At 45.5% G+C, this 576,716-nt stretch overlaps 1 protein-coding gene across 2 annotated transcripts; it reads right to left on the bottom strand.

Annotated features, from left to right (window-relative positions):
• Positions 1-78,517: 78,517 nt before the first annotated feature.
• On the bottom strand, positions 78,518-323,270 carry APLP1 (amyloid beta precursor like protein 1). Of its 2 annotated transcripts, XM_086929991.1 has the most exons (17): positions 322,826-323,226; positions 215,586-215,759; positions 190,693-190,822; positions 179,228-179,340; positions 174,309-174,508; positions 148,136-148,416; positions 144,374-144,504; positions 126,690-126,764; positions 125,632-125,790; positions 118,825-118,953; positions 108,145-108,244; positions 107,135-107,299; positions 101,403-101,429; positions 99,295-99,362; positions 92,066-92,131; positions 84,822-84,965; positions 79,891-83,688 (listed from the first exon to the last, which is right to left on the bottom strand). In XM_086929991.1, exons 1-17 carry the CDS (start codon positions 322,901-322,903, stop codon positions 83,590-83,592), a joined length of 2,139 nt encoding a protein of 712 aa, XP_086786117.1. In that variant the 5' UTR covers positions 322,904-323,226; the 3' UTR covers positions 79,891-83,589. The 2 variants fall into 2 exon arrangements, with proteins under 2 accessions (XP_086786116.1, XP_086786117.1); XM_086929990.1 differs by lacking the exon at positions 101,403-101,429 and having other exon boundaries at positions 78,518-83,688; positions 322,826-323,270.
• Positions 323,271-576,716: the final 253,446 nt, after the last annotated feature.

Below are 576,716 nucleotides of genomic sequence, written 5' to 3' on the forward strand. Positions count from 1 at the left end.
GCTCCTCTGCTCGCACTCCCCCCACCCTTCTCACCCTCCCTCTTCGGATATTCTGTCTGAACTCATTCTTCGCCCATACTAGATTTTATGAAGTTACTGATTCCCACTCATTTATTTAATTGTTTTTTTCAGAATTTTTGAGGTTCTCGCTTTTGGAAGTGGTTTAGAAATGGAGCTTCTTGAAATTATGTTCCTGGGTGAACTGTCACAACGTTAGGGCGCTAGAAGACACCGTAAAAGACCGCAAGAACTCTATCTCGTCCATTTGCTCTGACGTAGCCTGTCTGCAGCTGGGTAGCTTATGACGCTCTTTCGTAGCACACCCACTGTAAGGCTCTTAACAGGGAGGTTTATACTTGGTGCTATTTTGAAATTTTTTGCTAAATTGCTCTGTGTTCTGCTTAGAGTTGCCCCCTGGTTTTGTCCTCTCCTATTTTACTAGCAAGCTTGAATTTGAGTTTGTGAGCTGCTTCACCAAAAGTTTGCATGAAACTAAACAGACCTGATCTGCCAAAGCTGCCCTGACAAGAAGGTGTAAATATTCATGATGGAAATGCTCTTCAAAGGACTGTTTAGTTTTGGGTGTCTCGCATGGGTACCATGGCACAGCTCTTTGCTTGGGTACGGTATTCAGTGGAAGGCCATAGCTTCATTTATGGAGCATGGCCAGCTATATGCATGCTACCCTGTAGGAGAAACCTGGAGTTAATCCGTAGCTGCCAGTGTGAGATCGCCACACATCTAAGGCACTCGTTTGTATTCTCGTTGACTTCAGTTACGGGAATTCTGCATCAGAAAAGAATGACACTGGAGCAAGGTGGCATTCTAGGAATTAAACATTAACACACTATTCAGTTCCACTTTTCCGTACTGACTTCGGCGGTTTTCCTCTCACATTTCGCGCTGTTTCCTGCTAACATATTCAATTATGATTTACATGGTGAAATGTGTCCGCAGAAAACCTTGGAATCCTGATTTGGGAAGAAACTTCTATTTCTACCCATCTTTCACCAGAGGGCCCCTTTAATTCAGATTAAGGGTAGACCACATCGTCCCTTGCACAAAGATAAGACTATTTTGGATTTAGGACGGTCACATTTATATGTGATACTTGCTGTTATATAGTGTTATACACCTGGAGCTTTGCTACGGTGGAAGTTATGTTGTTTGTAGCTTTATGTTAGATATACCAGTAGTAGGTTCAAGTCTCGACGTTGGCTAAACAACCTGTGATTCTAGGCAAATCACATAATCTCACTGCAACTACCAACAAGCATTGGCATAGCCAATAGGTCTCGCCTTTTGGACCTTATAAGTGTTTAGCCATGCAACACTTGATGTTGTTGCACCAAGGATATTGTGCTGAATAACTAAACACTTATAAGGTCCAAAGGCGAGACCTATTGGCTATGCCAATGCTTGTTCAAAATGCTCTCGTGGCCCTTTGAGGTGGTCAGTCTTGCATGTTTTGCTTCCTGCAGGTATTCGACCCCACCACATCACTGGACCTTTAACCTAAACATAGGAGCACAGGAACTTCACTTTACCTGTGAGCCAGTCAGGATGCAGGAAAAGTATGTGTGGACTTTGCGGTGGTAAAGCTGAAGAGGTCAGATAGAAAGATGGCAGAGGGTGAGAACTGCCGGCCTCTATCAGGTTATAAATACTTATTGTTTACTCAGTTTTCTGTCTGTGTATTACTGTCAGACCTTACATAGTTTCAAGCCTCAGCTGTCAACATTTACCTGGTCCTTTAGAAGAAATGAGGCGGGAGTGGAACAAGGCAGGGAAGAAAGAAGATGGCATAGAAAGAGGAAGACAGACACCTATGCGGTAGGGTGAGAAAGGGGGAATATGGAGGAAGGATGAAGAAGAGAGGAATGGAGGAAGGAAGAAAGCAGAGCGAAATTGGAAGCAAGGAAGGCGTAGAGAGGGTTATTTAGGAAATAAAGCGAGGGTGACAAGGAGATGGAGAGAAACATGAGGTGAAGGAACGAGACAGAAATAAAACGAAGGGCGAGGACAAAGTGAGAAATGGTAAGAAGGAGCAGAGACTGAAGTTTTGAGGGGAAATTATTGGGTAAAAAGATAGTAAATGGTGGAAAATGCACAATTTTATCCCATTTAAAAAAAGAAAAATGGGTTTGGGGGGAGACCCTTCCCAAACATCCCTTGCAGGAGTCGAGCTCGCTACATGAAGATTGATGGCTGCTCTGATCAAATTTGCCATTTGATTAGCAGCCGAGCTTAGGGGCCAGAAGGTAAATGCAATGACTGGTTACTCCATGACATATCTGTTCTACCAAAAAGGACAACTGAAGAGAGAGTCTCTGTGTTCAGATAGAATACATCATTGTCCTACTGTCCACGCCGATTAAGAGTACTTTATTATATAATAGCTTCCCGGCCCACCTTGCCTGAATTCTCAAATCTGTGCCCCCACATTGTCGTGGAAGCATCTGCTGTAGTGATCACCTGTCACAGTGGGACTACAAAAAATAGCAATTGTATTTATACTGTGCTTTCTACACCTGACAAGGTTCTAAAGCACTTTCCGATGCATAGCACACTACTCCAGAACCCAAGGTTAGTTTTTTGTTTTTTTAAAGAGTTTTATATATCGTGAACTTGACCCATATCGGGTATCAAAGCGTTTTACATAGCACCAGTTGTATTACATATTCATTAGGTCTCGTCTAGGCAGCGCTCATGCGTTGCTCTAGGAAATAACCTCTTGGAATTGGTCTGCCCTTTTCAAGCACTCATGCTTGTCCAGGCATTCACAGTGCGGGAGCGAGCAGTGGCGCGCCTCACATCTGCTTCTCATTAGCATGGCTGCGCTTGTTAAAAGGCAGGCTCGGTTCCTCCTCTTTCTTTGAACCAGCAGTCACCCAAAGTACTTGAACATCATCTCAGACCCCCCCCCCCCCCCCCCCCGCTTCTTGGCTATGCTAGAAACTACTGAACGGGAGAACTGGAAAGTGCATGCCTTATTTACGTAGTGATAAGGGCAGGAAAAAAACGATATCTTCATCGGCAAGTAGCGCAAAAACACACAGTTCGCAAAAAGAAGACCTGCCGACGTAGGGCTTGAAATGCAGCCACAAGCGCATCCATACACATACAAGCCTAGACCTTTCAGCTTTCTCTCAGAGGCCTTTATACATTGATATTAAATCTCAGACCACCCGTGCCCAGGTTTACTCAAATTTAGTGTGGACAAAGGGGTGCTATGGGACATAAGTCAGCGGAAGCAAAAGCGTCAATCAACTTTAGTGTACAAAAGCTCCAAAATGTCATGCATTAGCAATACTGAAGCAGCACTGTGCAGCCCCTGATAATTTCTGCAAAGTGGGTATAACATAAGCACAGCACAAACATCCCTAGGATTCCATCCAAAACTAGTTCAACATACTTTGCACAAATAAAAGAAACCTAGCTTAGCACAGACTGCCAAGTGAAAAAAGCAGCAAATAATGGACAAAAGATAAATTGAGTGATATTTTCACGCATGATCTGAGTCACTTCTGCAAAATTACTCCTGTTACGTGATTTTCAATTGGAAGGCTGTCTGTGCATTGAAATTTGCACTAGCGGCCTCTCGTGAACAAAAACAGAGTAACACCACTTGCTCGAAATTGCACCATGGCACAAAGCTAAACAAGGCATCTTTAGTGTAAGTGGAGCAATGAGTAGTAAATACGAGACTGCACAAGTTTTTTTTACAATACGAGTAATGGAATCCCGCAGATTCCCTTGCATCACTTGCGTTGCACTAATGTTTGTAAATCTTTTCTAAAGCAAGTCACTTTTAAAATAGCAAACATTCTTTCATTGGCCTTTGGAGAATGTGTCTTATTTTAAACCCAGAAGAACAGTGATGCTAGCACAGTACGGAATATGTATAGGCTCAATTCTATCCCGACATTTTTTGAAAGTTTTAGAGAGTTTAGGCATTTATATAATTAGAAACGTGGGCCTTGCAATGCTGTAATACAAGAACAGATAAACCACCACTGGGTCTGGGCTCCCAACGGCACAGCTTGCCACAAGCTATAATGAACAAAAGAGGTGCACGTACCGCTATTTACTTAACCTAAGCAATTTTTTCAAAACATCCGAACTTAAACATCATGTTTCGTGTTTCTATTATCACTTCTTTTATTTATTTTGTATTTTATTTAGATATTCGTCAATTTGGTATATCAATTTGCCAAATTTACATTTGTTAAGAACTTATGTACACAAAGAAAACAACATTCGTATTTACAATAACAGAAGATACATTTCAAATGCACTTCAAAAATGCCATCATTCAAACAATCATTCATTCATCTCACATACCATAACAAACAACAAAAGCAATATTCTTTTTTAAAAAAAATGAGTACTGGAATAGAAATATTCACAGTTAAGCCATCAGCAATTATTGTTCTCAAAAGGGACCTATTTTTTACAATTCTGGAAAACCTTTTTCTATTTTTTGGCTTTTTAGAAAGGTCTACGCGTTTCAAACTCGCGTTATTTAGGAGTTCTCATCAGGACCATAGTCTGTAAAGAAAGAAAGAAAACTTTCTTTAGGTCATGCAATGCTGCTAGGAAGGGCTACCTTATCCATCACTGCAACCGCCTTATCTTACCTCTTTCATATTAGCATATGGAGGGAGTTGAGTTGTCCCCGACGTGTACAAATTATCTGGGAAAAGAATCATAACGTCACATCTCCTAATACACTTCATCTTAAAACCAACTCTCAAAAGACACACATACTCAACTTACTTCGTCTTTTGGGTCAGTGTTGTGTTGACTTATAGTGCTGCCTGCCTCTCAACCAACTGTAAGAAGGGTGAGAGATCTTTAAATGCCAATTCTGTTGGACTATGTGTGGAACTGTGGTTAGCAAGGCACGGGAAAATCTTACCTAGAGGGAGAGCACAGGCGTGTGTATCCGAGTTTCGTGTGCCTCCGCCTAAAAAACAACAAATTCGGGTGTAAATGGTTTTTTCTCCACTTCCTTTGTGTTCAAAAAGCCGGCAGGTGAGGGGCATGGGCATTTACAGTTGCGATTAATGAGCAGTTCATACCTTCGCAAAGCGGGGCACGGAGCTTCAAACTAGTCTCCTTCCGAGTTGAAGACGCCGCGTTTCTGTCGCGCTCACTTCCGGGTCCGCAAAGGATCAAGGGAGTTGAAGTTTGTTGTTCTTACTGGTTTATAAACGCTGTATGCGGACACGTTTTGGGTTATCCAGTGAGTGTGGAATATGTGCCACCATAGTGACATGAGTTAGATTTAGAAACAAACGGGCCCAAGGGTGATCACGGACTACTAGTATACTTTAATTGCAACTGTTGTCCTTCCGTGTATGATCAAATCTGTCCTGATCCTTCTGGGACATGTAGTTTTCTCGTGCCTTTTGAACAGAAGAAAGGTCGATAATTGTGAATTCGAGTCCACTTTTGTTGGAATTGCATGAAGGATTTCAAAGAGACCGTTTGCGTTGGTGCCGAACTTACATGTGCTCATGATTCAGCAATCTATGAAATGACTTATTTTATGTTATAGCAATTGAGTTTTTTTTACCCCTTAGAATGTCTACACTTCGTAACTAATATTGCCTATATGGAAACTTCTGATACTGTATATATCTGGCTTGGGATGAAAGATCCAGATGATAGATGGTGGCAGATTGAATGACATGTTTATATGGAAGTCAATACATATTTTATTAATCCATATATAGTGGTTACGAAATATTCTTATTCATGAAGACAATATTGTGTCATACATCCAATGAGATGGTATCACAGTTTGAACATTTCTGAGAGTTCATTCAATCCATCTAAGGCTGTGTTGAATTTCACTATTAACATGGCTTCCCTTTTAGTAAGTTTTGCTTCCCAGTCTCCACCTCTATCATCATTTTCCACTTTCGAGATTACTGTCCATATCAGGTCTGTGTCTTTATGATGTTTTTCTCGCCAATTGTTCACGAGAGGGGCTGTTGCTATGTTGTTTTTTATCCTGGATCTATGTTGTTGTATCCGTACACGCACTTCTTGGCTCGTTTTTCCAATGTACAAAAGACTACATGGACATGTAATTCCATATATGACGTACCGAGATTTACAGTTTGAGAAGGTCTCATGTTTCCAACTTATCTCTTTGTATGTGAATAATGCTCCTTCTTTTGTCGTGTCACAACATGAACATATACCACATCTGTGGTGACCTTGAATTGGTGGTAGTCCTAGCATGGTACGCAGGTTCAAGTTTTTTTCTTTTGGCAGAGCAGCCCTCACTAATTGATTGGCAATGCTGCTGTTTTTCTTGAATGCGAACAGTGGTTCATTCATAAAAATTTCAATAGGTGCCAGTTTTGTTTTACCACCTTTTTTAATGTATTTGAATTGGGGCAAAATGTGGAGACCAGGACCATCCTGTTTGTGTCTTTTTTTGTTCTTTCTCACAAGCTTTCACGTGGTGTCCACCAAGCTCTCTTTTGGAAAGGGGCGACCACTCGGTCCCCCCGAACGTATGGTTGGGTGCCCCGATCCTCCCGGGAAACCATTTTGGGCGGGGGGCATGTCTCGGCTGGTATGCCCGAAGCGGCATAGCCGGGGCGCGCCTTTTCCCGCCCAAGAGGGGTTGTCCTAGACACCTACACCGATGGCCACGCCCAGTAGGCATACCGGAGGAGGGTACACGCCCTCCCGAAGAAGAATAAGTAGAGCGGGATCCGAAGAAGCGTCCTCTTGTTCCTGTGCTCTGAAGGCTGCACCCACTCGTTGCTCGTGAGCCCTCGACAGAACAAGCAGCAATTTTGAGAACTTGTAATTCTTGTGCTTCTCTTTCAGCGGCTTTAAGGCGAAGAATCCAGGACCGTGTTGATCAACTCGGAGCAGATAATCGAGACCATGTCTGGCAAGAAGGCAGGAAAGGGTTCCGAGACAGACAAGGTGCTACGCATGTTGGTGAACCGTATAGCGGGCATGGAACGAAAAGTCGGACAAGTCCCAGCGCTTGGTCGAGATTTGGCGGTCGTCAAAAAGCAACTGGCTGCAATGAACAAGCCTGGTAACCTTAAGAAGGTAATAGGCCCGGCCTTGCCGGGAATCATCCCCAAGGGTAGAGGGAAACGGGTCAAGAGGAGGGCGGTTGCAGGGGAGGTTCCGGTCCCTGAGGTGCCACCGGTCACACCAGCTAATGACCCGGTACCAATCCCAGGCGCGGGTCAACCGATCCCGGTTGTGATTACGCCCGCTAACGATGAGGATATGCCTCCTGAATTGGCCACCCAGTTGGCCGCATGGCTCAATAAGAAGGCAGGGGGTGCTACGGCGCCCGGAGACACGGCCCAAGAGGCCAAGTTACTAATCCAGCAGTTGCGGCAGTCGCGAGAGGCCGCAAAGGCGAATCTTCCTCTTGTTTCCCTGCAGGTGATACCGGAAGGACCGGCGGCTGGTCGCGAGAAAACGGCGGGAACAACAACCGAACCGGGTAAGCTCGCTTTGCCGCTGGCAGGGGAGGGTTCATTACCCTCAAGGCGGGAGAGGGTTGTACAACACATCCCGATTGCCACAAAAGATTTGATATGGGCAGACAAGATTGTCAATATGTTTTCGTTATTAACTGACCATCGCGAGATGGAATATGCTAAATCACAGAAAGATTTGTGGCACCCGAGCGTCTGGAGGAGACGATAACAAATTGGGCGAAGGCCGTTGCAATGTTTACTGCGATTATTGGCGAACGTAAGCCCGAGGTATTGACTGAACTGTCTTGTTATCAAACTCGTATAATGGATTTTTATGAAATGTATGAGGGGGACGAATGGAAAGGGTACGACATGAAATTCTGTAAAGCGAAAGAGTATGATTCCTCTCTGACATGGGACTGCCTCGACTCAATCTCTTGGCATAAGCAGCTCCTACCTGGGACGGCAGGGACATCCTCGCCAGGCGGGAGTGGGTCGGGGGTTTCCCGTCAAAAGCCCGCGGTGCCCTTTCGAGCAGGCGCCGGTGGTGATCACCAGCCGAAAATCGGCGGGAATGGTGGAAAGCGGGGGGTCTGTTGGGGCTTCAATCGAGGCAACTGTAACAGACCACAAGGAACATGTAGGTTCAAGCATGTGTGTGCGGGCTGTGGGAATTCCTCACACCCGGAGAGTTCATGTAGATCCAAAAATAACGGGGGGGAGGAAAGGGAGGCTCCAAGCAGGAGTGAGGCTGATCGTTGTGACCAATTGCCTACACCCGTTGATCTCATGGCTATTACTCCTTGGTTAAACAAATACCCTGATCATGTCTCCGCTGGGGTGTTGAGGATGGGATTCTTATACGGCTTCCACAGCCCGGCGGGGGATTTTCGAGGGGAACCTTTTTGTAAAAACCAGCTATCAGCGCATCATAATCCAAGTGTGGTAGAGAGAAAAATTGCAAAAGAAGTGAGTCTTGGGCGAGTGGCAGGGCCTTTTCAGCGCCCGCCAGTGGCGGATTTCATCTGTTCCCCATTAGGGGTGGTCCCGAAGAAGGACCCGGGGGAGTTTAGGCTGATCCATAACTTGTCTGCCCCAAGGGGTTTCTCGGTGAACTACGCTATTGACCCAGAAGTTTGTTCGGTACGGTACGCATCATTCGATGATGCCGTCACCATGTTAAATCGCCTGGGCCCCGGGGCGCTGATGGCGAAATCAGATATCGAATCAGCGTTCCGGTTGCTCCCGGTACACCCACAGGATCAGCGTTTCCTAGGTTTTGCATTCCAAGGGAGTTATTACATGGATAAATGCATGCCGATGGGTTGCTCTATATCTTGTGCCTATTCTGAGAAATTCAGCTGTTTTTTAGAGTGGGCATTCACCGAGGCCACAGGGCATAGGCATGTTATGCATTATCTAGATGACTTTCTGTTCTTGGGAGCAGCCGGCGACACGAAATGTGCGCAGGCGCTACAGGACTTTTGCATCCTCATGAGGGAGTTTGGAGTCCCATTGGCACCAGGTAAGACGGTTGGACCATCTACTTCACTGGAGTTTCTGGAAATTGAGCTCGATTCTGTGGAGGGTTGTTTCCGTTTGCCGGTGGGAAAGGTAGCTAAATTTAGGGCTTCCCTGGAACTTTGCCTTAGTAAGGAGAAAGTGACCCTGCACCAGTTACAGCAAACAGTGGGTCAGCTTAACTTTGCCTTGAGAGTTATACCAATGGCCCGCCCCTTTTCACGCTCTATTGCACAAGCTATGGTTGGTCTCAAAGAAGGACACCACCGCACGAGACTGTCTGCAGAGGTTCGCCAGGATATGCGCATTTGGTTGGCATTTCTGGCGGACTTCAACGGTCGAGTAGTGTGGAACAAGCCGCCAGCGTCTTCGGGCGAGCTGGGTTTGTGGACCGACTCGGCGGGGAGCGTGGGATTTGGCGCCATCTTTGGTAACAGATGGTCGGCACAAACATGGCCGGCGTGGTGGCACTCCTGCGGTCTCACAAGTAACATTGGGTTCCTGGAGCTATTCCCTATTTTTGTTGCTCTGATGGCATGGCCGGACGATTTTAGAGACCGCTCTGTGGTATTTTGGTCTGATAATATGACTGTTGTCGAATGCATTACCAATCAGGCAGCACGCTGCAAATGGATCTTGAGATTGTTGAAGGAAGTTGTGCTGCTTTGCATGAGACTGAATGTACAGTTCAGGGCGAAACATGTGCCGGGCGTACTGAATCATGCAGCTGATGCACTCTCTCGTTCACATATGCAGGCGTTCAGGGGTTATGTACCTACAGCGGACCTAGTGGCGGCACCATTCCCCGATGCGCTTTGGCTAATCGGTGCCCCGGATTAGAAGACCTCGTGGCAGCCAGCTTAGCCCCCAGGACAAGGAAAGCATACGAAGGAGCATTTCGTTCCTATTGCACATTTTTGGGTCCGACAGGGAGTCAGAACTGGGGTCAGGAGGAGTCCTTTCTGGGGTTCTTGGTGGCTCTACACCGAGAAGGCCGTTCAGCGGCAACGGCCAGTAGGCACAGGGCAGCCATTTCATTTATGGCGCAGGTGCATGGCATAAAAGACCCAACGAGTTCCTTTTTGGCGAGAAAAGCCCTTCACGGCTGGCAGCGCCTTGAGGGTCGCAAGCACGATGAGAGGCGCCCGATTGGCTCAGAAAGGTTGTCCCTACTCATGGCGAAACTAGTCGAGACATGCTCCTCCCAATTCGAGGCAGTTTTGTTCCGGGCAGCTTTCGCGTTAGCATTCCATGGGGCTATGCGGGTGAGTGAACTGGTTGCTAGGAATAAAAAAAGACGTTGAGGGAGGCCTGTGCAGGAATCACGTCCTAATTAGGGGTGATTCAATGATAGTGACGATAGCCAAGTCCAAGACAGACCAGGGGGCTACGGGAAACAGTGTTATTGTGCAGCGCATGCGAGGGTCCCCCACGTGCCCGATACTGTGTATAGAGGAATACTTGGCACTGAGGGCTGCTACGTGGGGGGGGGAGTTTGCTGAGGCACAGGGATGGCACCCCACTGACGAGGTTTCAGTTTCAGAGGGTGCTGGCACTGACAATCGCTGCCGCAGGCATGGACCCGAGCGATTTCGGGACCCACTCCTTTAGGATAGGGGCGGCTACTGAGGCTACAGCCAGGGGTCAAAGTGCGGATGAAGTGAAACAGTTGGGACAATGGTCCTCGAATTGCTTCAAAAGGTATGTGCGATTGCACGTGTTGTAAGTCAATTGACATGCACTCACGCTTCTTGTCTTTTGTTTGGATTACAGTTTCGCGAGCATGTCATGCGGGGCGGAATTTGCAGTCGACCCAGTACCAGGAGACCAGCGGTCATGGATCACCGTCTGAGGAGAGAGTGGTATGGGTCGTGGGCCACTCATACGTGAGGCGTGCCGGGGACGTATTCAAAGCAGGTGACGCGACTCGCGCAGCTGGGGAATACGGGTACAGAGTGGCCTTCCACGGAAGGGGCGGGCTCTGTATTGACCAATTCGAATCTTTTGTCGAGGGTCTCTTAGGGCGGCAAAGGTCACCGCCATCTGTAGTCATAGTACACCTGGGGGGCAATGACTTGGTGACACTTGGGAGGCGAGTATTGTTCGAGCAAGTTTTGTCTGCCGTTAGCTGGTTGGCAAAAAGAATCCCGGGGTGCACGATTGCCTGGTCCCACATGATTCCCAGGAAAGTATGGCGGGGGGCCTATCGGTGTCAGCACTGAACCATTCGGTGAAGAAGGTTAACAATAAAATTGGTAGATTTTTTCGCTCTGCGCAGTTGCATAGTATTCCTCATGGGTGTATTCGGGGTGATCATATGTATCTGAATGATGGGGTTCACCTGTCCCGGGAGGGGAATGTTTTACTCATAGGAGACTTCATAGCATGGCTAAGGGGATTGAGGAAGCATGACCTTTAGGAGGAGTTTGGGGGGGCCGGATAGCCGGTCAACTATCCGGCCTGTGGCGGTAAGGTCATGATCGGTGAGCAGTAATTTCAAGGTCCCTAGAGGGGGGCGCCACCCACTATGGATGGGAGCGCCCGGGGGGAGGCGGCCATTGGCCCCTCCCACTGGGAGGCGGCACCCACTAAGGATGGGTCGCCTAAGGGGAGACGGCCATAGGCCCCTTCCAAGGGAGGATGCGGCTATATGCCCCTCCTACTAATTTCCCGGGGCCCGGATATCCGCGACGGCGGATAGAGAGTGTGGGGATGGGGGGGGAGTCCACGCTGTCCTTCCCACAGATACCTCACACGGGAGCTCGGACGACCTTTAAGATGGCGTCGAGCGGAAAGGGGGGCCCCCAACAAGACAAGGGAAATTACAGTTGGCAATGAGGGTACAGTCCTCTGCGCATGCGCCACCACTCACACCGTGAGGGCGAGAGTTTTGGTAGTAGGGATCTGACACCGGTTAAGACCTTGCCGTTGGCCCTTAATGCTAGGATGTACAATTTTAATTTAGAATGTATGCATTTGCAGGATGTTAGACTCGGCTAGGAAACCTTTGCATTAGAGATTTGTTAAGGTTAGCCAAAGAACATGTCTTCATCGAAATGTAATAAATGTAAAATTGTACATGATTATGAAACTTTTATTTAATGTTTTAAATTTTGTTTCATATTTTAATAAATACGGCCGGGAGGGTGACTCCCTCCCGCCTTCCAAAAGTTCAGAACTGCGTCCGACTTCCCATCCTTGGGGATTGTGTTGGGAGGGGGTGACGGGCATCCCGGCCATATGGAAAGGGGCGAACGTATGGTTGGGTGCCCCGATCCTCCCGGGAAACCATTTTGGGCGGGGGGCGTGTCTCGGCTGGTATGCCCGAAGCGGCATAGCCGAGGCGCGCCTTTTCCCGCCCAAGAGGGGTTGTCCTAGACACCTACACCGATGGCCACGCCCAGTAGGCGTACCGGAGGAGGGTACACGCCCTCCCAAAGAAGAATAAGTAGAGCGGGATCCGAAGAAGCGTCCTCTTGTTCCTGTGCTCTGAAGGCTGCACCCACTCGTTGCTCGTGAGCCCTCGACAGAACAAGCAGCAATTTTGACCCACCCACCAGCCCCTTATGGCAATGTTTGTTTTGCAATAAAGTTTTGCTGTGATAGGCCTCTTTTTCCTCTGTTTAAAAGTAAACGAATGTCTTGGTTGAGGATGTGCCTTCTGTCTGTAGGATTCTATCTTTTTCTTTAGGAGTCAACAGGTTGATACAATTAGACATGCTGATATTTGCTTCCTTAGTAGGTGAACAACTGTCGTATTTATTTTTTGGTCGGGCGGTAAGGTCATGATCGGTGAGTAGTAATTTCAAGGTCCCTAGAGGGGGGCGCCACCCACTATGGATGGGAGCGCTTGGGGGGAGGCGGCCATTGGCCCCTCCCACTGGGAGCCGGCCATTGGCCCCTCCCACTGGGAGCCGGCACCCACTAAGGATGGGTCGCCTAAGGGGAGACGGCCATAGGCCCCTTCCAAGGGAGGAGGCGGCTATATGCCCCTCCTACGAATTTCCCGGGGCCCGGATATCCGCGACGGCTGATAGTGTGTGGGGATGGGGGGGGGGGAGGGGGGGGAGTCCACGCTGTCCTTCCTACAGATACCTCACACGGGAGCTCGGACGACCTTTAAGATGGCGTCGAGCGGAAAGGGGGGCCCCCAACAAGACAAGGGAAATTACAGTTGGCAATGAGGGTACAGTCCTCTGCGCATGCGCCGCCACTCACACCGTGAGGGCGAGAGTTTTGGTAGTAGGGATCTGACACCGGTTAAGACCTTGCCGTTGGCACTTAATGCTAGGATGTACAATTTTAATTTAGAATGTATGCATTTGCAGGATGTTAGACTCGGCTAGGAAACCTTTGTATTAGAGATTTGTTAAGGTTAGCCAAAGAACATGTCTTCATCGAAATGTAATAAATGTAAAATTGTACATGATTATTTTCTATTTCTATTTAGGGGGTTTTGTAAAGCGCTTGGTGACGCACAACGGCGTGTCCCCGCGCTGAGGAGCAACTCTTACTGGAACCTATAGAAGCGGCATACCTTACTGAGCGAATAGTGCAGTTTTAAGTTTGGCTCTAAAAATTGATTCTGATCGCTCTAATCTCAATGCCATGGGTAGTTTGTTCCATCTTGAGGCTGCAAGGTACCTGAAAGATCTTCCGCCCATCCGAGCTCTAGACACCTTGGGAACAGCCTGGAGTCCAGAGCCGGAGGATCTCAACGAGCGGGACGGCTCGTAAGACGTCAGAAGTCCTTGCAGAGGAAGAGGAGATCTCCCATTGATGATCCGATGGCACGTGCATAGAGCTCTGAATTCTACCCTGCTCCTGACCGGGAGCCAATGCAGAGACCGGATGGCCGCGGCAGATGCGGCTCTTCTGGGTAGTTTAAGCACTAATCGGGCAGCGGCATTCTGTAGGACCTGTAGGCGGTTGAGATTCTTCTCCAAGGTCCCTAAATAGAGAAGATTGCCATAGTCCATCTTTGATGTGACTAGTGCATGCACCAAGGTTTGTCGGGCTCTCACAGGTAAAAACCTCAGAGTCTTCCTGAGACTTTTAAGGGTCCCAAAACATGATCCGACCACCTGATTGATCTGGGGGCCAAAGGTAAGGTCAGTATCAAACCAGATGCCCAAGTTCTTTGCTTTCTGGCACGGAGTGGGTGTTGGACCTAGACAGGATGACCACCATGCCGACGTCCACGCTGATTGGCAGCCCCCCACGACCAGCACCTCGGTCTTGCCTCCGTCGAGCTTGAGGCAGTTGGCGGACATCCAGGCAGCTAGATCTTGCATGCAAGCTCTGAAGATGTCCGCCGAGAGACTGGGTGCACGCGACAGGGAGATCACCAACTGCGTGTCATCGGCATACGACACCAAACGGAGGCCGTGACTCTCTACTAAGGTGGCAATAGGAGCGACATAAAGGTTGAAAAGTGTTGGCCTCAGGGACAAGCCCTGTTTTAAATTTTGTTTCATATTTTAATAAATACGGCCGGGAGGGTGACTCCCTCCCGCCTTCCAAAAGTTCAGAACTGCGTCCGACTTCCCATCCTTGGGGATTGTGTTGGGAGGGGGTGACTGGCATCCCGGCCATAAAAGATTTTTTAGGAGTTTTTTAGGGTATCCACGTTGTAATAGGTTGGTTGTTAGATTTTCTGCATGTCTGAGATATTCATCTTTATATTGACAGTTGCGTCTAATTCTTAAATATTGCCCGTAAGGGAGATTGTCTTTTAGGCTCCGAGGGTGGTTGCTTTTAAAATGAAGCGCCTTATTCCGTCAGTCCGTTGGTTTCTTATAGAGTGTTGTTACTAATCCTCCTTCTGAGGGATACACCTCAATGTCCAAAAATTGCATTTTTTCTTTTGAATGGTCTAAGCTAAATTTGATTGTTGGCACTCTGTTGTTAATCCAATCATGAAATTTCTTCAGGTCTTCCTCTGTGCCTGTCCAAACAAAGTAAATATAGTCTATATAACGATAACAGTGTTTGATCCACTGTGTAAAAGGATTGTTCTGATAGACAAAAGCCTCCTCATATTTTGCCATGAACAACACTGCCAACTCCCTGGCGAATGGGCATCCCATTGCCACACCACCTATTTGGTAAAAAAATTCTCCATTGAAATTGAAATAGTTCCTTTTTAATGCAAACTCTGCAAGTTTTAAAATAAAGACTGTTGGTATTTTGTGCGGTCTCTCTCTTTCTTCCAAAAATGCTTCCAATACATAAATGGTTGTTTATGTAATGATTGTTTGAATGATGGAATTTTTGAACTGCATTTGAAATGTATCTTCTGTTATTGTAAATACAAATGTTGTTTTCTTTGTGTACATAAGGTCTAAACAAATGTAAATTTGGCAAATTGATATACCAAATTGACGAATATCTAAATAAAATACAAAATAAATAAAAGAAGTGATAATAGAAACATGAAACATGATGTTTAATTTCGGATGTTTTGAAAAAAATAGTTTGGGTTAAGTAAATAGCGGTACGTGCACCTCTTTTGGTCAGTAATACAAGAACAACATTCAATGGTACCTGATGTAATGAAGTCCAGTCACTTTTGTGGTTTCAAAACCTTTATTTATACTTATTTTTCAATAGCACATACAGCTCAGCCAACGTGTTTTTTTCCCAAACAGTAGGAACTTTATCAGGGCTTAAGATTAAGTATCGCTGAGATCCTGTTCGAGCGCAGAATCAATGTTTTCATTCCAGCTTAGTATACTGGATGGTTCGGGAATTCCCAGGACATCATCATGCCCGCTTTCAAAATACCTTGTTAAGTATCCTTCCAGTTCCATCACCGCACGTTCGTCACTTGGCGTAATACTGCCCACAATCTCTGGCGACTTTTTCACGTACAGGACAATGTACTGGATAGTTAACACAGTTGACTGGACTTTCCCCTTCTCTGCGCTCACAAGCATGGGCATAGGTGACCAACTATTGGCCTATACCAAATTATCATGTCAGAACCCAACTTTCCAGGGTAGGATGAGTCCCCTCATTTCTGAGGCCTTTCTGGTTTTCTTCGCAGACAAAACAGACATTGCTTCCCTTTGTGACTAAGATAATCTTTTGTATATCCACGACATTAGACTACACTCCGCCTCCATTCAAACTACACAATAGCAGTTTTCCGAAGTCTCAGGACTGAGAGTAAACTGGGGGAAGTCTTCCATTTACCCACTACACGGTAACTTACTCCCAGTTGCCGTCAAAATAGATGGGGTCTCTCTGACCTGTCTATATCATACCGCAGAAGATATATTTGACGGCGACCTGTGTCCCGTTCTGCTGTCCATTAAGTCACTGGTGGCTTTCTAGACCAAATTTTCGGAAGCCACCGCGGAACGGAGAGCACTATCGAAAATGGTAATTTTACCCCGCCTTCTCTATTACTTCGCTAATACCCCTCTGATTCCACCATGCACATTTTTTCGGGCTCTTGATTCCTGGTTTATGGAGATCATCTGGGGAAACGGCCGGCGCTGAGTGGTGCTCCGGAATCTACAATTGCCCATGGGAGAGGGAGGATTGGGTGCTCGCTTTTTTGAGCTTTACTTCCTCGCAGCTCCAATAGTGCAATTCACCTCCTCTCTTTGTGCCCTCCACCACCTCCTCTCTCTGTGCCCTGTGACTGACTCTCTCACTGACTGACTGGCTGACTCTCTCAATCGTTCTCTCACTGACTGACTGACTCTCTCACTGACTGACTCACTCTCTCTCCGATTGACTGCCTCTCTCAATCTCTCTCTCTCACTGACTGACTAACTCTCTCACTCTCACTGACTCTCCCACTCTCTCTCACTGACTGATTGACTCTCTCACTGAGTGACTGACTGATTGACTCAGCTGACTCTCACTCTCTCGCGCTCTCTCTCTCTCTCACCGACTGACTACCTCTCTCTCTCACTCACCCACTCACTGAATGCCTGACTCTCTCAACCTCACTCTCACTGACTGACTCCCTCACTCTCTCACTGACCGACTGAGTCTCTCACTCTCTCTCTCACTGACTGACTCTCAGACTGACTAACTCACTGACTCTCTCACTGACTCTCTCACTGACTGACTCACTGACTGACACACTCTCTCACTGACTGTGACTCTCTCTCTCTCTCTCTCTCTCTCTCTCACTGACTGACTGACAAACTCACTCTCTCTCTCACTGACTGACTGACAAACTCACTCTCTCAATCTCTCTCTGACTGACTCTCTCACTGACTGACTAACTCTCTCTCTCACTCACTGAATGCCTGACTCTCTCAATCTCTCTCTCACTGACTGACTGACTCATTGACCAACTGAGTCTCTCACTCTCTCTCTCACTGACTGACTGACTCTCTGACTGACTCTCTCACTGACTGACTAACTCTCTCTCACTGAAAGCCTGACTCTCTCAATCTCTCTCTCACTCACTGACCGGCTGAGTCTCTCACTCACTCTCTCACTGACTGACGGACTCTCTGACTGACTCTCAGACTGACTAACTCACTGACTCTCTCACTGACTGACTGACTGACTGACTCACTGACTGACTGACTCACACTCTCTCACTGACTGTCTGACTCTCTCTCTCACTGACTGACTGACAAACTCACTCTCTCAATCTCTCTCTCCCACTGACTGACTGACTCTCTCACTGACTGGCTGACTCTCACTGACTCTCTGACTGACCAACTCTCTCACTCTCTCTCTGACTGACTCTCTCACTGACTAACTCTCTCACTGACTGACTCTCTCACTGACTGACTGACTCTCTCACTGACTGGCTGACTCTCACTGGCTCTCTGACTGGCCGACTCTCTCTCTGACTGACTGACTCTCTCACTGACTGACTCACTGTCTGACTGACTCACACTCTCTCTCTCACTGACTGACTGAAAGACTGACTATCTCACTCTCTCTCTTTCTCACTGACTGACTGACTCTCTCTCTCTCTCTCTCTCACTGACTGACTGACTGCCTCTCACTCACTCTCTCTCTCTGACTGACTCTCTCACTACGTATCACTGACTGACTAACTGACTCTCTCACTGACTGACTGACTGACTCACTCACTGGCTGACTCTCTCACTGACTGACTGACTCTCTCTCTCTCTCTCTCACTGACTGACTGACTGCCTCTCACTTACTATCTCTCTCTGACTGACTCTCTCACTCCGTATCACTGACTAACTGACTCTCTCACTGACTGACTGACTGACTCGCTCACTGACTGACTGCCTCTCACTCACTCTCTCTCACTGACTGACTCTCTCACTCCGTCTCACTAACTGACCAACTGACTCTCTCACTGACTGACTGACTCTCTGACTGACTCTCTCACTCTCTCTCTGACTGACTGACTGACTCTCTCATTGACTGACTCTCTTACTGACTGACTCACTCTCTCTCACTGACTGACTGACTATCTCACTCTCTTTCTCACTCTCTCTCTCACTGACTGACTGCCTGACTCTCTCACTCTCTCACTAACTGACTGACTCTCACTGACTCTCTGACTGACTAACTCTCTCACTCTCTCTCTCTCTCACTGACTGACTAACTCTCTCACTGACAGACTGAGTGACTCTCTCACTGACTGATTGACTGACTGACTCTCACTCTCTCTCACTGATTGACTCTCTCTCTCACTGACTGAGTGACTTTCTCACTGACTGATTGACTCTCTCGCTGACTGACCGACGGATTGACTCACTGACTCTCACTCTCTCACTCTCTCAATCTCTCTCTGACTGACTGACTCTCTCACTAACTGACTGACTCTCTGACTGACTCTCTCACTCTCTCTGTGACTGACTGACTCTCTCACTGACTGACTCACTGACTGACTGACTCTCTCTCTCTCACTGACTGACTAAATGACTGACTATCTCACTCTCTCTCTTTCTCACTGGCTGACTAACTCTCTCACTGACAGACTGAGTGACTCCCTCACTGACTGACTCACTGACTGACTCTCACTCGCTCTCACTGACTGACTCACTCTCTCACTGACTGAGTGACTTTCTCACTGACTGATTGACTCTCTCACTGAGTGACTGACTGATTGTCTCACTCTCTCGCTCTCTCTCTCTTTCTCACTGACTGACTCTCTCACTAACTGACTGACTCTGACTCTCTCTCCCTCTCACAGACTGACTCTCACTCTCTCACGGACTGACTCTCTCAATCTCTCTCTCTCACTGACTCTCTCACTCTCTCTCACCGACTCTCACTGACTCTCTGACTGACTGACTCTCTCACTCTCACTGACTGACTCGCTCGCTGACTGACTGACTCGCTCACTGACTGACTGCCTCTCACTCACTCTCTCTCACTGACTGACTCTCTCACTCCGTCTCACTAACTGACCAACTGACTCTCTCACTGACTGACTGACTGACTCTCTGACTGACTCTCTCACTCTCTCTCTGACTGACTGACTCTCTCATTGACTGACTCTCTTACTGACTGACTCACTCTCTCTTACTGACTGACTGACTATCTCACTCTCTTTCTCACTCTCTCTCTCACTGACTGACTGCCTGACTCTCTCACTCTCTCACTAACTGACTGACTCTCACTGACTCTCTGACTGACTAACTCTCTCTCTCTCTCTCTCTCTCTCTCACTGACTGACTAACTCTCTCACTGACAGACTGAGTGACTCTCTCACTGACTGATTGACTGACTGACTCTCACTCTCTCTCACTGATGGACTCTCTCTCTCACTGACTGAGTGACTTTCTCACTGACTGATTGACTCTCTCACTGACTGACCGACGGATTGACTCACTGACTCTCACTCTCTCTCTCTCTCTCTTTCTCACTGACTGACTCTCTCACTAACTGACTGACTGACTTCAACTCTCTCTCTCTCTCTCTCTCCTGGACTGACTCTCACTCTCTCACTGACTGACTCTTTCTCTCACTGACTCACTGACTCACTCTCTCAATCTCTCTCTCACTGACTGACTGACTCTCACTGACTCTCACTCTCTCTCTCAGACTGACTGACTCTCTCACTGAATGACTGACTGACTCTCTCACTAAATGACTGATTCTCACTAACTGACTGACTCTCTCACTGACTGACTGACTGACTGTAACGGGCGCGGGAGAAATGGGCAGAAGGCGTGTTCTTGTTAAAGTGGGGTTTAATGATGCAAACAGGTAATCAGTACAAGTCTTTCTAGCAGGGACTGTTCGACGGGGATACCGATTTCAACTCCTCCTCCTACTTCGGGGCTTTGTATTCTCGCTTTTCCGATGCCCGTCTGGGCTCCGTCGGGTCGGGGCTCCGTCTACGCCCGTCGTGCCTCTCGACAAAACAAACACAGCAAGTCGTGAGGAAAGTGCTCAGAATATGTACAGGTGTTACGGGAAAAAGGAGTGAGGGTGCAAAAACCTGTGACACACTCTCTAGATGTTCTGTATGTGGAGGGGGTCAGTGCTCAGGGATAGGGAAACCGGGACAGGGGTATACCAAGGACTACTCAGTAGAACAGCCCTTACGTCCAACCCAGCCCCTGATCTTGCTCCATACCTGGTGGCTCGTGGGGACGTTGGCCTCCTGGCTTAACCTCAGTCTCAGGCGCCGTTTCACTGCTGCTCCCTTCGTCCTCTGATCCTCTCCTCCTCTCCTCCGCCCTCCAGTAACTACTCCGCTCCTCTTCCTTCTTCCTCCCTACTCCTTCGCTCCGGGTGAACAAGCACACCGGCCTGTCGGCGTCTTCCGCATTTGACTTCTGGGCGTCCATGTCTAGCTCCGCCCATTCCACCTCCGGCTGAAGATTAAAGGGCCAGTGCACATCGTTGTCCAGGGAGCCCTTTTCGTATATGACATTGGAAATGTCATTCTGTGAAGGGCAAGAAAGAAGGGGGGAAGGTGATGTGAGCCTCTGGAGGGTACCCATGTCCCGCTCAGGAGGGGTTTGTCTGTACACCCAGTTACACTGACTCACTGACTGTGACTGACTCTCTCACTCTCTCTCACTGACTGACTCTCAATCTCACTGACACTCTCACACTCTCTCACTGACTGACTCTCACTGACTGACTGGCTCTCACTCTCTTACTAACAACTCTCACTGACTGACTCTCTCGCTCACTGACTGATTCTAACTCTCACTCACTGACTGCCTCTGACTCTCTCTCTCTCACTGATTAACTCTCTCTCTCTTACTAATTGACTCTCCTACTCTTTCTCACTGATTGACTCTTTTTCTCACTGACTCTCTCACTCTCTCTCACTGACTGACTGACTGGCTGACTCTCTCTATGACTGACTGACTATCACTGACTGACTCACGTACTGACTGACTCTGTCACTAACTGACTGACTGGCTTTCTCACTGACTAACTGACGAGAGAGCTATCAGTCAGTGAGAGAGCACTCCCTCTCAGGTGGAGAAGTGTGGCTCAATGGTTAGAGCGGCAGACCCTGATGCAGAGGTCTAGCCCGGGACCAGGGTTCAATTCCCCGCCTCAGCGGGTCTTGGGCTCAAAATTCCACAGACCTGATAATTATCGCCTCGGTGCCTATTCCAATCATGTAGTCCCACTCTGCAACTCTGGGCAATAGCTTGCTTAATCTCCACAACGGCCCCCACAACGCTAAGGATGCCTGGCCTCCACCTTGGGGGTGCCCAGGAGTGGACGCCTCACAGAGAAAGCCAAGATGGGTTCCACAGCGGTATTCGTACAAGCGCCTTGAGACCCTTGTGGGTGAGTAGTGCGTTATACAAGTATCAATTTACATTCTCTCACTGACTAAATGACTGACTCTTTCTCACTGATGGACTCTCTCACTGACTGACTAACTCTTTCACTGACTGACTCTCAACGACTCTCTAGCTGACTGACTTTCTCTCTCTCTCTCTCTCACTGACTGACTTACTCTATCACTGACTCACTGCCTGACTGACCCTCTCTCTTTCACTGACTGACTGACTCTCTCACTGACGGACTCATTCTCAATCTCTCTCACTGACAGACTGACTCTCTCTCACTGACTCTCTCACTGACTGTCTCTCTCACTAACTAACTGACTGAATCTCTCACTGAATGACTGACTCTCTCACTGACTGACGCTGACTCACTCTTTCACTAACTCTCTCTCTCTGACTGACTCTCTCTCTCTCTCACTCACTGGCTGACTATCTCACTAACTGCCTGACTGACTGAATCTCTGACTGACTCTCTCACTCTCTCTCTCTCACTCACTCTCCTCTCTCTCTCATTGACTGACTCACTCTCTCTCTCACACTGACTGACTCACTAACTGCCTGACTGAATCTCTGACACTCTCACTCTCTCTCACTGTCTGACTAACTAACAGACTCTCTCACTGACTGTTATACAGGTACTAGTTCCCAAACTTCACCCTCCTGTTATTTATGCCACCGCTACTAAAAAAAAACATAACAAGCAACCATTGGGACAGGAAGATATAAGTTGCCAGCATTGAAAGGACAAAAAAAAACCCAAGACATTATTTATTGTTAATACTTTTTTAATATGGTCGTTCAGTTGTACGGTTGTACATTTTCTTGGTCATTTCCGGTAACAAAAATGCTTCAGACACTTCTTTATTATACCTTTTCAGCATGCTGCAGACTTCTGTACAGCACAGATTGAAGACATAGGCAGAGTCAATATCTCTGGCCAAACACTTATAAGGTCTCATAGGCGAGACCTATTGGCTATACCAATGCTTGTTTTTGTTAGTCACGGGGAGATAAGTGACTTGCCCAGAAACACAGGATGTTTAGCGTCATTGCCGAGACTCGGACCCAGTTCCCCAGATGCGAGGTCAACCGCCCTAGCCCTTAGGCCAACTCCTCTCTCCCTCTGGTTAATCTTGTAGTTATTGTTGGCTCTTGTGATTAATCATGTGCTCTCAAGAAAAAAAATCAAGAATTTATTCCAAAAATGTCTGCCCATTAATAGATTATCCAATGATGCCTGAATTGTACTCTTGGCAGCAACCACCCTAAGATCCTCAGTTGGCGCCAACCATTGGCCGATGGCGCACTTTCGCAGGGGGTGTATTTGAAAACTTGCATTCGGATACAAAGATAAGAATGAACTTGTTACTCCCAACAGATTCAGCACTTTCCTCGTGGTCAGAAATGGTGCTGTCCAGTTAAGATGAATCAGTTTTAAAATTTCCAGACCTTTTGCAGGTGGACCCCAAGAAGTTTGAATATGTAGTGGCTACAAATGTGACATCTTCACAATGATTCTGAACCCAAATGCAGCCAAGAAATGTCCTTTTATGTGTGTGTTTAGCATTTCTGAATTGTCTTTTCTTTCACCATCCAATCGCCGAGTAGACAAATGCATGGAGGACATAGGCGTGCCGACACTTCTGCCGGACATCCTGCAAACACCTTTGGTGCTGACTTTATATCGAAAGGAAGCATTTTGTACCCGTAATGTTTGTAACTTACCACAAAAATTGAGACTTGGTGATGCATTGGAGACACAGCGGCGTCACAGTTTTTATTCTTTAGTCTGACATTGTCTCCCATCTTGTAGAAGTCCGATGATCATCTGTAATGTTGCTTGCTTGTATTGTTTGGTGGCACCTCTGGAGTGGCTTGAGATCTAGAGCACAAGGGGATTGCGCCACCCGAACATCACTGTTTTCAATGTTCTGGTAGTGCAGTGCACTGCACCATATTTACAAAGCGGCGTTAAGCCACTTTGCATGGCTTAACGCCGCTTTGTAAGTATGGTAACATTTTACTTAGGTCAGGGGTGTGCAATGGGTGTTGCTCTGGTCACTCCACTGCAACACACACTGCTTTTTGACACTGTCCCAGAATTACAAGGACCTGCAAATCTGAAGCAGCACCAAAAACTGATGCCATGCAAAAGCAGGTGTTAGATTGGCGCAACGAGGAGAAATACTTACATTTCTTCTCATTTTTCCTTTTTCTATGTGTGAAGCATACTGCAGCATTATTGATGGTTTCTGTGCAGGAAGGAACACCTTCCTGCACATAAACAATCATCCCTGCAATGCAGGCACCCTTGCACTACGGCGCAAGGGTGTCTGTGTTGGCACTAGGCAGCTATTGTTAGCGCCAGGGCTAGGGAAAACACAGGGTTGTGCTGTATTCTTGTTATTGCCGTGAATCCCTGCATTTTAGAAATGACAAAGTGCGGCGCTGCAAAATTTGCCCCCCACACTGAGGTTCCGTGAATTCTGAACCTGGGTCATAAAGGTCGTGGTTCTTGTTACGAATTTGGTAACAGCGAACCGTAAACAGTGAGTTCAGCAAGTATGAGTGTTTTCGTTATGTTACACCGATGGATTCCCTGTGTATTTGAAGATTTTGTTCTGTACCCTCGGGTTCCATTTTGTGCATGGCAGCCATTTTGTGGTTGCCCTCACATAGGCTGATGACTGTGGCCAAACAAGTCTTTTGGACACATACACCTTAGCTTGAGTTTGTGCTGACTTCTGTTTGACCTGAGCGAACTGACCCTGTTGCCTGAAGCTGACCTTGCCATACCAGTTCTTGCCCTTTAGCTGATCAAGATTAAGGATCAGAGCACAGGACATCGTAAAGTTTTACCACACACAGACATGCCTTATCCTACTTCTAACTGTTTCTGTTTCCTTCTGTTACATTCTGCTTGGTGCTTTTATATACTGTATATATTATTTATTTATTTCCTGGAACTGGAACTAGAACTTTGCTCCTGCGTGAGCTTCCCGAAGATTTCCTCGTAAAATGAAATAACGCCTCTGCTGTTGCCATAGTTACTGGATTACTTGTTGCAGCAACGTCATCACGTGTGTTTCGACGGCTGGTTTGCCTTGTTTTTACAACGTGCTGGACGACTTAATAGAGCACCTGATTCTGAAGACGCCGGCTTTTTTTCTCTGAAAGGTAACGCGCTGTGCACCGAGAAGCCGGTTTGATTCAACTGTAACCGGGAAGGGTGTGCTGGCACAGAGAACCTTCAGAGAACCTAGAGGTATCATTAAAACTTCGGAGAGTCAACGGATCACAGTTAAAGGTTTTAAAAGTTTCGTGGCTTATTTACTTTCACTTAAGAGCCTTGGAAGCCTTTAACGTTTTGATTGCTCGTTTTCATTTTACTTAAAGTGCGCTGAGCACTGTATGTCAAGGAACTCATTGGGGTCAAGAAAGCTGCGCTTATTTCTAAAGTGATTATTCACTGCAACCTCCATCATTTTATTGTTTTTCTCTTAGCATACAACATAAGTTTTACGCAGCTTGACAACTTATGTTCTACTTTAATGACTGTTTATGCCAGGATCTCTTTTGATGCAACTTTTTATTTCAACTCAAAACCATCATTATTTTGAAAGTTTTTTTTTTAGCATTCATATAATATTCTATACTGTCTAGCATGAGTGCTTTGTTTAGTCATTTTGAGATTTGAAGTGGTACATACCTTATGTTTTTCTTTCCTAGCTTAAGTATTTATATTATTAATGACAATACAATTTGATCCTCCCTGCAAATTTTTGCAGAGTAAGGGTGAACCGGCTATTCCATGGTCACGATGGAAAGAAGAATTCATTACCTATTTGAAAGCTATTGATGGCGAGCGAATGTCTGCTGAAAGGAAAAAAATATCTTTCTCCATTGTTTAGGTTCAGAGGGCCAGAATGTGTTCAGAACAATTCCACCCATACGTTCAGGGGGTGATCACAATGTGTATGATGAGGCATTATTGCGCATTGAAAACAGGTTTAAGCCCAATACCAGTGTTGCATTGAATAGATACAAATTTTACACTAGAGCTCAGGAGGAGAATGAAAGTTTTGATGACTTTCTTACTGCTCTTCGTGATTTGTCTTTACACTGCAACTTTGGTTTGATGACTGATGAGATACTCAGGGACCAAATCATTGTTCATGTTAGGAGTAAGAAGGTTCAAGAGCAACTTTGGATTTTGGGTGACCCCAGTCTAGAAGTAACTATTAGTACCTCCAAAGCACTTGAACAGTCTGAACGTTGGATGAAGACGCTTGAAAGTAAGACCTCCTCTGGTTTTGTTATTAAAATAACGTCTGGCACAGTTGAACAGAGTAATGTGAACATTATCACGTCTGCTAGTTCTTCGTCCAATGGTAAGCCTAGTATGGGTACGAAGAGTCAAGTCAGTTCTAAAGGTTATTATTGTTTAAGATGTGGTCATCCCAGCCACATTGCTTCGTATCCAGGTTGTCCTGCCATTGGAAAAGAATGTACTAAATGTGGACGTGTTGGTCATTTTGCGAAAATGTGCAAAGATTTTAATGTGAGAAGGGATTCATCTTTTAGTCATTCTTCTAAAGGTAAAATTTCTACTGTGTCGCAAGGAGTATCGTCTCATGATGATGCTCAATCCAATCTGGAATGTGGGATTGTTGTATCTATTCGCAATACTTTTGATGTCAAGTCTGCTGACAGTTTGAATTCTCCTGACTGTGTAGTAAATATTTTAGGTAAACATCTCAAACTAATGGCTGATTCAGGGTCACCATGGACCATCATTACCAAAATGTATTGCCATGAAATTTTTGGGAATCTGATAGATCAAACGGATTTATGTGAACCTGACATTGTGGCACAAAACTTTGATGAGTCCTATATAAATTTTGTTGGCTATAAGGAAGTCTCAATTGAGTTTAGGGGGAATAATGCATGGATCAAACTGTACATTGCCGTCAAAGGTGTGAATGTTTTGGGCTGGAGGGATCAAGCCAAACTGGGTATTAAGTTGAATCCTAGGGATAAAGATCCTGTGTCTGTTGTTGCTATTACTTGTGATGTTACACATTCAGACAAAGGTGATTCCAGTAGCAATGATGTCCTTTTGTCTGAGTGTAGTAAGGATGTTGTTGAGAGTTCAAGGGACATGAATGTTCAAGAGAGAGATCTTTCTTTATTGTTTCCTCATGTTTTTTCTGAAAATCTGGGTAGACTTAAGGGTTTTTCCCATAGGATTAAGATCAAGAAGGATGCTATCCCTGTTAAACAGAGGTTGAGGGGTGCACCCATTAGTATCAGAGCTGAACTCAAGGCCTTATTAGATGATATGGTCCAAGGTGGAGTCATAGAAGAAGTAGAGTCTTCTGAGTGGGTTTCGCCCATTGTTTTGGCACAGAAACCTGATAAAAGTATCAGGTTGTGTGTGGATTTGAGGGCACTTAATGCCAATTTGATCACTGATTGTCACCCTTTGCCCAACATTAATGAGATGGTGTGTTTATTGGATGGTGCATGTATTTTTTCCACCCTTGATTTGCGTTCCGCATATCATCAAATTGAGTTGACTGAGGATGCTAAACATTTTACTTCGTTTATTACCCCTTTTGGCCTTTTTCAATTTAAGAGGATGCCTTTTGGCTTAGCCTCCGCTGCCTCAGTTTTTCAAAGGGCTATGCATCACATTTTTAAGGATGTTTGTGCTTTTGTTAAGTGCTTCCAAGATGACATCCTTATTTTTTCTAAGAATATGGATGATCATCATGTTCATCTCAAGGATGTTTGCAACAAGTTAGGTAACGCTGGTCTAACTCTTAAATTCAACAAGTGCAAGTTTTTTTGTAAAAGTGTGGAGTATTTGGGTCACACGCTGTCAGCTGATGGAGTTGTTCCCAAGCGTTCACTGGTTGATGCTATTGTGAAGGCACCTTCTCCTGATAACAAAGAGAAACTACTTTCTTTTGCTGGATTATGCGAGTATTACAGCAAGTTTATTCAGAATTTCGCTACTAAGATGGAACCTCTCAGGGAGTTAACTAGGAAATCCTCAGAATTTGTATGGTCTGATAGGCAAGAAACTGCTTTTAATTCTATTAAACAGGATATTGTAAATGCCCCCACCTTGAAATCTTTTTCTCTCAATAAGAAATGTGTTATTACTGTGGATGCTAGCTGTTATGGACTTGGAGCGGTTTTGAGTCAGGTTTCAGGTAAAGAGGAATGGTGTGTTTCTTTTGCATCCAGGACTTTATCCATCACTGAGAGAAGGTACGCTGTCATTGAGAGGGAGTTATTGGCCTGTACGTGGGCTGTAGAGCATTTTCGTAATTATGTCTGGGGCAACAGGTTCATTCTTAAAACTGATCACAAGCCTTTGGTAGGAATTTTATCTCCTGGGGGTGGTTGGAATTCAACTGCTCGCATCGCACGTTTGTCTTCTAGATTGCAGGAGTATGATTTTGAGGTGATGTATGTTCCTGGGAGAAGTAATGTCACGGCCGATTTTCTCTCCAGGTTACCTTGCTCTGACCAGGGTGCTAATTCTGATGATCATGAAGTTGAGATTGTTTCCGTTGTTAATGATTATGTCTCCAATGAATTCAAGGGTGTGTCTGAGGCTGAGTGGATGTCCGAGGTTGAGAAGGATCCTGTTCCTTTGTTTATTTTTGATTGTTTGGAGAATGGTTGGCCCAAGGATAAGTCTGTTGTGGCTGAGTTTGCTCCTTTTTGTCAAGTTGCTTCTGAGATTGAGGCTGTTGGTAAGATTCTGTTTAAGGCTGGCAAAATGATTCCTCCTTCCTCGTTACATAAGAAAATCCTCACTTTGGCCCACCAAGCTCATATTGGCATGTCGTCCATGAAACGTCTCATTAGGACCAATTTTTGGTGGCCTGGTCTTGACAAGATGGTTGAAAGAACTGTTCGTGAGTGTTTGGATTGTGTGAATAGTGACAAGATGCTTAGAGTGTCTTCGGCTCCTCTTAGTCCTGTTCCTTGGCCTGATCATCCCTGGCAAAAACTTGCTTTTGACATCTCAGACCCTTTCCATCGTCTTCCTGTTAATGCTCGCTTTGCCTTGGTCTTAATTGACTATCACTCCAAATGGCCGGAGGTGAAGTTTGTCTCGTGTGCTACAACCTTAGTCATCATTTATTTCCTTAGAGAGGTTTTTGCCAGAGAAGGGTCTCCAGAGACTTTGGTTACTGATAATGGTGTTCAACTCATCTCACGTGAGATGGAAGATTTTCTTGTATCTTGTGGAATCAAGCATCATACTACTTCTCTCTATGAGCCTAGGGAGACTGGCCAAGTTGAAAGGTTCAACCGTGTTCTTAAAAATGCTGTGGAGCTTGCGTGTTGTTCGGGTGAACCTTGGAGGGATGTGGTAAGGGAAAGACTTTGGATGTACCGCATCACCCCACATGCTGTCACTGAGGTTAGTCCCTTCCAGCGTCTGAGAGGGAGAAGTCCGAGTTCTGATATCTGTCCTTGGTGGGTTAAGAAGTTTGATGCGAATGTTGACCAGCTTGATGTTATGCATGTTGCTAAACGTGTTGAAACCAAACAGAACACTATGAAGACGTTGTTTGACCGTAAGATGAATGTGAAAACTCCTAATTTTGTGGTTGGTGAATGGGTAAGGATCAAGAAACCTGGTTTTACTCTCAAAGGTCTGTCCAAGTTTAGTAATCCTATTAAGATTGTTAAAGTTTTTAGGAATTCTGTCATCACCCAAGATGGAAGGCTTTGGAACATAAGGAAGGTCGCTAAGTGTAAGTTTGTGCCTTCAGATGCTGATCAGATTTCTGGTCAGAACAAGTGTGACTCTTCTCTTCCTTCCCAGTCCATTGCTCATAGGGTTAAGAGTAATGCCAGACCTGTAGTTCTTCCTTCCAGGTTTCTGTCTTAGTCTGTTTTCCCTCCTTTTTGTTTTGTTTGTTTTGAAGGGAGGAGATGTGTTACATTCTGCTTGGTGCTTTTATATACTGTATATATTATTTATTTATTTTCTGGAACTGGAACTAGAACTTTGCTCCTGCGTGAGCTTCCCTGGTTCTATGTTCCAGATTCCTGGTTTGACAGTTGTATCCTGCTCTCCTGTCTGTTGGATGCGCTGTGCCCTTCTTTCTTGAATAAACTACATCTTGGATATATTACTGTACCTGCGTTTCTTTACACCTTCTTTATGGTCTATTTATGATGTGGGTTGTGGTCCTTTTTATTATGGGTTTGTCCGGCTTGTCTAAAGAAGAATGTTTATCTTGGGTTTGTTTAATGATTAATTATGGGCTGGACAAACTGAAAAATGGGTTTGTCATCATGCAATGCTTTTTGTCGTGGAAACATGTGAGTGGTCAAACTGTAAATAAGGAATGTGTGCCTGAAGCACAATTTTTTGTATAAAAAGGAATGGCTTGCTTTGTAAAGTTGAGCAGTCTCCTGAGAACATACACCGTGTTGTACTTCTAGGACCTCTGTTACTGGCTGCAGCCAATAAATTTGATCTTTGACGCCACCAAGAAGTATCCCGTGTCTCAGTACTCTAAGACAGGTGAACCCGAAGACTTTGGGCGTGCCCCTGGCGCCGCTGGGTTTAAATCCCGGTTCTTCAACACTGCGCCATTTCCTTACACATATGCACCTAAGTTTCCCTTTAGTGTGCTACCCTTATGGGAGTGTATTTCTCTGTCCAGTGTGAGTGTGAAACCTCCATTGCATCTATGTTGCAAGTACAGACTTCGCCTCTTCAGCTGTTGAAAGGCATATTTAAAACTACTTTTGAATTGGCTAGACATTTTGAGGCATATATCTCTAGGAACAGAATTCTGTATCTAAAGCGTAGCGAGTTCTGCATTTGAAATTGTGTCTCCTTCCTGGACAAGTTTCTGTGCCCTCTTTCTGTCAAGTTCAGAAAAGTGCAGAAGACAAGCCTAGATTTCTTCTCATTGATATCTGCCATTCCGACACACCGATGCATGAGTATTGGCAATTGGACCATTGATGGCAGTGCCTACTGCTACTTTCTTGCCTGCTGCACCAACTGCATACTCCCTTCTCTGGAAGAGGGGCATCCTTTAACCCTCTAAGAAAAAGCTTGTCCCTAGCTCAGTGGGTCAGGGAGGACATGGCCCTTATAATAAACTAACAGCCCGTCCCGATGTTGTCCAGGAGCAATCAGGCTTCAGGGACCCCGCCCTCCCCGACGTTGTCCGTGGGAGCAATCAGGCTTCAGGGCCCCCGCCCGCCCCGACGTTGTCCGTGAGTCCCCCGGAGCGCACCCACGGCTGCTTCACCTACCTCAGCCGCCGCTCCTCCCCGCGTTCCTGAGTTCCCCGCGTTCCTGAGTTCACAGTTGCCTCTGTTTTTGGTCCAACTCTGAGTCACTTTGTCATCTGGTAATTTGCCGGAGGTAGCGCCTAGATGCTCCATTGGAGCGATTGCTGCGCGATATAAATAACATTTTACAATACATTACATTACATTACATTACCGTTCCTCCCCACCTGTCCGCCGCTCCTCACCGCTCCTCCCTGCCTGTCCGCCGCTCATCCTCGCGCTCCTGTACGGCGCTCCTCCCCGCGCTCCTGATGTCAGCCCGCACGTCGCGGCCGACGCTACTTGCAAGGGACTACTTTTTTTTATCGTAAATTTTTTAAAGAACGTATATTTTTTTATTTTATATAGCCTATGTCCATCTGCAGACCCTGACAATTACAATGATGTATCGGGTGTTTGGATTGGCGCTGTGGTTCCCGAGTTTACCCGCCTCAAAGGTTCCCAGTTCTCTCTTTATAATAGTAGTATATATATATATATAAATGCACATATATACAAACATATATTTGATGTTTTAATAATGTACTTTTACAACGTATATGACTTTACCACACGTGCATTTGCGTTATAATGGCATGCGTGATAAAGTCATATGCGTTGTAAAAGTTTTAGAAATGATGTCTTTGCGGAGTAATAGTCCTGCGTTATAAAAATTGCGGAGTGATGGTATGCAGGATGTTGGTTTGCGGAATATCTTCACATATTCCCAGGGGAGGGATAGTCCCTTTCTTGCTATTTCCGTGGAGGCGGGCCTTGTGTCCGGATGTGCAGGCCGCGAGGCCTGTGCGCAACAGAAGTGGAAAATCTCCAGTGTGCGCTTCAGGCGTCACCGGAAGTTAAGGCGAGATTACATTTCCTGCACAATGGCCCCTGTTTGCGCTCCTTCCAGCCCTTGGGAATAGCGCCATGCCTGACCTCCATACAGTAAAGCAGGTGCACGCCACTGGGAGTGCGGGGCAAGCCCACCCGGAGCTGGAATGTATAGACCCTGGTAAGAAAAAACAATGAAATATTGGGCACAACGCTTGCTTTTTTTTCCGTAATCCCACGCCCCGCACACGCCCCCAGCACACGCCCACAGCACACGATGAGAGAAATGGCATGAAGGGCAGAACGTACCACACGCCCCCAGCATTTGTCATGCCCCCAGCACAACGCAGACACGCCCACAAGGGACTACTTTGCTGGCACGGTTCTTTTACCTTTTAAATGTATATGGTGGGCGTCTGCATAACCTATGTCCTTCTGCTGCAAATGCCCTTTCCAACGCTGTATTGGGTGTTGTGATTGGTGCTGTGATTCCTGAAGTTACCCGCCTCAAAGGTTTGGGCTCTCTCTTTATTATATTAGTATAGATAGCGTCTGATGGAGCAGGATTTTATGATCTTTTCATTCATGGAGTAGTACATCTGGTCTTGAAAATGTTTTTATTTCACAGATTTACATATTTTATCAATATTTTATTCTTTTAAATAACTCAAATCTTTCCACCTTTGACTGTCCACATATGCAACAATTTCCACTTTCAACAATACGTATCTTGACTTTTAAAGTTTCCAGTAGTCTATTTCTGTAGTTGATGTTTAGTCTCCTTTTCTAACCTAGACAGCTGTGCATGAATAAACACTCATCCTCCTTATCAAAGTCCATAGTAGCCCTATAAAGGAAAAGTATCCTCTAAATAAGTTTCATAGGATGATGCCACATCTGGAGGAATAAAGGTGGAATCCATCCAAGACTTTTACCATTCATTGTTGTGTTCTTCAGTTGTTCCTCCTGCTCCACGTCAGCCTAAGTCTATGCTCAAGGAAGAGCTTATGTTGAATAATGGGTGGAAATTATTGGAGCTTTGCCTCTGACTACCTTTTTAGCCTTCATCTGGTTTGGGTGAGTTTTAAGTACAACTTTAATGGCTTCTTTAAAATTCACTTTGCACTCATTTGGAGCCTGATCCTGAGGAGTGTGTGTTCCTAGTCGAATCTCTGGTGATCAGGATAATATATGGCCTTTATCTGAGTCTGTGTGAATTCTCTGTATGAAACCTGCCCTCTGTGGCGTTTCAAGAATTGACTGCGGGTGGAAGCTCCCCGATGATGAAGCATACCACCTACTAGGTAGGTGGGTGAGGGGTTTCATACGACAACGACCTGTTGTCAGCGTTCCTCTATTAGGTTACAGGTGAACAACCCTGAACTTAACCTTCTAATAGACTTGTGTATGTTGTGTTCTATACATTATTGGGGAAAGGGACAAGTACCAAGGTAAGTTCCTCGCTCTCTAGTTGTTAGATTGGAAGCTCCTGTATTGTAGTTCCTATTTTCCCAATAGGTTCTGCGCATTGGAATAACAAACAGCAGTGTAGACGTAGGACTGAGGTCATCTAGGTCTCTACTGACTATGTTAAACTTAATTTAGGTTTGCGCCAGCTAGCTCAGAGGTCACTGGAAACTTTCTTGAATGAATAGGGAGGGGCAAGCTCCCCTGGCTCAGACAAGAAGGGATTCAGTTTCCGACAACCGCATAAACATGACAACTTTGCTCCCTCAGAATAAGAGTATATCTCTAGAGTCGTGTGAAAAGAATAGACAGCTATTTCACTCAGTCAGCAGTGCATACTGTTTCACCAGAATGCAGAGAAATAGAGAGACAGGCATTTTCAATAAAAGGGTCTTATTTATTGAGCAGTCTTCCTTCTCTTGCAAGAGAAATGAATTGCCACAATTGCAATACTTAAAGTTAAGTAAAGTGCGTACAGTAAAAGTAGTATTACGAAATAACACTGTAAAAGCATTGATATGGTTTCTTAGCCATATGATACTTTAAAATGGATAAAATATATACATACATAAATACATTGACTAAAAAGGCTCAACTGGTGCTTCTAACTAAACCTACCTCGGTGTACCTGACCTAAGCCTAATACATGGGAAGGGACAAGTAAGTAGCAGCGTTAAGTTGGTTAAGATAATTTTGCCAAGAATCTGCATCAAGAATTCTCTTAAGGGTTTAGTCAGCTCCGTACCTTGGTAATAGAATGTGGGAAGTCTGGTTTCTCTTTCCTCAGGACTCGAAATCCCAGCAACCCGCAAGGGTAGGCTGGAAACACCGGAGCTGGATTTTCTCGGCTGGAGAAAAAGACAGCGTCTCTCTCAGTGCGTCAAACAGGAGGGGCGGCTTCCGTGGGCACTCGCATCAGCTGGGCTCTCGGGCAAGTAGATGGCCGCTCTGCTCCAAACCACCGTGTGTTTGCTTAAGGCAACTGTTGGTATTTTATACCTGAAAGGTGCCGGGTTTGACGTAAGGTTGGACATAAGACGTCACCAAGAACTAACAGTTCTTGCAGGACTTCAGGAGTTTTTGTTCAAATCAAAACAAAAGCAGGGGGGTTTTGCCGGGCTGCTGGAGGCTTGGTTTGTTTAAAGAACGCATTGTGCTTTCTAGGAGTCGATGTGCTTTGGATTGCATGGGCTATTACTGAATATGAATCTGATTCTTATGCCTTTGTCAGGACATTATTGATTATAACCTCACAAGGGCATAAATCGGGAATATCGAATTAGGGTCCTAGATATGAACACGACACTCCGAACCCCATGTTTTCTCTTTCAGATCCAATCTACCAATAGACCTCAAGCGCTCTTTCAATCTTTTTCCACTGCTGCAGCTGGAGACCTTTTTAGGTCTCGCCTGAGCCAATGGGCTTGCTCATTGTTCCGGCGAGATTATAGTAAGTGGAAGAGAAAAGTCTACCAAAACGGCGGATTAGACACAGTTCATGTGATCTATGCGCGTGCACACCACCGCCAGCCACGTCACACACCACCATTTGTCTGTGCCTCGCATCAGATTTCAAAGGCTGCCGCTCCCCCCAATAAGACTTCAAAGGCTGCCGCTCCCCCACTATCCGCATCAGACTTCAAAGGAATGCGCTCCTGCTCCCCCGCCCCCGCCACAGCAATGCAAAGAGCTTGTCTCTGCCTGCTCTCCCATCTGCTTGCATCTTCCTTCCTTGGCCCTGGGTGTTTTCCGTATTCTCCCATTCAGTGCCTTCTCGACCCCGTACTTGATTGCTGTCCAAGCCCCAGCCCTCGCTGTCTCTATCATTATACACTCTACCTATGTTTTCCTGTTTCCCCTTGCTTTATCCCGGCACCATCATTCTGTGCTTTGATAAACTGAACGCACTTTGTAGCACTCCACCCTGCGTGTTCTTAGCTTCAGTCTTTGTACTGCTGCACCACATCACTCCGGGACACCACCACATCACTCAGGGGCACCACCACATCACTCAGGGGCACCACCACATCACTCAGGGGCACCACCACATCACTCAGGGGCACCACCACATCACTCAGGGGCACCACCACATCACTCAGGGGCACCACCACATTACTCAGGGGCACCACCACATGACTCGGGAACACCACCACATCTCTCAAGAACACCACCACATCTCTCAAGAACACCACCACATCACTCAGGCACACCACCACATCACTCAGGCGCACCACCACATCACTCAGGGACACCACCACATCACTCAGGGGCACCACCACATTACTCAGGGGCACCACCACATGACTCAGGGGCACCACCACATGACTCAAGGACACCACCACATGACTCGGGAACACCACCACATCTCTCAAGAACACCACCACATCTCTCAAGAACACCACCACATCACTCAGGCACACCACCACATCACTCAGGCACACCACCACATCACTCAGGCACACCACCACATCACTCAGGCACACCACCACATCAATCACGGACACCACCACATCACTCAGGGGCACCACCACATTTATTTATTTATTTATTTTAAAAGTTTTATATAGCGCGGACAAGATCTTTGCAGATATCAGAGCGCTTTACATAGAGGGGTACATGAGGGGGCATAGTCATACAAATAAATCAATAGATCAAACAGTACAAATAGGTTACATAGAGGGGTACATGAGGGAGCATAGTCAGACAGATAAATCAATAAATCAAACAGTACAAATAGGTGACTGCAACGCCAATCATGTGAGTAATGAGACAACTCATACAAGTAGGCAAAGGGGTCAAGCATGTAGTACAGATCGGTGCCGAGTATTAACAGAGTTCTAGATACTGGTTCAAGTGTATTCAGCCATGAGGATAGCTTTTACTTCTTTTTTAAAGAGTGTAGTGGAAGAGATAAGCCTGGTTTCTGGAGGGACTGAGTTCCAGATCCTAGGTGCCATTCCCGAGAAGGAGCGCTTATATGTTTTTTCCTTCCGGAATCTTCGCGGTTTCAGCAGAAGATTGTTTGTGCCTCTAGTGTTTCTGGTTCCGCCAGAGATTGTCAGTTTCTGAGCGAGGTAGCCGGGTGAGTTTAGGTGAACCGCCTTGTGTGTCATGCAGGCGATTTTCAGGTGTATTCTGGCTTCAAAAGGCAGCCAGTTCAGGGTTTTCAAGTCAGGGGTAATATGGGAGTGCTTTTTTGACCCAGTGATGAGTCTCGCTGCAGTGTTTAGGGAAGCTCTTAGTGGTGCGGTTGTGGTTAGGGGGAGTCCGCAGAGGGCGGTGCTACCGTATTCAATTCGAGGGATGACTATTGCTTGTACTGCGGTTTGGAAGTCTTTGGCTGGGAGGAAGGGTTTTAGTTTCCTCAGAGTATTGATCTGGAAGTTCGCTCCCTTAGTTGCCTTGCTGATATGTTGCTGCATGTTGAGATTGGTGTCGAGTGTTATGCCTAAAGATTTTGCTGAGTCCACGATGGTGGGTTGGACATTGAGTGCGGTTAGGTGTTTAAGCCAAATTTGAGTGGTGGAGATCTTCGCTGGAAGTGAGATCAGAAGGAACTCTGTTTTCAGGGCATTGAGTTTGAGGTGATTATCGGCAAGCCAGGATTGGGTGCATCTGATTGTTGAGTTCAGGAGCAGGATGTCATTGGGGGATTGTAATTTGAGATAAAGTTGGGTGTCATCGGCGTACATGTGAAAGTGTACATTGGATGCTTGTAGCAGGTGGTGAGTGGTTCCATGACTAGGTTGAACAGAGTTGGGGATAGAGATGAGCCTTGGGGGACGCCTAGCGTTACAGGTATTGGCGAGGACATCTGGTTGTTGCTCTTGAATTTCTGCGACCTGTTGTGAAGAAAGGAAGTGAACCACTTGAGAACAGTTCCAGATAAACCCATTCTTGTATTTAGTAGTTCTAGCAAATTCTCATGTTTAACGGTGTCGAATGCTGAAGAGAGATCAAGAAGGATGAGGAGGCAAGTGTCGTTTTGGTCTAGTATTTGAAGTGCGTCGTCAATTATGTGCGTCATGGCAGTTTCTGTACTGTGTCCTGCTCGGAAGCCTGACTGGTGAGGGTTGAGGAGATCAAATTGTTCAATGTGTTTAGTCAGTTGTAGTTGTGCGCATTTTTCCAGCAGTTTGGCGAGAGTGGGAATATTGGTAATGGGACGGTAGTTGTTGAGATCAGAGGGGTCGGCTGTGGGTTTCTTTAATAGAGGTGTGACTTGACCAACTTTGAGGGAGTCAGGTATGCTTCCTTGTTGGAGAGAGCTGTTGATAATTTTTGTCCAGAGAGGGAGAAGCAATGGGGTATAGTCTTTTACTGCGGAAGCAGGAAGGGGGTCCGTGAGGTGATTGGATGGTTTCAGGGTGCTGAGCAGTTTGCCAATTTCTTCTTCCGAGTATGTGCCAAAGGATGACAATGTAGCATTGTTTTTTGGTTCAGCGGGTGCTAGGCACTGGGGTTTGGGCACCTACTCAGGGGCACCACCACATGACTCAAGGACACCACCACATGACTCAGGAACACCACCACATCACTCACGGACACTACCACATCACTCAGGGGAACCACCACATCACTCACGGACACTACCACATCACTCAGGGGAACCACCACATTACTCAGGGGCACCACTCACGGGCACCACCACATGACTCAAGGACACCACCACATGACTCAGGAACACCACCACATCTCTCAAGAACACCACCACATCACTCAGGCACACCACCACATCACTCTGGGACACCACCACATCACTCTGGGACACCACCACATCACTCTGGGACACCACCACATCACTCGGGGACACCACCACATCACTCGGGGACACCACCACATCACTCGGGGACACCACTACATTACTCGGGGAACACCACCACATCACTCGGGGACACCACCACATCACTCGGGGACACCACCACATCACTCGGGGACACCACCACATCACTCGGGGACACCACCACATCACTCGGGGACACCACCACATCACTCGGGGACACCACCACATCCCTCAGGGGCACCACCACATCACTCAGGGACACCACCACATCACTCAGGGACACCACCACATCACTCAGGGACACCACCACATCACTCAGGGACACCACCACATCACTCTGGACCACAACAGCACTGTCCTTGCTCGCTCCCAATAAGCATTGCCATAGCCAATAGGACTCACATTGGGAAAGTGTAAGCCATTGGCTTTGTGAATAACAACGTTATTAATTTATATATTTTCAAAGCCAACACATATTACAAAAATGTGTCATTTACAATATCAATAGCTCACACTTTCCTAATGCGAGACCTATTGCATAGCAAATGCTTATTGAGTTTGAGTCTCCTCTAAACCTCTTTTGAGGATCTAAATGTAAAGATGAGTCCAGGCAAATAAATAAGATTAAAATCTTTATTGAAGAGTTGGCACAGGAACCTCCAGCTCATCCACAGCTTGCTTCACAGCTCAATTCAATCTACTCTAAACATAACATTCCAAGCTGCTAAGCAACACATTTACATTCCATATGAGTCATCTCTACACACCTCCCCCCTTACATATCCCACAACTAAAAATTGAAATAAACCATAATACAGAAAAACATACAGTGGAGATCAATCTAGATATGAGGAGAAAAACATTTAGTAACATTTCCTAAGAGATCAATCTAGATACGAGGAGAAAAACATTTAGTAACATTTCCTAAACTCCAAGTAGACCCATCACACAAAATCACGACACTCCTTTTTACTTCTTTCACTTGAATTGGTTTAGAAAATTTGTGATCACCTTTAACAATACCTCCACGTTTTACTACCACCCAATCTCCTGATTTAATGTTAGGAAACTAAACCCCTTTTAAATGATCATAGTGTTTGGCAGCAATGGTTTGTTTGTTGACAACTTGTTTTCCAATCACATCACGATTCACCCATACACACTCCCTGTTTTTCAACCACCCTGGTATCTCCTTCAAACACGGTTCCCTTCCTTTAAGAGAAATAAAAGATGATACTCCAGTCATGGAGTGCAGTGTTATTCTATAAGACCACATTAGCTTTTTCAACTCTTCAGACCAGGACAAACCATTGCACAAAGAAAGTTGTATATTGTCCAAGATCAAACAATTCATTCTTTCAACTAAGCCATTGGCTTGTGGTCTGAATAAGGCAACTCTTTCATGCTTAATACCCTTTCCACAAAGGAACTCCTCCATTTTTTTTAGAAATTAGCTGAGGACGATTATCTAACACCAAAACTTTGGGAATACCTTCATTCAAAAAAACTTTCTCAAGAAATTTAATTACTTTCTCAGTTGTGATACTCTCAGATGTCTCAACCACAAACCACTTGGAGTGATAATCTACCAAAACCATTAAAAATTTGCAACTTGACCCTAATCTGGAAATAGGACCAACGAAATCTATTGCTAACCTTTCCCAAGGTCGCTCTGGAAACTTCACAGGAGCAAGAGGAGGTTGACGTAAAACTTTGGTCTTATCACTAGCAGCACAAGCATAACAGTCTTTGACAACTGCTTCGACATCATTATCTAAACCAGGCCACCAGAATGACTGACGTACACGTCGCTTAGTCATGTTTCTTCCCAAATGACCTTCGTGTGCCATAATGACAATCTTAGATTTAAGAGTCTCTGGTGGTACTAACTTATCTCTCCTCCACAATTTTCCTTCTCTTACACTTAACTCCTCAGCAACATTGATGAAACCTTTGAGCTGCACGTCAGTGCTTAATTGCGTATCTCAACCATTAGAAATAAAATGCATGACCTTTTTCAACACACCATCTTCCAACATTGCAGCGTTCCATTGCTCCAACCCAAAAGCTTGTTCTTCAGTATATCTTACTTCCTCAACATCAGCCTCCGACTCCACTTCCCTCACCAAAACAGGTATTCTTGACAAACAATCCGCTATTATATTCTTCAATCCTTTAATGTACTCCACCTCAAAATTATATTCTAACACAGATAAAATCAACCTTGATTTCCTCGAAGTAACACTAGCTTCCAATCCTTTACCACCCGTAAACAAATTAACTAAGGGTTTGTGATCAGTGCGGAGGCTAAATAGTAAACCCCACACAAAGTATTTGAAGTGTTTAATACCCCAACAACACGCCAAGGCTTCTTTTTCTATTACAGAATACGATCTCTCAGCACCCTGTAACCTTCTAGACGCAAACCCTATGATTCTTTCTTCTCCACTACACACTTGAGTTAAAACAGCCCCAATACCAATAGCGCTCGCATCAGTGGTAATAAAAGTTTTTGCTCTTACATCAAAATGTCCAAGGCTAGGTGCTGACAATATTCCATCTTTAACCTCTTGGAATGCCTTTTCACAAGCATTGCACCATACGAACTCTATTCCATTTTTCATCAACATCCGCAATGGTTCCACAATATTAGTAACATTTCTCACAAACTTGGAGCAAAGAAAGTTGTATATTGTCCAAGATCAAACGATTAATTCTTTCAACTAAGCCATTGGCTTGTGGTCTGAATAAGGCAACTCTTTCATGCTTATCCCACCCTCGTCGCCAATGTAAAGATGAGTCCAGGCAAATAAATAAGATTAAAATCTTTATTGAAGAGTTGGCACAGGAACCTCCAGCTCATCCACAGCTTGCTTCACAGCTCAATTCAATCTACTCTAAACATAACATTCCAAGCTGCTAAGCAACACATTTACATTCCATACGAGTCATCCCTACACAAATATCTCACTGTACTTGATCCTCCTCTTTAGGCCAACCTACCATGCTGAGGTGATGCTCTTGTTCAGTCCAGAGCACGCTAAGGATCACAATTAGTTTCAAGACCAGTCTTTCTGAGGAGCCAATGAGTGTTATTCATTTCAAAGCCGGTTGTGGTCCCCTCATAAGGATACAGGTTTCTGTAGAATTTGTTTGACTTTCATAAGTTACAGAACTGGAACCGCATTCTTCAAAAGGTGACTAGCTCTGATCCTTATCTTTCACATCAGTTACTGTAGATGGCTCAGAATCCCAACCCTTAATTTATCATGAAGATATGTAGAACGCACTATTAGCCGGGAGCAGGTGAGTCTAGCCACTGCGAGGGCCTAGTGGGTAAGCCTGGGCGTAGTTTGAGGAAGTAGCACTACACGTAGCTACGCAAAGTGCACTTTGCACTACGCGAGCAACGGGAACTGCGTAGTGCACTGTGCAAAATGCTGTGCACACTGATTGCACAGTGCCAAATGCTTGTCCGCAGTGTGCAATCAGTGCAAACTGCATCTTGCACAGTGCAAGCGGTCGTTTCCTGCCACTCGAGTAGATTTCTTCTCAAGCAGCAGCTTTCTCAACGCGAACTGGTAGTTTCTCGTCGCGAGCATAAGCGACCACTCCCAATGAGAAACCTGACCTCCCCGTGTTGGGAATCTCGCCGGGAGGTTTATTTTCCACGCTCGCGATTGGCAATTTGATGTTGCTGATCGCAAACATGGAAAAAGTCTTGTTGGGATGTCATTTTGCTTGCTTCCGGTCATCAACTTGACGTTGAAGACTGCGAGCAAGCAAAAAATGACCACTGCACTACGCTACGAGTGTTTGAACTGTGCTATGTGCAATTCGTGTATTGCGAAGTAGCACAAACTTCGCAAACTACGCGACCGTAGCGTCGTGCTTTGCCCTGGGTTACTAGTGGGACTACTAAAAAAAAAAACAGGTCTTCAGCAAATTGCAGAATTCAAGAAATGAGGAAGAGGCTCTTATGTGTAGTAGCATGTCCTTCCTTGGACCTGGTTTTCTATTTGCATCAGATGTAAGAAAGGAGGAGTGTAGAGATGTCTGGAAGTTTTGTTAAAACAGATATGATGGAGGTATCGTGGGCCAGTGCTATGTGGTACCTTGAATGTCTGGGTGAGAAGTTTGAATTGTCCTCGTTTGTGCTTGGAGAGCTAGTGGAGCTCCTACAGGTGTGGTGTGATAGGAGTGTGGTGCATTAGGTTGAGAGTGATTCTGTCTGCCAAGTTCTGAATGGTCTTCAGCCTACGGGTGATTTTGTTGTTGATCCCGGCATAGAGGCTGCTACCATAGTCCAGCTTGCTTGTGACAAGTGCGTGTGTGATGGTTTTACAAGTGCTGACTAGGAGCTATTTGAAAATCTTCCTGAGCATGTTCATAGTATGGAAACATGAAGCATTAATGGCACTGACTTGGGCAGTCCTGTTGAGTTTGCTGTAGAGGATGATCGGGAGGTTCGTCACATGGGTGTGGGTCTTAGCTCTTGTGGCTACTTGGTGGTGTTCCACTCTTCGCAAAGTTCACAAGTTTTTTCTAGTTGGTGTTCAGCTTCAAGCAGTTGGCATTCATCCAGTTGGAGATTTCAGTCATGCAGGCATTGAACTTTATATGGACGCTGGGCGTCTTGTCGGTGAGGGAGAGAATGAGCTGGGTTTCGTTGGCATAGGAGAGGACGTTGATTCTGTGAGAACGAATGATGTTGGCTAGAGGGATTGTTAAAGAGGGTCGGCCTCAGGGACCATCCTTGGGAAACTCCACAGATCAGGTGGCAGGCGTTAGACGTATATGGTACCAGGCTAAGTGACTGGGTCCTTCCAGTCGGGAAGAAGCAGATCAATTAGAGTTCATGTCCTTGGATTCCAACATTGTGTAGGTATTGGATGTGTTGGGACGCCATATTAAATGCTGCATAGAGGTCCAGAAGGATGAGGCTACCGTGTCCCCTCCATCTAGAGTCATGTGGATGTCATCCATAGCAGTGATGAGGGCCGTTTCCATGTTGTGGCTGGATCTGAGACCAGATTGAATAGTGTCAAGGAGTTGGTGGTCATTGAGGTGTTTGATGAGCCTTCGATTGATAAATTTCTTTGAGACTGGTCAACAACGGTAGCAAGGATATCACTCTGTAGTTAGCAAGTGTCTGCTGAGGGTTTCTTCAGCAGTGGGAGGACAGCTGTGTGTGTGAATACTTCTTCAAAGGGGATTTGCAGTGACTCGGTAAAGACACTGAGTCATATGTCATAATGTACCCATCACCTTCCCATTGTGTGTTAAATTGTCTTTTTTGTACGCCTTAAAGGCTTTACACACCAAAAACCTAAATGTTTTCTTGAACATTTTCACGTTAATGTCAGATTCTTAGTATTTCCAGTATTTCATCAGCAGGTGAGGCCATACACCATATTTCAAATGTTTGATACATACCTGTCAGAGGAGAGCTTCACTATTTGCTTCTTACACATCATGGTAAGATCACCAACTTCTCTGAGTTTCAGAGGCTGCTTTATAAGTAGATCACTAAGCAAATATAGGCTTCAAACTGACTGACTGCAGAGGCCACAAAACAAATCAAATACCACACATCACACACGTCTTACCAACACACCAATGGTCTCACCAAAACTCTGAAGGTCCCATCCAAAGCACCGTATGGCTTAAACAACAGGAGTCAGGCCTCACACAGACCGACAAATCACAGCACTAGTATGATGCACCTGAGGCTCTGCATAATCTCACTCATTACACAGCATGTGTCAGCACCAGTGTGCACCACACCTCATTTAATACAGTATAGGTCTCCTTTACATCATTTCATTTTGTCCTCTTCCAGCACACCAAAACCCTAAAAATAAATCTCTTCATAGCCATGACTCTACAGACTGCAAACAACACACTGGAGCATACAAACAAAACAATGACAGGCTCAACAGTCCATGAACTTCACCAAGCAAATACCAAACCTCGCCCATTGCAACACCAACTTCAAACAGATTTAAGATCTCATGCATCATGCACTCAATGTATAAAAACTGAAGATATTTTACCGAATGCACAACAAACCTTACAACATTTAACACAGATGTCACCTAAATCAAATACTTTTACAGCACATTTCAGGTCTCAATTCACACCACAATACTTGCTCAACCAATATAAAACTTAGCAAACACACTTGCAGGACTTTACCATTGTACTGAGTACCTTTGCTCAAGGTAGAAATGGAAATATTTTAAGCATCATTACTTATCTTACATACACCATTACTGAGTCATAATATCAATCTCCTATCACTTTCACCCTATCCATAACCCTACCCCTATTGCTAATCATCAACACAACTTTAAGTTAAATATAAGAAACTTAAGTCACATTCTCTAAATATTAATACTATCCATTGAGTAAATCAAATACTAACTCTTACCTTAAATCTAAAGCCAGACAAGATACATTTTTTTTAACTATGTTGTGTGAGAAAGGACTGATTGATTTGTCCATGGGACTAAAGACTGCAGCCCTCATTCGGGGTTTGGTTGGCGGATGACCATCAGCTATATTTAGACATCTCTGCAGCCTGGAAGACATCTTTTGGCACTGATAAGAGCCTCCACCATCACAGCTCCTCTGAAGGCGTTGAATACTTGCTGAGCGGCTGCCATGATTCAAAAGTGGAGGGATTTATTTGTGGTCCTGAATCAAAATAAAAGTGCACCAGATTGTCCACTCTAAATAGGGTGGGTAGCGTGATGTATACACAGACGACCTTCAGCACAGCAGGTCTTCTGTGTAAGGTTTCCGATGGTGGAGACAGCATGGTACAAGAAACCTGACGGTCCACCCTACTCTAAATATAGCCGGTGAAGCTTCAGTTTAGCAGGGGTCTTGCTAGAATATGGCCTGCTTCAAAGTCAAAATAAATGCAATTTTGTTTTAAATTCCGACCATCTTCTGTGTCATCTTGTGAAGGTGTCGGGGAATCTGAAGACAGCGGACTTTGGGATACTGGCTTTGTAGGACGATACTCCTCGTGTTTCGAGGCAGGTATTCAGTACCCTCAGGTGACCCGGGTTGAAAGTTGGTGTGAGTTTGCTCAGACTCTTCAGAAAGTGCTGTGAGTTCTGAATGAACCTGTGCAGCTTTGCCTTGAAGTTGTTACAAATTCCTTTAGTCAAGTCAAGTCATAGGATTTGTATAGCGCACTACATACCCAGAGGGTTTCAAGGCGCTTAGGAAGGGGAGGAAGATTACTTGTCAAATATCCACGTTTTAAGTTGCTTTCTGAACGCTAGGTGGTTTTGGGTAAGGCGAAGGTAAGCGGGGAGTGAGTTCCATGTTTTAGCAGCCAGGTATGAAAAGGATCTGCCTCCCATGGTGGTCTTGTTGATGCGAGGTACAGTGGCGAGGGCTTGGTTGGAAGAACGTAGTTGGCGGGAGGGGGTGTAGAAGGACAGTCGTGAGTTGAGGCAATCTGGTCCGATGTCGTAGAGTGATTTGTGTGCGTGGGTAAGCAGTCGGAAAGTGATCCTCTTATTGACGGGTAGCCAGTGGAGGTCTTTAAGGTGACCAGAGATGTGTTCGTTGCGTGGGAGGTCTAATATGAGCCTGGCTGAGGCGTTTTGGATTCGTTGGAGTTTCTTCTGGAGTTTTGCGGTGGTACCTGCGTAGAGGGTGTTTCCGTGGTCCAGTCGGCTCGTGACCAGAGCGTGGGTGACTGTTTTCCTTGTATCGGAGGGGATCCAGCGAAATGTTTTTCTGAGCATGCGAAGAATGTTGAAGCAGGAAGAGGATACGGCGCTGACTTGTCTGTTCATTGAGAGTGAAGAATCCAGGATGATGCCTAGGTTCCGTGCGTGGTCTGTCGGGATGGGTGCTTTTCCGAGGGCTTCCGGCCACCAGGAGTCGTCCCATGCAGAGGGGGATGTACCTAAGATGAGGACTTCTGTTTTGTCTGAGTTCAGTTTCAGACGGCTTTGTTTCATCCATTCGGCAACTTCTTTCATTCCTTCGTGTAGGTTAGTTTTGGCGGTGCTGGGGTCATTGGTGAGAGAAAGGATCAGTTGAGTGTCGTCCGCGTAAGAGATGATGTTGAGGTTGTGTTGGCGTGCGATGGTCGCGAGGGGGCTCATGTATACGTTGAAGAGGGTGGGACTGAGTGAGGATTACAGACACTTAGGGGTTTATTCACAAGCCCCTTGCACCACCAGTGCATCACGTTGTATCACATGAGAAGTGTTGCACCAGAGGCGCATGGGGCTTGTAAATAAGCCCCCTCATTCTCTGAAAAATGTGTTTCTTCCTCCAGACAAATTACACCTGAAAGACTAAATAGCATCCTTTGACATCACTGCCCCATATGCCCCTGAATCTGCTTCATCTTGGTCTTTCGACTCCGCAGTGGCGAAGTTAGCCCACCTATCACCTCAACGTCACAGGTCGTTCACACCTGGAGTGAGGATACACCCAACAGTCTTTTTCGTCACGATCTAGAGGATGGCACAGATTCCATACACAATGCTGACTGAATTGAGACAACTTCATAACACATCAAGAACAAAATGGACATGGTGTATTTTCCGGCTTTCACCATTGAAGGAAGCCTTCTCACATGACCTGGAAGGGGAGCATGACGTCCTCTGGGTTTAAGGGTGAATCACACATGAAGCCCCTCTCTCTTCTAACTGTAGCTGAGTCCTCACGTTTTGCATAAACCATCAATATTCTTCCACACCGGATGGAATATTCAGAGTTGGGTCACTTGCTTCTTGGGCTTGTGACGGTTGGATCAGATTTTCAGGTAACTGCTTGAAGCTCATTGTCTGGAGGGTGAATATTCATCCTGTTTGTGTCCGTAAAACCAGATTCTGTGGCTGCAGGGGAGTAGTACCTCCCCCCCAAGGGAGTTCTTTGGTAATTTTTAGAAGGCTGGAGGAGCTCCTGGGTTCTTGGAGGCCTCACAGTTGCAGGATGAGCCAGCACACCACGGTTGTTGAGTTCTTAAGGCAGCAGGCAGGGTTTGGCAACAATATTCTGCAGCAGGGCTTCAGTCCTCCGGTCAGCAGCTCTTCATTGTCCTTTTCTTCTCTGTTCCCACCTAATCTAAGTTCAGGGATGCCACCTACATACTAAATTTAGGGGTGCTAAAGGGGTTGGCTGGCTATAGCCAATGGGCCACCTACCTTTAGGTTGTCTAGCTCTTCTAAGTGACAACTTCCTGTGGGAAGGTGCACTACCCTGACCTTAGTTAGCTAATTCCCTCACAAACCAAGGTGGAGGAAAATGAAAAGCGAGGTTCACATTGACTGCCCCGCCTTAGGAGTTGTGCTGGGTGCATTGGGACCCACCTCCTAATTTACCTAATTTTCCCACCTGTACTCCAGCCAAACTTGGAGCAGGAAAAGGGGGTTGGCATCCTCCACTAGCTGGAGCTGCCTGTGTCACATTTCAAAGGCAGCATCACCTTTGAAGCTTGCCACCTTGGAATGCCATCCTGACCTTGGGGAGGTGTAAAGCACCTCCATCCACAGCAGGCTTTGATCCTGCCTCTGAGAGCATTGGCCCTCACCCCATGAGGTCAGAAACATGTCTGGTGGTGGCAGGATGGTTAAGGCTAGTCAGAGACCAACCCGGAACTTCACCAAGCGAATACCAAACCTCGCCCATTGCAACACCAACTTCAAACAGATTTAAGATCTCACGCATCATGCACTCAATGCATAAAAACTGAAGATATTTTACCGAATGCACAACAAACCTTACAACATATAACACAGATGTCACCTAAATCAAAGGACTGACTGATTTGGCCATGGGACCAAAGACTGCAGCCCTCATTCGGGGTTTGTTGGTGGCAGCTGTCTGCAGAGGGGATATCCTCCACTGCCCCGGCGGATGACCATCAGCTATATTTAGACATCTCTGCAGCCTGGAAGACATCTTTTTGCACTCAGAAGAGCCTCCACCATCACAGCTCCCCTGAAGGCGTTGAATGCTTGCAGAGAGGCTGCCATGAATCAAACGTGGTGGAATGTATTGGTGGTCCTGAATCAAAATAAAAGTGCACCAGATTGATTGCCCACTCTAAATAGGATGGGTTGTCTGAGGTATACACAGATGACCTTCAGCACAGCAGGTCTTCTGTGTAAGGTTTCTGATGGTGGAGACAGCAGGGTACAAGAAACATGACGGTCCACCCTACTATAAATATAGGCGGTGAAGCTTCAGTTTAGCAGGGGTCTTGCTAAAATATGGCCTGTTTCAAAGTCAATATAAATGCAATTTTGTTTTAAATTCCGACCATCTTCTGTGTCATCGTGTGAAGGTGTCGGGGAATCTGAAGACAGCTGCCTTTGGGGTACTGGCTTTGTAGGACGATATTCCTCATGTTTCGATGCAGGTTTTCAGTACCCTCAGGTGACCCGGGTTGAAAGTTGGTGTGAGTTTGCTCAGACTCTTCAGAGAGTGCTGTGAGTTCTAAATGAACCTCGTGTACAGACTTATCAATTCCAGGTGGAGATTTGGTACCTGTGCAGCTTTGCCTTGAAGTTGTTACAAATTCCTTTACAGACACTTGGGGGCTTATTCACAAGCCCCTTGCTCAGCCAGTGCACCACTTTGTATCACTTGAGAAGTGTTGCACCAGAGACGCATGGGGCTTGTGAATACGCCCCCTCATTCTCTGAAAAATGTGTTTCTTCCTCCAGGCAAATTACATCTGAAAGACTAATAGCATCCTTTGGCATCACTGCCCCATGTGCCCCTGAACCTGCTTTATCCTGGTCTTTCGACTCCACAGTGGCGAAGTTAGCCCACCTATCACCTCAACGTCATGGGTCGTTCACACTTGGAGTAAGGATACACCCAACAGTCTTCTTCGTCATGATCTAGAGGATGGCACAGATTCCATACACAATGCTGACTGAATTGAGACAACTTCATAACACATCAAGAACACAATGGACATGGTGTATTTTCCAGCTTTCACCATTGAAGGAAGCCTTCTCACATGACCTGGAAGGTGAGCATGACGTCCTCTGGGTTTAAGAATGAATCACGCATGAAGCCCCTCTCTCTTATAACTGTAGCTGAGTCCTCATGGTTTGCATAAACCATAAATATTCTTCCATATGGACTTGTTTTTGAAGCGGTCAGGCGCTTATCCTCAACATGGGGTGTGGGGGCTGAAGGGTGGTTTGGGCACAGGATGGAATATTCAGTTTGGGCCACTTGCTTCTTGGGCATGTGCCAGTTGGATCAGGTTTTCAGGTAACTGCTTGAAGCTCATTGTCTGGAGGGTGAATATTCATCCTGTCTGTCAGTAAAACCAGATTCTGCGGCTGCAGGGAAGTAGTAACTCCCCCCCAAGAGAGTTCTTTGGTAATTTGTAAAAGGCTGGAGGAGCTCCTGGGTTCTTGGAGGCCTCACAGTTGCAGGATGAGCCAGCACACCACGGTTGTTACGTTCTTAAGGCAGCAGGCAGGGTTTGGCAACAATATTCTGCTCCCATCTAATCTAGGATCAGGGATGCCACCTACAAACTAAATTTAGGGGTTTTAAAGGGGGTGGCTGGGTATAGCCAATGGGCCACATACCTTTAGGTTGTCTAGCTCTTCTAAGTGATAACTTTCTGTGGGAAGGCGCACTACCCTGACCTTAATTAGCTAATTCCCTCACAAACCAAGGTGGAGGGAAATGAAAAGCAAGGTCCACATTGACTGCCCCACCTTAGGAGTCGTGCTGGGTGCATTGGGACCCACCTCCTAATTTACCTAATTTTCCCACCTGTACTCCAGCCAAACTTGGAGCAGGAAAAGGGGGTTGGCATCCTCCACTAGCTGGAGCTGCCTGTGTCACATTTCAAAGGCAGCATCACCTTTGAAGCTTGCCACCTTGGAATGCCATCCTGACCTTGGGGAGGCGTAAAGCACCTCTATCCAGAGCAGGCTTTGTTCCTGGCCTCCGAGAGCATTGGCCCTCACCCCATGAGGTCAGAAACGTGTCTGGTGGTGGCAGGATAGTTAAGACTAGTCAGAGCCCACCCCAGCACTTGGTAGTGTTATTAGGGGACCTTCTAAAGGGTCTCCTGTGTGCATTTATCAATAAAGCCAACACTGGCATCAGTGAGGATTTATTAAGACAAGATGTTTGGTAACAAACATCTTCGGGTACAGTGAAGCCATCATGGAGCTAAGAAACTTGTAATGACAAGTATCCAGCCCACGTACTCTCTATGGATTCCCTGTGCACTTACAATATCCGAGAATTGACTTGATATTATAGGGCCATATCTGCTCTGGCAGATATGTCCACACAAAGGATATAGTGCAGCCTGCCTTAGAGCTGTAAGGCCCCCAGCAGGGTTGACTTATCTATACCTCATGCTGTGTATGTGGGATTGGTCCAAAGGGCAGCAAGCCATGCCGACTCGGAGGTTTTCACCACACCAAGACACGTAGCCTGCAATGACAGTTTGCATGGTCTTGGTGAGGGGCCTCTGGGGTGGCAAAATTGGTGCTGCAACTCCAATGGACCCTCTTCAGTACCAATTCCCTAAGTACCAGGAGCATCATTTACTAGGGACTTACAGGGGTTGCTAAAGTAGTGACAATCATAGTACAATTTTAGGAAAGATATCTGGCACGGAGAACCTTGTTGACAGGGACCCAGTGCACTTCCAATTTGAAATCACATCATACACCAGGCAAAAAGTGGGGGCTAACCACATCAAAAGAGGCACTTTCCTACTTGACCCCCCCAGATGAGAGGGGATGAGACTAACCTATCTCCAGAGAGTCTTTATTTTCTTAGTGGAAGAACCTGGAAATGTCATCTGCAATGGCATGGTGGCTTGAGTATACAACTGTGCCCTGCCATATTTTGCACTTGAAAGTGAGGCCTGAACTCTGCAGAGCCTTCAGGACCTCTCGAAAGTGGATCAGGTGATCTGCCAGGTGGAGCTAAAGACAGCAATATCATTAAAATATGCTGCACTACAGGATACCAGCCCAGCAAGGACTTTGTTCATGGTGACAGTAACATTCTTTAGTTCAAAGGGCAAAACATTAAACTGATAGTGTTCATCTGGGGTTGAAAATACTGATTTTTCTTTGACTCTGGGGGTCAGACCTATCTGCCAGTACCCTGATGTGAGATCAAAAGGACTGCGATATTTGGCTGCCCCAAACTTGTCAATTAATTCATCAGCCCAAGGAAGTGGATGTGCATCAGTTTTTGTCACAGCATAGAGGCCCCTGTAGTCCACACAAAACCTCATTTCTTTATTTCCACCCTGGGAGTAAGGTTTGGGGGACTAACACAACTGGGCTGGCCCAGGGAAGTGGATGTGCATCAGTTTTTGTCACAGCATAGAGGCCCCTGTAGGCCACACAAAACCTCATTTCTTTCTTTCCACCCTGGGAGTGAGGTTCGGCCCAGGGACTCTAGGAGGGTCTATGACATCCAGTTCCAACATCTTGCTTACTTCAGCCTTGATGCTCTCTTTGACTTGATCAGACTGCCAGTAGATTTTATGTTTTGACAGGTAGGCTGTCACCAGTGTCCACATCATGTGTACACCAGTTAGCCTGACCAGGGGTCGAAGAGATGAGCCCAGCAAACTGATTTAGGACTTACCTGCAATCAGTCTGCTGCTAGGCAGGGATGGTGTCTGACAAGAGTACTTCACTGACCCATCTTTAGGGCTGTTAGAGAGGAGGTCAGGGAGAGGTTCACTCTCTGCTTCCTGATCCTCGTCTGTACCCAAGAGCATGGTCACATCTGCCCTGTCATGGTAGGGTTTAAGGCCGTCTTCAAGGATGGTCGTTTTGGGGTTCCTGCAAGAGCCTAGATTCACTAAGTAAGTGAACTCCCCTTTTCTCCATTTGTCCTGGAGGGCCCTAGAAGCCACAGGCTCAAAAATCCACACCTTGTGCCCTGATTGGCAGTCTTCTGGTCATACCGGAGCTTTGGGTGCTCTTGGCTGGCCTCTTGGTTTTTATTTGCTCTTTTTCATGAACTCTGTCATCCTGAAACTAAGGCCAAGAACATAATACACAATATCCTGCTAAGGTTCTTTGAGAGGTCTCTCCGATCCTTCCTTCACAAGAAACAATGGTCCCCTTACAGGCTCTCCAAACAAAAGTCCAAAGGGGAGAAACTCTACTCCCTTGTGTGGCACCTCTCTGTAAGCAAAAAGCAGGCATGGTAGTAAGACATTTTTTTTTTAAGGAGGGGAACCTTAGGTGGACAATTTTTAACGGGGTCCAGTGGGGAACCTTAGGTGGACAATTTTTAACGGGGTCCAGTGTGCGTGTCCGAATCACTAGCAACAAAAGAGAATCACAAAGTTCCCCGGTAGGACTGGGTGGACAAGGAGCGCTCCTTGTCCATCTTCTCTCGAGTTGGCTCGAGTTGGCTCCTTTGAGCCTTTTTAATAACTTCTCTTAGTGTGTGTCTTTGTTATGTGTAGAAATATGCACCTAGATTCTAAAGGAGGGCTATACTGACAATCCTCCGTATGTGTTCTCCTTCTCCCTAGGTTGCATTACTCAAGGCAGGACCAGTTGGCCTGTCCCGTTACAGACATTAAGATTCAAGGTTGTATAATTAAGTTTTTAATTCACTGTGTAGTACTGAGCACCGAGGTCCTGAGGAATTGCTAGATTAGCAAGAAACATGTCGACCTAAACAGAGGGTTGCAGATATTTTCGCCACATATATTCGTGGCGTCTATCTCCCCTCCCACAATTTTAACCAAGGGAGTTAGCCACACCATTAAAGTTCCTTGTGAACTAACCCACCTTTTTTAATTCACCACCACTTATCGACGACTACACATTCACCTGCCCTCTCACACGCATGTACCATATGGCTGGAACAAAAGATCTCCGCTAAAGAGCCCCTTCGCGGGTGCCCGTCAGACATTGCAGCGCCAGTCTGACGAGGAGCAGGACCCATATGATGAAGCATGACACCTAGCTTGCTGGGTGTGTGAGGGTTCTAGTTCCCAAGAGGGAATTCCCCCTTCCTCCTTCCCTCTTGGTTAATTCTTTCTACACCACACACACACACATCCTTTTCCACCCAGTCCTACCGGGGAACTTTGTGATTCTCTTTTGTTGCTAATGGTAGTAAGACATCCCATCTCCTTCTGAGCTATGCAAAGCCCACAAATCATACCTTTTAGAGTCTTGTTAAATCTGACAAAAAACTAATTTGTCTGTGGATGGTATAGGGTAGTGAACTTATAAGTCACTCCACACTCAGTCCACAGATGTTTTAAGTATACATAAAACATTTGTATCTCTGTCTGATACCACCTCCTTTGGAAGACCAACCCTAGTAAAAATACCATGAAGTGCCGTAGCCACTGCAGGAGCAGTGGTAGTCCTCAGGAGACTTTCTGCAGGATACCTAGTGGCATAATCCACTACCTCTAGTATAAATCAGCTTCTAGATTATATTTTAGGGTCAAGGGGACCAACAATGTCAAACCCAACCCTCTCAAAGGGCACCCCAACCAATAGAAGTGGCATTAAGTTAGCCTTTCGGTGACTACCTGTCTTGCCACTGGCTTGACAGGTGGCATAGGAGATACAAAACTCCTTCACCTTCTGAAACATTCCTGGCCAGTAGAATTGTTCAACAACCTACTCAATGTTTTGGTCTGGCCAAGATGCCCAGCTAGGGGAATGTCATGAGCCAATGTTAGGAGAAACTCTCTAAACTGATGATGCACTACTACTCACCTGGCGGCCCCAGGTTTGGGGTCTCTGGCCTCAGTGTACTGGAGTTCCTCCTCCCAATAGGTCCTGTGGGAACTACAGACATTTATCTTTATCTGATCAGCAGCTTGCTGCCTCAGGCTTTCAAGAGTGGGATACGTTCTCTGTCCCTTGCAAGATCTTCCTTTGAGGGTCCCCCGGGACCAAAAGCTGCGCCGTGTAAGGCCCAAGCTCCTGGGGTTCATTTCCATCTTGGGTTGACAAGTCTTCTCCCTGAGGAGAGGGGACTTGATCCGGTGTCTGAATAGAAATTGGTTTCCCTTACTTCTTGTCCTTTCTCTTGGAAGGCTGGTCCATAATTTAAAGGCTCCAACAATTAATTTTCACTCTGGGTTCTACACTGTGCACTTATTTTCACACACACCCATTAAGGTATTCCCAGCATTGCTGCATGGGATTTCTTTTCCACCTCAGCCCATGCTGATTACTCCAAATCATTGCCAAGCAGACACCGTACATGGCTAGCAGAAGACACCATTACCCTTTTGAGGCCAGTAACCCCATCCCTAACTAAGGACACCAACGCCATTGGATGAGCCTTAGTCAGCTTGTGAGCATTGAGGACTACATAGGTCTCACCAAGCAAATATTGGTCTGAGGACACCAGTTGCTCAGTCACCATGGTGATACTGGCACCAGTGTCTCTCAGGGCTTCCACTCTAATCCCATTGATATTTGGTTCTTGTTTGTATCTCTCTAGATTATTGAACCAGACAGCCACGGTAGATACATGCACCCCTCCCTCTAGGACTAGAGGTGCCTCCGTGAGCAGCTTGACATGATCAGGACTCGCCTGTGGGCCCATCTGTATTTTCACTACTGCTTTTACTGCAGGTGTGCTAGAGGCATTTTTTTGTTTTTACAGCTAGGGTCTCCAGTTCAGTATCCAAGGGCCTTACAGTCATGACACCAAGCCTTTTTGGGAAACCTGTTCATACCCCGGTACCCACTCTTGGGCTGTGAAGAGTTTCTGGGCCCACCCTCTATCCAGTGTTTTGGGGGCCTGTAGCAGGCTCATTTTCATTTTTATTTTTTGGTCACCATCGTTCCCTTGGAGGGGTCTTTTAGGCCTCTTCCTTTTGGTCACGCCCACCAGTGGCGGTTTTAGTTACCCTTGTTTTGATCCAGTGGTCAACCTTCTTCCCCAACTATTTTGGAAAACGTGGTCCTAGGTCTACCAGATACTGATGTAACTTCTCATTTTAATAATTACTCAAATTTGATTTTTCATGATTAAATAGTATAGCCCAACATAGTCATGCACATCGTTACCTGTTAACCAACTACCTAGAGTTTTCACTGAAAAGTCTACGAATGCAACTCAAGACTGACTCTGGGGTTTTCAAGTCTCCCTGAAGTTAATTCTGGATTTTTCAGTGGTGAGTCCAAATCCCTCAATCAGAGCACCCTTCATGAGGTCATCTTCCTTCTTCAAAATCAGACCCTGTGCTTTTTGGCTACCCTTCTGCTAATGCAGGCCCTCTCAAATGCAGTAAAGCAATTTGGTGATGTCAACACACACAGCAAATTTAGGGACATCTCCTTTGGGTAGTTTAGGGTCAAAAGATTCCTCTCTCTCCCTAGGTATTATGATATTGCTGCCACCAGAAGTAGGTCCTAGGCCCATCTCTTTTCTTTACTTTTTTAGTTCCAGGATTAGAGCTTTTATGTTCAACCGCATGGCCAATCTTTCTAAGGCAAGCTCTTCCTCTGGGGGAGCTTCCACATCTGTGGCAGGGGTCTTCACCACCTCCTCAGCATGTTCTGTTGTATGATGGTCTTGGGAATCATGTTCACTCATTGGATAATCTCTCTCATGTTCTGCCAAAGGCATCATAAGCTTTTCTTTGGTAGCATGAGCTCCAGGGTTAACACAATAACCCACACAGAAGGCTCATAGCTAGGAGGTTGACAACTCCATGTATGGTGTCAGGTTTAACTCATGAGCTTGCTCCTGTGGGGCAGTCATATTTTCACTAAAGTTGGGACCTTTTTATAAAGTAAAACATTGTAACACTTTTCTTGTGTCCTAACTAAAGTAAGATTTTTAAATTCTAAAAACTGAGTATAAGGACTTAAACAAGGCCCTAACAGTTCATTTTAAAATTTAGTATAGACCCTCTAAAGGGTCTACTGTGTGCATTTATTAATAAATCCAACACTGGCATCAGTGAGGATTTATTAAGACAAGATGTTTAGTAGCAAACGTCTTAGGGTACAGTGAAGCCATCATCGAGCTAGGAAACTTGTAATGACAAGTATCCAGCCCATATACTCTCTATGGTTTTCCTATGCACTTACAATATCCAGGAATAGACTTGATATTGTAGGGTCATATCTGCTCATGCAGATATGTCAACACATGGGATATAGTGTACCCTGCCTTGGGGCTATAAGGCCTGCAGTAGGGATGATTTGCCTATACCTCATGCAGTGTATGTGGGCATTTGTCGTATCTTCAGTTTTCTCTGCATCAAGACAGCAGACTGCAATTGCAGTTTGATTGGTCTTGAGGGTGCGGGGTGGGGGGGGCACAATTGGTGCTGCAGCCTCAGTGGACCCTCTTCACTACCAATTCCCCAGGTACCAGGGGTACCATTTATTAGGGACTTACAGGAGTTGCTGAAGTTGTGCAATTCATGGTACACTTTTCGAAATTAGATCTGGCACTGGGAAGCTGGTTGGCAGGGATGCAGTACACTTCTAATTTGAAATCACATCATACACCAGGAAAAAAGTGGTGACCAAGTCAAAAGAGGCACTTTCCCACACATCCTTTTATCCATCCATCCATCCACCCATCCATCCTCCCTACATCTATCCATTCACGCTCCTACCCTTTTACTATAATTATGAGTCTTTGTCTGTTAAGTTGCAGACTAAAGAGTCCCATCAAGAGCCCCACTTCGCTGTAGTTGCTAAAGCGAGGAATTGATGGCACCCCTGACTAAAGACTATGACTAAAATAACATGTGGAATACTGGGGACTGCTGGTGAATAGGCACGTGTGTATCCGCAGAGCAGTGTGCTTCTGTGTGTCAGGAGGGAGAGAGAAGGGGTTACTGCACTTAGCGACTGAGTGTCCCCTCTCTGGACCAGAGAGAAAAGGAGCACTGCACGTCTGGCCTAACTTGCACTAGAAGAGATATGTGTTGTTTCACTGAATAGCAGGAGTGGGGCATGTCAGCTGTGTGTCAGTCAAGAAAAAAAGTGTGTGACAAATGGAGAATGTGAGTATTTGAGAAAGCACCAGCGAAGGCTTCTGCATGTTAGTAATACGGCGCGTTGGCAGCATTGTGTGTCACTCCAATGGTACAAAGGGTTCTGCATGTGAGGTGTCTCGGCAGCATTGTGTGCCACTGCAATGGTACAGGGGGTTCTGCAGGTAAGGTGCATCTGCAGCGCTGTGTGTCTCTCCAATGGTACAAAGGGTTCTGCAGGTAAGGTGCACCTGCAGCGTTGTGTGTCACTCCAATGGTACAAAGGGTTCTACATGTGAGGTGCATTAGAAGCATTGTGTCACTCCCATGGTACAGGGGGTTCTGCAGGTAGGGTGCAACAGAAGCATTGTGTCACTCCAATGGTACAGAGGGTTCTGCAGGTAAGGTGCATCTGCAGCGGTGTGTGTCACTCCAATGGTGGTACAGGGGGTTCTGCAAGTAGGGTGCATCTGCAGCGGTGTGCGTCACTCCAATGGTGGTACAGGGGGTTCTGCAAGTAGGGTGCATCTGCAGCGGTGTGCATCACTCCAATGGTGGTACAGGGTGTTCTGCAAGTAGGGTGCATCTGCAGCGGTGTGCGTCACTCCAATGGTGGTACAGGGGGTTCTGCAAGTAGGGTGCATCTGCAGCGGTGTGCGTCACTCCAATGGTACAGGGGGTTCTGCATGTGAGGTGCATCAGCAGCGTTTGCATCACTGAAATGGATGCCGGGGTTCAGCAAGCAAGGTGCATTGGCAAAACTGGGAATGAAATGAGGGTTAGGACTGGAGTTCATTTGCAGGGATATGTATTTACCCACTAAATAGGAAGGGGTGTTGAAAGTCCAGATGGACGTTTATTGTGTGTGGAGTTGGGGTGGTTCCCAACCTGAGAACACAGTTCTCAATGTTAGAAAGGAAGTGTACTTGTGCTGTAATTCTCTTCATTTGATGTATCTCTTGTTATCATAGTCCCCAAGTGTTATCTGCAGGTTGTAACAGATCTAATATCGGAGTCGTTGCAGCACCTTTTTACGTTTGCATCAGTGCACATCTGAATCCGATAAATGCACCGTACAATTGTTTTGCACATGGGGTTGGGCTTTTACAACTGGAAATTACTTTAAGACATCCTTTAAAATGTACAATTCAGAGACCAAAGCAAGTGCAAAACAGTTTTGAAATAACCAGTGCTTTGCCCCATCCACATACACCCCAGTGCATATCATGTGAACATGGCATTGCAAGGTGCAACTCTGTAAGGAATATGCTACTTACCAGTATGCATCTGTTCTTGGCATAGAGGGCTGCAGAGTGGTACATTATGAATAGATCGCCATCTGGTGTTGGGCTCGGATGATTGCACTTTGTTTTTCTCTTGGAGAGTCTTTTGTCTCTTGGTGACTCCTCCCTTGGTTGGTAGTGCGCATGGGCATCGGCTCCATCCTTAGATTGTTTTGCCATAGTAGGGTTAGATGGAGTAGTATAGTAGAATACAGATAAGAGTGCCCATGTAAGTGTATCTAAATAAGATAATGTTGGAACAGACACAGGTTTCCGGGGAGGCTGGGAGGGCATGTACCACTCTGCAGCCCTCTATGCCAAGAACAGATGCATACTGGTAAGTAGCATATTCCGTTCGAGGCATATGGGCTGCAGATGGTACATTATGAATAGACTATATAGCAGTTCTCTCCCTAGCGGTGGTCGCCCGTGTCTGTTGCAACTGTCTGAAACAATGTTTTTAATACTGCTTGTCCCACTCTAGCTTGTTGTGTTGTGTGCACATCTACACAATAGTGTTTTGTGAAGGTGTGCGGTGTAACCCAGGTAGCCGCTTTGCATATGTCATCTAGTGGAATGTTTCCCAGAAATGCCATAGATGCTCCTAGTTTACGTGTAGAGTGAGCTCTAGGAGGAACAGTTAATGTTCTCTTTGCCTTTAAGTAGCATATTTGAATGCATTTTACAATCCATCTGGCAATGCCCGCTTTGGAGATGGGATTGCCTTTATGTGTGGGAGAAAACGCAACAAATAGCTGTTTTGTCTTTCTGAAAGTTTGTGTTCTTTCTATGTAGTACAATATGGCCCTTCTAACATCCAGTGTATGTAGGGCTCTTTCAGCTACTGTTTGTGGTTTTGGAAAGAAAACCGGTAATTCCACTGACTGGTTGATGTGGAATGCTGAAATAACCTTCGGTAAGAATGTTGGGTTTGTTCTAAGAACCACTTTATTTTGGTGTAGCTGCATAAATGGTTCTTGAATCGTAAAAGCCTGCAGTTCACTTACTCTTCTAAGTGACGTGATAGCTATGAGGAAGGCTACCTTCCATGTGAGGAATTGTATTTCACACCTATGCATAGGTTCAAATGGTGGCCCCATTAGTCTGGTAAGCACTATGTTGAGATTCCAGACTGGGGAAGGTGGTCTTCTTGGTGGAATGACTCTTTTGAGTCCTTCCATGAATGCTTTAATTGCTGGTACTTTGAACAATGACAGATGTTGTCTGTTTTGTAGGTATGCTGCTATGGCTGCTAGATGAACTCTGATAGAGGTATATGCTAGGTTACATTGCTGTAAGTGTAGCAAATAGCAAATGATTTGTTTAGTAGATGCGTCCAGAGGGTTGATGTGCTTACTGTTACAGTGTATAGCAAACCTCTTCCATTTTGCTGCATAGCATGCTCTGGTGGTAGGACGTCTTGCTTGTTTAATGATTTCCATGCATTCTGGTGGTAAATCTAAATACCCAAACTCTATGACTTCAGGAGCCAGATCGCTAGGTCCAGTTGTTTGGGAACTGGGTGCATTATTTCTCCATGGTTCTGTGTAAGATGCATGGGTAATAACCTTAGCTTTTGATGTGGTACTTGTGAGAGTTGTAGCAGCGTGGTGAACCACGGCTGTCTTGCCCACGTGGGTGCCACTAGTATCATTGTCATTGAATGTTGCTGCAGTTTCCGAACCAGTAATGGAATTAGTGGTAGAGGAGGGAACGCGTACGCAAATCTGTTGGACCAATTTATCCATAGTGCATTGCCCTGGGACCTTTGGTGTGGGTACCTGGATGCGAATTCTTTGCATTTTGCGTTCTGATGATTGGCAAACAGATCTATCTCTGGTTGCCCCCATTTTTGGAAGAGTGGCTGTAGTATTTGGTCGTGCAGCTCCCATTCGTGCACTTGTTCTGACTGTCTGCTTAGGATGTCTGCTATTTGGTTTTGAACTCCTGGTAGGTGTTCCGCTAACAGGTAGATCTTTTGAGGCATGGCCCATCTCCATATGTCCTGTGCTAGTCTGGACAGTTGGAGAGAGTGTGTCCCCCCCTGTTTTTGAATATAATACATTGCAGTCATGTTGTCTGTTCTGATCAGGACTGCTTTGCCTGTTATTTGCATTTGGAAGGCTTTTAGTGCTAGAAATATTGCTAATAGCTCTAGGTAGTTGATGTGCAGTTTCTTTTGCTGCACACTCCACTTCCCCTGTACTGTGTATCTGTCCATATGCGCTCCCCATCCGGAGAGCGATGCGTCCGCTGTTATTATTACTTGTGGAATTGGCTCTAGGAACGACCGTCCCCTGGAAATGTTTTCTGTGTTCCACCACTTCAGAGAGCGATACGTCCGGTCGTCTACCAACACCAGATCTGTAATCTGCCCTTGAGCCTGATTCCACTGTGTCGCTAGACACTCTTGTAGTGGGCGCATTTGTAGTCTGGCATGTGGTATTAGCAGTATGCAGGAGGACATCATGCCTAATAGTTGCATAAACACTCGTGCTGGTAGTGAGTGTTGTGGTTGAAATCTTTGTATTAACCCGACCATTGTCTGTACTCTGATTGGGTTGGGGTATGCTATTGCCTTTTCTGTGTCTACTGTAGCCCCCAGGTATTGCTGAATCTGGTTTGGTTGCAGGTGTGATTTTTTGTAGTTCACCGTGAACCCTAGGTGGTGCAGCAATTGAATTGTCTTCTGTGTGTTGTGAAGACATTCTTCCTTTGACCTGGCCTTTATTAGCCAATCGTCCAAGTATGGGAAGACATGTATTTGTTGTCTTCTTAGGTGTGCTGCCACCACAGCTAGGCATTTTGTGAAAACTCTCGGTGCTGTTGTGACACCGAATGGAAGGACTTTGAACTGATAGTGTTGTCCTTCTAACACAAACCTTAGGTATTTTCTGTGGGCTTTGTGAATTGGGATATGAAAGTAAGCGTCTTTTAGATCCAGTGTAGAAAGAAAGTCCCCTTTCTTCAGTAAAGGGAGTACTTGTTGGAGCGTGACCATGTGGAAGTGCTCCGAATTTATGTAAGCATTGAGAGGTCTGAGGTCTAATATTGGTCTTAGGGACCCGTCCTTTTTGGGGATCAGGAAGTATAGAGAGTATACTCCTGTGCCCTGTTGATCTTTTGGGACCTTCTCTATTGCATGCTTTTGTAGAAGTGCTAGCACTTCTTCTCTTAACAATGTCAGATGATCCTGACTCATTGGACGCTGTTTGGGGGGGAATCTGTGAGTTCTAGGCAATAACCATGTTGGATAATTTGTCTCACCCACTTGTCTGACGTGATGTTTTCCCAGACAGGTAGGAACTGTGATAGACGTCCCCCGACCGGTGTTATGTGGTCTGGGGGAGTTCTATGAAGTCACTGTTTTGGTGTTGAGGCGTTGCGGTTATTATTATTTCCGCGGCCTCTTCCCTTATTGTTGTTACCTCTGTAACTGCCTCTTGAATTACCTCTGGGTGATGTAGGTGTGAAAGATGTGGATTGCTGATTTGTTCCTGTATTCTTTGAGCCCCCTCTATAGGTGGATCTACGAAAGGAACCTCTGTGTGTTGGCTGTTGCAATGCTCCCATTGACTTAGCCGTTTCCGTATCTTTCTTCATTTTCTCTAATGTCTCGTCTGTGCTTGAACCAAACAATGTCTTCTGATCAAATGGTTTGTTCAGTAGGGCTGTTTGTACCTCTTGTTTGAATCCTGAGATTCTAAGCCATGCGTGCCTTCTTAGCATGACACTAGTGTTAATAGACCTTGCTGCAGTGTCTGCTGCGTCTAATGCACACTTAATGGAAGTATTTGTTATTATTTTACCTTCCTGTATTAATTGGTCTGCCTTCTTCTGATGTTCCTTTGGGAGATGTGTAAGAAGTTTTTCTAGCTCATCGTAATGTGCCCTGTCATAACGTGCGAGTAGTGCTTGTGTATTGGCTATACGCCAGCTATTCGCTGCCTGTGATGCTACTCTTTTACCTGATGCATCTATTAACTTTGACTCTTTATCTGGTGGAGGAGCCTCTCCTGTAGATAACGAGTTTGCTCTCTTACGAGCGTTTGAGACCACCAGCGAGTCTAGCGGTACATGCCCTCTAATAAATATTGGGTCCTTTGGAGCCGCTTTGTATTTTTTATCAATTCTTGGGTTTAACACCCTGGCTCTCACTGGGTTTTAGAATATCTCATCTGTGTGAGTAAGAAGACCCTTCAACATAGGGAGAGTACCTGATGTTCTCTGTGCATTAGGTAGAGTCTCTAACAAGAAATCCTCTATTTGAGGTTCTGTATGTATATCTACCTTATGGTATTTCGCTGCCCTATTAATGAGCTGCACAAAACCTGTGTTATCATCAGGTGGTGAAGGCTTTGAGGGATATAGCTCTGGGTCGTTGTCTTCATCTGACCCTACATCATAATTTTCCCATGGATCCTCCTCATCTGGGATAGTTTCGTCATCCCCTTGAGGTTCTCCCTCCCCCAGATCACTGTCTACATCTGACTGAGGTGTAGCTGGTCTTGGTGTGGAAGGTGTAGGAATATTTGGCCTATTGTGAGGAATAGGAGAAGAGGGTGTTAGTCTAGGACGAGGAGAAGCAGGAGGAGTTATATTCGTCCCCATTGTTCTCTTTTTTGAAGGAAGAGGTTTATCTTCTGACTGTTCACTCTTTCTCTTCTTCGTGACCACTTTCCCAGTTTGTGGATCAATAAACAAGATCTTTTGTTTGGGATCTGTCTGTTGCTCCTGAATCGGTACCGAGGGTCCTGGTTCCGAGAGGTGCTTTTGTTTTCGATCGTCCGATCTTGTTGTTTTCGAAACCGAATGTTTGCTCGATTCCGACTTTCTTGGTATCGAGTGTCTCTTGGGCGATAAGTCATATTTATGTTTCGACATGGAATGTTTCGATCCCGAGCTGTCCTTTGTATGTAGCCTCGGTGCCGAAGTCGATGTCGCCCTTTTCTCTCGGATCCGACATGGTGGGAGTCCGAGTGTTTCGGTTTCAGTTTCGGTTTCGTTGCCGGGCCCGAAGGCGGGGCGTCGGAAACTTTTTTCAGCGGTTTGACCGGGCCCGAGGGCGGGGTCGTTACCGCACGGGGTCGGTTTTTCGGTAAGGGGACGTCGTCACTCACGGTTTGTTGCTCGATGAGTTCTTCAGCCTCCGACTGGTCCCCTTCCGACCCCGACTGGTCCTCTTCTTCCTCGATTTGTTCGTCTCCGAACAGCTCCGGGATCGCTTCCGCCTGCATTCTGGAAACCTCGTGTCTTCGAGCTCGACGATTTCTAATCGTTAGCTTGGAGGAGAATGCTGCGCAGGCTTCGCAGTCCCTGGATTCGTGTTCAGGCGATAGACAGAGGTTGCACACCTCGTGTAGGTCCTTGTGTGGGAACTTAGCACCACACGTTGGACATTTTTTGAATGGAGTCCTTTCCATGGACTCCGGGCTTGACTGCGTCGAGAAAGGCCTCCTGTTCTTCGACGTAGTTCCAAGTTTTTCTCTTCTATTTTGAATTTGTAACGCGTCGGAATGGAAATGAACGCGTTCGAATAACAATACCGTCGAATTGGAAAGGGAATACGCGCCGAAAATCTTTCTTGCGAAGTTGATCTGGAGCGTCTCGATCTTCATCCGAACCCGATGGCGGAAAAAAACAATCTAAGGATGGAGCCGATGCCCATGCGCACTACCAACCAAGGGAGGAGTCACCAAGAGACAAAAGACTCTCCAAGAGAAAAACAAAGTGCAATCATCCGAGCCCAACACCAGATGGCGATCTATTCATAATGTACCATCTGCAGCCCATATGCCTCGAACACATGGCACTGTCCGGCTCTTAGCTTATATCATTGTCTAGAAACCTCTGGTACTTATTTAATCTTCAACTGGTCTGTGAAGCATGCCCATGGGTACAGCAGTGCAACATCTTATGGCTCTGGGTATATATTAATTCTATCAAGAATGTTCCTTCCTTGTCAAATAACTTCAAATGAATACTTTTAACCTTGCCCTTTCCAACACAGCCTGTTTCTCTTCCCAACAGCTGTCCCTATGCTATAAACCTGGATACACTCTATTGCTTGTTGGGAAACCATAAGCTCCCCCCCCCCTCCCCCCCAAAATACATTATTAGCTATGGTATGTATCAAGGTCCATTTTTTGGTCACAACACACCTTCGAAAACAGAGCACCAATGTTAAGCCCCAAACCAGATGGAAGAAAAAAGTAATGCAAGATGGAGTCTGTGTGCTGATGCATTGTAGGTTTCCAGCTACATGATCACGAGTCATTCTTAAATCAAACTCTTGAAGTAAACAAATTGTAATATTCAAACTCAACAGTAGATGGTAGAATAGCACAGAGAACGTGAACTTCACAGTTAGCAAATGGCAGTGTCGTGTTATACACCACATTAGTCTCGCCTGAGCCAGCGCATCTGCTACACTGCGAGACATTTAGTAAGTGGATTTTGAAAATGCTACCACAGGCTTTTGGTGGCCTCAAGCTTGCGGTTACGCGCGCGGCCGCCATCTGTCTTTCCTCCGTCACGGGTCATTAAGTGCATCGCGATCACTTTCACTTTTGCAGCCGCGGGGCGGTGTCACTTTCACCTCCCCCACCACAGAGCGCGTCTCGCGGCTGTGCGTCTTGTTTTAAACCGGTTAGTGCATGCCAAAATTCAGTTTGGATTGTGCACTCTCTGTATTACCGTTAATTATACATAAACATCTACATACTGCGGATACATTTTATTTAACGTGCATTGAATGGGCACAGTGCTGCTTTCTTGTAAATATTAAGGAAGTGAGCAACCCGGAATACCCTTGAGGGCTTGGGTAAGTAAATATAGAAAGGTAAAGATGCCTTCAAGGGACTTTGTTCAATCTAAGTTTTGTTATTTAAAATTAGTATGAGAAGAACCAATTTATCGTCCTTACAATGAGTGAATCAAAACTGATCAAATCGTGTTGTCAACATGAAACATATAAACAAAGACACAGGGTGTATACGAAAAAAGTGTTTTTATCAAATAATTCATTAAGAAAAATCAGCTTCATATACAGACAAATAAGCGAATAAGATTTTAGGACTGTGGGTACACATAAAAATAAATTGCTAAGTGACTCAACAGAACCTAAAAGACACCTATCCCAAAACACATTGAGTAAAACAAAGCAAGGGATGAAGTGCAAAGTCGACGTTTCGGTTTCTTAGCAGTTATTTGATGAAACCATCCTCAGGACTGTAATCAGTTCAGATCTGTATAGAAATATTGTAGTCTGCAAGTTAAAAGATATTTACAGTTACAATATTACATTGGCTATATTCGACACACCCTGGTGACAAAACAATTACACTAAACTGTAGCGACAAAAGACATAATATTTACAACATATACGTGAACATAAAGTTCATGCTTCTAAAGACAATATCACTTTGTGGTTCATTAATTTAAAAGACAACAAGCATTGCATTGGTTTATTCTGTCCACAATAAACATTTACTTCTCATGTTCTATTTATAGTAAAATCAAAAACATTCTAGAACCATTTTATGTTCAAACAAACCATTTAACTCTTGGGTTGACAGACCTATATTGCATCAGGGTCATTGTATCCATATCAAACAAATGGGCGCATACATTAAATCATTGCTATGAAGACTTCATAGTTGCAAATCTATATGTTCAGCATTAATGCGAAATCATTCAGTTAAAGAAATTATATATAGGATGTTATATGAAACCCTTTTTGAATCAGTAGTGGTGTCCATCTATTAGTCTAGGGTTGTATGCTTTGTAAATACCTGTTTGCGGATTATCGTCATCCGCAAGAAGATCTTGGAGGGATCACAGTATCCTAGGGACCTGACTGGAAATTAAGAACTTATATTTTAGATTTATATATTAGTGGTCACAAGAAAAAAACCTATTTAGATGTTAAAGGACATACCTATCGAATGCGGAGACCGCTCATCCAAGTTGGATTTAGCGTCTGAACTTCACTCACATAGGGTTCACGTATTCATACACAGTAGAATTCATCTAGAAAAAGTAATGGTAGATATTTTCACGATGTGTTCAGTTTTTATAGAAAGAGCCCATTACTACTTAGAGGTAGATCTTACCCAGTGTATGTTAGGTGAATTATTATCAATTTTCTGAGAAAAATCAGGGGTCGATGCACATAATTTGCGCTTAAACGAGCCTGTGAGCAGTCAAAGATCCTGCAGTGCCTGTCAGAGGGTACAAGAAAGGGTGCACATTAGATGCTCAAGTTTCTTAAATCTATTGGCATTATAATACTTGTAATAGCCTGTGGAGCATCCCACGATATACAATAGTCTTAGGTTTAAGCTTTAGGTGGGTCACTATCATTTGTGCTGCACAGACAGTATTTTAAGCGGGAGCAGCCTAGTTGTAGGTGCATATAGATACGAAATTATGTACACGCTGCTCACGTTGTGTTCATTAATCACAGCAAAACGCTATCAAAAATGCAAGCACGCGCTACTAACGTTGCGTGCGTTTGTGGCAATTGGACGCTGTTAAAGTTATGGGCAACTTATTGCACAGAAGTTAAAATAAAAATGAAACTGGGAAGCCTGACCACAAGCGAATTTCAATTACAAAAGGCGACAAATTTCGTCTGCTACCTTACTCTATAAAGAGCGCAGCATAGTTTTAAGCGCATTTAGTTTCAGCTAGGCGGTCGTACGATTCTTACCTTAAGATGCAGCGAGGTGAAGTCAATAACGCGTGTCATCAAAGTGAAGCCACGGTTTGTTATCGGTCTCGCTGACATTTAAAGTCAGTGTTTGGAAATCGAAATGGGACTAAGTGTTTGGAAATCGAAATGGGACTAAGTTTGTCAGCCATTTTGAACTAGTCAAATGAATGCTGAGGACATATATGTGTCACGTTGGAATAAAACAAGGGAATTATTCTGGAATTACTCATAGAACATCCGTATTTTCATTTTATGGAAGCAGTACACTTATTTTACAGAAAATAGATTACAATTATGGCATACGAAATTTTTTTTTAACTGCATAAACATATTGATATGTACAGCTGTTATTTCAGTGTTGGATATGTATTGTACAGAGGCATAGTGGGAAACTCAGTCTAAATCGAGGATTATCCTAATTAGTAACTAAAGAACATACATCATAGATTGTTGAATGGTTCACGTAAGGCATGCAAGAGAATGCCATTCTGTGGCTGAGTTCAATCCTCGTTTTACAGTGTCAGTCAGGCAAATCAGTTTGCCTTCTCGCAATGTCAGCACTTTGTTGACATTGTTTTGCCTTTTGTTAGGTTTTATAACTTCTAGCACCCACCATGTCATGTCAGTTTCTTTGTGTCCGAGTCGCAGGAAATGCTCCACTAGGGGAGCGGTTTCCTTCTTGCAGCGAATGCGCGACTGGTGTTGTAAGATGCGCTTCTTTATAGGTTGAATTGTTTTTCCCAGGTAATGTAGCAGACAGGGGCACTGAATGCAATAAACCACATTGGTGGTATTGCAATTCGAGAAACTTTTGTTTGTAAACTGGATGTTATTGATTGTGCAGTTCTTGACTGTCATAGTAGTAGCACAAGCAGCACAGTTATTACATTTAAAGTGGCCAACTACAGGGCTGAGTTGCCTCATGTTATCTACAATGTTGTCTGTCAAAGGATGGTCATATGCATGGATCAGCCTGTCTTGTAAATTAGTGCCTCTTTTAAAGGCAAATAGTGGTTTCTGTGTAAATTCTGGGAAGGAATGGAGTAGATTCCATTGTTTTGACACGATTTTCTTAATCGCATTGGAATGCGTGCCAAAGGTGGTAACACAAACTATATTGGGTTCATTTGTCCGGTTCTTCACTGTCAGTAAGGCCTCACGGTCTTGGTACCAGGCCCTTTTCATTGATCTCCTTAGTAGTTTTCCTGGGTAACCACGGGTAAATAGTTTGTCTTTTAGCTTTTTGGCTTCCTGAAAATAATCATCTTTATATGTACAGTTTCGCCTAAGGCGAAGAAACTGTCCAAAGGGTAGACCGTCTTTCAACGCCTGCGGATGATGGCTGGTATACTTAAGTAGCGTGTTTCTGGCAGTTTTTTTAGTGAATAAGGTGGTGAAAAGTTGATTATTCATATCCACCTTAATTGTAATGTCCAGAAATGGCATCTCAGTATTGTTGTATTCCAGGGTGAATTGGAGATTAGTATTTCTGGTGTTAAGCCAGGTGTGAAATTCTTTCGATTGGTCAACAGTACCTTCCCAAATTAAAAACACGTCATCAATATAACGTAGCCATTTAAGAATTCTTGATGAGAAAGGGTTGGAGGGATGCCAGATGTAATCATCCTCAAATTGGGCAACATAGATATTCGCAATATCTGGGGCAAAAACTGCGCCCATGGCTACCCCTTTCTGCTGTTGGTAAAACGTGTTTTGATAAAGAAAAAAGTTCTCACACAGAGGTAATCTTGTGCATTCTATGATGAATTCAGTTGGAACAGAGTGGGGTCTGGGTCTGGATTCCAAAAGTTTGTGAAGTAAATCTAGGGCTTCAATCTGTGGAATATTAGTATACAGACTTTCTATGTCCATAGAAGCAAGTATACTGGTTGTTGAGTCAAAGTGGAATTTCTCAATTTGATTTATTACTGCTGTTGTGTCCCTGATGTACAAACTTTCTGAACAAGAAATTGCAGTTCTTTCAAACGGCCTCAGTTTCGTGCCAACCTACAAGAACGATCTTTTCCAAACAAAATTGGAACTTTACCGCTTCTTTCGAACAGTCAGGTTAAAAAACTTTTTCGCAAGTAACACATCCGATCCAAAACTAGGCTACACAGGACTCAGGAATCCCTCTACCTTTTATCCACCCAATGCCATGGTCAATAAAGACATCATCACCTTTGAGAACGCAACATTACTGGAGATAGAAAATCTTTTTAAAACTCCACGAAAATACACCTCCAACTTACCCAAAGAACAACAAATAGCCCTTCAAAATCTCCAGAGGCTACCGGATGCACTACTCAAACCGGCTGACAAGGGGGGTGGCATAGTCTTATGGCAGAAATCAAAATATGACGATGAAATGCTCAAACAACTTTCCGTCCCTGCTCATTACAAAAAACTTACTTGTGACCCGACCAAAAGACTAACTACAGAAATTACAAATCTAAGTCAAAAAGGTTTGAAGGGAGGATGGCTTAATGAGAAGGAGGCTTCATTCCTAGTCAATAAAACACCCACTACACCAGTGATTTATATGCTCCCGAAGGTACATAAGGACCAAAACAACCCTCCGGGACGTCCAATTGTCTCGGGGTGCAATTCAGTCCTTAAACCATTGGCGCAATACGCAGATTTTTTTATTAGGCCATTTGCTGTGGAACGCTCTACATACATCAGGGACACAACAGCAGTAATAAATCAAATTGAGAAATTCCACTTTGACTCAACAACCAGTATACTTGCTTCTATGGACATAGAAAGTCTGTATACTAATATTCCACAGATTGAAGCCCTAGATTTACTTCACAAACTTTTGGAATCCAGACCCAGACCCCACTCTGTTCCAACTGAATTCATCATAGAATGCACAAGATTACCTCTGCGTGAGAACTTTTTTCTTTATCAAAACACGTTTTACAAACAGCAGAAAGGGGTAGCCATGGGCGCAGTTTTTGCCCCAGATATTGCGAATATCTATGTTGCCCAATTTGAGGATGATTACATCTGGCATCCCTCCAACCCTTTCTCATCAAGAATTCTTAAATGGCTACGTTATATTGATGACGTGTTTTTAATTTGGGAAGGTACTGTTGACCAATTGAAAGAATTTCACACCTGGCTTAACACCAGAAATACTAATCTCCAATTCACCCTGGAATACAACAATACTGAGATGCCATTTCTGGACATTACAATTAAGGTGGATATGAATAATCAACTTTTCACCACCTTATTCACTAAAAAAACTGCCAGAAACACGCTACTTAAGTATACCAGCCATCATCCGCAGGCGTTGAAAGACGGTCTACCCTTTGGACAGTTTCTTCGCCTTAGGCGAAACTGTACATATAAAGATGATTATTTTCAGGAAGCCAAAAAGCTAAAAGACAAACTATTTACCCGTGGTTACCCAGGAAAACTACTAAGGAGATCAATGAAAAGGGCCTGGTACCAAGACCGTGAGGCCTTACTGACAGTGAAGAACCGGACAAATGAACCCAATATAGTTTGTGTTACCACCTTTGGCACGCATCCCAATGCGATTAAGAAAATCGTGTCAAAACAATGGAATCTACTCCATTCCTTCCCAGAATTTACACAGAAACCACTATTTGCCTTTAAAAGAGGCACTAATTTACAAGACAGGCTGATCCATGCATATGACCATCCTTTGACAGACAACATTGTAGATAACATGAGGCAACTCAGCCCTGTAGTTGGCCACTTTAAATGTAATAACTGTGCTGCTTGTGCTACTACTATGACAGTCAAGAACTGCACAATCAATAACATCCAGTTTACAAACAAAAGTTTCTCGAATTGCAATACCACCAATGTGGTTTATTGCATTCAGTGCCCCTGTCTGCTACATTACCTGGGAAAAACAATTCAACCTATAAAGAAGCGCATCTTACAACACCAGTCGCGCATTCGCTGCAAGAAGGAAACCGCTCCCCTAGTGGAGCATTTCCTGCGACTCGGACACAAAGAAACTGACATGACATGGTGGGTGCTAGAAGTTATAAAACCTAACAAAAGGCAAAACAATGTCAACAAAGTGCTGACATTGCGAGAAGGCAAACTGATTTGCCTGACTGACACTGTAAAACGAGGATTGAACTCAGCCACAGAATGGCATTCTCTTGCATGCCTTACGTGAACCATTCAACAATCTATGATGTATGTTCTTTAGTTACTAATTAGGATAATCCTCGATTTAGACTGAGTTTCCCACTATGCCTCTGTACAATACATATCCAACACTGAAATAACAGCTGTACATATCGATATGTTTATGCAGTTAAAATTTATTTTCGTATGCCATAATTGTAATCTATTTTCTGTAAAATAAGTGTACTGCTTCCATAAAATGAAAATACGGATGTTCTATGAGTAATTCCAGAATAATTCCCTTGTTTTATTCCAACGTGACACATATATGTCCTCAGCATTCATTTGACTAGTTCAAAATGGCTGACAAACTTAGTCCCATTTCGATTTCCAAACACTTAGTCCCATTTCGATTTCCAAACACTGACTTTAAATGTCAGCGAGACCGATAACAAACCGTGGCTTCACTTTGATGACACGCGTTATTGACTTCACCTCGCTGCATCTTAAGGTAAGAATCGTACGACCGCCTAGCTGAAACTAAATGCGCTTAAAACTATGCTGCGCTCTTTATAGAGTAAGGTAGCAGACGAAATTTGTCGCCTTTTGTAATTGAAATTCGCTTGTGGTCAGGCTTCCCAGTTTCATTTTTATTTTAACTTCTGTGCAATAAGTTGCCCATAACTTTAACAGCGTCCAATTGCCACAAACGCACGCAACGTTAGTAACGCGTGCTTGCATTTTTTATAGCGTTTTGCTGTGATTAATGAACACAACGTGAGCAGCGTGTACATAATTTCGTACCTATATGCACCTACAACTAGGCTGCTCCCGCTTAAAATACTGTCTGCGCAGCACAAATGATAGTGACCCACCTAAAGCTTAAACCTAAGACTATTGTATATCGTGGGATGCTCCACAGGCTATTACAAGTATTATAATGCCAATAGATTTAAGAAACTTGAGCATCTAATGTGCACCCTTTCTTGTACCCTCTGACAGGCACTGCAGGATCTTTGACTGCTCACAGGCTCGTTTAAGCGCAAATTATGTGCATCGACCCCTGATTTTTCTCAGAAAATTGATAATAATTCACCTAACATACACTGGGTAAGATCTACCTCTAAGTAGTAATGGGCTCTTTCTATAAAAACTGAACACATCGTGAAAATATCTACCATTACTTTTTCTAGATGAATTCTACTGTGTATGAATACGTGAACCCTATGTGAGTGAAGTTCAGACGCTAAATCCAACTTGGATGAGCGGTCTCCGCATTCGATAGGTATGTCCTTTAACATCTAAATAGGTTTTTTTCTTGTGACCACTAATATATAGATCTAAAATATAAGTTCTTAATTTCCAGTCAGGTCCCTAGGATACTGTGATCCCTCCAAGATCTTCTTGCGGATGACGATAATCCGCAAACAGGTATTTACAAAGCATACAACCCTAGACTAATAGATGGACACCACTACTGATTCAAAAAGGGTTTCATATAACATCCTATATATAATTTCTTTAACTGAATGATTTCGCATTAATGCTGAACATATAGATTTGCAACTATGAAGTCTTCATAGCAATGATTTAATGTATGCGCCCATTTGTTTGATATGGATACAATGACCCTGATGCAATATAGGTCTGTCAACCCAAGAGTTAAATGGTTTGTTTGAACATAAAATGGTTCTAGAATGTTTTTGATTTTACTATAAATAGAACATGAGAAGTAAATGTTTATTGTGGACAGAATAAACCAATGCAATGCTTGTTGTCTTTTAAATTAATGAACCACAAAGTGATATTGTCTTTAGAAGCATGAACTTTATGTTCACGTATATGTTGTAAATATTATGTCTTTTGTCGCTACAGTTTAGTGTAATTGTTTTGTCACCAGGGTGTGTCGAATATAGCCAATGTAATATTGTAACTGTAAATATCTTTTAACTTGCAGACTACAATATTTCTATACAGATCTGAACTGATTACAGTCCTGAGGATGGTTTCATCAAATAACTGCTAAGAAACCGAAACGTCGACTTTGCACTTCATCCCTTGCTTTGTTTTACTCAAGGTGTTTTGGGATAGGCGTCTTTTAGGTTCTGTTGAGTCACTTAGCAATTTATTTTTATGTGTACCCACAGTCCTAAAATCTTATTCGCTTATTTGTCTGTATACGAAGCTGATTTTTCTTAATGAATTATTTGATAAAAACACTTTTTTCGTATACACCCTGTGTCTTTGTTTATATGTTTCATGTTGACAACACGATTTGATCAGTTTTGATTCACTCATTGTAAGGACGATAAATTGGTTCTTCTCATACTAATTTTAAATAACAAAACTTAGATTGAACAAAATCCCTTGAAGGCATCTTTACCTTTCTATGCTTTCTTGTAAAGCCAGGATACACAATATAAATGTAAGGTGTAAGGTGTTTTGTAGCGCGCTCAATTACTACCGGAGTATCCTGGCGCGAATGACCGCTGGGGAACCCGTCCTGGCTTTCCCTGTGAGATGGTCCCATGCTGGGTATCTCCAAGGTGAAGCCAGGCATCCCCGGCGTCTGTGGGGGGCCGTTGTAGCGATGAGGCAAGCTTAATGCCCAGAGTTACCGAGTGTGATCACTGCCCAAAGTGGGCACCGAGGCGAGAATTATCAGTCTGCTGACCCTGGTCCTCGACCCTGCCGCGTCGGGAATCGAACCCTGGTCCCGGGCCGTTCTCAGCCTCCGGGTCTGCCGCCTCTAACCAGTGAGCCACACCTCGCTACTTATGCACCCTTTGTTCTTCTTGAATCGTGTAGCCATTTTCATCATAGGGTTGAGCGGGCCAGATGGGGAGGTAGGACACTTTCCAACGGGGCAGCGCATCTGGGAATAGACTACATTTGGCCATGAAATTTCAAGCTGATAGGAAGTTGTTTAGGAAGAATCTTAAGACGTTTCTTTTTGTCAAATTAAACTGCTGAATTTTTGTAGTTCTGGTTTCTGCTTACACACATTAGCGCCAAGACGCCATGGCAATCGAGCGCTTTATAAACTCTTATCTTGTCCTATCATAAATCCTTTGGGTTTATATAGTGCCGTAAGGCTAGGATGCTTTCATACCAAGTAGTGAGTACTGCGCTACAGCGTCTGGGCACATCGCAAGATTCCAAAATGCACCCCACCAACAATTCTTGGCAAAGGGCATTACTGGGTGGCGGTCGAGTGATGCAATTGGAGAGTGGCTGCGGTGCCCCTTTCAGCACTCACCGCTTTGTCTTGCAACAAAGTGCTTGTTGGAAGTCCCAATGAACTGCCTAAAACAAAGACAATCGACCTGAAATGTGATGTGGGCAACCGAATTCAGCGTTGCGCCCAACTAGCGTCCCTCGTTTATATACTGGAAAGTAGGATGGATCAGTCCCCATAGCAGTGAGTGAATGCAGGACCCCTGGTGCCCCCTCCCTGCAGTTGAGAACACAATAGCGACCACCAGGTCCAGCAGAGAAACCCAAACGAAGGCTTTGTTTACAGACTGCAGAGACTGGTCGCCGTGCACTCCCATGTATACCGGCGCAGCTGCTTGGCTCACTCAAGTTATGTGCCAGGCTTGGTTGATGGTTAAGAGGATGGGGGCGGCTCGAATTCACTACTGCAGTGCAAACTGGCCACGCGAGAGGAACATACCTCGGAAACCCGTTTACCTGCTGCACATCTTGCCATCCATCCATCTAAGGATCCCTAGCTCGTTACCCTGGTGACTCAGCCAGTCAGGTACCGTCAAGGTCTGATTCAGCTTTGTTGGATTTTGTGTTTATGTAACCATCATTTGTAGTCTCCTGTTTTTCTTTGTAATGTTTTGTTTTGTTCCACTTATCTTTTATAACTTAACTGGTTCTATTGTACAGCGCTCTGACACCTTCGGGTAATGTCTGTGCTTTATAAAAATGCACTAAATAAATAAAAAATAAAAAGCCCTTGTGATCGGCAACGGCGTTGGTTGAAAGACTTCCGCCTCGAGCCACCCGAGCTGTGCATTACGTCATAGACGCGTCGCTTCCTGTGACCGCTTTCAACTGAAAGCGCCTTTCTGTGGCGTGTGACTTTTTATTCTGTGTTCGTGTAGCCGTTCAGCAAACTTATTTAGGGCCCACTGTGGCTGCCCCTTCTTAAAGACAACCTTCACTGGTGATGGTGAGTGTGACGTGCTATCCATGCCACACCTACTGCTGTATAACTATAGGCGTGAAGGGTAGGATGCAGTTACGCTCACCTTTCGGCCATAGAACATCCATCGGAGGTCCTAAAATTTGAATTTGTAGACCTATCATTTATTTTTTTAGTTGTTTGTGCGAACTCCTACTTTGCCAAACTCAAGTGTATCCTTGGTTAAGTTATTATTTATGCCGTTTTACAAATACATATTTATTATATTTACGGTATTTGTTTGTGCCAACTATGAATCGGATGCCTAGTCACCCAGCAATGGTGCTCCCTAGACCCTATCGCTCTATCTCGCCCTAATATTTTTCGCCACCTCCTGGCTTGCTTCCATTTTCCCCTTTCCCTCTGTCTTTGCTCTTGCTCACGTTCTTCCACTTTCTGCTTCCGACTTCTAACCGCACAGTCCTCACCGTAGATGATTCCCGAGGTTTCAGACTGGATCCAGAAAATCAGTACTATTTCTGCGCAATGGTAGGTAACGTTGAGTGGCACCTTATCATTAGGCGACTCTGCATCAATATTGTCTGCGAGGAAAGGGACGTGTGGGGTTTGTATAGGACCTATCCATTTGTTCCTTTCTTCCTTAACAGTGGGGATTCGGAGAGCTACTTCGAGCACTTTTTTTCTTAACGTTGTAGTCTATTGTTTTTTTTAATTTTACAGATATACTTACCAGACTAATGTAAACATTACACTATGGGCATCATGCTTGGTGTAGACCAACCCACACAATTTGGGAACAATTCCAAAAGTTTGAAAGGCAGACTCGAAAGATTGCACTATCTGCCATATGCCATCAATGCATCCCGACACATGGACTATAAATATTGTACTATTTGTATAATAAAGTTAATGCAACTAGACCCAAACCGGCACTTTTGGTATCATATGCTTCCACAATAATAACAACTGCGTAAATGTTTCCTAAGGCAAGCATGCATCACGCTGCATGACCGAGTGTGTAGTAACTGTATAGCTCTTGAATCCCTGAATAATGTGCTGCATGGCTAAACACTTATAAGGTCCCAAAGGTGAGACCTATTGGATTTGCCAATGTTTGTTTTTGAGTTTCCAAACTGTATATCAGGCCAGCTAACCAAGCTCTACTGTGATTGGTGAGAACAGGCAGGTATTGAGATGGAGCGTTTTCAGTTGCTGGCAGCAGCTAAACTATGGGACTCCTTACACCTTCCTCAAAGCAGTAAACAGAACTGTCAACAACATTGCTTTGCAACAGATGCCCTAACAGTTGATTCATGCTTTATTGTTTGTTTTTAGTTCATGAGGCTTGTCAGACTCTACAGCACCAGGAAGATTTCCAATCGAGCACACAATTAATTAATGGAACTCATTTAAACTGAACTGTAAGCCTAACCATGATCCTAAATTAATTTACATTTTGTTTGTAAATTATGTATTAACCTTCCTTCTAACCACAAGCCTACCCTAATTCAAGCGTAATATTAAATTATATGAGAAACAAACCCTAAGTGGAAGATTAACGAAAACCAAAACAGTGTCCATGATGAAAAGCAAAAATAAAGTGTGGGTGTTTGCAGATGACCTCCTGACCAGTGTTGTTATTGTTATTGTTATTTTTGATTTGTAACGCGCTCAATCACCTGCAGGCCTCTAAGCGCTCGGGAATCGATGGTAAACAACAACTTTAACAGTACAGAAATGCGTCCACTAGTCTGAATGGCTCACAAGGACCTCCTAAACAGCAGCGTTTTCAAACCTTTTCAAACCAGTGGTACTCTCTTCAATACAATGAGTATCTGTGCAGGTCACTTTTCGTTCCTGTCGACCCTGGAAGAATGCACAACAGCAGTTTCTGCTTTGAGACGTTTGCTGTCTCCTTACATTGCTCACCATATATCACTGTGCAAGGCTGAACTGCAAGCACTTTACTTACTATTGGGTTTTGGCAAAGTGGAACACTTTCGAATTGCAGGAAGCCTTGCTTAAATTATGTTGCAGACCTGTTAAGCTGTAAAGCATTTTGTTTGAACAGGCCTCCTCTTTGGGGGAACCATATGACCTCTGACCCTGGAGATCTGCATGTATAGTGCCTGTATTTTCAGTCTCGGGAGGAGTCTGGTCATTGGTGTTCGCCATCAGTCTTCCTCGACGCGTCTAAATAAATGCGCATTTTAGTATTATCGGAGTAAAGTCTTGTTTTTCTTCTACACCTTAAATTAAACAAAAATGACCAATTTTAAAAGGCAAACTTATTTAACCAGAATGCTAAATTAAACTAACTTTAATGATAATTTTTACTAAGCACGCTAATGCCAGAGGGAATCTTGGTTCTAGGGTATGCAAGACTCACAGCAGAGTGAGACGAATGAGGGAGAGTGAAAAGCCAGGGTTTAAGTTATTTCTTGAAGGAGGAAAGATTTTTTCAGATGCAAAGGCATTTTGTTACAAAGTTTGCGCGTAGAGCAAATGAAGCTCCTGCCACCCCATGAGACTATTACATTTGACAGATTTAAATGTGGGTATTCCCTTATGCAGACGACCAGCTGCATTCTAAAAGTCGTTGTCCAGACGCTTTGGCCGAATTGAGGGTATGATTCAATAGCAAAGCAATGGTGTCGTTGAAATAACGACAGTAATGTAAGGTCCAGATGAAGTAATGGGATTGATATTGGTGTATTAGTAGGACACCTTGCCAATGCTCACACCACTCAGCCAAAAAGCCTGCAAGCATCCACACATCCCAGGCTTAACACGTTCGAAAACTTGCCTTTCCATTGGCACTCTGTCTCACACAATGCAACACAGGAGGTACAAAACCATCTCCGTAGACAATAGGCACTACAGGCTCCGACACACCACATCCACCAGCAGTCTCACCCAACGCATAGCGCGTGTCACAAAACACACTCCAGGAGTCGCCAGGCTCTGCCAGCACACTGAAGCGAGCACATGCAGGTATCCAACAATAAAGGGAACATTTCACCTAGTGCAATGGAGGCTTCACTCAGCACACTGCCATCAGTGTGCAACAGCTTGTTCCCATCCCTCCCCACCTCCTCCAATCCAGACAGTAAAGACACCAAGTTTAAAAAAAAACATTTATATGACAAAAGGAAAGACAGTAGTGATGGGCTAACGTCAGACAGATGTGTGTTACAGCTGGACAGAGCATACACAGTTTATCCTGGGACCTGGGCTGGGGACATGCTGCTTGGGGAGAACAGACTGGGAGCTCTTTTCTAGGTGTGGCAGTAGGCGGAGACAAAACTAAACAAGGCCCACAATAGGCTTTGTGTAAAGAGAAGGGAGGGAGTGGTCAAACTGGGTTGCTCCTTTCAAAACATTCATGTTTCCCTCTTAGTGTACTTCATTTCAAAATTAATGTGTCTTGTAGAGTGCAACAAAAGTAACATCAAGTGATGCACAGACTTTTATCTGCACAAAAAAAGGCGCAAAAAACCCACAGAACAAAATGTGTTTCGCTATTCATTGCCAGCAAACCCGGTGCCAAATGCAAGAGGAAGGGCACAACAGCATAACATCACAAGAATACCAGGGTGAAAGTCTAAAGGGTTTCACCCATCTACTGATCGGCCCAAAATTGTATAAGAAAAAACATTTCCCATGTCGATGACATATGTCTACAGTTTATGAAGAGAATGTTATGTTTTTTTAAAGTTTGGAAGTTAGTCTTTGAAGAATAGCAGACAGAGTTGGACAAGATAGAGAAATCAACTGACATGGTGGTGGCCCTGAAAAGCCATAATGGCAGGGACATTGACAATCAAATGCCACAGACGAGAGGCCTTTCAGAAAAACACTAGCCAAGATCAATTGATTACCCACTGTTCTTTGGTTGACAAACAGGTCTATTCACAAGCATCTTGCTGAAGAAAAGACATATGCATGAATAGACATCCTGGTTTAAACAATACTTCTACCGTCTGTGACAGAAAAGTCTGACACTTCAGTTAGACACAGGAGCAGAATGCAGGCTCCTGTGGCACAGGAGGGACCCCCAAACCTCTTGTGGCCCTAAAAAAATCGTTAGGTGGCTCCATTCAGTCCAAGGTCACTATAGATCTGTGAGGAATGGTAGACTCAAGGGTCTCTCATCATATTCTGCAGTTGCACCACTTGCCATGCACATTCCATTTCTGCATGCCTGTGAGGTTGTCACCCACCAGACATCTTTACTAAACCCCATTGGATAGCTTCTCCCTTTTATTGCTACATGTTTGCAATAATTGGCCCTGTCATGTACACCGAGCGCACCTTTGGATTAGAAATTACCACCTTTGTGTGTCTAGTGGCAGCCATGTTGAGGTCTGTGGTACAGCTGGAGCCTCACCCTTCCCTCTTTGCTTCTTTTAGGTTGGGGATGACTTGCACAGAGGCGACTTTAATGTAAATCCACAGAGAAGTAGCTGAGGGCTAGAAATGGAAAGGGAACAGTGTTTTGCCAGCGAGGCGCCTTTTATTGTAGGCTTCTTGCTAATTAAATTACATTTTGGAGATGCAGCTAATAAAATAATAGACCTTAGAAAAGGTACTGGAAATACCAACAAGGTTCCAGTGTATTCTTTCCAACATTTTTACATTTGTTTTGGATAGACCTATGAGAAGAATCTACGTTTTTAGTGAAAAATTACTTTTCTTTTGATGGACTAGGATTACAAGAAATCTCATATCTAGCAAAGTATTAGATTTTTTTAGTTACCATTACAGGAGGCAACTTTTTTGCAGAGAATAGGAGGTGATTGGTTCCAATGACAGCTCTTTAGAAAATACCAACAGAAATCTAATTTAACTTCATCTCCACAGAACATTCACCCAAAGTACTTTATTAAATTTGCATTTGCTAACCGGCTAAATATGGTGCTGTCTTTTCATAACTGTATTCCTTACTATTTTTTCCCCTTTACAGATTATCTTTTGCTTTCCAGATTCTGTCTTTCCACACACTGACCCAAACCCTTTTCCAGTAGGCGTCCCTCTTATTTTAGTAAGCATCAGTTTTCTGCCACTATGCCGGAAAAATCCTGGTAGACACAAATAATTCAACAAAACCTGACTGAGCGCCAGGTCTGTCCTGTATAAAAAATAATACCAAAAAATACAATAAAAAGTTCCAAGTTTAAAAGGGGAGGATTTCCACCATCCGTGGTGACACAGAAAATTGCTGCTTCCAGGATCGGTTAGTTGTAGAAAGAATGCTGCAAGCTAGCAAAGTACCGAATCTCGCACAAAAAACAAATTATAAAGGCATGTATTTTGTTTCACTTTGGACTGAAAAAAACTTCAGGCACATCTGAAGGGAAAGCATGACACGTCCCTAAAAATGTTTGCTGCAATGCAGAATCGAGGAGTCTGAAAATGTTACCTGTGCAAGAACCCACAAAATCAGGAACCTTGTGTGCCCTTCACCTACGCTCTAGTGTATGTTCTTATCCGTACAGCCCAGGTCCTTCGCATAGGGTGGGTGCAATTTATTAATGTAATCGAACAGAGTCATGGCATAAGAGCTCCCAGTCAGTATCTCCCCTCTACGGAAAACAAAGCATTGGGGCAGAGAGACATGTTGTAGGGAAGCTGAAGGACTATGTGTCAAACCAGAAACCAGGTGGTGACGAAAAGACGATTGGGGTAGAGAACACGGAGGCTGTGGAATGACTGCAAGTGGTGTAGTTAGAATGTACACAAAGTGGAGTTAATGATGGGGTTTTGTGAGAGAAATGTGTAGGGTTTTCAGATCTGCAGAAAACCGGATGGACGCCTGGAAGAAGCAGAGCGCTTGGTCTACTCACACCAGTCTCTGCACTGCTTCCATTTTGGGCTTAGGCAAGCGCTTTGCACCTTTTCCCTTGGGAAGTCGCTGCTTGTGAACTTACAAGCTGCCCATGGTTGGGACATAGGAACACCTGGAATATTACACAAGAACTACTGGAACCACTGGAAGAGCTGGTACCGCTTATGCCTATCGAACGCAAACAAACCTGGCATTCTCTTGGGGAAATGGTGCTTCAGGGAAAGAGGAGAGAATATGCGAGTGGGAGAGAGTTGGATTGTAAGAGGAACAGGAAGACGCAGCACCTGCGTGTTTGAGGCCGGGAAGTGAAGAGATAGCGGGAGCCTGAGGGAAAGAATGCTGAGAAAAGGGGCAGGTCAACTGTCGGGAAAGAAAGGGGAGAGAAGACAGGAGTGAGCGGGTGGGCGTGCAGTGAGGGAAATAGGAATTAGCTCCACAGGTTTATGCAGGAAGGAAGAAACAGAGAGGATGAAAGATAAGGTGTTGTATAGAGTAAACTAAAGAGTGCCCGTCAGACCAAGAAAATGGACTGGGGACGGTCAGTAGGACTTTGTGAAAACAATGCCACCAAATGTATTGGTCCTTGTTCACTGGCTAAAGGGTCACTGGCAAGTCTAAAATGCCATGCCTGTGGTGCAAACCTGGAACCTTTTCTACGACAGTGGCCACCATGCCTTGTGCGATGTTGGAGCAGTCAACAAGAGTTGCCAGCACTCACTAGGAGTAACTCCCAAGGTGCAATGCTTCAAAAGTCTCAGGTACTTATCCAACATTTCACCCCGGGATGGTAATTGCTCCTATCACCGCCACCAAGGTGGTGAAACAGTGGAGCAGACACAAACCCCCACTGCAGGTGTAAGTGATGGAGCATTCAATTCTACTACTGCGGTGAAATGGTGGAGACGTTGCCACCACCAATGGGGTAAAATGCTGCAGCAGCCGTCAGCACAGTCACCTCCCATGTGTAATGGTGACGCTGTTGTTGGAGATGTCGTTACCTGTCAGGTTCAATGCTAGGGCAATCGCTACCCCTGAAGTGCAACACCAGAGCGGCCACTTGGTCCAGGTAAGGGAGCAGAACAGGGAGAAGTCACCACAACAAATGGTACTCCCTCCACTCTTACGCCTCCACCCCACGGCCCAGTGCATTGGTCTCATGACATCTTTTCAGGCTGATACTGATCAGCAGAGTCTACCGTGGGAGCCTGTCTGAAATCCCCAGCTTCATTCACAGAGGTCTTCCCAAAGAAATCTTCCTCCATTTGGATTAAGCCAGAAGCGGTTCTAAACTAGGGTTAGGAAAAGGAATTTGCAGCCGCTGCAGAGATTTTAAATCATTGCAGAAGCCTACTTGCAGACACGCTAATACAAGCCCTGCAGCATCACACCCTCCCCCAAGCACGGACCTTCCCCATACAAAGTAACAATTTAATTAGGAAGCAGGTGAGAAGCCCTGGGCTCGCGAGCTTGTCCTGCCAGTGACAAGCCTATCTCCATCTGCTGCAGAGGGGCCTTCAGGAGGATCGGCAGACACCCCTGTTTATGAAAGTCCGGAGAAGCACTGGGGCAGGGTCATTCCCAAGTCAGGTAGAGCCTGAAATGTAACTAATCGTCCCACACACCATCCCCCTTTTAGCGGCAAAGGCCTTGCCACCAAGTGCGCCTTGCAGATAATTCAGAGATACCTGCATGTAAGAGAATCTCGTGTTATTTTTACAAGCTAGTGCATCTTTGCACTAGAGCGCCGGCTGATAGATGGGTTAACAGAACAGGGCACAGAGAAAGTTGCTAGGTATGGAACTAAAGTAACTGTTTTCAAGGTTTCAATTAAATTAGCATTCCTGGAGAAAGCCTAGTGGCAGTGTCTGTGTAACTCTTTGCTTGTGTGTCTCTGAATGTGTGCGTGCAGGCATGCATGTGTTCATGTGTGTTCCAGTGCAGAAGGAAGGGATCAGATGTTTTCTGGAGGTTTGTGGCAAAGGGCGGTGAGGCCTCATATGGTGGCAAATTCTCCCAGAGGCCACTTTGGGAGTTTCACTAGCCGGAGCAATGCATCGGGAGGGCCGGCGGAATGTTAAAACAATCAAAAATAAATAGTTAAACCATTAACAAAAAAAACCCTAGGAACAAAACCCTCTGAATGAGGTGAAAGTGCGAGATGGCCCAAGCGGGGAGGAAGGGAGAGGCGGTGTCATTTTGTGGGTGAGAGTTGGGCCATGTGTTGGTTCTCACCCTGCCGTCCCAGTGGGGCAGGGAGGAGGTGGTGATTTTTTTATCCACCTACTCCTGGTCAAATTACTCTCCGTCTTGTGATGCCTCTCCTCCCTCCTCCCCCCTTTTGGATTATTCAGTTCATCTCTTCAAAGAATTTGTAGGTGGGATTTTCATAACCATGGTTCTGCATCTTGCTCAGTTGGCGGTCCTTTGGGCTAACCATGGGGTCCACCTGCACGAGCCGAAAAGAGAAAGAAAGCAGAGAAGAAATGGTGAGACCAACCTATTTGGAAATTCAAAATACAATGCATTGACAGTACTTTTGCTCTCGCCCTTTTTACACAAGAATCTATCCACTGTAGTTTTCTGTAAGTTTTTCTGCATTCATGATTATCTTATCATTCTCTACTCTTTATTAACCTAGGCAGCATCACATCCAGGTGTTATCTGGTAAATATTATGCTCCCTTGTAGTTATTGGTCCTTATCCTCCTTTCTAAGTGTATCTTATCAGTATCAAACTCCCTGATAAATCTCGGTCTCTCTTCTGTTCTCTGGTCCTTAGCCTGTTTTTTTATGCAATCCTCTGGTCTTATCTCGTTGGTGTCTTGCATTTCTTGCTCTATCGTCTAGTCAGAAACATGTCGACTTAATCTGTATAGAGATATAGAGGGCCCAGTAACACGATCCACATATATACCCATTATAATTTTATAATAACACTCCTCGTCCACACCGCAATTAAAGTTTTTTTATTTTGGATGAGTGTGTTTTTTATCCACCTCATACCCGTGTGTGATTTAACATCTATCTCTGGACACTACTGCGCTTTCCAGTGGTTGCCTCAGGCTTGAGGCTCGCATACAACTCAATAAAACCCAATGGTGATGCAATAAAGCATCAGTGTAGGCGGAGAACCAAGATATACCGCCATTGTTCCTATAATGCGTGTAAGAGTGTTTTTTAAGAAGGATAGAGAACCTAGGTAACGCAGTTACAAGTTGTCCAGTATCTGATCCCTCTGATAATCTGGTCAGGATTCTGCTCTCACTGGTTGATCTGTTCTATGTAGCACTCTGAGGTCTATTCAGACATTATCTTGCTCTCTTGTGTTATAAGATCAAGGCCCTTTTCCCTGAGGTTTATCTGGTCATTATAATACACCCTCTTTAATTGTCAAGTCAAGATTCTGCTCTTTCAGGTTTATCTGCTAGGTTCCTCCTTACTTTGCTCTATTTTGACAGCTGGTAAATATACTGCAGCTGTTTTTTTTAACTATCATTCCTTTTCTCTGGGCTTTATCTTGAGCACGTGGGAAAGGTCTGATTACATTAAAACAGCTTACAGTGCCACCTGAAGTACATACCTCTACAATACCATGGCTGATGGTCCCATATGGCTTACGGCGGACAAGCAGAAGGCTCATAATAATCACCATTGCCACAGCGACCGCCACCACTAACAGGCCAATAAGTGCTCCTTTATTAAACGTGACCAAGGTATCTGGCTCCTGTGAAAAGGGTATAAAAAAAGACATAGACAAGGTGGATAAAAGTAGAAAATAGACTGCAGTAAAGAACGGGAGGGAGACGGCAGAGAAAGCAAATAGGCCCAAGTGGCAAGATACTAGAAGTAAGGGTAAATGGCACAGAGTGACAAATAGTTTTAAGAGAGGACAGACACAAAATGGGGAGGGTGTAAAGAGTTTAGAAGAGAGAAAAACAAACGATTGATTGCGGTAAAACTTAAGGGCAATGGAGAGGTAAGCGGTAGATGATATATAGGGACAGGATTGGAAATAGAGCAAGATGATGCAGAGGTAAAAAATAAAAAAAACAGAGAAAAGAATTTAGAAAGTAAAAGGGTGATGAAAACAGGAGAGAGAGAGGAAGTATTAGATAAAAATGGAAACTACTGCAACATAAGCCCTCCCAATGCCTAGCTGAGGAAGTTAACCCTGCCATGTGGCAAAACTAATACCATAAGCCCCTGATTTTCTGAGATTCTGTTCCTGCATCATATACACAAAAACAGACTCAATCAACAAGCAAATGTGCTAACAGCACATGCAGCTGTAAATTTGTGGTTTTTAAGGGAAAAAATATATGTTTGGGAAGAAACCTAATGAAGAAGAGCACAGAATAACATCTAATTCAAATATTTATCATATAGAATTTGTTTATTCCAAGGTTTAGGTTTGATCACATTAAAAACAGAAGAACATATTTTGTTTTAGGTACTCTGGATTATCAACGTGTGAAGCCAGTTACTAAATTCTACCCAAAGATTAGAAGTTCCATAATAATTTGGAAACAGCATTCTGATTAGCTATCAAATGTGCGGTGTGTTCTTTAATAGTGGATTTGGAAACTACTTCAAGATAAAATTACTTAAAAACACAAATCTAGTAGGGAGCAAGATGGGCCTCAGAGCCCAGCTGGACAGAACCATATCAAAGACATCTATGGGCATATTTAATTTCAAGTATTCCTGCAATTTCTCCTGCAGTGGCGCCGATTTGGCTGCCTAGTGCCAACACAGGCACTCTTGCATCATGTTACAAGGATGCCTGCGTTGTAAGGTGGATTGTTTTTGTGTATGAATGAGCACTTTCCTGTACAAAAACAATACCCTGAGACATTTTTCTCTGTCTGCGTGCTGCATAGAAAGAGGAAAAAACAAGGAGAAATAAACAGATTTCTCCTCGATACGCCTCACTAGTAGAGGTGTAGGTTTCTGCCGCATTCCCACGGCTACCATTTCTGGTAAATCTGGGAATGCTTCAAAATGTATGGATGTTGCGTATGACCACCCACTCAACACCCATGGAACGCCTCCCTGGCGCACAGTAAGGCAACTCGAGGATTTGCGTTGCATTGCTTTTTTCAAGATTTATGAAGCTACTCAAAGCCACTCAAGGTGGCCTTGTGGGACTTCATAAATCGAATTATTGAGCTGTGTTGCTCTTGCACCACGTTGCGTGGTGCAATAGCGAAGCAACTGAGCTTGTACATATGCCCCCTACTTTGCAAGAGGGTCCAGGAAATGAGTGTGATGAACACCTGACCTGCCACACACACCATTCTTACAATGCATTTGAACTAATGAATATAGAATGCATATGGAATAATACACCAAGTACCGTAATGGACTGGTTTGTTTATTTGGCCCAAAACCATCATCAAAGGCTCAAAAAACATAGGGCGTTCAAAGGCACAATCACCGATTTTGATCTGTTTCAACACACAGTAGGGGACCTCTGTGTAAAACCTTTGTGTAAAACTGTGTAAAACAAGTCTCCTCTTCTGCCTTTGGTGAATACCACTTGCTCACTGATGTCTAATGTGAGAGGGAATGTGGGGGGAGTGATTAGCATTGAGAAACATTGTGACATTGAGGGTACCACCTAAGACCACGACCATGTTTTAAATAGGTTTTCAAGCTCATACCATTTTAGAGAAGTGTGGCTCACTGGTTAAAGGAGGCAGAACTGGAAGCAGAGATCAGCCCGGACCAGGGTTCAATTCCCGGCTCAGCGGGGTCTAGAGTCCTAAAATGTCCATGGACTCGACAATTCTCGCTCCGGTGCCTACTCGACTCATGGGTTCACACTCCGCGCAATAGCTTGCTTAATCTCCACAACGGCCCCTCGCGGCGGGATGCCTGGCTTTCACCTTGTGAATACCCTGCCGGGGTTATCTCACAGGGGAATACCAGGACGGGTTCCCTAAGCAAGCGCTTAGAAACTAGTGGTGATTTGCGCTATATAAATTCCTTTACATTTAGTAACTCATCAAGAAACGCCTATGGCCCCTACCCCATCTGATACACTTTGAGCAGGAACAGAAACAGTGAGCTTTTGAAATGCAAACACTTGTGTCAATGTTGACGTAGACTTTGGAGGTCGGTCATTGTATGGAGTGCGGTTCTCAAGAACACATGCATTTTTGGGGCAAGATATCAGATTGTTTGGAACTGAAGGTGAATTTCAATGTGTGGAGGAATAAGATTCTGAGAGCATTGCCCTCTAGTGCGGCTCTAAACCAGCCACCTGTCTTGTTATGGAAAGACGTGATTGCAGTTGAGCTAAAGATGCACTGCTGCTACTGCCAACTACGTAGTAAAGACTTGAGGGGCTATTGTGACCCTACACAGTAATTCTTTGAATTGATAATTAACTCCTACCATGATTCTGAGGTACTGGGGGGGGGGGGGAGATGGGTGGATGGGGATGCAGAAATAGGCATCTCTGTGAGCGAGTGTCACCATGAAGTAACCAATACAAAGCAGTAGAATAACTTATCAGAGAGTTGTAATCTTCAAGTGCTCTGATGTGATAACCTGTTGAGTGGTCAGAAGTTGAGCACTGATTGCAACATCTTTGTGAGGATCAGGAAGTAGTGGGAATAGACCCTAATTCTAGGCATTAGCTATGGCCTATGATGGAAAACATCTACTTGTCTGATGTCATATCCTCCCATTTGAGAAAGTATAACCTGATAGGGGTTGAATGTTCAGGGATGATATGTGGATCATCATAGTTTTGAGGCAGAGGTGCCCTTATTTTAGGCACCTCTTGCCTACTGTAGCTCTTGCAATGCAAGCCGCCTTCAGTGTATTGCTTGGGTAGCTATCTTTTTTTGACAGGGCTAATGCATCTCATAGTGCAGTCATTGTGGGATGCCCACTGTTTTTGCTGCTGGTCGTGACTACTAGAGGTGAAACTTTGACTTCTGTTGCTGGTGTTGCAGCACTCCCATTGGTTTTACAATGTCAGTGTCCTTTTAATTTTTTCTAGCGCGGAGCCGGCTTGTGGCTCAAAGAGGTATTATTCATTGAAAGGCCAACCAATGAGGACACCTCCGGTGGAAGACGGATATTTTAAGACAAGCGTGGTGGTGGATAAGGATACTTGTGTTGATGTCACGAGAGGCATTATCACTAGCATCAAGGTCACACCAGATGTTTGCACTAACAATTGTTTTGCACTCTTGAACAATTTCTTTCCTGTGCTTTTTGTAAGCATGGGGAAAGTGCTTACTATGCCCCCCTTTACTCCAACTGATGCTTGTTGTCCTGAAACAGCAGATGGCGTTTGCCACTGAGTAGCACCCACTACAGCCATCCACTTATCCGCAGCATCAATCTTTAAGCTCTCTTTATCAGTTGGAGGGGTGTCCCACATGCCTGTCATGAATGCCTTATTACATATCGAGAAGACAACAAGGAAATCTGATGAAACATGTCCGAGATGAAAATTGCGTCTTGCAGTGGAGGCTTATATTTTTTCTCCTCCCAGGGTATGTTTTGACCTGGTCTTTTACATTTTTGAGTGGAGCACTCGAGTATGCTTTTAATCATTGGCCGATATTGTACAGACTGCTCTTTTTTTAGAGTGTCTTGTTAAGGAAGTCATCATCCTCTTCTTGAACTTAGAGTTTAACTTTGTAGTGGGCAGCATGATAGGAGGCTGTGTCTGATGGGGAGGGTTTGACAGAACTTGGCTCCAGAGAGGGGTCAATTGCAGGGTGCACATTGTAATTGTACCAAGAATTGCCTCCGTCATCCGTGGGCAGAGCATCATGGTATGGGTTTAGTTAGTCTGCAGCAAGGTCCTGGCCCTAGTTGGTGTGAATGGCGAACGTGAAGGTCCGGGTGGTGTTGAGTTTTTGCATGTCCTCTTTAGTGGTGTGGGATAAGCACAAAACTCTTCAGAAATTGCCTCAGGGGTAAGGTGGCATTTCTTGGTGTGGGGTTGACCAGGAGGAAAAGGCTGTGCAAGGATATGACCAGATCCTGGGCCAATGTAAATGCTCCTCAGGCATAAATCGGACTGGCTACCTTTGTCATTGGCAGGCTGTGGGTCACGGATAGTCAAGACAGAGTCGGTCTTCGAAGTCGACTTCAGAGTCTATCTTGGTTCAGAGATGGTCGCAAAGGGTTCTTGGTATCTTCACATTGAGGCTCCACATCTGGAGATCAAGCAATCTCTGGTCCCAAAGCAGTTTTGGCTTCATGAAACTGGGTGTTGCAGGCTGTCAAGCCATTTTTAGAGGCAGTTCAAGGGTTAAGGCATAGACTTTCGGTTGTTTTCCTTACACTGGAGCCGAGGCTTCATTTAAGGCCGAACCACAAAGAGAGGGTCCTCGATGTGAGGTGTGATCTTTGGACTGAGTGTGGGTTCAATTGAGGGCCCTGGAGAAGGATGGTCTTAGAAGGCAGAGTTGTTGGAGGACACACATTCAGGACTTCACTCCTTGTGGGTCTCCAGAATACCAGAGTGTACACGCCTTTCGAAGTCGGAGTGAGCCCCTTGAAAGTCTTTGGCTATCTGATCAGGAGCAGCAAAGCTCTGCATCCTACAATGCCCTCACTGTCTATTCTGCATTGTTACAGAATACTCTTTTTGCACTCAAAGGCTTTACAAGCCAAACAAGTAGACTTGTCCCTATCTTTTGGCAGGCAGGTGTTACAAACTCAGTACTGGTCTGACCACATGATCTTACTATTACAGTTAAGGCAGAATTTAAAGAGTGTTTGCTCTCCATACTGCCTCCCGCCATGAGTCATACTCGTACAACTGTGCCACGCTTCTCTGTACGATTTGGCTCTGAAGTTCTCAATGGTTAATCAAGATCTTTGCATGTTTGAAGTCTGTATTCTGGCACTAACGTTTACAGCTTTTGTAGCGCAATGGTAGTGGACCATTTGAAAATATGTCCAACCCAATGGCAAAAAAAACAGTCTAATGTGGAGTTGCTGTTCTGGTTCATCGCGGACCCCTGGGGATTTATTAAGTCAACTAGAAACTGAAACCTCTTATTCAAAGGAGGAAATCTTTCAACGTCCATGCCGAACAGTAGATGACCGGTGTCGGCAAAATACAGGATCTACCCCAACACAAGATGCAAACAAAAAGAAATTCATTACCAGATGTGGTGTTTGTCTCCCTCCACACAAGAGTCTTCTAAGCTTGTGAATATAAATTCAGATGTGAGTATAATACTCTAAATCACACTAAAACAACTTGGCAACAAAATCCCCCTAAAATCTCACTGAAGGTGGTGAGTGTAGTGATTACAACATGTTTATGCACCACAAACCCATAGTCTTGCTTCTTTGCTGTGTTCAATACTTTTCTTTATGCAGATAATATTAAACAGAATGCTTGAACAAAATTTCTGCTGATTAGATTGATCAATTTGGAAGGTGTCAATGGGCCATAGGCATTTGGTGCCATATAATTTGTCACTGCATATGCATCATATTTTTTGGGATAAGGCTTTTAGTATCCTTTGGGGGCCTTTTGTCTGGAGAACCATGTGTAGCCATTATTTGGGAGGGGACAAATAGAGGACAATGGTCCTTCTGACAAGAGCAGGAAGCTTTGATTCTCTCGTGGCTCATATATAAATTGCACAGAAATGGAGAGATGAAACTGACCATTTAAAGTATGAATGGGTGTGCAAAATAAAGGAAATCATGGGCTTGGAAAATATTGTGTAAGATTAAGCAGGTTTTCATAGGCTCAGTAGAATTGGGAGACTTTTCAAGAGTGGAGAACTTATGAGCTAAACATGTTTGTTCTTGCTAGGACCCAAAAGGAGTGCATATTGGGATTGGTCCCCAAGCATAAAGGGGATAAGATAACACACAAATTGACAATTCTGATCTCGCTCCTAGTGAAGAGGTATATATTTCCATTAAATGGCTGAGTAGAGACCCTCCCACAACTGAAGAGCGGCTAGCGCACTTTGAGGCATTGTAGGAAGCCCCTATGAATGAGCAGGAGGACGGCGGATGAAAAATTGAGAGATAACTTAATTGATTGGAGGCTGCTCTTCATTTCCCTCTGATACGAGGCCTCGTTGGTTGGCCTGTGGTATGTAGTTGGTGTCAATAATAATATTTGCAGTGGGAATTCCATAACTACTGATCTATTTTAATGAAGGCTAAATGCACTGACCGTGTGCCACCGGGCTCTGGGGTCCCAGAACATGCTGGTGGATGCTGTGTCATGACCCTGGTGCCGAAATATTGTTGTTTACTATACTTTAAATAGAGTTGGAGATAATTGGAAGAGAATAAAGAAATGTTGGATGAAAAGGATTTTACTTTTTAAAGCAGAGGTATTTGTTGGGTTTCTAATGTGTAACTAGGAACCTTTCGTGAAGGTTCTGTTGTGAATGTCCATCTAATATGCAGGGATTCTGCCTGCTGGTAGAAGGATGCACAGGTAGGTATCTCTATGAACAATTCAATGCTGGAGGCGTCTACTGCTTATCAGCTGACTGAGCATGGAGGAAACCTGGATTTGTTGTTGTACTTTGTAACATTGCCATTCCAGCAGAAGGACCCAAAAAACAGAACAGGCTGACTTACTTAGGCAGCAGGAGATATTGTACTGTTGTTGAACCTTTGAAAGGCTACAAAACTGCAGCAAAACTAGTATCATAGCATGTAAGCCTTCAATGGCATTGCAAGTCTTCAGCCTATCAGACATGTTTCTGGATTAGGGAGGTATCCCTTTCCCAATGTTTTGCAATCCTTTAGTTTTAAGTCAACAGCGCTAGATAAATCTACAGCGAGTCACCTTTCCGATCTACTTACCAGTTCATCTCTCTGGATGTCCGGAGACTTGTAAATCACCCCCTTGACATCTTGGGATGTGTTCACCTGCGATTCGAGAAGATTGAAAGATGCTGAATGCTTCCGAGTACAAACTGGGCTCTATCCATCCTCTAACATCGACTCTCAAACAATTCATTCACCCATCAGGCTGAATCCCACTACTTACAAAGACTTGATTGTCACCTCACAAAGCAAAGCCTGTCCAATTTGTGGATGGAGGGATCAATTTCATGCAAACGCAACAATAACCTAACAATGATGTTTAGCTTTCCATTGCAATACTTCTGTAGTCTGTTGGTGTTTCACGGTTTTGTTTGTTGTAGTCTCTTTGCAAAAGTTGAATTTATTTTACACATTAAATAATAAAAAGCATTACAAAACTTAAATTTGTATGATGAAATATACCTTAATGCAATTTCTACTAATAATGATAGACATAAAAACAGGACCATCGTCCGCAACCTTATAAAACAAACCTACCCAAACGCAGTCATCATTATGAAACAGTATTGCATGTTTCCACAAGACTATCTAAAGTACTAGCCAAGTTAGTACATCTAGAATCTACACAATTCATCTCATCCAAGCTATGATGTGATAGCAATCATTCTGAGGTATGGTCTATCTTTAGCATTTTCCAGTGCTTTTAATGTAAGTTTCAGAGATTTGACTAGTCTGTGCGTCAACTGTATACCATTGCCCAGTGGACATGCGTCACTTGCATCGCTAACCCCTTCCATGCGGCCGCGATTCTGCGCCTGTGTGGCAGAATCGCAAGTGGCTGGGTTTATGACGCCCCCCAGCCGTCATCAGCACACGAGCACCGTAGTGCATGACGGCTGGGGGCCGTCATCAGCATGGAAGGGGTTAATCTTGTAGAGCAAGAGTCTAATAAACAAGGCCTCACAGTTTTTGATGGAGCTCCAAAAGAATTGGGAATAAGCAAGTTATATGTGCCCGTGACTCAGAACAATATCCACAGCCTCTATGGCTGTGGATATTGAGTTTTAATTTTATAATCAGTTTGTGATTCTACCAATGGTAGAAGCTGAAACCTAAATCTCTAGGTCTCCGATTGTCCCATTTAGTTAAGGCTGGGGTACACAAGAGGTAAGTGATGGTGATAATTCTTTACCTCCTTCTGCTGATGCACTAACTCCTCAAGATTATCACCAAAATACTTGGCTATTGTTGGATCTTTTGCCTTAAATCTGAAGGATCTATAGTACAAGTTCCTTTCCCATTCCTTGGTCAGACCCAATTTATGGAGGACTATATTAAGATATAGAATGCCATTACAGTATGCATTGTAGGCAGAGAACAAAGTACCTTCCAAATCAGAGTTTGTTTTAGGGCTTGCACAGTATTTTAAGAATTGGAAGTCTACTAGCCCGGAGAGGTAAATCAAACCAAATTTTAGTCTTAATTGATTTACGGGGGTGCTATTTGAAAGACTAAAAATGGGTCTTTGAGAAATAGACCATATATTTTCAAGATATTTGTGCAATTTAGCCCCGTAAGGAGAACTGTACTTGATGGCCAGGAGGAATTTTGCGCTGAATAATTCCATTATGGATGTTCCTGTTGAACTATTTAATTTGGTATACAAAGTTCAAATTGCAGGTACCAAGGCCTATTGCTCATGGCCTGAAGTTGAATGCTTGGTCTCATGTTATTGTTTTGCCAAACATCCAGATATCAATGGGAGACTATTAGGTTGATCTTTTCTCCTCCGATCTTCCTAATGTTGGTATGTTTACTCTGCATTAATATCAGAAATGTAGTTCTTTCACATATCATTTTTGATCATTGTTGTGAAGAGTTGTGAGTAAGCACTGCAGATTAATGGGAGTATAAACGAAGAGCACTGTATTGTTGGTATGTTGTAATGCCGGTATATGTATGGTGCATAGTTTGGGGAAGAAAGCTCTGGCTGTCAAAACAGTAGCTATTAGATCTGCTGATTATAGCTTAAATAACTGTGGGGCATTCACACATCCCTGTTTTAGACCACGGTTGGTATATATTTTCTGACTACCTGATGTTCCTCTCCCTACTTTCATTCCGATCCAAGTATTCATGTAGAAAAGGCGTATCGCTGTTAATAGGGTGGCTGGATACCCCAAGCCCTTATTTTCCCCCAGATTATTGATCTATTTACTCTATCAAATGCAGCCTTGAAGTCTAAATACAAGACATATAAAGAGGTTCTGATGGCAATTGCTTTTTGAGCCATTACATAATGACCATGAGGTTATTTCCTGTTTCACATAATAATTATAATAATTCCGCAATTGTAAAGTGCAAACTTCTCACCACTGAGGGTATCCAGGCACTAGGGGGGCTGTCTGGGAGATTAAGTGAGCTATTGCCCAGAGTCACATGATGCTGAGCTGAACTGCTGTCGATGATCAAACAGTAAGCCCCATGCACTGGAGTCAGCCGCTCTGGCCGCTGAGCCACACCTCTTTCATACCATTCTAAAACCAGCTTGATGTAACGGTAACATTTGTCACTGGTTCAACCAGTCCTCCGGTATGGTGAGAAGGATGCAGCAAAGTGTTTTTTCATTGCTATCCAGTTGCACATTTGTCATTTTGGGGGTCCTTTGGACATCTCTTTTTATAAATCAGATGCAAGACTGAAGCCCTCCAGGAGTCTGAAATGGTGTCTGCCGCCAGTACTAAATTGTACACTATACATAATGTTTGATTCCAGAACATAGGATTATTTTTGATGACTGTGATAGGTGTGCCATCTGGCCCCATGGCACTATTTCTTCTGGAGAAATCAAGAGCACATGTGATCATTTTTTCCTGCGATTACAAGGGAGGCCGTATCTATGCTCAATTTTCAAGACTTTTTTTTCCTGATCATAGTACTTAAGCTCCAACAAGTAATAGGTTCATGTTTCTGCATCAATGTTATTTTGTTCTAGTTTCACAGTTCTAATTGAATTTATCACCAAAATGTCTTAGTCAAACCTAGCAAATAATTTCTTGATAATATGCCACCTTTAATTTAAAAGTTACCTTTTCCTTCAAATATTTAGTTTAGACGTCCAATTGTAATAAGTTAATTCCATTCTTTTTTTGGCACCTGGTAAGACCATTAATGTTTCTTTTCATATGCCTCAACTCTTCGATATACAAGTTACTTTTTAATGTGTTTCCTCATCTGTGATTGGCAAGAAAGTTATTAACAGCTTTTAAAACAAAATCTAGCAATGATGGGAGAACTTTTTCCCAGCGTCTAATAGCCTCAGCATCTGTCAAAAAAGTATTAATAATCTCAGTTAGTAGGCCTCCATATTGATGTATCCATTCATCACAAAGCACAGCCAAATGATACAGTCTTTTGAGTTTTTTAATTGAATTTACTTCTGGTTCGGCTATGGTCATCAGATATTTAGTTTAGTTAATGCCCTAGCCGATTTCGGTCACCTGTGGGCTGTGGTTTCTTTCTCTCCTAACTACAATGTATTTTTACTACATGCAACCAAAATAGCAACTCTTACCAACGCCATGTTTATCTTTTACTACTGATGTCTAACCTCAAAGACCATAACAGCAGCTGGGCAAGGAACAGAAGTATTCTGGTTCTTGGAGAAATAGCCATTCAGTTCCCTGGGAAGGATATCTCGATTCAGCAAAAGTCATTTTAAAAGAATTTGGCGCAAGATCATTGAGGGGGCTAAGCTTCAAAGGTGCCAAACCCACAATGCAATGCGCTCTCCTCTATCTTGAAATTGCAGCTGAAGTCCTTGGTACAGAGTGCAATCAATAAGGAGTAACTAGGGGGAGGTCATTACAATGGCGGAGGGCCCGCCACCGCCAGCTGTGTAGTGGCAGGCCCTCTGCCATCCGACAGCAATTTTCCCCCGCCATATTACGATGGCGGGGGGGATCTTTCTGGTACTGTGGCGGTCGTAAAGACCGCCAAGCCACGGTTCCGCACAGGTAATCATTCTGATTGCCTGGCGGAGTGGTCAGCATGTGTAAAATGGTGGCAGTGCCGAGCAGGCACCGTTCGCCAAATTACAATGCTGGATGAAGCCAGCCTTTACATGGAGGTAAAACTGCCATGGAAAGGCTGGTGGGGATTGGTTTTGGGGGCCCGTTGCGGGCCCCCCTTGTGTTGGCGGGTGGTGGTAGTGCACTCATGCACCCATGGTACCCCCCCTACATTTCCCTGCACTGAGTGGCAGGCACCGCGTGCAGCCAGCAGCATCAGCTGCAATGTAAAACGGGCTGGATGCGACCGCCATGGTGGCAGTCGCATCGTAAATCTTGGTGAGGGACTGCCACCTTACAGGCGGGAGGTCCCAATCTCCGGTACAATGGCGAGATGACTTGAGTCCGCCCACCATAGTAATCGTCCCCCAGGTTTGCCCTGAAACAGATATTTTAGATTCAAAGGCATGTAAGTGTGCCGGCTCCTTACAAATAATGGCTGGATGTGGAAAGGGTTTATTAACAAATTATGTCATTACTCTGTCAGTGCTAGTTTCTTCAGCTGAGAACCTGTTGGGAGCAAAGGGAGTAATCCTAAACATCTCAACTTTAAGACATTAGATAATAAGGGTGTGTAGGAGAGTAGGGTCTGCAATCCTATGATCACCCAGATTTTTTGCTTTTGTTTCACTGGTTTACGACTTTCTCTGGCTGTGGGCCTGCTAATCAGACCCACAGCCTGGCTGTTCTCTTTCTAAATTACGATATGTACCCTAGGTGCATTTACCAATTGGTACTGGGCCACCTTATCAGACCCCGTAACGCAGGGCATAGGTGTACCCAGGGCCGCCAGGGGCTGAAGCATGTATTATGCCACCCCTGGCTGGCCTCCTAAATTTGACACAACTGGCTGCACGACAGCTGGGGCGAAGGCGTGTAACCACCCTTCGCTTTAGGTATAGTAGCTCTATATCTAACCATACAATGGACACCCGAGTTCCTCTCAGTCACTCCTATGGCAGGCCTTAACGATCCTGAAGGCAGAGTGCGTGGGCTCGTGTGAGCTAGGTTCAGGCCCGAGCCGAGCCCGGTTGCAGCTTGCGGAATCAAGACCCAATGGCTGTTCCATGATAACGCGTACCATAACGGTAACTCCGGTGTCGCGTTATCCAGGCATGTCGAGTAAGGTGTCATACGAATCGGGGTGCTGCCCTCTCACCAATTCTGGCGATGAGGTTAGCATCCCACCCTTCTAGAGGGACACGACATGTACGTAACTGTGAACCCCGGTTAAAGTTAACTGAAGCCTCAGCTCCACAAAATGGATGCTGCCACCACAGACACGAGTCTGACCTCCTGCTGCTGGGAGTCCTTCCAGCGAGGAGCACTTGGACAAAGGGTTTCCTGTCGAGGGCGGTGTTCGCACCGTCCCAGACAGGGTTTGTGTATTCTGGGTAGGTAGGGCTTTGGCGAGAAGGTGACTGCGGAGTGGCACCCCGGTGCTCACTACGCATCTGCCGGTTAGAACCAGTTCCAGGGGCGACGGCCCTGGCCTGGGGAAAGTCCGGCAGGGGAGAGGGGCGTAACTACCCCCCTTCCTGGTCCCACCCTTAGGGCAGGACCTAGTCATGTACCCACCCCTTTCTTTAGAATAAAGACCGGAGCGGGGACCCTTCCAAATTAGATCATCTTTGATTCAAGAACTACTTTCTACGAAAGGACATTCAAGACTCTTCTCAAGATTTCTCCCTTGTGACTAAGGAGTAGTCACCCTGCATCAGCGGGCACCAACTAAGAACTCTGCGGTTTGCTGTAAGTCCTTCCTCAAGGAATCCGACGGCCCAGCTCGACGAGAACCGGCTTCCCTGGCACCTCTGACCTCTACCCACGTCATCAGCTCAGCTGTGATCTGTGGGTGCGACGAGACCTCGAGGGACCGGCCATCATCAGAACCTGCACGCTCTTAACGCCAGCACGACCATCGAGGTAACTCTCTGGTGAGTGCTCTGGGGTCCGAGAAGCCCCAACCCTGAGCCGCTCCAGCACCGAAGTGCAGTCTCCCAGCATCTCCACGATCTGCGTGGGGCCCTTCTGCTCGCTGCTCAGCACGTTGTCTGGTCACTAGCCGCTGGCTTGTGCCCTTCTGTGACGACATCCGAGAATCATCACTGCTGGTCTGGTTGCTCCAGACTGGCCCTTGCTTCCATCTTTGCGAGAAGCACCCCGGACCCTCCTGGTCCACTCAAGACGCCATCTTAGGCCCACCACGTGGCCCTGAGATCTGCCAAGGCTTGTTGCCCCATCCTGGGCCCAGCGACGCCGACAGCATCATCCTTCGTGGGACAGCTCGCACCTCCGCCGTGGTCGCCGACAACGCCTCCTGGTCCGTGAGACTGCAGAGCCTAGCGTCGCCCACTCACCTGGTCGAGGTGACGGCCAACCGGTGCCTTCCTGGTACCCTCTGACTACTGGCTAGTAGTACGAACTTGGTCCCCTCTGCTTTCAGGTTTCATCAATCTCCGATCCAGGCTTGGATCTCTACGAACTATTCAGCACTGGTCGCCGGCCAGCAACTCCTTTTCTTCCGGCTCCTGGCTCGTCAGCGAAGACCCCGACGCCTGTAAGACTTGTGCAGCCGCAGCCCTCGTGGCTAGGTAACTCGGCATTTCGGTGCCTGCATAGCCTCCTTACTCTAGGGTCCTGAGTCCCTCGCTTCCGACTTGCCTTATCGGGTCCGCCCGAGACCTTAATCTTTCCGTGTCCTCGGACACTTGTTTTAATTGTGCACTTGAAGTATTTGCTAAAGAGATTTGGTTTGTGCTTAGTACCCTGTCCTCATAAAGAGTACAGGGCTGTTGTGATTCTTAATAAATATACTGTTTATTTTCATAACACTTGTGTGGTGTCCTTTCACTGGGTGTTCAAGGGGTACATGTGTGGTAAACAGCTGGCTTAACGCGCCCTCTCGAGTCTTTAGCCTTAGACTGCTCGTATCCACGCTACTAGGATAGCTGGTCTATAGGTTGACTTACAACCAAACACCATAAGGGTCGTTGGAACGATACATAGCGGTCGCTAGAATAGCGAACGTTGCATATCGGGCCAACTTCTCACAGGGTGAAGAGTCATTTCATTCTAATGTAATAACACAAGACTATCAGGAAGGGCGTTCCAGAGGCTCATGGTCTAAAAGTGTGCATAAAAGAGATTTTAAACAAAAAAAGGATCAGCTATGGTGACTGTGCATGAATGTACCTTTTGATTTGGCTCGTAGACAAGGGTTTTGTCACTCGTGGGGTAGTCGTATTCGGTCATTCCAGAAGCTGCATGAGAGAGAACCATAAACCAATGAGTGGTAATGCAATTATTTCCATAAAAATAAACAGAAAGACGCCAATTATTATTTACAATCAACACCCACCACCTGATGAGATAATCTCAAATCTCGAAAAAAGGTGTTCAAAATCGCAGGTGCCTGCAGAGCTCAGATGAGCTTTTGAATTACATTCCCATAGTATGTGATGCATTTGTCTGTGTTCTTTAGATGTTTTCAAGATAGACTATTAGATTACTGTTCTCACTGGGGGTCTACGGGCGAGATCGTCAGGTTTTTTTATTTTCTATGGTAGACATCAAAGGGCCCTGCTTCCTTAATAGATGTCAAGGAATGACCCATTAGTACTAGTTCTTTGGGAGATTCACATAGATACCATATCCCATTCTTAGAGAGGGAGGGAGTGAGTACACACAGTGGTCATTTATAAAGTAAGGTGGAGTGGAATCTGCCAAGTTCTGCGTGGGGAAGAGGACCTAGCATAAAAGATGGATTGATGTTTGCAGAGGTATGCATTCAACTCTTTTGAGAACTGAAGTCGTGCCAGGTGGTCCTAATGATTGCACCTATGTTATTCCAGATCCTGGGTGCACAGATGGAGATGGCCTACTTGCATGATTTTGTTTGCATTTTGTCATTTCCAGTCTGGCAGTATCTTGGCTGTGTATCTATTGGGTCCAAGGGGTGGTGGTGCACTTGTAAGCCAAATGAGCAGGCATGCCTTTCATGGTGGCACTGTAGAAGCTGGCCTTAAAACTAATGCAAAAAAGGTAAAAGGAGTGAGCTCCATCATAGTAGGCATACGGTGATCATGTATTTCAAGCATTTTGTAAGATGTGCTGCAGCGTTTAGGATGCATTTAAAGGGGGGGGCACTGGGGATCACAAGAAGGCAGTGCAGAGGGCGTAACCATTATACAGGTCTGAGAGTAGAAGGGCTTGGACAGTTCTGCAGCCGCTTTGTTAGAGGAACCATTTTGCTTTATTGTAAGGGGCACTGGTGCCATATTGTCTTGGTCTTGCTGGAGATGTGTTGCTTGAGGGCAAGGTATCAAGGGTGAATCCCATTGCCTTGGCATTGGGTGATAGTAAGGGGTTAAATCTTTAAAGGTTCATGCTGCTAAGGTACAACTGGACTTGTTTTTATTTCCTTTTTGTTGGAAATTGGAGGAATGTGGTCATGGTACGGGGCTTGTTCAGGTAGGTATTGGACATCCTGGTCTTGATGTGACAGCAGTGCTTGAGTCACTAAATGCCAAGCGCAGAGGCGACTTGCAAGTTAAGTGACCCTTCAGCAGAGACTATCACCGCATGATAAACCAATGACTCCAGCATAGACACACTCCAGCCATTCTTTGAGAAACAGTCAAAGGGTAACATATTGGTACCTGCTTCCTGTGGTGCTCAGAGAAGAGACTAAGTGGTTAGATCTCCTCCTATGCTGTGCACATGCCATTAAAAGTGAAATAGCTTATATTTCTTCTTCAGCAATGTTTACATGCAAGAGATTTTGCATGGCAAGACCCCTTTGAGGATATGAGATTATTCGGTGATTTTTGCTATTCAATCAAAATCAACACGTTGGAGGCACTAAATTTTCTACACATTTATGCTAGGCTAAAGTCAACATTAAGAGCATGCAAAACATTTTCAATACCCAGATTTGCATTAGCTTGCTCATGTGTTCATTCCACTTTTTGTCTCACTCTTTCATCATGAAATTTGCCCTTCTCTACTGCCCCACCTTCTGCCCTCTGATCCCTAACTGTAGCCCAAAATCTCTGACTCATACTGTTTCTCACTCTATATCGTCTATTCCCCTCAATCCTTCCTCCTGTTCCGCCACCTCTTCCTATTTTACCACTCCCAAAGTTTATGTCTGACCTACTCACTGACTCTCTAGCTGACCATCGCTTTTTCTCCCATCGCCCCTTTCACTATGGTCCCATCCTTGCACCCTAATCCGACGTCTCTTGACCCATTGTTCCACTTCTGCACTGTTTCTCTTCGGCCGGTCCAACCCCACTCACCTCTTTTGTCACTCTGCTGAGAGTCGGCTGGAGTTGAGAGAAGGAAGTAGGAGAGAAGACGCAGATAAAGACAGTAAGAGAAAGAGATGAGGCAACCAGTCAACAAAAGTTTTGTCAGAAGAGCAAAAGGGGAGAGAGAATGCAATGCAACAGGAACATGCATCATCAACTACTGCTGTATTCACACTCACACACACACACACACACACAAATCTTTTTAAAATGTAATTTCATATATGGGTTCTCACTCATCCACTATGTACTTATTAACCACACTCCCATTACTGTTTGAATTCCGCGCAGCCTCACTACAAGTCTGATCGTTTGTTTAGTGCCCACGAGCCATCAACAACTCTTGATGTTAGGTTAAATGCTGTTAAGAGAAAGGTGAGCAGAAAGACAGCTTGACAGATGCAGGAAGATGACCTGATTTCCAGTCAGCAGCAAAATAACCTCCTGTAAATGAATGAGATCTGCAAACTAAGGATATGAAACAACAAACCCATGCCAAAGAGATGAAGCTGAATACCATTGGTATTTCACCAACATAAAACATCCCTGTACCCCCAAAAAGGCTTGCATTTCAAAGGACTAGTCTGTTTTGCTTTCAAACAGACTTTCACAAAACGTTGTTCACTTTTTGTAGTACCTTCTACACTTTTAGTGCTAACTATCAACACAAGGTACAGTGTAATTTATATCATATACAAATGGGATCTGGAAGCCCCGGCGGTTGCCGGGTATATTATAGTAATGGGCTGCGGCCAATAGAAAGGTATTGAAGCTGGATTGGTCCTGCTGGAATGAACCTCTGGGTGCTACATTAATAGTAAAATACACAAGATGATGGACGGAATGTTGCACAATGGCAAAACATTCCCCCCCAGTCACAGATCTGGGTTTAATCCATCGTTATTTTGCTCAGCAAGCCACCCCAGTTCAGAAATGGCCAGGGTCTTGACCCTGTGCCTCATGGAAACAGTCCAGACCGAACTGCCAAGCCATGTCTTTCCTCGACCGGCTCTCCACGCTACTGGAGTCAAGCTATCCTGGCTGATGAAGACTGATAGCCAGAAACCGGTCCTAGGATGCTTGATTCCAGTCCAGGGAAGACATGGCTTGGCAGTTCGGGCTGAACTGTTCCCATGAGGCACAGGATCAAGGCTGATTTGCATAGGGCCATGTCTGAACTGGGGTGGCTTGGTGAGCAAAAAAACGATGGATTTAGGCCCAGTTCTCTGTACTGGGGTGAATGTATGACATTGTTCTGCATTCTGTCCATCAACTGTTGTTTTTGCATTTGTCACCCCGAGTGGGACGGGTATGCTCAGACGTGAGTCCTGTGCTCTCCACGCCACTGGAGTCAAGCTATCCTGGCTGATGAAGGCTGATAGCCAGAAACCAGTCCTAGGATGCTTGATTCCGGTCCAGGGAAGACATGGCTTGGCAGTTCTGGCTGGACTGTTCCCATGAGGCACAGGGTCAAGGCTGATTTGCATATGGCCATGTCTGAACTGGGGTGGCTTGGTGAGCAAAAAAACGATGGATTAGGCCCAGATCTCTGTACTGGGGTGAATGTATGACATGGTTCTGCGTTCTGTCCATCAACTGTTGTTTTTGCTAAATTAATAGGAAATGTAAGAGACTCCAACAGCAACGTACGCTATGGAAGCATGACTGCTAAGGCAATCCATTACACATTACTTCACTGCACTTTGTCCCACCCAAAGACAAATCAAAGCCAATATCTAAAATATAAAACAAATATATATCCAAAAATGTCCGGTGACGAGGAAAGAAGATCAAGAGACATTTCTGGTTAACATAGAAGCTTGAGAGTTCTTTAGGAATGGGTTTAAATTTGACTCAGTCCCTATTTGAATACACAACATGGTGTAAATGCTAAGCGCAGTTGCAAATCATTAAGGTGAGGCAATGTCAACAAAAAAGTCTATTCAGTGCATATTAATTTTAATTTACAGAGTGCTAAAGGTCCAGAGTGGTTTGGAAACATGGCTAAAACAATGTGCTAATCCTTGATGCACATCAAGTTCACTCAGAGAGAAATTGAGGTGCCACAGACTATGGTCAGCAATTGAGGGGGATAAGAAGTGGACAACCAGTCATTGCTTCTGGGGTAGGATGCTCCCCATCTGGGAGGAAAATATAGGACATTGTGGATGTAAAAAAAAGTAAGAACTAACTGTGTCTGGCCCTTATGAAGTGCAGAGCTGTGTCCTCTATCTTTCTTTTTTTGACATTGTGTCTTCAAACGAGAGGGGCTAAAAGGTAAAGGAATGCTTCACCGAGTGCAGAAGTAAAAGGGCCTCTCTGAAGCAATCTCTGGCTTTCAAAAATGCATAAAGAGGGGTCTTTGGAACGGTGCTCATTAGCAAAGAGTTGAGCCTGCGGGAGCTCTCAAACACAACCTAAAAGCCTGGATTTGAGTTTCCATTTGAGTTAGACGATTGGCCAGCCTACATCCACATTCACATTCACAAACCTCCTCAGCTGAACATGAACAATGGGTCAACACATCGGATTGATGACTTCTATGTCCCATGCTCGTTCAGCACCAATATTACAGTCGAGTGGTTAATGTACATCAGAAGCCCATTTTTGTAGGGAATTTGGCAATTTTGCTTTGGTGGCAGAATAATTCCCCTGTGCCCAAGAAAGTTATTGAGAACACAACAATGGGGCCGATTAGGATGGCAGACGGACTTGCGTCCATCCGCCACCCCGAGGTGGAGGGACCGTCCGCAGGGGCTGCGGCGTTCCCTCCATCCCAATTAGGATGTGACTGCCACCCTGTCGGTCACATCCCCTACCTTTAACATTGCGGCTGATGCTGCTTCTAGCAGCACCGGCCGCAAGGTTAAAAGTGCATGTTTTCCTTTGCATGCACGAAGCAGCAGGCATTGCGTGGTGCCTGCCGCTTCGTGAACGCAAAGGCAGGGGGGTACCATAGGTAATCCCCATGTGCATCCCCCCACTTCCTTCACCCCCTGGGGGCCCGCAACGGGCCCCCAAAGAAAAGTCAGTATGCCTTTCCACGGCGGAAATGCTGCCGTGGAATGGCATAGGACCGCTGACATCCTAATATGGCTGGCGGTGTCTGACAGACACCGCCAGCCATGTTAGAGCTTTTCCGCTGGAAGGCGGCCACAACGGAAAAAAGATCCCTCAGCCATCCTAATCTGGCGGACTGAAAAAAGACCCCTGCAGCGGTTAATCAGCATCCTCCGGGCCGGCGGTGGCTTCCGCCGGCCCGGAGGATGCGGATTATCCGGAATCCTAATGAGCCCCTATATTTTGTAAATGTTGGACTGGCTTTTTTCAATAAGCCCACTTTGCCCACCACCTAATCTGAGATTTTGAAGGAACCCGTTGTGGTCATCATTCAAACCACTCAGTGATGAGTCAGTGCTGGGACAATTCTTATTTATTTTCCATGATTTGTTAGTTACTAATGTTCTTGTCGAAATTCTTTTTTTGTGCCTTTTTATACATACCTAGTTCTGACTGCTCAACACATGCATGTATTTGTTGACCCATCATATCTTGAGTGAACAATCAAGCTACAACCCTGGTACAATTCTAGAGTTGCTGGGGAAACATCCACACATTTACTTAGCTAATATCTGCTAAGTTAGACATATTTTGTGGATTTTCATATTGCTGGTTCATGGAGAGTTGACCTTTATTCACAACTTTCTCATGAGATGACATTTGTAGAAAATGACGAAGTACTACCCCCTACTACATATTTGTATTCTATGAACAGTGAATGCTATCCAGTGATTAATTAGGCTGGTATTACTGGTTAGAAACTGTGAAAGTTCTTTATGGAGCCAGTATCAAATTAGTCTGTGCAAAGCATTTGAAAGGAACAAACATTGCCCCAAGCTATGTTCAGACCAAGTTTCATTGAACATAATTGTAATTGCATTTATATAACACTTACTAACCCTGACGAGGTGTTGAAGTGCTTTTCAGCGAGTAGCAGCCTACTTTGGAATCCCAAAATTATTAGTGGTGAATTAGTCTTGGGAGATATGAAATTAATTTGAGTTTTAGACTTCTGAGTTTGTTATTTGGATTCAAAAAGGATAGTGGAGGGATAGAAGAGGGAAGGGTATGCATTCACACAGCACTTGCTACCACTGACGAGGTGTTGAAGCGCTTTTCAGCAGTTATCACGTTACTCCAGAACCTAAACAGGTTTAGTAGGTAATTAGTATAGTCTTTGGGATCCAACAGAATTCAATTTTGCACAAGATTGTTTCTGCAATACTTTCACGAGGGAGTTGTTTATATACAATGCTGCAGCAAGTAATACGGATGTTAGTGAGAAGGGAGTTAACTCTGAGATTAACAAGTAGTAGTATGTAACTACCTTCAGCAGACCGTATATCACCACTAACATGGTGGACCCTGGCCGTCTTTCCAGTCTCACTATAAGAGCCAACCTTAACACTGGAGCAATTTTATTTACACCTGTATGCCTGTGTTCAGAAAATACTTGCTAAATCATTCGTCTACAGTTTATGTATAAAAAGACCTGCTAATTCCCCCCCCCCCCCCCCCCCCCCCACCCCCAATTGTTTTATAGCTAGACATCGAGGAAAAACCATTCTGTTTTATTCTATTACAGCAGGGGCATCTTAAGGATTTTGGGGGCCCTGGGCCAAACGAATTTTGGGGTCCCCTTTTCAGAACAGCATTCAATATATGATCTCGTTTCAGCTCTTTGGTGCACTCTTTGGCCAGGTCACTGACAGTTCACAGGCACACTGGTCCAAATTCTAAATGTGTTCACATGTAATATTTAGAGACCATGTGTGTTTTCAATATTGTAGCACTGCAGCAGCTCACTATTATTACTGTAAATAATCTCTGTGAAACCCTCCCATTTCTCATATGTGAGGTCTTGTTTTGATCTAAAATAACTGTTTTTATGGATGTTGTATTAATCAAAAACAAAACCTTTATCTGGAAAATGTCTGTAATGGACTCTCACACTTCATCCACAGTAAAAATGAATTGAGGGAAACAGGTATTTAAACCAATAAGTTTAAGAAGTATTCATGATAATCATGGCAAGACTCTCTGCAGAACAGAACTGGCTCGATCAGGGGGCCCCTGAAATAATGGGGTCCTGGGCCAGAGCCCACTTTGCCCATGCCTTAAACGTCTCTGTATTGCAGCACAGAATATAGTTCCACTCAGGAGTTTCGACTAGAGATAATACATTAACATGGTCATGTTTAGCAATTAAAATAATGAACGCAGATTAAAAAGCATGAGTCATGTAGGATTTCAATTCAGAATCTTTACAGAAGTAGAATACTTGGGGAAGGGTTAAGAGGAACAACAAGCGGATATCAAATTATAGCATAAGGATCGCAAATAGCCTGACGCAAGGCTATGTTTTAACCCCCCAGATTTTGTACCTTTAATGGTACTGGATATTACCACAGCATTTGCACACCACGTTAGTTGAGATCAGATGAAAACCTCCAATATGGTGATTGCTCATCTCATGTACACCAAGAAGCAATTTCTAATATCCTGCAAATCCTGTCGTAATTTCAGCCACAACTTCCATTGCGACGCATGTTAAAGGTTTTAAAAAACAATGCTTAATTGAGATCACTTTAAATAAATTAAATAAATAAAGTCCAACTCTGTCACAAATCCTCTCTGTCCTTATACATCTTGTGCCTCACCTTCCTGGTCGAAGAGGTCTGAAGTGACAGGTCCCTCTGGCCGGTCGTCAAGCATGAGATCCTCATTACTGTCCACGTGGAGGAACTCCTCGGTGGTGCGGGTTTCGGAGATGGAGGTGGTGAGCAGAGCACTAGAGCTGGCCCTCTCCGACTGCAGAAGTTCCTCTGTGGGGGGAGGGAAAAATGCAGAGTGAGAGACAGAAGACTGAGTGGAGGGCAATGAGATTGAAGTGTAGGTTAGGTGTCATGGGCCCTCATGCAAGCAAGACAAATGGGCCCAAATTCTATGGTTTGGTAGTGAAAAACGGATAACATTAGGGCGCAGAGAGCCCACATACCCCGGACCTGCTGCATTTTTGCCCCCTTTGCTTGGGGCAAGCCAGAAGAGTGAGTGGAAAGTGCAAGATACAGATTCTGTCAAATCTAAGAATGGAGAAGGGTGGCGGGAGAACCAGAAGGAGGAGAAAGAGACAAGCCATAGAAGGAAAGGATAGGGGAAGTCAGGCTGATGATTCAGGGTTAGAAGAGAACATAATCTAGGATGGGCAGAAAAGTGTCAAAGGAAAAAGTGCTTTATACACATTTCATACTTGAATTCCTTTGGGTATGAACACAGAAGATGGTGGGGTATAAATGCACCCCTTCAGTACCAATTGGATATAAATCCATGCTCCAACTTTATTTCCGTCAGTGAGTTTCTCCAAATCTCTGACTCACCAAAAATTTGAAGACAGAGATATGCAATTTGAGTTTAGAGGTGGGAGAACAAATAGATCTAGGGAGAGAATTTAGTAAGAGTCCATATAAAGCCATTTCCATTAGCTCATGTGGAAGTGAAGAGTTTAAGGGGAAAAGTGCAGCAGGTGAGAACATGGTTATTCTCTCTACAGATCCTATTAAATAAAAGTCTTCAGGGATATCATTTTGCAGGCAATTACAAACAAGCTACCCTTGCAGCCTAAATGGCAACGAAGAACTTAAGAAATAGAATTAATCATGTGACTACATACGGATCTCTCCCTTCAGCTCCTCCGAGAGACGAGGGTTCTTGTAGAGCAGGGCCAGACTCTGGTTCATCCGCTCCTCAATCACATGCAGATGGGTGTAAACCTGCGGACCAGGAAAAACAGGAGGGAATAGTGTGATGGACAGAAAAGAGGGTATGAAAGATGAGAAAGCAGAAGAACAGAGAAAGATGTTGAAGATTCAGTTGAGAAGCAGGGAAAGTAGAGAAGAAAATGGAGGTAAGAAGGTGATTGAGATGTATGTGTGGTAGAACAGGAGTGTGATTAGGAAAGAGTTTGTGAAGACATGTTCGAAATTAAATCGAAATGAAGTCAGAGAGTTTCACAAAAGGGTTATGAAATGAAGAGGATGAAGATGAGACCAAAGATGTAGGATTTAAGTAGAGAGTAATGGGGAGTGACAAGCGGAGGGGGGGGGGGGGGGGGGGGAAGAGAGAGATTAGGTTTGTTTAATGCTTAAACATACAGTTTTAAATGTATGGCAATGAAGCGTCACACGATTAACTGGCCCACTATGAATGAGACTCCAAAAAGTCTAGGTAAAGAAAAACATTTTCTTGCTGAGTTTTTCCCTCTTCTCTATAGGGTACCAAATAAAAAAAAACAAATATATATACGACATAATAAATCAAGACACCTGAGTCAGGTTAAAGATCAGCAGCAGCAGCAGTGGTGACCTACATCCGTGAAGCACAACCTTTGAAAAAGTTCTGAGAGAGAACGAAACATGTCGGATTGCTAACGGAATAAAAGTGAAATGGATGCAAGCCTCGTTGTGGTGTGCGACTCATTTCTTCTCTGCAGGGGGAAGGTTGGTGAAATATATATATATATATATATATATATATATATGCAAAAATCCTCCATAATAAAATAAGCATATTCGGCACTCAGTAAGTTTGTAATCTGCCTTGTTTATACAGAGTAAAACATCTACGCTTTTCAGCCATCCTCACTGCCTTGTTCACAATGTCGAGCCACAAATAAAGTTCTGTTTAAATACACGAAAACTGCATACACAAACACCAAAATAGGACAATCATTCTTCACAGTTGTAAATGGTATGAACACTTAATGAAAACATGGCCCAGTCAAGATACTTTATAGAACTTTATATAAAATTGCCTGTAATAATTTTTAACATTACTTTTCTGCCTTTGTTTACTTCAATTATCAGTTAGGAAGAGTTAAGGCAACTCTGGAAGAGTTAAGGCAGCCCTAGAATCCATTTTAACGTGCTTTCTTATATTTACTGTTTAAAATATGTACTGACAAGGGGGTAAAGAACCTGCTGTAGGTGATTGTCCTATTGTTTGTACCGGCATGGACATTAAATTACTGATCATGGCAGTAACAATAACAAGCAATGGCATAGCCAATAGGTCTCGCCTTTGGGACCTTATAAATGTTTAGCCATGCAACAGTTGATGTTGTTGCACCAAGGATATTGTGCTGCATAACTAAATACTTATAAGGTCCGAAAGGCGAGACCTATTGGCTGTGCCAATGCTTGTTTTTATTTGGCTTTACCTAGGTCAAAGTTGTGATTTTATATTAGTGTGCTTGGCTATTGGAGATATTTTGGAACAATTGCACAAACCTAGCCAAGGGGCAGTGAAGTGCTGTACATGGTCAAAACCAAGTATAAAGTCAGTAAAAGGAGAGGTAGCTGGTCTGTGGACTGTTAATGTACTAGTGTTCTTTAAAGAGGCGAGTCTTCAACACTTTCTTAAATTGGAGCAGCGTTGGGGTGGCCTTGATGGATGTTTTTCCAGATCCAAGGTGCAAAGATGGAAAAGGCCTGCTGCCTTGCTGCTCAAAATAACTTGAAAAAATGGACTAGCACGTCTTTTTATTTTTATAGAAACTCGTGTCCTTTCTTGAGCTTAAGTAAGGCTAAGCGTGGCATGTTGAACTTTTCCTTAAGGAAGCTAAATTTCCTAATCTTTTTAATACATATGATGTTCTGCCTATTAGCTATCACCAATACAACAGGTGTGTAACTTGTTCTGTTAACTCGGTTTCTAAAGCACAGCTTTCAGCATTAAAGAGGTATCATGGCGTGTGTGAGTTGGTAGTGCCCTGCACACTTCCCAGTAATTGGAACAGACAGGTTTTAATGGCTTTACAGCATTCTAAATAGCCGGAGAGCCTTAGCAGAAGTTGATTCCATTGGACTTGGTGACAAAATGCTCTGCCTAGCCATAGAGTCTAAGAGGAATCAACTTAGAGATCTTTGTTGAAGCTCACATAGAAAATTACCCGTTTTCAGTTATAATATCATAAGCGAGGGAACTGGGCAGCTTTCTTCTCAGACACAACCAGAAACAGCCTTCCTGTTTGGCTTAGAGATAACTTCCGATTGTGCGCTTTTAGAATATATGTAGGATCCTGTCTGTTTGTTTTTTGGTATTCCAAGTATTCTGCGCAACCCGTGTTAAAGCAAGGGACGAGCACAGCTTTTATCGCAAGGAGTTTTGCTGAGGTGTTCACTCCCTGAGCAGGCTCGATGGGAAAGGATGTAAAACAGGCCAGTAGTTGAGAGCTGAGATTAGAGGAGCCCTGCAGAGCTGCTAACACTCCAGGTCATCTCCAGCTAGACAAGAATGTGATGCAGGCCTGGAAGGAAGGATCCACTTCAAGGTTAGTGCAGGGTCATCGCATCCTAATGGTCGGCTACACAAGGGAGGCGGAGCAATGACTAGGTCTGTGCCGGGTGTAGCACTGAGGCTGTGCTCAGCACTGGTTAAAGTCTTTTCCCATAGGTTTCTGAATAGTGCGTGTTAAAGTGAGGATGAGCTCAGAAATAGCTTGTGTAATGAACGGTGACATGGAATTGTGACAGGTAGAACGAAGACCTTGCATGCCCACGGCGTGGTAAATAACAATGGTGTTTGGCCACACTGCGGACAAATCCCAAGCAAAGCGCAGCAGGTAAACTCAAATTACTACTTCGTAAAGAAAGAGTTCTAAACTTCTATAAATGAGGTTTCAATAAAAAAAAAATATTTTAGGGAGTGTGAAGCAAAAAACACACAGTACAGGGCCTTCTGTTCACACAAGGGAGGCAGAGCAATGAATAGGTCTGTGCTGAGTGTTGCACTGAGGCCATGCTCCGCACTGGTTATTGAATGTCTTTTCCCATATGTTTCTGCATGGAGCGGGTTATGGCAGGGATGAGCTCAGAAATAGCTTGTGTAATGAACGGTGACATGGAATTGTGATGGGCAGAACGAAGACCTTGCATGTCCAGGGCGTGGTAAATAACACTGGTGTTCGGCAAAACTGCTGACAAATTCCAAGCAAGGCGCAGCAGGTAAACTCAAATTACTGCTTCGTAAAGAAAGCGTTCTAAATTACGATAAATTGGGTTTCAATCAAAAATATCTTTTGTTCAGGGAGTGGAAAGCAAACCACATACAGTACAGGGCCTTCTGTTCAGCACTTCAAATGATGGGGCCCTTTTTTAATTCTATATTTAAAATTATCCACAGTCGATACGAGTAATCGCTTTTCGGACCAGCACTGTAATCGAAGTGTAAATGTGGAACAAATTTAGTCAGCACTTTGTAAGGTCGCTGCCACAGGACTTTGGACAATGAAGGAATTTAACTATTGCCTCAGAGGAGCTTCATTAACGGCATCTAATTTAGCTTCTATAATGTTCTAAATAAAATTATTTTACTTTAATTAGGAATTTCTTGCTACATTTTCAACTCAGCTCCTTTTCTTTAAAAACTAAGTGCGTGCAAAAATAAATTGTGGCTGATATTTAAGACAGACCATAGAATATGTAAATTAACTTCTAATTCTACTTTATGTAAATAAATAGAGATACATTTTGGTGACTGATTTCTTTTAGTTATTAGGAACTACCGATACAATCACGATGCTCCATTCTCACGTAAAACGCTCCCTTAAAGCTGTGTCACACAGGAACAGTTTTTATTTGCCTAATCTCAATTTTCCATATTTAATCTTACAAGGTTACATGTTGAAATAAAACACGTTGAAATGGGAAAGCAACGGCAAGACAAGCAGTGAAAAAAAAAAGCAGGCAAATGCAAACAGCTCTTTTCAAGCACTCGTGCTTGTGCTGGCATCCTCCTTGCGGGAGCGAGCAGCGGCGCACAGAGGGCCCGTGCGCCACTGCTCGCTCCCGCAAGGTGGATTCCAGCACCAGCACGAGTGCTTGAAAAGAGCTGGCCAATTTCTAAAGGTCATCTCCTAGAGCAGGGCATGCCCGCTGCCTAGGCGAGACCTAACAAACAGTCATGTGGCAACCCTACCTGCAACTAATACTTGTACTGACGTCCCTCACATCCAAACCCCGGGAATGTGGGTGGGGTGCAGTACTGTATGTAGAAAGTCAAACTTCCTCTAACCAGATATACTCGGAATGTCACCCGCTGATATCCTTGAGTAGCGCCTACAAGCATAGTTAATATGGCTGGCCCTTCGGTCTCTGCTAGGGGTGCAACTCTCGGTTCTAATGGATGGAATCTACTAAGATCGACATACACAGCCCAGTCTGGGGAGTTAAAAATATGTTATATATTTATACAGTACAAGTCACAAGCTACCTGAATTAATCTACCATAGTTGGTCAATCAGTTTCATTGCCATGTCTGACGGATGATTCTCCCCTCCTCCCCCAATCTCTGGTGGTTTAAATAGTCCCACAGCCATGGCTGCATCCATCTAGTGCACACCGTGGACTCCCACTCCTTAGTATATCCAGTGAGACCTGTATAGCCAGTCGTAGTCAGATACGACCAGACAGAACCACAACACATGTGTAAGACGAATCCGCTCATTGTCACACCCCTTCCTCCCATCAAAAGCTTAGGACCTGCCTGCACTTGTAAATGACAAGAGTCCTTATTTCGTTCCTTTGATAATGACCCAGGTTATGGGCAGTAAATGGATTGATTTCAGTTGAGTCGCGTGGAGCATATCACTAGAAGGATTCCAGGCAAGTAGGCGGTCTCAGAGTAACATCACAAAGTTTCACATAGTACATTAATCTGGTGTTTTTCGCCAGAAACCAAGGATATCTCAGTCATGCTTCAGAAGTTTCCCTGCACAGGCTTTCAGAATACAGACAATGAAGAGATTTTGTTAGGTAAGAAGTGAACATTTAAGCAATTCTTTGTGGTTTACTCCAGTCCATTTCTGAGCTACTCTTCCCCAACGGCTGCCTTTGGGTTATATTGTTAACTTCAGAAGCAGGCCTAGATACAGAGAGAGCTGTGATGGAACATCGCGCTGCTCCTGCGAAGGCTGGCAGACCAGACGCGACAAAAGGATAAAGGCAGGTCTGCGCGCAAGGCAGACTGGAGTTCACAGTAACAAGGGATACAAAAGTAGAGGGACATGAGTCTTTGAGGAGCTCTAGAAAGAGAAATAATGGCTTCACTTGAGATGAAAGGCAGGTCTTTCATCTTTAATATTTACTGCAGACAGTGTGATCCCAAGAGGCCTTGTGGGAAGGAGCCGTGCTAGGATTATTTGAGGATGCGAGACAATGCTCAAGGGCCTATGTGGGCAGAAGGGGCTCTGATCTTTAAGAGGATAGGATAGACAGATAGCAGAGAAGACCTGTGATAAAAGGTCTGACATGAGGGGTGAGAGGCAATTTGAATGTACTTTTTCTGACAACACTCAAACCTTATAGCAGGAGCGGCTCCTCCATTAGGATGGAGGAGCCTCGCCCCACTGCCGAAAATGCCCCCCAGGAAAGCCCAAGTGATGAAAAATAAAATGGAATATATTAACATTTTATTTTTTATCCACCCAGTCTTGAACATAGTATCAGGATTGGGTAGAAGTGAGCTATGCACTTCAGTTTAAAGTGCGCATGTCTCACAACGGCCAGCCAGAAAGGCACATTTTAAACTCCTGTAACTTAGGTGTCTTAGACAGCTAGAGTAGAGAAAGGACAAGTCTCCAGTGCTCTTGAAAGTATTGAGAAGTGCCGCCCCCTCCAATCCTGGCACTACTATCATGCTGGCTACCAGCATGAGAGAAGAGCCAGGATTGGCTAGGGGAATTTGTTGGAGCCCGAGGAGACAGAGCAAAATACGTACTGGAGCGAGTAGGACGTCGGACGTCATGCAGCAAGCAAGATAAGTTATTTCTTTTTATTTACACTCAGCACTTCACCTTGCACGGATGCACTCACGCACCGACCACACATTTGCCCCCCCCTCACTTAGCCTACTTGCCAGCTGCCACTGTCATATAAGTATCTTAGTGTTGCTGACTGTTATAGATGTTAGAAGTACTCATTGAAATGAATCAGAGTAGGCAGATTCTTACAAAACCTAAAGTACTTTCTCTAAATAGCAGAATGTGTCAAATTTCTGGCTCAAAAAAAATCAGTGATTTTAATGCATGGAATACAAATGGCCTTTCTCCTGCTCTCTTAAGCTTCAATCTGCAAGTTTGCATATATATATTTCTTTATCAGTTTATTTAGACAGATGATTGATTGACAAGCTATTTGCTGTGCAAGCTAAAATACATCAAAAGCTATACAAATATAAATATAACAATATGCTATATTTTATATCCGTATTTAAATCCTATGTTTTTTATAAAATGACATACACAAATCTACTCATATTGTGACAATAGCCATACGCATGAGCCTTTGCCTGTCAAACCCATGCCCCAGGTGTGGCGTTAAAATACAATTATTGGCTGGAACAGGTGAAATTATCTAATTAGAGGTTTTTTCTTCAACTCTGGGAAAGGACTGCAAGAGAAGAAGAAGTCATCTCACAGGCGCTGTAGAAATATTTAGCGCCAGGACACCTTTCAAGGTATTTGATGCTTTTTACAAATTTGGTAACATAACAGATATGTCACGAAGATTCTGTGGTGAGAAGATATGTAATAATACGGAACCTATGGCAACATATGACATCCACCTCAAATTCAAGACTACCAGAAGCAACTGTAGTGAGCCACTTGTCTTTTCCTCTGGCTGGACAGACTGCTGGCTGGGTGGGACAAACTGACACAGCCACTTAGTGACCAAGGTGGAGCACGGCAGGGAAAAGAGGAGAGCGGAGAGAGCGGTATCAAAGCCCCCTGGTGCCTGTAGGACGCACAGTGCATCCTATTGGCCTGGAGAGTGGTCTAGCAGCCCATTCCATGATATCTGTTAGCCAGCATCCCAAGAACCTGAGCGTGAGCCAGGGGTTAGTGTGCAGCAGTCATTGTGTGTACAACTCCACTACAGCACAGTGGGTTCCTGAATTCATCCTAAGATCAGACATTTATGAAAAACCACATTCAACATTCTGCACTTAGGGTGTAATAGAAAGAAAAGAAAGACTGCCACTGCTCTACAAGATAGAACACAGGAGTGACACTGAGGTCAGGGAAATCAAACCTGCACCCTTTTAATACACGTATTCAGGTTCAGACTGGGAAACAAAGACGGCGCTGCCGGATTTTGTCACACAGCCCCCATGCTGCTCATAGGGAGTGAAACAAGTAAGTTTAGCAAACAATCACCTCCATTGCAAGGGGGGCTTGGGAAGGACCCCCAGCTTAAGAAAGCTTTGAAATCATTAGAGAACGTGCTAGAATATACAACACATTTTCAACATACACAGAGTGTAGAGTCATGACTTTCAGTTTTACAGCACGGTACTGTGTGCTCATTCCCTCTCTGCCAGAGTCAAGGACAGGGGCTCCCTCAGTCTGTTGTGGTACAAAGTAGGAGGTCTTAATCTTCTGGCGAAGGCGAAAGAGGTCTCGGAGAAGGGATCCTTCACCTTGTGCTGACATATAGGGAGAAGATCTCATCCAGTCTGCTGGTCCCAGGCTGAGACGAATTCCTGTATTGAAGACGGGCAGGCACAGGAGATGCCTCAGTCCGGAGTTACCATGCACTCTCCATATCTGCAGATACTTGGAGGTGGGAACAGAGGGTGACCCTGGGCTATGACTGGCCACTTTGATTTTTGCATGGAAGTGTAGCTGCTAGCTTAAACAAGGAAAAGCTACTTATTCTGGTACAAAACATGTAAAGTGCCATGCATGATGCACCTGTCCCCATGCTGTGAGATCCACCCTGCTCCATCATGTTTTGGTCCCACTCCCTCTATAATAAAAAACTCAATTGTGGAGGCCACTCCATTCTGATAGCACATCTCCATCTCTAAATCAAGCTGTGCATGCCAAGAGGCTATCTTGCCCACTGTCCTCGGACTCTGTGTCAAGAGGCACAGCAACTATTAGCATCCCACCATGGCGTAAGCATGTCAGCTCCATATCGGTTATTTATATTTAAACTTTAACATTAAATTTTAAAAACAAGAAAAAGGAACCGCATTGGTATATCCACATATTAAGCAATTACTTAATGCTAATAGTTTTCAGAACCAAATTGTTCTGGCGCATAATGTAACATATGTCTTTTAGGAATGTCTTTTAGTAATGTATTTCATTGCCATCATTGGGGTGCCATCATTGGGGTGCTATGTTTTGCCTAAAATACAGTTGCTAGCAAAGTCAGTTGAGGCCAATGATTTTTACATATGAAGCACTTTACCTTTCTTACACTTTGTACTACAGAGAGCCCAGATGCAATAGTTAATCCATGCAATTAGCAGAATTATTTTGTATGCTCCAAATATAAAAATAAAAAAATGTATAGTGACCGCAGCAATTAAAATAAATATAGGTTAGGAAGATAAAAAAATATAAGGCTACCATGTTTTTAAATTCAGCAATAGAAAAAACAAAGTTTACCCTTTACAATGGTGACACATTTTTCTAAAACGTGGTAAAAACCAAATCCAGTAATTAAGATAATTGCAAGAATTTTTTTAAAACAGCTTGAAAAAAAATTCACAGCCCGGCAAAGTTGAGAAATGTTTTTTTTTAGGCCGTTTTTTTTAATGCATCTTTACATTGTGTGATTTTGTTCGCAAGAACAATCTTTTTAATAAAAATATGCCTCTCAAGCTTGGCCCGAGACACTTGCACTAAAGATGAAGGGCCCGATTCACAGAACTAAGCTGAGAGGAAAGTCTAACTTTACGACTTTTGGTATTCACATAGCGCATTTACGAGTAGTAAAATAAGACTTTTGGTCTAAGTTTAGACCAAAAGTTTAAATTTAGTAGCAGTAAAGTTAGACTTTTGGTCCAAGTTAGACTTTAGGTCTAAAGTTAGATCAAAAGTCTAACTTTACTACTTGTAAATGGCCTTTGTGAATATCAAAAGTCGTAAAGTTAGACTTTCATCTCAGATTACTTCTGTGAATCGGACCCCATGTATTTATACGTATTTGCAATCAAAGATTCTGCATCTTGTATTTGACACTGGTTGATTGGACTGGGACGATCTGGAATCTTTTATAGTTAAGAGATTAAAGGACATTCTGAGTATTTTTTATGTCGGACTGAGACATTTACTGTCTCCATTGGGTAGCAATGAGCGTGCGTGGAGATATAAGATTACATGATAACATTTGCATATCTAAATCAATAGTATCCGCTGTGTGCTTTAACAGTATGGTTTGTGATTTAATTGTCATATTGACGGCTAATCTTGTAGGTTTGATTCTCTTGCTGGCGTCTAGTTCAAGATCTGAGATTGCATAATACCTGTAACTTGGATTGTTGGTGTGATTGCGGACCCTATATTTGAACCGATAATGGATAAACGAGTCTCATTTTCCTGAACTGAGCCAAGACCAACATCTTGATCATGGTAGGACAGGAATCCACTCCCAGGTTCCTAAGTCAGTGCTCAAGGGGACCAATCTGCAGCTCTCCTTTCTCCAAATAGTCCTTCCTTCCAAAACCGACCACAGCGTAGTGTGGATCAGACCCCTTCTGATGGCCTGACTAGACTATAGTAATAACATTGCTTCCATTGGAATGCATTTATCAGGAGGCTTCAGAAAGCAGTGATTAGAATATGTCGGAATCTGTGACGTTGTAACCACCTGCAACCTTCAAGGACTCAACTGGCTTCCATGAAGGGATAATGCTAAGCATTCTATGCACAATGCAAAAGTCTCATTAGACAGAGGATGAGGATGTCTTGGGAAGCTGACCAACTATTATGGCCCCAACAGAAAAAAACAGAGACCAACCTTCTATCATGATGAGCCTTCAGACAGTGTAAAGGACAGATCTATGGGAGTCAAATGACCCAAGAGGTGAAACTTATTTAATCCAAACATCACAGCAAAACCAAACTACAAATGTTTCAGGAAAAGCTGTAAAATGGAACTACGGCTGTGTATTTTTAACTCAATACCACATCTATGTGGTCAGTGATTCAAGAATATCAGCATTAGACATTACCAATGGGTCTCTAACTAATATTTGTTTTCTATTTGTCTTAGCACTCTCCTGCAACAAGAAGGAGACATGTAGAACTATTAAACACCCTCAAAATAAACAGAGAAAATAAATGTCAGCTGAAATGGGAGGACAATAAGTTACATCACATTTAAAAAATCACGAGAATGAGATATAATGGAAACAGGGAACAAGACACTATGCAACAGCAAAATAACATCTAAGGAGTATTTGAGAAACAGTTGATGGATTGATGTTGCATCAAAGATGACATTAGATTTTTCTCACTAAACTCAATGGAAGGGGGAAGTGATGCAGTGATCTCACTCACTTGGAACTTCATTTGCTCGCCTTTCTCAGGATCAACAGCCAGCACGTGTTGGTAATGGCGTAGAGTGTGACGCTGGTCCTTCTGCTCGGCACGTAGGTATCTCTTCAATGCCATCAGTACACGCTCGGGCTGAACAGTGAAAGAGTAAAACAAGAGTTCACTGAGCAGGAAGGGACTGAAAAAGATGAAAGTTGGACTAGGTAAAGCATGGGAGAGGAAATAAGTACCTCCTTGACTGCACAAGGACTATGTAATGTGGACCAAGATCAACCCTGTGAAAGGGGGCCAGTCACTCTTAGGACTGAAAAACACCTGCAGTCATTGGCTGTATTCAGAGGAGGAAACCAAGTAAACCTTTCAAGTAGAAGAATAGCAGGACTCAGAATAGTAGGCCATTTATTGGTTTCCTGTTTTCAGTTTATATTTGTTGTAGATTGTGGTGTTTTTTCATTTTTTCCAATGTTTCCAAAACCTATAACATTCAGTGGTTACCATGGTTTACTCAACAAAAATGTATGGAGAAGGTTTGTTTCCACAGCTTTCAAAGAATTGTATTTTCATTCCTTCCTTCCTTTTCCTATTTATTCCTATTGTAAACTATACCCTCTGTTTCCTGCTTCTAACTCCCTTCTTTGTACCCTTGCTTTTAAATTGCTCTTTCAAGTAACTTTTCTCCTCATCTCTATGCTGGTCTCATTTCCAAACACTCAAACTCCTCTTCCCGCAGTACAGTCCTATCCCATCTCAAGAATGTGCCTTAATGGGGATATTACACTTCTTTAAGATTATATAGGTTTAGATAAAGATCAGATGGTATCATCAACCAACCAATCATAACTGGTTGCTTTAAAAGACAACTCACGCTTACTCTTAGGCAATAACAGTGTGTCTTTTCCTTTGTAGAAGGACAACCGGCTGGCATGCCACACTTAATAATGCAACAATACAAAATATTTTTTTCGTAAAGGAGAAGAATATCTACATTCTTTTTTCCTCACTTTTTAACCCTAACAAAACCTCCAACCAGGAGTTCTACTTTCCTCACTCCATTTCATCCATTACATTTGTTCTATTTCTCCTCTAACATCCTCATGGGACCAATCCACTTTCCTAGTTTTGTTGATTCATCCCATGTCGTCCTTTATTAGTGGCATTGTACCTCACTTCAAGATGAAAGGGCTACGTACTGTAGCTTCACAAGCTGCAATCTTTTATTCCCACAACATTGCTCTTTGCCAATTTTTTATCAATCAAATGAAGAGCTTTAAACACCCATTACCTTCTAATTGGTACACAGATACCGACATATGTTTAATTCCATTCCTATCAACTAGCTATTGAAATACTTCAGCAAGGAATTGACTTTCATTATCACTTACTATAGTTCTAGGTAGGCCCTCTCTGACAAATTTCATCCATACATTTTCAACAGCCTTAGCATCTGCCCTAGTCACTACCTTCACTTCTGGCCATTTGGAAACACGATCAACAACCACAATGACAAATTTTACCATACCCTCATCATCTTGCATTGGTCCCAAAACACCAATCCCAATCATCTCCAAAGGCATGTTTGGCAACTCAATGGGGTGTAAAGATGGTCTGAAAGTAATTTGTGACTTAACAGAATTGATGCACCTTACGCGCTCACATACAACACCTTCTACCTACTTGGTAAATCCCAGCCACCAATAGGATTGTTTGACCTAACTCTTAGTTTTAACTAAGACCAGATGACTCTCAGGGCATAAAGTAACAGTTTTGTTGTGTAAGTAACGAGAGGTACAAGATACCCTCTACTTATCAAAAGACTGTTGTCAACCAAATGTCCGTTCCTTGCTTCACAAAATGGAGTCAAAACTTTATCTAATTTTTTTTTCCCATGGCCATCGGTTACTCACAAAGTCCATCACACTTCTTGTACCTTGTCCTGCCCCAATAGTACATTTGATTCCTCTGCTGTAAAGGCAGTTTTGGATTCCGACCATCGCACAGAACTATAATTCATAATGCTGTGCCTAATTTTTGTAAGGGCTTCATGATTATAGTTGCTTAAGCATTAAGCAGTGTTTAAACTTTTTTAATTTTTTAAGCAACTGACTGAAATTACTTTTTATACTCTTTTACAATATTGGAACACATGCACTTTAAACTGTTTTTGTTTTTATATACGGCCTCATTGAAAATGATTTGAATTCATTGTGCAATAAAAATGGTCTATCTATCCTCTGCAGTCACCCTGCAGATCCATGCCAGACAAAGTTACAAACATACGTTCATTCCACTCTTCCTTGGTTCTGTCCTTTATGGGTGGGTAAAGGTTACCTGCTAAGGAAATCTGCTATCATATTGCATGCAACAGGTACATATTGCACTTCTTAGTTGTAATCAAGCAGTTGCATTGAAAGCCTTGCAATTCTAGGATGAACGTTATTTAACCTTTGGTGGTGAGAACCTTTGTTTATGATCCCAATGTAATAATACCTTGGACCCTCACACAAACTGACAAATATGATTAATTCCCCTCTGACATCCAAGTGTTTCTCTTTGAATGATTCCTTTTCGAGTTTTAATTCCAACAGAGGAGAAGTGTTCAAATGCTAGAACGTCATCACCAACTTAATTAGGTTGGGATAGAACTGCCACTAACCTTTTACCGCTAGCACCCATTGTTACAAAGATTTCACATTTAGGGTCATAACCTTGCAAAAATGGTGCCTTGCATAAACTATTTTAGACGTCCTCAAATGCTAGTTGAAACTCCTTTGACCGTGCAAATTTGCAACCATTCTTCAGTAATTACCTAATGTAAAACATTTAACAGAAAAGTATTGACAAATTTAAAGCAAAATTCTGCCAACCCTAGAAGGGCACTGACTTCATCCTTATTTTGTGGTGCAGACTCAGCTAATATGTGCGAATGGTTGAGATGTTTACTAACATGGTGTAATAGTACTTGATGGTACACTGCAGTGAGATCTATTGTAAAGAATCAATTAATATCCCCAGTCATGGCTGATAATTCAAAAATATGTGGTAAAGGAAACCGGTCTACTAAGATACGCATACTGAAGTCCCTTACATCAACATGCAGTCTCACTCGCTCATTGGCCTTACATGCCACTACAAGGGGTGCAAGCCACTCTGTAGATTCAACTTGCTCTATTATGCCAGCTGTTTCTAATTTACCTAATTCTTCAATTACTCATTCCTTAATACAAAGTAGAATATTCCTAACTATGAGAACACAGGGTTGAACATCTTTAAGAACTAATCTGAGTTCAAAACCATTGAGTTTTCAGATTTTACCAGAAAAGCAGCTGGAAATTCCTTCGTCACAGCTTCCTCTGTTCGAGGCCCACTGCCAACAAGTAATACTATTGGGATCAAGTAATATGCCCAATTCTCATTGAACCAACCAGCCTAGGGCGGAAGGCCATTTTAAACCACCTATAATTTACACTCTGCATGCATGCTTGTCCTTAATTTCTCATTTTAATTTGCAGAACCAGTGTAACTTAATTGGTTCAATTGTAAAACTCTGTGGATTAATGTCTGCCTGTTCGGATTCTGCACCTAAAGCTTCACTAAAAGATTCTTCCCATACTCCCCAATTGATTACAGAATATAGTGAACCAGAGTCTTCCACTAATCTCAATTTTATTGTAATATCACATACCTGTTTTTCCTAGATTTACTACTGATATACAGATATCTAAGATTGCCTCATGAACACCTTCCTGTCATCTTTAACCATATCAGTAAAATCCTGTTCTTGACTGAGGTACTATACTTAACTGAACAATTCTTTTTTTTTCCTGACACACTCAGCCAAATTGACCTCTGTAGCTTAAACATTTATGATTAAATGCAAGACATATTTTGTCATAAGCTAGATGGCCTGTGTTCCGCATCAGTAACATTTCCCTTTTTATACATCCATTCTATGCCTGTCACAGTAACTAACAGAGGCATCCTTTTTTTATTGTCATCCTTACTATCCTTAGTTGTTCTTGTTTCGTCACTACTATTTTCCTTACAGTATATTTTTCAGTGGAATTATTTAACACATCTGAAATTAGTTCTGCCTTAATTATTATTGCAACCACAGCTTTCAGAAATGCACTAACACTAAACCAAAGTCTCTATCTTGTATATTTGTGATACAGCAATCCATTTAATACATATAAATTAGTCGCTGATCAATTTGTCTTTCAGATTCCCAAATCAACATGTCCATGTCAGATTCCTTAGTACTGAAACACGATCTTCCACCTTTTCATTGGCTCCTTGTTTCCTGAGATAGAAATTATATTGATAAACTGCCACACATACAGGTAGATTTGAAATAAATGTCTAAATGTCTAAATCTTCTAAGAGTAAAAAACACATTACCTTCGCCACCAGATGTAGGTTTTTATTCTATCCAATCAGACATTTTAAGACCACCTGGGCCTCAGCAGAGTAACAAAAATTTAATTTTTCCTTTCTGGAAAATAAAACATTTTCTGCACAATTCAGTAAATAATAACATTCCTTCCATTCTTCCCATTTCATTCTTGGGTCACCCTCCGTAATAAAAGGTTTGTGAGTCATACGATTTAATGTCTACAGTGTAGCTCCAATTAAATAAATATTTCTACAAAAAAAATAATGTTCATGTAATATTCATGATATGCTCTCTGATCCTTCTGTATGAGGGGGAGTGGTGTCTATAGGCATGCTTTTCTGATCATCACAATATAAAGCTAAGGGCTGATTCTGGAGGTGTAAAAGTGTAACAAAATCCGTTATTTTCTGATTTCTTTTGAGATGCAACTATTCTCATAGGTTTAATTTTATCAGTTATTATTGGTTTTAACTGAAAAGCAGACACCATAATTATTTGGATATGTGAGGAGAGATCAGACGTTCACAAAAGGAGTGAGGTGTTCGACATGGCCATCTGATTCAAGTCCACTCCAGCTGCTGTTTTTTGGCAGATGGAGTGGATGGAGTGCTGAGTTTTGGAGTGCCAATGGTATCAGAGTGTAACTTCAATCTATATAAAAAAATATAATTTAGCGTGGGAAGTTGTGCGGGATTGTCGCATGTTTTTGTTCTAAAATGCCATAAAAACACATTTGAGAAAAAAAATATAATTCAGTTGTTATCCTGTTTCTTTCTCTCCCCTATCGCTCCCTGGAGTAGAATCTAATGTGGTGCAGTAGCCAAGGATGAAATAAGTCAACTAGTTGAGGTTCTGCACTTTTTTCTGGATATTAGTTTTGCTTGTTTGCCTACCTTTTTTCAACCAGGAGTAGGCATAGCACAGAACCAGACCAGATTGTGGCCTCAGGGGACACAAGAGCTAGTCTAAATAGGAGAGGCAGAGCAGCCCTCATTTTACTTGATCGATCAGCGGCATTTGAAAAGGGGAACACTGGAATAAGATGAGCGGTATCAACTTTATTGGGATCCTTCCTTTCAGAAAGGGAACAATTTGTTGCCCTGAATGAGTTTGTCACCAATCCCTTTTCTTTGCCCTGCGGGGTTCCTCAAGGGTCCTCCTTGAGCACAACGCTCTTTAACATATATATCACACCACTGGCCAGTCTGATTAAAGCTTTCGGTTTCTCTTTGGTGTCACATGACGGTGACACACAAATAGTAGTCTTGCTTTCCAGCAACACGAATGATGCTGCCACTAGATTTCACAACTATATCCTGGCAGTAAGCAACTGGATGAATGACAGTTTCCTCTAGTTAAATCCTGGGAAGACTGAAGTACTTCCCTTTGGTAACAATGTCTCTTACTGGCCCCCAGCCTGGTGGCCCCAAGCACTTAGAACTCTACTGACTCTGTTAAAGAAAGTAAGAATTTAGGGGTCATGTTTGAGGACAAACTTTCTTTTGGAGGTCAAATAAACCCGATCACCTCATCATCCTTCTATACCCTATGGACAATAAGGAAAATACTTTCACGCCTTTCCTTCGAACTGCCGAAGACTGATGTGATGACCCTTGCCCTACCCACAATAGGCTATTGCAATGCTCTTTATTTGAACATACAACAGCAACTTCTGAACAAACTTTAGACGCTGCAAAATGCAGCAGCTCACATGCTTCTAGGGATTCCCAGGTTTGAGTTGGCCCTAGCTAAATTACACAGGCTACCAATCAGGCAGCACATTGCCTTTAAGGCCCTTTGTATAGCCTTTAACACCCTTCATGATATGGACCCAGAGTATCTTAAGCATCGCTTCAGGTGGTATATTCCCACTAGGTGCTCTGTTGCACTTCAGCCAAAAACTTCAGAGTCCCCAAGATCAAGTGGTCCTCTTGAAGCGGCAAAAGTGTTATAGCCTGCCCCACGAAACTGTGGAACAGCCTACTGCTTGATCTTAAATCCATGACCAGTCTTCTTCCTTTTAGGAAAGCTTAAAAAACCTGGCTATTTGTAAACTAGTAAGGGCCCATCTCAAATGTCCAACTAAATCCTTTAGAACAGCAGCAGCGCCAAGATGCCTCCGGGTATTCGCACACTTAATAAATAGTTATCTTATCATACCTTCATTATTTACTTTAACCCTTTAGGTTGCAGGCACTGTAACAGTAACTGTAAAGTGGGGGAAGAGAAGAATTTGGGAAGAGAGAGATCCAAAAACAGAGGTCTACACGTAAACAAACCTAGAACACTGCACTAACGAATAGTGAGCAGAAGGACCTGGAGTAGGTCACATTACACAGGCGAAGGGACAAGGAGCTTGGGATTCTGAAAGACCCTACTGTGAGGAAGCGATATGGGAATCCTCATGCCACTGGTACCTGAGGGGACTCAGCCTGTACGCTTGATAGGTAGCTCTCCAGGGCCACTCGTCTGTTGTCGTTGAGGTCAGCCACTACCCTCGCCAGATGAGTCTCCACCAGCCGTTGCCTCTCTCCAGCCACCTGATCTTCCAGGGTTTGCAGGATGGTCTGAAAGTGCTGCAGGAAACATACAGAAAAGTAAATGAAAACATGGAAGACGTTATGGAGGCACGCTGCCCTCGATCTCAGTCCTTCACTCTCCTCCATCTCTTCTCAACCCTTCATATCTCGTTCCTACCTGACAATCTTTTCCTGTTCCTGCAGGTCACCTCATGCTAGGCCACCCTATTTTCCTTCTTCCTGTGCACACTGCTCTTTACTTTCATCACCACCCCCTTTTCTGAATCTTTACTTTCTTCAGGCAACTTTCTTTCCCTCCAGCCTTCTGTTCTTGTCTTTCCATATGTTTTCCTTAATGTCAGTCTTTCCTGAGCCCACGTCTACCCTCCTACCAGTCCTTCGTTTGATTTATACATCACCATCTCTCTTCATCCTTTTTTGCCCCTCTTGGATTCTTGACTTTTTTTGTCCCTAAAACATTTATTTACTTCCCTCTCAAGTCTCTTCTTCGTGCCCTCACCCTCTTCTCCCTTTAACCAGCTATTTAGTCACTATAACTCCCCGTTAGTCACGATACCTCTTTTTTTCCTCCCTGACTATATATGTCTTATTTCAGTCCTCATCTCAATTGTCCTTTCAGAAATCGCCTCCTTCACCCTTTTCATCTTTTCCTCCAATGTAACCATTTTTCCACATTACCGTCTCTACTCCTTCCCATCACAATCTTGTTTGTTCTCTGTATCCTCATCTCATTCCCCTTTCCCAGCTTTATCTTTCTTCCCCCTACTCCTTTTTTGTCTTTCTCCTTACTCTCCACCATGTCTTTCGATGTTCCTATACCAGGTCTCTGCACCTAGTCTGTACGATCTTCTTTCCTCCCTTCTTTCCCCTCCACATCTACCTGTCCCCTCCTGACAAACGCAACTCCCTTTGCACCCCTCAGCCACAGCAGGTACCTCGTTAAGCGCCTGACGTTCCACTTTGGGGAGATTCTTGGCTTGGTTGTCAGCTTCAGCCCATTCCTTCATCACCTGCAAAGGAGACGGGATGCGCAGGCATGAGCACATGATGGAAGAAAACACAGAACACCACAGGCACATGCATCATCGACAGATGTGCACTGTCTGCACCATGTGGACAAGAACACCTTGTTCATGAGTGTCTACTGAGGAAGAGGTGTGGCACAGCGGCCAGAGTGCCGGACTCCGAGCATGGGGCTCGCGGTTCGATCCCCGGCAGCAGCTCAGCTCAGACTCATGTGACTTTGGGAAATATTTCACTTAAGCTCCCCGATGGCTCCCAGCATCTTGAAACCTAGGTGATATGTTTGCACTTTACAAATGTGACCCTTCCTGCACAAAAAGCAATCCAGGCTGTTACGCAGGCACCCTTGCACCAAGGCACAAGAACGCCTGTGTAGGTGCTAGGCTGCACTCAGTAGATTTAGCACATTCCTGCTCTCTTACTGTCCCACAACACAGTGCAGCAAGTTGTCAAGCTGTGTTAAGTGACTTTTTAGTAAATTTGCGCCCTAGGGTCTACTGGTAGTGTACTATCTTATTCAAGCTAATGATTCTAAACTGAACACTCTGAATCAAATAATTACAAGAGTCTACACCTTAAGAAAAGGTATGCACTATTCACCTAACTTCTTTAATAGCATTTCTGTAATTCTGGTGAATAAGAGTACACGAATCAATGAAGGATGAGAATATCTCCCATCCTTAAATAAAATCTATTTGCATTGGTTGCTTGAGTCCGCCTTCAGTGATGAAAAGGAAGTCACTCTTTGCAGAACACTGAGCATCTTCCAGGAGTGGACGTCTATTTCCAGGGCTTGACTGAGCACGACTGGATCCGAGAGTTTTCCCATGCGGGTCATATTTTAAGTGTAGCTGTTCAACTCTAATCGCATGCTTAAAATAACACCTGTGCCTAAAATATAATTTGATCTTTATTCCCTCTTCTTGTGTCACGTTCAGTGCCGTTGTAAATATTTGAACGAGCACTGAGCTACCTATCCCCAGGACTCTCTTTGCTTTACTCTGAGGCTGAGTTTGGCTCTCTGTTTATTTATTTGGTAGGGTGAAATCCATTGGGCTTGAAACAAATAAACTGTAATACCTAGATTTAACACTAGATGGCAGAAGAGTGTACAGAATGAGAATCTATAACAAACTTTGCAGTGCTACATACACACTCCGCTGTATCTCACCAATACCAGTACAACAAAATAATCCAAGTAGAGTGACCTCACTCTGCACGTGACAGAACAACAAAAATCTGCGTCCCTGCAACTATTAAACAGCATTTTTCTGCCAAAAAAGACCAAAGATCACGGTCTGTCCCCTCCCCTTTATGGCCCTTGCAATAAATTTAAGTCACATATCAATCAGTTCAGGTTTGTTTTTCTTTTCCAAACCCAAGGTGCTATTTTCGCTTAGTCAGTCTTTCCTCTGCCTAAGAATAACAAAGAGGGTTGAACACCCCCTCCCCACCCCCGCTCTGCCATGGGCTGTCCATAGGACCCAAGCCCCAGGCATGGTCAGTCTCTGGGGTATAGAAATGGCTGTAATCTTAGAAACAACGGTCAGTCGTCCCCTGCTAGGTTGTGTATAGGGCAGAGGTCTTCAAACTTTTTAATGCCGAGACCACACCAGGGCCGGACTGAGAACCAAAAACGGCCCTGCAACAAAAACTGCCCCCAGGGGCCCAAAACCAGCCCCCACCCGTGCGGCCCACCGGGGGATTGCCCGGTGCTCGCTAAGGTCAGTCCGGCCCTGGACCACACTGTCAAAATCTTTTCGGTGTAAGGACCCCCACCTGACAAACATTTCTAGAACTCAGTACTTCACATCATTGCCAAGTATCAACAGCCATAAACGCCCCCAATTCCCACAGCAAATCATATTTATAGTGGGGAAATAAATTCAACCGTGTTTAGCAAAGCAGAGGTCAGTGATCGTGGGAGCGTAGTCAAAGGTGTGGCTGAAAACAAAGGGCCTCGTTTATGAGGAATTGGCGTAGGGCAGTGCCGCAAGTGTTCTGGCTGCACTGCCCTATGCCAATGTGAAAATGCAGGAATGCGGAATATGTTACATTCCTGTCCTTTCCCCCTGCGTTGGGGCACAAATTGTTGTCTAGCGCCAACATAGGCACAATGGTTTTTGTGCAGGAAGGGGCACCTTCCTGCACAAAAATAATCCTGAGTGGGGTATTCCTCTCTCTGTGTGTGCTGTAGAATGCAGAACACCTGGTGACATGGTTTTGGAAATCTTGGGCAGCGTCAAAATCCATGGGCGTTCCATGGGAACACCCGCCGCAATGCCCATGGAATGCATACATGACACAGAGTAAGTCAGCGCAGCCTCTTGCACTGCTTTGCCTCACTCCATCTCTACGAGGCCATGCAAAGCCACCCTGGATGACTTTGTGCCGCCACATAGATATATTTGAGACGCTTGCCCTGTGAGGTTTTGTAATTCTCGAGTCTGACTCCATTCTGTTCTGTGCCACCATTTTGTTTTGCCCTCACGTAGGCCTGTGAAGATAGCCTGGCGAACAAAGTGGCCTGGCCTTCTTAGTTCATGTATACATTAACTAGGTTTCTTTTTGACTCTGAAATGAACAGTAAGAAACTGACCTCTTCACCTGAAACTGACCTCGCAAAGCCAATTTCCCTGATCGATCTTTGTCTGAGATTGCCAATCAATGTTCAGGACAGCATTAACTTTTAGTTTCCTTGCACATGCCTTAACTTGTTCAGCATCTGTTACTGTTTCTTTTTTATGTTTCTTCATTACACGGGTTATGCTTTCAATTATAGGTTTGTCCAGCTTGTGGAGATTGAATTTGGGACATTCCTAATAATTAACTTTTGGGTTGGGATACTGTAAATTGAGTTTTTGTTATGTGATACCTTGTTTGAAAATGTACCTTATTGGCTAGAATTTTGGGTGTACATTTATAATGTGAATATTGGGTATAAAAGGAGACGTCTCGCCTTAGTAAAAGGAGCAGTCTCCTGAGAATATACACCGTGATGTATTTCTAGGATCACTGTTACTAGCTGAAGCTAATAAACGTGGTCTCTGATGCCATCCAGAAGTATTCCGTGTCTCTGTATACTAAGACAGGTGAACTCGAAGATCTTAGGCGTGCCCTTGACGCCGCTGGGTTAAACCCCAGTTCTTCACCTGCCGGAGCTTTAAAAAAAAAACTGACGTGCCAGCGGCACAAGCGTCTCATAAATAAGCCCCAAAATATTTGTTCATTTTGTAGACCTTTCCCAATTAGGTAGCTACATATAAAATAATAGGTAGCTTAAATGAAAAATACATTTTAAAAAGCTGTTACTCACTGGGAAATTCACTGTAGTACATTATGAAACCTCTATTATTTAATGCACTGCAGAGGTCTGTGTCTGTAACCAGAGAGCCACAGGTTTACATTTAGTTGGTGCAGTGGAGAATAGTGACTTTTGTATTTTTTGTGCTACAAGGAACGGCCTGTGACAGAAAGCACTGTGAATGCACAAGTCATTATTTTATAATATTTAGGATGACATGGAGCTTCCAAAATGTAGATTTTAGTAATACCAGTACAAAAGTAATGCAATTTCTTTTTTTTGCATATCTGTCCCTTCATCCCTACTCAGGGGTTCTACGCGATGTGTAAATGCATTTACAATTAAAAGCACGACTTCACAACCCAGGTATTAACTCTTCCTACTACCACTGGGAAAAAAAAATAATCTTTGCAATCACAATGCTTGGAGTGATTACCGCTCCCAAGCACCCTTTACATTTGCAGATTAACTCATAGCTGCATTTGCATTTCATTCAGCCAAGCAGGCCCCCTTGTGTGAAGGATTGTTTTACCTGTCTGCCCGGCCTCTTTCTTTCACAGCACAGGAGACTCAATTAACTTCAGCAGAAGCATTGTACGGATGGTTGTCTTTTTCCAAAAGGAAAACAACATTTGGGATTCCAGGCAGAAGTGAGGTCTGGAAATGTGCGACCCCCTTTCCATGACTCCAGCCCCCACACACTCTCCGACCCCCCAGGGGAGTCGAGCCCACAGATTGAAGACCTCTGGTATAGCGCCTCCGTCCACAGCACTTCCGGGTCAGAGACTGCCGACAGGTGGCGCTGCAGGATCTGCTGCAAGCCACTGCCAGAGGAAAGGTAGTGAGCTCACTGCCCCCTGAGTAGAAGCTTGGGGTTTGGGAGGGGGGGGGGGGGGGGTGAGAAAAGTTAATTACGCACTTGGGCTGAACGCTAATGAGCTGTTCCCGCAAACATGCAGAGCAAGGCGAGTACTACGAGGGTGGACTGAGGCCTAACACCTCTCCGCCACTGTCCAGAAACCGTGAAACAATGGATTACTTGTTTGTTACATTTCTGTTTTTTTATAGCACGAACCAGACCCAAAGACAAATATGATAGCATGCTTGATGTGAAAGTAGCAGTTCATGCCTGGTACACAGGCAAAATACTTTTGATAATTTTCAGACTGTTCCACCAGATCTGTTCAAAGGCCACACCCTCAGTTGAGCACTATGCCAGATTTTGGTAATGTACACTACTTTGTATGATTTGCTTTCTTTGCTCTTTGTGTTCTACTTGCGGGTGTTGAGAGTGTAGTATGGCAAATGTTGTGTTGTTGAGTTGACTAGAGAAAGTGTAAGAAGCTGAGTAAGGGGTTGCCTGCTCAGGTGCTGACACCGCTCCTTGATGTGGCATTAAATGCGCTTCGGCCTGGTTGCAACTGTTGTCTAAACTTCTCTCTGCCATGATGGTCTTCAACTTAACACTGAAAATGAAGATGAGATTTGGACCCACGTGTGCAAAGCAGTGACGGAGGCAGGTTTTTGAGTCACGAGGGGTGAAATGGTCCTGAAGGGGCGCACAGAGAGTCGCAGCTGCTCGACTGTCAACAAAAAGGGGATAACACAGGGGGCAGCTGTGAATAATGGTGGCTGGTTAGCCTCGGAGTGTTTATCATAAATATCCAGTACACACCGCACTCAGCAGTAAAGTGAGTGAGCGGTAATTGTACAGTGGAAATTTGGGGGAGATTTCCACCCCCTCCTCATAAAATATTTTATAAAGTAGCCAAATAGTGCGTTTTAAAAGCATACATTTTTGAACTTTTTGAATTAACAAGCTTTGGAAAGAAAACCAAAAACAGCAGAAAGGGCAACCCTCCCCACCCTAAAAAAAACTATGTTTTTGGTGGACTAAAACACAGCAAAACATACGCTTTATAGAAATTCTTTCAAAATGACCATGCAAAACTTTGAATAATGTGCACAAACTCTGGAACTTGGTGAAGAACAAAGTTCTATATTTCACCCAGTTATTTTTTTGGATACATGTGAATATCTTCATTGACTCCACAACTGCCAGAAATCTAAAATTCATGTTACCAGAAGGCTGACTAGTAAGCCAGAGCAAGGTACACCCAGTTGTATGGGTGCTCTGAATTTTGATGTGGGTGCTCAGTGCCGCCGTGTTAGCTCTCCTAGTAGTGTGGGTGCTCCAAAGCTGAATGTGGACAATGGCGGTTGTTCGCAAATCACATTGGGGCATAAAAAATATACATAAAACATATACACACATATATACATATACACATAATACACAACAAATACTCACTATACACATTAACACGAATATACACATTAAAAAAACAATTGCTAGACACTGCCACTCGATGCTCTGCAGTACATCCATGTTGTTATGCAACACGTCTTCTGAGTGTGAAGCCCACAGCCAACTCTCTCATCCAATCAGACGCTGTTCTAAAGTTGTTCTGGCCTGGCTCCATGCTCCAAAAGGCACTGTGCGCCTGTGCTTGCTCTCCAATCCAGCTGTCCAAGACAGCCAGGTTTGAGAGGTTTGAAGTACGCAGGTCGGTTTAACCGTAGCTAATTAGGCGGCCAAACTAACATGTGCAATGCAAACTTAAGTAGCCACTCCTCACTGGCCCTGTCCTCACACTTCACTGAGATTCCTGAGATGACACTTCAAGATGCTGATCCAAAAATACACAGCAATGCACAACAAAGGACCAGCATACATCAACCACCACCTCAATTTCTACCAACCATCCAGACAACTTCGCTCCGCCTTCCTTCACCTCGCTCACACCCCTTGCATATGTTGAAGCTGTAGTGGATATTTTTCCTTCCCCTACCTTGCGGCCAAGTCCTGGAATGGCCTCCCTCCACCTCCAGACCTCACCCTCACTGCTGGATTTCAAGAAAGGACAGAAGACAAGAGGGCTTCATGTGGAAGGTATTTAGCGTCTGTCTTTGCAATATGTACAGGACCCACTGAGTAACATGAAACATGACCACAGCTTGATATATACTTTTGACGATGATTCATCGGATGAACTGAATAAAACCCTGATGAAGTCCCATTTTGGGGACGAAACACGTTGGCTGGGCGGATTGAGTATTACTTAAATGATTCAATAAAAGAAAACTTTGGATGGAAACACAATTTCATGGCTCTTACTTTATTGGATGTACCACCCAGGAGGCAAAATTGGTGCCTCCTGGGTGGTGGCCCAAGGAAATGGGCACCGCACCTACGCCAAAACTAGTGGCAAAAAACGTGGGTGTCCGTTTGGACCAGAAGTTGACCATGAAAGAGCACACACCATCGACTGTCGGGTCATGCTTTCACGTGCTTGGTCTGCAAAGGGAGGTATTCCCCTTTCTGCCACTACACACGGCGAAAACCCTTATCCAGGGACTAGTGTTAATTCGGCTAGATTATTGCAATTCCCTGATGATTTCATCAAATGAAGCATCTCTGAATAGGCTGCAAGTAGTTCAGATCACTGCTGCCTGTCTGGGAGCTAACCGCCCCCCTCGTACTTCTTCCCTGCCCCTTCAGCAACAGTTACACTGGCTGCCAGTATGAATGAGAATCAAATTTAAGATTTGTTGCATTGTGCACAAATCTCTGAATGACAAAGGCCCCAGCTACTTAGCAAAGAAACTGACCAACTTCCTGTCGACCCGATCTCTCCGATCAGGATCCAAATCTCTCCTGGTAACTCCTCGCTATAATAAAGAGCGCTTGGGAGGAAAAGCTTTCTCCCATGTAGACCCTGCCCTCTGGCTTGCAATCCAGGTACACCTGCGACACTGTTCGGATCACTTACAGTTTAGAAAACACCTTACAACCCTACTGCTCTAACCCACCTCTACATGTGGCTGGTAAGAGCAATCAAACAGTGCGGAGATACCCCTTTGGGGGTAATTCAGGCGCTCTATAAGAAAATAAATCAAATCAAATCTGTTACAGCTGTTATAAGTGAATTATTAGATTGTGGATTTGGGTAGCATGTTACCTATTGATCTATAATCTTCGACTGAGTGTCTACTGCAACTAAATCACAGATAAAGCAGGGTCACAACATCTTCCCTCCTGGATACAGACACATTCCACCTTCTGTGCACCACAATCCACGCACCTATTCCATTTGGTTTGTTTGCGAGCCGTGGTAATTCTCTAAAATGGTAATTTGAAGGGTCTAATTTAAAAATGCATTTTACATGTTCTAAATACTAATTAGAGTATAGGACAGCTTAGTGAGATATGAACAGATTAATTACTTCCTGAGACATCAGGGAATGTGTAAGTTACACAATACTCCAATATTTACTCAAGATAAGGCTTCAGAATATTAAACCCTGTTCAAAGCCTATATTAAATCAAATGTGGTTTTCAAAGAAGCAATTGCTGCAGGTCAGTATTCCAGTCTTTAGTTGCTACTGGTCTTTAAATCCTTCTTGAACCTGGATTTACTGGTTAGTAGTCATCAGGTGCTGCTGGTCAGTAAACCCTCCTGAATGCGTATGTAAATGTAAATGCATGTATACTTGTAAAGCGCACTATCACCTGACAGGCATCTTGGCGCTGTATACCGCTGTGGAACCCGTCCTGGCTTTCCCTGTGAGATGCTCCCTACTGGGCACCCCCAAAGTGAAACCAGGCATCCTCGCGCTTTTAGGGCCGTTGTGGAGATTAAGCAAGCTATTGCCCAGAGTTGCAGAGTGGGACCCATGATTAGAGTAGGCACCGGAGCGAGAATTATCAGGTCCGAGGAAATTGAGCCCAAGACCCACCGAGGCGGGAATTGAACTCTGGTCCCAGGCCAGACCTCTGAATCAGGGTCTGCCGCTCTAACCATTGAGCCACACTTCTCCATTATACATTAAGGACAATTATAAAGTAATAGGAGCATATGAGGGGAGTTATTTAAGCATCACATTTTATTAATTTGATACTAAACTGCTCAAAGGGCAGCATTAATTCAAGAACTGATTCAACTCAGTTAGTGCACCCTACCCTAAGTGCCATATTGCTATTTTTTATATTTGTTTCTTTGTTAAGTTTTTAACACTATCACACTGTATACAATACCAGTGAAAAACAGCCTGTAGGTTCAATCTAACAAGCCACCCTACAAATAGCAAATAAACAAAATTGCCACATGAGTCAAACAAAGTCTCAATCCTCATCGGGCCACAACCAATCGCAATGGCCTAACCCCACCCCCATGTATTACGCCCCCACCCACTGCCTTCCCAATTCCTTCTGTCCAAGGCACCAAAGTGTCGTTGACAAATTATCCCCCTACAATAGGAGCGCACTGTAAAGATGGCCAAGGAGAGTCTCCCACATCTAACAGGAAGCACCCCCACATTGAGCTTGAAAAGAAGGAGGAGAGAATGTACTGACTAGGTCTTGTGCACTGATTGATTCTCAGTCTAATGACCCCCCCTCACCGGCAGCATCCGTGGGATCATCTTGCATGGTACCCCAACCCCCACTTCCCCAACCATATTGGTATTTAGGTAACCGGATTCACTCAGCACTAACAATCATTACATTCCAATTATAACCATGGAGTTAAACTCCTTAATCATGAATTTCTCCTATGTATTAATGTTCTGCATTGTCAGCCACGAAAGGTGAGATTTATATTCCTCATGATTTATTGAACTAAACCTTTGTAACATAGGTGTGTATAAGGTATTTCTATATCAGAAACCTATCCAAAAGGCAGTGGAGCGCTGTTCATGGTCCAAGACAAGCATAACACCAACAAGTAATAGGAGAGTAAGCCGAGTTGTGGACGGTTCATGTTTTGAGATGTAGTGTTCTTTGAGAGGTGGGCCTTTAACTCCATTCTAAAAGCATGAGAGTTGGGAGGTCTTGAAGGAGATAGGGGATGTTGTTACGGGTCCTGCGTGCATAGATGGAATAGGCCTACAGTCTTGATTCTTTTTCTTATCCACACTTCATAGTCTTCAGTCTGGTGGTGGCCTGGCTGGGGGTGTGCCGAGGACCACCAATGGGTGCGCTTGACGGCAACATAAGCGGGTTGATGTTCCTCACGGCTTTGCAAATGATGCATCTGGATTTGAAGATGGTGCAGGGCAGCAAAGGGAGATAATGGACTTTCATCAGGAAGGGAGTGAACCTATTTCTTGCCCCAGATTAGATGTGCTGAAGGTGGTAGGATGTCCTTGACCGATGCCATTGTGGATTCTGGAAGGCCATGAAGCAGGGTCTTACCGCCATGCAGATGTGAGAGTTTGTGGGCACATACAGCAGGTCTGAAGTTCGTTCCTGGAAGAAACTTTCACTCCCTTTAGAAGAAAGAGCTGTTACTGGGCTATCTTGTTTTTTGGACATGTGCTCCTTGAGAGTAAGACTGTTGCACAGAAACTTGCAAACCTAAAAACCTAATCTGATTGTGACTGCGTTTGAAGGACTCATGGTGAATAAACTGTATTGTAAGGATTCTGTTCTCCTGTGCACATGGCCAGGCAAGGAATAATGTTTGGTCGAGGCTTCTCTATACATTTTTTTTTTTTAATTTTTATTTTTGGTGCAAAACAAAGATAGTAAGTACAGTGTCATCCATCGCATTCTCATACATAAGTTGCTAGGTGGATGAAGTGATACAGTATTCACAATGGCAAAACTTATAACATCCACAGTAGTATAGAGCATTGCAGGTCTCATCGACGATGTGATGAATAGGAATATACTTGTGTCGTAAAAATACAGTTTGCGATTTTGTGTTTTGTTGGCTACTATTCGTCTGAGTCTTGCCTTTCTCACCTTGCAATAAACATAAAACAGTAAAAACAGCACACTTAGTCCGGCACGTACTTGAAGTAGTAGCTTTCGGCACTCGTAGCACCGTCCATCTGTAAAGAGAGCAGTGTATTGTTGCATAGCCCCCTAGTTCCCACTCCCTCCCATGCCACCTCCCACGGCTGTACCCATCCACTTCTGTTGCGCTCGCCCTATTTACCTAATTACAACCCAATCAACGCTCCTCGTCACTCTCTGACCCTTCGTCGTCAGCTTCCTCCAGTGGTTCGCAGATATCCCCTCTGTAGGTGTTCCAGGATTGCCACACCCCGTTCCATTTACGTGGGTTACCCCTCAATTTGTACACCGCCCTTTCAGTCAACATGAGCATGTCCATGTTGCGGAGCCATTGGGGCAGCGTGGGGAGGTCAGCCGACCCCCACTTCTGTGCTATGTCCCGTTTCGCTGTTACCATCCCCACTGTGACCCAGGCTCTTGCATAAAAGGTGAGGTCAGTCGGCTCCCAGATGTTTAGCAGACAGAGCCGTGAGTCTAGGGTGAGGGTGGTGTGAAGTGCTTGGGCCATCGTGCGTACTACCCGTTGCCAGTAGCCGACTAACAATGGACATTCCCACACCGTGTGTATGAAGGTCCCTTCTGCCCCGCAGCCTCTAAGGCAATATGGATGATCCGCCCTGTGCAGTTTGTGAAGTAACGTACGGGTGTAATAGATTCTGTGAAGAAATTTTAGCTGCACTAGGCGAAATTTAGACGATATGCCTGCTTCACGAGGGGATGCCATGGCTGTGTTCCAGTCATTTTCATCCAGGTCACCCACTTCCGCCATCCATTTGTCCTTCAGCTTCCCCAGTGGATCAGGCATATTGTTAATCAGCTTACGGTATGTCAGCGATGTCGCCCCTTCTTGCAAGAAGTCGGTAAGTAGACGATCCTCCAGAGGGGAGGATTCGGGCAGGGGTGTGTCTGGTGAGATCGCTGCTTGCAGTGCGTGTCGGACCTGGATGTATCTGTAGAGCTCTGTGTTCCCCAACTCATATTGGTCCTGCAAAGTGGCAAATGAGATCACTCCTTCCCTCGTCCACATGTCCCCCACCGTGGAGATGCCGATGCTGTCCCATTGTGTAAAACCCTTAGAGCGCCGCAAATGGCCCAACGCCTTTGTGTCCCAAAGGGGCGTAAGTTTCGTAATGACGCCATCCCACTTCAATTTTGCCTGTGCCTTGTACCATATGCGGACCGTGTGTTTCGTAGGCCCAGTGAGTTTTGCCGCCACTCCACGGTGGTACAGCGGGGCCAGTAAGGTGTTCGCACCCAGTTGCGCCCTGTCGGCCTTGTACGCTGGGTCTTCCTGCGGGGCATGTATCCATTGGTTAAGGATTTTGAGTTGGGCCGCCCAGTAGTACAACTGTACATTCGGGAGGGCGATGCCCCCGTCGTACCACCCCCTGTTCAGTTTAGTGTGAGAAATGCGGGCTGGCTGGTTGCCCCATAACAGGCCCGAGATCTGCGCCGTTATTTTCTGGAGGTAGCCATCCGGCACCAAATACGGGGCGTTCTCCAGCACATATAGGAAGCGTGGCAGAGCCATCATTTTAAATAGTGCTGCACGGCCAAGGAGCGTTAGGGGGAGATCCTTCCAATGGCGCACGTCCCCTCGGAGACGGGCCAAGGGGGGTTGTAGGTTGAGGCGTGAGAAATCTGCCTCGTTCCGGGTGATATGAATCCCCAGGTATTTAAAGGACGTGTGCGCCAGTTCCAGTGGGCAGGAGTCCGGGAGAGGCGGGAGCGGCCCCCGCAGTTCAAAAATGATGGATTTGGCCCAGTTAATGGTGTAACCCGAGATTCGCCCATGAGCCGTACAGAGAGCCAGGAGGTTAGGGAGACTCTCTTCCAGATCTGTGAGATAGATCAGCATGTCGTCTGCGTAGAGGGACACTCTGTCCTCCCATAACGGGGTCCATTGTATCCCTTTCAGGAGTTGGGTGGTACGTATCGTAACCGCCAGCGGTTCTAAGACTAAGGCGAAGAGCAGGGGTGAAAGCGGGCAGCCCTATCGTGTGCCTCTGCCTAGGGAGAAGGTGCTTGAAATATGGCCGTTGGCCGTCACCTGCGCCACCGGGTCCCTGTACAGCATTCGTATCCAGGAAAGGAAAACCGGGCCAAAACCCATACGTGTGAGCACTGCAAAGAGGTAGCTCCATTCCACCATGTCAAACGCCATCTTGGCGTCCAAGGAGAGGATGGCCGCCGGTTCTTGCAGTAGTGGAACTCGCGCCAGCACACCATGCACCCTGCGGAGATTTAAAGCAGTGCTGCGGTGTGGCATGAATCCAGACTGGTCCGGGTGGATCAGGTGTGACAGAGTCGGCAAGATCCTGTTCGCCAACACTTTGGCAATAATTTTGGCCTCCGGGTTCAAAAGGGAGATCGGTCTATATGAGGAGCATTCGTTGGGGGGCTTACCTGGCTTCGGTATTGCCACAATAGTAGCCATCCGCTGATCTAGCGGCAGCGTACCCTGTGTTCTAGATTCCTCATACATATTGAGTAGGGGTGTGCTGAAGGATTCAGCCATGACTTTCAACCATTCAATGGGAATCCCGCTGGGGCCCATCGCTTTGCCTGGATGAAGGGCGCCTATAGCCAGCTGGATCTCCTCCACCGTGAGAGGCGCGTCTATGTCCTCGGACATCTCCGGGGTCAGCTCTGGCAAGGGAACATGTTCAAGGGCAGTCTGCACCTCCCCCTCCTCCACCACTATCTCTGGGGTGTAGACTGAGGTGAAATAATCGGCGAGGACGTTTACTATCTCATCGGGGCGGGTGTGGTTGTTGCCCTGTGGGTCCGTAAGTTGCAAGATATTCTTCCCCCCCCCTGTCTCTTGTCCAACCATGCCAGCAATTTACTGGCCTTGTCTCCAATATCATATACCCTGTGCTGTGTAGCCGCAATGTCCGACATCGTGACCTTGCGCATGTGATCAGTAAGGCGGTGCTGGTGGATCTGGAGTTCGTGAAGCGTGTCGTCTGAGGGGTTCGCCATATGGGCCGTGTTGGCCCGCTCTAGGCCTAGCTCTATCTCGAGGGCCTCCCGCCTGTGCGTCTTTTTGTGATTCGCGATCACTGCTATGGCTTGACCCCTGAACACTGTCTTATACGCCTCCCACAGTATGGAGGGGGAGGCCACCGAGGATTGGTTTTCTTCGAAGTACTGTCGGGTTGCCCTCTTCAAATCCTTGTTAATCCGGGGCACTTTGAGGTAGCCTGGGAAAATCGGGAATAATCTGCGCCGTGCCATGGTTGAAGTGGTGAGTGTCAATGTGAGTGGCGAGTGATCGGAGACCCCCCGTGGTAGTATCTCGGCTTCGGCTATCGTAAGGTGACCATTAATCAAAGTAAAGAGGTAGTCTATCCTGGACAGGCTATTGTGTGTGGCCGAGTAGTATGTGTATTGTTGCTGAGTAGGGTGCAGAGCGCGCCAAACATCCACCAACCCCTGTGCAGTCAAAAATGTCTGGAGCCTGTTGGGCCCACCTGCGTGTGTACGTGGGGGAAAGCGGTCCTCTGAGTTTGTGAGTGTCATGTTGAAGTCCCCACCTATGAGTAGTTCCCCATCAGGAAGTGTTAGCAGGAATTTGCCCAGATCCGGCAAGGCCTCAGAGTGCAGTGCTGGTGGTATGTAGACAGAGACTACATTAAAGAGCTTCCCCTCCCACTGGCCATGAACTGCCGCGAATCTGCCATGGTCATCCGTTGCAGTAGACTTGACAATGAATTTGGAAGATTTTTTCTGCAGGATGCCGGTGCCACGGGACCCCGAAGTGAACTCCGCATGCACTATCATATGATAGCCTCTCCTATCTAGGGCCTTCGTGGCCGCTCCCGACAAGTGTGTCTCCTGCAGGAGAATGAGAGCCGGGCCCCGTCTCCTTATCCCCTGTAACACTAGCCCTCGCTTAATCTTATCTCCCAGGCCCCTCACGTTCCAGGACATGACAATCAGTGAGTTCTTCGTGGTTGGGCTATCCGTTGCAGCCATTGCTAGACTCCCAATCAGACCTCCCTGCGCCCCGAGTGTGCCAGAAGTTCTTGGTTACATAAGACATGCCTAGATACTTAAGTGTGCATAGAACGTAAACTTGTAGGACCAAGAAGTCCCATAGAAAAAACTTATTCAACTCTTCCCCCCTCCCTGCCCCCCTGCTATACGGACTCAAAACTGCCCGCCCCCCCAACTTAGCAGAGTGCATACCCCATCCCCAAACCAGTGTACTTGCGCGTTGGGGTGAGGGACTCTCCGCAGCCGGCAGTCTCTCATTCACACCCCCGGAGGCCCTTCACCCAGTGTCCAATGGCGGGAAGCGCTTCACAGCTTAACAGTCTCAATACTGAAGTGAAAATGAATTGTCCCCAAGCGTTCATTGTTCCTCAGTCTCGTCCCCGCCGCCTTCAGCTCCCAGAGAGTCACTGTTGTCCGGTCTCCCGCCGGAGGCCTGCGAGTCGCTGCGATGGCCGTCAGCCCGATCTTTTCTGGAGCGATTCGTCCGTCTGTGGTTCTGACCCGGTCTCCATCCTTCGAGCCATTCTTGCACGTTTTCCGGGCTGTCGAAGAACCAGGTTTTGTTCTCCGCTACCACCCGTAGTCTTGCGGGGAATAACATGGAGTACGGCAGTTCCCTGGACCTCAGTTCCTTTTTCACGTCAAAAAATGTGCGTCGCCGACGGGCGACTTCCGCGGTGTAGTCGGGGAAGATGGCAACGGCGGCGTTCTGGATCTTGAGGGGAGGGGAGGACCTGGCCGCCTGTAGGATTGTGTCCCGGTCACGGAAGTTAAACAGACGTGCCACTATGGGTCGCGGGTTAGCCCCTGGCTTCGGTTGGCCACCCGGGACTCGATGGGCCCTCTCCACCGAAAAGAAGTTGGACAGTCCCTTTGGCTTCAGTTCGTTAGTGATCAGGTTCTCTACGAAGAGATCCATCGCCTTCACGCCTTCTGATTCCGGTACCCCTATAATGCGGATATTGTTGCGCCTGGAACGCCCTTCCTGCTCATCCAGCTTTTCCCGAAGCATTCTATTGTCCTGCGCCATCTTCCCCATTTCACGCTGGAGTTCCGCGACGTCTTCCACCAGCGATTTCGTGATCACCTCCATACTCTTGACCTTTTCCGACATTTTGTGGAGGTCTGCTCGAAGTAGGGTGACGTCCGTGGAGATTCCGCCGACAGTTGTTTGCAGTTGTGCCAATGCAGCCATGACGTCGTCCAGCGTGGCCTTTTTTCCCCCAGGGGAGTCGGCCGTCTTACCGGTCTGTTCCTTTCCTGCCGGGGATCCGGTGGGCTTATCGGAGGTAAAGCGATCTATACGAGTCTGTGTGACGCCGCCCTTAGGGCCTTTCCCCGCCATGCCGCCGAGTGTTGTGCTCCTCGTGCCCCTACGCGCCAGGATGTGAGGATCGGTGCAGGCCCCCAGACCAGTCCGATTCAGCAACGAACAGGTCGGGCGTGCTTCTTCGGGGCGCGAGGTGCTCCGTTAGTCGCCAAGTGCGTGGCGACCGTCAGGTCACAAGATGGCGGGTACTCACTCCGTTGTCGATGCCCAGGCTCTCGGCACGTTAGGTGATGACCTTCGAGGCTGTCAGGATTCCAGCGGTCCCTTCCATGGGCACTGCTTCCTTGATTCGCCTGAGCCGCCGTCTCCGACCTCCCGAGGTGCAGTCGATTTGTTGAGGCCACCGCCGCACGGGCACTTCCGGTCCAAGTTCTCCGGTCAGGATGCACTTCCGGCGGGGTGAAAAGCCAGGGAAGGTCCCGGCTCTGGAGGTGTTGGCAGGCCGGCCGGAGGCTTCGACGTATCTTTGGCTACGGACGTCGGATTTTCTCGCTGCTTGTCGCTGCTCACTCCGCCCGGTCCTGGGATCCGGCGCCTACCTTTGGGGCTTGAAGTTGTAACGGATTTTGTGTCGGATCGACGAAGAGGCCGCTTCAGCCGCGGAGCTCGTCTCTTATGCTGCCGCCATGATCGGCTGCTAGCCACGCCCCCCCTTCTCTATACATTTAGTGATTCTTGCATCATAGTGATTTTAGTGAGATATATTACGGCGAATTACCTAGAGGACGGTCATTGCCATCCCAGCGATAAAGTTACAAAAGAGTTGAATTAAATTAATTGTATTAACATCATGGAGGGTCGCTTGCTACTTCAATAAACGATCATAATACAAGTATGGAGAGGTTTTGGCTTAACGGCTAAGGCGGTCTACCTTGAATCTGGGGAACTGGGTTCGAGTCTCGGCAATGACGCGGAACATCCTGTGATTCTGGGCAAATCACTTAATCTCCCCGTGCCTAACAAAAATGAATGTGTCCTCCTGTAATGCAACTGGTGCTATGTAAAGCGCTCTGCTACCCGATTTGGGCCAAGTTTGCGCTATATAAAACTCTGTAAAAAAAAAAAAAAGTGTTATACCATGTTTGATTGAGTGGTGTTATCGAGGACGTAAAGCACTTCTAACAGATGTCATTTAATGCATGTCAGTTGCCGCCTTCCGGGGCAACCCACAATACCAGCCCCATCATGCATGCATCCCAAAAACAGGCTCATTTGCTCTTGATACATATACATGCGTTCGGCAGTAGGAGCGCGGACCCTGAAAAGAGAGGGGCCTAGTGGAAACAGCTCTGACTGCACACCCTTGGGATGGCCACGCCTTTGGGTATGGTGGAGAGGGCTGAAGCCTGCCCTGCGGCAGAGTCATCCTTAATCAACTTGACGTTGACTCTAGGGAGTAAATATGTGCATGTGATGTGATGGTTCCTCCCGAAATACAAATTATGTGTATGTCTACAATATTAAACAGATATTCAAAAATAAGCATTGAGAAGGCACAGATTCCACATGCACCATTAGTTTATGATGAAAAACTCCTTCTGTGTACCGGGCTGCCAGTACGGTACGATAGAACTCACAGCAAGTGTTTTTACAGCAGAAAATAGATAAAAAAAACTCCACAAACCTGGTAATATAAAAAAGACCTCTGTTATCTGGCAAAAGAAGTTATCAAATTATACTTGTTCCAAGTTCAGCAGAATCACCGGTCAGAATATAAAAAATATTGGGTTTAGAGGCCACTATCACACATTTTAATCCGCGAGATTTGTATTTCTTCCATTGTTATCGCTTTAAGGGTCGAGCGTGAATAGATGACTTTTTGAGAATATGCTTTTTTGTGTAGATTTTTTTCTGGTATTGAAGGACGGCTACTGTACTCCAGCGCACTCAGGTGTTTTAATTTTTCCGCATCTATGTTACTCATACTAAGGGCGAGAGCTGCCCACCTCAAGGATTAAAATTATTGTGACAATAATAGTTTGTAAAGATTATGTGCTAATCAGATACGCAGAGACAAGAGAGAGAAAAGCAGATGTGAAAAAAAATCATGTAAGTTTCACATTTGAAGTGGAAAACCAGAAAAAGACAAGGTTCCTACCTCATTAATTTGCTTCATTCTGCGCTCTTCCAAGTCCATCTTTGCTCGCAGGAAGTTGGCGTGTTCTGTACCATCCCCTGGCATCTCGAAGTAAACATCCACCCCATCTGTTGGCCGTGGCGTTGGCGTGACTGTGAGGACACAAATTTACAAGCAGGTCACCAACCACCTTTATAGCAGGACAGACGTCAGAATTCAGGCAGGTGGCAGCTCCATTCCTAATGGCAATGGTTCAAACATTGGTCCCTGGCCTTCTGTGCACCCCACACTATAACCTTTCTTTGATACCTCACCACGCCCTGAGGAGTTCTTTGATTGAACCCATCATCATGTCTGGAGAGATGGAACAAAGGTCTTGGTCTACAGTCACATTTAGAGTCAGAAAATGTGCATAATTCAAGTAAAAGGCCAGTATAAGTGCCACTACGAAACTAAAATACAGTGGAACTGGTGGATGGAGACCTTTCCTTATAAGAAGATCATCCGTGTCTCGTGTCTGCTCACCCCCAGCCGGATACAGCTCACCCAGGCTTCTATTTGTGCCTTTAAGAGTGCAGAATCTCACACTGATCCTGGGACCTCACCATTTTAACTGCAATCTGATGATCATTGTGTGCTCAAGACTGACAAGTTAGGATATTTCATGTAATCAAATCAAATCCTGTAAACGCTTTAAAGGCCTTTTTCAACTTTTCAGACAGGAATAAAGAGAAGCAATCCATCCAGCATCAATTGCAAAGCACCTGCCGCTTACGTGAGATGCCGGACGAATGACTGGAATTATATGGCCAGATGAGGCATAATTAGGAAAGCCCAGAGCTGCTCATCATTTTCTACCAGGAGGATGCCATTGGAGGACGACTGTCTCATCTTCATCACAGACCCATGACGGGGATGAAAACGGTCTTGATTGTGCGTGATGGTTTCGAGAAGTTTTAGGACCTGTACAGTTGAAAACGGGCTATTACCAGAAGCACTAATGGAAAGTGATGCATCAGACATGCAATTCAATGGCTCGGGCTCTTTAAATGGGCTAGTAGGTGTCCAAGTCATTGGCAAGATGTTATCAAAGGTTTCCGCTTCAGCTGATGTACCAGACCTGTTTTTAGGGAGTCATTCATTTAAAGCCACAAGTCAGAGTACATTTCAAATGAAATGGAACACCGTCTCAAAAAGGAGAATCTATTAGGAAAATAAATTTTGCCTGCTACACTGTTGGGCTTGGTTATTATGTATCTAACAGGAACCCGTACAAACCTACCCGCCTCCTGCGCTCATTGGGTGCAGGCTTGCTCTCGATCCCTAGGATCAACAGGGCAAGAATGGGCGGGAGATCTTTCCGCTCCTTGGCGGCACGTAGATGGAACACTCGCCGACTCAGGCTACGTGTGGAGCCCTCGGAGGCGGTGTTCCGGAGGGAGCTAAAAACCTTTTTGTTTCCCAAGCCTTCATTTCTCGACGCAGGGCTTTTCCTGTCCGCCCGGGTGCTGCTCAGTCCACTGATAGCGCGGGGACACACTGGCAAGTATAACCAGGCGCTTTAGAAACTCAGAAATAATAATAATAATAATAATAATAATAATAATAATAATAATAATAATAATAATCTACAGCTTCAAATTTTGTCCAGAGAAGTTTGCGGAGCGAAAGTAAATACGCAACCTGACACGCTCAGAACATAGCCAATCTGAAACACATTTTTAATTAATAACACCACACCAGATACCCATTCATCCGTTCTGTTACACTATCTTGCACCTTGGAAATTGCATGTCCTGTTCAGCACCCTGCAGTCTGCAATATGTAAATGTGTGTCTTCTCTCACCATTTCCACTTCTATGGGCTTTCTTCCGCTATAATTGCAAGCTCTCTCTTTCTACCCTTCTTATTTCACATGTTGCTCCTAGAAACTAAACTTCTCTGGTACAAGTTGCACGTATTAACTAAATAAAGACGAAAATGACAAAGTCCCATATTATCCTGTCTCTCATGAAGAGACCATCAAAAGAATGGACCTGAGACTGGGAAGGAGATTGAGGTCAACCCTAGGATCCTGAGATTATTATGGGATCAGGGAGCTTCATTGCTAGCCTGGAGAGCTGCGGGCTGATCAGGAGGTGGAAGTATCCTCCATTCATAACCCTTCCGACCCCGGCCGACACCTGCAGCAGAAAAGTATTTCAGGGTTAAGGGTAGCCAGGTTCACTCTTTAGTCCTCAGACTTCTGCCTCAGGCTTATGAAGCTGGAGTAACCCACAAAAATCGATCTCTTGCCTCCCTAATATTGGCATAGTGTGTCCACACCAACTATGAATGATCAGCCCCACACCACTCGCAAGGGTGATCGATCAAAGGCTTCCCGCCCTTTTGTCAAACACCTTCCACCGTACAGGTGGGTCAATAAAACTAGAAGAAGGGAAAATGAACATATGGACATAAGAACAGAAGGAATCTGGGACCGGGCCTGAGCAGACTGCGCGATGGTGTGGTGCCCCTATTTAGGCCTATTTTGAGCACAACAGCGGTTTGTCAATTCCACAGTAATTACAACATGTTGTATGTCACCTGCCAGTGCTGGTGTGTGCTTCTTGCTGTACAGAATTGAGATGGAGAATTTTCTGACAGAAAACATTATTTTCATATACCTGGAGTGTTGCTGTAATCTCCCTGTACGACCCCTCTTAGGCCTCAGAATTTTTTCCACAGGCCTAGAGTGACCCACGCCCTAAGCAACCCCGCCCCCGCCCCACAAGCGACATCAGCTACGCCCCTTGTCCCTCCCCCACCTCCAAGTGGTATAATTCAAAGACAAAAAAATGACTCAAGATAGTGGGATGAAGAGATCACCACAAAAAGAATAAATAAAACACTCTGCCAAGAGAAAACAAATACTTTTTAAATGAAAGACGTCAATTTGTCGTGAAAGCAATAGTTCTCAGTGCTCCTAGAATTACACAGTGAAATAAAACGTGCAGTTAAAGTGTGTTTACAAAAAACAAAGGTAAAAAAAGCACAAGATCCCACTATCTTGAGCCCTTTATTCTAATTTTAATTATATCACGTGCAGCATTGTTGTGTTTATAGATTTAAGGCCCACACTTCAATGTAACTGAATGGGCAGCTCTTGTTGTATGTACATCTCCTTAGACCAAAGCAATGCAGAGGCCTCCATTCTTTCCCAGAGTAGCCTCCCACCTCCCCTCAGAAAGCAGCATTGCCCTCCTTCCCACAATAACCTCACATGGATCTCTCTGACTGCTTAGAACCCCCAGCAGTCTCACATCCCTCAGGGTGGATCTCTTTATTCTGCAGAGTTCAGCAGCCCCATCTCTCAGATCCCCCATTCCTCTACAGGGCTCCCTCAGAACCCAACACCCTCAGAATCCCCATCATAGTAACCTCTCTTACTGAGCCTTGCTCCCCTCTGGTCCTAGAACACTCCGAATGATCTCTCATCGCACAGACCAAGCACTGCGTAGAACCCTCCCCACACAGGTGACCCAGAATCACTCCGCCTGGTTACCTAAAGACAGCAGAAAAGCACAGCTAGACTGTTTGGAAAGGCTTTCATGCCCCAGCTTGGCACAACCAGACACCCGGCTACCCTCAAAAGGGGCAATGACTTCACTCATGCCTAGAGTGACTGCCGTCACATCACTCAGCACAGCTTCCGTCAGATCGCTGCACTAACCACTATCACCCACAGTGGCAGACCTCCCCTCAAGCAGAAAGACCCCGCTCCCCTCCCTCTGCCCAGCTCACCTTTGACCTCTTCCTCCGTGGTCTGTGTGGTGGTTGTGATGGTGGTCTGAGTGACTCCGTATTCGTAGGATTCGGGCTCCACAAAGTAGTCATCCACCACACCCAGGAATTCGTCGGTGTCGTCCGCGAAGTCGGCCACGTTGTCCTCCTGCCGCTCCAGCTTGACACCTTCCTCCTCTTCTTCATCATCATCATCGTCATCTTCATCATCGACCTCGTCCTCCTCAATGACCTCCATTGATCCCCCAGTTATGGAAACAGGGTTGTCCACCACCTGCTCCCTAGAGACAATGTAAACAATAGAGACCACATTACAACCTGCTCCAATGCAAACCAGGATTCAAACAAAAGGTCAAGGAATGACTGTAGAAGGTCAGTGGACTCCAGGTGACAAACTCTTAAAGGGAGGCCAAGGGCTGGGTGTGCAGGGAAACTACAGCTCCATCTTAACATGCCAAGAACAGGTCAGTGTGCCAGATGACCCGACCACCTTTCACAGGGGGACAGATACTGCTCAAATCCACCCCCCCTTTTGTATAAAGGTGCTGGTGGTCTCAACCAGCTGACAGAGGAGTCAATGAGTGGGGAATACAGGTTGTTTTTGCCCAAGGTCATAACATGTGTCAAAGTGGCAATGGGATTGAGTACTCAATAGCTTTTCATGATTGCACAAGGAGAGGACAGGGATGCTTTGCACCTGGCAGTTTAATTTTAATGAGGGATATGAAAATTCTTCTGATGGTAAAGTATAGTGCATTGAGTTAAGATACTCCGTAAGTACGAGTTGCATGCATTGCACAGAGAAGGATGCTATAAAGTGCCATGTCTGAGCAGAGCACACTACACCTCCACGCGACAGATGAGTGGGAATACGATTACGTTTTAAAACTACTTCTCCTATAGATCTCTCTTCAGATTGCGATCTTTATGCTTAAGACAGGCCATGGAAAGAGGCAATCAACTATCTTATGTACCCAATTTCTTAATGTACAGTCACAAAATGGAGGAAACAAAGACCAACAGTTGAACGCCATAGCATTTAGGGATTTGTTTATAAAACATAAGGCTGGAGAAACAACTAAAGCCCTCTCGAGGCCAGACCCAAAAAAGAACTAAGGTGACACTTCAACGACACAGCAAAATAAAAAGAATAATTTCCTTTGGAAGTAAAATCTCTGCCAGGACGTTGAGTTTGTTATTTACGGTTGTGTTTTTGGGTTCTTTGTCTAGAACCACCTTCTAGGGTACGCCTTGATGACCCGAGTTCAGTAACCTTGGAGAGTCAAAGTGACCAGCGGGAGTAACTTGGTTATCGAATCAGAGGGCGCTACTATCATACGCAGCTCTGGACTGGCAAATCACAGTACTCACAGAGGATACTGCCCAGAAAACACAAACTACTGGTCCACAGCGCGGTGGCCTGATACTTTGGAACCTCCTCCAACACCCGAGCCCAAAGTGCCATCTGGTTGGATTCCAAAATGTCATTCAAAAACCAAACCAGGAGCCTAGCAGGACAGTGTTTTGGGATCTTAACACTTCAAACAAAAAATCTTGCATACCTGCCATAGGCAGCCAGAAAAAACAGTGGTTAAGTCTCTCATCACGTCTAGACTGAACTATTGCAACATGTTATGACTAGGAGTCTCGGAGGCATGTATAATGCGGCTCTAGCGGGTACAGAACATGGCAGCACGCCTACTTCTGAATTTGCCAAGATGCTCTTCCTCAGCTCCTGCCTTAGCTACACTCCACTGGCTCCCACTGAAAGACAGTCTCCTTTACAGCTGTCTGCTACTGCCACAGAATTCTCAATGGCAAAGGTCCTAGGTACCTGCATCCTATCATCTCAGCCTAGTCCCCTAAGAGAGCAGCCTTATGCCTCGCTAGCTCTTATCACTGGAATAAAGAAAGCGCACATCAGAAGATGCTCGTGCAGCTTTCTAACTGCAGAACTGTGGAATTCACTACCTCCTTCACTCAGGAGAAGTCAGATCTCTTTCTGTAAAAAATTGAAAACACGTCTCTTTAGATACATAGAGCTTGGCACTCCAGTTCTTCAAGCAGGTTTTTCAAATCAATGGGGCGCAAGGAGCATACAACTCTCAGTGTAGCAACTCCGTGCCTTCAGAGCAGTGGCTCCCACAGGCGTACATCACACGGTTCAGGTGTGACACAGGAGATGCTTGGCTGCAGTGCCCCCACCTCAGCATTAGTTACTCTCTTGGAGCATCACAGACGGCCATCCAAATGGTCCTTTGGTGTAGCCGAAGGGACTCCCTTAATTGAAGGGTGCACCGAGCTTCCAGGACAGCTCTATCAGAAGCTCAGGATCGCCTTTACCGTAATGCAGGTGTCAATAAAAGGCATTGGAAGCTTTCGTCTCACTCACCAGAAGCTCAGTGACATAGTTGATGATATTCACCCAGAGGACTAAACACAGGACCTCAATTACGAGGCCCCTAGCGGCATTTTTGCATCACTGGAGCGTCTCTTTTTCGACGCTCCGGTGGCGCAATATGCCGCAGCATATTTACAAGCCCGCACAAAGCCACTTTCCTCATATTTACAAGGTCATGAAAAGCCAGGCAATCATAAACCTGGGAATGAATCCGATTTTAACGCCACCCCAGGGGTGGCTTAAGGCAGGCGCAATGAGGAGTAATATCATTATTTCTCCTCGTTTTTTTCTCCTTCGATGTATGCTGCATTTTGCAGCCCACATCGAAGCAGGAAATCGCCACTATTGATTGATTATGTGCAGAAAGATGTCCCTTCCTGCACAAAATCAATCATCCGCAGCGCAGGTACCTTTGCATCATGGAGCAACGGCGCCTGTGTTGGTGCTAGGCAGCTTTTTAACCCCGGCACATGGGTGAGTGTAAATACTGTACATTCCTGCACTTTTAGAATGATGCAGCGTGGCAATGAGAACATTGATTGCAGCACCGTGGTGCACCCTTCTATTGGAAACGAGGTCCACAGACTGTAGCACTTTGCATGCTGTCCTCATGGCTGATGATCAACCCTCACAGTTTTCTGTCTGCTGGTGATCACTTACATACTCCCAATAATCTGTGTGCACTGCAGCCACTCATGACTGACAGGCCAACAGTTGTGTGCACTGCAGCCACTCACGACTGGCTATCCAACAGCTGTGTGCACTGCAGCCACTCACGACTGGCGGGCCAACAGCTGCGCGCACTGCAGCCACTCACGACTGGCGGGCCAACAGCTGTGTGCACTGCAGCCACTCACGACTGGCGGGCCAACAGTTGTGTGCATTGCAGCCACTCACGACTGGCGGGCCAACAACGGTGTGCACTGCAGACACTCACGACTGGCGGGCCAACAACTGTGTGCACTGCAGCCACTCACGACTGGCAGGCCAACAGCTGTGCGCACTGCAGGCACTCACGACTGGCAGGCCAACAGTTGTGTGCACTGCAGCCACTCATGACTGACTGGCCAACAGTTGTGTGCAATACAGCCAGTCACGACTGCATGCCAATAGTTGTATTCATTGCAGCCACTCACGACTGGCAGGCCAACAGCTGTGCGCACTGCAGGCACTCACGACTGACAGGCCAACAGTTGTGCACACTGCAGCCACTCAGGGTTGACATGCCAATAGTTGTGTGCATTGCAGACACGAAGGACTGACAGGCCAAGAGTTGTGTGCATTGCAGCCACTCACGTGTGACAGCCAACTGTTATGTTTATTGACAGCACAGAGTGTAAATAAAAGGATTCCATTTCTAGTGAACCTTAAAAGAAACTAAGATACGCACAAGTGTTGGCACCACAGAGCTTTTTCCTTCAGGCAGGTGCCTTCTAATGTTGTACATAGTTACTCAGCAGACTAAAATCCTACAGCCATCAGTTACATTCAGCAACCTAAGTGGAAATATACTAGTTACAACTTTATTTTTCACAACTGAAGAAATACGCATAAATACCAGCAAGAGGGGGAAAAAGCTATGCAGATAGACCTAGACGGAAATATATATATTAAACAAATGACAACCAGGAACCTGATTTATAATTAAGGCACTATTTATGTTGATACATAATCAGGCCTTTGCAGAAGCTATAAATTACCAGCCGCTCCTTCGGCGGATGGAAGATCTTGTCCCTTGTGAATCGATGTTCAGAAGTGTTCAGAACTTGGATCTTGGTAACAACCTACCCAAGGGAGGCTTTCCTGGCAGAGCTTCTTAGGTTCTCTTGGGTCCGTATTAAGGACGCTTGCCATGGGATACCAGGTTGATAATGGCTACCGGGTGATTAAACACATCGCCCTAGTCTTGGAGGGCTCCATGGCCTTCCTCTGAAGGGTAAATGTTACAAGGTATGTTGATATTTAATTCTGTTTACGTACCTTGACTATAGAGTGACAGACAACACAAGGCTTTAATAGCAATACTTGATCAGACTTCCTCCAGAAATGCATGTATGCAAGAGCCATCCATGCCCGAACTGCACATTCAAACCGAGCCCTTGATGATGCCCCAACACACACAAAAGAAATGAACGTAAAGATGGTGGTGGTTCTACCAAAAGTAAGACGTGGGAGCCAAAATGGTAGTTTCTCTACAATTCAAAGGCATTGTAGCCAGTCATTTATGCAGAACATTCCACTTATGAATCGAAGAAACAGTCAGGGGGGACAACCGTCAGGTTCTGACAACAGTCGATTTTGTGAAACGAGTTGTGTGATTCGAGGTGCACAGACCATAAGGCCTGCAAACCTAGCTAGAGGATGGATTTGGAGGCGAAGCAGCTGCAAATGACAGCCTAAGGAAGGCAAATGGATTGAGCAGGAAGGCAGGCTGCAGCAGCAATCAAAGCAAGGTACATTAATGAGGTGGGTCCCCTCCGCCAACATTTAGATATTGTCGGTCACTTGCCGCCACACAGAGGGGGTAGGAGACAAGTGTGCCGGGAAACATACATTACAATGCAGGCATTACAACGCAATACCTTTACAATACAGTTTTTACAATGCAACTTCCATTACAACGCATGCCATTACAACGCATAAACCTCACTGACCAACACCTTCCCTTAGATAAGCACCCGGCGGGGTTAGAATAGTAATTTTCCTTCTAATGGCTTGTTGTAATGGCATGCATTGTAATAGAAGTTGCATTGTAAAAACCATGTTGTAAAGGTATGCGTTGTAATAGTTTTACGTTGTAACTTCATACATCCAATTGTACCAGTTTCCTAAACTTCACCCACACAAAACAATTGTGGGGGGGATTGCAGGGTGCTCTCTGACTAAAGATAAGTTAAGTGATTGAAAGGAGTGAGGTACATGGTGACATGGCAAGACCTCTATAGAAAACTGTAACTGGTTACTATGTAAAAAAAAAAAAGTACGTTCCAGGGCTCTTCTCAGTAGGCCACTTCAGACTGCACCACCTATTGACGAGTCAGCACTGGCAATGACGGCACAAACACAACTACTAACCATTGCATTCCTACAAGTGTGATGATTCAGACTATTCAAGGCCACATAAAGCTATAATAATAGTATGAGCGGCAGGTGTTATTCATTTTAATGTACATTAACTTATTAAACACTGTTGTTGTGCTCATCTAAAAAGTTGACAGACAGCTCCACCATGTGGTGGACTGTCACTAGAGCAGGGGCAAACAATTAAGTGCTGGTGCTGAGCACTGAAAACCACAGGCTCAAATTAAGCACTGCTTCTAAGTCACATGGGTATTGGGAAGAAGCAGTCCACTCTGGAAAAAAACGAGGAATCTTGAGCACAGATTAAATCAGTCAACAAAAACGTGGCCAGTTAAGCGATAGGCCCACTTGGTAGCAGTTGTTTATATATGTTATTAGAAGAGTTCAGAGGAAATCACAAATAAGGTGGGGAAGCTAGCGAAGGGCCCCATATTGGTGCATTGGCCCTAAAGTTAAGGGGTGGGACGCAGAACAAAGCAGTGTCAGCCAAAACGTTAAAGGTTCACAAGCCAATGAGATGAACAGTGTGTGCTGACGTAATAGCCTAAAACAAAACAAAAGTGATAGAATCCATGGTAGAACTTAAATGATGATGAACTCACTCAAGGTACAAACTAAAACTATATCTGAACAGATGAATCCAACCAAAAATGTTAGCTGAAATGGGAAGAGCTCAAAAATGTCCACAAGAATTAACATCAATATATTGAGATTTAGAAATATAAAGAAGAGGGGGAGATAACATGCTGCTGGGGGCACCTTTGGTGCAAAGAGCTCTGGAAGTCCTAAGACTTGACACAGTAGTACCTATCTTAGAAGAAGTGGCTGGAGAGAAGAGGTTGAATTTCCACTTTCAGGATGATAGTAAACAGTTATTTGGACATACAGCTTGATGTGGCCCAGCTTCTTGAAGGTGAAATAGTTTAACTTGGAGATTTAAGTTGTGCTTTCCCACTACATATGAGGCCCTAAGTCTTTATTTAGATAAATCCCAAGTGTTGTAAAAAAAAATGGGCATCATTATTATTATTACAGTTTAGTGGTACTCCATTCACTAGCCTCGTAAGGATGATGGGCTGAGTTGACCTTGCTTGGATACAAACTTGTAAACTGCCCATCACTATATATGTCAGCAGTGAACGTTTAACTCAGCACCATTTTGCCTACTATATGGTGGGGCCACATACCAGGCAGACTGGACAAGATAGCAGACAAGCCCTGCATAAACAGTGCCGACAAAGGCAGCCACCAAATATTTCCTGGCCAACCTAAAAGATTTATGAGGTCAGGATTACTTACACGTCTTATATCTAGATGCACTTAGACAAAACCTGCTGCAACTGACAAGATATAAATGGAAGCCACTGGTGCACCCCACTAGACAGCGACAAAGACTACTACAGAGAAAACCAGAGAAAGGGTCAGGACTGTTAAGGAGGCAGTGAGGAAAAAAGAGGGATAAACAACCCTGTGGAATAGCATAAGAAAGGATTACTGGACCCCCGGGGATGGGAAGTCATCTGATCCCCTAGGATCATCCTCAGAGGCCTAGAAACCTGCATGACTAGACAACTAGGCTTTAGAGGTTAGTAGAGGAACATCAAGAGCAGTTATTAATTTGTAAAAAAAAAAAAAAGTGCCGGGGCTCTGGTCAGAAGGCAGCTTGCACCAGCTCATATCTCCTGTTAGCGCTGCCCAAAATAGAACCAACTACTAACCATGAAAGTGGGTAGAGGATGTGGCGTAATGGCCAGAGCCACGACTTTGGTGCTGGGGGACCAGGTTCGAGTCTTAAATCGACTCAGCATACTGTGATTATGAGCAAATCACGTAATATTCCCATGCCTACTATAAATGAATATGTCCTTAACTGGTACTCATGAAAAGTGCTTGTGTTGATGGTGAAGTGCCAGCACTGAGCACCGGAAACCACCGGCTGAAATTAAGCACTGATCAAGTGCTGTTTGTAGCATGAACCTCTCACAAATTATACAGAGGGAGGCAGGGATATCTCCGGGTGGTGGCAGAGCAGTGACGAGTTGGCACACCAGAGATAAAAAACATGCTGACATTCATAAATACAACATGCAGAGGCCAGCTAACCATCATGAGACAGGACCAGCGATTAGAGCCCACAAAGACTCCAGAAGACTAGAAAAAGTAGACTACACAAGAGCATAATATTCATAGTAGGAGAGAGTACAGGAGGGGAAGGGCGTGATGGGCAGAGAAGCTAGGATCCAATAATCAAGAAAGACAGCGCATGAAAAAATAAATGCAAGATGTCCCATAGCCCACAAAAAAACGGACTGTAATAAAACATTAGTTGGGGAGACAAGCACAAAGTGGAAAGTAGGAGCCATGGAAGATTAAGGGGCGTCGTGCAGCTGTGCAATGAGAAGTGAAACAATGATACTGATGGAGCCAAATAATCAGGGCCCAAGACTGGTTTGGGCAATTCATTGATAACACGGAAGTGCAGTTCTGATAGGAAGAAACCAAAAAGAAAGCGGTTCACAATATGAAAGAAGCATTTTCAATGCAATAGGTCTCGCATGTGCAAGAGTTTGAGATATTGGCATTGTAAATAACAATAAATTTTATTTGTGTGTTTTGAAAACCTGAAAGCTGTGCGTAAATAAGACTTTGTACTTGTAGTCCTTACTTACGACAAGCAAGTCTGGGAGTAAACGAGGCGCAGTTACTGCCAGGCTCGTAACGAATGACTATAATTAGAAAAGTGTGTGTTTACGACCGCTTGCAAGTTTTTAAAACACATACATAAAAGGCATTGTCATTTTCAATGTCAATAGCTCAAACTCTCACAAATGGGAGACCTATTACATTGCAAATGCTTGTTCTTCTTTGGATATATTTTGTAATACTGGCGATCTTTCCTGACAGGCTTACATCAGCGACACCTTCCCTGCGACTGCACTTACTGTTGTCCATAACTTTCAGACTCCTGGGTGGCTTACGGGTGGCGGGGGGGGGGGTCTGTGGAGAGAGGCCTTGGCCAGGAAGGTTTGTAAGCCTTGCCCCAAACCCATCGGCTTTCCCCCTCTGGTTGTCCATCTCAACCAGAACTACTGATCCCTGGAAGAGACCAGGGAAGGAGGGGGGACAGTGGGGGGGGGGGGGAGGGGGAGGGGAATGAGTGACATTTCACCCCCAGATCGAACCCAAAAGAGGAGCTCCATGTTCCTGCAAAAAAGACCTGTGCCGCAATGCAGAAGCATTCCGAGAGTCTAACTTAAAAGCGCCCTGAGGTGGACTTCAGATGCACGCAACGCTATAAATATTGAAACATATGAAAGAAAAAGAGGTTGTGCAGTTGAGCAAAAAACTACGAGAACAGGGTCACGGGGCGTTCACATCGGGGCCACAGATGTTTATGGAATAGAATATTCCGGAACCCTCAAAATCCCAGGATGTCTTTGAAGGAGGGAAGCGGACGGGGCGCCCTGGAACCCGGGGCCGCCGGATATGAGCAGGGGCAGACGGAACGGAAGAGGGGACTTTGAGGCGACGGTGGTTTTATAAGGCGCCTGGTGCCGCTTCAAGGGGCCTCGGAATGCTCGGTATAAGAGAAAAGGAGTCATGAGCAGCCCTGGACCCACAGCCAGTCCGACAGGCAGAACGGTACTGTGTCTGGACACCCCTCCCCCAAACCAAGTGAACAACAAAATCCGCACTGCCCCCTTAATTCGGCCCTCATCTGACAGATAAGTGAACCCCGAACCAGTCTGTGCAGCACCCGACTCCAGAACCCGTCGCAAAATTTCTGTTACCTATTATTTTTCAAAACCCTCCTCGTTCTGTTGAAGACGCCGTAGCCGCTATGGGGAATAACAAGCATGTAAAGTCCAGGATAACGTAACACCGTTGTCTAGGCGCAAATTAAATCTGCAATATTTTTCGTACTACTGTAATTGAGCAGTTGGCTGTGAATTTGGTTGGTGTTCCATAGGTGGCGTTCTCACGCTTGTTTTGGCTTGACGGCGCACTTGCCAGCTTCTCGCTCTATTGCTCCTCCCCCTTCTATCGCTTTCTGTGACCGCCTCTTATTCCATTAGCCGTGCGGGAAGGCGAGTTACGAACAACCGCCTAGCATCAATCCCTGAGGTGGAGCCACAGTGGTACGGACCGCATCAAAAAGCAGGTAAGAGAGCCTTGCTGACCATCTTGGGTGCATAGGTCAAGTCAGCTTAAGGCCTACCGGGCGTACAGCCACCAAAGGACAAAGGAGACTGCAGCTCTTGAGCCGCGGAGAAACCCCTGCCTGTACCGGTTTACATTGTTGTTCTGCCGGCCCAGCCGGGGCCCACAGAGACCAGAGGAGCCATAGCACACGCATCTTGGGCATCATTCTACCGGGACCAGCGCTGCAGGGCTGGTAGGAGGGAAGACAGAGAGGGCGGAATGTGGGCTTAAACGCCGGAGGGAGGGTAAGCGAAAGCACGCCATGCGCGCGTTGAGGGAAGACGAGTACGCGTGCACTGGCTGGGGGCGGCTAGTACGTGTTTGTTATTGAGGGAGACGAGTAGGCATGCACTGGCTGGGGGCGGCTGGTTTGTGTGTGTGTTTGTTGGCACAGTGAATGCATGCAGCTGGCTTGCGTGGACGGAAGGGGGACAGGAGATGTGCACACCGCGTGTCTGTACGTGCGTGTTCACGAGCTCCATTCGCCCCTGCGCGTGCCCATCTCCTGTCTCCCTTCCGAAGCAAGTCAGCAACAGTAGATCTCGCTGGCGACAGCGCTTCGTGCTAGGTCGCCAGTTGCGAGATCTAAAAAGGAACAATAAGGAAAATTAACAGCAAAAAAACAAACTGGAAAATCAGGAGGTGAGACAACATGGGAAGGAATTTACAACAGGTGAATCCAAGACAGAAATGGGAAGCCTTAGAAAAATTAGACGAACAAAAAGGTTAAACACAGTAGGTGAGTTTTACAGGGACACAAGCCAGAGTAAAATATGGAAAGCATCCTGGACGTTTATAAGACACAAAAATGGGAGGTTAAACCAGAAATTCTCAATGTAAGAAACAGAACAAACTATGGGTGAAATGAGTTGAAATAAGAATGTGAATTCGTAGAGGAAACTCACAGCTAGATTTTGAGAACTACACATTAGACTGCCTCTAGGGGAGCACAACAATGATGGCTGAGAAAGCAGACCCTGGAACAGTAACAAAATTCACAACAACTTGAAAAGGAATTAAGAGCTATCAAAATGTGTAGAACCTCATCAGAAAAGTGGTCTAAGAGTCGGTAAAATATCCGGTCCAAGCCCTTTACGGTGAATGGGTGCACCTTAACGCCGAGGAAGCTACCTTACATTGACTTAACCCATAATCCTACCTTTCCGACACCAAGATAGGACCATAGTGAAATAAGGGGGAAATCATTAATAAAATACAATGAAAACTAGAAGCAGTATTATTCATAGAGTTTCAGAGACGTAAACAGCAGTATATTTTCGACATAGCAAAGCAAAATGCAGGTATTGGGTAAAGCAGGCAGGGGGGATCCACACGCGTCAGCAAAAGCTGAATATCAAATTATGTGCAGGTTTTTAGAAGAGGAGAGGCAGAATAAAAGGAGAAGAGAGAAGATGTGCACAAAATCAGAAGAGACAGGGTAATTGTAGCACTTCATATACCAGAGTGCTCAGGGGCGATCCGGAGGAGAGGCTAGTGGTGTGCGATCCATCGTAGATTTCTGTTAAAGGGCTCCCATGAGCCCATAAGCCGACGAGCTTTTGGAGACGCACCTGCGAGCTGGAGAGGCATCGAGGCCTGTGACGGTTACTTGGCGGCCTTCTCATCCACCCCAAATCCTGTCTCTACTGATGAGGGAAACTATCCCGAAACCTGGGCCATGCCCCGGGTCTAGAGATCCTGGGAACCACAAGTACTTACTTGCACCAACTTTGGTGAACCACTCATGAACTTTTGTTTCAACTCTTCAAACTACATGCACTTCATATACCAGAGTGCTCAGGGGCGATCCGGAGGAGAGGCTAGCGGTGTGCAATCCATCATAGATTTCTAATTGTAGTTATCAGTCTGCGCTAATTGACATGACATGGGGAAGGGGAACTAAGCACAGGAAATAAAGGATGAATGTTTTAGTGAGGACCTAGAAAAACAAAACAAAGTGATACATCACACTTATGATGCACTGAAATATCCCTGGGTGAGGAAGATGAGGAAACACAATGGAAAGGTAAATAAGAGAAGGAATCACCTACACCATGAGGCAAACAGAAGTGAACTATGCAATAGCTAAATAAGCAATACAAAATGGCTTACAGTGGCGACCCCTACGAGAAATACAATGCTTAGATAAAGGGGACCAATTCCAGAGAGAAGTTGAATTCACACTTGCCCAGAGGCAAACTACAGCAGAAGCCAAAGACCTCCGAGCAGGATTTACAAACGCCTTCATGTGGAAACCGAAGTGATGAGATAAGAGCGACAAGTCCTTGAGAGATTCAGGCAAGGTCTGCTACTCCCCACATAAGGAATGTGCATTTTGGATTCAATGTCAAAGCAGTGGAAGATCTCTGCAATTTATATTCAGCAAAGACAACGATCATAAGACCAGTAGCGATACAATGGAGGCACCAGCAATGAAAGGAGTCAGGGATATTTTAGCCCATGAGAAAAAAACAACATCCTTTCTACTCCTCCACACAGAAGAAAAGGTTAAGCGTAGACATGGTCTTGTCCACACAAACCGGGAGAGACAAACAGCCAGCTAGGGTTTATCAGATGAAGGACATGGACTATAGCCAGTGGGCACTGGGTAAGCGCACATCTTTCCTGATAACAGACAAACACCATGACAAACACACAGCTTAGAAACCAAAAAGATATTCAGGGGAAACTAATGCCGTGCAGTGAGGATCATTCAAGTCTAGTGGGCAACATACAAGGCAGTTTTGAGGAGAAAACGTAATATTTTTCAGGAATATAAGACAAATCAAGGAGAAATAAAAAAAAAAGCCTATAGTAAAAGTACTGAAAAGCAAATACTAGACAGAGAAAAGTTATACATAACTGGAGTTCGAAAAGAACTATACATTTGTTTTGGAACAGGCAGAGTGTGGGAAGGAAACATTGACCACATAACCCCAGTTATTTTGTTTAAGGGGCAATAAAAAGATAAATGTGGGCTAGTTTGGACTCCTTACCAACAACGCATGTGCTTTCATTAGTTATTGTGTTTCCAAATAACCTATTGCATTTTTTGTGTCATGTTTTGACCCATGTAAATGTGTACTTTGTTTGTAAATTGTTTGTACCTAATGGAAAAGATTATTACACAATGGAAAACTGTTAAAATAATAACAAATTGATAAATTAGATAAACTCTCAAGCACTTTTAGATTAACGTGCAAGTTGTGCTTATTTAATTAACCTTCATCGTTGGCCTTGTGGGGTATTTGATATGATTTTATGTTGTGATATTGATCCCTCCCCACCTATCAGGCCTTACTGGGTCAGACCCCTTGCGTCTTTATACTTAACCGGAGGCCACAACCAAGAGGCAATGCACAAGAACTGTAAGCTAGAATCAGCTCAGGCGGTTTGGGTGGTTGAGTCCAAACACAGAATCTATATATGCACAGTAATTAAACAAGCATGACAAACCGAATGCTGGGGGAGGAAGGGGCCAGGGGCATCCAACATGCAAACAACAATATGGCATGATGATAGAAGACCAAAGACAAATATACACCTTCAAGAACTCAACAGGTCTTTACACAACCCAAGGGTTGACCGATGAAGAAGCTACCTGAAGAGAAACTCAACAACAGAGGAAAAGAACAACGGGAGCAACCTATCACACTAACACATATTTGAAAACCACACACAAAAATACCATATTTTAAGGGGACCATTTAGCTTAGCCTTCCCCCCACGTAGAATTCGAAGCAGGAAAGCTCCAACTAAATGTCAACAGATCTACTTAATCAGAACCAAAAAGGCAACACCCACAGAGCTAGCAGAGGGAGCCTATCACAGTCCTGCCAAAGGACAGCACTAAATGGAGCTGATAGGAACCCGTACTCTAACAAAAATAACAACTTTAACTGATTGACCAGAACTGAAAAGACTTGCATGGATAGTTCAGCGGTTGTTACGATCAAATAAGAACTGACCCCGAACCACAGATGTGTACTCTTCCAGTGGACCACAGATTGGTACTCTGCCAGGGGGCCACTGATTGGTACTCTGCCAGGGGGGGCACAGATTGGTACTCTGCCGGGGGGGGCACAGATTGGTACTCTGCCGGGGGGGGGCACAGATTGGTACTCTGCCGGGGGGGGCACAGATTGGTACTCTGCCAGGGGGGCACAGATTGGTACTCTGCCAGGGGGGGGGCACAGATTGGTACTCTGCCAGGGGGGGGCACAGATTGGTACTCTGCCAGGGGGGGGGCACAGATTGGTACTCTGCCAGGAGGGGCACAGATTGCTACTCTGCCAGGGGGGCACAGATTTGCATTCTGCCAGGGGGGCACAGATGGTACTCTGCCAGGGGGGGCACAGATTGCTACTCTGCCAGGGGGCCGCAGATTTGTACTCTGCCAGGGGGGCACAGATTGGTAGTCTGCCAGGGCGCAGAGATTGGTACTCTGCCAGGAGTCCACAGATTGGTACTCTGCCAGGGGGCCACAGTTAGGTACTCTGCCAGGGGTCCACAATATCAGACCATATGCAACAAAATGACAGCAATTTAAATCTTGTGGCTTTTCAATCTTGTACTCCCACTGCGGTGTGGTATGGACAGGCAGTGCCAGGATTGGAATGCAAGCCCGAGTGGCACGGGGTGGAACACCACTTCAGGGGCCCCTCAACCCTTGTGGGGAGAGGGGCAAGGGGGCGGGGGGACTGTTCAGCCCAAAGGCAGTGAATAGGTGTGATGTATGGGAGACTATGGGGCCCCTCTACAAATGCTTTGTGGGCATTATTTTTCGTTACGCCACTGGGCAGTGCACCATGGACATGGGACCAGAGCAGGAACAAGAGCCAGGGGCTGTTTCAGAGAGGGTATAAAGCCAGTTAGTGATCACTGAGTGAGAACGACTCACTGAACTGGTATTATTTAATTAATTGTTTAATATTGGATTATCAAAACCTATATTAAACATACTATAAAAAGACACATCATGTAGTGAATTTAAAAGCTACATGGAAAATGACTATGTAACTGTTAGACCTGGCACCATTAGTGTGAGTCTCCCTTCCAGTTTTCTTGCTGTTGCCTCCTGTGTTTTTTCTATGTGTTTTGCTGGTCTAGATGCTTTGGGCACTTAGCCACTGCTATTCAGTGCCAAAGTGCAAGTGCTCCCTATTGTAAAGTATTGTATTGGATTATTGACTCCATCATTAAGTCGTTTGATTTACTTGTCAGACCCTAGTGCGGTGCACCATGTGTGCCTAGAGCGTGTAAATCAAATGCTGCTGGTGGGCTTACAGCACGGGTTGTGCCACCTACAGAAGCAGCTGGTAAAATGCGACTCAGACCTGCCATTGCTGAGCATGTGTGCAGCCTGGGGCTGCCATGTCGACTTGGCAAGTGCACCCACTTGCCAGTCCCTAAACCTTGCCTTTTCTACATAATAGTCACCCCTAAGGTTGGCCCAAGGGCAGGGTGCATTGTATGTAAAAAGTAGGACATGCCCTGGTGAGTGGCGCATTTCCTGATAAGGAATTACAGCCAATTTCGTTTTTCACTATTGCAAGGCTACCTGTTCCCATAGGCCAGAATAGGCAGTTAGATTACAACATCTTATAATCCTAACTGACTAAGGAAACTAGGTAGAAATTCGAGTTTAGTATGCCTTAACTCAGAATGATAAAATACATCTTTTAGTGAAGTTGGTTTAACATTCTGTGTTTTAAAATACCACTTTTATAAAGTAGGTATTCTCTTGCCTAACCATCCAAGCCCGCCTCTGCTATTTTGTGTATTCCATGTCTGGTTTGTGAGTGACAGGGGCTGGGGGGGCCCAAGGAGACAGGCGGAGTCAGCACAGGGCTGAATAGACCTATCTGCATGTAGAGTGGTGGGAGGAGTTGCTTCTGGGCCTGAATAGAGCTGTGCATGCCTTTCACAATATTGGCTCCACCTCCTGTGGTGTGGTTGATGACCCTGGCCCACACTGTCAAAGGAAAGAAGGAGTCCTGTAAACAAAGTCCTCCAGGGCTGCACAGAACTGGTTTGGACTAGGTACAGACACTCTCTGCCTTCAGCAACAAATGATGTTGGTGTATAAAAGGGGGGACCCAGACCCCAGAACTTTAGATCACTTCTGGGAATCAAGACAACCCTTTGCCAAGGAGAAGAACAAAGAAAGCTGAAGGAGGAGACTGCCCCTGTGCTGTGCTTTTGGGGTTGACCTGCAGTGGTTACCTTATTTGCCAAGAAAAGGAGAAAAGGAACTTTGTGTGTACTTTCGCAATCTTGAAGAAGACTCTCCAAGGGCTTGTACTTAGCCTGCCTTCTGCCTGAAGTTTCAGGAATACAAGACTTCACCACCAGCTCCCCTGAATTCCCTTGCTGTGGAATTCTGCCTGCAGAGAGGTGCCTGCTGTTGTCTGGGCCCTCTGAGAAGTCTGCGAGTCGCTGAGAACTGGAAGCGAGACGCAATGAGGAAAAGCCTGTCGCCGCTGCAGCAGTTGCCGTCGCATCGCCGAAGACGCTGTTCCCTATTGCATCATCGACGAAGCACGTCTCATTTCCGGAGAAGCGTGTCGCCGCCGAAGAGGAACCGACGCATCACCTTCCCTGCTACCCTTTTGCCTGTATTGCGTGATGCATCCAAGGTGCTTTGAGAGTAAAGTGTCGCATTTACCATCTACATTGAACGGAGCTATTTCTACCATTTAAAAGTTTATTTTTGATTACAGTATTGTGGAATTTTGTTGTTTGTACTTGTGTTAAGTTTAGTAAAGATTACTTATTTTTTTTTAACTGGTGTGGTGTATATTTGTAGTGTTTTGACTGTATTGCTGTATGTGTTCACAAATGCTTTACACACTGCCTCTGAGATAAGCATGTCTGCTCATGCCAAGCTACCAACGGGGTGGGCGGGGTTTATTTTTGAAGTGTACCCCTTCCCCTGACTGGAAGCAAGGGTCCCTATTTGGTCAAAGGTACCTACCTCTGCCAACTAGAGACCCCCAGTTCTAACAGTAACTATTTGATTATCCCCAAATTTAAATCCTGTATTAATTACTGCTTATTACTGTATTATTTATTGCATGACCAATTTGGAGATGAAACTCAGCTTGTTTGATCAAGTGGTGATCCCAGGAAGATGAGGTCACCACCTTTGGAATGCCCTGGTGCAGGGAGAGCTGCAGGAGCAACGCAAACTCCCACACCACCAAAGTGGAAAGTCCCCCTCAAAGTCTCTGGAGACTTAAAGGAAATAACCCCTCAAGGGTTCAGCCATGTTATTAAGCCTACTTAATGCTGGAACTTTTGTTCTACAGTTGGGTGATGATGCTTAGGACTGCACTGGTGTGAGGCGGAACACGGATTGTCTTCATGGAGACATCCCCTGGAGGTGTAAAGGTAATTACAAAAGAGGTGCAGTTAAGTATTGTTGTTATTTTTTTGGACTGGAGGTCACATGCAATATGTGAAGAAATAAGTACATTGGAAATATGTTGCCAGGCATCATAGCCAGGGTCCCTGGTTGTAATACCATCTCATGTAATTTTAAATGAGATTGAATTGCATTGCTCATGTGAACAGATATGATAAGTACCAATCATTCTAAGTGTTGCTTAGACATGTATTCTTGCTACTGCATTAGTTGAACAACCAAACTGTCAGCCACTGTGATTTAACTGTGTATACTATATGGACAGTATGATATGGTCTCAGTCAGAGTTATCTGTCACTATGGCAGGTGTTCCCATTATAAATGCTTGTTGAAATAGTGGGGTGGGCCGCCACTGGGCTGGTGCCAGGGGGAAGGGCCCCCGCTCCAGGTTATGGTCAACCCATTGCATTTGGGGGCAAGATGATTGCCATACATATGAGTGGTGGTACTAGACCCCCGGCGGGAAGGGTGGGAATGTTACGGGATGTCAAGAAGTATTTCCATCAGCTATGTAGGTTTGTAAATTGATGCATCGTATTGAGTAGTGTGTGTGTAATAAATGCACTTCCTTTTTATAAAGATTCGTAAAGACTGGACAATCAATTATTGAGTGTTATTCCTGCATACCTGTAAATGCCAATTCCTAGCCCACACAACCTCCCTCGAGTAAGCCTTAGAGTGCTCTGCAAAGCTACCCTCTGAGAGTCAAGTGCTACAATGGGGTGATTGGTTCCAAGTGAAGGACAAATGTAGACCCATTATTTGTGCAGGCCTCACAACTAATGCCTCGCTTTCCAACAACTTCTTTATATGGGGTGGGTTAATTGTACTCGCTGCCCTTGACATGGTCTTCATTTTAGGCCTCGACCCAGGTAGCGGTGTCTGCTGCTCATCGTCTCCAACCTGCATGTCCGACTCTGCTTCCCCACTGAATTCATTGGAAGCGACATAGTGGGGGCTGGCGATGACATATTTGTCTTGTATTTGGTATTTGTCTGGTAGCTGGTATTTCGGCATCGCTCTCTCCCTCACTGTGTGATCCTTCGTATGAGAATAATGCCTCGGCTGTCACTTCCCTGCTATGTGCTATGCGTCAAACTCATCTGCTCACATTTTCTTGTTTCTGAAGAGGTTACACGCTGTGTTGTCCTGTTTTTTGTGCTCAGGTGACAAACACAGGTTACAGACCATGAGAGTGTTTGAGCAAGTATATTTGGCCTCACACCTAGGGCACCATCTGAATAAACTTCCCTTTATCGCCTCTATTACCAGGAGACAAACACTCTCCACTGGTGTGGATGGTGATGATGTGGAAGTCAGGTCCTTTTGCATGATTAGTACACAGTTTCAATGTGTATTGGAGCCGCGTCTCACTCTCCGTTGTCGATCTTCGATCTGCTGGATCCTTTTATCATTTGTAGGCCGTATGATATTAGAAAATTACAGAGCAATGAAGCAGACCACCCGAGCCCAATGGCTGAAAAAAACATTCCAACGAAAGACCTGGAGGCCATGCGCATTGCCTCGAGGAGGAGATAAAACCCACGGTGTAGGACCATAAAAGACTTCCTCGAGAACAACAACTTGCAGAATCCAGGCCAAACACTAGATGGCAGTATTGTGCACAGCATGTGTATCTGCAGCCAACACATGCTAGAATATAGTGGCAGATTTATAAACCCCATGCGCCACAATTACGCCGCCGCTGCGTCACTTCTGTGACGCAGGGGCGGCGTAAACCATGCGCCACGTTGTGCTTTATTTACATCGTGACGCATCCAGAGAGATGCGTCACGTTGTAAAGCCCTGCGCCACATGAAACCTGTATTAGGTTTCATGTGGGCGTTCTGGCGCAGGGTGAGCGTTCCGTCGCAGGAACGCCTTGTAAAAGGGACGCAGTGAAATCTACTAGATTTCACAGAGTCACTTTTACGTCCATGCAGCGTCAAAACTCTGCGCCAGCTTGAAGCAGGTGTAAGAAGTGACGCAGCATGTTAGGCATACGGCGCCCCTGGCATTGCTGGAGCCGTGTCAAGCTTGCAACGCACTCCAGCAATGCGCCGTCCTTACGCCACAGGATGCGGCACGCATCGCCCTATGCCTGCGCCACGGTGTGCTGCATTGTAAATGGAACACATTCGTGGTGGTGCAGAGACGGGATTGCGTGTCGCAACTGTTATGGCGCATCGCTGCTGATTTGCAGAAATGCGCCAGATGCTCCATGGTGGTTGACCACTACAACTGCGCTCTGACGATTTCTGCGGGTAATTATTTTTAGCGTCATGTCTCTGCGGTCAATGATTACTCCTTTGTTTTACTGCCCCAACTTATGCTCGTAATCCTTGACTCCGAAAAGTATTCACATTTTTTTAATGGCATAGAGCGGGGAGGGAGGGATGACCTGCGTGCAGGCCTTACAATTGGTTTCTGTGTTCCGGGATGAGCAGAGGGCTGTCATGGTGGTTCGGAGTTCCCATCTTGACGCTTCAATGCCTTGTCTCATCCACCATCTTCTGTTTGGTACTCACTGGGATTCCTCCCTTCTTTTGTGGTGTCTCTGCTCCCCCCATCCCTTCAGGTGTCTACCCTACCAAACTTTGCACCGTTGGTTCCAATCACCTGAGTTCGATTGTTTGCTTTGTCTCTTTCTATTTCTTGAATGCAGACTTAGTATTATATTCGTTCAGTTTGCCAGTGACTATAAACATACCTTTTTTGCTGTTTTATAGGTTCAAACTTGACCCGAGGTTATTGTAGAACTTTACATTAGCACCAGTTACATTACACGAGGACACACTCATTGTTCATAGGCAAAGGGTGATTATGTGATTTGCCCACAATAACAGGATGTTGAGCCGACGCAGAGTCCTGCAGCTGGCTCCCCAGCTCCATAGTCGCCAGCTCTGGCCATTACACAAAATCCTCTCCCCACATAATTAGGTCATAGCCACCTAATCATATCAATGCCCTGGGGATTCATCTTGCAGACTTCTGCAGTTTGGAACTTATGAAATGGCTCTTTTTGCATACAATCCTCAAGATTCATCCTAATTATGCAGAGATACGCTGGAGTCTGGTCACGCACTCGCTTACGCTGAGTTGAGATTTGGCTCCATTATTTTGAAAAATACAGGTTTTACCCCCGTTTTTCCCCAGAGTGTATGTTTATTTAAATTAAGGGAAAAGAGTATTGACACCATTCTTGCCTTGCACCTTTCTCTCTCTCTCTCTTCTGCTACCTACTTCAGTTCTAATGAGGATATTTGATTGAACTCAGTGTCTGGTGGAGCACAGCAGTATCAGATTGACACTTTATTTAAGGTTCAGCCATGCTGCATAGCAGCTGCCCTGCTGTACAACATGCAAAAGAAAATGTGAATAAAAAAGCCAATAGCTCTCGTAGTCCCCAATTACTGCTGAGACATGGTTTACTCGTGCCTTATTACATCATACTGGGATGTTGCTACGCATGAGTAAATCTCTTTACATGCACACATTCACGTTTGCGAATTTCAAGGGGAACTTGCACTCGTAAGTCAAGTCATTGGCACCTGTAAGTTTCAGCGACATGTATGGCTTTGTGACTCAAGCCTAATGAGTCCATGTTGAATCGTGTGAGGTTAACATGCTTCTGGGATTTGTGGTTATAATTATAAAGTTAGTTTGTTAAACTAACAAATATTTATTTACATCTGTGTAGGAAAACTTTTTTTAAACTCTCCCTGGAAACCATCATCTAAGGGATGAGGAAGTCGCTCGATACCTTTCTAGGAACATACAATCCACCGTGAACCCACCAGCGCCCCCTATGAAGGGGCAGATCATTCAACGCTGACCCCATCCAGGCTAAGGATGAACCCAAACAACACTTCTTGCACACGAACTCTCCTCTTCTTTACTTTCTTTCTACACTTCTCTATCCTCATCATAACCTTGCGAGCTTCTAGAGGGCTCCAGATGGATAGCTTAAAAAAGGGCAACTTGAATATTGAAATGTGCCTCGCTACTTGACAGTACCTTCCTGATTGTGGAAAACTGTAATTATCCCTTGCCTAATCAATCAATAAAACCTGTTGTGAAAAAAAAGGGCAACTTGAACTGTTGTTAACAGCGAATAAGCTACGATGCAACTATTGCTCTTGTGTGGTTTTCTATGTGAAGAAATGTAATGTCCAATTGGGACTCTCAACAGCAATACGAACCTACCTGTGTTTTGTATAAAATATTAATTAAAAAAAAGAAAGAAAAAAAATGTGTGTGCTTCTCGGTACACACCACTAGATGGCAGACTCATGTTGATGCTGCTAAACCTCGGGACTTCAATTGGATTTTGGAAACAGTAGAAACCTTAAAGTACTCTGGAAGAGGTAGCTTCTATTGCCCTTCTCTTTAGCACTGGAAATGCTGTGAAATTCGATTTTCGAAATTCGATAAGCAGTGCTGAATTTGAGGTGGGTGTTTCCGTTGCTCGTCACCAGCACTTAATTCTCAGCACCGACACTAATGACTGTCTTCCACATAGTGGCGCTGCAGGTTTAATTTTGGAATTTTGACAACAGTGTTTCATAAATCAATATGCATTATGAATGAATAATACTTGTTTCCAGCGCCATTCTCATAGATTTGAGTGGCCTGGAATAGTCAGAATAGTCACACTTGTAGGCGTACGATGATTAGTAGTTGTGTTGGTGCTGCCATTGGCAGAGCTGGCCAGGGCAATTTGTGGTGCAACCTGCAATGGCCCCTTGAGAAAGGTCTGGGCACTTTGGGCCAGATGTGTGACCCACCAATTTGCGACTAACTCGCAAATTGGGATGTAGAACAGTGTCTCAGACACTGTTTGCGATTCCAAATGGGGTCGCAAATTGCATGCCTCATGAATATTAATGAGGCTGTGGAATTTTGCGACCATATTATGAATGGCTAGCACTCCCAGGGATGGTAGCCGGCTGGGGTCAGCAGGCCACCATGTCTGGAACCGCTTTTAAATAAAGCAGTCTTTTTTTTAATGCAGCCCGTTTTCCTTAAAGAAAAACAGGATGCATTTAAAAATAAAAATAAAACTTTTCAGTTTCATTTTTTAAGGGCAGGCAGGGGTCCCTGGGACCACTGCCTACCACCCCCAAAAAATATTTTGAGATCCACTCACAAACGGGAAGGGGTCCCCAGGACCCCTTCCCATTTGCGAGTGGTTAACTGCGACTGTTGTGTGACCGCAATTGCAGTTGCAAAACAGTCATACATAGCTTCAGGAGTCGCTATTAGGAAGGGATGCCTTTGAAACGGCCCTTCCTATAGCGAGTCACTAATCCTATTTTGATTGATTTGCGACCTGCAAAATAGGATTAGCACATGGGTCACACACAGGTCTAACAGGTCTAACAGGTCTAACACCCATTTGCGCCCGCAAAAAAGTTAGTACATCTGGCCCCTAATCTTTTATAAATTACGCACTGCATAACAGACCCTTAAGTGATTACTGTAAAAAGAGTGAAACGAAAATGCTGGGTAATTTCAGTCTCTGCAATAATGGTAAATCAGTCACGTAGTTTCCCAATGTTGTTGATGCCGCATATGTGGTTCAGACAACAGGCATGATGGTTGCCTTCCTGACGTCAGGATCACGTAACTACCAGGAATGTGACTGGCCCCGTTCCCATCTTTCCAGCATTTCATAGGTACCGCAACAAGGAAATCTCCCCATGCCTTTTAAGTTTGGTTTTGCATCTGTTAATATATCTTTGCTAACCTCACTCATACCTACAAAGTAAATACCTCCTTTCAGAAGGATCAGGGTTCTCTCCCTGGGAACATTTTGTAACAAATTGGCCAAACGGATCCTTTGAAAGTATATTTTTTAATATAAATTGGCAAAAAGTCTAAAAAGGGCAATGCTGAAATATTATGTGGGTCTAAAGGTGAAGTATGGCCAACTGATATGTGTTTTGGTAACATGCGTGATAGGAGGCTTGCCATAATTGTGTTGTTGCTATCATGTAGGTAAGCCAGGCTCTTTACTTATGCAGGGGAAGAGCAAATTATGCAGCAATGTTGACTAAAATATAAAGTAAGAATAGGAAAATGATGTGGCATAATGCAACACATTTCGTGCGAGTATTACTTAGCTGTTGCCATTTGTACACGTTGACACAATCTGGACAAATGTTTTCGTATCCCAGCAGGTACAGCAATCAGAAATTGAAAGGGGGCGTGCCACGGCACAGCAAAAGGCCAGTAATACCGGTAGTAGAGCTTTTTTAATAACTTCTAATCCATTTGATCAAGAAAAAATGCTTTGTTAAAATCTGTAAATTATGAGAATACTGATTATGTGGCAAGTGTGGCAAATACCTAATTATTTGGATAGCCCCGCAGATACAGAACATCATACTTCCAGTGGCACTGAGCTACGCTTGTATGTGGAGTAGAGTGAATGGGGGAGGAGGAAGTTATGCATGTGGTCATACAACCATCAATGTATGGCAGATTGGCTCTGTTTCTTGTGTGCATATAATCCTGGAGCTAAATCCCATTCTAAGCTTGATATCCCAGAAATCAATGGTAGAGGAGCAGAAGAGGCACAGAATGAAAGTATTACGAGATCTTGGACCAGTGGCATAATCGGGAAGTTGAGAGATATTCTGAGATGCCGAAGCCTGCTAAAGACCAGCAGAAATAGGACAGAGTGAGCTTACCACTGCCCCACCACCCTGACTGGTTACACCACTCCCTGTCCTTCACCAGGGGGGAATCTGGCATCAGCACTGGCTGGAAGCGTTCTTTTCCAAACTGTGGCCTATAAGCTATTACCCGGCTCTACACAGGGGTGGTCGGTGTAATGCCCCCCTTCGTGTCTCCTCTCCCTCCACCTCCAAGCCTAGAAGTCAAAGGACAGCTGTTGGCAGACACTACCAGGGGTACTAGCGCGCATGCTAGTACTCTTAAAGTAATTATACCTCAGTGGTTCCCCAATATGGGGGTATTACTTGAATTTTTCATCTATTTTCACTGATGTTTTATCCAAATTTGTTTTATAATCTGAAAAACTGTTTCTGACATATTATATAAAAAAAGTGAAGACCATTTGTCAGTAAGTGCTTGAAGATTATTAACCCTGGGCATAGTACTACGCTAGTGGAACATGCGTAGTTTGCGCTACTACTAGCTACGCGAATTGCATGTGGCACAGTGCAAAAACACGTAGCATAGCATTTCGGGCATTTTTTTGCTTGCTCGCGGTCTTCAACATCAAGTTGACGACCGCGAGCAGGCAAAATTAACCTCCCGGCGAGATTCTCAACGCGAGGAGGTAAGGTTTCTCATTGCAAGTGGTTGCGTATGCTCGCGACGAGAAACTACCAGTTCCTTTTAAGAAAGTTGCCGCTCGAGTACAAATCTACTTGAGCGGCAGAAAACGACCGCTTGCACTGTGCAAGATGCCGTTTGCAATGATTGCACAGTGCGGACAAGCATCCGGCACTGTGTAATCAGTGTGAACAGCATTTTCCCTACCGCACTACGCGGTTCGCGTAGCTACGTGTAGTGCGAAGTGAGCAACGCGTAACTACGTGTAGCGCTACTACGCAAACTATGCCCAGGGTTAAAGATTATGTGAAATTTGTTGTTCATATGTAAAACTAATACTTGGAGGAGAAACCTCCAAACCACATCTAAAGTCAATAACATGTTTATTCCACTGTTGCTGATCCAAGGAGGTAAAAAAGCTCCACTGACATCAGTTATTTATGGAGAAAGGGGATGGTGCCCCTAAAACACTTTTCACAGGCCTGGGCAGCTGGCACTCAATTAAACTTTGGTTAGAACCACAGATCGAGGCCAGGTTCTAGCAAAGTCGATAGTCGTGAGATTCCGCTTTGTGGATGCAAGGGCTCAACACTACCAAAGTAGGAGTGAGTATCACTTGTGAGTGGCAGGCTTGAGTTAGAGCTCCAGCAGTCTAGGTGTGCGAGATACGTGACAGCTGCCAGGTGTCTGCATGATGTGTGACACCTTTATATAACTCTGGCTAATAAGACAACAAATGCATTCTGGGACTTGTAGTTCTGCAACTAATATTGTAAGTTTAGTCTTAAAAATCCCAGAAAACAAAGCGCTGGTGGCCAGCATAGAGGCTTCCAGTAGTGAAGGCTGTCCCCAGCAGTGCTCAGCCACTCACACAATAAGGTTCTACCAGCGTGAGGTTTTCCCAGCAGTGCCAGGCAGTCAGTAGGACTCCAAGACTTCCTACAGCAGCGCCTCATCAATACACTACTGCAGAAGTGTGAGCTTCCCCCAGCAGTGCCCAGAAAGCCGCACAATACGACCCCAGCAGTGTGAGTGGGTTTTCCCCCAGCAGCATACACTTTCTCCAGCAGTGCGCACTCTCTCCAGCAGTGCAGAGTCAGTTGCACAGCACACCAGAGTGTGAGCTATTCACTAGCAGTGTGAGATTCCTTCATCTGTACCCTGTCAGTACCACGGGACCCCAGCAGTGCCAGCGTCCTAGCAGCAGTACCTAGTCAGTAATACAATAATATCCCAGCAGTGCCCTGTAGATGCTTTGATACTCCAAAGACAGGACTGAGAACACAAAGCAGCCCTGGCAATTTCCAAGGACCAGCCCCTGGGGAACCATGGCCTGGCCCTGGGAGGCTGGAAACGCTTGCTTGCTGCTTTTGCTACTGGGGCCGATATTACAGCAGCACAGTAAAATCAGCCCCAAGTAACAAAACCGGCCACTAGTAACAAAACCAGCCCCCAGTAACAAAACCGGCCCCCAGTAACAAAACCGGCCCCCAGTAACAAAACCGGCCCCCAGTAACAAAACCGGCCCCCAGTCACAAAACCGGCCCCCAGTAACAAAACCGGCCCCCAGTCACAAAACCGGCCCCCAGTCACAAAACCGGCCCCCAGTCACAAAACCGGCCCCCAGTCACAAAACCGGCCCCCAGTCACAAAACCAGCCCAAACCGCTGCAAAACCAGTCCCGACCCTTCCAGCCTCCCGGGGAAACGCCCGATGCCCGATACTGCCAGTCTGGCCCTGAATACACCCAATCTCACCTCTCCTTGGACAGTTCCTTCACACTGGAGGGCCTTTCTGTGGCTGGAGCCACCTCTTCGGCCTTCGCAGAGAGGGGGCGAGAAGGACAGCAGACATATTCCACTCCACGGAACCGGTCGGGCACACCGCTGAACCCGCTGGTGCCACAAGTGAGCAGCATCCCGTAGCTGTGGAGCTCCAGCAGCTCTGAACCACAGGCCTGTGGAGAAAGAGAGAAAGCATCAGGCCTCTGGCAAACCATGACGGTCAGGAGCAAGCAGAAGGCAGAGGCGCTCAGTCAAATACCAGAGAACCTTTCCCAGAGTCCTCTCGGTGCTATTCTACTCCAGAGGTGCCCATTACACATTTGGATAAGCTGGTAAGGTGAAAGTGGTGGTCAAACACTAAGCTGCCTGGGGCCTCCACTTCTGCCTTTCTGCCCACAATCAGAGTTCAAAACACTACATGAAATTTTGGCCAGTGCATTAAAGCTGTTAGATCAGGTTAATACACTTCTAGTCGTCCTACTGCGGACCACACAACTCTTATGTATCGACTGACCATGTGTGCTCCAGCCCTCAATGGTTTCCGTCTTCCTTAGACAAGACCTAAGACCTTGACTGAATCTCTTGCTTATCATTGCCACCCACCACCTAGTCTCACAGAATGCCTCACCTGGGCCTCTATTCAGGCAGTATCCAAGTCTGACTCCACCCTGATTCCCACCCAGACTTCTCCATTGTCATGGACTAATGCCCATCCACTGGTTGCCCTCCTCTCACCCAATGTGCTCAGACACAACTGCTCTGTATGTGAGAAACACAAACCTTCATTCCCACTTGACTTCTTCCTATCCCATAAGGCACCTCAGCAGGGACAGAACAGAGAGTGTGCTATGGTGAGTGTGCCCTCAGATGACTGCACAATATTCAGCACTGAGTGAAATGATAGACACTGCCAACAACTTTACAAGTGGCTCCTTTACGCCCAAAGCTCTATGGAGCTGGTTTAGCTCCCCTTCAAAAGGAACCAATGCCCAGACAGAGTCCTTCACCCATTTGGCCAAACCATTCCCACCTCTTCCAACTTGAACAACTGCAGACTGCGATGATTGTGGACACGACAATATGTAGTTTGTATTGGTGTCGCTGGTCATTCATGGAGTTACACAACAACTCTGCATGATTCAGCGGAGTTCCGTCAATAAGCGGAAATAGGCACGTTGCGCTGCTGTGATTCAAAGCCTGTAGCGAACAGCACCGCGCGGTTCACCAGAGGGGGCCGCTACTTGAGCTGATTTTGCGGCCGCTTGAGTAGAGTTTATACTGGAGTGGCAGCCTTCTGACCACGAACGGTTGTGACTGCCGGCATTAGAAAAATGTTGTCAGATGTCCTCCTAGCAACTGGAAAACTTGCTAGGTGACTCCAAATATCGAGTGTGCTCGCCAAATTACCAATCTAGAGCTGTGTGCGACAAAAAATTCTGCCATACGGTGATTGGTGGAATTTGGCCAGAACTCCACGTTACAAGACTAACGCAGAATTGCCAAATTCTGCCAATTCCGAAGGTGGAATGGAATGTTTCGCACACCCCTAGATTGTACCTTTGAACACACTTTAACTAAGGCTAGGCTTGCATGTGAAAAGTATGGTCAAAGTTAGGGTGAAAACACCCCTTGGTGTAAGTTTCAGTCCAGGGCCTTTTAAGCAACCTCGAGTCACTCTCAGTGAGACAGTAAACATCCCAGTGTGAACTAAGATCAGGAGTCTTGGCTTTCTGTGGAATGCTGATAGGTACATGAATTCTCAAACTGTGACAAAAGTTAAACCATCTCATTTATCAGTATAGAATGACTCTCTCTTCCTGCAAAAAAGGATGCAGAGATTTTTCTAGTCCTATTCGAAGAGTGGATTGCACAAATGCATGGTAAAGTGGGTGCGGATATCTTATTATCTGCTGTGCAACATACCACGAGCAATGCGCTAGATTGCTCTTCGATTGTGCATCGCCATTCTTCCAATTTGAATTTCATGGAGAAAAAAACCTAAAAAAGAATGCCAAATGGCAGTGTCATGTGTGAGCCCTTCAATCGACTCGGGCTATTTAACCAAGAGGATATTGTGTTCCGGGTCTTGTAGTTGTACTTCTAACCTTGCTAGTATGAGCTCAAAAAGCAACAGCATCCAAACTGTCAATTCAAACACAGTCTGAACCAGTCATATAGGTCGCTAGACTCTAGCTTTAGACATCACCTTTACTTAATCCGCAGCTCCTGCCATTTCCCCACCTCCTGCAGCCTCATGTTATATATGGAACTCACCCATATCTACTCTATAACCTCTGCCAGCCTCACCCTTACCTTTTTAAACCCTTTGATGCTGATGGCGAGCTCAGCTCGTCATGCAGCACACTGGTCGTGTGCTGATGACGAGCTGAGCTCGTCATGCAGCATGGGGATCAGTATATTTCAGCACCCAGCGGGAATTGCCTTAGCAGCCAAGGTGTTAAGGATATATTGACTTCAACCTTACTTACTCCCCACCCCTGCAGCCTCACCCTTACCTCCTTCCACATATCCTGACCTCAACGTCATCCTTACCAGTCAGAATGTTACTTGAACACCACCCTTGCCACTATCCCAATCTAGTAGAAACCTTTACCACTGCCTCACCGCCTGCCTGTAGCTCTACACCATGCACTGTGACGCCTTTTCCTAGGGTTCCAGGGCGGTCAAGGAAATAACTGTTGAGACTTTTGTTGATTACCACTGGGCTCCTGGGTCCAGAGCACTGTGGCACTCCGACTCAATGACCTAGAACTCCCCGTTAGCTCTTGAATACCTTAAGATATGGGGTCAAGCACTCAAACCTTAGTCCAAGAGTCGGTGCAAGGTTAAAAAGTCAGACGCAGTCTGATGCTGAAGATACGACTTATAAAGTGAAAAAGTGTATGTTTTTTTATAGGCGCCTCCGGAGACACTTTCTGGTGATGTTCAGTGATGGTGAAGGGGATGGGGGTAATATTCTAGTGTCAGCTACCACAGTCCTATAGAGTTGACTAGAATCCGGAGTCCAATGGTGAATGGCCTTAGGATTGGAGACCGGGTTGTCTGGTAGGCTAGGGTGCCAAATTCTGGTTGCTTTACAGAACCCAGAAACTCATGAATCGCTGGCTAAGATCACAATTTTCTCGTAGTGTGGGACAACCTCGTGTGCAGGTCAGGAACCCTCAACAGGGATTTGAGAGTCCAATGGCTAGTTGACCACTAGCATAGACAAGGGAATCTTTTATTGAGTGAAAATCCTGGAACTGCAACAGCTAAAATAATTCAATTAACACGTCCCGGATGAGGACGGACTACCTCTACTAGAGATTCTGATCACAAGAAGGTGATTTCTAATTTCCACTGACGCAGCAAGCAGGGTGTCTTCAAAGACAGAGGAGACCTATGCCCAGTTGGCATGGAAAGGGCCAGCCCTGCGGCAGTTCCCTCCTGACTCTTCTGTCTCTACTCTCCAACACTGGTGTATAGGACCACTTTGGTAATAAGTGGAATCCATCAAATGACTCAATGAGCAAAGAATTCTAGTACTTAACCTTCCATGGCGGCCAGGTCTGGCCAATCAGAAGGGCTGCTTCTTGTGAATTTCTTGAGGGTCCTGTAATGCTGCAGTGTGGGGCATAACATGTGTATTTGTACAGCGCATATTCACCCGGAGCTATCTTGGCGCTGAATACCAGATGTTTATTGTTACCTAACTCAATGGTACTCATTTTATCGACCTCAGATGGATGAAAAACTGAGAGGACGTGCCAGGATTTGAACCTGTGACCATGACATTGAATACAGACACCTGCGATGGATGCATTAGTCCACTGAGCCACCAGACCTAGCTTCCAGGTTCACTGTCTAATGCCCAGTATCCTAGGCATGCTGCCTGCTGTCCTTGCCAAAGCCAGTGTTACGCTGGCTTAGGTACATATGGAATGGTTCCAGACAGGAAGGCCAGTGCACAAGGGAATGATGTTCAAGCACAGGAAATGGGGTGGATGGCTTTCATTCTGGCCTCTTACTTTAAAAGCAAGGCATTCAAAGCAAAGGGTTGCAAAAGACACGCTGAATAACTCCCCACCCCCACCAGGATTACCTGGTTTATCTAGGGAGGGGTACAGGAGATGTGTACATGCTGGCATCTATGTTCACAAACAGACAGCACCAGCTCAGCAAATTGGAGAACACCATCTTGTACAGCACTTGCATGCGAGGTTCACCAGTTCAAGCGCATAGAGTAAACTCGACACATTGGTGCAAGTACTCTTCATGCATGTCCCAGACAAGACGAAGGCAAAAAGTCCCAGTTTTGGGAGCCGATCCAGATTTTACACATTAACACCTGGTAGGAAGTTAATCACAGTGATACATGCCAAGAGGTCTGTGCCCCTGACTGGAGATTATGCTGCCATCTCGGTCAGTCTCCTTCAGCCTGGGTAGAGAGGGCAGGAACCCCTTTCACAATGAGGTCTGCACTCTCGGTACTCTTTAGACATCAGAGCCCAGATCTGATGCCTCAATCATTCTCACAGGAGGGCCTGCAGTGGGACATGACTCTTGAGCTCCCTGGGGGTTAAAAAACAGAGAGCTTTCATAAACATACAAGGGCAGGGTGCCACAGTTCCATAAAGCCAAGCAAAAGACATCAATGCCAACAGACACACTTTTTGTTCTCCACAAACTGTGCCAGCATTGTTCTCCCTTGGCCAACCCGTTGCTGGCTTTGACCTCACCTCTGCCACCATCTCAGTGCCACCCGCTTCCCTCACTACATACCGCTCGGTCGTACATCTTTCCCCGCTCATCACGAGCCTTGCACTTCCTTCTCCTCAGTTAGTACCAGGATTGTCCTTACTTCTCTGCACCCATAGCCAGCTGGTACTTACTTCTCGTGCGACACTCTGCCAGAACATATGGGTCTCACATACGTCCATCTTCTCCTGGTGGAGGAACTTGCACTTATCGGGAACTAAAAGTGCCTCGCTCACGTACTGGTCAACTGTGAAGAGAAAACAGACCAAATAATTAATGACTGTGGAGTTAAAGCTGAGCATATACTCGCGGACTGCTGGTGAAAACACAGATAAAACCAACCCTGAATGTGGAGAAAACAGACCATATGCTCCCAGACTCAGGAAAATAATACACAGTTTGCTGACAGTGGGGAGAAAATAGACCATGCTCTCACTGCCTGTGATGAGGAAATAGACAATGACTCACCAACTATGGCAAGAAAATAGACAATGCGCTCACTGCCTGCGATGAGGAAATAGACAATTACTCACCGACTACGGCAAGAAAACAGACCATGCGCTCACTGACTGCGATGAGGAAATAGACAATTACTCACTGATTATGGCAAGAAAATAGACCAATGTGTTCACTGACTGCGATGAGGAAATAGACAATTACTCACTGATTATGGCAAGAAAATAGACCAATGTGTTCACTGACTGCGATGAGGAAATAGACAAGTACTCACTGACCATGGTAAGAAAATAGACCAATGACTCAATGACTGCGGCCAGAAAACAGTCAATTACTCACTAACCATGGCCAGGAAATAGACCATGCACTCACTGACTGTGGGGAGAAAACAAATTAACAAGCTAAACTATGGAGAAAATGGCAATTTACTCTGAGCATGGATATATGTCAGACCATACACTCAATAACAGTGGAGAGAAAAGTCAATTCATATTAACTGTGAGTAATGAACAGTCTACACTGCCTATGAGGCGGAGAGTAAGAAGCCACACGCTCACTGACTGTGAGAGAGACAAGAGGACACGCACTCACGTAACCGCCCGCGGGGAGGACACAGAAAACACAATACTCACTCATTTGACTGTAGGAAGAAAACAGAGCACACACTTACTGTGCGCCGAAAATACACCATGCACTCTCTGAGACAAAAATAGACCACAGAGACACTGAGTGGGTCAGGGAAAGAAAACACACACGCTCTTGTGGATTGGACTAAACGACAGCTCGAAGCTTTTGGTTTTCTTCCCAAAGTCTATGAGAGTAACTAACTTATCTTATAACTGGGAAGGGCATCTAAACCCTCCCCCTCAAGGAAGGGGTAGGTGGGTTACAGCAAACAATGGAAATCGCCCGAATATTCATCTGACAGGCTGCAGTGGGGAGGTTAACCGTAGCCCCCATGAGGCACTGAAGACTGCCTCTGAGGGAGTTCTGTAGCGGCTATGCTCATTATCACAAGGAATTTCAATCTAAGCACTGTGCACTCTCTGGGGAAGTGAAAAGGCCATCTTTACTTTGCACCATCTCATCTGTGGGATGTACCCTGATGTGAAATTATAATGGAGACCAGAATAAGCATAGTTAAAGTGAAGGCCCCCTTGAACAAATGCTATTAAAATATGTCTGGAGTGCGTGTGAAATGTTTTTTAGCTCTCACTTGACAGTGATCAACAGAAAAAGAAATTTAGGAAGTACTACTGAGAGACATGCTTTTGGCCCCACCCACATATTTAATTCGCTTAAGCACAGCATTTGATTGGATAGAAGTTGTGAACTTCCACTGAAAAAGAGCGTTTGTATTGCACTCTTTTCCTTATGGGAAAGTTTATGCTCGTTACAGCAGTACTAAGTTGGTAGTGGTGAAAAGCCAAAACTCAAGCGTATAGGACTGGCCTATTTATTATGAAAAGTTACGAAAAAGGAAGTGGGGCGGGCATTTATAATTAACATATTTTGTTAAAGCTAGTCGGCCTTCATGGGTGACTTGTTATCACTCTGTGTTAAAGAATGTAGCAGGCACTGTGTTTCTTGGAATCTTCCAGAGGAAGAAATGGGGAGAGGATGTGGCCTACCAGTTAGAGCGGTCAACCTCAAAGCTGGGGAGCTGGATTCGGGTCTCGGCAGGGACGTTCCCCATCCTGCAATTCTGGCCAAATCACTTAATTTCCCGTGCCTAACAAAAATGAATCTGTCAGTAATGCAACTGGTACTCATGTAAAGCACTCGGATACCATTGGGTCAAGTTTGCGCTATATAAAACTCCTCCCCAAAAAAAGATAGGAGGCAAGATTTGCCGTCATCTCCTTTGCCTTCTTTCTGGGGCCAAAAGATCTGCACTATGATCATTTGTGTAAGGCTCTTTTAAGAGGGGTTGTACCTTGTTTTGTTAACTCTTAGTTTTTAGTTTATGTGTTTGTACTTTTCTGATGGTTTGCCTGAGGGCGGTCTTGTGGCGAGGCATAAGTGCGATACAGTAGGCCTGGGTTGGTTATGGTAATAAGCCAATGATAAAGGACATATGCCAGACAGGTATTTTGGCTACAGTTATGTCAGACTCCATAGTTCTGATCTGTTTATTGTGAACAGTTACAACAAAGGCAGTAGACACATCTTATTTATTGTGAGAAGCATATTTTGAAGCTTATCTGACTTTAAAGGTGGATTAGTATCAGTGTGCTAAATCATGGTCGAAGCCTGTAGACCAGTTCTTCCTAAACGTTTTAGCACCACAACAAGAAACTTTTGAGACCTACCTACCTACCTTTTTGAGACATGAGACAGGTGATTTTTTAATGTAGCTGAAGGTAGTGCACTGTAATTTACAGATAGCACACTTCCCATTGAAATAGTAACTATTTTGAACAAATATGCACTTTTATTGATACAAATATATTACGCATGAATGAAAAAGTGTGGAAATCGGGTTTCTGTGAATATTTGTAATTTGTGCATCACCAAGTAAAGTGTCTTGATTTGATTCTATTAAAATCTCTGTTTCCACCAAACTTCAGAATTACCAAAAAATGTTCTTCATTTTTGCTTTCCTACTTCCTGAATGCATATAGTTCATTTAGAGGTAAGTACATTTTGTTGTATGCTGCAAACAAATGACTTCTACATCCTTTCCTTTCACACTTTCTGTACTCCAGGAAGATTGTCACATAATTCACTTTAAAAGCCCCTCCCACTTTGCAGTCAGAGAAAGAAAAAAATAGCATAAATTACCATGTAAAAAAGAATAAGCGGCAATTTGACATTGACCGCTATCTTTGAAGCACCACAAACGAGAAAACATACACACAGAAATAAAAGGCACCTTTATATAATTCTTGGACATTTCCAAACCACCAAAAATCAGCTTGCGCCCCACCAGTAGGTCACCACCCACAGCTTGGGAAACCCTGCTGCACACAAGTATTTTATTTTACACCTAATCTCGGATTACAGTTATAGGCAAAGCTTTCGCTGTTGGTTACCATCTACGACAAATACTGGCTGGATTTGCTAGACTATTAGGAGGGCGTGCCGGACTTAGATGTCTGTCATACTGTAGTATAAAAAGTCATAGAAATACATGCATATCCATCCACAGAGGAATGTTGGGTCAGCTCTGTTCTGCCATTGGTCTGCTCGAGTGTCATCAACTTTCTGCTTCCACTTTTTATAGTGTACAGCATCCTACAGTGGGTTAGCCCACTTGAGTTGTTGGCTGTATTGCTTGTTATGTGGCATTTTTCCAGATCACATGCACATCCACCAGAAAACAATCTTTATCATTGTTATTGCATAAATCTTGTGCCACACAAGGGGGTGCAAGGCTGACAACACATCAAAGTCAGATTTATCAAGCCGTGCAAGGCCGCCTCGTGTGGCCCTGAATGGCGTGATAAATCTAGAGCAACACAACGGAAATTACGGAGTTGCGTTACTCTGCGTCAAAGAGGTGTTCCGTAAGTGGAGCGTGGGCATTCCCACACATTCACCCATGGATTCTGGTGCATTGCCAGATTTACCATTACTGGTAGGCCTGGGAATGCATCAAAATGCTACGCTTCCCCTGGTGAGGAACAACGATGAGAAATATCTTGATATCTACTAGTTTTAACACTTTCTATGTGTGCCGAATTATGCAGCACACAAAGTAGGAGGAAAATGCCCGATAGGATTGTTATTGTGCAGAAAGGGGCCCCTCCCTTCACAAAAACAATTCTGCTTACAATGCAGGCACCCTTGCATCAAGGAGCAAGGGTGCCTGCGTTGGTGCTAGGCAGGCAAGAGTATGCCAGCGTATGGAAACGATAGGACGGCACTGTAAGATGTTAAATACGTCGCATTCCTGCCCTTTCATGCAGGTCAGCACAGCAAGGTGGCTTGCTGCCTTGTACTGAGTAAAAACTGATAAATGTGTCCCTATGTATGCTTTTTTGATGGTGGGTAAGTCCTTTAATTGACCTTGTTCTCCTTCAATAGGGTCTGTTTCATTTCTTTACTTCTTCATTTTAGAAGAACAACGGAAATACAATGCATAATTGACGGATGGTAGCAGTGCTTTTCTTTGCACCATTGTTTTCATGCAAAATACATTTTTGCATCCGGAGTGCAATAGAGGATGCATTTCATGCTAAAATACAGTGCGGAGTGCTCATTTTGCATATTTACGCATCGTTTTCCCACAGTTGTGTAATTATGCAAAAATAAATTATGCAGAAGGCTCTGCATGTGGCAGGATTGCCTGTAGGCCAGGCCCTACATACAACCCCGTGGGTGGCCATCTGCCCCGCCTTGCATAGCCTTTGGCCATGCGGTGTGCAGTTGACCGCAGACCTGCGTCCAACTGCACAGGGCAGCTCGTACTTCGCACAAAATTGGGGTTGGCCACTGTGTCTGGCCTGCCCCAAGGGACACTCACCCCACTAGATATTTTATTTTATTTGATTGTTTTTAGATCCTGTTGGACACTTGAATCCCCTCCCTCCCACGAAAAAAGGTACAGGGTGTTATGGTCCCCCTACCCTGCCCCATTATTTTCGTATTTTCAGGACACAGGGAATGAGTACCTATGTCCTGTAAGGGCAGCCGCAACATTTCTCTTCATATTTTGGCCAGCCAGAGCTTGAGCTCCCACGGAACTTGTGGGAGTTAGGTGTCTGAAGGGGGGAAAGCTCCCTCGTCCAAACGGATAGCTCTGTTATTTGAAGTTGCTTGCCTCGTCACTCCTGTGAGTCACCTATCTACCCAAAATGCATAGATATATAGATAGATATATAGATAGATAGATAGATAGATAGATAGATAGATAGATAGATAGATAGATAGATAGGGTATATATCCCTAATTTCTCAAGTGTTCCACACCAAATCACAAAAACACACTTTCCGGGTAGAGATATAGATTTTTGGCAAATTTTGTGCAATTCCATTCAGTTGTTTTAGCTGTAGCACTGTTAAAAATCCCCATAGAAATTGTATGGGGAAATTGATTTGGGATTCCTGCCATCCCCACCCCTCATTTTTCTCAGGCTCTGCCTGTCAGATCACCCTAAAACTTTCCAGGATCTTAGGTGCTGAACTTTTGTTAGAAAGTTTTGTGAAGATTTGTCAAATGGTGCCACAGTTATTCCTGATCAAAAAATAAGCGAGCAGCAGCACAGGCCAAGGGTGACGGCCCCCTCTGGATAAGAAAAGCAAGCGGGTTGATGATGTGGTTAAAAAGGCTGCAGTACATGCTGCGCACCTATAGTGCATTGCCAATTCTGTAGGCCTTCGCTTCCCCCACTACGACAGAGCACAGGAAGTGGGGGAAGGGGAGTTATTCCATAAGGGGAAGCTAATCTCTAAAGCTACTATCCACGGCTGTTACTTGCCTCTCAAACTCCCCGAACACACAAAACCTGTCTGGGGGTGCCTTCGAGGCTTTTCCCGTGCTGGGAAGAAATCACCTTCAACCGGTGGGTTCTTACCCACTTTTACTGCAACAAACTCAGCTCAACACCATCAAATATATCACACCACAAACACACCTTTTGACGCACCCATCTGCAAGGTCACCATAGAGCCAGTACCATCACAGCATGACAGAGAGGGGTTCAATCTCTATAATTTTTAGTCCCCAAAAAGGATGGATCCCTAAGACCATTCTAGACCTCTGGCCCCTCAACAAGTACATTCTCTCAGAACACTTCCACCTGACTGAGCTGCAGGAGGTCATCCCGTAACTGCAGCAATGTGACTTTGTGACTGCACTCGATCTGACACTCACCAAGGCCACTATTTCCCTCCATGACAGGCTGGGATTTACCATAAATCTTACCAGATTCCCTCTCAAGCCCTTCAGATTCAGCTCTTCTTTGGGGCCTTTCTCAACTCAGTTACCAGGCAAAGTGTACCCCAGCCAACCCAGAGAGCAGGCATTCAGGGAGTGCTAGCTCTTTCAGCTAGATTGTTATCTCACAGCCAGACGGCACATGCATCCTCTTCTACAGTGCCAATTGGCACAATCGTCATAGATGGAGGGTCAGTAGGAAGACCTAGTGTTGACGCGGACCGTCACCCATCACTCTTCACTGGCCTTTCATGGACCCCATTGCGCAGGTGCCCATCACCACAAATGCTTCACTTTCAGGAAAGGGAGAGCATTTCCAATACTCCGGTTTAGCTTACATTTCCATATGCCGCTGTAATAGCTTATATGCAGATCAGGAACACTCTTCATTGTGTAGAATCCCTGTCATCAAGGCTTTTATGGAAGGACTCAAACAGGGCACCCCACCTAGAGTGCCCCCTTCCCCAGTCCATTACACACTTGTCCACAGTCTTCACGATTGCCTGTTGTGGGTGGATCCGCATGTTTTATCCGTGACCTCTTGTTTCCTTCCCCCTAAAAATTACAAGTAGAGATGCCACTGTGTGCTAATGTGATCATGATCTTATTATTAAACCCAATAACAACATTATTTATGTAGTGCACCCAATATATCCTGCATTGTTGCGTTCAGAGATTGTTTTGCATGGTTTTCCCAGAGACCGTGAAAAAAGTTAATGTTGATTATATTTTTAGACTGAAGGAGTTTGGGAAGAACACAGATGACGTGGTGGCTTGTCTATTATTAAATTGAGCTGATCTTCAGTGATTACTCTGTACTATATCTGGGTCGGAACCCCGACTGAGAAGGATCGAGGCAGTAAGAGGATTCTATAAATTCAGATAAGATCTTATTGGTATGTTTTTCTACCAGTTTACTCTGTAGGGGGAGGAGATAGATGGGCAATAGTTGGTTACATCGTCAGAAGGGGCTTTCAGATTTTTTCTAATGGGGACAATCGGCTTTCCACTCCAGAGGGAGTCTGCCATCCTTCATGGAGCTGTTCAAAATTGAGCAGATGGAGGCGGCAAGCTGCTTGGATAGTAGGGAGGTGGTTTTGGCAGGACTGAGGTCCAGTGGGGACCCCGATTTAACTATTTTTAAGAGAGATTCTACCTTTTCTGGAGTAAGTGTCGGAAAATTCTCTAGAGTTGCAGATTTTGATGTGGATTGGGGATATTCTATTTTCATTTTAATGCCTTTCTGAAGGTCCCTGGATGAGGCGATTGTGCTGTAAATTGTTTCGATTTTCTAGGTGGGATGGGATGCTATATTGTTTTTGGGACTTCTTCGGTGTCGCAGGCCTTAGGATTAGTAAAAGTTTTGAAAATCTGATAGAGCGTTCTAGGGGTGTTACCTGCTTGTTTTAGTTGCGACACGATAAACACTTTACGCACAGATTTCAGGATTTTGTGATATTGGGTCTGAGCTAGTTTAAATCTTTCTTTGTCTTGAAGATCGTGAGTAGAGCGCCAAAGGCGTTCTAGTTTTTTGCAAAGGCTTTTTTCGGTACCATGATGTCTGGCTTCATTTGGCAGATATTGGACACTGTTTTAAGGGATCTAGGCAGTTGACAGTGGTTTCCATATGGTCATTGAAGGCTGTTAAGCGCTTTTCCACACTGTCAGAATCAAGATTCTGTGGTGGTGTAAACATATCTTGAAACTGGTTGGGCATTAGTTTCTGTCTGTACCACCCTTTGGGTTATGGTTTGGGAATAGTAAGTTCCTTTGTGCCCCTGATTTGGAATTCGATCAATGAATGGACGGACCAAGTCAAAGCTCGGGTTGTTCCACAAAAGATGTTGGGGGAATTTGTTAAAATTAGATCTGGCGTGTGCCCTGCTGTGTCAGTGGGCTCGTCGTTGATCTTAACTAGATCAAGTGTTGACAGGTCAGACAGAAGGGAGGATGCCTCCTGATTGGCAAGGTTTTCGCTATGCACGTTGAAGTCTCCTAAGAGTAAGAAGTTTCAAGTCGAGATGGCATGTGGGGAGAAAAATTCCATCAATTGTGTGACAAAGTTAGAGTAAGGTCCTGGGGGTCTGTATACAAGAGCTCCTTTCCAACTGAGTTGAGGGTGTAAGTCAATTCTGAAGACCAAGGTTTCCATGATATCATTGCATAATTGGTCTAAGATGAAACACTGATGGGATCTTTATAAATTATGGCTACTTCCCCTCGCATCCTGTGTCGTCTATCTAATTTTCAAATGTGATACCCGTCTGGGAGAGCCACTGCAATACTTTCACAGCGATTGGGCAAGAGGTCACACATTAGAGCCATTTCTTTGCATGCACATCATGTAATTTACAAATTGGTACTTGTTGATGAAAACAACGGAAAGGGTGTTTGTTTGCATGATGCGATGGCCACAAAAACATTGCTATTGAAGATAGGTAAATTATTTTGATTTTTTTATTTAAACAACATGGGATTTGCAGAAGTGCCATCAAAGTTCCATTGCCCCTTTGGTGATACCCATGGCCTTTGACCCATTTTGTAGCAGGATTTTGCTTTGCACTTTGTAGCAGAAGCTAGAACTTTTCGCAGTCAGGAAAGATGCCTGCAGGATATGTTTGGAGTCTGCACATGAGCAGCACCACTAATGTCACCTCCTGCCCCAGATAGATTCCTGCAGCCGAGCTTCAATAAGTCTTCACTAAGTACTCCAAGACTGAGGTGTGATAATCATTAGTATAATGAAAACATGTGCCCTGAAGAAGGCTTAACAATATTAAGAGGGCTGAAATCCTGGCAATTGCTCAGATCAACTACTTAGGATTTACATTGGCTATTTCTACCTTAGAGCAATTGCTGTTCATGACCTTAACTCAACTACAAAACCTCAAAGTTTAAACCTTAATTTTTACAACATACGTTGCTCATTGGTATACATTTTGTGTCTAACATATATGACGCTTTGCACTCTGCTTTCTCCACTTGATTTTCACACAAGGTTTACATGGAATAAACTCACAACTTATGAAGGTAATGCTCTACAGATAAGAACATATGTATTATTCAAAAGTTGCAAATATCTTCAATCAGATTGAGGAGGTATGTAGATCTATATGAAATGTATCTGCAGACATTTATGGTAGCACATCTTGAAACACCCCCGCTGCAGCAAAGCAATAAATTAAGCCTTGCAGGCAGTAGATTAGTATTTATTGTAATTGTATGCAGAGGTTCAGGAGGAAGGGTTTCAATTAATGATTTAAGACTAAATGCAAGACTTTCACAGAATTTCGGCGTTTGCGAACTCATTTTCGCAAAATGGTATGTATGAAAGAATTTGGGTGCAAAATAAGGAATCGCAAAATTTGCGATTCCTTATTTTGCGATTGCATTTAAGGAATCGCAAATTTTGCGATTCCTTATTTTGCAATGTATTAAGCAAAAAAAAAAATCCAAAATGCCCTTAAGGAATTGCAAATTACCACCAACTTCTAGTTGGTGGTAAGTTGCGATTTCCTTGAAAAATGCACATTTCAGCATTTTTCAAAGTGCCATGTGACGCACATACATGCCCTTAGGGCATGTATGTGCACCACATGTGCACCCATACTTATTTCAGGGGTGCAACAGATTGTCCTTTGTACACCCCTGCACCCTTGAAATTATTTTCAATTTGCGATTAGCAAATTGCGAATCGCAAATTGAGAATAAATTCCCATTCCTGCCTATGGGCCAGGAGGCCCATAGAAATGAATGGGAAAGTATTACTTAATTGCGAATTCGCAATTAAGGAATATCAAGAAATCTCTAAAAAATTGCGATTTTCTTGATACATACCAATTAGCGATTCTGAAATAGCGATTTCTTAAAAATCGCTATTACAGAATCGCTAATTGGTATCTTGATACATATGGCCCTATGACTTTTGCTTTCATAAAACACCTGTTCCTAAGGCAGACCCTAGGACGCATTGATGTTTTGTTTTTTTATAACACATTTGATTAGATTTTAGTTATTTTAGGACGCATTGATGTTAAAACTTCCTGGAATTCCTATCTAGAGGTACAGTGTGCCAATATTATCTAACTGTGCCAAGCTTCGCTGTCTTTAGTAGAAAGTGCCAATTTACTATATATCTTTCAGTCTATCTTAATCTTGCTTGACCTAAATTCTGAAATCAGCATTCATCCATTGTGCCTCCATTTTCGCTCCAGCCTTCAACGATTCTCATCCTTCAAATACCCAGGTAGTTTGGCCAATTCTGTATCGGCCACTAAAGTTGTCCTATTCTCAGATATTTTAGGTTCTCTCACGCTGGATATTGGTGGTTTATCTGGTTCTTATCTTTTTATTGCATTGTGATGCTTATATTTTGTGTTAACTATTACAAACACAGGATTTCAAATTGGACTGGATCAACAACTCCTATCAAACAATTCGAGCTCTTTACATATTAAAAAAATGGTTTCTGACTTGTGCAGACAAATTCTTTAACAGAATAATTCCAAAAATATTTTCTTCGGAATAAAAGATTCGTCGCCAATGGATTCAAACCAGAAGTAAAGGGTTGGAGAGAGTGTTTGCATTAATGGTGAGAAGGAGGCGCTCTGGCAAAAATTTGTAGGGGTTGAGCCTACTTAAAAAAATGACATGGCTTCAAGTTTAAACAAAAATACTGGGAGACTTAATATTGTACCCAAACTATTCCATCTATGTTTGGCAAATCTTTAAAGCTTTACTGATCTATTCATCTTAACTTCATCCATAGACATTCTCACATAGGCAGATAATGCCACAAATGAAAATCTCCCTCTCAGATATAAAATGGCAGCTGCTATCTGTGGCCAAGTACCATTGGAAATATGCAAAAGTGGCGAAGTCCAAAAATGTGAATTTCTAGCATTTGACGGAAAAAGAGCATTTGGTGGTAATGGACTGTAGAAGTATAATTACATGGCAGTGGAGGTCTGACTAATAAAAGCGGTTTAAACTGCAGAGAATCAATCGAAAGTGTATCTCGCACATAACAGTGAACCATGAATTGTCTCGTCCACATTAGTCGCAAGCATGATCAAGATTTGCTTCAAGCACGAAAAGCAAAAACAATGGCTCTTCTTGATTCACAGGTCCTCCCAGTTGACTGAAACAAACTATCCAGGGCATGCTGATGTGTGAGGATTCTGAACCCCCTGAATGATCCCTTACCTTATCCATACTACCCGTTTGGCACCCAGGTACCTTCTATACCAGCAGCATTACTCACCCAAACACTTGTATGGGACCACGATATGCTGGCGAACTCTGCACTTTGACCTCCCATTCTTGCACCAGTTGCTGATGGTGACTGGTTGAGCGGACTCAGCCACGCTGGTAATCTGGAGGTCAGGATAGACCTAGAGAAGGGCAAAGAAAATTTCAATCAGAATCCAAGCAACCAAGTGAGCCAGAGGAGGAGGAGAGGGAGGTGGGGGTCAACATGGGCATCTTCAGACAGTGGGATACAGAAAAGTAACACATTTAGGATATGGTATTAGAAAGTGAGAGTGATGCGTGCTGTATGGATGGACATCACAAATGAAACTTAATATTAAAGCGAAAAACACATTTCCCCTCACCCTTCAATCCCTGGTGAGCAGCAAAGTATGCTTAAAAAACAAGAAAAACTCATCACCTCTCTCCCCACCTGGGTCTCCACCAATCCTCTGAATGGACACCTCATCAATGCTGTAACCAAGGCCCTTCATCATGAAACCTGGGATCATATTGATCCCATGACCTGGGAACCAAGGGACCCTCAAACCTGGGACCCTCATCAATCCTGGACCTAGAATACTGTTGACCTGGGACTTCTGACCAGTCAGCCATAAGTTGGGCTCTGGGACCCGCAGAACCCTCCAATGAAGGATCCCTAAATCTTTGGACCTAGGAACTCCTGGTCTAAATCGCCATGCATCTCCATTAACTATCTCACCAGGAACCTTCAGAACAGAGCTCCAATGGACATTCTGTCTGGACATCCCTTGAGTCTAATAAGGGCCCAATGAACCTGCCGATCAGGGACCTTAAGAGCCCTGCAACCACAAATATACTAGTAATTTAGGAGTAAGAATAGATGTGCAGATGGAAATTATTGTAGATTCAAATACTGTCCTCCATAAAAAGCTTTAACATGTTTGCTGTGGAGCAAATTTCCCTGCTGTGCGGGAGGAATTTACGCATGCGGAAAATCGGACGGCCCCCAGCCGTCCGTCGCACACGCCCACCGTGACGGCAGACGTCTGGGGGCCGTCTAACGCATGGAAGACGTTAATGGATGATACACTGATCAGTAATCCATTTTTCAGGACCCTGGTGTATGCAGATATAACTGATGAAAGCCCTTTAAATGAAGCACAGAGTGCTGTCCTTGACATATTCAGTTATAACTTGCTCATTCTGAGACTGCTAGATACCTATTAATAATAACTAATAGAAACATTTTTCTTGGTGCATTGCTAATAGTTCCTGTTTGGTTGTAAACACACTAATGCTGCAGGTTTTTTAGCTTCCTTTAATCGTGTTGTACTCTTATCTGGCAAATTAAATTGTCCAAACTTTATTACCTCCGGAGCCTGCCTGCTAAGTTGAGACCTTTGGGGTCTTTATGCTGAATTCTCTCCCCCTGCATAGTGAGCAAGTTTGGAAAGGTGGCAATTTCCACATTTTCTTATCCATGTTAGATGAAAGTTCAGCTCACGACGGTGCTATTAGAATCAGCTTCATGTACCATTCCCCGCACTTGTTGATTGTCAAGGACATGTGTGGAATTTGGGAAAAAGCGTAATGTTCTGCAGACGGCCTTTTTGAGGCAGTGCAGTCCCTTTAGATTAGGATGCGTATACGTTGATGTTAAGTTTCAGTAATTTGCAACACAAACAAATCTATGTAGGGTATCTCCTATGCAAGGTGTATCCAAATATTAGAAATATTCTTTTGTCAGGATTTGGCAGATTTAGCACCTCTACCATCGCTTTTTGATGGGTAACCCTTAGTGGCACTTTATTTCCCAAATGTTAGCCTTTTGTGCTAGCATGGAAAGTGGGTACGGACTTGTGCCACATTGCTTGTTGAAGTACAACATGGTCATCGTGTTGTCTGTGTAAATCTGAACCATCATCCTTTGTATCAGGCTTGGACAAGCCTTCAGTGCCAACTGAGCGGTCCTTAACTCTGGGGATTTGATATGCTGGGCGGCCTCTTCAGTGCCCCACTCTGCATGAGAGGGATTTGTTATTGGGACTGGTTGTTCGAAAGGTCTCCCCTTTCTCCGACGGCCTATGTCCGCCACTTTTAAGGGTTTCGCCATGACCACTAGATCTTCCCAGGACCTTAAAGACAGTGCCCATCAGTTTGTAAGAGATTCCAGCATTTGAAGCATGCAGTATTAGATGGTTGAATGCATATTAGAACATTGGAATGTTGGGAGCTCCACTGCAGACAATGGAGTGCTCCCTGCTTCTACGGGCCAGTAAAGCCCGCAGAGCAACATTCAAATGTTTTACAAAGGCTTCTCGAAGTTAGAGGGGATTTATATCCCCTCGAGCTTCAAGAACCCTTTGTTTAATTTGTTAGAACATTCTACCCTCTAGTGGCAGAATGTTCTAATAGCCCTTCGTAGCAGGGCCATACGGCTATTGAAGTCCCGCTGTTTCGTTAAAGTCCCTCGCCTTCGGCTCGGGTCTTTAACGATTCAGCGGGCCTTGAATAGCCGTATAGCCCGCTACGGCGGCTATAAGGCTATATTACCATGAATCCCATACATTCCATTACAGTCCTCATCGATAGAGACTGACGTCTGAAGACGGTAAAGCCGATCCTGCAATGTCTAGATTCTCCGAGTAGGTGATGCGGACAGTGGTTTGCAGTATTGAGGTTTGCCTCAAAATGTGTTTTTCATGGGGTTGGTATTTTGAATTATTTGATAATATTGCCTGGGAAATCTAAGTTGCATCAGCAGTTGGATCCGCTTGTTTGTGCTGTCCTACCATAGTTGAAACATATTCCTCTTCAATAGCCTGTCAATCACATGTGGATATACATATATGGTCTGTCTCCTTGGAGGTGCTACCAACACTACTAGACAAGCTTAAGCCGACTTCCTTCCTAAAGATACAGTCCGATTATTGAGATGCATGGGCAGGTAGTCACAAAGCTGCAAAGAAATCCATTGGCGGAATTCAAGTATTACAATCTACACCATTGCTGCGATTAACATATCTGTCTGGGCGTAACAAGTACATCTTGGAATGACAAAGTGCATTCAAACTGCTAGGCTCCTCGAGTAGAACCTCCTTTGGTACTTCCTTGAGTGGTAGTGACTGGACTCATTCTAGCAAGAGGTGAACATCATCCTCTCACTTTGTGGTAGTCTCTGATGGTATGCGCGATTAGACTGGACGTGAGGGGCCAGCGGTGAGACTGGACGTGAGGGGCCAGCGGTGAGACTGGACATGAGGGGCCAGCGGTGAGACTGGACATGAGGGGCCAGCGGTGAGACTGGACATGAGGGGCCAGCGGTGAGACTGGACGTGAGGGGCCAGCGGTGAGACTGGACGTGAGGGGCCAGCGGTGAGACTGGACGCGAGGGGCCAGGGGTGAGACTGGACGCGAGGGGCCAGGGGTGAGACTGGACGCAAGGGGCCAGGGGTGAGACTGGACGCAAGGGGCCAGGGGTGAGACTGGACACAAGGGGCCAGGGGTGAGACTGGACGCAAGGGGCCAGGGGTGAGACTGGACGCAAGGGGCCAGGGGTGAGACTGGACGCAAGGGGCCAGGGGTGAGACTGGACGCAAGGGACCAGCAGTGAGACTGGACGCAAGGGACCAGCAGTGAGACTGGACGCAAGGGACCAGCGGTGAGACTGGGCGCAAGGGGTCAGCGGTGAGACTGGACGCAAGGGGCCAGCGGTGAGACTGGACGCAAGGGGCCAGCGGTGAGACTGGACGCAAGGGGCCAGCGGTGAGACTAGACATGTGGCAGTGAGACTGGACATGAGAGGCAAGCAGTGCGACTGGACAGAAGAGGCCAGCGGTGAGAATAGACATAAGAGGTAAGCTCTGAGAATGGACATGAGAGGTTAGCTCTGAGAATGGACATGAGAGGTTACTGAGAATGGACACGAGAGGCCAGCGGTAAGACTGGACACAAGAGGCCTGTGGTGGGAATGGACGCAGGAGGCCAGCTGTGAGACTGGACGCAGGAGGCCAGCTGTGAGACTGGACGTAGGAGGCCAGCTGTTAAAATGGACATGGGAGGACAGCTGTGAGACTGGATGGGGAGCCCACTGGCAACATTTGATATTGAATGTGAGAGGCCAGCGGCAAGGCTGAACATGTGAGGCTAGCAGTGAGACTGGTAGGGGAGGTGCAAATGAAGAGAAAAGCAAGGTAAAAGATGGTAAGGAATAAAAGCTATGGATGTATTAGAAATGGGGGTCTCTAGTTGGCAATGGTTTGCAACTATGTCTAAATAGGGACCCTTCCCTCAAGTCAGGATGATGGGGATACACTTCTGAAATAACCCCTGCTCACCCCCTTGGTGGCTTGGCACAAGCAGTCAGGCTGATCTCAGAGGCCTTGTGTAAAGCATTTGCACATAACCAACAGTAATACAGTGAAAACACTATAAAAAGGACACCACACCAGTTTTAGGAAAATAACCAATATTTATCTGTGTAAACAAGACCAAAACTATAAAAAAACAACAGAGTAATCAAAAATATGCCCTTTGTAAGAATGCCTTTAAAATGCAGAACCTTGAAGCTGGTAGCTCCATCCGGGGCTACCGCAGTGCTGAAAACAACATAATTCAACAGTTCTGGCTAACCAGGTCAGTGGGTACCGGTGTTAGTGTCAGCAGACTCAGTGCAGGCTGGTCATGACAAGCATTGCGGTTGCGATGTGAAGCGTAGCGGTACGGCGTGCGGTGCCGTCAAGTCCCAGCGCAGGCAACGGTTCGTGATGGTCGTCCAGCAGCATCGGGAAGACCAGGGCTGGGGTGCGTAGTGCGGCAGTGCTTCTGCTGTGCCTTCAGGACCTGAAGCCAGCAGCGGTATTGGTGATGGTGTTGGCTGCTTTCCCCCTCTGTGGCAACTGCAAGCCACAGTTTCAGAGGCGGCACCCAGAGGTAAGTGAAATCTTTGTTGTCCCTGAGACTTCGTGAACAGGAGGCAAGTTCTATTTCAAGCCCTTGGAGATACTCAGCAACATGTGAATACAGTTCAGTCCAGTCCTTTCACTGCCCAAGGCAGAAGCAGCAACTGCAGGCCAACCCAGCAAAGCAACAACAGAGCAAAGGGGCGGTACTCCTCCTGGCAGCTCTTCCAGCTCTTCTTCTTGGCATGTTCCTTGATCCAAGTGAGTTCTCTGAAGCCCTTTATCACCGTCAGATTTCCAACAGGAGGCAAGTGCTACTTCAAGCCCTTGGAGAAAATGAACAGCAAGATGATGAAAGTACAATCCAGTCCTTTCCCTGCCCAAGACAGAAGCAGCAAGTGTCAGGCCAACACAGCAGAGCATGAAGCAAAGTGGCAGTTCCTCCTGACAACTTTTCCAGCTCTTCTTCCTGACAGATTCCATAGTTCGATTCAGAAAAGGGGGTGGTGATGGACAGAGTATCTGAATTAAATAGAACACTCATACCCAGTCAAGAGATCAGGGCTTGATCCATCACCGTTTTTTAGCTCACTGCACCATCCCAGCTCAGAACCTGGCTATATTCAAATTAGTCTGTCCCTGGCCCAGTGCATCATGGGAACAGGGCAGACCAAACTACCAAGCCAATTCTTATACTGGGAAGGAAACAAGCTTCCGGGGACCGGTTTCTGGCATTACAGCCGTCTTCGGCCAGGCTTGCTTGAATCCTGATGGTGCAATGAGCAAGGGACTCACATCTGAGTATACCCTTCCACGCTTATGGTGGACAAAACGATTCAGAAAAGGGGGTGGTGATGGACAGAGTATCTGAATTAAACAGAACACTCATACCCAGTCAAGAGATCAGGGCTTGATCCATCACCGTTTTTTAGCTCACTGCACCATACTAATTTGCATATAGCCAGGTTCTGAACTGGGGTGATTCAGTGAGCTAAATAACGGTGATGGATCAAGCCCTGATCTCTTGACTGGGTAAGAGTGGTCTGCTTATTTCAGACACTCTGTTCATCACCACCCCCTTTCTGTATCGTTTTTGGCCACTACAGGTGTGGCAGGGTATACTCAGACATGAGTCCCTTGCTCACTGCACCACCAGGATTCAAGCAAGCCGGGCCGACGACGGCTGAAATGCCAGAAACCGGTCCCCGGAAGCTGGTCTCCTTTCCGGTGAAGAATTGGCTTGGTAGTTTGGTCTGCCCTGTTCCCATGAGGCACTGGGTCAGACTAATTTGCATATAGCCAGGTTCTGAACTGGGGTGATGCAGTGAGCTAAATAACGGTGATGGATCAAGCCCTGATCTCTTGACTGGGTAAGAGTGGTCTGCTTAATTCAGACACTCTGTTCATCACCACCCCCTTTCTGTATCGTTTTTGGCCACTACAGGTGTGGCAGGGTATACTCAGACATGAGTCCCTTGCTCACTGCACCACCAGGATTCAAGCAAGCCGGGCCGACGACGGCTGAAATGCCAGAAACCGGTCCCCGGAAGCTGGTCTCCTTTCCGGTGAAGAATTGGCTTGGTAGTTTGGTCTGCCCTGTTCCCATGAGGCACTGGGTCAGACTAATTTGCATATAGCCATGTTCTGAACTGGGGTGATGCAGTGAGCTAAATAACGGTGATGGATCAAGCCCTGATCTCTTGACTGGGTAAGAGTGGTCTTCTTAATTCAGACACTCTGTTCATCACCACCCCCTTTCTGTATTGTTTTTGGCCAATACAGGTGTGGCAGGGTATACTCAGACATGAGTCCCTTGCTCACTGCACCACCAGGATTCAAGCAAGCCGGGCCGACGACGGCTGAAATGCCAGAAACCGGTCCCCGGAAGCTTGTCTCCTTTCCGGTGAAGAATTGGCTTGGTAGTTTGGTCTGCCCTGTTCCCATGAGGCACTGGGTCAGACTAATTTGCATATAGCCAGGTTCTGAACTGGGGTGATGCAGTGAGCTAAATAACGGTAATGGATCAAGCCCTGATCTCTTGACTGGGTAAGAGTGGTCTGCTTAATTCAGACACTCTGTTCATCACCACCCCCTTTCTGTATCGTTTTTGGCCACTACAGGTGTGGCAGGGTATACTCAGACAAGAGTCCCTTGCTCACTGCATCACCAGGATTCAAGCAAGCCGGGCCGACGGCGGCTGAAATGCCAGAAACCGGTCCCCGGAAGCTTGTCTCCTTTAGGGTGAAGAATTGGCTTGGTAGTTTGGTCTGCCCTGTTCCCATGAGGCACTGGGTCAGACTAATTTGCATATTGCCAGGTTCTGAACTGGGGTGATGCAGTGAGCTAAATAACGGTGATGGATCAAGCCCTGATCTTTTGACTGGGTAAGAGTGGTCTGCTTAATTCAGACACTCTGTTCATCACCACCCCCTTTCTGTATCGTTTTTGGCCACTACGGGTGTGGCAGTGTATACGCAGACATGAGTCCCTTGCTCACTGCACCACCAGGATTCAAGCAAGCCGGGCCGACGACGGCTGAAATGCCAGAAACCGGTCCCCGGAAGCTTGTCTCCTTTCCGGTGAAGAATTGGCTTGGTAGTTTGGTCTGCCCTGTTCCCATGAGGCACTGGGTCAGACTAATTTGCATATAGCCAGGTTCTGAACTGGGGTGATGCAGTGAGCTAAATAACGGTGATGGATCAAGCCCTGATCTCTTGACTGGGTAAGAGTGGTCTGCTTAATTCAGACACTCTGTTCATCACCACCCCCTTTCTGTATCGTTTGTGGCCACTACAGGTGTGGCAGGGTATACTCAGACATGAGTCCCTTGCTCACTGCACCACCAGGATTCAAGCAAGCCGGGCCGACGACGGCTGAAATGCCAGAAACCGGTCCCCGGAAGCATGTCTCCTTTCCGGTGAAGAATTGGCTTGGTAGTTTGGTCTGCCCTGTTCCCATGAGGCACTGGGTCAGACTAATTTGCATATAGCCAGGTTCTGAACTGGGGTGATGCAGTGAGCTAAATAACGGTGATGGATCAAGCCCTGATCTCTTGACTGGGTAAGAGTGGTCTGCTTAATTCAGACACTCTGTTCATCACCACCCCCTTTTAGATTCCATAGTTCAGCAGTAGTCTGAAGTTCTGGGGTCTGGGCCCCAATATTTATACTCAGTTTCTCTTTGTTCTTTTGTGCAGAGACTGCCTGTACTCAGCCCAAATCAGTTTTGTCCCCTCTGGGCCAGCTTCTCGGCAGGAGGTGTAACTGCATTGCCCAATGCAGACCAGGCCCATTCAGGTGCAAGGGAAATCTCCTCCCATCACTATAAATGCAGACCAGGCCTATTCAGTTGCTAGTGAAACTCCTCCTACTACTCTGAATGCAGCCCAGGTCTATTCAGCCCAGCCCTGACTTATCCAGGAAATGCAAGACACACCTCAACCTCCCCAGTGGCTGTCTACAGTGAATGCATATCCTCTGCCCCTGTCACTCCAAAGCCAGACAGTCAATCCACAACCCAGAAGAGGCACACAGGATGGCCAAGCAAGAGAATACCCACTTTCTAATAGTGGTACTTTCAAATACACAATATAACAATCGTCTTTACTAAAAGTTGCATTTCTACATTCTGAGTTCAGGCATACTAAACTCCATTTCTCAATCTCGTCCCAATGAGAAGTTATACTTCTAAGATGTTACAAAGTACCTCCTATTCTATCCTATGAGATAGATAGCCTTTCAATAGTGAAAAATTAAATACACTGTATTTCACTATCAGGACATGTCACACACACCAGTACATGTCCTAACTTTCACATATACTGCACTCTGTCCACAGGGGTACCTTGAGCCTACCTTAGGGGCAACTTACATGAAATAAAAAGGGGTGGGTTAGGGCCTGGCAAGTGGGTGCACTTTCCAGGTCAACATGGCAGTAAAAACTGCATGAAGATACTGCAGTGGCAGGTCTGAGAACCCTTTGAAAGGCTGCTCGTGAGGGTGGCACAATCAGTTCTGCAGCCACACTAGCAGCATTTGATTTACAGGCCCTAGCACACACAGTGCACTGTACTAGGGACTTAGTAGTAAATAAGCCAATAATTGAAATACCAATTCATAATAACAGTTTACACAGAGAGCATATGCACTTTAGCACTGAATATCAGTGAGAAAGTGGCCAGAGTTCTAAAACCAACATAAATAGGGTCAAAAACAGAACACCAAAAAGTCTGTGGGTAAACTCGCCAAAAAAGCCAAGTCTAAAAGGATGTTTCAAAGTGATCACAGAAATGAGAGCAGGATGTTGCTATCAAGCAAAGTGGCACCAGGGCCTAGTTGTGAAGGGCTCTTTGTACCTCAATGATGGCTCTTTTGGATCATTGAGTGGGCGAAGGGACTCGAAGCAAGGGAAGGACGCTGGACAGTGGCACCCAATCTTAGAAATGCAGCTGAGCAGACTGTAAATGAATACAAACAGTGTTGTGTAGCATTTTAGAATCCTAGCGTAATTTACCGATTCATACCCTAATATAGCTATAATTCACGTTGCCCTTATATAGGCATAGAAATCATACCCATATTTAGACATAACCCATCCAGTCCAAATACAGGCATGGCTACTTCCACTAGTTCCAAAAAGCCACAACGATTTCTTGGAAAACTCTGCTTCAGCAGTCAGGGACATCCCCTTGCTTGAATATTGATTTTTCCTAGAAATCATGGAGTTTTCAAAGAACTACCATTCCCTTGGGGTTCTTTGATGACGTTATTATGTCCGACTTTACGTCAAACAAGGCACCTTCAAGGTATAAATATGCCTACACTTGCCCTAGCAAACACACGGTGGTTCGGAGCAGCTCGACTATCTACTTGCCCGACGCAGCTCGCTACAGCAAGCGCCGAAGAAAGCCGACCCTCCAGCTGACGCACTGACAGAGAAACTGCCTTTCTCTCGCTGAGAATCCAGCTCCAGTGTTTCCAAGCTCCCCTCGCGGGGTGTTGGGAAATCGAGTCCCGAGACCGAGATACCAGACCTCCTTCATTCTAAAACATAGGTACGGAGCTGATTAGACCCTAAGAGAAATCTGGGAAAAGACAAACTAAACCAATGCTACACCTCACTCACTTCTTCCCTCGTACTAGATTTAGGTTAGGTACATTGGGGTAGGCGTATTTTAGAAGCACCAGTTGAGTACTTTTACCCTTTGTTATTTATGTATGTATTTATCTATGGTCTAGGAACGATACAATGCTTTTACAGTATTATTTTATAATACTCTTCTTACTGTACGCATTATACTTTGCAACCAGTATTACGATTGTAGCAGTTCACTGTAGTTGCATGAGAAAGAAGACTGTTCAATATAACCTTTTTATCGAAAACACCCGTCTTTCTATTTCTCTGCACCTCTGATGAAACGAAGCATTCACGATTGACTAAGCAAAATATCTATCTATTGTTTCCACAACTCCGAAGATCAGTTTTATTCTTGGGGAAACAAAGTTCTCATGTTTATGCGGTTGTCAGAAACTAATCCCTTCTTGTTTATTCGAGAATGTTTCTAGTGACCTCTGAGCTAGCTGGCACTCACAATTAAGTCTAATATATTCGATAGAGAACTAGTCGACCTAAGTCCTACGTCAAATCTATAGGATGTATTATTCCAATGCGCAGAGCCTATTGGGAATATAGGAACTACACTACAGAAGGAGTAAAGAGAACAGCTTTCTCCCATTGTAGGATATGAAGATCTGTTTGATTCTTATTAGTAATTATGGTTTAAATTTCCTCATCTGAGATTCACGACTCTTCAATATTTGGCTTGATGCCTACAGTTTTTTTTTTTTACATGGGAGCCAGTGGGGCCTTCGACTAAACGCAAGTCTTCAGCCACACATGCTGCGTGTGTGGTAGCCGATGCATGCTCATTAGATCATATTCTCCTGTTCTGTCTGCATGGGTTCAGCTTGTGCTGCAGAACTCTATCCAAGCTGGCAGCTTCAAGGCACTTGATTAATCTCATCCCTTGTTAGATGTCAGAGAAGGTCCAGGCGCCAAATGGTTCAGCTTCTCCTGGATCGAGGCCGCGTCAGCATCCTATCCCTGACCTTGCAGAGAATAAATCAGGCATTCTCAGGCAAAGCTCCTATTGGTGCAATGCCTATCCCGTGGAAATCAGCCCTCGGCCTGCTCTGCTGCCCGCGTAGAAGGCTCTCAAACGTAGCTCTGCTGGTGTGGCCTTCTGAGCTGCGAACCACCAACTCCAGAAATCCCCCAGAGTGGTTAGAGCCATCGGAGGGGAGTTACACCACCAGGCCATGGTCGAAATAGCGACAGCAAAAGTACAGCAGCCACAAAGCCACCTACCACTATAAAGTCAAGGACGGTAGATGTGGACCTAGGAATAGTACGTCTACGCAGACATCCCGTGACAACATAGTGGTAGTCCAAACCGCGTCTGCCCTATTTTTGTTGGGTAATATTTCAATTAGTAAATGGTCACGTACAACCATCAGATGAAATACAGATTGTACATTGAATATTTGAATGGCTATTTTTCTGCTGAGCTGTACCCCCTTCATAGATATTTTGTATTTTATGTTGTTCTACCTGGGGGCTTTTGCCCTAATATATAATTTTTACTGCCTTTTTAAAAAAAAATCTTTGCAGTCTGTCACTTTAGGGTAAGGACTGCGACTATGTACACAAGAAAAATAAAGAAATACAATGTCTGCAGTGCCTGTCTAGTTCCGGTGACGTAAGCAGAGCCGATGCATGTCACAAGTTATCCATTCCGCGGCACAGATGACTCCTGAAGGACAAGCTCGGAGGCGCGGGTCTGAACCCTGGGGAGTTACACCACCAGGCCATGGTCGAAATAGCGACAGCAAAAGTACAGCAGCCACAAAGCCACCTACCACTATAAAGTCAAGGACGGTAGATGTGGACCTAGGAATAGTACGTCTACGCATACTTCCTGTGACAACATAGTGGTAGTCCAAACCGCGTCTGCCCTATTTGACATAACGAGAACCAAGATTTATGCAGTGATGGCAAAAAAATAAATGTTGGTTTAAGAAGGTCTTCTGTTATAGATAAGTTTCCAGTTACAATAATTATTCTTATGAGATGCCCATTTGTTAAAGCACAAATAAGCTCACAGGCAGTCTCTTGGCGCTATAGAACCATACATTCCATTTAGAGTTTTTTTTTAAAGGTGCTGCTAAGCAGGAAAGTAACTACTGTGAAAACAATAGTGTTGAAGGGACATTAAAAAAAATATTTGAGATACTTTGTCTACAAGCACATACCAAGAGGAACATAATTTCAAAGCCAGGCTCCAGAGACTGAACAACCATCCGTCCCATGTCTTTCTATTTTAGTTAGGGGCGCGCAGAAGCAGCTGGTTAACTGGTCCCAAAGCCCATCAGGGGGCATCATATGAGAATAGGTGATGGACGCCCCCTGGTGTAGAAGACACAATGCACCTTTGCTGTAGAAAGGCACAGTTTGTCAGTGTTTGCCTTTTTTTGGGACCATTATCTGAGCTGAACAATGAAAGCTGTAATATTTATTATAGAACAGTGGGGTATCATGCATGACCCCATAAGAGTAATCCCTTTCAAGATGCTTTGGAATTTCCCAAGATGCTTTGCCTCCTCACTTGTTATGGCAGGCGTGTTGAAGGCCAACAAAAATATAAACATATCCATCCGCACATATCTGCTAGTCCATGAGAAGTCAGCTGTCTGGTTTGGGCAGGGCTACCCCAAGCTACAATAAGTTTCTCTTGATGCAAAATGATGCTTTGTGTGCAAACGAGATGCAGCAACTTAAAGAGGTGCACGCTAGAATCAAAAGGAATGTTTTGTGTTTAGGCGCATACTGGGATTTTAGAAGACATGGGTGCAACGTGTCCGTCTTCTCCCTGCGATGCAACACGTCTGGGTATTACACCTGTGGATGTTAGTGAGCGCCTGAATGGTGGTTTCCAGTTATTACAATCTTGGCGCTGTATGACAACTAACAGGTGATGGGGCCTCACTCTCTCAGAAGCATCCGAGGCAGCAGGGGTGTTGCTTCAAGGGGGACGTATGGGGTGTTGCACCCTCCAAATAAATGTATTCTGTAGTAAACAGTTGGGCACAGAGGCTCGCAGTCGGATATGGTAATGTCTGTCTGATTTTGTCTGGATTTTTAAGTACACACACAGATGAACACACAAAACAGGGGCTTACTTACAAACACCATTGCGTCGCTGGTACGTCACTTTTTCCCATGTTAAAAGAAAGGCCGGCTCTAGGGCGGTGCGATCGGTGCCACCGCACCGTGTGCTGACTTGGGAGGCGCCATCTTTTCAATTACAATATGGTTTCAAAAGCACCTGCTGCTGTGTTCCTGGCCTCCAGCAATTTTCAGGCAACCATAAAAACGTCAAGATAACGCTGGTGATTACTGGACCTGCTGCAGAGAGATGGGAGTTTTGTCTAGTGGAAGTTTTAACTCACCATAAAGTTGTGCAGGAGATTAAAATGTCTGCTGCAAAGCATGTGTTCCATGCAGAGCACAAAGTGCATACAATGTAAATAGGTCAGGGTATTACCGCTTCTGTCTGAGAGACCCTTTTGTTACTTGCATTTAATAAGTTTAAATCCTAATTTAGAACAGTGAGCTATTAACTATCATCAAAGAGCAGCATGCAAACTGCAAGGTATAAATGAGAGCGTTATGATTTTTTTTCCCCAGTTTTTTTTTTATCCTAATGTTGCAAAAAGGGTTCACTTGGTTAGAAATTAATTCTTATTAGTAAAGCAAACCCCTAATCATGGTGATAAGTTTTAAGTTCTGAGTTTGTGCTTCTCCAGACAGCGCACTCTTACACTATAATGTCTGCCAGTATGGATGACATGACTCCTACACCTTGTAGTCCTCTGTCTAAGTAAACATTTCCTATACACTGATTTACACACTTATGATTCTCTGTCACTGTAATGTGTATGTGTACAACTGGTGCTATAAAACAAAAGAAATGCATGAGAGAGAGAGTGGTTATGGAGACTTGAGGGGCACTGTTAAAGGGTGATAGTGAGGGAATCCGAGGAGGAGGTAATGGGGGTTGGCGCCAACAAACGTTGCACGGGGAGCCACCAGTGCTAGAGTCAGCCCTGGTTAAAAGTGATGCACCAGCAGTGCAAGGGCTTGTAAATAATATACATCTCTCTCCCTCCCTCCCTCCCTCCCTTCTGCCCCATCTATTTTTAAGATCTTCAAGAATGTTGTTTTTTGGCAAAGTATTGTGTTTCCTGTCACTTAGTATCCCTAACAATACACACTCCACTGCCTCGCAACTGCCCCCTAAGCAATGCTTTTCGTATAATGTATTTTAACTGTATATGGCAGCATCATTGTTGAATAATCTGAAGGTCACTCAGCCCCCTGAATTATTTTTACCCAAGATATTCCCCCAAGCCACGTCCATCGGCAACCTCTGATCTTTTTGTCATTTATTTGTGTCTGTCGTGCCAGGCTTCCTTGGGTGCCTATTTACATCATAATGCCTTTACTTTGCCTACTGAAATAAATCTTATTATGTGTCCAATCTATGCAAGATGGGTTTAGACCGTATTGCTGCATACAACTGACTGCAAAACAAACCAAAACAGATGCTGTGGATTGTTGTAAGACCTTATTTTGGGTTCCTTAAACAGTTAACATTCAACTAAAATGCACAGGTCAAAGGTTCTGCTTGGTCTAATTCTACTTGCATTTTTTATGTGCCTACTACTGCTGAACATATAGCGTAAGCTTGTCGAAGAATTATTACCTGCGTATTTAGCGAGTTGTGTGGCTTATCTAAATCTAACACTAGCTTTGAGTAATGGTATTAAAGACGTTGTTGGACTGGACATCCTTCATGTGGTTTCCTACAAATACGTTTACATGTGCTGGAAGTGAAAAACTCTGAAATTTGTTTAAAACTACTGTGAGGCCTACCTCTCCCATAGGATAACATTGTGGTCCGTTGTTACATTTAATAAGTGGTAAAGTTAACTTGGGAGCAGATAGAAATATCGAGTTCGTGTCTAGCAAATTATAATTTAAACCCTTCTTTAATAGTAAAGTCAGGTATTAAGTCCCAATTCTGAAAATGCCATTTATGGACAGTTACAAAAAGAACAATTGATGGACAATGTCAAACATTCACCCCCAGTACAGAGACCTGGGCCTAAATCCTTAGTTGTTTTTGCTCACCATGCCATTCCAATTTGGACCAGTTTGAACCCAGTCAAATGCAAATCAGTCCTGACCCTGCTCTCCATGGGGACAGTCCAGCCCGAACTGCCTGCCAGGCCAGGTCCTCCATGGACCAGAAACAAGCATCCTGGGACCAGTTTTGGGGTAGATGACGGTCACAAATCATTTCATATCATGTAGTTTCAAATCAAACTATGTGCACATTGACCCAAGTGAACAAAGAACCACACAATAAACCAATACAGAAAGGAAAGCACACATGAGTTTCTTTTAACAAACATTGAATTTCAAATATAGCCCTGACAGAGCCAATGGTCTATATGTTGTCTACGTTTATTTGCTTTCTGTGCCAATGACGTCTGGACTCGGAAAGATAGCCAGGTTTCATCACGACAGAAAGGAAGGGTGGGACATTTCAAAAAGAGTGAATAGCTGAAAAATTGCCATAATGTGTGGTGGTCTCCAAAGCAATAAATGTGTCTGGAATCCATAGTGAAAGTTCACCGAGAATACATACCATCACAAGTTCTAGACCCAAGGAACATGCTTGAAATGCTGCAATAATGGGATGGATTTCCAGAGTATACTAAATATTTATAGCTTAATTAAGGAGCATGTTTTGAGCATGTAAGAAGCAGTGTAGCAGATAATACATCATGGTACAACAAGGAATTGATCAGGTGGATATCTATACCCATAGAGTGCTTTAAGGGTAAGTACTATAGCGCTTACCCCTTAAGAACCATATGGACACCATATGCAGTATATGACTTTGGACACCTTACATGAAAGTGCCTCAATTTCACGTTGATATCGCCATGTACAAAGGTCTTAATATTCATGGTGAAGTTTGTGCCCTTTAACCTACATAGGTCAAACCACACGACAAACTAAACATGGATTGGCAAACACAGAAGCAGGATCAGTTGTGGTGTCACTTCGGCACCTTTGGTACCTCATTTCATTAAAGCTGGCCACTCATTTGATGACATCCGACGGCAAGGGCTTGATGTAGCAGACGCACCACAAAGAGGAGGAAACATTGCTTTGATTGGAATGCAGATGGATTTTGCACAGTGAATCCATTGACAAATGGCCTGAATACAAACGAGGAATGGCGTGGACTTGCCTCCTCACTGTATGACTGAAAATCAGAATAAGCACAGCATGTACCCTTTCTATAGACTATAATCCTCCTCCGAGGACTTCTTCCTCTGTTGATTTTAATTATATAATCAACAATGTATATCTTTAACAAGTGCTTACCTTATGTTTGTGTTCAACAGTGTATATATACTGTGTTGTCCAACTCGGACTACAATTGTAACCCATGCAATGACTAAGAGGCAACTCTTTCCTCTACTATTCCCCCCTTACATTATAGGTTTTAGTATATTTTTTTTATTTCATTAATATCATTTTCACTATTATTATTATTTCTACTTTATCATCTGCGCTCTTCCATCTCCATATATATATATATATATATATACACACACACACACACACACACACACACACACACACACACACTATCTTTTGCACATAATTGTATATATTCTCTGTAGTTACCTATTTTATTTTTGTGACCGATCTTTTTGTCACATACTACCTGAGGGCTGGAACGCATCTGCTCCTCCAGCCTCACTCCCAGCTCCTCCAGCGACGTATGCGTTTCTCCATAGTGAAAGCTAGAGAGCATCTGCTGTCTTAGCCTGGCTTTTATCTGGGAAACATCCTTTACAACGCAACTTTCACCACGCAGTGCTTTTACATCGCAACTTTTACAACACAAACCATTACAACGCATTGCGCTGGGGGGCGCTCTAGGATAGGGAATAGATTTAATTTACTATTCAACACCTTCCCTACTATCCACGGGGACTGGAGTTGGAATAGTAAATTAAACTATTCACTATCCAGCACCCCTCAAAACTATGCGTTGTAAAGGCATGCGTTGTAAAAGTTGCGATGTAAAAGCATTCGATGTAAAAGCATGCGTTGTTATGTCATACATCCCTTTTATCCTTTCTGTTCTCAGTGAAGGCCTGCATGATGCACTAGGTTTCCTTGCAGCGAAGATTGGAGCACATCCGCTCTCCAAGCCTCTCTCAATTGCCCTTCACGCACATGCGTGTAACCCTTTGTCAGTGACGACCATCCCGCCTCACCTTTAATTACCTCATTACCTTCGTTGGGCGCCAGAACGCTATTCACGGTGTGATCTAGATTACTGCTACTGTATTCCTTCTTATGGGGTAAGCGCTATAGTACTCGCTCTTAGGGCGCCCTCCGATTTAGATATACCAGCCTGATTAACTCCTTGTTGTCCTATTACGTATTGTCTTCTACATTTCTTGCAGGCTCAAAACACACCCCTTAATTAAGTGATACCTATTTTGTATTCTCTGGAAATCCATTCGACTATCGCAGTCTTCCAAGCATGTACTTTGGGCCTATCACTTGTAATTACGTATATTCTCTGTGAATTTTCACTATGGAGTCCAGTCACAAAGTAGTATTGACTACTACTCCTCATTTATTACTTTGGAGACCACCACATATTATATCAACTTTTCAGATATTCCATTTCTTTTTTTTTTTAGCTGTCCAACCCATTTTTTCTCTCCTGATGAGACCTGGCTATACTTCCAGGTCTTCACAAAGATTGCCGTGCTGTGCCTAGAGACAGAGGTCCAGGTCGAAATATCGTTTGACACAGAGAACAAACAACCGTAAACAACATATAGCCCCGACACAGCCAGTGGGTTATATCTGAAATTCATTGTTGTTTGGTACAAGACATTCTATTACTGGACCAGAGGCTCAGATTATTGTTTCTCTTTCTTTACTGTTAAATTCACAGCAGTCAATAAAAATGTTTCAACATAAAATTACACTAAATTTCCCATGATGCTCTTGCAACCAATCATGTCCCATCAGACCCTATAAGAGCCACCATCTCCTTTTCATGAGCCTTTCTTTGCTGCTCACGGCAGAGATAAATGCAATCACTCTTACTATTGTTTTTTATGGTAAATGATTGCCAGCAACTCCCCATGCATGTTCCCGCTTATGGTAACCAGGGGCCGATATACAAGCTTATATTCATATGTCATATTGCTGCAGGCTTTTGATTGCTTACGATTGTTTGGGCCTGCGGTCCGAGTGCGGCTATCACATGGTTCGTCTTGCACCCGCTTCGGGTGAAGGCCTTTATGACATAATCGGAGCCTCCCCTCTTTAGGTCAGAGATTAAAAAAATGAGCTTGTACGTGACCAGATGTGCGTTGCCCAATTGGGCTACATTTGGGCGGTTTTTGCGCTGCGCACGTCTTGCAAAGTCCCGACAACCACCAGATCTCAGAAAGCCCTAAGGTTTTGGTTGCAAAGGAGTTTATGGCTGCATAGACCAGTTGGCCCTGGGTGCATGCGCCAGGAAAAACTCTACACGGCTCTCGATGTCCTGTTGTTAGGGCTGCAATAATTAGGGACTACAGCACTGCCAAGGAGCTACGTTTACACCTATTAACATCTTGAGTGCATGTGGGTTGGCTCCCCCATGACTCCTCCACTGAATATTCGCTATATATAGAATTTGACTAGATTTACTACATTTTAAAACCAAAAAGGGAGGATTGGGTCAGATTAAGGATGAAGGGGATGAACCCTACTATGAAGAACTGCAGGGTTCTGTATTGGAGGATAACATTGTTGACGCCCTGGACGCCTTGGTCCAGCATTCCATCAACAGGGCCATTGAGAACTGTACCAAATACTGTACAAAAGGCGCTAGCAGCAGCGCTAAAACCCATCAAACAGTTAGAGAGCTTCGCTACACGTCACAAGTTTCAGAACACCCAGGCCATTGAACCCCAAACCGATGCCCAAAATTACAATAAGGAAAAGGCCAAACCAGTGGCGTTACTCCATGCAGGTCCCCAAGCTAATCTACCTGAGGCCCCCTCGGACGAACAAGGTTACTCTACTCCAGCTTCTACAGGTGGGGGTGAAGTGAAGTGTAAACAGAAAGTGTACATTCGACACTGAAACTACTGACACCGACTCCACCGAGTCAGATGATGGTGACACCAATACAATGAAGAAAGTGAGGAAAACCGTCATTCTAGTGCCTGACACAGCGCCCCACAATCCCACTCCATTCACCTTTAATCCTGCAGACATTATAAACCCACGCTCCTCAGGTGGGCCTCGGCACCTTAGGTAGTGGAGTATCTGCATGAGAGCCTCAGGAAAGGCTTTGATAAGGAGGTACGTAACCGACTGTGGTCGGAGTGGCCCATACCAGACATCCCAGATAAAGTGGCAGAAACACCAGATATTGATACCATGTTAACTTTCCTAAAAAAGTCTGCAAAAGATCCAAAAAAAGGTATCGACTGCGCCATGCTAGGTTGTCAGGACAAACTATTAGATGTGGCAGGCCCACTAGCCAAAATCCTGGAAATAGCTCTAGCGGCCAAAGATTTGAATAATCCAGTGGACCCAGATATCCTCTCTGGCAGAACATAAGTAATATGCCTTCTAGGGAATGTCGCAAATCCCTGCTCATGAGAATGGACTCAAATTTAACAGAGTGGTCTTCAGCCAAACCAGGTCTCTTGGCTGTATAATAAATAAAGGTGAAAATAGAGCAGCATTCCACTCCCAAAATTCCACAGATAAGACTTGTCGATATCTCAGAGTTATCATTGGGGGGTCGTACCTAATTCTGCCTACACAACTGGGGGTCCCCGTCTCAGCATGCATGGATATTATAGACAATACAAGGTTTTCATCTGGAGTTTTACCAAACTCCTCAACAGGATTCTTACCCAAGGCAACTCAGTTTTTCCCAACAAGAATGTGTTTTTATAGATTCTGAAATAGAAGAATTGCTGCGGAAACCTCATGGTTTTTGCAGCAACGTCTTCTTGGTTCAGAAGAAGGGTGGTGGACACAGATTGGTGTTAAATCTAAGAGAATTCAATCATTTCATGGTGTAAAAACACTTCAAGATGGAGGGTATCCATCTTCTAGCAGACCTTCTCAAGAAAGGAGATCAGTTGGTTCGTTTAGTCCTAAAAGATGGGTATCTGACGATCCCTATTTTTCCTCCTCATCGAAGTTTCCTGCAGTTCCAATAGAGGAACCACTGGTTGGAATACTTGGCCCTTCCTTTTGGGCTTTCCTCTGCTCCGTGGTGTTTCACCTAAGTGATGAAGCTGGTGATAGTCTGTTTGCGGGAACAAGGCATTTTGATGATAGTGTACCTAGACGACATACTTCTCATGGCCTAGACACAAGCCGTAGTCATTTGTAGATGCAGGTTGGCTATGTCCCTTTTGCAGGAATTGGGATTTGTCATCAACGAAACCAAGTCAGTACTTTGCCCAGCTCAGACGATAGATTTCCTGGGTTTCGTACTAGACTCTCAAACAGCTCAACAAAGTCTTCCCCGATCAAAATTAAGAGATCTGAAAAAGGAACTGACATCAGTGAGAGCCAAACAGAGGGTCTTCCCCAGGACAATTGCCAGGATAGTGGGATTACTGGTGTCTTCCATACAAGCTATCTTTACAGGCCCACTTCATTATTGGGCTCTTCAGAGATTAAAAATGCAACACCTTCAGAAAGCTCTGTTTTACACAGATCTGGTCCCATTGACACAGGAAGTCAGGGAAGAAATTCAATGGTGGTTGGGCCAGGTAGAAGCGTGGAATGGCAGAGTTATCTTCGGCTTCCAACCAGAAGTCATAATAGAGTCAGATGCCAGCCGATGGGGTTGAGGAGCGCATTGAGGAGATGTCACCACCGGAGGAAGGTGGTCACTGCAAGAATTCTCGACACATCGACTGTCTAGAGTTGTTGGCAGGGACATTTGCGATACAGACTTGACTTGACATAGGTCTCTTGTTGCATCCTACTCAGGATGGACAATATCTCAGCAGTGAGATACATCAACAAGTTGGGAGGTACGAGGTCGTCCCTGCTAGTGGAGATAGCGACGTATTTTTGACACTATTGCCTGAGTAACCAGATATCGGTGGTAGCGGAATACATTCCGGGACAGTCGAATACTGTCGCAATTTGAATTCTAGGTATCTAAAGATTTACAGCGATTGGCAACTCCAACTTCGACTATTCCAATGGTTAAATTTAGTGTGGACCTCTGATTTAAGTTGCAGCGCCTCGAGACCTTCCGGTGATTGGCGCTCTATAAATATAATTTAATATAACAGTGTGGGGCCCTTGTAAAACAGACCTTTTTGCATCCAGACTGAACCGGCAACTGCAGATGTTCTTCAGCTGGAGGCCAGACCCATTAGCGAAAGCAACAGATGCCTTCTCCCAGAATTGGTCAATGAATCTAAACTATGCATTTCCTCCATTCATTCTAATTCCCAGAGTGACGACCCAGATAGCCCGACAACAGGCAGAAGGGATTTTGGTAACCCCTCTGTGGAAGTCGCAGCCCTGGTTTCCGATATTATTCGAGATGATTTGCGACTTACCCAGGATGCTCCCTTGGTCTCGGGCGATGATCCAGGGCCCTCACGGAGAACTACATCTGATGGTAACATCGGAGAAGTTGTCCCTGATGGTATGGAGGCTTTCCGGCAACAATGGGAAATGGCAAGCATTTTGGACAAAGCTTCCAAATTCATTAAGCAAGCCTGGGCCCCTTCCACAAGGAAGAGTTACTCATCAGCTTGGAAATGCTGGATACGTTGGTGCCTGGAATGGCACGTGGATCCTGTGGTGGCAGAATTATCCCATGTTGTGAATTTCCTGTCAGATAAAGCTTCAGAAGGGTTTCCATACAGGTCAGTCGATTTCAGATTGGCAATTTCTGCAGGCCATAGCCAGGTGGACGGAAAACCGGTATGTATGCACCCAGTGGTGTGTAAATTACTTAAAGGAATTAGAGAGGCTAATCCTCCTAAACCGAAATAGTCATGCTTGTGGGATGTATCCCTGGTCATATCCCTCTTTGATAAATGGCCGTATAATGCTATGTTATCCAGGAAGCAATTATCAGTTAAATTAGTTATGCTTTTGTATTTATCTGCCTGCAGACGTTCTTCAGACGCGAGAGCTCTGGATCTTACAGTTAGAGTATTCACTCCAGAAGGTGTTTCTTTTAACATTATTGGCAGGACGAAAACATTGTCACATAGTATAGAATATAATGCTTTTCCCAGTAAAGTTAAGTTGTGTGTAGTTCAATGCCAAAAAACCCTATGAAGAATGCACACGGTCCTTGCGACCAGGGGGTTCAACACAACTGTATTGCAAAGACCGTTCAAATCAGTATGAGTGGCTACAATAGCCAGATGGTTAAAATCAGTCATGAAGGAAGCTGGTATTGATACCCACATTTTTTGGGGCACATTCTGTATATGGTGCCATGGCATCCAAAACTTTTATGTTGGGTTCAACTATTCAGGACATTATGAAATCTGCAGATTGGTCATCAGAATCTACATTTAAACTATGTTATTTTAAACCGGTGGGTGATTTAACTACTGTGATATTTGATAAGCATTAAACAAGTAATAATCTGAGCTGCCAGTCCTGTAATCGAATAAAAGATTTGCTAGAATTCGCACCAAGAATTTTCAATTCTATTAAGGACACAGAGGCATGGATTATCCCAGCCGGTTGTATTTCAATGATTCTTGTAATAAAGCATCCATCTGTATGTAGCATGCATTGTGCTCAGAGATAACAGGTTTTTCTATTTTCATTTATTCCAGGTTCAGAAAAGAAAGCAGAGTAAACTTTCTTCTGGTTAAAGAAGTTGGACAACGTCCCAGTTCTTGGTTAAAAAAGTTATTACACGTTGGATGATAACAATATTGGACTTTCAAAATGATGTAAGAACTTGGACTAAAAGACTATTGAGCAAAGAAAGAATCTCATGAAAAGGAGATGGTAGCTCTTATGTCTGATGGGACAGGATTGGTTGCAAGAGCATCATGGGAAATGTAGTTTAATTTTATGTTGCAGTGTTTTTATTGGCTGCTGTGAATTTAACAGTAAAGAAAGAGAAGCAATAATCCTCACCTCCGTGTCCTTAACACCATGGCTGCTAAGGCTTTTCCCCCCCTGTGCTGATTTATTGAGTTTCCCATTGTTCATGACGAGCTAAGCTCGGCATGAGTGTACGAGAGGTGTACCTCATGACGAGCTGAGCTCGTCATGAGCATCGAAGGTGTTAATAGAATTGAAAATTATTGGTGTGAATGCTAGCACATTTTTTACTCACAGGCAACGTCTCCTTTCTATATCTGTTTTCTTGTGGTTCTTTGTTCACATAGGCCACAGCGCACATATTTGAATTTCAAACTATGTGATATAAAAGGATTTTGACAGTCATCTACATGAATTACTATGATACAAAGGAGTAAAAAAATGAGTATGGTGGTCTACAAATTGACTATTGTAGAATCACATTAAATGCCATGTGTTATTTTAGCATTTTCCTCCCTTATCTACATTTGAATTATACCTATAAGTGCCATTGTTGAGTATATGTAATTCTTATACGGTAACATTGGATCCCAACCCAAAAAATGATCATTTTGGATGAGTTAAACAGTTGTACTAGATATAAACAGGGCCTCTTCTCGTAAACATTATAATTATTAGAAAAATCCAGTTTGTTCCTAACCAAGCGAATCTTGGCTGTGGAACGAGAACAGTTGGCTCTCCCTAAAACAATTCATCTGCCCACCATGTACGCTTATTCTTCAGAATAGGGATACAGGCATAAAGGGTCCGCTTTACTTCATTAATGACAGTGTACATTTGAAAGGAGGTCCTGGGTGGAAAGCGGGAGGGAGGGGAAAGCTTAACAGTGTACTCAGTGTAGTCTAATCTTAAAACCTAGGGTCTCTGCATTTGATTTAAATAGACCTATCTGTGCGTTCACAATAGTTTTTAGAATACAGGGTGTAGTTAAAATGGCAGGATGTTCAGAATTTCTCCACCTGTGGTGAAATCATGCAGTCGTAATTTTACTTTTTTAATTATTTTATTTTGTTTCCACATTTTTATTTTTTTGTTGCAAATCGTGGAATTCTCCGGGATTTTTGCCTTAGTGAACTCCAATAGTAATATATACTCGACATTAGATATACTGTATGTATATGATGATAAAATGTGTAATAGATCTGCAGGAAAAGTCTATGTTAGGGTCATATAATAGAGTCATATGGGATGAATATATTGGGATGATTTGCTTGGCAGATACCTACGCTCATGCAGAGGTAGCAGAATCCACTTCCATTTCTGATTTTGCTGCAGAGTCACCAGTACATCTTCTCCACAGCTGAGGGAGCATTCTACTGTTCCCCTTACCTGCTATTCAAGGTGTCCCCAAATCTGTCCGGAATGGGAGAATGCAGGACATTTGCTCATGACCCCTTGCTTCCCCTGAATATGAAAGAGGTGATCCTAACACAATCAATGCTGGCCTTGTGGCAGTCGAGGATACCTGGCGCTCGCTCTTAGCTACCCCTGTGCGTTGGTAGTGATCAAGGTGATCCTAGAGTTGACCTGGTGGCTGTGTGAGGATGCACAATACTGGATCACAAACCCTCCTATCCACTGGCAGTGATCGAAGGGAGCCAATGTTGGCCTTGCGGCAGTGTGAGGATGCCCGGAGGTAGCTCATGGCCCCTTCGGTCTTCTAGTAGTGAAGGTAGTGGCTGTGACCATTTCCCTTACCCACATACCACCCCTGAGCTGAGCATCTCCTTACCTTCTGGCAGTAGCTCAGTATCTCCTCCTGACTCCCAAAGCAGCTCTGAGTCCCGAAGGCGTCTGGCTCCCACTTGCCGCTCTCTAGGTTCATGTGCATGTTGAGTGCACCACAGAACATGGCCACTTGTGGCTCCTGCGCGCCTGCGTCACTTCCTGCAGTAATTGTCTGCGTCTGAAAAGAACAAAAGGGCAAATTAATGCAACATGGAAACCAAGATGATTGATAGGTAGCAGGGTACGGGGAAATGAAAGAACACAGCTTTTACTGTAGCAACTTTGGTTAGGGCTAGGGTTGCCTCCTCGCATCACTGCGCAAGCACGCTACGTCTCCATGTCTGGCCTTACACCAGCACGTCCGCTCAGATTTTTGCAATAGAAGCAACTCATGTTCACAACTCCAATAAGCCATCAGTTTGTCAGGTAAAAGCACACAACTGGAACCATGGCATTCGGGTCCATGAAGTGAAGGAGCAACCGAACCTCCGGTCACAGAATAAATACAAAAGGATGCCCACCCACAACATTTCATTAGGCTCATTCAACACCCCTCACCCCCTTAACCCCTACCCCCTTTGTAAAATCTGCTGGCTGCTTTGCAGTTATTCAAAGAGCTTGGATTAAACAGATAACTCTTGCCCCATCCTGTGAGGCATAGTAAGAGCCAGTGGCACACTCCTGTGAGATTTATTGCTGTGTGGAGAATGGTCAGGGTATAAGGAGAGAAAAAGAACAATTTTTAGAGAGCCAGCTACTATATTATACTAGGGAAAACTAAAAAATTTATATTTACCTTGTAAATAAATATTAAAAATATATTTATATTAAATATTAATGTAAATCAATTATATATTTTTATTTTAAATGTACAACAAAATTATAAAATGCTACAGCACTAGTAACTTAATTTAAAAAATGGAAAGTCTATTAAAATATTTTAATGTTAAACAGTAATGTAAAGCATTGTAATATATGTATTTTAAATGTGGAAATAAAGAAAAAATCCTACAGCACTAATAACTAAATAAAAAAAACTTTAAAAAATTGAAAGATTACATTAAAATTAATTTTCAGAAGTTTAAATTCCCACCTAATGGGAAAAATATTTTAATTAATAATTATGAAAAAAAGGGATGTACATAACTCATTGAAATTCATACAGCTATAAGTTAATAAAAAATATTGTTACCTTCAATTTTCAATTCAGACTAGGGTAACAAAATGTTATATTCAAATAATTATGTATTTCTTTTATATATTTTTTAACAGTAAATAATATTCAATAAATTGGCCACTGTTTAAAAAAAAATCATTTAGCATCATGTCCTATAGGGTTTTATTTAAAGTAGGGGTGGGCGGAAGTCGCGGAAGGGACTTACGCGGAGAGGCACGGAGATTGAACCAATCTCCGTGCCTCTCCGCATAGTTCCATTATGCGATGCCCGCCCGCCACCAGCCTCCCGCCCACACACCTACCGCCAGCAGTATTATACATTACATTGGGCGGGAGGCCAACTTCGTTACGCGCCCGATTGTGCGGAGATTTGCCTAATTTCTCCGCCTTCATTGCGAAAGCGGCAAATCTCTGCATATTCCGTGGGCTGAACGGAGATGTCTGCCCACCCCTAGTATCTACTTCCATTATTTCCACCCCTAGTATCTACTTCCATTATTTTCAACGGAGCTTATTAAGGTGCCGGTCGTTCGACAGCCAGATTATAACTAGGGCTATCAGCCACCCTGGGAACAAAGGAACCGCAAAGAATCAGAGATCCCTGGCAGTGGCGTGGCAGTCTTGACGCTGCAATATGCTTGGTTGGGCCAAAAAAAATGCATTTTCTGTCAAGTTTTTTTGCAAAAGCGCCCCATTCCGTGCTTTCCCTTTAATAGCGCTGCACACCTTTTTTTAAACAAGCCGCATCTAAAGAAAGGAGTATGTCTGCCATTGAAATGAAAGCGCAGAATGGGGAGCTTTAAGACAAAAAAGTTAATAAATTGGACGAAAATAAAAACATACGCATGCGTTCGTTGACGCAAACAAAAACCAAAGGCACGGCTGCTATTGTATCAGCCGAGGTGTGTTGTGCTATAAAAAACAAAAAAAGAAAGCATTGCAAGAGAGAGTGTCCTGTCTGAAACATCAGGCAGGAAATAACAATTTAACCAACTAGTGCTCAGAGGCTGTAATTAAAACCTACCGAGTAATAACATGCGTAACAAAGGGAGTCCTCATGGGAGGTTACAAGATGAGACAAGGCGGTACTGAGGAGGGACTACTAAGCCTATTGACCAATGAAAAGCCACAGTTTACAAAGGAAAGTGACAGGAGCCAATTAAAAAGATGGGCCGAATGTGGGCGGTGCTTCAAGTCCATGCCAGACTACAGGATGTCTCGCTGCCTAGGCGAGACTTAAAAACGTATATTTTAATTTCTCATATCCTATTCTGCAGCACCACACTTTCAAGTCCCTTACATGCCAATAGACCCAATGCAGGACGCAATAGAAGTCAATGGGAGAAATACATTCTCGCACTAATTTTTGGTAATCTCTTCTTCCAAAATATTGGCATCTATTCAGACAGGTTGTAAACATACACACGTTTGCATCATCACAGCATGTAAGCTGGGGCTAGGCCTTTAACTGGGCTGAGTACCAAAAATCCCAAATTAAGCGGGGTATGCGCTGCCACAGGCAGTCAGCGACTCCTGGATATTAGCTCTAAGTCTTAATCTAGCAAGCGTTCAAACCTCACAGTTTTGGGTCAACTGTAACCACTGCTGTGGGACTAGGGGTTGGCAGAGGGTACATTATAGCCCCAGGCCTTACTCTTTTTGAGTGCTTGTTCTGCAACATGCTTATTTATATCATTTTAGGCAAAGTGGCCCTCTTTTTTTGACTCGACAGTTAACAAGGCTAATATCACTAGATGGCCCCTACCTTGAAAGACACCCTTGCCCTATGAAGCGCCCTGCTTCCATTTGGGCATCAAAAGCTTTTTATGTACTTGGTTGTGGGAGTCCACAATCTGAGCATCCAGGTGAAAATTTTAGCTCATGCAGCAAGCAATGGCATGATCTTTCGGAAGAAGATAGGGCAGAACCAACAAATTTTAGAAGGTATAAAGCGGTGCCATCTGTTGCTCCATAATTACGTAAATGCCACCACACTGGCCACATTGTAAATGCGGAGATTTATTTTGTTTAATAAAAACATTTATAAGGCGCACATCCTTGTCTTTCAGTGCTTATAAAAATGCTTTCACAAGGACAGTGCTGCTCTTAGGTCATTAGTCTAGGCAAAATAACTGGTATAATATGGGCATAAGTTGTTATAAAAGTAGTTTTCGCCGTAAAAATTGAAATTAGTCACTGGTGATGAAATGCATAATGAGAGGTCACACACAGAACGACTGACCGCCGACTTGGCTGGCTTCCCTCCCGAGGATCCTTAAAATACTGAATAAAGGACCATTTTGAAGGTCTTAATCCCTTTAATTGGATCCACTGCTTTGTTGCTGAGGCTCCTGTGCAGCCCACGACCCCCGACGTCTCCCTGAGACCTATCTGGCATCCAGGCAGAGTATACACTGACTCCAGTTCAGCCCCCCCTTAGGTAGGAGAGCCTCCTCTAATTAGGTTGCGGGTATGTCCAGATCCTCTCTGGTTGCTCTTTCTTCCACTGTCCTGAAGAGGCTCTAAATCCTAAAGGGCCAAAACGAGTCAACACCACCATCTGGTGGAGGCTCAACTTGTAAATCTTACAAAAGATAATCCTATGGGCACACACGAGGAAACGGAGGACTGATTTGTCCTCTGTTAATGTTCTCTCTTTGTCACACACTTTTTCTGCTCCTCTGTCTGGAGTTCATTCACCACTTTTTGGACAAACTACCTATCCCTCTCTATCTATTCTGTGCAGCTCTCCTACCATCGATTCACCATGCCACATAATTCCAGTACACAAACCCACTCCACACCACACAATACCATCCCACACAATTCCACAACGAACAATTCCAATCCAACCCACATAATTCCAATGCACACCACATACATACACTCAACTTCAAACCAAAACACATGGTTAAGACATTTTCATTTACAACGCCAATAGTGCTAACTCTCGCAAATGCGAGACCTATTGGCATTGCCAATGCTTCTTTAACATTTTACAGATTTCCAGATTTAAAAAAAAAAATCTACTCGTCATTTTTAACATCTATGGTATCATTTCATGTTTAGGCTGTCCTCCCCTTTGTGATTGCCGTTAAGTGCCTAAGACAGGATATGACATCATAAAAGGTGCAGTTTGTCGGTCTATTGGATGCAGTCTGCTTTTCATCTTCATACAAACTTAAAGAAAATTCCACATTTATATATGCCACCTGCCCTGTTATGACGGTTTAAGCCAATTCACACAAAGGAGGCCAGCATAAGTAAAAAAAGGTTTACGAATAAATAAAAAGAAAATGGTAGGAAGAGATTTTTGATGGGCTTCTGCGAGAGTCACTAAACCATTAAAGGCAAACAACTAAATGTATTTAGGAGAAAAGTACATGCCCCTTTTCAAAGAGACATATTAATATAATAGCCCTGATCCATCAGCTCAGAGATTGCACTGCCTTCTGTCATTTTTCAGTGAGGAAGACCATTTTGTTATCCTGTCGCAGGAAAGACGCATGCCAGCAATTAATGTGAGATATTAAGTCCAACAGGCTTCGTCCGCAGACATTGCGTCATCGCCACTGGTGAAGGCGTTCATAGGCGCCATTTTAGAGCGGGGACCGTACCATAATGGGCTTTAACAGCGCGCAGTCAAGCGCCTGTTCTTTGAGCCTGCAGGGCAGAAAGCAAATTCATTCAACCCAATATGTCTTCGAGTTAGTGCTTTTATTTCCAGATAGTAAAGCAAGGCTAGTCTCTTTCAGTTTCTGAAGTGTGCTGTATGAAAATAAAGCACTAATTTAGATAAATATTGGGTAATATGAATTCACTTCATGCCTGGCAGGAGCATAAAACAGGAGCTCAGCTCTGTGCCAGAAAAGTTCATCATGATTAAGGCTCCCCGTTTTCCATTTTTACAGATTTCTGCAGATAAATACAGACAGAAAACATTTATTTTCTTGTCTGTATTTATTTTAAAATGTGGATAAAAACTAAAATTGGGTTGCTTTTTGAGTAATTCTAAATACTGTCTGCCATGACTGCCAGGCTAATTGCTGTGTAGATTGATAGTTAAGGGGGTTAAAAAGGAAGGTATTTTAGTAAAGAGGATTTAACAGAAGTAGATATGCACAAGGTTGATATTGAAATTTGCATATTTTCATATAAGTGCACGGATTTATCTTCTGCGGGTGTTCGCAGCACTGAAACCTGGCAGACATTCAAGCATGAGTGCTTATTTATTGGTTAAATAAATGTGGAAATATCCTAATTTCATCTTGATTTTTCCACAAAACCCACAATAAATATGAATGAATACAGACCAAATTAGTATAAGATAAATATGGATAAATACAGAGGGAAATGTAAACCCTTGATTCTGGGGTGAACCAGAGATTTGCCTGAACATCTATTAGCTAGGGACATAGACTGTTCCTCTTAGGATTGTTACTGTTTATTGGGACTTCAATAATTCTGATTTCTTGATTGCATACTCTACCTTTGAGCCTTCACAGCATGTATTTTGTGTTTCTTTGTACTGCTAAATAGAGATTTTGTAATAAAACCCTTCACACCTGATCTAGACCTGTTATTCAGTGGTCTTAGTTACTTATTTTATTACTCGACTAAACTAATATTGGTTGTGGTTGAAAAGGGTTTTCTTTATTGCAAGATCAAGGTTGATGGAGCTGAACTTCTAAGCCAAATTTGGAGTATTTAAATGTTGGGGTGCATTTATAAACTCGATTGATTTAGGGTTCTGGGCACAAAAAGAGATCTGTTATGGGCTCAGTACATCGAAGATTGTGGGGAAAATGAGGTTGAATGGAAAAAAATAAATCAGGAAGAGTTGTTCAAGAGGGACTAGCGTGGCCCCCAGGGCCGGACTGGAGGTAGCGGGCACTGGGTTTTTCCCTGGTGGGCTGCCAGGGTGGGTGCCGGTTTTGACCCCTGGGGGGCCGTTTTTGTTACCAGGGGCGGTTTTGCTGCAACATCGGCCCCCTGTAATAAAATCGTCCAAAACCGGTCCTGGCTAACAGCTCGGCTGCACCCCTCAACACCCCCTCTCCAGGGGCCGGCCAAGCAGTTTGCAAGGCGCGGTTTCGGGCCTTAGTCCAGCCCTGTTGGCCCCAGCTTCAAAGTCAAGCATTAGGGGCACAGAAAACTTAAGAGCAGTACAGGGTGGATGGGATGAGAGGTCAAAGGTCACCAAACATGGACTAAGGGCACCAGTAGGCCTGAAGGTGGCAGAAATTGAAGTGAGGAACCAAAAACGAATGCTAAAAGAGCAGAGGGAGTGATGCAGCCATCAGAAAATATAGAATGTTTTAAGCCACAGTGAGAGGATGTCTAGGGTATTGGGTCATTACAACTATAAGCGTTTCAAGGCGCGTTGAGGGAGGACTAGAGTACATGCTCAAAGGATTAAGCGATTATGGGAGCTGCATAGGTTAGCGATGAGCAGGAGGTCAGGAGGAATAGAGTTCCAAAAGGTAGGCCTGACGATAGAAAACTTCAGCCAAATGTGCAGAAGCAAAAGGAACCATTAAAGGGTTATTGCAGATCAACAGCGTCCTACAGGAGCGTAGGGCAAAATATGCCTTCATGGTCCGACACCAACATTCTTGAGTAACAATTAGTCAATGATAGTGTGAGAGCATGTCTACAGTTGTATGATATTTTAGGTCTGGCCTGTAAAAAGCTTTAGCCCTCTTGTCACCAACCTCTTGATTTCCAAACAAATCCTAAATACAATGCATACATATATGCACAGACATGGGTCCCATGCTCGCTACCGCACTGGGTATGAAGCTGCACTGGACTGCGGAGGCTCAACTAAACTGAAACCGGTCCTGGGTTGCTTGTGTTTAGGTTCAGTGACCTACCCTGACCTAGCAGTTCAGGCTGGACTGTTCCCATTGGAGTAGGCCTAAGGCTGGTTTGAATACAGCCGAGTCTAGTTTGAGGTGGCATAGGGGGGGGAGGGGAGGGTGTCTGGAGTAATTACCTGTGGCAGAGACTAATTCCTGCATTCCATCATCACTTTTGGTATAATTCATTATAAACCGGGCAGGCTGAATCCCTGCACAGATATATTGCGACGGGAGGCCCACCTTGGCATAGGCATCTTGTGTCATGGCCGTCATTATGCAGAACAGCAGTGAGGGTGTCCCGGTTACCACAGCCCCCACACACCCATCTGGGAGGGCGCTCCTTTCGATTTATGGCTCTCCCCTTGTGGAATACTCTTCTGTAGTAATGAGTAGATTTATTATTATTAATCTGGTACATAAGTATGTTTCTCCTTTAAGGTTTAGTTACTGCTGAACATGTTCTTTGAGTAGCTCCATGGAGAGGGAATACTGAGAGTGGAGACAGAGTCAGTAGCACCTGACTCTCACAACTTGATGGATGAGATGTTTTACCTCTGCAATAAACGTAATCTACTTTAAACTCTTCTGCATCAGAAATTCTGATTTCTTGACTTTTACACTGGCGACGAGGATGGGATGCATTTGTGAAGAGTAAAGAAGCTGGACTTATTTTCCTATTTTGCTTATTTTGAGGAATTGCTTTTTAGAAGATCTCAACATCTAAAATATTCACCTCAAACATTTTTGAGAATATCGATGTGGAATTAAAGTGGTCCTTTAAGCTTTGTTGGGAGCTTTTTCTAATGTATACATGCTCACAAAGTAAGGATTCACAAAGTTTTTTTATGTGACTACTAGAAAAAGGATTTAAAGAGGAAAAATGGAGAGAAGAATGTGAAAAAGAGGAAGAGCTCAAAGAGCTTGCCTCTTTTGTCAATAACGGGTGGTTTAAGAAAGGTCAAGGGGTGTCAGAGAAATATTGGAATGTGAGGGGTGAGTTGTCCATGTCTGATGGTCTGATGTTTCGTGGAACCAGAATAATTCCACCTAAGTGTCTTCGTGAAGAATTAATTAGATTAGCTCATCAAGGAATTTCCAAAACCAAAGAAAGTATTAGGCTTAACTATTGGTGGGCTGGGATGGACTTAGATATTGAGAGACTGGTGCGAGAATGCATTCCTTGCACGTTAAGCGAAAAGTGTTTAAAACCAAGAATCCAACCTATGGTTATTAGGGATAGACCGAATGCACATTGGGAAGAATTGGCCCTTGATATTTTGGGTCCTGTGAAGAGCAAAGATGGTGAAGTTTACATGTTTGTTCTTATCGACTTGTTTTCAAGGTGGCCTGAAATCAAGATCACCAAATGTATTGATACAAAGCATGTCATTTCAATTCTAATAGAAGTTTTTACTAGAGAAGGTCTACCTGGATATCTTCTTACATAATTTGTTTAGAAAGAAATGAGAGAATTTTTTGAAAAATGTTCCATCAGGCATAAGCGTTGCTCTTTCTTTCATCCGGAAACCAAAGGAATGGTGGAAGGGTTTATCCGTGTTCTTAAAGAATCCATTTCATTATCCAAACAAAACAATTAGGATTGGAAACAGGGAGTTAACAAAATAGTTGAGATGTATAGGATTACCCCTCATGCAACTACCGTTGTACTCCTTTTCTTCTTCTTACAAACAGGCATCCTAACACCTTCATTACTCCTTTCTGGGTGAATAAAAGTTTAGGTAAGAAAAATTATGATAAGTCTCTTCATGTGTTATGGAGAAAAAGAGAGTCTGATAAAGTTTTTGAACGTAAATTGAGTTTTTTACAAAAGGAAAGCTGTTAAGAAAACTCTTGTGAAGGTGGGAGATTTAGTAATGATTAGGGCTCCTTTTGGACAGAAGTCCTCAGAGTTATTTAACAAAATTCACAAGGTTAAAAAGGTACTCACAAATGCAATTAAAACTGAAGATTCTAGGATCTGGAATCTTAATACGGTTGTCATCATTAATGATTCTTTGGTGAACAAAGAGTTGGACAAAACTCCTGCCAACCCTGGTGGCAAGTATCCTTCAATTCCTTTGAGAGAAAAAAGCAAAAGGGTTGTAAAAGTTCCAGCCAAATTGGATGATTTTATTAGATAAAATCATTTTTTTTTGTTATTACGAGTTTTATTAAGATGGCAGTGAGGATAAGGAATTCGAGAGGGATGAGTTGATTGCAATGTCCGTTAACCGAGAGATTCTTGACAAATGAAATGCTATGAATTGAATTGTTTTTTAATGTTTTTAATTGGCTTTATGCACTTTTATGGTATCTTTTTAAGTGCCGAATAAAGAAATATTTGATTTGAGATAAAATCAGTTAGGATTGTATGTATATTTCTCATGTGTTTTTGTTTAGCATTCTTTGATTAAGAATGGAAGGTGTGTAGTAATGTGTAGATTTATTATGTATTTATCTTGTACAGAAGTCTGTTTCTCCTTTAAGGTTTATCTACTGCTGAACATGTTGTTCTTGAGTAGCTCCATGGAGATGGAATCCTGAGAGTGGAGACAGAGTCAGTTGCACCTGACGGTCACAACTTGATGGATGAGATCCTTTACCTCTGCAATAAACTTAATCTACTTTAAACTCTTCTGCATCAGAAATCCTGATCTCTTGACTTTTACATCTTCCACCTCAGTTAAGAAAGGTTCAAAATCATTTGCGCTTCGAAAGCAGCTGCAGGCCTGGCTGTGTTCGTCTCTGTCTTCTGGTGTGGTGCTTTGGCCCGTTTTATGATGTAATTGCTGTACTAGTGATTAGCGCTTGGAAGCTCCATTTCGGGGCAGCTATGCGCTTTAGAAATCTTACCAACATAACACAACCACGACCACGCTGCGTGCGCCAATGGGTGGGAATCCCTCTGGGGGCACTTGGCTTATGCAGTCGGGCTGGTGAAGCTTGGACACCTCTGCTTTCGTATCATGTGCAGATTTCGCTGCGGATTGAGAGCACCCCGGTGAGTTTCTCCTGAGCAAGGACCGAGTACCCTCGACTCGTGCACCACCATGAAAAAAAAATAATCTTCCTCCAGGCTCGCTGCTTTTTCTTCAGTTTTTTTCTATAGACCATCATTTCGGTATTTTGGTTTACATCATCGTCATCTGCCCTTCCCCCCTCTCTGTTGCATGTTACTCCTCCCCAGACACCTCTGGCTGGAGTGAGGTAATATCTCTGCGATGTTTCGACGTAAAGATATCATCGCCCGGGTCCCTGGTGGGGTCTCGTGAGGAGCAGAGACCTGCTGCGCAGCTGCCCACGCGCCCCACTCCCGCGCATTTCCAAGACTCCCCTCCACACTCTCACCGCCCAACCCGCCTCTCTCCTTCCATTTTATCCTCCCTCCTGCCTTTTGTCTTTCCTCCAGTTACACTCCTGCCTCTCCCCTCGCCCCCACTCCATCTCCTACCCTTCTTTCTCTTTTGTTTTTCTTCTCTCCCTAGCTTGCTTCCGCTTTCTCCCCCGTTCTTCCGGCTTTTTACTCTCAGACCCTTCCCTCTCTTCCTTTTCCGTCCTTTTTTCCAGGGCTCCCTCGCCTCTTCTCGCTTCCTTTCTCCTCTTCCCGACTTCCTTCCTGCAAACGCTCCTCTTCCCTCTCTGCTGTACCTGGCCCCCCCATCCCTCCCTCCCTCTACAGTCCTCATCCTTGGCAGCCACCAAAGGGTTTCCATGGTGACACACCTCCCGACGGAGTTGCCCCATCTCTTGCGTTGCCATGGGTACCGTTTCCCAGAAGGCCCTGGACGGGTTCCAGTCGGAGCTTTGCATGGCGGTCACCCTCGCGGGACAGCGGTACCCGAGGATGACAGCCCCCACGCGACCGATCGCCCCCCAACAGCCCCCCTCTCCCCGACATCTCACTTTAACCGCGAGGACCCGAGGGGGAGGGGCGACCCAGAGGAAAAACATGACGTGGCCCCACCCTCTGTGCCGGAGATATTTCTGTTGCAGTATCTATATCCACAGCATCCTTCGCTGCTGACCTCCAGATGGGAAGGGTATTTGCTGTAGACCTAAGAAGTAAAAGTGATGTAAAATAAAATAAAACGCGCCTGAGCTGAGCCCAGCCTTTCCCTTCCGGAGGTGAGGGACGGGCGCATGCTTACGGAGCCAGTCACCTTTAGTGGGGGACTAAATACTCACCCCATTTTAGTCTGCGGAACCCCGTGCCAGGCCCCCTGAAATGGGGTGACAAGTTTAAGTTTATTTTTTATTTTGCATTGTTAATTAAAACCATTGCAATAAATATTTAATAATCTTGTAATATGTATTGCAATGGTTTTATTTAACAATGCAAAATAAAAATAAACTTAAACTGGTCACCCCATTTCAGGGGGCCTGGCACGGGGTTCCACAGACGATCACCTCTAGTGCTGGCTTTCGCCTCTAAAGCTAGGTTGGTACCAGCCGGATACCAAGAGAAACACACCGAGAGATCAAAGTCCCGGTGGGACGGGAAAGGTCACGTCCGGGGACCTGCAGCAGGAGGAGGCCTTTTCCCGCTAGGGCGGGACTGGCAGTCCTCGGGCGTTGGCACGGATTAAGCACGATGGCTTGATGCCTGGCTCGGCACAGCCTGGGAGCGCTTTATCTTGATGCCTGGATCCGGGGAGCGATAGGGCGCTTTATCTTGATACATGGTTCTTCTCTTCGCAGGTATAGAGGGCTTTAATATGCATCGGTACAGGCGTCATCTTGGTGCCTGCATCGGTACAGGCGTCATCTTGGTGCCTGCATCGGTACAGGCGGGTGTCTGGATCTGCACAGTGATAGAGTGCTTTAAATTGATGCCTGCATGAATCTGCACAGGGACAGAGCACTTCATCTTGGTGCCTGCATAGTTACAGGTGTATGCCTGCATCTGCACAGGGACAGAGCGCTTCATCTTGGTGCCTGCATAGTTACAGGTGTATGCCTGCATCTGCACAGGGACAGAGCGCTTCATCTTGGTGCCTATATCGGTACAGGCGTATGCCTGGATCTGCACAGGGATAGAGCGCTTTAAATTGATGCCTGCGTTAGAACAGACATACAGTACTTCGATTTTATGCCAGGAGTCACTGCATTGGAATCAAGCTATCATGGCTGAAGACCAGTGGCGGCTGGTGACATTTAAAAGTGGTAGGGCGACACATCTATTGTACTCTTTCATAGCCTGATAGTGTCTGCACATGGATCGCTTTTCCAATGCGTGCTGATGTGCACGAAGTGTGCATAAGCAAGGCACAGACACTTGAGCGGTTGTACATATAACAAACTTTATGCATCAAGAGCAATTACAACAAAGTACAATATTCAGTCAATTCCCAATGTTTCAATTAGTGATCAGCTTCGTGACGAGATCCAGTTTGCCTATATACAAAAGAAATGCTGCTTTGAAGCTACACTTTCTGCTGACACATCACTCACTGCAAATCGTGCACAATGACCGGCATCAAATTCAGAACTGTGAAAATGTGGCCATTCTATGAGAAACCCCACACGCTGCCGTTCGTAGCACAATCCTCGTATTTTACACACATTTTACTGGTCTAAGGGTCTGCAGCAGACACGCATTCATTGCTAGGATGTCAGAGACGATTGATGTATGTTGTTTGTAAACTGTGTAATGGGTCTTGCAATACCCGCTAGAAAAGCCAACCTCTGAGTCCAGGCAGACGCATTACTCAGGCAATCTTTTACAAATATCTCCTCTGCTGAATTCTTTTTAAGCCGACACTTAGCACTACAAGCCTTTGTACTTGACCCCGTGCATGAGGCAGGTGAATCGAGCGCTGAACCACTTCTACAGCCCAGAAAGCGTGACATTCCTTGTTACCAGCGGGAGGAAAGGCTAATTGAGAAGTGTGTATAAAGGCTGTAATGAGAGCCATTTACATGTATTGATTAGAAGCCGGGCCACCAGCTCTCATTTATCACCACCAGCAGCCGTGAAATCTTTCCTCACGCCGATTGGCACTGCTCGTATTCCCGCTTCTCTCGTTATTTATTGCTTCTTTTTTTTCCTCCTGAACCCCAATCAGCTGGAATGGCCCTGTAATTACTCCGACAGTCCGACTCCTCCACCAGCTGCCGCGATTGCCGAACTGTCATTAAGGTGCGCCAGCGCTAGGAGACAACATGCCAGCTTCACTGCACACCCTCACCGCGCAAGCTAAGCAAAACACATGTTTGGCATTGGCAAAAATAAATATAAAAAACTTACCTTGGCTTGGCTTCCCGTCCGACCGAGACTGCAGACTCCCGCCATCCTGCATTTTGAATGCCGCCGCTGCGTCTGACGTGGTTGTGTGGGCTCAGTGTCGTCGTCACTGCAGGCGGGCTCAGTGTCGTCGTCACTGCAGGCAGCCTCCCTCCCCCCCATGGCAGCCGGCTCTGATTGGTTCGGCCGGCTGCCCTAAATACGTCATTCCTTCTTGTCTCCATGCTTTAGAACGGAGAGTGGGAGGAGGCAGGGGGGAGCGGCTTGCCCACTGTTGCTAATACTGTCTGTTTGGACAGCCTCTCAGGCTGTCCATACAGTCCGTATTCACAACAGTGGGCAAGCCACTCCCCCAAGCCACTCCCACCGCCCTGAGGCTCGAGGAACAAGGAAGTTCTTTCTGTTCTGCTGACTGCTTTCTCGCCGTGCGAGAAGGGCAGGCAGAAACAAATGGTAGTTATAAATAAATAACTACCATTTGTTCCTGCCTTCTTCTTGCACGGCGAGAAAACAGGGGGGGCGGCGCCCAAACGCCCCCATGGTAGAACCGCCGCTGCTGAAGACGGCTGATAGCCAGAAACCGGTCCATAGAAGACATGGCTTGGCAGTTCGGGCTGGACTGTTCCCATGAGGCACAGGGGTCAGACTGATTTGCATATGGCCATGTCTGAACTGGGATGGCTTGGTGAGCAAAATAACGATGGATTAAACCCAGATCTGTGACTGGGGGTGAGTGTCTTGCCAATGTGCAACATTCCGTCCATCACCTTGTGTGTTTTGGATAAGGACAGGACACCTCAGCCTGATGCCCACACCAGGCAGACAGAGTGCTTTACCCTGATGCCTGAATGGGCACAGGGATAGGGCAAGGAATCGGCAGAGACACAGAAGGGTTTATCCAAGAAGCCTGATGGAATCTTCTAACAGACATATGTAATCCCTTCTGAAGCTGGGTGGGTTCAGGCGATTGGCACTAGATTGAAGAGCCTTTCACCCTCCACTGCTGGAGGACAAAGGGGTTCGGCACAAGGTGGGAGGACCCCTCGCCCCAAAGCTACAGAACCAAGAGAAACGGCTCTTGCAAGCCAAAGGGATCATGTCTCCTGCAGGACTTTAAATGTTCAGGGCTGGCACCGCCTGGCATGATACAGAACCTTTCACTTCTAGTTCTGCATGAGTTCAGAAGGCTTTCTGTCGCAGAGGCTGCACTGGGGGACTGGCAATATGCAAATTCTGTGGATTGGCACACAGGCATTGCGAGCCTTTCACTTCTCACAACGGGGGCTGAGCACTGGCACCTTACAGATTCTGTGGGTTGGCACAGGGGCAGAGAGCCTTTTACTCGGGTACTGGCAATATGCACATTCTGTGGATTGGCACAAGCATGGCGAGCCTTTCACTTATCACGACGGGGGCACGTATACAGATTCTTTCGATTGGCACAGGGTCAGAGAGCCATTCAGGTTTCACTTCGGGGACTGGTACTGGCACCATTCAGATTCTGTGGATTGGCACAGGGGCAGAGAGACTTTCACAGTGGGGCTGTGGACTGGCATATATACGTGTATGTATAGATTTTTCGATTGGCACAGGGGCAGAGAGCCCTTCAGGTCTCTTCGGTGGCTGGGTACTGGTACGTTACAGCTTCTGTGGATTAGCAGAGAGGCAGAGAACCTTTCACTTTCGGGGGCTGTGCACTGGCACATATACAGAGTCTGTGGATTGGCACAGGGCTAGAGAGCCTTTCACTGCGCGACTGTGCCCTGGCACATATACAGAGTCTGTGGATTGGCTCAGGGGCAGAGAGCCTTTCACTGCGCGGCTGTGCCCTGGCACATATACAGAGTCTGTGGATTGGCTCAGGGGCAGAGAGCCTTTCACTGCGCGGCTGTGCCCTGGCACATATACAGAGTCTGGATTGGCACAGGGGCAGATAGCCTGTGACGGCGCGGCTGTGCACTGGCACAAATACAGAGTCTGTAGATTGGCTCAGGGGCAGAGAGCCTTTCACTGCGCGGCTGTGCACTGGCACATATACAGAGTCTGCAGATTGGCTCAGGGGCAGAGAGCCTTTCCCTGCGCGGCTGTGCACTGGCACATATACAGAGTCTGCAGATTGGCTCAGGGGCAGAGAGCCTTTCACTGCGCGGCTGTGCACTGGCACATATACAGAGTCTGCAGATTGGCTATGGGGCAGAGAGCCTTTCACTGCGTGGCTGTGCCCTGGCACATATACAGAGTCTGTGGATTGGCACAGGGCTAGAGAGCCTGTGACGGCGCGGCTGTGCCCTGGCACATATACAGAGTCTGTGGATTGGCTCAGGGGCAGAGAGCCTTTCACTTCTCACACCGGGAACTAGAAGGGTTCAAGGCCCTCCTTGCCCCCCAAGGGCCTGCATTTGTCTGTGTACAGGCACGTATGCAGATTGTGGGGTTGGCACACGGATGCAGACTGCTGCTGCATTACGATCTAATCCATTTAATGCACAAAGACATGCTTAATCCCCTTTGCTTCCATTTTAGATATTTTCAGGATGCGGGTTAAATGGATTATTGTGCGCCTGGATAGGCGGTGTGCGGTCTGGAGCGGAGAGAGAGGCCGAGCCTGGCACACGCAGACGGGGTGGAAGGGCAGCCAGCGGGTGGCACTGCTAGGGAGGGGCCAGTCCCCCCCTGGCCCCAGAGGCCTCTCCCAGGAAACGGCGCCCTCCCCACGTCCTCACTCCCAGATGCTCCTCCGGGGCCGTCTCTGAGCCGGGGCGTCTGAGGAGACATCTTTAAAGGAGCCCTCACCGGACGAGACAGCCTCCCCACCGAAGCCGTCTGTTGTGGACATCTTTTGCAATAAAAATAATAACTCATTTTACACAACGCACAAACCATTTATGAGCGCAGTGGATATGTTTACTGTCGAAACTGTAAACGGAACCGATAAAGGACGATTTAACAGGGGCGGCTGGTGGATTTTGAAAGGGGCGAGGCCAACATTTTCAACCCAAGAATAAAAGGATAAAGCAGAGCTGGCTCGAACAGAGAAAGAGGGGTGCGGGGTTGGGGGCGGGAGGAGGGGGCACATGGCATGCTCCTAGAGTTTTTCTTACACCAATCACATTACACAAGGTCCCATTTATTTAGTACACAAGGCTGATTTGCATATGGCCATGCCTGAACTGGGGTGGTGTAGAGTGCAAATAAACGATGGATTTAGGCCCCGATCTCTGTACTGGGGTGAATGTAAGACATTGTTCTGCATTCTGTCCATCAATTGTTGTTTTTGCATTTGTCATCCCGAGTGGGACGGGTATGCTCAGACGTGAGTCCCATGCTCTCCACACCACTTGAGTCAAGCTATCCTGGCTGAAGATGGCTGATAGCCAGAAACTGGTCCTAGGATGCTTGATTCCGGTCCAGGGAAGACATGGCTTGGCAGTTCGGGCTGGACTGTTCCCATGAAGCACAGGTCAAGGCTGATTTGCATATGGCCATGTCTGACCTGTTGTGGTGTGGAGTGCAAAAAAACGATGGATTTAGGCCCAGATCTCTGTACTGGGGTGAATGGATGACATTGTTCTGCATTCTGTCCATCAATTGTTGTTTTTGCATTTCCCATTAATTTAGTAGGCACTGCGAGTTTGCCCAGATTCACAGGCTGTTGAGCTGAGGCGGCGACTTGGAACTTGTTTCTCCAGATCCTACAAAAATACTGTATTTCATCAGGCCTCCTCTCGGTTATCGGTTATCGCATAGTTGATGCCAACAGGGCGGGTGTGCAGTCAGTCACATACCAGGCACCCTTTTGACTGACTCTGCCCCCAAAATCGCCAGCCTGAGTACCTGAATGGTATGGATGAAACAGTGGCTCAAAAAGGCCTTAAATGGAACTGTGGCCAAGGGGCACTGCGGAGTCTGGTGGCTTAGTGGACTAATGCATCCACTCTAGAGCCCTGTGTTTGACCTCACGAGCACAGGTTCAAATCCCACTCAGCCTTTTACTCCTTCTGAGCTCAATGAAATGAAAGGCTTTGAATTGGGTAACAATAAACCAGCACTTAATTTGTAAAACAATAAGTGCCAAGGCCCTCGTGAGGGGGTCACTGAAGTTTGCACCACCCATTGGCGCTGCCAATGACAGTAGCTACACGACTACTAACCATCACACTCCTACAAGTGTGACAAATCAGACTATTCCAGGCCCCTAGAGCTGTAAGATTGGTTTGGGCGGCAGATATAGGTTGTTTTAATTTTTTTTTTGCAGAGTTTTATATAGCGCAAACTTGACCCAGATCGGGTATCAGAGCGCTTTACATGAGCACCAGTTATGTTACATGAGGACACACATTCATTTTTGTTAGGTACAGGGAGATGAATTGATTTGCCCTGAGTCACAGGATGTTCAACGTCATTGCCGAGACTTAAACCCAGTTCCCCAGATTCGAGGTCGATCGCCCTAGCCATTGGGCCAACTCCTCTCCCTTTATATTAGATTAATAAGCAATTGTTCTGCTCATCTCTAAATTACACAAACAGCACCTTCAGGTAGCAGCTGTCATAAGTGCCGGTTTTGACAATTATGTGCTGGTGCGGAGCACTGGAAACCACTGGCTCAAATTAAGCACTGCAATAAAAATCTTATTCAGTGCCAATATACCCTTGGGTGAACGTGCGTTTTACGAATACACGTTATGTTATTAAAGGCTGCTGCAGCATAACCAATAATTGTCACTTTGCTTTCGCCCTTCCCCTAACAACTCATCCCAGTGTCCAGGCTCACTACTAAACTCGGAACATAAAATCTATATTAACACCACCACACACAGACCCGCTGACTGTTTAGGCCTGGAAGATTCAACTGATTACAACTTTTTTCTTCATGTGGGTGCGCCTAGGTTTATTTATTTTTGTGCATTTTTACATAGCACAAACTCAACCCAAAGGTTTTGGAGCATTTTACATGAGTACCAGTCACATTAGATAAGGTAACATTCATTTTGTAGGCACAGGAGATTAAATGATTTGCCTAGAATCACAGGCTGTTGCGCCAACGCTGAGACTCACAACTACTTAATTCAGAGATAGAATCTGATGTACGAAGATGACAATAATCTGCATTTTACATAAGTACATATTTGAATTTTCAAGTCATCCTATCTGAAATCAATCCCAGCTTCTCTGTTTGCCCAAATTGTGTGATCCTAGTCAAATACTGTTTGTCACTAGGCCTCCACTTTGCTTGTTATTGCATGGGTGAGGCCAACAGGGCTGGTGTACAGAGCCAGTAAAGTATCTGGCACCCTTAGGACTGACTTTGCCCCAACATCGCCAGTCGACTACCTGTGGATGAACCAGTGGCTCAAAAAGGCATTACATGGTACTGTGGCAGAGGGGCATTAAGGCTGTTGTAACATAAGCAATAACGGCCTCCCCTCAACTCCTCGTCCTAGTGTCTAGACCCACTACTAAACTGAAAGATAACAAACATGTAAACACCACCACACACAGACTCACTGAATGTTCTGTGGCAGGTTCAACAGGTTCCAATCTCCTTCCATGTGAGCGGTGGGCACTGCACGCACTCCTAGATTTTTTTCTTTTTCTTTTGCATTTTCACATAGCGCAAACTCACCTATGACGTATTTAAGCGGTTTACATGAGCACCAGTTACATAACATAAGGTCGCATTCATTTTGTAGGCATGAGAAGTTTACATGATTTTACCAGAATTACAGGATATTGAGCAGACGCATAGGCCTCTCTGCTCACGCCCTTCTCCCAACACCTCCTCGCAGTGTCCGGGCCCACCACAAAACTTGAAAGATAACATCTATGTAAAGACCACTGCACACAGACTGGTTGATATTTGATTTGCCTTTTAGTTGAATAATGTTATGATCATCACAAAGTGACTGGAAAGTTTCTCAGCTCAGGTTAAACCTCCACAAAAGCACAGAGAGGTCACATCCACCCTTACACCAACCTCCACAAGAGCACAGCAGGGTCACAGCTATCCTTACACCAATCTCAACAAGAGCACAGCAGGGTCACACCCATCTTTACACCAACCTCCGCAAGAGCACAGCAGTGTGACTTCCACCCTTTCATCTACCACCACAAGAGCACAGCAGGGTCACCACAAGAGCACAGGAGGGTCACATCCACCAACCTCCACAAGAGCACACCAGGGTCACATCCACCCTTACACCAAACTCTACAAGATCACAGCAAGGTCACATCCACACTTACAGCAACCTCCACAAGAGCACAGTAGGGTCACAGCCCCCCTTACATCAACCTTCACAAGAGCAAAGCAGGGTCACATCCTTCCTTACACCAACCTTCAAAAGAGCACAGCAGGGTTACGACCTTCCTTACATCAACCTCCACAAGAGCACAGAGGGATCACAGCCACCCTTACATCAACCACCACAAGAGCACGTCAAGGTCACATCCTTCCTTAGACCAACCTCCACAAGAGCACAGAATGGTCACGTCTTTCTTTACATCAACCTCCACAAAGCACAGAGGTCACATCTACCCTTACACCAACCTCCACAAGAGCACAGCAGGGTCACAGCTATCCTTACACCAATCTCAACAAGAGCACAGCAGGGTCACACCCATCTTTACACCAACCTCCTCAAGAGCACAACAGTGTGACTTTCACCCTTTCATCTACCACCACAAGAGCACAGCAGGGTCACCACAAGAGCACAGGAGGGTCACATCCACCAACCTCCACAAGAGCACAGCAAGGCCACATCCACACTTACAGCAACCTCCACAAGAGCACATCAGGGTCACATCCAGCCTTACACCAACCCCCATAAGAGCACAGCAGGGTCACATACATCCTTACATCAACCTCCACAAGAGCACAGCAGGGTCACAACCTTCCTTACACCAACCTTCAAAAGAGCACAGCAGAGTCACATCCCCTCTTACACCAACTGCCACAAGAGCACAGCAGGGTCGCATCCTTCCTTACACCAACCTCCACAAGAGCACAGAATGGTCACGTCTTTCCTTACACCAACCTCCACAAAAGCACAGAGAGGTCACATCCACCCTTACACCAACCTCCACAAGAGCACAGCAGGGTCACAGCTATCCTTACACCAATCTCAACAAGAGCACAGCAGGGTCACATCCATCTTTACACCAACCTCCTCAAGAGCACAGTAGTGTGACTTCCACACTTTCATCTACCACTACAAGAGCACAGCAGGGTCACCACAAGAGCACATCCGCCAACCTCCACAAGAGCACATCAGGGTCTCATCAACCCTTACACCAAACTCTACAAGATCACAGCAAGGCCACATCCACACTTACAGCAACCTCCACAAGAGCACAGTAGGGCCACAGCCCCCCTTACATCAACCTTCACATAAATCCTAACATCAACCTCCACAAGAGCACAGCAGGGCCACATCCATCCTTACACCAACCTCTACCCACAAGAGCACAGCAGTGTTACATACATCTTTACACCAACCTCCACAAGAGCACAGCAGGGCCACATCCATCCTTACACCAACCTCCACCCACAAGAGCACAGCAGGGCCACATCCATCCTTACACCAACCTCTACCCACAAGAGCACAGCAGTGTTACATACATCTTTACACCAACCTCCACAAGAGCACAGCAGGGCCACATCCATCCTTACACCAACCTCCACCCACAAGAGCACAGCAGGGCCACATCCATCCTTACACCAACCTCTACCCACAAGAGCACAGCAGTGTTACATACATCTTCACACCAATCTCCACAAGAGCACAGCAGGATCACATCCAACCATACACCATCCTCCACAGGAGCACAACAGGCTTACATCCATCCTTACACCAACCTCCTCAAGAACACAGCAGTGAGACATCCACCCTTTCATCTACCTCCACAAGAGCACAGCAGGGTCACCACAAGAGCACAGAAGGGTCACATCCACCAACCTCCACAAGAGCACAACATGGTCACATCCACCCTTACACCAAACTCTACAAGAGCACAGCAAGGCCACTTCCACACTTACAGCAATCTTTTCAAGAGCACAGTAGGGTCACAGCCCCCCTTACATCAACCTTCACAAGAGCACAGCAGGGTCACATCCAACCGTACACCACCCTCCACAAGAGCACAGCAGGGTCACATACATCCTTACACCAAACTCCACAAGAGCACAAAAAGGACCATATTTACCCTTACACAAAAACATCTACAGTTCTTGTCCTGTTTCTCTCAATGAAGGGTCATGGCTATCTTTACACAGCAGTAACTGGACTGACCGGATGTCTCAACCACCACAAGAGTGCACAAAGGTCCACCTTTACCCATACACAAACTTATCAAGTAGCATTGGCAGGATATCACTCAATGAAGAGAGAAAGCCACCATTACACAACACTGTCAGGTACCACTGATCAGATATCTCCACCTTCACCAGAGCACAGAAAGGGCTCTGCACATCCTTACACCAATTGCCACAAGAGCATAGAAAGAGCCAAGTCCATCCTTACACAAAATATCTAGTACCATCAACTCTTGGCTCTCTCTATAATAAGGTTATATGACAATACAGCACATGCATTTATCACGCATGCATTTACCATGCATCATTTATCATGCAATGCCTTTACCATGCATATACCTTTCTCACACATGCCTTTACAATGCAAGGTAAGTATATGTAAAGCAAGTGAAACACATATACACACACACACTAAAGTTAGATCACTGAAGTCATAGGGATTGTAGAAATACGTATGTCACACAAACAAGTGTAGTACATGTATCAAGGAAGATAGTGGTGAGGATGTAGTACGGGGTTTGTGTTACTTTTTGAAACACACTGTCACAAATATATTACTAAAGCATGATGTGGACAATACCATTTACAGACAATATATTTTCCCTACAAATGGCTGCTATATTTGTACAGACAAAGTTCTAATGAAAACTATGCAGTACAAAAACGAGATTGTGTGGAAATCAGCATCACCAAATGTACTGATTTTTTTTAATTGTATTCACATCTTAGTTTCCACTACACTTCAGAATTACAATTTTTTTAATTTATTTGTGCCTTCCTAACAGCTATGTTTTGAAATATTTGTACAATTCATTAACGTGCATTTTACATTTGTTATGTGGTAGAAAAAAAATGGCATCCCACAGCCTTTCCTTTCACACTCCCAATACCCAGCAAGATTATCACATAAATCCTCTGTCTTTGCATTCATAGAAAGATAAGTAAACGCTAAGCTCCCTTTAAAAAGAAAGAACAACTATTTGTCTGAAGACAGCATGACATTAGACCTCTGTCTTTGAACACACAGCAAATGTGTGATAAAGAAAATGTAAAGGCCTCTTTCTTGCTTATTCTATCTAAATTCTAGCTTGGCTATTCTGGGGGTGCTTCAATACCACCCACTTTTCAACTTCCAGTGCCTATATAACGTGACATTAAGGAAGAGGGGTGTTTTCTATGCTATTGGCAAAGAGCACGGACTAAAACAAGCATTGGAAATGCAATAGGTCTCGCATTAGGAAAGTTTGAGCTATTGGTATTGTAAATGACACTTTTTTTATTTATGTGTTGGTTTTGAAAGTAGCAAAATTAATAGCTTTGTCAGTTACAATGTCAATAGTTTTAACTTTTGCAAATGTGACACCTATAGCATTTGTAATGCAATGTGTTGTATTTACGTGACTTAGATGTATTGATATTACAAATAACAATGGCTTTTAATTTTGTAAATAATTAATACTTAAATAAAAGTTATTGTAATTTATAATGGCAATAGCTTAAACGTTTGTAAATAACTTTTGTGAAGATTATGTTCAGTGTATTTTATTGTGACGAAAATCCAAGAACATTGCATTTGCACCTACACACACACAGAGCCACACACATATAGATGTGGTGGTGGTGGATCTGGGGGATATGGTGGTGGTGGATGTGGTGGTGATGGTGAATGTGGTGGTGATGGTGGATGTGGTGGTGATGGTGGTGGATGTGGGGGTGGTGGAGGTGGTGGATGTGGTGGTGGTGGAGGATGTGGTGGTGGTGGATGTGGTGAAAGTGGTGGTGGATGCGGTGGTGGATGTGGTGGTGGAAGTGATGGTGGTGGGTATGGTGGATGTGGTGGTGGTGGATGTGGTGGTGGATGAGGTGGTGGATGAGGTGGTGGATGTGGTAGTGATGGTGTATGCAGTGGTGGATGCGGTGGTGGATGCGGTGCATGTGGTGGTGGTGGTAGTGGTGGATGGCGTGGTGGTTGTAGTGGATGTGGTGGTGGATGTAGTGGTGGTGGGTGCGGTGGTGGTGGATGTCATGGTGGATGTGGAGGTGATGGTGGATGTGGTGGTGATGGTGGATGTGGTGGTGATGGTGGATGTGGTGGTGATAGTGGTGGTGGAGGTGATGGTGGATGTGGTGGTGGTGGATGTGATGGTGGATGTGGTGGTGGTGGATGTGATGGTGGATGTGGTGGTGGATGCGGTGGTGGTGTATGCGGTGGATGTGGTGGTGGATGCGGTGTTGGTGGTGGATGCGGTGGTGGTGGTGGATGTGGTGGTGGATGTGGTGGTGGTGGTGGTGGATGCGGTGGTGGTGGATGCGGTGGTGGTGGTGGATATGGTGGTGGATGTGGAGGTGATGGTGGATGAGGTGGTGGTGGTGGTGGTGGATGGGATGGTGGTTGTGGTGGATGGGGTGGTGGTTGTGGTGGATAGGGTGGTGGATGCGGTGGTGGTGGTAGATGCGGTGGTGTTGGATGTGGTGGTGGTGGATGTGGCGGTGGATGTCATGGTGGATGTGGAGGTGATGGATGTGGTGGTGGTGGTGGATGTGATGGTGGATGTGGTGGTGGTGGTGGATGGGCTGGTGGTTGTGGTGGTTGTGGTGGTGGATGTAGTGGTGGTGGGTGTGGTGGTGGTGGATGCGGTGGTGGTGGTGGATGCGGTGGTGGTGGTGGATGCGGTGGTGGTGGATGTGGTGGTGGATGTGGCGGTGGATGTCATGGTGGATGTGGAGGTGATGGTGGATGTGGTGGTGGTGGATGTGGTGGTGATGGTGGATGCGGTGGTGGTGGTGGATGCGGTGGTGGATGGGGTGGTGGATGTGGTGGTGGTGGTTGTGGTGGATGTGGTGGTGGATGTAGTGGTGGTGGGTGTGGTGGTGGTGGTGAATGCGGTGGTGGATGCGGTGGTGTTGGATGTGGTGGTGGTGGATGTGGCGGTGGATGTCATGGTGGATGTGGAGGTGATGGTGGATGTGGTGGTGGATGTGGTGGTGATGGTGGATGTGGTGGTGGATGCGGTGGTGGTGGATGCGTTGGATGTGGTGATGGTGGATGCGGTGGTGGTGGTGGATGCGGTGGTGGTGGATGCGGTGGTGGTGGTGGATGGGGTGGTGGATGTGGTGGTGGATGTAGTGGTGGTGGTGGTGGTGGATGTGGTGGTGGTGGATGCGGTGGTGGTGGAAGTGGTGGTGGATGTGGTGGTGGTGGATGCGGTGGAAGTGGTGGTGGATGTGGCGGTGGTGGATGTGGATGTCATGGTGGATGTGGAGTTGATGGTGGATGTGGTGGTGGTGGTGGATGTGATGGTGGATGTGGTGGATGTGGTGGTGGATGCGGTGGATGTGGTGGATGCGGTGGTGGATGCGGTGGTAGTGGTGGATGGGGTGGTGGTTGTAGTGGATGTGGTGGTGGATGTAGTGGTGGTGGGTGTGGTGGTGGTGGTGGATGCGGTGGATGTCATGTTTTTGTAGGCTCACAGCCAATTGATGAATATATCTACTCGGCAATAACTGCTTTAAATGGGTCTGGCACTCTTTTCTCATTAAAGAGAAAAATGATTCTTCCCATCACACTGCATTAAATAAAAATTAGCAACTGGAAAAATGTGGTATTCTTCAGGATATGAGACACGACCAGAAAGCTTAAAAAAAATACTGGACTCAGGTAAAAAAAAAAAAAAATAAACTTCAAAGCAGCAGATGTACTTTATCGAAAGTTAATACTAAAAGTTAGTATCTGCTCGGTTCCTGGAACTTATACCCAACTGCGGCCTGGAAACGTAAATATAAATAAATATTTCCTAACGGTATAAAAGAAAACACTTGCAGAAATATTGCAAATTCATTTTCAGTGGCTGTGCATACAGTAAAACACTAAATTTAAAAGTCCGACAATGAAACGTGTATGCCTAATTTAATGCAAGTAGCCAACCGCTCCCACACTAACAATTATTACTAACTTGTAGCTGCGATAATGGTTAGACTTTGATAAAGATGCTGGGACTAAGTGCACAAATGTTTGTAAAATAGTACACTTCATCTAGAGCTGCCAACAGCCCACACTGGCACAACTCTTTTATATGGTAATAACATCTGCATTTGTAGTACACAGCACAGAAACTGCAACGCTAGAGCACAGCTCTTGGATATAAATATTGCATAGTGTTGAGGTCAACGCTCTATAAACAAGAAAAGTAAAAAAAAAAAGGAGAAACACGAGAGACGGCCTGTGGCCGTCAAAGTGAAAGTACGAGGAGAAATGCGACACGGCGGGCAGGGGAGGGGGCGGAGCGGGGAGAGCGGCATGAGGGTGTGAAGCAGCAGGGGCCTGAGACGCGGCCGAGAAGTTATGATGCAGGTTAAGACGGAGGTCCCAGTACAGGCACGAAAGTGTATGTCAACAGTTTGGACAGGTCCTAGTACTACAATAGGTGGGGGGTGTGCATGTCAGATCCGTTTTGGGACAGAGCTGCGTGTGCTCAAATTACTTTATCAGCATCGTTCAAGGAACGCCCACCGAGACGTACCTGTACTAAGGATGAAAAGACGACGGTTAAAAGGTGTGCATCCTTCTTTTAAAAGACCAGAGCGGGAGGCAAAGTGTGTGTACGAGCAGGGGGTAGAATGCATATAAATGCACCCGCCCTGACAAGTAAAACGCTGCGCCAATGGGAAGCAATTTGTGGCTCGAATGGGTGCAGGGCCGCCGGCGTATGGTTAAGGGGATGGAGACGAGAAGGGGGAGATTGAAAATATGCACGACACCATAAAGGCAAAAGGAAGACTAACACTAACAAAGAAAACAAATTAAAGACAAGGAAGAGAGAAAGAAAGGATGGAGGCTGAAGGCACGCTGAAGGGCGAGGAAGGCGAGGGAGGGAGGAGAAATGCGAGAAACGTGTGAAGCAGGGGGCGTGGGTAGTGGATACCTTTGAAGTGAAGCTAAGCTTCACTTCAAAGGCTTGTTGGCACAGCGCACGCTGGGGGGTGACTGTGGGAGGGAGGCTGGTGTCTGTGCACGCGCTTTTAATGGCAGTGCACATGCGCATTGAGCGAGCTTTCACGGGCACTTCATGGAATCGCCCGATCTCGGTAAGCTCTGTTTAAGCCCCTTTATATCGAGCTCCCGCTCTCAATGCGCATGTGCGCATTGAGATAGGCCGCTCGACCTAAAAATGGAAAGAACATTGTTCCTCACAGGCATTCATGACTGCACCATGGGTAAGTAGAATTAGTCATGCAGAAAGATCAGAGGTAGGAACCCTTTTTCTAAGAAATTCGATAGGTTTAATGCTTCCTGAACTATCCTACAAAGGAGACAGCAGAAAACACGTGCACTCTCGGAGTGCCTCACAATAACGGAAAATAAAGAATACCCGGAAAGCGTGCACTCGTGCAAGAATAGATGGAGCCAGTCGGGGATGCAATGAAAAGGCTATGCTCCATGGGAGGGTCAAAGACATGCTGGACGGCCTATAACAAAAAAGCCAGCTAATAGAATACAAGGAAATGTGAGTTACGAAACATAGAGCCAATAGTAAGCAAGGGGCGGAATGCATTCCTAGCTAAGCTTTCAGCATGTCCCCAGTATGTCTTTACAACTGCGCTGTCTGGTAGGCTTCGACCTAAATAGTCTGCTACATTGAAAACAAAAAAAACAATTAAATGATTTCTGTAAACAATGCATCTAAGAGATCAGAAATGTAATATGTGATGAGTCATTGCACTTTTGAGATGTAAAATATTCCCTCATGCATTGCAACTGAAGAGGCGGAATGATAGACTAGAGAGTATGAAGTGCTAGAGAAGAACTTATCTGTGTAGAACTAAAGGCATTCAATCTATATTTTGACAAACTCGTAACAGCACGTCACATAGACAGCTGTGTTTCCAAGCTAGACCTAAAAGTTACGGCTAGGTGTGCTGAGTTTTCTGGAACTGAAAGAGTTAAATGTCTAACTAGATCAGCTCTGTAATTGCCTCCTCCCTCAGCTACCTCATTAGCCACCAGCAGCTAACACCAGGATTCACCAGGGAAGAATGGTAGATCTGAGCTGATCATGGAGGAGACAGCTGGCCTGACTCCACACCCCCTACTGATGCTACCACCTGATGCCCTTCTGTTCCTCAAAGGCTCACTGGTTTTAGCTTAGCTGGCCTTCCAGAATGCAGCAAAGGGGCTGCTGTCTGAAGGCACTGACTCAAACAAGGCCCTCCCCCCCACCCCCACCCCCCAGTCAAATCTTTTTGACTTAGGTAGATGGTTATTATAAATGCTTGTAAACATATGGAAACTACACAGCGTGCCTGCTGATGAATATCGGACATTACAACGCAAGCCATTATCACACATGTAATACAAAGCCTTGACCTTTACAACATGTTGCATTACACAGTGGACCTTTCACACACACACCTTTCAAAATTTATAAATTTGGTTTAAGGAGGGGATCCCTCACTCCTAACCTAGCAATGGAATCAGAAAAAGATCAAAGAAATTGAACAGGTACTGGAACAGAAAAAAGACAGAGGAAGTGGCAAATGCATTGGAAAACATTAGAAAAAACTGGAAAAACATGACAAGGAAATTCAAATCAATAAAGCTAGAAAATTCAACAGAGATAAGAATGACTACGCTACTGGAAGAGTCTATAGTTTTGCAAGAAGACCTACCTCTGTTTATAACAGACAAACAAAGGATAAAACAATAGAAAAGTGAACACCCCCCTCAAGTGCAGCAATCCCAGAAGTCAGTTCAGGAGACGAGAGCCCCTCTACATCAATGCCAAGATTGGATTTTTCTGAAGAAGTTAGGTTATACCAGATGAGCCTGAGAAGACGGATAGAGGGGTTTTCAACCAAACAAATCCAAACACAAAAAGACAAGGAGATCTAAGAGAGGTAGAGAGAGGAAAACTAGAAAGAGGAAAGAAACCATAAAATCATCAATGATGGACAACAATTTCGTCATCAACCTATCCTCTAATAAATTGGAAAACACCCCAAATTACTGAACAAGGGCTTGACATTCTGCCCGGACACATGGATGGTTCTGGCCAGAACGGATTTATATACATTCTTCAGGAAGCTCAAACTTAATAAATACGTTGCATAGAAAATATAAAAGCCGAAAATAGGGGAACACCTGAATATTTTGATCATTACCACAAATTATTTGGGTCTCCTTAAATATCTATTGGGCCGAGAGAATAAATCTAACATCACAAGGGTACCTGTAAGAACAGAGGCTTTCTCTGATTTGGAATGTAGCAAAATGATGGGAATTCCCACAGATGAAACAAACGGCAAATGCAGACCAAAATCCAAATTCTGCCCACAGTTACCAGCTGGTAATAAAATTGACTTATTCCAAGAAATCATGGTTAAGTATGAATAAAATTGTCAATAAGGAACAGAGGAGAAGTCGGAAAGACATGAAGAACAACATGACAAAGAATAATTGGATCGCAATGAATGATCTCCAACAAGATCAGAATATAATAATTTAGACATTCGACAAAGAAGGCAACATTGTCATAATGGACTGTGACATATATACTAGAAGCCAAGATACAGCTTAATGAGAGAGAACTTTATAAAAAGATCCAACTGGCGAATTCACCACCACCTTTCATCAAAAACTAAAGGGCTGGAATGAGATCGGCCTACTGGATGATGATGATGAATATGGTTATCTTAAAAAGATCATTCAATAAGACCAACAATTTACTTTTCACCAAAGTTGGATACAAATATTGAGAATCCCCCACGTCGACCCATTGTGTGTTCAATTAGCTCACTTTTAGAGAACACCCCTAGGTTTATTGACATTTTTTGTTTCCCTATGTACCAAACCTTCCATCATATCTAAAGAGACGCAATGGATTTTTTAATAGGATCAGTGAAATCACCTGGAAATCCAACTATCTTATAGCAACAATAGATGTTTCTTTGTACAAATCGTTACAGCATTCAGATGGGTTGAAGGCATATAGGTACTTCCTTAGATCAAGATTAGTGAGCCTGTTGGAACACTTAAAAATGTTGATGGAGATGATAGATTTTTGCCTCACACACAATGTTTTTTTATTTAATGAGGATACTGTAACAAGGACCTGCAATGGGTACATCCTTCACTCCCACATATGCGAATTTGACAATGAAGTGGTGGGAGGCAGAAACTGTGTGGACAGAACAAAACTCAGAAACACTAGAGCAGATAATACTTGGGGTCTGCTATTTAAGTGAATTATTTGTACTATGAGAAGGCAACAAAGAGGACCAGGAGGAATTGATCAACTCATTGGACAAGAATCCACAAAAATTACAAAGGAAAACTACAAGTTGCACTAGCACATTACAAGCTAACCGTAGACACCCCCGGGCATTAAAATGGAGTGTACCATATGGCGAGTTTCATAGGGCGAAATGCAACCGCTCTGAAAATGATGAATTTGAATAAGCCAACCAAATGTACATAAGTTTCACAAACAGGGCTATCCAACTATGGTATTAGATGACACATTTAAAAGAGCTAAAGAAAGGAAGAGAGAGAATCTCATGTTCGCAAAAAAGAAAGGTCTAAAAAACATAAAACAACCAGGAGGAAATAAGATACATTATGGATTATAATATGTCTCACTGTGACATTAAGGTACTCTTAAAAACAACTGGAAAATACTAAAAATGGATGAAATGTTAAAGGCCATCCAAATGTCACATACAAAAAACGGTCTCCCTGGGAGACTGGCTTACGAGGAATTATATGAAACTATAAACCAGATGCACCTAGTTGGCTGAAAACTAAAAAGAATGGCTTCTGGGAGTGTTAAAAATGCAAGGCATGCCTGTGTGGCTCAAATAAAACAATCTTTGAGATTCAACATGGCCAAGTAAAGAAGATCAAGGAATGGATTACCTGTGAGACCACGCTTATGGTCTATGTACTCAAATGTGGATGTGGAAACAAGTTAAAGCTCACATTTTACAACACTTATGAGCTATCACGAATAAGCATTTTTCTTATACGGTGACCAAACACATTTGGGAAATGCTCGATGGGAACAAAACAGATTTGTAATATTCTGGAATTCAACCGGTCATGAAAAAACCCAGAGGTGGTGACTTGGAACTATTAATTAAAAGATCAGAGTCAATATGGATTATTCTGATGGGAACAGAAAGCCTAATGGGACTTAATTTAGATGCTGCACTCTATGTCCATCTATAGACCTCCCTAGACGAATGCATGGACTTTTTAAAGAGGGCAATAATACATATATGAGTTTACATGCCACCCTCTTAGAAATACCCCTGCTTTTCACCTCTATGCCTGGCAGCTATGGTTTGCATGTTCTTAAAATATATACATAAAGGCAACACCGGCCCCTCATAGTCTCTAATGCACTTATAGTATTGGCTTAGCACTTTATTAGAATGTATTGTACATAAATATGAGTAAATGGATAGTGATATGCATGGTATTTTTAGTATGTTCTTGAAGCCAGGGTTACATTCAATATGAATTTCTCTTTAGATACGTTTCATCATGGTTATTAGATATTTCTCCATTTTAAGACATATAGAAGAAAACTTCTTTATAACAACTTTCTTATCTCAATATGTAGTTGAACTCAGAATGTACAGAAAGATTATATTAATATATTGTGACCCAGGAAATGTAATATAGGATGGAACTTGGGAACAAATGTTAATACTATGAGATATAATGCACTTGCGATCTAATGGATAATGTAATTGCGGATAGGTGAACACAACGGGGTACTTAAGATCATGCACCTTACAAAAGAGCTGGTATGCACTTTATGTTCAATGCACTTTACAATGACTGTGGGGCATTATATGAGAAACAGATCAAACTAAATTACCCCATAAAAAATTAGAAATAGAATTCAAACATATAAAATGAGTACAGTAAGTAGGACAAAATGAGATAAAAAATAAAGCATCTGCACTTTAGATCTGACAAATAAAGAAAGCCTGTGACAAATGGAGGATTGTAGTCGGAGTAGAACCACCCGACACTTTATATCCAGCAAAATGCACGTTTATTAAGGATGCACTTTATTATAAATGCCATGTGCTTCACGGGCACAGACTGTTAGGAATCCTGCTATTCCCCCAAAGTTAGAAATGGTGATCAGTAGAATGGATAATATGGGACAGTTACTGACGTCCGAGGGTAATATAGGGTACCACACAACATAAAGCGCATGCACTTTATAATTTGCAAATCTCTCTTAAAGGGAAACCAGTTAAGAGCTAAAATTTGACTCTTATCAGAAAGATGATATAGAGCAGACTCCTACAACTGTTGATCTGTTAAAAGATATTCAGTGTTTAAAGTATTAGCAATAGCAAAGAAGAGGTAAAAGTAAAAATAGGGGGGACCATGTGGTGGTTTGAGATAGATAGAAAGCACGGTGGGGCAAGTAACATCACTGTCTAGATGCCTAAAATCTACCTCAACGTCCATCAGTGCATGTGTATTTTCTAGTCTTGTTGTGCTGCTATTTGGACTACCAAAAGACTGATAGAATGATATCTCAGGGATAATGTGATAAAACATGAATGTAGGGGAGAGAATGTGGCCTAACGGCTAGGGCGGTCAACCTCGGAGCTAGGGAATCAGGTTCGAGTCTCGGCCGGGACGCTCAACACTCTGTGATTCTGGACAAATCACTTAATATCTCCATGCCTCACAAAAAAATTAACGCTTCCATATGTAACGTAAATGGTGCAAAAAAACAATGAAGACATGTCTTAAGCTACTTAATGCTCATTGATGAAATTAAACTAATGCATAGAAAAGATGAGTTATATACAAGCAAAGGAACCCGGAAATATTGTTTTCTGTAATCATTATAAATATTATGTAAATGCAGTGAAAGCTACGCCTATTACCTAGTCTTCCCTCAGAAAATCTGAAAAAACAAGGTTATTATAACGAAATTGCAAATGAAAGAGAAAAAGAAATACCAAAACCACGCATAGATGAGGTAGACTTGAACTAAAAATGTTGTGCAGTCTAGTTGTTTTTAAGAGGTGGTGGTTAATGGAGATTGTTCCTTTAAATTGACACTCTGCACTTGGAGACTCTATGGCCCAGTTGAAGGCTCTGGCCAAAACGTGTCACCCATTACCTCACTTTTTGTAAAGGAAAATGAAAAGAATTTGCTGCAACTTGAGTACCGTGCTGCCTACTTCTTTGGCCCTGGTTCAAACTAGGTACAGGAGGACTACTGTACCAAAGGGGACAAAAACAAGACGTGTTTTATGCAATATATACATTTATATACATACACACACTTTTGTCTATCAGCGCAAAAACGTAGTGACTGTTCGAGGTAAAGCATGGGGCAACATTAGCCTACATAAAAATAAAAATTGTGCATGTATTTTTCAAGAGATTGAATAATGTCGGTCATGTAATACACAGGCATTCAAAGATGTAAAGGGTTCTTTAACAACATATGCACTCCTAGGCCATATTTCTAGGGCTCGGCGACGTCACCACTTCGTCAGAAGTGGGGAGGAGCTGCGAGCTCCTATTCTTACGGGGATCCGACTCCTGCTGGAAAAATTCCTCTGTGCGCCTACTTTTGCAGTGCTTTATTTTATCATCTGCATGGTGATTGGTCCTCGCGGTGATGTCTTTTTAGTAGTCTTGATGCGATAGGGCATATATAATTTTCGTCTGCCATTTTTGGCATTTTCTGTGCGGTTTCGCGCATGGCAGTCCATTAATTTAAATTAGGAGCTGTCAGGGTGCCCTTCTAATGCAATGCAGATGGTCGGAGCGCGTTCACCATTCTGCATTGCATGTATCGGGCACGCGTTCGTCTGCAGTGTGTAATGTGAGTGCTCAGGCCAGCGCGTACTGTAAGTGTTCTCCATCACGCTGTTGCACTGTGTATTCTCTATCACACTACACTGTAAATGGCACTGCGTATTACACGCATGCATTGCGCACCCCAAAGGGTCGAAACGTGATACCGAGTGTAGCACTGCATTTGACACTGCACGCTGCACTGTATAGACCGTCGACATAAACCGGGCTGCACAAAGCAGTTCGCATTGAATATTGCATAATACATCTAATTGGGTATGGTTCCGCGTGCCAGTACACACTGCAACGCAATGCGCACTGCACATCCAACCGCAGTTAACTACCCTATGAATTCTATACTAACTAGTGCAGATGTGTATTTCACGCTGCGTGTTGCACTGTATAAAGTAGTCACGTCACGCAGCGATGCTTCAAACTACATTGTGCTGAAAGTCAGCTTTATTTTATTTTATTTGGACATTTTTAAAGCGCCTGGTGACGCCAGAAGGCGTGTCCCCGCGCTATGATAAGTGAGCAGTTGCCATCCCCCCCTCCCCCAGGAGCTACCTGCTAAAAAGGTAAGTTTTTAATTTTTTCCTAAACAGGGCCTCTGATGGCTCAAGACGCAAGTCTGGGGGCAAGACATTCCAGCACTTGGGAGCAAGGTATCTGAAAGATCTCCCCCCCATCCGCGCCTTCCTAACTCTGGGCACCACAAGTAGTCCCGTATGAGAGGACCGTAAATTGCGGGTAGGCTCATAGTGGGACACCAAACTCTGAAGTGGCACAGGGGCTTTGCCGCTCAGAATGCGATGGCACGTTGAGAGGGCCTTAAACTCAACTCTCTTCTCCATCGGAAGCCAATGGAGAGCTTGGAGAGCGGGTTTAGAGGGAGACCTTCTCGGGAGTCTTAGCACGAGCCGTGCTGCGGCATTTTGGAGCACCTGAAGGCGCCCCATGACCTTGCCTGAAGCCCCCAAATAAAGCAGGTTACCATAGTCTAGGCGCGAGGTGACCAGGGCGTGCACCAGCGTCCTACGAGCCGAGATGGGAAGCAGATCTAGAACCTTCCTCAAAGTTCTCAAGACACCGAAACACACCCCTGTCACCCGGCCAACCTGCGGACCAAAGGCAAGGTCCTTATCAAGCCACATGCCAAGATTCTTGGCCTCCAGGCTGGGAGTGGGGGCCTCACCTAGGCAGGGTGGCCACCACGCAGGCGACCACGCAGAAGGCCCGCCCCCCACCACGATCACCTCGGTCTTGCTGCCGTTCAGTTTTAAACAGTGTGCGGACATCCAGGCTGCAAGATCTTGCATAAATCAGTGCATCATTGTATGTCGCAGTGTACACTGCACTGTGAACAACTCTGTGCCCCCCCACTCCCCAAAAAAGCTACTCTGTACTGTATGCTAAATGTATGCAGTTGCTCGCTTCTCTTCGTCTTGTTGTGGGGGTTGGCCCACACACCCCCACCTCTTTACTGCTCGTCTCCCTCTTCCCTCCACCCACCACCCACCCCGGTCATCAGCAGCCGCGTCTTCAATCCGCCTTACCTTGCGTAGCTTCCTGTCGCCCCCCGTTTCTTTTCATCTCAGTGTACTGCACAAGCGCCTAGATAACCCCCATCCTGGCGGAGTACCCCCACCAGAAACTTCACTTGTTCCTCTTGATCTGTGCATGGGGAAACGTTCCTTCTTCGAAAGCAAACAGTGCCTAAAGCCACAAGTAACTACTTCGAATGTCCTCCCCTTTCGAGAATGTAGCGCCTATGGTCCCGAGAGTTGTGCGATTAAACTGCAAGCCCCCACGCTCGCTGTCGGCACTCACTGCATAAGGTTCTTCCCCCTCTGTTAATTGACTAACACTCATAATTCCCCGCCCCCCCTACCCAAATCACTGCCACTCTGGCTGTAGTGCAATACACTAGGCGCTATACGAACAGATAAGCACCCATCCCCTGAGTCTCGCGGCCCGCACAGTTGCACTGGAACCACTCATAACCTCGCCTCTCCTTGTCCCCCCCCTTCTATATCACCTCGGATCTCACGGGTTCCCCTGACTGTTCCATATATGAGCATCTAGGTGCTATGTGACTCCACTCACTGCTAGGCTCGCCTCCGCAACCTCTACAGCGCTCCACCAAGGCGAGGGCGGATGATAGCTCGCACTCTCCCCGCTCTCACTGAATTTACTGCACCACACCTGGATACCTGGGAGTGTAGGCACTATATGGCTCGATGGCTCATAGCGCTGTGTGCGAAAGTTCCTTTTCTAGAAAGTTTCTTACCTCGGAAGGTGTGTCTGTCTCTCCCAGACACCCACACATGAACCGAGAAGCGCCCGTGCACTCCGACTCGAGGCGCTATAGGACTTCTCACAGCTCTGACTGCGGGCGCGGGGAGGTGGCTGCGGCCGGGAGGTATATTTAAATGATACAAATCAAAGTGCATGCTGTGGCAATAGGTGTCTAGCCTCATATGGGCTATAGTTTGACAGTACTCCTATTGCATGTAGAGGAGTAGCTAGGACAACAATCCTCATATGCGATATACTGAGAGAACAGTGTTTGATACTCAAGACAGTAAGGTGTACAGGACATTGTTTCATATGTTGAATTCCCCCCATGGGATGTCATTATTGAGCCCACAGGCATGAGTATTGCTTCCTTCTGAACAGTAAACGTTGACCCCAACGTTCATATGCCTCTATTATAGTCCATTTCATGTCCTCATGCGCGTGTCTGGCGTGACAGAAGTGAGCAGACATTCTACTGGTACTGCGTTGACATTGTACCTTACTGCAATACTCCTTTATGCAGGTTATGACTTGTCTTGCCGTCATGCCCACATATCGAAGGTTACAAGGGCACGTGATAAGGTAAAGGCAATTCCTAGTACTTCAATTAGTGTGACCCATTTGCATCCGTGTATGGGTATGATCCAGATTGATCTATTTGCTTGCTTGTGTTATGTGGCATACTACACAGAATCCACGAGGAAAGTGTCCTGTTACTGGGGGGAGGTCCCATGGAGTGAGTTGTCATGATTGCGTCCCTGGCGTGGGTCTGGTAAGGACCAGTAAATCTTTCAGGTTCTTGGTGCGTCGAAATGCTAAACATGGACGTGGGATGTCAAGAGAGAGTTGAATGCAGGATTTCCCAGTGTTTCCTTATAATATTCGGTTAGAGTTGAGGGGTGAATGTGGTCATGAATGTAATGACATAATCAATAAATCTTGACCATGGTTCTAACAGGGCCCCCAGTGATTATTCCTTGCTCTTTTATGTGCCTGAGTTACTGTCTTAGTTGGATAGTTTCGGGTTCCAAGACTGATACTAAGTTCTTTTGCCTGAGTATCATAGCCTCTTAAAGTGCTACTATTACATCACAGACGAAGGAACTGTCTATAAGGTAGATTATCTCGGAGTGACTTTGGATGGTGGCTATTTTACAAGAGGAAGGTATTGCAATTTGTAGGTTTTTTGAAAGTGGTGGTGGTCAATTTGCCCCCGTCAAATGAGATGAAAAGGTCCGAAAATGAAAGGCCCTTATCTGAGATGATTTTAGTGAATCTCATATATAGATTCAATGAATTAATCCAGGTACAGAATTCATGGCAGGTATTGAAGTTGAGTGCAGAGTGACAGTGAGTGCAGAGTGACAGTGAGTGCAGAGTGACAGTGCAGTGCAGAGTGACAGTGAGTGCAGAGTGACAGTGCAGTGCAGAGTGACAGTGCAGAGTGACAGTGAGTGCAGAGTGACAGTGAGTGCAGAGTGACAGCGAGTGCAGAGTGACAGCAAGTGCAAAGTGACAGCAAGTGACAGTGAGTGCAGAGTGAGTACAGAGTGACAGTGAGCGCAGAGTGACAGTGAGTGCAGAGTGACAGTGAGCGCAGAGTGACAGTGAGTGCAGAGTGACAGTGAGTGCAGAGTGACAGTGAGTGCAGAGTGAGTGCAGAGTGACAGTGAGTGCAGAGTGAGTGCAGAGTGACAGTGAGTGCAGAGTGACAGTGAGTGCAGAGTGAGTGCAGAGTGACAGTGAGTGCAGAGTGAGTGCAGAGTGACAGTGAGTGCAGAGTGAGTGCAGAGTGACAGTGAGTGAAGAGTGAGTGCAGAGTGACAGTGAGTGCAGAGTGAGTGCAGAGTGAGTGCAGAGTGACAGTGAGTGCAGAGTGACAGTGAGTGCAGAGTGCAGAGTGAGTGCAGAGTGCAGAGTGAGTGCAGAGTGAGTGCAGAGTGAGTGCAGAGTGACAGGGAGTGCAGAGTGACAGTGAGTGCAGAGTGAGTGCAGAGTGCAGAGTGAGTGCAGAGTGCAGAGTGAGTGCAGAGTGCAGAGTGAGTGCAGAGTGCAGAGTGAGTGCAGAGTGCAGAGTGAGTGCAGAGTGAGTGCAGAGTGCAGAGTGAGTGCAGAGTGAGTGCAGAGTGACAGTGAGTGCAGAGTGAGTGCAGAGTGACAGTGAGTGCAGAGTGACAGTGAGCGCAGAGTGAGTGCAGAGTGACAGTGAGTGCAGAGTGACAGTGAGTGCAGAGTGACAGTGAGTGCAGAGTGACAGTGAGTGCAGAGTGACAGTGAGTACAGAGTGAGTACAGAGTGACAGTGAGTACAGAGTGACAGTGAGTGCAGAGTGACAGTGAGTGCAGAGTGACAGTGAGTGCAGAGTGACAGTGAGTGCAGAGTGACAGTGAGTGACAGTTAGTGCAGAGTGAGTGCAGAGTGACAGTGAGTGCAGAGTGACAGTGAGTGCAGAGTGAGTGCAGAGTGACAGTGAGTGCAGATTGACAGTGAGTGCAGATTGACAGTGAGTGCAGAGTGACAGTGAGTGCAGAGTGACAGTGAGTGCAGAGTGAGCGCAGAGTGACAGTGAGCGCAGAGTGACAGTGAGCGCAGAGTGACAGTGAGCGCAGAGTGACAGTGAGCGCAGAGTGACAGTGAGTGCAGAGTGACAGTGAGTGCAGAGTGACAGTGAGTGCAGAGTGACAGTGAGTGCAGAGTGACAGTGAGTGACAGTTAGTGCAGAGTGAGTGCAGAGTGACAGTGAGTGCAGAGTGACAGTGAGTGCAGAGTGACAGTGAGTGCAGAGTGACAGTGAGTGCAGAGTGACAGTGAGTGCAGAGTGAGTGCAGAGTGACAGTGAGTGCAGAGTGAGTGTAGAGTGAGTGTAGAGTGACAGTGAGTACAGAGTGAGTGCAGAGTGACAGTGAGTGCAGAGTGAGTACAGAGTGACAGTGAGTACAGAGTGACAGTGAGTACAGAGTGACAGTGAGTGCAGAGTGACAGTGAGTGCAGAGTGACAGTGAGTGCAGAGTGAATGTAGAGTGAGTGTAGAGTGACAGTGAGTGCAGAGTGACTGCAGAGACAGTGTGTAAGGGTGCAGGGTGCTCATTGTGTGAGTGTGCAGAATGAGTGTGCAGGATAAACAGTGTGTGACTATGCAGGGTGACATTGGGAGTGTGCGGGTGAGCAGTGTGTGAATGTGTAGGGGCAGTGTGCGAGTGTGCAGCAAACACCACATACACCACACACACATACCACACACCATACACACATACACCACACACACACACCACACACACATAACGCACACACAAACCACACACCTCAGTCTCTCAACACCACACACTCGTCACCACTCAACACAACACACGCACCACCACACTCACTCCCCAGGCTCACCCCCACAGACTCACCACCACACACTCACCAGTACACAGAAAACAACACACACAACAACACACCCCCAGCCGTCAATGAATGCTTTCACCATGCACAAACACCAACAACCATCAGCCATCTGTGCACGCTTTTACCAAGCACACACCCACCAGCCGTCAGTGCACCCTTCCACCAGGCACACACACCTCCAGCCGGCAGTGCACTTTTCCACCAAGCACACACACCACCAGCCATCAGTGCACGCATCAATTGTTAACGCATCCACAATTAACTATTGTAGCAATCGCACAATGGTACACTTTACTTTTAAACATATTCATCTAAAGCACAGCATGCCACCATTGGTAAAATTACAATCCAACCCACATAATTCCACTACACACCACATGCACACACTCCATAACACATGGCGAAAAGACATTGCCATTTACAATGCCATTAGCTCAAACTCAAATAAATCCGAGCCCGATTGCATTTCTAATGCTTGTTTTATACATGGTTCCAATCAAACTGAAATTATTGACGAAGTAGAATGTCAAATGGATGTATTTTTGATACTGTTGGGATTGGAAAGTCCCTTGCAAGGTAAACAGGTGTGTGTGTCTGTCTGCCTGTCTGTCCCTGGTAATGCAAGGTTCCAAACCTGTTCTGTGACCTGGAGGAGAGTGCCAAGCATGCCCTCCTTTAGGGTAACCTTTACACTGCAGCTGGCCTCATCAAAAGCTTAATTAAAAATTACCACATCAGCTCTACCATGACTGGCTTTCCTAGCAGGCCCACACCATCCTACAAAACAGCTGCAACATCTACACAGTCATCATGACTGGCATCCATTGACTACCTGGCTGAACACCTCACCGCCTGGGGTAGCTGTTGGACCACTTGTAGCCTGTACACCATTAGAGTGGAGACAAAAAAGATTTTTATTTTACCATCTATCCACATAGGATCTGGAATGGCATCCCTGTATTCGGACTACCTCAGCCATTCTCTAATTTATGAAAAATGAAGACAACCCTTTAAAGAGCACTACATCACGACGCAGTAACAGTCCACTTCCACTCCCAAAATGTAGGTACTCCACCAATCACTCGTTGACTCCGTCTTTGCTTTTACTCTTGTACAGAGCTCTGCTGCTTTTCGACTAGCTTGCACTATACAAATAGCTAGATACTGCCTCACATGTTTCTAGAAGAAAGCACCAAAGCCAGTGTAGGCCTGATGAGTTGGACCACTTAATGAGGGGGCTCGGGAGTGAACTTTAGGAGTTGCTTGTTGAGACACAGTGAGCTGAAGAAGCTATTCTTGGACTCTTGTTTTTGGCTAAGACCTGTTCTTTGTTATCCTACATTAGGAAGTAGTCAATACCTTCGGTTTCACAATAAGAGGGTCTGGGAGTGTCTTGTTTGCTTGAGCTCTTCTGCTCTTCTGCGAAGCATGGTTTGTAGATATAAGAAGCACTGTATTCCATCTGCAGTGTGTTACCCGTTATGGAATGAAGATGATGTCCAGCCGCCCTGTGGAAAAGTGTAAATTCTATGTTAGCATAAGCGTCAGCCATTTTGTCTGTGGCGTCCATTTAGTTACTGTTGTGTTAATTTTACTCTCTGCTGTTCGCCTTTTCACCCAGCCTGTGTCCTTAACTTTAGCTGACCTCTCTGACATGGTCAATCTGATGTACGTGCTGGGGGGCCGCAGCTACCGGTACACCTGTTCTCAGATGTTATCAATGGATTGCTTATTGCCTTCATAAACATTCCTTACTCCCCCTCCTCATCTCCTGACCACCTGGTCACCCATCTGCTCTTGTTTGCCTGTAGCTATTTCCGTGTTTAAACCGGTTCCTTCCAGTTTTCCTTCCCATGCGATTACACTGCAACAAACTGTATATAAGGGTGATTGTTTTTGTATTCAATGTACTTCCTCCCACAACACTTGAGGGTGTTGTTCGGACGCAGTCCTCCTCATGAGCTTCTAATAAACTTGGTTTGTTTTTACTTCACTCCAGTGTCGATCTCTCTTTTGTTAGTCTTCGGACCCGTGGACGAGAGGGTGACCCCGCACCAGTGTGCCCTCACGGGGCACATTTCCACAGCCCTAATAACTGGGCAGGCTACAGGTCTTGTCTTGGAATGGAGAACCTCTCCATTTCCTCTACAGGAGAATTATGTCTTGGAGTGTATGGCTCCTCTACTGGTAGGAACCCACAGTTTGATGCTTGTGAAACAGCAGGGCAGAACTCCGGACCAATCATTCAGTTTGGCCCTTCTATTCTATTCTATTGCACTAACCTGGGCATGTGCAGTCCACCAGATACCTCTGTAGGACAGCCAGAGTTGCAAGGCCATGCCAGGGGTAGTACAGATGGACAGCCGCCCCTTTGAACTCCCTCAAACTCACATTTTAAGTGAAACAAAAATCCAAAACGGAAAAAACTCATAACATCAAGGACATTCACGCAATTCTCAACGTCCCCTTTGGCTACCAATACAATCAATTTTTTCCTCCTCTATCCTTCTGCTATCATTCCAAATCCAAATAACTGACTAACTTATACACCACTTAAAATGTACTTGCATGTTTCACAATACTAATTCAACACTAATACTCTATGGGTCCCGGAGTAGCGTGCTACTCGCCGAAAAAGCGCTTCGATGCCTAGTCAGGGGTGGTAAGCGCTATATAAATGCAATTACAATACTATACAATACAATGAAAGTCTTCCATAGCAAAAGGTTAGAGGCAAAATTTGCATACCAGACCCAAGATGAGCTTGAAAAACTAAAGCAGGGCATTGAGGCATTACAATAAGAGAAGGCAGCAGATGCCTCACGATTGCACACGCAGATGACGGCTGAGTCAGAGTCAGCTGCCTGCTCAGTCATGAAGGAGACCATCTTATCCGAACCAAGGCTGATGCAAGCAAATGGATGACATCCAGTTAGTACCACCACTCGCAAGTGTTCTCCAGGGTGGAGAACCTCTCCCAAGTGCTTCCCAGCTTGGACTTCAAGTACTCTGATGGAGAGGAGATATTTTGAAAATTGCGGCCGGTGACCATTAGGTCAAAGATGCTACAGCAGGTAGTGATCCACCCGCAGAAAGAATTGCAGCATCGTCAATGTCAATCTGGGGCTAGTATCACAGAACTTGCATAATGCGAATTTGGATTCCAGTTCGCGAAATGCAAAATCTGTAACACCTGCAAAACTGAACTATCATCCAAATCAATAACCAGAAATCTGAGCGATCCATAAAGACTGCTCTCCTAACGAGAATGGGAAGCATAGAATGGAGGGGGTTGGGGTTCGGGATTGGATTTATACCTGTATCCCTAGCTTTGACGGAGAGCATTGCCCCCCCCCTAGAGGACCATGTATCGTGAGTGAAGTTTCAAGCCCTCAAGGAAGGAGTTCCCAGCACCCTACTAGCAAGAGTGGACCAAGGTGGAAGACTAGAGAACTCAACAAGTGTTCTTATTCTTTCAGTAAAAGTATTTACATAGTGCGGACTTCGGTTCAAAGGCAAAAACATCCTTCCCAACCCTACCGATCAGGCTTCAAACTACTGCTACATGTACATCTTTTCAGGAGGCTCGAGAAGGTCTCTGAAACTAACGGAACCTACTGCGGTGAAACACATCAGAACAATCTCCAGGGAAGGCAGCCAGGAATTTAATTCAGAAGCTGCCCGGAAAGTGAAAATAGAAGGGTCTTCCAATCTGAGAGGAAAGAGGGAGGTGAGGGACAGTGGAGGGAGAAGCATCCTTTGAGTGAACGCTCTAGCTTTTCCTTCACTTCTGTTTATCAATCACATTTGGATAGTTTTAACGAAGGGCAACATGGTGGTGGCCTGTGTATGTAAAGTGCTTTAGATCTTCGAGACAGACACGGTCTGTATCGGAAACTGTATCTGGGTTTGAGTAACAGGTTGTCCTGTTTTTTGACCTCATGAACTGAAGTCACAACTCAAGCCGTGCAACTTCACTGCCACGGATAAATCTGGAATACGGAGTTCAGTGTTTTGTTTTTACTTCTCATTCTTCATAATTCACTTTTTTGTCATTCTGGTGTGTTTGACTATATCTTCGGATTACAGCGATTCAGAGTCAATAGACCATTTCCATTGTGCCAGTAAGAATCATTTGTTCCTGTGATATGCTTTAAACATAAAAAGGATATATTTACTGTTTCTAAGTGAAACTGCCTGCTAGGAAGACCTGTTCTCTTCAATTGTAATTTTATTATTGTGAAATGTTCAAAATTGTATTGCAAGCATATGGTCTTTAAATGTAGGGACTAAAGGCTTCCTTGTTTCTTTTAATTTGTATGGCATATGCTAACAATATGAATAAAAACAAGTTTAACGATTGTACCAACCTGGTAGACCTATTGACTTGGCCAAAGCTTGTTTGTCAACAAAACAACTGTAGTAAGTGACTGACCACTGCATCATGTATCAGGACCCGATGGGTCCTTCCTGAGTGTGATGATGTAATTTAAACTGCCATCACTGTGAAAAAAGGAATGTGATGTCATTTTTGCTGAGGTGTTCATGCTAATTAGCAATTTCAAAACTTGAGCAGTCCTACCTCTTTTTGGCCACAGAAAGTTGGCTGATATGAAGCAAAGTCCAGTCCTGTGACGTCAATACAAGCCTCTGATACTATTAGAGCAGAGACTGTAAAAGGGAGAAGTTTCAGAGGTCATTCCTAGCCATTAGAAGAAGATACGAGAAAGGAGTGTGAAACCCCAACTCTCTGCCATCCCTTGGATGTGGGGCTGGTTTGGGAAGGCGGCTGCTAATGATGCTGAAGCATACTTGCTCCATGCACTTTCACCCCCCACACTTAAACCTAAAGCAGTCACATGCAGATAACAGCTCCTCAAGTCAAGGACCTCTTGGACAACCTGGAAGTAGCTGGGGTGTCTCAATGTGCTAAAGGCTCCCGGTCATTACGTTGGTCATGCGTAAGACCTACTAACTGATAAATCTCAGTTTCTCCATGAATATTGCTTTACCCATGACCAATCTGTCCCAATTTACACGCTTGAACTTGAGGAAATTAGTGAAAAGCAAGCAGCACAATATGAGAAACCCATATGGTCTATAGAATTTGCTGGTTCCATCTCGATAGAAGAAGACCATGCTTGATCTACAGTATTTTTTTTAAAGTCTTTTTATTAACTGTGCTCATCATGTCATGCAGTACAAAACAGTCTTCACATAGCATGTGTTGGAATATCAATTCACAATACAATACAAGGCATTCATGGACACAGGTAGAACTGTATATACTTCTGGACCTGACCCGGATCCACCCCTCAGTGCCCTGTATTTACGCCAAGACCCCCAAACCTTCTTCCATTTCTTTATGCAACCCCATGACTTGTAAATGGTTTCTTCGGGTCTCTGGCACCAATCTAGATCCCGCAGCCACTGGTCCCACTGCGGGGGGCCCTGCGCCCCCCAGCCACTGGCTATGTTACATTTTGCCACTCCAGCTGCCATTGCTAGCCAGATCTCGTTATATCTGGACTAGTCCGTGGCTCCTTTGATCATAGTAGTAGCCACCTGGGCTCTAGCAGGACCAGTGAACCCACTACCATTGTATCCACCACTTTAGTCCAGAAGTGCACTATCTATGGGCATTTCCATAATATATGGTAGAATGTGCCTTCTCCCCGACCTCCCCTCGCACAGAGGGGCGATTGACTTCTTCCCCAGGCAAATAGGTGTGTTCAGGAGTAATATACCTGATGCAGAATTTTTTACTGCATCAATCAGAACCTAGCACAAATTGCTCTTTCTGGGGGGCTCTGCAAGGCGTCCTGACAATCATCATCTTCTAGGGCACCTATGTCGCCCGCCCATCTCTCACGCAGTGACACCAGGGGATCAGGCATGTTGTTTATAAGCTTACGATAGATTGTGGAAGTGGGTTTCTCCAATATGGGTACGAGGAGAAGCCTGTCCTCTATGGGGGAATACTCCGGGACTGATCTATCACCTCGTATGTGCGGCGCGTAGAGCATGAGTAAGGCGCATGTAGTGGAGGTCGCATTCTTTTTTAAGATAGTCAAAGGAGCAAGGGGCGTCCCCTTTCCATACGCCTACCAAATACTCAATGCCTATTAGTTTCCATCCCCTAAAGCCAGTCAGTCGAGTCACTTCTGCTAGGTGATCCCCAACCCAGAGCGGAGTTCTGCCTGTCAGGGAGCCCGTCTACCCCAAGAATTTATTTGCCTCCCACCTGCACTGGATCACAACCCCTGTGTGCGGTGGCAATGCCTTTCATGGCTTCAGAGTGTATAGGAGTGGCTCGGAGTTTCCCCCGGGCATGACCCACCTGTTCACTCTATAAGCCCACTCCCGACCTGCTGCGTACACCCAGTCATTGACCACCTGTAGCGGTGAGGCCCAGTAGTACAGTTGTATGTCCGGGAAGGCCAGCCCCCGTCATACACCCCTCATCAATTTACGTAGTGCTATTCTCGGGTTTCCACCCTCCCAAAGCAGCGTCCGCAATGCCTGAGATATGCGGGCGAACACCTCATTAGGAACCGGATACACCTTATTTTGTAGAATGTATAAAACCCACAGCAGTACCATCCTTTTAAACATTGAGGCACGTCCCATGAGGGAAAGAGGCAGTGACCTCCAGTGACTCACGTCTGTTCCCAGACGTATCAATTGGGGCTCCAGGTTTCTAGCAAGGAACCCCCTCCATCTCTAGTAATGTAAACCCCCAAATACTCAAACCCGTGCACCGCGATCAAGGCTGGGCACCTCGTCGGGATCCGCGGGGGCCTGGGAGCAGGTAGATCAACGACTTTGCCCAATTGATCGTATAGCCAGAGTAGCTACCGAACAATTAAAAAATGTGAAGCGCCTGCGGTATCGAGTGGTATGGTCTGGCCGAATATAGCACAATATCATCCGCGTATAAGGAGATACGCTCCTCCCACTCATTGTTTAGCGCCAGGCCCCAGAATTACCGGTCTCTCCTAATCCTATGAGCAAGCGGCTCTAGGGCCAGGGCGAACAGTAGGGGGACAGAGGGCACCCCTGCCTGGTACCTCATCACAGGGGAAAAACACTACCAGCCACTGCATCATTAACTAACTTTAACTTAACATTAAAATTAACTTGATCTACAGTATTTGCTGGTTCCTTCTCATTACGTGAAGACCACACATTGTCTTAAATCTCTGCTGGCTCCTACTCCCCATGAAAAGACCATACATGGAGAAGAGTATCTGCAGTTCGGTCTCTATTCCTGAAGACCATATGTGGTCTACAAAGAAGCATAACATTAGTCCCGCAGTGCAAGGGGGCCGAGCTTCAGGGCCCCCCTAGGCACTGTGCATGGGTGGCAGGCCCCTGGCCTGAGAGCTCCTGACGTGGTCTGGAGTGTGGGAGGCCCCCCCTGCATGTACTTTGCAGGGGGCCGCTCAAGTTTCGTTAATCAACTGGTTCTACGGTATCTGCTGGTTCCTTCTCAATACCAGTTCATATATGGCCTGACGTATCTGCGGATTCTAGAGCTCTATGCCGACAAACAATGCATCAAGATACAAATCCCGCTCCAGGTTTAAATGTTTTTTCTCACTGATGTCAACTGCGCTCTAAAGGACTGCCCCTAAGAAAAGACAGATGTCCAAGTAACAGAACACCAGAAATGAAAACATGGTGCTCCTTGGTTTAATAAAAGCCTAGCATTAAAAAAAAAAAAAAACATTGAACATTATAGAGCACCCAGACGTGAATTTAATAAACATTAGATCAGCTTAAAGGTGTTATCAAAATACTATAAGACACTACATAACGACCTACAACTTAGTACTGTCATCTCTGAATATCTAACCCCTCAAGGGCAGAAGTCATCCAGCCTGGGAAGAAATTTGTATTAGAAAATGTAATTATCTCAAGTCAAATTCTGTGATAGTTTATTGGGCAAATTATGTGGTACACGCCGGACTGAGATCAAGGACATCTGTAACAATATTAACAACAGTACATCTCAGAAACCAGGCTTCTGTTGTTTTCCTTCTAGCAATACAAATCAAGGTCAGTCGTCAGTTCCCCATAGGTCCAAAAGAGAAGTTAAGACATCCCGCCAGTCACTGAAATCAGGGCCTCTCCGTTGGAGGCAGGCCCTATGCAGCTCATGAAAACGGTGACCGGTATAGTGTCCTGATGCCTTTACAGTAGCATTAACCAAGATTGGCTCCTTTCCCTTCATGATAGCCGGGCAAAAACATCTCGCTTTCTCATTCTCTCTCTCACATGTGACTGCGCCAACCAACAGGAATCCCACAGTACTCGACAGATTTCATACCGTGAATGTGTTATGGAAACAAATTACCCTTCTCAATATACAAACATTGAAACAAGAAGTATAGAAGCCTTTTGGCTTTGCCAATGCTTGTCTTGTCAAGTGTTTTGGAGAGCATGATTGAGAAGAGCTACCTGGCCCTCACCAATATAACAAAAAACAAATATTTATTTGATTTCAAAAGAACACAATGTCCTAGTAGTTCGGGTCACTGAAGCGAACTACTTTGTGTGTGGATGTGCCTCTTGTGAAAGGGCAGAATGCTGTCACTCACAGTGAAGTTGGTCAATGGTTGAAGCGGACTCACCCACTGCCCCATGCTGTATGCTGTACGCTATTGTCAGGAGAAGAAAACGTGAATGACCACAACACAGCCCATTGGATGAAGACGGAGGATTGAAATCCCCTGAGCTTGCATAGATCATCATTATAAAATCAAAACGTCTTGGCTGACGACAGACGTACAAGACAAAGCGTTGACAATTATATGTTATAGGTTGTTAAAAAACAATAAAATCATATTGAAATAAAAAAAAAATCCTTACAACTTTTTAACTCTGACAAATGTTTATTTTTACAGTATTAGATCCAACCGATGCAGTCTCAGCACAGCACTTTACGTGGGGAAATAAATAAAATTATCATAAAATTACTTTCAAAAAAATCTAACACGAGGCCATAAAGCAGGGTTCACATATTCGGTGATTTAATGGTCAGAAAACTTCCAACATTTTGCAAATTCTGTGATTTACCACTACATTTGTAAAGCCACCAAGTGAGGTCACTCTTCTGTATATTAGAAAACTGTAAACCTAAAAATAGACGAGACCATAATTGTAAAAATCAATTCGATAGCTGCATTTAATCTGCTACAAAATGTTGGAGTTGCTTATTCTGTAACAGCTGGTTTGCCAGTAGAGCTTTTATAAATTACTTTCCTTTGATCTATACGACATACTAATCTGGGCACAATTCTCGCAAAAGCATATAGTTGCAAATTAAAAACCATACAGAAGTTTTGGATTTCTGTATGAAAGCTGCTCTTTGTCTGTTTGAACTGTAAATGTCATTACAAAGTTAGCTTACATTCTATAAAGTGTTCAAGCATTTGCGCACACATCAATAATCGATTCACCGCCTGGCTACTTTAATGCCTCTATCGCAGAAGGTACATGGGGAACGTTCCCAGGTTGAATTTAAGAGTACAACTGAGCTGAGCACCAAAGAGCCTTTGGGATAAGACTTTTTGTGCATATAAATAAGAGACAGAGAGATAAAAGGGTGGTGGATTCACAACCTAGACAGTGTTAATCCTCATGGGATGAATAATAAAAAGGACAAATTATGTTTTTTTTATAAACCTCTGAAAGCACTACCTCTTTTCTAAGAATACCCTGGGTGTTTTTTAACTCAGAGTCACAAATCTTTGCATGAGTGCAATATTGATTTCAAGCGAGAGCCTCTGTGGCAGAGATCCTGTTGAGCCTACCAGATACCTAGCTCCTAGGTATAGAGTTTACTCTTTGTAAGATAAGTTTTCGGATAAAGAAAAAGGCCCCTCTGCGGTCCCAAAACCTGTTGCATTGGCTTTTCAATTGCACTGGGAGCTGTTTTGAGCTTTAGCACTTGGGACTGCTTTTATTTTGCCCTTTGTGATTGACAAGTCTGGAATGTACTGAAACTGTACACCTTTAGGTTTAAGCAAAGGTACAAAGGTAGTTTATTGTGATGATTATTTAAAATCTTACAACATTTTGAACTAAAAGAAACATTTTAAAGTTATATTCCAATTTAAAATCATATAAAATGACATTAAATAATCTTTACAACAATTAAGTAATTGCAATAGTTACATCTCTGAGTTTCATTTTAGCTAACAGAAGGAACTTTACAAAGGCGGAGTTTAAAATGATATCATTTGAGATCATACATTTCATCACGGCCTGCCTACATGACCGTATGCCGCGTGTAAAAACATAACATCGTTGTTTTTAAAAAATATATCTTTTTTATGGATTTCTTCAATAAATAAAACAAACAAATGGATACCTCTGCAACCATATACAAGAGATTTACATTTAATTGAATATTTACCCAGCAATCCCTTCATCACATAGCAATTGCTCATGTGCTTTGTCTGCACGGGATTGTGCGCCAGTTTAAATTGAACAGATTACGTGAATCTACAGATTTTCCTCTTCCCCTCGCTTCTTTTAATCCCTCCCACGTGTAAGGGAGGCGCGTCCTCCCTAAGAGCAGCAACCGCGGATCATCATAGCACATGGTCTTACCCAGGTAGCATCAATGACACAAACACAAGAACTATCATGACAAAAAATAGTCTACTTTGGTATGGAGGTTTTCATTCATAAATTCACGAGTGTAAGAAATCGCTATACTCACAGAAAGAAAATCCGCGTTCCACCCACCCCAAAAACCTCTTTGCTAGGGAAAACTGGACTATTTCCACTTAGAGGTCTATGTGTTAGCCCAGGTGCACCATAATTACTGTCTTTGTCCCCCCCGAATACATTTTATCCTGGGCCATCCCTCTTTTCAAAAGGGTTTGCGATGAACCCACAACTTAAACTAGAGAATCCAAACATCATTTGGGATGAAGGAAGCCACAGACATGGAATCAGGCAAGAACGGTGCCAGGGCGATTAAGCTACATGTACTGGACAAAAAGCATGCCTGATGTCCGGCTCGGTCTACTTCCACCGTCGATCTGTTGCTTTCAAGGCATGTGTTTTTGTCGTGATGGAGTGGGTTCTTTGTGTTACTAAAACCAAAGACTTAACCCCTTCGCTGCGGGGGTTATTCCCCCGCTGTGCTGGGGGGGTTAGGGGGGCGCGCACAGCGCCCGCATGCTCATTCCGAGCTCAGCTCGTCATGAGGCACGGCGGTCCTGTGCTCATGACGAGCTGAGCTCGTCATAGGTGCATTGGCTCCCGTGGAACGTTCAGCACAGCAGGGGCCATGACGAGCTGAGCTCGTCATGAGCACCGGAGCGCCGTGGCTCATGACTAGCTCAGCTCGCCATGAGCATGGGAGAGGTTAACATTTAATTTAACCTATACAAAGACTTTTACCCGCTGCATAGGCACTAGAAATAAGGATACTGAAGGTGCAGCACCACCCCCCAAAATAACCATGCTGAAGTTCAATAGATGAATGAGCAATAAAGATGGATTCAAATTTTGTTTTTATCTCATTACATTTGGTTGAAAGAGGTCAAATGTCAGACTGCTGTCTGACAAATAGCTGCTTATTCTTTTACCATGGAGATTGGTGTTTTCCTTTCTCGGACTGCAAAACTAGAGGTTTTTGTAAAGTGAACTATCTGACTATATTGCTGGGGAACAGCAAGTGTGAAAGGAAAAGGCTGTAGAATGTCATTTGTTTTCTAACACACAACATTCAAATACCTAAATGAACTGTGCATATTTTACAAACTAAATAAGCAGGTAGCAAAGCACAAAAGAAGCAATTTGTTTTGTAATTCCGAAGTGCAATGGTCGCAAATATTTTAATATGATCAAAACGAATCAAGAAGACACCTACCAGGTGATGATAAATGTTTGCAGAAACCACATTTCCACACATTATTGTTTGTGTGCTATATAGTTTTATCAGTAAGAGTGCGAATTTTCTGGCCATTTCAATAGAAAATGTGCCATCTGTAAAGGACAGTGAGCTACCACACCATGTTTCAGTAATATATCTAACAGCATACTCCATAATTTGTCACTGGCTACATACCACACCTTTACCACTCTACCGCTGAATGGGCGTGGCTCATTGGCTATGCTTTTTTTGTGTGCAATGCTTGGGATTTCTCACAGTCGCTATGACTTTAGTGGCGTAACATTGATGCAAGCACCCTCAGTAGCACTGACCCGTTGCCTGATGTTACATTGCCTCCCTGCACATTCAATGAAATGCCGATGAACAACCCAGCCCTACTTATGTTACGAATAGGTAGGCACGGTGTAGAGTGAAAAGTTATCCCTGTACCACCTTCCACCCTCTTGCATGTCCATCCCCTACCATGATTCCCCCAAAGCATCCCTCCATTGCACCCTTCCTTCCATTCTGCTCCATTCCTTTTCTCCCAAACGTGCCTGGGCTTTCAGAGGATTGCTGGTCATCGAACAGAGCTTTTCCAGTCCAGACCTTCTTTTACAAAATATGTTTTTCAGGCGTGTTTATCCAATTGAATGACACTAGATACTGACTCCTAGAATGCATGGATTTATGAAATGATAAGCCAGGCTGGAAATGAGGTGTCCTGGTTACCCTATTTGGGGATCTGCTTTTTTGTGGGGCTACCTGCTCACCCTTTCTTCTACTCTCTCCCCAGTCAACTGGGCAGATCAGGTGCAAATCTGCACTACTTACAGGGGGAAGGGAGTGAAAGTATGGCAGTGAGGTGGGGGTTGGGGTGTAAAAGTTTAGGACGGGTTTGAAAGAGCAGCATTAAGGAAGCTGTTCACGATGGGACGGAGGTGAGAGCAGCATTTGTAAAGGTTTGCTGTGCCGTTGTGGCTGCCACATCCTACCAGAAATCCCGTCAGCCGAGAAAACTGGAACCATGGATTTGTGGAAGGTAATCACAGACTGTCACCTCCAGCAACGCGGTTGGGGTCACCATCTATGCAATATCTACTATCACCAATGTGACTTGCCGCATCTGACAGCAAGCCATGTCCTACCACCCTTGACAGTACATTTGGTCAGGTCTGGTAGAAGATGACAGCTGTAGAATCTCTACTTGGCAAATTACAACAACTTGTAACTGAAGGGTTTGAAAGGCTCTTGAAGCTGAAGCAAACGCCAGGACTAGGGCAAGAATACTATTTCTAGAATCTGGGAGTCATAGCAAAGGACTCTGTTGCATTCAAAGCCCTGTGATCACCCTCAAACTCTGCCAGCCTCCGCAGATCACAAAGCGCCCAGACCTGCAGGACCGACTGTGCCGTTATGAAATGGTGCCAGCATGCTGCATTGTATTCTCTTTGCCAACCCACAAAAGCAGAGTAGCTGGGAGAGAAATAGAGTGTGTTGGATTGAGTCCACCGACTTCCCTCTTGGTCCCCTTTAGACCTCCCCCCGCTCCGTCTAGCTCCACTCAGGCAAAACTGCAACCTCTGCTGTGAAGCCAGGACTCTGTCCTAGTTTTTATCACTGTGGCAGTATCAGCCCGAGAGGCAGAGAACGGCTGCAGAGTACAAGACCCCATAGAAGCAAGAAAGAGCATACTAGCTTTACAAACTTCTACTGTCCCTGCCTAAGGTATCTAAATTGTGGAATCGCTAACTTTCCCTAGTACAGGGGTTCTTAATCTTTTGAGTTCTGTGGACACCCACATAATCCGTACCAGAATCTGGGGATCCCTCCCACCCTCCACCCCCTGAATCATTATTGCAATTCGGGAACCCAACCTCATCATTATTGGAGTCTGGGGACCCCAGTCCGAAGTAATTGCGATGATTTGCATCATAAAACAATACACAAAAAATATGGGAAAAAGCATTCATCAAACAGATACACAAATGATTAAAGATTTTATTTAATCACAAATAAATACGGACTTCTTTTTTTGACACCATTTAAAAAAATTCCTCGCATTTACAGAACGTTTTAAAATGGTCAACTTTGCTCATTTATGTACACCTTATTAGTCAGATTTAAATTTCTAAGCAGTGGTGGGACCTCTGAGCAGGCGTCGCTGATCCTTAGGGGTCCCTGGACCGCAGGTTAAGAACCGCTGCCCTAGCTGCCAAAGTCTATGTTGGGGGCTTTCTTGCCTTGTCCTTTTGTGACAACAGTGCTATTGTGTTTCTTTAAATAAAGGCTAATTATGTTTAGAATACTCTTTTGATTTGACTATCTTTCAAATATTTGTAAGTACATTGGATCACACTGTTTCTGTATCTCCATCCTTTATAGTCATTTAATTTTTATACAATTTTTATTTTTGTAGGACCCAGAAGCTGCTATTTACTGCCGAGCCACTGTGCCATACGGAAAGAGCTTTCAGGCAAATAAAATAGATTTTATTTATTTAGATCTCAGCGGCGTAGGCCAGTAAAACAAAAATAATAAAAATGAAAATGTCAACAACATCATTCCATAAACGCATGCATACGTCATCGGGCATGCGTGTATCTACAAAAGGACGTCCTAATGCAATATTTTGGTATTGCACAGCTGACCAGTTATCAGCATCTGCCTACTAATCTCATATTGGGAATCAGCTCATCATTGGACAACGGGGGGCAAGGTGCAGCTGTGAGGAGCAGTTTCCAGTGCTTGAAGACCCTGCCTGGTCTTCTAAAGCAGCCAGTGGTCGAAAGGCGTTGGTGAAAACAGAACTGCTCCATCATTTCTCCATATTATCAGTTTCACTGATAAAGGTTTCTTCCTTCCCCCAAATTATTCTAGCATCGAGGTGAACCTGCTTCTACTGCACACAGAAGATTGTGTTTAGCAATGAGGAGCGTGTCATTAGTTTTATTGACCCAACCAGATAACTGCACGTCAATCAAAAGCACTCTTTAGAGGCTCGTGCGTGCTTTTTTCACCGCCAAATTACTGAGTTTATCTTTTGACTGTTTAGCATAATTTCGCTTTAAAATGCATATTTTGCCGAGTGATTATCAAATTGTATCCCAACATCATAAATATTTCAAAACCAATTTGAATGTGGCCCTTTCACATTGGGACACTCCTAAAACGCGGCCGCTGGACGCACCTTTAGCCGCAGGTATCCTGCCGCCCTCTTGGCCTAGAAGCCACGTCCTCGTCCTCAGTCTCTGCTCCCGCGGTTTGTAATGAGGACGGATTCACAGCAGCATCTCGGTTTGTCTGAATTGGGGTGCCGGGTACCACCATGGCTGAACAGGACACGGTAGCTTACACAGAGGAACATATTCAAAACCTGATCAGAGATCCGCCTCCCTTTGCATCTGCAACCCTCAGCGTTGCGGCTAATACTGTCAACGAATCTGAAAAACTTATACGTTTACGTAAAAAACAAATCAGGACGGACCTCCATGGACATTTTTTACTCCAGCATTTAAAATCAGGCACGATCCCCGCAGGACTTCAAATTCGCAACATCCCGGTCGTGTTCACGGACGACCCTGAATACAAAAAAGGATTCAGTGGGGTTGAAACAAAGTGCAGTAGGGACCTGATGGTCCTTACTATTGAGACCGCACACAGAATTTCAGTTAAAGAACTTGAAGAAATTGCAGCACTTGAGAAAGAAATTCAAGACAATCAACTCATAACTGACTCTAAAGGACTCCTGGAAAAGGTGGAAAAAGAAATCGGCGAATTTAAGGATTTCACGGTTGCCCAAAAAAACAATAAGTTTGAGCTGGACAGGAAAAATTTCTCTCTGGAATCCGTATACCCCTACTTGAGAAAAGACTTTTATTCCAACCCTGATTCACGGAGGTTTCTCCAGGATAATCAAGGTCGATCACGACGTAAATTCGTTTCATTCTCAGACACATCTTCTTCTGGAAGTGATTCAAACAATACTAATAGATCCTATCAAAATAGGCAAGGCAACCCACAAGATCAGGGACAACGACAACAACAAAACCAGGCACCTTTTTTAGGACAGGGCCCCCAGAAGCCCAGAGGTCGGTCACGTCCCGTCCAGCCATGGGAAATGAGGACACGGTCCCGGTTCTACAAGAGTTAGATCTCCCATCTATCTTTAACTTATCTGACAGGACTCTAAATGAGGCTGAAACATCGATCTTGACGAAGGGCCTTGGATTTGTCCCGTCGAGACCCACAGACTTCATTAAGATGAAGTTAGAAACTTTGGAATTCTGTCGCAAAATAAGATTAAAAACATTCTTTTCGGATATATGCGAGGAACATCAACCCGAAGTAACGGGACTAAGGAAGAAATCCACCTTTTGCCCAGCTGGCTCAAAGATTCCTAAAGAGATTATCACGTTCGAACGAACAGTTCTATCAGGAATATCAGCCCTAGAAAAAAAGAGGAACTTCGTCAAATTCAATCTTGCCAAAGCTGAAAAAGAGGCTTTAACAACCTTGAAAAATGACAAAACTATAGTAGTCAAACAAGCAGACAAGGGGGGAGCAGTGGTCATCTGGGACATTAATAAATATAAAACGGAAGCACTTCGTCAACTGGATGACAACTCATGCTACAGACGCATCACAAAAAACCCTACACTTGAAATTCAAAGTGAACTATTCGCAGCGATCCAGAAAGGATTTGATCTAGGGTTTGTCGGACCCAAGGAACTGACTTTTCTACAGAATAAGAATCCACGAACTCCAGTTTTTTATTTTTTTATTTATTACCTAAGATCCATAAGGATGAAGTAAACCCGCCAGGACGCCCCATAGTTTCTGGGTGTGAGTCCTTATTAGAACCAGTGGCGAAGTATATTGAATTTTTCCTTAAACCCTTCATTGAAGAGATTCCAGCACATCTTCAAGATACCACGGCCTTCCTCCAAAGAATCAGCACAGTATCCTTTGAACAAAGTTCCCAGCTTCTAGTGACGCTAGACGTCGTGTCGTTGTACACGCAGATTCCTCAAGATCAGGCCCTTGAGACACTTTCATGTTTCTTGGACACACGTGCTAGACCTTGTCAGGTCCCTTCAGATTTCATTTTACAGCTGGCATCCTTCGCATTAAAAAAGAATTTTTTTACTTTTGACTCCGACTACTTCCTTCAGGTCAAGGGAGTAGCCATGGGGTGTCCATTTGCCCCGGAACTAGCGATTATGTTCATGGGTCTCTACGAGAAAAAATTCGTTTACAATGATAATCCCTTCAGTCATCAGATTTCGCATTATATGCGTTACATAGATGACGTTTTCTTCATCTGGACTGGGACTCTAGAAACCCTTAATGGGTTTGTTGAATGGCTCAATGGGCGCACAAGCGACATAAAATTTAACTGTACATCGTCCAACCAATCCATCACATTTTTGGACGTTAAAGTTGTCCCCCGTAATGGAAGCCTGGAAACAACTTTATTCAGAAAATCAACCGATAGGAACAAGGCATTGTTGTTCACCAGTAACCACCCGCGAAGTCTGAGACAGAATTTACCATTTGGACAATTCTTGAGGATTCGAAGGAATTGTTCAGATAAAGAGGATTATTTCGACCATGCAAATTCACTCATGGAGAGGCTTCTCCAAAGAGGATATCCGAGAAAACTTTTAAAGCTATCCCTTAAGCGAGCATGGTGGACGCCTCGCGAAACACTAATGCATAAAAAAGCTAAGGTTGAGCAAAATCGAGTGGTGTGTGTATCAACCTTTTGCCCTGCTGCAAATCAACTCAAGAAGCTGATAAATCTCAATTGGCATCTAGTGAAAGACTTGCATGAGGACTTCAGGAATCCACCTTTATTTGCTTTTAAGAAGGAAAAGAGTGTGGCTAACCATATTGTGAGGGCAGCATTACCTAGCAAACAACTACCAACTCTAAGAAGCTTATTCGGCTTTCCCCAGACTAAAGGACATCACAAATGTGGCACTTGCATTTGTTGTCATGACACCATGGAAGAAACAGTGTTCTCCTTTAACAACATTCATTGGAAGCATGAAGCTTTCACAAACTGCAAAACAAGGAATGTGGTTTATGCGATTCTATGCCCCTGCCCAAAGTTATACATTGGGAAAACAACCCAAGAGGTCAGACAACGCATCACGCAGCATAAATCCAGACTGCGCAGAGAAGTTGAGAATGCGCCCTTGGTACACCATTGGGTGATGAAGAAACATGATAAAAATAACTTCAAGTGGACTGTCCTGTCCAAAATCGAAAAAGACCCAAGAGGAGGGGATTTGGAAATAAGATTGAATCAAAGAGAGGCCTTACTGATCATGAAATATGACACAGCGGTCAATGGATTGAACGAAATTTCTGAAATTTATAAAACCTATCCTTGACACTGCCCACAGGACTTCATCTCCCAGAATTCTCCTTGGTACACATTACATGATACTACAACTCCCTACACCCCTTGGGGCGCGACCATTCTCTTGAGCTAAACTACAGGGAGGCCTCAGTAACCTGCTAGTGACTGCAGGGTGAGGAGCGAGGACTTTTGAATTACCGTTTTGACTTTTGGAATACCTTTTCACGGTAAGCAGACCCAGGCACGAGCAAGCGCCGATCTTTAGCCGCTGACCACGCGCCTTCCCTCGCATTTCGGATTCTCACGAATACTGTCCTTCCACTTTCCCAATTATAGGGACGCCGGATCCACACATTACGCGGACCGAGCGTAACCCATTTGGCAAGCATCTGTTGAGCAGACACGCGCTGCATTTAAGGTGAGCGCGCGGACCCACCTTGTGATTTCACTAGCCTAGACACAGTGAGACATATGAGACTCTGTATGATTGAGTATACCTGTTCTCTTTTACAGCACTTCTTCGCTCCCCCTTTGCTGGGAATACATCTGTCTCCCTATACTACTTGAGGAGCCTTGACCCACTTGTTGAGGTAGGCTGAGTTTAGCGGTGCATTGGTTGAGACGTTGATCTCTCAGGTTTCGGTTTAGTGACTATTGCTCTCCTCTTCCTTTATAGTAAAACTGTGGTCCTGAAGAGAACCCTTGGAACGATAGGGTTCGAAACGCGTCGACCTGACCCGGTCCCGTGTCATTATTTTCTATATGGATATGTCATTTAATTGAAAGATCATTTCTTCCACAGAACTGTGAAAAAAGTTTGATTAACGTTTGCAATCAGCAAATTTTATTTTCTTTGTATTTTCACAACTGTGTTATGACAATGGGACCAGTATGAATGTGTTTTTGTATGATTGGATGGCCAAGAATGTGTTGAATGTGAGTTTGAGTGAATTATGTACATACCAAAGCTTGTTTTTTCCTGTTTGTATATAAATGTATAATATTTTTCTTCACAATTTTTGTATTTTCATGCCTTAAAAAACAAAGAAAGATTAAAAAGCAAAATAGTCTGCAAAGAATTAAAACAAACGTTGCAATTCCTAAAGCAAGTGTTCATGCTTATTTTTCATGCACATTTCAATAATTATTGTTTAGAAAATAACTGCTCAGCATAGGCAGGTGTGTTGTTTTTCCGGGTACCACCATGACATCATTCAAAGCGTGAGGCTTTGTGTATTATGGGGTTTAAAAAGCGTGTACCGCTGTGTGACGTCATTGCGCATGACGTCTGTGGCCGCTACCACTAAATGGACCTAGTTGGTCATTTGCATGTAATCTTGGATAGGGACTGGAGGAAGGGTGTGAATTATCTGGACGATATACTCTTCTTTAAATGGAACATTAAGGGTGTCATGAATCGAACTTTTCCAGTTTAGATCATGAGTGGGGGAGGTTCTGAACAAAATAAACACAGACTGAGAAATAAGCATGTTTTCCTTTAATGTGTTCTAAGGAAGTAGCTGTTTTGTGGAGGTGAGCAGTACACATCGAAAATGGCGCCCCTTCTGGATAACGTGGAAACCTCCGCAGGTGGGCAGTGGTGTTGGAACAATTCTCAAAGTGGGGGTGCTGCCATCAATGTTACTTCACAGAAGTCACAGGGAGTGTGACAAATCGAAGCATCACGTATAACACACATGAACCACGCCCATTCAGCAAGAGAGTGGAAAGGGTGTGCTATGTATTTTGGTGCACATTGCCTCAAAGCATGGCGTGGTAGTGTCTGCCATTTATATGCAGCACGTTTATCATTGAAATGGCCACTACATTTAACCTGACTTACAGTTTTACTGATCAGACAATATGTGGGATAATTATCAATTCCACGTAACATCTTTCATCCTTCAGCCTATCCTGTGCTCCAGCAAGATTATCACATCCTTCACTTTGCAAAATCTTCTTACTTTGGGATCAGAGAAAGTAAACAGCAATCTCCATGTTAAATGAATAATCAGGTTATGTCACAAGTCATTGCCTGACATTTGACCTCTGCCCTTGGAAGCACAGAAATGTTATTAAGATAAAGACATAATTGAAATGCATCTTTGCTGCTCATTCACCTCCTGAACGCCAGCATAGTTAACGCCAGCATAGTTATTTCTGGGCGTGCTGGAGCACCCCACACCCACTTCCATCACCTATGGAGGTAGGGTGCTTGAGCCTTGTGACAAATGCAGACATCGGATGTTGCATTTAGGTTTTGGGGTGACTGGCAGCTGCTGGAAGGCGGAACGCAGGAGATGGCTGGGGCCTAGCATGTCACCTGGCTCTTAAGTTACCAGGGTGCCAAGTCATGCAGACCTTTAAAGGTCAAGCACAGGATCTACATAGTACTCCTGCACTCCCCCGGATCTGAAGTAGAGATCTGGGGACGGATTATGCAAAAAGCAAACTTACCCTGTTTGCACCTGGTGCACCTTAATACAGGTGCGCCGGGTGCAAACAGGGAAAGTGCACCCTATTACATAGAATGCGCTGCCCCCAGGGCGGCGCATTCAGGTGAAAAACAAGCCCGCTGCTTTCAAGTCGCTCTCTGTTTCACAGTGCAGGCGGGATATCACCTGCACTTTCAAAGAAGTTTAGAGATCCCCTTGCAGGTGGGTGCAGCGAGTGACTGCACCTGCTTCAAGAGGATGTCTGGGGGATCCATGGGGCCCCTTTTCCACCCTCCAGAGGGCTCCAATCGGGGGTGCACTGTCAGTGCGCCTCCTGACAGCTTCTTTGACTCTGCACCTATGTCTATAATAGCAAGCGGGCACGCCCCCATGCAAATGATGAACGCCCTCTGAAGATAGCGCTGGTGCTTTATGTGCGCTATCGGTATTACAGAAGGGGACGCACAAACGTCTATGGCCCCTTCTGTAATACTAAAATGCCCCGGGGGCACACAAAGCAGGCGCAAACGCCCATTGTGCCCCTAGGGCACTTCCATAATCTAGCCCCTTCAGTGCTCGGAGAACTAATATTCACGTGACAGCTGCATACAGAGACAACTGGAGCAGGCAGTCCAGCAAGCAGCGAATCACCACAGTCCAACTAAGAGCTTATTACAGTGCTGGCTTGGACACGGATGGTTTCCTTCAGGAATAAACTTGTTTTTAATACCAGATCACCCACAGATTCTTTGTCTCGCTGTTTGATAACTCTCATGAACTGATGACTCTGGTCCTCAGATAGAAGGAATTTTCCCTTTAAGACCTAGAAGGGTCTCGCCTTCCATGCTTCCAGAGGCTCCAAGACTGTGGTTTTTCTGAGAAGGTCTCTGGAGAACCCTAGGACATTTTCAAATTGTCCTCCCAGCCGTACCGTTCCATGGCCATAGGAAAAGAGATGCTCATGCAGGCAAGCAGGTCACCCACCAGGGCCACGGAGGATACAGTCTTCCCTCCCTTGGTGGAAGATTACCAGCCGTATTTACAAATCCTCAGCAGGCAGACTCTGTGCCTTCATTGGAGCCACTGCTGAGTTGTTGCCGAGTAGGTACTAGGTTTGATACACTGACTTGTCAAAGTTTTTAGTTTCCTGAAGAAAAAAAAACTTGTTTTCAGAAAACAAAACAAGTGCCCTGACAGGCAGGGAGTTTTCTTCCTGCACACGAGGACCAGTTTGTGTGTTCTTTCTCCAGAGCGCCGTACCCTGCATGGCGATTCTGGGTAAGGAAACTGAGCAGCAGTCATCCTGCCCTAAATAGAGGGGACAAGCACCTGTGACCTGTTGGACCAGTGGCAGGCAGGTAACCAGATTAAGGAATTATGCCAGCAGTTAGCGGATGCTATGCAAGTATGTAAACTAGGTTTGGGTGTTGAACTTCGCTCCGTTCACGGAGTTTGAAGCGTTTTCTATACTCCGCTGAGCATACGGAGTTCAGAAAAACTCTACTCTGCCTCGCTCGCGCTCACCAACATTAAATTAGTGTGTTGAGTGAGGAAAATACCTCGTTAAAACACTCCCCAGCGAGATTTCTCAACGCGGGGGCCGCGGATGGTCACAACTGTTAGCGTTGAGAAACCATCCGTTCGCGTTGAGGACGCTGCAGCTTGAGTAGGAAATCTACTTGAGAGGCAGAAAGGAGCAGCGCCCTCTTGTGCTGCAAATGGTACCATTCGCGCTGATTTTCCAGCACAGGACAAACACCTGCCACTACAAATCAGTGCAAACAGCGTGACCTAACGCACTCCACCGCTTGTGGAACTCCACGTAGCGTTTGGAGTTTTTTTGGACACTGCGAAGTTCGGTGTAGCAGAACTCCGCAAACACCGCACAGGCCTAGTGTAAACCCAGACCCTACGCAACTCTCAACAGAAGATGGAGACCTGTTCCTTTGGCAGGGCAAGCCTTGTTGGTTTAGTGAAAATAGTAAGAAGAGGCATCTTGTATAACAAGTATTTGCTACAGGTCCGTTCCCCTGCTGCCCTGCTAGATTTGGAAGGTTTATGGGGGCTAGCTTAAACTCGGCTAAAATGGGGCCTTCTTTTGAATTGCCCTCTCAGTCTTAGGCCACTTTGTTTAGGAGCAAGGGAATCACTGTCTGGTACATTTTAATGTTCAGAAATACACTAGAAGTAAGCTTTGTGTTGACCAAGGCTCTGCAACAAAGTTTACCAGGAAGATCCTCTGCTGACCAAAATCAGGAAAGACTGAACTTCCCTAAAATGGTTTCCCTGGGCAATTTGAGAAATTTTTTAGATATATTAGACTACCAAGAGCAAGCCTCAGCTTCTTCCAGAGAGAGGTCTTCCACTGGACAGCGTTCGCCCCCAACAGGGGTCCATCTGATGAGGAGACTTGGGAAAAAGGCTGGAGCTTTGCCAAGGGACCCTGAAGTGTGGCCCTATCTTCCAGCACTGCAGACTGCCGGTATCAGCTTCTGTGCAGTAGCTTGAAGAATTTCCAGACTTGGTGCAGGGAGTGTCTGGTTTCACTGAAAAGTGTTAATGAAGATCTATTTGGAGACACTCCACTGACACAGAGGCACGCAGCACACAACAAGAAAAACAAAAATGCCAAGAATATATATTGATTTTTCTGCAAGAATCTTCCCTGCCAAGTAGTGAGATAATACAGAGTCACTCTCTGCCTTATTTATTATTATTATTTTTATTTTTAACACATGGCTAGGTCTTTGCAGGGCATTTTTAACTCGTTCATTTATTGTCAGTACTGTCTCCTGTCCAATCAGTAACCGTTTTTAATTCCTCTAGAACAAGGAGAGTAGTTTTAAAGGATAGTTGACTTTTTAAATGGATCGAAGTTTTAAGTCATATGATTTTACTTTAAAGATGAATACATTTTTTAATGTTATTGTAAATGCCCACACATCGATTTATGTCCTTAATATTGTTGACCAAAAAGCATACATTTAGGCCCCCTCTTCATTTTTAACAAGAAGCTTTCCCTTGCCCAATACCAAGCCAAAGTACACAAAACAGTGATGGGTGGAATGCTTGAATTAATCTCAGCCACTGGTAATCACTCTGGGCTGCATCCCAGTCCATCCTTATTTTGCACACCGTGCCACCTCCGTTTGGACCCATCTATATGCAAATCAGTCTTGACCCTGCTCTAACGGGAACAGTCCAGCCCAACTGCCAAGCCAAGCCCTTCCTGATCAAAACCACAAGCAATCCAGGATTAGTTTTCCCCTAGTTAGGGCTCATCAGCCAAGTATAGCTTGATTCCAGTCACAGTGTGAACGGGACCCACTTCTGCACATACTCGTCGCACTCGCAGGCGACTCACCAGAGTATTCAAAAAAGTAAAGGATGGAATGCTTGAATTAATCTCAGCCACTGGTAATCACTCTGGGACGCCTCCCAGCCCATTGTTATGTTGCCCACCAGGCCACCTCACTTTGGAACCAGTCATATACAAATCAATCTTGACCCTGCTCTAATGGGAACAGTTCAGCCGGAACTGTCAGGCCAGGAACTCCCCGAACCAGAACACAAGTAACCCAGGACGAGTTTTGCCCTAGTTAGGGCTCATCAGTCAGGTATAAGTTGGTTCCAGTGACACAGTGCACACAACACCCACGACTGGTCATACCCATCGCACTCAGGGCTACCAAACCAGCAACGAAGCAAGGGTAGGGTTTCCTTCTGTGTTCCAAAAGTACTTGAGCCTGAAATGCAGGAGATTCACTGACTGTTTGGTCACAGGCAATACCCACCGCCTCCCAATACCCAGGACAATGCGATTCCTTTACGGAGAGTTAACGGTTCCAATAGCCAACACACTTATTAGATTACATTTTTTTCAATGAAAATACCCATGCGACTAACAGGCCCACCAGAGAACGTGCCTTTAGAATTACTGGCCCACCAGAGAGAATACCCTTTGGACCAATTAGCGCACATGAGAACAGATGCTATATATACCTGCTGTATTGAAAAAAATCCATGCATCAGATTTATTTTGGAGAGTATTTAATCACAAGAATTGGTAAAGCAAATAGGTTTGACTTTAGTGTGCTAATTGAGTCATACACAGGCATGCACAAATGCAATGTAGAACATTGAGGCCGCACTGAACACATTTGTCCATTCCCGGGAAAAACATTTGCAAAAACTAATTGTATTCTGCATAAAACAGCTGTAGGAGAAAAAGCATTGAATGTGGTTAACGGTGCCAAAGATTACGTTTACTTTTTAGAGGTAAAATAGTTCCCTTTGAATTCTAATAGCAGGGAACACCAAGCAGCCAATAGTATGAGGCGGGAGAGTTTACTCCCCTTGGGACACTAAGTCATTTCTATGTATATTTTAAAGAAGAGGTAACAGCAGGTCAATCAGGCTTAGTGTATGTTCATTTGAGTTGGTGGCCTTCTGGGCAGCATGTCTTGAGGAACTCATCATCCTGCTGCATTTTTGGGTCATGTGCGAATCAAGAGTACGACAACCTTGATTTAGACAACTCAGAAGTACTTCAAACCAAGGAAACGTGACGTGATAAAGTGCATGCGTTTCATGGTGTTGTCTTACGAGGTAGATGAATAATCTCTGAAAGTTGAGAAGACTGCGGCCTACCGCTGCATCTTCTGACATGTCATGGTACTGACTACTTATATCAGTGTAAAGGAAAGAGGCGAGGTACAGTTGAGAAAGTGTAGCGAAGGGAGAGTTCTCAAGGCCATTGTATGGACCCTCCAGGAAGGCATCAGAAAAGATGCCAGATCAATATCTAGGTGGTCTCTTGCTTTCGGGTTCCTTGGTCCGTACTGGAAAAAAGAAGCCTGCATCTTCAGAGGTCTGCATCCGGGTATTCACTTGATTGAAAATGTACAATCTATATTTGTTTTATTTCAAAACAGAATCATTTAGTGCCTGGACTTACAACCAGTAGTTTTCATCACAAGAAGTGGCCACTGAATTTTAGCAGCATTCCCAACTTTTATAAACATGTGTGTCCCTTTGCCATTTACAAGTGTGCATCTTTCAAACTCATCACTAACAGTGCAGTACGCTATACAACATTAATGACTATTTACGTCACTAATCAGTTGACCTCAGTTGCACGGTGGACCACTGCGAATATCACCCTACCACATGGTGGAACTCTATTCCTGATGGGGCAAAATATGCCCAAACGCTCTCTGGCCATTACATGATCCATCCGCTGTTTAGATTAGCCACATCTCACACATGCCGGTCAAGTGCCCGCTGCAGAGGTGAAAATCACCTAAGTGTCACAAGGCGCAATTGCAGTGAGAGGTCTTAGAAGCTTCTGGGTGACAGACTCAATACTAGACTCATGCAGAGGTAGGTGCGTGACTTAGTGAGACTAGAGTTCGGGTCTCACAAAGACAGCTGGGGGTCTCTGCACGCGCTGCAGTGCTAAGCTTCATCCGGCATGCCATATACGGCTATCCACCGGGTATAGGCTCACTGTATTGATATTTTAGATAAACGAGTGCAGACATGCAATACTTTTCCTCTAAAATGTGCAACAACTCCTTGCACATCTTGCACCCGTGCAGTATATGGCCCTGCTGTGGTGCTACTGCTGTTTAAAGTGTCGAGTGAAGCTGCGGAACCACTAGCAGGAGCGAACGGGGTCCTCATCTTTGGCCACCTCAGAAGATGGTGGTGTCAATAGCCAGGGATGCCCACCCCCACCAGGACCATCAGTGTCTCCAGATCACTGGGCTGAAGCCCTCTTCAGGAGAGATCAGGAAGACAAGAATAAAATTGTGTCATGTTTATGAAATGTCAAAATATTAAACATGGCCGTTTTACACCCACACAAATCTCTGTTGTTGATTCTCATGTGGGTCGTCAGGTTTAAGGAGGGAGCGGGGAGCATGCTGGGGGATCCGGGTCCTATACAGTGTCAAAGCAACTCAAACTTTTAATAACAAGCTTTGGCAAACCCAATATGCCTGGAGCTCGCTCCCAGCATTTTTGGCTTTTCCCAAGCCACTTCGGTCATGAAAATCTTGATTATTGGTGAAGCTGGCACTCCTCAAACCAAAAAATGCGAATAGCTAAAAGGAAAATAATTTTTGGTCTCCAAAAGTACACACTACCGTGGTAGTTAATCGCACTGAAGGGATCTACTTTGTATGTGGAGGGACTCATTGTGAAGTGAAGTCAAAAGGTCTCCAACGACAGGGTGAAAACTGGGATGCACAACAGGGGTGTCGACGCGCGAGACGCGAAAGGTGCTCCCATCTCCACGCTCAGGCGTGCAATGGGCCGTGCAGGGTCCGGGCCCACTGAAAGGCAGGTGTGAAATGTGACAGCGAGGTGCACTGGGAGCCCAAGTCACGCTAACGTGCAGGTGCGAAATGCGAGCCCGGCAGGCACACACAGACCAAGTTACACTAACATTCAGGCGTGAAATGTGACACTGGGCTGCACACGGTCCAAGAACGCCAGCATGCAGGTCGGGCAGGGGGCATGGGATCCACACAGAGACAAGTCACACGGCACTGCACGCGGAGGGACACGTCGAGCACACACTACACCCCTGTTCAGTTGCGAGTTGTACAGTGCGACACTGGGATGCACACCCAGGCCAAGTTAAGATGCCACACGCTTGTGAAACGTGAGGCCCGAGTACATATATAAGATGAAAGGCGACACCCTCGAGCCCCACTTCTTGAAACGTCTGTACAAAGACGTAAAACACGACTTCCGTGCATGCACTCCGCACGGGTGTGAAAGGTGGAGTGGTGCACACACGAGATGTGTGCACCTCGTTCAGCAGGGAACAGGTTGCCAAGCAGAGTGGTGCACACACGAGATGCGTGCACTTCGTGCAGCAAGGAACAGGTTGCGAAGCAGAGTGGTGCACACACGAGATGCGTGCACGAAGGAACAGGTTGCCAAGCAGGAGTGGTGCACACACGAGATGCGTGCACTTCGTGCAGCAGGTAACCGGTTGCCAAGCAGGAGTGGTGCACACTCGCCATCTCAGGAGCAGCGGCTTGGAGGCATGCCCAGCAAATTCTCCAAAACATTATTCATTGATAATGGTGTGACTGGGGAGGAGGAGGGGTAGCAAGATGGGAAGAGGGGAGACGGGGACGGAGGATAAAGAGTGAAGGGCGCGGGCAGGAAGCAGAGGGGACACTGGAATGGGTGGGCGAGGAAAGGATCTCTTTTTGGACAGGGCCAGAGGGGTGCACGAGGGCGACGCGTGGTGGGGCACGGCGACCTCTTTATCGGGCGCACAGTGGAGGGGGGAGCAGGATCCTCTTGAGCCCTAATCCCCCGCTCAGTGAGGGGATGCTGCGGTCCAGCCCCGGCTCAGCCCTGGATTATTCCAGAAATCCCCTGCTCAGACCGAGCTGACGAGCTCTAGCGCCTCAGCAGATGCTGGCGCTCAGGGTGGGCCCCGGGCACGCGACACAACGAGCCCCCCTCGAGGGCACGGGGCCAGTCAGGGCTGGGGTACCTGATGGGGTCAGGGCTGAAGGAGGGGGAGGGAGGGAGGGGTCAATGAACAGTAACCCAGAGGGTGTACCACACGGGAGAGGTGTGGCGCCGCGGCCAGGGCGACTGACCCCGGAATCTGGGGATCGCGGTTCGATCCCTGGCACCGGAGGCAGATTAGCCCAGCACCAAGTGATTCGCTTGCTTAATCTTCCCAACGGCCCCCCAGCGCCTAGAGACCCTTACAGGTGATTGTTCACACTTTACGAATGTGGATTATTATTAAGGAGGGCACCACACTGCCCAGACTGGGGAGAGGGGGCGTCACACACCAGGACCAGGGACGGAGTGGCTCCTCAGCTAAGGCGGAGGAGCGTCGCCCCACTGCTTTTAAGTAGTGTAAATAAAGGAAAAATAAAATATTATCATTTAATTTGTTCCTGTTGCAGCAGCTTTGAGGGCGGGCGGGGCTGCTCTGGTGACAAAGGAACAGGTGGAGGAGTGGTGCACACTCTAAGTGCGCATGAATGTTTGGCCAGCCGTCTAGGGCCGGCCAATCAGCCATGCACACTTAGGATCTCTAGGAGAACATGCCCTGGCCCCCAGTCCTCAGTGCCAAACCAGAGCATTCAGACCAATCATAACGCTGCAGCTTTGTGATGGGCTCACAGGAGCCCCGTTGCTTCCTGTTCAAGTGGAGCGGAGGGACAAGGAGGAGAGGTGCAGAGAGCAGGTAAATGATATTTTCTTTACCCAATCTCCCCACCACCAAGATCTGTGCCAGTCGCCACTGGGAGTAATACACCTGGCCAGGGCACAGGTCGGGGTACCACGCGGGTGGACGACGTCCACACTGCTAATCAAAACGCCGTCCACCCTACTCATCAAAAAGCCATCCACCCTGCCCTGCTCATCAAAAGCGTGATAAGACGAGCGTGCACCCACCTACGCATTTCTGGGTGTTGCGGCTGAATGCGGAAATCTCTCGAACTACCGGTCACCACACCCCTGCACCTACTTGTGTAAGTTGGGAGGGGTGGGCGTGGCTTCAAGTCCTGCTGCCTGCCAGAGCATGGAAGTGATATAAGAAGCGGAGGACAAGTCCTGTCCGGGACACTGGCCGGCAGAGCTCTGGCGTCTCACTGCCCGTTTGCGGGGCGGTGTCAGCAGCGGCAATCAAGGGCACCGTGCTCGACCCAGGCTGGCTCTGAGGTGCTTCCCCAGCACTGAGGCTGTGCAGCTCGCACCTGCAGCCGAGCCACCCGCACTGGGGAGGGGGGGGGGGGTAGGGGGGGGGGGGAAAGAGGTGTAAACTATTCCACGGCTCCGGTGAACATTTCCGTGCCCCCACAGCCAGGGCGAGCGTTGCAGAGTTAGTGCTGCAGTCTGCAGCCACTGATTGGTCACTCGTCACCGGGGAGTCACACACTGTACCCCCGAAGTGCCCATGATGCGCACTCAATATGGAGCTGCAATTAGAGCGAGGATCACACCGCTAAACAGTGCGCTGTGCAGAGACTCTGTCCCCCTTGTTTGCTTTGCAGTAGGGAGCTGCAATCTTTTGCTGTGTATATCTGTTTGTCCATTGCACAGAAGCTCTCTGTCATTGGCTCTCTCCCTCTTCTTACGCTTCCAGTGTGGACTGGTCACGTCACCCTTACTTTACTGCTTGGGCTTTAGAACACGTGAGCGGTGAAAGATGCACATTCGCCGAGTGGTGGCTGTCACCATCGACAAGAAGAATGTGGCATAAGTGACCGACATGTGGTGGTAGCTGAAAGAGGAGGGCATATACGTTTAATCTGAGTTTAACCCATAACAGGCTACTGCTGCCTGCTAATACCTTAAATCTGAATGGTACACTGGGAGAGCAGAGCCGGTCGGTTTAGAATCCCTGCATCCTTTAATTCACACAGTTGCAACGCATGCTTTGGTACGGGGACCCCCAAAGCCCTTGTACATCTCATGTAATCTAATTCAGTGAGCCCCATTTCTTTCTCACGCTCCCCAAGGCACAGTTCCTGTCAGTAACAATTGTTAGAGTTCTAGTCCCGACGTTGCCTCAACATCACTTCTTCTGACTGGGCCTCAAAGAGACATGTGTCTTTCTGTACAGTAACTGGTGTCAATATAACCTGGTCGGGCTCAACCACACTGAACCCTCCCTCGGACAATTATGAAACGCCTTTAGAGAACCTGGCTGTAAAGTATTATCAGCAGAATTTATCAAATGAATGCTGTGTGGCCTGATGATCACCGCCCAAGGGCGCAGACGGACATTGAAAAGCATTGGACCGAGCGCTGCACTTTGGGGCGGACACTGGTGCGGACTCAGAGCCTGTGAAGACCAGAAACCCACTTGTGCCTCATCCAAGAGACAACCTGTTTCCAAATAGCCAGACATTTTCTGCTGACAAATCTTTCCAAGATTTCAGACATAAAGGGCAGTGAGAGATAGGGCGGTAAATATTCAATTGGTCAGCTGTCACCTTTTTCGAAAGTGGGGGTAGTACGGGCTTTTTCCATACACATGGAACTCACCGATCCTCCAAGGACTGATTTTTTTATTTTATTTTATTTTGTTTGTTTAGTTTGTATAGCGCAGACAGCTACCCAACAAAGGGTTTCCCGGCGCTTATGATTCAGTGAAGAGAGTAGGACAGCTGACTTAGATGTTGAACAGCCAGGTTTTTATGGCTTTTCTGAATCTGATATAATTAACCTCTGAGCGCAAAGTTTGTGGCATGAAGTTCCACAGGGAGGGACCACAGTAAGCAAAGGATCTGCCTCCCATGCGTGATAGTCTTATTTTGGGCACAGCAAATTTGTTCGCTGTTGCAGATCTCAGCGTCCTGGATGGACGGTAACGTTGTACCAGACTTTGCAGATATTTAGGAGCTTTGTTTGCTGAGATTTTATGCATAAAGCACAGTGATTTAAATTTAATTCTATTCTCAATTTTTAACCAGTGCAATTCACGTATGAGTTTGGTAGTGGGTGCATGGATAGGAATTTTACCTAGCAGTCTTGCAGCAGCATTCTGCACAGTTTGTAGTTTGCGGACTGTGGCTTTGTAGGACCCTAAGTATAATACATTGGCATAGCCCAATCTGGATGTTATTAGGGCGTTAATGACAGTTCTTTTAGTATGATCTGGTAGCATCCAGCAGATTTTCTTTAGCCACTTCAAGATGACAAAGCAGGTGGCTGATGTTTTTATGGCCTGCTGGTGCATACTGAGTGTGTCATCAACAACAAAGCCAAGGTTTCGGGCCTGGTTGGTTGGAATAGGAGGAGAGCCCATTTCCGGGGGCCAGTGTTGAGGTCCCCAGAGTTCTTTGTTTTTTCCTAGGATTATAAGTTCGGTTTTTTCACCGTTTAATTTTAGGAAATTACTTTTCATCCATCCAGCGATTTTTGTAAGCCCTGTTCTCAAGGTAGAAGGATCATTATTGCCTGTTGGTGGAAGGGAAAAGAGAAGCTGAGAGTCATCAGCATAGGAGAACATTATCAGTCCGGTATCCTTAGCTATTTTGGCAAGAGGGCTCATATATAAATTAAAAAGTAATGGACTTAAAATTGAGCCTTGAGGGACTCCATGTTTAAAGGTATAGGTATCAGAGTACGCGGAATTTGAGAACATTTGAAAGGTTCTATTTTCGAGTAAGGATGTGATCCAATTTAAAGCAGGGCCACAGATGCCCATTGAACGAAGAGTTTTTATTAGTACCGCATGTGAAACAGTGTCAAATGCGGCACTGAGGTCTAAAAGCACCAATGCCACTGTTTCACCCTTGTCTATCATTAAACGAATATTTTCTGTTACACCTAGGAGAGTGGTTTCTGTTGAAAAACCTGCTCGGAAGCCAGATTGATGGGGAGGTAACAGGTCATGTGTCGTTATATAATTTGAAAGACAGCGATGGACATGCTTTTCTAGAATTTTTGCAAAAATAGGTAGGAGAGATATTGGTCGGAAGTTTGCGGGTACCTTTGGGTCAGCATTGGCTTTTTTTAGAAGGGGATGGATCATGGCATGCTTCCATTCCTGTGGGACACACTCTTCTTGCAAGGATTTATTTAGAAGGTCTGTGATGGTAGATAAGGCTTTCTTACTAAGTAATTTTAAGATGGAACAGGGTAGCGGGTCTCTTGGCGAACCTGATTTTATCGTACTTAGAAGTTCGGTGACAGTGTCAACGTTGAGTGTTGGCCAAGCACTCAGGGAAGGGGTAGAGGTTTTATCAGAAGGGGTGGCATAATTGGTCTCTTCACTGTCTGATCTGTTAGCATCACTACCGTCATAATGACCTTCCTCATGATTGTCCTGATTAAGTTGGATAGTCTGATAGATTTTATCAACTTTGTCGACAAAAAATGCGGCAAGTTGATTACATTGAGTTTTATTTAGATCAGGTGGAGTTGGTGAGGTATTTGAGCCGGCTAGCTCTTTGACTGTTTTGAAAAGTGTTTTAGCTTGATTTAAAGCTGCAGTAATTTTTGAGCAGACAAAGTTGGCTTTTGCTCTACTGCACAGCTTTTGGTGTTGATTTAATTGATTTTTGTATTCATTTTTAGCCTCAACTGAGTAGGACTTTCTCCATTGACGCTCAGCGTTCTTACATTTGGTTTTTTCATACTTTAGAGAGTCATTGAACCACGGAGCGGGTGGACGTTGGTAAATGCCTTTTAGCTTAGTCTGAGGAAGGCAGGAGTCAATGGCTGTTAAAAGCCATGATTGAACAGAGATTGATAGATTTTGTACTCCTGAAATGGTGCATGGTATCGTGTCTTCTAGCAAGGTATTAAGAATGTTAATGTCTAGCTTTTTCCATTTTCCCACCATGGCAGGCAGCGCCATAGGAGGGATATTGGATGTTGGCATCTGATTGCAAAGAAGCGGGGGGGGGGGGGGGGCAGCAGGGGTGGCTCTAGGCTCATGATGGCCCTGGGCAGGGAGCGTGGGTAGCCCCCTCCGGAGCTAAGGAGGGGGGGTCAGGGTGTTTGGAAGTGGAACAGAGCCGGAGGCTGCCAAATCCCCGCCACGCAAATATGTATCCATCCTCTGGGGATTATTATATTAAGGATATATATATTGACGTGGAGGCCCCTGGGGTTTGGTGGCCCTGTGCAGGTGCACAGCTTGCACATGCCTAAGGCTGCCCCTGGGGGCAGATGTTCAGCCAACGTCTTCCTTTCTTTAGGTGGTGGCGGATCTAAAGAAGACCCCGAGGCGATGGACATGGCTGCTGACCCAAGACAGTCCATAGCCATGATCCCGAAGGACTCTAGATTGTTCGAGCAGCAGCTGAAACCCCTCATTGAGAAAGACGATCATTCCTTGGTGGTCCAGACGCAATCAGAGTAGGCTGGTGTATCAGTGTTGATTGCATGAACCTTATTATTAGAGAAATCCGCCAAACCCTCACAAAGAGCCTGTAAGGGTGTAATGTCATGTTTACAGCAGTCTGGTCCTGACAGTTCCATCATAATATAAATAGGTATTTTTGGTGCTATTTGAAGCTTTATACAGTGCACACTAGACCTGAAGGTATCAGAGTGCTTTACATGAGCACCAGTTGCTTTACAGACACACACTCATTTTGTTAGAGGGGGGTTAGATGTGTACATCCATCGATGCCTGAGGCTTATTAGTAAGTTTTGCCTAGAATGATAGGATGTTAGGCACCTGCTGCTCATGTGACTTAACTTCCTGTTGTGATGTCACTTCCTGTGACACCACCTAACTTGGAGAGTCCCCCCACTTATTATTTTTAGGACTTGTGCCCATGCACCGGCAAAGTAACAATACTCCCACCAAAGGCTGTGCAACACCACAGAGAGCAACAAAAAAAAAAAAAAAAAAAAGAAGGAGGCAATATTCCGGGCTCATGCCAGCCTCTTGCAAACACTATCACAAAGTTGGCAGGACACCCACTTAGCCTGCTTAGAGAAATCTCCACCAAGTCCTGGATCAAGTCAATCTAACTGCCTACTGCTACTCTACCTACAGAGAAATGGGCAGTTCCAAGAACTTGACGAGGTTGGCTCACTCATGTAATGTGACATGCTTCATCATTTGCCACCTCGTCCAACCCTGGTGCGATAATACTACCAGAGTGGAGTCAACCTCAGGAGGGTCTGACCTGAGGGAGTTCTTAGAAATTTTTCCTTAAGCACACTAAAAGGGTGTTGCATCAGTTTTGTGTTTGGAGAAGCCACTGTGCCCAGCAAAGGCTCAGGAGGGAGCACCACACCTGAAAAGGGACAGGGGCACCTGACCAAACAAAGGCTTGGGATGAAAAAATTGGGAGGGGGGAGAGGGGGTCTCTCATAGGGCATCGCCGCTGTAATAAAGGGCATGGGTTAAAACACTTAAGCTAAAAATCTGTGCTTAACATAGTGTGCTGCCTCAATGGTATTTTGCTGCTTCTGTCCATTCATCCAGATATATAACACAAGTAACATTACACCTGCAACAAGCTTGGACTATTGGCTTTGTCAATGGTTGTTGGTTGCACAAGAAAAATAAGCAACAACTATGGCTTCATTGTGTATAATATTGAAAATGGTTTAGTTCTTGTGGGCGAGGTTGTGGCCTAAGGCTAGAGAAGTGGAGCTGGGAAAGCAGGTTCGAGCCCGACGTCCTGTGATTCAAAAAGTTATTATGTCCTTGTGCAATGTAACTGGCGCTCATGCAAAGAGCTCCAAGTTTGAGCTATGCAAAAACAGAAAAACTAGCCTCTTCAAACTTACATCAAAAGCAGGGATGTTTTTTTTTGTTTTTTTCACCCCAAGGGTAAAAATGAAGAGCCCGATAGGAACCCGTCTCGGCACCTGCTTTTCACCCAGCTCACTAGCTCTAGCGCCAGGACACCCATGGGTAATCGCACGCTCTATAAGTGATAATAACATAACATAACATAACCACACCCAAAAATGAATGGGGGCACCCAACTGAAAAAGGGATGGGGTGGAAAACCACACAGGACACAGGCTAGGGGGCACTACACCCAATAGGGACTGGGGAAGAAGTACCACACCTTACTGAAGCTGGGGAGGAGGGCACCACGTCCAACAAAGGTTGGGGATGGGACTTAAGGTAGGCAAGGGCTGGGAATATTCGGTTCAGCTTGCACTCGAGGTTGCAATGGGGATTGACGGCCACAAGCCACGCCCTGTGCACTGCACATAAGGATTATTTTAATGATATTGTGTGCACAGCCATGCTCCAGATGTCAGAAGGCCATCACCTGGCCTGTGCACACAGTGCACAGGGCATGGCCACCGCGCTCAGGCATGCCCTGGGTGCTATATGTACCACCTACAGACATTGAAGGAGGCCGTGACTTATTCCTAGGACAGTAAAACCAACATAATGCCTCTTTGTAACACATAGCTGTTACCTGTCCCCCCCACACCCCTTTCCTCTGGGCCCCTTGCCTGGGATCCACGCCTCACTCTGCACAAACAGTATTTTGGGCACCTTTTTAATCCTGCAAACACACAACCTAATGCCAAAACACTTCTATGCCCTGGGATATTCATTAAAAGGCTCTTCCAGTTCCTCTCGTTCCTATAAGGAGTCAGAGTGAATCTAGCTATAGTCAGGTGAGTACTAGACCTGAAGCCTGCCCAGTCTTCTAATCAGAGGGCTCTCAAGGGTGCAGGAGGAAGCAGCCAGCCTTCAAATCCCTATACGTGGTAAGGGCCCTATAGCTGCTAAGGCTACCAGTCCTCATAAAGTCAAAGAAGCTTGTATTGCGCACAAATCACCGTTAGGTCTCAGGGCGCTTGCATACGATTCCACTACATGGGTTCTGTCTCGTTTCATCTGGGGAACAGCCATGTTTATGGTTCTCTGCAAAGCACAGGTTATCTGGGATAGAAGAGAGGTGGGATAGAAGAGAGGTGGGATAGAAGAGAGGTGGGATAGAAGAGAGGTGGGATGGAAGCTTATTCCAAAGGTGGGAGGCAAGATGTGGGAAGGAGCAGCCTCCGTTTCGCACAGTGCGAATCTGCAGAGGCGTTAAGAGAAGTTTAGAGCTGGATCTGAGAGTTCTGGCGGGCTGGTATTTTTTCAGTTTTTTTTCCTAGATAGCTGGGGCCAGTGCCATAAATACTTTTATGTGTTAGGCACAAGATTTTATAATGCCCCCTCTTCCTAATTGGAAGTCAAGAATATCCAAGTCCTTTCGTAATAACAAAACAGGACCTACAAGAAATACCAGCTCACCAGGCCATGAGGATCCTCCTTAGAACTGCAGCTCTTCCCCACTTCAACAAAGCCAGAATCAAAACAACTTCTCAACATCAACTACCAAACCATGAAATGCACCGCCAGGAGACATTTAATCCATCCTGGACCAGTCCTTCAAGAAACAGCTCACGATCTCTTTCCCCAAGCACAACACTAACGGCAATGAACAAAGAAATGATCTGTCCGTCCTCAGCCTCACTCTAAACTCATAGAGGCAAGGAACTTCTGACATGAGCACGAGGACCACCCTGATGAGCACCCATCAGAAACCGTGGAAGAAGGCTGCAGGTTCCAATCAAAAGCTAAACCAACTCAACACCAAACAAACCTATAAAAACAGCCTGGATCAAACCCAACCCAAAGAAGAGAAGAAGGAAGGAGTTCAAGAGCAGCACATTAGAAAGACCAAGCCAAATAAGCCAAGATCCATTTACTCGCTTTGCAAATGACCTACTGGCGTATATTGGTTATAACTACTTGTATTATTTTTTACCATCCAACTGGTAAAAACTAACCCTGCTACATAAGCTTAAACTATGCACTTATTCAACATGGGAGCAACTCTCAGTTATTGTGAAAAAGGATGAAAGTTGTGGATATGGTGTGAAGGAATTTAAAGTTGTAATGCTCTGGAATTTTATTAAGACTCTTTCACAGATTCATACTTTGAGATGTCAAATATTTCACGATGCCGATCGAGTGAGTACGTGGAATTCTTAAGGTCCATGCAAAGAGCTAGGTTCTATCAGGCGCTACAGCTGGCACATAGAAGATTATTTTCTAGTTTCAAGTTCATCTTGCAAATGTCTTCGGTCTAAGTAGTAGATATTGGGGTGGTCCCAGTATTTTGAACATCAATAGTGTTCAGGAGGAAAAAATACAGTGAGATTCTCAAACATAAATCAAAGCATGAGTAACTCAATGTTTGTGAATCTCACTGTATTTTTTCCTCCTTGACACTATTGATGTTCAAAATACTAGGACCACCCCAATATATACTGTCTCGTACCCAGGTCCCAGTGATTCCGGGTTTGCTCTTTTGGTACCCCTGAGGTCTAAGTAAGCAGCCAACAAACTGATTTACGCAGTAACCCCCAGCATTCTCTGCAATTACTTTCCATACATGCATTAACATGCTCGTGGGTAAGTACGACCCGACACGTACTACTCGAGCTCTCTGCATTTTTCCAAACTGGCTGGATTCTGAAGAATTGGGGGCTGAAACCAGTGCTAGGACTCCAAAGTATACTTTCACACCTGGCCCATATGCATCTCTAGAACACCTCCAGATCTACAGTGCTTAGTTTGTAGAACAACAAGTGCTGGTGCTCAAAGCTCTGCTCTGAAGCCGGAGGCCGGCACGCCAAATACCAAGGCTGTGCAATCAACCCCCTGCCTCTTTAATCGACCTCAAGACAGTTTTGGACTGGCCTATGGGGCAATCAGGCAGTGCCCGATGGGCTGCTCTCACAGATCACTGAGCGGGCTGATGATTTAACAGCTTATGGGCCTGTTTTATGGCCAGGTGAGCCAGGCTTTTCCTGTCGATTTAACTAATATTGCCACAAGCATTGCCTGCAGCAAACAGTAATGCATGCAAACTCAGATACCTTTAAATACTCATACAGCATGCCTTCACAAGTTCAAAAGTAGCCTCATGTGCAAATGTGGGCCACTCTTTCAGCTATTTTGTTTGTTAATGGGGGTCACTTTTAACCCTTTTGCTGCAGCGGCAATTCCGCCGCAGCGCTAAGGGGCGGGCGCGCGGCACTCCGACGCTGGTGACGGAACCGCTCCGGCACGCCCCTCGGGTGAGCTGTGCTTGTGACGGAGCGGTTCAGTCACGGCCCTGCCCGCTCAATAGAACGCACCATGCAGGCACGGCGAGCGGGCCGTGACGGAACCGTTCCGTCACCAGCACAGCCCATCCGAGGGGCGTGACGGAGCGGTTCCGTCACCAGCGTGGGAGGGGTTAATTTGGTGCTGGAGCCTATTTTATGCCTCAGTCAGACCCTGCTACCAGACACCAACTGACCCTTTATCCCACTCTTGCAGGTTCCTGCTTTTTACATTTATGAAGTTTCTCATCTTTCTCTTACTCCTTCTTTACTCCTTGTACATTTCCCTCCCTTACTCTCAGGAAACATCTGATGCGGAACGAAAGATAAGTGCTGGTCCCGAAAAATGAGTTCCTGGTGGCCCCCACCAGAAACCACCGGCTCAAATTAAGCACTGATCTAGATCATTCACTCATTGTGCAGAAAACACAAGATAGAACACCCGGCACTCACCACAACACATTAAAACGTATTCACACCCAGACAATAATAGTGTAAATAGTTAAATACATTAATTCATAAAGGCATATATACACACATCAATAAAACTAAAAAAGCAGATTAACAGGACAATCAAATTCATCTTAGTAGAATACATGTTTACTTTGAGCATATGATGGTGCTTCATGAACATAACAGTTGGGTCATTCACTGTCCCTCGTGTGACTTATTCACTCATATACTGTCCTATACACGTAATCACAGCCAAATACATCAAAAAAACCTGCGGACCTATCCAGGTCCTTACCAAGCAAATCAACCTACCCACACATTCTCAGATCAACTCCTAAGCCTACCCAGGTCCATACGAAGCAATTCAGCCCACCCACAGTCACCTACCCACACATCCGCGGATCGAATCCTAAGACTACCCAGGTCCTTGCCAAACAATTCAGCCTACCCACAATCACCTACTCACGCATCCCCAGATCAAATCCTAGGCCGACCCAGGTCCTTGCCAAGCACGTCAGCCCACCCATCATCACCTGCTGATACTTTCCAAGATAACAATAATAATAATCCATATTTGTAAAGCGCGAACATATCACCCCCTTAAGGTTTCAAGGTGCTGGGGCCGTCGGGAGATTAAGTGATGCTGAGCTGAGCTGCCGCCGGCAAACGAACCGTGGGCCCCATGCTCCGGAGTCAGCCGGTCTGACCACTGCGCCACAACTCTCCAACCAAGATCAAATCCTAAGCCTACCCAGGTCCTTACCAAAGATGCCAACCTACCCACAATCACCTACCCAAAAAAACCCAGATCAAATCCTAAAGCATTTTCTTTCTGTAAGAGATATTGCGTCTTCTTGTAAGCAATTCTGCGAATTTATAAGCTATAGTTAAAACCCGTGTTCTGTTACATGGAGCGAGGTCATCTGTGATGCTGCGAGGTGGGCATGGCAGAACAGGGCAGGAGTCATGGGACATCAAGTGAATGATGTCACAATACAATGGGTTATAAAAACGAATCAGACGCCATCGAACAAAGGAACCTTCTGGTACTCCTATTGTTAGCGATTGTTGATGATGTAAGATTGGGTAAGAGAACAAGCTTTATATTGTTCACTGGATTTCTCCTCTAAGGTTCTAAAGCAGCTTTACCTAGGGAATTTCATCATGTCTTCCTTCTTACCTTGATGCCACATCAGCCGAGTTTCCATCTAAGGGAAGAAATATACATGTACCAAGAATGAATGAAAGAATAAGAAATATGTATATAGCACTCAGCTACCCCTAGGTGTGTCCTGGCGCTTAAAGACTACAGTAAATTTGAGACATCGAGCCGTTATACTACATCAAAAACCATGTTTTTAGTAATTTCCATAACCACAGTTCATGGTTGGTGCTACAAAGATTGGTCGGTAGCCAATTCCAAGCTTGAGCAGCCAGAAACAAAAATGAGAAGCTGTCTTCTGACATTGAGCTTTAGGAAGTACTGCCAGCAACACATCAGAGGAATGCTGGTCAATAATGAATTCACCTGTCCGTAAGGTTCTGGGGGGCACATTCCATAAAATGCTCGATGTGCTTAGAACAGAATCCTTTCCTTGACTCGCAACCAGTGTAAAACCCTACGATGATCAGAAATTGAAGCCGGTCAGGGAATTTTAAGAATTAAGCGCTTAGCGGCATTCTGTACCAACTGCAGCTGCTTAACCGGATCATTAGGGAGACCCAGATACAGGACATTGGCCTAGTCTAATCTGGACGTAATGAGGGCGTGGACAAATGCTTTCCGGGAGTGAAGTGTTAACAGGAAGCACATTCTTTTCAGAGAAGCTTGACAAAATAAGAGTCTACTACTGCTGCCAACCGAGGCAGTAAGGAAAGATGATGGGTACATTGCACTCCCCAATTCCTTACCACTGAGGCCGGTGGGGGGGAGGGGCAGGTTATCCGGCCAACAATTCTCCTTCCACCTGTAATGGAAAGTTCCGAACAGCAAGATTTTGGTCTGCCCCGAGTTGCATTGTCAATTGCTGGCACACATCCAGTTCATCACCTCTGCTAGACAACTCTTGAAGGAATCTTCAACTACAGATGACCCAATCACAAGCAAGAGGAGCAGCTGGGAGTCATCTGCATAAGTGACCATCCTAAAACAAAATCCACATAGGATGGAACAAGTGCTCCAACACCATCGGATTGTGCAAAAAAAGAATCCGCGACGAAGGAGGTAGTGCAGAGTCGAGTCAAGCAGGGAAGCAAGAGGGGATGGAGAGATGGGCATAAACGATGGCGGAAAAAACCTTAATTGAAGCAGGATTAGCAACAAAAAACGAATGTATCATTGTGTAATGTAACTGGTGAGCACTTAAAGTGCTCCAATACCATGAGCTTATGTTCGCGATGTGGCAAGACGGACAAAGGGAGCAAGCGTTCCAATACCATTGGATCGTGCAAAAAAGGGAAAAAAAGTGCTGTTCATGTTTGACAACTTCTTAAGAAATGCATTTGTTTATGTACACGCCGCATGCATTTTTGTGATGTGTGTATGTTACAAGGGAGACGGCCTGAAATACAAGTACTACCATGGAGTGCTTTAAAACAAATAGCTCTGCAAACTGGGAGCAGTGTAAGGAGACATGTGCTTGGTCCATGTGCTATTGGAGGGCTAAACACAAGAAGAGGGCATGCCGCCAACATGCCATGGAGTGGACAGCACACTTGCTAGTCACTAGAAAGGTGGCACAACATCGGTCTGAAGCAGGAAAGGAAGCAGCATACGGTGTGACCTGGACTTCCAATGGGATCTGGGTTACGCGACTGCAAACTTAACAAACCAGATTCTGTGAGGAAGCCCCAATGGGCACAAAGCAGATTCCTGGAGGAAGCCCCAAATGGGCAGTCACCGCGAGTTTCACATCCAGTGCTCGGTGTGTGGGGCAGAGCGAAGGCAGGAGCCAAGTACCCAAGGGGCAGAGCAGGAGTCAAACATGCATGAATGCGGCACAAAGAACAAGCGTCTAACACTATGTCGAACATGGATTGGGTTGTGGTTATTTTATGTACAGAATATATAGCTACAATGGAAGTTTTACATGTGTAGAGTGATTATTTTGATAGTAGCATTTTGGATTCCAGCCGACCTGTAGGTAGAGCACTACAAACATCATGAACCAATGTCTTAGTCGCATAAATTCATCTGTCACGTGAAAGGCAACATTGCCGCTTTTATCCTGCTCACTCATCAGACACTACAATCAAAATAAACATAAATGCTCATTGTATTTGTAATTATCCATGTGTATTGGCTGTAATACATGCAGTTAACCTTCTATGCATTTCCCAAAACAGACTTGGTGGTTCCTACCATATCCAGCATCTTCTGAAAACCCCCAGAATGCCCCTCTTAGTTGCACGCGAGACCCTATAAGTTAAGAGGAGGACCTGCATGAGCGGTGTCCACTTTATGCTCCGCATTTCCACTGTGCCAGGCTGGCCAGAAATGTCTGCTTGACTGTGGATGGCATATTCTGTAGCTCTGCTCTCTGGGTCTAGACAAGCACCAGAGGGAGCTTCAGTGACACAAAGGAAGGACTTTTTCAATGCGACCAGATGGTACTCCAATTCCCGTCTTCTTTGGGGGTCCTATTGGCCACAGATGATCCACAACCTTAGTACGCATGTGGAAAGCCTTAGTCATGGTCGCTATACTATGGACGCCGGACTTATCCTCTTGTGCCATTGCCTCATTGTGTTCCTGAACTTTTAGACCACCTCGCGGGTCCTAATCGGACAGCTCCATTGTGATCTGCCTCACTTGGACAAGAAGAAAGACCTTCCTCACCAATTATGAGAAAAAAGGGAGGGTGGGCACAGCATGTAATTTGGGGGTTGTAATAGCAGCTTCATTCCCTCCCAACCTCTTCAAAGCCAGTGTTGGCGGGCTGGTGAGAAATCCCAAAGGATCGACTCGGAGGAATTGCACTCAGAAAAGAAATTTATCACATATGCAGAGGTATAGTTTCCATTGGAGGCGCTGGAACCGAGAGATCTAAGGACTCGCTGGACCCCAATTATTGCGGTATCTCACAGTTCAAACAGCGGCCAAGGGTGCCCGCCAAGGTGCCCATTTCCTTTCCTGCAATAGGGTCCATGATAGACTGGGCATACCACTGCAGCAGTGTCCCACCAGTGACGTTGAAACAACACAATTTTGGCAAGTCCCTGCCAATGGACTCCTGTTGCTTCTGTTGCACTGCAGGTGCCTGTGAGACCTTTAAGAGAGGTCGACCTCCAAGCTGGGGAACCGGGTTCGTGTCTCGGCAGGGACGTTCAACATCCTGTGATTCTGGGCAAATCACTTAATCTCCCATGCCTAAAAAAAAAAAAAAAAAAAAAAAAAAAAAAAAGAACGTGCCCATTTGTAACCCACCTGGTTCTCCTATAAAGCGCTCCGATACCTTCCGGTCGAGTTGGTGCTACATAAAACAACCCCCCTCCCAAAAAAAATGTTTCAAATCTTCTGAATTCAGTTTCTGCTTTTTTGCTACAGCCAAGTGTTGTTTTAAAGCAAGTGTGTTTAACTGATTCCTGCCTTCTCCTTTCTGTTACAAGCTTTGCACAAACACAACAGATGACAAGATGTTCTTTACCTCCTTGATGATAAGGTCTTAGTATTTGGGGCTGCCCTACCTGGGGCCATCAGCAGTCTCATCTGCAGCCTATCTGGGGCAGGCTGGTTCAGAACAAGGGTGTGGAGAACCTAGAAGTACAGAGATATGGCTTCCCTAGCAACAGAAGAGATACTGTCAACATCAGGCTCGGCCTTTTCACATTCCTCATGCAAATGGCCGCTTATTTTTGGTCGGCACCAGCTGTGGTACTTGGGTCCGCTCTCGATTCTGCTTCCGCATGCAAAATTCCTTTCTTGTCCCTCGTCGCTTTCTCTCACGCCCTGGGTCTCATCCATGGATGGTAGCAGGAGCGGTCTGACAAGTGGAATGGTCTGAATCAGCATTGGAACCCTTGGATGCAAGAGAGGACGAGGCTGACGTCAGAGACATGGCTAATGAGTAGTCTCCTCCTCCACTGCTTCTGGCTGTCCCTGTTGGCCTTCTGTTTTCACTGGCGCAGCACGAGTTGCTGCCTCCTCCACAGTGACTGCAACACCACGTCCTCCACCTCCATGAAGTCTGCATCATCATCACCTTTCGGCTCAATCTGCTGCGGTAGACAAAGCCTTCCAAGGCTCAGTTTTAAAACCTTGAGGGTAAACGTGTCCATCCCGTGTCCTGGCACTTTTGACAACAGCTGCCACTTAACGTATGTATGTATGTATTGGGTGGTATTTTCATGCTGCAAACCTAGCTGAAAGGCAGTGGAGCACTGTACATGGTCAAACACAAGCATAAAGGCCGCGAGTAATAGGAGAGGGAGCTTGGCTGTGGACGGTTAATGCATTGTTATCGGGGCTCCTGGTTTTATGCTATTTATTTTTTGACATTTCCGTCTGTATTTATCCATATTCATTTTTCAGTCATTTTTTCTGTATTTATCCATATTTATTTTGTACTTAGTGTAAAAACTGTAGCTCCAATGGGCATATTTCCACATTTATTTAACCGACAAATGTTCAATGGATTTTAGCCATTTACAACACAATATAGTAATCTAAAACCACTTGCATCATAGAGCAGTTTAACTAGCTGTACTGTTGCAGTTATGTAGGCTTCATATTAGGTTTTTAACATTCTGTTTGCCTCCCCTTCCCATCAATCTTCACAGCTATTGACCTAGCACTCATGACTGATAGTAGTGAATATTGTCCAAAAGAAAACGTATTTTCCGTATCTATTCATATTTACAAATAAATACAGACAAGAAAATAGATGTTTTCCTGTTTGTATTGATCTGTAAAAAAAATCCAAAACTGAAAGCTGGAAGCCTTAATTGTGCTATAGTGTTCATTAAAGCGGTGCATCTTCAACTCTTTCCTAAACTGGGGCAGCGTTGGGGCAGTCCTGATGGATACAGGGATGTTGTTCCAGATCCACTGGCTCCTGCTGCACCCACGGCTTCTTGGCCTCTCAGGCAGCCTGCACCAAAGTTCTGCTTCCAAACCGCTTTATTGGAAGGGATCGTCCAAAAGCTGCCTTCGGAGTAATCTACTTTTACATGTTGAAATATAGATTCCATCTCATAAACACCGGACAGTTTCTTTTGTATTAATATTAAGTGTATGACACCACATGCAAGCATCCCAGGGCAACTCCTTTCCGTTTCAGGATCTTGTTTCGGGTCACTTCTTCAGACCGTGAAAAAGCTCCTGGATTTCCCCCCAGGACAGCCCAGAGGTCAGTTGTCCATGCCTTGATAACATCGAGAGTGGACTACACCAACATTATCAGCCTCAGCCACCTGGAGAGACAAATTAAGAAACTTCAAGTGGTACAGGATGCTACTGCCAATCATTTTTTGGGTCTCCCCAAGACAAACCCTGGATCAAACCATCTGCGGGCTCCCCATTGGATTCTTAATAAAGAGGAGAATTCTGTTCAAAGCACTTACGCTTAAAGCCTTTAATAAGCTAGGGCCCGGAATATTTAAATTGACAGGACAGTGCATTATTGCCCACCTAGATCCTCTGCCATGTTGGTCAAGGTCCAGTGCTTTAGATGAGCAAAGAGTGGAATCTGTTGCTACTCTCTTTAAGGGCTATTGCTCTGGAATCTGCATTCAGGAAAGCTCTTCCGATCCTTTTCTTTGAATCCCGATATATGGATTCTTGTAGGAATTCCTCTGCAGACTGAGCACCGGAACACTCCGTGGAGGAGCTGTGCACTTTATAAACCTCTATTTCATCCACTGATGCATGTCTTTGAGGTGCTGCCTGGCACCGAGGTGGAGAATCAGTTTTGGTCTCCCACACCCGGGACCCAATCAAATCCCCCATGGCACATGTCGACTTGTGGTCTGCTTGATGGATGGATGAGGGGCTGTAAATCCTGCAGAGGTTTATGTGGTAATCCAAAATGGTCGTAGGCTGTGTGCAAGAGGTCTGTCTTCTTTCCTACCTGACACTGTCCAGGCTACCGGTGCTTCTGGGACTTTTTTGCCCCCACCAGGTTGTTTTTCTTTCATATGGTGATTGGTCTTACTCATACCCATCGCCAGCACAGTAGAGAAGTTCATTGTGTCTCAGGTGGAACTGAATAAGCAGAGGATCAGCAATATAACAGTCACGCATACACCTTCCGTAAAGCAGCCCGGGCAGAACCTCCCTCACTAAATCTTCAGTCATGATTGAAGGAAGGCAATATTGACCAGCCACTGGATTGGTGGAAAGGATGTCTAGGTCAGATACACATGTAACCAGTTGGTGCTGCTAGCCATCTCACTAGCAGGGTTCTGCGGGGCAGGGTCTGGAAGAAAATGCACTAACAGGAAGTCTGACATGAATTCAAACAGTGCAGCCCTTATGACTGGACCGTGGATTTCCCACCAATGTCCCCAAACTTGGATTAAATGCTGCTGCCTAAAAGGTGTGTTTTCAGTTGCCCCATCACTTCAAGAAGATGGTTTGAGCACCAGCTAAGGGGAGGAGAGGAATAGATGTTGTTATCAGTTTGTAGCCAAAGACATTGGAGAAAATGCCAGCTGCTGCGTTTGTGCGGAAGGCGCCGAATGTGGCCTGTGGGCAGCACCGAAGCCTCACTGCAGCATGCAGCATCACCTACTAAAGCCATACGGCCGAGGTCCAGAAACGATGCGATCTGCTATGATGGTCATCCTCAAGAGAAGAGAGGGTACCCAGTAGAAAAGAGCTTCTGAAAGCATCACATCCTGAGAAGAGGCCCCATTGTGATCTCAGGATGAAGAGGGCATCAAGAATGGCCAGCCCCATGACCAGTCTTGGTTGGGTCTAAAACCAAAGGCTTTGCTTCCAATCCTTGACTATGTCCCCTCAGGAAATTAAACGTTGTACTTTATTTGAAACCCCACATCCTGCTGGTCAGCGTACAATAACCCCCTTGGGGGAATGCCTTTTCTTATGAGCCACCTGATGTGCCTTAGTCCTCGGACACCAATTGTTATCACAATTGCCGGATAACATCTGAATATAGACCCAGACTGCAGATGTCCGAAGTCTGAAGGTCTTGACGTCCTGAGGATGCTCTGATGAACCTGGTGGTCAATGTGCACCCCAAAAACTCAGCTGTAGGCAACTATTTCTGACATACAGGCCGTTGAAGGAATAAATAGCTCTAAGTGAAGATGCGTGGACGCCCAGCCAGACCTGCCCCAGAAGACTATCATTGGACCGGGGGTAGGTGGGGTGGAGAGGATCGATAGATGTAACAAGCAAATTAAATTTAACTTAATTAAACTTTGCAAACAATCATAGAACATGAAGGGTCAATTAAGGACAATAGCTGAAACTGGGCGCATTGAAGATCTACAATGGCCAAAGCTAACCTTTCATCTGTTCGTAGTGTTTTTATTTTTTGGCTGCGATGATTTTAAGGTTTGCCACCAAGGCTTATCTGCACTATTTAGTTAGGTACCACGGGAACCCACAGCTTGTAAATGGAAGGTTATCATTTTATTACTGTTCTTGGTTACTTTTTGTCCACAAAGTACTGCACTTGATGTCTAGAGGCTTGCTTAATTGTTTTATTAATCACTCTCGCAAAAACCAAGGACTATTCTTCTAATAAAGGCCGGACGCGGAGTCCTCGCAATATTCCAGTTTCTGCCACAGACCGCCTCTGATCTGCTGGCCTCTCGGTACCAGCCCTGACCCAGCCCCAAACTGGAGCCGTGACACTTTTAAGGAAGTGAACCTTAGGAAATGACATGGGCAACTAGTCATTCTCAGTGAAAACCCAGCAAAAATGCCACCAAACATCCCCCTCCCATATCCCATCCAGAAATCGAAATTTGCAAACGGGTTCTTTTTTAGATTTAAATCAGTAAACAAGAACCGTGCCCTTGCTTCAGCACAACAACACCCCCTCCCGTGGCATCAGTGAGTGCTAGGCACAGCCTCAGTGAGTGCACGCTGCCCAGGGCTCGCTCGCGCCCGGCCTCACGTGGGCGCCGGCTCACAGAGCCCCGCTGTCCCTGGGCCCCTGCCAGTCTTGTGCTCGTGCCATGGCGATGCCGCAGGCTGGCAGCGCCAGGCTCCAGGGTGGGGAGAGGGGAGGCGGCGGGGCTGTGTGTTTATCGCCCTGAGACGAGCAGAGGGAAGCCAGAGCGATAAACAAGGAACTGAATGGACCGTGCGCAGACTGAACAAACACGCCCTGTGCGCCGCGAGGGATGAGGGAATAGCAGGTGCTTCCCAGGGGAGCCCATTAGCGGCACCCCCTCCCCCGCGCGCGCGCGCGCTCGTGCCATGCCTGGGAGACCAGCTCTGCCCCCGCGCGCCGCGCTGCCCGCCGCGAGGCCTTCACACACAGCTTCAAGCCGTGGGAGCACGGTGCCGCCATTTAACGAAGACAGCCGTGCTACCTGCTGGGCCGTTCACTTAACAGCTTGGCGTACAGCGCCGTGCCATTAACACCACCGCACAGCACCCGCCCCCACAGAATCACAAGCCTGCACCCTCAGCCCACACTCTCCTCAGCACCACTCCGCTGTAAACCCATCAGTCCATGATGGGTTTACAGTGGAGTGGTACTGAGGAGAGTGTGGGATTCACACAATGCCACGGGGAAAACAGACAAGCATGGGCGGAATGCTTGAATCAATTTCAGCCACTTGCAATTACCAGGGGGCATCCCAGTCCACCTTTTTCCTCACCCTGGCACCCCAAAGAGGAACCAGTTAAATGTGGATCAGAGGCCGAACACAGGCCTCTACATCTCCTGCCGTACATGGGGCCACCAAACCCTTCAAGAGATCCCAAATCTTCTGGTGGGGCAATTCAGCCCAATGTATATCTGTGACATATGCTAGGCTCAGGGGCCCCTAATCACATACTGCAGGTGGAGCCCGTCTTTTTGCGCTAGCCACTGATGCAGACCAGCCTTTGTCCACTAGGTAGCCCTAACTAGATAGTCTGGGGTAGTTTGTGTGTAGTGTTCCGAGGGCACCCGGCCTGGCAGTTCAAGACGAACTTCACAACAAGAGGGAGAAGCACTCTCGTACCAATCGAAGACTAAAAGAACCTTTGCATTGGGGCCTAATATCCCAGAGAGAGGCAAAGCACAGAGTTACACAGAGTTTCAGTAATTTAATTCAAACATCACGAAACATATATTCAGAATGTTTATTCTTTATTTCTTAACTTCCACTTTAAAATAGAGACCAGGACACAGCTGACGCGTTTTGTCCCGAAACATTGGGATCTTCTTCAGGGCACAAAAAAGTCAGAGGCATGTCTTAAGTCCATACAATGGTTTTTTGTATAGAGTTCTTCCCCGTATTAATTCAACAGATATCCCATAATATAGGTGTGCATACTTTGGATAAGTCGAGTCTTTATACTTGAAATATATGCCGGGACTCGTGATTTGACCGTTTGCAAGCATATTCCTACTCCTGGAAACTTTACGGCTGAATATTCAGCAGAGAACACATATTTTACAGAATAAATGTTGTATAAATATGGGTATGATCTCTGTACAAAAACTATCCTATGGGCTTACGACATGCCTCTGACATTTGTGCCTTGAAGAAGTTCCAATGTTTCGGGACAAACCGCGGTGGCTGGGTCCTTGTTTTAAAGTGGAAGTACAGAAATAAAGAATGAATATTCAGAATATATGCATCTCGTGATGTTTGATTCAATGAATGAAACTCCATGTCCCTCTGTGCTTTGACTCTCTTTGGGATATTAGCCCCTATGCAAGGGCTCTTTTAGTCTTACATTAGTACTAGAGTGCTTCTCCATATTGTTGTGATATTTGTATTAATTATGGCATTTTGGACGGTTGCCCCGGAGAGTGAGAACCTGTTTTGCGGGAACTGTACAGTAGGGGGTGATATCAAACCCTAACCGTTCTGGTGGTGGTCTTCTAAAGTTTGAGCAGAGCTGTTCCTACTGGAAAAGGACCAGGGCTGATTTGCATATGACTAGTTCCTTGTAAGGTGTGCAAAAAGAATCAACTGGGATATATGGCCCAAGTACTTTCCAGTGTATGTCATTAATTCAAGCATTCACCCATCACCTTTTTTGTTTTGCACAAGGCGACAATAAGCGTCCCTCATCAGTGGACTAGGTGAAACCCTCAATAATAGAACACAACCAGGTCTTTATGCTCAAATTTAGCTTTATATGACTGCTAAGACGGTATATCATCTCTGGATAGAGCCACACAGTTCTGCTATTACTGATGCTACATAGATATTACTGTGCAAAATGCCAGGCCCTGAATGTTTGCTTACCACTTTCCTGCATCCTTGTACCAACAACTTTCTGCTTCATCTACACGTTAGACCTGTGGTTCTAAACCTGGGTACCATTGTGGTCCACAGAACATACTTAGGGGGCTCAACACTACCTAGATAATTAAATATTAACATATTAGTAAAGTATATATAAATATAGAAGCAAGATTCAATAGTGAACATTTTTAAATATTCTGTTAATGTGATGCAATTGAAATTGGATGCTAAAAACTAAGTGAGTATCCTCAGATTGATTTGTGTGAGCAGTGGCAGTGCAGAATGTAATATGGATGATGAGTGGCCTCATTTGAATTTCGAAAAGCTCTACCGTTCCCATTAAAATTTCAATTTAGATTTTGATATATTTGTTTGTGAATTAAATACAATATTTAATCTTTTGTGTGTTTGTTTGATGAATATTTGTTTCTGCATTTTTTTTGTGTATTACTTTGCGGTTCAAAACTTCGAAAATTCTTAGGCTGGGGTCCCTGGCATCTAGGAATGACAGTCAGGGTCCCCGGATAAGAGTAATGATTCATTGGTAGTCCCTGGATACCAGTGATGATAACGTGGGGTCCACTGAAGTCAAAAGGTTAAGAACCACTGCATTAGAGATCAGATATCTAGATGCCTTTATGGAGTCAAAGGTTTGTGAATTGGAGACACTTCTTGCAAGTTATTGGACCCAATACAAAGTGAATTGTTCAGACGTAACCAAAGCAGAACAATCAAGGAGGGTAGAGAAAGACAATCAACTCAGCAGACTGTTACCAAGATAACATAGAGGCAATAATTCAGATTGCAATGCGGTCACCTGGTGTCCAACGATGAAGACACTATACAGAGTTGTTTTAGAGGAAGGAGGCTATATCCCAGAGCTTCTCTGAGGAACGAGTGATAGACGATGGCACCCATCTGCATTGATAGGGGCTGAGGCTCACGCACTCCAGGTAAGCTTAGCCAAGAGAGCCAGGACACCTTGTGAGCTAGCATTCTACTGGATTCAGTCCTCAAGCATGCTCAATTCTGTCTCCAATAGACAAGCTCTATGACCATTATGGATTATTGGCAGGGATACGCGCACATAATCCTAAAAGTATCAGCTTTTGCCAGAGGACCTATAGTGAAGAAAAGATAGGAGCTAGAAAAACAGAGGGTGGTTTAAAAACAATGGGCCCGATTCACAAAAGCAATCTGAGAAAAAATCCTAACTTTCCGACTTTTCGGTATTCACAAAATGCATTTAGTAGTAGTAAAGTACCGAAAGTCGTAAAGTACGGATTTTATCTCAGATTAACTTTTGTGAATCGGACCCAATAGCTTCAATCTCACACGTTCTGCCATCCAAAAATGAGAAAAGTAGAAAGCAAAACAATGAGTTTTGTAGAGACAGTTAAGTAAGAGACAGCTCTGTCATTTGCATTAAATGCAGTAGCTAATTAAACAGACACAGTATTAATCAATCAGGGACACCTCCTATGCATTTTCAATCTACATATGTTTTTAGGTAGATAGTCACTTCAGCTCGTGCCACCCATTGACCCTGCCAGCACGGCCAGTGCAGAAACAACAACTACTAACAATCACACCCTACAAGTGTAACAATTCAGAATATTCGAGGCCCCCAAAGCTATAAGAATGGCTTGACTAGTAAGTATTAGTGAACTTTAATGTATATTGAATTAATACCCCTCTGTTGAGTTCACCTCTAATTTAGACAAACACTGCCACCACGTGACAGACTATCATAAGTGCCGGTGTTAAGTTACTGTGCCGAGCACCAGAAAACACCGGCTCAAATTAAGGACTGGCCCCTCATCATATTCTGCTGGTGGGTGGGGGTGACATCATTTTACATTACGCCATACTTTGTTGAATCCTAATTTAATACTCTTAAGGACGACACTGGACTGGAGAGGTGGAGAAAACAGGGAGACATGGGGAAAACCAGAAAGTACGGCCGCAAATATCATTCATCTATAAACAATCAGGTTAATAATTGCCATAACCCCACACTTTCTGAAGACAATAAAGTTCATGTCTGGCATCAATTGGAAGAGAGGATGTGGTGTATTGGCCAGAGCTGCCGACGCTGGGAAACTAGGTTTGTTTCTCTGCGTTGGCTCAACATCCTGTCAATCTGGGCAAATCACTTAAGCGCCCTGTGCCCAAAAAAATGAACGTGTCCTTGTGTAATGTAACTGGTGCTCATATGAAGCGCTCCAATACCTTCGGGTCGCGTCCTAGCTACAAGAAATTGGAAAAAAATTCCAAACTCTGAACAATTGAAAGCGCCTATCAACAGCATCCATCAAGCGATACATAACCCGCTTCCCTCCTGTTCTTGATGATGCTTGCAATGTCTCCTGCGAAGTAGGGTACGTCAAACCCAATAAGGAAAGGGGTATGTACAGGAAGGTAATTGTTTGGGTCCCAGCTGGATTTGTGACGATAACGTCTGAAAGAGGTGCAAGAGAACGAGGCCATGCAGAGAATAAGGCGCGAAGCACCGCTTAGGTCAGGTTAACAGGGTTATTGTTGCCCCACACCATGAACCTTTAAATTTGGGGCATTCAGTCTGAAAATCTACAAAGTGTGAACCAAGAAAATACACAAAGTATGACGTGGCTACTAACCCCAGGATGTTGTCATCTGGAATTATTTCTACGTAAAGCTATATTTTCACGAACCTTAGTACATTTTATCTCAACTTCGCTTAATGCAGCATGAACTAGAAAAACAACAGTACATTACATGGTTACAATAAAAATATACTGGAATGAACAGAAAGGGATCGGTCTACTGACCGTCTCTTCAGCACATTCACTTTGAACTGAAGTCGCTACTTTTCGCGTTTGATTTTTTCTGGATTATGTTCCAGTCTGCTCTCATTCCCTCTAGAAAACCTTTTTTTCTTTAATCTTTTCATTCACTCATTCATACTCCTTCCTCTTTCTAAACCTATGAAGGTCAGTCCCCAGACTTCTCAGAAGGCAGCCTCCACAGTACTGCACCAATGAAGTACCCATGCGCAGACCGCTGTGGACATCTCATTCATTCATCCAAGCATTATGCCATGCTTGACTGTTAACTAGCACTGCTGCAGTCCATCTTTGCGCCCATCTGGCCATTTTATAGAAGCCTGCCAGATGTTCTCTGTTCCCACCCTCGATTGCCGCCAGGTCACGCAACACCCCTTTTGGACATTTTAATGATGTGTTTCGAGGTAGTTTATCCTGTTCTGAAATGTCTCTTCTGTCCTCTCTCCTTTTTATCCTCTTCTTTTTATCCTTGATCTTCTCAGATTACCCTGAAGATGCACAGAGTTCTAGTTGTTACTGACAGTGTATCATTGTACATTTCCTGCTTCCTCGCCCTCTCACATTATCTTCATTTCAGCCTGAATAACAGCTGTTCTGCCTTCTTGGTGAACGTTTTGTTCCTTTAGGATTTATGTTTTATTTGTAATTCTTCTAAGATGGACAAGTTTTGTCTAATCCCTAAACCTCCCTCAGTCTTCTGTTCTTGTCTTTGATCATGCCCTTGTTCTGGTTCCATCCATCAGATGTCTCACACACCAAGATCCCGCCCCATTCAATACCTAGTGAATCTTAAATTCCTTTCTTGCGATTTTGTTTTTTTCCCACTTTATCTCAAGCTTTGTTCTCTGTATTATTTTTTTATCAGGTTGATGTCAATTCACCGTTTTTTTTCTTTTTGGTATGCAGGATTCTAGATTATTCCATACAGCAATTTGCAAGCTTGGGTTCTATCTAGGAAAGAGCTCTGAGTGACCAGGTAGTCAATCATTTAAAATACGCTTAATTAAAGGATTCCAACTTTGTGCTGATGGGTAAGCAATTCTCAACTGGCCAATTAGGGAATTATCGGTTATCTCACTAATTACTTCCTTGTCCACATTTGCTTCACTATCTGATTTCCAAACCTTTTAAGTACTAAATCTATGGCTACCAGTGTCTTGTCTGTTTTCCGACAGGTCCCTATTCTGGCAGCAGGTGAATCCTTTTGCCTCGGCTTAGGTTTTAGGCAAAGTTTGGCCATGGGCTGGTGCCACAGCAGCGTAATCCTATGGAGCCATCTGGGGGCACCACCAGCTAGAAGGTGCAAAATGACCTCTACGCAACTGGAATACAGCCTCGTTGACACGGAAGAAGGAAGGAAACGCCATGTCCACCTGTTTTATAAAAAAACTTGTACTGGCTATCCTGTCATTCAACAAAATACTTGTCTATCTGCTAAAACCATTCTTATCTTTCTTGACTCGCCACATTTTACTTATCCGATATGTGTATAGTATGTGAATTATTTCGGACCTTACTCAATTTGCCGAACCTATCTAATTAAACAGGCTTCCTAAATGAAAGGCATATCAAGACCTTGTGCAGGTAAGAATTTGATTTTATTTGACATTCCTATTCATAGATATCACAATAAGCATTTTCCGCAGATTCTGAAAAGTGCTTAACACTCACCTATTCAATCATATGTTTAACCCTTTCTGCTGCCAACACCTGGTCTGGGCTGGTTAGATATCCAACACCTGCCCCACCACCTTACTGCATCTAAAGCACCATAGTCATTTATCATTGTTATGAGATTATGGTTTAGGATATTTGTCATCTGTACCTTAACAAAAAGTGTCCAGAGGCTACCTTAGCTGCAAGTTATAAAATCCTAGCTAATTAATTAGATTACATTTCCAAATCGGAACATAAAACCTTCTTTCCTACATCCAAATTGTCTTTTTGTAGGTCTTTTTTGATATGCTCAGTATTTCCACTCATTGCAAAATCCATGCATTTCCACATTGGTCATATTAATTTTATGCATTTGACAGTTTTGCAGTTTAGTTGTTTGAGCGGCCAATCATATTGCTTAACTCTGAGTACTTTAAGAAGCTCCACTACCATGTGTTCTGCCAAACTGCAGTTTTTGGGGCGCGGTGCAAGGTCATGGCTCCACTAAGCCTCCCTTTGCTCGGTTTCTGGGCTTCCTCCTGTGTCACACTTCAGTGGTAATCTTCATGGATCACTTCTTGCGCCTTCAAGTTTTTCACTGTTCTTGTGCTTCTCCAGGTTTACAGGGTTTTTAAAAAAAAAATTAGTTACACATCCATTCTTTGACCTTCTGTCAGTCTTTCAGGCACCGATCTCCTTGACAAGGCGGTAGGCGATGCTGCACCCACCAGCATTTTGAAGAACGATTAAATGCCTTGATTGCTTGTGATGTTGATTGTTTGTGATGAGCACATTGCTTGTTGCTAACAAGCTGCACGTGATATTGTTCCTTCTTGGTGCTGGTTTCCCATTTCACAACTTCTTACTCATCTTTGCCTTCCTTAATTTGTGGCATATGTAAATAAATATATATATAAAGCCTCTGAGCCCACCGATTGCATTTGCTTATCTAGGTCTCAAAAAAGTAGGCCATCTGCCGCGGATCTTCTCAGTTTCCAGGGTCTTTAAATGGAGGGGTTGAATTCCCTCTGCTTACATGTGGTACCACATTTAATTAATCGTTTCATTTTTGTTCTAGAGTTCCAAAAACTTTATATTGCCAATCTACATTCAAATATGTTATTAGAGGCTTTTGGCTTTTTCTGCTGTTGACACCTTATTAAATCAATAGTTTAATTTGCGCATTCCGCCTGTTCAATCCCATTGTGATTTCTTTTTCAGTATCTAATTCCATTACTTAGCATCTCCTTGTGTGCACAGTGTAAGCCTGTCCCTGCTCTTGTGTTTGGTTCAGACCATCTCGTCAGATTTCTTCCAATTTGCAGTGATCCTTTGGACGGTTACATCAGAATCTGAGGTCTTTTCCTAGTATTTATGACTGGGGAGACCAGTTTTCTAATTTCGACTTTGAGCACATCTTATTTTGTTGGTCACTGGCTCTCAAACAGCCTGGTGCATGCAATCAACTTTTGCTACTGAAAGTAGTCTTTATTTTATCGCAGAGTTCCGTAGGTACGTGTTCTGTTTTCTTTAAGAACCAGGGCCTACTCCCCTTCCAATTTGCCTCTGTTATAGTTCAGTCTCAAGTACCAACCTTTTTAGGTCTCGCCTGTCGATGCGCATGCGCATCGAGCAAGGCGAGAGTATTGGCACTTATCCGCTCTTTATCCACACTGCAAGGAATCGTGGCGATTCCTTGCAGTGCACGAGAAATTTAAGCTCAATGCGCATGCGCATTGAGCTTAAATGCGCGTGCACATGCCCCCAGCCGCCTGCCTTGCCTACTCTCTCTCACAGCCTCCCCAGCTCCGCCCCCTCACTACTTGATTGCACGGCCGCTAGGCCGTGCCTCCCCTACTCTCCTCCCCCCTCCTCCTCTCCTCCCCTGCCTGCCTGCCGCTAGCCTTGCCTACTCTCTCTCACAGCCTCCCCCAGCTCCGCCCCCTCACTAATTGATTGCACGGCCGCTAGGCCGTGCCTCCCCTACTCTCCTCCCCCCTCCTCCTCCTCTCCTCCCCTGCCTGCCTGCCGCTAGTTTTTTACTGCATTGCTTCCGATAAAAATAACACCAAATATTTCGACTTCTCGGCCGGTTCCCTGACTTCCGTGGTCCGCATATAGCTGAGCTGGTGTGTCCGGGTGCAGCCCGGCTTCTTCCCTGAATCAGCAAACCCTCTGCTGCTGCCTGAGCCCTGCCTGCAGCCTGACTGCTGCAGCAGGCGATGCTCTGCTGGCGTCCTGCGAGAGCCCCCACCCCTCCTCCCCCCGCCATCCCTGACAGGCTCTCCCTGCTCCGCCTGCTCTGCTGCCCCGGTGCTGACAGAGCCCCCACCCCATACGAGCTCTCCAGTCCCTCCTACTCCCGCACTGCTGCCCCCCCGTCCTGACAGAGCCCCCACCCCTGACAGCCCCCGTCCTGCTGAAGGTTCCATCACAGAAGGGACTCGTGGGGGCTTCAGAGGGAACGCAGCACTTGACACATGCGCTAAGGAGACAGGGGTCACTTGAGGTCACCTGTATCCCAGGTGCGTCAGCCAATCACGAGGGCAAGGACCTGGACATGTTTGTTCAATGATTGTCTGCTTAGTTCTGCAACCATCATAGATTTTATTCCTGTAAAGTTTGTATTTTCTGTTATCCTTTCACTTGTTTAACATTTTTATTTTCTGTCCCTCGCCTCCACCAAACAAACGTAGCAGTGGGCCACCCCCTCCGATCGGAGCAGCAATTAGGATCATCTGCATGCATGAAGTTGATGATGAGGGAATTGGGTAAACCTAGGTAGTGGCTAATCTTTGTGATAATAAATCCCCCCTGCCTGGTCCTACCCTGTTTTTCCTGTAAAGTTTGTATTTTCTGTTTAAAGCGCCACATGCAGCTAAAAGCGCTTCTAGGCACTCGCGCTTGTCACCAACCACCAAAAAATCGTCACGTGCCCATTGTGCGCGCGCGTTCTTCTCTTCCAATCAGCAAACACGTATAAAACACACATTCCCAATGCCTTAGCAAGGACTGAAGTCAGACCTTGGTGTGCCCTCTACTAATGTGGGATCAGTGGGCTGTCATATAAAGGCACGGGAGATGCCCCTCGGCAAACTCTCAAACAGTGCAAAATAATCTGGCACAGCCACTCCCATGTAGAGTTTAATGTGCTTGTCAAGCGCCTACACCAAACGGCATCGAGGCGCTCTGCTGTACCAAACACTGCCAGACAGGATCTGGGATTTTTTGTGTGATTGCCTAATGCATTCTGGATGTTGTAGGCTTATTTTGCTTCCATTGATTTACACAACTGAACTCAACGATTGGTAGGTAAAAAGGTCAGGATGGGAGACAGTGACCGTAATGCCCTGGAGTGAGATGGTCACCCTAGGGAGAACCAAGAAAAAGAAATAAACAATTCAATAGTTAGGGAGTGTCCAGCCTTAAATTAATCGGCCATCTTGCATGAGGGGTAGACCTGACCCCCCAGTCTGCACTATTAAAGTTTAGTAAATATTACAGATAGGGGGAAAAAAGCATCAAGAACATAAATGAAGAATTTTATCTTAATCAAGTACGGCATTTTCAAATCCCTTCGCCTGAAAATAATCTCCCTATGCTGATCTTCGCTGACCGAGCATCCGTGATTGCTGCCTACAGATCCTCTTCCAACTGGGAGGATGCCCTTCTTAGGGTACCACAAAGATGCTGCTCTGACCACATTTTCTATGGCTTCTGGGTGATGCTAGGACTTCCAGGATGAGCCTGTTCAATTTAAGGTCATATGTCATAGGCATTTCGGAGGCTGTGGATGAACTGCAGAACACTAAGAGTAGATGCAATGCAACCAGGGTCTACAGACAACAGGCCTCCAACCCCAGGAAACACAACAAGGAGGAGGACCTGGATGCTGGCGGTAGGGATTGGAGCAACAGGTTCGTCTTGGGAGTACCAAAAACAAACATGGCTACTAGGGTGGACGAAACACTCCCAGCACCCCATAAAGCATGATATGATCAAGGAACATTGCGGAGCAGGACCCCGGAAGATGGCTGGGAGGCAAAGCAGGAATGAGAGAGGATGCCCAGTCAGAGCAGTGAAAGAACAATCCCTCACCAGGGCAGTCCAGGCCATGCTGGGAGGTCTGGACAAGTAGCCAGAGAAGGGGTGTAGTAGGGGCAGGATTCAAAGTGCAGCACACACAAAACAAACGACTCAACTAACTGCAACAGCCAGATTACTGTTACTGCCCATGCTTTCAGACTACCTCACCCACAGGTAATGAGAAGGTACAGAGCATCTGAATATTGCAGAACTGTGATATGTTATAACATAGTGGATGAGAGTAATGAGGCTCTGCTGAAAGTTGTGGGATGAAGCAGGACTGATCTTTAACAGAAGAGAATATGCAGACATCCAAGAGGGCCATGGCCACACCATGGGTGTCCCGGGGTTGAGCCATGTGCCGCAGCAGCAGTTGGTGACGTCCAGGCCATGTAATCAAGCAGCATAAGGCCAGGCTATGCGCCTAGCTTCACGCAGCTTTGTCCAGGACGTGTCCTATGTCAGGGCTAGGACAGGTTCAGGCCATGCCCAACATTGAGGATAGGCTGGGTCTTAGCCATGTACTCTAGTGGCACTGGTCATGTCCAATCAATGCATCGCAGCCGTATAGGGTCAGGTCCACATCATGTCCCCCAGCTGGCTGGGCTGTGATGCAGAGCGTGTCCCATCTCAGGCTGGTGCTGTGCCCGGACAAGACCATGACCACCATCCGCCTTTGTCTGGTCCCGGCATAGATCTTGGTTAGAAGATATACGGTTGTGCTCGATGGAATAGGTCTTCGAGGAACATCTTTCTCACAGACATACCGATGACTACCACGTAAAGTCCCTGCATCAATCTGTGAAATTATGGGCCACAAATACTGAACCACACTGTAGATCATTGATGAAGTCACAGCTCACTGCAAAATGCCCATTGGCAGAACTATCGTCCCCGCTCACGAGGAAACAGCGTGCCCTACAGCTCACGTGTTTACACCGTTTCTATCTCCAGTGACACAAGCTAGCCTTTTGCTGCATAGTACAAAGATGTACCTCTTCCTCATCTCACAGGGTACCTCAGTGCGTTTACCTTACCAGCTTGACTCATGAGGTGGCTCTAACAAGTTGCAGTCGAACAAAGTCCACCATCACGAGAACTCTACTGTGACGCCAACGCTGAGGCTAAAACTGTGTCTCCTCACTCGACTCCCATACTGCGGCAGAGTTAGTTACTGTGAAAAGATGTCCACGCCTCACATGCTTCCCTGGATCATGAGATCCAGGAATGAGGTGTGAAGAAGACTCCTCGTTACTGCTTAGGGAATGATCGTGTTGTCAAGGACCTGCTCAGATCCCAGGTAATTGTCAGGTACGGCCCCTTTGATGTATGATGGTGTCTACGGGTCTTCCCTCACCTGGCGTTCCCTCCGAGGACCCAGGCTTCAAGAGCTCTCGCGCTGTCTCGCCTCCGCTACGCCAAAGGGCTTTACATTAGGCTCCGGAGACACATAATCAGCAAACTATAGCGAATCCAGAACACCGCAGTTAGACAAATTCTCAAACTGCGTCGATGGACCACGTCACTCCTGCAGTCTCACTTAAAGCTCCCTGTAGCACCCTTTGGGAGATCTGCGGACCAGGAGCTATTTTTCTGCAGTTTAAACTAGGACTCTCTCGTCGAAGGAGGATCATCAAATCCAAAAATAGCTTTGTTCTTGATCAAACCCCCTCTTTAAACAAACGATTGGGAGGGAGCCCTTTTTCTGTCTTGACATGCTAGCTATGGAGCACACTCAAAAGAAAATAAAGGTAATAAGCAATCACCTGGAAACCACAAAAGGTTTCCCAAAAGCAATTTAAATGGAATCAATTTACAAAAAATACTTCAAGAGCAGCTTCACATGGATTTGCAAACTACACTCATAGGTCAGACTGTTTCGCTTGTGCAACAAAGGGTTGAGAAATTTGACCGTGAACGTATAGGAGCAATCCTCCAAACCTCACCGACCGCATGAGGACATACAACCCATAACAGCCACACCTCGATCAACACTCTTCCAACCATGAGCAAGACGTAGAGTAAATACTTACCCACGGGCTCTGAGACTCATTTGAGGTGAAAAAACACTCAATAAATACCACTACAATAACATAGAAGAGTTCCAAAGCCCGTGCAGTAATCCCAATGAGCACAGGAGGCAAAAGCGCCTTGGTGGAGGACCTGATGGTTTACAAAAGCACCTGGGATGGATTCCTCTTGCAATGAAGCAAGGGCCAAAATACAAAAGTCCTGTGCAAAATACAGACAACCCTCTGCGTGGCGTCCAATTTTAAGGCAACCAGTAAAAGATGGGTCAATATCAGTGAATTGTGTTCCTAGATATTTTCAGCCTAAGTAGAGTTTTGAATGTGAGGTAAGTACCAAAGAACATGCTCGGCATATCTGTACAAAGGGAATGTAGATAGAGCGAGCCTCATAAAAATGTGGCAGACCCAAGGAAAGGCTCTTAAAGAAGATTGCTGGTGGAGAAGAACCCTGTTGTGATACATTTGGATTTGTAGAGGGTTCATGGTATCTTTCCGCTTCTGTTCAGCAATTTGCAGACGAGGAGGCGTAAAATGAGCTAGTGAAGTCCATGAGGGTTGTGTCTGGTGACAGTATAATCGCAATACCCAAGTCTTGAGACTTTCCCTAAACTTCCTGAGGTCTACCATGAGATGAAGACGAAAGGCAGGGATTTCCAAGTGTTAATTCTTGTGAGAACCAGGACCTGCTTCTAAAAAGTTTACATCTCCGTAGTCGAAGACTCCGTTTTGGAGGTCTCTCTTCAGTGTCTCGTCACATGGCATGGAATCCACTGCTTTTTAAATAATCACATGCCTTGTTGTGCATAACTGGGGAAGCGGGAGGTAAATCGAAGAGGGTTTGGAAACCACAGTGACCTCTGGGATAAGCGAGAGACATTTATCAATAAGAAGCCATGGAGACGACATGTAACGAGGAGAACGATGGAGCAAAAGTCAGGGGTCTATAGAGCGGATCTAGGCCAGTTCCAGATGGTCATTCCATCACAAAGCAATGACAGCCTGAGGTGTTCAAAGAAATCCAGATGTTGACTCTTGGTCACGATCCGCCCTATTGAAAACACGTGTTATCCGCCTACGGTGGCGATCAAGGCTGAGAATGGGAAACTATACCATTTTTAAAAAGATGGGAACTAGGGTGAGCCTTGTAGGCAATCACAAAAAACATCAACCAGCTCGAAGAAGACTGGTCCCAGGGACTTCACTGCACACACAAGAGAACAATGATGTGAGAAGATTAACTGCAAAATGGACCCATGGCCAGTAGTTTGAGGAAATGTTGAAAGCAACCACATGTCAACACGAATAAGAGTACAGACGCCTTGAATGCAAGCCGCCACCAGTCCCAAGTCATCAAAACCCCAGTGGAACAGGTGTGAAAAGATTCATGGCCCTGAAGACCGCCCACAAAGGGTCTCATCTCCAAGGTCACTGCTTTTCAAAGCAGCTTTGATAGGCGAGAGGGGTTCAGAGGGGGTTTAGTTGGTAGATTTTAGGGCAAGAAATGTTTTTCAAAATAACTGTAAAACTCATAAAAAAGTTTTGTTTATTATGCCTGAAAGTGTACATGTAAATTGCAACCAAAACAGGAAAGGACACACCTTCTCACAAAAACAATCTTTTTAAACTGGGACATGAAAGAGCAATACGATGTTAGCAATTACTGGATTCCCTCACTGAAAGAAGACTGAGATGGGGCAGTGACCAGAGCTCACTGGATACCCTCACTGAAAGAACTACGATGGGGCAGTGACCAGAGCTCACTGGATACCCTCACTGAAAGAACTACGATGGGACAGTGACCAGAGCTCACTGGATACCCTCATGGAAAGAAGACTGAGATGGCACAGTGACCAGAGCTCACTGGATACCCTCACTGAAAGAAGACTGAGGTGAGACAGTGACCAGAGCTCACTGGATACCCTCACTGAAAGAAGACTGAGATGGGACAGTGACCAGAGCTCACTGGATACCCTCACTGAAAGAAGACTGAGATGGAACAGTGACCAGAGATCACTGGAGCCCTCACTGAAAGAAGACTGAGATGGGACAGTGACCAGAGCTCACTGGATACCCTCACTGATAGAGAACTGAGATGGGACAGGGACCAGAGCTCACTGGATACCCTCACTGAAAGAAGACTGAGATGGAACAGTGACCAGAGATCACTGGAGCCCTCACTGAAAGAAGACTGAGATGGGACAGTGACCAGAGCTCACTGGATACCCTCACTGATAGAGAACTGAGATGGGACAGGGACCAGAGTTCACTGGATACCCTCACTGAAAGAGAACTGAGATGGGACAGTGAACAGAGTTCACTGGATACCCTCACTGAGAGAGAACTGAGATGGGACAGTGACCAGAGCTCACTGCATACCCTCACTGTAAGAAGACTGAGATGGGACAGTGGCCAGAGCTCACTGGATACCCACACTGAAAGAGAACTGAGATGGGACAGTGAACAGAGTTCACTAGATACCCTCACTGAAAAAAAACTAAGATGGGACAGTGACCAGAGCTCACTGGATACCCTCACTGAGAGAGAACTGAGATGGGACAGTGACCAGAGCTCACTGGATACCCTCACTGAATGAAAACTGAGACTGGGCAGTGACCAGAACTCACTGGATACCCTCACTGTAAGATGACTGAGGTGGGACAGTGACCAGAGCTCACTGGATACCCTCGCTGTAAGAAGACTGAGGTGGGACAATGACCAGAGCTCACTGGATACCCTCACTGTAAGAAGACTGAGATGGGACAGTGATCAGAGCTCACTGGAGACCTCACTGAAAGAAGACTGAGGTGGGACAGTGACCTGAGCTCACTGGATACCCTGACTGAAAGAAGACTGAGATGGGACAGTGACCAGAGCTCACTGGATACCCACACTGAAAGAGAACTGAGATGGGACAGTGAACAGAGTTCACTAGATACCCTCACTGAAAGAAAACTAAGATGGGACAGTGACCAGAGCTCACTGGATACCCTCACTGAGAGAGAACTGAGATGGGACAGTGACCAGAGCTCACTGGATACCCTCACTGAATGAAAACTGAGACTGGACAGTGACCAGAACTCACTGGATACCCTCACTGTAAGATGACTGAGGTGGGACAGTGACCAGAGGTCACTGGAGCCCTCACTGAAAGAAGACTGAGGTGGGACAGTGACCTGAGCTCACTGGATACCTTGACTGAAAGAAGACTGAGATGGGACAGTGACCAGAGCTCACTGGATACCCTGACCGAAAGAAGACTCCGGTAGGACAGTGACCAGAGCTTACTGGATACCCGGACCGAAAGAGAACTGAGATGAGACGGTGAACAGAGCTCACTGGATACCCTCACTGAAAGAAGACTGAGATGCGACAGTGACTAGAGCTCACTGGATACCCTGACCGAAAGAAGACTCCAGTGGGACAGTGACCAAAGCTCACTGGATACCCTCGCTGAATGAGAACTGAGGTGGGACAGTGACCAGAGCTCACTGGATACCCTGACTGAAAGAAGACTGAGATGGGACAGTGACCAGAGCTCACTGGATACCCTCACTGAAAGAAGACTGTGATGGGACAGTGACCAGAGATCACTGGATACCCTCACTGAAAGAAGACTGTGATGGGACAGTGACCAGAGATCACTGGATACCCTCCCTGACAATACTGTGGCATGAAATAGCACAGTGACCAGAGATCACTGGGTGCCCTCACTGTAAGAAGACTGAGAAGAGACAGTAACCAGAGCTCACTGGATACCCTGACTGAAAGAGGACTGAGATGGTACAGTGACCAAAGCTCACTGGATACCCTCACTGAAAGAGAACTGAGATGAGACAGTGACCAGAGATCACTGGAGCCCCCACTGAAAAAAAGACTGAGATGGTACAGTGACCAGAGCTGACTGGATGTCCTCACTGGATATCCTCACTGAAAGAAGATTGAGATGAGAGTGACCAGAGCTCACTGGATACCCTGACCAAAAGAAGACTCCGGTGGGACAGTGACCAGAGCTCACTGGATACCCTCACTGATAGAGAACTGAGATGAGACAGTGACCAGAACTCACTGGATACCCTCACTGAAAGAAGACTGAGATGAGACAGTGACCAGAGCTCACTGGAGCCCTCACTGAAAGAAGACTGAGATGTTACAGTGACCAGAGCTCACTGGATACCCTCACTGAATGAGAACTGAGGTGGGACAGTGACCAGAGCTCACTGGGTACCCTGACTGAAAGAAGACTTAGATGGGACAGTGACCAGAGCTCACTGGATACCCTCACTGAAAGAAGACTGAGATGGGACAGTGACCAGAGATCACTGGATACTCTCCCTGACAATACTGTGGCATGAAATAGCACAGTGACCAGAGATCACTGGATACCCTCACTGAAAGAAGACTTAGATGGGACAGTGACCCGAGATCACTGGGTACCCTCACTGTAAGAAGATTGAGGTGAGACAGTGACCAGAGATCACTGGGTACCCTCACTGTAAGAAGATTGAGGTGAGACAGTGACCAGAGATCACTGGGTGTCCTCGCTGTAAGAAGACTGAGATGGGACAGTGACCAGAGCTGACTGGAGCCCTCACTGGGCGCACAGTGACAAAAAATGACACCGTGTTCAGATCTCACAGATAGCCTCACTGAAAGCACCGTGAAACAAAACGGCACAGAGACCAGAGCTCACTGGATACCCTCACTGAAATTGCGGCCTGAAATCACAAGTAATCCTTACTAAGTGAGCCCTATGACGTCAGAGCGCACTCCGAGTGCCATCAATTACTATCCTGTGGCATCTCTGCTAAAAGTGCAATGTGGCATCAGGGCTCACTGAATATCAAGAAAGAAACTGCCCCGTGACGCCAGCGTTGACTGCGTATTCTCGTGTAAACTGACTTGTGACGTCAGAGCCAGTGATCACTGAGTATTCTGGAATAAACTGCTTTGAAAAGTCAGAGCTCAAGTGACAACTTCGCAGAAACTGAGAAGAAACGCTCACTGCCCCAAGTTCTGCAAATCTTCACAACACCTACACTCACATCACAGCATTAAACATGAGCAGGCAGGCATTATCCACACTCCACCTAACGATGACATCAGACCACAAGGTCAGATCACTAACGCACTTCACAATATCAAGCCACCTGTTGTTACAGTCTAATGATTATGTCATCGGTGCAGAAAAGAGAGCACAGCAACACTTGATTAAAGGTGGGGGGATGGGGAGCTTAATAACTGCGCGATCGCCCTTGCACGGTGGTGGGGGCTTTGAACCTCTCTGGCACACTGTGACGCGAGAGCCCACGTGCCGTTCCACCGGAAGCAGCTTTGGACCACCAGAAGTGAGGAACCGCAGTCTCGGTGCATCGAACCGTGACGTCAGGCCAGTAGATAGCAGACAGTGCGAGATCACACGCACCGCCTGTTCTCACGACGCACCTGCGCCGTGCATGACTGAACAGAGAAATATGTGAACTACTGGTGTGCATGGGTGAGGGGGTAAACATCCAGTGGAGAGACCTAAAGAACCATTTTTATTCAGTAGCGGGCTAGCATGCCTCGGGCAAGTAATGGAAAGGCTCCCGCCCCTGGACTGCTGTTGTGGTAGAAAAATACAGCGATTCTCCGGGTTCCATCGGCCCCGGTGCCACTGCACCTGCTGCACCAGTGGTCGCCACGCCCCTGTTTTGTGGAGGAACGCCTTTTCTCACTAGAAGGGTGTACGGATACACACGCCACCGGTGCCTTCAACACATCCATAAATAATGCAGGGCTCCCACATACACTGCAGAGGCCGCGCGGAGAACACATTTATCACAGGCCTGCGGGGGCGAGAGGAGGGGGCGGGGAGAGCACGAGACACGACGCGGGGGGCTGCTGAGGCGATGGGGTAGAGTGCGGGGAGATTACGGAGCAGAAGGTGGAATGGAGAGAGGGGGTTCAGAAGGGGTGGGGAGCAAGTGGGGAGGGAGGAGGCGAGCGCCCAGAGGCGATGGAATAAATCAGTCGAGCGCTATATAGGAGTGTCAACATTCATTCATTCGGCGTGGAGAAGAAGGGGAGGTGGGGTAAAGATGGTGGAGGTGTAGAGGGCGGATGGGGAAAGCGCAAAAGATGGGGGCGAGCATATATGAAGAAAGCCGCAGAGCCGAGGTGCTATGAATAAAACTAGCCCCGAAAGGGTCGTCACAGGAGACCCCCTCCCGCTGACCAACATGAGCTCCACCAAGGCCCTCTGTACCCATCCCCAGACCTGACCGAGCAGCCCCTGGCGTACCCCGTTATAGAGGTGGGGGGCTCTGGGTGTGTCCGACAGTGCCCCAGGGAGAAGATGCAATGAATCGGGGCATTGACAGCTCCGTGCAAGGGGAAGAGGCCCCATTCCTCCCTGCTCAGAGGACACTGGGCCCTGCGAGGGGCCACACGGCAGGCCCGTCACTACGCCCCTCATTGCCAACCAGCACACCCGACAGTCCACGGGAGAGGACATGAACTGACAGTCTGCCCACGGGTACCCCCTTTAAACAACCCACACCCCTCCAGGGAATCTGCAGAGGCGGCCTTGAGACCGTACCACCCTGACCTCCAAAGTGGGGGTGGGCGGTGGCAGAAACAGCAAGGGCCTGCGAAGACAAGCGGGGTTCACACCCAGCGGGGGAAGGCCCCGCATCCCCGCAGAGAAAGGACGTGCGCACAGAGCAGCGCTCACCTCGACCCCACCCACCCCTACAGACAGCGCCCAGAAGAGACAGCGCAGGCTGCTAGGCGCACACTGGCCTAAGTACTGGGGGGCTGTTGAGCCTGGCGGGAGCAATGGGGGACTCAACCCCCCCCCCCAACCTATACTGCATGATATGAGGTAAGGTTCGGTAGTCGGGTGCAGCCCCCCCCCCCCCCACACCGAGAGAAGAGGTAATGGCACCCACAGTCAGGAGGTGACCCCGTGCTGCCCCACACCCACCCTCTCAAAGCGGGTTTTCCGGGGGGGGGGGGAAGAGACTCATCCTCGGGTATCACTTTCGAGATCCCGACTGATGCTTCTCCTGTAAAACGGGACAGACAGACACGCACCCGCCCTCGTCCTCAGGTAAACCATCCTCGGCGCACGGGCTGCGGCACACAGCGCTGCTCGGAATCTAGGGGTTCCTTGGGGGTGGGGGGCGTGGGACCCGCCCCTCGCTGGCAGCCTGCCTTACGGATGCCATTTCTAGGTCGATCACCGTTTCGGATGAAGGGGTGACCTATAAATGCCCGGGGCCTCCTTCAACAGGATTTATTTTTACTAAAATGAGGATGTAAACATAAAAAAACACATGCCCAAAATCACCCCATCCGCTTCTGAAACATACCAGCCCTGTTTACGTAATGAGGGGGGGGGGTGTCTTACCTGCCCGGGGGCCGGCAGTCCCAAGCACACGCCATAAACGAAGAAAAGCAGGAGGAGGGTGGTCGCAGGCCCCGCCATGCTGCCTGTGGGGGTGCTCGGCGTGGGTTCTAGAGCGGGGGGTTCTAGCGCCGGGGTGGGGGAGCCGGGCCTCTGTGCGCCGAGCCTCCTGTCTGCAGTGTCTGCTTCGTACTGTTCAGTGCTGCTGATAAAGAGCGCCTCGCTCCCCCCTCCTCCTCCTCGGCACAGAGGAGCTCGCAGAGGAAGGCCCTCCCTCCTCCCAGGCAGGGATGCAGCCCCCCCTGCAGGCAGCCGAGGGGCACTGGCGGGCGTGGGGAGGGTGTTCGAGAGGGTCACCCGGGTGCAGGGTGTCTGCCTGGGGTGCTGCTGGTCTAAGGGGCGCGAGGAAATTAGGTGGGTGGGGTGTACTGGGCAGATGTTTGCAGGAGGGGAGGAGTGTGTGCGGGGGTGGGAGTGTCTGCCAGAGAGCAGGGTAGATTAAAGGGCTGGGGTGGGTTGGCAGAGCTGGAAAAGGTGGTAGAATGGGTGGGGGGTGCAGCAGGAGGTGGGCGTCTGCCCGTCTAATGTGCAGAGCACCGGCAGGTCTGCAGGGGTCACCCAGAGTGACATGCCGCGGCCCGGGGGCGGGAACCAGAGCTGCCAGTACCAGACACAATTATAGGCAACAAGCAGATGTGTCAAAGTGAGAGATGTGTGTTCATCTGCGCGTGCCACTCCAGCCCTCTGCCTGCGGTAGAGAGAGCGCCCGGGGGCAGGGATCGCTGTCTCTCCTCGTGTCTGTCATTCTGTCTGTCTTCTTGTTATTTCCATCTTTCTTGTGTGTCAGCCTCTGGCCCTATGTGTCTCAGCTTTGAATTGAATTGAAATCGCTTTTATATAGTGCTAACTACCAGGGCTTTAAGTGGATTGACAAAACAAGGAGATCTCTCAAAGGGGCGTGGCTTAAAATACTTAAGGCAAAACTCGGTGTATGGCACAGTGTGCTATCCGATTGGCATTTTGCTGCTTCTGTCATTGCACCTTCAACAAGTCGGGGCTATTGCCTTTGCCAATGGGTGTTAGTTGTGCAAGATATACAGGGCCGGTTCTATGATTTGGAGGTCCTGGGCCAAAAGTGAATGTGCGAGGCCCTTCTAATTTACTTAAGCGACCCTATTCAGAGACACCGCGGGAGGCCCATTGTACAGGATTTTGGCGCCCCCACAGTTTTAACTTTCAGCCCACAAGCAATTCTCACACCTCCAGCCTGATAGGTGTAAGCATTGCTTGTGGATATGAGTTAACACTGTGGGGCGCCAAAATCCTGTACAATGGGCCTCCTGGGCTCCTGCAGTGTCTCTGAATGGGTCTCCTTGCAATTGGGACAAGGGGAAGCTACTCCCTCACCTATGCTTCCAGACACCATCCCTGAGAGGCCAGGGAGGGCGGCCCCTCCCATGACCTTAATTGCAAGGAGACAGTGAAACAACAGGGCACATGATCTTTTCAGGGCCCCATGCTGGTGGGCTGAGTGCGAGGCCCTGGGCGGCTGCCCACGCTGCCTACGCCTAGCGCCTGCCCTGAAGATAAATAACCAGGGCACAAGTCGCATAAAAAGAAGTGGGGGGACGCTGTCACCGGAAGTGATGTCACAACAGGAAGTGACGTCACAAAAGGTGCCGAGCTCCACGTCCCAGAGAGGCCAAAGAGTGAAGTCCACCTGTTTGGCAGGGGGGGCAGTGTCCCCCCAGTAAAATAAGTGGGGGGACGCCGTCCACCCGCGTGGTACCCCGACTCGAGCCCTATAAATAACCAATAAATATGGCTTCATTGTGTATAACATTGAAAATATTTCAGTTCTGAAATGAAGGGACTGTGAAAGAACTTTAAAGAGTCTCTTTGAAATGACCTCAAAGGCAGTGAACTCGTCCCTGCACCTGCTGTTTAGAATTGCCGGTGCTGATCACCAGCAGGACCCGGCCCACTTAAAGCCCTGCTTACTACCCATATGAGACGTTGAAGCACTTTACAGCCAGTAGCACGCTATCCGTCAGTCCCAAAATATTGGTAAGTCCATTGGTTGTTGGGGTTGGTCTTGTGCTCTCAGGAAAGTATGTGGCCTAATGGCTAGATTCAACCCTAAGGCGGAGGTGCGTCGCCTCTCTGCTTTGCCGTAGTGAAATAAAGGAAACATGAACTGCTAATAACTTGAGGCTATTATTTTATGTTTTCCTGCCGCAGCAGCTGTGCTGGGCAGGGTGGGGCTGCCCTGTTCTCAGAGAAGGGGCAGGAGTGGTTTCTCCACTACAAGTGCACATGAATGATTGGCCGGCAGTCTGGGGCCGGCCAAACAGTCATGCGCACTTTGCATGTTCTCCACCCAGAATGCATTACAGCCTGGGTGGAAAACATGCCAGGCTCCCACTGGCTGTCGGTGCTCAGACCAATCACAACTCTGCATTGCAGCATTGTGATTGGCTATGGGGAGCCAGGGCGCTTCCTGTTCCGGCCGGTAGAGGCGTCAGACCAGAGATGGAGGAGAGACGAGGCAATCAGGTACTTTTATTTATTTATTTTTTTACACCCTTTCCTCCCCAAGCTCCTCCACACCCGATCCGTGCCGGGGACAGTGCCCGAAGCTGGGGAACTGGGTTTGAGTCTCGGCAGGGGAGCTCAACATCCTGTGAATTTGGACAAATCACTTGATCTCCCCATGCTTAACAACATGAATGTGTCTGTAACACAACTGCTGCTCATATAAAGTGCTCTGAAACCTTTGGGTTGATTTTTTGGTATATAAAACAAACACAAAATCCATGCATTTACTCCCGTTTCTCTGTGGCACATTAATGACTTGGGTTTGATCTTTAGAGGGGCAATGTGAGAAGCAAATGGCTGTTGGAATGAATAGATATTGTTAGGTTGCAGGAATACGGTTTCAAAGAAAGTAAGATTAAGACAGACAGGCTCCTGACTTAGTCTATATACACAAGAGACATGTAGAATATGACATATATAGACATTTATTCAAAATAAAGAAGGGAGGAAAAATGGAAAAGCCAATTTTTTATGCAGGGTTTTAAGAATATAGCAGATTCAGCTTTCTGCGGCAGCAAGCAATCTGCGGATGTACGACTGTGGAAATAAATAGTTTTACATTTTACTCTAAAGGAGTACGGCTTTCAACAATCTTTCTAGAGACACTTTATCTTTAGAAGAGGTGGGAGATACTTGGTTCGCTCTGAAAAGCAATCTCAGTGTTGTTAAGACCCCTTTACGAGCGAGCGAACATCAAGCAGTTCGACATTTACCTGTAATTACCATTTGATGACCTCATTGAGAAAGCTCTTGTGCACATCACTCCACTGTAGCTACAGCAAATATGGGCAAACACAGAAAGGACACCTGTGTGTACCTACTACAGCAATACGAATTTAGCATGTTACTACGCATGCTATTACATTGCGTTCTATTACAAGGCAGTTGTTACAACAACCGCATTGTTAAAAAGCATAGGACCCGGAACCCCCAGCATGTCCCCTCCCCAGCCCACAATACCCTGAACACACAAGTACATCAACAACAGAGATTTGCGTGGGTTAAAACGGCCATGTTTAATACACATACCACATAAACATGACAAAGGAAGTTCAAATGCATAATTAGCAAAAACACAAAACACTTTTATATTGACATTCAAGATTGTAAAACCCCCAGCACTAAGGTGGGGGGAAAGGGGGTGGGGCGGAATTCCTGACTCACATCTCCAAAGCTGAGCCTCCTGCGCAAGGTGCAACCCACCTGCGCCCTTGAGTGGTGGGCCCCACTTCTGATCCTTGTCCGCCATTCCGGGGCCCACCCCCCGACCACCAGGCTGCCCAGGAACCCAGGAGGCTCGAAACCTGTCGCCCTAGCCTACCCAGCCGGTGGTCACCTTTTCCCAGCGGAGAGCTTACCGTCTCCCCCCTCAGTGCTGGCCTAGGGAGTACACAGGGCGGACTCCCATCCATTCTGTGAGTAAATGTCACTGTTCGACGGTCTCTTTACCGCCACAAGGGTGACCCAGGCCCTTAGGTCTGTCACCCTCCCCACCTGCGTTCTGCACAAAAGACCATAGTCCCCTGATCCAGGTATCCGTGCCCAAGTCCGACAAGTGTACTCCATCCTGATGGTACATTGCTTCCCCCGAGATCATCTTGTGTGGAATCAGACACAGGCGGGCCTTCTCTGAGCACAACTTGGCCAATTCCCCATTAAGCCGCCTAACCAACACGTTCAGGGATCTCGCCCGCACTCCGGGGCTCCCTGTCCTGCGTGGGATCATCCAAGACCAGGCAATTCTGGGCAAAGGAAAGATACGCCCCAACCACGCAAACTCTGTCAACAGTGCTTCCTTGACCGCCAGCTGTCCCCGATCTACCATGTTTTTTCCTCCCAGGTGGATGATGATCAAATCCGGGGTCCTCTGCCCTTCCTGATTTCAAATCTCCTCCATGAGCCGCCGCAGGTGCCGAATTCGCAAGCCCCCAACGCCCGCCACAGGAATTCCGTCCTTCTTAAGCCCGCCGGCTTCTCGACTCACCGCTGCTGCAACCGCACTGTGGCGCGCCGCACGAACGAGTGCCCCAGTACCCACACCACCTTTGCGGGCATACTACTGAATAGGAGAGAAATGGAAAAGTCAACACAAGCCTTGGAAAAATATCATCATTTAGTCACAACAACTCAGGCCTTATGTACCTCCTGAAACAATTGGACGACCAGTGCCCGACCCTTTTCACCGTGTTGGATGGCAAGCCCGCCCCTGCCGCTAAGGTGGCGGCCCCAATCCTGAAGGAGTGCGAAGAGTAACCCGAGGCCCCCAATCCTAACTCGGCTAAAGCCAACCCCAAGACCACCTTAAATTGGTATTGGTAAAGACAATCGCCCTGTTCATGTATGAACAAGGCTGCCCCCCCCTGCTGGGTGCAGCGCTAAATATGCCCGCAACTGGGTGACTGGACAGGCAATAACGCCGGGTGTTGGGTTTAGCTGAATGGTAGCCCCCTTTCCACCCTGATCAGCTTTGGACCTTCTCAGGGTCACTTCCAGGCGCCCCGGGGATAAACTGGTGTCCCTTAACTGCAGACCCCTCCCCTGATCGGACCTAGATGACCCCACGAGTTCGCATAGCCTAAAGGCACCATAAAAGGCCAACGTGAAGGCGGCCCCAAACAGCGTGCATTCAAAGTGTGAAGTACAGACCTTGGGAAGGGATACTATGATGATAGATAGGGTTGCAATATCCAGGGGCCTCCGGCGATCCCGTCTGGGCCCCTCCAGCCTAGCCCAACCTGCCAGGGCCTTTCTTACCACAAAAGAGGCGCTCGGGTCGCTTTTCCCCGCTAATTTAGCAAAGAAACCTATTGCTGAAACATGGGCCCTCGCATACGACACCGCCCTGCCCTGGTCCCGTAGGAGTTGAAGGAAGTCATATATCGCTTCATGAGAAAACAATTCAGGAATACCGGCCCCCTGCACGAACAACCTGTAGGAATGTAAATGCTGTTGGTATGCTCTCCTAGTGCTATCGCTCAGTGAGGCACCTACCAGCCCCGCTAGCGCGGGAATCCAATCGTCCACAGTGATGAAGGGAACCCTGTCATCTGCTCTTCTGCTTGGGGGTGAAATCTCCGGAAGTCCTGTAACTTGGAACGAGACAGAGCATCAGCACTGTGATTGTCAACCCCAGGTATGTGTGCCGCCTTAAACGTTAAATTCAGTCTCAGACATTCCAACATCAAGTGTTTCAACAATCTCAAAACATGCCTACCCGAGGCCCCTTGCCTATTGATGGCTTCCACCACTGCCATGTTGTCAGACCAGAACACCACTGACTTATTCCTGAAGCGGTCGGCCCATATGGCTACTGCTACTACAATTGGGAAGAGTTCCAGGAAGGCTATATTCTTAGTCAAGCCAACATCATGCCACTCTGCCGGCCACTGCGCCCACACCAGGATGGACCGAGAATGGCCCCGAAGCCACTGCTGCCGGTGAGTCTGTAAACAGGCCCAGTTCTGCGCTATACACTTGTGGAGCAGGCCACACTACCTTTCCATTGAAGTCTTTCAGAAAAATTGCGCCACACCATGAGGTCTTCCTTAACCTCGGCCCTAAGGCGCACGCGGTGGTGCTTCTGAGACAGCCCGCCCATTGCCCTGGCAATAGACCTAGAGAAAGGGCACCCCATGGGAATGATCCTAAGAGCAAAGTTTAGCTGACCCACCAGTACCTGTAACTGATGCAGAGTCACCTTAGGTCCTACTAGAGCTGCATCAATGGCCTGAGAGAAAGCCTGAACCTTGTCGAGTGGCAGCCTACACTCCCCCGCCACTGTGTCAATCTCAATGCCTAGGAAGGTCATGCATGTATCTGGGCCCACTGTCTTACCTGGTGCCAGGGGCATCCTGAACTCTTGAAAGAAGGCCACTAGCTTCCCCAAGGCCCAGGAGCAAGCCTCAGAGGCAGCCGGACCCATAACCATGAAGTCATCCAGGTAGTGTACAACCTCCTCATACCCAATCCTGAGTGTATAAACCCATTGCAGAATGGAGCTGAAAGTCTCAAAGTATTTGCAAGAAACTGCACACCCCATGGGCATACACATGTCATAGTAGAATTGGTGGCTCAGCTGAACACCCAATAGATGATAATCCCCTGGGTGTACTGGTAGCAGGCGAAAGGCTGATTCGATATCTGTCTTGGCCATGATATCCCCAGGCCCCAAGTCCCTCAACTTCTGCAACCCAGCATCAAAGGAAGAGTAAGTCACTGAACACAGGGAGGGGTCGATGGCGTCATTAACTGACGCCCCCCTTGGTGCTCAGAGGTTGTGGATCATCCTAAACTGACCCTGCTCTTTTTTTGGTACCACCCCTAGAGGAGAACAAAGATACCCTTCCGAAGGGGGGGAAGGGGCCTGCCACCCGACCCAAAGCGCGCTCCTTCTCCACTTTCTGTGCCACTACCGTGGGGTGCCTGTCCGCTGAAAGCAGATTGTTACATTGTCTGACTGGAGACACGCCCTGGGCCGGGATGCGAAACCCCTCTGACAAACCTAAATAGAGAACCTTGGCTGCCGCCCTGTCTGGATACTGATTGAGCCAAAAGATCAGTTTCCCAATGTCCACAGGTGTGGGTAGCTTAAGGCTGCGGGGGCTTGATCTCCCTGCCTCCAGCCCCTCCCCGCTCTTTTGAATTCTTGAACTCTGGATGTGAGGCGTGGCCACAGAAGGAACAGGCGTGTCTAAATCTGCACTGCCCTGTGGGCCAGGTGCACATCTTCTTATTGAATGCCCAACACGTCCCCCTCTTTTCCCCTGGGCCCCCTGTGATGTCCGAAAGGGCTGCTTGGTGTGCTGTTCCCTACTGTTAACACTCTCTAACCACACATTGATTTCCACTTGGTCCCACCCTGTGCTCGGGTTAGCCACCTTCGCCCATCTGAAGTCCCTATCATAATCCAACTAAGCTGTCCCGCCATGGGTGGCATGTGCCTTCCGGATCTTATTTGTATAAAACACCAATGAAATTGCCAACTCGGGCTTCTTTTCCAACATTACTGTAGTAAATACGTGAAAGCCAAACAACCAATTAGTAATGGACTCCTCCACCCTTGGTTTTCTATCCCTGAAGGACCCCTACTTCCCTTCTTTCTCTTTGTACTCAACATCCCTCCTCTTGGGTCCGATTAGCGCGAATATGTCCACATATTCCCCTTTCCAGATGTTTTCTTTCATTTCACTGGGTACATGGGTAGCTAACATCCCTGGCTAAGACAACACATTACCCTGCACCCCCCCAACCACAACAACTCCCTCAGGAGCTTTGATTGGCCCGTCCCCTGTCTTACCTCCCATGGGTGCTCTCGGCCCTGCCGCTGCGGGGTAATTAAGTCCTGCCGCCAAAGTGGCCCTGCCATGGGTTTTAACCAAGAGGGCTAATTGTTTCTGAATATCGCTTAGCGCGTCCTGCTCTGCAGACATAGGGGACACCCAACGTGCCACTGCTGTACTACCGGGCATGGGACTGACTGTTGGCGCTGCCAACTGACCCACTAGGGTGGCCACTGTTGCCAAGATGCCTGCTGTGGGATCCTGTGCAACCCCCGCCTGAACCCCTGCTTGCTGCTGAGGCGTGGGAGGGAGGGGGACCACTATTCTTGGCAGCTCTACAGGGGTCTGTGCTGGCGCTAACGCCTTCAAGGCTTCCTTAATCTCCGTTAGGGCTGACTCCACTGGGTCAACCGGAGCGCTCCCATCCCTATTCATCGGTTCCGCGCTTGGTGCAGGTGGAGGGGAGGGCGTTACTTCTTGGGGAGTTGGGAGAGCGGGACCTACTGGTCTCTCGCTCTCCACCTGCTGGCTCACTCGTAGCCTGAGCTCTGTCCTTCCTGCGGTTGCCCCCCCCCCCCTCACCTTGCCCTGTACTCTAGGCTTCTTAACCAAAGGGGGGAAAGCAGCTCTGGGCGGTACCCCCTCTCTATGCGGGCGATCCCCTATGCCTCCTAGCGCTGGTTCCTCCTGAACTGTTACCTCCTCGTCGCTACTCTCATTGTCATTATTGCCCAGCTTTGCTAGTACCATTTTAAGTAGCTGGGCAATCTCCGGATCTGTATACTTGCGTTTATGGCTAATTTTTCTAGCTGGCATATTCCCACAGTCCCCTTAGCTGGTCTTCTCCTCTCTGTCTTGCCCTCCTGTGTTAACGAAAGCTTGAGGAGCCGCACACACAATTTGCCTCCAGGGCCATGCGCCGAATGCACAATGAGCCAGGGACATCTGCTAGTGTAATCAACCTTGCTTCTACGTAAATCTCAATCGATTATGGTGCTTGCTCCCCGCTCCTAAACTCGAGAAAACGAGACTTAGCCACGCTAACTAAGGTATCCGGGCTGTTTGGCACCTTTAATTATTAGCCCCCAGCTCCTTCGAACACCGCTGGTGCCACCGGCAAGTCTGGAATCCCACCCCACTGTTGCGCCGTGCTCGCGCCCCGCCCGCAATCCTTCCACGGCCCCTCCACACACCCGGAAGGAGAATCGTGCTCCCGAAGGCCCCCGCCCGCAGACGCAAGGGATCAGGGCCTCCCAGCTCAAGCGCCCGTGCCGTACTACTGCTCCCGCTCCCTACGGCTGCGCACAGGCCACCCCAGGCACACGCACTCTTCTTACCAGGTATGCTGGACAGACGCTGGAAGGACGCCGCACTTCTCGTTGTCGCCACGCTCCCCCGACACAGCTGGCTCGACTTCCGCAGACCGCCCGATGCCACCTCACACGATCCGGACCCAGGAAAAATGGGGGCAGAGTTAAGTTAAACTTAAAACTAGGGACAGGAGGGGGGAGGACGTGTCGCGGGCGAGCACAGCTGATCCGGTGAGGTAGAGGGGGACAAAGATACCGAGGCCACAGCCACGAGCCCCTAAATATGCCCCTGTCTCCGCCCCCCCCCCCCTCCCCTCCCCACCGGAAGTGCATCACGCCTCACCCGGAAGGACTTGGGCGGCCAGAAGCCTCCCGGCGATCCGTTCGCCCAATGACGACTGAGGGAAGGGGCCGGTGCTGGGGGGCCGGGCCCTAGGAGGGGGGCCGCTCCCTTAATGTACCGCTTGGCAATACCTTTACACCGCAAGTCATTGGATCGACTTACTGTAGGGGGCGCACTGGACTTAGGCATAGTATAATTTACTATTCCAACTCCAGCGAGTGCAATAGTAGGGAAGGTACTGTGTACTAACAACGCAGTTGTTACAACTGCATTGTAAAAGCACCGCAATGTAATGGCAGCATTGTAAACTGTGTTTCCTCAGCAATATATTCAATGCTATAAAGTATTGTTGCAATTAATGCATGCAAATCACTTTACACCATACGTTCCGGATACACCAACAACTTCATAATATATAACAAGGCAGTTGATATACAGTAGTAGCAGTCAGCATTAGTAAATTCAGTGCATGTTTACCTAACCAATTCATTAACTGCAGGGCTCGAGTTGGGGTACCACGTGGGTGGACGGCATCCCCCCACTTATTTTACCGGTTGGATACCGCCCCCCGCCAAACAGCTGGACTTCACTCTTTGGCCTGTCTGATACGAGGTCGGAGCTCACAGCACGCTGCACACGCGCTGGCTTCTCAGATGCAATCGCATCTAAGGGGTGAGCGAGGGGAGGCAATGAGCCCGATGGTGCAAGCCACCTTTCGTGACGTCACTTCCTGCCGTGTCGTCACTTCCGTTGACAGTGTCCCCCATTTCTTTTTTTAGGACTTGTGCCCTGATTACCTGGTTCGGAAGATACTGTCCTCTGCTCCTGCCTGAAGAGCAACGGCCCCACAGAATAGACCATAGCAGACCCCACATGTGTCTGATATCCACCTTGCTTAATAGGGAAGTCTTACTTGCAGGACTGTCTCTGACAGTTTGATCTCTGCTTGTGTGAGTGTCTTCCTGTGCGGGTAGCTACAGGTGTGTCAGTCTTACTGCCCTACCTCTGTATTGGCCTTTGTAAGTTTGAATGTCTATTCGTATTAATGTTTCTGCTTAGTTCTCTGATCATGCCAGTGTGTGCAACTGTGTACATATCTGCTTTTTGTGTATCTCTGCTTCTATATGTGCCTGCCCAGTTGTCATGAGAATGCCTATGCCTATCCTAGTGTCTGCGCATTTGTGTACATTTGAGAGCATATATGTGTATAACAGCAGGACTGCCCTATCCATGTGACAATTTTTCTGTGTTCTTTCTCTGTTCCTTTAGTCTTTGTGACTATGTGTGCTTGCATATGTCTGTGTCTGCATGTGAAAGTGTTTAGTTGTAGTATAGTTTCTCCTGTGGCTCTTTCCTGTGAATGTCTCTGTGAATTTCTGCTTGTTTGAGTCTCTGCTGTGTTTATGTGCCCATGGCCGGACTGGGAACTGAAACCAGCCCTGGCAATCTGCTCACCCAGCCCCCAAAGGGGGTGATGGGTGCAAGTGGGAAGCACCACTCCTGCTGCTGCTTTTATTACAGGCTTCCGATATTGTAACACTGCTGTAAAACTGGCCACCTGTAACAAAACTGGCTCCAGGGGTCCCAGACCGGCCCCCACCCTTCTGACCCACCGGGGGAATACCCGAAGCCTGCTACGGCTAGTCCGACCCTGTCTGTGCCTGTGTGTGCCCACTTGCTTGAGTGCCTCTGACTACCTGTGTCTACCTTTATTATGGATGTCTACCTGGTGAAGTGTCTGTTTCTATGTGTCTCTGCTTGTGTACACATGAAGATTTCTACTTTTGTGTGCATGTGTGTCCTCATGTGCCAAGATCTCTACATCAGTCGGACTCCGTTTAGGGAGCACAGAGCAGAAAGGGGCTACTGGGCTCGACCATGGCAAATGAGGTTGCCTGCTTCTGATTTCCTAGTGTCCTTACTACTACGGCTCTGCAAACCGGGCCAAGTACAACCCTTTCTGCACTTGACTCTCAGGCTAGTGGGGTGCAGCAGGCACAGCTTCTCATGGAGTTCGAGAAGTGGGAGGCAGGAGCTCAAAACCCAACTGTCAACCAATGGACACAATAAGGGCTCTATCTTTTTCTAACACAAAGCCCGTAATCTTATAGCAAAATGAAACACTACGCAACTCAATAGGAATCACAATTATAGAGTTACAATCTTTGTTACTATTTCCATTATGGCACCATATCCCCTCTTAGCACTTTTTTCTCCATTCTAGAACTCTAGGGGCACATTTACTATTATTAAGTATTATTTTACCTTTTTGGCTCAAACGCAGGATTAGAAATCTTTTTTAATCTGGGTTTCTTTCAAAATACATGGTCAGCTGCATTAGAACTCCTGTGCTCCACCCATGTAAAGCCTATTCAATGCAAAGGAACGCAACTCCGCGCTATGCACTGCGTTATGTTACTTTGTATTTACTCAAAGTGGCTTAGTAAATGCCAAAAATGATTTTGTGTCAGGGCTACGCCACAAAAATGAGACAACCTTGATGCGAAATCATAGTAAATCTGGGCCCTAATGTCTACCATCTCCGAGAATGATGTAGACACAGGCATTAGGCACAGGTGTAGATCACATCTGCTTACCCCACTTTTACTTCAATGATTATTTATTTATTTGAAAGGTTTTATATAGCGCTGGCTAGACCCGAAGGTATCAGAGCACTTTACATGAGTATCAGACCATAGTTGCAGGTTACATCATTACAAGACTACACAGTTTCAGAGCATATTACATAGTTACATGTTAGGTCGAGAAAAACAATAAGCAGTACCCAGCACAGAAGTTTGCATAACGGATTGTGTCCCTGTGTCAGATTCCTCTGCATGTGTTTAGTCCCTTCTTCCATTCATGGCTAAATCGTGCTTTAGCTGCTCAGTGGTTGTTGCAGATCTAGTGGTTGCAGCTTTTCACTATTGGGGCATTCAGCTGCAGCTTCCCTTCAGAACAGGAATCACTGGACGAAGGTAGCACAGCGGGTCCTGCGAGTGGCACAAAGTATTCAGGTTGCTCGTCAGACACAGCCTTTGTGCAAGGTGATGGCTCTCACAAGCAGGCATTAATGTGGCTGGCTCCAAGGAGGATTATCCAAAAAAGGGCACAATGCCTTACGGAATCCCGGATAGGATCCTAATGCTTGAGAAATCGGCAATGATGGCTCATCTGCTCGATGCAACGGCAAGAAAGAGAGCCCCAGCAGACGAGATGAAACAGACGATGGAGACATACATTTCTTACGCTCTACCCGAGGGATTTCAACGTTTTCTGGCCTGGTGGTAAATACACATCTCCGGATTGCCCTGACCAGATTGCGTTGAGCTCTGTACACCACCTTGTTTCCTTCCCTAACATTAATCAGTGGGATCTCTTTGCCTCTCTTACGCTTTGAATCATTGTTGTCTGTCATCGGTCTTGAGCACCTAGAGACCTGTAGGTGATTTGGCGCTATATAAACCGAAGTTAACAATAACAATACAAGGACCAACAGGTGCGCGTGTGATGGACCATCTAAAGAAAGTACTTGCATTTTATGCTTTTCTGTCAGTTTTATATGAACTTTGTATGACTTAAGGAAGAATTAAAAAAAAAACATTTTTTATTGCATACAACTTTAGGTACCACAAAGCTGCTCTGCGCCATTTGTACACCTTGGAGTTCCCTGCTATACGTTTTAATGTTGCGTCTTTTATCTGTAAAGCAATTCGTGCTAGGATAATGATATCCCATTAATTTTTGGCACTGTATTGGTAAACTTTTAATTGAGCCTGGAATGTACACTCTAATGTTTTAATCCATTTTATGACGTATTGTATTTTATTGTATATAACATGGGATTTTATGGCCTATGTTGACAGCGCCGAATTAAAGATATTTTGGCTTTGGTCTTATGAAATCTCTGCACCACTCTGGCATCTGTGTTCCTGAAGCTGTAGTCTGTGACTTACAAAAGGGCAGACACTACTTAGAAATGTCTTCGCCTTTATTTGTTTACAGTTTAAAAAAACTTGAACTCGACACAAAGATATTGAAGCACTTGACATGAGCACTAGTTACATTACACAAAGTTGCATTTATTTCTTTAGGCACAGGAGATCAACTGACTTGCCCAGAATTACATGACGATGAGCTGACGCCGAGACTCAAACCTGGTTCCCTAGTTCTAAAGTCGGCAGCTCTGGCTCGAACACCACATCCTCTTCCCATTTAGCAACAGAAACTGCAATCCCACTTTGTGCCACTACAATCTGCCAAAAAGCAGGGTCAATACCACTGCTTCAGTGAATACATTCAGGATCAGGATTGGTCAATCCAGGCAACTGCCATAGAGATGACAAGTACTGAAAGTCAGTTTGTGTACTCCTTTAGCTCCTAAAAAGACAGCTACACATAATGCCTGTAAACTATGGGCCATATGTATCATACAAATTCGCATTCGCAAAGGCCGAAATTCGCTGAATTTCGGCCTTTGCGAATGCGAATTTGCTAAATGGGATGTATGAATGAAAATCCGGTGCAAAATAAGGAATCGCAAATTTTGCGATTCCTTATTTTGCAATTGCATTTAAGGAATCGCAAATTTTGCGATTCCTTAAATGCAATGTATGAAGCTAAAAAAAATTGCTAATTGTCGCTAAGGAATCGCAAATTACCACCAACTTCAAGTTGGTGGTAATTTGCGAATTTCTTGAAAAATGCCAATTTTTGCATTTTTCTAAGTGCCATGTGACGCACATACATGCCCTTAGGGCATGTACGTGCACCACATGTGCACCCATATTTATTTCAGGGGTACAACAGGGTGTCCTTTGGACACCCCTGCACCCTTGAAATTATTCTCAATTTGCGATTTGCAAATTGCGAATCGCAATTGCAAATAAATTCCCATTCCTTCCTATAGGCCAGGAGCCCCATAGAAATGAATGGGAAATTATTCCTTAATTGCGAATTCGCAATTTGCAAATTCGCAATTAAGGAATATCAAGAAATCGCAAAAAAATTGCAATTTTCTTGATACATACCAATTAGCGATTCTGAAATAGCGATTTCTTAAAAATCGCTATTACAGAATCGCTAATTGGTATCTTGATACATATGGCCCTATGTGCCCAGTAGTGGATGGTACCAAATGGGGATGAGCTGAAAGGGTCACAGGGGGCGGAGGGAATAAAAAAAAAACTTCCCTGGATACGGCTGGCCACGCCTCTTCTTTTCTCCCGGACAGCAGGAACCAGGAAGCACACAGCCTCCCAGAGTCCCCTGTCCAATCACAACACTGCCTTACAGCAACGTTGTGACTGGTCTGAGCGCTATGGTTCAGCTCTCAGACAGGGGCTGTGGGCCATGTTTTCCACCCAGACGGGCCGGCCGAAATGTCATGCACACTTACGAAGTGCCTACCACTCCTTCCGCAGCTCTAAACATCCCAGCCCCTCCCCGCCCTCAACCAACGGAGCCAGTACGGTAAAAAAAAAATGATAATGTGGGGAACGGGGTCGGGAGAATGAGAATCGTCACGAGTTTGAGTCTGTCTTTCACTATATTTATTCGGTTTGACAACACCGAGGTAAGTTCAAAGACTTTAAAGAGCAGTGTCCAGGAGAAACATAAGCAATACTCGAGGGTCCTCTCCGTTGGGGAATCTTCCGAGGTCTTCGGTTCCAGTCTTGAGGGAGCGGGAGCTGACCACAGGGCTGGAGATGCACTCGGAGAAAAGGAAAAGAAAAACAGCCACGTTAGGGGCTGGGCTCGACTTATATAACAGATGAGAGGAGGGTAGGGTAGTGAGGGTTCACCAGGATGCTACCACCAAACCTATCAGTCAGGGAGTGTAGGCGGCCGGCAAGATACGACGATAGTGACCACCCTCAGTCTACCCCGTCCCACCCCGTAATTTGAACAACCCTTGAAAACGACCCCGTACCTTGTGGAGCCACACTTCTCCCCTGGAAGTGTGGCGGGCGGCTCGTGGTATCGTTGGCCTCCTGACTTGTCGTCACTCAGCTTCAGGGGTCCTAGCAGCGGTTCCACGACAGTTCCTCCGTCTTCCTCCTTGGCGTCCTCCTCGTGCTTCGGCTGGCGTTCCGAAGGTTCCGCGCCGGCAGTCCAAAACGGGGCTTCCTTAAACGCCCCCAGCTCCTCCGATTGGTCAGTGTCAGGTGACGTCGTCTCACCTGATTGGGCGAGCGCTGTCGAACATGCCCATAGCATCATAGAGGCTGGATACAGAGGTGCACGCCCCTGAGGCAGAGCCGGGGAAATCCAGGAAACGTCCAAAGGATCCTGCGGACGGGGTGGAAAGGAAGAATCGTTAGCAAGGGCACCCCGTCCGTCCGAATCAGGGAGCTCATCTAGGTCAGGGAGCTCGGCTTCGTGACACATCCCACCCCCAGGATTGACCCGATCGGGGGGAATCGGATAGCGGGACAGAAAGTCAAGATTCCCCTGCAAGGAACCCTTTCGATGACGGACCTCGATCTGGAAGGGCTGGAGGGCCAAAAACAAACGCAGAATGCGATCGCTGTTCCCCCTGTTAAGCCAAGTCAAGGGAGCATGGTCCGTGTACAACACAAACGGCCTCCCCTCAAGATAGCACCTCAGTTTTTCTACACCCCAACGGACAGCCAGGCACTCCTTCTCAATCGTCGAATACGCCTGCTCCCTAGGAAACAGCTTGCGACTGATAAAGAGCACAGGTCTTTCAGCCCCATTCTCATCCTCCTGGGAAAGGACTGCACCGATGCCAACCCCCGAGGCGTCCGTCTGGAGGATGAACGGTTTAAGGAAATCAGGGGAAATGAGGACAGACGAGGAAGTCAAAGCGTCCTTCAAGGCTTGGAAAGCCGAAGACTGTGCTAGAGAGGGTGCGGGGAGTGCAGCAGACTTGATGTTCTTCCCAAGGAGGTCTGTGAGAGGAGCGGCCAGGCTAGCAAACTGAGCAATGAATCGGCGGTAATAACCCACCAACCCCAGGAAGGCCCTGAGTTCTTTTTTTGAAGATGGGTAAGGTAAAGCTTTGATCGCTTCCAGTTTCTCAGTCTGGGGCTTAATCTGTCCATCCCCCAAAAGATACCCAAGGTATTTGACCTGCTGGAAAGCAAATCGGGACTTCTTCGCATTGATGTGGAGATTGGCCTCCCTTAGACTGGTCAGTATGTTTTCAAGGTGAAGTAAATGGTCATCCCAGGTTTTGCTGAACACTACAATATCATCCAGGTAGGCAGACGCGTAATGTAAGTGAGGTCATGCAGTGTATCCATAACTCTCTGAAATGTAGCTGGCGCCCCATGTAACCCAAAGGGGAGTACTGTGAAGTGGTAATGACCAGATGGTGTTGAAAATGCTGTCTTTTCCATGTCTTTGGGAGCAAGGGGAATCTGCCAATACCCCTTGGTGAGATCTATGGTGGTGATATACCGAGCCTCCCCAAGGCGTTCCAGCAACTCATCGACCCTAGGTAGAGGGTATGCATCCTGTTTAGACACCCGGTTAACGGCCCTAAAGTCGATGCAAAAGCGGATGCTACCATCAGGCTTTGGTACTAATACCACCGGTGAGCACCAGTTGCTGTGGGAAGGGACTATGATCCCAGCTTTCAGCATGTTGTCTACCTCGGCTTGGAAAGCCGAGCGTCTTGCCTCAGGGATTCGGTAGGGCTTCTGTTTCACCACTGTGTTTGGGAGGGTAGGTATGCTGTGTTCCGCTAAGTGGGTACGGCCCGGTTGATCTGAAAAGACTACTGAATGTGATAAGAGTAGTTTTCTAACTTCTTGTTGCTGGTTCGATGATAAGTCAGGATTCACAGGAGCATCACCGACAGTATGCTCTGTCTTGAGTACAGGAGACACCACGTTGACTGACTGGGGGGGTGGACCTAACCATTTTTTTAGGATGTTGATATGATACATTTGGGTTTTGCCTCTTCCTAATTGGACCAGATACGTGGTACGCCCTATTTTCTTCAGGATTTTGAAGGGTCCCTGCCACTCCTTCCTCATTTTATGCGTAGAAGAGGGTAATAGTATTAGAACCCAGTCCTCTACGTCCAACACCCTCCACTTTGTACCACGGTCGTACAGGGTTTTCTGTTTAGTTTGTGCTACCGCTAATGCTCGTGAGCAAGTGTTCTGAGTTTATGTAGCCTGCTCTGGAGTTGCCTGGTATAATCCAACAGGGCTTCAGCTTCTTGTGCTCCCTCAGTTTCCCAGCTATCCTTCGTGATCTCGAGGAGTGTTCTAGGGGGTCTCCCGAACAGCAATTCAAATGGGGAGGTCCCTAGACTGGATTGTTTCTGGCTACGTAGTACAAAGAGGGCCAAGGGCAATAACTGATCCCAGTTCTTTCCATCACCCGACAACAATTTTTTTAGGGTTAGCTTAAGGGAGCCGTTGTAGCGCTCAACCAAGCCATCTGTTTGAGGGTGATATACAGAGGTCTTGATGTGTTTGATACTTAGCTGTTTGCATACTTGTTGCATCAAACGAGAAACAAAAGGGGTGCCCTGATCGGTAACGATCTCTTTTGGAAAACCCATGCGTGAGAAGACTTCAACTAGCCTCTGGGCTATTGCTACTGAAGTGGCTGATTTGAGAGGAAAGGCCTCGGGATACCGCGTAGCGTAATCAACCAAAACCAAGGCGTACTGATGTCCTCGGGATGATTTTGGTAAAGGCCCGATTAGGTCCATTCCAATACGATCAAATGGGACCCCTATAATAGGCATGGGTACCAACGGGGCAGGAGGTGGAGTGTAGGGGTTCCGTTTCTGGCATATTCTACACTCCTGACAATACTTCTGTACTTGGGCGTAAATACCGGGCCAGAAAAAGTGTCGCAATATAGATTGGCTCGTTTTTTCTACCCCGGAATGGCCAGCTAGCAAATGGGCATGACCAAAGAACAATATCTGCTCACGAAAGTCATTCGGGACCAGCAGCTGGGGTTCAGCGTCAGCCTTGGCGAGTCTATACAGCAAACCGTTTTTTTCGAGAAAAGTGGGATAGGTCCTAGTGGTCGGATCCTGTCCGTTTCGTGCAACCTGCCATGCGTTGGTGAGACTTGCATCATTCAATTGGGCAGTCCTAAAATGGGTATCCCTGGCCCATGGTTCTGCGGCTAACAAGGTGTCATGGGGAAGGGACAGGTGCTGTAGGGTATCCAATAGCAAGGCACTAAATGAAGGATTATCAGTCCCTATGATTATGGGTTCAGGTAAACCAGCCATAACTCCCACAACAATTTCCATATTCTTCCCTGAAGGCGTGTGAAGTGTGATTTTAGCTATAGGATAGTCCTTAACGTCCCCATGAACACAAAGGATACTAACCCGTTTCCCTGGAATGAGAGAGTTGTGGTCTACCAGCTCTTCCCTTATTACTGAATGTTTGCACGCGGAATCTAGCAATGCTCTTATACTAGTACCGTTCAAAGAGACACGTACATAGAAGGTGGTTCCGGTTTCTTGTGCATATAGGGTAGACCTTGGGGCATAGCTCACGTCCATAGGTTCGTCTTCTCTTTCTTTCTTTTTCCGACAAAACCGAGCAATATGCCCCCATTCACCACAGTCATAGCATTGAGGCCCTGAATTGGGAAGTTCGGGTCGTTGGAAACTGACTTTCGGAGGTTCGGGAACGGGTTTTTGGAACCTTTTCTCGCTTTTAACAGGTGGTATGAGTTTAATGTTTTTTCGGGCTCCTTCATATATGGCTTACCCTGAGCCCGGGCATAACAAGTAGCCATTTCGATAGCATGTTCCAAGGTTAACCCCGCATGTTGTTTAAGCCACCTCTGGGTACTATAGGGAAGGGCTTCGATGAACTGTTCAAGGTATACTTTATTCATAATGGCGTCGATGTTTCCTTCATGGGGTTTTAACCATAAGTCCGCAGACTCCTTTAGCTTGAAAAACAAGGTTTTGGGTAAATCCCCGGGTGACCCCTTCTCTTGCCGAAACCGTAGTCGATGGGTTTCTTCATCTACCCCCAACCTATCGAGGATGTACTGTTTAACAACCGCATACACAGTTGTTCCATCCCGATTTACTGTCTGATACGCTGCCTGGGCCTCACCAGTTAGCAACGGCGCCAAATAGAAGGGCCACCTATCGCCAGGCCAGGAACTAGCTCTCGCCGCTCTTTCAAAGTTTAAAAAGAAAGCAAGGGGGTCTTCACCTGTACTAAATTTCTGTAATGGAACGACAGTGCTCGGGGGTGGAGCTGTAGCCCTTCCCTGTCCTATGACAGTCATCAATTGTGTTTGTCCCTCCGCCAATTTTAGAATGTTATCGGACTGCGTTTGGATGGCTTGGGAAAACGCAGTCCGGTCTGCTTCCATTTGGGTCAAAAGATTCTCCATTCTGTATCGGATGGCGTGGTTCACTGGTTGATCCGAGTCACGGCAACACTTGTGGGGAACGGGGTCGGGAGAATGAGAATCATCACGAGTTTGAGTCTGTCTTTCACTATATTTATTCGGTTTGACAACACCGAGGTAAGTTCAAAGACTTTAAAGAGCAGTGTCCAGGAGAAACATAAGCAATACTCGAGGGTCCTCTCCGTTGGGGAATCTTCCGAGGTCTTCGGTTCCAGTCTTGAGGGAGCGGGAGCTGACCACAGGGCTGGAGATGCACTCAGAGAAAAGGAAAAGAAAAACAGCCACGTTAGGGGCTGGGCTCGACTTATATAACAGATGAGAGGAGGGTAGGGTAGTGAGGGTTCACCAGGATGCTACCACCAAACCTATCAGTCAGGGAGTGTAGGCGGCCGGCAAGATACGACGATAGTGACCACCCTCAGTCTACCCCGTCCCACCCCGTGATTTAAACAACCCTTGAAAACGACCCCGTACCTTGTGGAGCCACACTTCTCCCCTGGAAGTGTGGCGGGGCGGCTCGTGGTATCGTTGGCCTCCTGGCTTGTCGTCACTCAGCTTCAGGGGTCCTAGCAGCGGTTCCACGACAGTTCCTCCGTCTTCCTCCTTGGCGTCCTCCTCGTGCTTCGGCTGGCGTTCCGAAGGTTCCGCGCCGGCTGTCCAAAACGGGGCTTCCTTAAACGCCCCCAGCTCCTCCGATTGGTCAGTGTTAGGTGACGTCGTCTCACCTGATTGGGCGAGCGCTGTCGAACATGCCCCTAGCGTCATAGAGGCTGGATACAGAGGTGCACGCCCCTGGGGCAGAGCCGGGGAAATCCAGGAAAAGTCCAAAGGATCCTGCGGACGGGGTGGAAAGGAAGAATCGTTAGCAAGGGCACCCCGTCCGTCCGAATCAGGGAGCTCATCTAGGTCAGGGAGCTCGGCTTCGTGACAGATAATAACTCTGCGTTATCAATTTATTTTTCCGTTTTGAATTGCTCAGTAGGGCAATGCTCCTTTGCCTTAGTGGAGTCTCTTAGTCTCTGCATGTGCTCCCTGGCTCACCTCGAAGGTAAGAACCCTAAAAAATAAATGTTGCAAATTTGAAAGAAAGCAGCAAATTACGTGGGAGAACCTGACAAAAAACAATACCGCGCAGCTACTCACCTACCACAACAAGTCCTCAAAAGCAGGAAATTAATCTACCAAGATCAAGTCGGCAAAATCTTCCTCTGAGGTGTTCTTTACTACAAGTAAAGTCATGACACATACATCAGTAACTAATCAATGGATTGTACACTTGCAAGAGCACTAGTGAAATTTTTCAAAAACAACATTTGGTCCTTCCAGGACTTTTTTGAGGACTCTAACAAACCCTATAGCATCCACCAATGTGGCAAAGATTTGCCACTTCTTAGAGAGCCTGTTCCAGTCTCAGAGTCTGAGCTAGCCACTCTTTGAAATAAATGTACCTCAGGTTGACACAATGATCCTTGTCTGCCATGCATTCTCAACTTAGGAGCTCCAATAATAATACCCATTGAGGCAGTCATATTACCTAACACCTGCAAATTAGCAATGGTATTCCTGATGGAAGCCCAATGCTGATCCCAGCAATCCCTCATTACAGACCCATTTATCTGCCCCCTGCTCCCACTAAGATACTTGAGGTGCACATTAACACCCAGCTTTCGACTCTACACAGTTTGGCATCAGAGCTGCCCATAGCATGGGGTCCATTATAATCACAGCTTCAGAACATCTTTGGCAGATAGTGGTCGCCCTCATTCTGTTAGATCACGGTTCTCCAATTCGGCCCTGGAGAGCCAGATTCAAGGCAGAACTTTAGCATGTCCCCTTTTAGATAAATGTAGTTATCTTAAAAATCTTGCATGGATGCGGCCCTCCAGGGCTGGCTTTGGTGAACCCTATGCTAGATCTATCTGCAGCCTTCACCTCCATATCTCATACAATACTTATTTGTTGCCTAACTGAGATTGCAACAGTCAGTTTTAAGCAGGTATTCCTTCCCTGTGATCAATTTAAAGGTCTAAAGGCAGTCTCAATCTTATGATTTTTTTTAACCAAATTGTATTTATCTGTGTCCTGACCACATTTCCTGTCTGGTTGTTTCTTTCACAATACATCATCTAGATGTCTAATTGTGCCTGTGAAGCCATTGGTCAGTGATCTGTAAGGACAAGCCATTTATTTAATGCATTTTTATAAAGCGCAGACTTTACCTGAAGGTGTCAGAGCACTGTACAATAGAACCAGTTACGTTACATGAGAGAACTGTTGCAGGAATAGAACAAACAAAAATAGCATGAACAGACAGTACAAGCAAAAGTAAGAATAAATATGACAAATTTTACAATGACTAAAGAACTTCCTGGCGAACAATAGCAGGCCATAAGAATCAAAACAACGCAGGCAAAAGGAACACAATTTCAAACACAGCAAGCACAGGATGTATAAGCAAAAATATGAACAAATGTGACAAATTTACAATGACTAAAGAACTTCCTGGCAGGGTTTGAGAAGGAGGGAATTAGTTCTGAAAGTGTCTTTGGAATAAAAGAGATTTGAGGTCCGCTTTGAAGATCTGGATGGAGGTGATGACACGGAGCGAAGGAGGAAGCGAGTTCCAGGTTCTCACCGCATTACCTGAGAATGATTGTGCCAACAGTTTTTCTCTTTTGAAGGAGGGGGGGTTCAAGAAGGAACTTTTCCGCATTCCGAGAAGGTCTTGAGCCTCCAGACAGTTTGAGTGTATTCGCCAGATAGCGAGGGGAGGAAGAGTGCAAAGCTTTGTGAGTGATGCACGCTCTTTTGTAGATAGCTCTAGCCTCAATGGGAAGCCATCGGAGAGAAGACAGGATAGGAGTGATGTGGTCACTTCGTTTGGACCCTGAAATGACGCGAGCTGCTGAATGGAGGACGGATTTGAGGGGGGAGAGGTGAGATTTGGGAAGGCCAGTCAGAAGAGAATTACAATAGTCAAGTCTAGAGAGAACTAGCGATTGGACCAAGGTTTTTAGGGTATTCTCCGGGAAGAACCGACGAATCCCCCATAAAAGTCGCAGTTGATAACGTGCGCTCTTGGCCATGGAGTTGATGTGTGAGATTAGGTTGAGTCTTTTGTCAAGTATGACACCTAAGGATTTAGCGCAGTCCACAATGATGGGTTTACTGTCGAGTAGATTTGATTGATCCATCCAGGCTTGAACAGGAGGCGGAGAGAGAGAGCTAGATATGAGGAGGAATTCCGTTTTGGAGGGATTGAGAATGAGTTGGTGAACTAGCATCCAGTTGTGAATAGTGTTGAGAGTAGAGCTGAGTAGTGAGAGATCATGAGGGGAAGACACCTTGAGGTAGATTTGGGTGTCATCCGCATAGAGATGGTAGAGGATTCCAGATTTGCTTAGAAGGTTCCCTAATGGTTCCAGATAGAGATTGAACAGAGTGGGAGCAAGGATAGAACCTTGAGGGACGCCTTGACGAACCACCAGTGGAGACGAGAGACTATTTGCAATCTTGATCATTTGGGATCTGTCTGTGAGGAAAGAGGCAAACCATTTGAGTACTGTGCCTTCCACGCCCATTCTCTGTTGAAGATTGTTAAGGAGGGTGTTGTGATTAACAGTGTCAAAAGCTGCAGAGAGGTCAAGAAGAATCAGAAGGTACGATGACCCTGAATCGAGAATATGCAGCGCATCATCGATCACTTGCAGCAGAGTTGTTTCAGTGCTGCAGTTTTGAATAAAGTCAGACTGGAACATGTCGAGGAGATTATTGTCCAGAATGTGTTGGGACAGTTGTTTTGCAACACATTTTTCTGTGATCTTTGAAAGAAAAGGGAGATTGGTGATGGGGCGGAAGTTATTGAGGTCATTTGCATCTGCAGAGGTTTTTTTTAGAAGGAGGGTAACCTGTCCTGTTTTGAGGACACTTGGGAGGGATCCTTGACTGAGGAAGAGATTGACTAGCCTGGCCCAGTAGGAGAGAGTGTTAGTATAGAAATCAATGGCAATGCCACTGGGAATTGGGTCAGAGGAATGGTTGGAGGGTTTGGTTTCGCGGATGCATTTGAGGAGATCAACCTCTGAGATGGCAGCAAAGTTCTGCCAAGTGACTAAGGATTTTCGCTCCTCGATGGGGGTGGGGTGGGTGACCTGTTCCACCAGAGATTTTACCTTTAGATCGATGAATATAGCGAACTCAGTTGCTTTCTTTGATGCATCCTCAGGCTTGATGGTTTGGGGAGAACAATTTGGGTTTTTGATGAGGTCGAAAAGTTTTTGGAGTCTGTTTTTAGCTGAATCGAGGAGGGATCTGAAGTGTGATGTTTTTTCCTGGAAGATGTGTTTGTGGTATATAGATCTTGCTGAACGTAAAAGAGAGAGGTTGGAGGTGGATGGAGATTGTCTCCAGTGCTTCTCTAAGATTCTACGTTTTTTCCTTTCGTCATAGAGAGCTTTGTTGAACCAAGGACCTGATGGGGTGGGTCTTTTCCTTTTGCTTTGGAGTGGAGCAAACTTGTCGATTTTGACTGCGAGGATTGAGAGGCAAAGGGGAGTGAGATCGTTGACATCCGTATTGGAGTCTAGACTAGGAAAAGACTGCATAGCAGAATAGAGTCTCAAGATCAATGATTTTTGTGTTGCGGAACCACGTAGAGGCTCTTTTGGGTTGGCCGAGAGTTAAAATGTGAGAAAGGTGAAACAGAAGGGAACGAGGAAATGGTCAGACCAGTCCACATGGATGGGTGAAGCAGTGGTAATCTGGTCTGATTTGGAAATCACAAGGCCCAGAATTGAGCCCTTGGCATGGGTAACTTCTGAGCAGTGTTGTGCAAGATCGAAAGAAAGGTTGCAAGCTTGTTGGCAGCCGAGTCTTCCAAAGAGCCCCAGTGGAGATTGAAATCACCTAGGAAGATCTGCTTGTCGCTCTGTGAATATTGGTCACTAATGAAGTCAACTAATTCCTCCATCAAGGAAGATTAATTTCCAGGCGGGTGGTAGATGGTATGGAACCTGAAGGGTGTGCCATGATGAACTTGGAATTCTAGGGAGAGGCATTCAAAGTTGCGAAAGAGGGTAGTGGGAGAGGCTTTGATTTGGAGGATGTTTCTGAAGATAATCGCAACACCTCCCCCGATCTTGCTTGGTCTGTCGTTCCTGAGAATAGAGTAGTCAGTAGGTAACAAAAGATCAAATAAAGTGTGAGAGGAGTCATTAAATCAGGTCTCAATGAGAAAGAGCATGTCGAGATTGTGGTGAGTGAGGGTGTCGGAGATTTTCAGTTTGTGTTTGGTTGCAGATCTGCAGTTATGGAGCATACAGTGTAGCTCTGACGCAACAGTTTTGGTGATGTGAGTGTCTGGACTGATGAGGGGGATAGGGATTAGATTCTTAAATGAGGGTGCCCCTTGAGGGGCGGCTGGTAAGTTCTGACGGAAGAGATGGTCTGAATGGCAAATTGAGTAGAGTTGTTAGGAGAGGCGAGTGTAGGGGAAATGACATTGATGGTCTTGTAGGTAGCCAATAGGTTGGTAATGTCTGTGGAGGATAGATTGTGGTTGGCTCTATTGGGGCGCGGGAGCAAGGAACTCCTCGGGAGGTTGTTCGGGGATGGGGATATCTTAGCACATAGGAGTGAAATGGACGCTTCAAGCAGGGAAATGGACGAGATGAGGGAATCAAGTTTAGTTTCCAGAGAGAGGTGTGATGAGCACGGAGTGAAGGGTGGCTGAATGGTTAAGGGCGAGAGTGGACTAGGCGAAGGAGGACAGGAGGAAGTGGGGGACCGGGGAGAGTGTTCGGGTGCGGGGGTCGACGGTGGGGGAGGAAGTGAAGTATGCAAAGAAGGGCAGTGGGCTGTGGGGGCCTGGGGGGAGATATGTGATGAAAGAGTCTGAGGGGGGGGAAAGAAGGTGGTAGAAAGGAGTGAATGGAGTTACTGAGATATTTTTACTGGTGTTGAGCAGCACCTTCATCCTTGAAGCAAAGACAAAGCTTTTGCAAGAATGCGGTGGAACGTCCTGATAGCAGGACTAAAGGGATTTATTTCTAGAATCCTAATTGAGGTCAGTAATGGGAAGTCACCAACTGAAGGGTAAGAGAAGTCATCGGTGTAACCAGCTATGCACCATGATTTATTTCTGCATAAGGTGGTTTCTATCAGAACACCTACATCATGTTTCATTGGGGCCCTGGTCTAGTATATGAAACTTAATGCATGCCCAGGACTAGTAGATGAAACTTGACCGAGGCCCATGGAGTTCTCCGTGTGATCTAATGCAGCTATCCTGGTGGACCCCACTCTCACGGTCTGCAGCAGGAAATGTGTGTCTACTCTCACGTAGAGGGAATTAAATATGACCCTAGCGCTCATCTTGAGGAAGATATTGCATATAGAGTTTGCAAATGTTATTGAAAATAAGAATGTTGCCAATGTCACCAATTGTCCAGGCGAGCCTTGTTCTCACATCCAATCAAAAAGTGTGCCTGCTCTGTAGTCACAAAACTCGCTGGGATTGTCAGTCATTCCAGGAACATGTCATCCCATTGTCTTACACAGGCATGAATAACTCACTCTGTGTCCACGTTGGAGGTCTCAAATCATACCAATGATCCACCTATCATTGACGCGTATTCCCTGGTGAAGATCCTGGTAAAGATGGAAACAGATCAACTCTCCCTTTTCCTTGATATTCACTCTCTTTTGAGAGATAGGCAATTAAGTGATATTTATTTTCTCTTTTTATTGTACATGGTGTGACTTTGTGCAGGTGTTTCTTTTTGTGATGGTTCTTAGGTTGTGCCATGACACATGTGCCATGTCAAATATTTTTTTAGAGATGGGGATTCCCTGGCTCCTCAGACTTAGCTACCGAAGGTGAGCTAACGTAGCCTTAGGGAAAACGGTTTAGCTCGGTGTACTGATCTATTTGGTGGTTTAGAGGCCCAGTCATAGTTATGGAAACACTACGACCTCTATTCTCATAGACTCATAGACTGCATAGATCTTAATAGGACTTACATGTTTCTGCCTCCTAGCTCAGACCATTGCACTCTTTCTGGACATGTGCAAATGGGCTCACAGATTCAAAGTGATGCTTTCCAGCTTATGAATTTAATAAGCACTGATTGCCACCAGAGCAACATTTTTCACAATGATTCCCTTTTCAGGTCTGGCTACTGACAGATTTCATTGCCTGCGACAAAATGAAATATAAAGAAGTCGAGCGAGGGGGTGAGGTGTTGGTCAGACCTCTTCAGACCTGGGCTTGTGTTTTTCATGGCTTACCATTGCTTGGATGTGGTGTCCAGCATTTTGAGGGAGATTAAACTGTTCCATAGATGTTCCCATTAGATTTTGATGATGGGGCCAAGCAGCCATTTTATTCAACTGCAGAAGCAACACAACATGTAACTTGAAACTGAGACCCATCTTTTATGTATTTACTTTGCTGCTACGTCAGCATTTTAATTTCTACTTACTTCTTTATTACTTGCTATTCAAATGCATTTCCCTGTCACAAAAGAGAGGCACATCGACTCTCCCACACCACTTCCACCACCACCACGTCCACCACCACCACTACGTCCACCACCACCACGTCCACCACCACCACGTCCACCACCACCACGTCCACCATCACACCCACCACCGCTACCACCACCACTTCCACCGTCACCACCATGTCTTCCACCACTACGTCCACCACCACCACCACGTTCACCACCACCACCCCCACATGCACCCCCACCACCACCCGTGATGGGTAAAGTGTCACTGGAGGGCAGGGGTAATAGGAGGGTCAATTCCGGCTGTACATGGGACATTTAAGGATGCATTGGGTGCGAAAAGATGGGAATAGGGGCTAGAAGTATTACACCAGATCCAAGATACATTTTGAAGAGGCACAATGTCACAGGAGCACTTGTAAAAGCACTTGCAACATCTCTACCTCACAGTAGCATACCTGCACGAGCCAGTAACTCAAAACAAGCATTGGCATAGCCAATAGGTCTCGCCTTTCAGACCTTATAAGTGGTTAGCCATGCAACACTTGATGTTGTTGCACCAAGGATATTGTGCTGGATAACTAAACACTTATAAGGTCCCAAAGGCGAGACCTATTGGCTATGCCAATGCTTGTTCCACATGGCTAAAACAGGGCTCATACCTTATAGCCTAAAGGAACCATCATTTTAAAATATATTTTATTGATGTTATACCACAAAAAGACATTCTAGATATTACAGTTTGCATCATTAATGCAAATCTTGCGTAGTTTCTAAACACTCGTTTAGACTGACGTTTTTCTTCACAAAAATCTCTCTCTGTCTCATTGCGTGACATATGTCTTCAGCGATGACAACATATAAAACTGCAGTAGTTCACCTCCTCTCTTCATTCAATACAGGGACCCTCTGTTTCAGATCCACCTGTGTGTTCCCAGGGGCAGGACCTTCCCACATTCCTAGTGGTCGCCCGCCACTGAAGGATCCGTAGAACCAAGGACATCCTGTTCTACGCAGCCAGTGCCCATCCACCCACATCCTTCTCCCATCTCATAATCAATGGGCCAGTGTTTGCAACAAGTGAATTAATATTAGTTTCTTTACCAACATAAGGCCGTGCACCACATACTTGTATCCAATTTTCTTGCTTTTTGGTCTAGGGTGAAGCCTCAGAATACAGGGCTCCACCATGTCTTTCACCATATGTCCCATAGATCTACATCACCTATTAATCACGGTCCTCCAACATATTTACTATCCTGCAATGCAATTTTACATGTTTTAGGTGGGAAGGGAGGCATTGCTAAGCCTATATTAAAAAACAAGGAGTCCCCAAAGGACAGATGTGGATATCGTATGATTTTATGACACGGTTTCTGCAAAAATGTTTTTTCAGGCGCTAGAAGAACGGTCTTAGCTTGAGGGCTTTATCCTGACTTCGACCCGGTTTAGGAACAGATCAGCAGGATTTTGCCTCAAATTCTCAAGCATTCACTAGAGGGGAATCTCTTTGTGTGGATTGTTGACTTTCCGTCGTCATTTGATTGTATTGATCGTTTAATATTGCTGCTAAAACTAGATGCACATGGCCTTGCTCCAGAGTTGCTTGGAATTGTCCAATGTCCTGGGCACTAGTGCAGATGGGTCCTAAGAATGAAATGCCTGGAATGATAGCAGTAGGGAATGGTCTCAAGCAAGGCTATATTGGCAGCTGGAACACTGCCAGTATACTGGGGTATAGTGTCCTGCAGCTCAGGTAAAATTCCAGAACCCCGCCTGCTGGTTGGATATTTCTGCTTCTCTGAGGCATCCAGGGCACTGCTGGTGAATTCCAGGGTACTGCATGCTGCTGTGAAGCCAGTACAGGGACCATATTGAGGGCATGTTGTTCATATCCAGAAGAGCTGATGCAGGGTTTGCTTACTGGCCCAGAGTGTAGTCGATGGCCAGGTGTCGCTGGCAGATCTTGTGACTAGGTACCACAGGAGCACTGGAGCTTGGGTCTGTGGGGGGAGGGGAGCTGCACATAGAGAAGGCAGATGGCAGGAGTATATATCAAACTGTTATGCTATGGAACCTCAATCGCCTTCTTTTTGTGCTCCAGGACTGGAGGAATCATGAAAGACCTGACACTAAGATGCTACCCAGACCCAATGCCCCCACCTCCAACACTGAGTGTCTGCTTGGTACTTTCCATCAGCCTTGTGTACATCTTGTATAACATGGAAGTGATAACTGTAGGGGGCAAGAAACGACCCACCTGCAAGGGAGTGAATCACCTCCATTAAACTTGGTGCTCAAAAGCCTTAGATATGGAGACTGGGACTGTGGAGCTCTCTTTCACCGGTGGCATCAAGAGTATCTTGCATAGTAGCTCTGGGGTCACTTTATATATGTCCTCTGGGGGAAGATTGTTACACTGGACTCTTATCAAACAAGAGGGAGGACCAGGAGCAATCAAGGTCCAGCATACCTGCTCCTTAACGGAGATCAGAGAAAAGAGGTATACAGTTCCTAAGTGCCACAAGGGCAAGTACATATTATGTCATCCCTCGGTACGGGGACGGGACAGGTCAAAACCCCGGTTATCAAAAGAGCAAGGACGGGTGGCTGATTCATCCGCTATCTAGCCGCGAAATACTGGAATGACCTCCCTCTCGCTCGCGCTGAAATAATTTATCGGAAAAAACTGAAGACTTGCTCCTGTAAGCTATGTCACATTATTGCTTCTAATAAGCTGCAGTGTGGGGACACACTAGTGAGTGTAACCATGCCCATTATAAGCTTGCTTATTATTAATATTAAAGGACAGGTCGGAAGGAGGTTAGAAAATAAGGAGCAAGAGCCCTCACTAACCCAATTGGGGGGCATACTTCATCACTGGGCAGCTCCTCGTTAAGCCGGTGCTGCAATGCCTAACAGGCACCCATAAGGGGGCTCTTTGCCGGAGATCTTTTCGGAAAAAAGGTGTTGTATAAAAAGATATGGGTATGTGTAGATATGACGAGAAAAGGAGAACGTTAGAAATGACTAAGAGACACCTAAGGCTAATTTATTCTGGTGGTGGATCTTGTCATAGTTAAAAACAGGAAAAAATAGTGAAGGAAAATAATGTTCCTTTGTGTTTTAAGTTTGAATCAGGGTCAACATGTTTCTACACAAAATGTCATAAAGATCTGTGGCAATTCGTCAGGACCAAACTGAAAAAAATCCTAATCTATGTGGATGTGGGACCAGTCTTGTATCTGACAAATGTGCCCAATCTAAAAGTCCACCAAATATGTGTGGTATGTAAAAGCAAAGGTAGTCGACCTCGAAATTGTCAATCCTTGGGGATTGCGGATGTTAACGGCAAATGAGTGTTAATTGGTCATCCCGGTACGGTGTCAGAAACTTACCCCCATCTGCATTCCGATGTGGGCGATTTGCGCTATATAAATACATGTACATTTACATTTACATTTACATTCCTGGAGAGCTCTGGACACTTACCATTTGTTTCTCCAACTTCTTCCTCTCAGCCTCCTTTCATGCTTCGCCTGACCACAGGTAAGCGGTCAAAGTTAGTGGGTTATTAAAGGAGGGCCAGAGGAGAAAAGAAGGGCCTGAAGGGTATTAAGGAAGGGATGGAAAATGAAAGAGCCTTTATTATAGATGTTACATCTGCCGTAAGGCTTTTAGACTATCTTATTCTGAAGACTAACGTCTATTCTGGTTAAGTATTGGATTTTTTATAATTTCTCTTATTATGTTTGTTTGCAGTTGGGGATCTTTTAATGGATTTCTTGTATGTTCACAGGGGCTCATATTTGAGTTGGGTTCCATGTTAATGCAGTAGTTATTATGGTGAATGGCTCAATATGGATGAACAATTGGAGGTGAAAGATGTTCTACTTGCGTTTCAATGTCTGCAGTTGTTAACACATTTTTCATGTTCTCTTGCCTATGAAATTATTGTTTGGAAGAAGCCAGGTTTAAGGAGTTTCCCGAATAAGCTGTGATCCTCGATTTACTTTATGAGGGCGCTATATCGTTTTCAAAACTTTTCTGAAAACGAAATAATTGCTACGGTGGTTCCGGGGCCGTATGGCACAGTGAGTTATAGTTCTGACAAAGATACAAAAGGTTGTGTTGTGTGGCAGTTCGAGAGTTGTATATAACTGAACTCCTTTCCTACCTTGCTCCTAACCTCATGAAATATGGAGAGTGATTTAAGATTGCTTTATGATTAATTGGTAGCCAATGCAGAGGGAGAAATGTTGTGGATATTCCTTGGTGGAGGACTAGGTTGACTGCTACAGTTTGTACTCCTTGGAGTATTTTCAAAAGGTATGCTGATCGACCGTGTGAGGAATATTCTCCCATAATCAGGATAAAGAATTTTGCCAGTTGCAGCATGAGGCAAAAACCTGGCGGCAACTACCTTTTTCTGAATTTCCTCTCTGTAATTCAATTCCCCAATTTGTGCCTTCTTTTATTGGCCAGTTGAACCTCTCAACCAAGTCCACTCAAAACTGAACTTCTGATCTCCCCACTCAAAATCCACTGCACGGCCCTCAAATGGTTTGAGGAGAGCTCCCTGCTAGACCGCAAACTGAACATCATGGAGAGCGTTAATACATAGGATTCCTTCGGGACCACATCAACTATATAGTAAAGAGAACATCATTTCAGCTCAAGGGATCAAGCGATTTATCGCACCCGATGACTTCAGAGGAGTGTTCATAGTCTGGTGCTCTAAAGATATGATTACGGCAACTCTCTCGTCTTATGGATCCCTAAAACTCACCTGACACCCCTCAGTGCAACTCTGCACATAGCACCAGACTCTTCTCAGGAGCCAGGAAATTTGACCATGTCTCACCCTTGCTGTCATCCCTCAAACGGCTCCTGCTGGAAGCTAGAGGCCTCTTCAAACTAACTTGCGTTGCACATAAGGCATCACATGAGACCAGTCCTATATACCACAACCAGAAACTAGGATTTTCAGGAGGTCATCGCAGGTCAACGCAGTACAAGAAGCACAGACTCACCACGACTGGAGCCCCCTTGCAGAAGGAAATCAAGATCTCAGGCTGTGCATCAAGAATATGGAACTCCTACCACCCATCATCAGAACAATCCCCTCACACAACATTTTCCAAAAGGAACTGAAAACCCTACTCTTCCAACGCCACCTGCAGTCGCAGATAGGATGAGCCAATCACCATGCCAGGAAAAGGCTGAACAACCTATGACTTTTCTCTAATCCCTGCCTCCATCCTCATGGAACTCTGACCGCCTTTCAAGGGGGTAATCAAATGCGTATTGGACCCTTCTATCCTAACATGGCTCAGAGACCAACTTCTCCCTTATTACTTACTGTGGTGTATCTCTTTCTTTCTCCTCTCTCTGGTCCTCCAGTTATACCATTAATCTCTAGGTAATGCACTCTGATACCCTTGAATCTTGTTCGCACTTTATAACTAAATACCGTATTTTTGGGGTGATATATTGAGCGTTTTTGGTGTTAAATACCCTTTCTCCTCTCTAAATCCATTGTTTTATCCGTTGTTATTTGGGTACCATTATCTATCAACAAGGCGTCTGGGATACCTTCTCTGTGAAAACTCAAAATAATGTGATGGTCATCCTTGTATTAACCTCAGCTGCCACAGCAATCTCCAGCTACTGTGAAAACATATCCATCAGCACAAAGATATGCTGTGTAACATTTTCACCCTGAAGCAATCTAATGATGTCAAAAGCAATTTCCGTGGACCTAGGAGAAAATCTCTACATTCCATAAATGACACTTTTTCTTTCCTTCCCATATCATTTTGTTGACGTTTGTAGTATTCCCTAACAACCATTGCAATAAAAAATCCATGCCATAAACCGGCGACAATTTTTAACGCCATACTTGATAATATGCCCCAGTGTGTTTTCGAGTTAGTTTTGCACTTTCACACAACTTTGTTTTACCGCGTTGCTACTTATGACAACGGACCTGACTCTAATAGGGCAGTTAATCTGACGGAGTGGCGTGTGGGGAGGTTCTAAATCCACTGTTCTAAATAAGGCCTTAAAGTATTGTTTGAAGTGTTTCTCGAATCTCGAAGAGGAAAGTCACCTAGGTTTTTCTGTGGGTGTGACTTGTCTTTTGCAGACTTCAGCCCCTGACGTTGTATTGTCATGGAGTCCACAGGCAGCCAACACACTCCTCCTGATCTGTAATAGTGAGTCGTTAACTATAACATAACTATTTGTAAAGCACACGTTCACCCAAGGGTACATTGGCGCTAAATAACAGATGTTTATTGCTACCCAACTCAATGGTAATCATATTATCAATCTCAGAAGGATGAACGGCTGAATGGACCCGCTGGGAATTGATCCTGTGATCATGTGGTCAAACACAGGACCCTAAAGTGGACACATTGGTCCACAAAGCCACCAGACCCGGCTCTAACTATGAATTGCTAAAGAACCACCTAATCACGAATCACATCTAAGCAACACCATATTGTATATTATCCTGAATCGTAACAAAGGAATTTCACCCTTGTTCAGCCTTTGTTACTCTCTCTCTTGGTTTGTGCACTACAAATACCTCTGCATACATATTGTGTACATGAAAATCCGTTAAAATGTTGCTGTGTTGTGTTTTTCAAGCACCCGCTCCCTTTGCCCACACAGTCCATATTTTTAATATGCAGATTGAAGCCTTTTTATTGGTGGAGCCCCAAAATCAATGTCCATTGAGAGGCCAAAGATGTAAGGGGTGAATGTTGAAGTATTTTATTTTTTAACAAAATGACTCAATTTGTTGGTGCCTTCTTCAAAGAAACATAAATGCCTGAGCACTAGCCAAGTAAATATTGTGGTAAATGACTTGGGTCTGGGAATGCCAAGAATGTGTAGGTGTGCAGAGGGGCTGTGGCATGCACAGGCAATTATGTAACATCTGTGAGTGCCTGTAAAGTGGGGCTGACATCTCTCTTTAGAAGGGGCAAGCCAGTGGCAAGACTCCATTGCCACGCGCCTTCGCCAGTTCGCCTGAGTATGAGGACATCCGCCAAGTAGTTGTGCTCAGTAGGGGGGCCCTTAAGCCGACCCTCACAATGGGGAGCAGCTGGGACTGTTTGCACCGGGCCCCACACGGTTCAGTGCCTTGTGCTGCCATTGGCTTGGGCCCTCTTTATGAGTGGCCCGGTGATTTGTGCGATATTTAACGCCCCGGATAGTTCTACTTCGCAGGGTAAGAATCGATTTTGCATCCAAATCGAGTTTTTCCTTGTTACCGTGCATACCGGAAATGAACATCCAGCTTGTAATGAGAGCCCTTGTCCACTTCTGTTGAAAGTTCATGATGAGGGAGGCAACGCCAGCCACCACTAGGTGGCACCATGTGCTGGAGCCACCTCAAAATGTTCCACAATGAGAACATAGTCATTTATTTTGAACAAGGTGCTCATGTTACCGGAGAAACAGAGAGGGGCACTGCATGATGTTTAGGACCCAGGCCCCATGGAAGCTTCAGACAGGGTTAAGTGGACAGGCTAATGTGGGACTCCAGTTTCCGGGCTGTAGTGCACATGGCCGTCCTTAGCACTGGTGGCACCCGGTGCAACAACCATTTTTGGCGTCCCTCCATGACCACCTCCTCGCATTCTCTCACTACCACCGTGCAAAAATGTCTCCTCTCTCCAATCATAAGATATTGCTAAACCCAGCACTCCCGCCCCCCGCCCCAGAAGTAAGCGGCCCCTTCCCAGGTCAGCACCAGGTGCGGATGCACCGGTCGCACTGCTCTAAAGCCGGCCCTAGTAGTGATACACAGCATAACCACATTTTTAATATGAGCACTCCCTGAGCGATCTAGTAGTAGACTGGTGATATCATACACTAAGGGGCATATTTACAACCCCCTTGCACCATCGGAGCGACGCTCCAGTGGCACAGTGTGCTGGCCCATATTTACAAGTCCACGCATAGCCTCCTTGCGTGACTTTTCATGGCCTTGTAAATATGGCTATGTAAAATGAGGGGGGGGGAAGGAGCAGGAGCATTATATGTCCAGCATACGAGCCCCTTGTCTCATCTAGATGTAGGACTAAACAAGAGTATGCAGTTCCTTGTGGAAGTGGAGAGGATGGACTGCAGAGGAGGGTATTTTCAGATGCGGATAAGATCCAATAGGGGCAAGAGTCCTCACACACCCGGGTGGGTGTCATGCTTCATCATTGGGCTAGATCCCAATCGGGTCGGCGCTACAATGCCCGACGGGCACCCACAAGAGGGCTCTTTGCCGAAGATCTTTTCACAGAACAGACGTTTGATGAAGTGAGGGTGTGTGGGCTGTTAGTGCAGATTGATGAGAATAAAGAAATTGTATTAAAATAGGTTAAGTGAAGGTCAGAAACAAGAAGTCTTAATGAATGAGTCTACTTGACTAGTTAAAATGGTAATCGCTGCCACAGGATATGATGGTCCTAGATAGCTTTAATTTGATCGGTCAACATGTTTCTCAAAAATTAGATTACCAATCACTCAACCAATTATTGGTAAATCATGAACCTCTAGTTCAGTAAAAACCATTTGAAATGGGATTATGGTTCAACCCTGCAAGTGAAGGCAGAGTGAACGCTAATTAGTGTAATGTACGTGTAACGGTGTCCACTGTGAGCCCTACTCGACACTGCTTCCTTGTAAGGTGTCCCTTCCTGCACACAAATGGTCATCCCTGAAATGCAGGCATCCTTGCACTATGGTGTAAAGGTGCCTGCGTTGGCGCTAGGCTGCCTATTGTATGCCTGCACAGAGGAAAGCGCAGGAATGCATCGTATTATTGTAAATATGATGTTTTTCTGCACTATCCTAATGATGGAGTTCAGCACAGCAAGATGGCTTGCAGCACCGCACTGCGTCATTATCCTGTAAATATGCCCCTAAGTGTCTGTGCAGTAAATAATCGCTTTCAGATTTTCTAAAACTTTTCCAAAATAAAGGCGTTTCTCCTCAGGCACTCTTATGGACGGATGAAGATGGACAGAGTCAGAGGACAGCTGCTACTCTTGAGGGACAATCACAGTGACAGAATGGGTTCCTGGTCTCCACCTGCGAGCAGTTGTTCCTAGACCAATATTCCTTTGGACTATAAAAGTCGCCTCTCTCCCCTACTTTAGAGGACAAACCTATGACTATAGGAAACTGAACTAGACACCCATGTACTTTCAAATTGTTAGTATCCTAATTAATTTATTATTAACTGGCTTAAATGTCTGTTTGCTAAATTTGTGTCAAATTTTACAACTTATTATTAAAGGCCAACCAATTACTAGTATTAGTGATTTTAGCTACCTAGGAGTAATTTTTAGTTCCTCCAGGATGTGGCATTCACGAATAAATAGCTCACATCTTAAACTCCGCAGGTCTGGTGGAGCAATTTCCAACCTTACGAGACTCATGGGGAAAGAGACATCTTTCCTTTTATAAAAGTGTATTCTACACAGTGCGTCACTGCTGCCACATATGGAGCCGGGATAAAGGGTTTTCGTAATAATTTTCTTCTTCAAGCTGAGGAAAACCGCATTTGCCTGAGGAGCCTGTACCTCCCGGTGTCTACTTCTAGCTTTATCATTCATTCGAAGCTATATATTGCAGATTAGGTTCATTTGGTTCCCCTATTGCTATGGGTTAGTTTGTGGGTGAACTCGGCGGCATCATTATGTAGATATAATCTACATAATCTTGGATTGCCTCATCTTGGATAAAGGTCTACAATCATGAGGATGTACTATAGTTCTAAAACCTTTCATGCCTTGGGGTTATCCTCTTTGTTTACGAACCGTAGGAGTATCGACAAAGAGGACAAATTAAGGGTTAAAACCCATTTCGTAAAATATAGGGAGGAAATAAGGTTGAGAAAGGAATGTTCTAATTGCTCAGTGATGACCTATTATAGGTCCTTAGCATCAAGGGAGCCTGCTATTTACTTATTGCTAGATCTTACTCACTGAGAGCGATTCCTTTTTTGTTTTAGAGCTTGAATGATTTGGCAGCTTTTGAGTGGCGTAGGAAGGGGGGCGGTGGCTGCGGGGTCCCCTGGTGTCATCACTGAGGGGGGTGACAAATGGCAAAAATTTGGGGTTTGAACACATATTTCTGCCATTTTGTCAAGCGGGGGTGAAAAGAAATTTTCCACACCGGGTACCACCTGACCTTGCTACGCCACTGAACGTTTGTGCTTCCACAGAGATTCTGGTTTGTTGGGGGATTCAGCTTTGCCCTGCCCCTGTGATGACATAACTGATGACATAACTGAACAGTCATTGTTGCTCTACTTTTTTTGTAGTTTTAAAAATGTTTTGCGCAGACATTTTCTAAAACCTGTATTAAATAATATGAGGAACCGCAGGTGTAGAGAAGCTTTGTGGGATATTCTCAAGAACATAGGATAATTACCACAAAATTAGCTTAAAACAACTTTACACACCACAGTCTATTGCGTCAAAATAACACTGTGTTAATGTTGTATTCCCAACCCGGCGGCACCATGCAATAGTATTAGGACAAAGCGCCAAATGACCGCGTAAAAATCAAGATGACGCAGAAAAAATGCAAAATGCGAAAAAGGTACGATGCCCCACATTGTGTTACAAAACTCAGCGACAACCAGTGACAGGCCTGCAATTCCCATGCGTCATGTGGGAAAATGCACTGTAAAAGCAACTAAAAAAAACACACCCAAACCAAATCAAACTGCGTAGCACCATGGATGCACCCGGACCGAGTGCCGAGGACAACCCGAACTCTACAAGCTCCATGGAGGACCAGCCAGGAACTCCGTTGTCGGGGAAGGGGAAGGAGAAGAGGAAGAGGAATTTCAGTCCACAGGAAGACTGGATCATTGTCACGGAGGTGATAGAACACTACCAACAACTGTTCGTCACCTCCACTGCGTCATTGACAATACAAACAGAAACATGGCAGTCCATCGTAAACAACGTGAATGCAGTCGGTGCGTTGAGGAGGTCAATGGAGAAGGTCAAGAGGCGCTGGCATGATGTGCAAAGCCAAACCAAACAGAAACTCGCTGCCAACAGGAAGGCAGCAAAGGTGACTGGAGATGGGAGTCCTGCGCCACAGGAGGCGCTGGATGAGCTGTAGGAAATGGTGGCCACAGTCATCAGAGTGCAGATGGTGCAAGGAGTTGGGAGCCCAGACAGACCTCGATATGACCTGACCCAAGAGCAACAGGGTGAGTAATGACCAGTGACTGGGGGGACGGAGGGAGATGGGCACATTGGCACACATGCACAACCATGTGTAGCACACTGCACATGCACAATGATTGTGGACCATGTCCCTGATACAATTGTCACACAGCAGCTCACATAGAAATACCAAGCAGGCCCCCATCCACTATGTGCACAAAGAGGCCCCCCTCCCTATCACCAATCCCACAACCTACCCATGCACATGTGCTGAGTCCTGCAAAGCAGCGGCTCTGTGAGCCACACTGACAATGTATGTGTCACTGCATGACTAATAGCATGGCTGCAGCCAAAGTACATGACTTGGTGCATAACACGACACTGAGGTGGCCCAGTGTGGAACACATCCTCAAAGTAGCAGGTCATAGTCTGACACATCCATATGCACATAAAACCCCTGATGTTAACAACACATCTGCAGTCAAACAATGCACAAGAGTACAAAAACCGTCAAAGAGCACAAAAAAGTTGCCATCATCTCAGCACCCAAAAATGACACAAGTCAAAGGCACACCACCTCAAAGGGATAAGGGCCTGCTAAATCAGAGCTGCAGTGGCGACTCTCCCACAAGGCAGTACACACACATAGCAATCACAGCACATCAACATTGATGACAATGTGGTACAAAGTGCAACACTTACACCACAGGACAGAGGACACAACTGGCCAATCATATCTGGCATTGCAAGCAACTGTGAGAGGATAAGGTATGAGTGCTACCTCACATCTGTCATGTAGTCGAAATGTCCACTGTCTCCCATCAAATAGCCAGCTCCTTCAAAACAGTCACAATTTACATTGTCATGCTGTCTGTCTGAAACACACTGTTAACCTGCATCTCCCCTTTACATTCCAAAGGGACAATCAACACCTCCTGCAGAGCAGACCAGACATCTCTTCAGTGAAGAGGACACCCTGGCTATATGCACCAACACCCTCCAACTGCTCATGGACAGCCTTCGCACCCCACCTCCAGGAGCAGGTCAGCCCAGCTGCATTGAGGTGACCCCACCCCCTGCACAAACAACACAGCAGGAAGCACACACCACCACGACTGGCTCACCGGACCCCCACGACCAACACATGGTATTCCAACTCCATGTGTTAGGGTGCCAGGAGAAGATGGCTGATCAGCTGCGGGTGGGGTTCGACCTCATCGCAGCCAAACTAGATGCCATACATGGATGTCTAAGTCCCATCAGGGACGCACTTTCAGTCCCTAACGGACACCCACTGTCCGCTCCATGCTCTTCAACAATCCTTGGCTGACATCGCTGGGGCCATTACTCGGATACAAGAACTGTCTAGTCAGGCAGGCTCCAGCGATGACAGCACAGGGTTGGCACTGATGCAGAGGACAATGGAGACCATGGAGCCGATGCAGGCTGGAAGTATGGCTGCCACGGCTGAACACCAGCGAGATGTAGCTGGGATCTTCCATGCCATGCAGATCCTCATCTTGCCATTGCTTCCACAGAGCCTGTCCCTATGACGGCTGCAGGAACTTCGACACACATATCTCTGCCCCTGATGTGTCAATGGCACACAGTGATGCAGCCCTATCACCTTCACCCCCTGATGTGTCAGTGGCACACAGTGATGCAGCCATGACACCACCACACACACACCTGACACACCGGACACAGAAGCTATATCAGAGGAGTAGGGTGTGAATGGTGATGACTGTGTAAGGAAGGAGGTAGTAGCATCCATCCCCACCATACGGTCTGTCCCTGCCTGGTTCAGCACTATGCATCATGCCCTGGAACAACACCTCCCACTGTCCCCGGAAACACTCTGCGACATCCACCTGGACCTTGACATGGACTGCCATATCTGCACTGGTTACCAATGACACAGCAATCCGGCTGCGGACTGAACTCTTCCTCTTCCGATTAGCTTTTCATTCCCCCAAGGACTCTGGTTGGCCCTCCACTGGGCAACAATGTAATGTGGGCTTGAGATGGCCATGTACTGCTCCAGCTTTGACACTCCACAGAATGTGAATTAAAAAATCCAAATCACACAGATGTGTCATGTCTATGTTCAATCAAGTATGAAAGAATGGACGAATGTAGGGACATTGATTGCACAAAAGGGTACACCCAGGTAAATGACATCAATGCGCATGTTTGACCCTGACCCACATGGCCAATGAGATGACTGTGAAGGTGTGAACTAGCTGTGGCCTCATTGCTCATAAACAACAATCTTACAACCCCCCAATGTAGCCCCACGTCCATGTATTCAATATGGTTGTGTGTAAAAATGTCAAATTCGGTAGCAGGCCTGCAGTAGTGTCCCCATCACATGTGACGACAGAACATCTCTTCGCATATCTACTCACACACATCTGTGTGGATACAACCTGTTTTGATGGATCACTTCGATCCACATGGCAAGAAGTTGGACACCATACTCAAATTGCTGAAGACACACAAGAGCATGGGTCAATCTGAAACTATCCCAACCACGCTGTCTGGCTTACAGAGGTGGAGGCGGAGCTGTCAATAGGGACTCACCCCCAAGTGAAATGCGTCAGTCAGTCCTCCCTGTGTACGGACAATGCTCATTGACGCACACAATTTGTCATTCTATTCAACACTCAAAACAGTTGAACACTAGTGAAGTTGCGTAGACTTTATTAGCATATGCGTGTCAATACGAGCAAGGCAAGGGCCACAACATGCAGACCAATGCTTACAACACTTACAGGCAGCATAGGAACATGATGAGGTGCAAGAAATGGGGTGGCAAAAATGAACACCAAACATTACGGATGGCCACGCGCTCAGCCCACCTTGCTTTGGTGGGCGAGTCATGTGATGTTTGGCGATGGCTCATTGCCCCGTGTCAGGGGACAAGACTCACAGCCCATGGGATCTGCATAGTGCTGTACCACCAGACTTCCCCGACTGTGTGCTCTGCTGACAGTGAGCAGGTGAAAGGGTCCAACAAGGTTGTAGTGTAGTTCCTATTTTCCCAATAGGCTCTGCGCATTGGAATAACATAAACAGCAGTGTAGACGTAGGACAGAGGTCTTCTAGGTCTCTACTGACTATGTTAGACTTAATTTAGGTTTGCGGCAGCTAGCTCAGAGGTCACTGGAAACTTTCTTGAATGAATAGGAAGGGATCAGCTTCCCTGGCTCAGACAAGAAGGGATTCAGCTTCTGTCAACCGCATAAACATGACAACTTTGCTCCCTCAGAATAAGAGTAAATCTCTAGAGTCGTGTGAAAACAATAGACAGCTATTTCACTCAGTCAAATGTGCATTCTTAGTTTCACCAGAGTGCAGAGAATAGAGAGATGGGCGTTTTCAATAAAAGGTATTATTTATTGAGCAGTCTTCCTTCTCATGCAAGAGAAATGAATTGCCACAATTGCAATACTTAACATAAAGTAAAGTACGTACAGTAAAAGGATTATTATGAAATAATACTGTAAAAGCATGGATATGGTTTCTTAGCCAAAAGATACTTTAAAATGGATAAAATGGATAAAATATATACATACATATATACACATTGGCTAACGTGCTCAACTGGTGCTTCTAAAATACGCCTACCCCGGTGTACCTGACCTAAGCCTAATACGTGGGAAGGAGTAAGTAAGTAGCAGTTTAAGTTAAGTTGGTTTTGCCAAGAATCTGACTCAAGAATTCTCTCTAAGGGTTTAGTCAGTACTGTACCTTGGGAATAGAATGTAGGAGGTCTGGTATCTCTCTCTCAGGACTCGATATCCCAATCACCCGCAAGGGTAGGATGGAAACGCCGCAGCTGGATTTTCTCGGCAGGAGAATAGACAGCGTCTTTCTCAGCGCGTCAAAGAGGAGGTGCAGCGTCCGTGGGCTCTTCGCGTCTGCTGGGCTCTCGGCAAGTAGATTAGCTGCTCTGCTTCAAAACCACCACCGTGTGTTTGCTTAAGGCAACGTTGGTATATTTATACCTGAAAGGTGCCGAGTTTGACGTAAGGTTTGGACATAAGACGTCAATAAAGATGTCACTAAGAAATGGCCGTTCTTACAGTGCTCGCAGGAGTTCTATTACAAATCAAAACAAAGCAAGCGGGGATTTCCCAGGTTGCTGGAGGTTTGGTGTTTTGAAAGAACTCATTGTGCTTTCTAGGAATCTAAGGAAGTAGCTTTTGCCGTGCCTTGGACTGCAAGGGCGATTTACTAAAATATGGATCTGATTCTTATGCCATTATAGGGATATTATTGATTATAGCCGTACAAGGGCATAAAATGGTAATATTGATTCAGGTTCCTAGATAAAAACACAATACTCACTCCACGATCTAATGCCCATCATTTACTAAAAACTAAGCAATAGTAAACATGTAAAAGGTGCATGTGTATTCCAACCCACCCCAAAATACATTTTGCATTTGAAATGGTGTATGCGAAATACACGAAAGATTATTGGTACTGTACGTTTTTTAGCAGTGTAATCATTCAGTAAAAAAAAGGATGCATATATTTAGCTGAACGATTTGCGAAAATTACAAATGAAATGTCTCTTAATACAGAAAAGAAGGTCGAGACTATTTCATCACATATAAATGCAATAACTTGTAAGTGTGCTAGAGGTTGAGGTAATATTTTGTCTCTAGAATTACTAAAAATAGAAGCTCTGTTCTTTAAGAATAGTTCTACTTTAAGCAGAGTATATGTGCCAAAAAAAAGGTAAATATTTTGGAATCTGGAAAAAAAGAATTTCGTTTTCAGAGAAAAAAGTAGTTCCAAATGTTTTCAGTAGCTTTTGTTTATCAAAGCTGAAGGCCGAATTCAGAGTTCAGGGGAACGCTGTGTGCCGGTTTGCTTAAAAAGTTATTCTTTATGTTCAGGGGAGAACATTACTTCAGACAGATGTGCAAAAAAACAGTCTACAGCTTCAGGTGAAAGTTCGACCATGGTTGAAAATGCTGTAACCGGGCAGTCGTGAAAATGATTGCTATCATCGGTGTCAGGATCAGCAATGCTCACAGAAGGTCGTACCTGGGTGATGTTGCTCTCATTTCTTGCTTCACTCCCACTTAATCGTAGTGGTGAAGTTTCAACGAATGCCATCATCAGGATTGGTAACCGCTGGGGACAACACGATGCATGGGCCGTTACTGGACTTAGCAAAGTATCGATATCCATTGGTACTGCTGATTGTAGTGTAAGACAGGTATCCAACACACATTCTTCTCCGCATAGCATACATCGAAGCACAGGTAAGATGCAGTTCTGTCATATAGGTCTGAATGAAAGAAACCAGGTCATATTCAGATCTCTTAGCCGGGCTAATCCAAGGACTTTAGTTATGCGGTCCCGATAGCGTATAGCTAGGATCGTTTCCTCCATTGTTGCTGGAGTCTTGTCTGCGGTTTGGCTTGCCATATCGGAGCAGAAGAGTCAAAAATAAAATTCCTGCTACTAGTCCAAAAAGTAGTGGTAGGCCGCCAAAGACCGAATGGAAAAAATTGGGAAAGATGCCCAGGACTGCTTCGAAGGGTGTTAATAGTCCCGAAAAAATTGTCTTAAATACATGTGCGATACCACTGGGATCTGACATATTTAGGATTTGGCTTAGCATTTCTACGAAATGCACAGGGCTATTAGTTGATAAAAGTGTATGTATCTCTGCCGTTGTCCTTGCAACTTGAAGATCATATGTTTCTTTTGATGACGAAATAGGCACTGTTGTCTGTAAAAGCACAGACTTCATTCTGCTTACAGTATCAATTCGTATAGAAGAGATATTCAAGGGAGGCCAAATGGTCGCCTCTGTATCAGTAGGGACGTTTGGAAAAAATGCTTGCATACAGCAAGTGACCATGGAACTAACGCTTATGAGATATGCTTTCCCTGGCACCATGCCACAACAGCTGTGATCTGTTATTAGAACGTAACTCCCGTTAGAAAGTTGTCTTAAGAATGGCTCTATTTGTGTTGCAGGTGTGCCATGCTGGTGGCATGAAAGGTTATTTGAAGTCCCCTCCCAGGCCCCATGTAAATTAATACCCTGGCACAGAAGTATACCACTTAGTGATTGTTTACAATTATTACCACTAAGAAATACATTCTGGTTTTTGTCACTATAACATGTGGGTGTATAAGGTAATTTCCATGATGACTTAATGTACCCTTTACCCAACCTTTCATACTGGCCTGCTGGTATATACTCTTGGCATTCTTTAAATTGGAAAGTTGTTATCGGAATTGTGATTATTCCGTGTATTATCCATTCAATGACAGGTCTTTCTGACATTGTCAATGGTAATCTCTCAAGTTTTTCAATGCTCAGAATCGTATAGTCTGCTCCTTTTTGTGCCAAACTGATTTTTTTATCAGTAAGGTTAAAGATAGAGAACAATGACGTTGTGTTGATTAAACGCCATGGCACATAGCCCGAATGCAGGTTTTGCAAAGTCCAGCCTAGCTGTACAATAGAACGTAATTGGGACTGGCCATGTTGTAACATTAGCAAGTCCTGACCTAATATATCGATAGCAGATGATACAATACTGTCCAGTGAATATATTCTGGAGGACAGAGTCATTAACCCATTGTCCACAACAGAAAGTGAGTTTTCCAAATTAATACGATCAATTTCTCGCATTTTCTCTGCTGTCTCAATTTGAGTCACTTTCCAAGCTTCGTTGTACGCAGCGTATATACTGGCCGCTATGAAACGTTTTTGACGCTGTTTGCGTGGTCCCATTATGAAATCGCGCAAGTCAGCACCGTCTTTAAGTAAAGTCAAGTGTTGCTTAATTTCTGCCAGTGTGGATGTTTGTAGTCATTCAAGGCATAATTTCCCTACACTGTATGTTGTTACTATCCCTGGATGTTGTCTCTGGGAGCATCTAGGGTCTGGTCTGGTCATTTTTAACCCCTGTATTTTGTTCAGGAATCTATCTTGACAGTTATTTGTGTCTGTTGGCCAGATTAACCATTTTTTCCAATCAGGATGTGTTCTGTTTTGATGTAAAATTTGGGATACGTCTATCTCAATATCTGTGGTTGTATTATCAGGTATTGGCTTTGGAATAGACGGTTTGTTTAAGTCTTTGATCTTGGCTATGCCAAGACAGGTAGTCTGTTGAATTGTGTCATTCAAGAACATTATTTATTCTGGGATCATGCAGGCTCGAAATAATGCTTCTAGGCCTTGGACTTGCCATTCTTTTGTACCCCAGGTGGTTTTTGTTTCAATGTTGTTTTTCCAGAAATCAAAACCAAATGTAATCATTTTTTCATAAAATGTTTCCGAATAAATCAATTTAGTATTTGTCAGCATGGGTTTTGTCCCTGTTTTATCTAACAGTTTGAAATAAAATGTTTCTGCATCACTTGTGTTAAACCCTGAGAAGTATGGGAATTACTCATAGAATGTTTTCAAACTGCTTTTAGGTGGAGTTGCACAATGTTCCCATTGATTATATTTAAAAACATTTCTAGGTTGAGCAGATTTATGCAAATAGTGACGTGCATAGTGGTTATAGCAATACATCTGTTCATAGTTCGATGAACCCTGTAAATAATCATGTTCTGTAAATTTTGCTGACAATACTAAATCTGACATCATATTATTTATGCTTTCAAAGTCCCAATCATCAGAGAATGTACTTGGTTTTACAAAGTCACTTAATGAAACCTTAAACTGATGAGGATATTTCAAGAGTTCGACCGGGCCATAGATTTCGTAATCCGTTTTGTCCCAAACTACCCCGCCGGGTATTGGAATGGCTGTGACATTCACTGATGATAGTTCTCTTTTCTCAATGTGAGATGACTTGTGTGGCTTTAGGACCAAGTTGATGTTCTGACTTGCTGTGTCCATTGTACTGTATTTTCCCTCAATGAATTTTCCCAAACAAAGTACCATGATGAGCCAAAGCAGGAGGAAAAGTACACCTAACACAATCCAAAATTCAATCCATGGAGAAATCAGATAGGTGTCTTTGAGTTGATGAAAAAGTTCTGTTACTTTGTCTTTAAAAGTTTTTGTTGCTGGCGTTACTTCAGGGTCGCTTTGATCTTCAGAAAAGTTATCAAAATTGATGAAGTAGCCAGACACAGTTCTGTCAATTGTTGGAATCGCTTTCTTAATTTGTCTCTCATTAGCACAGTCTGAGGCTACATCGTTGTAGATTGGTATTTCTTGACAAACTATTTCAATTTGGGTTTCAAGAGGCGCAAGTTCCATGGCATTGCTGCATAGTCCTTTTGTATTCACTAAAGGTTTGTCAAATGTGATTAGTCTCTCAGTTTGAACCTCTTGGATTGTAGCAAATTTTGGTGTTCTGCTATTTCTTGGGAGTCCACTGAGCCTACTACTTATTATTGGCCACATGATTGTGGTTTTACCAGGTCGATGGATACAACTCGGTTCTCCTTTTTACCAGCAAGGGGCGGTAGTACAACTGATCTCGTTCCGGTGACAGCTAAGACAGGTACTGCTTTTCTGTAAGAAGGCCCAAATTCCTTCTTCACCGCTATCTTCTCTCCGACCAGATCCTCAATCTTTGGAATCCAGACAGGTCTTGCTGGGACAGGTGGTGTATCTTCAGTGGTTGTTGGCTGTTGTTTTAACTTTATGTTGCTCAGGGCTTTTCTTGTTTCATTTAAGTCCTGTAAAACAGCCAAACGATCTTTGATGTCAAAGCATTTTTTCTTATCTCCTACCACTGAAGTCTGACTATCTAAATCCTGAATATACATTCTAGTTCCGAACAATAGTTCGTACGGGCTGAAACCTTTTAGAGAATTTCTTGGCAGATTGTTTAGACTACGTTGGACACTTATTAAATGCTGGACCCACCCATCACCCGAACTTACTACTTTTGCCGTTGAAATGAAATGAAAAAAGGAACTTAATAAAGCGCACTGTGGCCGAGCGGCTTCCTGGCGCTGAGGGAGGGAAGACGGGTTCTGCACTGCAACCGGAGGGACTAACCGGGGAAGGCCTGAAGAAAAAGAAAGGTTTTTAATGCCTTTCGAAAAGCTGGGTAAGTGGGGATCGAACGGATAGATAATGGAAGACTATTCCAATACTGAGGAGCCAGAACCGAGAAACGGGTGCCACCGATACGGGCTTTACGGTAGCGGGGGACTTGAAGAAGGAGTTGAGAAGATGACCGAAGAGTGCGAGAGGGAGTATAGGGAGTGATCAAAGAAACGATAAAGAGAGGGGCGGAATGGGTGAAGGCTAAAAAGGCTAGGCAGGCTAATTTAAAAGAAGAGCGAAAGCGTACAGGAAGCCAGTGAAGGGACTTCAGGACGGGCGTGACGTGGGAGAATTTGGGGAGGTGAAAAATGAGCCGGGCGGCCTGGTTTTGGATGGCCTGAAGCCGGCGCATTTCAAAGGCGGGGATGCCGGAGTAAAGAGCGTTCCCGTAATCGAGACGAGAGGTGATGAGGGCTGTAATGATGGATTTGAGGGCTTCAGTGGTAAAAAAACGGGAAATTTTGCGAATGAGGCGAAGGGATAAAAAACAAGATGAAATTACAGAGCTAACTTGGGAATGCATGGAAAGGTCACTGCTGACCTTGATGCCTAAAGTGCGAACAGAGGGGACTGGAAGAGGGGGGGTACCAAGAGAAAGGGGCCAATGAGTAGGGGACCAGGGATTAGAGGGACCACCAGTGAGGACAAGCTCCGTCTTGTCAGGATTTAGTTTGAGGTGATTCGTGATCATCCAGTCCGAAATAAAGACTAAAGTGGAACTAAAAAAAGAAGAGGAATCAGGGGTAGAAAGATCAAAGATGAGCTGGAGGTCGTCAGCGTAGTTGTACACGGAGACCCCCAGCTCGCGGAGGGAAAAAATAAGAGGGTAGATGTAAAGATTAAAGAGAAGGGGGGAAAGAGAGGAACCTTGGGGGACCCCACACGCAAGGGAGCAGGGGGGAGCAGAGAAACCAGCGAGCTGGACTGCCTGGGACCTGTCCTGGAGGAAGGACTTCAACCAGGAGAGTGCTACCCCCCTGATGCCGGCTGCGCTGACACGGTCGAGAAGAATGGCATGGTCAACCGTGTCAAACGCAGCCGACAGATCGAGGAGCACCAGCGCCTGGGGGAGATTGGAGTCGACCTTGCCCTTAAGCTCGTCCAAGACAGCGGTGACAACAGTCTCGGTAGAGTGACCCGGGCGGAAGCCCGCCTGGTGGGAAGCCAGGAGACCATACTTCTCAATATGTGAGGACAGGCAGGAAGTGACATGGCTTTCCACGATCTTTCCCAAATAGGGAAGGAGAGAAATGGGCCTGAAGTTGGAGGGTGAGGAAGGGTCCAGGCCAGGTTTTTTTATTATAGGGAGGACGGTGGCAGTTTTGAAGGAGGAAGGAACAGATCCCAGAGCCAGGGATGAGTTAAGTAATGTAAGGGGGGGTCCAGGAGAGTGAGAGAAAAGGGTTTGAAGGATCCGAGCCGGCGCGCAATCAGCTGGTGATCCTGACTTAACCTTGACAAGCAGAGCGGAAAATTGTACAGCAGAAATGGGGGGGAAGTGATCTAATATAAGAGGCGGGGGGGGAAGAAGGGGGATGACCTGGGTTTGTGAGACTGCGGGGATGTTAGCTTTGATAATGGTAATTTTATCGATGAAGTAATTGTTGAGGGAAAGACAGAACGAAAGGGATGGGGCAAAACTAGCGTTAGTTCGATCAGATGTGGCGAGTTGTTTGACAAGTGAGAAGATCTCTCGGGATTTGTTAGAGGAGCGGGCAACTTTTTCAGAAAAGTATACTGTTTTCGCCGAAATAATGGCTTTTTTGTAACTGTTAAGCAATGATTTATATTTAATGCGGAGAAGGGGACAGTAGTTATGCCTCCAGTGGCGCTCCGATCGCCTGAGATTGAGTTTGAGCTCTTTGAGTTCACTCGTGAACCATCTGTGGGCCTCATGGGGCCACACAGATTTGATGTTTTTAAGAGGGGCGACAAGGTCACAGGAGGAAGATAACCAGGCACGAACAGCGTCGGCTTGATCTTCCAGAGAGAGGTCCGTCATGTCGGGTACAGTGGAGGCCAGAGAGGAAGAGAGAAGAGAGAGATCTGTCTGATTCCAGCAGCGGGCTGACTGGTTTTTGGGGAGAGGGGCTTTTGTGAAAGAGGGAAGGGAAATATTAAAAGAAATTAAAAAGTGATCCGACCAGAGACAGGGAAGGGTAGAGAGAACGGAGAGGGGGCGACGCAGGGACCAAATTTGGTCCAGGGTGTGACCCTTAACGTGAGTGGGTGAAAAAATGTGAGGGATAAAGTTTAGAGACTGGAGAGTTGCAGAAAAATCTTTAGAAGCTAGACTTTCTCGAGGATCGTCAGGCCAATAATTGAAGTCTCCTAATAGGACAACTGCCGAGTTATTCACTGCCAAGGTGGCCAAAATATCTTGTAGTAGGGGAACAAATTGGGGCATGGACAGAGGGGGCCGGTAGACAAGGACAAAAGTGAGTGGATCGACAAGATTAGTGGACCGGGCGACCAGGAAATCCACGTTGGATATTGGAGAGTGATCAAGAAGCTGGAATTTCAGCGAAGATCGTATAATCATTGCCACTCCACCGCCGGTTTTACCGGCCGGGCGGTCCATTCGGAGGGCATAATGTGTGTCAGGAAGAATAGCTAAAAGGTTGGGGAGTGAGTCAGAAGAGAACCAAGTCTCCGTGAGAAAAAGATAATCGGGGCAGTCTGAAGAAAGGAGGTTGAAAAGTTCAGTTTGATGCTTAACTGCTGACCGGGTGTTTAGCAGTAGAGCAGAAGCTACAGGAGGTGACGGTATGAGAGAAGAGGATACCTGATGAACCGTCAGAGGAAGAGTGGGGGGAGAGGAGGAGGGGGGTGAAGTTGAACAAGGAGGCGCAGAAAGGCCAAGTGAAGCAATACGTGAGACTAACAAAGGAGAGGCAGGAATGGGGGCCATAAGTGCGGATAGTTGAGCGGAGGTATAGGACACAAGAGGGGCAGGATCCGTGGCCCCTGGTCCCGGCCGGTCGCGGACGGGCGCAGACGGGCTTGCCTTAGGCGCGCCTTCGGCGCGCAAACGGCGTGCCCGCTGCGCCCGTCCGCTGCGCGTACGGTGGAAGCACATGGTTTGTAGGGCCGAAAAGGGGCGTGGCCAAATAAGTGGGCGTGGCCGGGGAGCGGCCGCTGAAGGCGGCGAACGGGGAGTCCTGTGTCCGCTGCAGCGTCAAGCTCGGCTGCGCGGGAAAGACTGTGGCAGGGGAGAGGTCCCTGGATGCAGGAGAGGGTAAGTTAAAAAAGCGCTAAGTGAGCGCTATGCTAGCTGGGGGTTAAAAAGAATCAGGGCTTAGCTGTCACTCCCGCGGAAGGCAGGGGAGGAATCCGTGTGGTTAGAGCTAGTAGTCAGCTCCTAATGAAGGTTTCAGGTGGGCGTGGCCAAATAAGTGGGCGTGGCCGGGGAGCGGCCGCTGAAGGCGGCGAACGGGGAGTCCTGTGTCCGCTGCAGCGTCAAGCTCGGCTGCGCGGGAAAGACTGTGGCAGGGGAGAGGTCCCTGGATGCAGGAGAGGGTAAGTTAAAAAAGCGCTAAGTGAGCGCTATGCTAGCTGGGGGTTAAAAAGAATCAGGGCTTAGCTGTCACTCCCGCGGAAGGCAGGGGAGGAAGACGTTATAGATTGCTTTATGTCTCGGTTTTTTCTTTCCACAATCCCATTTCCCTCAGGATGGAAGGGACAAGAGTACCGCAATTCAATGCCCATGCTGGTCATGGCCTCCTTATAAGCTCGAGAGCTAAAAGCAGGACCCTGGTCAGAATGTAGCATGGCAATTGCGTATGTGCCGATAAAGACTCGCAAATCTTTTATAACAGTTCTGACGTCAGCCGAGCGCTGGGGCCACATCCAAATGAATCTCGTACAGGAATCCACTGCTACCATGATATATTTATAGTTACCATCCCTTTGTAAGGGACCGCAGTGGTCCAGGTAAACACATCCTAATGGTTTATCAGAGATAAGAAGGGGTGTCTGCGCTGGTCGTTTCACTGTTGAAACTTTCATTCTTTGGCATGTTTCTTAGTTTGTATTCTCATGCGCGGCCACCAATATCTATGTTTTAATAATGATATTGTGGCGGAAACACCAGCATGTGCAGAAGCGAGCCCTTCGTGTGCCGCTGTAATTAGTCCTAACCTGTGTTCCATCTTTGGAATTACTCTATCCCCCACTCCAGGGATTCGAGCAAATGGAACATTATTCGCATCGGTTATGTATGAGTACTTTACTGGAAAGCCTCCCGGGAGTGTTTTTCTGTCATCTTTTACTGACGCACTGACAGCTTGTAGTATGTCGCTGTCTATTTTTGTTTTTGACCGGGTGATAGCAGCTACGGAAGCCGTTTGCACAGCTGCCTTCGCGGCTTCGTCAGCCAATGAATTCCCTGCAACGTGAACGCCATCACGTTGATGACTCAATGTGTGTATCACGTGAGTCTTTTGTAGTTCTTTGTGTAAAAGAACTACTTGTTTCCAAAGCGTTTTATGCTTGATTGTGCCACGTTTTGCATTTTTGAACCCATTTTCAACCCAATTCTACAAGTATTCATTATAAGATTGAACGCAGTAATATGAATCGCACACTATAAGTGTGGGGAATTTGCGATCGGTATTTTCAAGCGCCATCTTAAATGCTAGTAGTTCAGCTAGCTGAGCTGTACAATCTCCTAGTGAATGCATTTTAGTGACCAGTGGTCTAAATTTTCCTTTGTGCCAACGACCTTTAACAATCGCGCACGCAGCACTGTAGGCTTGTTTACCCCCAACTGCGGGTTGTGCTGATCCGTCTGTATATATTATACATCCGTAGTGTTCTAGAGGCAGGATTTCGGCTGGCATAGGACATTCATATTCATATTGTAGAAATTCTTGTGTTTTTAGATTAGGATCAAATTCATATACTATCCCTGTAGGAGTCGACAGAAATTTTTCTGTGACCCCATTATTGAGACTGGGATGGTGCAGTGAGCTAAAAAACGGTGTTGGATCTAGCCCTGATCTCTTGACTGGGTGAGAGCTTTCTGCTTAATTCAGAGACTCTGTCCCTCACCACCCCTTGTTGTAAATATTTTTGTCCACCCTAAGCGTGGAAGGGTATTCTCAGATGTGAGACCCTTGCTCATTGCACCATCAGGATTCAAGCAAACCGGGCCGAAGACGGCTGTAATGCCAGAAACCGGTCCCCGGGACCTTGTTTCATTCCCAGTGTAAGAATTGGCTTTTGTAGTTTGGTTTGCCCTGTTCCCATCATGCACTGGGACAGGAACAGACTAATTTGCATACAGCCAGGTTCTGAAACTGGGATGGTGCAGTGAGCTAAAAAACGGTGTTGGATCTAGCCCTGATCTCTTGACTGGGTGAGAGCTTTCTGCTTAATTCAGAGACTCTGTCCCTCACCACCCCTTGTTGTAAATATTTTTGTCCACCCTAAGCGTGGAAGGGTATTCTCAGATGTGAGACCCTTGCTCATTGCACCATCAGGATTCAAGCAAACCGGGCCGAAGACGGCTGTAATGCCAGAAACCGGTCCCCGGGACCTTGTTTCCTTCCCAGTGTAAGAATTGGCTTTTGTAGTTTGGTTTGCCCTGTTCCCATCATGCACTGGGACAGGAACAGACTAATTTGCATACAGCCAGGTTCTGAAACTGGGATGGTGCAGTGAGCTAAAAAACGGTGTTGGATCTAGCCCTGATCTCTTGACTGGGTGAGAGCTTTCTGCTTAATTCAGAGACTCTGTCCCTCACCACCCCTTGTTGTAAATATTTTTGTCCACCCTAAGCGTGGAAGGGTATTCTCAGATGTGAGACCCTTGCTCATTGCACCATCAGGATTCAAGCAAACCGGGCCGAAGACGGCTGTAATGCCAGAAACCGGTCCCCGGGACCTTGTTTCCTTCCCAGTGTAAGAATTGGCTTTTGTAGTTTGGTTTGCCCTGTTCCCATCATGCACTGGGACAGGAACAGACTAATTTGCATACAGCCAGGTTCTGAAACTGGGATGGTGCAGTGAGCTAAAAAACGGTGTTGGATCTAGCCCTGATCTCTTGACTGGGTGAGAGCTTTCTGCTTAATTCAGAGACTCTGTCCCTCACCACCCCTTGTTGTAAATATTTTTGTCCACCCTAAGCGTGGAAGGGTATTCTCAGATGTGAGACCCTTGCTCATTGCACCATCAGGATTCAAGCAAACCGGGCCGAAGACGGCTGTAATGCCAGAAACCGGTCCCCGGGACCTTGTTTCCTTCCCAGTGTAAGAATTGGCTTTTGTAGTTTGGTGTGCCCTGTTCCCATCATGCACTGGGACAGGAACAGACTAATTTGCATACAGCCAGGTTCTGAAACTGGGATGGTGCAGTGAGCTAAAAAACGGTGTTGGATCTAGCCCTGATCTCTTGACTGGGTGAGAGCTTTCTGCTTAATTCAGAGACTCTGTCCCTCACCACCCCTTGTTGTAAATATTTTTGTCCACCCTAAGCGTGGAAGGGTATTCTCAGATGTGAGACCCTTGCTCATTGCACCATCAGGATTCAAGCAAACCGGGCCGAAGACGGCTGTAATGCCAGAAACCGGTCCCCGGGACCTTGTTTCCTTCCCAGTGTAAGAATTGGCTTTTGTAGTTTGGTTTGCCCTGTTCCCATCATACACTGGGACAGGAACAGACTAATTTGCATACAGCCAGGTTCTGAAACTGGGATGGTGCAGTGAGCTAAAAAACGGTGTTGGATCTAGCCCTGATCTCTTGACTGGGTGAGAGCTTTCTGCTTAATTCAGAGACTCTGTCCCTCACCACCCCTTGTTGTAAATATTTTTGTCCACCCTAAGCGTGGAAGGGTATTCTCAGATGTGAGACCCTTGCTCTTTGCACCATCAGGATTCAAGCAAACCGGGCCGAAGACGGCTGTAATGCCAGAAACCGGTCCCCGGGACCTTGTTTCCTTCCCAGTGTAAGAATTGGCTTTTGTAGTTTGGTTTGCCCTGTTCCCATCATGCACTGGGACAGGAACAGACTAATTTGCATACAGCCAGGTTCTGAAACTGGGATGGTGCAGTGAGCTAAAAAACGGTGTTGGATCTAGCCCTGATCTCTTGACTGGGTGAGAGCTTTCTGCTTAATTCAGAGACTCTGTCCCTCACCACCCCTTGTTGTAAATATTTTTGTCCACCCTAAGCGTGGAAGGGTATTCTCAGATGTGAGACCCTTGCTCATTGCACCATCAGGATTCAAGCAAACCGGGCCGAAGACGGCTGTAATGCCAGAAACCGGTCCCCGGGACCTTGTTTCCTTCCCAGTGTAAGAATTGGCTTTTGTAGTTTGGTGTGCCCTGTTCCCATCATGCACTGGGACAGGAACAGACTAATTTGCATACAGCCAGGTTCTGAAACTGGGATGGTGCAGTGAGCTAAAAAACGGTGTTGGATCTAGCCCTGATCTCTTGACTGGGTGAGAGCTTTCTGCTTAATTCAGAGACTCTGTCCCTCACCACCCCTTGTTGTAAATATTTTTGTCCACCCTAAGCGTGGAAGGGTATTCTCAGATGTGAGACCCTTGCTCATTGCACCATCAGGATTCAAGCAAACCGGGCCGAAGACGGCTGTAATGCCAGAAACCGGTCCCCGGGACCTTGTTTCCTTCCCAGTGTAAGAATTGGCTTTTGTAGTTTGGTTTGCCCTGTTCCCATCATGCACTGGGACAGGAACAGACTAATTTGCATACAGCCAGGTTCTGAAACTGGGATGGTGCAGTGAGCTAAAAAACGGTGTTGGATCTAGCCCTGATCTCTTGACTGGGTGAGAGCTTTCTGCTTAATTCAGAGACTCTGTCCCTCACCACCCCTTGTTGTAAATATTTTTGTCCACCCTAAGCGTGGAAGGGTATTCTCAGATGTGAGACCCTTGCTCTTTGCACCATCAGGATTCAAGCAAACCGGGCCGAAGACGGCTGTAATGCCAGAAACCGGTCCCCGGGACCTTGTTTCCTTCCCAGTGTAAGAATTGGCTTTTGTAGTTTGGTTTGCCCTGTTCCCATCATGCACTGGGACAGGAACAGACTAATTTGCATACAGCCAGGTTCTGAAACTGGGATGGTGCAGTGAGCTAAAAAACGGTGTTGGATCTAGCCCTGATCTCTTGACTGGGTGAGAGCTTTCTGCTTAATTCAGAGACTCTGTCCCTCACCACCCCTTGTTGTAAATATCCCATTATTGAGAAAGCAGTTAAATACCTGCTTTCCGGTGCGATATTTTGACAAAAGAATCCATTAGAAATGTCTAATGTTGTTTTGTATTTTTTGCGAACTATGCTATTCATTAGTGCCGCACTGTGCGAATTTTGTACCGCAAATGTTTTGCAACATGAGTTAAGGTGTCTGTAGTCCAAGACTAGAAGATATGAATCGTCTGGTTTGGAGACAGGAAACAAAGGATTGTTCATCTGAGAGGTGCATGTTTCAATCACCCCTTGGTATTGTGGTACTGAAAATTCTGAACCTTTGTTTTAAATATCATGATTCTGTTATGAATTTGGTAACAGCAGACCGTAAACAGTGAGTTCAGCAAGTGCGAGTGTTTTCGTCATGTTACACCAATGGATTCACTGTGTATTTGAAGGTTTTGTTTTGAACCCTCGGGTTCCATCTTGTGCATAGCAGCCATTTTATGGATTGCCCTTACAGTAGGCCCTCACCATGGCAGAACAAGTATTTAAGGACATAACCTTAGCATGGGTTTGTGCTGACTCCTGCATGACCTGGGCGAGCTGAGTCCACTGCCCCAAGCCAAACCTGTTCGGCCAGCTCCTTTCCCAGTGGCCGAATGAGATTAGCATCCAGGTGCACATGTCGTAAACCTTTTCATCACATACAAACTATGTCTAATCTTACACACACCTGTCTCTGTTTCTTTCTTTATGACTTGCTTTACGATGGGGAGGTGCCCGTTTTTATTAGGGGTCCGTCGATATCTGATGGAAACACTGGACCTTGCCAGATAGTTAATTATGGTCTAAACAAACTGAAATATGGGCTTGTCATCATGACTCTGCTTTTTCTTTGTAATGAAAATATGTGAATGATCAACTGTAAAATAAGGAATGTTTGCCTAGGGCATAATAAATGGTATAAAAGGTCTGTGCCGGGCCCATTCAGCAGGCTACCTCATTCAGTTGCTTTAGGTGTGACTGGGCGACGTAGCCTCACAATTAATTGTAATAAAGATGTCTTTTCATATTTCAGATTCTCTGTTGATTTCTTTGCTGCTTTTGAATGGACTACTTATTGGTAAGACCCATGAGAAGAAGTCTGAAGTTTTTGGGTACTTCAGTATTCAAGTTGATCTAAGATCTCCCTGACCTGTTTTTTAGCTTCTTGCTTAATTGGGCACTGTCTTTGTGCAGTTGGTTGACTTTTTAACTGGATGTTGTGAGGAGGAGAGTCCTCATCCCATCCTACATGATTCTTATATAATGCAGGTGCTTGAGCTACTGCCCATTTTATTGCATATATGCATTTTCTATGTATTGGAATATGATTTGAGAAGGCAGGCATAATCATTTATTCGCCATGAGGGCATTACCTGACAAACTCTGGTGGCCAGTCTTTCTCAGCTAATAGGATGTCATAGCCTTTTGAGAGGTTATCCCAAAACAGACCCCTTACCTTCCTAGTCTTATCTCCCTCTATACGCAATGTTATTTCGTATATTTTATGAGGTTCGCTAACTCTGGTGTCTGCAGTTTCCACTTGAATGTATTCATTCGTGTCCACTGTCTCCAGATGATTCATCAGGATCTTGCGAGCTATGGTCACTTCTGCTGCGCTGTCTAGCATTGTCTGTGCCCACTCTCCGTTTTTCAGCTGTGTCCTCAGTATCCTCGGCATGTTCGAGTATTTTAATACTGGCTACCTTCTTTCTTGGAAATTGTAATTTTTTACTTTGAGCAGGTTCCTTGTCTTTGGACTTGACGTGATCTTCCCTGTGTTCTGACCGTCCTCTTCTTTCCGATTTCTGCGAAAAAGATCGAGAGGGACGTGTATCAATATCTTGATATCTACCAGGTTTTTTCAAATTATCCCTATTTCTAAGGTTGTATCTTTTCTCAGAGGGCTCCCTTTCTGGAGACTTGTGTTCTCGGTTCAGAGTTCTTTCCCTTCGCCAAGGAGACCTTCCTCTGGGCTGGAATCTTTTTTCTTTGGGAGTGGATTGTTTATTTCCATCCCAGCTCTTTTTTGGAGTGTTTAGATTATTTTTAATAAATATCTTTTCAGGATTTTCAGGTAGTTGGGGTTTTACTGGTTTCCCACCCAAACTATCTCTATCTAGTTCTTCATAGGATTTTTCTATGATTCTGGCAAGTTCAATTGGTTGGTCTGCTATATCTGTTTCTTTCAATTTTTGGCGGATCGCCACAGATGCTGCTTCTCCTTTTATGTTGGCTAATAATATAGCTGAGACCTGCTTGAAGTCTTTAAGTAATTTCATACCAAGAGTTAAAGCAGGTTCTGAACCGTATTTATTTTGAATCTGTCTTAGCACATCTGGTATTACCGCCAGAGACGGAACACCATGTGTTTTTGTGTAAATGGAAGCAAAGACTGTGCCCCAAGTGTCACAGTCCTCCACATGTGGTGCGACCCCCATTGAAAGGCAGATAGTCAGAATTCTGTGTTTCTCACTAGGGGTAGTATTCGGGAATACTGCCTCTGTTTGAGTTATTTTTTGTGCTAGCCAGAATGGAATTTGTTCCTGTTTTGTGGGAGTTTTACCAAGACATGATTGTATGTTCTGTGGTGTATTTTTGTTTGTGTTCCCCTGATGAGGGGTCAGCTGTGGAACTGTCTGTGAATTTTAATTAGTAATTTTAGCTGGGCTAAAAGTTCTTTGTCTGGCATTTTTTCGATGTCTGGATGTGGTGTGTAGCTGGCTAGAACCTGCCACGTTGCTCCTGGTCTACCTAGTGGACCGAGCCTGGTGATGTGATCATTATGTTTTAGGGCGGCTTTAAACCAGAGCAGGTGCTTTTGGTAATTTAGTGGAATTTCCACACCCTCGAAAGGAGTGCATTCTTCCGGAGGTTCCTCTATTTTGTAATAGTGGAATTCGTGTGTTGTAGCGTTTGCCGCTGGAAAGTTTATCCATGAATAGAATACCTCTGTCTGCCGATACTCGTGTGCCTCTATCACGAAAATGACTGTACCACCTCGTGATGTCAGTCCGTTTTCTATAAGTTTTAGAGTTATAGATTTTCTTATGTTGACCGGAATGAGGATAGCATTCCGGTCATTCTGTAGGGGACTTGTGTCTTCTTCTATTAGTTGAGCTGCCATTCTAGCTGCCTCCCTTTCGTCTTCACTTTCTGGCATTTTTACTGGCAGAAAGGTTTTTCTGTTGCAGATCAAGTTTCAAGGAAACAAAAGATTAAGTGCACAATATTTTGGAACACTGTATCATTCAACGTTGACTAAACCGAAAACTCTACACAGGAATCTCTTCCTACTAAGTTCCGGCAGATTTTAACCTTTCACCCACTCCAGACGTCTATTGGAGTATTTATGGGAAAAAGGTTCTGTGTGAAAAAGCACAGCTGAGTTACTCTAACGTCTTGCGTTAGTTTTATCGCCTTACCAAACGTTGGGCGCCATGTAGTGTAGTTCCTATTTTCCCAATAGGCTCTGCGCATTGGAATAACATAAACAGCAGTGTAGACGCAGGACTGAGGTCTTCTAGGTCTCTACTGACTATGTTAGACTTAATTTAGGCTTGCGCCAGCTAGCTCGGAGGTCACTGGAAACTTCCTTGAATGAATAGGAAGGGATCAGCTTCCCTGGCTCAGACAAGAAGGGATTCAGCTTCCGACAACCGCATAAACATGACAACTTTGCTCCCTCAGAATAAGAGTAAATCTCTAGAGTCGTGTGAAAACAATAGACAGCTATTTCACTCAGTCAAATGTGCATTCTTAGTTTCACCAGAGTGCAGAAAATAGAGAGACAGGCGTTTTCAATAATAGGTATTATTTATTGAGCAGTCTTCCTTCTCATGCAAGAGAAATGAATTGCCACAATTGCAATACTTAATATAAAGTAAAGTACGTACAGTAAAAGGAGTATTATGAAATAATACTGTAAAAGCATGGATATGGTTTCTTAGCCATAAGATACTTCAAAATGGATAAAATGGATAAAATATATACATACATATATACATTGGCTAACGTGCTCAACTGGTGCTTCTAAAATACGCCTACCCCGGTGTACCTGACCTAAGCCTAATACGTTGGAAGGAGTAAGTAAGTAGCAGTTTAAGTTAAGTTGGTTTTGCCAAGAATCTGACTCAAGAATTCTCTCTAAGGGTTTAGTCAGCACTGTACCTTGGGAATAGAATGTAGGAGGTCTGGTATCTCTCTCTCAGGACTCTATATCCCAGTCACCCACAAGGGTAGCCTGGTAACGCCGGAGCTGGATTTTCTCGGCAGGAGAAAAGACAGCGTCTTTCTCAACGCGTCAAAGAGGAGAGGCAGCGTCCGTGGGCTATTCGCGTCTGCTGGGCTCTCGGCAATTAGATTAGCTGCTCTGCTCCAAAACCACTGCTCCAAAATCACCACCGTGTGTTTGATTAAGGCAACGTTGGTATATTTATACCTGAAAGGTGCCGAGTTTGACGTAAGGTTTGGACATAAGACGTCAATAAAGATGTCACTAAGAACTGACCGTTCTTACAGTGCTCGCAGGAGTTCTATTACAAATCAAAACAAAGCAAGCAGGGATTTCCCAGGTTTCTGGAGGTTTGGTGTGTTGAAAGAACTTGTTGTGCTTTCTAGGAATCTAAGGAAGTAGCTTTTGCCGTGCCTTGGACTGCAAGGGTGGTTTACTAAAATATGGATCTGATTCTTATGCCATTATAGGGATATTATTGATTATAGCCGTTCAAGGGCATAAAATGGTAATATTGATTCAGGTTCCTAGATAAAAACACAATAAGGTCACATGTACTACATTGCCATGTGTGTACTTTCCCTCCAGCAGTATGTCAGATTCAGGAACGTTGCCAAATAATGGTGTGCAGCTCCGCCCATGGGACTGCATCACCTTGCACAAGTGTGTGTCAACATGCGTAGGTGCACGCCCATGCGCTATGAGTCCAGGAGAATGCAGACATGTGCACTGTTGTGGTGGGATTTGTGACCATTCCTCCAAGATGCAACAGGTGTTGGGACCTGTGCTCTATGTTACAATAAGTTGCTGCAGGAACGTAGTTACTCGTCTATGAATGCGAGCGCAGATTCATGGGCAATCAGTTCCAAGAGTACTTCGATGTCGAGTTTAGCAAACGCGAGGGAGAGCCAATCCATTAACTGGTCTGGAGAGCTGTGCTTCGCCCACGCCGTTTCACCAATCCGCAACACAGCCCAATAGGGGAGCGCCTCTATCTGGTCACTGCCCACGATGACTTGTGCAATCTCCCATCCCCAACTGCCAGCACATACTCTAAATATCAAGGCATCCCATGCACAGGTATCAAGGTTGCACTCCTGGTCATGGGCTAACAGGGGGGGCACAAACAAGTCATAATCCAGATCAGCTACCATTGTGTTGGTTAGGCATACATCCATGGGCCACTCGAATGTGCATGATCGACAGTGGAACCAGAGCTGGACGTACGCAAGACGGAAGCTCAGACGGTAACTGATGCGCAACCCTGCCAAAGGCAGTGATCCCAACAGATGCAGCATACGTGCACGGTACAGTTCCACGTGACAGGGGTTATGCATGTGCCCGGGATGGCCTGCCATTGCGTTTGTTGGTCTCGTAGAACTGGCACTCTTCGGACACACCCAGATTAGCATGATCGTTTCTTCCTGTTTTTTAGAATGTATGACGTTACAACGCATGCTTTCACAACGCATGCTTTTACAACGCATTTTTAACAACGCAAGTACCATTACTACGCATGTTTTTACAACGAATACCATTAAAACGCAAAATAGTATTATTGAAGGAAAAGTGCAATTACAACAAAAACAAATACAACGCATACCATTAAAACGCATAAAATACGAATTCATAAAATATTATTAAAATATAGAAAAATAAATCCTGGCACGGGATACAGGGAAAATAGGGGTTTAGGGTGGGGAAGTGTATTAAAAATGTAGAAAGAAACTAAATGTAAATATGAACATTTACCATTTTAAATTCCTAAATTAATACTCGAGTATTAAAATCAGTACTCCTAAATTGAAATAAGTACTCAAATTCATAAAATATTATTTAAAATTAGAAAAATAAATCCTGGCACGGGATACAGGGAAAATAGGTTTTTATAAAAATAATAAAATTAAAAAAATAACAATATGTAAACTAAACCCTTTAAATTCCCCTTTACCCCATAACCCAAACCTAACCCTGAACCCTAAAAATACTCCTTTACATCATAACCCAAACCTAGCCCTGAACCCTAAAAAAACAAATGTACCCCAAAAACCAATCCTAGCCATAATCCCTAAAAATACCCCTATAACCCATAACCCAAACCTAACCCTCAACCCTTAAAATACACCTGTACCCCAAAAAAACAAACCTAGCCCAGTACAATAATAATACCCCTGTATCCATAACCCAAATCTAGACCTGAACCCTAAAAATACCCCTGTACCCCATAACTTCAAACCTAGCCCTGAACCCTAAAAATACACCTGTACACCATAACCACAAACCTAGCCCTGAACTAAAAAAATACCCCTTTACCCCAAAACCTAAACCTAGCAATGAACCCTAAAATACTCCTTTATCCCATAACCCAAACATAGCCCTGTACCCTAAAAATACCCCATTATAACATAACTCAAACCTAGCCCCGAACCCCAAAAAAACCCCTTTACCCCAAATCAAAAACCTAGCCCAGTACACTTATAATACCCCTGTATCCCATAACCCAAACCTAGCCCTGAACCCAAAATAAACCACTATACCCCAAAACACAAACCTAGCCCAGTACACTAATAATACTCCTGTTTCCCATAACCCAAATCTAGACCTGAACCCTAAAAATACTCCCGTACCCCAAAACCTCAAACCTAGTACTGAACCCTAAAAATACACCTGTACCCCATAACCACAAACCTAGCCCTGAACCCTAAAAATACACCTGTACCCCATAACCTCAAACCTAGCCCTGAACCCTAAAAATACCCTTTTACCCCAAAACCTAAACCTAGCCCTGAACCCTAAAAATACAATTGTACCCCATATAACCTCAAACCTAACCCTGAACCCTAAAAATACACCTGTACCCCATAACCTCAAACCTAGCCCTGAACCCTAAAAATACCCCTATACCCCAAAACCTAAACCTAGCCCTGAACCCTAAAAATACACCTGTATCCCATAACCCAAACCTAGCCCTCAACCCTAAAAATACCCCTGTATAACATAACGCAAACCTATCCCTGAACCCAAAAATGCCCCTGTTTGCCATAACCCAAACATAAACCTTTAAAATACCCTTGTACCCTATAACACAAACCTATCCCTGAACCCTAAAAATACCCAAACACCACAAAACCTATTCCTCAGTACCCCCAAACATATACTCCTAAACTCATACTTTTTAAAATAAATTATTAAAATAATATATTTAAGTTATTTAAAAAAATACAAAATAAATAATATATTTATTTATATAATTTAAAAATAAAAATAAAAAAAAATAAGTAATGAAAAAAATAAATATATATATACTTACCTATACTTACGTTGTAATGGCTTGCGTTGTAATAGCATCTGCTAAGTAATGTCATGCGTTGTAAAGGCATGCGTTGTAATGGATCCTGCGTTGTAAAAGTTGCGTTATAAAGGTAGTGCGTTGTAAAAGTTGCGTTGTAATGCCTGTTTCCCCTTTTTTATGTCTTTGCACCCTTCGGAGGGTTTCCCGGTTTTTAACCACTGATGCTCTTAAGTTTATCCTTCTTGCCCTCATCATCTCTCGGGTTGATTACGCCAATTCTCTTTATATTGGCATCCCTGCTTATGAACTACGCCGACTACAGCTTATTCAAAAACAGGCTGCTAGGCTGATTTATAGTCGGTCCAGATTCCATCAAGCTCTTCCGCTTTTGAGGCAACTGCACTGGTTGCCGGTTGCCCATAGATGCCAATTTAAACTGGGGTGTCTTATTTTTAAATCTTTGACGGGCTTAGCTCCCCAATATGTGGCATCCAGGCTCTTAACCTACACTCCTTCTAGAAATTTACGGTCTTCCTCCAAGATTTTTTTGGTTGTCCCACGTTTTGTTAGGAAGAAACCTGGTTATTCATCAGAGCGTTTGAGGTTTAATCGTTGCCTGTTCTGTGCTGGACTGTATTAGCGCCATGAAACCTTTTTGGTAAACCTGCGCTTTATAAATTCCCCCAACTTCAACTTCAACTTCAACTGGCGGCCGTTATGTGGATGATATGCCACAGCTCGAAACAATAAGTCGTATATGTGTGCAAGGTTTGGACGTATGAGTTGTTTTTTACTTATGTGTCAAGGGCATTCCATGCAGGTGTACCTCAAGCAGGGATATCTGGTTGGGGGGTGTGGACATGCTGGTCTTTCATTAGCGCAGTTTGTGGTGTGGGAGTAGTCAAACTCTGGTATCTCTCTCAGGGGGTGCCAGCCACATTCAAGACCAATGTCTGAGGTTTAGATGTCCTTCCGCCTTATGGAGTGAGACAAAGGAAATCTCATACCTAATGTTAGTCTGACTACTGCTTGCATTTTTTAAATGTGATGTGGCCTTCACGCTGCAATTGATGCCAGGCCTGATACTTACGGTCCACCATAAGCAATACACACAGAACAGTTGGCATGTATGAGCCAAGAGCCCGGTTGGCCTTGCGCTCCTTGTACAATCTCTCTCTTTCTCTCTCTCTCTCTATATATATATCTCTCCCTCTCCATCTCTCTCCCTCTCTTTCTCTCTCTCCCTTTCTCTTCCTCTCTCACCTTCTCTCTCTCCCTCTCTCTCTCTCTCTCTTTCTCTCTCTGTCCTTTGATGAGTGCATGACACACCTTTTTATCTTGAATTTTGCCTTGCAGGCTGTGGCTTACAGATTGTCCAGGGATGACCCGCCATGGCTCTTCCAAATAGTTGTTTAGAGTCAAATTTGATTGTGATATTTTGTTTGGACTTTCAATGGTGAATGAATGATTCTCCTTTTTCTGACCACACATGAATGTTAATTGCTGTAATTGTGCGACATCAGGCAAATGATTTTGTTCATGATTTCATGAATTTGATGTGCAATATCGTGGTCCAGGTGGGTGAGTGAGGTGCCCGGGGTGGGGCCCTACCCCGGGTGTCCTGGGGGCGGTGGCGTTGGGTGTTGTGGCCCTCTTGGGTATCTGAGCTGCATGATCGTTGGCTCCATGGCATCTGTTGTTCTTCAGGTGTGGCTCTGGGCTGGGCTTCCGTTTATGGTGCAAGTTGTTATCTGACTTTACACCAGGTATGAGCAGGTGTTAAATCCCTGCTGCTAACGCGCCTTATTGCCTGTTTTGTGATCTTATCGCATATCTGGCTATTCGTTGAGAATGTTGTGACATGGTGGTGTCGCTGCTTTTTGCACGGAATGCCTACTCTGCATATCAATTAACGTTAGTTGCTGGGGTCATCTGTGGCAATTTTTTTTGCGGCTGCCATCGCAGGTAAACCAGTGATATCGGATGTTAGCACCAGATTGTGAATGGGGCGCTAAGTTTATCACCACTTTGGCTGAGATAAAGTGCTGATAACTCGGCGATAAGTCTTTGAGAATATGCCCCTAAGTTTCACCTACAATTATTGAACTTGCCTGAAATATGTTTTTGGGTCAGCTCCTTCTTTAAATTTGCGCTAAGAACTAGAAATTTACTAAACATGAAATTATGATCATCTTATTTTTAACTAAATTTATTACTGCCTTATGTACATTTGTATTTTGAGAAATGTTGTTTACTGACTGTTTCATTACATGCGTTTTTCAATTATAACTTTAGGCCAAATGATGATTAATGTGACAAGATATATGAACGATTTAGCCTTGTTAGTTATCAATTCACGTTCTCCTTGATCGATGACGTTATTTTTTTCTGCAACCGCACTTTATGATATCTGCAAGAATTTCAATATTGACAACGTTTGTTGCATTGTCTTTTTATCATGTTTTGTGTTTTCTTTTATGACCTAATAAGGTCGAATAAAGAATCTTTTGATTGATTGATAGAAAGAGTCCCGCTTTTCTCAGCTCTGTTCTCTTGGTTTGTTATAAAGGTGACCCCAGTGATATGTTCGGCTGGTTCTCCTCAGTGTGGGGATTCTGATACAAACGAGGGTAAATGTAGGGGGAGGGAGGTGTGTGCTGCTCTGTCCCTACACATAATATCTGCACAAACGTTATTTTCTAGCTCATACTGAAAATACAGTTACATTATTTTCCTCTGTGCCTACTATTAATTTCATGCACATGTTTTTGAGGACATTGAAATAATACATTTTGATCAAAAACATATACAGCCAGATTCATGAAGCCAAATTGCGATCGCAATTGCTGCGAAATAGCAATTGCGATCGTAAATTGAGTTAAAGCAATTCATGACAATGAAAGTAGCAAAAGTACGGAATCGCTAAATAAAAATAGCGAATTCGCAAATAAATTCGCAGAATCCTGAAACCTGCCCATTTGCGATTTAGAAATAGCGAGAAACCACGGATTCTGCGAATTCATTTGCGAGATTGCTAAATAATCGCTATTGCCATTCATGAAAAATCACAGATTGCGAAAAACACGAAAATCGCAATTTGCGACGCGCTATTTAAGGAGAACCCAAACCAGGTGGTAACCAGCAAAAAAAAAAAAAAAAAAATGATTAAAGTTAACTGCAAACAGGTGCTGGCCTGACCAAACACACTAAAGGACATGCAGCTGGAGACTGAGGACTCTCACAATGCCAGGACTCTACATGGTGGTCAGGCGGCGTAGGCTGCAGCGAGCAGCACAGAACAGGCGTAGGATCCAGGATCAGATATTCCGTCAGCGGGTCACCCTTCTGGGGCAAACCAGGGAGCAAATCTATGCTAAGTACAGCCTAAGTGGGCCAATGGTCATTAAGCTGATCCAGGACCTAGACACCCCTGCTGCAGCATCCAAAAAGGAGAACCAATGCCGTTCCCACCCATGTACAGGTATTGTGCAGCCTGCACCTACTGGCCTCCGGAAACTTCCAGGGGATAGTTGCTGTCGCTGGGGGTATATCCCAGCCCACCATGTCCCGCTGCCTAAGGAGTTTCCTGGATGCAATGCTGACCCGGCTACACCACTAGATTTCATTCCCCACCACCCAACAGGACCTAAATGACACCAAGCTGAAATTCTACAACATTGCACAATTTGCGCATGTTATTGGATGCATTGACTGTACCCATATCCACATCTGCCCACCAGCACAAACGGAATACATGTACCGCAACCACAAGTCCTACCACTCCCTCAATATCCAGATGGTGTGCAACGCCAAGAATATCATCACGGACATAGTGGCACAATATCCGGGCAGCACACATGACTCCTTCATCTTCCGGCACAGCGGCATTCACACACGACTGGCAAGGGGAGACTTTGGCAAAGGACACCTACTGGGTAAGTACACATGTCCCCAAATACTACACTTTGAGCATGTATCTGCGCAGAATAGGCACTCACCCTGTGCTTATTACCCGCAGGTGACAGCGCCTACGGTCTACGTGAGTACCTCCTCACCCCATACCTCAACCCTGCCACACCACAGCAACGGCGTTACAATGCTGCACACATCCAAACAAGAAATTGCATAGAGAGGACATTTGGCCTATTGAAGAGCCGTTTCCGCATACTGCACAAGACTGGTGTGGCCATCAAATAAACACCTGAGGTCTGCTTCCGCATCGTGGCCGTGTGTGCAATACTCCACAACATTGCTACCAAGCACAGGATACCAGTGGAGATATCTGGCAGTGAGTCTGAAGGTGACAACCGGCCGCCTCCACATGTACGTCATGCACGCGGAGAAGATCCTGCTGAAGGACACAGGCACCGCAACCACATCACTATTAACTGTTTCTAGTGCACCCATTCCCCTCTCACAACACTGCACCCATGCATGACAAATGTAATAATGACATGAGTGAGAATCAAGTTTGACCATTACTCTTTATTGTTTATGCACAATAAATTGGCCTTTACTTATTCAACTGTCTGATGGAGAGAGTATTGCTCCATACCTCCCCATGCTGGGGTAGTGGGTTTGCAGGGGTTGCCTGCATGGCCTCCCTCAGAGTGTCTGAGTCCTCACGGTCGGTGACGACGAGACGCCCCAAGTCTTCTCTCCGTTTCCTGAGGGACGGTGTTGGCCCTAGTTGCTGCTGTTGGCCTGCTGCTGCGGCGACGTGCAGGCATCGGTGGCAAGAATGCACTGCTGTTGGTGGACGCAGCCTCACTTGAGTCATCAGCCCCCTCTGCTTCTCCATGGGCAGTGGCCTGGCTGCCGAGCACTGCTGCGGTGAGTAGATCTAGGGACCTGGCCACATCCTGGCAACACTGCGCCATCTGGCCCTGCATGGCGAGTGACCTGCGTGCCAGCTGTGATGTAGCATTCCCAACTACATGATTGGATCTCGTGTAGGCCGATAGGTGGGCTAGTAGTTGGCGGTGGCGTCGGCGGGTCATGTCCTGCTGGCCTACCAGCAGCTGGTTGTTCTCACGGACTGCAGAGGTCAGCTGGGCTATGTTTTGGCCGTTCGCCTGCATCTGGGTGAGCATTGCTGCCATGTGACGCGCCTGTGTGCGATGCACCGCCAGCATGTGGTGTTCGATGGCCAGGCCTGGATCTGGTGTTTCAAGTGCCCTGCCAGTGCCTGCTGGGCCCTGGCGCTGCTGGCGCCTCAGTGCGCTGGTGTGTGACCTGGCACCAGCTGTGCGCCTCGTCTGCCTCCTAGGCGCTGGTGGTGGAGCCTGTACCACTGCTGTGGCTGTTTTCTGGGGTGTTGGCTGCACGGCTGTGGCTGCAGGGGTGGCCCTGTCCGCACGGGGTGGTGGTGGTGGTGGTGGTGGGAGCACTGCTGGTGGCTGTGATGGGCCGGGTCGTTGGAAGGACTGGCCCTCACCCTCAGTGTCCTCCTGGCTCTCAGCGATGTGCAGGGCCTCGCTGTCTGTGCTGGCTTGCTCACCTGCACCTGTAATGTGAAAGGGTGCATGATTAATGTTATGTATCTTGCGCAAGCAATGTTGATACATGCATGCAGCCTTGCTTTCCCTGACTGGTTTTTGGATTTACTTTGCATTGAGTGCTCTGGCAGTGTTGGGCTAACTGGGGGTACATGATTACACTACAACTTCCACAATGCAATGGAGCTTTTTTGGTGAGCATGGGCTGCATTGTTGGGGTTGTCATATTGCTAGCTCAGGACTTAAGGGCATTGTTGGGGGACAGGGTCGCAGTCGTATGGCACTTACCTTCAGGTTGTTGGCTGGGTCGAGATGAGTCCAGCTGAAGGACCCCCACGCAGGCTTCTGGCGCAATGGTGTCCTCTATCAGGTCCTACAATGGGGTGTTCGGTGTGGCTACAGGTTCCCCTCCACCGGTGGCCAGTCGCTCCCCAATCCTCTCAGCAATCCGCTCCTTAGAACGACCTCTCAGGTCATACCAGCGCTTTTTTAGGTCGTCAATTGAGCGCTGGGTCACACCAACAGAATTGACCTTGGCGCGGATGTGCTGCCAGATCCTGCGCTTGTCTGCCTCTGGCACCCTCCGGGAGTCTTTTCCAAAGAGCCGGACATAATCCTTGCAGACCCCCTCAATTAGATGCTCCAGTTCTAGTTCAGAAAACTTAATTTTCCGCTTTCTCTCCTGCCCACTGCTCCCTGCTGCATCCTGGGACATCTTGGGAAACTTTTTGTCTGGCTGGGGTGCTGCACAATGTAGGTTTTGGTGCTCCTCAGTATCCTGCTGCCACTCCCTGGCTCTGTGTTATGTTTGTGGGTGTGGTGAGCCTACTTCCTGGTTGTGATGTCATCAGTGGGCTCGAAATGCGACTTCCCATTTTTGCGATCTCGCAGTTAGCGAAATCGCAAATAGCGATATCGCAATTTACGATATCGACATTTCAACATAGAAAATTGCTGATTCTGCGATTTATATGTGATTGCGGCAAGATCGCAATTGCGATCTATTGCGAATCGCTTTTTTTCATCGCATTTCTACATGAATTCCATTCTGCGATTCTCAAACTGCGAATCGCAAATTTTCGCAATTTGCTAATCACAGAATGGTACCTTCATGAATCTGGCTGATAGCTGTTTGCATGCCTTTTATCACAAAACATGGCCCCACCTGCGGCCCCTTTTATTTTCAGAAATCCCCTTAAAGGTATCAGTTCAGAAGTGGCCTGCAAATGTATCACCTAAAACCAAACAGATTTTTTTTTTAAAAACAAAATATTTTGAGACCTGGTTATTATGTTCTGGAATTTGCTTATTTAAGAAGGTGTCTTGCACCCCTTTATTTTGTTATGGCACTGAAGTCGCTCATTCATACTAGTGTCTCTTGATGCTTTAGATGGAAGGCTCGACATCCAATTTAGTTTAGGGAACATAAACAAAGCTGGCAGGCAAACATACTTACTTACGGGGGAGGGCATTCCAAGCCTTGGGAGCTAGGTAAGAGAATGGCTTAGTGCCCATAGTAGATTTAAAAATCGTCAGATTTTGTAATATCTCAGTATTCTGTGCGGGATATAAGGATGAATGTGATGTCTTAGAAAGTGAGTTGTAAGTGGGGGTATATGTGGTCTAACATACAAAACTGGCTTGCATTGAGATAAGATAGCTTAGCTCTAACCACTGTGGCAGTCTTCATTTTAGAACTAATGATGAAACATTTTTTATGGGAAGCTTAGTCCTTGACTGAGCAGAACCATACTCTTGCCCCCTGGCAATGCCACAGACAACATTGGGAGAATGCTTTTACAAACGTTTGAAATTTCAACAGAATAAATCGGTATGTTCCTGCACATTTACAAGTAGATCTGTACCCTTATTTAATTAGAGCAACAACCATAGTGAAGTGACCACTGTATGAACTAAATAACTATTTGTGTCATAGGTCCTTAAAAAAGTCTTGATATTGGTGCTGTGAATGAATGAACAAACGATCGAAGAAAACTAGCATCTGGAAAAGTGTCAACATAGAATTTTTCCAACATTTATGAAGGTAGAGATTTTCCCTCGTTAGCGAATACTTCCTATATCTAAGAATCATAGAGTATTACAATAAGGCAGTAAGATGTATTTGTACAGTACAGACAGATTTTGTGTAACTCACTGTAGGAATATACATATGTCCTACAGCAAAAGTGACTTTAGCTCGTTCATCAAATATCAACATTGCAAATGTACGAATATCGAGCGCAACGAGTTCACTCTCATTTTCACTTGTGCTTCTTAGATATGTAATTCTAACCACGTCACAATATTTTAAAATGGCAAAGAACTCCTATATAACTTTAAATTACATTTAAATATTTTATTTTCCCAGAAAAGTAAGTGAATAATTCTCAGTTACAAATTAGTGATGTTTACTTCTTTGGGGCCTATTCCGATGTGGGACGGACCTGAGTCTGCCCGACATCGGTCAGGAGCCGTAACCGACTGACCGTATACTTCACAATGGGAGCATGCATTCCGAGTGGAATGCATGCCTCCATTGTGAAATGCAGGGGTGCAGTTCATCCCTGCACCCTGTGGCCGGCACCCCAAGGGGCCTGCCACCGGGTGCAGGGATCAACGGAGGGGCATCATAGGTGCCCCCAGGCCTCCATTCGGCGGCCTCATACCCATGGGGGCCCTGCTGGGGGCCCTCAGAGACAGTTTCCGACTGTCTTTTCATGCCGAACACACCGTCACGAAAAGGCAGTGAAAAACTGCCATCGTACTCCCACGGTCGTAAAGACGCGACCGGGGGAGTATTGAAGGATTTCCGGATGGCAGACGGGCTCGGAGAGTCCGTCATAAGCCATATGGAATCCGAGTCGGATTCCATTCCGACCAAGCCCATCAGAATGGCTCAGTCAGAAAGGACACGTTCCGATTCCGTCGGAAGGGCTCCGAACATGGTTCGGAGCCCTTCCGACCGGAATCGAAATCGGCCCCTTTATCTTTTCTTTCCATTTTTGTGCCTGCACATCAAAGATGATGGCGCTCTGCATGGATATAATCAGATTCATCACACACACTGATTTTTAGATCAGCCCAGCAACCTGAGAGGGGATCTCTTCCAAGAGAAATATGGTGGCATTATTCCTAAATGGCACTGTCCATGATCTTCTCCTTCCATCTCACTGCTTGGAGAAACCCTGTGGTTCACGGTGGCCAAGATGGTTCCTCTTACTTGTTATGTCATACTATTCACCTGTGCAAGACAAAGAAGAAGACTACGAAGAGAATTTTATATTTCATTTGTGATGATATAGTCCTTCCTGCCTCTGTTTTGGCATTTTACCTAGTCCAAATATTGCATTAATATTGCATTTAAAACCCCTGTAATAGTAGAGGCTCCTGTTCGTAAAGTGCTTGCCTGCTTGTCTCATTATCTCAATAGGAATTCTTGGTAATTCTTTTCTGTCAATAGTAGCTTGACATACATTCAAATAATTCAAAATGACTCACTATTCAATACTCTTTGAATGTTGTTATGTACAAGAAATACCACTTTCTCTTAAGTTTGTATCTAGGAAAATGTACATACATCTCATGTGTATTTTGTCCCTGTCAATTTGAATGTTCACAATGTACACTCTGAATTTTCAAATTTGAAAGTTACAACTTTCAGAATGGTTGTTTTCAAGTTTACTGTATATCTTTGACCATTCATGATAAACAATTATAGATTGAGGGAGATTGTAAATTTACATCTTTGCTTTTGAGCTTCTAAATGTGATGTGCGAGACAGCAAATCCTCCAAGTTTCTTCTATGTGTTATTTTTAGCATTTCCAAAACAAAACCTCAATTTCTTGAACTTAAGAAGCTTCACAAATCTCTAATGTATTTCTAATGATTTTCCTAGATTTCAATTTTTTTGTACTTTGTTTATTTTCTTTAGTAATTGTTGATTTTCATTGCTCCTAGTTTCCTTTAGAAATATCTATAATCCTTTCCTATTTTGATTTTCGTTATAGCTGCATTGGGGATAAAAAGCCTTGTCAGAATTGGTATTTTCACTTCAAACCCTTTACATACCCCAAGTAACTGTAGTTCATCTATGTTTCTATCTTTGTCTTCATAGTGTGACCTTAAATCAGATCCCGTTTTTTCCACTTACTTTAATCGCTGGTTCCAACTGATGCCCAAATAACTTAGAAAAATAAAAGCTGTGGTATACTCTTTGACTTAGGGCACTGCTTTAACCATCAGATCTATTTCACTATGAGAAACATCACTTACCACTCAAGATGTTGACAGGGGTACTTTGCCCCTGCTGATGACCTGATGTGTGAGAAATAAAACTCATAAATAGCAACTTAGTAAATGAGCATTGTTAGTGAGCATTGCAAGTTTGTGAGTGGATTTGTGCGATACCTGGAAATCTGAATGTTATTGAAGTTCTCCAGCGTGGTATCAGAAGTGCACTGACGAGGGTAGAGATCTGGCCTCAGCTTAAATACTCATCTTCAGTTCCTAGGGCCTTATTACGAGTTTGGCGGTCCGACCACCCGAACACTGTGACCGCAGTCTCTAGAAGACAGCAGCGCACGTGGTTTTCCGACTGCTGTATTAAGAGTTTTCTGCAGTGCCCGAGGTGTGGCTGCAATTATATTGCAGCGGTGGTGATTACATTTCCATATATATTGATTCCTGTGTGACTATTTTGGCTGCATATGTGTTGAATGCACATATATGTATGATACATGTGGAAAAATATCCCATGCCCTTTGGCAGAGTCTGGACCATATGTGGGTAGCACAGGCAGGCGATATATGGTATGAAAAGGGACTGACCTGTATATCGACACAAAATTCCTCAGGGTGAAGATGCTGCTGTGAAGTGGGGACCTGGAGAAAAGGTTCCATGTCAAACTCTGCCTGAAAAAACGACAAAGTGTATTACATTTGGCAGCCAGATTAGTTTTAAAACTACCTAGAAAATCTTCAATATCAGCTGCCCTAAAAACTCTCCACTGGCTCCCTTTGCACTTCAAGATTCTAATTGTCGCATTCCGGGCATTCAATAACACAGGCCCTAAATATCTCATTAGGCGCTATCCCCACTACAATCCTACTAGAAATCTACGGTCCTCCAATGACAATCTAATACAGCTAGCTAAGTTCAATCTCAAAACCAAAGGTGGCAAAACCTTGGCCTATCTGTCTTCCAAAGCCTGGAACTCTATGCCCAAAAGTCTTAGGTCCCAAACCCTGGAATCTAAGTTCCGGAAATTACTAAAAACCTGGATTTTTAATCTCCCAGACGAATATACCATGGCTGCCATCTAATCTGTTTCTTTTGTAACTGAAAGCTTACCCTCAAATAGTGCCAAGATGCTCCTTTCGGAGCGAACGTTGCGCTTTACAAATACCACAACAACAAAAGGGGTGAGTACAGACCCCAAATTTTTTGTTGTATAACATTTTAGGACCCTATTGTAATTTTACCGATTCATGTCCTTATATAGGTATAAATCACCATATCCTTATATAGGCATAGAAATCATAACCATATTTAGACACAGCTCATGCAGTCCAAATACGGCAGGGCTACTTCCACTAGGTCCGAAAATCTAGTTTTTGGGAAAACTCGGCTTCAGCAGCTAGGGACTTCCTCTTGCTCGAAAGCTGACTTGTCCAAGAACTCATGGAGTTTTCAAAGAACTGAGACTCTTTGATGACGTTATTATGTCCACCTTTACTTCACACTTGGTACCTTCAAGGTATAAATATGCCCACACTTGCCATAGCAAACACACAGTGGTTTGGAGCAGTTCGATTATCTACTTGCCCGACGCGCCCTGCTACTGCAAGTGCCGAAGGAAGCCGACCTTCCAGTAGACGCACTGAGAGAGACGCTGTCTTTTCTCCTGACTAGAAATCCAGCTCCAGTGTTTCCAAACTACCCTTGTGAGTTGTTGGGAAATCGAGTCCTGAGCCTGACCTTCTTCATTCCAAATCAAGTTTCGGAGCTGATTAGACCCTAAGAGAAATCTTGGATAGATTATTGGCAAAGAATAGTACATTTATGCTACACATCACTTACTTCTTCCCTCGTACTAAGCTTAGGTTAGGTACCTCGGGGTAGGCGTATTTTAGAAGCACCAGTTGAGTACTTTTTAGCCTTTGTTATTTATGTATGTATTTATCTATGATTTAGGAACCATAAAATGCTCTTACAGTATTATTTTATTCTACTCTTTTTACTGTATGCATTATATTTTGTAACCAGTTTTACGATTGTAGTAGTTCATTTCTTATGCTTGAGAAAGAAGACTGTTCAATAAATCCTTTTATTGAAAACGCCTGTCTCTCTATTTTCTCTGCACCTCTGGTGAAACGAAGCATGCACGATTGACTGAGTGAAATATCTATCTATTGTTTCCACAACTCTGAAGATCAGTTTTATTTTGGGGAAACAAAGTTGTCATGTTTATACGGTTGTCAGAAACTAAATCCCTTCTTATGAACTCGTGAAAGTTTCTAGTGACCTCTGAGCTAGCTCGCACTCACAATTAAGTCTAATATATTCAATAGCGACCTAGTAGACATACGTCCTACGTCACATCTATAGGATATATTATTCCAATGCGCAGAGCCTATTGGGAATATAGGAACTACACTACACCTTTGTTTCCTCCAACTTGAAGCTGGCGGTTCCACCGCAATGATAAGCTTGCTGAAAAGCAACTCGTAATACGGACAGCGGTTTAACTCCTCTGTACTACCGAATGGCATCTGCTTCTCTCTGGGGGCGACCCCAACGGTCTGCGGTGTGCTGGCAGTGTCGGTGGTTAAGTTGCAGTCTTTGTAGTGAGACCACTGATCTCACGGCTTCGGACCGCGATAGGGCAGTTCAGGGACTGCCAAAATCATAATAAACCTCTTAATCTATGTTTTGCAATCGAAGAAACAAACTCAGAAACACAAAAATAGTCATATCAATATACAAGTCAGTTGTTTACTGAGGAATTCTACACTAAATACACCACACTTTAAAATACTCACAAGCTCTAAATAGAGCTAACAATTAAATTATAATTGCTGTTTACCACTTTCAAAGCCTACAAATGAAAAGGACGAGAAGCGCAATAGAAGTTTCATCCACAGTACTCCACAAGATGCACTTTTTGGTCTAGATATAAATACCTTAGCTTCCAAACTTGATACTCTCTAAAGATGCATGTAGGTTGGATCATCAAAGTGCTGGGTATCCAGTTCTGTAAACTTCCCAAACTGATCACTGAATAATTAACTCAGTTAGCTATCCTTTAAAAACTCACGCAACACTTCCCTTTTTTCATGGCTGCTAAACCAGCCCTATGGCCTCCCTGTTGCAAATAGACACTGGGGGGCAAATTTACAAGCCCCTTGGGACCCTTTTGCGCTGCCATTGGATCACTTTTTGTGATGCAGCGGCGGTGTAAATAATGCATCACTTTGTGGCCCATTTACAATGTGACCCATCTAGGGAGCTGCGTCACGTTGTAAAGCCCTGCGTCACATTATACCTGCGTCAGGTATAATGTATGCAGGGTGGGCATTCCCATGCAAAAAGCCATGTAGAACTGATGCAGTGAAATTTACAACATTTCACTGCTTCACTCCACGCCTTCACAAAATCCCTACACCTGCTCTGACCAGGCGTAAGGAATGACACAGTGCTTTTTAAACTCTTACGTGCGCTTGTCGGCCAACGGCCTTCACGAGCACTACCTCCGTAGTGCTGCGCACGTCCGTTGGACGACGCGGCCCCACCCACTGCTCTAAACCACCGCAGCGGAATTGCCGTCGCGGTTAAGTGGTTAAATGGGACTCACCTATCTGTTGAGGCGCAGTGCTGGAGTTGCGTCACTTTTTATGAGCAACTACAGCAATGAGTACATTTTGGGTCAACAGATGCGTCAGAATTTCTGACGCATTTGTCATCCATGATGGTGTAAGGGTTTAGTATGGAGGCGCATGGAAACTGACGCATCTGTACAGATGCGTCAGTTTCTTGTAAATCTGCTCCTGGGTTCTTTGAAGCACAAAACTTTAGCTAAAATTAATTCCGTCTTATGCACAATCCTTATACTCTTGGCTTCCAGGCTCTTCATACGAGGGAGTTCACAGTCATCATCAGCGACCAACATACAAAGGGGCAGATTTACAAGCCCCTTGCGTCACTGGTACGTCACTTTTTGTGACGCACTGGCTGCGCATTTCAGTGCCCCATATTTTCAAGGACAGAGAAAACAACCCTGCATGACTTTTTCTGTTTTTTTGTAAATATGGCCCCTTTGCACGCAGCACTTTGTGTGAATGGGGCATTTCATGGGTTTTGCTGTGGATATTCCCACGGAACACCCATTGAACCAGACACATTTTCACATTTACAGAAAATCGTAAATCTGGAAATGCGTAGGGAGTCCCAAAGAGGAGAAATGTATTCATTTCACCTAGTTTCTTTCCTTTTTCTATGCGTACTGCATTCTGCAGCACACATACAAAATAGGAAATCACCTCTTGTGTTTAGGTACAGGAAGGTGTCCATTCCTACTAGTAAACAATTAGTAAAACAATGGCGTTTTGCAATTTCTATGTGTGGTAATGCAGCACACATTGAAGTTGAAAAACGCCATTTCTGATTGTTTATGTGGAGGAAGGTGCCCCTTCCTGCACATAAACAATCTCCCCATGACGTAGGCATGCTTGCACCATGGTGCAAGGGTGCCTGTGCCGGCTCATGGCAGCAGTCTGTGCAGCCGCACCAGGGGGAAGCACAGAGATGCGACATATTGTTGTAAATATGTTGCATCCCTGTGCTTTGAAAGTGACTCAGTGCAGCGCAGCCTAATGGCTTGCAGCATGCAATGAGTCACTTTCATTGTAAATCTGGCCCAGAGAGTCTTTCAAGCTCTGCAAAAGGGCTGTATAGTCTTCTCTTTCCCACATAAAGTCCAAATTACGAACCTGAATTGATCAGTGCAATGAGCTTTGCCTGAATCTTCCATACTGTGCTTTGCATTAAACTACAACTGGTTCAAAATTATGCAGTTAGATTCATTCTGGGTTTGAAGAGAAGTCACTATATCTCTCAGGCTTTGGCATTTTTCACTGGCTTCCCTTCACAAAACGAGTTTTTATTTCAAATCCCTTTGCCTTATGCTAAAGTACAAAGTACAAATGCATTTGTTTGATCATTTCAGCTGGTTTACTCCTCCCCATTCACTAAGGTTTTGGGTTCTATTTCCTATTTTGGTCCCTGGAGCTAAACAGTCTATGATTTGAGGTAGACCCATTTCAGAGGCTGTAACCACTAAATAAAACTCTCTTACGCAACCCATCCCATCAGAACCTAATTTTTTATAATCTAGGAAAGTCATAAAAAGTTGGCGTTTCTCTCTCAAGACAGGTTGGGCTTCATAGCATTTTTAGTTGCGTTCTTCAAGAGTTGTTTCCTCTAAGATACCTGTAGGTATGTGATGCACTCTATAAAACCTAATACAGAAATACATAAACATCTTAGTGTTGCTGCCCGCTGGCAATTAGCAAAACCTTGATTTATTTTAGAGCAAAGCTATAGAGAAGAGAACTCTACTTTGCCCATTCAAAGCGGATTCATGAGTTTAATGTTGATTTCCAACCTTATGATTCTCGTTCTTCTTCATTTCTCCATTCATTGTATTTTCTTTCAGCACAGGATGCATAGGTCATGCTCCCAGTCACTGCCTCAATCAAAATTTCCTATGGTTTTAAACTATCCACTACTCCCTCCCCAATCTTTCCAGGTGAAATCGACATCTCCATCTTCAAGCCGCCGAATCACACCTCACCATCTTCGAGCTCCACTTCAGCACCTTGTCTCACTACCTAAACAAAACTATCCCTAATCCTCCTTATACATATGATGTTAGGTCCTTGCCTAAACATTATGTGGAGATCCAACTGCTACTTGACTCTCACTGTCTAGATGTCCTCTTCATGACTGAAACCTGGACTTGCTCGGGGTTGGAGATAGAGTTAGGTCTGGCCTGTACTCTAGGCTATAAAATTCAACATAAACCACGAGCCAGAGGACGAGTAGGTGGGGTAGGGATTATTTTTAAGGACGTTCTGGATTTCGCCCAACTAGAGATCGATGAAGTCGAAAGCTTCAAACTTTTTGGCTTTTCACTTAAAGACCATAAAGGCTGCCTACTGGCGGGCATTATCCATTACAGACCCCCAGGAATGGTGAGCTTACCTCATCTACAACGTCTGATAGACATTATTTGTAATATGGCGCTCACCCACTCCAATTTGTTCCTTATGGGTGATTTTAATCTATGGTGTAATGGAAATTTAGACTATGGATATAGTAATCTTATCCAGGTCTGTGAGAGCCTGCAATTGCACCAGTGGATTAATGAAGCCACCCATAAGGGGGAACATACTGGATTTGGTTTTCTCTAAGGAACAGACCTTGGGAGCAGTAGAGATCCTTCCGGTTGGCGAATTCGACCATCATCTGGTCAAGTTCCAGATACTTGACCCCAGAAGGGTTCAGCCTGCCACTGGTGAAACAAGGATATTCAGGAGTAGAGATTGGAGGGGACTTCTAAAAAAAGAGACTGATCCCTCCTCGATATTTTCCTTCGGAAACAGTCTTAACAATGACAGAATAGTGGAAGACAATTATAGGGAAATCTGTGATCAGATTCTTAGTCGACTTGACCAGATTGCCCCGATGAAAAACTGTAAGAAGACCAGCAGACGGTCAACCTGCTGGTACAATGACCACCTTAAATCTTTAAAATTGATTTGCCGACAGGCTGAGCGGAAATGGAGGAGGACTTACTCGGATGAGGATAAAGCCTCCTGGAAGGCTGCAATAGTAGAATATAGGAATAGTATTGGCCAAGTCTGAATACTTCGCTAATATCGTCTTAAACTCAAAAAATAACTCCAGAACGATCTTCGAAATAGTGAAGGACATGACTGTCCTGGAATGTACACATTCTAAAATTATGCCAACCCAAGCTCTGTGTGATAGGCTTGCGATTTTCTTCATGGAGAACATAAGAAATATTATTGATGGATTGAACAGGAATAATCCTTCTAAGGAAGAAGATTTCACTGCTAAAATAAAGGAGACACAAGATTTAGGGAAGGAATAAAGGATAGAGTCAGGCCAATTCACTTCCCTGAGTTACTTTGAGCCACTCTCAGAGGAGATTTTTAACAGAATTGCTATGAGTGTGTCCTTAGGGTCCCCTTTAGAGCCTCTCCCTCATAAAATCTTGAAGGAGTTGGGTCCAGAGCTTTTCCTATTCTGCGCCAGATCTGTAATAGCTCTTTAACCTCTGGTTTAGTGCCAGCATGCTGGAAACGGGCGGTGGTTACTCCACTTTTGAAAAAAACAACACTTGACCCGACCTGCGCTGGGAATTATAGACCAATCTCTCTTTTACCTTACCCGATTAAAATCATTGAACGCCTGGTCAGCAATACTTTGTCTCAGTTTTTGGAATCTAACTCCAGGTTGGACCACACTCAGTTCGGCTTTCGACCCGGCCACGGAACTGAGACTGCTTTTGTGACTGTGCTAGATGACCTTCGACTGCAGGCAGACAGGGGACAATCGGGTATTTTTATTTTGCTCAACCTGTCTGCCGCTTTCGATACGGTCAATCACTGTATTTTGCTGGCCAGGTTGGAAGAAGTTGGGGTGTCAGGGACGGCCCTAAAGTGGTTTCGCTCTTACTTATCTGACAGATGTCAGGCGGTTTCCCTCCCGCCGTTTCAGTCCAAGTTTTTTAACATCCAACATGGAGTTCCTCAGGGCTCGGCGATAAGCCCTATTCTTTTTAATATCTACATGAGATCCTTGATTGGAATGTTAAAGGCATGTGGTGTGAAAGTGGTGAACTATGCCGATGATACCCAACACTTCTTCTCCTTAGAGGGAAACCAGTCGATTTCTATGACAACTTTTCATGAATGCATGCAGGATACTACCCATTGGTTAAGAACTAACTCACTTCAATTCAATTCAGATAAGACTGAAGTATTATGCTGTGCCGTGGGGAAGGTCTGGCCCCCTTTTCCGGACAATTTTTGGCTTTCTCCGAACACGTCTACTCTGGTTACGGCTAAAGCAGTACACAATTTGGGAGTGATGCTTGATGCAAACTTAACCTTGGAAATGCATGTAAATAAGGTGGTGGGGAATTGTTTCTCCCTAATTAGAGCACAAAGGAAGATCATCCCACTGCTGCCAGAGATGGCAAGAGCATTGGTTGTTGGCAGTATTATCCTCAGTAGACTTAATTACTGTAATGCCCAATTGTTAGAGGCCCCCAAATTCCTGATTGAGAGTCTACAAATGGTTCAAACCGTGGCAGCCAAACTGGCACTGATTAAACCACGACGCTCGTCGGTTTAATTGGCTCTTGCAGAGCTTCACTGGTTGTCTATAATGCAGAGGGTCCAATTTAAGTCTTTGTGGCTGGTCTTTAAGGCTCTTCATGGCTCTGGACCCATACCTCTTCAGGAGACCTTTACATGGTATATTCCAACAAGGTTTCCCCGCTCTGCCCCCGTCTGTCTGGTGAAAGTTCTGAAAATTCGAAGAGCTAAGTCAGGAGGTAGGGCCTTCAGTTCTGCCGCTGCTATGCTCTGGAACCGCCTCCCTATGGAACTTAGACAACTACATGATCTTCTTCAGTTTAGGAAGAGGATCAACACATGGCTGTTTCCAAGAGCTTGACAGCCTCGATTTACTCTGCTAGTCTACGAGCATTTTCCCTCCACTGCCTGAGGAGGATTCATGTACTAGAGCGCCAAGATACCAGTTGGGTGATAGTCACACTCTGTAAATTCTGCATACAATACAATACAATACATACCCAACCGCTCAACACCCTCCCTGTCATCTCTACAGCCAATGAAATCTCCCAACCTCTGTCACCCAAATATTCTGTCCCTCCAAGGATCCTCCCTCTTCCTGACATCCTCACTGCACACCCCCTCTACCAACCACTTACATGCTCTAATGACCCTTTCTCCTCAACCCCTTCCACACAAATTAACCCCTTTCCGCCTGACTTGACGTCACAGCCTGAACCCCTACCCCTACACCCTGGATCTCCTACCGTTCCCCCCATGGCCCCACCTTCACCCTCTCCTAACTCTCCATCTCAACCCCAAAATTTCTCGACAGCGCTAATCCCTGACTCAGTCTTTCTTCACAATCTTTATGCCCTCATATTATCACTATCCACATCCCCTGCGCTCTCTAATCTCATGTCCTCCATCATGCCACCACCCACGCCTAACAGCCTTAACTCCACTCATTCCACCACCCTTGACCTCGCACACCCTACACATAATTGCCCCTCTCTACAACAAACACCAACCATTCCCTCCCACCCACCCTTTCAGAGATCCCCCTCTCCTCCATAACCCTGACCCTCCTCAACATTGAAGGTAATCTCTCTTTATTGACAAATGATCTTTCTCGACAGCTCTGGAACCCAACTCCAGGGTGCAAATTCCCCCCACCCCAACCATAAAATCCCTGCCAACTATTATTGCCACCATTGGAATACTTCTCCCCTTCACAACCACCCACCTCCCCTCCACTCCAACATCCCCGTCATTTTAGGGACCAACAGAATTCCCTCCCTTCCTTCCTCCCCCAGACCTCCTCCACAACTCACCACCATCCACTCCTGCCCTCCCCCCAAAATAACCACTCGCCTGCATGCTTATTAACTGTCGATCTGCCATACGACACACCACTGAAATCTCTGAATCTATCCTTAGTGAATCCATTGACATCGCGTTCCTCATGGAAACTTGGCTCAACGAAGACTCAATGAGCAGGATTGATCTACTCTCCCCCCCTGATACTCTATCCTCAGAAAAGACAGACCTGACAGAATAGGAGGCGGCCTGGCCATGATCTTCAAAAATGAACTTCAGCTCTCCCTTGTCAACCACTCTGGCCACCCCACTTTTGAATACCTTGAAGCTGAACTCAAAGTTCATGGTGCCCACTCTATTCAGTTACATACTATCTACCACCCTCCTGGTGATCCAAACCTTTATGGATGAACTTTCTGACTTGATAACTCAATCCTCAATATCCAACTCAAAAAAATCTCTTCCTCGGAGACCTCAACCTCCACTTGAACGACACCAATGATCCCACTACCACCCTTTTTTCCAACCTTCTCGAGATCCATGACCTCAAGCAACAATGTCAGTCCCCCACCCACACCAAAGGAGTCATCCTGGACGCCGTAATTACCAACAATGACTTGGCCTCCTGACCAACATCATCCCCACTGACTGGTCCGACCACCACCTCATACTGTTCAACATAGCTATCACGCTCCCTCCCCTCTAAACTAACTAAACATATGAAATGGACCAGAAATCTAAAACGTATCCCGCCTGAGGAACTGGAGTCCAAACTCTGAGCCTAACTCCGCCTCACTCCTCTCTTACACAACGCAATTGAGCTCACTGATCACTTTAATAAAACTGTCAAAGATGTCCTCGACCAATTGCCCCCTACTAAACTTAAAACTCTAAAAAACATCCCCTCCAAATCAAGGTTTAACCTCGAACTTAACAACGAAAGACTCTCCTTTAAACTAATGGAAAGAACCTGGAGACAGCATCCCTCCCACTCCAACCTGACACTCCGCAGATCTGCTAGATCTACATACAAAAAACAAATTTTTAATGAAAAAGCATCCTTCTTCCGTACACAACTCGATCGGGCTAAAAACAGACCTAGAGAACTGTTCAACATTATCCGTCACCAAACCTCCTCAGCTCCGCCCAACCCGACGGCCTCAACCACCAGATGTGAAGAAATGTCCCACTTCTTCTCTGAAAAAATCGCCAAAACAGATCAATCCTTCCTCTCAAATCCTATCCCAACCAACCCCTCACTCGCTCCGGACATCACCTCTAATTCACACTCCACACCCGACAAACAATGCCTCCTGGCATAATTTCCTCCCAGTCACTGAGCACGAAGTCCACAACATCATTTCTAAACTAAAATCGTCCTCCTACACCAAAGACCCCCTCCCTTCTAACCTTGTCCAAGACCTAAAGCACATCATTGTCCCATCCTGGACCACAATTATCAACACCTCCCTTGCTACGGGAAGTGTACGTAGCTGCCTTCAACTGGTCAAATCTTCCCCATTATTATAAACGCTAATACTGATCTTAATGATTTAAACAATCTCTGCCCCATCACTAACCTCCCCCTTGTTTCTAAAGCCTTCGGAAAATGTGTCTTGCTCCAATTAGACAAACCCATCGAAAAATGGTATCTCCATCGATAACAGTCTTAACCTCCATGTCCACATCAAAAATTCGGCTGCAGGAGCAGTCGTCACACTCCGTCATCTCAAGAAAATCAAACCCTTTCTCCCAACTGAAGATTTTAAATTAATAGTTCAATCTCTGGTCCTCTCACGAATTGCTTACGAAAATGCCATCCTCACCAGAATCAATCAATTAATCAATCAATCAATCAATCAATCAATCAATCAATCAAGAGTATTTGTAAAGCGCGCTACTCACCCGCTAGGGTCTCAAGGCGCTGGGGTTGGGGGGGGCTGCTACTGCTCGAAAAGCCAGGTCTTGAGTTGCTTCCTGAAGGAGAGATGGTCCTGGGTGAGTCGTAGGTGGGTGGGGAGGGTGTTCCAGGTCTTGGCTGCCAGGTAGGTGAAGGATCTTCCTCCGGTGGTGGTTCTGCGGATCCGAGGGATGGTGGCGAGGGCGAGGCTGGCGGAGTGGAGCTGGCGGGTTGGCATGTAGAACGTGAGGCGGTTGTTGAGGTATTCAGGGCCCAGGTCGTGGAGAGCCTTATGTGCGTGGGTGAGGAGTCTGAACGTGATCCTTTTGCTGACGGGGAGCCAGTGCACGTCCCTCAGGTGGGCGGAGATGTGGATGTGTCGGGGGATGTCCAAGACGAGTCGTGCTGAGGCGTTCTGGATGCGCTGGAGTCTTTTCTGTAGTTTGGCGGTGGTCCCAGCGTAGAGGGCGTTCCCGTAGTCCAGACGGCTGGTGACGAGGGCCTGGGTGATCGTTTTCCTGGTTCCAGTGGGGATCCAGCGGAAGATCTTACGGAGCATGCGGAGTGTGTTGAAGCAGGAGGAGGTAACGGCGTTAACTTGCCTGGCCATTGTGAGGGAGGAGTCAAGGATGAAGCCCAGGTTGCGTGCGTGGTCCGTGGGCTTGGGTGGGGGGCCCAGAGCAGGGGGCCACCAGGAGTCATCTAAGGCGGAGATGGATGGGCCGAGGATGAGGACTTCCGTCTTGTCTGAGTTCAGTTTCAGGCGTCTGAGCTTCATCCAGTCTGCGATGTCTTTCATTCCGTCCAGGAAGCTGGCTCTGGCAGAGGTGGTGTCGTTGGTGAGGGAGAGGATCAGTTGGGTATTGTCGGCGTAGGAGATGATGTTGAGGTTGTGCTTGCGTGCGATGGCTGTGAGGGGGCTCATGTAGACGTTGAAGAGGGTGGGGCTGAGCGAGGAGCCTTGAGGTACGCCGCAGGTGATCTTGGTGGTTCTGCGAGGAAGGGTGGGAGACGCACTCTTTGGGTTCTGTCGGAGAGGAAGGAGGTGATCTATTCCAGGGCCTTTCCTTGGATCCCGGCGTGGCGGAGGCGGGTTGTCAAGTTGCGGTGGCAGACCTTGTCGAACACAGCCGTAAGGTCGAGCAGGATGAGGGCGGCGGTTTCTCCGTTGTCCAGCAGGGTCCGGAAGTCGTTGGTGGCCGCGATGAGGGCGGTCTCGGTGCTGTGGTTCGCTCGGAATCCAGACTGTGATGGGTCGAGGGAGCCGTTCGTCTCCAGGAAGGCTGTCAGCTGTTTGTTGATGGTTTTCTCGATGACTTTTGCAGGGAAGGGGAAGAGCGAGATGGGGCGGAAGTTCTTGAGGTCTGTGGGGTCTGCGGTGGGTTTCTTCAGGAGGGCGCTGCCGCTGATCTCTGCGTGCTTCCAGCTCTCCGGGAAGGTGGCGGATATGAAGAAGTTGTTGATGATGTCCCGAAGTATGGGTGCGATGATGGAGTCGGCTTTGTTGAAGATGTGGTGTGGGCAGGGATCGGCTGGGGAGCCCGAGCGGATGGTGTTCATCGTGTGGGTGGTATCTTCCTTGCTGACCTGAGTCCAGGCGCACATGGTGTTGGTGGGTGTTGTAGGTTCGGTGGTGGGGTACGTGTTCTGAGCGCTGAAGCTGTCGTGTATGTCGACGATCTTACGGTGAAAAAAGGTGGCCAGAGAGTTGCAGAGGTCTTGAGTAGGCGTGATGTCGTTGTCGCTGGCGTTGGGGTTGGAGAGCTCTTTCACGACCTTGAAGAGTTCCTTGCTGTTGTGGGTGTTGTTGTCCAGTCGTTCTCTGAAGGATGACCTTCCGGTGGTGCGGATCAGCTGGTGGTGTTTTTTTTGCGGGTGGCGTTCTTGAGGGCTATCATGTTATCCATTGACTGGTTGTGGCGCCAGGCTTTCTCGAGGTCACGGCAGGATTTCTTGGAGTCTTTGAGATCGTTGGTGAACCACACAGCTTTCTTGCTGTTGAGGTTGCTGGGAGGGTTTTTCAGTGGAGCAAGGGTGTCGGCGCAGTCGGTGATCCACAGTGTGAGGCTGCGGGCTCCTTCGTTGGGGTCTGTGGTGTTGGTGGGAGGGTTAAGGCGCAAGGAGGTGGTGAGTTGGTCAGTGGTGATCTTGCTCCAGCATCTTCGGGGGGTTTGTTGAGTGCGGTGGTGGGTCGTTGTTTTCCTGAAGTTGAAGTGTACGCAGCTGTGGTCAGTCCAGTGGAGCTCGGTGGTGTGGCTGAAGGAGATGTGGTTGCTGGAGGAGAAGACAGGGTCGAGCGTTGGGCCGGCGTAATGGGTGGGGGTGTTGACCAGTTGCTTGAATCTGAGGTTGGCGAGGTAGTCTAGTAGTCAGTGGTGTAGTTGTCCTGGTCGTTCTCCAGGTGGAAGTTGAGGTCTCCTAGGAGGATGTAGTGGGGGGAGGCGAGGGTGAGCGGGCCTCGCTGAAGTGTGAGCGTGGTCCAGGGGGTCTGTAGATGAGTGTTCCTCTGAGGGTGGTCTTGGGGTCGGTGTGAATCTGGAAGTGCAGGTGCTCTTCGGTGGCGAGGGTGTCGTCGGTGTTGGTCGTGATGCGGATAGTGTTTCTGTGGGCGATGGAGATGCCTCCTCCGGTCTGGTTGACGAGGTCCTTCCGGATGATCTTGTAGCCATCCGGGAAGGCAAATGAGATGTCGGGGGCTGAGGAGGCGTTCATCCAGGTTTCCGTGAAGAAGGGGACGTCTGGTGCCGTTTTGTCCAGGAGGTCCCTTAGTTCGACGGCGTGCCTGTGGATGGAGCGGGTGTTAAGCAGGATGCAATTGAGGTGGTAGTTGTTGGCGGCTGTTTGGCTGGCGCGTTGCAGGACCGAGCGCAGGTGAAGTAGCAAGCATCGCAGGTGAAGGCTCCGTGGGTGCGTTTCGGGGTGGCTTGGTAGCAGGCTGGATGTCGGCCGGTGTTGAGTGCGTGGAGGGTGGCGGTGTCCAGCTCAGTCGGGTAGGCCGGCTCTTGCGGGGTCCAGGGGTTCTGGCTCTGGGCGCGGTCCAGGACGGGCGTAGACGGGCTTGCCTTTGGCGTGCCCGCTGCGCGTGGCTGCTGCGCGTATGGCAAAGTGGGAGGGAGGAGCAGCTGGGAGGTGGGAGTGGGGCGGCGAATGGGGAGCGGGAGACAGGCGAGGGGGGCAGGGCCACAGGAGAGCAGCGGCGGGGAGCAGAGGGGGGGAAAGAGCGGGAAAGTGGAGCAGATGAGAGCGAGGGCAAGCCTGGGCAAGCCTGGAGATCGGGGCAAGCCTGGGCAAGCCTGGAGAGTGAGGGCAAGCCTGGAGAGCCGGGGCCCTATGGAGAGGCGGCAGCAAGAGGGCCAAGCAGGCAGCAGCAGCAGAATCCGGGCACAAGGGGGCCGTGCGGTAGTGGAGCGACCGGGTCAAGTGTCACAGCTCACTGCCGCACGGTCCCCGCCATTTATGTCCAAGTGGGAGGGAGTAGCAGCTGGGAGGCGGGAGTGGGGCGGCGAATGGGGAGCAGGAGACAGGAGAGGGGGGCGGGCCGCAGGAGAGCAGCGGCGGGGAGCAGAGGGGGGGAAAGAGCGGGAAAGCGGAGCGGGGGAGAGCGAGGGTAAGCCTGGGCAAGCCTGGAGATCAGGGCAAGCCTGGGCAAGCCTGGAGAGCGAGGGCAAGGCTGCAGAGCAGGGGCCCTATGGAGAGGCGGCAGCAAGAGGGCCAAGCAGGCAGCGGCAGCAGAATTCGGGCACACGGGGACCGTGCGGTAGTCAAGGGTCACCAAGGTCCACCAAGCTCCACTCAAATCTGTACTCAACCTTGCAGCCAGGCACATCACCGACTGCAAACGGTTCGACCACATTTCTCCAGCCCTCACAACTCTTAAATGGCTCACCATCGAGGCAGATCCGCCTACAAAAAAGGAAGCATGCATCACACACAAAGTCCTCCATGATAACGCACCACCTTACCTTGCTAATAAACTCTGCAAAGCAGGCAGCACACGACCTCTAAGAAGCACTAACGCTCTCCTCCTTGTCCCAAACCTTCTAAAAAAGAAATCCACTCTATCCCGCTCCTTCTCTTGAAATGCCCCTTACATCTGGAATGCCCTCCCCAAAGACCTACAATGCAACCCCTCCTACATCAACTTTAAAAAAGACATCAAAATTCACCTCCTTAATAAATACTGGGGGTCTTTACCTGCGCCTTAAAATCGATCTTCCATATCTTATAAGTATTTAACTCTTTTCTATGACTATCAGTTTACATGATCTGAATAACCTCTCTGCTTAATTACCTACTGTTATTCCATGAAGTTGTAATTGTTGTTTTAACCGTATGTATCTCAGTCATGTTAACCACTCTGAAGTTCTTGTGAATCCTTGATGTTGCTATTTGTCTCTTACCGTAACTAGCTCTATCATGTTAAGCGCTCTGATACCTCAGGGTCCAGCCAGCGCTATAAGACCTCTAAAATAAATAGGTGCCAGGTCACTCTCTACTCTTTAAGGCTAGCATAGGTCCTTCCATGATGCCAAACTTCCTGCAATTGTAAGGTGTTGGAGCATTTGTTTTTATACTTTTAAGAGACCTTGTGAGCTTCTACTTTGGGAGAAATGTAAGAAGGATGGATGGATGCATTATACAGCTTCTTTTGAGTAAGAAATGGGGATGATAGATTAGAATGATGGGGAGAAAGTATGGGACAAGGAGCACTAAACTAATTTAAGTGATTAGTAGATTACATTTTTTATTTCATTAGCTCTCGGTGGAATTGAGATGATGGCGGTCTGCTTGAAAAGTAGATTCAACACAGAGGCTCTGTAGGAACAGTAATGTCCCCTGCATGGTGTACAGCTGTGCCCCTTGCCCTGAGTGCTCAACTATGAGCATCGGACATCCTTGATTTTTTGATTTGTAGCTTCAACCTCACACTGATCTAGTATGTCTAGGACTGATAAATGATATGAGTCTGGGCTTAGACCTGTCATGGACCTGTAGGGACACACAAGCCATTCTCATTGTGACAAAGGACCACTGTCCCTGTCACAGGTTCAAGCGAGTAGCGCGGTTTTGGCAGCGTACTGTGTTTTATTCTGATCCTAGTGTGTCCCGGCCTTTGTATTTGTGTGACAGGAATGGTTTTGCTACTGGTTCACTTGTGTAAACCTCTGCTGCTACCTTTACTGATATCCCAATGGCATGCATCATGTGTGGTTTGCGTGTTACTCACACTATGGGGCATATTATCAAGACAGGTGATAAAAGTATCGCCGTTTTAGCAGTAGAAATTGTGAAGGACATCTAACATGGGCATCAATTGGAATTCCATAGAGCATATTATCAAGCCCATTATCGCCAAAACTGCCGCTAAAACGGCGATAATTTTATCGCCTGTCTTGATAATGTGTCCCTATGTGTGTGAGGTAGGGATGTCGGTACACTCCATTTTGGAAGCTCTGATCTGTTTGTGTCTACAAGAAGAAGGTGGGATTACTTTCCCAGACAGTGGAAGTTTATTATCCACATTCTTGAGACTGGTGGTCGGGGACCAACCACATCACTGCCTTGACCAGGGAGGATCAAGCCTTTGAATTAATTACTCATCCATTCAAGGAGGAAGGAGATTAGCTGCAAGCAACCTGTGTGGCACAGTCACCAAAGACCTTTAGTGCCTGGAAATGGTCTGCTGACTGGAGACAGCTGCACGCCTGCCACTGCCTATTGAACACTGCTGCACGGCCTCTCTGCTCCTGCTGGTGCATCATACCCAACTGCAGAAGGACCAAGGCTGAAGAACGGTATGTCGGAATGAGGCCTACTGCAGACCCGGATTGCGTGTAAATCAAACATTGAGAGACGGAGTGCTTGATAGTGCCTACCAGGCCAAAGGGGAGGGTTGCACCTGTGCTGAAACCTACACTGGAGCACCTTAGACTAAGGTAAGTAGAAGGGGGCAGAGAGGTGATCTTCATGAGAGGCAATAGTCCCACACCAGAGACTTTGAATGCGGGACACATTTCTGTAGTGTGTATAGTATTGATTTTTACTGTGGGTTAAAGTACTTCTCTTCTTACAAAGACTAGCAGTGGGCTGGACAATAACATTATTAAACATTTAAATGTCTGTTGAGTGCTGAGCCTGATGTACCCAACACTAAACTCCCTGAAAAGCCTGTGACTGCCTCTACTGAGAGTCAAATGCTGGAGAGGTTGTACTTGGCCCAGTTGACAGAGCCCTAGCAGGATGGACCCCAGGACATAAAAGGCAAATGACCACAGTACCCCAGCTTTGATCCTGTAGACCTAGGCTTTTCCTGTGGTCTCCTAGACAGGATCTGACAGTCTCCATCTCTCCTTCTGTAGCATCATTTTACAAATGGCGCATGAAGAATAACATAATGATACATGTTTACCAGCTTTCATTTGCAGTTGATCATCGTCAGCTGTAATTACTTCTTCCTCAATTTTCTCTCTCATTCTCTTTTTCTCTCTTTGTACTTTTGCTTTCCACTCCTGCTTCAAATGCAAACTTTTAACACTGTCTGAATTAGAGATTTTGGGGATGTTAAGCAGGTTTCTATGGTTGCCTGTGACTTCATAGAAACACAGATGTATAGAATACCAGTGTGGAGAAACCATTTCCCCTACACTGTTTAATCTAAAGTTTCAAGGTGAAATGCATTTACCATTTGTGGAAAACCAATTCATGGAATAAAATTCACAAAATATAATTTGAAAAATACCCTGTACATGATTTTTAAGGGGTAAATGTTATTAATCTTGAACAGCATCTTTTAGTTGTTTTGACTTCACGGTTTGCATAGATCCAGGTAGCATGACAAGGTATAGTGGTACCTTCCACATGGTCCTATCTCAGTTTGGCAGTATGCGTGTAGAATATTATTCTACTAGAAGTAGAGGCAGTCTTCACCATGATGTACTTCAAAGTAAATATGAAGTAAAACAATATGCGCCTCCACTTTGCCAGAGGTAATTAATGGTGAGGCAGCATGTTATTCTGTAGAAGGCAGTACAATTGGGATTTCAAACACAAAACTCTTCATTGTTAATAAACAATTGGTAATAAACAACTACTATAACCCCAACCCTGGGTAGTTAAGCAACCATGCTATGTTACACCCCATGCAGGAACAGTGGAACTACTCGAAAAGCCAGGTCTTTAGCTTTTTTCTCAATTCCAGAACAGAGGAGGAGGCTCAGATATTCAGGGGCAGGTCATTCCATGCTTTAAGAGTGATGCAGGAGAAGCCTGGACTGCCGGATCTGGTTTGCCGTATGTGTGGGATGTGTGTAAGTAGGAGTTTAGATGAGTGAAGGTGTCTGGAAGTTTTTTTAAAGCATAAAGCACCTGTGATTGATGACGTATGCTTGGCCAGTGTTATGTAGACAGGGTCAAGACTGATTTGCATATGGCTGCATCTGTGGCGAAGTGAGCTAAAGAATGATGATGGATTCAACCCAGATCTGGGACTGGGGGTGAGTGTCTGAAAATTTTCAGCGCTCCATCCATCATCTTGTGTTTGCAGTATTATGGTAGTGTCTTGAAAGTGTGGGTGATAGGTTTGAATTGTGCTTGTTTTTGCATGGGGAGCTAATGAAGCTCCTTCAGGTGCAGTGCAATGTGAGTGTGGCTTGAGAGATTGAGGGTGATTCTTGGTGTCGAGTTATGAATGGTCTGCAGCCTGCTGGTAAGTCTTTCGTTTATCCTGACATAGAGGGTGTTCCCGTTGTCCAGCTTGCTTGTGACGAGGTAGGGCGTAACGGTTATCTTGGTGGTGATTGGGTGTCATTTGAAACTTTTCTCAGCATTTTCAGGGTCTGGATGCATGAGGCAGTATTGGCATTGATTTGGGCGGTAATGTGGAATTTGTTGTCAATGACAATTCAGAGGTTCTTGGCGTGGGTGGTGGGAGTGGGCATTGGCTCTTACTCTGTTGGTCACCAGGTGGTGCCCCAAGGTGAAGTGCTCTTCCTGAAGATCACAATGTTGGTCTTGTTGGTGTTCAGCTTTAGACAGTCGGTCTTAATCCAGTGGGGGATTTCAGTCATGTAGGCATTGAACTTGATCCGGGTACTGGGCATCTTGTCCGTGACAACCCCATATTATCTTTGTCCATCACCACTAAATTCTACCCATGCTTGGGTTAGAATGAGAAATTCAAGGCTCTACTAGACTGCAAAAACCAAGCTGACCTCAAGAGGCAATAAATGAGGCACACAAAAACTCTGGATTACAGGAGGATCTCGACTAGTGTGTAACCAGCTCTGACACCTCTGAAGAAGCCTAAAACTAAATTCCAATGATGCATTCTTGTGTTTTATCCCAAAGTTGTTTTCCACCCAGAATCCATAGGAGCAAATCTATTAAGTTAAGATCAGGAAGGACCTGATCCCACGTGTTAGAGGAGAATTTACTAAGAAGTCTATAAAACATTTTTAGAATTTCGTTACATGTTCTTTATCTTGCTTTCCCTGTTAATCTACCAGATGTAGAACAGGCAATGGAAAAGAAACAAGCATTGCCAAAGTCAATAGGTCTGGCTATTTTGTGCTAAGGCATGAAAAGAAGACATAAAATAATGATGTGGAAGTAATGGTGGTGGTAGTAAAGGTGGTTGTGTTAATGAAGGTGGTATTGGCAATGGCCCTAATGGTAGTGTTCCTCTAAGTAATGATAGTGGTGATACTTATTAAGATAGTAAAGATGGTGGCAATAGAAACTCACATGAAAGATCTGGCAAAAACATTTAAAAGACACCTACTGCAGCAAATAAAACTTAAAATGCATTGTCTTCCCTGGCAAAGTATTTATGAGATAAACTTGTGCTTAATTTGTAAAAGATTGAGTGCTGTGCCCAAAGCTCTGCCCGCCGTTGGTGCAAATAAATGCACATCGAATAACAAGGATGATATTCCTAAATTCACCTCATGCCTCTTTAATTCACTGCCTGACACTCCCTGCACCCTTATCTCACCTTTGCAGGTTCCTGCTTTCTCCCTTTGTGAAGGTTTTTCCGTTTTTCTCTCCTCTGTCTTTTTGTTTTGTGTGTTTTTCTTCTCTTCCTCTCAGTAAATGTCTAATGCAGAAAAAAGTGTTGGTTTCCAAAAATGAGTGTCGGTGCACCCCACCAGCTCAAATTAAACACGGGGCATAAATAATTAAATGTGCGATCATTAAGTTTCTTTGTCAGATGCAAAATAGCCCCTTACATTGCAAAGCAAGCGCTCCATAGACGTGGAGTTCTATATCCACTAAATAATTACATGATGTGAGAGACCAACACTCCTCTTGGAGGAGCCCAAGCCCTCTCTGTGTACATGTTAAAGGACTTATAACAATACGTCTTACACACAACAGTGCTGTCTGTCCAGATCTAACAAACAATGAGAAGCAAAGTGTGTGACAAAGAGGAAAGAACAGAGAATGAGAAAATAGTTGTTTAAAGACAATGTATAGAAAGGATGTTAAGAATGAGCTGGGAGGGAGAAAAAAGGGAGACATCAACGGAGGCAGTGGTGGCTACAAATATAAAAAATATGGTGGGGCGCTACGGTGTCAAACTCACCATATGCTGTGCACATCTCTCCACGTTCAGCATCCATGAGCGGGAAAGGGAAAGACTTCCTTCCTGCTCAGTGGACACCAATACAACCAATCCTGGAGCTGCTCTCATGGTGAGAGCAGCACCAGGATTGGTAGGAGCAGGTTATCCCAGTGCTCATTTTGAAGCTGGGGGCCTGTGCCAGCAAACCTCCAGCTGCTTCACAGTCAGGGGATTGTTGGTTTACAGTGCACATGCCGGGCTGGCCGTATCAATAGAGCTGGCGAACCCGACATGCGCACTACAGGGGCAGCTTGTTGCGTTATAATCTAGGACCCTGATCGATACTGTGACCTTATGCCCCTATTCGGCTTTAAATCCATTTATTCCCTATATTGGCATAACCGTTCAAGTGCAATATTCAGAAACTCGTCTCTGGCCTCACACGAACAGAGCCACATTCCAGAATAGCTTTCTCTGCCACTTCCTTTGCAACCAATTAGTGCAATGGCATAGCAGAAATTACTATCTGAGATTCCTAGATTAACACTCCGAGTTCTTCAACAAGATAAAAACTCAGCAAACCTGGAAATCCCGCTTGCTGTGTTTTCATTAGTAATAGAACTCTAATGAGCACTGATAGACGATCACTTCCTAGTAACATCTTTATTGACGTCTTATGTCCAAAAACTTACGTCAAACAAGGCACCTTTCAGGTATAAATATTAGCAACGTTGCCTTAAGCAAACGCTGTCTGCTGTTCGCTGATGTTGCTGCTGTTTACGCTAATGCCATCGCTGAAGCTGATGCTGCCAGCTATCTCGCTGCTGCTGAAGAAGCTGTCATGCTGATGATACCATAGCTGCTATCGCTACTGCTATCGCTGCTAACTAGTGAACGATGGTGTGGTGAACTTAAGAGCTGAACAGCCGTCCCCTGCAAAGAGCCCAGCAGATCCAAGCTGCCCGCGGACACTGCCCCTCCTCCTCCTCCTCGACGCGCTGAAGAAGAGACGCTGTCTTTCTCCTGCAGAGAAATCCAGCTCCGGCGTTTCTGGTCTACCCTTGCGGGTGACTGGGATATCGAGTCCTGAGGGAGATACCAGACCTCCATCATTCTATTCCAGAGGTATGGTGTTGACTAAACCCTTGAGAGAGAATTCTTGAAGCAAACCTTGGCAAAACCAACTTAAACTAAAGCTACTTACTTACTCCCCTCCCAAGTATTAGGCTTAGGTCAGGTACACTGGGGTAGGAGTAGTTAGAAGCACCAGTTGAGTATTTTAGCCTAATGTATATATGAATGTATATATGTTTTATTCATTTTAAACCATTGTATGGCTAAGAAACCATATCAATGCTTTTACAGTATTATTTCGCAATACTTATCTTACTGTACGTACTTTTTTTAATAACAAGTCTTGCAATTGTGGCAATTCATTTCTCTTGTACGAGAAGAAAGACTGTTCAATAAATGTTACCTTTTATTGAAAACGCCCGTCCCTCTATTCTCTACATATTGTGAAAGTAAACTGCACAACCACTGACTGAGTAAAATAACTGTCTATTGTTTCACACGACCCTAGAGATTGACTCTTGATCTAAGGAGCAAAGTTGTCATGTTGCACGGTTGTTGGAAAACTGAATCCCTTCTTGGCTGTGCCAGAGAAGCTGATCACTTCCTATTTCAGTCAAGAAAGTTTCCAGGGACCTCTGAGCTAGTTGGTAACAACCCCAATTAAGTTTAGCATAGTCAGTGGAGGCCTGGAAGATCCGCACTTCTACGTCGATACTACTGTTTATGTTATTCCAATGCGCAGGGCATATTGGGAAAATAGGAACTACACTACATGGCGCCCAACGTTTGGTAAGGCGATAAACTAACGCAAGACGTTAAGACGTGAAGTAGTGTGGCTCACTGGTTAGAGGCGGCAGACCCGAGAGCAGAGGACGGCCCGGGACCAGGGTTCGATTCCCGGCGCGGCAGGTTTCTGGACCAGGGTCAGCGGACTCGATAATTCTCTCGCCTCGGTGCCCACTCTGATCAGCGATCACACTCGGCAACTCTGGGCATTAGCTTGCCTCATCTTCACTAACGGCCCCACCAGACCGCCGGGGATGCCTGGTCTCACCCTGGAGATACCCATTAAGGGACCATCTCTCAGGGAAGCCAGGAAGGGTTTCGCAGCGGTCGAAGTGCCTTGGGACCCTACGGGTAAGTAGTGCGCTATATAAATGCCAATACATTTACATTACATTTACATTTACACGTTAGAGTAACTCAGTCGTGCATATTTCACACAGACCCCTTTCTCCCGTAAATACTCCAATAGACGTCTGGAGTGGGTGAAAGGTTAAAATCTGCCCGAACTCAGTAGGAAGAGATTCCTATGTAAAGCTCTGGTTTATTCAACGTTGAAGGATGCAGTGTTCCAAAATATTGTGCACCTAATCTTTGTCTCCTTGGAGACCTACTCTGCAAACCTTGCATTTATACAATGCCAGGAGAAAACGGAACCACTGGGGCCGCAGCAGATGCGACTCAGCAGGGTCCCGACACTACTACAGACCCGGATGCAATTATCATCCCGGTACATTTAAGAAAATCTATAACTTTAAAACTTATAGAAAACGGACTGACACCACAAGGTGGTACAGTGGTTTTCGTGATAGAGGCACACGAATATCGGCAGACAGAGGTATTCTATTCATGGATAAACTTTCCAGCGGCAAACGCTAGAACAAAAGAGTTTCACTATTACAAAATAGAGAAACCACCGGAAGAGTACGCTCCTTTCGAGGAGACTGAAATTCCACTAAAATTCCAAGAGCACCTGTACTGGTTTAATGGCGCCCTAAAACATAATGATCATATTACCAGGCTCGGTCCACTAGGTAGACCAGGAGCAACGTGGCCGGTTCTAGCCAGCTACACACCACATCCGGACATTGCAAAAATGTCAAAGGAAGAGCTGTTAGTACAGCTAAAAACATTAATAAAAATACATAGGCAATTAGTCCAATATATAATGCGGACGGCAACAGTCCTACCAGCTGTTAATGTACCACAGCTGACCCCTCATCAGGGGAACACTAATAAAATCACACCACAGAACATACAGTCATGTTTTGGTAAAACACCCGTAAAACGGGAACAAATTCCTTTCTGGTTAGCACAGAAAATCACTCAAATAGAGGCAGTATTTCCGGATACTACCCCTATTGAGAAACACAGAATCTTGACCATCTGCCTTCCTATGGGAATCGCACCACACATAGAGGACTGCGACACTTGGGGTACAGTCTTCGCTTCCATTTACACAAAAACACACGGTGTTCCGTCTATGGCGGTAATACCAGAAGTGCTAAAACAGATTCAAAATGAATACGGTCCAGAGCCCGCTTTAAATCTTGGTATGGAATTACTGAAAGACTTCAAGCAGGTCTCGGCTATATTATTAGCCAACATAAAGGGAGAAGCAGCATCTGTGGCGATCCGCCAGAAGTTGAAGGAAACAGATATAACAGATCAGCCAATTGAGCTTGCCAGAATCATAGAAAAATGCTATGAAGAATTAGGTAGAGACAGCTTGGGTGGGAAACCAGTAAAGCCCCAACTGCTCGAAAATCCTGAAAAATTATTTAATAAAAATAATTTAAACACTCCTAAAAAGAGCTGGGATGGAAATAAACAATCCACTCCCAAGGAAAAGGTTTTCCAGTCCAGAGGAAGGTCTCCTCGACGGAGGGAAAGAACTCCGACTCGAGAACACCAGTCTCCCCAGAGGGAGCCCTCTGAGAAAAGATATAACCTTAGAAATAGGGATAATTTGAAAAAACCTGATAGATAGCAAAGTATTGATACACGTCCCTCTCGATCTTTTTCGCAGAAATCGGAAAGAAGAGGACGGTCAGACCCAGGAGAGAACACCAAGTCCAAAGACAAGGAACCTGCTCAGAGTAAAAAATCTCAATTTCCGAAAAAGAAGGTAGCCAGTATTAGAGTAATCAACCATGCCGAGAATACTGAGGACACAGTTGAAAAACGGGGAGTGGGCACAGACAATGTTAGACAGTGCAGCAGAAATCAGTATAGCCCGCAAGATCTTGATGAGTCATCTGGAGACAGTGGACACGAATGAATACATTCAGGTTGAAACTGCCAACACCAGACTTAGCGAGCCCCATAAAATATACGAAATAACATTGCATATAGAGGGTGATAAGACTAGGAAAATAAAGGGTCTATTTTGGGATAAACTCTCAAAAGGCTATGATATTCTGTTAGCTGAAAAAGATTGGCCCCCAGAGTTTGTCAGGGAGTGCCCTCGTGGCGAAGAAATGATTATGCCTGCCTTCTCGAATCACATTCGGATTCACAAAAAATATACTAGGATGGGATAAGGACTCTCCTCCTCACAAAATCGAGTTAAAAAGTGAACCAACTGCCCAACGGCAGGATCCCATTAAGCAAGAAGCTAAAAAACAAGTCAGGGAGATCTTAGATCAACTTGAATACCAGGGGGTGATTGAAACATGCACCTCTCAAATGAACAATCCTTTGTTTCCTGTCTCCAAGCCAGACAATTCATATCGACTAGTTTTGGACTACAGACACCTTAATGCATATTGTAAAACTTTTGCAGTACAAAACTCGCATAGTGCAGCCCTAATGAATAACATAGTTAGGAAAAAATATAAAACGACATTAGACATATCTAATGGTTTCTTTTGTCAAAACATTGCACCAGAAAGCAGATACTTGACTGCTTTCTCAGCATTTGGGTCGCAGCAAAATTCTGTCGACTCCCACAGGGGTTCAAGAACAGCCCAGGACTATTCTCAGCTAGAGTAACAGAGTTACTACAAATATATGATGATGAGGCATTATCTTACGTAGATGATATTTATCTCACAGACGACGACTTGGATACTCACTTGAAAAGAGTGAACACCATTATACTTGGGTTCGCAGCAGAGGGTTACAAATTCAACTTTAAAAAGTCTCGAATTGCCCATCTGACAGTACTATTTTTAGGATACGAATTATCAAGTGAAGGAAAAAGCCTAGCGGACAACTTCTTAGAGAAGTGCGCTGTACTCCAAGCTCCAAAAACGCTGAAGAATTTACAATCCATACTAGGTTTTCTGAATTTCGGAAGAACATACATTCTAAATTTCGCAGAGAGGGTTAAACCTCTCTAAGAACTAATTAAACCTGATTTTAAACAAATCAATTGGACTCAAAAACACACAGAAATTTTGAGATCACTGCAAACAGACATGTTAGCTAAAACTAAATTAGATACACGTGACAATACACGCGATCTTGTAATCCGAGTCATCCCAGGAGGATGCGGATTCACGTACCTGACCTCTAATGAGGGAGAAAGGGTACCAATTTCAATTAAATCTCACTTGTACACACAAGTAGAAAAAACATTCAGTCACACAGAAAGAACTGTGAAAGCAGTGCAAATTGCATTAGCAAATGAACGAGAATTAGCACATGGTAAAAGGATTAATGTCCTCACAGCGGAATCCGCCTTCGAGGCGCTATTCAGCCCAGTAAACCTGCCTACAGTGTCACTGGATCCGAAATGGATACAGTGTGTAGATTCTCTAGGAGCGGAAGATGTGAAATACTATTTCGCCCGGCAATTCGAAGAACTGAATGATTTAGAATATGAAGAAGAATATCCTCTGCCAATCGAACTTCTGCCTCTCCCACAATACGCCTGTATAATCTATACAGATAGATTTGTACAGCATTTCAACGTAGAGAGCAAATCCTACGATGCAGCCTGTGCGATTGTTAAAGGTTGTTGGCTGTGCGGTAAATTCAGACCGAAAGTAACAAAAACTGAATCAGTAAGAAACTGTTCGGCTCAGAGAGCTGAAATCAGATCTTTAAAGATGGCTCTTGAAAATGCAGAACGTGAATTCCCGACACTTATAGTGTGCGATTCTCATTTATGCGTCAACTCTTACAATAATAAACTGCAGAGCTGGATTGAAAACGATTACAAAGATGACACAGGTGCCACAATAAAGCATAAATTGCTCTGGAAACAGGTAGCTCTTTTACAGAAAGAACTACAAAAGACTCACGTGATACACGCACAGAGTCTTCAACGTGATGGCGTTCACGTTGCAGGGAATTCATTGGCTAATACAGCCACAGCGGAAGCAACTAAACCGGCTTCCGTAGCCACAAAAAAGCGTGCAGAAAAATACATAGACGGGGAAACCATGCTGGCAGTAAAAACGACCGTAAAGGGCGACTGTGCAGCACTACCCGTGAACTATCCACTCACTTATGCATAAGTAATCGATGCAAACTCCGTTCCTTTTGCTCGAATCCATGGAGTGGGGGATAGGGTAATTCCAAACACGAACAGGAGAATATTTTTAATAGCAGACGCACACATGGGTTTAGGTCCTAGGCACAGAAAGATCAAGGAATCCCTGACTGAATTACAATCAGTATACTGGTGGCCGGGAATGAGTGTAAAACACCAAATATATGCAAACAACTGTGAAAACTGCAACAGGAATCGCAGTAGTGTACCATGCTACCGGCTACCAATCAGAAACAGCGTAACGCTGTCTACACCCCATCCTGCGTCCTATTAATCATTAAGGCTAAACACACTTAAAAAATGTGGCCTCCAGCGCTCGGCTGACGCTAGAACGGTTATAAAAGATCTCTGAGTCTTTATCGGCACATACGCAATTACCACGTTCCATTCTGACCAGGGTCCTGCTTTCAGCTCTCGAGCTTATAAGGAGGCCATGGCCAGCATGGGAATTGGGTTGCGGTATTCTTGTCCGTCGCACCCCGAAGGGAATAGTGTGGTAGAAAGAAAAAACCGGGACATAAAGCGATCTATAACAGCGAAGGTATTAGGTTCAGGCGCTGGGTGGGTCAAACATTTAATAAGTGTCCAGACCAGTCTTAACAATTTGCCAAGAAAATCTCTAAAAGGTTTCAGCCCATACGAACTATTGTTTGGAATTAGAATGAGAATTCAGGACTTAGATAGTCAGGTATCAGTGGTACAAGATAAGAAAACAGACTTTGACATCAAAGATCGTTTGGCTGTTTTACAGGAACTGAATGAAACAAGAAAATCCTTAAGCAACATAAAGTTAAAGCAACAGCCAGATACCACTGACGAGGCACCACAAGCAACAGCCCCAGCAAGGCCTGTCTGGATTCCAAAGATTGGGGATCTAGTCAGAGAAAAAATCGCGGTGAAGAAGGAATTTGGGCCTTCTTACAGAAAAGCAGTACCTGTCTTGGCAGTCACCGGAACAAGATCAGTTGTACTACCGCCCCTTGCTGGTAAAAAGGAGAACAGAGTCGTATCTATCGACCTGGTAAAACCACAAGCATGTGGCCTATAATCAACAGTAGGCCCAGTGGACTCCCAAGAAACAACAGAATACCCAAACTTGCAACAATCCAAGAGGTTCAAACTGAAAGACTAATCACATTCGATCAGCCTGCAGTGCACAGAGAAGGACTATGCAATAATGCCATGGAACTCGTGCCTCTTGAGACACAGATTGAAACAGTTCGTCAAGAAGCACCAGTCTACAATAATGTGGCATCAGAAAATGCTACCGAGAGACAGATTGAAAGAACAATCCCAACAATTGACAGAACTGCCTCTGGTTATTTCATCGACTTCGACAACTTTTCCGAGGATCAAAGTAACCCCGAAGTGATGCCAGAAACAAAAATAACTTTTAAAGAAAATACAACAGGACTCCTTCAACAAATCAAAGAATTATATCTGGATTTACCGTTGATTGAGCATTGAATTATTTCAGGGATATTCATACTCCTACTATGCCTAATTTTAGTTTTAATTTTAGGAAAGTTTATTACAATTGAATGGACACAGCAAGTCAGAACATCAACCTAGTCCTCAAACCACACAGATCATCCCACGTGAAGAAAAGAGAACTGTCAACAGTAAATGCCACAGCCATTCCAATACCTGGTGGGGTAGTATGGGAGAAAACTGACTATGAGATCTATGGTCCGGTCGAGATCCTGAAGTATCCTCATCAACTGAAGGTTTCCTTAAGTGACTTTGTAAAACCTAGTACATTCTCTGATGATTGGGACTTTAACAGTATTATTGACATGATGTCTGATTTAGTAATGTCAGCTAGATTTACAGAACATGATTATTTACAAGGTTCGTCTAGTTATGAACAGTTATTCTGTTTTACACATTATGGCGATCATTATTTGCATAAATCTGCACAGCCTAGAAATGTTTTTAAGTATAATCAATGGGAACATTGTGCTACACCACCAAAAAGCAGTTCTAAAACATTCTTTGAGAAATTCAAGTACTTCTCAGGGTTTAACAACAGTGATGCAGAAACGTTTTATTACAAACTGTTAGATAAAACAGGAATGAAAACCATGCTGACAAATTCTAAATTGATATATTCAGAAGCATTTTATGACAAAATGATGACATTTGGTTTTGATTATTGGAAAAATAACATTGAAACAAAAACCATTTGGGGTACAAAAGAGTGGCAGGTACAAGGCCTTGAAGCACTATTTAGAACCTGCATGATACCAGAACAAATGATGTTTTTAAATGACACAATTCACCAAACATCTTGTCTTGGCCTAGCTAAGATCAAAGACCTAAACAAACCGTCTATTCCGAAGCCAATACCTGATAATGCAACAACAGATATTGAGATAGACGTAACTAAAATTTTACATTTTAACAGAACACATCCTGATTGGAAAAAGTGGTTAATCTGGCCTACTGACACAAACAACTGTGAAGATAGATTCCTGAACAAACCACAGGGGTTAAAAATGACCAGACAAGACCCTAGATACTCCCGGAGACAACATCCAGGGATAGTAACAACATACAGTGTAGGGAAACTCTGCCTCGAATGGCTAGGATCATCCACACTGGCTGAAATTAAGCAACACTTATCTTTACTTAAAGATGGTGCTGATTTGCGCGATTTTATTATGGGACCGCGCAAACAGCGTCAAAAACGTTTCATAGTGGCCAGCATCTATGCTGCGTACAACGAGGCTTGGAAAGTCACACAAATTGAAACAGCGGAAAAATACGAGAAATTGATCGTATTAATTTGAAAAAATCACTTTCTGTAGTGGACAATGGGTTAATGACTCTGTCCTCCAGAATATATTCGTTGGACAATATTGTATCTTCTGCCTTTGACATAATAGACAGAGACTTGCTAATGTTACAGCATGGCCAATCTCAATTACGTTCTATTGTACAATTAGGCTGGACGCTGCAAAATCTTCGTTCAGGCTATGTGCCTTGGCGTTTAATCAACACAACGTCATTATTTTCCATTTTTAACCTTACTGATAAACAAATCAGTTTGGCACAGAAAGGAGCAGACTATACAATCCTGAGAATCGAAAAACTTGAGAGATTACCATTGACAATGTCAGAAAGTCCTGTCACTGAATGGATAATACACGGAATTATCACTATTCCGATAACAACTTTCCGATTTAAAAAGTGCCTTGAATACATACCTACTGGCCAGTATGAACGATTGGGTAAAGGATATGTAAAATCAGAATGGAAATTACCATATACACATTCGTGCTATAGTGACAGCGACAAAAATGTATTTCTTAGTGGTGAAAACTGTAAACATTCACTAAGCGGTATACTTTTGTGTCAGGGTATTAATTTACATGGAGCCTGTGAAGGTAATTCTAACAACCTTTCATGCCACCAGCTTGTCACACCTGCAACGCAGATAGAGCCCTTCTTTATACAACTTTCGAATGGGAGTTACATTCTAAGAACAGATCACAGATGTTGTGGCCTTGTTCCAGGAAGAAGTTATCTCGTAAGCGTAACATCCATGGTCAAATGCTGTATGCAAGCATTGTTCCCGAGCGGGCCTGGAGACATAGAGACTCCCATCTGGCCTCGTCTGCATTTCTCTTCTATACGAATTGATACTTTAAGCAAAATGAAATCTGTGCTTTTACAGACAACAGTGCCCATAACGTCATCAAAAGAGACGTATGATCTTCTAGTTGCAAGGCGGCATACCCCTATTTTTGGGACTTGTAGCAGGGATTTTATTTTTGACCCTCCTGCTTCGTTATGGCAAGCCACAGCTCAGACATGACTCCTATGGGAATGGAAGAGACAATCCTAGCAATCCGCTACCGGGACAGAATAACTAGAGTCCTTGGATTGGCCAGGCTGAGAGATCTAAACATGACTTGGTTTCTTTCATTCAGACCGATATGGCAATCCTGCATCTTACCTGTACTTCGATGTATGCTATGCGGAGATGAGTGCGTGTTGGACATCTGTCTTTCACTTCCATCAGCAGTACCAACGGATATCGGATATCGATACTTTGCTAAGTCCGAAACGGCTCACGCATTGTGTTGTCCCCAGCGGCTACCAATCCTGATGACGGCATTCGTTGAGACTCCTGTGCTACGACTAGGTGGTAACAGTGGAGCGAGTGACAAAAGCAACATCACCCAGGTACGACCTTCTGTGAGCATTGCTGATCCCGACTTAGATGACAGCAATCATTCTCACACCTGCCAAGTTACAGCACGATCGAATTTGGTTGAACTGTCACCTGATTTTGTAGACCAATTCTTTGAGAGCCTGTCTGATATGATGTTCTCACCCGAACAGAAACAATAACTTTGGAGAAGCATTCCGACACACAGCGTTCCCATGAACTCTGAATTCGGCCTTCAGTTTTGAACAACAAAAACTGCTAAAAGCGTTGGAACTCTATTTTCCCCGTTCAAGCAATAATTCTTTTGAATTGAACACTTTTAATATTCACTTTTTTTTTGGCACGAAAAATTCTTTGCTTAAAGTACAACTATTCATAGAGAACAGAAGCTTCAACTTCTTTTTCTACATACATCTAGAGACATAATAACTTTACACCAGCCTCTAGCACATTTTATTGCAGTGCATTTATATGTGATGAAATTATCTCGCCCTTCTTCTGTTTCAGAGATATTTTCAGGTGTAATTATTTTTGCACGATCGTTCATTGATTTCATATGCTATAATTTTTGAATGATTTCTATGCTTCAAAAACGTACAGTAACTAAAATTTCACGTATTACAAATACGCCTATTTAAAATGCATATATGTATTTTGGGGTGGGCAATGTTACACATGCATCTTATTGCTCTAGTTTTAGTAATTTGATGGACATGAGTGGTTGTTGCGTTATAATCTAGGACCCTGATCGATACTGTGACCTTATGCCCCTATTCGGCTATAAATCCATTTATTCCCTATATTGGCATAACCGTTCAAGTGCAATATTCAGAAACTCGTCTCTGGCCTCACACGAACAGAGCCACATTCCAGAATAGCTTTCTCTGCCACTTCCTTTGCAACCAATTAGTGCAATGACATAGCAGAAGTTACTATCTAAGATTCCTAGATTAACACTCCGAGTTCTTCAACAAGATAAAAACTCAGCAAACCTGGAAATCCCCGCTTGCTGTGTTTTGATTAGTAATAGAACTCTAATGAGCACTGATAGACGATCACTTCCTAGTGACATCTTTATTGACGTCTTATGTCCAAAAACTTGCATCAAACAAGACACCTTTCAGGTATAAGTATTACCAACGTTGCCTTAAGCAAACTCTGTCTGCTGTTCGCTGATGTTGCTGCTATTTACGCTAATGCCATCGCTGAAGCTGATGCTGCCAGCTATCTCGCTGCTGCTGAAGAAGCTGTCATGCTGATGATACCATAGCTGCTATCGCTACTGCTATCGCTGCTAACTAGCGAACGATTGTGTGGTGAACTTAGGAGCTGAACAGCCGTCCCCTGCAAAGAGCCCAGCAGATCCAAGCTGCCCGCGGACGCTGCCCCTCCTCCTCCTCCTCGAAGCGCTGAAGAAGAGACGGTGTTTTTCTCCTGCAGAGAAATCCAGCTCCGGCGTTTCTGGTCTACCCTTGCGGGTGACTGGGATATCGAGCCCTGAGGGAGATACCAGACCTCCATCATTCTATTCCAGAGGTATGGTGTTGACTAAACCCTTGAGAGAGAATTCTTGAAGCAAACCTTGGCAAAACCAACTTAAACTAAAGCTACCTACTTACTCCCCTCCCAAGTATTAGGCTTAGGTCAGGTACACTGGGGTAGGCGTAGTTAGAAGCACCAGTTGAGTATTTTAGCCTAATGTATATATGAATGTATATATGTTTTATTCATTTTAAACCATTGTATGGCTAAGAAACCATATCTTTTTTTTTTTTTTGTTTTTTAAAGTTTTATTGTTTTATTGCAAGGAAATACAGCAAGGCATTATACTTAACAACATAAATAGAAAGAAGCATGTAAACAAAAGAGCAGATTATTTTCAAGAGAAAAAAAAAGCAAGTTATATGACAGAATTTTGGCAGAAAACAAATTGGAATAGCGACTATAAAATACCTAGATTTAAATCAAATCCACTCGGCAATTGGTGCCCATATTTTTTCTCCCATAATTCTTTTTTTAACCCCCTTGAGCTTGTAGATAGCCGACTCCATGTTAAACATAAATAATATTTTTTCCTTCCACATTAAAAAAGTAGGGGGATCCTGGCTGATCCATTCCTTGGTAATACAAGATCTAATTGCGGCCATACACAGAAAAAGAAAATAAGAGATTGGTCTAGGCCGAGTAGTAGTATGGTCTATACCAAGCAATACTAATTCATTGGTTATCTTTATATTACATTTCAAAATAATAGATAAAAAAATTTCAATTTGTTGAAACAACGGCATTAGCTTAGGGCAAAGAAAAAACATATGTAATTCATCAGCTGCATACAATCCACATCGGCTACAATTCGTGCCTGCCGTCGTGCTCCATTTAACTACTTTTTTAGGAGTATAATAAAGGTTGTGAATACACATAAAGTGTTGGGATTTCATCATCCCAGTTATAAGACATTCTGCAGCCATTCTAATTGACAATAAGACATCAACATTTACTATGCCTAGACTATTAGCCCATTTGGTCTGGCATTGGCCTAGATCATCACCAAATTCCTGCATTAAGCTTAGATATATAGGACCTATTCGAGGTTTTCTTTGTAAAAGCTCTAATAAAGAGTTTTTAGTCAAAGGAGTAACAGGGTGGCCCTGTAGGAAACTACGTAGTTGTAGATATTTAAAAAAATCATTTCTTCCCACGGAAAAGTTGGCCATTAGATCCTGAAACGAAATCATTTGCCCATTGCAAAATAAATCCCCCAAGTGTTTAATTACTTTCTGCTGCCACCTATGCATAGTTAAATCAAAAAAGACTTCTGGAAATAGCTCCGTTGATATAAGAGGAGTATAGAAATTTAATTTCGTTAGTTTAGTATGTTTTCGGATTTTCTGCCAGACTCCAAAAGCAGATTTCAAAGTCTTATATTTAGTTTTTTTATAGTAGCTGGGTTCTACTAATCTCAAAAAACTACCCTTAACTTTCTCGCCCAGAAGCAATTGATAAATTGATGGGGTCTGGCATTCTGCAAGTTCAGTTCTTTCACCTAAAATGAGAGGACCAATATATTGTAAAACAGCAGAAAAGTAATAAAAAAGAAAATACGGTACATTCCAGCCGCCACATTCCTTACTAAGAATCATTTTTTTAGCTGCTTTTCTATGGCGTTTATAGCCCCAAAGAAAACGAAATGCGGTTCTTTCTAAGATTTTGAGAGAATGTAATGAGAAATCCAGAGGTATTGTACGAAACAAATATAACATCTTCGGTAGGACCAACATTTTTAAGATGTTGGAGCGGCCAAAGAGGGACAATCGCAGATGATCAAGACGCTGTAGTAGATTGTTAATTTGGGCAATAATAGGGTTTAAGTTACGTTCTGGAATTTTTTCTATAGGTAGCGAGATTTTAATACCTAGATAAGTAACTTCTGAAGAAGTGGGGATATTAGCAGGTGGGTTTTCTCCAGAACACAAAACTTGGGTCTTTTCTAGATTAAGTTTGTAGCCCGAAAAGTATCCGAACTGTTTGGCAATTAGATCAATAATAGGTAAAGCTGTTTGAACGTCTGTAGTAGAAATCACGATATCATCGGCGTAAGCAAGGACTCGATAGTTAGTATTGGCTAAATGTATGGGTTTAATATCCATTTCCGAAAAAAAACGATTGATTAAGGGATCAATATAAAAAGCAAAAAGTAAAGGAGAACAGGGACATCCTTGACGGGTACCTCTAGAAATTAATAAAGGTGAAGATAATTGTCCATTAATTCGAATATACGCTTTTGGGGTAATATACAAGGTTTTCAAAGCTTCAACAATCCCCCGACCTAATCCCTTCCTGAGCAAAATTTCCCAAAAATAATCCCAAGCAACCCGGTCCCATATTAGACCGAGTTGCTTGAGACCAATCCAAAAAGAAAATCACCCGTCGAATATGATCAGCGGTGTCTCTAGCTGGGATAAAGCCATGTTGGTATTTAGAGACTAAAGGGGAAATAATATTAGAAAGTCTACCCGCTAGGATTTTAGAAAAAAATTTACTATCGGAATTTATAAGTGAAATAGGGCGAAAAGATGAGGGCAATAAAGGAGGTTTACCTTTTTTAAGAAACACCGTGATGATAGAATCATGCCAAGATTGAGGGGAGTTACCTTGCTGTGCGTTTAAACATAAATCTAATAGTTCTGTTTTTAATACATCCCTAAAATGTTTATAAAATTCTAGCGGAATGGCGTCAGGTCCTGCAGCTTTTCCTGAGGCTAGAGACATTAAAGAGAGTTCAACCTCCTCCCAAGTGAATGGTAGATCTAGTTTCTCCTTCTCTTCAATAGAAAGAATATTATTCAGTACTGGATTGACAAATTGGTTGATCTGATCTAAGCACTCAGGACGAGCTTCGTCCGTATACAGTTGGGAATAAAAATCTCTAAAGACTCTCAGAATATCTTCGGCTCTACTAACTGTTATCCCTAAATGATTATCTATTTTATCAATACTAGCATAAGCTGCCTTTTGCCTTGCCCTCTTTGCCAAAATTTTGCCTGAATTTTCACCCACTTCATATAGCTCTGTCCTGAATGCAGAGATCTGTTGTGCAAATTTCGTAGCATATCGTAGATAAGTCGTATTTTTTAGAGCTACTAGTTTCTTTGTGATATTTTCCGTAGATAACCCTTGCTTACATAGTTGCATAAGTTGAATCTCTAAAGCTCTAAGATTTTTAAGTTCAGAAGTTACTTGATTTCGGGTCTCTTTTTGTTTATTCAAAGAATAACTAAGTGTTTCACCCCGAACCCCACATTTAAAAGTGTCCCAAACTATTTCTAATGATGTAGAGTCTTTATTGCTGTGGAAAAATTCTGGAATCCAAACGTTCATACGCTCAACATAACCTGGGTCATACAATAATTTACGGTCAAAAGACCATGCGCGGGTAGTATTAGCCATATTTAAAACAAGCTTAAGTATTAGAGGGTTGTGGTCTGAAATGACTTTTGGAAGAACCTCAAATTCCATTTGTGCTAAATCATCATATAATCCCTTATAAACAAAAAAGTAATCTAATCTGAAAAATCTTTGATGCGGTGCAGAAAAAAAGGTGTGCCCAAATGTGTTTCCTCGCTTCTGATGCCCTACGTCAACTAATCTATACTCTTCGATGATCCCTTTAAGTGCTGTAAACACCTTCTTCTTCCTCCCCTTATATGGAGCCCTACTATAAATATCAAAAGTTTCTTCGAGATGCAGATTAAAGTCTCCACAAAAAATAATATTGGGTGACCATTGTGCCAGCTCTATACTTAAAAAATCCAATGCACCCGAATCATCTAATATAGATCCATACAAGGAACATATAGTAACTATCAAACCTCCAACTTTAAGTTCTGCAATTACCCACCGTCCGGTTGGATCCTCTTTAACTCTTTTTACTTCACCCAATCCACGTCTCTTAAGTATTGCAACCCCACGTGTAGTGGAACCATGACGAGTGCATCCTACCACTTCCAGCCCAAGATCTTTTAGGGTACCTCTATTGGACCAAGCGATATGAGTCTCTTGGATGCAAATTACATCCACCCGCATAGTTGATAACATCTGGGCCAATATACCTATTTTCCTTTTATCATTCAAACCACATACATTAATGGAAAATATTGATAATTTAGCCATTATAAAATATTTTTGAGTAAACTAAGCTAAACATAGACATATGAGCAGCACCTGCCAAAATTCGATATCTGCCAAAAATAAGCCTAATACAGAAGTCAACTAAACATTCCAGCTGTATGACCTTGCACCCCAAAAAAAAGAAATCTTCCCACCCTCCCACCCCGTTGTTCCCCCCCACCCCTCCCTTCCCGCACCACCCCCCCACCAGAAGCGTAAGGGCTAATGCCCTCATTGATGGAATGTGAGTATCAGCTGTGAGTTGCCCCCGGATCTGACCCTCCTGGTAAAAGTAGCCTAAGGAAGCCTAAAGACATGCAATACAAAAAAAAGGAAAAAAAAAAAAGCATCTAAGCCCAATACTGCTAAGGGGATCTACCTGTTTGGAGTAGCTGAATCACAGCCGATTAAACATAGCTTTGTTCCTACAGCATTTTACTACATAGTCTCTAGAAATTGTTGAGCCTTTATCTCTGATACAAAAAATATAGTTCTTCCTTTATGCACAACTTTGAGTTTAGCAGGATTCAGTAAGAAAGTTTGACCCCCCTTAGCTTGCATTGGTACCATCAGTTGTTTTAGTCTCCAGCGTTGTTGGACAGTTGCAGCACAGAAATCTGGTCTCACAAAAAATTCATGCCCCAAGCCTTTTCTGGGTTTCGAAGGTCTTGCTAAATCGTACAGAATCTCACGGAGAAGATAATTTTGCACACAAATAAGAATAGCTCTTGGATATTTGCTCCTGCCTTCCTGGTCAATCTTTTGGTTAAATGGAAATCGATGAGCTCTTATAATCTCCTTGTCCCAGTCCCAACCAGTGAGATCCTGAAAGGCATCAGCAAACAAGTCTATTACAAAGCGTCGAGTGTCTTTCCCTTCAGATTTTTCTCCAATTCCCAAGACACGCAAATTGTTACGTCGGGCGCGATTCTCTAAATCAGTTAGCTTCCAGCCCACGTCTTGCCTGGTGCTATCCAGATCTTTGATTAAATTTTTATGTAGCGTTAGCTCATCTTCTACTGCTGAAATACGTGTTTCCGTCTCTTGCACTCTCAAGTTAGTATCCGTGCTAGACTTAGCCAGGCGTCGTACTACATTTATACACGAAGCAAGATGGCGGCCGCTACTGCAGCCGTGTGAGGAGCTGCGCGTGTTCCCCTCGGAGATCTGCCCCGTCCTGGCGTGAGAGAGGTGCTTCGCCGCTGCTGACTGCTTTGTGGAGCCGAGAGTTTCCCGTGGCACAGAGGAGTAAGAAGAAACGAGAAGGGTCACAACTGAAGCCGCTGAAACCGCTGGTCCCGGCTATCGGACTGTGCTAACCGCCTTCCCTGCCTTCCCTGCCGGCTGGTGGGGGGGCCTGAGTGCTTTTCGAGCGCCCGCGGCGTTTTCAACCGCGGCGCCCGTAGGTTGAAGTCAGCTGTGGACCGGGCGGTCTGAACCGCGGAAATCGCTGCGGAGCTGTTGCGAAGTGTTTGTAGCAAGCAACTCGGGACTCCTGTTGCTACATTGTTTCGAGCGGCGTTTTCAAACGCGGCGCCCATAGGTTGAAGTCAGCTGTGGACCGGGTGGCTTGAGCCGCGGAAATCGCTGCAGAGCTGCTGGGAAGTGTTTGTAGCAAGCAACTCGGGACGCCTGTTGCTACATTGTTATTTTGTGGACATTGTGGATATTAAGCTGCCAGTACTAATTCACGAAGGATTTGAAGGAGTTGGACAATGTTTTTGGTTGCCGTATGAAACACGATTAAGGTGTTTTACGATAGTACTTGACCAGCAACTCTTCTTGCTACATACTCATTCTTCTACACCCTGGGTGAGTGAGGAACACAACTTTTTTTTTTTTTTTTTTTTTTTTGATTTACTATACTGTGCTATACTGTGGAACTAGCCCAGCAAAAGATTGGACTTTTTAGATTGTACTGGGAAAGAAGATTCCTCTGTATAGAAATATTCAACATGGCTCCCAAAGGTAGAGTTACAAAAAAGAACGCCTCTAATTTAGCCAATTCTACAAATGCTGCGAGTTCTGTAAATGCTCCACCCAGCACCATAGTAGCAGATCTGGAACGTCGTAATTCACAGTCTAATGGGGTTGTAAAAGAGCCCACAATACCTGAGCTATTCAAGAAAAAACCTATGACTACCCTTAATAAAAGCTCTACCACCGATGCGACCCCTGCAAGGGCTATTGAACGCTCTAACCCTGATAAACCCAATTCGAACCAACCATCCAAAAATGATACTGGCTTAGCTGGGGCTAACTTCAATGTCGACGAAGATGGTGTAAGGGGGGAAGGTAATAACGATGACGCTGTATCAGAGCTTTGCCTTGCGGTAGAGGGAGTTAGAGTCTCACCTAGACCAAATGACTCACAACAACAACATGATGCAGAATCGGTAGAATCTGGGGGCCAATTCTTTTCTATGTCTGATCTATCTGTCGCTTCAGAAGGTGATATGGAGGAGGAACTCCTCAGCGAAGAACATTCTCAGGTCAAAGATTGGGCGGAGGAGTGTAATCAAATTACAGAGGAAGATATGTTAGGCCCTGATTTTCTAACCAACGAAGGAGCTACAAACACAGTTCGCAAGGTCATAGAGGGAAAATCTAAGGAGAAAATATCAGTTATGGATCAACCTCAATGGGACGGGGCCAGTGCTAATAATAATGAAGCGGATGACGAAAACTCTGAAACTCCTGAGTTACTAGACGAGTCTGAGGAGATTACCTTAAAATCTATACACAAGCTACAGGCCTCAATGTATCGTATGATACTAACTCATAGAGAAGAAACCAAGGCGGAAGGTCTTCGGACTCAGGGAGCAGTTCGAAAACTTCAAAGGCTAAGAAACCATATCAATGCTTTTACAGTATTATTTCGCAATACTTATCTTACTGTACGTACTTTTTTTAATAACAAGTCTTGCAATTGTGGCAATTCATTTCTCTTGTACGAGAAGAAAGACTGTTCAATAAATGTTACCTTTTATTGAAAACGCCCGTCTCTCTATTCTCTACATATTGTGAAAGTAAACTGCACAACCACTGACTGAGTAAAATAACTGTCTATTGTTTCACACGACCCTAGAGATTGACTCTTGATCTGAGGAGCAAAGTTGTCATGTTGCACGGTTGTTGGAAAACTGAATCCCTTCTTGGCTGTGCTAGGGAAGCTGATCACTTCCTATTTCAGTCAAGAAAGTTTCCAGTGACCTCTGAGCTAGTTGGTAACAACCCCAATTAAGTTTAGCATAGTCAGTGGAGGCCTGGAAGATCCGCACTTCTACGTCGATACTACTGTTTATGTTATTCCAATGCGCAGGGCCTATTGGGAAAATAGGAACTACTTTCAGGATTCAGCCCCGTCTTCTTCTCTCGCACTGCAGTATTTAAGTAAAATGGCATTCCTATGCTATTTTACTTATTTGTTTATGCCTTCTGCTCTCGCAGCATGGGGGTGACACTCCTCTGCTCAAACGGAGGAGTCACCCTTGAACGGAGGGCACGAAAAGAAAATGAAAGACAGAAAGAAAAGGTGTGGAAAAGGAGAATGCTAAAACAGAAGAGAATACAAGAAAAAGACAGGAATTAACTGTGGAGGAATTAATAAAAGAGTGAAATGGAAAAAGACAGGAAGTGAGATGTGCCCCTGTAACTATCATGACACTGATTCTCTATACACTTGAAAGTCAAAATCCTTGCAAGGTTAATAAGAATATCTATGAAAGCATTGAGGCAAAAACTGCGCCTTCCAGGTCACTCAGGGGAGGTCTTGAAAGAGGTAGGATGATGAGACAAAACTGAAAATAATCATGGGGGAGGGGGGCTAAAGAGAAGAAGATAGTAATAACTCTCTTAGATAAAGTATTAAAGTCTCTTCGATAAAGGGGAGAACCAGTGAAACATCTTAAGACTTACAAGAGACAGAACAAGTGGAGGAGACACTCCTTTTACATTTTTTGATCTGTACATTAAAGCTATGTTCAGGAATATGAATACAAATTTCAAACTTGAAGCTCGAGAATGGAAGATGAAAGATGAAAGAAGCAACACAGAGATAGAAAAAGAAAATGAGAAAAGAAAGGAAGTGAGAAAAAGAATAATTACCTAAGGAAACGGATAAAAGGGAAAGAAAAATCTAGACAAGGAGAATCAGAGAGAAGAAAGTGGTAAAAAAGAAAGAAAAAGAGATAAATGACTAAAAAAAGAATACGTGTGGGAAACCCCGCAACAAAAAATGGTTAAAGAAATGAAAAGGCGCTAAAACGTAATTACCAGCAAATGAAATGAAAGCAAAACAATGACTTCTTCACCACAACGTTGCGAGTGAATAAAGCACCAAGGGCATTTCCCTGATAACCATCTACTAGGCCCACTAGCAGTTGAATCAATACCTAGTGAGAGACGGACGAGCTCTGCCAGGAAGCGCCATTCCTACGCACGCTCTGTACCACAGCCAGGGATGCGTCATCACGCTGCCCGAGACCTGCAAAGTAAAAGAAAACACTTAGCCAGAACTACCGACTTCCTGTTGAAACTGCAGGAAAGAATGACAGAAACAGAATGCCCGCATTTCACTCCTGCATGGAACTAAGGAAACAGGATGTGTGAAGCTTGTAGTCAGTTTGATGAATCAACATGTCTGCCAGATATCCAGCCAGTTATGTCATCACACATGGGGCACACATGTGCACCCACGCTGCAGGAAAGAACACATTTAAAACAAATTATCCAAGGCTTTGACTCTTTCCTGTAACACAGATGAGTAGTTGTAGGCATCCTTGTCCTTACAGCATTATTTTGGAGACAGGATAGGAAAAAAATGGTTACTTTGTTGCGCTGCTGCAACTTTACTGTTGCCTCCAAGCTATGCAATTTTTAAAAAATTAATAATAGTGTGCTTTTAGTGTATTAATGGGTATAAACTCCTTGCAAAGAAAACAAACAAGCATTTGCAATGCAATAGATCTCGCATTACTGAAAGTTTGAGCTATTGCCGTTGCATTAATATTTGCAACGCCAATAGCTTAAACTTTCAGTACCCATTGCATTGCAAATGTAGCTAGATCGCTCGCCTTCCTGCCTACCCGTAGAAGAGAGCCTTCGCGACCAGCCTCCGTAAGAAGGATGGGCAAGTTGTTTACTGCAAGTACTAGCCCCTCCCAAGCAGCCTTGGACGATAAGTCTAACAACGTTTAACAGTAACATGGGGCAATGGTTATCGCTTAAGAAAATGGACATATTGTTTGCTGCAAAAATGATAGCCAGTGAGTTGCAAATGTAAGACTGACCATTGTTTAGATTTTGGGTTAGCCTCAATCCAGCTGCGGGTGATAGTCCTTGAGGTAGGGGGTTGGGAGATGGGAGCTCAAAAGCAGAGGAGAGTTTAGCGAGCGGCTCCCAAAAATAGGAAGGCGCAGCCTGCCAAGCTCTAGATTTTTAAATATTTTACGTTTTTCGTAAGCATAAAATATAGACAAAATTGTTTTGTGAGCTGCACCTTTCGCTGGCGTGGGGCGTGGCTTGCGTTTTTAGAAATAAAGGGGCGCTGACTCAGCCGAACAGAAATGCGCGTAACCGCTATTGTAAAAGCATGCTGCGTTGCCAAAAAACCCCATAATTTATAAATTAAAAGGTAAAAGTCGGACGAGCCGAGCATTTTTAAAAATATCACACGTAGCCGCCATTGCTAATAAAAATTAATTGCTGGGTAAAAAAAAATACAATGTTGCAAAAATAACGTTGGGCGAACAGTGCAGAAAAGAAAAGTTGTGTGGCCGACATTGTTAAAGTCCAAGAATGGCATGCTGCACTGCAAAAAAAAAAAGTAATTAAGTTGCGGAAGAGCGTGTTGTGCCATAACAGGTAGGAGAAAGTCATGTAAGGACATAGGGCCCCATTAGGATGGCGGGCGGACTCCTGTCCGCCCGCCACCCTAGCGGTGCCGGGACCGGCCGCCAGTGGTGCGGCAGTCCCGCACTGTCAATTTCAACCCGCATTCACACATTGTGCCCTCCACAATGCTGTGAATGGACATTGTGCATTGGCATGGACAACATGACTAGCACTGTGTGGTTACTGCCACCTTGCCCAGGCAAATGTTGGGGGTACCATGGGTACCCCCCAATTGCAGCCCAAAAATCCCCCACCGCCCTCGGGCCCGCAATTGGCCCCCGTAGCAAATACTGCATGCCTTTCCATGGTGGAGTTTCTGCCATGGAAAGGAATGAATAATGGCACATCATAATATGGATGGCGGTGTCTTGCAGACTGCGCCACCATATTGTGTGCTTTTTCCGCCCGGTCGAGATTTCGACCGGCGGGAAAGCGGTGGATGATCTTTCCATCCACCGTGGTGCCCCCTCGCCATACTGTGTGGCTCAATGGTTAGAGCGACAGACCCTGATGCAGAGGTCTGGCCTGGGACTAGGGTTCAATTCCTGCCTCGGCAGCTCTTGGGCTCAATTTCCCTGGATCTGATAATTCTTGCCTCGGTGCCTATTCTAATCATGGGTCTCACTCTGCAACTCTGGGCAACTTGCTTAATCTCCACAACGGCCCCAACAACGCTAGGATGCCTGGCTTCATCTTGGGGGTGCCCAGGAGTGGGCACTTCACAGGGAAAGGCCAGGAAGGGTTCCTCAGCGGTATTCGTACAAGCGCCGAGATGCCTCATGATGATTCGTGCGCTATACAAGTACCATTACATTACTAATATGACGGAAGAATAACCAGGGACTTATGGCAGGCGGATCGCCACCCCCGGCCCTGCAGTGGCGATCCGCCCGCCATCATAATGGGGCCCATAGGGCTCACAGACTGTAAATAAAGCTTACACATGTAAGAGCGGCAGTCCTTATGAGAAAGGGAAGTACTAAGGAGGGACTACTAAGCCTATTAACTAAAAAAAAATTCCACCATTTACAAAGGACAGTAACAGGAGCCAATTCAAAAAATGTGAGTAAAATGGGCGAAGCCTCAAGTTGATACCTGAATACAGCGTGTCTTGAAGAGACTTCACAAGCACTGCCTAGGGGTGACGTAACATCCCTTTGCATCAACGGGTATGTTGTAAGAATTAAGGAAGGAAGCTGTGTCTGACATGCTTTTTTTAGAGCAGCAACATAACTCAAGGGCCAGCATTTCCTACCTTGGAAAGAACCCAAAGCCAATGTGAGCCTAATCGTGACAGTAAGTTTCAAACTTAAGCAGTGACAAAACCATCTGTAAAAAAGGCTGCTAAAATGGAAACTTTAAAAACTGTTGTTTTATCTAAAAAAAATATATATTAAAAAAGTGTGGGACGTAAATGGACAGTGGACAAATGTGACACAAAGGGGCATATTTACAAGCCCCTATCACCACATGAAAGTCACTTTTATCGATGTTCCTGTGGTGATAAACCCTTTGCCTTACTTACAAGGCGGTGTTAAGCCACATAACCTGGCTTAACGCCGCCTTGTAAATAAGGCACCCTTTCACATTACACTTTCTGTGAAGGGGGTGGGCAATGGGTGTTGGGGTGGGCGTTCCGGCGCGACACCCATTGATTTTGATACTGCCCTCTATTTACAAGGGTGGGGTAAATAGGCAGCGCCAACATTAAGATCAGGGAAAACCTGGCCCTTACGTGGCAAAACGAGGAGAAATGCTTTATTTCGCCTCATTTTTGCTCTTTCTATGTGTGCTGCATTATGCAGCACACATAGAGACAACAAATTGTCATGAATGATTGTTTATGTGCAGGAAGGTGTCCATTCCTGCACATAAAAAAATCATTTAAAAAAATGACGATTTGCAACTTCTATGTGTGCTGCACAATGCAGAACAAAAAGGAGTTACACATCGACACCATTGATTTTTTACATGCCGGAAGAGACACTTTCCTGTACATAAACAATATTTCCCTCAAAACAGGCACCCTTGCACTTAAGTGCAAGGGTGCCTGCATTGGTGGTAGGCGGCTAAATTCAGCACCAGTGCTGGGAGAAATGCAGGGTGTGCCTTATTATTGTAAATATGGCGCATCCCTGCATTTCTAAAGTGACGGAGCGTGGTGTTAGCCAATTTTGGAGCTAACCAGCGCTCCGCCACTTTCTTGTACATATGCCCCACAGTTTGATGATTGAATGGACTTTGAGATGCAAAATAGCCCTTCATGCATTCTGATTTTAACACTGGGGGTAGAAAGATACATCCACCCAGCAAATTGCATGATAGTGACGTGCCCCTCTGGGCTGAAAAGTGTCTCGAACCGTTGTTTGAAGGGGACTGAAGCAAGTAAGCCAATATTTTGAAATGGACGGACCCAGTATGTTTGGTGATGGCTTTGCCTTCCCCAGAAACAGTCCATACTCAGCACCACTGTATCATATCAATTGACATGAGGCCTACATCCATAGGGGGCATATGTACAGTTTAGGGTCTATTTAAAATGCACAAAATGATTAAAAAATAATACCTACCAAAATGCAGGTTGTTCAGAACTAGGCAGCTTCAAAATGCCTGACCCCAAAAAACATAAGGATCGGAAACCAGCCCAAAAACCACATACACTTGTCTAAATAGGTATATAAGTTCTCTAAAGTCTACAGCAACATTCCAAACTCATTCTCACACACAGCAGCCCTGCGAGCCCAAAACACCAGAATCACTGGCTCTAGGTTCATTCTAGGGAAGGAAAGGCTGCCCCCAGAACAAGAGCGCTGCTTGGCTAAGGGCTTTGCGTCTGTGGAGGATACCCTATAGATCAATGTCTGACTGCAAACCACAGTTCCCATAAGTTAGCCGAACTCTCACATTCTTTCCAAACGGAGGCTGTCATTATAACGTTTGGAGTTTGTTTCCACATGATTCAGAGCATCTTTACTAGGCAGTCAAGATAGTTTATTGCTGCAGTTGGAAGTTTGCTCGGTGGGAGAGGTGTGGCGCCGCGGCCAGGGCGACTGACGATGGATTCTAGGGGGTCACGGTTCGATCAGAGGCGGCTCTAGGATCATGGCGGCCCTGGGCAGGGAGCGTAGGTAGGGGGCCGCCGGAAGAGGGGGTCTGGGCGGGGGCGGAGCGCGGAGGCCAGTGAAGAGGGGGGGGTCAGGGTGTTTGGAAGTGGAACAGAGCGGTAGCCCGCCAAATCCCTGCCAGGGGCCGCCACACAAATATGTATCCATCCTCATAGGGTTATTATATTAAGGATATATACTGGTGTGGTGGCCCCTGGGGTTTGGTGGCCCTGTGCAGGTGCACAGCTTGCACATGCCTAAGGCCGCCCCTGGTTCGATCCCCGGCACCAGCAGCAAATTAGCCCAGCACCATGTGACTCTGGGCAATAGCTTGCTTAATCTTCCTGATGGCCCTCAGCGCCTAGAGAACCCTACCAATGATTGTTCACGCTTTGCATATGTAGATTATTACTGCTAGCAGAACTTGTGAAAACCTTCGACATTGTTTGGTTTCATTTTGAAAGTGTATTTAGAAACATAATATATAGTACTATTTTAATGATTTAAATTGTGATTTGGAAACATACTTAAATAGTTTGAAGTTCTGATTCGGAGTTAACCTTAAAAGACTATAGAAGAAGAGTATTGTTGCATGTTTTAGGATTCTGTTTACGTAAGGAAATGAAAATTATCTGTTTCATTTTTAAAACTATTGAACTATCCGCAATGCATAGATTGTGTTTAAGGTAGTGGTTATGTTTAGGGAAGTGATTGATTGGCATCAGTGAGAACTATATAATTCTGATGAATGTGTTTTATATTACAGTGTTAAGAAAAGACAACATTGATTGTGTACTCACAGAAACAGAAGATTGTCACCTTGTCAGTAAAGAGGGTGAGATTAAGTCAATGACGGAAATATCATTGATTATGTAGATATTGTTTATGGTCACCTGCTAGGAATGTCAGAGTTCCACTAACACACAGAGAGCATAGGACATGGAGATAACCTGATTGTAAATAATTTCCAAGTGATCAATGATTCCTTATATAGGTACTAAAAGACATTAATTTCGAGTCCTATTCACACAAGTAAATTTGGCTATCAACGTACATTTCCATGCAAATATACCTTTTGTAAGCCTGCAAGTAATTACCACATCAATAACTCCCGGTCAAGCAGGTGTGCTTTGGAAAGTTGGAAACAACAACATACTCGTACATTTAAGGACATTCCCAAACTCCAATCCATCTCCTCTCCACCTCAGAAAGGGATGGAAATGTCTTCCATCACTTGGCTGGCGTAAATACCTTTTCATGGTAGGAAGGAGGATAGAACACACTCAGATGGGCTGTGTGTGTATTGTAAGCGCTTTCTCCACAAGGAAAAATATTCCACCATAATGAAAATAAAATGTTAACAAATGTGCCTTTGTGCATGAAGATCATATTCCCTGTGCAATGATCTCCACTATGAAGTCTACATGCAGTGAGAATTGGATCCTGCAGGACAGGCCAAGTCAAGTCAAGTCAATAAATTTGTATAGCGCGCTACATACCCAGAGGGTCTCAAGGCGCTTGAGGAAGGGTGGGGAATTATTTGTCAAATATCCACGTTTTAAGTTGCTTTCTGAATGCTAGGTGGTTCTGAGTAAGGCGAAGATGAGTGGGAAGTGAGTTCCATGTTTTAGCCGCCAGGTAGGAGAAGGATCTACCTCCCATGGTGGTTTTGTTGATGCGAGGTACAGTGGCAAAGGCTTGGTTGGAGGATCGTAGCTGGCGGGGGGGGGGTGTAGAAGGACAGTCGTGTGCTGAGGCATTCGGGTCCGATTTCGTAGAGTGCTTTGTGTGCGTGGGTTAGGAGCCGGAAAGTAATCCTCTTATTGACGGGGAGCCAGTGGAGGTTTTTCAGGTGGCCAGAGATGTGTTCGTTACGTGGTATGTCTAATATGAGCCTGGCTGAAGCGTTCTGGATGCGTTGGAGTTTTTTCTGGGTTTTTGCTGTGGTACCGGCGTAGAGGGTGTTTCCGTAGTCCAGTCGGCTCGTGACCAGAGCGTGAGTGACTGTTTTTCTAGTTTCGGTGGGGATCCAGCGAAATGTTTTTTTGAGCATGCGAAGAATGTTGAAGCAAGATGAAGAAACGGCGTTGACTTGTCTGTTCAGTAAGAGTAAGGAATCCAGGATGACGCCCAGGTTGCGTGCGTGGACCGTCGGACTGGGACCCGGCTGCAGACTATACCGGGAGACCGAGACAGCACAGAGGACTCAGCATTACTGGCCTCCCCAGAGGCACGGCGCTTGGGACACTTCGAGGGGAAAGGACGCAGATCTCCCGCCTCAACCTGGAGCGCGGCGGGTAAGCCAGATCAAGGATAGCCTTTGGGGGTGGCGTAGAACGGCATTTACCCCGGACTGGGAGCAGATACCTAGAGAGGTGTCGATCAGGAAGGTCCAAAGCGGCGAAAGGTAAGTGGGACGGCGGAAGCACTAGCGACATGGCCGGTCAAAGGGGCGGAAAACGCAACGATCGCACGCTGCCGGAGATGCTCAGCAGATCACAAAGCAAAGGGGATAAGACCCCGTCCTCACCTGGAGCGGCTGGAGGCTCGCACTCTGGTGCTACGGCGGAGCCCCCGGTTACCAGATCCTTTCTGGAATCTCTCTTTGGCACACTGAGGGAAGACTTCCAGGCCCTGAAACAGGAAGTGGCGGGTGAGGTGCGAGAAATACGCAGGGACGTGGACAGCTTGGGCGAGAGAGTGGCCACAGTTGAGGGCTCCACGCAACGACAGGATGAAGAAATCACTTTGCTGCAGCAAGAGGTATTGACACTTAGGGAACAACAGCTGGACCTCCAATTGCATAACGAAGATTTGGAGAACAGGTCACGAAGAAACAGCATAAGGGTCCGAGGTGTGCCATCCTCGGAGGAGAACCCGGATATAGTCAAGTACCTGCAGGAACTCTTCCAAGCTGTCCTGGGAGAGGGAGCGGATTTTCCCATTAGGATTGACAGAGCACACAGGGTGCGACCCCCTAGACGGGCGAATGGGCCTCCACCGGACATTCTAGCATTCCTCCCGGACTTTCCATTGAAGGAAAGAATAATGGCAGAGGCACGGAAGGAACACTCACTCACATTCCGCGGTCACCCTGTGGCACTGTACCAGGACCTCTCCACGATCACGCTTCAAAAGCGCAAGGCATTTAAGATAGTGACGGACTTCCTCAGGCAGCATGAAACACACTACTCCTGGGGCCACCTTTTCCGTATTATCTTTAAGTGGCATGGAGAGACTCACCAATTGCGATCCCTGCAGGATACCTGCGAAGTACTGGGCATCACCACGGAGGAGGAGGTATCCCACACGCCACGGAGAAGACGCACGACTGACGGCGGATGGCAAAGAGTTGCACGGAGAAGGACATTGGGGGTAGCCCGGAGGCCGGGATCCCCAACTATCAGGGCGGAAATGGAGGACGCTGTCCGGATAGCCTCCGGGGAGCTGGAAAGTCCGGAGGAAGTAGCACTGACCGCTTGAAAGTGCTCCGGGGGGAGTTCACCATGGCATCATTGCATTTGCTGGCTTGGGGAGGGGGGGAGGGGGCGACGGATCGGACACGTGTGGCTGGACGTCCACTAAGGTAACACACCACAGACTGGTCCACTTGGACTTGTCTGGGACTACTTCACGAAGTTCTGGGAAGTTGGGGGGGAAGGGTAGGGTCGGGAGGTTGGGGGGCGAGTTGAAGGAATGGGGGGGGAGGAACTGGGGAGTTGGGGTGGGGGGAGTTGGGGGGGGGAGTTTAAGGTTACCCTGTCCAGTGCTTCCGGAGCGTCCACACACATCTATCTCGAATCTCAAGCCAATTTGAATGTCACTCCTGCACCACTTACTTCAGACCTACAGCATAAGGAAGGTGCCCCCGACAAACTATGGCGGACCTGAAGGTAGTGACCCTAAATGTTAAGGGGTTGAATAATCCCACGAAGAGGAGAGCAATCCTATCACTATTGGAAGGCTCACAAGCAGACGTCTGTCTGCTTCAAGAAACCCACCTACTGGCTGGCGACTGTCACAGGTTGCGGTCCCGCCATTTTCCTACACAGTTCTTCTCTTCCAACACAACCAAAACAGCCGGGGTGGCTATCCTTTTGTCCAAATCCTTTAAGGGGGAAGTGTTGCACAAATTTGTAGAACAGAAAGGGAGACTCCTAGCCCACCGATTCAAACTGGGGACCCTGCTGTTTACTATAGGAACGATTTATAGCCCAAATGAGCAGCAAGACAAATTCATACGCACCGCACTGGAGGACATTACGGCATCACCAGATAGGCACATAATACTGGGGGGGGGGACTTGAACATGGTTTTTGACTCCTCAATAGACAGATCAGCACAGCGACACCCACAAACTGGGGAACTGTCACATGCAATGAAGACACAGTTAATTGACTTGGACCTGCATGATCTCTGGCGAGGGCTTCACCCGTTAGATAGAGACTACTCTTACTACTCACATGCACACAAGACATACGCCAGACTAGATCACTTGCTGGTCTCTGGACCGGTCCGAGACATGACCACCGCTTCAGAAATAGGGGTTATCTCTCTTTCAGATCACGCGCCGGTCTCGGGAACCTTCCTTCTCCCATCGAATTCTGCTCGGCGAGGGGTTTGGCGGCTTCGGGACACGCTCCTACATAAAAAGACGGTAGTGCAGCATATAATAGACTCGGTGAAAGACTTTCAGCTGCATAACTCTAACTCTGATACTCTATTGACGACTCAATGGAGTGCTCTTAAAGCAGTGCTGCGGGGAGAATTCATAGCGATTTCGGCAGCAGACAATCGAGACAGGAAACTGAAACGGGATGAGCTCACTCAGAAGGTTAGGGAACTTGAACAGGTACACCGCCGCACCGGGGCTCCTAGGATTTGGAGGCAGCTGAAAGAAGCCAGGAAACTCCTGTCGTCATTAGATTTAGATAGGGCTGAATATGCCGCACTGCGCCTCAAACATGCCTATTATACAGGAGGGGATCGATGTGGCCGTCTACTGGCAGCCAAACTAAGAGCGGCGCACCAGAGTCGTCAGGTGAAAGAGATAGAGGGGTACCCGGGGCAACGGGACAACGGATTACAGATGACACTGAAGTAGCGGAGGCCTTCCACCGGTTCTACGCTGAACTGTACGCGGAAGGGGATTCGCGGATGGAGGAGCTGGAGTCCTATTTGGACTCGGTGCCTCTCCCGTCCCTGACCCCAGAACAGGCAAACTATTTGGAAAGAGAGATAAGAATCGAGGAAGTGGTTGCTGCGATTTCCAGACTTAAGCATGGGAAGGCCCCAGGCCCGGATGGTTACACCACCCTTTTTTATAGAACGTTCAGCTCGACTCTAGCGCCAATCTTAACCAGGCTGTTTAACTCCTTCTCCGACCCAGGGGCTATCCCTCCAGACCTCTTACAGGCCACGGTATCGGATATACCCAAACCCGGGAAGGACAGGACTCAGTGCAGCTCATATAGGCCGATCTCCCTCCTAAATGTAGATCTTAAAATTTAGACAGGGATCCTGGCAGCAAGACTAGCGCAGTACCTCCCCGGCTTAATTGAACCGGAACAATCCGGCTTTGTACCCGGGAGGCAAACTGTGGATAACACTAAGAGAATAGTACACGTTTTGGAGAAAGCCTCGCGTATTCCGGGGGAGAGGATGCTGCTTTCGGTTGACGCTGAGAAAGCATTTGACCGAGTGCATTGGCCCTATCTTGAGCAAGTGATGGCACGGCTGGGAATGGGGGAGAAATTCCGACGCATGGTGTTTAACTGCTACAAGTTCCCATCTGCGGTGGTACGAGTGAACGGCTGCGGTTCACAACGATTCAATATTGAACGCGGAACAAGACAGGGATGTCCCCTCTCCTTTTTGCGCTCTACATGGAGCCCTTTGCTCAACGTGTGCGACAGAATCCAGACGTGACCGGAGTGAAAATGGGGGGTTACACCCACACGGTCAGCCTTTACGCAGACGATGTAATTTTCACACTGGAAACCCCGAGGCGGGCTTTGCCCGCATGTATGGCTGAACTTAAGGCTTTCGAGGGGGTAGCCGGCTTTAGGATGAACGTGATGAAGTCCACGGCATTGGATGTCTCCCTAACACCCGCAACGAGACGCGACCTGCAAGGACTCTTTCCTCTGCGTTGGTCACGGGACCAAGTGCGATACTTAGGGATTGCGCGGGCACCAACGCTACAGGCGATGGTTTCCATCAACTATGAGGCGATGAGTAAGAAAGTTAAGGAAGAAATGGGGAGATGGAACAAAGGGACGATATCCTGGCTTGGCAGGATTGCAGCGATTAAAATGACAGTTCTACCCCACATTCTGTACTTATTCCGGGCACTGCCCCTACAGCCCCCTAGAGGATGGATTCAGCAGATGCAAACTGAAGTGTCCCATTTTGTGTGGCAGGGCCGCAAACCCCGAATGCGCCGCGCCCTTACAACATTGGCGCCGGAGTCAGGGGGACTGGGGGTCCCGGACCTGCGCAAATACTTCCAGGCATCTCAATTGAGGTACCTGGTGGAATGGAGTAAGTGGGAGTCAGACAAGCACTGGCTATTCCAAGATCAGGCGGTAGCGGGGCGCCCCTTACAGGAAATACCGTTCCTCCGTCGACCACACCGCCCCCCGAATCTCTATGCTTCTTATATAACGAGGGTACCGCTGAGAGTGTGGGACGCCACCAATCGAACATTCGAGCTTACCACCTTCCCTTCTCCATTCACGCCCATTGTGGACAATCCAGACTTTACGCCGGGGACAGAACCTGGAGCCTTCTCGCTCTGGAGGGCGAAAGGCTGCAGAGCGTTATTTCACATGTACACAGAAGAGGGGATCATCCCTTTTCAGTGCTTTAAAGACAGTTATCAGATGACCGAAACAGACCGCATGAGATACTGGCAGACCCGACACTGGGCCCTGCAACCACAAGTTAGAGAATCGGCAGACAGGAAGCTGTTGCCGTATGAAAGATGGCTGGTGACAGGCACTTCAGACACCAAACTCATAACTGATCTCTACAAGATGCTACAGCTCCCATCCTCCCATTTCCATATTCCTGGTAGGGAACGCTGGAACAGAGAACTAGGGAGAACACTTAGCCACAAGGAATGGGAACAGATCTCGTACCGGGCACGACATTCAGCTTACCATGTGGGTCTCACCGAAACCTTCACCAAGATCTCCACTTATTGGTATCACACCCTGGAACGGCTGCACGAAATGAACCGGCTCATAGATGATAAGTGCTGGCGAGGTTGTGGGCAGGTAGGCACGTTGACACACGTCCTGTGGGACTGCCCAATCTTACAGGCATACTGGACGGAGGTGATTGACGAGATAGATACATGCTTTGATATTGAACTGCCCCGCTTTCCAGCATACGCCCTGCTGGGTCTCCCAAATGGCTTAATGTACCCGTTGAAATCTCGAAGGGGAAGGCAGATAGCTATCATGCTGGGCTCAGCAGTTCAGAACATCCTAATACACTGGCGCACACCGACCGCCCCTTCCCTCACAGGCTGGCTACACTGGCTGTGGCATGTCCTGGGGATGGAAAAGCTGTCGCTCACACTGGCTGGGGAAGTGGACCGCTTTGAGGAGCTGTGGCAGCCATTTCACACACTTCTAGCCACAGAATTCAAGGAAATTATATGTCCAAGATACCTGAGACTTATGAGGCTTACGCCGCAGTTGTAATGAACTGTCCAAGTGGGGGGGACGTGAGAGTGACTCTATGAGCAACATGGGGGAGGGAGACGACGGATGGGACAATACCTAGATTCCATACTACACAGCACTGGTCAGGGGGGTGGTGGGGGGGGAGGAAGGGGTTGTTGGGGGGAATTGTTTACTTAAAGACGGGTACGGAAAGTTGGTGATTTGTTCCTTAGATGCTTTTGCACATCTACGCACGGCGCCAGATACTAGGGCAGCCTTCCAAGGCTGGGACACTCGAACAATATTCCTGGGACACCCCCTGGCGTAAACACTGATTTCTTGTATAATTGTTTTCCTTTGCCTCTGTACCTTTCTAATAAAATAATTTAAACCTAAAGAGTAAAATTGATGGGGTCAAGCATTTGCTGTAGTTGCTTCCAGATAGCTCAGATCTAGATGATGAGTTGCCTGCCCATTTCTTTCCCCAATCCTAGTGAATGTGGACACGTTTTTGTTTCAGATTATGAATACTTTTGTATTATTTATTGAAGGGTACTCCCTGTGGTATCATGGATAAAAACCACTATGTGGGTCTGATAATGAAAATGTATATGCACTTTATGAAATGCTGAAATAGTTAAATTGTTTATCCTTAAAAGTATTCTGAATCCATTATGTTTTATGAATTGTGGAGCCCAAAATGAATTTTATGTCGTTACTTTTAAATTGTTGATTAGGATTTAAATGTATGTACACTTTTATGATTCTGAAGTATGAATCGAAATAAAGTTATTTTGATGATGATGATGAATACTTTTGTCACAGTGTGATGTCTCTCCCTGATATATACATTTCCTGCTCTGTCTCCCCTCTTAGAACTTTGAGATAACCTCAAAGTGATGTGAAACACTACATCAATCACTAGCAAACGTCGGCAAACATCACAACATAGCATAACCAAACCTTTCACAGCATCATGAAGATTATGAAACCGTTTATGGTGCCAGAATAGAGCACAGAGTGCACACCACACTTGCATCACAAACTGCAACAAAATGCCAGAGCAGTGACACAGACAGTTGCATGTAAAAGGCAAAATAAATAACAGTCAAATTGTCAGAGCAGCAAATATATGATTTGCTGTTATGTTATTAACCTGACGTAAATAATTAATTTACTCTCTTAATTTCTATGCAGGTAAGTACTTAATCAATAATAACTCAATCAGAATGAAAGAAAACAGAGTCCGTGGTGTTAGAGTTTCTAAGGGTTTTATTCCTCATAAAGGAATCAGGATATCATGTTCTGACCACCACAGGGGTGTCAGAAGGGATAGAGCGCTGAATTTTATTGATAATACATAGCTTATATACTTGATTTACACCATAAGAATCAATGTAAGAGGCGTAACATCTGAGAGAAGACAAGATAACAGTATACACGTGGTACTAGTACATCATCAAGAGGCGTAAACTAGGCGTGAACTAGATGCGTGTGCTAGAAACGTCACTGATAGGTGACGCAAGTGGGTGGCACCAAGGGGTGGTGCTAACAGAATGTTGCAATGTCAGCAGAAATCGGAAGCTTGGATGCGCGCGCAGCTGCATGACGTGTGATTGACGGGGTGCAGGAGACTTGACATTCATACTGACGGAAAGAGACAGAAGTCTGGCATGTCAGATCAACTTGTACTTCTATCATATCTGATATCTGATGTTTAGGAACTATACTATCTGGGCGGAAAGGTCTCTAGGGCAGAAGCTATTCTACACTAACTGTGGATGCGTGTATAAGCGCCTCAGTGTCTACATGTGAAGCGTTGGGCACGGGGCCTTCCATGGAAGCATGGCAACAGAGGCTATGATTTACTTGCGTTAAGACAGGTCGGCCCTTTGGCTCTACAGCTGGGGAGGATGTTTACAGGATCTAGTAGGCAGGAATGCATTCTCGAGGAGCGGAACAGATAACTCGAAGGTTATAGTCAGTCTTGGCAGAAAGCAGGCTTGAGCTGAGCGCGAGGGGCCGCGCTGAAAGTAGGACAGAGTTCACGGGTACAGAGGTAGCCTGGGCAGAGTCAGGAGCCACAAAAGAGGTTCAGATGGCAGGAATTCAGGGCCTACTCTTGCTAGAGCAGGAAAAATACGAAAAGTGTACTACAAAAAGACGGTGGCATAGCATACTTAGGAACGGACTATATAATCCATTCATGGTGGATCTGAAAGAGGACATGCTAACGGTGGACGCAAATGTATTTGCGTCTTCATAGCTGACACAGGAGGGAAGTTACATGCACTTTAAGCTGGTACATGGAGTCGGTGGGGTACGCGTTAGGGAACACAACATGGCCAAAATTTAATTTTCCTCATTCCCTCCTTGTTCCCTACGGACCCTTCATGAAATATCGATCCTCATGAATCGATCAGTCTGTTCTTGTAACATCATTTGTTCTTCTTTCTTTCGGTTACGTTTTGAGTGAAAACTGGAATGTTCAATACAAGAGGTGGCACACAGTCCACAAATCGCTGGCCCACACTGCAGGCACAGGCAGCAACTGAATACTAGGACTAGGCCAATGCCTAGGAAGGATAGTATTTTCCATCCCCAAGCTGTTAACGTTGTCCAGAACCAACCGGACCAAGTCCAGGTGCCTGGATTCTGATGTATCTGATTTGCAATTTTATGAAGACGGGTGATAGCTTGATATACAGATGGTGCATTTTGTGGAATGAAAACACAGCAGCTTGACCCGATGACCTTACAGGCTCCGCCTCTATCTGCCAAGATGACGTCAATTACAAGACGATTCTGAAGGACAACAACCCGCATAGCGGACTGTTCTTCTGTTAAGTTACCTAAGGCGGAGGTAGTTTCATTTACTACGGCTTCAAGTGTTCTAGTTAATCTGCGTATTAATTTACTATTCTGGACAGGGCCTAAAAAGAAAAAGAATCCTTTATTAAAGTCAGTGTACTGTTCCCATGCCGTTTCTGTGTAGTCGACAAGTGGGACATCTCTTCTGGGTCTATTCTTTACTAGATTGCTATTTCTATGGTAATCGGGAGGAGCTAGAAAAACAGGTGGCAGAAGGAATGCAATGTAACAGGTACCATCCCAATCTGGAGGTAGACGTATGTATGCGGTATGACCACAAACAAAGTAAGAATGACTGATAGCTTTGAAAGATGATTTACCATCATCACTGAATTCGACCACAGTAGTGCATTTACTATGACCTAAGGGTATTGAACCTTTCTTCTTGATACATAATTCACCAGTGACTGGCAGTACTGACATAATAGGTAGAACGGGTGTGGCTTCGGATTCGACAGTAAGAATCATAAGGCTAATTGTATAATTTCCTAATCCATACACTTCATTTTCTAGATCAGTTCCTATTCTAGTGGGGAGTCCCTCCTTATCTGGGTAACAGACGTCTAGTAGGACCAAGTTCAGGTTTCCCCAAACCCAACCCCCATCGAAAACAGCAATATCGGGATCTAAAGAATTAATTATTTTAAACCATGCTCCACAGGAGCCATTGTGAGAGAACGGGTAAGGAAAGAGAGGCAGGGCTCCCTTGTAATTCTGGTAGGGAGGGAGTCGGCCACATATCCAGCAATTTGTAGCATTGTTAGTTTGATGAGAATGATGTAACATACTAATGAATGTATTGTTGCGCAGCGCGAGTCTGTAGGAAAGCTCATGAGGAGGTAACTCACTAAAAGTGTGTTCAGCAGAGACATTGTAAGCAGATTGTTCACGCTTGAAAATAGGATAGTAGATAGGTAATAAGATGCTAGCAATAATAATTAAAACACTGAGAATAAACATGATGATTAGTGTCACTATGCAGTGACTACGAAGTGATTTGCAATATGTACTTTTCTTTGCTTCTCTCTCTCTAACTCGATCTAGGGGATACATGTCAGAAACTATTTAACCGATTCACCTAGGGGAGGACTTAAACAATTAAACTGTCTGACTTGCTAGATCGTAATTTCATGCGGTATTGTTCTTGAGGAGTCTTTTCTCGTTTGGATTCGGTAAAGTCTTTGGTAACACAGTCTTTGGTGGGGGTGGGTGAGTCTTGTTCCGGTTTCAGTCCTGGGAATGTTTTGATATGGCTTAGGTGGACCCACCCCTTTCTGCCTTCCAATTTGACTGCGGTCCTCGTGGTAAGAAGAACGGTCTTCGGAGACTTCCAGCGGGGCTCCAACGGACTTTTCCTGTCGAAGTTGCGAACTAGGACAACATCCCCGGGACGGACGTCATGCGGCTTCACATCAGTGTTGTCAGGGAAGGCTGCGGCAACCTGTGAACGACATGATTGGAGTGCAGACATCAAGGAGGCAAGGTAATCTGTCAACATATTAGAATCAACATCAGTAATCTTTTTAGGAATGGGCGTCCCCCACATATTCGGTGGTCTGCCAAAGACCACCTCGTACGGGGATAGCCCTGATCTCGAATGGGCGACCATTCTCATATAGAATAGTGCCACTGGCAGGGCGACTATCCAGTCGACCCCTTTTTCCTGACATATTTTGGCAAGGCGGATCTTTAATGTCTGATTATGCCTTTCTACAAGGCCTGCTGCTTCTGGATGTCGGACACAATGGAACTTCCACTGGTATCCCAGTAATAAGGAAACTTGCTTCATTAATTCGGATGAGAATGGCTGACCGTTATCTGAGTACACGACACGAGGCATGCCGTATCGTGGGAAGAATTCACGAACCAACTGTTTGGCAGTGGTCGGAGCAGTGTAATCTGGGACTGGGTATGCTTCGGTCCAGCGGGACAGAGCACAGACAACTACGAGAACATATTTAAATCCTCGACAACGGTCCATCTGGATATAATCCATCTGGAGGACTTCAAAAGGGTAATCGGGAGGATGAAATCCACCTTGCTCTACAGGGACGCTTTTACCTGGATTGAACTGACAACAGATCATGCAAGTACGCACTTTCTGTTTTGCTGCTGCTCGTAAGTGTTTATTGTTCCAGAGATTTTGTAAACTGTCTAGCATTGCTTTCTCTCCTAGGTGGGCAGGACTATGTGCTGTATTTATCATGACTTGAACCATAGAGTCAGGGAGAAACCATGTAGATTTTCCCTTCGTCATCCAACCTTGATCTGTCTGGATCCCTCCTAGTTCGATCCATTTCTTTATTTCGTCTGCAGTAGCATGTGTCTGAATGTCAATAACATCTAGTGTGGGATCTCTGACTGTCATACAGTTTGTCGGATCTGTTGTCTTTGTCGTGTCAGTCGTCTGAGTGTGAGTTAGTGCTGTATGTTTTGCTGTCTGATCTGCCAGGTCGTTACCCTGGGAAACAGAATCTGTGGCTTTAGTATGTGCTTTACACTTCATGACGGATATGGCTGAAGGCAGATGTATTGCTTCTAACAGTGCTTGAATGAGAGGACCATGTTGTATCTTTGTGCCATGAGAGGTCAGGAAACCTCGTTCCTGCCAGAGCATGCCGAAGTCGTGTATGACTCCGAACGCATAACGGGAATCAGTGTATATGTTAACATTTCTGTTCTTGGCTAGAATACAGGCTCGGGTCAGAGCGATGAGCTCTGCCGCTTGAGCAGACAGTGTATCAATACGATGTGTTTCTTTAACTTCAGTTTCAGTGGTCACTGCATACGCGGCCACTAACTCTCCTGTACTTGTTCTCATACATGAACCATCCACATAAAGTGTCAGGTCTGGATTGGTCAATGGAACATCTGTTAAATCTCGTCTGGGTTTTGTTACTGCATTAATGATCTCTATACAATCATGTGGAGCTGGATCTGTCATAACTGTAGGTAACAGTGTTGCTGGGTTCAAGATACTGCAGCGTCTGATTTCTATGTGTGGCTGGAATAATGTCAATTCGTAACCTGTCAGTCGTGCTATAGTCAAGTGTTGAGTCTGGGTTCTGTTTAACAGAACCTCTACAGAATGTGGAACTTGTACTGTTAACTGATGACCTAAAACAATTGAGTCGCTTTGTCTGATTGCTAACGCTGTTGCTGCTACTGATTTTAAACATGCAGGGAGTGCCTGTGCTACTGAATCCAATGTACTTGAAAAATAAGCGCAAGGCTTATGTGAACCTGCTTGATCTTGAGTGAGGACAGACAACGCTGTACCGTCACGTTCTGTAACAAAAATTGTAAACGGTTTGCTGTAACATGGTGTTGCTAAAACTGGTGCTTGGCATAAAGCTTTCTTTAATTCCTCAAAGGCTTGTGTATGTTCCTGAGTCCAAGGGAGGACAGTCGAAGTCGCTGCCTCCTGGGTCGTTAACTGAATGAGTGGTTTAGCTAGAAATGCATATTGAGGAATCCATTGTCTGCAGTACGAGGTGAGGCCTATGAAGGCCCGCACTTCCTTTTGTGTCTGGGGTCGTGGCATGTTTACAATTAACTGAATGCGATCGGGAGTGAGCTGTCTCCCCACTTTGGACAGCAAGTGACCCAAGTACACAACTTGCTGAACACAGAATTGTAGCTTCGAAGGAGACACCTTGTGTCCCTTGTCGGCTAGGAAATGCAAAACTGTCAGAGATGCTTGTTCACATTCGGGCTCACTTCGTGCGGTGATCAGTAGATCATCGACGTATTGCAGTAAAGCGGTGTTAACTGGCATTTGAATACAATCTAGTTGTCTTTTCAGTGCTTGACTATAGATGCTGGGGCTTTCTGTAAATCCTTGAGGTGCGCGGGAAAATTTGAAACTTCGTCCATTTAAACTGAATCCGAAGAGATATTGGCTCTCCGGGTCAATAGGTACACTGAAGAAAGCGTTCTTGAGATCTATTACAGTAAAGAACGTTGCTTCTGAATCAATAGCAGTTAACAGGGAGGAGATATCGGGGACCACAGGATACTGTGGTACAATACATTTGTTCAGTTCTCGAAGGTCAATCACCAGCCGATATACTGGCGGTGCATTGCGGTCTGTACGTTTAAGAATTGGAATGATGGGTGAATTACAGATATTGGAGTCGGTCTCTACGACCACTCCCTGGGCAATAAGCTCTTCAATTATTTTCAGTAAAGCCACTACAGCATCGGGTGGTAACTTGTATTGTCTGATTCTGGGTAGAACAACTCCTGTCTTGAGTGTAACACGGTATGGTGTGATATGCATACAACCTACATCAGCTGGGCCTTTTGCCCATAAATGATCTGGTACATTTTTCAATCTGGCATCGAAGTCACGTAACACATAATGACCCTTGAAATCCCGTAGAAAGAGTCTGACTCCCTCTGGGGAACAGCATATTATAGCTCCTAAAGCCTTCAGTGTTTTAATTCCTAACAGATTTTCGGGACATGATTTCGTAAGTAACAAATCTGTAACTCGAGATAATGGACCCACAGCTAGTGGTACTGGTTCCGATACTTCATTTACAATAGGCTGTCCTGAAAAACCAAGGGAAACATTCTGTGAGCCTGAGAGGGGTGCCCCTGGGACTTCATTGTGACTGATAGTAGTGCGACTTGCCCCTGTGTCAATTAAAAACTTTCTGTCTTTTCCTAATACGTGACTGTGTACATAAGGACCTTCTTGATCAACAGGAATTTCAATAAGAGGCAAATCACTTTCCCTCCCTAGGCTGTTTCATGTATAACGCTGATAGTCTGGATATGCCGACTGGGCATACTGGTACATCTGTTGTGAGACTTGCCGAGTTGCGGCAGCGGGCTGTGTCTGAGCATGCTGTGGCTGCGGTACTGCTACTGTCTGTACTGTATGGGACTGATCATGCATAGGCTGTGTATTCTGCATTGGCTGTTCGTTCTGTGAGGTCTGTTGATGACCCTGTTCATGTCTAGGTGGACGCGGTCTTTCTTTAGTTTTACCTGTCTCGATGTTATGTTTCAGGACTGGACATTCATGTACGTAGTGACCTGGCTGCTTGCAGTAATTACATGTCCCTTTAACGGGAGCTACAGAATGATTTGTCTGGGCCCCACCTTTTCTATGACCGTCGGCTGGAATCGTCTGAGCTACTAACATTTTCATTTTCGTGTCTTTCATACGTTTCTGTTCCTGATCTTGTTCTTCCCTAATTCTGTTCTGGTGATATTGTAACATTTGTAACATCTGTGATGGCGTATTTGCCTGCCAAGTACTTTCAACTTTGTACACTCTATTTTTAACTAATGGTAGGGCGTTCTCGACTAATTTTGTTACAAAAAGGTGTGGATATGACTCGCTACTAGTTTTTAGACCACTATTGATAATGAAACATTTCTCGAATCTTGAATAAAAGTCACTAGTATCTTCATCTTGTTTCTGTTTACAGGACGAGATTGCGTCCCAATCTTCCTTTCTTGTTGTCAATAATCTTGGCAAAACCTGTACAATTAAACCTGGTAATGCTTTAGTCTTGTCCCCAAGGCCTACCCCTGGGACTCGTTTGCTTTCTTCGTCTTCTATTTCTGCCCATGCTATCTTTGACTCTCCCACCTCCCAATCCTTTTCCTTTAATTTCTCGTAAATGCCCGTGGGCAACAGTACTTTTAACATTTTCATAATATCATCATACGTGTAATCTCCCATCAGTAACATGTCTTTAAGCTCTCTGTGAAAACCTGCAGGGTCTTTATCATGGCACGGAACTAATTTCTTCATTTCCAACAGTTCTAACTTAGTCAGTGGTGTGTGAACATACACACGCTTCAAGCGTTGGTCCGTACCCATAACTGGATGTACTTCTCGTAAGGGATTCTGGCTTTCAATGCCACCACCGCATTGCATGTGGTACGTTTTTCTTTCTGGAGGCGGGGCGGGAACATATTCAGAGCTTAGGAAGGTGTAATACTTACCTCGTTGTTCTAGAATTATTTGTATTAATTTGGTACTGAAACCTCTCCATCTATCCATAAGTAGGGCTTCTAATGTTTCGTGTAAGGGACCTGGATCAGAATGATGGTTTCTGAACTTGATGAGGAGGTGCTGAATCATATATTCACCTGCTATTTTCTGCTCTTCCGGGGAAAGGTTCAAGAATGTCTGCACTAACGTGTCATCATTATACATGTCTGGGTTTTCGGCCCATAATACAGCTGACCGGGCTAATTCCTGTTCATCCATAGAATTGAGTACATGGTACCCCATTCGGTCTCGAAGCCTTTTATCAGTTTCCTGGAACTGATGTTCAGAAGAATTCGGATTTGTTAACTCAGAGAGAAAGACTCTCTTGCTTTCTGGACGGACACCTTTCCTAAGGTAGGCTCCCCTACCTACATATGCTATAGTATCTGTAGACCTTCCTGGTGCTTCATGTTCATCTTCCTCCTCGGAGGAAGCTTTATCATTCTCTTCCTGGTGTGCAGTCAATACTGCCTTTCTAATTTTCTGGGACATACTGGCTATGCAAGCCCCCTTATCATGCTTTCCTTCGGCTATATTTTGACCCCACTTGTTTAATGCGTCTAATTCACTTTGATCTGTCCCGGGCCTGTCTCGTTCTCTTATTACACAATTTATGAAAAATCGTAATATCTGTGCTTGAATGTCAACTTTCTGTTTATGCATGGCAGCTTTGACACTGTCGGGGTCTTTCCCTGTCTGTATGAACTTATATAGTCTGTCGAGAATTTCCTGCATTCCTACATAGCATAGCAAGTTATCGGTGGCAGATCTTAATCGAAGTGATGCTAATATCATTAAATCGTCTTTTCCGGGTACTGGATCATATCTGCAAACTGACATCTTCTCTTTAAATGCGTCAAGCCGGGATGAGTAGGGGGACTGGAAAGGATTCTGCGTGTCCCTTAAATGCAATCTGTGTGTTGGTGGCGGGGTCTGTAGACCCGCTGTCGCACCTCCTGAGGCGGATGCTTGAGCATTATCTCTCCGCGGAGTCTGGATCTGAGTCTGAATTTGTCGTTTAGTGAGATCAGGTAGGACTGGTTTCGGTAGGTCTGTCTTAAGTACGGGAAGTGGCGGAGCTGGCGGAACAGAGGAGGTCTGTCGTGGTACCGGCGGGACATTATCTGGGGGCGCAGTGCCACCCCCATCCCTGTCAGTAGGCAGGGCACGAACAGGCAGATTGGTATAAGCTGGTACTACATCCTCTAGATATGAATTTAGGAATATGTCTTTAGTAGTTTTATGCATTACTTTAGTTGGAACTAATGGTGTCGGTAAGTTTTTCGGTATCTCTGATTCAGTTTCAGATGTGCCATCTGCTGCAAGATACATACCGTTTACAAGATTATTTCGGGCACGGTCTATTTGTTCTGTTTTTACTCGGATCCCTTCAGTAACTAATTCGTTTTCTTGTTCTTTATCTGATTCTTTAAGTCTATCCTCTCTACGGAGTGCTTTGTCAGCACGCTTACGTGATTCCTTACGCCAAAATTCTATGGCGTCCTTCTGAGATTGTCTAGCTTTCTTTTTCCATAATGCTTCTTCTACCCTCATGATGCACTCGGCATCCCACGTTCCGGTAACAGGCCATCTGTGTCTTTCGTCTAGGTCTTGGTATAATCGGCCCATAAATCTAGATATAATATGGCATCTATGCCATGTTTCTGATACATAAAATTGCCTGGAGTGTCCCTAGGGGGGATAGGAATTTCTTCCTCCAGTAACCCTTTCCTAGTTCCTATCTGTCTTAACTTGTTGAAGAACGGCATCTTGCTTACTTATTACTGAGCACTAGATCTTTATTCCTTAATACGAGTTTACAGCTAATTGATACAAGAAACACAATAATACACAATTGAACAGTCGCATTCATACCACAACATTAATCACATAAAAACATTGAAGACATAAATGACTACCCCCCTATACTGGATGTACTGCTCAACAGTACGGATACACTGATGTAACAGTGCAGAAATTCGGAATACTTGATATACTGCTAAACAGTACAGATACACTGCCTAAAAACAGTGCAGACCGGACTTGCGTACCCAAACCCGTCTAGATACGACCCAGCAATGGTACTCACCGGGAAGCACGGAAAACAGAAGGCCTCGGAAAACTCGACTGGACTCGACTCGGAACTTCGGAAAACTTCGGAAAACTTCGGAAAACTTCGGAAAACTTCGGAAAACTGGTGGGCCTCTTCACACCTCGGACCTTGCTTCTTTCGGCTGGGCTCTGGTCGGGATCCTCCGCACTCCTCACCGCCTCGTCTGGGCACTGATCGCAGTCTTCGTCACCTCCGTGGGTCAGAGGGAGATGCAGGAAATCCTGCCAGTACACGTGTGTTCCGTCTAACTGATGGCAGGGGACAGAGTTTGCAACGCACCAACCGGCGCGTGAGGTGGGGGAGGGGTCCCTGTTCGGGCGCCAAAATGACGTAAATAATTAATTTACTCTCTTAATTTCTATGCAGGTAAGTACTTAATCAATAATAACTCAATCAGAATGAAAGAAAACAGAGTCCGTGGTGTTAGAGTTTCTAAGGGTTTTATTCCTCATAAAGGAATCAGGATATCATGTTCTGACCACCACAGGGGTGTCAGAAGGGATAGAGCGCTGAATTTTATTGATAATACATAGCTTATATACTTGATTTACACCATAAGAATCAATGTAAGAGGCGTAACATCTGAGAGAAGACAAGATAACAGTATACACGTGGTACTAGTACATCATCAAGAGGCGTAAACTAGGCGTGAACTAGATGCGTGTGCTAGAAACGTCACTGATAGGTGACGCAAGTGGGTGGCACCAAGGGGTGGTGCTAACAGAATGTTGCAATGTCAGCAGAAATCGGAAGCTTGGATGCGCGCGCAGCTGCATGACGTGTGATTGACGGGGTGCAGGAGACTTGACATTCATACTGACGGAAAGAGACAGAAGTCTGGCATGTCAGATCAACTTGTACTTCTATCATATCTGATATCTGATGTTTAGGAACTATACTATCTGGGCGGAAAGGTCTCTAGGGCAGAAGCTATTCTACACTAACTGTGGATGCGTGTATAAGCGCCTCAGTGTCTACATGTGAAGCGTTGGGCACGGGGCCTTCCATGGAAGCATGGCAACAGAGGCTATGATTTACTTGCGTTAAGACAGGTCGGCCCTTTGGCTCTACAGCTGGGGAGGATGTTTACAGGATCTAGTAGGCAGGAATGCATTCTCGAGGAGCGGAACAGATAACTCGAAGGTTATAGTCAGTCTTGGCAGAAAGCAGGCTTGAGCTGAGCGCGAGGGGCCGCGCTGAAAGTAGGACAGAGTTCACGGGTACAGAGGTAGCCTGGGCAGAGTCAGGAGCCACAAAAGAGGTTCAGATGGCAGGAATTCAGGGCCTACTCTTGCTAGAGCAGGAAAAATACGAAAAGTGTACTACAAAAAGACGGTGGCATAGCATACTTAGGAACGGACTATATAATCCATTCATGGTGGATCTGAAAGAGGACATGCTAACGGTGGACGCAAATGTATTTGCGTCTTCATAGCTGACACAGGAGGGAAGTTACATGCACTTTAAGCTGGTACATGGAGTCGGTGGGGTACGCGTTAGGGAACACAACATGGCCAAAATTTAATTTTCCTCAAACCCATGTATAGTAATCATGATAATAATTATAATTATATTAATAATAATATGTTTGCCACTTCTTCTTCGGGCAGATGTAGATACTTTCTGGTCGCACATACTCGTTGCAATTTGCCAACAGTTTTTTTGCGACAAGAACACTTTTTGCAAACTGAGAAACCTAAGAATGAATAGGTCCATTCGCAAAAAAAAGTGATTTGGCGTGGGTAGCGATCCAATCCACCTAATTAATATTCATGAGGTAGGTCGCAAAATTACAACTCAATCTGATTGTGTCATCATAGGGATGGAGGCTTGCTAGGTTCAGCAGACCACAATGTCAGTGACTGCGTCTCAATAAAGAAAACTTTGTTTTAAATACAACCCAATTTCCTTAAAGGAAATGGAAATGTGTTTAAAAAGATGTTTCCTTTTTTTAAAGCCTGTGTATGAATTGGATTTCCCCAAAAACTTTTTAAAGATTCTCAAAGGGGAAGTGGTCCCCAAGGTACCCCTTTCTCTTTTGAGAATGCATTACTAGATCAACTCAGGAGACGGTCATTTTTCAATGTTTTACCACCTGCTTATGGTTGCAAACTACTGATATATCAGATTCTAGTTCAGAACTAAGAAGGGAACTTTGCCAAATTGTGAAGCGATATCCATACGCTGAGCCATTTTAGGAGTTGGTAAAAGTTTACATCTCCTAACATGGCTATTCAGTGTTTGCTACGGTTAAAGTGTTTAAAAAAACACTTTAACCGTCGCAAACACTGAATTGACGCTCGTCCTGGGTTCCATAAATGGCAGGTCTTACTATTACCCAATTTATTGCTTCTCTGTTTAGTGATCTTAGGGAGAGGAGTTGGCCTAATGGCTAGGGTGGTCAACCTTGAATCTGGGGAACTGGGTTTGAGTCTCGGTAATGACGCTGAACATCCTGTGATTCTGGGCAAATCACTTATTCTACCCGTGCCTAACCACAAAAAAAAGAATTTGTCCTCATGTAATGCAACTGGTGCTGTGTAAAGCGCTCTGATACCCCATTCGGGTCAAGTTCGCGCTATATAAAACTCTGTTAAATAAATAAATCTTGGAAGGATGAGGCAGCCTTGCCTGTATTCAACCTCAAGAAGACCAATTAATAGCATTTTGATTGTTGGTCCATGTGATCAAAACACGTGCTTCAACAGGTGGCCATTTTGGTGGCATGGCAACGCCTGGCTTCTTCTGGCTCCGTCAGGAGAGGGAGTAACTAACACGTCTCAGCAGGAGTGCTGTTATACGATTGAAAATCTTTTCATTAAAGCGATTCGAATGCCTGACTCCAGAGCTTAATTTCTAAAAAAATAAATAAATAAGGGCAGGGCTCTCATGAGGGGGCCACTGCGTCTTGTACCACCCATTGCCCCGTCCAGCGTTTGTTGGTGACAATACAAACACACCTACTAACTTCACAATCCCCAAACTGTAACACTTTAGACTATTTCTGGCCTCCATAACTACAAGAATTGCTTGGTGGCAGCTATTAGCAATTTTTATATGTATTGAATTAATAAACAACTGTTGTTGTGCTCATCTCTGAATTAAACAAATAGCGCCACCATGTGGCAGACTGTCATAAGTGCTGAACACCTGAAACCACTGGCTCAAAGTAAGCACTGCCTGACTCTAACATGGGGCTTGTGAGACAGGCGCATACAAGGGGAGAATTGTCTGTGCAACATTTAGTGTTCTTAAAATGTTTTTTTTTATATTTAAAGCGGTACACTCAGATACTGTTTTCCTGGGTCTTCCAAGGCTGCAGTGTCCCTGTTTTGTTCAAACAATCACTTGCTGTAGAATAGGAGGGAATCTGATAGTCAATCTATGATGGGCAGTTCAAATGTAAATACTGCTTTATATTTGCCTGCCAGTTTGACTGATGGTACAAAAAATGTCCCTGAAAAACACAGGCCCAAGTCTAATCACAGAGACCACAATAGGTTTGGGAGGGGGGTGTCTGCTTGCGGTGCACGTGATAAGAGGAGAAGGAATCACTCTAGTTCTCCCTCCTCTTGAGGAGTAAGTGCTGAGCTGGCTTGACTGGATCAGGAGACAGTGATAAATGCACTGGGACAGCAGCCCTCTCCTCTTCCTTCTGCTCTCACAGGCATGGCTCTAGTGCACTCTGAAGGACTTTGAACATTCCCTCCTTTGAGAAGTGGATTGAGAATAGAACATGAAAAAATAGCTGGCTGACTTTGGGAACCACTTAAGGGATGATCTGGAAGTAGCCACAGTCAGGGGCGGATTGGCAAGGCGGGCATTCGGGAATGGGCCGAAGGGCCGGTGCCTCAGTGCCCTCTGTGGGCCGTTTTTTTCTCCCCTGTCCCAGTCCACAGAGAGTGGACTAGGAAAGGGGAGAAAAAAAAACGGCCCACAGAGTGCACGGAGACAGAGACTGAGAAAATGAAACCAGCCTTGCAGTGCAGCCAGACAGCGATTGTCAGCTGTGGGCTCTCCTTCACCCCTGCCCTGCCAAGCAATCAAGCTGAGGCTGGGCTGGGCAGGGGTGATTGTTTGCAATAATCGGCCTCCCTGGGGGCCAGGTGTTTCTCAGGCCTTTGAGCCATTTGCACCTCGGCCCCATGGCGCCCATGCAGCCCAGAAACGGTGTTAGTCTTAACACGTCGCCCACAGCCCTTCACATTCAGGGCATAGTAGACGAGGAAGAATGGGTCTTGCTGTGGGGGCCAGGTGATGTTTGGAATTTTTTGTCTTATTTATTTATTTATGCGATTTTATATAGCGCTGACTTTACCGAAGGTGTCAGAGCGCTTCACACTAGGAACAGCAATAATACATGAGGAGAAAATTATAAGTGGACAAATTACAAAAGCAAACGTTAAGTTACATGAATCTAAAGTGACAGTAGTGAGCAGCCAGAATACAACGGGGGCAAACGATACATTACAGGAGGAAAAAGTGACATGTGTGCAGGTTACAAAAGCGTACAAAATACAAGTAGAGGTATAATACTGCAATAAATGGCAGACACTCCAGCACAAGAACAAACGTTACGTAGGCAATGGTGGCACTTGTGCAAGTATCTAAAGCAAACAAAAGTGAGAGGAGCAAACAGTGTGTTACAAGAGAAAAGTGACATGTGCAAGTTACAAAAGGGTACCATACACAGGTACAGGGGTAATACTACAGTAAATGGTAAATACTCAAACTGCCAGAACACACTGGGAAGGCACTTCCCATGCACCAGCTTCCCCTCAGCCTCCCCCCTGGCTACCTGGCTACCTTGGATGACCCAGAAAGCTGTGTTTTGTGCTCCCCTGCCAGGGCATTTTCCCAAGGCCTGGAGGGTTGATTAATTTTCTAATTTCAGGGGCCTTACCTCTGTTCATGTGCTCCTGAGCCGAAGGTCTGGGGAGGGCTAAGTAGGTTAGTAATAGCAGAGGCTTTGCTGCTTTTCAGGTGCTCCTGTGCTGGAGGGCTGGAATAATTTTGTGACAAAAAGGGGCCTTGCTATTTTTTTTAGTTGCTCAGCATGTAGGCCATTATCACCTTGGCCCTGTGTCGTGTGCAAGAACAGTATCCTCCCACTTTCATTCCTTGTCTGTGCAAATGGTGTTTCATGAAAGGGCACACCCCTTGAATGTGGGCCACGCCCCTTAAATATGGGCCACGCATCTTGAATGTGGGCCACTTTTTTCATCAGTGCCCGGGCCGAATTGTGATCCCAATCCGACCCTGGCCACAGTTATGAATGAGGATGATTCAGAAATATTCCGACGGTATCCCCTGCAATTCTGAGGCCCTTCCTTTTCACTGGAACAATGGAACCTTATTTTCAATGAGAGAGAAAGGTAGTGGAAAATGAGGGGTTTATTTTTATTATGATAAAGAAATAGCAGTTAAAAGGGTTTGAAACTTTTAATCTCAATCCCTGGTCTCGATTGAGTTCAGCTGGTTGATGATAAATATAATGAGCAAATGTTACATAAAAGCAAAAGAGTTGTCTCCTGTTAACTGCATCCACTCTCTCAACCCATTCAATACAAACAACACACTCATTAACTCACCAGTCCTCTGCAGGATTGATTGCTAAAATTCTTCTCTAGTAGGGCATCTCCATTACTCATTAGCACCAAATGACAAAGTCACAACCTTCACAACAAAAACTCTGTTGTATCTTGCCTACCATACTCCCACCTCTCGATATCATCACTTAGCTGACTGTCTCACTGACAAATCCAGGACCATATACAAGCTAGTAACACTTGCACTTAAGGCAGTGAATGGCATGGGGCCCAGATAACTACTCACAACACACCTCCCAAGAACTTACGGTCTGCTAACCATCACCCTGTGCTACCTGCAAACTTCGATCATTCTGTCACTACCAGTTCCACTCCATTTAAACTCCCTGCCAGTGTGCATTCCGGCAAACCACACGTTCCTTGAATTAAAGCCCACTAGGAAAGGGCATGCACTGCAACTTGAAGAATGCAAATTAATACTGCCTTGTAGGAAATATAACCAGTCTCTGTGGTCACCCCAGATGTTTTGCGTTTTGCTGGACCCAATATTTTTGCTGGCTGTAGAACTCTGTGTACTTAACCCCTACTAACTAGTAGTATAGTTCTTGTACTCTCCTATTAACATGGTTGAATTGGCATACTCCTGATTGTTATGCAACCCACGGACTGTGACTTTGACAGGTAACAATTTCCTTATTTAAATATTAGTAAGTGACCCCAAAGAAAGCCTTGTAGCCTGCAAGGTAGAGGGTATGGTATTTAAAAGTGAGACATGTAGAAAATTAATATTACCAGGTTCCTACAGTGACAGGTCCCTAAAAGCTATTTTTACTATGGCAGGGCTAGCTGTCCTATGTGGAAAACCAGAGTGCATTTTAAAAATAATAATATACTAATATTGTAACTAAGGAATGGGACCAGCTAGATAAATATTAAACAACAGTTTTGAATAGTTATTAAAAATCCAATGTAATGGTGAAGTAAGATTCTTAATAAATATTAAGGAAAATGAACTTTTAGAAAGTTACCTTGCTTCTGCCTAAGATTCCTGGAACCTAGTTTGCATTGGCTCTCCAGCTTCTTCCAACCAGTGAAGATCCTTTAATAGGGGTGAAAAATGTGTGAAATGCCTCCCAGAAGCAAACAAGAGGCTGGCCTGGATGGGCAAAGAAGACTCCTCTGGACTCCGAGGAATTTGTATTGTGGGGCTGTGTGCCTCCTTTTGACATATCAGTGTCAAATCCTGCTTAACAGATCTGTTGAGCCATATGTAACAAGGGCACACTCTTGAAAAGTAGAAAACAGGATGCCAAGACATCTACCTACCTGCCCTTATGTTCCACTCTTGCTGTTGGTCTCCCTTGCTGCCAGAACTACCGCGGCCACCGAGGGGGAAGACTACAGCTCCCAGGTCTCCCTGCAGTTTTGCCGACACCCACTTCCGCCCACTTCCGCGCCCGGAGGCGCTCAAAAGAGAGTCGCTCTTTCGGTGGAGCGGGGGCATTGCTGGCTAATCCTTGGGGCTGCGCAACACATCGGGCATCTACTTACTTGCCCCGACTTTCCACTCTTGCTGTTGGTCTCCCTCGCTGCCGCTGCCAGAACTACTGCGGCCGCCAAGGGGGGAGACTACAGCTCCCAGGTCTCCCTGCAGTTTTGCCGACGCCCACTTTCCGCCCACTTTCGCGCCTGAAGGCGCTAAAAGGAGAGTCGCTCCTTCCACGTCGCGGGACGCGCGCGGGCGGCGCGGGAGGCCAAAGGAGGCTGGGCTGGGCCATCCCCTTAATGTGCCAAAAAGCGGACATAACTCCTAGAAGGTATTGTTGAGAACTACCGGAAGATATACCAAAACATTTATATTGTATAACTCACTTGTCCGCAAATTTCTGCCCGACTTATTTTATCTGGTACTAGCAGCCCGTCCCGACGTTGTCCGGGTATGAATTGCTGCCGGCCAGTAGTAGATTGTTTTGTAGGATTTCGTTTTGATAGCATTTCTTATCTGTGACAGGCCTGTGAAACGCTCCGATTCACAGTGCACCGCTGATGCACTTAAGAGTGCGCGTTCAGTAGTGTGTGAACTCGAGTTTCCCTACTTTATATTTCCTTGCAATATTATATAGAGCGAACTCGACAACATGGCATGAGCACAATTTACATTACAGAAGAATACATTCATTTGTGGTAGGCACGGGAAGACAAAGCGATTTGCCTGGAATCACAGGATGTTGAGCTGATGCTGAGATTCGAACGTAGCTCCCCAGCTCTAAAGTTCGCAATTCTAGAACTTGTGGCAGGAGGTGTGTCTAAAAGTGTATGTCGGTGCTGGCCATCAATGAGAGAGACCTGTGCATTTTTCAAATGGGTGGTGAAAAAATATGAGTATGTTGCTGGAGATGTGGGCCGCCGTGCCACCAATGTACTTACCGGGGAGGGTAAACACCCATTATTCCGCAACTTTCTTTCCGCATACCATCACTCCGCATACTTTCATTACGAAAGTACCATGACTCCGCAATGCCATTATAACGCATGACATTACATTTTATATGCTTTTACCATGCTTACATTTACAACGAAATTCGTTGTAAATGCATGAATGGTAAAAGCATGTTTTTTTTTAATGATTGGATAAGGTAAGTGTGGGTATAGGGGTATATGTTTTGGGGTACTGAGGTATATGTTTTGGGGTGTTTGGGTATTTTAAGGGTTCAGATATAGTTTTGGGATATGGGGTACAGGGGTAGTTTTAGGGTTTAAGGATAGGTATGGGTTTTGGGGTACACAGTTATTTTTAGCGTTCAGGGCTAGGTTTGGGGGTTTTGGGGGATAGGGGTATTTTTAGGGTTCAGGGGTAGGTTTGGGTTTTAGGTACAGGGGTATTTTAGGGTTCAGGGGTAGGTTTGGGTTTTGGGGTACAGGGTTATTTTTAGGGTTCAGGGCTAGGTTTGGGTTTTAGGGTACAGGGGTATTTTTAGGGTTCAGGGGTAGGTTTGGGTTTTGGGGTACAGGGATATTGTAAGGGTTCAGGGCTAGGTTTGGGTTTTGGGGTACAGGGGTATTTTAGGGTTCAGGGGTAGGTTTGGGTTTTGGGGTACAAGGGTATTTATAGGGTTCAGGGCTAGATTTGGGTTTTGGGGTACAGAGGTATTTTTATGGTTCAGGGGTAGGTTTGGGTTTTGGGGTACAGGGTATATTTATCGGGTTAAGATGGGTTAGTGTTTAAGGGTGTTGGCGTATTTTAAGGAGTAAGGGTGGGTTATGATTATGGAGTACAGGGGTATTTAAAGGGAGCAGGGTGGGATTAGTTTTTAGGGTGTAAAGGGTAATAAAATAAAATAATGAATAAAAATAATATAAATAATGCAATTTAAAAGAATACATGTTTTAATTAAATTAAAAAAATGTGTATATATATATATACATATATATATATATATATATGTATATATATATATACACATATATACAAACATATATTTGATGTTTTAATAATGTACTTTTACAATGTATATGACTATACTACACATGCATTTGCGTTATAATGGCATGCGTGATAAAGTCATATGCATTGTAAAAGTTTTAGAAATTATGTCTTTGCGGAGTAATAGTCCTGCGTTATAAAAATTGCGGAGTGATGGTATGCGGGATGTTGGTTTGCTGAATATCATCACATATTCCCAGGGGAAGGATAGTCCCTTTCTTGCTATTTCCGTGGAGGCGGGCCTTGTGTCTGGATGTGCGTGGTGCGAGGCCTGTGCGCAACAGAAGTGGAAAATCTCCAGTGTGCGCTTCAGGCGTCATCGGAAGTTAAGGCGAGATTAAATTTCCTGCACAATGGCCCCTGTTTGCGCTCCTTCTGGCCCTTGGGAATAGCGGCATGCCTGACCTCCATACAGTAAAGCAGGTGCACATCACTGGGGGCCCTGGGGCAAGCACACCCGGAGCTGGAATGTACAGAACCTGGGAAGAAAAAACATGGAAATATTGGGCACAACGCTCACTTTTTTTTCCCGTAATATCGCGCCCGCACACGCCCACGCCCCAGCACATGCCCACAGCACACAATATGAGACATGGCATGAAGGGCGGAACGTACCACACGCCCAGAGCATTTGTCACGCCCCTAGCAAACGCCCACAGCACAACGCAGACACGCCCACAAGGGACTACTTTGCTGGCTCGTTTCTTTTACCTTTTAAATGATTATGGTGGGCGTCTGCATAGCCTATGTCCTTCTGCTGCAACTGCCCTTTCCAGCGCTGTATTGGGTGTTGTGATTGGTGCTGTGGTTCCTGATATTACCCGCCTCAAAGGTTTGGGCTCTCTCTTTATTATATTACTAGCAGCCCGCCCCAGCGTTGCCTGGGGCAGAAGGGGCCTGGGGGCTGAAATTTTACCCCGGGTTTGCTGGGGTTAGGCACCTAACAATTATGGCATTTCATCCTGCTTAAACAGGACCCTTGAGGCATCCCTTACGGGGCCCCAGGTATTGGGTGAAGGTGAAGGACACTGCTTGGTTGGGCCTGGAATGGGCCTACAGCCAGCAACTCAGCCACTGCACCTCCACACCATTAGGCACGCAGTCACCTTGGTTCCAATAGATTACCATTCCTGTGAACAGCCTACTGTGGGACAATGACCATTGGCAGAGCCCACCTCCTGGGCTCGTCACTTGAATTCGAGCGCTCATTAAGCATTACTTGGGTTCAGCTGATGCCGGAATGTGTGCTGCGCTTGGAAGCGCGAGGTCTCGCGCAGGCACCTTGTTGCTGTAAATAAAAGGATTAGTGCAGCCCTTCACTCGAGGAGCTGGAGAGCTGTGAAATATGTACCTAATTAAAACTATTGGTGCAAGAGGCTAATAAAGTGTGTGTGCCTACTGCATGTCTCGTTCTAATGAATCTCGGCTAATTTGCTTTGACGGATGAATTTTGGTGCCTAGTTGTAGGGGTTGCATAATTATGAAATTTATCACAAGATTCGAGCGCTCATTAAGCATTACTTGGGTTCAGCTGATGCCTGGAACACTTACACCTCCTCAGATAGTGCCTGTTACTCTTTCGGATCCACAATTGGTGCTTATCCCTTTTCCAGCCCTACAGATAATGCCACCGATCCCATTGACTGGTCTACCGACAATGTCCCCGGATAATGTCATAGCTGTTACTATCCCGCCTCCCGCCCGGACTCCCTAAACATTAAAGCCCGCCCTGGGCACCCGCCGACTCCCTCCCCCCTCCCGCCCCCCGCCCCCCGCCCCAGCAACGTACCTCTCACTGCCACTGCTCCTCCGGTTCTCGCAGCTCCTACCGGCGCTGTTGTCCTCCGCTCTTCCTGGTTCTGGTCAACACCACTCCTCCCCTCACGTCGCTCATGTCGTCTGCTCTTCCTGGTTTTGGTAAACGCCGCTCCTCCCCTCACACAGACGTCGCGGCCAGCGCTAGTTGCAAGGGACTACTTTTTTTAATTAATATTTTAAAAAACGTTTTATTTTTATTTTTATGTAGCCTATGTCCTTCTGCTTGCCCTGAGGTTTTCTAAGATGTCTTGGGTGTGTGGATTGGCGCTGTAGTTCCCGAGTTTACCTTGCCTAAAGGTGCAAGTTCTCTCTTTATAATAGTAGTATAGATTATTATTAGTATAGTATATAGATAATTGATAATGGCAAGAAAACGGGGAAATAAGAACCCGGTGGAAAAGACATGCATTACTTTGGACACATATTTAGTTAAAGCAGTCAGTGATTTGTCAAAAGAAATTGATCGTACAGAGAGATGGTTATCTATGAGCTCAAATGCAGTGTTTGGAGATAAATCCAGGGAAGACTCCAATTTCGCAAATACAGAGGATATACTAACTACAGGGTCACCGCTTATAGTGGGAGATGAAATCATTCATGCTGATGATGTAACCGATATTAGCCAAGAACATTCACGCAATTCTAAAACATCTCTACTGTCTATATCGGCTACCCCACCCACTACATCCCTCACACATCCACCAAAGGACGCAACTACTAGGAAAAAAGTTCCCGGCCAGGGAGCTATTAAGGCAAAGAGAGACAAAAAACACTTTACCCGAGGGAGTGTAGCTATAACAAACAAGGAATTGGAGCATAATAACGTCCCTAAAATTTTGAACATAGAAGCTATTTTTGACAAGTTGGTAATACTGTTAAGGCCGCTGCATGACAGAATAGATAACATAGCCAAAGAAGTACATAAACTTAGCGGGTGTCTTGAGAAAATCCATACTAAAATAGAGAAAGGCAACAAGGGTCTATGTAAAAATGGTATGGGTGCGAACATAGTGAACACTGCTAAGAGAGATAATAGTCCTGCAATCTGTATAAATAAAGAACAAAATGGGAAACCTTCTAATGGAAACCAAATCCATACGAAAGATCCGATAGAAAACCCCCAACAGTTATCTAACAAGCATACCACTAGAATTCAATGCGAAAGAGAAAAAAGGGATGTAATAGAACTGGAAAGTAGAAATCCCCCTGTACCAGTTCCAGAGGAGATAGGTAATGCAAATATTACTTCCACAGTGCCTTGATTTATTAATTTACCTCCTGAGTGTGGGCCTTATGTGGCGGTTTTGGTAAATGTGCCCAAATTAAAACAAGCACTGGCATTGCCAATAGGTCTCGCAGTAGGAAAGTTGGAGCTATTACAATTGCAAATAACAATGCCTTTTTTTTTTGTTTTCATTTTAAAAACATAAAGGGCTTTGTCATTTACAAAACCAATAGCTCAAACTTTCCTACTGCGAGACCTATTGGCAACGCCAGTGCTTGTTTCTTTACTAGTTTGTCAAAACTGTTTCCAATACTGTAACGTTCACATTTCACACCCTCATGTGCCATGAAAGAGACTCCCTAGAAACATATTTCAAAATCCACTCACTTTATAGCTAGACAAATGAAAGAAAACACAAATCACCATGCTAGAAGAATTCGATACGTTTTATCTTTGAAGGCTGATGACAGTAACCCTCCATCTTTCAGCAGCCAGAAAGTGTTACAGGAAAAGCTCTTTAAGGCCTCTTCATGGCTGATTATCCAGCTCCAAGTCCTCAACGGTTATATGGGGGTGCTGTGGAACCTCAGAATTGGGACCTGATTTAATGCCCTTTGAATGATGTTTCAAAGTTCAAAGATCAGTGGACAGGAAGGTGTAACTCGGCTCATCTCATGGTTCTAATACTTCTTTATTGAGAAGATATTTAGATTTTGAAATAGTTTGTTTCTTCATTTTCAATTGAAATGAACACATAACCTCGGGCTTAGATTCAATTCTTAAGGATGGTGCGAAAGTGACAGATACTGTTTCCCCACAGTGTACGAGTTTTCCGTGAGGTATTTAAATTAGCCCGGAATGTGTTCTTTGATGCTGCTGCCATCTGGGTAACACCATTATGGTTCCATAAACGTAATTTATTAAAGCCTTAACATTTCTAATTTAAAAGACAGTGAATCCCTTCACAAATCTGCAGTCGTCGTTCTTGTAGCATTGGTTCGTGTAAGATTGTTAACTGAGAATAAACACCTAACAACATCGCATTAAAATACTGTTTAATATTTTGTTTTGTGCTCCATTGATGTCGAAAGAGCGAATAACAAATACTTTTGAGGTCATTCAGTTGTGATGAATCGTTTCATGGAGTTCCACTGTATTTTCCCATTCAACTTGAGTATAGAGGGGGGTGGACTATTTGTATTTATTGTTCTTTCAGCATTTTTTATTTACAACAATGCAAATCAAATCGACTGTGTATCTGGTAGACCGCACAAAAGCTAACAGTCATTATTTTCAAGATATCCTGAAAAAGTAGCATATGTAGCCTATTGCCCGACAATTAGATGGCTAAATAGCTGAGGGCCTTCCATAAATCCTTCTGTGTTGGTTTTACTATTGTGTCTCTACTCAGTAGACGCAATATAAGGACTATCTTTCTACAGCCGAAAGTGTATTACTTATGTGTAGTTTCATAGACATAATAGAAGGATACTTCTGCAAAAGGGGAGACAGGCTTCCCTATGTATTTGCTGCATGAAGTGGGCTGCCCGGCGTTGCTAGTGAGGCGGAACGGTGCTGCCTGGGGTTGATTGTACCTGGGTTAACAGGGAACACGGACAGCATGCGCACAGCGCTCAGCGCCTGCCATTCACCACAAGGCATGTCATTAACATTAAAACCGAGCGGTGTCTCCGGTTATTCTAGCCCAAAATTGAACTGTATATATTCAGAGGTGACGCGATGTTGAGCTTGGCATTCACAAACCTTTGCAGATTAATTAAAAAAAACAAAAATAACCACTCAGACCTGTTAGTTATAATGGTGCCTATACAAAGGAAATATTTAGGTTGTGCTGATTGTTGTTTTTGTGTAACGTTTCTTCAGAGTCAAAGTAGGTTTTACTTTTATCCAATGTAATCGAACTATCTCTTTCAGATCACAGGAGAACTTTGCCATCCTTGAGTCATCCTACTGTCTAACATAGAACTAAACAACATCAACAACACTGAGAAAAATAACACAAAATGAGTCCAAATAGTCATTATTATTATATATCCATACTCTGGTGCAAGCTCTTATAAATGTAGCTACCTAGCAAGAAATAGTGTTCTAAAAGTATTTCAAATCAAACGATTTGACTATTGTTTGCCAAGTCTACAAGGGAGAGAACAACACGAGTGGTGGGGGAAAACCATGAGGGAGACGCACGCACGGAGACAAAGTGAAAAAAACAACAACACGTACCTGATAATGCAGAGCGGGCGGGAAACTATAAGTTCGGCCGGCCTGCGGCCGGCCATGAATAATTAGGGGAGGAGAGGCCGGGAAACTGAAAGTACGGCCGGCCTGCGGCCGGCCATGAATAATTAGGGGAGGAGAAGCCGCAGAGCGCACGCTGGGCGAAGCCCTTTGATGTGCTGTGCAGCCGTGAATGCGCGTGCTTGTTTGGTCACGTGATTCACGTGAACTTAAACAAAACCGCACAAACGAAACCCTTGGTTTCACGAGCGTTTTGAGGACATGAATTCTCGCTACGCTCAATGCGCTTGCGCGCATTGATAGGTCGCGAGACCTAAAAAGACCAATGGGAAAATCATGCAGCATTAAAAAACAAAATAATTCACTGGATGTCTGAGAAATGTGGATTCCCACTTGCGGGAGCGAACCAGATATTATTAATGCAATGTGTGGGTTGGATCGGCCCCCTGAGGAAAAAATTTGAGGGAGACTGCATTATAATTAATTTTAAATCTGCAGTCTGGGCAAGAGATGCATTAGTAAATGCCCTCCTCCATCCCAATGGGAATACACTATGACACTTTTGCCACTTGGTTATTTTTACAGACACCTTATGGGGAATCTCGACCAAGCTGTAATCACCTGTATCCCCAAAACTAAGTATCAAACCTTCCTCCCACCATCAGCACCACCTTTACGCAGCAGTTGATGGCCAAATTCAATTAACATGGGGTCAATCATTAATTATCCCCCCTTTTCAAAAAAGGTTCCAAATCAGAGGCCAGTAACTATCGTCCGATATCGTTGCTGGACTTGTCACTCAAAGTAATGAGCAGGGTCATGCTGAAAAGACTTGAAACATGGGCCGAGGAAAACAAAAGTCAGCCCAATACGGGTTTAGAAAAGGCATAGGCACCCTGGAACAGTGTGTCAATTTGGATCTTCTTATAAATAAATATACTATGGCAAAAGGGGGTAAATTATTTTTATGTTTCGCAGACCTAAGCAGCGCTTTTGACCTTGTGGATCACTCTTTACTGAGGCATATACTTCTGGACACCGGCCCCCCCAAGGAAATCGTTTATTTTCTAGCAAGGGTGTACGAGAAGTTGTCCAGTAAAGTGCGCTATGGTCCTGCAGGGGAGTGTACCCCCTTGTTTAGGGTGAAAAGGGGCATCCGTCAGGGATGTGTACTTGCGCCATTTTTGTTTTCATTGTTTATAAATCATGTGGACAGTACACTAAAACAAACTCCTGCTGACGCACCCTCTATTGAGGGTAAGGCTGTCCCTATTTTATTATACGCAAATGATGCGGTTTTAATTTCACGTACCCCGATTGGCCTTCACCGTCTTATAGATAATTTTACCCTTTTTATTAATGGAAGGAAACTTCGAATTAATGAAACAAAGACATTCGATGTGGAAAATCAACAATTAAACCGGGAAGGGCATTTTATTTAGAAGGAACAAAAATGCAATCAGTTAAATCCTTCTGTTACCTTGGGGTAACTTTTGCGGGAAATGGTCACATGAATATGCCAACATCCGCCTTAAAATGAGCTGGAATGTAAATGGCATTTTTCGTTTCTCCGCAAAAGTTGGTGCACGAAGAATTAAAGACATGGTAACTATATATAATGCCAAATGTGTTTCATCTGCACTTTATGGTGCCGGAGTCTGGGGCCACCACTTCGAACAGTCTTTACAGCAGGACGAAAATATATTTATTAAACACCTGCTGTGTGCTCCACCGTCGGCCTCAACTGTAATAATGCACCAAGAAGTGGGTCTAAAATACATTTCAGGCCTGGCTGGCCTTCGCCCCCTTTTACTTTGGCGCTCTATTTGGGCTAAACCTGAAACTGCTTTTACTCAAAGCATAATAAAAGATTGTATTAAGCTCGACCACAATTCACGTATCCCGTGGCTGAGCTATATTCCTTCACAGGTACAGTCTTTTATTTAAACGTGACATCTTTATTGAACCTGAGTATGCAGCTTCAATTGCTAAAAAAGACCCTAAAGAAGCATTTCTGGCCCATAAAAATGAGAATAGGGGATATTTAACTAAGTCCCAGCACACTGTTGTATTTTATAAAGAATTAAACCTTGCAACTGGCTTTCAGTCATATTTGGACGAAGTAACCATGTCTTCCCATCGCTTTGTTTTAACTTGCTTACGGTTAGGGATTGCACATCATTTACTGGCTTTCCCGGACATGAAGAGAAGCACGAGCTTAGTATGCCCATGTGACAATACATCTATGCAAAGCTCCTGCCATTTTTTATTGTTCTGTACATTTTATCATTTTTTAAGGAAATATTATTTGAAGCCATTGTTTTTAAAATATAATGTTCTTTCCACCAAAAATGCTTTGAGGTTGTTATTTTTATTGGAAAGTCCCGATGTCTGCTTCTTTACGGCCTCCTATATTTTAAAAAGCATTGCCTCTAGGAAGTCAATTGTACTTTAAAAGATATATATCTGGAAAGTCCTCGTTTTTAAAGAAATCTTGCACTTTATTTGCACTGAAAGAAACTAAGAAAATAGATGGCAACTAGTGACGTATTCGGAATATATATATATAAGACCAACAGTTGCAACTGTAATTATGAACTGTATGCACAATTCACTTTACACTTGACACTTTAGCGCATTTGCACATGTTTTATATTCAAATAACCGCTATTCTTGGTCTTGTTAACCTGATAATTTAAATAACCAAATGCATTATCTTGTTAGCTTGGTATTCTGACAAGGAACTATTATACGTATATGCGAGTGTTTTGACTAAGCATATCGTATGCTGTAAGCATAAGCCACTTTATTGCGTCATTTGCACATATTGAAATTGCATTTTGCTAATTTATTTGTTCTAGTTTCTCCGCTCAGTCCATTGTACAATATGCAACAGAAGATGTAATTCATGTTTTTATGTATGCTTATAAGGATGTTATTATACACTGAATAAAGCTTTGAAATTGAATTGGATGCCAAGACAATTCATGTGGATCCCCTGTTTGGTGCTGAAAGACTCTGCTTTTGTCCTATCAGACTTCTGTAATTAGGTTTACATACACACTTGGGGCACAATTGAAAGGGAGAAAACAGGATACCAAGTAAATTCTTATGTATCAACTGACTGGTAGGTGAAGGACCCCACTTTTGTCCTACAAGACGTCTGTCTCTGGTTTTGTGGGGGGTACAGTACCTGCTCTAATCTGGATTATAGTTTTTGACATGGGAGAACACACGGATTGCCATATTGCACCCCCACACACTCACCCCAGGGCTCAGAGCACAAGTTGAGTGTGGCTGAAAACGTTCACCATCTTTAAAATGTCCAAAGTGGCTAGGATTGGACCCTAGAACATTTACTACAATGGTTGAGGCATGTCGAAAAGTAGGCTCAGTTCAGAAATAAAAGAGCCATAAAAAGGTTCTACAAACACAATTTTATTTGAAAACAGCACATCCACATACATAAAATGTACAGGTTTTGAAATAATCAGTATCCAGTACGAATCTTAAAAGCGGTAAAAAGGTCATTTTAAATACAATATATGATCTCAACTGTTCCTAGGTAGAGTAAAAACTCCATTGCCAATTTATAATTCATAATCCCTGCAGCAAGCAATAAAGGACGAATAAATGTTTCCTCTGGGGGTGTAAAGTCTACAAAAGAGAATAAAGTGCAAAGTGCTTTGAGGTGACCAATAGTCACATGGACAAACAGGGAGTGAGGCAAACCACGTGCCTTGGGTAGGAAAAGCGGCAAAAAAATTACAGTTTTTAAAACGCAACCACGTCAACAAAAATGTCCTTCTTTCGCTTAGATCAATTTGCAAGTACAGGGCAGGTGATCCAGCATGGTTCCCAAACAACCCCCCACAACTCATCTCACTTAACCCAGGAGCTAGCTTATTTACTTATTTATAAAGTCATATGCGTTGTAAAAGTTTTAGAAATTATGTCTTTGCGGCCCGGCAGGTACTCCCCTACCGACAGCGGCTGCTGGGGAGCTACGTTCGAATCTCGGCATCGGCTCAACATCCTGTGATTCCAGGAAAATCGCTTTGCCTCCCCGTGCCTACCACAAATGAATGTGTTCTTCTGTAATGTAAATTGTGCTCATGCCATGTTGTCAAGTTTGTGCTATATAATATTGCAAGGAAAAATAATGTAGGGAAACTCGAGTTCACACACTACTGAACGCGCACTCTTAAGTGCATCAGCAGTGCACTGTGAATCGGAGCATTTCACAGGCCTGTCACAGATAAGAAATGCTATCAAAACGAAATCCTACAAAACAAAATACTACTGGCCGGCAGCAATTCATACCCGGACAACGTCGGGACGGGCTGCTAGTACTACATATAGGGCCAGCCCAGACATAGCTTTGATAAAAAAAGGGACTTTATAGTGACTGGTGAAACATTTTTTAACATATCGGGGTTTAAATAATTCTCTGGGACACCCATTTTATCAAAACACATTTGAACATACATAAGCCAGGGTATATATAAGCTATTATCCAGCTTCATGCAATCTGTCAGTATTGTTCTGCAGAGGGCAGCCTCTGGTTTCTTCCAGGTTTTTAACTAGAGCAACAACTGCTGAATCGCTATATTTTCAAAAGGGGAATAAAACCAAACCCCACTGTTATTGCCTAATTTCCCTGCTCAATAGTTCGGTTAAAATATTGGGCTGGATAATTTTGGCTAAATTAAAACTTTGAGCACTGGAACATCAGGTGCTTTCGATCTACAAATTTGGCTTCCGCCCCGGACTTGGAACAGTAGAACAATATTAGAATCTGGTTTTACTTGTTCAAAACTACACTATATCACAGAATGGCTTTGTCCACTTAGAATTTATGGACCTGACTTGTGCCTTTGACACATTGAATCGTAGCCAGCGATGGTCCATAATGTTAAAAATGGGGCTGGATGGAGCAATTGTCACCTTGCTTCACGAAATACCTCAGCCCCGGTACGCTATAACAATCCGGGAGATTTGACGGAAGGATTCTCTTCAGATATTGGGGTAAGACAGGTCTGTGTCCTGGCCCCATTACTCTTTTTACTAGAGATCAATGGGCTGGGAGACCAACTATGTAAGGTGGGAAAAGATATACCAAAATGTATTTTGTGCCAAATCCACGTTCTCCTATATGCTGATGATGCTGTCCTGATAGAAAGGACAATAAATGGCTTACAAGTGTGGTTAGATTCATTTAATGATGTTCTCAACAATCTAGGGCTAAAAGTAAATCTCACAAAATCTTTCATCATGAAATGTGGCAAAGAAAAAAGATTGTTTTAATGGGGGCGAAGAAATTGAGAAGGTTCCATATTTTACCTATTTGGGGGTACCATTTGATGCTGATTTTAATTGAAAACATGTCCAAATGTCATTCCCCCTCCCTAGCTGGTTCTAGACATATATGTGGCCCCTCTGGGCAACCACTTTGGAACACGTTTTTAACCTGTGGAAGCTCAGAAAGGACTGGACCAGCTGTCTGGGATCTGTGAGGAGCCCTGAGGACTGGACCTGCTCACTCTTCTAACCAGGACAATGAAGTAAACTCTATGAGTCATTTGGCTGACTTCCTAAGTGGCTACAAGGAGACAACAAGCTGCTAGAGGTCTTTACCTGGAAACATCCAATTTCTTACATGCATCTTTTTACACTGTTGCTAACAGAGGGAGCAGGTCCATTCCTTCAGGGCTCCTCCCAGATCCCAGGCAGCTGGCCCTTTTTACACTGTTGCTAACAGTATTTCATACGTGTATGCTTAAGTAGACGTAGAAACTTAAATTCTGAAGATACATATCTGTCCTCACAAGTAATAACCACAACATCAGTGCAATTAAACTAACTTGATTTAATCTAACCATAACTGTTAATTTTTGGATTACCTGATAACCATGTTTTCAATAATGGCCTATGTTCCACCAGTGTGGCTCTTATAAAACATTTCTGATCAAAGTGTTACTGTTGTGAAATTAATAAAGAAAGCAGCCAAATCCTGACCTTTCTGAAAAAGGCTGGTAGATCCAGTGATACCTTGGGTATGCTAAAAATCAATGCTTTGATCTGACATTGTCTGTCTTTTGCTGTATAATGTAGATTATAAACCCTTCCAGGTCTCTTAGGGGGTCAGCGGTCTCTATTCAGTGATGGTTATCACAGGCCCCTGGGGAGAGTGGTATGAACTGTATTTCTTAAAAACAGATGCCAGCCTTTGGTACTGGCCCAGGATGCTGGGTTCCCTCTGCCTCCAAGGCCAATGGTTGGTGGCAGGGGGCACCATAGTTTGAATTGAAGAGGACTGATAGCACTACAAGCGGCCAGCCAAGGGTCTTCCAGAATTGTCAATGAAGACAATCCGGGGACATTGATTAATCCTAATCAAGGCTCACTATATAGATGGACTTGGCTTTGGAGGTGGGTGGGGGAACTTTGGTTTTCCATGATGGCAGCCTATCCTCCAGGAGTTTAATGCAGTCTAACATGTAATTGGATGTGCATTTTCTATGTTTGAGGGGCTTCTCTGTGCATTTTTCTGTGGATCTCAAGTAGGATATAGGTTCCCTGACTGGATATTTGTCACTAAAGTCCTTCACCATTTTCATGTTTTCTGTCCTGAGGCTGGCAGCTTGGAAGGTGGATAGCCTGGTTATCAAATGTGGCTGTGGTGATGGCATGTAGAATTGTTATATGTAATGGAACCTTGTATATGTACTGTACTCAGTAGGAATGTTATGATTTATTATGCTGTTTCCTGCTTGTGTTACGGCATGCACTTTCTATCTTCTGAACTCCATCTTGAATAAATACTTAAATACTACTTCAAGGAGTTCATCTCATTCATGAAGAGGTCACTACAGTGGACTTGTGTCTGATTACCCTAAGCCTCTTGCTGCAGGCTTTTGCCATTGCATGCAACTGGTCATTTCATCAGCCACGCTAACAGTGGTTCATGGTCAGTCAATGATGATCAAGAGAGAGGTTGCCTTTTTGGCTGAACTCTGATAAATATTGAAATACCAACTCTTGGACATCCAATCATACCTCGAGTCAATGATATTTAAATGTTGACCCAAAGCCATCCAATCATACTTCGAACCAAGCATCTTTTGATGCTTACTCATGGCCATCCAATCTTACCTCAAGCCAATGATATTTTAATGTGGATAAATGGCCATTAAATAATACTTGAGTCAAGGATTTTTTAATGTGGAGCCATGACCATACAAACTCGTCTCGATTCAACTATATTTTAATGTGGCTCCATGGACATCCTATCATACCTTGAGTAAACAGTAATTTGATGTGGACTCAAGGCTATTCAATCACATCTCAGGCAAGGATATTTTAATGGAGACACATGGCCATCCTATCAGACATCTAATCAAGGATATTTTAATGCTGATCCATGGCTATCCAATCATCTCTTGAATCAACAATAATTTAATGAAAACCCATGGCCATCTAATGATATCTTAAGTCGAGGATATTTTAATGCCGTCCCATGGCCATCTAAGCATGCCTCAAGTCAAAGATATTGTAATGCCCACACAGCACCCGCGAACCTAAGAGTGGGGACCTCCATGCATTTTACTAATAAGATTTTCTAATAGGAGTTGCTCTGAAATTTCACTGGTGTCCTCCCCAAGAAGGAGGCACAATTGGAATATTGTGCACCAGGTTTACGCTCTAGCTCAACACTGAAGGTGATTACCCACACCTGTGCCTCTTCATCGCACCTGTGAGTGATTATTATCACTCTCCCCGCATATATACTGCCTCCTCCGCTACCTCATTACCGCCAGGGGGGCAAATAGGGGAAGGTTGCAGCTTTCCTAGTGTGCTGGATGCTGTGAGTATTTTGAATAGTTCTTACTTTATGGACCTTTCTCCTCTATTCCAATTCTGACTGTTACTTCTCTCTACTAGTTTCACTTCGCAGCTAGCACGGTCTCTACCATCACCTAAGGGGCCATTTATTTATTCAAGCTGGGTAAGCCTTACCACTCATCTGGGTTTTTACTGCATTGTTGCATCCCAAACTAGCTACAACAGTGGCTAGCCACACGCATTTGTGGTGATGATGGGGCTTAGTATGTGTGTACTTGTTAAACGTTACATCTGTATCACCTGCTTGTCTGTTTGCTTGTTTTTATATGTTTTTGCATGCTCACTGATTTTGCCTACAGTAAGAATTTTTCTACAATGCCTAATGTATTGCTATGTGACAATAGGGTTTGACTTACTAAATACCCTCCAATTTTTTAATTTTCACTCTCAATATATCTCTTTTCCATCATGGGTTGTATTTTAGATATCATAAGGTATACCCTACACTTTGATGGTGACTTTTTGAGATGGGCATTGTTTTCAAATACCACTACTATAACCACCCCAATCATTGGTAGATTTGGTCACATGGTCCTGACAAAGTGCCCAGATCCCCAGGGACTTTAAATAGCATGAAACATGTTGACCCACATTCTCACTTTCCTCTGAGCTGTACTGGATCATTGTCTCCAACACAGCCACCCATTGTTTTTTCATTTATCTACAAGATTGCTTGCATCTCCCACAAGGCCCTTAACACACATAACCCCAACTATCTAGTTACCAAACTTTCAAAAACTGGTAGAGCCATGTCTCTGAGAAGCTCCAACTCACTTCTTCTTATACCTCCCAAACTGAAAAAGAATTCCTCCCTGACACATTCATTTTCTGGAAATGCTTCCAGGATCTTGAACTCACTCCCTAGAGACCTGCGCTGCAACCCCTCATTTTCCTGCTTCAAATGGGACCTTAAATATATAATGCTCAACAAATACTTTAACATGCTCTCAAACTTAGCTATGTTCCCAAAGCTCACACCCAATCTGACTTGACCCTTTGTGACGGTCGATTTATTGATTCAGCTGTCTACTATGACTTATACACTATTATCTTATGCTGCTCTTATGTCTTCATACTGTAACTACCTTTTGGGCCTTACGTTTTTCCTTGTCTGTACTTATACATGTACTTTCTTCATATGTGATTTCTATAACACACAACAAATCTACACACACTGTACCTCCACTTACACTTCATCGCAGCATCTTATTTTAAAAGTCCTCTGGCAAAGAGCTCCGTCGAGGGGCCTGTTGGGCATTGTAGTACCAGCACAACGAGGAGCTACCCAATGATGAAGCATGACACCCATCTGGGTGTGTGAGGGCTATTGCTTCTGAGCAATCAAATTCCTCTGAACTGCTTACTCAGACCCCTCCAGACTTATTTCCTTTTCTGATTCTTTTAGGGACTTCATACGCTAACGGTATATATGTACATTTAGGAAGCTTGTATGCTGGACATAGATGTGCTCCCAGTCCCCCCATCATTGTGTTCATCCAAGAGTACCCTCCAGTTAACAATATTTTAATATGCACTTATGGCCATCCAATCATACCTCGAATCAAGGATATTTTAATGCTGACCATTGGCCTTCCAATCATATCTCGAATCAAGGATATTTTAATGCTGACCATTAGCCATCCAATCATACCTCGAATCAAGGATATTTTAATGCTGACCACTGGCCTTCCAATTATACCTCGAATCAAGGATATTTAAATGCTGACCATTAGCCATCCAATCATACCTCGAATCAAGGATATTTTAATGCTGACCATTGGCCATCCAATTATACCTCGAATCAAGGATATTTTAATGCTGACCATTAGCCATCCAATCATACCTCGAATCAAGGGTATTTTAATTCTGACCACTCACCAACTAATCATACCTCGAATCAAGAATATTTTAATACTGACCATTGGCCATCCAATCATACCTCGAATCAAGTATATTTTAATGCTGACCATTAGCCACCCAATCATACCTCGAATCAAGCATATTTTAATGCTGACCATTAGCCATCTAATCATACCTCGAATCAAGGATATTTTAATGCTGACCATTGGCCATCCAATTATACCTCGAATCAAGTATATTTTAATGCTGACCATTAGCCACCCAATCATACCTCGGATCAAGGATATTTTAATGCTGACCATTAGCCACCCAATCATACCTCGAATCAAGGATATTTTAATGCTGACCATTAGCCATCTAATCATACCTCGAATCAAGGATATTTTAATGCTGACCTTTGGCCTTCAAATCATACCTCGAATCAAGGATATTTGAATGCTGATCATTAGCCATCCAATCATACCTCAAATCAAGGATATTTTAATGCTGACCATTAGCTATCCAATTGTACCTCGAATCAAGAAAATTTTAATGCTGACCATTAGCCATCCAATCATAACTCGAATCAAGGATATTTTAATGCTGACCAGTGGCCTCTCAATTATACCACGCATCAAGGATATTTTAATGCTGACCATTGGCCATCCAATTATACCTCGAATCAAGGATATTTTAATGCTGACCATTAGCCATCCAATCATACCTCGAATCAAGGATATTTTAATGCTGACCACTCGCCAACTAATCATACCTCGAATCAAGGATATTTTATTACTGACCATTGGCCATCCAATCATACCTCGAATCAAGTATATTTTAATGCTGACCATTAGCCACCCAATCATACCTCGAATCAAGGATTTTTTAATGCTGACCATTGGCCTCTCAATTATACCTCGCATCAAGGATATTTTAATGCTGACCATTGGCCATCCAATTATACCTCAAATCAAGGATATTTTAATGCTGACCATTAGCCATCCAATCATACCTTGAATCAAGTATTTTAATGCTGACCACTCGCCAACTAATCATACCTCGAATCAAGGATATTTTAATACTGACCATTGGCCATCCAATCATACCTCGAATCAAATATATTTTAATGCTAACCATTAGCCACCCAATCATACCTCGAGTCAAGGATATTTTAATGCTGACCATTAGCCATCTAATCATACCTCGAATTAAGGATATTTTAATGCTGACCATTAGCCATCTAATCATACCTCGAATAAAGTATATTTTAATGCTGACCATTAGCCACCCAATCATACCTCGAATCAAGGATATTTTAATGCTGACCATTAGCCACCTAATCATCCCTCGAATCAAGGATATTTTAATGCTGACCTTTGCCCTACAAATCATATCTCGAATCAAGGATATTTTAATGCTGACCATTAGCCATTCAATCATAACTCAAATCAAGGATATTTTAATGCTGACCATTAGCTATCCAATTGTACCTCAAATCAAGGATATTTTAATGCTGACCATTAGCCATCCAATCATAACTCGAATCAAGGATATTTTAATGCTGACCATTGGACTCTCAATTATACCTCGCATCAAGGATATTTTAATGCTGACCACTCTCCAACTAATCATACCTCGAATCAAGTATATTTTAATACTGACCATTAGCCATCCAATCATACCTCGAATCAAGTATATTTTAATGCTGACCATTAGCCATCCAATCATACCTCAAATCAAGGATATTTTAATGCTGACCATTGGCCATCCAATCATACCTCGAATCAAGTATATTTTGATACTGACCATTAGCCATTCAATCATACCTCGAATCAAGTATATTTTAATGCTGACCATTGGCCATCCAATCATACCTCGAATCAAGTATATTTTAATGCTGACCATTAGCCACCCAATCATACCTCGAATCAAGGATATTTTAATGCTGACCATTAGCCATCCAATCATACCTCGAATCAAGTATATTTTAATACTGACCATTAGCCATCCAATCATACCTCGAATCGAGTATATTTTAATGCTGACCATTGGCCATCCAATCATACCTCGAATCGAGTATATTTTAATGCTGACCATTAGCCTTCCAATCATCCCTTGAATCAAGAATATTTTAATCCTGACCATTGGCCACCTAATCATAACTTGAAGTTCTGACTTTTTCTTAAGGGCAGTTTCTGACTGACTTTCTGTGTGCAAGAAGAAAACACTGGTGTTGCACATAACGCAACGCCTGCTTTTCCTTCTTGATCTCTAGTACTCAGGAGCGGCTCCTCTGTTTGAGCAGAAGAGCATCTCACCACTGGTTAAAATGCTCCTCCATGCCCCAGAATTTAAAAATAAAATGGTCATAAAGTTGATTTAATACCATTTTATCTTTCAATATACCCCGTAATGACGCTTGCGTATGCTGAGTGACAGGGAGGAGGGTGGGCTGCCTCTGCACTTTTCAAAGTGTGTTTTTGGCTGGCCGTCTTGCTAGGGCCAGCCAGACATGCACACATTGAAACCTCTAACCCAGCTGTCTAGAGTGAGTGCAGGGCTCCAGTGTCCTTGGGAGCAGTGAGTGAGGCCAACCCTTCCAATCAGGGTGCTGCTTGCACAGCATGAGAGCGGCTCCAGGATTGGTTTAGGCACTTCTCAAGAGCTCGCGTTGCAGGAGGAAGACGTGCAGCGAGTCAGGGGTTGGAGTCGGACGTGGTGCAGGTAAGTGTTTTTAATTTTTTTTTTTTTACCCACCATCCATTTGCCCTTCTAGCACTCCCCATAGATGCCCGCTGCCACTGCTAGTACTGTTAGTCAGACCTCACTTTGTTAGGACCATTACAATGAAGATGTGGCTAGGATGCTTAAAGAAGCGGTGGGGCTAGAATACTTTGATGGTACACGGGTATTTCTGTTACTGTGCTAAGCCATGAATTTCTCTGTTGCAGGAGGTTGGAGCTGATTGGTGATTTGCTAAATGACAGCATCCCTCATGAACCACATTCTGAGGGGGTGGTGGGCTTACCAGGACGTAGATGTCAGGGTATTTGGATTAGATAAAGGTACATCTACGTGGACTTCAGTAAACTCAAGAATAGACTTCTCCCCCTCTGCATGGGTGAACGCATTTCATCATTTCACTATAAGGCTACCGAGGACTGGTAAAGGTACAGGGGGAAGGCACGGGAGATAGAGTGAGGGGGAGAATCTACAAAAGAGATTACAACTCACTCTTATATATGGCAAATAAAACACTCATAGTCGTGTAAAATAAATAGTACGTTAGCACTATATACACTCGTGAGAAGACAAGCTGAGTAAATATTTGCAAATGAGCAAGAGTTATCATGCTAATCAGACATTTCGAATGGGCTCTAATGCAAAAGGCAACAGTTGCTTTAAGTTGCAAGCGCTTCAAAGGTAGGGTCCGTTGAAGAGGTTTATGGTGCAACATTCACTCCCAGATGCTGCAAATAGATGAAGGTGAAGATGATGCAAAGAGGCTGAATGAGCAGATGTTGTGATGACTGCACTGAATGAAGGCAGTGCCTAAAGGTAGCCAGGTGTCTGCAGTGGCGCTTTCTGTACTGGGTCCTGGACCCAAAGCACATATTCATTCCAGGGAGCTTTCACTCATGGCCCAGACCTCATGGAGCAGTGTGCTATCCAACGAAAGCGCTTTGATGTCCTGTAGGGAGTATGACGTGCTACAGAAGTGCAGTAGGAACACAAGTCAAGAGGTATTACAAGACATAAGGGCAGCTGTGCTGAGGAGCAGAGTGACAGAGAGCACAGATCTGAGGAATAAACCAACCTCTCAGAGCAGAGGAGGGGTTGAGGGTAAAATGGCTGACATGGAGGTTGAGATGCAGAATGAAAAGGGTATCTTGGTGCTCCAGCAAATACCCCAGTGCTGTACAAACCATGTTCATACACGCTAAGCGAATAAGGTGGCTCCTAGAAAAAGTATCAAACAAACCATGTCGAACCTAAATAAAACTAAATCTAAAATGCGTCCAACGGCAGAAAAAACATTAAACAAATCTAGGTCGAGAAAAGTTTACCGAAGTCTAATCCCCCTGCCTGGATATTCTTGCATGCGAAGGGGTGAGCCGCGGCAATGCCCACCAGGGTATGGGAAGCTGCGGCTCCTGTAGGATCTGGTGGTAAATAACATGGGTCTTGTCTGTCTTGAGGCTGCAGTGTTCACCTAGAAACTCACAAGTAATGTTAATTGTTCTATAAAAATGTCTAGCAACAGGCTATGTATGATCGCTTAAAATAAGTAATACACTCACTTAAACTTACCTTACAGTTGTGATGGGCTGTAATAATACAGGGACATATTCACTAAAAGTTCACGCAACTCAGGTCAGCAAGCAAAGTTGCTGTGTTGCGTTGATTGAACGGTAGAGACCTGAATGCCTCCATGTCTACTAGGATGTGGCACTCCCCAGCTCTCTACCTGTGCTGTTGCCCTTGAGGCTGACTACCGTCAACACAGGCGCCCTTAAGTCATGGTGCAAATCTGCCTGTGTTATGCGCAGGATTGTTTTGTGCTGGAAGGAATTCTCTTTCTATGATGCTGCACGTGTCACTCATAGAAAGAGGAAATAACGAGGAGAAATAAACATATTTCTCCTCGTTACGCCATGGTTGGGGCGGCGTACCATTGTGGCCCTATTGGTTTACGGATTTCAGTAAACCTGGGATAGCATCAGATTCCATGGATGGGTGCACAGGAACTCTAATGCTTCACCCAAGGAATGCCCACCACTGCCAAATGTAACTCAATGCAGCACAAGCCACTGCACTACGCTACATTTCTTTACAGAGTCAAACAAGGTAGTGCAAATAGCCCGCTACGTGGCTTTGTAAATATTACTTATTCTTTCGCATTCCCTTGCTCCACCCACGCTCCACCCATGGAACGCCTTCCCAGGGCAAAGGGAAACGCAGCGCAAGTCGCTGCTAGCATTTCTCCAGCTTAACAAGCCATTCAGGGCCACTCAAGGTGGCCTTTTGTGGCTCATTTTAGGTTTTGCGGCGCCCTGGGTCGCCTTGCATGGAGCAAGGAGGAAGCAAAACCTTGAAATATTTGGCCCTGAGTGTGTTGATGAAGGACAAGGCAAAAGGAATGAACTAATGCTGGTGAGAAATGGTATTTGTAGTGCACATCACACCTATAATGGCTTGAAGCAGAAATGTCCGTTCACTGGGATGTGTATTAATGTGTTCTGTACCTAATTTAAGATATCATACCTGTTACAGTGAAATTGCTGATGTGATGAATTTTGCACTTATTACAGGAAATTTAATTCATTTACCGTAGGCCACGTTCACTGTTTTCCCCTCCTTTAAGGTCACCTCCTATAATGTAATTACTTTTAAGATTATGCCATATCACTGCTGTGGTATCATCAAAGCCCATGGTCATGTGATGTCGCTTCCTTTGATGTTAAAATGCTACCTGATTTCTGGTGGCAAGGCTGGGGACCCTGCATCTATGGCTTGCAGGCGGTAAAATGCATGCCAGAGGTGGGGCTTAATGCTTTGTCTGCTCCAAAGAGGAGACCCTGAAAGGGAAAGCAATCTCTTCATTGCTTCCTAATCACCCTTCTGGATTTCTCCTGGTCCTGATCCAATGGCCTCTAACATTACAGTGCTGATGTAATAGGATGTGCTGGGGTTATCAGTACATGTTTTGGAGCCTCAAAAAACAGTGGTGGCTGACTGGGGATGGGAGTGTCCATGGCAGGGGAGGAGGGGGAGCAGGGAGACAATCTTTTTAAAAAAATCCACTTACCTTTTTCTGCCGGTCAGCCTGACGCCTCTACCCTTTGGTCCCTTCAACCACCTTCTCCTCTGCTTCAGTGATGGAAAGAAGCAGGAAGCACACAGGCTCCCTGTCCTAAGCCAATCACAATTCTGCAGTGCAGCATTGTGATTGGTCTGAGCACCGTGGTACAGTGCTCCGATGGGAACTGTGTGGCTTTGCTTGTTCCTCACCAGGCTCTGTAAAGCAAGCCTGGTGATGGAGATACAAAGTGCGCATGACTGTTTGGCCGGCCAAGCAAACATGCGCACTTGGAGTGGGCAGACCACTCCTACCCATAACCTCAGCCCCACCTTGCCTTAACCTGGCCCGTAGTGAAAATTAAAATGATAATAACCAGGTTATTATCATTTAATTTTCCTGCTCTTAAAGCAGTGGGGCGACACTCCTTCGCCTTAGCAGAAGAGCCGTCACTGCCAAAGAGGCGGGTTACTTTTCAAGGGCGAATGTGGTTGTCAGGTGTTTGGTAGGCTGCTCCCCTGTCATATTTATGGCTGCCATAGAGACAGTTTTAGCTGTGCCACCAGCTTCGCGTTTTTGAAATCACCTACATTAAAGTACATATATACAAGACTGTGGGTCAACACTCTTCAACCATTGCCTTGTTCATGTGTCATTCACATTTTGTTTCCACCCTCCTCATCCCACGGCATGGGCAATAGGTCAGCCCACTTCATCAATTGGTTCTCTTGCATTCTGGGTAATAGTGTTTTTCCCGCCTCACGTGTGTCTAGATACGTGAAATGGAGTGCACTGCGGAGACAGGGCTGATGTGCCCGGTTTTTGAACCACTCCTTTATTTCCCCCCCAAAAATGATATTTTTGGCAAATTTTGGTCCATCTTTCATATTTTTACAAAAAATAAATACAAAAACGAACCATTTGACTCTTGCCAAGGCCAGGCTTTTTGTCTTTGCCAATGCTTGTTTTGAACTCGTACAAGGACAAGTGGGACACAGCGTAATGAAGATTACAGCAATGATCAAGCCATTCACTTTCCAAAAGCAAAAGATAGCCTCTGTAGTTATTGCAATATTGTTTCTATGTTTAAGGCATTTACTGACAGCTTGGAATCAGAATTTCATTCTCATATTAAATTTATATTAAAAGTAAAGTTTTCCATTTTTCTTATTTAAACACAAAAATACATGTATAACACAGCATCTCTTAACAGAGATGCGTTATTTTATCTGGTACAGCCCAGATGTATGCTAATCTGGGGACGCATGCACTTAATATCATGACAATATTATTTTTAATATTAGTATTCTGTTTTTCATTATTCCAGTTTGCCTGCCAAGTTGTGCAAAATGTACACTTTTTCATCTTTTTGAGTCTGCGAAGTTTGTGTGCTTTTTCCAAGGTCACCGGTGTGTGAAAATGTTCTTAAAAATATTTTGCGCAGGAGAAGTGTCTCACCAAAACCTTTTTACAGTCTTCTTTTCCTGCTGAAAGTACTTTATGTTTCTTTTTCACTCACAAAAACACCTACTTTGGCAAATTGTGGAGGAATACGACGTTGTTAAAATCTCGACAAAGGACAAGTAGATTTAAGTTTCACAACTTCAGCCCTCCTTGTTCATATCTAATGCTCCCCAGCTGCTTCCTGAGTAGCAGTAATATTTTGTAGAACATCTGACTGAGCCTTCCCTCATCTATTGCATTTTCCTCATGTGAAGGGCAAGTTGAAATGAAATATTAGCTTCGCTTTAAAAAAAAAAAAGAAAAACCCTAAGAGGCATGCTTAATCTAGAATCTATCTTGGTCCCAGGACATTTGTCTTTGTGTCTATGATGAATGCAGCTAGTTTGAGCTTGAAATCAGACCTACCACTCTCGTGCAAAGGGTCAGTTTCAAGCCAGCATGGGGGCAGCTCAGCAGCTTGAGTTTCCCATTGTGTTCTTGACCTCACAGGTCATTTCCACAAAAGGTCTGGCTAGGCCTCACATTTTCGTGTTCTAATATTTCATGTAAACAAGAAGTGAATATCGAAGCGAGAAGTGCCATTTTCTGGTCAGCGTGATCTGTACAGAATATGCACGTATTTCTGCTTCAAACAAGCATTTGTCACATTGTAAATTTTACTTTTAAACTATTTGGACTCTTTGAAAAACAGCCTTTTGATTTTAGCACCAGATGTGCTGAAGCTGTTTGCTTTGCAAACACTTGAGAATGATGCCATTGAAGCATTCCCAAAAAGTTTTGTCTTACATTGAAAAATTACAGACTGAAAAAATGATTGTTTGACAGTTTCACTAATAACCACATCTGGTTTAGATAAAGCGTTCTATTGTGAGCCTGGTAACATTGGGTGTTTTTTACACGTGCATCGAACTGGTGCTAATTATTTTAAGTTGCAATCTGTTTTCGGATCTGTAAAAAGACTCTAACTTTGACAAGCTGTCTAATAAATCACAAACATGGGTATTTTTATCCAGGAGTGATTTAGAAGTAAACAAACACCTCTTTGGTATTTATATGTTAAAACCAAACAACACTCCTCGGTTCTTTTCCCATGCAAAGATAAATATAGTTAAAATAATTACATATTTTTCAGAACTATTAAAATAAAAATCCAATCTCATTTGTTACATTTCATCAGAATAGCAGAAAGCTGAATATACACGTTCAGTCATGTTCCAATCAGATCTTTATTTTATTGTCCGCATTTATAAGGCGTCAACCTGGCTGAAGGTGTAAACAGACTTGCATAGAACAGGATGATACCAGGAAGCGTAGTGCAACGGAAGCTAGCCAAGGCGGTCCACAAGCAAGCGGTGCAGCGGTTTCTCACAGCGACAACAGGCTCTGGGAAGATACTCGCAGCGACAAGAATCTTCCTGCACCGGGGTGATGCGCTCCGCAAGCGAACGATGCATTGGTTCTTGCAGCGGCAACAGGCGCTGCGACAATCTTCACGGCGACGGGAATTTTCTCGCACTGTCGACGATGCGCTCCGCAAGCGAGCGATGCGTGCAAATTGTAGATCTTCTTCTTTTCTTCTTGTCCAGCTCCCCAAACAGCAGGAAACAACCTCCAGAGGCCCAACAAATGGACCAAGCACTATAGGCAGGTCAGAACTCACACAGCAGAGTTCAGGGAGGCAGCTGGGGGTGAAGTCCTTTTGTTCCTGGGACTTCTTAACAGGAGGCCAGGTATTCTCAGGCCCTTGGAGATCTCTTCCAGCAAGGGGACACAGCAACAGCAAAGTCCTTCCCCTCTCCTTGGCAGAATAGCAACTGCAGGTCAGCCCACAAACATGCAGCAGGACAGTCCTTCCTCTTCAGTCTTCCAGATTTCTCCTTGGCAGAGGTTCCACCTTGATTCCAGGATGATCTAATTTTCTGAGGTCTGAGGTATCCCTTTTTATACAAAGATTCACTTTGTTCTCTGAGGGCAGGGAGGCCTTGGCCTAGTCCAAGCCAGTTCTGTCCAGTCCTGGAGCACTTTGTTTACCTGACTCCTTCGTTCCTTTGAGAGAGAGGGGCAGGGTCATCAGACGCCCAGCAGGAGGTGGAGCCAGCATTGTGGAAGGCAGGCACAGCCCTGCTCAGGCCCAGGTGCTATCCCCTCCCACCACTCAAGATTCAGATGAAGCTATTGAGCCTAGGGCTGACTCACTCAGCCTGCCTCTGGGAGCCACCCCAGCCCCTGTCACTCACAAACCAGACAGTCAATTCACAAACAGGCCAAGGCACACAGAAAGGTCAGACAATAAAAACAGCCACTTCCTAAAAGTGCTGTTTTCAAACACAGGATTTAAAAACCATCCTTCCTAAAAGATGTGTTATTAAATTCTGAGTTCAGAGATACCAAACTTTAATTTTCTATCTTGCTCCTAAGAGAAGATATGCAGGTAAACATTATACACAGCATTCCCCATTATAGCCTACGGGCAAGATAGCCTTTCAATAGTGAAAAACGAAATTGGCAGTATTTCACTATCAGAGCATGTCACCCACATTAGCATATTTATTAAAATGTATTTATTAAAAACATTTATAGAGCGCGAACGAAGGCCCTTGGGCATCTCGGCGCTAAGAATCTCTGCAGTGTTTAACCAACAAGGGGAGCTAGAGTTTACTGATTGAAAAGCCAGGTCTTGAGTTGCTTGCGAAAAGACCAGAGTGAGGTACTTGTTTTGATCGAGTATGGCAAGGTGTTCCAGAGTTTAGGTGCGGCTACAAGGAATCTTCTGTCTCACCATGAGACAGATTTGGTACGGAGTACCACCAATTCGTGTGAGCTGGATGAGCGTAATGTTCTTGAGGGACTGTAGGGAATGAAATTTTAAGTAAAAAATGCAGGTCCGACATTGTGTAGAGCCTTATACACTATGCAGAGGGACTTGAACTTGATTCTATTTCTTACAGGAAGCCAGTGCAAGTGTCTTATAGTTTCTGACGCAGATTGGTTTTTGGGGATTCGTCCAAGGAGCCTGGCGGCTGCATTTTGGATGATTTGCATTTTGTGTAGCACTCTTTCTTGAGCACTTAGAAAAAGAGCATTACAGTAGTCTAATGTAGACAATACCAGGGAGCTTACCAGTGTTTTTCCGGCTTTCTCTGGTAAAAATGGCAAGATTTTTTTAATAAGCCGTAGTTTATGGAAGGCCGAAGAGGAGATCTGGTTTGCGTGAGGTAGGAAATTAAGGCGATTGTCAAACATGACTCCCAGATTCCTCACCTTGCTAACCGGAGCCGGGGGATGGCCCAGAGATAGCGGCCACCAGAGGGAGGACCATTCCGGGGTCAAGTTGCCGAAAATGACCACTTCCGATTTGTCGGAGTTTAATTTCAGGCAATTGGAGGCCATCCAATTCCCTATTGCCAGCATGCCCTGATTAAAATTGTTGGCTATTTTGTGCCCATCGTTCCTGACGGCGAGGACCAGCTGGGTGTCATCTGCGTAGGATGTAAGGCTCATTCCATGTGCCCGAATGACTTTGGCAAGGTCCAACACATAAATGTTAAATAGTGTCGGACTGAGGGATGAGCCTTGAGGAACTCCACATGGCAGTGACAAGGAGGGTGATTGAAAGGATCCAATGGTGACCACCTGGGACCTATCCGCCAGAAAAGAAGCAAGAAGTTTCTTGGCGTTATGTAGGATGCCCATGCTTTCAACACGGTCGACCAAAGTAGCATGGTCGACCGTGTCGAAGGCCGCAGATAGGTCAAGCAGTATCAGGACTGCTGTTCCTCCAACATCACGGATGGATCTTATGTCGTCCGCCGCTTTAACCAAGGCAGTCTCTGTTCCGTGGTATTGGCGGAAGCCGAACTGAGATTCATCCAGTAGCTTATGTTCCTCGATAAAGGTTGATAGTTGGATATTCATAACTTTTTCAACTATTTTCGCCAAGACTGGGAGACTAGCAATTGGACGATAACTTTTTAGTTCTTCCTTATCGAGGTTTGGTTTTTTGAGAAGGGGTTTAATAAGGGTCTTTTTTAAAACCTCTGGGTAAACGCCTGTACTAAACATAGCATTACAGATTGCAGTCATAGCCGGGAGAACCACTTCTATAATCGGGAGCAAAACTTTCAGGGGACATGGGTCTAGAGCAGAGCCCGATTTGATAGAGGATATGATGTTCCGAATCTGAGTGCAGGAGACATCTGTGAACTGCGAGAAAGTAGGACCAGAGTAGGAGGCAGGTGGTTTCAAGGAGATATTGGCGTTGTTTGCGAAGACCCGATAGATGTCCTCAACATTACTAAAGAAAAAGTTAGACAGATCGTCGCAGAGTGATTGGGAGGGGGAGGTGTCAGTTTGGGGGAATATCCAGCTAGCTGTTTGGTGGTTTCGTATAATGCTTTGTTAGAGTTTTTTGCTGATTCAATTCTCTCATAGTAGTACTTTTTCTTTGCCTCACTGATTAAGGTTTTATATTTAGCCACCGATTCTTTGTACTTGGTTTTGGCTAGTATAGTACATGCTCTACCTTTCACATACACTGCACCCTGCCCAGGGGGGTACCTTAGGCCTTCCATAGGGGTGTCTAATGTGTACCGAAATGGCGAAATCAAATTTTCAAAGCCATTTTGTTTGGGTTTTTGAATATTTAAACTTGCTGGTAGGTGATTGTGCATGGTTAAAAGACGCAGCGGGGGAAATGTTTTCCTGCATGGTAATCTTGCTTTTATTTCTTACCTACGGACAATTTTTAGCTGCCTGTTAGTGAAGACCTATTCTATACTATACAAAAACTTACTGTGGGCTTTAGGTAAGCCCATTACTTTTCATTGGTTGACTTTCTTCTCAGTCTTATTCGCATGCTTAATTTTTTACGATTTTCGTTCACCTACTTGTGTTTGTCTGCAGTACTCTCTTAAAACCAAAAAAGGGTTTGGAGCCCACCCTTTGCTTCCCATTTGTCTGCTTCAGCATCACTCTTCTTTGCCAGTGCAGCCCAAATGCCACTTTTCGATGCTTACAATGGAGCAGGGACCAAACACAGATTGATTCAACTTAATCAATGCCCATCCGCTGCTCCCGACGTGATGTGGTACTTTTTCTTGCACCCTCTTCCTTCCTGCTGCTCCATCCACATCTCTTGCATGAGTTTAAATTGCACTAGTCTAACTCTGCATTCTTGCTTCTCCTGTCCCCCAATCACCTTCCTCTCACTGTTTCTTGCTCCCTCCCGCACCCAGTGGCTTTTTGCCCGGTCCCGCTTCCACCGTCATGGGGTGTAGCTTGAATAGAGCGCAAACTCGACCCAGAGGTATTGAGCGCTTTACATGAGCACCAGTAGCATTCATTCAGACACATTCATTTTTTTGGGCACAGATAGATTAAGTGATTTGCCCAGATTCACAGGATCTTGAGCCTTCCGCCAAAACATAAACGGTTCCCCATCTTCCACTGCTCTAACTGGCAGTATAGTGCAATTTTTCCGAAGAAATTCAGATTTATATACCTTTAAGGAGCACTCACGACCGGTAACTTATTGACATCTTGCAAAACTGTGGAACAGTAACACTCAAATTATGGCTCAGGGGCCACTTGCAGCCCTCTTGACCATTGCATGCAATACCCCTGATGAACAGCAGCAAGGGCTGCTGTGTACTTACTAAGAAAAATATTCAGATTAAAAAGAAAAATGGGCAAGTAATTATTTGCAGGATAACTGAAGTTATGAAGTAACTAAGATGGTGTCTTGCATCACTTAACTTTAGGAAAACCTTTATTTTTAAAGACATCTTGCAGCAAATGTGTAAAATTAGGATTATGTTTCTTCAAAATGGAAAAACGTGCATTTCATTACCATGCAGAGGTGTTGTATCATACCACTGCATTGAGAGGTATTTTTTTAAATGCTAGCTTTCAAACGTGAATTTAGAAACATCCACCCTGACAATAATGCAATAGCGAGCTAAGAGGCAAGGTAGTTGTCATGTGCACCCTCTGGGTGGCCTAGGTTGCTAGTATATGTGGGCAACATTATACCAAACATAGGAAAAGGTTTTGTACAGTGCACATTCTGAACTCATGTATTGAGGTCCTCTTATATTCCACATGAAGATAAAAAAGAGTCAAAGCGAAGGAAAAATTGCTTCAGATCACACAGTTTGGTTGAGGGGAAATCCGGAATTGATCTCATGTTTTCTGGTTTCACGTGTATTTCAGCCATTAGATGTACATGCTTTTCTTCCCTTTACAACCAACATACACAATCGCTGGCCCACCCAAAACCTCAAATGCCACTCTGCTGGCTTCAGTGCGGCCCTCGGTCACACCACAGACCATACTTGTGGTCCTTGGGAAAATGTTTACGAGTACCCATGCTGAAGAATATTTAATGAGACACTAAATACCTCTGATGGTTATCAACCAGATGTCATTGTTATGAGATGGCCACCCACACGGCCGAGGCTGGCACATCTATCCCTTCTTATATATCTTAGGCCGGGTCTGGTGGCTCAGTGGACTAATGCATCCACTGCAGGGGCCTGTGTTGAATCTCATGGTCACAGGTTCAAATCCCGGTGGGTCCACTCAGCCTTTTATCCATCTGTGGTTGATAAAATGAGTACCATTGATTTGGGTAACAATAAATATCTGTTATTCAGCGCCAAGATGCCTAAGGGCGAAAGTGCGCTTTACAAATACACATGTTATGTTTTTATGTCCCTATGCCTGACAGGATCTAAAAAACCTCTGGGAGTCATCAACAGATCTTAAAACTTTCAAAAAAAGTGGTAACGAAAGTAACCAAGCTGATCGCATCCATAGAGGATAAAGCCACCCTGACTAAGAGGGCCCATGGATGGGCTGTGCTGAAAGACTATAGAGCCCTGAAACCACAAGAATATCTAAAAATGGGCCTCACGCGGTCAACTAAAAACACATTTTTAAATATGCGCCTTGGCTTCATACCCATACTACCGCACTTGGCACCTTGGAAAAGGGGAAGCTCAGCAACCTGCTGCCGACTTTGCCTATCAGGTAAAGAGGATCTTATCCATATAATCTGCATCTGCCCAAACCTAATGGACATAAGACGAACCCTACTCCGGGCCCTATGGAACCAGAAGGGCATAACAAGCTGCAGGCAGGCTGTGATGCTGTGTTTTAACCCCGAGGAGACTCAGTTAAACTGTAGACTAACTAATAGGCATATTACCAAGGGCTAGTATCGCCGCTTTCTCGGCGAATTGTGCCGAGAAAGCGGCGATACTGCTAGAGCCCTTTTAACAAGGGCACTTTAAAGCCTGGCCCAAGCCCACTTTGCATGTCGGCGATAAACATCGCTAATGACATGCAAAGTGGGCGTTCCCACGTCCAACCACATGAAAAATGTGGTTGGAGGTGGGAACACCCTATTACCAAGGAAGGCGATGCGAGGAAAAGACCTGCGATAAACTCATTTATCGCAGGTCTCCCAAAGCCTGCTCTGACCTGGCGTTAGGCATTGTTAACATGGGGGTGTGGATCATAAAGCTGAATCCACCCCCCATATTATCAAGGCCCACATTAGCGCATGAAAACAACGTTTGTTTTCAATCGCTACTGTGCCATATCGCCGACTATCGCCGGATTTCTATTCGCCTACCTGATGCGCATTGATAATTGTGCGCTAAAAAGGCGATAAAATCCGGCGATAGTCCGGCAATAGGGGAATGTGCCTTGTGCGTTTTCCAAAGCACTCCTCGGTAATATGCCCCTAAATTCTTTGACGTAGTGGCCAGAAGGCTCACGAACCGGACACCTGGTTCACACTAAGCACTAGCGAACTTAACGTTGTGCCAAGCCCCTTGGAGTCCCTTGTTCTTATTCCCTACGGTTTCGAACAAAATATATTGTGACCTCTCTGACCTTAACAAGCAAGCTTACCTGCTTTTTACATATCTTAAATGTAACTATGACTGCTTTTTACACATTTGTACGTTTTATATTGTGAGTTTTTATTAACTGTAAAATAAACTTACTTACTTACTATGCCTGACAGCTCTCTGAAAATCTGGCTGCATGTCCCTGCGGAACTGGTTTCTGGGGTGTGGACCGAGGAATTTGCCATTTTCTGAAGCAGGCTGGTCTGGGATGACAGCCCTTCCATTGTAACGGGATGAGCACCCGGGGATGGCCGGTCATTGGATGGGTAGCCCCCTTCCCTCGATTCTTAGACATGGCAACCGGCCTCCTCACCAAGGCCTTCCTGCTGCTGCCAAACAATGCGAGCCAGAGCTGGCAGCTTCTGGCCGAACAAGTGAGTAATGACTCCTGCAGGAGCCCTCTGTGATCAGCATGCCATGCAGCGGTGAGTCTGCCTTCCTACCCCTCTATAGCCCACCTGAAGGGCTAACCGAAGCCTCCTAATGCTTTCATGCTTCTGCCATTATATTGTTTGATATATACAGAGGCTCTTTCTTCCTGCTTCTGTCCAGTTTACTGGTGGCGGTGGCTTAATCCTCCTACCACTGCAGTGTGTGCCCATGTGAGAAAGACTTCCCTCCAGTTAATCTCAAGGGGGCTTGCTGATATTCTTCTAGTGCCAACCCCTCCATAAAGCCATAAAGCCATACAATTGTCCATCTATTCCACAACTCTGTCCAGGGCACCAGCTGCTGGGGACTTTCCATATGGCATGTATTCTAGGATGCTTTGCTCTCCTACCTCTCCTGTAGCTTGCATGTGAAGGTATGTGTTTGTCCAACCAATCTGTAATGTTTATTGTGGGGGATCCCTGACATCCATTTTTTATTTTTTTTGTTCCTCATCTCAACCATGGCTGAACCATCAGTGCTGTGGGCTCGAAAGAGTGTAACTTGGAAGACTAAAATGCTGTCTCAGTGCAGGACTGGTAGGGGTCAGTCATTTAAGAAGGAGCGCCAAGACCCTACAGCTAGATTAGCTTAACACTAAGTCACAACCCCTTTAGTAATCTTGAGATGGAACTTGCCATTAGCCAAATTACACCACCGCCTATACCACAAATTGACCTTAGATATGAAGGACAGACGTGAATAAACAAAAGGAGTACGGCATGGCTTCATAATCATTGGAACTGGGGAAAAAAAACCCCCCAAAAAACCCAGTTTCTACTTATTGAGACCAATCGAGTTTCAACCAAAAAGCTCTTTTTTCTGGTTTGCCTCCTCTAGATAGATCTAGTTTCGATATAGAAAGCATGGAGGAACTCCAATCTTGTAGTGTCGGGGGGGGAGGCCTCTTTCCAACGTTTACAAATCTCACGTCGAGCCACCAAGATTGAGTAGAACAAGAGGTTATTATTTGCACTACGCTTTTTGTTGTTTACTCCAAAAATTACAAGGCCTAGATCTATATTCACCATGGTGCCTATATAGGATGTTAGTTTGTTGCTTATTGATTGCCAATAAGATGTTAAATGTAGGCAATCGTGAAACATATGTGCCTCTGAGGCTTCAACTTGTCCACACCGAGGGCAAGCCACTGGTGTACCAGGTGAAAATTTGGACAACCTCTGAGGAGAATAATACGCTCTATGGAGGGTAAAGAAGTGGTTTCTTCGCAGCCACGCTGGTTTAACAATATCCCATAGCACGGTAAAGGATATTTCACATAATTCATTCAGATTTGTTATCGGCAATAGACAACCCCAAAGATGATCTGGAAGGTGGAATATTCCGTCTATTTCCTCTAAAATCAAGCTGTAGAAATGGGAAACCTCTTTGGTTTTTAGGGCATTGTCAAGTAGGGAAGATTCTAGTTGGCTGTTGCCACCCAGTGATGGAATTAGTTGGCGAGTGGGGTCAGATTTTTGTGCTGTCGCCCAACTAGAGATCTGGAGAAATGTAAGTATCTTAAGTATCCTGATATCCTTGTCTTTTATGCAGCATGTACTTTTATCTCCCAACTCAGCTATAGCAGACCAATTTCGACCTCATCGCACCCCAGGTCCTAACATCCACCGACCACACCCTACTCGGAGACCTCAACATCCACCTGGACAAACAAAACAATCCAAACACCTCCTACCATCTTCAGAACATCGCCAATGTAGGGCTTAAACAGCTAGTTAATTCTCCCACACACAGCAGAACACACACTCGACCCCATCTTCACCGCAGGAAACAGCATCTCCTACAGCCACACCACCGAACGCCTCTGGACCGACCACCACTGCATCTACTTCTCTTTCATCAAACCCACCGCACACTACACCCAATGTTTACCCCGCAGAAGCTGGAACAGAGTCACAGAAGAATAACTCACCACCTTCCTCACTGACACATCACCACCGACATCCTCCAACGTCAACACCTCAGCAAGCAACCTTAACCAATGGATCGGAATCTGTGCAGACACTCTTGCCCCTCAAGAAAGCCACTGGCAAAAAACACATCAAGAAAGCAAGCTGGTTCACCTCCGCACTTCAAGAGCATAGATGCATCTGTAGATGGCTCATGAAGACATCGAGAATCAACAAAATCTTGGAAGTCCACACTGCCTTCAAAGCAGCCACCATTGCACACCACCCCATCAAGTCAGAATCACCATCTCATTCAATAGCAAAGAACTCTACATCATTATCAAGGGGTTCGCCAAACCCAACAGCGAGGCCACAGACGTCCCACCCTCCCAAGATCTCTGCAACAGACTCAGTACCTTCTTCTACCACAAGATCAAGACTATCTATGACAACTTTGACACCCAGGACCACCACACCATGCCAGTAACCACCACAACCGAGAGCGGCTACCCCGACTGACTCTGCACAGCTGGTCCCCACTCACCACAGACTACACCATAAAGACAATGAAAATCATCCACTCCTGAGCACATTTGGACCCCTGCCCGCACCGCATCTTCCACAGAGCTGCTTCTGCCATCGCATCCGAGCTATGCCTAACCATCAACAGCCCCCTCAAAACTGCCACCCTCAGCAATGAATGGAAACATGCCAAATCAACGGCCTCCTGAAGAAACCCTCCACGACCCAAAAGACCACAAAAACTTCAGGCCCATCTCTCTACTTGCTGTCCCAGTCAAAGTAATTGAAAAAGCCTTCAACGCACAGCTCGCCAACTTTATTGAAACCAACCGCATCCTGGACATCTCTGAATCCAGATTCTGAAGCAATCATAGCACTGAGACCGCCCTCCTCGCTGCCATTGATGACATCCACTCCTTCCTCGACCATGGCAAAATTGCGGCTCTTGCTTTACTGTACCTCACGGTGACCTTCGACACCGCCTCCAACCGCACCCTAGCCACAAGACTCTACAACGCTGGTATCTGAGACAAGACCCTCAACTGAATGCGCCCATTCCTCACCTGCAAAACACAACTGGTTAGACACCCACCGTACCTCTTGAAACCGACCAAGATCAGCTGCAGAGTACCCCAGGGCCCTTCCCTCAGCCCCACCCTCTTCATTGTCTACATTGTCTCCCTTGCAGCCATTGTCAGGAACCATGGGCTCAACATCGTTTCCTATGCTGACGACACCCAGCTGATCCTCCCCCCACCAAAGAACCCATTGTTGGCAGGACCAACTTCCATGAAGGAATGAAAGACGTTGCCACCTGAATGAAGGACAGCTGTCTGAAGCTCAGCTTGGACAATACAGAAGTCCTCATCCTGGGAGCCTTTCCTATCTGCTTGGAACAACTCCTGTTGAACCTCTGCTCTAGGAAGTCCCCCTACCCCCACAAAACCTCAGCATCGTACTGGACTCCTCACTCACAATGGACTGCCAGGTAAACACTGTCTCCCCAGCCTGCTTGAACATACTCTGCAAGACTGGTCCTCAACATCCCCAACACAGCCATATCACTCAACACATCCACGACCTCCACTGACTCCCAGTCGACAGAAGAATAACCTTCAAATTACTCACCTACAAATACAAGGCCCTTCACAATGCAGGACATGCATATCTGAATCACTGCCTCACATTCCACGTACCCAAAATACAACACTGCTCCACCCAGTTTTCCTTTGCTACTGTCCCATGAATCCACATGACCTGAGTTCCCATGAGATACAGGGTCAAGACTGATTTGCCAATGGCTGGGTCTGAACTTGGGTGGTGAAGTGAGCTAAATGATGGATTTAACCCAGATCTGTGACTGGGGGTGAGTGTCTGATAAGTTCCTGCGCTCCATCCTTTATCTCCTTGTGTTGGCTTTGTTCACCCTAAGTTGGCAAAGCATGCCCAGACATGGTTCCCAGGCTCACTTTGCCACTGGATTCAGGCTGGCTGGTTGATGAGGGGTGATGCCCCGAACCCGGTCCCAGGATGCTAGTTTCTGGTCCAGGGAAGACCTGGCTTGGCAGTTTGGACTGGACTGTTCCTATGAGAAAGAGGGTCATGACTGATTTGCCTAAAGCTGGGTCTGAACTGGGATGCCGAAGTGGGCTAAATAAAGAACAATGATGGATTCAACCCAGATCTGTGACTGGGGGTGAGTGTCTAAAAAGTCTCAGAGCTCCGTCCATCATCTCCTTGTGTTTGCTTTGTATTCTAGACAACCTTGCACAAAATGTTCAGACTGAATTCAAAGAAGAGTCTTTGAATAACAAAACAACATATACAGTGTATTTTTAAAATAATGTCACAAAACCAAAAGTGTTATGTGTGGCCATACAAGCAGGAACAACCGAGAACAGATGATATGCTAAACAATGGGAGAACCAAAGTAGGCCCAGAAGGATCATCACATTACTCATTATTGTGTCAGCCCCCTTCCCAGTAGCACACCTGTTAGTAGTGTATGATCTTACACTGAGCAGAGTCTGCATTTATGTCCCTGCCTCAGGGTGCCCTGTGATAATGTGTAGTTAGTGAGCTCTTCCCTCATATCTCCCTGTGTGCTCTGTCTCCAGAGAAGACCACCAAAGTGTATTTTGATGGTATTAGTGCTCTAAGATACAGTGCCTTTCTATCCCCTGTGAAATCTGTGTACCGAAGCGAGTCTTGTAGACCACTGTCCTTACATCTCTAAAGCATTTATGTGTAGTGACTAGGACCTTGGCCCTCTCTCCAGGGTCACCCCCAAATATGTTGCTTTCACCCTTCCTGTTTTCTGAACCCATTTTGTTGGCTTTTAGGAATCAGTGCACTTTCTTGGAGCTAACCGGTGCTAAAGTGCTTCTGCGCCCTCGCTAAAATGTGGTACAATTTGCTTACACCTGATTGGTACATTTAGTTTACTGTAAGTCCATCATATATGGTATCATGGCTACCCACGGTCTGTAAATTATGTACTACTGGTGGGCAGAAGTACCCTTTGTGCCACCCCATTTCAAAACAGGTCTAAGGTTTGCCATTGCAGTCTGTAGTGAAGTTTGAAACTGCCAATTTGACCTGTCAAAATATACTTTTTGCCAGGCCTAAACCTTCCCTTCTAATATATATAAGTAGGCGGTCTGTTTTTAGGTTTAAACCTATAATAACTGATAAAACCCCACCAAAATAGCCCTCACCACTCACCAGTGTAAACATATAAACAATGAAAAAACACCTGCATAACCACAAATTAAATGCCATTCAAAAAAAGGAAAAGGAGCCTGAAATAGTCTTCTTTCTTTCCTGAAGGGGCAAATACAATGTAACTTTGTTATACAAGCTGAAAGCAAGAAAGACTGGGCTAACATTATTCTGCTGGAGTTTTGTTGTTGTGCGATGTCACTAAAATATGGTTTCTTCTTCCTTTTGCTTTTTTCAGTTTTGTGGCCTTTGGTCTAAAGATGCAGGGTTTAGAAGAATGCTTTAGGTCTTGTTTAAATTATTTTATAAACTGTAGAGAATCAGGAAGAATCTAAATCATATTTGATATTTTGACTGTGTTTGACTCTTTCACTGACAGGTAAAATGTCTGGTTTCATAAACATAAGAATCTTTCCCAATATGTGCCATCCCATTTACCCACATAGAATGGGTAAAAACCCTTGATACATCAGCCCCCAGTTTCTAGTGAGTCAGTATTGATAGTTGGTGAGTTTCCAACAGCTCAGGCTTTAAAAATTCAATTCAAGGTATAGTGACAAGTACATGTGAAAAGGGTGCTATCGCCAAGCATCTGGGATAGATGTGAAAACATGACAGGATGGAACATGGAATGCAGTGCACCTTGGATTGCGGCTGCAAAAAGGTTCTTTTTAAGTTTAACAAAGATTGGAGTGATATTTTTTGTATTTGCAGTGATTCAGATACGTATATGAAAAAGTTGTGTGTTGACCTGTTAAAATCGATACCTGAGCTGAAGTGCTTCCCTGTAAGAAATCCTTACTACTTGTTAGATGGTATGCTGAAAACATTGTTACAATCTTCAGAGTTAATGAAAAATGCTTTTGACGAAGCAGACATTTATATGATACCAAATACATATGTTTTCAGGCCTATAGTCTTCTTTGAGCTACTAAAGAAAGACACCAGCAGAAATCCACAAAATGGTCGCACGCTCCATTTTTTGTGTCAAGTCAGTCTCAGTCAGCTGCAACGTGCAAAGCAACGCAAGGCTTCAGAGAACATACACGCCAGCTTTCAGCTTTCAGCTTGCTATTGCTAAACATCAAATTTTCGGTAAATGATGTCAACATGACCTGCCCTAGCCGGTCAAGTACGTACGTGCCAAAATCCACGTATACTAGAAACACAGATTTCACCTTTAGGGGAAAACCCAAATCTGCTCTTGTAGATTACACGTGGGCAGCAACATTAGGGTATAGGCACACTTCGAGCCTTAAAAGGGTATCACACCACATGTGCACTTCACTGATTGGTCCAGCAGGTCATAGCCTGATCCAGATTACGTATGCTATGATGCCCATCCTGTGGGGGCTTATACCTATAAAATGTCTCTGCACTGTCATACCAATTGGGCACTCAGTAAGCTTTGCTGAGGTCTCCGTGCTGCACGTATATTGCATTGTGATTGCATTCTGATTGGGTTCCCAATAAATCTTGCAAACCTAAACGTGCTGAGAGCGAATTGTTTATTTTACTGTTGTCATTGGTCTTTTTATTTTCGCAGTTAAATACTGAGCTTCTACACTTTTGACTTTTCAGTCTATTCTGGTGCACTGTTTTGTTATGTGCAGAAACAAAAACACAAATATTTTTCATTTTGTGTGGCATCAAAGAAAGAGTCATCTCAACTGTGTCACTTAGCTGATAGTTCTCAGTCCAAGGGACTGTGAATGCTATATTGCCCATGTGGTAACCGTTTACAAAATGTTTGCTGAGTGATGATACCAAAGGCAAGAAATGTGAGGATCTTTGGTCGCAAATTGATAGTGATGTGAGAAAACGTACACTCTACTGAATTCTTAGATTTTTACAGGAAAACATACCTGCTGTAATGGACATAATAAAAAAAACTAGAGTCTGGAAACACCCTTGTCTGCCAGGTGTTAAGCATAATTGGTGTAGATATGAAACATCTGGAGAGTAGGCTGGGCGACACCTTTAGCAACATGTCCCACATCAGAGTTTTTATTTTTTATTTTTAGAGTTTTCTATAGCACGAACAAGACCCATAGTAGGGTATCAGAGTGCTTGACAAAACAAAGCAGAGTAAGTATTAAACATTTTGCAAGAACAGAGCAGAGAAAGTATCAAAACATTGTTACCAAGGTTCGGCAGGTAGCAGAAGTGATTAAAGGTAAGATTTGTTCGGAGCAGTAGGAACAAGTTTGGGTACAAGTAAGTCATAGAGACAAGGGTGTCATTAAGGGGTATGTAGAACAGTTTGAAGTAGTAGACTGGTTCAGTGCCTTGCATGTCAGTGAAATTGCTGGAGTGATAGTAGGGCCCCTTACAGTGAGGCATATGCCGAATTAAGGGAGTAATTTGCTAATCAGGAATGATTTTGCTTCTCTTTTGAATAGTGGTGTAGAAGACTTTTTTTTCTGATGCAAGGAGTCAGGGTGTTCCAAATTCTTAGTGCCGCTCCAGAGAATGCTCTGCCCAAAGTTTTTTGTTCCTGAAGCGAGAGGGCTTTAGGAATAGATTGTCAGAGCTACTAGGGTGTCTGTTTCCTCCAGATAATGTAAGTTTCTGGGAAAGGTACTGGGGGGTATTGTGATGTAGAGCTTTATGAGTGATGCAGGCCATCTTTAGGTGGATTCTGGCTTCGAAGGGTAGCGAATTAAGCCGTTTTAAGTGTGGTAATATGTGGTCGAATTTCCTAGATCCTGTTGCAAGTCTTGCTGCTGCGTTGAGAAAGGCTTTTAAAGGGGCTGTTGAGATTCTGGGAAGCACCGAGAGGGTAGTGCATCCGTACTCCAACCTCGAGATAAATAAAGCCTGAACTGCAGTTTTGAGGTCAGGGTTCTTGATGAATGGTTTCATTTTTCTGAGATAGCCGTTGTGAAAGCGCGCATTGTTAGCCAACAGGTTGATGTGTGTTTGCATGTTAAGATTCTTATCCAGTGTAACTCCAAGCGATTTGGTGGAGTCCACCAAAAACGGCGTGCAGTTTAGAGCAGTGATCATCTTGGTCCATTCCTTTATTTCCAGAGAGTTTTTGTGGGGAGAGATTGGGAGAAATTCAGGGGCATATTATCAAGCCTGTGCGCTAAAATTATCGCCGCTTTATCGGCCGAAAACGGCCGATAAAGCGGCGATAATGGGCTTGATAATATGCTCTGTGGAATTCCAATCGAAGCCCATGTTAGATGCCTTCACATCTAACATGGGCTTCGATTGGAATTCCATAGAGCATATTATCAAGCCCATTATCGCCGCTTTATCGGCCGTTTTCGGCCGATAAAACGGCGATAATTTTAGCGCACAGGCTTGATAATATGCCCCTCAGTTTTTTGCAAGTTAAGCTTGAGGAAGTTGGTCGTTAGCCAGTAGATGGTCTTTTTGAGAGCTTGATTCATCATCTTTATCTCTTCGATGGAGGTGAGAGTGCTTGCCACTTCGTAAACAAAGCAATGTTGAAGAGTGTTAGACCTGTCAGCCCGTTGGGTGGTCCCTCCTGTCATTATTTATTTTGTCCCCTTTTTGCCCCTCATAACCTTCATTTTTTTTATGTCCACTGGGAATTGTTCAAGTGTAGGCCAGGGGGGTTAGGTGCTCCTTGACCCCATGGTTCCTCTCAGACCCAGAAATCCCTCCTTTTCTGAGGTACAGCCTAGATCCCTAAAATGGTGGACAGTAACTGCCATAACGGTCTCCTCAGGAGAAAGACCCAAAGGCTAGAATAGGGACCTTCCAGAACCTTCTGGACTCTGCTGGACCTTTGTAGGGGAGCCTATATAAGGCAGACTGCTAGGCAGCCATTTTTTAATTGACCAGTGAGAGCACAGAGTGGACCTGACAAGGAGAGAGGTGACTCTGAGTAGGAGGACAGCGCTTTACAAGGAGTGGGATCGACCTGTGGCCCGGCTGATCTCCTGTTCTGACCTGACCCCACTTGGGCTGACCAAACCCTGCCAGGGTAGACCACACCTAAATTTCTCAAAAGACCCTCGTGATATTCCAAATGCCCTGGGGACCCCGTATTGAGTCGCTACTGAGGAGCTGAGGAAATTGAACTCCGAGGGGTCATCCCTAGAGACTGCGGAACTCAACTTGCCCCTCGTATTGCCTGCGGGGAGTTATCTGGCCCATTCATCAAGGACTCACCGCGCGTGGGTCTTGCGAGGCCAGCTGTCATTCCTGTGGGGCAGAGGCACCCTATCCGGCGCGGACTCCTTCTGTTGTTGACGGAAGTCTGAGCAGCATCGGAAGAGGAGGACCAGCGTCGGAAGAGGCAGACCAGCGTCGGAAGAGGCGGACCAGCATCGGAAGAAGGGGGCGGGAAATTGACAAAGGCCCGCCCGCATCACCTCCTCCCCCTCTGACGAGTAAGGCGCGGGGCGGGATACGACATCTTGAGGAACGCCGGGAGAGACGCAGCACAACCCCGGTCCCGTCAGCTGCTTGGAAGCCGGCAGCACGGGGGCCGGAGACACCACAGAGCTGGGGTGCGTGGCCGAGTGAACAGACTGGGACAAGTTAGCAGAAACCCGGTAAGGCCGTGAATGAAGCTCGAGGCCCCAGGGGGGAACGGGCCCTGCTACAGCCTACTAAGTGGTGGCGGGAGGGGAGAGACTGGCTCACCCGAGTTGTCACCTTGGTACCGAGTAACTGTGTATTAAGTGGGAAGTACCACTGTTTAAGTCAACAATCTCTGAGGAAAGGAGCTAACTGACTGTAATTCCGCTCTGCATATAATAGCTGAGGTATTAGGGCTGCACGAATGTTAAGGGGGAACCGGATGAGAAGGGTATTCTAATTGCACAAAATTACCTAAAGCCTAAGGATGAGACTGAAAGAAATGAAAATTCCATTGTAGGTTAAGAGCAATCTAAATGGTGATATGAAAAAGTAACATACATTGCCTGTCGTTATCCAGATTTCCAGCTGCTTGCGCCATGATAATAGGGGCCTGTTAGTAGACTGTTGCTGAAAACCTGTACCCCCTGCCTGTAGTAGCGCTGAAACATCGAGGGTAATGTACAAAGTTGGCAAGTTGTAGGGCAATCTGAAAACCTCTGTGTACCTTAATTGAAGTTGTGGAATGTACATTTCTTGCATGAGTTTCAGGAATTAAACCTGGGAACTTGCCGTGAAGAAAAGCGAAAAGTATTAATGCTGCTTTGTGAAATTGTGCTTAGACCATAAATTGACAACAGAGATATGTACTGTACTGAAGGGAGACTGTGCTATAAGTTAAAAGAAACTGCTAAAGATTATTTTATAAAAGAACAGCCCGTATTTTCCTAAAACTGGTGTAGTGTCCTTATTTTTGAGTGGATGGACGTTATGTTACTGAAGGGTGTGACGCAAACTTAACGCATGTGCCTTTGAATTAAGCCTTCCTACTTAGTGCCAAGCTACCCTTTGTGACTTGGAGATCCCAGGTTCAACAAAGAGCAGTTCAGGAACTTTTATTTTTCAATGTATGAGAAATGGCTTGCAATGATGCCTAGAAATGTCCATTCCCCAACCATGGCATTTGAAGTCAATGAAACCTCACTGTGGTATACTGTACAAGTTATAGATCCCTTCCGTAAAGGGGAATTTTCTCTGTAGTTTCAAAAGTGCAGCTTCAGTTTTTGACCGCTTCAGTAACTGGGAGGGCATAAGCGCCCAGTTCAATGCAAATGCTGAAGAACCTGCCCAGAGAAATGGAATCTTCAAGTGCACCAGTATAGGCATGGAAAGCTATGTCAGTGACTAGAGTTAGCAAATTGTGTACTGGCTGTTTTAGCATTACCCGTCTCAAGTGCCAATGTTGAGAGGGCCTTTTCACAGAAAAAAGTTGACATGGGAAGGAAAAAGCGAGTGCACACGACCAAAGACTCACTGAAGAAGTATTGTATGGTGTACTACAGTAAGTTTGATTTGCAAAAAAATATTTGGAACTCACATATACTGTAGGTACACTGTCTATATACCATACATTATCAGTGTAGAAAGAAATCAATAATAAAAGCAAAACGTTCCATAAACACCGGAAACACACTGTTTCAGTTGTTTATACTGGTGCAAAAAAGTGTAACCACTGATAAACACAGTTTTTTAAGGTATTGAAATCACTTGAAATCACTGAAAAAAACCCCACCAGAATTTACCAAAAATAGAAATTGAAAACAGGAAAGCCTATATAGAAAGTCACCTATAAAGTAAGCACTAAACAGCCCACAGAACGGAATGCAATGTATTTAAAAAGCAGGACATGTGTTTTTAAGTTGTACATATGCTGATACTGAAAAGCTCCTAAATTTGTTTTTCACTACTGTAAGGCCTACCTTGCCTATAGGATAACATTGGATTATCTTATTACATTTAATAAGTGGTAATGTTTGATTGAGAGCAGGTGGAAATATAATGTTTGGACTCAATTAAATTGTCATTTTAAATCTTTTTTAAAGGTAAAGTTGGATACCACTTTTAGAAAGCTGACATTTTTGCCTCCCTAAACTTTCGTAGACCTCCTAGGAGTTTCCAGCTGCCTGGGCCTGTTAATTGCTCCCCGCCCTCATAAGGAAGTGTTTGCTACACCTAGACAATGTCCAATAGGATCTGGGTGTAGCTGGCAGAGGGTCATCCTGCCAGGATGGGTGGGGTTCAGTTGTTCCCTGCCCCACTTACATTTTAAAGTTCTGCCTCCAGCCCACTCACAAAGTAACTCAACACCCCCCTTTTGTCACCTTACACCTCTTGGAGCCTGCACAGGGGAAGAGAGGGGAAGGAAGGGACTTTCCAGAATCAAATGTGGGGGTGGACTAGAGGTTTCCCCACTTCAAGGGATTACACCAGGTATAAATATTGGACCTCCTGAGCCATTCATCAGTACTGGACCTGTGGACATTACAGAAGAAGGGCTGCCTTTCTGCTTGAGGCCCGTCTTGTTCCCCAGAGGACTGCCCTGCTGCTTGGGGCCTGCCTTGTTCTTCATAGGAATGCCCTGCTGCTTGAGGCCTGCCTTGTTCTTCTTAGGAATTCCCTGCTGCTTGAGGCCTGTCTTGCTCTCTGAGTAGGAAGACTTGACCTGCTCCCTTCATTTCAGGCTAACCTGAGTGACCCCGGGGGTCAGTTCGCTGACCCCATGTTATGAGCTAAAGGGACACAACAAGGCCTAGAGGCCTCCCTGCAACTGCCCAGCGGACCAGCTGGAACTGGCCCTACCTGAACCTGTATTTGGACCTGCTGGAGCCCTGATTGTTTGTGTTGGAAGGAAATTCCCAGGTGATGCTCCCTGTGTCCTGGGCCCTTGGCTGACATCAGTTGTGCTCATCCTGTGAAATCCTGAAGTTTTAAACTCTGTGTCAGACTTTGGGAACATAACTTTTTCAGCGGGATTACTCTGATCCATGTATCTGACCCACACTCTATAGCGGAGGACTGAATTGTCCCAGTCCAGCACTACCAGATTCCCACAGTAAGCACATTCTGCTTCTTAGCACTATTTTTACTTAAACCTTTCAAATTGCATATCTTCTGTTCAAATGATCGGATTTTTTTTGTTTTGGTGTCATTTTACTTATTAAATTTTACTCTGTTCTGCATAAATACTTAGAATAGTGCCTCTAAGTTAAGCCGAACTGTTTTTGTGCCAAACTACCAGAGGGTTAAGCACAGGTTAATTTAGTCACTTTTGTGGTTCACCTTGACAAGGATTGTGGTTGTTGCTTGCAAAGGATTTACACACCCCTCAACCAATAACCCAATTTCCTACACACACTAATTACTTGACGTCAGCCACAAGGCCGAGACACCTGCAAAGGAGAAAGTGTGCATCCTTTAGACTCCCAGGAGGAAGAATGCAGGTGTCTAGGAGGAAGGGGCACCTCCTTGAGCTGCGTGTCTAATCTCAGTCAAGGCCCTGGGACATATGCTAACTGAAACTGCTGAGAAGTCAAGACGATTTGCTAGGCAACATGTAACTAAAGCCAAATTCAGAAAAGATGTGCGCCTTTCTTTGAAGTAAAATTGAGCCTGGCTGTTATGATGTGTTGTCGCTTGAGGGAGAAACAGTTTGTTAATACAACCATGTATTTTTAGGTCAGAAGACAGTCCTTCTAAATATTGTCTGGAATATTATAATTGCCAAAAATGTGTTTTGGCATGAGTGAGTAGACCTAATGTTAATGATTCAGAAAAGGGGGTGGTGATGAACAGAGTGTCTGAATTAAGCAGACCACTCTTACCCAGTCCAAAGATCAGGGCTTGATCCATCACCGTTATTTATCTCACTGCACCATCCCAGCTCAGAACCTGACTATATGCGAATCAATCTGTCCCTGGCCCAGTGCATCATGGGAACAGGGCAGACTAAACTACCAAGCCAATTCTTCACCAGAAAGGAGACAAGCTACCGGGGACCGGTTTCTGGCATTTCAGCCGTCTTCGGCCCGGCTTGCTTGAATCCTGATGGTGCAGTGAGAAAGGGACTCATGTCTGAGTATACCCTGCCACACCTATAGTGGCCACAAACGATTCAGAAAAGGGGGTGGTGATGAACAGAGTGTCTGAATTAAGCAGACCACTCTTACCCAGTCCAAAGATCAGGGCTTGATCCATCACCGTTATTTATCTCACTGCACCATCCCAGCTCAGAACCTGGCTATATGCAAATCAGTCTGTCCCTGGCCCAGTGCATCATGGGAACAGGGCAGACTAAACTACCAAGCCAATTCTTCACCAGAATGTTAATGATTGACCTCTGTCCGAGATCAATGGGTATAATTGTATTAATTGTGAAAGGGTTTGATAAAAGCTGTAGGACTTTCCTTTTGATTTATGAAAAGTGCAAACAAAGTCTGCCAAATGCTAATGAGATTTTCTTTTACAAAGATCTAGTGCTGGATTTGCACATTCGGGCCCCATTGCATGTAGTAGTTTGATACTTTACAGAAATCTTCTAGGGCTATAGAGTTAGGGCCACTGCCCAGCAATGAGGGCCCCTTAGCATGGATGATTTGCATCCAGTTTGTCTGTGAGGCCTCCTTGTAAGAGGATTATAAAAAGTCATTCCCACCAAGAACCTGTTCACCGTATTCCAAACGTATTTGGGATTGCGAAATATAACGCAGGATTGAAAAAAGGTTTTTAAACAGGCTGGATTGAGCAAGGTTTAGCACTGTGGAGTCCATGGGTTGCCATCATCTCAGAGCCGTATGTAAGCGATGGCAAGAATTTGGCAGCTACGATCTTGACTAAGCTGATCTATTCTAAAAGAAGGTCAAACAAACAGTAGCAAAGCTTATAGGTCTCATCTTTGTGAACTATTGGCTTTACCAATGTTTGTTAGCCACACTACACAGCATCACTGATGCTGGTGCTGTGCAGCATGGCTAATGTAAAGCAAAAAAAAAACTTTTACATGGCCAACCATGTATTTTGTAGATGTGCGCACCGCATATGCCAGAGCCTACAAAATGACACCGCTGCTTTTTAGGTCTCGTGGCGATTACAGCGCGAAAGCGCTGTCTCGCTGCGAGAACTATAGTCACCGGCTCTGCTTCCCAGGAGACAGGAGATGGGCACGCGCAGGCTCAGGAATCGGATCTATTTAACAACAAGGGGTGGTGATGGACAGAGTCTCTGAATTAAGCAGAATACTCTCACCCAGTCAAGAGATCAGGGCTAGATCCAACACCATTTTTTAGCTTACTGCACCATCCCAGCTCAGAACCTGGCTATATTCAAATTAGTCTGTTCTTGTCCCAGTGCATGATGGGAACAGGGCAAACCAAACTACCAAGCCAATTCTTACACTGGGAAGGAAACAAGCTTCCGGGGACCGGTTTCTGGCATATCAGCCTTCGTCGGCCCGGCTTGCTTGAATCCTGATGGTGCAATGAGCAAGGGACTCACATCTGAGTATACCCTTCCACGCTTATGGTGGACAAAATATTTAACAACAAGGGGTGGTGATGGACAGAGTCTCTGAATTAAGCAGAATACTCTCACCCAGTCAAGACATCAGGGCTAGATCCAAAACCGTTTTTTAGCTCACTGCACCATCCCAGCTCAGATTCTGGCTATATGCAAATTAGTCTGTTCATGTCCCAGTGCATGATGGGAACAGGGCAAACCAAACTACCAAGCCAATTCTTACACTGGGAAGGAAACAAGCTTCCGGGGTCCGGTTTCTGGCATTACAGCCGTCGTCGGCCCGGCTTGCTTGAATCCTGATGGTGCAATGAGCAAGGGACTCACATCTGAGTATACCCTTCCACGCTTATGGTGGACAAAATATTTAACAACAAGGGGTGGTGATGGACAGAGTCTCTGAATTAAGCAGAATACTCTCACCCAGTCAAGAGCTCAGGGCTAGTTCCAACACCGTTTTTTAGCTCACTGCACCATCCCATCCCAGCTCAGGAATCGGATCGGCGCGGGTCGCACGCAGACAGCATGCCTGAAGCACATGCACGCACACCCATCTCGTGTCTCCACTGCAAGCCTGCTGCTTACTTTCACTTTCCCTCCACCCTCCGCCGCCGACTCCACTGCCCATCACTGCGCACAGGAGTGCTCCTTTCACATAGCACAACCCCTTCCCCCCCACGGCCCCCACACCGAGGACCCTCCTCCCCACTGCAGTCAGGAGAAACGGGTTATCTAATTTGATCAGTGGTGGAGAAGCGCTCTGCGGCGTGTTGGTGCTCCCGGGATTGGGAAGGGGAGGGCTCTTCTCATTAGATATAGCTGGCGCCCCCCGTGATGGGTGCGCGAACGCAGGGCAAGGTATTTATCGGGCAGTGACTCACCCGGTTCTTCGATCCTGTGGAATCGGCTACCATGCACCAGCTTCCCCCGCCAGAGCCTGCCTCTTGTCTTCTCTTGACTCATTGTACATGGCCTCACTAAAGGCGTGTCCTCTCTCTATATCGATGCCGTCTTCCGGTGGTAACAGGAAGTGCTGCGGTGCTGGGGCTGTGATGGCAGAGGTAGCCCCGCCGCTCCCCCACCCCCCGGGCCTGAAGGAGAAGAAGTCGCTGCGGCGGCGGCTCTTCCCGCCCCGGCCCCGCGGCTCTGCCTCGCTCATGGGCCTCGTCCTGCGCACCCTCACCACCCTTTCCCGGCTCAACTCCACGCCCCCTCCCGGCCCTCCAGCACCCACTCCTCCCGGACCACCATCCCCCCGGCTCACCCCGGAGCCAGGTTCCCCGCGCATCCTTGCCCCCCCCTCGGACCTTGGGGCTGACCGGCCTGAAGAACCATGGGAACATTCTGGGACTTGTCATTTCACGGTTAGTATTTATGCGCTCAGATATGTTTGATACAGCCCCGTGTGAGTAATCTGCTTGCCGCAGGTACAGTCAGGGCCTCTCATGTTTCGGGGGTTGATAATTGTGCGCTGTGTGTGGGATGAGGTGACGCTTGTACACCGCTTGGCTTGGCACAGAAGGTTTGCAACCCATGCGTCAGCATCTCCTGCCCCTGCCTATATTGCGAGCCTGAGTTCAGAAAGTCTTTCATGTGACACATCATTAGTACATTTGTCGTGATGTATTTTTCAGCAGAGAAGCAGGGGCAGTGGCAGAGCCGGTCTATCATTGAAGCAGCAGACTTCATATAGCCCAATTTCAGACGCTTTCCAAAATCACGCGACAGCCAGAGTGGGGGGAGGGAGCGCAGGAGAGCCCAGAATCGTCAAAATGGGGAGAAATGGACAATTAATGTATAAAAATCAGGGCTCGGGCACTGCTGAAAAATACCAAACATCAGAACCTTGTCTCCAAGTGCTCCCTCCGTCTACAGATAAAGGCGCAGAGCCTGCCTGGGAATGGGCTGAAGGTGTAAGCCCAAGATCACACAGTTCAGCAAGTAAATTGTGAGGGGCTTCAGCCCTGCCAAGTTCCCACCGCCAAGTATGATTAGCTGCTCCCAGGCCTGCTTATCCTTTTGTTCTGGGACTACTTGTAGTCTCAACTATATGTCCTACAAGGCTAAATGTCCCATGTGGTCTCACGGCTAGACTGCCGACTTTATCGCTTGGAAACCAAAGTTCGAGCCTCGGGTCGGCTCCGATGTGATTCTGGACAAATCACCTAACCTCCCTGTGCCTACCAAAAACAAACTCTGAGAATTAATCACGCAGAACTTCCTGAAAGAGCCCCATGATTTATTGGAAGGGATGGGGAGGGATTGCAGAGAGAGTGGGGTGGAGGAGCTGGGAAAAGACACGAGAGGGAAAACAAAACAAGCCTCGATCTCTTGACTTTATGGGGCCATGTGTTTAAACACATGGCCCCATAAAGATAAGAACCATGGGAACACATGCATAAAGAACGCCTTGCTGCAGTGCCTGAGCAACACCGACCTTTTCGCGGAGTACCTGGCGCTGGGACACTACCGGGGGCTGAGGGGGCTGGAGAGATCTGAAGTGCGCTTGGAGAGCCTGGATGGGCTCGATGGCTCCGAGTCTCTGGACCAGTACCGGGGTAGCACCAGGGGGCGGGGGCCCGAGGTCACCGAGCAGATGGCCAGCCTCCTGCGGAACCTCTGGACCCTGGAATACACCCAGCAGCACAAACGCGAGTTCAAGGTGAGGAGGAGAGGTGACCGAGGGGGCGGGAGAGCAACTAGCCATGTGCATGGCTCACTCTGTCAACATATCCTCTCCTACACTGTAGATGTCACTTTTGTTTAATATTCATGTTTCTAAGTGGATTCTGCTGGGGTGGGGGGTTGCCCACTTTTAAAGGGCTCAACTCTGCTCTACCACACTGCTTTCAAGGACAGCATACTCTAGCACACACTCTCACTGCTCACCAATTCAAAAGTTTGCAAAAATTTTAATGCAACGCATTGTCATACACAATGCCAATAACTCAAACTTTAATGCTGCGAGACCTATTGCATTGTAAATGCTTGTTGTTTTTAGTTACCAATCCAAGTTAGATCGCTAACTAAATAAAAACCTAAAAGTGCATTTTCTTTTTTTTTTTTTTTTAGAGTGTGGAAGGGTGAGCAGAAGGAATGGGTGTGGAAGAATAGGGGGAAAACCAACAGCGGAGTTGCATCTCTCGACTAGAATACGGTTGCTCCACCCTCTCTGGCTTACCTAAGATCTCGCTGGCTCCCTTAAAAGCCTGCCTTAACGCAGCAGCCAGACTACTTACAGGCTCAAAAAAATTCAACCACATCACTCCTCACTTCCAAGCGTTAAACTGGCTCCCTTTCGAGGCGAGGATTCACTTCAAGCTAGCATGTATCACGCACAAGGCCCTTCACTCTAACTCCCCTGCGTATCTGGCTCAGAAGCTTGTGTTATCGGGAGGAAACAGAAACTCAAGATCGACCAAGGCCCTCCTACTCCGACCTGCACGTTTTAGGAGAATAAAAACTTACAATCGAGCTTTCACCGGAACTGCACCAAGAATATGGAACTCCCTCCCTCCCGACATTAGGAAAATCCCTTCCTTTGCTCGCTTCAAAAAAGAGGCCAAGGCCTTTCTCATGGGTAAATTCCTTGGATAATCTCGTTTCCCTTAGCCACCTGAGAGACTATTGCTTTATACTGTGTCTTTGTACATTACCTCTCTTGTTCATTGTATTATTCTTGTCCTGATGTACAGACTATTCCTTTCCCCAGGTACATTACCTGTTTGCTACCCTCTCCCACCTTTCACCCCCCTGATTTTCTGTAAACTCTCCTATGTACTAATGTATTATCATTTTACCTGTTTTTTGTTGAGCTATGACCTACCAGGACCCTGTATTACTCTACTTGTGTCTGTGAAGCGCTCTGATACCCTCACAGGTCATGTTTGCGATCTATAAAACCTTAAAATAAATAATAAAAATAAAAGACACAGAAGCAACAAGGGGAGGGCTGGATACGCTGAAGCAAAATGGGGGATTGCAGGGGTACATGGGTGCAATACAGGAGAGGGCGAAGGTAGGTGCAACACTGAGAAGAACACAAGCGAGCAAACAAGTAGGGGGTGGCAAAAAGCACACAAGGACATGCAGCAGCACAAGGGAGGAGAGAGGTATACAAGGGGGATGGCTCAAAAACATGCACTCCCTGCAAGTGTTCCACTTTCTCAAAAAAGAAAAAAGTAATTCCCTGTTAGAAATGGGGGTCTCCAGTTGGCAATGGCTTGCACCTTTGTCCAAATAGGGACCCTTGCTTATAGTCAGGGAAAGGGGGATACACTCCTAAAATAACCCCTGCTCACCCCTTGGTAGCTTGACACAAGTAGACAGGCTTATCTCAGAGGCAGTGTGTAAAGCACTTGTGAACACATACAGCAATACAGTGAAAACACTACAAATGGACACCACACCAGTTTAGAAAAATAAGTAATCTTTATCTAGACAGAACACAAGACCAAACGACAAAAATCCACAATACAGTAGTAAAAATATGACTTTCAGATGGTAGAAATAGCTTAGTTCAATGTAGATGGTAAATGCGACACTTTACTTTCAAAGTACCTGGGATGCGTAACGCAACATTAAAAAAAGGGTTGCAGGGAAGGTGGTGCGTCAGTTCCTTTCTTCGGGGGAGGCGGCGCACCTGTTCCTTACTGCAGCACAGGGGAGGCGATGCATCTGTTCCTCACCGGAGAGGAGACAAAGCCTCCGTTTCTTACTGTGATCCGGTGCGATGCAATGAAATGGCACCTCGATGTGATGAGATGATCTGGTGTGATGAGAAAAATGGCGTCTTTGAAGCGATGGGTCAATGTGGATGCGATTCGTGCACGCCTGACGGCTGCGCAGCTAAATTAATGGTGTCTTAAGCCGCAACTGACCTTGCAACACGCTACTCCGGTGATGCAACACGCTTCTTTGGCGATACGACGGCCAGCAGCTGTGGCGGCGACACGCTACTTCGGTGATGCGATGGCAACTGCTGCGGCAGTGACACGCTTCTTCCTCGTTGCGTCATGCTCCCAGCAGTACGTAGTCTCCAGAGGGCCCAAAACAACAGCAGGCACCTCTCTGCAGGTAGGATTCCCAGCAAGGGAATTCAAGGGGAACTGGTGGTGAAGTCTTTGTGTCCCTGAGACCTCAGAACAGGAGGCCAGCACAGCTTCAAGCCCTTGGAGATCTTCCTCAAGATAGTAGAAGTACACCCAAAGTTCCTTATCTCCTTTCCTTGGCAAAAAGTAACCACTGCAGGCCAACCCCAAACAGCAAACAGCACAGGAGCAGTCTCCTCCCTCAGTTTCCTTGGTTTTTCTCCTTGGCAAAGGGTTTGTCTTGATTCCCAGATTCCCTGAAGGTCTTGGCCCCAATATTTAAACTGCAAAACATGGTGCACTATACTTGGGTCTGACAAGTAAATCAAATAAGTCAATCATGGAGTCACTAATCCATTACAACAATTTACAATAGAAAGCACTTGCACTTTGGCACTGAATAGCAGTGGCAAAGTGCCCAAAGCATCTAGACCAGCAAAAACATAGCAAAAGCACAGGAGGCAACAGCAAAAAATGGAAGGGAGACCCATGCCAATGGTTCCAGGTCTAACACGTGTCCCCTCCAGCTGTAATGTGGGGAGAACTACCCACCCTCTTGGGAGTTCTCTTCACTAAGGCAGAAAAATCTGGACAGACCATCAGCAGTGGCGTGTTCTGTACCAGGGCGGTGTTCCACCGTGAAGTCCATCCCCTGTAGGTAAATGGACCACCTCAACAGCTTTGGATTCTCACCCCTCATCTGCATCAACCATCTGAGGGGCCTGTGGTCTGTCTTAACTCGGAAGTGAGTCCCAAACGACCAAGTATGGTCATAACTTCTTCAGTGCCCAGACCACAGAAAATGCCTCAAGCTCAATTGCACTCCACTTCTGTTCCTGTGGAAGTAACCTCCTACTGATGAAGGCTACAGGTTGGTCTAGGCCCTCCTCGTTTATCTGTGAAAGTACAGCCCCTACACCATGCTCTGAAGCGTCTGTCTGCACAATGAATTCCTTAGAGAAGTTGGGCGCCTGAAGCATGTGCGCCGTGCACATGGCAGTCTTCAAGGCATCAAAAGCCTTCTGACAGGTGTCAGTCCAGTTCACTTTCTTAGGCAGCTTCCTGGAAGTCAGATCTGTCAAGGGTGCAACAATGCTGCCATACCCCTTGACAAACCTCCTGTAGTACCCTGTGAGTCTTAAAAAGGCTCTCACCTCGGTCTGGGTCTTGGGGGGTTCCAAAGCCAGGATGGTATCAATCTTGGGCTGTAGGGGCGCCACCTGGCCACTCCCAACCTGGTGTCCCAAGTACATCATGGAACCCTGCCCAATCTGGCACTTACTCGCCTTGATCGTGAGGCCTGCCCTCCGCAGCGCCATCAACACTTCCCACAGGTGACGCAGAAGTTCTTCTCAACTGGTGCTGAACACTTCAATGTCATCCAAGTAGGCGGGACTGAAATCTTCCAGTCCAGTCAACACCTGGTTGACCAACCTCTGAAAGGTAGCAGGGGCATTCTTCATCCCAAAGGGATGAAGAATGCCCCTGCCCACACAACCTGGAATTGGTAGTGCCCATCTGGTGTGGAGAATGCTGACCTCTCTTTTGCCCCATCAGTTAAGGCGATCTGCCAGTACCCAGACGTTAAATCAAACGTACTGAGGTACCCTGCAGCTCCTAATCGATCAATGAGCTCATCATCTCTGAGGATTGAATGCACATCAGTTCTGGTGACTGAATTGAGTCCTCGGTAGTCCACACAGAACCGGAGTTCGGGTGTGGCACCCGGTGGGGCAGCCTTTGGGATCAAGACCACTGGGCTGGCCCAAGGACTATTTGAGGACTCAATTACCCCTAATGCAAACATCTTGGAAACCTCCTCCTTGATGTAAGCTCTCACCCGTCAGTCACTCTGTACGTTTTATGCTTTACAGGTGGAGTGTCCCCAGTGTCCAAATCATGGACGCACCAATCAGTGACACTGGGAGTTAGGGAGAACAGATCAGGAAACTGTCCCAACAGTTGGTGACAATCATCTTGCTGCTCAGGGGACAGGGCGAAAGAGACGTTTACACCATCCACTGACCTATCTTGCTCTTTTGCAGACAGGAGGTCAGGAAGAGGTTCAATCTTCTCCTCCATTCCATCATCTGTCGCTAGGAGCATGCCCACTTCGGACCTCTCCAAGTGGGGTTTCAGGCGGTTTACATGCAGGACCCACAAAGGGTTCCTAGGATACCGCAAGTCACCCCTGCGCTCCACCACCTCAAATGGTCCCGTCCACTTATCCTGGAACACACAAGGCTCCACGGGGTCCATGACCCACACTTCTGTCCAGGCTGAAACTTGATCAGAGTGGCATTCTGATCATACCACCGTTTCATTTCCTCCTGGCTGGATTCCAGATTTCCCTGAGTGAGTTGTCTGAAATGCCTAGTTTGGTTTCTGAAGGCCAGCATGTAGCTATATACATCCTGGTGAGGTTTACTGGGAGCTTTCCCCCAGCCTTCTTTTACCAAACTCAGAGGTCCTCTTAGACGGTGACCATACGGCAGTTCAAAGGAGCTGAACCCTAAGCACTTCTGTGGCACCTCTCTGTAAGCAAACAGAAGGAATGGCAAGAGGGCGTCCCACTTATGCCTCATAGGTTCTTCAAGACCCATAATCATGCCTTTTAGGGTCCTGTTGAATCGCTCAACCAGCCCATTACCTTGGGGGTGGTAAGGAGTGGTGAACTTGTAATTTACACCGCACTCCTGCCACAGGGACTTCATATAGTTGGATATGAAGTTGGTATTCTCTGGGAACCCCACATGGCAGAAAATCCCCATCAACACACAACCCACCACAGAGGCCGTCATGGAGGGAGAGGGATGGCTTCCGGGTAACAGGTGGCATGGTCTACCAAGACCAGGATGAACCTGTTGCCCATGGTTGTCTTGGGATCCAGAGGCCCCACAATGTCAATGCCTACCCTTTCAAAGGGGGTGCTGACCACAGGGAACAGTTGGAGAAGAGCGTTTTGCTTCTTCCCACTCTTACCACTTGCCTGGCAAGGCTCACAGGTCCTGCAATGAGTATCTGAACTCTTGTGTATTTGGGGCCAATTAAAATGGGTGACACACCTTTCAAAAGGGCTTGTCTTGCCCCATATGTACTGCTAAAGGTACATCATGAGTCAGACCCAGTAGGAAGGCTCTGACATGCTGGGGTACCACCAGCACACGGGCTGACCCAGGCTCAGCAACCTTAGGCTCGCTATACAGGAGACCATTCTCCCAGTAGATCCAATGTGATCCAGAATGATCACCTGCTACCTGGTTTGTGGCCTGTTGCCGCAAACCCACAAGAGAAGGGCACTTCTTCTGCTCCTCACAGAACTCTTCCCAGGAGGGTCTTCCTTTCTGCTGCCAATGGGTCAGCTCAGGCAGGTCCCCCAGTTCAGCTACTTGCTCTCCTATAGGTTCCAGGGCATCCCCCTCTGCCGCCTCCTGGACCATGGGAACTTCGGGCCCATTTACCATGCCCCTCCCTCTTCTCTTTAAGGCAGGCATCTGGGCCACTATTTCAGGCTCAAGGTCCTCTTGAATATCCTTACTGGCTGCCATGCATACATGCATACATGCCCAATGGAGTTATTAAGGAATACCTAGCCCATAGGAATGAATGGCTAGGTATTCCTTAAAAATGAACCGGAATTACCGATTCGTTATTAAGGAATGTTAAGAATCGCTAATATTCGATTCCTACCAACATTCCATTTAGCGAGTCGTTAATAGCGATTCGGTAATAATCGCTATTAAGGACTCGCTAAATGGAAGTTACCTACATCTAGCCCATAGTTGTTTTATTTTAGAACCAACAGGTTTCAAAATATACTTTTCTCAATATGAGTGACTTTAGGTAATTTCTTTGCAAAAAGGCAATGGACTTTGTAAGTACAATAGCTTCAGTGGTTGCAATAGGCAAGACAATTTCAAACACAATTTAACATTGAGCTCAATGGGTTTTTCTACATAAATTCAGTTGATTACTTTAAGGATTACTTTTCTAACCACAGGACTGGATCCTGGATTCAGTCCCGGTACATAAGCTGTAAACAGTTAAGTAAAAGAGTTTTGGTTACAGTTGTGATTTTCATAGATTATAATTGTATTTTCAAAGTTGACACTTGGAAACTTTTCAGTGAAAACCAAGCAATGTTATCCTATGGGAGGAAATTCAAGTCACAGGTAAAGTAGGTTCTCGTTACTTTTGTAATCCAGTACTGGACTCCTAAGTTCAGCACTGGGACCTCTACCAAAGACAGGTAAGTAATTACGTTTTGGTATTTGGTACGATTTATAAAGAATATTTGTAGTTTGCAAAAATCGACACAGAAGTAATTTCACAGAAAAACAGTCAATGGTTTCCTATGGAAGAAAATGCAGGTAACTGGTAAGTACGGTGAGGATTAATTTTGCGGTTCAGTACTGGCCTAAAAGGTACAGTACTGGTTTCTCTCCTGATCACAGGTGAGTAATTCGGAATTCGTTATTCGGCTCATTTTAGATGAATATTTTAAAGTTTAAAAACTCCACACTTAAAAGAAATTTCAAGTGAAAACCAGTCAAGGTTAACCTATGGAAGGAAAATGAGTTATCTGCTTTTAGGTAAGTACTCAACTGGTAGAGTTAAGGTTCTGGGCATAGACTCAGGGGTCTCCCAGGGTCGGAAAGGTACAGTAGTTACACCCTCAGCAGCACAGGGGCAGCGTGGTGCAGAGAGAGTAGACCCAATGCAATCCAATGGAGGGTAGGGGGCCTTTGATTGGTGGCTGCAAGCAGGCCACGCGGCTGTGGGAGCTGAGCTCCTGGTCACTTACTCAGGGCAAGTGGGGAAGTAGAGTAGGGTAGTAGTTGCACTTCCAGCTGCACTCGGGCGGCTGGGTGCAGGGTGCTTTTTGAGCCGTCGGGCGCTCAATGTTATCCAATGGGAAAGTTAAAAAGTGAACAAAGGCTGCAGGCTCGGGGACGGAGATTCTTCAGGTGCGACCACCACTTTGAGAGGTAAGTTGGGATCTTGGAGAAGAGATAGGTACCCCAAAGGAAGGCACAGGAGGCCACGGGGCGCCGGATGCAGGGGTGTCTTTTGGCATCGAGAAATATTCCCCTCACATGGTCGCGTTGGAGGGGTCCCTGGTTCTGAGGCTGCAGGCGTAGTCTGGTTCGTCGAGGAGTGTCTTTGGGCACTGCACTTCGGGTCACAGTCACCCGGGGGACGTCCTCGTGGTCTTGGGTCACTCCACAGGCTGGGCTTTGCGGGTGCAGAGTGTGCTGGATTCGCGGTTCCTGGCTGGCACCAGGGGTATTGCTGTTTGAGCAGAACCACTGCTTGTGGGAGTCCCAGTCTTTTGGAAGGTTTAAGGCAGGCAGGCCCTCCGGGGTTGTCGAGGTTGCTGTCTGCAGGAGACGCTGGAGTTTCGCAGGAGCAGGGTTCAAGGATCAACAGATTTGTAAGGTTCTGGGGCCAAGTCAGTGGGCGTCGTCCTTTTGTTAGCAGCTGCACTGCAGGTCTTCTTGTTTCTTGTTCTTGTTCTTGTTGCAATCGGGATCTAAGGAAGGAAGGTTCAGGGTGCCCCTAAATACTAAATTTAGGGGCGTTACAGATAAGGCAAGGGCAGAGACCAATGGGCCCCTGTCCTGGGGTGGGTATACCCCCTAGCCTGCTCCTCTCCTGTGGGAGGGGGCAGGAGCCTAGCTGTGATTGGGCAGGGCTCCCCATCTTCAAGATGGACGGAGCCCGGGGTCCTGCTTCACCTCGCCTCTCCCACCTGAGGGGTGGAGTTGGCACAGGCTGGCACACTCCCCTTTCTTACGTAGGGTTTCCAGCCAGTCTTCCCGCCAGAGCTGGGGTCAGAACTGGTGGGGGGCAGTTGCTGAGTACAGCAAGTGGTCTGGAGAAGCTCACAAAGGCAGAAGGCCTTTGAAGCTTCCCCTGCCCATCCTGGAGGAGGAGGTTTGGCACCTCGTCGCAGGATGGCAGTTTTTAGCAAAAATATAAGTCCTAGGAAACAATTCTACAAAAAATGTATGTTGTCGCGTTATGGTCTGCACTCCCTAGTAGTGTAAGCCAATCATGGTATATGAGTCACAAATGAAAGTCCAAATACTCACGCTGACCACCAGTGTTAGAAATGGGGGTCTCTAGTTGGCAATGGCTTGCACCTTTGTCCAAATAGGGAGCCTTGCTTCTAGTCAGGTTAAGGGGGATACACTCCTAAAATAACACCTGCTCACCCCCTTGGTAGCTAGGCATGAGTAGACAGGCTTATCTCAGAGGCAGTGTGTAAAGCATTTGTGAAAACATACAGTAATACAGTGAAAACACTACAAATGGACACCACACCGGTTTGGAAAAATAAGTAATCTTTATCTAGACTTAACACAAGACCAAATGGCAAAAATCCACAATAAAAATATGACCTTCAGATGGTAGAAATAGCTTAGTTCAATGTAGATGGTAAATGTGACACTTTATTTTCAAAGTACCTTGGATGCGTAACGCAACATAAACAAAAGGGTCACAGGGAAGGCGATGCATCAGCTCCTTGCTTCGTGGGAGGCAGCGCATCTGTTCCTTACTGCAGAGCAGGGGAGGTGATGCGTCTATTTCTTACTTTGATCCGGTGCAATGCGACAAAATGACGCCTCGATGCAATGCGACGATCCGGTGCAATACAACAAAATGGCATCTATGATGCAATGCGACAACGTGGATGCCATACGTCCACGCCCGATGGCCGTGCGGCAAAATCAATGGTTTCTTGAGCCGCGATAGACCCTGCGACACGCTTTTCTGGTGATGTGATAAGCTTCTTTGTGATGCGACGGCAAACAGCTGCGGGGGCGTCACGCTTCTTCGGCGATGCGAGAACTGCTGGGGCAGCGACATGCTTCTTCTTCGTTGCATCATGCTCACAGCGACACGCAGTCTCCAGAGGGCCCAAAACAACACCAGGCACCTCTCTGCAGGTAGAATACCCAGCAGGTGAATTCAGGTGGAGCTGGTGGTGAAGTCTTTGTGTCCCTGAAACTTAAGAACTGAAGGCAAGCTCAGCTTCAAGCCCTTGGAAATCTTCCTCAAGGTAATGAAAGTACACACAAAGGGCCCTATGTAGGTGGCTCATTACCGGTCGGTAAACTCGAAATTCTGTAAATTTCAGGCTCACCGACCGGTATTGAGCCATTTGCTATGTAGGTGATGATTCGGTAAATAGCGAATCGGTATTTACCGATTCTGTATTTACCGAAACATTATTTACCGATTCGGTATTTACCGAATCGGTAAATGGCATGTAGGAAGCACATTTGAGAGTTCTTATGTGTTTTAAGGATTTGTTATTTACCACCAACTATGAGTTGGTGGTAAATTCCGAATGCCTTTGAAAATGCAAATCTGTGCATTTTCAACTGTGCCATGTGGCAGAAATACATGCCCTTAGGGCATGTATGTGTGCCACATGTGCACACAAGCACGATTATGGGGTCACATTCATTAGACCCATAGGAATGAATGGGATTTACCGAATCGGTAAATACCGATTAGGTAATTACTGAATCTTACTGATTCGGTAATACTTACCGAATAAATACCTACATCCCATTTACCGATTCTAAAATACCGAATCAGTAAAATTCGGTATTTTAGAATCTGTAAATCTTCATTACCTACATCTGGCCCTAAGTTCCTTTTCTCCTTTCCTTGGCAATAAATAACCACTGCAGGCCAAACCCAAACAGAAAACAGCACAGGGACAGTCTCCTCCTTCAGCTTCCTTGGTTTCTTTCCTTGGCAAAGGGTTTGTCTTGATTCCCAGAAGTGATCTAAAGGTCTGGGCTCCAATATTTATACTGCAAAATCCTTTATTTTCTGAAGGCAGAGAGTGGCTGTGCCCAGCCAAAACAAGTTCTGTCCTCTCTGGTGCAGCTTCCTGGCAGGAGGTGGAGACAGCATTGTTGAAAGCAGATCTGGCCCAGGTAGCTGAAAGGAAGTCTCCTCCCCCTACTCTCTATTCTATAAAGGCTCAGGCAATTGAAAGGAAATCTCCTCCCCCTACTCTCTTGTTAATGCAGGTCCTATTCTGCCCAGCCCTGACTTATCATACTGCTGGAGCCGAGGCCCTCTCCAGCCCCCTTTCACTCATAAACCAGACATGGATTACACAAACCTAGCTGAGGCATACTGGATGGTTAGAAAAGACCTACTTTCTAAAAGTGGTATTTTCAAACACACAATGTAAAAAACACCCATACTAAAAGATGTATTTTAACATTCTAAGTTCAGGCATACTTAACTCGTTTTTCTACCTTGTTCCCTGGGTAAGTTAGGATTATAAGATGTTATAATCAAACTGCCCCTTCTGGCTTATGGGAGCAGGTAGCCTTGCAGTAGTGAAAACCGAAATTGGCCGTAATTCACTATCAGGACATGCCACACACATCGGGGCATGTCCTACCTTTCAAATACAATGCACCCTGCCCACAGGAGTACCCTGGGCCTTCCTTATGGGTGAGTAATATGTAGAAAAAGGAAGGTTTAGGGCCCGGCAAGTGGGTGCACTTGCAAAGTCGACATGGCAGTCCCCGACTGCACACAGGCTCTGAAATGGCAGGCCTGAGCCACACTATACAAGCTGCTTCTGTGGGTGGCACAACCAGTGCTGCAAGCCCACCAGCAGCATTTGATTTACAGGCCCTGGGCACCCATGGTGCACTGTACTAGAGTCTGACAAATAAAGCAAATAAGCCAATCATGGAGTCACTAATCCAATACAACAATTTAAAATAGGGAGCACTTGCACCTTGGCACCGAATAGTAGTGGCAAAGTGCCCAAAGCATCTAGACCAGCAAAAACATAGCAAAAACACAGGAGGCAACAGCAAAAAATGGAAGGGAGACTCACACCAATGGTGCCAGGTCTAACATTCCCTGAGTGCAAACACCACATAAAAGCACACATGGTAAAGAGGAATTTCCCCATGGGAGGGACTAACACAAAATAGACAATCTGGGACACGAACAAGATGAGATAAATGAGCATGACAAGGAAAGCGAACTAATGGTAAGCACTGGGAGGCTCCTATCCCGTCTATGTTCATCGTAAGCCACTATATACCTTGCAACGGACAGCACACACACTGTCTAGGAAACTAGACCTAAAAACAGGGGGGTGTTGTTACCAAGACTGTTTAGCCTTTATACTACAGACTTGAGTTCTGCCATTAAGGACATTTGCGTTCTCCCACCCTCCCCAAATTAAGAAATTGGTACGTGCAGCTTATTCTGCACTTTGATATGATCTTTCTGGGCAATATGGAGGTGCAATCCTAAATGGCAGCAGTCACCCTGGGCAGTTAATATACACAGAAGAGCCTTAGGATTTCCTTTTCTAGTGAATGTGGATTCCAGGTACTCCAGGATAAATGTGAAGCGTTTAAAGATACAGCAGGACACTGTGGAGCATGTTGTGCATTTCTTGTTCTGGTGCAAATGTTTAAATAAACCCACAAAATTTGAAAAATGTATGAATTTTGCATTACATGATATTCACAACATTTTCTATAACAGAAGTTTGTGTCACTGTTTGCTTTAATGGATTGGTTGAAGCAGAAAATGTCTCTCTAGGAGACATTCTCGGCTTCTACCGGTATTCTGGCAGGATCATGTCACTCTTTTATGCAAAATGTGCTGCTCATGCAAATATGCAGAATTTACATGAAATTCTGCAGAAGGAAGTTTGTAATTTCAGACACTCATAATATTTCCCTCTTAAAAGAGGTGTCTTTAATCATATTAAGATTTTAAGTTGTTTGGGTACGCCCACAATTCAGACTGGTGATTGAAATCCATGATCTTGCTTAGTTTTTTGAAGAATACCCACTCACAATGTAATTTGTGGTGAGACTATTGGAAATGATAAGTATTTGGGGGCATATTATCAAGAACAGGTGATAAAATTATCGCCGCTTTATCGGCATGAATCTGCTGCTAAAGCGGCGATAATGGGCTTGATAATATGCCCTTGTGAATTCCCATAGCAGCCCAGGTTAACACCAGAACCTGGGCTTCTATGGGAATCCACTTGGACATATTATCAAGGCAATTATCGCTGCTTTAGCGGCTGTTTCCTGCCGATAAAGCTGCGATAAATTTATTGCCTGTTCTTGATAATATGTCCCACGGTTCTCAGTCGTCACTTATTTGCATTTTAAAGTAGTGTTGAAAACCCATTGAGTCACAACTGAAGATGATTTTATATTGTTAAACACCAAGAGCATTGTAAAATTAGCAGCAGTCTGGCTTCTTTCAAAGCCCCACAACCTTACTTGATCATTCTTCTTTCTCAGCATGTTCCATATAAATGTCTTTTTTTTTATAACGTTTTCCATCCTCATTACAGGAATACCATTTTCTGGTCAAAATCACCTTATTCCTGTAAATTGTGTAGACCGGCAATATCGAATCCCAAAAATCAATGGGTCCCACTGTTGTGACCACAATATCGAGGGACAAAATATAGACAGGTAAGGTTAAGAAATGTTCTATACGTAACTCCCCATATACATAGGTTGGTGATATATATATATATCTGCAATGTATGTGGATTAGGAGTTGGTGAAATTTTCCGGTCCGCCAGCGGAATTGGTGGAACTTTGGCGACTCTGGATTACTCCTGTAATGCAGACTTCTGGCCAAATTCTGCCAATCGCAATGTGTCATAATATTTTCTCGTGCTTGGCTCCATAACAGTACATTGGTGAGTGAGTCAAAATTTGGCATCCCATAGCATGGTTTCCAGTTGCTAAGGGGACAGCCGGTGAGATTTTTCTAGCATTGAGAGGTTTCGACAGTTCCCATCATAAGGCTGCCAACTTGAGTACAAAATGTACTGGAGTGGCAGAAAAATCTTCTCAGGTAGGTGCGTTGTCTGCTGCACTGCTTGGTGCCGTTAGTCCTGATTTTTCAGCATGGAACATTCTCCCAGTGCAAAATCACAGTGCGGGCAGCGTGACATGGCTATTTCTGCCCACTGGCAGAACTCCACCGAATCTCGTTGAGTTTTTAAGTAAGAACCCCACAGAGCCAAATTCTGCGAGTTACGCCCACCCCTCATGTAGCTGTGGAGTTAAGAATAGTAAATCTTTATTTCCCTCTGTGCACTTACTCGTTGGGTATTTTGTCCCATGATATTGTGGTCATTATATTGTGATCCAATGATATTTAGGATTTGACATTCCTTACTACAATCTATAGACCATGTATGTAAAGCGGAATATTTTATTCACTTGACCAGCCTATGCCGAGTGCTGGGATGTGAATGTTCCCAGTATGCACTCACCCTAGATTTTTGTTGATTACCACAGTATATACCACTAGAAGTTTAGCTTTTCCAAAGTTCACTTGTCAGTTATGCATCCCCACAGGTGGTCTCTATGTTATATGGACTTTGAGATCCATGTGGGTACCCAAAATACACCTTTTTGAGAAAGTGCTTGCTGCCGCCTCTATCCGGGCTTTGTGGGACTGGCAGTGGTGGCAGCAGTAGGCACTGCTCAACCACCCACAGCTTCTGATTAAACGTATTAAATTACAGCATAAGGACCCAGCGCCGTAGACCGCAACATGCACATTGTCTCTCCACCATGTCCCCATAACTCTGCCTCTGGCATGTCATCACATGTGTGATAAATAAACTCGTGCATTATAGCATGTCGCAGTGATTAATTTAAATTGACGTTCGCCTGTAAATTGTGGTAATCCCGCATGTCTCGTATTTAACCTTATTGGTTTGTGCATGCTAGTCACCGCACCACGTCCCTCCCGAGCACATTGGTCGTGTTCATTTAAGCGATTCACAGAGTAAATCACTGCCTTATGAGTTTGCACCCACTTATTCACCCGATCAGTTTCGACAAGGTTGTCACATAATTCACTTTGCGCATGAACATAGTATTTATTTTTGATATATTTTTTGACACACATTGTTTGTGGAGTACGTTATCAGGTCCTGTTTCATTTCTTCACAGACCCCTGACAAAGGGTCCTGCTTTGTTGACCCGAAATGCATTGGGTATTTTTGAAAAACTGTGAACAGCATTGACCACTGCACCATAAGATGACGATTATGCCTGCATATGACGTTGAACTTGAACGTTGAACTGAATTAAGTTCTTTGATTGGAATACAAATGTTGAACTGAATAAAATTAAACTTTGTGAAGAAACCTGAGAGTTTCAAGATATATTGTGCGCACATTTTTGGTGGGCAGGTGACCCTCCCCACATCACGTTTTGATTGTTATCACATGTGTGATGACATAAATAAGAGCTGTTGGAATGTGATGGCATAGATAAGAGCCGAGCACAACATACAAAGCATATCTTCCTCCTTTAACAACACAATGTATGATACAAATAAGAATACAAAAATGTTCAATACAATCTAACCATACAGCATATAAACACTATGTAGGGATAACTTACTTATGATATGATTGTTAATGTTAATGTTATGAATAATTTATAGCGTGCATGTACACCAGAAGGTTTCATGGCACTGTGATAGGGTGACGTCCATTACCTGACAAAAGGCAGTTGTAGGCTTGTGCAAAGAGCCATGTTTTGAGTAACCTTCTACATTTCAGGAGGTCAGCGCAAGTGTGAATCTTCGGGGGAAAGGATTTCCACAAACTGGGGGCAAGATCCGCAAATCTGCAGCCTCCCAGCCATTTCCGTTTGAACTTGGGGGTGGAGAGAAGTCAGAGGTGAGCTGAACGGAGGTTGTGGGATGGGGTGTGCTTGAGTATCAAGGTGTTGATGAATATGGGATTTTGATCATGCAAGGATTTGAAAATCAAGCATCCAGTTTTAAAGGTGCAGCGTTGGAGGATGGGGAGCCAGTGCAGTTTCCTAAGGAGTGAAGTCGCTGGTTGCCACCTGGATTGTTGAAGGATCAGTCTGGCGGCATGATTCTGGACCATCTGTAGCCGTTTAAACAGGTACAGTGGCATGCCCAGGTAGACAGAGTTTGCGTAGTTCAGGTGCGACAGGACAGTGGCTATCACTACCTGGGTCAGGAAATAGCATCCTGTGTGAGTAAGCGGCGGATCTTCCTGACCTTTCGCAGTTGGAAAAAGCATTTAGCTATGACTGACCCGTCTTGAGTTGTAAGTGAGAGGTCGCTGTTAAGGGTGAGTACAAGTGTTTTAACCGAGGAAGAGGGAGTGGGCGAGGGCCTTAGCTCTGTCGGCCAATAGTGTGGTCCCCAGAACTTGTGGCTGTCTCCAGTGAGGACTAGCTCCGTCTTACCCGGGTTAGGCTTAAGGTGGTTGTGATCCATCCACTGTTGGATGTGCAGCATGGTGGCATGGAATTCAGTGGCAGAGCTGTGGGAGTTGACGATCGTGAAGACCAGCTGCAGGTCGTCCGTATAGTGGAAAACGGCGACCTTGGTAACATAACTTACCAAGGACCAAAAGAAGTACTGAAATATGTAATCATTAAATTTCTTAGGAACTTGCACTTTTCTACCTGGGCGGGTAGATAAATTCTCTATGGCAGTTTTTGAGGCAGGGATCATGGGGCTGCCAGAAGTGGGAATTTAAATGCTACAGTGAGGACCTGCAGCCATATTTTTGCTATCCATCTCCATGTGACTATCCATGAACCATCCACTGGATTTCTTAAATTGAAAACTCTCGCCATCTGTACTGTGAAATCCATCAATCAGACATTTGGCCAGTGCACTGAAATGCCAAATCCTTCCATCACTGAGTTTTGCTGAATTGTTGTAAAGCTTCATCTCCTTGAATGAGCCCATGAATTTGTTGAGACCTTTCGTCTTCATATGTTGTTTTTTTTTTACCCTGACCCAATCTCGCACAGATAACTTCACCTCCTTCCCCCCCATGTTTCTGATCATAATATATATTTTATTCATTGATATTTTCTTTATTCCTTTAAAAAGAGACAGCATCTTGCCTTTTTCACTAAGCCATGCCTGGTTATCTTTGATGAATGGTTCCGCAACACTCACAATTTTGAAAGGAGTAAACCCTGCCACAGTGAGAGAAGAGTGGAACGCCCACACTTATTTCTTGAGCCAAAGCTCACAATCATTACAGCTCTTGCTACCCTTCCAAATGTAAAGCGCTCTGATATCCTTATCGGATCTTGTTTGTGCTATAGAAAATGTTATAAATAAATAATAAATAAATAAAGTCTGTTAAAGCGCTCCACAGCACCGTTGCCAGAAGGATGGAGGGAGCAGTGAAGGATGTTTCCACATGATGTTATTTCTTGAAGGAAATTCTGCACTAAATTTGAATCAATTTGTGGTCCATTACCACTGAGAAGTGACTTGGGAATACCATTAAGAAACTTAACCACAATTTGGCGCCAGCCTTCTCCATTATACACAGCTCAGGCCATTTTGAAAATAAATTCAAGAACACCATCATGCAGCACTCTTATGACCCGGAATGGGAGCCCAACAAATCTATGTCCACCGCTTCCCAAGGGCTTCCAAGGCATTCCAAAGGAGATAATGGTGGTCCACGGGTAACTTGGGATTAGTCGGGTTCTGAACACTCCACTCATGTGCCGCTTTTGTGCAAATAGGAGCCAGTCAAAGCTAGATGGAGTCAGGTTCTGTTCGCCAAATTGTAGGAACTTCTTGAACACAAAAAATTGTTAAATAAATGTATGAAATTACAGTGTAAGGACTCCAGCAGAGTAGACCACAACATGCACCTCGTTTCTCCACTGTACCCCATAACGCGGCCTCTGGTTTGTATCACAATACAAGCTCTAGAGTATAAAAGTGTGATAACATTGATAAAGGCTGTTGGAAAGTGATGACATGGATAAGAGCCAAGCACAACACAACATCAGCGTAATTCACAGTGAAGGAATGGCCTTTTTACCTATTTCCTTCAAGGAGATAGACATTTTGGTCTTTCACTGCTATCTGTGTGGGTTTTAAGTGAAAGGAATATGTGCACAATTTCAGTGGTGCAAGATGAGTGTGGAGCTTGTGTGCATGTTTGGCTGAGTACAGCAGGCAATCAGTGTTGGCCCCCTGGTGTGTGTGTACTGCAACACAAGATAGGGCATGGTTTTGATCAAGGCCGTCTGGGACTCTACTGACCTATGAACCTGCAGCTTTACATCCCCCCCCCCCCCTACAGTGATATTTTCCGGAATGTACAGGGTCCCGAGGGTGGGAGTGCGAGATTCCTTCCTTGTTTTCCTACAGTTCTTCTGCCCGAGCTCTCTCAGGCCATGCACCTTGTGATTGGTCAGCTGTGTGGATAAGACCTGGACTCTGGCCACTTCAGAAATCCAGGATCCCTCATGAAGAAAGGAAGGAAGGAGGTGCTCACCAGTACGGGTGAGGAGTTGCTACGCTCCATAGCCAAAGGCTATTGATTGTTGTTTCCCCTTTCAAGACCGAGCTGAAGATTTAATAATATTTCACGCAAAAAGAAAGGCAACTTGCTTCTTTGAACTGCGTGAAAGGTAGAGCGCAGACACTAAGATATGGCGCATTTCTGCTGTTTCCTAGTGTTGGCGCAATGTGAGCTGCCTAGCACCAATGCAGGCACCCTTGCACCATGCTGTAAGGGTGGCTGTGTTATGGGTAGGATTGTGTTTGTGCAGCAGAGTTCCCTTCCTGCGCAAAAACAATCCTTAGCGGCATATTCCTCTTTCTATGTGTGCTGCAGAAAGAGAAAGTAAAGAAATGCAGATATTTCTCCTTGTTTCACCTCTGTCAGGTGGATGCACCGTGGGTGCATACCCACGTTTGCAAGTGTTTGTAAATCTGGGTTTGTTTCAAAATACGTGGGTGAAACACCCATTCTCCACCCTTGTAATACATGCCCGACACTGCCTTGCATTACTTTGTATTTACTAAACCATGCAAAACCACACAAATAGTCTTTGTGCTGCTTAATAAATGCTTAAATTGATTTTGCTTCAGGACTGCACCGCAAAAGTGACACAATCTTGATGCAAAGTTTTGGCAAATCTGACCCAATTCTGCACCAAGCTTCCTGCTGGAAGTACCCCTGTTGGAGGGCCCTGCTTGCTGGACTACTCTGTACAGAGGACTTGTAACAAGTATATTAGTCCTGGTGACTCAAGATTTTTGGGAGTGCAGGAAGAAAATCTTTTCTACCATATGCACTACCTGGGTGCAGGTAATGGAAAGTCAGATCTGTCAAACGTATGTGGGGCCCAGGTCGGTCCCATACGTAATACAAGACCCTTTTAGGGCCACTCTCTGCTGTATGAGGGCTTCGTACAAAAAGAAAACAATGTCCTTGTCCTTATTTCGAGCCAACGCCAGTATATGCTGCCATCTAGTGGTAGATGCCGTTAGGTGCAGCATCGAGAATGTGTTTGGCCTGCTTTTGTGAGACATACAAGATACATTTAGCAATAGCAGTGCAGGGCCCTGCAAAGAGTTGTGCTGAAGACAGACCACCCCAGCTGCTGCCCCCTGAGCTGGCCCCAGGATAGTCACCTACATCATTTTGTGGAGAGTTTCCTCTCTGTCCCGGACTGCACTAGTGATCTCCAAAGTGCCTCCTGGAGGCCTCTAGGAGCGTTTCAGTTTCAGCTCCTGGCCAGGAGAGTGAGCTAAAATAGGCTTTTCTGTTGCCAACGCCAATGACAATTGGTGGTTTAGAAGAACCAGTGCTTTTTTTTTTTGTAACAACAGCCTGTAGGGTTGTATACACTGTTTTGCAGCGTTCTATAGTGTGCTCTATAGAATGGTACATCCCTTCCACCCAGCTCGAGAGATCTGGCGAGCACCTTCATAGCTGGCTCCTTGTTCATGGAATAAACCTTACTACACAAATCTGCTTGAATGAAGTCATCTTTACACAGGCCTGGCGCAGTGGTTGTCAAAACGTCACGTTTTGTTGCTATTGCTGTGCTAAACTATGCCTTTGTCACGAGGTGCTTAATTTGTAGTAAAAAACAAAAAAAATGCGAGGGCTCTCGTCAGGTCACTGCAGCTTCTTGTACCACACCTTGCCCCTGCCATGCTGCCAATGACAGTAACAACACAACTATTAATCATCACACTTGTGACAATTCAGACTATTTCAGTCTGCCAAAGCTTTAAGAATGGCTTGGGTGGCAGGCAATAGTCATTTTTAATGTATATTTAATTAATAATTAACTGTTGTTGTGGTAATCTCTAAATTAGCCAGACACCGCCACCTTGTGGCAGACTGTCAGAAGCGCCAGTGTTGACAATTAAGTCCTGGTGCTGAGCACCGGAAATCACTGGCTCAAATTAGCACTGCCTGGGTGCTACCCTTGTCACCTTCTGTTCTCATCAGTGTTTCCAACTCAGGGTGGGCACTCCTCGCCATGTTGTGATGGGTTTTAATTTGAGCCCAAGAGATTCACGTGTAGCAGCAGAGAAGTGTACTAATACCTGCCAAGTTGTGATGCTATGTGCACGCCCCTTCTCAGTTAACTACCCTAATACACCCTCCTTTGAAGTAATATATAACCAGAGTGTGTGGGCCTTGAACTACATCTGGTTAGAACCAAGCCTGAATATTTTCTTCCTGGGGTCTGCGGAGTACGTCGGGGACTGTTGACCCAGTATTGGTAGCACCAGAGCAAGAGCATTTCAATTGACATAACATTGACAAAAATAGAGCAACGAAAAAGGGTATCAACCATTAGATTCTGAACTCTGGCTAGGAAAGGGATAGAAAGATCTGTTTTTCTTGTTTAATCTTAAACCCATTAAGCTTATTTAAAAAAAGTAACGCAGTGACTACAATGATCCGCTTGTTGGGTGATCTTAACCCCTTCCATGCTCATGACGGAACGGTTCCGTCATGAGCGTCGGTTGGCCTGTGCTTATGACGGAACCGTTCCGTCATGGTTCCATAGGCCCAATGGAACGTTCAGCACCACAGCAAAATTTGCGCAGCACAGAAGGGGTTAAGTGTGTCCCAGCTTCCAAGCCCTTTACAAGACCTAATACTGCTCACCGCTGGTGCCACTGAGACTAGAGTGCTAAAGGGGGTACCTGGCAATTCAATGTAGAGCCCAGTAGTGAGGTTACCTGAGCACAGCAGTGATAAACAACACCAGCTGTCACAACTGAAGCTCAGTGAACTCCGATCGCCCTGGTACCACCGGACTAGGGGTCACGCCTAAATTTAAACTGAGGCAGTAAGACATATGTACACACAACATGTGGGGCATCAGAGGTGCAATCTAGGGAGGTTTACATGCAGACATATTTTGGGTGAATGGATTATAGTCTGTGCAGTAGAATTGTAACATTTTGTGAGATAATGATAACACTAAAACAGAATATGGCCGTGGACTTTTGTCATTGTTTTAATAGCTGTACAAACAGCGGCCTAGCCTTCAAGGTGCTGCCTTTGCCCAATGCCATGGCTGTTAAATGCAGCAGGAGCTGGTCAGGCAGCGACTGGCAAAAGAAGCATTGGCAAATGCCAATAGGTCTCGCCTATGCTAGATCTATTGGCTTTGCCAGTGTTTTTTTGTCTTGTTATACAGCAGGGCAGTTGATCTGCAGCATGGCCAAAATGTGAACAAAAAAAAGCTATGTTGCAGTTAATGTCTGCCAGGTCACAATGACAAATAGTGGAGCTTTGTTTTTTTTTGCACACACCCACATCGTAAGACACATAGACAAGAACACACAGTTAAGATAGAGCACTGTAAGGTGATACCCTCAACAACACACTCAGATATTTTATTATTATTATTATTATGTTTCTTATATAGCGCATTATCACCAACGGTCTCTAAGCGCTTGCCTTGGGAACCCGTCCTGGTTTTTCCCTGTGAGATTCCCCAAGGTGAAAGCCAGGGGGGGGGGGGGCGTTGTGGAGATTAAGCAAGCTTAATGCCCAGAGTTGCAGAGTGTGAACACATGATTAGGTCAGGCACCGAAGCGAGAATTATCAAGTCCATGGACATTTAAGCTCAAGACCCTGCCGCGTCGGGAATTGAACACTGGTCCTGGGTCTGACCTCCAGGGCCGGCCCTAGGCATGTGCAAAGTGTGCACCTGCACAGGGCCGCCAAACCCCAGGGGGCCGCCACAACGAGGATCGGATCGGAAGGATCGTTCGTGGCACTGGCGGCCCCCTCAGCAGGGCCGGCTTTAGGCATGTGCAAGCTGTGCACCTGCACAGGGCCACCAAACCCCAGGGGCCACCACACCAATATATATCCTTAATATATTAATCCTCTGAGGATGGATACACATTTGAGTGGTGGCCCCTGGCAGGGATTTGGCGGCCTCCGGCTCTGTTCCACTTCTAAACACCCTGACCCCCTCCCCTCTTTACTGGCCTGCGCGCTCCGCCCCGCCTGGACCCCCTCTTCCGGGCCCCCTACCTACGCTCCTTGCCCAGGGCCACCATGAGCCTAGAGCCGGCCCTGCCCCCTGGCAGGATTGGGCGGCCTCCGGCTCCGACCCCGGCGGTGGGCGGGGTGGTGGGGGGGGGGGGGGGGGGGGGGTTCGGGGGGGAGGGGGGCATGTCGAGGTGATTGGCCAACTGCCTACGCTGTCCGGATGTTACCGCGCGTGGCGCACCAGTGCTGCCACAACAACAAGTAAAAGTGAAAGTGGAAGTATTAGTAGATCATATGACGACACGAAGGAGAGTGGACCACGTGACTCGTCATCGTGAGACTCGTCGTGAGTGACTGCCTGGTCGTTGTGCCTACTACCGACGAGCCGGACCGCCTGGTGCTTTGTGTGCACAGTGAAGTGCACTGAGTCTGCTGCGCCGGTCGGAAGGGAAGACATCGAGTAGACAGTCAGAGTGGTAGTCGACGTCACGGTCACCACCACCGCGACCGCGTCCATGTAAGTTTTTTTTACTGTGCCAGGCCTCCTCTGACCTCTGCCATGCCATCCCTAACCAGTGGCAGTGCCAGGCTAGCTTTGCTCTTCCTCTAGCGGTGTACCGTTATTGTCAGGCCTCCTTTGTCGTTCCTCGTCAGCAGTTGCCAGGCCTCATCTGCGAATGCCAATCCCGGCCTCATCCACACATTACAGAAATGATAAATGCTTAACCTGCCATGCCATCGAATCTCCCTCAATGTTATGGCACGTTGTATCGCCCGCTAGAATTTACTACTTACTTCACCCAAAATAGAGCTGATGCACACACCTCTCCCTCGGAACGGAAGAGATGCACACATGATGGAAATGGAGCGAGCTCCTTTGGAGTGTGCGACCCTCCCTCAAAAAGTGTACTAATGACCGAGGCGAGGACAGATGTGCATGAAAATGTCCTGGGCGAATTTCCACTTTTCAAAGTGACAAAAGCGTTTCCACTGCATCTCTGTGCAGTTTCCTTTTCCAGCGAAGCAACCCGTTTCCGCCTCAGCCTGTTTTATTTTAGCGTGCACTGCAAGCACTGGCAAATTACTTATTCATTTTACACAAAGGCAGACATTTAGGGCTGATTTCGGTTAGGCTTCTGATGTTTGGCTTTGACTTGCATTACATGGTACATTTTGTAGAGGCAGAGCTCATCGCTGTTTTGTGATGTAGATAAACTACATAGAAACACTCCTATTCCTGCATTGAGATGCTTGCCCCATTGCAGAGCTCTAATTCTAAAATATTCACAATGCTCTCTAAATCTCAAATGTCCTGGGAACAGAGAACAAGACCTGAAACATTTTAGTATGGACAAAAGCTATGTTGATGCGTGAATGGGTGAATGGATGACTGCATTATTCAGGAAGATGGATGATGGAGAGAATAGGAATGAATTAAGACGGTGCAGATGGGTGGATTATGTAGTGGATGGATTGGATGGACGTATAGATTAAGACGGTGCAGATGGGTGGATTATGTAGTGGATGGATTGGATGGACGTATAGATTAAGACGGTGCAGATGGGTGGATTATGTAGTGGATGGATTGGATGGACGTATAGATGTGTAGATTTTAGTAGACACATGTATGGATGGACAGCTGCGTGCTTGTATGAATGAATGGCTCTTGTGTGCATGGGTGATTCAGTAGATGGATGGATGGGTGGGTGTTAAGCTGGAAGAACATGAGCAATCTCTTGTACACTGTCCACATTCTGAATAATGAAATGTTAACATGTCTGCTGAGCATCAGTATTGCATGAGCTGTAGCTTGCTGCATTTGCCAGAGGTAAAGGGGCAATATACAGAAGTTGCTGCCTGTCACCCAAATAAATACCAGGAAAGTCTTGGAGAAACTCTGGAGATAGTTTGAACGAGTTGGAGGTCTTCAGATACAAACAATCTCTAGTCTTTGATACAATCCATTTGAGCATCTGTCAAGCTTTAGCTCATGTCAGTGGTAAGGTAATAGTATTCTCCCACATCATTATAGGAGCTGTTTGTCTGGTGCTACACAAGCCATGTAGACCACTCTCCTTCCAAACTCATCAGCCTTCTCTGATATACATTAGATAAAATGCGCCTCAGCTCCTCGTCCTTTCACTTATACCATAAACCAATCCTGTGGCAATACCATCCATTGGTATATACTGCACCAGGCACTAGCTGTATGTATTCAGGCAGTATTACTGCAAATACCAGGACACTTGTAAAGAGACACTACACCACTATATTCCCACTTCACTGGAAAGGAGGTGACTGCCCCCTCCACCTGAGACTCATTGTCCAAATTTACCCCCAGTATGCACGTACCAAACTTAGCGTTCTACCCAACCACTGAAAGCACTTTGGCGCCTTGTCAGATGTATGATATTCTGTATAAATTAAGATTCAAAATAATGCTTAATCCACTATGCAAGGGCTTTTAAAGATTAACTGAATGTCATATTATGCTATGGGTATTTATATAACACATCTTCTGTCATTGGAATAACTTTACAGTGCTATCAGAAGCTCACAGGCTTTCTAATTGTGTTTCTGAGGTTTTCAACACAAATGAGTGTGATTCAGCTTGTGATGATAATGCCAATAAGGTAACCGTGTCATGCTCATTGACTTTTGGGGATATAATCTTGATGTCTGAAATAGTGGAGTTGAACACCTTGGCGATGTAAGTTATGTATCCTTTTGGTTGGTAGGCATGTCCCTTGCCTGATAGATCAGATCAGTAATGTGATATATTAATCTTTATTTTGTATGGTTAGTTAAAACTTTTACAATATACAATATAATAAACATGAATCCAGGTTATAAAAGTAGACAGATTTTAAGATACTATGAAGTCCAATAAGAATGAATAAATACATAAAATACAGAATTGATTACCATGTGCCTTCAAGTGCATGCAGCGATCTAATTACATATAACAGTTGTAAGAAAGAGCAGGAGCAGCTAATTGCAGCTAATTGTTTATTGGTAATGCAAATGATACCTTCCCTGTAGGAGAGAACTGTGGGGGATTAACAGAGGCATTCAATGTGAGCCAAGTGACAGCCCACTGCTCTAGAGCTTTTAAGACTGACTTACAGAGCCACCCTGGGAACCACCTAAGGGCATAAACCTTTTATATGCAAGATGGGCAAATTTCATCAATCAGATGTTTATTTAGGACTGTGTTTTCTGGATTAAGTGCTGCTTTGAGGCTTTGCCGATAGGATCGAACTTCAAGCCTGTTCCTATCAGCCCAGAGACTTATTTTTCGCTTGTCCAACATGACTGGGCAGATGCACAGAACCTGCTCAAGGAATTTGTCTGACTTGCCACAGCTCCTGCATCTGGTTTCTTCTTCCCCAATGGAATAGATGCTTTAAAAAAAAGCCACTCACGGAGCCTTAGAGCCATGGATCTTAGCTTCAAGTGATTGGAATATGATCATTAATGAGAATAAGGGTTCTTCATATTCAGTCCATACTTTCCCAAAACTGTGATTTGTCAAAGGCTTCCTGCTTTCTGGAATTTGCTTGAAAATGCACCATTTCTCCACTACCTTTTCACAATTTTCACAAAAGTGACGTTCCGATGGCGCAAGGGGCCTCATAAATTAGTCCCTATATTTTTTATGGGGGAGGGCAGGAGAGAAGTCCTTTACAAATGGGAAAGAATAACTTAAGGACACCAGATGAAAACCACATTAGTCCGAGGTCCTTGTCTAACATTGCATAAGAAACCTTGCTATTCGGCCCGACTGGTGTTTTGCGGTGCAGGATCAATTGGCCAAGTAGGTTTCACAATGTTAGGAAGGAAGAGGAGGAAGGAGAAATGTCTTGGATTTTCAGCGCGGCGGCCTCAAAAATATTGCCGCCTGGGGCGGACCGCCCCCTCCTAGCTACGCCAGTTAGGGTTAACAAAGTTCAAACCGAACCACCCCTGCCTGCCTGCTGTAGAGACCCTGCATGGAGCGAGTGAGGTAAGAGGTCAGAGGAGAGCAGCAGCAGGTTCAGAGGGGTGGGTGGCTGAGTCTGTGGCTCCAGTGGTATCAAAAAGACTTGGAATGACACTGCGTAGAGAGAGAGAATGAGGGATCAGTAAAGATAGGCAGAGAGAGGAAAGTTGGTTGAGATAAATAGCCAGATGTGAGATGAGGAGAGAAAAAGATCATGTTCCCGGTGAAGTGGGACCTTCCAAGGTAGGGGCCTTGGGCAGATGCACACTTTGCCTGAGGGTGAGTTCGCCCTGTTGGAATTGAATCTTCTGATCTGCATGTCACACCATGAGCAAATGTTTAACTTCACAAACCAAGCACCAATGTGGATAGTTTTTTGGCGTGGTGCTGCTGGGAAAAGCAGAAAAACATCAGTGTACATGGGTGCTTCAGTGACCACATTGCTCGTCCTGTGGCTCAGAGAGTTACCTTCTCTTTTGTACTGCCAGTCACCGGTGTATTCAACAGTGTAGCCTTTGACCGTGTCATGTATGTGCATGTAACTTGCATGACCGAGGTAACTATTAGCGGCAATACTTCGTGTCTCTCGGACATCTTTCAAGTGCTCACCGTCCTTTTTCCCCAGCATCCCCATGCCCCCCAAGGGGTGGCAATCTGAGGGGTAGCCCCGGGCGCCACAAGCTCCAGCTACGCCCCTGTTGCTAACTTAAATCACTGCATCCTAGGTAGTCTAGTGGGAGCCGAAATAAAAGCCAAAACAAATGGTTGCCCTTCTTCTGACTCCGAGTCCGACATGCAAAAAATAAGTTCAGAGAGAAGATGGTACTAGTGCGGGGTGTGACGCAGGCAGCTGAAGCAGATGCTTGGTGCTGGTTTTCCTGCCCGAGTGAGAGTATGCTGTGCTGGGGATAACGCTGAGTGAGAAATAACAGTGACGGCGGAGCCAGCGACTCACTTCTTTTCAAATAATGGCAGCGTTGTTTTCAGTTTCACTTGCTTGCCCAGCCAGCCAGCAGTTTGGATCCCAGGGCCGTCAATCTTAGCCCTACTACGGTCCGGACCCCCTCTTCCGGGGCCCCCACCTACACTCTCTGCACAGGGCCACCATGAGCCTAGAGCCGGCCCTGTGACCTCTGCTTCTGGGTCTGCCTGCTCTAACCAGTGAGCCACACTTCTCCACTCATCTCTTTAGGAACACACAGCACTAGTCTTCATTCACCCAAAAGAGCACATCAGAATGCCTCTACAGGTACCTGGTGATTCCTTATTCCATGAACCACTGAATAATCCACCCCACCTCTCGGAAAACCCTCAAGAACTCACAAGCACCAATCATCTTAGTAAAATATTTAAAAAGCTCACTGGATGGTCTGAACAAGAGGGCATTTTGGTCAAATGTGTAATACGTAAGAGGAGAACAGAGAAGGATAAAAACTCCTCAAACAGTTTACTTAAGATAGGTCATTACCAAGGAATAGGGGCGGCCACACAATATCTCTGTAAGTGCAAATTTGGGGCATCCCCTAAGCCTAAGGGGACTGGGGGGCACATGCAGATTTTGATCCTGCAGCTAGACTCCGCTGTGGAGTTACCGGGCGTCTCTCTAAAGCCTGTGATTCTTGGGGTGGTTACTGCGTTTCATTTTGTCAAGAGAATATACTGGTGGTCTAGGCTGGTATGAACCCCAAATCTTTTGCCAAAGGGCATCACGTTACTACGCTTCTCAAAAGAGATCTTGTCCTCCCGTTTTAAGCTTGAAAAAGGCATATGTTGTGTTTTCATCGACCCCATGATGGAAGCGTTGCTTTCGTTTTCTGTTTTTTGACAATCTGCGGCAGCCTTTTCCATTACCTTACAGTAAAATGATTGAGAGGGTTGCGTTTCAATGTTGTTCCTATTTAATCATTCACTCTCCCAATTCAAGGCCACGCAGTCACGCACAAATCCAGTTTGTCGGATCTTGATGAATATACTTATTCTGACCCTTCCAAACAGGTATTTCTCTCCTGCTGATTTCTGAAAATGTTTTGGTTTTAAGGAGTTTCGGATCAAATAATACTCCTCTTGTTTTTAAGTCTTCTGCGTTAATGTACCTTAAACACGATTCACACTTGAGAAACAATGATGTGTGTTTGGACAAAGTTTCATTTGAAACTTCTATATCGCTGTGCGTTGCAAATAACATCGAATAGATGGAAAACTGAGCAGAAAATGTGCTAGGATTCCAACTCGTGACCTGGGAATCACTGCATGTTTCAGCAGCAAGCGTTTAACTTGAAGCACCGCCATGCCCGTGCGGAATGTACGAGCATTACACTTTGTTCATTTTATTTCTTAAATTTCCAGAAGAATATGCCTAAACTGTTAGGAATCGGACTGTGGCTTCTTATTTCTCATGAATACACAACAAATAATACAGGCTTTGCACTGTAACGTAATATGTCTGGGCGCATTCGTTATGGAAACCGGTCTTTTATCTTATGATCAGTGCAAAATTCATTTATTGTCACTCCCCTGGTTCTCCTGGTCAGGAAACAACAAACAAGCCGATCCAACTTCAGCTTCCACGCGTGTAAAGTTAGCTTGTTTACTGTAGCTAAAGGCAGAGGTCAGTTTCCCATCCGAAAACACATCCAGCTCACACAATTAGCAAAGCCAAATGCCCCAGGACTTGTGTTCACAGAGATAAGAGCTTTCATTAAGATATGAATGCAAGCCATAAACAGTGGTGTTTAATTACCAGTGTGCCAATATCTATCTAAGCCAACACAGACAGTGGGAGGGGGGAAGAGAGAAGAAGCCAGACGACAGTGGGAGGGTGAAAGGTAAAAAGCAACTAAAACAATGAGAAGGTGGGAGGAAGGCTAGGACAAGAAAAGAAAAATACAAGACAAGAATATAATGCAAGCACTATGGAGAGAGCAGTAGGCAGAGGGAGTGGGAGGGAGGAAGAGAGTACCTCAATCATGTCGGGAGCAGCTGAAAGGCACAGATTAACTGCATTTAATCTGTGCTTGGTCCCTGCTCCACAGAAATGACTGGAAATGATGTTTCGCCTGCACTGGCCAATGAAGGAGCTTGTAATGAGGAGTGATGTGAAGCCAACAAATGGTAAGCAATGGGCGGGCTTCAAGGACTTTTATGTATAGCAGTGTGTCTCGAAAGAGAGATGCAGGCATTCGCACATACTCTCGCAGACTCGACCCTAAAAATGACACAGATGCACAACTGCTGTTGCATACTTTCGCCCCTTAAATTCCCTGACCAGTCTCGTCCTGTATGGGGTAGCAGTATGCCAACATTTGGAGACAGGAAAGAGGTAGATTAATACTTTCCCAAGTCCACTCATGACTAGTTACCCTGCCACAGTTTTTCTTAGAATTCTGGGACTTGTACTGTTTTGTAACCCAGTATAAACCCATGACTACAAGTCCCAGAATTCTAAGGGAAAAAAACAGACTGGACTAATAGTCTCACAAACGCCTTAGAAAACTGGCAGCTATTGGGATTCTGAAATGAATCAGAAGGATTTGTTTTCCACATTGACTTGCTTGCATTTTAGTGGGAGTAAAGTTAGTTGGGAGCAACATACACAAACCCAAGTATTGGCATTAAGAAAAGTTAGTCTGTCATCTGAACTGCATCTGTTGGCATGCATGTGTGGGCAGTGGGCTGAAAGGCAGGTTTGCAGGGTGGCTCTGCTGCATTGCAGGGCACAGAAACCTGGAGGGACAGACCGGTGGCCAGACCCGTGTGTGGGATGTTAGTACTAGAATATAGTCTTTTTTGGGTAGCCTGACGGCACAGCCCAGGTAAGCAAGTAGACGTCACATTTCGTGTTTCATTGGTTGAAGTGAGAATGATGGAGAGTCCATGAAAAGCATAGATTGACACCCCCAGTCGGAGTAAAGTTGTTATTGTCAAGGTGCCATTTTTAAGCACCCTTGCAAGGAGAGGGCCAGAGGTGTGTCAGAGGGTCCAGGTGACCACAGAGTGCCGCCTGGGTGTGGCTGCCTTAGGCCATCTCTTCACGGACATGGTCATGGGCAACCTAGCGCATTCTTAGATACAGTATTGGACTACTTCCACAGCTAGTAAGACTCACACCTCTGATATCAATGATTTGTAAATGTTACTGTCCAGGACTGGAAAAAGTGTCTATGATGAAAATGAGGGTGGTGGCCACCCTAGCTGTGCTCTAGATACTTTAAGCCTAAGAATGGCCAAGGTGTCAATTATGCGCTGGTGGCCCCTGCTATGACAATCGATTTTGGTGCCCCTCATACCCCATGACCGCCTCCTCGGATTCTCTCTCTACCACTGGGGAAAATTGCCCCTCATCTCTCCAAACATAAGTTAATGAAAAATTAGCGGCCCCCACCACTGAGGTCTGCATCCCCTCCACAGGTCAGCGCCTGGTGCGGCTGCACCAGTCGCACAGTCCTATAGCCCGCCCTGATTATGTGGCTTCTCAGGTGATGCCTTTTAGTACCCCCTTCCCCAAACGCTGTTCTTGTTCCCACTGGTCTTAGGGATCATAAAGGTTGAGACAGGCACTGAACGCAAACAAGACTCCCACATTATGTAGGTTTGACCCCTAATATTTAGGGACAGACCTCCATTCGAGTGCTCTGGTCGTGACAAATTAACCAATGCCTCTATATGCCCTGAAATGAACCGCTGGGCGAGGGGGACAAACCGTCAATATGTCACCTTCAATTGACAATGCCCAGGACCCCACCACACCAGGGCACAATATTGGGAACAAAAGCCAGGGCGAGATTCACAAAGGAATGAGAACGGCTCTTTGACAGAGCCAGCACATTTCCCTCAGATGCACGCCAACACAATACAAACTTCCCATATATTGGTACTGCACTCCCGAAAAGATTGCTAAGTGGAACACATGATGGGTGTTGGACGGGCTGCGGCTGGACGGGCTCCCTTGCACATCTGCTGCGACATTCCCCAAAACTGAGGACACACTGGGATGACACTGTAAAGTAACTAGAGAATTTGAAATCTGTATTCCGAGAAACCCTCATGTTATATTATTGGGCAGCATCCGACCATCCATATGAGCTGAGGGGCCAAGCCCCTCAGCTTTCTTGCCTTTTACCGGCAAGAATAAGTGTCTGTCAGCCAGAGCAAAGGTCAGCCTGACAGACACTCTTCTTGTTCAGGTCAGGCAGCCGGGAGATTGACATGTGCTGACTGAGCATGCTCCTGGCTGCCGGAGCTGCACTTTGCCAGACTGAGGAAGTCCCAGCCCTGTGGGTGTTACTTCCTCAGCCTGGCAAAAGTGCCTCGAAACCCTCCCCCTCATGACGATGGGGAGTGTCAGTGATTGCCTCGAATTTGGATGCTTCCATTTTAAGCCCTGAAGTGCCCAGGGCAGAGTGTGCACATTTGCAACACCTCATCACACAATGGAGTGGGATCTGCAGTCTCACTGACCCCACCACACCCCATGATGAGGTGAGGGGCTGATGCCTTCCCTATCAGCCAATGAGGGAAGGCAGCAGTCCCAACCCTCCTGGGACCTCCGAGGCTTCCCTCTCTACAGTGAAGGTAAGTTTTATGTTTGTTGCATGTATGTATGTGTATTTGTGAGTGAGCATTGTGGATGAGTGTGCACATGCGTGAATGCATGGGTGTGAATATGTATGTGTGGCACCCGGCCCCCCTTCCTAGTAAAAGTGCCGGCCGCCACAGTTATTGGGATGTCCATATCCTTCTCAAAGATGAGCATAAACAAGCAGAGAAAAACAATTGGCAACAGCTTTAGTCGCAGGGATACAAGGCCTTCTCACTCTTTCGGGAAAGATCACCTCCCCACTTACAGTACATGATAGCAGAGGTATGGGATATCCTGAAGAAAAAAAATGAATGTGTCCTTGTGTAACGTAACTGGTGCTCATGTAAAGCGCTCCAATACCTTCGGGTCGAGTTCACGCTATATAAATCTGCACACAAAAAAAACAAAAACAGTAGAAACAGAGAACAAACCAAACTCCTACAAGGTGGATTGGAATCCAGTTGCGTTATGCAGGCCCCTGCAGCCCCTGGGGCACATGTGGGCCCCAATACTTTATGAGGTACCCAGTCCTTCAAGGGGCCCCATTCAGCCCAAGGGCAAATGAATAAATGTGAGATATGGAAAATATTCAGAGGTATTCTGGGGAAAAAAAGATGGCGGATTGAAGACGCCACTGCGGTGCAGCAGAGTCCGAAGCTCCCTCATTCGAATGCTTTGATACCGCCATTGTGGCGGTTATGCTGACTCGGGACTCCCAATGTTAATTTGCTACTGTATGGATTGTCACCAGAAACTAGGAAAGCAAGAAGTGTGCGGTGAAGCTTTGTGACGAGTCTGCTATCATTAGGAGCGGCGGATGCTGCAACTTCTACTGTTGCGTGGTTCGACTGGGCGGAACGTTCTGTGTCCTGGGACGCCGTGCTGGGCTCAGCGGCTGCTCCTCTCCTGGCTCGGCTACTCCGGACTTGGCTCCTACTCTCTGCGATCAGACATCGGGACCGGAGAGACGCCACGGAAGCTTGGACATACTCTCCCAGGCAAAAATATGGCCCCAAAGAACTTACCAAGAGGGTCTCGGGCTGCGAAAGGGGCGTCGGGAACGGATGAAGGCTCCGATCAGGGGGGTGCCTTGAAGCCGGCTCAGATGGAGAACGCGAGCATACCAGCTCCGATTAATGGAACTGCCCGGCAACTATCGGCTTTGGCGGAGACTGCAGGAGGGCATGACCAGGCTGCTCCGTTGACCGGTAAGCAGCAAATTATTCGCCCTTCCTTGTTCTCTGCCGCAGAAAAAATACCCGTTGCCAAGCTAAAAACCGCCCTTGATACTGTAGCCGCCACCAGCACTAAAGGCAACAATATTGTTACACCAGTAAACTCTCAGCTAAAAGGAGATACTTCGGGGAGAGAGCTCCGTAATGCGGGAGCTAACCGAAATAAAGATACTGAGATTAGGGTTCCTTCTGGTGGCGACAAGGGAGAGTCATCGAGCAGCGCACTTGCGAGCACTGTATTTGCGGCTCCCGCAGCTGGGGGTCAGGAGCAGGGGGGCATGGAGCAGGAACTAAGTAGTACTGACAAGGACAATACTATAGACTCTGAAAGCCCCCAAACATTGGCTACTGTCAACCTGGAGCCTGTCAACTTGGAGCAGAGTAGTGTAATACAGGAAATATATGAAGACAGTACTGATGGGGTCAATATTACTGCGGAACATACTTCTAGGACCACGGAAAGAACCGAAGAGCTCTCCAACAATGAATATGAGGAAATTGCCATAGAGGTAGAAGAGGGGGTAGCGGGGTCTCCTTCAGAGGTGGCAAAGCAGATATCTAAGAGAAAAGGAAGGGCGAAGGCTAAAAGCAAAGTCAAGAACAAAAAAAACATCAATCCTTCCACTCTCTCAACGGTTATTTTTTTCTCAAATACGAGAGGTAAACCCATCATGGAAGAGAGCCCACTGCGAAAGTGGATTCAGGCTAAAGGAGGGGTCAAAACTATGGCACTTCGTTTATCAGGTACTAGTCCGACTGATACAGTTCTTCCACTCCAAGAGGCATGCAGCAAATCTATCATTCATGATGGTTCTCTGGCAGCCAGAACTCTGGACACAACTTCTACAGAAGGGGAATACTCACAAGCTGAAACAAAATGTGGCAATAAGTGGAGAAGAGGGAATTAGTAGTACTGATCCTACTCAAGTTCCCATCGTTACCCCTTCTACAATTGCTCCAAGGGATGAGGCGAGTGGAGAACATCCAATGGGAGTGCATACTTCTTCAAATTTACTCTCTGATTCCTCACCCAGCATTTTCAATATGGTAGGCTCTGCTCAATCTGAGAGCTCTTCTTTGGCTTTAATGCTCCATACACTGACCGAGCAGCAACTGGAAGCTCAGCAATATTTCCTGCAACTAAAGGAGGACAATAATAAAATGCAAAATTGTCTAATGAAAGTGACTAGTAGGATGGGAGGCATCACACAGTAGAAGAACTACAGCAGAGGGTCGTGCTTGTGGAAGAACAATCCGCAGGCACAGAGCTAAAGTCTGCCTGTCAGGATGTAGAGATCCGAGCTCTACAAAACAAAATTGAGGATATGGAAAATAGGCATCGAAGGCAGAACCTCAGACTCTTCGGCGTTCCGGAGGGTTCAGAAGGCTCGGACCCTCGCGCTTACATTGTCAAACTTTTCCAGCGCGCTTTTCCTGACCTGGCTGACTGGGACTGGGACTCTCAATTGCAAAGAGTTCATAGACTGCCCTTAGTAAACAGAAACAAGGGAAGTAAATTCCCCGCCCATTCCTGATCTTCTTTGGGAATTTCTTACTTAGACAGGCAGTCTCTATGAAAGCAAGACCCAATTCCCCAGTAGTGACAGAAGACGTAACATTTTTTGTCAGGTCAGATCTATGTAAAAGTACAATGGAGAAGCGCTGGAATTTGCGACAGCTAATAGATTCTTTTAAATCAGCAGGGACTCAGGTCTTTCTTCAGGAACCGGCCTGCCTTAAAGTCATCAAAGCAGGTCAGACGTACTATCTCACGAAGGTTAAGGAAGCTGAGATGGTCTTATAAAAAATTACTGCTGTATAACTGTGTTTACAATAGGAAGTCTCAGAAATGAAATGGCTGTGGGAGATTAGCTGACTAACTGATTATTGTATCTGGGGGATCCAAGGTTTTTCTTTTTTTAAACCTTTATTTCGGAACAAGCTCATACATCATATCACATACAGATTGGTTACATGCAGATAAGACACATCACAGTTGGCGGTCAATGAATGAAATTCAACTTCAAAGCGGGCACGTCTCGCAAAGAAATATATAGGCGTGGCTAGGCGTACACTGAAGGCATATTGGTCATTGGGGCACATTTCACAGTTGGCAGTCATGTCACCAGACAGTCTATAATATAGCCTAATGCACAGGTCATAACATCGGGTAACATCGATGACGCTTGTCACACACCTACATCATTGGCAGTGCTCAGAGCGTCAGAAGCGCAGGGCAATGATAACTTCAGGGAGCACGACAGTCGCCCCAAGCCTACATTAGGCGATCAACACATCAGGCATTCCAATATAGTCAGCGCTGGGCGCAAACAAGTATACCTCTCCACAGTGGTTGTGCGCAACTACCATTTAGTGCCGCATTTACACCTCTCCAATTTGGCCGTCACTCTCCGATTCGTCCTGCTGGACGATCCTAGATAACCAGTAAGTCTGCAGTGGGCTCCAGAAGTCTCTAGGTCTACAGCGGAGAGGCATTAATTCAGCGTACACATTATATTGATCCTGACAATATTCCAAATCATTCAACCATTCCTTGAATTTAGGGGCTCTGCCTCTTCCCCATCTACAAGCTATCCGTCTTTTCGCCAACAGCAGTGCGCCATCCGCAAATCTGCGGTGAGACCTCGGCACGTCTTTCGTGTATCCCAATACCATAATCAGGGGATCCAAAGTGATAGCTCCCTCAGTCATGATCTGTAGTGCATCGTGAACCTGAGCCCAGTAGTCCTGCACCACCCCACATTCCCATGCTAGGTGGAGAAAGCCAGCCCCCTCCGCCCGACATCGAACACACCTGTCATCGTCTGCCAACTGAAATCGAAATTTTCTAACCGGTGTGTAATAGAATCTCTGCACAAATTTATAGTGTATGATCTTGAGCCTGCAGCTTGAGGAAATGTTAGCAGTGACCCCACAACAATATTTCCATTGCTCCTCAGTGATGTCAACGCCCAACTCCCGATTCCACTGCTCTCGTGCATAACTAATGGGAGTCTCACGCTGTGACCTAATAGTATTGTACAATTTAGATACCAGATGACGGCCATCCGACACCAGCATGATGTGCAGCGGCAGCGCCACCCCTGGCTCGTCCGGAAAGTGAGGTAGCAAATCGCGTAATCCCTGACGGAGTCTGATATAATAGAAGATTCCCAACGGAGAAGGCTGCTCCCCCCTAAAAAACTGGTCTCTCGTACGGAGTTGACCTTCGTGGAAGAGGTCACCCCACTTAGTCACCTGGTTTCGCCTGCACATGTTCTGAAACCCTGTTTCTTGCAATAAGGACAATTTGGGGTGAAACGTAAGGGGCATCACCGGTGAATAAAGCAGCGTGATGTCCAAAACCTTTGCAATACGAGTCCACGCATCAATCGTGCATGTCACCGTGGTGGCAGGGGTCTCCACATCTCCCGCCCTCCCCTGCAACATGCCATTCAGTGGAACTGGATGCACAATCCATTCCTCAGCAGCTATCTGTGGCATGAAAGGCGCGGGGTGTACCCAATAATATGCGTATTGCGCCTGGGCGCTTAAGTAATATACCTCCAGATCCGGGACATCGAACCCCCCTTTGTCATAAGGCAGTGTCAGGGTGGACCATTTCAAACGTGGCTGTTTGCCCCCCCAAAAAAGTCTAAGAAGTTCTGATCTTAGCCGCTTGAAAAAGTAGGCGCCAGGGTGGTAGGGGACATTTTGAAATAGATAAAAGAAACGGGGGAGCACCACCATTTTCACCAATGAAGCTCTACCCGCCATAGAGAGCGGCAGGGACATCCATCTCGTGACATCATCAGTCAGTTTAGAAATGGCAACTCCGTAATTAAGTCTGATCGTCTCCTCCCTATTAAGCGACACCATTATACCCAGATATCGTAGATCGGTATCGCACCACTCAAGAGGATAATCCAGCTGAAATCTCTCAACAGCCATCGTGAGTGGGAAGAATTGTGATTTCTTCCAGTTGATATGCACCCCCGATATTCTTCCAAAAACAACGAGCTCTCGCAGAAGCGGGTTTAGATTCTTCTGCGGCTCCTTCACATACAGTGGAACATCATCCGCATACAGGGACAGTCCTATCTGTCGCTGAAAACAGTTAAACGCGCTATCTTTATGTAGCTGTCTAATCCGGCACGCTAGTGGTTCAATTGCTATGGCAAAGAACAACGGGGAAAGAGGACAGCCCTGCCTAGTTCCCCTCGTGATAGGCATCTGGGGGGAGAGCGTGCCGTTAACTATCACTCTAGCCACTGGGCTGGTGTACAGCAACTTCACCCATGCAATAAAGATTTTGGGAAATCCCATTCTGCACAATACATCAATTAGGTACGTCCATTCCACTGAGTCGAATGCTTTCGTAGCATCCAAAAAAACTGCGGCGACAGGGAGTTCAGGCGCAATAGTCGGTATTAACGAGAAGAGTGTGCGAAGGTTATGGGTAGTAGCGCGCCCGGGGACGAAGCCGGACTGATCCGGAAGCACTATAGTGGGCATGATCAATGACAGCCGCGACGCCAGCACCTTCGCTAGAATTTTCGCATCACAATTAAGCAGCGATAGGGGTCGGTAGGAGTCCGTGTCTAGGGGGTCCTTGCCAGGCTTCAGTAAAGACGTAATTGCCACCTCCCTCATCGAGCCCGGCAGTATCCCCACCTCCAGTGATTCCTCAAATACCTCTTTAAGCACCGGGGCCATTGTGTCTACATAGCATTTATCAAACTCAGCAGGGAGTCTGTCCAACCCCGCCGCCTTGCCATTACTTAAGGACATTATGGCATCTCGAATTTCATCAACCTCTAGAGGTCCTCCAAGAAATGCTCTGTGTCCATCGGACAACCAGCATAATGCAATGTCGTCCAGAAAGACCCCAAATCTGACCTCCCCCGTTTGCTGCGTAGAATATAATCGCTCGTAGTGTTTGCAGGAAAGCCTTCTGAATATCAACCGTGTCTCGACACCGCGTACCATCTTGCGTAGTAATTTCAAGGATGCCAGTGCTAAAGCGTTGATGCCTCGTGAGAGAAGCAAGTACCTTACCCGGTCTTTCCCCTTCGCAGTACTTCCTAGCCGTCCAATATTTCCCCCTATATTTCGCTTCTCCAGCGGCTTCTTCCTCAAATTCCGATAGTTTGTCCCTGAACTTATGATAGATCTCAGGGTCGGTGCTACTTATCCTCCCTCTCTCCAAAGCTTTCAGTTCCGATTCTAATTTCTCTATCGTTCTGACAATGGTTCGGAGTATCCCACAGTTTTTAGAGATTGTGATCCCTCGATTAGTCACCTTAAATGCCTCCCAGATCTTCTCAACACTATCAACTGACCCTTTATTCCTGGGAAAAAAATCCTCAATCTCATCCCCAAGTTCCGTCTTAAAGACCGGATCTAAGAGTACTGAAGGAAACAATCTCCAAGGCAGTAGGGGCCTATTGAGACCCGGGAAAGTCACGACAGCCAGTACCGGACAGTGGTCCGAGTAGGTTCTGGAAAGGTGTTCCACCCTCTGCAAGCCTGTGCTAAGGCCCCGTGAAAGAAAACAATAATCCAATCGCGCCCATGAACGAGCATGTGAAGTAAAGTGTGTGCCCTCCCTGCCATCGGGGTGTGTGAACCTCCAGCTATCAATCAATCCAGCCTCCTCAAGTATGCCCTGAAAGATGTCCCTCGCTTGTCTGTTATACTGAGTGCTCCCGTCTGATCTATCCGCTCCTGGCCTCAAGGCTAAGTTAAAGTCCCCGCCCCATATGACGTGTGTGGCCCCCGTGGCAAGAACGTGACCCCAGAGGGTAGTAAAGAAACCCGGAGTGTCTACATTGGGCGCATAGCAGTTCACGATCACAACAGTATCCAACCCGAGCCTCCCCCACAATATCACATACCGCCCGCTTCATCCAGTCTCACCCCCAGCTCTTTAAATTGAAGTGTCCTTTTAACGAGCACAGCAGTCCCTCTAGCGTATGACGAGAATGATGAAAACTTCCTAACAACGGCCCAGTGACTAGCAAATTTAGGGTCCACCCGTGGGCGGGGATGTGTTTCTTGTAATAATGCGATCTGCACCTGGTGCCTATCCAAGTATGCCAGCACATTCCTACATTTCCTTGCATCATTAAGACCTCGCACGTTCCAAGACAGAATCGATATTTTATCCAGTGCAGCGTCCATACCTCCGTTCAAATGAAATACATCTCAGCCAAATCTCACCATGTATTCGCATCCGCAGCCTATCTACATTCCAATCTCTTCCCATAGTCCACCCCACCCCAACTTGATAACGCCCAACTTCACCCCCCCAGCCCCGCAATATACTAGTGCATAGGTCCAGAAACAAATACAGTTCGATCAATGCACGCAGCCCAATACAAAGGTGCACAGCACACCACCCATCAATCAGCAAGTGAAGACCTGCGCCCCAACAGCAGTAGGAGTACGACAGAAAACAAGTCACAAGATCACTATATGCTAGAAATAGCCAAACGTGGCCCACACTATCACAACCTCGTCGAGGCCACCGAACCAATGCGGCAGTCAAGTGCACAGGAACAATGAGAACAGAAAAACAAAGGAAAGTAGTCTCAAGCGCCCATCGCCCCACAAGACAAACGCGCCCACCCTCCTCCCACTGAAGCAACCCCAACCTGCCAGTACCCCCTACCCTCGCCCCACCCAGTACAAAACCCACACACCCCAACATTTGTATTAGCAGTAACATAGTCAAAGGGGTATACCCTTCAGGGTGAAGACTAGAGGTGCACATAACCTCCCCCCACACCTCACCTCTGGCCCAAAGATCCCACAGGAGGCGTGACCCAGGTAGTGGGAGGGGGGTGCCTGGAGTACATTACCACCGTAGTCCAGTGCTCGTTCAAAGACCTCTGGTAGCGAATGTTCTGTCCATCTCCAAAGGCTCCGCAGTGGTTGCACAAACATGGGAAAAGGAAGGGAGCGGTGAGGCCTCGCAGGCAAAAACCCAGTGTTCATGCACATAATACTCAGTGTCATTCATCCTCGTTGGCCGAGTGAAAATCCTCCTGTCTGTCTTCACCATTACGCCGTCCCGCCGCCCGCTCCCTCTTGAGTTGTTTCACAAAATCCTCCGCCTGTTGTGGATTGGTAAAGAAATACTGCTTCGCCTGGTGCGTCACACGCAGTTTAGCAGGGTATAACAGTGCATAGTCTACCTGCAGCTCCCTGAATTTCTTTTTGACTTCAATGAACTTTCTCCTCTGCTCCTGCACAACAGAGGTAAAGTCTGGATAGATGGAGAAGTTGACCCCCTCACAGGATAGCGTGCGGGTGGCACGCGCCGCTCTGAGAGCCGCATCACAATCTCGGAAGTTGAGGAGTCGAGCAATAATGGGTCGCGGCGACGCTCCAGGGTTAGGCCTAGGTCCCAGTGATCGATGCGCCCTTTCCACGATAAATTGCTTGGAGAACGCCTCCGGGCCGATCGCCGCAAGTAGAATCTTTTCCACGTAGATCTCCATCCTCCCCACATTGGTCGACTCCGGAACTCCCACCACGCGTATATTATTGCGACGGCTTCTTGCTTCTAACTCCTCGTTCTTCGCAGCTATAATCCGGAGCACATTATCCATCCTCGCAATTTGCGTCGTATGGGTAGCTGCGGTGTCTTCATGGTCAGAGATACGCTGCTCGGCCGTCGTGATACGCTCTTCATGGACGTCCATCCTCTGCACCACGGCATCCATCCTTGATGACATTTTGTCCACTTTGTCCACTATGGTGGCAAACCCCTGCCTCATTTCCTGCATCATCTGCTGAAAATCAGGAGCGACCGGTTGGGGGTCAGCCACTGGCAAAGTGAGTGCACGGGACTCCCCCGCATCTTGCGCATTCCGCAGCCCCCTCTTGGCCGCCATAGAATCAAACGACAGTTTCGGTTGTTTATTATCCAGTTTGCCCATGTTTGGATGTCAGCAATTGTCCAGAGGCGACAGCTATATATCCCAAAATCGATCCTAAGTCACAGAGATGGAAGGGACAAAGAACGCCGCAAAAGTGAGAGCAAATTTGGGTTCAAGAAGGAGGCAGGCAGCGCTCGCAGCAATGTCGTGGCGCCCAGGCAGTAGGCAAGGCAAGTCGGATCCAGTGCAGTGGACGCCCACCAGTGAGCAGGGTCGTGATCACCAGAAGCGATCCCTCCGATGCGCAGTTCATCCAGGCTCTGAAGTGGCCCAACAGCACAGCGAGTGAGAGAGGATCTACAGGTCCAGGGGCTCACCCCCAGCAACCGGCACTCCCACTGGGTGTAACACAGGACGTCCGTGGCAGCAGAGGTAGGCCCCAGGCAGCTAAGCAATGTTCCGCATCCTCAGCCGGTCGGACCAGTGCCCCGAAGGAATAGCACCTCACATCCAGCCAAAGTTAGGGGAAGACCAGAGACGCCCCTCCAGCAGGCACTCGAAGCGGCTCCCGGCACCTCCACACGCAGGGGGACAGAGCTGTGGAAAATTAATACAAGCTTGGTGAACATTATCGGCGCCATCTTGCCCCTTTTCGAGCCCATTCGTGCGCGTAAGCGGCAGCCATTTTGAGCACCATGGCCTCCCTGCCCCTCGCTGATAGCCAGCGCGTCTCTCTCTCTCTTAACCTCGCAAGCATCCCCCCGCACGCTGACAACCCCCCCGCTCTCTCATGCCTTGGGTCATAAACCCCTCTTCAGCGCAGCTTCACCACAGAATCCCATCCTGTTCCCAGCGCGACACCTCCCCTCATTCCTTTCAGGGCCTCAGATCCTTTTGATGCAAACCCCCTTTTCCTGTGTCCCCGTTTGTCTTCCTTGTTCCCAGGCCGCCACTTGGCCCTGCGGATACTGTTTATTACCCCGTACAGTAGGAAGCTTCCCCTCCCCATCAAAAGACCCTCGAGCCGATCAAAGCCCCCACCCTATGAGATCCGATCAACCCCATGCATTCCGTGAATCGGCGGAATGCCCTGCTGTGCGACAACCATCACCTGTTGTGACCGGGGTGGGGAATCCAACTGAAAATGTATGTGGGAACGGGCCTGAAGGGGAGATTCCGAGGATGTTCTTTCAAATATCAAAGTGTTGCGAGAATGTGTAACGTGCAATAAAGGTCATAAACCCTAGTATAAGAGGCCAGGCCTCAGAGATGTGGTTAGAGCACCTCGTGACGATACTTGCTGTCTGAATTGATGTGTTCTCCTCCGGAGAGAATAAAATCCTCGTTTCCTGCCTTCCAGTCTCCAGCGCCTGCTTCTTCATTGATTAACATTGGTGGGTCATAGAGGCGATACCGCCGGGCAACATAAAAGGGTCTTTGGTTACTGGTTGTCTTTGAAACCCTTTTTAACAATTGGCGTCCCAAACGTGGGGCCCATCAGCGACTCGTGGATCCAGTGGGAGAGGTCCTGACGACAGAGTGAACGACTGCAACGATCGGAAGGTACCCTGTCCGATAGACCCTCGTCTGACAGCCGATCATCCGAACTTCACTGGTTCCGAACAGACCTCTCTCGAGTGATCTGCGGTCCTGACTGGGAACCATCAGGAGTGCCACGAGAAGTACGAAGAGAAGAGGACGATCGGGCGCTGGATTCGGAAGACAAGAAACTGTCCATGCGGTCCGGGTAAGGTCGTGTAAACACGACGAATTGCGAAAGTGATTGATAATTGAAAGAGATTGATAATTGATGAGAAAATACTAGTATTACTTTTTGTTAATTTATTTGGAGATTCGCTGTCTGCAAACGGAGAAACAACAGGCTCTCCCTTTATAAACAGCGAAGGATAGGTACGCACCCGTCGGACCTATCTTTCTCCCCCATTGAACAATTGCCCCCCCCCCCATTGATTAACTGTTATAGATTGTTTTCTGGAGATTCTCTGTCTGCAAACAGGGAAGAATAGGTCCCCTCTTTGCAGATAGTGAAAGGGTAGGTGACGCGAACCTTTGCGAGCCTACTTATTCTCCCCATTGACCATATTGATTTTTTATTTTTGACCTAACATTGATTGCTCAAGATTGGTTCATGAGGTATTCACTACGTGCAAACAACGTAGAATAGAAATATTCTGTCTAGTCTTTGCACGCAGCGATAAGATAGGTAGTGCTGACTATTATCCCATTGTGATCCGTCATGCCTGTCTTCTCCCCACTGGTTAGTAGCCTGTTTAGCCCGGACCGCTTATTAGAGGTGAACCATCCGGCTCCGCTGGAAGGCACCCCTAATAAGGACATGTTCATGAAGCATGGATTAATCGCTATAGCCTATAGCCAGCTGTGGCATAAATATACGAAAAAGGATCGAGAAAGTCAGTGGCCACTGATAGGATCCTTTGAAGACGATAGAATAAACGCACTAGAAACAGCCCTTGGTAAAAACAAGACGACGCCCACTATGCTTGACAGCTTCGGCATGTGGCGCAAAGAAGCCACACGACGAAGGGAAGGCGACGAATTCAGAAAAGGTGAAGGGACACGACGGACAACCCTCCAAACGTCTAGTAGGCAAAGGGAAGGGCCAGCGATGGCGCAGTTCCGAGGAGTAGACATGAAAAGAGAACGGTGTAAAGGGATGTGCCGACAAGTCAACCCCGGGACACAACGACCCGAAGGTAATCCCCCGACACTATGCACAGGACGAACAGATTTAAAACAAAACCAATGTGCTTTCTGTAAATGTCTCGGGCACTGGAAAGCCCAATGCCCGACTCTGCAGAGCATAGGTAAGAATGGAGGGTCGACAGAAAGAACAGGCCGACAGAAAGGGAAAAGGCGCGAGATAAAAACCAATCAGACTAGTGCAGACAGGACAGACAGAACCACCCCGTTTGATTATGCTCGATGGCACAGATTTCGTCAGACCAATTTTAACGACATGTTAGAGTTCTGGGACTGATTGCTCTCTGTTGCTCCCCCACTCTGAAAACCAAACACAATTACAGACCAGTGTAAACAATCCCCGTTAGAGAAAGGACTCAAGGAAGCCAAGCGTCTATTATATAATTTAGGATTTAATTACGGTAAAGAAAACACACAACCAACGGTAAATAGAATAACTAGTAGAACACTCTCTAAAACAAACTGTACTAATAGGAGAAATATAAAACGTATTATGCTCACTCCGGAAGTCCTCGAAATGTAACAGTTCGATGGTCCCGCCCACCCGAAACACATAGCACGTGTGGGGCGGGGCCTGCCAGCAGCCATGGGCCAAAAGAGATCGCCGGCGAGAAGGTACTGGAGGCTCCACAAAGCAGGCAATGAAATGGTCTTCCCATACTACCCTTCCAGGGATGGCGTCCCCCGGGCCACGAGTAGGGAGGGGGCGGATGCAAATGACCCCCTCCCTCGTATCTCCTGGTCCGGCCATCACGAATTCCTCCATCAAGCGGATGCAGGGTGGGCAGGGAGGGAGAGGCGACGCGGACGAGCCTCTCCCGCCTCCACAGGTAGGAGGCTTCCCTGCCCTGGTCCGGTGCCGATGTCCTCCAGCCGGGCGACGGCCATATACCTACGCTGCACAAGACATACAACGCCCGACTGGTATATTTACGGAGCACCGGACGTACAATGGTCCCCCAAGAGTCGGAATCAGGGGTGTAGGGTGGTCATCATGTGCACCCCTGATTCAAAGGGACGGCGTGGGATGCGCCGGGAGAGGGAGACGGCACAGACGAGCCTCCCTCACCTCCCCAGATGAAGGCTCCACTGCTGCACCCTGGCGCCCCGAACCAAAATGTCCTGCTCCAACAGCATGATGTTCTGTCTTTCATCACCACAAGAAGTTTCTTCCACTCCTGATAGATACGACGAAGGGCGGCTGCTGCAGGGTCTCAAATTGGCGTCTGGGCCCTCGGAAGGCGGGTCTAGGCCGCTGGAGAAACTTTGTCCGAAATTACAACTCGGGCGCTTGCCCACCTGGGCGCAAGCCCCCACCATCGATAAACATCCCCTCGACTTTGAAGATTCTACCAAAGTCTCAAGAGCCCTCAGCCCCTTCAGACTTCCGGTGGGGAACAGCTGCATTGATCACAAATGAAATAACCACGGCACAGCAACAAGATGGCGGTGCTCTCGTGTCTGCATCAGCTTCCGTCTGAACCACCCAGGAACATTATGGGCTAACGAACTCGAGTAAGTTCCGGCTGAACATCAACATGACCCGGTAAGAAAGACTCTACCCCCTCCCTCTCTTGATTGACGGTCCACATCGCCAGCCCCTCTGTTAGCACAGTTTTTTTTGAACTGCCGAAAGGGACCCTGGTCCAACCGTCAATCGTCGGGGACATTTTTGCCCCTGATGCTACTTCCGGACTAAACCGGCCTCGCCCAAAATGGCGCCGGTATCAATAGGAACTAACGGATGCCTCGTGGTGTTCCTTAGCTAATGAAACTTGATGTACTAAGATATATATACGAACCATTGCGTACTCGATGAAAAAGGGAGGAGGGTTCACTTGGCGAACATTTGAAAGGGGTTCCGTAAAAATGTTGATTTCAATGAACGATTTATTTTGATATTTATTGTAACTGGTACATAACGTCGCTTATGATGCACACCCACGGTATACATCTAGGAAATGTGATTACAATGAGCTTGACTGTGTTTCCATTGATGAACTGAAATGCCCCTGATCCCTCATCACGCAATGAAATGTTTTTAGTTACTTGCAAATAATTAATTAGGCCCTTTTTAACATGTTCTTGTGCCACAAAATAACCCCCTACTGTATGTGCTTCCATCGTCGACATGTCCGGCCAAAATATGATTGCACTCTTCACATTTTACGTACTGAATGATTATGCAAATAAAGGTCTTCAAAACTATGAATAGGCATCACATACTTTTGTAAATGTGGGAATCAGTGGGAGGGTTTTTCTGTGCGCAACCGTTCTGCTCCTTTTTAAGGTTATCTGAGAAATGGTTGTTCGGCCCTGGATTGATGACCGAATCAAAGGGATGATACGTTGCCTCCAAAATATGCGACTAAGCTCAGGAACTAACGTATGAAGAAGGACCTCGACTTCTGAGAATGGGTAAAGTAAAGCGGTGTGATTGATAAAATGTTATAAAGATATGGTGGTCGAAGGTACTAAGGTACAGGGTTGAACGAAGAACTGATATGCCTTAGAACATCACAGCTTTGGGAATGATTTAGGGATCCCGATGACCGGATACATCTACAAAACCGGGTACCTCACGCTAGGCACCTCTGATTCCTCTTTTTAGCGTTTCCCTACACACGATCCTTAATGCCATCCTCGAACGCCCCCATGAACCACCTATCACATTGCCCGCCCCCTTGACTTCAGAAACCAAGACCCTAGGGATTATATCCCGAAGAGATAAGTACGAGTATGCGGTAAGTAAAGGACTTTCGTGCCCGTACATTTGATGTGTTCGAATGTTGTCCCCCCCCCCCCTTTTTTTCCTCCCTTTTTCCCTCTGCAGATTACATTGGGGTCCTGATTAGGGTACCGTAAAGGATCTGGAGCCACGTCACGCCCGATGCATGAAAACGGACTAACGCTGCAAGACGACACAAAAAGACGCCCTACCCAATGCACGATCTTTCTGTACCTGACCTAATGCTCTTCCGTCCCAAAACTGCATGCTTTCTACATCCTAACACAGACCCGAAACGTCTAACGTTGGGTAATGCACTGAATAGCCCAAACAATACACGGTCATTCTCCATGTCACACGTGTACTGTTTGGCCTATTGTCTGTCTCTCTCTCTCTCTCTCTCTCTCTCTCTCTCTCTCTCTCTCTCTCTCTTCTCTCTCTCTCTCTCTCTCTCACTCTTCCACCCCTCCACACTTTCCCTCTTCCTAGCGACTGGCACCTAATTGGCGAACCTGGTGCACCTCCTGATTGACCCCAAATACCACAAGTATTTGCACAAATTCGTCCTAAATAAAATTGTATCGGTACCACGTTACTACCTCTCCTTTTCTGCTAAATATGGATGAAATTTAAATTGGCCAAAAGGAAAGGGACAGGTAAGACGACTAAGGTTCCCTAAATTTGACCCACAGTCAGGGAACTATTTGTCAGTGGCTTCTATGATAAAATATGTCTGTGGTAATGCGACCATCCCCACTCCAAATTGTCTCTATACCCCAAGCAGTAAGAAATGATCGAGACACCCCCGTCTTCCCAAAATGCCCCCAGTTTGGTATCAGCTGCCCTGAACGAGAACCTGAAAAACGCCCCTTGCTCCAATTCGCTGTGTTCCTAATTGCCTTCCATAAGACCCCACCCACCCCAAGGATAAGTTTAATAATTATCGCAAGCCCCCCCCCCCGAGTTTTTGTAGTAACCAGGTTGCGAGAATTTATATAGAAAGTTAGGAAGATGTGTGCAAAGTTAAAATTAGATCGAAAATCGAAAGAACTTGTTGCAGTAAACCTTGTTGAAAATAGGATGTTTTTGATGTAATGAAGAGTCGTTTTGCCTAGGTTCATCCCTTAGAAGGATGCCTATCAGACTATGGTGAATAGCACGTTGCACTTTTTCGTAAAATACAAAGCCCTGAAGACCAGCCTAGCCTTGCAAGACTCGTACTAGGGAAATGGGTCTCTACCAGAAGAACTGACATCTACTGTAATAGACGAATGCAATGAATGGGTACCAGACCTCGTACCTATTACGAATGAATGTAATAACCAACAAAACGCCAAAGAATTAGCCACAAAGGAAAAGTTGTAAGGAATCCAGCAAACCCATCATCAATTGTTTATACGTTGGCTGCAAAATCTCAAATGTAGCGAGTGTTTACCCCAGTTGCTTGGTGTTGGGAGAGAAATCGATTTATGTAATTACCTTCTTCTGCAAAATCTCTAAAGACTGTCTTTTCAAAACTCATTCAAGGGTATCACTGTCGGAGGAGAAAGAGACCGGATGTGGGAGCACGCGGCCTGACTGCGGATCGTGGAACATCAGCGACGGAGGCCGAGGCGAGACCACAGCAGTAAGGAGTCGCAGGATGAGGCACTGTTTCAGACAAAACTAAGGAAAGGGCTGACCTGAAGCCCCTGCTCTATGATCGACGTGTGCCAAAAGGTCCCCGCTCTCTGAACTTGGTTATGGACCCGCCTGTCTCAAATCCTCCGTCCCCCTGATCTGTTCCCGGCTTGGCCCTGCTCCATCCCCTCCTCCTCCGACCTACCATAAGGACTGTTCACACCCACACCTTTCCACCTGAACTTCCAAGTTCCTCCAAAATCCTACTGAGCTACCCAGAGAAGGGTATTCCCTGCGTCAAAAGGGAGGGAGCTCCGACTAAGTAGACCACGAACTATGTTAATCTCAGAACGGTGACCTAGAACTCCACCAAGGGTCGCCCCTAAAGAGAAGATGAACGAAGTATGTGGTTCTACCCGCTGCTGAACGCCTCAATGATGATGGAAGCAACAGGAAATACCCACCACAGAGACTCAAGAAACAAACAGATCCCACAACTCAGGGACAATTGCACTTTTCATCACAATCCTATGCTCTGCGTTACGGAAGAAAATGCACCTGCTCCAAAACCGTAACGCATTTCTCCTATGAGGTCTGACGACACCAGACAAGATGTACCCCTACCCGCAGACCCCCAACGACTCAATCCACATGAACATTTCTGTTGACAGAACAACTTGTAATCCAGGTGCTCAACAGTGCCAACAGAAGACGACAAAGACACCGAGAACTCTGATATTTTTTTACTATATCTCCTTTCTCTCCCAATCACCATTGGACTAACTATGCTCCCGCCGAATACAAAAAGGACTTACTTATATGATAACTTACCAGCTCCTATTTCGAATGACTATAAGTATCTATGATCTGTACCCAACGCCCTCGCTACGTAATTCTAGTCTGATATTACATTACGATGACTTTTTCTGCAACCAACTTAACAATGAACCCGCTTACTAGATGATGAGATTTTTCAATGTGATGTTTATAATATGATGTTTATATACAGTTCCTTTGCCTAAGTCCCCTCTCCCTTACTTATGACCGCTGCAATAGGTATAGATAGGAAATAGGCCAGCAAGATGTCTTGGAAATGTTAAAGGGAGGACTGTGGAAAATTAATACAAGCTTGGTGAACATTATCGGCGCATTTTGCCCCTTTTCGAGCCCATTCGTGCGCGTAAGCGGCAGCCATTTTGAGCACCATGGCCTCCCTGCCCCTCGCTGATAGCCAGCGCGTCTCTCTCTCTCTTAACCTCGCAAGCATCCCCCCGCACGCTGACAACCCCCCCGCTCTCTCATGCCTTGGGTCATAAACCCCTCTTCAGCGCAGCTTCACCACAGAATCCCATCCTGTTCCCAGCGCGACACCTCCCCTCATTCCTTTCAGGGCCTCAGATCCTTTTGATGCAAACCCCCTTTTCCTGTGTCCCCGTTTGTCTTCCTTGTTCCCAGGCCGCCACCTGGCCCTGCGGATACTGTTTATTACCCCGTACAGTAGGAAGCTTCCCCTCCCCATCAAAAGACCCTCGAGCCGATCAAAGCCCCCACCCTATGAGATCCGATCAACCCCATGCATTCCGTGAATCGGCGGAATGCCCTGCTGTGCGACAACCATCACCTGTTGTGACCGGGGTGGGGAATCCAACTGAAAATGTATGTGGGAACGGGCCTGAAGGGGAGATTCCGAGGATGTTCTTTCAAATATCAAAGTGTTGCGAGAATGTGTAACGTGCAATAAAGGTCATAAACCCTAGTATAAGAGGCCAGGCCTCAGAGATGTGGTTAGAGCACCTCGTGACGATACTTGCTGTCTGAATTGATGTGTTCTCCTCCGGAGAGAATAAAATCCTCGTTTCCTGCCTTCCAGTCTCCAGCGCCTGCTTCTTCATTGATTAACATTGGTGGGTCATAGAGGCGATACCGCCGGGCAACATAAAAGGGTCTTTGGTTACTGGTTGTCTTTGAAACCCTTTTTAACAGAGCCAGCGCTCCTCTCAGGCAGCACCCCAGAAGTGGCACAATGCGGGCAGATCGGCAGTTCCGGCACTATGTGCGCCCGCCTGCATGCAGAGGAGAGACCCGGCACAACTCCCAGCACCAGGGAGAACACTCAGAGGAGGTAGGCACAGTCCCGACCGGGCTCAGAAGGAGCGCCCAGTGTCAGCTGTAGCGTGTGTCATGCGCCGCCAGAACGCCTCCCCTCCGCCGTCTTGCGTGATTGCCGTCAGTCCTCCCGGCCTTAGAATCCCCGTACCTGAGCTCGTCGCACCCGCCGGTCGTCTCCACCTCGCAGCACGGCCGCAGCTCGGGAATCACCGCAGAGCCGTTGCCAGTCCTCTCCTCATCCGCTCGGGGGCCGCTAATCGACCAACGCCGGTCCGATAGGGATTGCTTAGGACCCAGAGGCAGGCCTACTCGCCTCGTGGTGCGCCGGGGAGTCACGTAATCCGCAGTCCCGGTAGGGGCATCGGCAGCTTCCTTGGCGCTTCACGGGCAGAACTTCCCACAGCTGTAACTCCGGCCCAGAATGTCGCTGCCGGTCAAGACTTGCACCGAGTGTGCACCAAAGTCAGCTCAGCCGATGCACGAGGTTAGAACGAACCTAGAAGGTGGCTAGGTAGGATAAATAACGGATATTGTCCCCAGGCTGCAGGAGCCTCACATCGGTGCGGCCATTCTGCAGTGCGCCCTCTAGCGCCCTCTCCTGGGGGATCCAAGGTTTACATACTTGGGGGTGAGGGTTTTTCGGACAGCTGCACCCTTAGTCAGCTGCCCATACAGCGGCAGCGGGTACTAGAGGGGGGTTTTCCCTTAAGGTACGTAGGGGTGGAGGGTAGGGAAAGGTTTGGTGGAGGGCGGGGGGGGCGGATGGGAGGGGAAAAAAATAGAAAAAGACAAGACAAGTTTAAGGGTGATTGACTTTGTAGATTATAAACTAGCAATGAGGCTGAATCTAAGGAAAGGTGCAGATCGCTATGACTTAGTAATCATTTATTATGCTGCAGATTAGATGTTTAGCCTGGAACGTTTCAGGCTTGAATAACAAAAACAAAAGAAATTTGGTGTAGGAGGAATTGAAAATATATGATCCACACTTGGTTTTGTTAACGGAAACGCATATTTGTTTCAAGGACAAGAAGCTGTTGGGCCAACTGGGATATGAGATGGTGGTTGTACTACTTTAAATGCTCCTATTCGGGGTGTTGCAATTCTGAAGAAGCTACAATTACGCGGAAGGTGATTAAATCTGCTCCGGATAATGGGGGTCGATGGGCAATTGCTCAAATGCAGCTGGAAAATCGCAAATATGTTTTTTGTGCTATTTATGGGCCTAATATTGATGAGCCACATATCTTTGACTGGTTAAACATGGAGCTACTTGCATGGGAGGGTGAACTCATCTTGATGGGGGATTTTAATTGTGTGTTAAGCTATGATCAGGATGTCACAAAGAGAGGCATATTTCGACGCATGCGCAAAACCAGGGCCGCAATTTTGGAACTAGCAAGGATACATAATGTAAAAGATGTATGGAGGAATCTACATCCCGGCATACCTGGATACACTTACTATTCCCCACCTCATAAACTGTGCTCAAGAATAGATTTGGCTTGGGCGTCAGATGAAATTATTGACTCAGGGCACATGGAGATCATCCCAAGGGTATCATCTGATCATAATCCTATACTTCTCATATTTAACATAGTCCAAAGGGCACCAGAACTTAGACCTTTTACGTTCCCTAGATATTTATTAACAGATCCAGTATTTGTAGCAAAGCTGAAGGAGCATATAAAAGAATTTATTGAAATCAACATCAATACTGCTACTCTTTTATCAGTTTGGGACGCTTGTAAAGCTTCAATTAGGGGACTTGCGCAGCAATATGTATTTAAACAAAATGCAGTGCGTAAGAAGGAGACTAAGGCGGCTACAGCTAATATTTTACTACTTGAAAAACAATTAGCTGATAATCTCAGAATTGGCGAGCTGAGTACGCAAGACATTGCTCAATTAGAAACTAAACTTGTTACTTTGCGCTCAGCTTTTAAAAGCTCACTTAGGGAGAAAAATAGTCAGAAAATTGTTAAATATAAACTTTCCCAATATGAATGCGGGATAGAGTAGGGAAGCTCTTGGCCTACAAAGTCGCTGAAGATCGCGCAACAACCGTAGTTAAATCCATCAAGGGCCCCAATGATATTTTATTTACTCAACCAGCACAAATATTGGGACAATTTGTTTCATTCTATGAAAATGTATATACCCCTGAGTGTAGGGGTACGGAGGATCAGATACAAACCTATAGTAATAGGAATCTGCCTGTAGGAGTATATCTAGAACAGGAACGCATCGATCAATTGGAGGAGGAGGAGGTCACGCTAACAGAGCTTCGCCTCGCTGTTACTTCTCTTCCATCCAATAAGGCTGCTGGTGAGGATACACTCCCCATAGAGCTATATAAAATCCGTGCGGACGAAATCCTACCACTTCTTTGTTCGGTAATTATTTTAATTGGTGCTACAGGGAAGGCCCCGGATTCTTGGAGGACAGCCAAAATTATGTTTTAAAAAAATAAAAATAAACCACCTATGGATTGTGGGTCTTATAGACCTATATCTTTGATAAATGCCGACGCTAAAGCTTATTCTAAACTCTTAGCAATGCGAATGGCCCCTCTCATGCCACAATTTGTAAATGATCAACAACATGGCGTTGTCATTGGGAGGGACACCACCACCCATGTCAACATGGCTATTACTGCTTTCGATGTGGCTGCAACTAGTCTCACCCCACTCGGTATGATACTTTTAGACGCAGAGGAAGCGTTCGACTGAGTGGGGTGGGATTATCTGTGGGGAGTCTTGAAGCAATTTGGCCTTAAAGGGCGCTTTCTGAGAAGTATACAGGCATTATATATGGATCCTAATGCAAAAATCAGCTATGCTGGGGTACTTTCACCATTCTGTTTAATTATACGGTAGACGCAGCAGGGATGCCCGCTATCACCCCTGCTTTTCGCTCTTTCTATGGAGCCATTTATTAATGCCTTGCAAGCTCAAGTCAAGATTGCGCCTATTCAGCATGAAGGCAAAATTCTTAAAATCACAGCATATGCGGATGATTTAGCTATCTATATCACCAATGTGTTGGACACACTAGCAGGGTTAACGGAAGAAGCTAATAACTTTGGGCCCATATCTGGCTATAAATTAAATATAAATAAAACTCAAGTTATTATGAATTATCAGGCCAACTCTCCAGTGCAAGGACTCTGCCAATCTGCAGTATATTTAGGGGTAAAGATATCTTCTAAGATTACCAAAATAAACGCATTAAATTATGATCCCTTATTAAAAGAAGTGACCATTCTTTTGAAAAAATGGCATAAGATCCCACTTAATCTACTAGGCCGATTGAACTTGATTAAGATGAATATCTTGCCGAAATTTTTATATTTTTTCCGCTCCATTCCTTGTCGCGTTAATAATTTGCTTTTTTTAAAATTAGACGGCATTCTTAGCAGCTTTATTTGGGGCTACAAGAAGTCTCGAAGGTCTATGTCAATATTAAAACTTCCACTTGAAAAGGGGGCTTGAGTTTTCCTGACTTCAGAGCTTATTTTGTTGCTTCTTTTTTAGGCCGGCTCCGTAGTCTGTTCACTGTTAACAACCAATATTTTTTTCATCAATTTATGCTTGGTAGTGATTCTAAACAATTCCTGGCAAAAGTGCAAGATCCAAACTACTTTAAACGTGTAAAATTTAAACCGCGAGGGATGCAGTACGTATATGGAACTTGATGTTGACTAACTGTGATACCTCTTTCTTCCATACCGAGCTGCCACTATGGGATAATCCAGGGCTTCCCGATATTTTTAGAGATAAAATTGGTCACGATTGGGCTAATTATGGTATTGAGACACTAGGAGACCTTTATGGTACTGATGGCTTTTTACAATTCGCAACATTGAAACTTTTGTACAAATTGCCTGAAACTATGCGATATAAACACATTCAAATTAGGGATTATTTAATACGTAAAATGAATCTGAAAGAAGTTAGCAGCTCAGATATATAGGCCTGTTTTTACTCTACGAATAGAAAATCATTAATTAGTTCGGGATACAAGTGTCTCAGTCAAAATAGGTTGGACGAAAGCTCTAGATTGGCGCTAAAATGGACTACTAGCCTAGGATTTAATGTGACAGCCCAGAATATTTCAGCCGCCTTAGTTAATATTAGTAAAGTAGTTCATTCTTCTAGTTTGAAACTTCAATCGTACAGGACGATTAGTCATCTTTACTATACTCCATTAAAAATTTCTAAATGGTCACAAAATAACTTAGGTAGCGATCGTACTAAATGTTCAAAATGCGGTCTGGTGGCAGCAGACCTCATACATATGATCTATTCGTGTCCATCATTAACTAAGCATTGGTCGGAAATAGAAAATATTTTACTTCAAAATCAACTGATTAATTTTCCAATATCTGCAGCTTCTGTATTATTGTCTATTTACCCTATTAGCTTTACCAATAAAGATTTGTTAAATATTGTCTTGGCTTGTGCCAGATTGGTGATAGCGAGGGCCTCGATCTCTCAGAACCCCCCCCATACGATCGAGTGGTGGACTCTTGTTTATGAAATTTATACTATGGAAGGTGCAATCGCCAGGACTAGAGGAACAAAAGCAACTGCAAAGTTTGTTAAGATTTGGGGTAATTTTCTGTAAAGTTTGCATTGATACAGATCACGGATGCTTTGTGCTGATGATGTCATCATTTTTTTTTTAAATACATTTTTATTGCAGATACACAAGGAGCCAATAAATGGAGCAGTCTGAAGGTACAGTAATGCATCACATGCAGTGTGGTTCACTTATCTAAAAGAGATACACAGCCGTGTAGCCCACATCCCTGGGGTTGGGCGGCGAACAGAAGTAGTGCGGTATGTTTACCAGAGCTGAGCTAGCTGTAGGCTTTTCCTGGCCATTCCTGTGTCTGCTTTTTGTTTTCTTGATAACACAGTAATAAAACCCCCTCCCCCCTCCCCAAACCTCCCCCCAAAAGGACAGTAGAAGACATACAGGCCGGGAGCCTTCACAGTGTTCAGATATTTAAAACTAGAGATACATTGGTTACGCACCCTCATCCCTCCCCCTTTCCTCCCTTCTCTCTCGTGTGTCCGAATGCTCGCATCCCTCAGAGCGGTGGATTACGGCTCTCTACAGGATCAGCATCGTCAGTCGCGATCTTAAAGGCCAATGTAGTGTGTCCCCCAGTTGCTTCCCGTTTCCCCACCATTTGAAAGCCTCCTACATCCCCCCATCCAGCCCATGGTAGTGCCTCCATTTTGACCAAACCCTACGGAATTTCTTTGGACAGCCCTTTGCCTTGTAGGTGACCCTCTCTGCCGCCATATACAGGTCTAACCCTACTCCTCCAGATCCAATGGGTCTGGCGAGCCCCAGCGTTTTGTGATGTCTCGTTTGGCAACCACCAAAGCAAGGACTAGGAAAGTGAGTAGTGGGCGAGTCAGGTCCACCTCATTTGTCATTCCAAGTAATGCTAACTTGGGGTCCCGTGGGAGTGAAGCCTCAAGGACATCCTCTAGTTCCCCAAATATCTGGGTCCAGTAATTCTGTATTACACTGCAGGACCACACTGTGTGAAAAAAGTCCCCCTCCTCTTGGAGGCACCGAAGGCAGCGTGGCTCGTCTATCTTCCCCATCTTACATAGGCGCACTCTGTCAAAGTATGTCCTATGGAGAAAGTTGAATTGAATGAGTCATAATCTAGATTTAATTGCTACATCCCGGGGATGCATCAGGACTATCTCCCAGTCTAAGTCCTCCATCTCCCCCACCTCTGCCTCCCAAGTGTGCCTAAGTTTGTTCAAGTCGTCCAGCATATGGTTGGCCAGTGTTTTGTATGTCAGGGATACCGCCTTTCCCGGGATTCGTTCTTGCAGGAGCCTCACTTCCAATGGCGCATACTCAGGAAGGTCCGTGAGCGTAATATGTTGGGCTATCCAGGCGTGCCTCAATTGAGGATATTTATAATATTGTGTGTTGTGCTGTCCAAACTCCGACTGAAGGACTTGGAACGATTTCAGCTCCCCCCTGGCTATCACATCTCCTATGATGGAGATGCTGATATCATCCCACCTCTTGAATCCTCTGAGCTTATGCAGCTCGGTTAACCATTGGCAGTGCCACAGTGGCGTCTGTCGTGTGGGCTTCCTCTCCCACCCCATGCGACGCGTAGCTCTATTCCATGCCCTGAGCGTTATAGACGTGGCTGGAAGGAGGGAGGCCCTTCTGCCACTGCCGTACAGATATGTTAGTATGTTATTGGGCGCCAGTTTAATCCTCTCTAGTGCATACGTTGGGTGGTCCGCTGGTGTATGGAGCCAGTCATTGATCGGGGTCAGATGCTCCCCCCAGTAGTAGGCCTCCAAGTTCGGGAGTGAGATCCCTCCGCTATATTGATGTCTCTGAAGTGTGGACAGGGCCACCCTGGCTTGTTTACCCAGCCAAAGGAAGGATCTCAGATCCGCATGGATCCTGGCGAAGACTGCCACTGGTAGTGGGTAGTACTCATTTTGTAGGGCATATAAACATTTCGGTAGAATGATCATTTTATACATAGCAGCCCTGCCCAAAAGTGTCAGCAGGAGCTGCCTCCAGCGGTCAATATCTGCAACTGCATTAGATATGATCCGTTCCAGATTTCTCTGTCGTGAGAGGGTCTTATCTGCAGTTATATACACGCCCAGGTATTGGAAACCCTCCGTTGTTGTCAGCAGGTCCTCCGGGAGTCTCCCCCATTGATTTCGCCCCCCTGGGTCATAGAGTATAGACTTGTGCCAGTTAATTTTGTGGCCTGCCATCTGTCCGTAGCATGCTAGCTCTCGAAATAACTCTGGTATTGTGACCTCCGGTTTAGTGATGTAGAGCAAAACATCGTCTGCATATAGCGAGACCTTTTCAGAGTTTAGTGCAGCGTCTCCACTAGTGAAGCCATGGATGTCCTCGTTATGTCGGATTCTGGCCGCGAGCACCTCAATGGCCAACGTAAAAAGGAGAGGGGACAGGGGGCAGCCCTGCCTAGTCCCCCTCTGGATTTGGAATTCCCTAGAGAGCCTCCCGTTGACCCTCACTCTGGCCACCGGGCCAGTATATAGCAACCGAACCCAAGCAATAAACTTGGGCCCAAATCCAAACCTCTGGAGCACTGCAAACAGGAAGGGCCAGTGGATTGCGTCAAATGCCTTTTCGGCATCCAGGGAGAGGAACCAATGGGGGTCACCTCTTCCCCTCACCTCCTGGAGCCAATTATGGGCTCTCCTCAGATTCAGTTTCGTTGCCCTATCAGGTAAGAAGCCCGACTGGTCTAGGTGCACGAGGTCTGTAATGACCGTCCTCAGACGGGTAGCCAAGATGGTTGCCAGTAGTTTCACTTCTGTATTGAGCAGAGAGATCGGCCTGTAGGAGGCGCAGTTATCTCTCGGTTTGCCCTCCTTATATATCGGTATTATAGTGGCCATTGCAAGATCCGGAGGGAGCTCTCCATTTTCGTAGGCACCCGCGAAGAGGCCCCGAAGATGTCGGGTCAAAAGATCTGCCGTACGTTTAAACAACTCTGCTGGGAAGCCATTCGGGCCAGGCCGGAGTTTGGCAATAGCATTGGTAATATCATCAGACGTTATGTCCGCTTCCAATGCCTCGATGGCCTCAGGAGGGAGGGTCGGCAGAGCCGTCTCCTCCAAGTATTGGAGGGCCACCTCAGGGGTAGCCAGGTCTCGAGCAGCGTAAAAGGTCTCATAATGGGTCGCAAAAGTTTCTGCTATCTCTAAGTCGGAGTTGACCACCTTTCCGTCAGCCATAGCGATAGTATCTATCCATCTTACCGCCCGCTCTGTTTTGCTAAGCCATGCTAGTAGCTTTCCAGACTTGTCCCCCACATCATATAGTCTATGGAGGGTGGCTAAGGCTTGGGTCCTGGCCTCATTGGTCACCAGTTCCCTATATTGTTTCTGGGCATCTAGTAACCGTCACAAGGTTACGTTAGTCTTATGAGTACTGTACTCTTCTTCCCGACTCAAAATGTCCTTTTCTAGGGCCGCTACCTCCGCTTGTTGTCTTTGCCTTTCCTTGCCTAGTCTAGAACGGAGTCTGTCACGTAGGACTGGCTTCAAAGCCTCCCATAGAGTGACTTTCGAGTCCACCGAGTCTTCATTCTCGGCGATGTATAGTCTTATGTCTATTCTCACGCCTTTGAGGATTACCGTATTTTGAAGATCCCAGGCCGTGAGGCGCCAGGATCTCAGGTCCCTACTCCGGTCTTGGCCCACTTGCACGTATAAAGGGGAGTGGTCAGATATTCCCCTGGCCCTGTATACTGCAATATCTTCTACCCTCAAATAGTGTCGGGACATAAAAATATAATCCAGGCACGAGAGTGTCTTGTGGGCCCCAGAAAAATATGAATATGCGCATTGTGTTGGGTGAAGCCATCGCCAGACGTCAGTTAACCCTACAGTAGTCATCTGGTCACACAGTGCAGTCCCACGCCCCCCTTCACCTGTGCCCCCCGATCTGTCTAGGTTGATGTCATGCCAGCGCTGTATTTGTGCGTGCCTGCAGTTTGGGTGGTGCATAAATTGATATCAGGGTATATGTGCGTCTGTTCCAGGTGCCTTGCACACCCGCGTACGTACCTTGTGGATCGATCCACGTGCGAGTGATGTTGAAGGGTGGGGATTTTTTAACTAGAACTGCCACTCCCCTGGAGTAGGACGTGTATCCCGCATGTACTAGCACTCTGTATCGGCCTCTGGCTATGAAGGCGCACTGGGTACCTTTGAGGTGTGTTTCCTTCAGGAAGATGACATCTGGCTCACTCCTTTTTATATAAGCATTCACTAGACCTCTCTTAACCTTGGAGCCCAGTCCATTAACATTCCACGTTAGGAAACTCAACCGTCT

This window comes from Lissotriton vulgaris, chromosome 7 (genome assembly GCF_964263255.1).
Source record: "Lissotriton vulgaris chromosome 7, aLisVul1.2, whole genome shotgun sequence".
Classification (NCBI taxonomy): domain Eukaryota; kingdom Metazoa; phylum Chordata; class Amphibia; order Caudata; family Salamandridae; genus Lissotriton; species Lissotriton vulgaris.

Excerpts from the sequence above, each read along its gene's own strand:
- APLP1 (XM_086929991.1), bottom strand. The coding sequence starts at position 322,903 with ATGGCGGGGCCTGCGACCACCCTCCTCCTGCTTTTCTTCGTTTATGGC. Across the intron at positions 126,765-144,373 it reads GAATGAAGCAAATTAATGAG|GTGATGAAGGAATGGGCTGA; the intron begins GTAGGAACCTTG and ends TCTCCTTTGCAG. Across the intron at positions 92,132-99,294 it reads TCTACGAGCCAAATCAAAAG|GTGAACACATCCCAAGATGT; the intron begins GTACATTCATGC and ends CTCGAATCGCAG.